The sequence below is a fragment of the Cuculus canorus genome, chromosome 6 (assembly GCF_017976375.1).
Source record: "Cuculus canorus isolate bCucCan1 chromosome 6, bCucCan1.pri, whole genome shotgun sequence".
Taxonomy (NCBI): domain Eukaryota; kingdom Metazoa; phylum Chordata; class Aves; order Cuculiformes; family Cuculidae; genus Cuculus; species Cuculus canorus.
The window spans coordinates 42,327,454-42,775,282 of record NC_071406.1 but is presented as its reverse complement, the minus strand read 5'-3'; the positions used below and the strand labels follow the sequence as shown (position 1 = coordinate 42,775,282).

At 47.2% G+C, this 447,829-nt stretch overlaps 1 protein-coding gene, 1 long non-coding RNA gene and 1 pseudogene across 14 annotated transcripts; all 3 read left to right on the top strand.

Annotated features, from left to right (window-relative positions):
* Window positions 1-22,546: 22,546 nt before the first annotated feature.
* LOC128852569 (uncharacterized) lies at window positions 22,547-76,703 on the top strand. Of its 4 annotated transcripts, XR_008450522.1 has the most exons (5): window positions 22,547-23,073; window positions 24,383-24,522; window positions 61,581-61,785; window positions 61,890-70,815; window positions 73,886-76,703. It is a non-coding gene; the product is annotated as an uncharacterized LOC128852569 (long non-coding RNA). The 4 variants fall into 4 exon arrangements; XR_008450520.1 differs by having other exon boundaries at window positions 61,581-70,815; XR_008450521.1 differs by lacking the exon at window positions 24,383-24,522 and having other exon boundaries at window positions 61,581-70,815.
* An 85,216-nt stretch (window positions 76,704-161,919) lies between these two features.
* HDAC4 (histone deacetylase 4) lies at window positions 161,920-419,271 on the top strand. Of its 10 annotated transcripts, none has more exons than XM_054069692.1 (27): window positions 161,920-162,065; window positions 191,076-191,325; window positions 261,608-261,679; window positions 297,601-297,845; window positions 315,479-315,629; window positions 320,231-320,351; window positions 326,572-326,693; window positions 340,189-340,329; window positions 343,854-343,966; window positions 349,712-349,828; window positions 350,279-350,477; window positions 353,811-354,040; window positions 363,498-363,755; window positions 365,583-365,769; window positions 372,118-372,251; window positions 379,627-379,747; window positions 384,532-384,578; window positions 393,358-393,465; window positions 394,014-394,069; window positions 395,521-395,608; window positions 396,859-396,978; window positions 399,401-399,498; window positions 407,947-408,065; window positions 409,738-409,871; window positions 416,017-416,101; window positions 417,918-418,059; window positions 418,509-419,269. In XM_054069692.1, the coding sequence occupies exons 2-27, from the start codon at window positions 191,304-191,306 to the stop codon at window positions 418,546-418,548; spliced, it is 3,270 nt and encodes a 1,089-aa protein (XP_053925667.1). In that variant the 5' UTR covers window positions 161,920-162,065; window positions 191,076-191,303; the 3' UTR covers window positions 418,549-419,269. The 10 variants fall into 10 exon arrangements, with proteins under 10 accessions (XP_053925667.1, XP_053925668.1, XP_053925659.1 ...); XM_054069693.1 differs by lacking the exon at window positions 161,920-162,065 and adding an exon at window positions 162,528-162,599; XM_054069684.1 differs by lacking the exons at window positions 161,920-162,065; window positions 191,076-191,325 and adding an exon at window positions 225,170-225,342 and having other exon boundaries at window positions 315,482-315,629; window positions 418,509-419,271.
* Window positions 419,272-422,198: 2,927 nt separating this feature from the next.
* Window positions 422,199-425,846, top strand: LOC104056944 (uncharacterized; annotated as a pseudogene).
* Window positions 425,847-447,829: the final 21,983 nt, after the last annotated feature.

The following is a 447,829-nucleotide window of genomic DNA, read 5'->3' as shown; positions in this document are numbered from 1 at the left end:
AAATTCCAGCTGGTTTTCAATGCTGTTTACAAAAGACTGGGCAGAATGAATCATTTGTGCAAAAGTTAATGGAAGCAGCTAGAGCAGAGGGGAGGTGAGATGGCACACCGTGACCTGGCACGCTGTTCCCAGAAACCAGAGTCATAGAATGGTTTGGGTTGAAAGGGACCTCAAAGATCATCCAGTTCCAACCCTCCTGTCCAAACCTTCCACTGGATCAGATTGCTCCAAGCTCCCTTCAGCCTGGCCTTGAACACCTCCAGGTATGGGGCAGACATGACTTCTGTGGGCAGCCTGTGCCAGTGCTTTACCACCCACACAGGAAAGAATTTCTTCCTAATGTCTAATCTAAACCTCCCCTCTTTAAACTTAAAACCATTCCTCTTCTTCCTATCTGCACTCCTTCATAAAGAGCCCCTCCCCAGCTTTCCTGTAGCCCCTTTCAGTACTGGAAGCTGCTCTAAGGTCTTCCCACAGCCTTCTCTTCTCCCGACTGAACAAGACCAACTCTCTGTCCTCATTTGGGAGGTGCTCCAGCCCTTGGATCATCTTTATGGCTTCTGGACTTGTTATAACAGATCCATGTGCTTTCTGTGCTGAGGACTCCAGAACTGAACACAGGACTCCAGGTTAGGTGTCATGAGAGCAAAGTGCAGGAGCAGAATCCCTTTCCTCATCCAGCTGGTCACGCTTCTCTTGATACAATCCAGGATCTGGTTGGCTCTCTGGGCTGCAAGCACACATTGCTGGCTCATGTTGAGCTTCTCACTCATGAGCCTGCTCAGGTTTAGTGTCAGCTTAAATTCTTTATGGAGAACCTCAAAAGCGATCTGCTTCAAGGAAATCTTGCAGGAAAGGGAAGCCCAAAGGTTGATGAAAGGGATTGACTCTTCCATGTGTCCCTGGCCTTTAGTTGACTTGCATGTGATCTTGGGCAAGTTTCTCAGAGGTGCTGGGAGCTTCCATCTGTGTTGGTCAGAACTGAGCCCATCTGACAGTGTTTCTTCCCATGACCCTGCTTAGTTCCTACGCAAAAAGAGTATTTAATAACATACCAGTTGAAAGATGGGGTAGGCATTCTAAAAAGTGTTCCCTGGTGCTTTCCTTGGCGCTGAAGGGAGGTGGGGTCTGAGTTTTCTTGCCAGAAAGGTGTAGCAGTGTGGTCTCAGGTTGTCTTTCTGCTACGCTGGTGAGAAGATGCCATGTCTCAGTCTTGCTTCGATGATGAGCAAAGCCTTGGCCACACAGGAAACTGCTTTGCTCCAATTTTTGTGTCATGGGTTGGAGGTATCTATCATGCTGGAGAAAGGAGCTTGTGCTAGAGAGCTTTCCTAAGAAAGGAGAACTGCTTCCCACCGTAGTCTCTCAGTGAGAAGCAATTAATTTGCTTTGACCCTCTTAACCCTGATAAGAGGGCAACATTCTTTACATAGCTGCTGCTCAGATAGCGTCATTGCATGCGCATCGCAGGCAGCAGGGTGGCATGAAACTTGCAGGTTCTGCTACAGCTCCGAGCTTTAAGTCTTTATTTGCCAAATACATGTTCACAGTGAGATCAAAACAAGTGCATTGTCTGATGGTGATGTGTAATTCCTCTACCGGTGCTGGAGCCCAGCCTAGCTGCTTCTACCTGATGGGACCACTCCTGGCTGTTTGATTCCTGCTGATGTTCTCCACCCTCCCGAAAAAAAACTCCAGGTACAAATGGTACCCAGACCTTGCCTGCCTGAGAAAACTTCATCTCAATTAGTTTAGTGGGTACAGAGCATCTTCAAAGATAGCCAGGCATTGAAATCCATGGCAGCCACTGCAGTTCCCTCCGGGAGAGGCAGACACCACACCTCATTCCTCCACCTGCTCATGGATCAGCAGTTCATGGAGCATGGCCTGGAGACACAATCCCAGACAGTGGTGCATGGAGGATAAAGACTCTCTGCCAGTTGGCTTGCAGGCTGCTACACCTCCAGGAGAACATTCCCAGGCCTCAGCTGTGTCTCCACACAGACGCAGAGAAACGTGAGTGTGGAAACATGAGTGTGCGGCCAGGGAAGGATCACTGAGGGATCTGTCTGGGAGTGGGGTCACAGGCATGCCAAGTGGGAGTGTCTTTCTCCCAGCTGTGCTCTAAGAGTCACATCAGAGCAAGGGTTTTGGTTTCTGTGGGTTCCTTATCTTGCTGCTTCAGGCATCCTCTTTTCAGCACTCGTGTGGCTCTGGCAGAGAGTGGGGAACCAGTTGACGGGGCACAGTTTGTGCTGCACTATGGTGCCAGAATAGTACAGCGAGGCCACTCTTTGTTTCCCTAAATGGAATGAAAGTATGATTAATTGAGCCACCAATGTACAGGTTTGCTCTTCTCTGGTTCCATTTCTTACTTACAAGAAGGCTGGTCCAAACAGATTTCTAGTTAGTGTGGAAGTTTATTTCCTTTTTGGGAATTACATTTTTACATAAAAAGTTCACAGTAGAGTTTCTGTTTTATAAAAGGTATTTGCAAAAAATTGATGTTAGCGGTGCCAAGATAAAGTAGGATGACCTGTCCAGCCCTGGCACGGCCGCTGTTGGCCCTCAAGCTGTACCATTTACTGGTGCCTGCCATCGTCTCTGGGTTTGTTGGAAGCCAAGGCTGATTTTCATCACCCCATAAGAGAAGGAGGTGTTCAGAAACTGGTGGGAGCCACCACAGAGGAGGGTGGTATTTGCATTGTGGCAGAGACTCCATTTGCTGCTTTTGGGTTCTGGTTTCTGCCTGGTTACAGGAGGGACCTGAGCCTCTGAGGGAGGAACTTGACAAAATCCTTTTCTTTGTCTTTGGATGTGGGTAGAACTCAGGCTCCTGTTGTCCTCAGGGGCCGAGACAGGAGTGTGGAGTCTGTCTGTCCTGACGCTGCCTCCTTAGAAGCCCTGGCTACTGCAGAAGCTGTTTCCTGCTCCCAGAATAAAGTCCTGATTGCAACACTTAAAGCCCTAGTTCTTCAACTGATCTGGTTATCTTTGAGGATTAACGTTGGTGCCCAGGCACGGTTTTGATCTTCTGTTCTGAAAGAGCTGCCCGCTGCTGGGGTCATTGCTGGGAGCTGGGGGAGAGGGAGGTCTCAACAAGTGGCGTCTTCAGGTTGAAGTGAGGTGTGGAGTTAGTTGAGTGTTAGCTGGGTTTTGAGCTTCTGGACCATGTTGTGTGTGGTAGGACCCATGGCCAAAACTGTGGCACAGCTTTAATCTTTGCTCCAACCCTGATTCACTCTGCCTGTTCCCTCCATTGTGCAGTGCGCTCTGGGCGGTGAGGTGGGTGAGCCAGGCTGCTTGTGCCAGCTCAGACGGTTCTGGAAGTCAGGCTGATGTGGGCAGCGACTGTACTCTTCAATGAGAATGGAACACCAAAGCCACCACAGACTCTGAGAGGTCTCACAAATCCTCACTGACTTCTCCGTAGGGTGCTTGCTCTGAGCACGAGTGAGAAAGAGAGATACTACAGCTTGAGAGAGGAGAGGGCAGCTGAGGGACCAAACTGGAAGGAAGCATCAAAGCTGATGCTCTGATTGCTGCTTCCTGACCACAGTATGGATGTGCTGGGTTGAGTTGGTGATACAGACCAACCACCAGTCCCCAGGCAGGAGTAGGGAGAGGAGCAGACCCTTCTGGTAGGCCATTCCGCTCAGGCATGGCTTTCAGGTGACTTTGTCCCTAACAGGATCCTTGCTGCTTGCAACAGTTCCCTGTAAAGGACCATGAAGACTCCTTGCAGCGTTGGGGCTGATGGGTGCCACGTTGCTTTCCAGCTAGAGGAGAGCAGTGAGGTAGAAGATGGGAGTTTGTCTTATAGGTACAGCTTCTTTACATGTGCTGGCATGCCTGACGCTCTCCACTGACTGCATCTCTGCCAAGAGCAGCTCCCAGATCCTGTAAGCAGCTTCAGACCCTGTTGCCAGTCCCGTGGGTAGCCCTGAGTTTTCCCCGTGCAAAGCAAGGCCAGATTGGTGAGTCCTGGGGCTGCTCCCATGTAGCTTTTGCGTTCTCTTAGGGCTGGAGAGAGCAGGTGAAGCATAGCTCTACTGTTTCCAGGGCAGGTCTCCAGCTGGAGGCCGAGTGGACAGGCAGGAATGGCAGGCTCTGCACCCCAGGCTCCCTCACCCGAGGTGTTTGTGCAGTAAGGCTCCTGCAGTTGGGTTGTGTGGTCTCTTCCCAGGAAATGTTTTGGCGACTCTTTGCTTTGAGATACGGGTGGCTTGCTGCGTCTCTCAGCAGGAGGGCTGCTTCCCACCCCCCTGCAGGACACTGGTTTTCTTGGGCATGAAGAGGCAGAGGTGGACAAAGTGCCTGGAGCCTCACAGCAAATCTGGGATTGCAGCAGACATAGAGCATCAGTATCTGCCCGTACTTTTGTGGCACAACTGCCTCTTCCTCTTTCCCTAGCCATGCTGATCGCCATCCTGTGGACTCAACATCCGTTGCTAGACTCCCTGCGGGTCTGGTTTTCCCCTTGCAGTCTGTCTGCATGCAGCATTTTGGCAAAGACACATTTAACTGGACAACGTATCTGCTCCCTCAAAGAGCTTAATATTAAACATGTTCTGCTGGCAGGAGCTTTTATGAGCTGTGGAGGCAGTGGAGGGAAAATGACTTTGATACCCAATAAACCTTTTCCCTGTGTGCTCAGATCTGCATTGCGATACCACTGGGTCACAAGTGGTTGCCTCACGCTGATGTTTCCTGGCACAGCTCTGAGTACACAAACCTACTCGCATCCTCTTTGATTTGTGCCCCCCTGCACTGTTTTATATTACACTGCCGGGGACGTCCCGATCAGATCTGTCGGTGCAGGGGACCTGGGTAAGCAACTGCACCTCTTGCAGAGCCTCTGGTATTCCAGTCTCGCTGGTCTCCAGTAGGATGCATGGGGATTTCCCAGCGCATCCCATTAGGTGGCAATGCAGCCTGTTCCTCTGTGCAACACTGGAGGATGATGGCAGTGAACAAGGGGCTTCAGCCTGCCTGGGAGGGGGCTGAGCTTCAGCTGTGGGCTGGAGACTGCTGTGGGGTGTGCTGGGCAGCCGGGGCTCTGAGCACGTAGGAAGGGCGCTTAGCTCTGCGCTTTTAACTCTGCTTTGGTTGCCAACACTAAGAACAACCCTGGGATTTCCCATCCTCCTGGCTTTGCGGTGCCCTGTATCGCGTGGTTGCTGTGGTGAGCCTTGTCCAGCCCTGTCACTCGCTTGGGGTTCTCTCTGCAATCGCTTTAGCCTCTGTGCCCACAAGCTTGGTGTTTGCTGTTGCCTTATTCCGTGTTATCTCCAAGGAGGTCAACAGGAGAAATTGCTCAAGTCGCGTGAGGGCGAGAGGGGCTCAGAGCATCTCTGGGCTGACCTGCGAGCAGGGCAACTCCTGTTTGTCCAGGTGCCCTGCAGACTCTGCCCCAGCTGGAGCTTCAGGCAGGACAAGGCTCCTGCTCGCTGTCCTTCTCAGCAGACTTTCCCAGGCCTGCAGAGGGTGGAGGGAGACACCTGCAATGGCCTTGGCCAGTGTGCTCAGTTTCTTGCTCAAAGAATGGGTGAGTAAAGAGCTCATCTGGCCAAGCTCTGACGGGAATGCCGGACTGTGGCCAGGGGACTTTCCAGGACAACTGCTTGGCCAGGCAGCTGCATTACTCATGGACCACGTGGAGCACCACCTGTGTAAGTGCCCTGTGCACTGGTGGCAGGGAGATGCCTGGGTTTGAAACAGGAGTTGAGATGAAAGCATGGGGCTGCATTGGTCCCTGTGAGGAAAGAATGAGGGACTGGAAGACTGGTCATGGGTTGGGGATGCAGTGAGTGCCCCAGCCACCATGCAGCTTGAAGGCTGTGCGCAGTGGGTGCCCCTACACAGCCACATGCTCTGTCACTCCCTCTCCTGGGCTCTGGTGGGTCCCACATCCCATTACCTGCCTCTCCCTTGTTTAACTAGGACATTATCTGGAGATCGGAAAGCACCTGGGTCCGGATCTCAAACAGAGCAGCATTTCAGGGCAGCCTGGCCAAGGGGAGTGAAGCAATATTAAAGTGTGATATTTCATTGCTGTGTAATTAACTTCAGCTGCTTTGGAGCTGAAACAAATTACCCTCAAAGACCGTTTTTGTACCCCGGAGAACTTTGAACTGCTGTACCAGCCCTTTTGTTGTCTGGGAGGGGAGGCTGCTCCTTCTGTCTGTGGCTGCAGCTCTGTGTGTGGTTTTAGATGTGATAGCGTGGCCCAAACCAGCCCCTTCCCACTGAAGCCAGTGGGTACCCAGCCTCCAGTGTAAACAAAGACTGAGGTTGTTAGCTGTGACTGTAATTAACCCCTAAAATGGAGAGCCTGAGGCATGGGAAACTACCCCAGCATCCCAGGAGAGCCTTTGGTTCCACCCTGTGTCCCTTTTCTGCTCAGATATCCCCTGATGCCCCTGAGATGTTGGGCTTGCTGGTGGGAAGGACTGCGGCAGCTGGAGGGGTGGACGCCCCATGCCACATGTCACCCCTGGGTCCCTGCAATTGGTTTGCAGCCTTCAAACGTGTGCTGCTGTGCCCAGGTCTTCCCAAGTTACTGTGTGCAAGGTAATCCAGGGCCATGAATCTTCGCCCGGCTTGTTGAGAGAGAGAGAATTCAGCTGAGCAGCCTTATCTTGCAGTCATATGCGATAGAAGGCAGCTGCCTGGTGTTGGGATTCAGCAAAGACCTGGTGATCTGAACGTGTGCAGGAGTCACTGGTGCCCTTTAGAGATCATAGAATCATAAAATGGTTTGGTTTGGAAGGGAACTTAGTGCTCATCCAGTTCCAACCCCCCTGACATGGGCAGGGACACCTCCTACTGGATCAGGTTGCTCCAAGCCCCATCCAACCTGGCCTTGAACACTTCCAGGGATGAGGCAGCCACGACTTCTCTGGACAACCTGTTCAAGTGCCTCACCACCCTCACCATGAAGAATTTCTTCCTAATGTCTTGTCTAAATCTTCCCCTTTCCAATTTAAAGCCATTAGATGGGGAAAGCGATGGCTCAAAACACAGCTCTGCATTTCCCAGCTGGGCCCCTCCTGCTGTAGCTCCCTGAGCACTGTGGAATACGTTTAGCATTTGTCTGCGTTTACTTTTCATTTGCATCTCGTATCTCTAACCAGTGGGGACTGTGGTGATGGCACAGCCTGGCGTCCTGTGCAGCCCAGGCCAGGGCACGTGGCACAGGCTCCTGCGACACAGCCGATGGCTCACAGCCCAGCCGCTGCCGGATTTACGGTCAGAGGGTCTGCCTGAGCCCATGGTGCCGAGCTGTGTGCAGGGGAGCCTTCCTAGTCCTGGAGAAGCTGCTCTGGAAGAGCAGGAGGACTCCAGCAGCACGTCTGAGATGCCTCAACCAGGGGCAGCTTAATTATCTTGGATAAATTCATGAGGTCATAAAAACAAATGAAGATGAGAAAAGCTCATGCTAAGCCCCTCCTTGCCAATGGGATGCAAGGCAGACGCAATTGGAGCTGCCCTGGGAGGATTAAGCTCAGCATCTAGAGGAACTGCAGAGACAGGGAGGGCCCCTGACTTGGCCAAAGCAAAAACGCAATCAAAAGATTTGGAGAGAAAGCTTCCCAGCTTCGCAGCGTTGTCTGGGAGTGCATTGTGTCCCCTCAAGCCCACCGAGGGATGGGAAGCTCTGGTGGGCATCCCATATCTTTACCACAAGGTTCTGGCGGTGGCCTCGTGGCTTGGTCCCCTTCCTGTCCCTTGGGAAGCTGAGTCAGTGTCGCCTCTGATCAGAGGTTTGCAGCATGCTCTGTGTCCTCCGGGGAAAGGCTGGCTGTCCTCTGGGGTATTCCTGTAAGAGGAGTAGGGAAGAGTTGTTGCTGATCTGGACCTCTCTGCCCACCTATATGCCCACCAAGGAGGTGGTCAGAGGAGTTTCAAGATTTGCTCTGTGACTTTAGATAAAGATTGTAGAATGGTTTGGGTGGGAAGGGGCCTTAAAGATCACCCAGTTCCAACCCACGTGGCATGGGCAGGGACCTGCTGGTCCAGGCTGCTCAAAGCCCCATCCAACCTGGCCTTGAACACCTCCAGGGAGGGGGCAGCCACAGCTTCCCTGGGCAAAGGTGGGGATATTAGTCCCTAATTTGGGTGAGAGGCAGACCTTCTGCCCTAATTCCCAGGCAGAGAGCTCAGATCCTGTTGTGGCACCCTGGTCTCGCCTCCTTTTTTTCAGACAGCAGCAAGTGCTCTCTGTGCTGAGGTTGCTGGGATGGGTTGGTCCCAGGATGAGTCCCCAGCAACCCTGTTCACACCTATCAGTACCAGCTGCAGTGGGGTTTCAGCGCCTGGATGCAGTGTAGGAGGGGTCGCAAAGAGCTGCATTCATAGGCAAGAGCAATCTGTTCAGCCTGACTTAAAACCAGGGGATGGCTTTCAGCTCTGGTTTCAGCGATGCTGTCAGAGGTGGGGGCTACAGAAGAGTGTGTGAAGCAGCGGCAAGTGGCTGGACTGCCAAGCGTCTGAGGACCACAGTTACAAACCATCCACCTGGGTGAAAGTGTGGGCTCCAGGTGAGGCCTCATGCGAGTGGAGTACAAAAATTGCCATTAAGCAGCAGACCAGCTTGCTGCGGGATGTCATGGGTGCCAAACAGCTACAGGGCTTCATCAGGTGAGGGCTCCAAGTGAGGTCTCATGAGAGTAGAGAGGCAGAATCCCTTCCCTTAAGGTGATTCCAGAAAGGCTGGGACATGGTATAGAGCTGCAAGTGCCTTTAGAGCCGAGCCCAGTGCCTGGGCTGAATGTGTCTGCAGCTCCTTGCAGGGCAGGTGCAGAGATGGAAAGCAAAGATCTTCCTGGGAATGCCATGGTGATTTAGGGAGTTGGGCTGGCTGTAAGAAAACCTTCCGCAAGTGGCTGGAAATAGCAAGTCCTGACAGCCATCCTTACGGTGGGAGTGCTGGTTGCCACTGTCACCAGCAAAGGATTTTTCCGACTCAGCCAGGGTGGTGTCAGCCAGTGCCAGAAACCTTAGGGAAAGCTGCAAGAAGTTCTGCAGCCTACATCCAGGCTGCACCTAGAACCTGTTCCCTGAAAAGATGATCTCTCCTTGGGAAGTCTTCTCCAGCATGGTTCTTCATGGGCAAAAGAGCCCCGGTGATTTCTGGTGCTTGCATGTGGTTCACTCTCAAGCTTTCCCTGTTTGCATGTGATTTATATTTTGGTGAGAATAACAGAAATACCCAGGGTCAGCCCATCAGTTGTTTGATCCCCCAAGTCTCTGCCCTTGGCCGCATCATATGACTCTGAGTTCTCCAAGGCGAATTGTGTGAAAAGATGCTTTTTTTCATCACTTCTGTATTTCCGGCCTCCTCCTTTCTGCTGAATGCCCTGTTGTTCTTAGCATGTGAATACAAGCTCTGTCCCTGGGACCACGGTGGCCCCAACTGCTGGGCACCAGAGGACCTCAAAGACGCATTTTCTTGAATGCACTGATTTTCAGAAGAACCCTCCAAGGCAGTGCAATTACTCTGGCTTTGTGCAAGAACCTTGATCCAGGAGATGGCCCAAGAGGAGGACCACTTGGAGGGGGGAGGGAAGCCAGCCCTATCAAGAAGAGCTCTGAACCTCTCTTTGTGTTGCTGGACTTGTGTAGCAGTGACCTCGTCCTTCCTCTGCCCTCCCATGAGTTCAAGTGCTGTGAAAGCGCCTGGGAAGCGGTGGCAGAGCAGGGGCTGGAGTTGACAAGGCTGGTATTAGACTCATTCCCTCCTCAAGCCTTTCTTTCTCTGCAGCCCAGGCTGCTCTGTCCCCTTTACTTTTCATTGTGCTGCATCTATTCTTCCAATTGGAAGACCAGACGCTCTCTGCTTATGCTCCTGAGGTCCAGCTGTGCTCCGTGGGCATATGGAGGCGCCGGTCCCTGGGCTCCCCAGCAGAGCCCTGTGGCGTGGATGCCTTCTGAGGCAAACAGCCTGCCCCACACCTCTCCTGGCCCCGTCTTTGATCAGTTTGTATTTTGGTGCATCCCTGGGGCCACAGCGTCCCTTCAGCTGCTCCCTGCTGTGGAGATGGCTGTCCTGGCTGCGGTGCTCCACCCTTCTCCAGTGCTGCTCTTGCCTGTGTTGGCTGGCTACAGCCGTGCCATGACCCCAACACCATCCCTGGGTGCTTAGCAAGGGCTTTCGCAATTGCCTGGGAGAAGCAGCATCCCTGGACGCTGCGTGCCCCTGTGCTCCTGTTTGGGGGTTGCCTGCACAGGTCGGGATGCGCTGGGGAGGCAACAGGATGGTCAGTTGAGGGTTTCCAGCATGAAGTTCCTTTCCGAGCCGTTGCTGACTCATGTGAGCAGAAAGGGAAGGCTGCCATCTGGTAAAACATGGGCAAAGAGCGATTAAGCCGAGCAACATATGCCTAATGAATTTTCCATCCCTTGGACTTTACAGGCACCATGGCATCAGGTGGAGAAATGCTCCAGCCCAGCTGTAAGGAACAAATTAGTGGCAGAGAGGGTAGGGGACAAGCCAGGCCACCGTGATGGGACCCGTTTCCCCATGCAGGGCCTGGCAGTGCCACCAAGAAGCAGCGATGCCCCACCAGCTCAGCTGAGATCTGCTCCACAAGGATAGCATCCTTCATGGTAGTCTGTGGCCACTTGTGTGTCACCCCCAGATGTGGTGACTGGGAAGGGTCTCCTGAGTGTCACTAGAGGTCAGTGCTGCACTGGCTGGACCCCGGGGCTTGCTTCTCCCCTGGAACCATGGCAAACTGAAGAGGAGCGAAGGAGAGAGCCTCTGGGAGCTTGGACCATGCTGCACATCCCTGCTGCAGCTGTTGCACGAGCAGGTGCTTTCAGGGAGATTTAGCTTGGGAGAAGATTCGTGCCTCTTCTCCCAGGTGACAGGGGACAGGACAAGGGGGAATGGCCTAAAGCTCCACCAGGGGAGGTTCAGGCTGGATATCAGAAAAAAATTCTTCATGGCAAGAGTCATCGGGCACTGGAACAGCTGCCCAGGGAGTCGCCTTCCCTGGAGGTGTTTAAGGAACGGGTTGATGAAGTGCTGAGGGACATGGTTTAAGGGAGTGTTAGGAATGGTTGAACTCGATGATCCAGTGGGTCCTTTCCAACCTGGTGATTCTATGATTCAATGGAGGTACCGAGCAGGGAGGTGATGTTACTGGACACCTTTGTTGCCTTTGGCCTGTGTTGCAGCCCTGCTCTCCTCTCCTTGGAGCTCCAAGACTTCTTGTTGGAGCTCCAAATCCATTGAAACTCACTGCTCTGAATGGAAAGAGCACAGAGTGCAGGGAGCAGGCAACATGTTGCACTCCTCTATCAGCATCGGAAGCAAATAACTTGGTGGCTATCACACAGCTGATCTCCCCTTCTTCTTGAAGGAGCCGGGGCAAAGAAATAGCTAAGTGTTCTCCTAAAAGTGAGGGCTGCGTAGGTAGAAGGTAGGCTGTAGTTCAACTTTCCGTGTAAACCCTGGCAAACAGTGCTGTGCTTCAGGTGCTGGGAGTCCACGTGTGCCTCAGTTTGCCGAGGAAGGTGGGTTTGTGTTGATGTGGTTATCTGCTTGTGAGGTTTGTTTTGGTTTTGTGGGTTTTTGTCCTTAGAAACATTTAGGTAAAACTATCCGGTACTTTTAATCTTTGGGGATTTGTTTTGTTTGCTTGATTTTTCTATTTTATTTTGTAGCTCCCTGACTCCTGTAATCACAGTACATCTTCTTTGTGTTGCCGCTGTAGAGGAAAGCTGAAAGCAACCTCTTCCTCTGTAGTTTATGCTGATGCCACAAGGATCCTGCCGAAATAAGTCTGATCAATAGACTTCAGACACCAGACCTGTGTTGCGGCTGACTTCAGCACCTCCACAGGCCCCCCCAAACCAGCCCCCTGTTTCCACGCTGGGGGAGAGCAGGCACCCACTCGGGAGTATCTTGGTGAGAACTGGTCAGCTCTAAACAAGAGATACTGCATTGTGGCATATGATCCGCCCAATGTGCCAAGAGGAGAGCGGATGGAGTGGTCACGCTTCCCTCCCTGTGTCCCATCCCCACACACTGCTTGCTGTGAGCAAGCCTTTGTAAAGGAACAGAAATTGCTGCCTGGCTTGGACGTGTTTCTCACCTCCATGAAAACAAACAAGTTGATTTGTTTCTTAATTGCTTGTCCGCAGGAGCTGTGAGGCTTCATCTGTGTGTGAAGGGAGCTGGGAGTTTTGCTCTGTTTGATCGCGTGCTCTGGTGCCCCAGCTTCAAAGATCTCTTTGGTTTTCCACTCCCTTTTATGTCCCATCTCTTGAAGTCGCACTCCCGCATGAAGGCACAGACTCTGGACAGCTGAGGGGTTCCAAATGCAATTGTTTTGCAGAGCATTTCAATAAATTAGCTCATCTCGTTGCCAGACAGCATTTACTTTTCAATTGGCCCCTGTCTGTGCAGCCTGCAGTGTGCGTTGGACCTTGTCTTCAGGATGTCAGCTTAAGAGGACAGAGCTGGGCATACTTAGCTCTGATTCAGACCTGGGTGTTACACTGTCCATTTTTTTTTGCCCAGTAAAACAATTATCTGCAATTTCATCTCAATTGGAGATTTCTGCAGTTTGGATTTCTCGATGTAAAGACAAGGAGTTCCTTCCAGCGAGTTGTCCCCGTAAAATAGGAATGCAAAGTACCAGCACCCGGAGCTGATGCTGAAGAAGAAAGATTGGCATAAGCATCTGCAGATACTTTTTTTAAATAGCCTTTTATTTATTAAGTTACTTTGGAGTCTGATTCACTTGCTTTGCTTGATATTTATTAGTACTTCACCTGCCTTGAACTGGTTGCTGCAAGGACTTTGATAAATGGATTGTCTTTCCTGGAACCCTGTCCCAACGTCAGCTAATCAGTATCCTCAGTGTGATTGCCAAAGTGCCACTCTTGTAAATCAAGGATGGCAAGGAGAAAAACCCCAAGGGCCAGCAGCACAGGGCTTGTTTGGAGGCAGGATGGCGACCCGAGCACTGATCTTCCCATCTCCGTGGGGTTCAGTGTTTGGATAAAGGATCGCTCCAATTGTCTGAGGTCTCCATGTAATTCAGGGCTGTCTCCAGTGTAATTACGCACAGTGCTGCTCTACCTGCTCTACTGTATTCATACCAAACAGTAGCATCACCTGTTGACCTGGGTTAGGGACCTGCTGGAGGAGTCAGGCTGCACTTTTTGCAACTGAATACCAGCACCTGACTGCAGCTGCCCATTACCTGCAAAAAAGGCGACTCCCCTGTCTTTGGTAACAGAACCATAGAATCATGGAACGATTTGGCTTGGAAAGGACCTTAGAGTTCATCCAGTTCCAACCCCCCCCTGCCATGGGCAGGGACACCTCCCACTGGATCAGAGTTCTCAAAGCCCCGTCCAACCTGGCCTGGAACACCTCCAGGGATGGGGCAGCCACCACCTCTCAGGACAAGCTGTTCCAGTGCCTCACCCCCCCCCCCCAGAGGAAAACATTTCTCCCTAATATCTCATCTAAATCTCCCCTCTTTCAGCTTAAAACTGTTCCTCCATGTCCTGTCCCTGCACCCCCTGATAAAGAGCCCCACCCCAGCTTTCCTGTAGCCCCTTTCAGTACTGGAAGCTACTCTAAGATATCCCTGGATCCTTCTCTTCTCCAGAAGAGAACAATCCCCACTCTCTCACCTTGTCCTGTATGGGAGGTGCTCCAGCCCTTGGATCATCTTTGTGGCTTCCTCTGGACTCACTCCAACAGATCCATGTCCTTCCCCTTCTGAGGACTCCAGGTGAGGTTTCATGAGAGCAGAGTAGAAAAAGTGCCATTAAGCAGCAGACCAGCTTGCTGCAGGATGTCGTGAATGCCAAACAGCTACAGGGCTTCAAAGAATGACTTGACAGATTTGTGGCAGGAAAATTGCACAAGGGCTGTAAGAAACCAGAGCATGGGTTTTGGTCTGGGCGTCCCTGGACTCCTGTTATCCCTCGTGCTTGGAGCACTGCTGGACTCAGCTGAAAACTGAGTGAGGAGTGCATCACCATATCAGAAGTTTTCAACCCATCCTGCCAGTGGGCATCGATGCCAGGTTTGGGCATTCTGGAATGGGGTTTGCCGCAGTTGAATCATCACCATGGCACCCAGATGCCCACTGAGCCTGTTTGTGTATGTGGTACCTTCAGTGTCCCCTTAGAGGACTCTGCCATCCAGCAGCCACTCCATCCTCACGCTTGCACACTCCGTGCAGTGAGGTCAACCATCCCCAGTACCCCTTCTATACCACTTCTGTCCACACTCACTGCAGAAAGGTCCCTCACCCCTGTCCCATCGTTCCCTAGGCTTAAAGGGCTGAGGTGCACATGGATTGGGGAGCAATGTCTTTGTAGGAAAGAGCCTGGAAACCCCAGCTAAAGGTGACCCTGCCACCATTGCACGGACAGCCTCTCCGGGCTGGGGTCAAGGAGACTTGGGATATTTCACCAGGTGCCTCGTGGGTGTGATCACAGCTTTTCCTGTAACATCTCACATGTGCCGGCAGTGTCTAATAACTATTCGCTCTTTTCTCAGCCAAGGAGTCAACCATGTCTCTCCTCTCACCCCTGCTGTCTGCTTTTCACAAACCTGTCAGGAATCAGGAGCGGTACCCGGCTGCTGAACTCGCTGGAGACGCGTCCCTGGGGACGGCACGGGGAGCCACAAAGCAGGTGAGCAGGGCATGGCTGCACATCCTGCTCTCTCAGAAACACCATCGCTGGAGCAGAAAACGTAAGCAAAGTGCTGCCCTGGCATTTTTTTGCCAGGACACAGTGAGGGCTGTGGTTCTGATCACCCAGAGCTGCAGCTTTCCTTTCACCCAGTGCCAACCTGTGCTCTGTTAGCATTCCGCCCAGCACTGTGGCTGCAACCGGCCTCTATGGCTCTTCATTTTCTGGCCTCCTATTTTCTCTGCTGCCTGGCAAGGAGAGATGGGTGCTGGGCTTTCCTTGGCCCTCACTGGCAGTCCCAGCTGTCCTTCTCTCCTTGCGAGTCATCTTTCCTCTTCCCTCCTCTCTAAGCAGTAACTGATTAACAGTCCCTGGGAAGGTGTTTGAGCAGCACTCTCCATGCGGATGCTTCCCATGGCCTGGGACTTGTTCAGGCTGCGGCAGCTGTTCCCATGCTCCTGCTGAGGAACCTCCGTATCCATCCTCTGAGGGCAGTGAGATGGGGACCACTGCCTGCCCGCACCCAGTGCCAGCTGCCCCAGCTCTGTTTCCCTCCCTGCGTGTCAGCCCTCTCTGGGAGTGGCATCACTGGCACTGCCAGGCTGTCCCAGGGACCAGACATCATCCCATGGATCTGAACTTTTCGGCAGGGCAAAAATAGTTTAAGCAGCTCATCAGCTAGCTAACAGCTTGGGATGTAGACGATGCAAGACCACTCCTAATTAGTTGCTTTCCTATCTTCTCCATTTGGAGATGGGTAAGGGGGAAATGTGATATTTCCTGAAAATGTCTGTCTGGAGTAGGGAGAGGTGGCATTTTTGAAAAGGCAGTTTGGGTATGAATCTATATTTAATGTCTAGATGTTGCTATGGAGAAGCTGGATGGAGGCCGTCAGGAGATAGCACCTGGGTGAAAAGGGGCAGTGGCCCCAAGGAGATGTTCCTGTGGGGCTTCCTGCTCAGCCGGGTGGTTTGTGCTGGCCACTGAGGTGGGCAGGGCTGCCCACACAGGTACGGCACGGTGGGTGTCATCTGACCTGTTGCCCCTCCGGAGAGGAGGGTTATGGATGGGGGGCTGAGCAGAGGGGATGGGTAGGCAGAGGCGCTGCACCCGTAGTGGGGCCAGCAATGACAAGGAGCTGCACCCACAGCTGTCCCTTCAGCGCCGTGAGCTTCTCTTTAAAAAAATATATAATCTCTGTCACTTAACAAAAATGTTTTAGGCGTTTTGGGTTTTTTCCCTGTGATTAAGTCTAATGAGAAGAGACAGTGGAGGATTTCTTAGTATCTGCTTGCTGATTTCAGCTTTACCTCTGTTGTGACAGGAGATATAATGCTGTTACTCCTGAGCAAGGACCTCATGCAATGTGACCACATCCCTGATGGCAGAGCAGCCTCGCGGCCAGGCATCCTAACCCTTTCCCAGCTGCCTCGCGGGGCAGGCTGAGCTGCCGTGGACAGCAGGGTACTGAGTGGGGGGAAAAATAAAGTGGCGGAAGAAATCAGGATGGAGGAAAATGTTATGTGAACCTTGACAGCATTGCCATGGTAACGGGGACCTGCCAGGCAGTGCTGCAGGCTGGCACTGCGGGCAGCGCGGCACTGCGGGCAGCACGGCACACTGTTATCTGGGCTACACAGAGCTGGTGGGACAGAAAGGCTGTGATTTCCCCTGGCGACGCCGGCAGCAGCCTTGGGAAGATGCTCCGGGAGGTGATGGCAGGGTATAGAGGCAGCTCTGGGAAGTTCTGGTCCCATGGGCAGTCTGGCCTCCCCTCCTGCCTTGCTTTGCATCGGAGCAGCCGCACTCACGAGGAGCCAAAGCCTCGGCCACAACCCCAGTGGCGCTGCCAGGGCAGCCTTGATGCGCAGCTGCCTTCACCCAGCTACCGCCTGACCGCAAAGGCCACAATTAGCGAGGTTAGTCATGCTGGTGGGAAGCAGTGATTCCTCCTTGTGAGAAAACACCAAGGCTTGGTCTATGTTTTAATTCCCCTCAGGAGTGAAACCCAGACCTTCGCACATTGCTCATCAAACCAAAAGAATCCACTGGGCAAGCGCCCGCAACTTTCACCCTGGGCGGAGTTGTTTGCATCCCTGGCCAAGGCAGCCCTGGATCATCCTGATCCCCTTCCCCAGCCTCCTGCCGCTCAGGTTTACTTGAAGTCAGAGGAGACTCTGTCCCAGAGGGGTGACACAGCACTGTGGTTCTTGCCCCGCTGGTGTCTGTGGCCAAACTTCAGCTCTGGATGCAGCTCTGAGGGGCTTCAGGTCGCTCCATCACCCCATCACGTTCCTGGGGCCAAACTGCCCTGTGGTGTAAGATAGCATGAATCGGGTCCCTTGAGACAGCGCTGTTGGGAAGGGAAGAGGTTTGGCTGGAGGTATCTCCAGGGATGGGGCTGATGCAGGCAGCGGAGCTGGCAAGGAACAACCTTGCTGCAGCCTGTGGGCTGTGGAGCAAGCCTGCATGCAGTAATTGCTTTAACGATGCTGCTCTGTAATTACTGGCAGCGCATTTGCCCCCAGCAACTGCTGTGCTGTAGAGGGAGAAAGCGCCCTTCCAGCCGCTGCCTTGCATGCCCGGGGGTGGGGGTTGTTCGCTTTACAGCCATGTGAGAGGCAGTGTAGGAAAGACTAAGTAAAAATAAACCAGAGTAAAAATAGACCCACGTGTACCTGCTTTCTATGGGAAATGCGGGGAATTTTGACATTAAGCAAAAAAAACGAGAGTGAAGTTGACCCTCCCAGCTTGCTCTCTGCAAACCAGGGCCCATCTGTGGTTGGGGGAGAAGTGCTTTGGTCCTGTGCAGCCCCTGAAGGCAAACAGAAGTGGGCATCATCAGCTGAAGTGAGCGACCCACTGTCATTGCACTCGGGGAGCTGTGCCAGCTCCGCCTGTGCACTCCGAACAGCACATCTGGGCTGATGTTGACGGCATAGGGCTGGGCTGCGCAGGCAGCTGTACTGCTGTGGAGAGCCTGTCTGCCTGCCCCAGCGCTGGGGTGGCTGCTCCTGGCTCTGCTGCACCACTGCTGCTGTTTAAGGGCCTGAGAAGCTGCACCTTGAATACTGTGTGCAGTTTTGGGCCCTTCACTACAAGAAGGGCGCTGAAGTGCTGGAGTGTGTCCAGAGAAGAGCAACTCAACTGGTTGAAGGGTCTGGAGCACAGGGATTATAGGAGCTGCTGAGGGAACTGGGGCTATTCAACCTGGAGAAGAGGAGGCTGAGGGGAGACCTCATCACACTCTACTATTACCTGAAGGAAGGTTGTAGTGAGGTGGGTGCTGGTCTCTTCTCCCAAGTAACAAGTGATAAGATGAGCGAAAATGGCCTTAAGTTGCATCAAGGGAGGTTTAGATTGGATATTAGGAAAAAAATCTTTACTGCAAGTGTGGTAAAGCACTGGCAGAGGCTGCCCAGGGATGTGGTGGAGTCACCATTGCTGGAGATGTACAAAAAATATGTAGAAGTGGCACGCTGGGACATGGTTTAGAAGGCACGGTGGTGTTGGGTTGACGGTTGGACTTGATTTAGAAATCTTTTCCAACCTTAATGAATGATTCTATGATACTGTAAGTTCCAGTGAGAGCTGTGTCAGGCACCCCCTGCAGCGCTCCTGGTCCCTGGTGCACCTGAGAGGGTGCCCACCACTGAGACCATGGTGCAAGGCAGCTCATGGGCCCAGCCTTGGGTGCAGTTTGCTCAAACCCTGCTGTAGCTCCAGACAACTGCAGGCTGAGCTTTGAAATCCAGCAAATGCTGCTTGTCCTGGATACAGATGGAGTTATTGCTCACTCAGAAAGTGCAAGGTGGAAAAAAGCTGCTATTAAGCTAAAAATCTGGGATGTTTTCTTGGGAGTTTCCCATAGGAAGATGCCCAGTCTGGACTAAAGTTGTCACAGGGCAGGGACTCCGTGTCAGCCTTTGCTAATTCACAAAGTATGTAAATGCACCTCTCCCCTCTGCGTTGCTCCTTAGCTGTTGCGAGCTTCCTCTCTGCCCAGCTAAGCTGTCTTGTGCTTGAGCAATGCCTCTGGGCTGACCTAACTTTTCTTGTACGCAAAAAGGAAATATAAAGATTCATCCTTAATTGCACCAAAGGGAAAAGAAAACGTTAATGGCATTATAATGGCAACAGAACCCCACCTAGATGTGTGCGTGGTCCCGGTGCATGGGGAGGTCCAGATGTCAGAGACTGGGCTGCGTGAGGCTATTGGAGCTGACAGCTGGGGCTGTGACCGCTGCGCAAGGCTCGTCTCTGTGTACCAACACCCGTAAAGCATTAAAAAATCCAGGCAGAGTTCCTGTCTGAGATCTGCACAGGTTATTTGTGCCAGGACTGCTGGTTTGCGTTTTGCTTTTCCGCATGTTGTTCCCTACGTATTTTTATGACATAGCAATCCTCGTAGGCTCAGCTGGGCTGGGCAGTGACTTGTGGGGGTACCCTGAGTGTCCTGAGTCACGGGCGTTCTTGATATGAGTTATGGAGGAACTCCTTTTGCTCTTGCTATGATGCAGATGCCTCCGACTTCTTCACAGGTACTTGGGGCCCATTGCAAGCCCGTTTGGTGGAAATCAGTCGGCTGTGTTGAAGTGGGGGGAGCAGCACTGGCCTCAACATACCATACAGTGTAAGGTAAAATACAGAAAGCAAAGGCTCGCTGGGGAGGCAGGGTTTCAGCCTGGGGAGTGGTACCTTAGGTGGCAAGGTACAGCCCCCAGGCATGGAAAAGGGGGTTTGCTGGGGGCAAGGGTAGATTTAGCTGATTAAACACAGTGAGAACATACCCAAATCCAGAAGTGCAGCAGCTGTGTCTTGTCCTGGCTCTCGTCTCAAGCAGTGTGTCCATGGAAGGAGCCTCGTGTATAGCATGGGCTTTGTCTGACTCCTGAGAAGGATTGTTCTCCTGTTTCCTCTCCGCAGTAGCTCTTGGGCAGACCTCTGTCAAGTGCCCAGAGTGGCAGCAGCTCCTTGGGGCCAGCAATGCCCAAAGCAAATGTGAACAGTGACTGAGATCTTGCAACAAGACAACCTCCTCAAGTGCCCAGAACCCCCTTCTTCTTCCTGCAAATCCCTGGAGTACGGAGCAAGACCAAGTGCTCCATTTAAGTGCTCAAGTTTAAGAGGACCTCCTTGAGCTGAGGTTTTTAAGACCCTTTTGATAGGCAATTTCCCACAGGAGCAGATGCCATCTGGCTTGCTTTAGGGCAGAATAACCTTTGGGCAACAGCATTTTGGTGTGCTGTTACATGGGCTCAGGAAATCAGTTCCAGCCAGCGTTGGAGACTCCCAAGCACCACCAAGCATCTCCCAGTGATGGAGACACCATCAAGCACGTGGTGAGAACTGTGAGGGCAAAAGTGTGTGTGGGCAAATGTGCGCAAGAGCAGCCGTCCTGGTAATCAGAGGTGGGAAGGAGGGGCAGACTGGCAGCAGGTGAGCGCAGAGGATGCTCCTGGCTTTGTGCGTGGGCAAAGCTGACTCCTGGGAAGGGCAGCAATCCCTTTTTGTTGTCTGGGTGTCAAATGAAATGGACTTTTCTCTGCTACCTTCTTGTTCAGGGTCGAGGTTTCTTGGCAGGGGTCGAGGTTTCAATTTGCACCTTTGCATCTCCCCTGGAAAATTCTCCAGAGTTTGTTGCACAAAACAAAGCTAAAAGATTGGCCAAGACTCCTCTATCCATCTGACTCTCACTCTTTCAAAGGCCTGACTTAATATCCGGTTGTGTTTGCACTTAACTTTGCCGTTTGGCAGGACAAGATCAGGCATAGCCCTGGCTGTAGATGGCATATTGGTCTTGGAACAGCAGGTTTTGTCTTGTTGCTGCAGTAACGCCTGTGTTGTGACAGGAGGAGGCTGAGGGCTGTGTCTCGGTGGCGTGGCTGGCCAGGTCAGGCTATATTGCATCAGTCAGATCAGGTGTAGTGGGAGGTGCTGGGTCTCTCAGCGTGCAGTTATCCACCACTGTACCATTCAAAAGTCTCCCCAGGCAAGCAGAAGGAACCTGCCTGGGGTTTGCCACAGGTGTTTGAGCTGATGAATGGCAGATACTGTGTGACCAAGCTGTTGAAGTTTCTCTGGCCCTGTTATTGCAGAACAGAGGCAGCAGTGGTACGACCGAGAGATGGGCTTATTTGCGAGAAGCCAATTTATTACATGCCTTATCTTATCCTCCCAGATCCTCTTCATTTCCTGTGTCCAGAGAGAAAAGGAAGCAAACCATGGAGAACACGTTAGCAGCGCACAACAGCAAATCAGCCCTTTCTGAGGGCTCCCATGGGCTCAGTCAGAGAAAACTACTTTTCTAATTATGGCCTCTGTCCGGATGGATCTCAGACAAGTTAGCAAGTGTGAAAGCCAAAAGAGACCATGATTATATCTGGTCCTTTTGAGTGCCACAGCCCGCAGTATTTCATCTTTTAGCAGGTCATCTTGAGCTGGCCTGTGCTGACACACTTGATAGAAGTGTTTGACGGCTGTGGGGACATTGTAATGGGACCAGAGATAGGCTGGGCATCCCTCCCTATTTCTTGCTTTTTCTTCCAGCTGGCCACTGGCATGGTCTGTAGAAAGCAGGGAAGAAACATTATTCAGTTACACTAGCCAGGCTTCCCATGCGTGGCACAGAGAAGCAAAGAGAGGCTGACGTCATGGTCACCGTTTATGCGGACCACCTGTCTGAGGTCTAATGGAAGTTTATTGAACCTTACTGGAGTCTGGATTCAAGTTTTTCTCTTCCAGTCTGTTCTTTATGGGCTTGGTTGCATTTTAGGAGCTCAATAAAAACAATCTTTTAAACTGAAACAGAAGAAAAATAGTCATTACAACACATTTCTTTCCAGGCTGGCACATGTTAGAAATGTTCTTAATTAATAGCATGATGGGAAGAAAGCGAAAGGGAAATGTTAAAACAAGATCGTGGACAGATGTAGAGAGGAGGAGCCCTGTAAAGGAAGATGTCCACACAGTCTTTCTACCACACAGCCTCCAAATTGTTCCCAGGAGAGGGCTGTGGAGCCAAGGCCTGGCTAGATCAGCCCCCCGCTGATCCAAGCTGTGGCAGGATGGGATACTTTGGTGGTGCCAACATGTGAATGTAGAATGAGGAAATGACAAGAGCAGACAGTCTTCAATTAAATAGAGAAGCTGTGCAGTCCTCCTGGTGGATCTGCCAGGCTTGCCTGCCTAATGAAATGCGTGCTTCAGTTTCTGACTAAAACTTCAGTTGTCTTTGGGTGAAATGGCATTTTGCAAAAGAAGGAAAGACAAATCACAGCATCTGAGAAGTCTTGGTGCCCACTTTAGCCAACACATGGCAAGACGTTGTGAGATCCTGAGGTTGTGCTTGCTAAAAGCGACTTTCTGGGTCACACTGGGTGGAGACAAGGTCTGTTGAAGTCCACATGAGTTCATCTAGAGCCATTTAATACAACAGCCCTCAATTCACTGACCTCCCTGTGCCTTTATACAAGACTTCAAGGTCTACCAGGACAACCTGTGATTTTAGGCTGGCAAGGTGTTCCCCATCTCTGCTTTATCTTACATGTGTAAAGGAAGGAGGAGAAACAGGGAAAAAGCCTTTTCAACACCTTCTCATTCCTGAACTCCTATTAGGACAAGCTTCCTTTTCAATGCAAAGCACAGGGTTTTTTGCATGTCTTTGTTTTGTTTGCTTGGAGAGCGAGCACTGGCACACACTCCGGGAAATCAGCTCTTAACTAAAAGCATTTATGTAATTGGTGGGAGGAGGGGAAGGTTTGTGTGCACTGACTTTGGGGAAGTTCATTCTACAAAAACAAACCTCGGTGACTACACTTGGTTCTGATTAAGGAAGATAAATCTGTCAGTGAGAGGCTAAACTTACCAAGAGTGTAACCTCCCGCCCCTCACCCCACCAGCAATGGTCAGGCTGCGTTTATTTCCATTGGGCAAGCTCCAGAAAGCACCAGGAGGTGAAAAACAATCCCCAGAAATGTGAAAAATGTGGAATGAAATGGGGGCGGCAGGAGGAAGAGTGTGGGGAGAGAAGATCGAGCAACCAATAGCAATGTGATGGGTACAATTTCAGCTCTTTTGCTGGTTTCAGGGCTGAGATAAGAAAGCAGGATGCGTGCTGAAGCCCAAGATGTGCTTGCTGAAAAGGCAGTGAAGGGAATCCCTGCTCCCAGCTCCTCTTGCTATAGGTGGGATCCTTGCACTTGCAAAGCTGGAACAGCCACGCTAAAGCTAAAATGCAAAGGGGCTCATGTCACCAAAGCCATCTTTGTACTGTTCTGTGCAGTCAGGGCGTAACGAGACCAAAGCTGGCCTTGGACACACAAGGCAGTGGCTGTCCTAGGCTGCTGGGAAGACGTGAGGAGAATCGGTAGGAGGCAGCAACAAATCTGAAGACACAAGGTGAGTCTTGCAGTTGGATGAGTAATTGTCTGAGTCCTTGGTTATGTTAAGGTGGGAAAGAGATGATTTTGCAGCGAGAGCTGTGGCAGCTGCTTGCAAAAGATTTCTTCAGTACTGCTTACCCTCATCAGTGTCACCTGCAGCGCCCTTTCTTACAGGGACACAAGAACTTTTGTCACATGCTGCTGGCCAGAGCAAAGTGCTTTTGTGTGTATTAGCCTGCCCGCTGCCACCATATGGTCCTAGCTGCATGTGGCTTGAGACGCAGCCAAGGATGCCCAATTGTACCGCTGACCTAGCCGTCCCATTTTGTTTTCTCGACCGTTTGCTCTCTTTAAAGCTTTATTTTGCAACCTGTGAGGAGCAGCTTTTGGTCACACTTGGTATCTCCTTTTGCAGTCAAAAGAGAGGGATGTTTTTGGCCCTGCCGGGGAAGAGGTTTGTGAGCAGAGATTCCTACCTGCAGTAGGAATGATGAACCACAACATGGCAATGGCACCATGCCCCCAAATTCATATACTCAATGATATCCCTAACTCACATGGAGGAAAGGCTCCTGTAGCCACTTTCCCATGGGCTCACGAAGGTGCCCATCTGTCTGTGCTACCATGACAGTTGTCCCTTTGGTTGGCTTGCCAGGAAATAAGCTGGTTACCTCCTCCATGAAAGTAACTAGGAGCCAAGCTTTCTAAGAGACCAGTGAGGATTGTGGTGGCATCCATAGCACGTGCTTACCGTCCATATGATGGCCACTACCATGACCTCTGCAGAAGGACAGACCTGCTGAGGATAATATCTCTAGGATGTCATCAGTGATGGTTCATGGACTCCAGTGTGGCACTGGAAAAGGACACCATAAATCCAAAGTAACATCTCTCTAGCATGTGAGATGTGTGTCTGTCTGAGATCTGGTTTGCTACTTGAATGTGTCATAGTTTGCTGATTAATCAATAAGTCAATGAAATCTACTATCCACGAACCGGAAGACAGGCCTATTTGGTCCAGGTTTTTAGACCTCTATAGCAACGTTTTTTGTGGAAGAATTGCTGGGAGAGGGGGGAAAACACTTGCTCACATGGTCATTGGTGAACAGAGACCTCTCACTTCCAAGCTTCCTCTTGGAATTCTTTGAACTGCCTGATCCCTTCTGAATCTTGGGGATATCAGAACTGAGAAAGCCACACCAACACCAAAAGGAAAGCTTTGCTCCTGGAGAGCCCATCACAACTTGCTGAAACACTAGGGAACACAGCCAGGTTTGATGATAGTCACATAGCTCTGCAGTATCTAAAAAGACACCATTTTGTAGATTAAGCGTGAGAAGCCCAGAGGAGATGTCAGAAAAACAAACAATGAACAGACCAAACAATCCATTTGGGCCAGATGCTCAGTTGGTGTGAAGTGGTGCAGTGCCATTGGATTTGCTACAGCCAGGTGGGCTCCTGCCAGGTAAGGATTCGGCTCTGCTGTCAGAGCATCCCTGTGCTGCCTTGTCCTAGTAGCTTTTGCTCTCTCCAGTGGTCTATGCAATCTATACAACAAAGACATGGTTTTTTAACACGTTTTGCAGCTGCCAAAATAAACCCTCTCTGAGATACAGACAAAAAAAGACATTAACAATATTGGCATGTGCTCTGACTGCTGCATTTCCTCTGACTATCCCTAGCTGGACCTTGATAAGCTTGATTTCTTTGTCACTTAACCTACTCCATAATGAGATTTCCACTGAAATGAGTCAGGCTGGATTCCCTTATGCGGGAGAGCAGGGCAGCTGCACCAATTGATGTTCTTTAAGAAATTAATCCAGGGAGAGCTGTTCCCATCCATGGTAGGTTCAGAAAAGGAAGCTGCAGGACCATAAGCAGTGCTGCATTGGTGCACACTCTGCCCGTCCCTTTGAGGCACTTCAAGTGCAAGGAAAAGGCAATGTTTATCCCCAGCAGCAAACCCAAGGGGTGAGGCTTGTGATGACCACACTACACAGCCCCACCAGCACCTGAGGACCAAAATCCCTGGGCTTGAGCCAGAGACAGGGATGGTTGGGGCATGTCCCAGTCACCCATGTCCCTTGCCTAGCCCAAATTAGAAGAGGAAGGATGGTGTGTTTCTGTCCCTGACGCTTATCATTTGTCAGTGCTCAGTGTGCAATAATACAGCTGTCAACAGTCTCTCTCTTAAATTTTCCTTTCTGCAATTTCATCTGTTTTCACATCCCCCGTCAAACTCTCAAACCATACAAGCTTTTGCTATCGGTCTTCAAGCAAGCTGGCTTGGGTTTCTTTTTATTTCTCACACCAAAAACCTCTGTTCAATTCCTCTGATTTTGCCACTGGAGTTTTTAAAATGGATTTAAGACAGATGAAGTGACACAGTCAGTTTTCTCTTTCCAGGTGAGGCATCAGTAACAGATAGGCCAGTGGAAACATTCATAGGCTCCATTCTAGAGGATTCTTGTGCTTGTTTTCTGTTTGGTGGGACAGCCTTTGCTGATGCACAAGAAACCTGGGCTGTACAGGAAGAGGAGCAGCGGGCTGTACATCTTTTCTGCACTTGTGTTTGCATGGCTCGGTAGAGGATGGACACAGCTCAGAGATGTTCCTCCCCTTGAGACATAGTCTCTGCAGTACAGTGGAGCTTGGAAGTGGTTTTGAAGTGGGTCACAGAGATTAGAATTAGAGTTTAGAGAAGGAGTTTGTCACAATTTGAGAGAGGAAAGCCTCATTCAAAATGTATCAAGGAGGATATTTTGTCTCAGCCATGGGGTATTTTTGCAGAGAGGATCTGATCTGGGGTTTAGGTCTTTCAGGTCAGACTGCCTGATACGCAGGGGTGAGCCTGTGCCCTTCTGCTTTGGTATGTTTTGGGGAGAGGGTTTTTCTTTATGTTAAAAAGGGGTGGCGTGTACTTCATCATTTCCTCAGCCTCCCTGGCAAAAACGGTTGCATTAACATGTGTGAAAATTATTTACAACTCAGTCATTACAGCTGTGTCTCTTCCAGGCAAGGCTGTCTTATGCCGAAGGCGTCCTGATTCATCACAAGGAATAAATGTGGAGAGTTTTTTAGGGACTATTTCACAAAGAGGCAGGAGGAAGGTGCTATGTGGGCTGATGCCATGGGCTTGGCATTTTGGCCTGTCCAAGCAGACAAGGGGCTGCGGTGGGGTTACCTCCATTACACATGGCCGTGTGAGGTACCTCAGCTCCACTGCCTCTCCCCAGGGAGCCCAGCCTGAAAACCATCACGGAAAGTTGGCAGAAGGGCTAGACCTCTGCCCTCTGCTCCCACAGGCTGAGGCTTACTCCCTTTGGGAAGGGAGAGGGAATATGGTGCATCCCTCAGTAAAAGGACATTGAGGCACTGGAGTGTGTCCAGAGGAGAGCAACAAAGCTGGTGTAGGGGCTGGAGAACAAGTGGAGGAATGGCTGAGGGAATTGGGTTTGATTTGGCTGGAGAAGAGGAGGCTGAGGGGAGACCTCTACAGTCCCCTGAAAGGAGGTTGTAGCAAGCTGGGTGTTGGTCTCTTCTCCCAAGTAACAAGTGATAGGATGAGAAGAAATGGCCTCAAGTTGCACCAAGGGAGGTTCAGAGTAGACAACAGGTGAAATTTCTTCACTGGAAGGATTCTCAGGCACTGGCAGAGGCTGCCCAAGATGGTGGTTGAGTTCCCATCTTGGAAAGATTTAAAAGATGGGTAGAGAAAGTGCTCAGGGATATGGTTTAGTACTGGATTCAGTGATCTCAAAGGTCTTTTCCAAACGAATGATTCTATGATATCACTCATGTGATCCTGATTCCACAGAAGTGGCTGGCTGGGTCCTCATGATCCCTGCCAAGGAGGGGTGCTGGGCCTGGTGACGGTGAACCATGGAGGGACGGTGGGTCAGGGCTGTGACTATAGGCACCTCAGGGCCAGCAGCCTTCCTGGCTCAAAATAGCCACCACCTCCAGCGGGGCAAAGGTGCTGTCACTGCTGCCACCCCTAGGGTGGCAAACAGCCCCAACCCCTCACAGTGGCTGCCACTGCTGTGATTAAAAAACATAATTGTGAGATTGTATAACAACCCAAACCTAAACAACCCCTGCATGCTCATTTATTGCAACTATCCAACAGGTTCGTCATTGATGAGAATAATATAAGGGCTTGGGAGGAACTGTAAGTTACCTTCAAGACTTCTGAATATATGCAAATGGGTTTTATTAGAACTAAAGGTTTTAAAATACAGTTACTGCTCTCTGCTCTAAGAGCTCTGCCTGTGGAGGGGCTTCCTGGAGCGGAGTGATGGTGGCACGGCCAAGACATGCTCTCGTGTCCATTCCCTTTGGCTTGCATGGGCCTGAATATTGGCTCTTCATCCTGACACTTTGGTCAAATCAAATCCTCGGGTTAGTTAGGTCAACCTCCCACTGAAATCATAGAATCACAGAATAATAGAATAGTTTCAGTTGGAAGGGACTTTAAAGACCATCCAATATTTTGGGTTTCCCTTCTTGGGATTGGTGAGACTGGGTGTGTGATAAAACAGGTTGTACTCTTTAATTAAAACGGTGCCTGGACTCTTGGTGGGGTGCAAGGGCTCCCTGGGGTCAGTCCATGGCATCCAAGCCTCATGGAGCAGCCCAGAGCTCCACACCTCTGAAGCCTGGACATGGTAATTTTGGTCCAAGCTGACTGAGGGAGTTTGACAGGGAACAGCATCTCTTCTGGGGCAGCCAATACCCTGAAATGCTTTCCCTGGACAGATGGCAGAGGGAGGCTCTACTCCCACCTGTTGTGCCAGGGTAGGAAAGAAGCAATGCTGCTCGACCTATCACCTTCTGTACTTTGTGGGGTGACTTTGTTTCCCTCTCACTGTGCTTGAGTTGGCACTGTTCTCCATCCAGGGAATCCCTTTTCTCTTTTCCAAGATGAAAACATCGACCTGAGTGAGAAATCTCTGGGCTTCTCTGGCTGGCATGCCCTGGGTTGTACCGGTCCCATCTAGCCTCGGTCCAGCCAAGCTGGTGTTGGGGTGCTGTGTGGTAAGTCCCGTCTGAGCAGAGGGCTGCTGGGAGCACAGCTGTGGTCCAGCTCTTCCACCACCTTGGTTTGCTGGTGCGTTTCCCTGATAAATGAACTGCTATGTTGGGGAGCAGAGTGGGGAAGAGAAACTATTGCCCAGACAGCACACAACAGCTGTGATCTTGATGTGAGCCCCCTCAAGGCTGAGTCACTCTCTCTTCGTGGGGTAGAAGGTCTCACTTGGTAGAGGATCTACAACCTCCTCCCCTAGACCTCAAGTCCCCCAGTGTGCTGGAAGAGAGGGTGCTCCCCTGCGGAGTCTGGCTCCATGGTCGGCTGCGGGTCTCTACCCTATGTTGGCTCTGAGACTTGGCCCTGGGCTGCTTTGGGTTTGCTGCCATATGAGGAGCTTTGCCACTGGCAAAAGGGTGCAAGGGACAGCTTGTGTTCCCAAAGCTAATTTATTGACCTAACTGGTGGCAGGCATCTGCTGGAAGTAATGAGCAGGTAATCTTTCACATCCATCTTGGACCGCATATGGATAAAATTAGGGAAAAGGGAAGACTAGAGAAGAAACAGACTGTTTCTGCAGGAACAAATGAGTGTATTGAAAGGGAAGGGGAGGGAGGAGAAGCTCAGCCCTTTTCCAGCTCCCTTGCAGATTGAATAAGATGTCCAGTGCCCCAAGTACCAAATGGTCTCAATTTGCTCCTGCGTCAAATAAAGCTGGTTCTCAGTTGGCTGGGGCCTTGGCAGGGCCATGAGGATGCGTTTCATAACAGCAGCTCTTGTTGAGAACAACAACAACAACAGCATCAAAAACCTGTTGAAACTGTGCTATGCTCAGAACAGAAAACACATGCAAAGAGGAAAAACTCCCTCCGTGAGAAAGCCCATGTAATTAGCCCTGACAAGATCTGCAAACCAGAGGCAGCCAAGTGGTGGAAGAGGAGGGGAGAAATAACCCAATATTGTTTTATAGGCAAATGTAAATGGGTCATTAGCTGTCTTCGAACAAAATGTTCCTTGGTGGGGAGAGCGAGGGGCCAGGCCCGGCTGTAGGATGTATTGCAGAAAGCCTGGCAGAGCTTGCTGCAAAGCAGGCTTTCTTGAGACGCTGGATGAAAAGATTGTTCTGCTTTCACCTATTGCAAGGAAAGCTCCCAGGATTTTTGCCTTCGAGCTGCGGTTAAAGTGGCAGGACGAGGCACTTGGAGCTCCTCCCTGGCTGCTTAGGGGGACGGCTCTTTGAGGTGCCTAAATCCAGCTCTGAGCCTCTGCACATCATCCTCTCCATCAGGATAAGTACCAATCTGCTCTAGTGTCTCCTGAATAGATACAGCTGCAAGCTGAAGGTTCTCCTGGACTTTGCTCTGATGGGTGCTACACAGTCATCAGGGAAGACGTACAGAAAGTCTTCTGATTTTAGAGCTCAGCTGGAGCAATGGAGTAGCGAGAGCAGCTGGTGTAACGCAAGAGCAGTGGTAACATGAGCATTGCATGCAACCCTAACACATGCTTGTCCAAACTCTGAATCTAAACCCACTCGAATCAATTGTACCTGGTCCCATCTTGCTGCCCTTGCCACCCACAGCACTTCCCGTTTCCAGTAGAGGCTGACAGGAGCGCTTTAGCATTCAGCTACCATTTCCACAATCTAGCTAAGATGAAGCTTTGAACATTTTAGCTGAGACTAAACCCAATCCCTGCACCTTATGGCCTTGACGCAGAGACTGGCATTACCTCTCCACAGCGTTAATGAAAGTACCCTAGGAAGACTGGCCCTGATGTGTTTTATCGCTTGCCTGGAGGCTGTCCCAGTCTCCCCTCGGTAATAAAGGGCATGTTCAGAAATGGTTTCAAAAGGGGGAGCAAACTGAGGAGGTGGGCTTGGTTGCTGCAGATAATCAGCCTGTTTGATACGTAACTATCCTTTGTGGCCACGTCAAGCCAGAATCCGAAGTCAGGAACAGAGACATACCTAAGACTGCTTCATCCCCGAGCTTCCAGCTTCCAGCATTAGGATTTTGGTGGATGTCCAGGCCTGGAAATTTCCGTCAGATCCCAGTGTTACATAGGCATTTCTAGATCTATTGTCTTCAAGTGGGTCTAATTCTCTTTGAGACCTTGTATATTCTGGATTCCCACAAAGTCCCGCGGCAGTGAATTCTGCTGTTTAATTGTGTGCTGAAAGAAAATCACGTTTCCTTTCGCAGCACTAAACTGTCGCCCGGTCCTGCTGCTGCAGGTCCCTTAAGCCTTGGACTGTATGGAATAATGATGGGCTTTGGCATCCCTTCATAACTGTTTTTTTGGTGTGACTGTCCTATACGTTTTCTCTCTTTGTCTCCTTTCAATTCTTATCTTCTCCAGACTTATTCCTCTGTGTGTAGCACACCGTACGAGTATCATTTTGTTGGTCAACATGGCAAAGACCACTCTTCACACTTTGTTTTCCACCGTCTTCTCTATTTTGTGAGGACCTTCACTGAGTTATTTTTAAAGCCTTTCAGGAAACTTGTCAAACTTTATTTTGAAAATACATTGCAATACATTGCACTTCTTGCGTCTTCCACTCTATTTTTCTCGCATTTCCTCCTGTCTTGCTTGGCATAAACTATATGTAGCTCCCAGGATTTCTCTTGAATCTCTCTTCAAATGTTATTTTTTCCACTTTGGATATTTTTGGATCTGATCTGAGCAGCGCTTCTGATTGTCGTGTTTGGAGTCTATCAGAGCTCTTAGGTCATTTACAGCCTGGTCCTGGCAGCTGATTTTTTTTATACCATACCTTGGCTTCAGGCAGTTCAGGTCTCTTGTGACCTCTTTACAATAAATACAGATTGCAATTAGCTTTTCTGGTCTTATTTCCTGGGTGTGATTAGCAATAAAGTGTATCATGTTCAAGTAGGAATGTGAGTGGGGTGTTAGAGCAGACCTAGTAAAAGAAGTGTATTCTTAAGCAGTGAATTCTCGGTTTTGTTTGGATTGTTTGTTTCTGTTCTCCCTAGGGAAGAGCTGAAAGTTTCAGTTTGGTTGTCCCCCAATAAGAGTGAAACAGCTGGATTCAGAAGATCGGTACCTCCTGCTCTCTCTCTCTTAATACTTTTTTAATTGACTCGTAATACCCTATATCTTACTCTGCAGCATTGTCAACAGCCTGCTTCCAAACAGCTGGCTGCATCTCTCTCTGAGAGAACCCACAAAGTGGGAGGAGGGGGGACCTCCCCTTTGTCATTGTGCAGGAATGCTGATGGATAGTTTTATTCTTACTATAAATTCAAAACATTTCCACTTGCCTATTACAAATAACAAATTAGTTGCAGATACCAAGCGTGCATTTCTCAGTTGGACAGTGAAGACTGTATCAGTACAACCACCCTACTGAGCCTTCACGGTACTGAACAAGTGAGTTTACAGCTTGTTGTGTACCTGCATTAGCATCACTATCACTGTGGTCAGCGATGCACCCGGATGCTTCCTTGCATCTGAAACTTTCTGAAGCAGACTGCCACACACAGACGTTCTACAAACCAGTCTGGTCTCAAGTCTCTGATGGAACTTTCCAGGAACACAACCTGGATGAACAAGTCTTGGCACTAGTTCACACCTGAGTGCAGTAGCCAGACAATGAAACCCTCTCGTCAAGGAGAAAAAAACCCCACCTCTGCTCTTTAGAGGAGTGAGAATTTCATTCCCATGTCTCTACATTTTTTAACAATGACACTGAGTAAACTCAAAAGCTGGCCCTGGGAGGTTCCAAGCTGACGCTATTGAGAGCAGTGGGAACTGAATGACACTGCTGACTCCACTGAGGTTGTCCGGGTCACAGGCAACCCGTGTCCCACCTTGGCTGACTGTTGAGGTTTAGCCCTTCAGAGGGCTGAGAACATCACGTTCCAGAACAGGTGACTCAGAGCAGTCATGCTTGAGTACTGCCTCTGGCATATGCATTCAGGGAAACCTTTGGGTGCAGATATTGCTGTGATGGAGATCCTGTTGCTGATATTGCTGTCATTAATACAAAATTGGGTGTGTGTGAAGGGTCTGTGGTAATCAGAGTCTCAGATCCAATGGCAATTGAGAGGTTAAGTTCTGCTAGGAATGCCAGTGAAACTTCTCCTTTATATGTCCTTAGCAGAAAGGAGACTAATATCAGCACAGAGGTGCAACATGCTGGGGGAGAAAGTGTGTCTCTAGCTACCTGTGGTCTTTGAAACCTTCCTTCACCTTCCTTTTCTGCCCAAGTCCGTGATGCTCAGAAATTTGATTTTAAAACGCAGTAGCTTAGTCCTATCTCAGATCTTTCTCCATTTCTGTTTTTTTCCCAGTGCAAGGTTCTGTTGGACAGTGGACTGGGCTGCTTGTTCTTCCCAGCTGTGTCTCTTGCTGAAGGTCTGATTTGAAGATAGTGCTTCATAAGCTTCTTTAGCTTTTAAACTTGGTTAGAGAAAATATCCACTGGCCAGCTCAGTGTTCAGGGGAACAGAAGAAACAGCTGTGCACTTGCCGTCATGGGTGTCAAGTGACTCTTTGTTTTCCAAAGCCAGCCCCTAGAAAAAGGGACCCTCGGAGCCATCCCCAGTGCAGGGCACACACTTTAATTCCTCTTCTCTCTTTCAGGAGGGACATAAGCTGGTGGCGAGCAGCTACACTCAGCTTCCTCTACTCAGTGTGCCACATCCAGGGACTGTGCTGCTATTTCAAGAGCACTGTGATGTGGTTTCTGCAGCATTTGTTCTCTGCTCCTGTTCCTCCTTGCCACCCCAGTTCCTCAGCCTTCTGTGTGGTTTGCTCCATAGCTTATCAACTGTTTTTCCTATCCCTATCCACTGACAGACAGCACATCCCAAGGAAAAAAAGAAAAAGAAAATGGAACATGACTGCTGCTGCAGCCAGGGCTCCTCTGCCAGGCAGAGAGTGTGTCAGGGCTCTGCACAGCCCAGCAGCATGACTACAAGCGCTTCTGTGTGTGATTCCCAGTTGTTCCAGAAATGCAACACTTTTGTCCGAGGCTGTTTATTAGCCACTCCATCTGGAACAGAAGCCATTTGCTTTGGAGAAAAAGCAGCAAGCTTCATGTTCACAGTGCACGAGGAACAGACACAGCCATCCATGTGCCTTCCCAGCGGTGCTTGGGGGCAGCAGTTTGGTGGCGCGGGTTTGCGCCCCTTCAAGCTAAACTTCTTAACTAATGAATAGTCATGACAGCCCTGGTTGAGATGATAGGTGGTTTGGGTTGTTGCAAACAAACTGCACAGATGTATTTACAGGGATGAGCTGCTGCTTTTAAGCAGGCTCTGTTTCTCTTAGATTTCCTTCTTAGTCTTCCATTTGTTCTTCCCTGGAGGTTTTAATGCCTACAAACAGGCCTCAGTCAGTTGTTTTCATGCTCTGTTTTGAACCACGGTGCAGTCACTGCTCTCTGTCTTTCCTACCACGCCGCATCTTCTTATAGCTCGCTGAGGGAGTCTGTTACTTTCTATGGTGCTGGTGAAACACCGAACCAGCTATCTCCTTCTGCATCTATCTGCAGAATAAACTGTCTTCCCTTTCTCTGAATGGAAGGCTCAGTGGAACAGCTTTGGATGGTATTTTCAGATGGTATGCATGCTGCTGTAGCAATGCAGAATGCCTTCGGGGAAGGGTGATTGAAATGTGCCAAAGAGGCCAATGGCCAGCTTGTCGATCCTTGCTTTTTGGACCCAACATTTTTTCTCATGGAATGGTTTGAGTTGGGAGGGGCCTTAAAGATCATCTAAATCCAACCCCTCTGCCATGGGCAGGGACACCTCCTACTGGACCAGGCTGCTCAAGGCCCCATCCAACCCGGCCTTGAACGCCTCCAGGGATGGGGCAGCCACGACTTCCCTGGGCAACCTGAGCCACTGCCTCACTACTCTCATTGTGAAGAATTTCTCCCTCATGTCTAGTCTAAATCTGCCCCTCACCAATTCAGAGCCATCATCGAGAGTTCAGGCCTTGGGTAGGGTTTGTGTAACCCATGTATGCTGGCAGCTTCCTATTGACTGCACCTCGTTCTGAAGACTACTGAGAAGAGTTCAATTTAAAACACAATAGTGACGTTTGGTTCCAAGTAAGAGCCTACCCATTCTGATGGAAGGATTAGTCTGTTGATATTTTCCTTGCTTTAGCAGGGGAGGTTTCCATAATGCTCTCCAGCTGAGCCTGCTCACACCGAGATATTGGCATGCTGCTCTTCAGGCTATGAACTTCCAGGAATTTGTAGGTGGAAATCTGACTTGCTTGCATTATCGGAGTCTGGTGATGGTGTTGGTGAATACAGAGTGTGCTGCTCAAGCTGTTCTCTGCTAGCACAGGAACCTCAAGTTTAATAACAGCTTCGGAGTCAACTGGAGAGCAGCTATTGTTCTTGGGGCTTATTCATGCATATATTACTTCAAGGTTTCCCCCTCCTTTCAGCTTAAGTACTTGAGGATAGAGGAACAAGGAAAGCAAGCTGCCAGTGCTTAGTGCATATTTCTTGGAGCAAATGTATTGGTTTATTTTGTTTAAAACAGCTTATTGCAAATGAGGAGCAGCTGCGGGTTTTGCGATGACTTTTTTTTTGGAAACATGGGGTCATCTTCCTATGATTTCATAGCATGATTGCTATAGAAAAAAATCTAATATTAAATCATTTAAAAATAGTTAGACTCAGCCATGTTTTTCACTTCCTGATCTATTAGAGCCTCTTCAGTAAGCAGCCTGATGAGAAGGAATCTGGGATTTCCTCAGGGCTCCCTCTTGCCCTTAGCTTCTGAGACTGGAATTAAGGCAGCCCACAGTTCCATACATGAGATGGGATTTAGGTATCCAAGTCCCAGCTCTAAATATAGTCTCCCAGGCTATCTCCAGAGACATTCAATTTTCCCAGAGTCTTGTGCAAGCTACAACAAGGTTCTTGGTTACTTTGAGGGTCCCAGGATGCCTGGTCTGGGCATCCTGTTGTATCTTCTTTGAGGAACCTGGCCAGACAGGAGTTTCGGGAGTTTTGTAGTAGTGCTGTGATTCAGGTTTATGCACACTTCGCCCTAGGAGAAGATGGCAAGGTTGTTCCTTTTCGGACCATAGCACCCTAAGTGAGTGTGTTGTACAGTTTTGATATGAGGTCAGGGAGAGAGCAGAATTCAAGGGATAATGAGAAATAGATAAGACTCCAGCTCTTTGGAGGGTGGCTGGCAGGGAGGATTTTTGCTTGGTTTTACTGGAGATATTCGTCAAGTAGAAGATATCATCGCTATTTGGGATAGATGGCAGTAAGTATCAATTTTATAGCACATAGTTTTTGAAGTGGTTTCTAGTGCCCTGTTAGGCAGAAGATGGCCTGGCGATTCATTTATGAGAGCTCTCTCAACTAGTCCTGCAAAAAAATGGAGTACTGCTTGCTTACTGATGCTGGGTCAATGCTGTGATGGCCTATGGTCCCTCCTGGGGGTGGGTGATGTGCTGACTGCCTAGTTGTATATTCTCAACTGCTGTCCCTTGCTGAGAGCTCAAACCCTTCGTCACGGCGCTTTATTGCTGGGGGAGTGGCACAGTTCCTCACGTCTGTGTGTGCCAGTCTCCTCAATTTTAGCTCTGTGGCATGGTGGATGCAGACACCCCAAAACAAAGGAACAGACCCTGAGTATTTTGAGGGAGGAACATAATAAGCCAATCTGGCACAGCGCTTTTGTAAGCCTGGCAAATCAACCCTGACAACGTAAACAGCTCTTCAGGGTGAAATGTTGCTTTTCAGCTTCAGAAATCTGCTGGCCAAGCTCTCTGCCAAAGCGTGGCATGAATGAAGTGCCCTATATTTTCTTGATCTCCTGTTCCACCCGTCTTCTGCAAAAGAGAGATAACTGTGAGGTCTGCAGGGCCAGCCCACGGTCTGCCGACTCGGGAGCCTCGGTGGTTGACGTGCTCTGCAGGCAGAGCTGCCCCGAGCACAGGAGACATGGCAGCCCTCCCTCGGCCACGTGGCGCTTCTCAAAGCTCTTTCAGTAAGCAGATTGAATGGAGTTGAAGCCATTGGGATATCTGATATCCGAATGGGAAATATCGGCAAAGCCTCGATGGAGCCCTAGACTCATCTCCAGATGCCTCCTGCAAGGAACCTCCATAGCCTTGTGCAAGATCTGATGGAGAGCTAGGGAAACGGGGCAATTTTCTTCCTGGGGTTAATATCAGCCTCCACGAATGCTCTGCCCCCACCAGCTCCACTGTGTGCACCCAGGCTCTCAGCTCTGAAGTTTGGGAATGCCGGCCTCTAACTTTTGACCTCCCACACTACTCTGATTCCAAGAAACAATGCCCTAAATCTGCTTGCAATGACAGCTTGCTGATTCCTACGGCATGGCTTGTTAAAAGATCTGAATCTACTAATAGGAACTGGCCTGATAAAAGTGACTTTTTTTACCTCCCCACTTAGCAGCTATATGCAGCCCGGGGAATCTAGAAATTAAATTGGCTTTTTTTCAAGCCTCTTCTATGCAACAGAAATGGGACCCCTGCAGTGCAGTGCAGTGTTTCCAATTATATTTTGGGGCATGTTGCTAATTTTTGGCAGACAGTGAGAAACAGGCCAGGCAAATAGCAGGTGGCAGGCTGTTTTCATATTTTACCAGGAGCATGGGGGAAGGGAGAGGGGAGAAGGAGCTGAGCTTTCTGCCAAGAAATGTGACCTCGCGCTAGTGTGAGCAGAACAGTTCTGGCACGTGCCTGAGGATGGGAGGCTGGGAGGGGATGGCTGGTCCTGTTTGCATCCCCTCCTGCTGGGAACGCGCATGCATGCAAGCAGGACTAAAATAAACACGCTCGGGCAAAGGCAGAGTCTCCAGGTCCGGAGTTTGGCACCTCTTGGTCATGCATTGCTCCTCCAAGAATAATCAGCATCACGGCGCTCACTTGGGCTGCCGATGTCACCTCCATCTCTCTGCTGTTATGTGTTGCTCTCCTCTGCCTTCCCCACAGAGTCAGAAAAAAAAAAATTGGCTTTTGTTCATTCATTTATTCATAACGCAGCTAATGGATTCAAGATGGCACCGTCTCCAGAGGGCCTGGATGGTTTTTCAAAGCTATTACACAATCTGCATCTCTCTGCATGCATATGTGGAGTGAGGGTATTAATAACCAGAAGCTGATACCCAGGACCTGTGTATACTCCAATGTGTGTTCTGCGCTCAGGACAGTGGCAAAGAGACATGAATTTTTAGGAGTCAGAAATGTTGTTGTGATGGAAAAGAGCGGTCAGAGCTGCTCTGTGTTCACATGGGCCAGGAGCAGAGCGCCCCAGCGATATGCCAGCCCAAGAGGAGCCTGGAGGAAAAGCGCTGAGGCTCAGCATGGGAGTTTCAGAATACTTTATTTAGAAAATAAATCCAAAAAACAACTTCTGAAAACCATGAATGAGCGTTCCGAGATATCTTTATTCCAGGTCAATTCGAAGCTTTTCTTGGGCTGGGTTTATATTGAAGCTTGCGGGTATGAATTTTGTTACTATGGCTGGATTTCATTGTACAGCAGTTAATTCACTGGAGAAAACCAGAAGTTTCTCCTTCTGAAAAGGCAGAAACAAGAGATTAGAGATGGGAAAAGATTTTCCTGTAGAGGGAAAACATTGGTGAAGTGGGTGTGATGTTGCCAAATATTTTGTTTTGGTGGAATTGCATCTTTTATGTGGGATTGCACATACTGGAAGTTTATTTGAAGCCATCTTTGCTGCTTTGTTCTTTTGTTGGAGGTCACTGATGGAGTGTCATGGTGACACTGAGTACGAGCTCTGTCCCTCCATAGAGTGGTATGGGGTAAATATGACTGGCCTTGTTTTCCTGTCTCGACAGGAAAACCAATCTGCAGCTCTTCTGTTGGACCTCCATGAACTCTTCTCTTAAAAAGCAGCGATTTCCCTAGGGTGCATTCACCTGTGCTCTGCATGGAGGCACATCCCCTCCCAGCTGGTGCTGCTTTACTCTTCCTGGCCATGGAGGTGCTTCGATAAGCAGGTTCTCAACAGCTCAGCTCCACCCATCGCTGTGCCTATTCAGACACTGACATTTTATTCTCAGCCTCCTTCTGCTGCTGCTGTTTTGCCGCAGGGACAAGCCCAGATATTTTTGGCACCAATGCTAATGTTCTTGAAATGTCTTTTAGCTGATAGTGAGCCAGCTAGTTAGGGACTTACAAGATCCTTGGTGACCTTATTTCAGAAGCAAATTGTCAGGGTTTCAACCTGTTAATTTGTTTTCTTGTAACCTGCCTCAAGGGCTTGGAAACAGGGGCCCTGGTCATCTTAAACCTTGGCAGCGTGCTTTCAGGAGGAGGGGCTGCCTGAGGATGGAGGGATATTAGTAATGGATTGTTCCACTGCTAATGGGAGTGTGGTTAATATATTGCAACCCTTATGTTAAACATTGTCTGATCACATGTCTGGAATTAGATGACAAGCAATTTGCCATTAGACCTTCTGTGCAGTGACGGGCTAAATTGAGCTCTTAGTTTCACTGGTGTAAGCTCAGAAATGCTCTATTGACTCCACCTGAGGCATGCTGGAGGAGAAGGTTTGTTCGATGTTTTTTTATCTGTCTCTTGTAATTCATTCACTGTCAGAGCTGAGAAGCGGTGTTAGGTTATGTATGTGGCCCATATAAAGGCCTGTGAAGGGAATTCAGTCTCTTTTCATGCTAGCTTCTACCTTTAAAGAGCTGAAAACCTCATGAAAATCCATAGCCTATCTGCTTTGGCTTTGGTCAGGCAGATCTGCCGTATTATATCCAGCCCAAACCGGGGCAAATCATGCCTGTGACAGTAGCAGATCTTGCTTTTCATGAGACTTCGCACTTGCAGTTGCAGCAGTAAATGAGAGGTGAATGTTCCGCACTCAACATCAGTGATGTATTGGCTGCCCTTGATGTCCTGGTCAGGTGTCCAGTCCCTCCTTTTGCCCCTGGGCAGGACCAAGTCTATGTAAGTAATTCCTGACAAGTCTTCGTGGAGACTCCATGCTCTTCCAAGGCATCGTCTCACAGTGCATCGTTGCCCTTCGCATTAAAGATTTTTTGATCATGTTTAGCCTGCTTTTTCATTGCTGTCATTGTGCAAAGACATAGAATACTTAATGATTATATCTGAATTAACCCTATAGTGATTATATCTGAATTCCCAGTACTTAAAGGGGGGGCTGCCCCTTAAGGGCGGCCTATAGGAAAGATGGGGACAGACCCTTTTGCAAGCCCTGTTGTGTCAGGACAAGGAGTAATGGTTTTAAACTAAGGGAGGGTATGTTTAGGCTGGATAGAAGGAAGAATTTTTTTACAGTGAGGGTGGTAAAACACTGTCAGAGGTTGCCCAGGGAGGCAGTGAAGTCCCCCTCCCTGGAAACATTCAAGGTCAGGTTGGATGGGGCTCTGAGCAACCTGGTCTGGTTAAAGGTGTCTCTGCTCCTGCAGGGGGGCTGAGTGATCTGTAAAGGTCCCTTCCAACCTAAAGCATTCTATGATTCCTTGATTCTATAATGGCTCTGTGAATTAGCCCCAAGACAAAGTGCCTTTTGCCTAGAAACAGCAGTGCATGACAGGAGGGGGAAAGTGCCAGTCTAGAAAAGATCTTCCAGCAAGATTTACTGCCACATGTCACTGAAGGCTTTTCCATAGGTCACTTATCTACCCCGCTGTTTTTGGGAGGGCAGTTCTACCCCAGCAAGGAGGCCTGCTGCACACCTGGACAGCATGGAGATTGCTGGGCAGGATAGGCCGTGGGTCTGTCCCATTTCCTGTCTCTGAGTAACACGGAATAGACTCTTTCAGACTGCCTAAATAGCAACATGCCGACCCCGGTGCCTCTGACATGACCTGAAACCTTGTGGCACAGTGGGTTACAGTTTCCTCAAGGAGCTACTTGTCATGTCCATATAATGTAAATCATAGAATCATAGGATGGTTTGGATTGGAAGGGACCAGAAAGACCATCCAGTTCTGATCCCACCGCCATGGGCAGGAACACCTCCCACCAGATCAGGTTGCTCAAAGCTCCATCCAACCTGGACTTGAACACCTCCAGGGATGGGGCTTCCACAATGTCTCCGGACAGCCTGTTCCTGTGCCTCACCACCCTCACAAGAAAACATTTCTTCTTGGTATCTCACCTAAATCTCATCTCTGTGATTCTGTGATTCTGTAAATCTCCCCTCTTTCAGCTTAAAACTGTTCCCCCTCACCCTGTCCCTGCGCTGCCTGATCAAGAGCTCCTCTCCTGCTTTCCCGTAGCCCCCCTTATGCATTGGAAGCTGCTCTAAGCTCTCCCCAGAGCCTTTTCTTCTCCACGCTGAACAATCCCAACTCTCTCAGTCTGTCCTCACATGGGAGATGCTCCAGATCTCAGTTCCTCTTCGTGGTCTCCTCTGGACTGGCTCCAACAGATCCATGTACTTCCTGTGCTGAGGACTCCAGAACTGGATGCCGGGCTCCAGCTGAGGTCTCATGAAAGCGGAGTAGAGGGGAAGAATCCCCTCCCTTGACCTGCTAGTTACACTTTTCCTAATGTAGCCCAGGATATGGGCTGCATAAATGTGAGGTGCTTTGAAAATATATTGGGAGAAGCAGTATATTCTCCCAATTCCTCTAATCCAATGAAGGTCTTCATAGGCTAGGATGTGAGGTATCTCTTCCTCTGTCCACATGACTTGCAAATCCTTACCAGTTTTGCAAAATAAAACGGAAAGTGGGTAACTCCGTAAGCACAGCCTTCTTTTTGTTTTGTTTTGGCTTTTTTTTTTCCCCTCAAACTGTGACTAAAGACACGAAAGCTTCAGCTCTGCTGTCTGTAAATTGTGTGCCTATGTTTATATTGGCATTTGAACTAGAAACAAGTTGTCTTCATTACGAACGAAAACGAGATCGGTGGGGGTGATGAGGGGAACATACCCCTGGAATGATAACAGCTAAGCACTTGCACACTAATAAATTTAGGTGTTAATGTCTTGTTTTTATGCTGTTTGGTTGCCATAGAGATGAGCGGCATGAACTAATGGGTTTGTTGTGAGAAGTTCAATACACATTTGCCAAATGCTCTATTTCTCTAGTTACCTCTCTGCTTTTTCCCATGCCATCGAGCAAAGGGGTTGGGAACCAAAGCCCTTTTGCTCTCCATGCACCGAGAGTGAGGGGTCTCTGGGAAAGAGGATCCCAGAAAATGGGTCTTGCTGCAGGTTCTGCAGAGCTGCTAAAATAGATGCAGGAAACATCAGGGAGCAGCACTGCTTACAGTGTATCTCTGCGAGGCTATTTTGGAAACTGGCATATGTATTTATAGCATAAATTCCACAAAAGGCTGTAAATCAATGTCAGTATGAAGAGGACAAGCAAGGGGAATTGCTTTCCTCGGGAAGGGGCACAGGTGGAGACTGAGATTTCTCCTTCCGCTCCAGAAGGACCTGCAGCACTGTGAAGAAGGCATGCCCCAGTTATCTGCCTGGCTTTCGGGATGAACTTGGTACACCTCTGATTTGGACTAGTTGCTTGTTCCTTCTGCCTGGGGCTCATCCAGAGCTAAAACCAGACCTTTGTGACTTGAGTCCTGCCCTGCTGGGGTGCTGGTGGTGAGCTGGTGCTTCTGAGTTGGATGTTTCCATGTGATGACATCCGAGGTTTAGCAGCAGGCCGTTTGGAGAGCTCTTCTTGATTCTGGGTGTGAATTTATCTAATACTCAGGACAGAACATAGCTTTTAGGATTTGCTTTTAAAGATCCAAAGAGATTGTTATCCTGTTCTATACACTGCAGGCCAAGGAATACCAGGAGGAATGACTCAAAAATGGGTGCAACGGGCATCTGTTTTCCCAGACTTCTACTGGGAGCATGTCCAGGGAAGAACAGTGAAGCTGGTGAAGGGGCTGGAGAACAAGTAAATCCTTATGAGGAGCGGCTGAGGGACCTGGGGTTGTTTAGCCTTGATAAGAGGAGGCTGAAGGGAGACCTCCTTTTCTCCTCAACTGCCTGAAAGGAGGTTGTGGAGAGGAGGGAGCTGGGCTCTTCTCCCGAGTGACAAGGGGACAGGACAAGGGGGAATGGCCTCGAGCTGCGCCGCGGGAGGTTCAGACTGGATATTAGGAAAAAATTTTCACAGAAAGGGTTGTGGGGCACTGTCAGAGGCTGCCCAGGAAGGGAGTTGAGTCCCCATCCCTGGAGGTATTTAGAAGATGGGTAGATGAGGTGCTCAGGAACATTGTTTAGTGGCAGATAGGAATGGTTGGATTCAGTGATCCAAGAGGTCTTTTCCAAATTGGTGATTCTATGATTCTATGATTCTGCTGGAGGAGACACATGCACCCATTTCATTTGTGCACAGTTTCCATTGCTCAGCTTAGATGATGTACAGAAAGTCTCATTAGGAAATCATGTTTGTTCACAGAACATTCACCACGAGCATTTTTCTTTTGATAGACTGAAAAATTAAGTAAATAGGTGATTATTGTTTGGAACAATGACTTCCCTGTTCCTGTTTCGTGGTAAATCTCATCTCAACTTTGTTTACAAAGTAGTATTTTTACTTTAAGGTTGGAATCTCTCTCTGTCAAATCATCCAGCTGCAAGCAGCCAAAAGAGGCCCTTGACTCATTCATCTCTGCTGCGAAGGCAACGGCGTTCCAGGGAGTTTAAGAGTGTTTCAGAAGAAGCGTGCACTGGGACAAGCACTGAGGCGTGGGGAAAGCAGTAGAAGAGGCGAAGGAAATGCTGCTGGGCAAGTGGCCTTGCAGGGAAAATGAAACCAGGGAGATGTTGCTCTTGTGGGTCTGCGACACCCATTTGAATGCCCTCTGATGGCAGCTGGGAGGTGTCTGTAAGAAAGAGGGGAACTAAGCCCATGCAGCTCTGTGTGATCCTTGTGGCAATTTTGACTTAGCCCCAGATTTATGTATCTTTTCACCTAGAAGTCACTGAAAATTCACTGGTGATGAAGTGGGACTTTTGTCAGACCCTTCTCACTCCCTGTGCCAATGTGCACTTTGTCTCATTAAAAAGGGGAAAAAAGCAAGATCCAAAACCCTGAACAAATTTTTATTTTCTGGAGCTAAATATTTGGTGGCTGCTAAGCACTAAGATCAAAGGTTTGTTGCCAAAAGATTCTTTTCCAAAACCTCCTTTTTAAAGTTGGTTCTTGGTTGATTTTTTTTTAAAAAAAGATGTTTTCCCCCCACCTCTTATTTTTATGGAGTTATTTGTCTGCGTAATTTATGCTAAGCTCATCACAGAATGTCTGGAAAGCTTTATCCAAAATGAACATGTGCTTTGTTTTAAAAGCCATTTCCTTCTATTCGAAAATGTTGATGAGTTTTGTCCATATTTGAGGTGTGTGCTTTGTTGTGGGGAAGTTTTTCCTTATCTCCTGGCAAAGGTCAGTGCACTTCGATAATACGGCAAGTGATTCACTAACTGATGGCAAGGTGATGGGATGGGGTTTTGTCTGATCCTGTCCTCTGGCTGTTTTTAGAGCATTTTGGTTTGTAATTCAGCCCTGTGGCTGCTTGGGAGCCCTGTCGGCAGTCTCACATCCCTGCATCCCTTGTAGGGATGTGTGATGCTGGCCTCAAAATTTCTCTGTGCCACACCATGCTGGAGCTGGGAGTCACCCACCTGAGCAGCCCCATCGAATAATCAGTTCAGCATTAACAATGAACAGTCAAGCAGGGAGCAGGCACAATATTTAAGGAACAAAGTGCGGGTGTAGGTATGGCTGACAGTAAAATGAGCTGTGGCTGATAGCTAAATAAACTGTGGGTTGTGTGAACTGCTGCCGGGTGATCTCAAGGGTGGTGCAGTTATTCTGGCTGTGTCTGTGAGTAAGGGTTTTGGGTAGCAGTGTGGATTCCAGTGATGGAGGGAGGGGGGGTGTCTTTTGAGACAGCTGAGGATGATGCTGGCATGCCCATAACCTGGAGGAGCGAGCGGACCCAAGACCAGCACAAGCAGGATTGCCCTCTCAATTTGTGCGGGTGCACATTCCTGATGCAGCTGGCAAGGCTAGCAAAGCAGAAGACTTGCAGAAGGACCTCGGGCTGAAAACCTTCTGGGGTCAAATGCTGTGCCAGTGCCTTGTGCCATGATGCTGCTGGGAATTGGAAGATGGGTTGTGCCGTGCTCAGTCTGCATTCCCTTGGTGCGCTGGGCTGCAGGGCTCACTCCTGTGGGAGTTTTGCTCAAGCAGTTTTAAAGTAAGACTTCTAGGATCAGCAGCTTTCCCAGGATAAAGGGCTAATTAACTTTTGTTGAAGGTGAGAATGCAGTGGACCATATAACAGGACAATTCTGGATGCCAAACAACAAAGTACTGATCTTTGAGGTACTTACACGTAGCTTACTTTCACTTTCCCAGCTCATCTTACAGAAATTAAAGAAGAGCAATGCTATTACCTGAGGATGGCACTTTTGTTTTTTTAATGAGACCTTTCAGAACACTCGTTAATATGTCAGTGGCTTGTGAGGGGTGGGCACGATCCACTTGTTCAAAGTGTTACATGAGAAACTTGTAGTGGCGGCACATTTCCTGGGACGCAGGGGAATTTATTTTGAAGGGAGAAAGGAGAGGAAATGGGGAAATAACTGACTTGTCAGGAAACTTGGCTTGAGTTATTCGAACAATTTTTTAGGCTGATTGGGAAACAACTGTCCGTGCACAGAGCAGAGGATTCACTCTGCACTGGTTGGGTGGCACTGAAGAAGAGTCCTTTCTATAATTTTTTTAAGAAGTAGAGGCATGACAAGACATGACTGTAGCCTACAAGGAGAGACCTGAGGTATCTGATGGGCCTGGACTCACGGGAGTGTCCTAAAACACAAGTTGGTTTCTTGAGGACTCTGTTACACCAAGAGTAACAGCAAACCAAGAAGTGCCACTCCTTGTAAGGCCAGCCCGAAGTGAAACTGTAGACTTGTAATGGCTCGAGGAAAGGTTATGATGAGTAGGTTGGGAGTGACCTACACTTTTAAAATACCTTTTATATAAATATATTATAAAATTATGTAAACCAGAACTGCCTGGTCACGCTAGACCCCAGCCAAAACTTTGACTTACTTTTGATGTCAGATGAACACCTAATAAACTTAATTAAAGTTTAATTAGTGTAAGTAGGCTAAATGCGGTAGGTCAGCAGGCACAGCACAAGCTGAAATACTGTTGGCAATAGTCAACCTGAAACAAAAAAAGGGAAAACCATGTTCTTAAAAATAAATGCCTTTAGGGGCCTGGTTTAGACTAGTTCTTTTGTTCTTCAGTGGTGGGGTTTTTTTCTTTTCTTTCCCCAGGCAACACTGACCAGTTAAGAGCAAAGCCTGTTTCCTCACATCAGTGAAAAAAAGTCAGGTTTTGTCCTTCACGTTCCTGCAGAACTGTGCTCTGGAATTTCCCCTGAAACAGTTTTCTTAAGTCTTGGCATATGACACAGAGAGGTATGTCTCACTGCTTTCTGCTAGTCTTTTCTTTCAATAAAGTGCTGGAGGGTGAGTGCTGTGGTCTGACATCCCTGATGAGTTTATTAAAGATCTGATAATCACTTGTTAAAGAGTGTAAGTGAAATTCAGGAGCACATCACCGGTCTTGCTGGCCGTCATTGTCCTTCACAGCTAAGGATGATGATTCCTTGACTTGAAATGAATTTTGGAATTAATTTGGTATTTCATCATGCAGATGACTGCAATGACCTATGTAATCTCCCCTTTTTTTTTTCCTAAAACTAATTGTGCTGCTGATTGGGTGTTGGTAGGCAAGCACAATTGAGCTGTCAAGGGCTGTTGATGCATCCTTGTCCTGTTTGACTGCTTCTATATCAAGGTGTGCTCTTGCTGTCCAAGAAAGCTTGTGGACAACAAGACACTGAAAGGAACTTGCCCATGTGAGACCTTGTTTTTTCAGTAGGTAGTGTTGTCCCTTGTGGTGGGAAAGAACTACATCAGAGAGCAATTATGGCTGAACCCAACGACACCAACCAAGAAAATGATCCCAGTTAAGTTGTGCTTTCCTTCAATTGTTTTTTTGGACTGGAATGGGGGGCTGCCTATTGTATCACACCAACTCAACCCTCTCTGTGTGGGCACACAAATCACTTGGCCAGTGTTCTTCAGTTCATCTGGTGTGCTGCGGGGCACCACTGCTTGTTGTTGCACCTCCCCTTGAGAGGCCACAGGCTGCCTCCACCTGGAACTTCTCTCACTCATAAGCAGGAGGTAGTTGATACCCAGGAAGCAAGATACCAGGGAGAGACTAATTTGGTAGGGTTGCCAGGTTCAAACCCCCACTTTGAATCAGGTCCGCCAATAATACATTTTCTTATTTCTTGGATCAGGAATTCCACTCTGACCATGAGACCAAGCACTGGTAAGTCACAGTATTTTGTAGTCAGCTCTAGCAAAGATTCAGCTTGTTTCTTATTTTATCTGTCTTGATTTGATCATCCCTAAAAATAATCTGCAATGCAAGATACTGCAGTGCTGAATTCCCCAGCTGAGCAAGTGGAACATGTTGAGAGGGTTTCATGGATAAAAGTCCTAGGAGAGGAGCCAAAAGCAAAAGTCAGGCTAAAGTTTAGGATCATCCTTAAGACAGAGAAAGTTAACCTCACACAAAAAGCCGCTGTTCTCATGGGACTTTATTAGGCACTAGAAGAGGCAATGCAAGTTTTGGACTCTACTGCAGTTAAACTAGAGGGAATGTGAAAGGCCCGCTGGGATCATATAAAGTCTGGGAAAATTGAGAGGAGTAGGAAATATTCAGGGCAATGGTCTCAGACACAACAAATGAAACCCTCTGCCCCCAAAAGCCATGTGTCAGACACAGGCTAAACATCCCAGTGACCAAAGTCTGCCCTTGTAATATGCTAAAGCTTTCTTGTTGAGTCATTATCACGAAGAATAAGCAACAACCAGGAGACCTGCAAAATACACGAGCGAGCTACAAAAGGGGAGAAATATATATTTTTTGTTTTATTAAGGATAATTGGAGAATTCACAAATGAAGGGAAATGTCAGTGTTCAGAAGATACAAGAAAATTGGTGGTGCTGTATGAGTTCTTTTAAAAGTGCTCTTAAACCAAACAACCTCCCCAAGTCAGCTGGTGCTACAGCCAGATATGTACAGTCATACATCTATTTCTTGTTAGTAGTGATGGACAGGTAATAGTGAGCAAGCAATGAGCTGATGCCTAGGGTACTGGAAGGGGCTGAAAGGAAAATACAGCAAAGGAGATGAGGGAGAGGCACTAACTTATCCAGAAAGCCTCCTCTAGCAAGTGAAAACATAAGCCGTAGTGGACATCAGGCTGTTCCAGATCAAGCAACATCTACTGAAGTCAAACCCTTGTCCTGTAGGGTACTGGGAGACTCTTTCTCTATTTTTATCTGCGTCTTGTTGAATCTGGCCATCAGGGCTCATTTAATTTTGCTTCTGCAAACATCAGTTGAAGAGAGCATTCATGCTTACATCTCAAAACTGTAGTTTTCGTTTCCAACCCACAAGTCTTTTTCCTCTCATTTTCCTTTCCCTTTTCCCTGGGGGTGAGGGGAAGGCAATTGAGACTCTAACTCCATGGTTTTAGCTGCCAAAATTAGCCAGCTCGGGGCATAACCATGACACCTGTACTTTGTGGGTAAGGCTGGACATACTAACAAGCTCGCTGTGGGTTAGGTGCCATTTGCTGTGAATCAAGCCTGTTGTGACAGTTTAGGTCTCCTAGGGAGTACTGCTTTATTCTAATTGCTTTTGCTGCTAAGTGTTAGGTCTCCAAGTGCCTGGTGGGAACCACAGCCCACCTGAGCACAGGCAATCACTTAATGGTGTAGGGAAACAGCAAGAGATGGAAAAAGACCTTGTCATATCTAGAAAGCTGCAAGGGCTCCCAGTGGTCCAGGCTGGGACACATGCCTCCATTTCCTACCCAGGCATCACATATTCATTAAATTTGACCAAGGGAATATTTATTTTTTTTTTGTGTGTCAAACAGAGCAACTTTGACAACAGAGATCTTGTGGTTTGAGCTAAATTAGTCAATTTTGTGATAGTTAATCACAAAGTTGCTGTAAGTAACTCCCTTCTCCCAAAACTAACTGCATGTTTTTGACAGTGTTCCTCAATAAAAGTGATAATACAGGGCATTCATGTGCAAAAAGGTCAATGCTTGTACTTAACCAAGGCCATACTTGAGCTGGTGGAAAAGGAGGGATAAACAGGGCAGGTGGGTCTCCTAAACTGACCAACAGAGTATTCCATCCCATATATATCATACTCTGTATAAGCTTCAAAGACCACGAAGGTCTCGCTCTCTTCTTTGATGGGCGATGTCCATTGAGGACCTCATCTGTCTGATTGTTCCTGACCCGAGATCCATGTGCTTCTGAATCCAGTTCCTGAGCCCAGCTCCCTCCTGGCCATGGACCCATTCCCTCGTGTCTGCCCTGCAGTATTTTTGGTGATGTACAGTGATTGAGGGGTGGAGTGGGGGCATGACCTCATGTATTTGTATATATTTTATTAATTTTCTGAATATTTTCATTATTATTATTATTATTATCATTTTATCAAAGCTGTAATTTTAGCTTCCAACCCGCAAGTTTTTTTTGCTCTCATTTCTCTCTTCTCTTTCCCTGTGGGGCGGTGATGGGGAAGGGATTCTGGAGGCTCAACTCCATGGTTTTAGCTGCCAAAATTTGTCTGCGCAGGGCTAAACCGTGACAAGGGACTAATGCATCCCTGTTGGCAGTGTGCCTGCAAGATGGCCAAGATGAGACATTTTCTGTGAACACAGCCTGATGTTCGTTTATCACTGCTTATTATTGTCACCTGCCTCAAACCCAGACATGTGAGTGCTTTAAGATGAGCTGTGCAGTCCTCTGATTTCTAAGTGGCTTCCATCAACCCTTCTGCTCATCATGAAATGTGGCTTCCTAATAGGGCTATCATCTGAAAATGGCCTCCACAGCAGGACACGAGGTCATTCGCTTCTTAATGATGTGCTCAAAGGATAAGGCAAACCCGGTGCCAGCCTTGCAAATCCATCCTGAGACTCGGGTTGCCTTTGAAACTGGTTGAAATTCCAAAGTCGGCAGCTGAACACAATGGTACAAAACCTGCTGGAAGAACAGGATAAAGTAACCAAAACATTTTTATCTAGAAAACATCATGATGTTCTGCCTCTTTTAATTTGCCCTAAATATTTTTCTTTCAATTGAAATCAAATTGATATATATCTGCAAAAAGGTTTGCTCCAGTCTTGTAAACAATGTTTGTGTTTCACGTCAATTTAATCCCTCCAAAAACATGTGGAAAAAGTAGCCTGCTCTCTTCTTGTCCTTTACCTTCTGCTGCTTATCGCTTTCTTTAATATCTTGATGAAAATCAAAAAGAAGTTTCTCCTTGGGAAGAAGTCCCTGGAGTTCAGAGGGATTGGGCTGAGGACAACCTAATTGAAGAAGGAAAAGAAAATTAACATTTTTTCTTTCTGTGAACCATAGAATCATAGAACGGCTTGTGTTGGAAGGGACCTTAAAGCTCATCCAGTTCCAACCTCCCACTGGATCAGGTTGCTCCAAGCCCCATCCAGCCTGTCCTTGAACCCCTCCAGTGATGGGACAGCCACCACTGCTCTGGGCAACCTGCGCCAGCGCCTCACCACCTCCGCAGGAAAATATTTCTTCTTGATATCTCACCTAAATCTCACCTCATTCAGCTTAAAACTGTTCCTCCTTGTCCTATCCCTGTGCTCCCTGATAAAGAGCCCCTCCTCAGCTTTCCTGCAGCCCCTTTCAGTACTGGAAGCTGCTCTAAAGTCTCCCTGGAGCCGTCTCTAGGTTGAACAACCCCGACCCTCTCAGGCTGTCCTCGTACGGGAGCTGCTCCAGCCCTCAGATCACCTTTGTGGCCCTCCATCAAGGACAAAGGCACAGTCAGTGCTGGTGATGGCAGCGTGAGGCCAGTGCTTTCTGAGACTTTTGGAACTATTAGAAAGGGAAAATCCTTTCACATGCCAATTGAAATTTCCACTGCCAGCCCTGAGGATCTTGCAGAGACATGTGAAATGATGCAGCCTATTTGTTCTTTTTGGTCAGGCTAAGCAGATATGAGGGAGGTTTCATAAGGTAAGCAGATACTCTAGTGGAAAGCATCTTTTTTGAGACACTTGGCTGGAATGGTATGTTTCTGTAAGAAGCCTGCAGGGGATGCACAACCTCCACTTGCTATGTGGTACCCAGGGGCCTTCTGAATGTCCCGCAAGCAGGTGAAGCAGGAGTGTAAGTTTAGCTTGCATTTGTGAATTCTGAACTGCTATAGGCTCCAGATCTCCTCTTTACGCCTTTAACTCAGCTGTTTCTGGCCATGGTGGCTGGGATGCCACGTGATGGAGCACTGTGCACCTCAGGAGTATAGCAACATGGCTCAGTCAGAGGAAGAAATAAATAGTTGGGTTGTCTTTTCCAGATGGCAGTGTGACATGTCTCTGTGTCTCCTTGTGTTTCTTGCTTTCTGATGATTTGATCCTGGCTTTCTGTAGTGTCAAAAGCAAAGACGTGTACACGGTACAGCGGAGTTATTCAGGTTTAGAGGGTAATTGTTGCCCTATGCAAAGTAGTGACTTTCCATATGTACCCCAGGACTATTTTTTACTGTATCAATTAAAGGTTAGTAGTAGCCTCCCACTCTTTTATGAGATCATAATCAAAACCCCAAGTGGATAAACCAGGAAAGCAAAAGAAAACACAGTGTGACTGGTATTGTTCTTAAATGAGGTTAAAGGCAACTGAAGGGTATTTGGTATGAAAGGGAGGGGTTGTTTCTACCCTGGAACTGGCAGATCTTTAAACTAAGAAGCCTGCTCTGTGGTAAAAAACAGCCACCTGGCTGAGCAAACACTGTGCTTTCTGAAATGGCTTAATTGTAAAGTGGGGCTTTTTTCCTGATAAACATTTTACAGCTGGAAAAAATGCAACTTCCAAGGGCAGCAGACTGTTATTTTGTTATACAGGTCACCCCAGAATGTGACATTTTGGGACATCTTGGACTTCTTCAGGGGTTGTTCTTCTTCAGCTCTTCTCGAATCTCTCTTCAAGCCAGAGGTTCAGTGGGATTTGTCTTAGAATCACTTTGCTGCTGCAGGGCTTTGATCCTCTTATTCACAGGCAACCAATGCCCCTGGCTTGTCAGGTCATCGTTTAAACTTCTTGATGTGGGAGAGCTGCTGAAGACCAAGTCAAGAGCTGGTTTCAGCCAACTACTAAATCCAATAGCAAGCCAGTTCCTTGGAGCACTGGGGCATGTGAAAACACCTTATGACCCAAATGGCACAGATGGGCCACATGGGCATGGCTAAAGCAGACAAGATCCTGTCACAAGTCCCTGGGCTGACACATGTAGGCTTTTCTCAGCCAGTGAGGGCTTTTGGAAGGGATGGGCTTTGCTCCAGTATCCTCAAGTGATGCCCCAAAGGGAGAATAGCGGTTGGGGTATGGATGTAGCAGCCTCCAGCCTGAGCTGTTGTTTTACCTGGGGAAAGCAGCCAAAGGCAGACCCTCCACCTTGCACTGTGGCATGATGGCCCTTCACCTCCCAGGTCTGGTCCACTTACTACACAAAGTGACAAAGATATGGCCTGGGCAATGTCCTACGGCTTTTGTTAGCTAGAATCACTGTGCCAACGTGTTTGTGATCTGCTTGCTTACACAGTTACTGAGGAAAAAAAAAAGAGAGAAATTACAGGAGGCTGTGAAAAAAAAAATCCAGAACTTAAACTATTGTTTTATTTTAAAATTGGCACATTTCCTTAAAGTTTCCAAGAAGCTAAAAGCAAAGCAAAAGATTTAATGTAAAATGAAACGTTTCAGATCAGAGGCTTTGCTTTTGAAATCTAGCTGAAAAATATGAACTTTACTTTTAGGATTAGCCTAAACCATTTTCTGGTAGTTTTTTTTCTTCCTGTTTATAGAAGTGAAGAGGAAAAGGTGCTCTTTTTAGTTTGACTCTGTAGGTGTGCCTGCCATGCTGAAGATTTCCAAGCTGCAGTTGAGCGCTGCTCTGAACTCTGCAGGTTTATCCTGGGGTGGAGGGGTGAAACCCTTGCAGATGTTTGAGACCACTCTGTTCCTGGGGCAGCGCAGCTCCTGCAGCCGTGTTCAACCTGGGCCATATGGGGGGTGTTGAGGGTCCACAATGTGGTGTAACCAAGAAAGACTCATGGTGAGAAAGGATGCTCTGGGTGCCTTTGCTGGTCTCATTGCAGGCTCCACCCCAGACGCAGTTTAGCATCCTTGTGTCCAGGCTTCACACTTGCATTTTATTAACTTGGTTTATTTATTATCCATTCATGACCCAAAAATGTTTTTCAGTCTATCTTTTCATGAAGGGGCGCTAAGCGTTGCAGTGGAAATGCCTTATAGCTCTGCTGACTCTGGATAGGCTCCCTGTGTCCCTCGGCTCCCTGGGGTTCACTCTTTTCTCCGTGACCCAGCAGCTGGGTGGTTTGCTCTGTGCCTACGCCCCAGGCAGAAGCGGTGCCACACATCCCCTGCCCTGCCATGCGTGTGCACAAGGGCCTTTGGTAACCATCCCATTTAGAAGCACTGTGTTTGATGATCAGCGAACTAAGCATTGTTCTTTCCCAGCTGCATTGTTTTTCCTACTGCCCTCTCCTTGGTTTGGCGTTTGCAAGCAAAGAAGGGGTTCTAATTTCAGTACACGGTTCTCCTGGGCTCTGTAAACCCTTGGCTTTCATGCACCTCATCCTTCTCTGAAACTCCTCGTTCCACCTTCCCTCTAGACAGAGTATTCTAGCTTTCTCCTCTGTGCATAGCCTCTGTTTCTTCCTCTCTGCTTGGCCCACCTTGAGTATTGGTTTCACTGGTTTCATGCCCTGGATGCCGTGTGTACGAGTGCCATCTGTCCTCACATCGCTTTCAGCTAACATGAGAGCGCTGCCTCTTGCTGGAACTGTACCCTGTTAAAATTCTCCCCTTCTCTATAGAGACACTAAACAGAGGTACGAGGCTCTGACACCTGTTCCCTGAATTACCAAGCACTTGCTGACTCGGGATCATCCCACTACTTCTTTAAAGACAGCCATTAAACTAAGTCTGTGTAGTTACGTGAGCTGCAGCATGTTCCTCGTCTGGAGACTTACAGACATGGGGTGGGATTTAGTTTGGGATTTTGAGGGTTTTTTTTTTGTTTTAAAAAAATCTCTCTTCTCACATGGAGGAAGGGTAAATCCACAGGAAGTCACAGCTGGAAGAAAAGATGAATCCACATGGATCCCTTTGGTAGTGAAAGAGGTGAGGGAAGGGTTAGCAGCCCCAGAAATGGCGGGAGAATGAGCTTGAGGCAAAATATGAAAGAGAATATTCAAGGAGGAGGGGAAAAAAAATCTCTTGGTTGTTGCTTGGGGAAGAGGAAGAACTCGTAGAGAATGTGTCATCTGATGTGTGCCACCATAGCTGCCTGGATGGGACCAGTGTTAGCTGTCAGCCATCCCATACCTGCTGCGGGCAGCTGCCCAGCCCAGGGACAGATGCAGCCATGGGGCTGGCGGCACCTTTTGCCCCCTGACCAGGACCTTGGCTCCCAATGTCTGCACTGGAGTGAGCCTGGCTTTCATTTTGGAGAACAAAGGAGCCCTGACTGAGGCATGATCAACACAGGGTAACAGTTCATAGAATCACCAGGTTGGAAAAGACCTCTTGGATCATCGAGTCCAACAATTCCTATCTGCCACTAAACCATGTCCCTGAGCACCTCATCCACCTGTCTTTTAAACACCTCCAGGGATGGTGAATCCCCCCCTCCCTGGGCAGCCTCTGCCAGTGCCCCATCACCCTTGCTGTGAATTTTTTTTTCCTGATATCCAGTCTGACCCTCCCCTGACGGAGCTTCAGGCCATTCCCTCTTGTCCTGTCCCCTGTCACTTGGGAGAAGAGCCCAGCTCCCTCCTTTCCACAATTTCCTTTCAGGCAGTTGTAGAGAGCAATAAGGTCTCCCCTCAGCCTCCTCTTCTCCAGGCTAAACAACCCCAGCTCTCTCAGCCGCTCCTCGTCAGACTTGTTCTCCAGCCCCCTCACCAGCTTCGTTGCTCTTCTCTGGACACACTCCAGAGCCTCAACATCCTTCCTATAGTGAAGAGCCTGAAGTTCTCCATGCCCACAAAGGAAAGTTACATCAGGGTGGGGTGCAGAGCTGTGGGCTGGGGTCTTCCTGGCCCCTTTGCCCCTTGTCTATCACAGGTGGATGCCAAGAGCTGCCAGCAGGCAGGAGGGATGGTGCGAGCAGATGGCACTCCAGAATGCACAGCGCTGGACCACTTCCACCTGTGGTCCAACATGATTGCGGGATGAGTTGAGTTGGGCAGCAGTTATCTTTCTTTTCAGAAAGAAAACATAGATGTTCCTGAGGGCTGGTGTAATCTGGAGTGAGCTGCGACCTACCAAGCCCCTCGGAAACTCACTTGGTTCCTGGGCAGAGCCAGAGGAGAGAGCAAGGCTTGGTGCTGTGGAAATCTCAGTGTTTCATTCCAGTTCAGAAATGATAGTTTTGAACAAACCAAAGCCAAACCAGGAGTAGTAATTCGTTAAAAGAAAATAGAAACACAAATAAAAAAATTAATCTGCTGTTTGAAGAAGTCAAAGCTGCTTTGAGTGCCCTGGTTTGAGGACAGCTTCCCCTCCTCCCCAAATGGAAACTCTAAAGTGTGCTTGCCATATTTCAGTTTTGCTCCATTTTTACCCTGAAAAAGTGTGCTGATAAGCATTTCTTTGCAGCTAGCAAGCGGGTTCCAGATGTGTTTATCCTGAATGTGCTTATCGGTTCCTGTGTGCCACTTAGTCATAATGAGCTCAAGAGGGAGCTTGCTATGCACCCAGCTCAGAGGATATTACTGTGGGAGCCACTGTGCTCAGACACTGCTCGCTGCTGGAGCATGGACTCCAAACAGCTTGGAGCAAAGTGCCTCACAAACATCCAGGAAATGTCCATTCCTGCCCTCACCCCTGAAAGCTGCACCCCGTAAATACAGCCAAATCAATCCGGGCACTTTATTTGTGCAGTACGGAAAGAGCTTTTGTGGGGACCTTGAGAGTTTGGATGTCTTTAGTGTTTTGCGTTTAAGTTCTCAGCATCAAAGTACATAAGTAGAGGGCTTTGCATTTAATAATTTATTATGCAGTCCAAGAAATACACTAATACCTTTATCAGAATTATGTATGTCGTTCAAAACACAAAAGCAGAAATCACTGAGGAACAGGCAGAGGGAGCAGCATTAACGGCGGCTGTTCTCCCTACCTCCTGAATGGCAGCCAATGATCAGCGAGAGGAGCGTGATTTTCTCCTAAACAAATGTTTTACTTTTGTGTGTGTGTGAACATATACAATTTCTCTATTTCTTTTTTTTTAGCAGTCCAAGTAAAGAAAGCAAAAGCTCACGTGTCTGAGGTGTGGTGAAGCATTTTGCTCCATCCCCTGACATTGCTAAGTGCCAGCTCTATTTTCCTCCTGATTCTTAGGAATGAGAGAATAAGAACAGGAAGTGTAAGGATTTTGAGTTGATAACCCTGATGTGGGAGAGAAATTTCATTTTAGCTGTTCCAGGTCACGAGACCTCTAGTTTTCATGGAGGTCTGGTGGCAATACAGCGAAATAAGGATGCTCAGTGAGATAAACCAACCTCAGCCCAAGAGATCACATTTGAATGTTCCTCTAGCATGTAAAGAGATGGTGGAGAAGCTTCTACTTGAGCAGCAGAGGATGGGTTTGTGTGCCATTTACAGAACTTCAACCTAAAGCCTGTCTCTGTAAAACATTTTGAGGAACTTCTCATGAATCTTGCACCAAAGCAGGTCCAACTAAACTTGAAAGAAGCCCGTCAAGACTTGACCCGCACTAGCCGTGAAGGACCCCACAAATGCAGTTATCTCATTGCTTCTGCACTGGAAAACTGCTGTCCATCTAAGAACTGCAGATAAGAGTAGCTTTAGATTTCACCTAAGATAATCATCCATAAATTTGTTATCGCTTCACTCCTCTTCATGAAGCTTGAGAATTGACAGTCTAAGGAGATAAATGGGAAAAATCCACAAAACATTCAAATTTATTTGATCAAGTTGTTCACAAAGGTTGGCAAACTCCTATGCTGGAGTCCACTGTGCCCGAGCTACACACTTTGATTAAAAAACCCCTTAATCTTAAAAGAGCGGGTACCAGGGCTAGGCACAGAGACCTGTGTGACGAGACCCTTGCTAACCAGAGCCCCAGGGTGCACCAGCGTGCTTTCCATGAGGAATCTGGCCAGCAACATTCATCCTACAGCACATGGAGCAGAGGCAGAAACAAAAAACACTCAGCAGTGCTCATGCATTTGTCAGCATTGCTGTAGCCAAAATGTATTCTGGAAATTATGATTTGTGCCTGTAATTCATTTAGCACAGCCTCAGGATAAGGAGAAAAATGGAACTGTGCTTCTGAAACTCTTGCAATGGACCTTCTTCTCCAGTCTCCTGTTGCTGATAAAGCCCAACTTTGTAAGCCACAGGGGAAATCATAAAACTGGTGTCATGATCCCAGTGCTTGAGCTAAAGGCAGTTGAAAACCAGCAGAGAGGCTCTCATTGACTCAAATGTGTGTGAAGTTGGAACTCCTGCCATTAAACCGCCACAAGGAAAGATGATGGGAGGGAAAATGGACTGCAAATCCTCACTAAAACTGTTCATTTATTTTTAACCCCCAGCATCCCTGGGCATGGTCCTTCCGGAGGTGTTGCGAGACCATTGAGTACCTCTGTCCTTGCATACCAGGCATTGTCTTCCTGGAGCAAAGTGGAGAACTTTGGTTTTATTCCAGTTTTTACGCATGTCAAATTGTATTTAATATCAGTTCTGCTGTGGGTTTTTTTTTGTTTTTGTTTTGTTTTAGTCCCACAAATACTTCTGGGGCAGGTCAATACATCTTCCAAGCTACCAGTCGGTTGTGTTTTCAGGAGCTTGCAAAACCCAAGGAGACGTTCATCATTCAGTCTGAACATCTCTTCCCAGTTGAGACTCACTGGCAGGAGCGTTAGAGAATATTATTGATAAACAATAGATGTCTGGTGGAGACACTGATTATTTTCCTGGTACAAAAGGCTGCTGCATCCTATGTGATAATTCCCCTTTCTTTTCCTCCTTGTTGGCTTTGTGTTTTTGTGATTTATTTGTGGGCTGGCAAGTGTCCACAGCCCTGCAGGAAATGGATGTCTGCTATTGTGTTTGGGGGGGCTATATAAACGTGTAATTTTCCCACTACATTAATTATAGACGTTTCTCCGTCACTGGAGCAGGTCCATGTTTTCTCTGCCCTGTCGGTTTGGAGACAGAGTGTTCTCCTCACACCCCAGCCCCAGCCATGGGTATTTATAGGGAACTCTGACATCCTCAGCTGAACCAGGGGAAAGTTAAAACGCAGGTCATTCGTGTTTGCCAGCTTGGCCTGGTCACGAACACTGCAGAGGGGAAGCTCACTGGCTTTTTCACCTGATGATAATAGCTCCAGAATAGCAGCATAGCCAGGTTTTCTCTGCCTTTTCCTCCCGCTGACACTTTCCTGAAGAATAAAAGTGGTTTGCCCTAAGAAAACAATAGTCTTGTTATGGAAAAGCAATTGTAGAGCGATTTACTTTGGAATAGCTATGCTACTTAATTCCTGACTCCTGGAGACAGACCCAGCCGAACCTGGAGCAAAGAAACGAAACCTGAGGCAAAATTCAGGGTGATTTTACCAGTTTTGTTCAAGAGAAGAGTTGGAGGGAGAGGTCACGCTGAGATACACCATTCCTGCTCTGTGTGTGTTTGGCTCCACTCTGTTGACCAGTTTCGAATGGACTGGGAAACTGTCCCTTTTCATTTCTCTCTTATGGAAATGTGGCTAAAATGAGGAAGCCCTCAGTGGAAAAATCCGCACACACAAATATGCCCTGCTCTGGAGAAGGCATTTTAAAAATGGATTTTGCCAAAATCTCTGGCTGAAGCACAGGTTTTTTCCCTCACAAGGCCACTGTGGTGCTTGGTTACCTTTGCAGCTTGTGCTTCCCATCCCACTGGACTCCTCTCTGGTTCCTTTGCAGAGTTCTCCTGCAATGCATCGGGCTTTGCTTTCGGGACAACAGCAGTGGAGCCGCACGGCAGGTGTGTCCATATGGGAAAGAGCCTGGCAAGAGAGCCCAGGAGCAGAGAGATATGGGTAAAACACGCTATGGCTTCACAGGTCCTGCCTTGCAGCCTGACAGACTCCAAATCCTGGATTTTAGGGCAGATGGGGTGGTTTTGTCCTTGGTGGCTGAACTAGCATGTGGTTGTTCATCTCCTGCATAACACACACCCTTTTTATAGGCTGAACTGTGTTCTGTGTTTGCCAGGTGCCCCGGTGAGGATTTGCTGTAGCTGGTCACTGTTTCAAGGGTTTATTGATCTGTAGCGCAGGAAATTCTCTCACTCTACTTACATGCTGGAGCCACGCACTGAGGTGCTTAGAAAGCCCCTGACAGAGAGTTTTGGCTCATGGCATCTCTTGATTGCTTCTGACCCAGGAAATGTTAATGTCTTCTGAAGAAAAAACACCTTAGAAATACAAATGCAGGTGATGCAGATTGGGAGAGGGAGAAGCAACCACCTGCTCTTAATTTGGAGGGCATGCCTGCCGGTGAGAAGGCTTGCTAATGAATCCTGTTCTTTCTTTCCTGAGCTGTAACTCCTGGAAAAAAGAACCCTGGCCAAATTTGTACCAAAAGGTGCTGCCTCTGTGAATGGACCCTCCTTTAAAAGGGCAGCTCTCCTGAGCATCCTGGGGATCTCTGCAGGTATGCCTGTCACTGAAGGGATCATTTGCATCAGGATGAATATACCAGAGTGTCCTTTGGTTTCTAAAGTGGGTTCCCTGTAGACTCCTAATGAAACACAAATTCTGCTGTGATTTTTCTCTTTTTTCACCTGCCAGAAGTGGGCAAGTTCATCACACAGGGTATGTTGGCAAGAACAGAGCGGGTCAGATTTATTACAAGCACACAGGCTGTGCTGCTTATGATCATCTTTGAGTTTTCTACAGAGGCTTTGCAGAGCTGTTTCTGCAAGCTGGAGACTGAGAGCCAAAAGGGAGAGAGTGGGGGAGGCCAAAGCAAGGAGAGATGGCTCTGATTTACCATTGATCTCCTCCTTTGATGCCCATGCTGCATGAATTCTCAGGAGAACAGTGAAAATTGTCTTCCTGCTCTTCTGCTGCTGCTGTGTGGAGATGCACTGGAGGGGATGCAATGAGGGGAGGGCAGGCAGAGTCCAGATGCTTTCCAGTAGTCAGCAGCAGGATGAGTGAGCTGCGGTTCCCTGGACAATGCCGTGCAGTCTGCTGGTGAGCCAGTGCTGGTGGGTAGCCATAACTCATTGCTCTGCAGGAAATCTTGAGCTGAGGCTGAGCCATTGTCTCAAGTCCCTTGCCATGGAACTGAGAAGGGAGAGGGCTGTGTGGGAGACAAATGCCATAAGATCAGGGAGGTCTGCAAGGACAGAGCACAAAGCTGAACCAGCTTAGTGACATGAGATCAGGAGGATCGTGAATGTTTGTGATGGGTGGACATACTGGGTTGTAGCTTTCTAGGGTGAACTATGTCAACCTCCTGTCTGGAGGCATTGCCTGAACGTGCTGGTGCCCTGGTCCTGCTGGGATGTGCCTCCTTGGTCTATTTGGTGGTGGAACTGTGCTGCCAACAAAGTTTCTTGCAGGGGTCCCAGCTAAGCGTGTGGGGTAAATCTGGCTAGATCCACATAAAAATTAAACATCTTATTGTGTTTATTCTGCCTCATCCCTGTAAATTTTGAGCACTTTTCATGATCTATCTTGCATTTGACTTTCAGACCACAACTGCCACAGTCCTCGTGTTGGCCAAATGCTTTATCAGTCTGTGTAGGTGAAGCCTCGTGGGCTTATGCAGGATTATTATTGCATACCTGTGGTTGATGTCAGCAGGTTGAGGCTGGGACTGCACTGTCAGAAGCTGTGTTTCCTTGAGAAAGTGCCCACCTGACAGTGAGCATTGCTTGGATAAGTCTGTACATGCCACGTCCAGAAGGTTGCCTTTATATATGCATGTGGTCTGGCCTCACTGAGCGATGGAAGTCTTCCTGGGGAGGGAAGGACGCTCTCGTGAAATCTTTTATTGTCTTCATTTCAAGTCTTTTGGAAAGACACCACGAGGAAAAAGTTGGAGAAGGGGATGCTGCGGTACCCAGCAGCACGGGAACCAGGGCTTTTCTCTTTAAAAGAAGTCAGCACAAAAATTTCCCTCTACTTCCAGCATAAGGGCATGGCTCATCTCTGCACTGGCCACTGATGAGGTGGGACACTGAAGGACCTTAAGTAGCTGGGGGTTGTCCATGATCTTTCTGCCACTGCTGCCCCATGGAGAGCCATGTGTCCCCAGTGCTGAGAGCTGGCTGTGACCGGTTGTTTGGGGGGGGCTGCTGGAGTGGGTCACTGGAATAGGGATGAAGAGTTGGAGGTCGAGCTGAAGTCCCTTTAGGGGCTCTCATTTCTACCCAGCAGGCCTCTCAGCCCCACCACTGGTTCTTCTTTCCCATAACACCAGTGAGATGTGGGTGAGGAGAGCAGGCTGGGCGGTTTGGGTGAGGAGAGCAGGCTGGGCGGTTGCCTGCTTGCACGACCTTCCTGAGATGCTGTACTTAGCCTTCCTTTTGTTTTGAGCAGCTGAAAGGCAGGATTGTGGGAGGCAAATTGCGGCTCTTGCAGCAAACACTTCATGACATGCCCTGCACATCCAAACACAATACAATTTTGCATCTGAGTACCAAAAGCTAAACAGCAGGTGAGACTGGGTTAACATCCTGGGCATGGCAGTTTCTAAAGCAACGCCTGGGGAGCTCTAAATACAAACACCATTAGCAATAACAGGATCTGTGCACTTAACTCCCTGCCCTGCTCTAAAAGCACCAGCCCCCAGCAGCAAGCATCCTCTGCTTTATCCGCTTGGTCCAGCTCAGTGCTTAGCAGCCATGCGCAGCCCCAGGAGCCGAACCGCCTGCTGTCACATGGACAGTTAGTTAAAATCTCACCCATACCCTTTTCCATTTTGCCAATTTTGGAGAATGTTTACCATAGAAGCCCTTCCTTTCACAAATGACAAATGTACGGATTTATTAATGCATTGTAAGTGCCATGGATTTACTGCCCTTGTCAGTGCTGCTGTGATGCTGATACAGCGTGTGATCTTCAGTGGCTGTCAGCTAAAGAAACACTGTCCATCTGAATACTGGGCACTGCAGGGGGGAAGGATGCAGGGCTGGGGTAAATGTGAGCCAGACCTGGAATAAAATAAAGGAGGGCGAACGTACTCTGTTTCCAGAGTCCCAAGGAGGCTGCAGAAAGATGCTGAGTAGAATTTGTGATGGGACAGCACAGGTGGTGAGACAGTCAAAGAAACATCTATTATTTATGTGCCCTCTGCAGTGATGTCACGGCAAGCCGGGATTGGCCAGGAACTGGGTCAGGATGAAGTGGGATGAAGCAAACAAAACTTGAAGTCTGTGAGTGAAGGTCCCCTCCTGGCCCATGGCGATGCTCTCACCTTCTCTCCTGCCACAGCGCCGTTCAACCAGGTTCTCAGCAGCCACAGCGCTGTGCCAGGGCTGGATATGCCTGCAACCCCAGCTTGGTGAGTACGTCTGGGAATAATGATATTTATTGCATAGTAACACACTCTGAGCACTTCTCAATCTAGTGACTCACAGGAACATTTTCATCTCGTCCACTTTCCAGTAACAGAATGAGTTGTTGCATTGATTGTGTATTTAGCAAGCTCGGAAACAGAGACACAGCTGATGGGGGCGTGAGGTGTTCCTTCACCGTGAGCCAAAAGGGGAGACAATGTTTATCTGTCCAGCATGGGTGGAAGATGCAATGAATCAAGAGAACCCCTGCGGCTCACTGGTTCTCACGCCCTCGGTCTCCCTGCATGTCCAGCAAGGAAGGTGGATTCACATTTGTCAGTGTCTGGTGCTTCAGCGTGCAGAGAGAAGGGGTTTCATCTCGCATGATGAATTGGTGTTTAAGCCCACAGAGAGAGACTGTGGGCTTGGCACGGCGCTGACAAGATGTCCAACAAGGCAAGTGGTGCTCCTGATGGGTGTGTAATCACAGTGCAGTTTCTCAAGGAAAGCAACAGTTTTCAACCATGAGGACTGGAGGGTATGCTCGGAAAGTCTGAGGTCCGTCAGGATTGTTCGACTAGGTCTTGGCAAGAGTTAGCTCTACTTCAGATTCAGCTTCAGGCTTTATCTGGACATGTGACATGGTTTGGTCACTTAAACCTTGGATGGCAGCAACACTTGCAGAAAAACAGCCACATCTGCACTTGTAAAAGTGTGAGATCGCTGGATGAATGCTTTCCAGGCTCTATGAGCTGCCCGGAGTGTCTGCAGCTAGCAGCTCCAGGTTTGAGCTGTGGAATAACCCAGGTTTTAAGCCAAGTGACAGCATCTTCAATGCTATTTCAACCTGCTGTTAAATCATTTAGTAGTTTCAGCGTGTATGAGTCCTCTGGGCCCTGGACAGCCATGGACATCACAAGGTACCCTTACCCACTTTTTCTGTACAGATGCCTACATTTTGCCATTTCAAAATCTTGCTTTGAAAGGTACTAGGAATGCTGCAAATATCACAATGGGAAGAACATATGAAACTCAAGAGTAGCAGAGAACCGAGGCAGAGGACACAGCATTGGGGAAGTGCTGGCAGTGCTGCAAACCACCGCAGGTAATCTCACAAATGCACACCGCAAGATTTCTCCGTTTCCTCTGAGGCTGCTTGTGTCAGCCATGAAATAGAGAAAATATCTCACTGGATTGACTTAAGTTCCCACTGGGTCTGGCAATCTGTTTTGGTTTTTTTTTTTTTCTCAAGGGAGGAAAAAAAAAGAACACTCAGACACACATACAACGTGAAGTATTTTCCTCTTCAAGAGCCCTTCCTCGCTATTCAACGCCTTCTTTAAAGAATGGTGCAGAAGTCAAGCAGAGCTGTGCATCATCCAGAAGGCATGCAGCACTCAGCCGTGACGCTCAAGGATTCCTAGAAGCCAGTGCTGCACAGGGAGAGCTAAAGCAGGGGACTCTGCAGCAAGCGTGCAGACAATCCTCCCATCCGGGGAAGCGGGGCTTGGAAACAACACTGGGGGTTTGCAATCTGGCCGTGCACGCCTTCCACTTGGAGCAAGCAGTGTCAAGGAGAATTAGTGAGATGACTGGAGACTTAGACTGGGAAGCAACTGCTGTTCGTAAGCCGGCTGTGACTACTCAGCCTTGCTAATCAGATTTGAGAAGATGCTCCACTGCCTCATGCTGAACAGTGCTTGTTGCGTGTTTTGCTAACAGTGCTGTGCTGGGGGGCTCTGTATTTCAGTGAGGAAGGAAAAGGTTCCCCTGGGGAGACTAATTTAATGTCCAGATAACTGATTTTGCCAGCAGAGTGGGGAAAAGGCCGTTTGGAAACCTGTACAGCTCGGGCATGGCTCTGATACGCACTCTGTAGATCATTTAAAGTAAGCAAGGCAGGACCAAATGCTCTTCAGAGCACCAGTTGTGAGCACTGAGGTTACCAAAATTCAGCCTAACCCGAACCGATTCACTGGCTGGAGATGACCTGACAACGTGCCCACCTTCCCAGGCAGCTGCAGCCTGCCCTGACACGGGATTCACAGAGGCTTGGTCACCCTGAGCCTCGGCGTGTCAGTGCCAAAAGGAAAAGCAACTGCATCCAGTCCCAGCGTGGCAGATTCATTGCTGCTCGGCCAATCCAGCTTGTTCAGCCCCTACACCGAAGCTTACTTTAGAGCTGTGGCGCTGGATATTGCGGAGCAATATTTGAGACAAGGGAAAGGGGATTCTTTTGCACAGGATTGAAATCTTACTTAGTAAAGGATTGTGTGGTTTTGCACAATTTGCTTGATACCAATTCCTGTGAAGAATAAAAGTTTACTTCCATTTCCCAGTGCTCTATTAAGGCAGCTTCCGTTCGCGCTGCCTGTGCTCTCGGCTGTGCTGTATATGGCATTTCTATTTTTAGAAACCAGGGTTGCCATGACAACTCAGTGTATTTTTTGTTAAATATAGCAGCTGTTGCAGGGAACTCTTGTCCTTCTAGATGTAAAGGCTGTGTTTTTGCCCTCTAACAGAGCTCAGGGTATTAAATGCAGATGAGAAAGGAAGATTAAATAAGTGTAAGCCCAGAAGAAACCATGGATCTGTAATTACACGAGGGGTTTTGAATGAAGCTCTGCGTGTCTGCTGCTTCAGAAGCAGCCCTTCTGCATTAGAAATGGTGTGGGGACAGGGATGTGGGGCTTTGAGGTGGGGGCTTTAGGCTCCACGAGACCATTCATCCCCTCTCTCTGCTTGCTGTCCGGTCTGCCTGCCTTGCTCCAGTTCTGGTCTCTGCCCCTTCCAGGAGACAGTCTGGTCCTGGCTGTGCTCTCCAGGACTTGTTCTGCCTGGGAAGAGATGTGAGGGGTGCCAAATAGGTCTTGCCATCAGATAATCCCTATCCTGTTTTTGGAAAAGCAAGTTTAACCTCCTACCCACGCCTAAGGAGCTTGAAGACAAGGGTTGTGCCACAGGGTTGGGGTCTGGAGCTGCCTCTCCTGTTTGGTGATGGAGACCTCACTGGAAGAGCTGCCAATGCACTGGTGGTCCTGTCTCTGGGGCTGGCCCAGGTTCACAGCGTGAAAGCTCTACAGAACCTTACTGCACCCCAGAGCTTCACTGTTTGATGGAAAATAAACTGGTTCTGTTTCTTTTCTTTGTTATTTGTTTATCTGTTAACTCCAGAGGGAAGCAGCAGTGAAGTATTTCACTCCTGTTTCAATTTGGCTTTATCAGTTCTTTACTGTATCCCTGTACGGTGCAAATACATCCCCTCAAAGGGCTGTTTTTCATCTCCTGAGAGGAGGGAGAAGAAGCGGGAGCTCTCCTTCTGCTGGGTTCATTTTGTGGTTGGCACTTTGCCTTCCCATTTCAGTGGGAGCTTCCAAATTCAGTGAGCTCTGAGGGGCATTTGCGAGTCTCTGTCAGCACAGCCTCTGCTTTGCATTTCCATTTCAGGTCTCGTTGCGCCCAGGCAGCTGCAGGAGCAGCTCTGTGCACAGAGCGGGGAGCACTATCGCTTGGGCCAAGGGCGATGTGTCAGCTGGGAGATGGAGATCTTGTTTTAATTAACTGGTCTTTGCCTCGTTAAATGAAAAAAGGGAACATGGTGAACAGTAGATACCCAGCAGGGCTTACGGTCTTTGAAAGTTTCTTTTAAAAGCGGATGCAACAACAAATAAATAAAAAAACAGAGTTAAACCAGCCTGATTTTAAAATATCCACGGAGGTCACTGTGACCAAGACTTTGAACAAGAATAACAAATCTCTGGGGTTCTTATCTGTTCCCTGAGCTATCGTGAGCAGCATCTATTGCTGGAGATGTTATTGCTTTTCTGAATTTAATAGCATAAACGTTGCTTATGCAAGCAGAATGCTGCAAGGGAAGGGATCTCCTCTTGCACACTGCAGAGCTGCCTCTGTGGACATCAGGGCTGGGACCCGCGCTGCTGCCTGCACCCTCCAGGTGCTTCACCCCACATCTGGCCTGGCTCTCCAGCTGGCTGCGCAAGGGGATTTTGAGGGTTAGGCGATTTTGAAGAATCGGGGATTTAGGAAGCAGCAGGATGGAGTCAGATGCACCGACTGCCTGCTGGACTCCGTCCTGGCCCCTCTGCAGGGCGGGAGCCTGTTCCCACGCACGTTAGAGCATCTTCCTCTGGCTGAGGGCATAAAAATGGGCATCATCCGTGAGGGAGCACTGCCTGCACTGAAGGAAGGAAAGGCTGCCACATCAAATTTGAAGACTTCCTTGCATCCTTCAGGGAATACGTTGTCAGAGAGTTCTGGCCCGGAAAATGTAGCTTGCGTCTGGGCAGGAGGTTTGGGGCAACCATTTTAGGTGCTGCTTTTGTTTTAATTCAGCATGAAGTGAAGGGAAAACTGTGGAATGGTCACCGCTACACGAAGAGGTGATTACACGTGCAATTGTGGAAGTGGAGCGTCTGTGTGTTCAGGCTCCTCTGGCTGCGATGCTCACCCTGCAGCCTCTCTTCCTTGGCTGCCATGGCTGGCAGGACCTGGCACGTTTGATGTCGCCTTCCTCCGCTCTGGCTCTGCTTAGTCGCATCCCTGAATGTAAGAGGTGGTATCAAGCCTCCTGTAACCCTGGGCAGATTTAGTAGTCCCTGGTCCCAAGCAATTTGAGCTAAAGGCACTTCAAGCAAAAATCGTGTCCCTGAGAGTGCCCTTTGGAGTGACTTTTCCGAACAGCCATGCCAAAGGCCACCCAAGGGCCGAGGACAAAGGTGCTTTGTGGCCATTGATCACGCTTTCCCCAAGGTCAGTGCCCCAGGATCTATCTTCCCATCGCACTTTTATGGGCTCTGTGCAGAGGGTGCCCTTGGCTTATCACGAGGTCTAGTGGGGATGGTGTCTCCCAGTCCTCAGGCAAAGCACTGGTGCCTCTGAGGCAGAAGAACTGCTGCCAGGGGGCAGGACAAGCCCAGGATTGTGGGAAAAGCAGGCGTGGTACAGAGGAGCAGTGATGCCAATGCCATACAACAGGGTCCCAGCAGTGTGAGGAGCCCAGGCAAGGCTGCCAGCAAGCGGTGCAGGATGTTTGGTCCCTGGAGTCACTTCCACATCATGGCACTTCCTGCAGGGTTAGAAACTGTGCTGCGTGCTGTACGCACTGTTAGGCAGAGTTGCAGGGTTAGGGCAATGGCTCATGGGCTCCATCCTTTCTCCTTGGTGGACACACATGCCCACACCTGGTCCTGCCCATGGGACACCACTCATGGAACTGGCTGTGCTCTGCAGATAAGCCTTCTGCTCGTGCCAGAGGCAGAGTTTTCCCCAGGAATGTGTATTTATTAAAACTTCTGCCTCTGCTTATATGTCCACTTCCCTGTGTATTCAGTGATCCTCTTGGTGTTTATGCTGCCCACTTTCTCCCTATTGATTTATGACCTTATTGTAATCTCCCCATTGTGTCTCTTCCCTCCTCCAGGCAGCACAGAGCAGGCAGCAGTCCTGGGCATTTTTCCTTTCACCCTGCGTGTGTGCTGGTCCACCCCTCAGCCGTTTGCAGCAATTTGAGAGAAGAAAGGCTGCTGCAGTGGCACACTTCAGCTGCAGACCATTGCCCATGGAATCAAATACTGATGAAGCTGTGGTTTTCCCAGTTAGGATGTTCTTGAAGGCAATGAAGGTTCCCCAGCAGTGATGGGGGCTTCTGTGAATGCCTATGAGATGGGCGTCTGTGCCTCTCAAACCTAAGCACATCTCTCCCTTCTTGGGTCTAGGGGCTTGTTTGTCGCTTTTTATCAAAGCCACTTGCAAGTCTTTCTATGTCTGGTTTTCCAACAGTCTTTAGAGACAGGCAGGAGCTGTTTATTGCATCTCTCCTTGGTTTCTCATCCTTGGATTGTGGGGGCTTGTGGCCTATGTAGACATGATGTCTAAAGCTCATGTCTGAAGTGAGAGAGCACGTCTGTGAGTCCCTGGGGAAGAAAGGTGGGTGTCTGGCTCAGCAGCAATGTGGAAACCCCTTCTCATGGGCTGTTTTTCTCTCCTGTCTTTTCTACAGCTTTGTGCAATGCTCCTCCTGCACCTTCCCTCTGTCTCCCAGTGGAGAAGCCTTTGCGTTCTGGTCCCACGGCAGCTGCAGCTCCATCTAGTCCTGGAGCACTGCACCACACCTAACACTGAAAGTTGCAGCCAACCATAAAGCTCATCCCTGCAGCTGAAAACGGGAGCTTTGAGCACCCCGTATACCAAAGTGATGCATGAGCATCTGCTCTGAGCTGGGGAAGAGTGAAGGAGTGCTGGGAGTTGCCTTTCCACAAGCACAGAGCTAAGGGGGCATGGTTATCTCAAAACCTCTAGAAACATGGCCCTAAGTCCCATGTCATCAGGCCAGTACCTTATTGGGAAGGACCTGTAGACCATGCAGGGAAGCTGATATTCCCATGTGGCATCGTGCTGGATTCTCAGACCCTGCTGGGCTGGATGGGCATCATGCACCATCTCCATAGGTGGTCTTGTCATGATCCCGCTGCCTGGAAATGTTCTCCTGGCGTGTACAAAATGAGAAGGGATTCCTGAGCAAGAGCCACTGTAAGGGCAGGGCTGTACTGTAAGTGTCGGTGTTGGGTGTTTTCCACATAATTTTTTTTCCTGGGGAACACATGAATGTCAGAGGAAATTTTGTTTGTTTGTTTTTCCCCTGGAAGCAGACAGTTCCGCCTTTCCTTTTCCAAGCACAGCGCTGTCAGTACTCAGTGTATCTGCCAGGCCAGCCTCAGCAGCCTCTCCAGCAGTAGCATATTTTTCTTCCATTTGGGGAAATTCTCTGAGAGCGGAGTCTCGATGGCAGTGTTGATTAAAGGGGAAAGTCCATATCTTCTGTGCGAGCGAGAGTTTCTGGGCACTGAGAAAACACTGAGTGAGTCTTCAGGATGAGGGCACAGGGAGGAGAAAATGGTTTAATCTCTTGTTCTGGTTCCTAAAACTATTCCCAGCCTCCTTGCCTCTCACAAACCTACCTGTACATGATTTCTTCCCTGGGCCTGCCCCGATCCGAATTTTCCCGTGGCTCTGTGTCTGCTGACATGTACGTATGGACTCAGAGTGAGGGTGGGAGGACCAGCTTGCCACCAGGTGCTTTGGATTTCTTCCACACCTGCTCCAGGCTGAACACTTGCAGTGGCTCACACTGCCGGGAGGGGTGACTGAGGACCAAAGGGACAATGACCTGGCTCCCGGGGACTTGTGGAAGCAGTGCAAAGTCTAAGGTGGCTGCTGTGTGCTGAGTTGTTTGGAAGTTCCAGGCACAGCAAATGCTAAGCCTGTTGCCAAAAATGTGGCCTCATTGGAAGATGCAAAGGAGAGCATCCTCTGCTGCAAGAGGATGGGCTCCACAAGACCCCTGCGGGCTACGTGCCAGGCTGCCTCCGGACTTACTGCCAGTGAGCAAGAGCATCTCCTTTCTGGCAGGGGCGAGTGTCTGTAGCCTACAGCAGCCTCAGATGAGCTCAGGTTAAACTCCTCACTCGAAACACAGGAGTTTCAGTTAATCCTTGGTAAAGGTAAGAAGCTTTTGAAGGAAAAGGTGCAGAGAAACGAGCCTTGCAGCCTGGGAGTGGGACCAGGAGTCTCCTGGATTCTTTAGGACCTCTGTTACTGGCTTCATTCCCTTTCTCAATTAATGAGAAAGCCCATGGAGAAGACCGCTCTGAAGAGCAGGATGAGGGATAAGTTATGATCAGATTTGCCCACAAACTATAAAGCTCGGCTGCTTCCACCCTTGCCACAGGAACGTGAGCTGTTTGAGTAGCACTTGTACCTGAACCAAAGCTGTGGCAGGAGGTGAGGAAGACTGAATTTGCTGTAGGCTTGTAACCCTGTTTGCTTTTAACTTAGCCTAAAACCCAAGCATGCATGAAGAAATCAGTTGTGCTGGTGCCTGAAGCATATTTAGATTTTTTAATTACTTATTTTTAGTTTTAACCTCCCCAAAGCCTCAGTTCAGTCACTTCTAGGAGGAAGTTTGGGAAAACTGTGTGTTGCCCTGTTGATGTGACCTGCCCGTGCCCTCACACAGGCTGGGCTGCACCTCTGGCACCTGCAGGTTCTTTGCACCTCTTGCAAGAAACAGGAGGCCAGAACAGAGGAGGTGAAGGTGAGGATCCGCTAGTAAGCCTGTGGTTGTACTCAGGGCTGTGTGTGAATTGCTGCTGGAGCTCCATTGTCTTTGATATCTTCTCGTATGTGCAGTGTGCAGATTTTTACCTTCTTTAATTTTGCCTTCAGCCTTGTGTTTGTCCATCCAGGGAAGCCTGTCCTGAAATCCAGACATGACCACACGTGGCAGCCAATGTTTGTCTTCTTCATGTTACAGGTCTCCTCAGGGAAACGACCCCATCACCTCAGAAAATGTGGGGAACACGAGGGAGACAGATGCCAAAACCTCTCCTTCTCCAATTCAGCGATTCTCAAAGGCAGCTGCATCTCTGGAGTAGAAAGAGGAACAGCTGGAGAAAAAGAAAGGCCAAATGAGATGATTCCATTAGTATTATTTCATCTCCCTGTTGAACAAGAGCCCAGAGCAGTCCCTTTGTCAGTGAAATCCTCCTGTGTGCGGCTGTTTCACCATCACAGGGCAGGGGCCACAAACATGTGCAAGTCCTGGAGAGTTTTGCACTCTGGGAAGGACAAGATGTCCCAGAAAAATTGCCACAGGGGATTTTTTGTCTCCTAAGCTATCTGTTATGGGGAACACTGAAGGAAACTGTGCTGAAATGGAAGATAAAACAAGGGTGCATTGGACCCCATACCTCCCCCCCCTTAGTGGTAAAGGGTGGATGGTACCTCAGGATAGCCTGTCAGGAAGGTAAGTTAAACAGTGTCTTAAACGAATAACAGCATCTTCCTTCCCTGCATAAAAAGCTTTCCAGGTCCAAATCAAACCCCATTGTTTTACTGTTTCTTTTTTGATTGTTTTTTCCCCAATGAATTCCATGCTGCCACTTCAAAGGTAGGGGGGCATGGATGGTATGACAGGGTGCTTCTCCCCCTTGACTGCCAAACAGCTGACCTCACAGGTACGTTGTATTTTTCATGTGGGCGGTCCCTGGTGTGTTCCATGTTCAAAGAACCACTTCAGAAAACAGAGTCAGCTCATAGAATCAAAGAATCACAGAATGGTTTGAATTGGAAGAGACCTTAAAGCCCACCCAGTTCCAGTCCTCCTGCCATGGGCAGGGACACTTCCCACTCAATCAGGTTGCTCCAAGCCCCATCCAGCCCGGGACTGAACACCTCCAGGGAAGGGGCATCCATGACCTCTCTGGGCAACCTGGGCCAGGGCCTCACCATTCTGACAGTAAAACATTTCTTCCTGATATCTCATCTAAATCTCCCCTCTTTCAGCTTTAAACCATTCCCCCTCGTCCTGTCCCTGCTCTCCCTGGTAAAGAGCCCCCCCTCAGCTTTCCTGTAGCTCCTTCAGTACTGGAAGCTGCTCGAAGGTCTCCCTGGAGCCTTCTCCAGGCTGAACAACCCCAACTCTCAGCCTGTCCTCATATGACAGGTGCTCCAGCGCTCAGATCATCTTTGTGGCTTCCTCTGGCCTCGAAGCCAGGGATGTTCCTCTGCTGCAGCCTTCCCACCTGTGCATGGGGATAACCGCTTAAAACCTCTCCCACCACTGTCCCTACGTGCCCGGTCCATCGGGGATGGGCAGTGCTCAACAAACATGTAACTTGCCAGCACGCAGCAAGCCCGGCACTCGGGCAGTCTGTGGCAGAAACCTCATCCTCATCCAGTGCAGGATCTAAACTAATACACAATCCATTTCATTTCTGGCAGCAGCGCAGAAAAAAGAAAGCCTACAGAATCTATAAATCATCTGTCTCTCAAATTGTGTGGGATTAAGGAAAAGGTACAGAATAGAAATCATTTCCATGGGGAAAAGCATATCATTTCGTTCGCCCAGGAAAATAATACACTGTCTTGATGTGTCTTCCAGAGACTTTGAAAAGAATTAAATGAGGGGTCAGAGGATGCAATTATGAGCGTGGTTTCTCTAGGGGCAAAGCAGGTCAAAGAAATTTCCCTCCTCCCCTGTGTCCCAGGGGTTTGTACTTGTCCTAATGCTGCAGATCACTGCCACTGTAGTCGTGTTGGTAAATCAGTGTCCCGCTCAGCTTTCCCCACCAAAATCAGGATGTGGAATGAAACACTAGGTTAGGCCAGATACCAAAATCTAGCAAGGAGCAGTTTATTATTGACTTTTAAAACCAAGCCCCACACAATATGGGATGCTATCCAGCAGGGACAATGTCTTAGTCCAGCTTTGCTACCAAATAATGCCCAAACTCGGTGTCAGCCGCAACTGGCAATCTTTGGCAGTGGGTGGACAGTGACAGCACTCGTGAGTGGCAGAAGCTGAACACAACATTCCCTGTACGAAGGGCCAGCTTTACCGTCAGTCACCCCTAGTGTTCTGGGCACCTCAGGGAGCCTGATACACGCTCGGCAGTCATGCTGTGCTCCAAATCCAGCCGGCTGGTAGGACCTCCACCCAGCATTGTCACTGGGACCTGTCTGCAGAGTGGTCAGTGTGACCTCCATCCAGTATGGTTGGTGGGATCTCCATGCACCGTGGGAGTTCAACCTCCATCCGGTATGGTTGGTGGGACTTCTGTGAAGAGTGGTTGTCATGCACAAAGCCCAGACCCACCTCCTCATATCCCCTGGCTGGAAAAAGAGAGATGGGGAAGGCAAGGTGAGGCAAGACTCCCAGAGCCTTTGGTGTGCTGTCGTTAGCCGGTGGCCCAGGCTGTGCAACACAGCTGTAGCAACTACAGCCTCTGATATCCCCCTTCTAATTTATGACAAAACCTGAAACTTTTTATTCTTCCCTTGCTGAAACATGAAGCAAAAATCCACAGTAGGTCTTCTCCTGTTAGCTGTGATCCCACCGAAATGCATGAGGCAGGGGAAATGGGTACACCAGCGGGGCTGGGTGGTAGAGGAGATGGATGGGTGTCACCTCACAGTCTTCGTGCACCAAGACAGCTAATAAAAGTGACAGACCTTGGCATTGCTGGTTGTATTTTAAAGAGACCATCTGCTCCCACCAGCCAGCGGCCCAACCACTCCAGCAGAGCATGGCCAGCCACAAAATGGGAGCTGGCAGGGACTGCCCCAACGGGGCCACATCTGCCAGGCAGATGTGATAACCACCACCTGATAAGAGGGCTGCCCTGAAGGTATCCTTTTTTTATCAATCAGAGCATCTTGATGTGAATTTTTGTGGTGCCTCCACTCAATTGTCACAAGAAAATCAGGTCTGTTAGGCAGCTTTGGGCTGCAGCCAGTGCACTATTCATTATGACAAATTTTCATCCAATTATTATTAATATTATTATACCTCCTGCTTCCTCTGTAAATAAGAACGGAGGCTTTTTCTGTGTCTCCTGTCGGAGCAGAGTGTCTGTGAATCGCAGCCCAGCATTGCACAGGTGAACTCGGCACCGCTGCGCTCCTCTTCTCCCTGGGACAGCACCACCCCAGGCTGCTGATGGGCACCTGCAGCTCCTCCCGGGCAGTGCCTGGGCCAGAAATCACTAAGCCAGGAGAGACGCTGCTTCTTGAGCCAGGAGTTTGCAAACCGATGATATAAAGCCGAGCCAGTTGGTGACGGGGGCTGGTTCATCCCAGAGGAGAGCTGAGCAGCAAAAGGTGTCTCGACCGTTCTCCTCACCAGCCTGCAGGCATAGATAAACATTCCTGGCACCCCTCCATGATGTTTCCCACCTCATTTTGCATTGAAATAGGGAAAGGATTGATCTGACTTTTTTTAAGAGTTGTCTCAAAACTTGATAGCAAATTTCTGTGAGCTCTGAAATGAGTAATAACAGCTGTCCTGCCTCTCCGGGGACCTTCAGTCTGCACTGCTCATGGGAGGAGGCTCTCACTGTGTTGATGCTAACTCAGACACCCCAAATCCCCCAAATCAAGCCCTGCTGCCTGGGAACTGCCGTGGACCATGCTGGAGGCACTCTACCTGCTCCAGGCCATCTGTAGTCAGCCAAGCCACTGCGTCTGCTTGCGGTTTTCTGCCTCCTATCTCCACTCACATCCCTTACTCATGTTTCCTTCCTGTAGGTGGTGTAGAAAGCAGCTCACCCTTCAAACAGCAGCAGCAAGGCACTGGCTCCACGTGGCAAGTTCAGTCTCAACTGCAAGGAGAGGCTGGCCCACACCAGACACCCTGGAGATCTTTGGCCAAACGTGCAAGACGCACATCTCCAGTGTGGGGCTCCTCGTGCCCTGGAAATGACACGCTACACGTGCCCTCCCTCACCCACTGGCAGCACGGAACACTTCCATCCCTCACTGCACACCTGGTCCAGCACTGCCAGACCCGATGATTTTTACTGCACGGAACAATCTCATTTGAAGAGCTGGGGTGGAAGGAGGGGAAGTCAAGCCTTCCAGTGGATGCTGCGAGGAAATAGTGCTAAATTGACTCTAATTGTTCATTTAAACTAATTAAATTGCTGAACCCAAGGAATTTTGAAAAGGTAGTTAGGACTCCTACCCTCCCTTCTCTCAAGAATGTGTGCAGAGGGGTAGGTAGCCCCACGAATTCCGGATACAGACTTTCCTGCAGCCCTCTCTGAAGCTGCTGATTGGTACCTGGCTTCAGGGGCAGGAGATGCGAGGCCAGTCTGATCTGCTCTGGCAATTCCCTCATCTCTAAGCATCATTTCCCCTCTTCTAGAAAACAAGCATGTTTAGCATTACACAGTTTCAGCATCTGAGTTGCCTGACGGCTTTAAAAGGGAGTAAGCATTCATCCTGCTGACATGGCAATAAAACCAGTGCATCTGGAAGAGAGGAGTCAGCAGCAGATGTGCCCCTGCAAACTGCTCACTGTGATGAATGCTCCTCCCAGATACTGCTAATTCCTTTTCTCTTGCTCCTAGGCCTCCTTAATTGTGCTCCCTGTGATTAAATAACTCTTTGAAGGCATCACTAGAAGTTATGTCTTCCATGAGGGAATGTCGCTTGCCAGGTCCATAGCCTTTGGTTCTGGGCATAGGGAGATCATTTTACAAGGCAGCTCGGGAGAGTGTCCAGGGTGCTCTGGTGACCCCAAAGTGCTCTGGGGAGAAGCTCCCACGGGACCAGGACCAGCCAGCTGCCTGGGCAGGACTTGGCAAGGATACACCCGATTGCCCCAGGTGAACCCAGGGATGACAGATTACCAGGAAGATGCTGCTTCCCTGATGTTGCTCCCTCTCCCAGCCACCCAGGAAGACCAAAGTGCATGGGTTTGGGGAGGACAGGGGTGCCATGGCTGGGGTGATGTGTTAAATCAGGCCATCCTTCTGTGGGAAGATGGAAGGTGGGTGCTGGTTTCCAGCCTTCACAGGCTTCCCTGCAAGCATGGTACCCAAAGACTGTTTTTTCAAAGAATCATAGAATCATAGATCCTCTTGGATCATCGAGTCCAACCATTTCTATCTGCCACTAAACCATGTCCTCGCCACCTCGTCTACCCATCTTTTAAACACCTCCAGGGATGGTGACTCCACCCCCGCCCTGGGCAGCCTCTGCCAGTGCCCCATGACCCCTTCTGTGAATAATTTTTTTCTGATGTCCAGCCTGAACCTGCCCTGGCGCAGCTTGAGGCCATTCCCCCTTGTCCTGTCCCCTGTCACCAGGGAGAAGAGCCCAGCTCCCTCCTCTCTACAACGTCCTTTCAGGCAGTTGTAGAGAGCAATAAGGTCTCCCCTCAGCCTCCTCTACTCCAGGCTAAACAACCACAGGTCCCTCAGCCGCTCCTCGTCAGACTTGTTCTCCAGCCCCTCACCAGCTTCATTGCTCTTCTCGGGACACGCTCCAAAGCCTCAACATCCTTCTTGTGGTGAGGGGCCCAGAACTGAACACAGTACTCAAGGTGCGGTCTCACCAGTGCCGAGTCCAGGGGCAGAATAACCTCCCTGGACGCGCTGGTCATGCTGTTTCTGATCCAAGCCAAGATGCCATTGGGCTTCTTGGCCACCTGGGCACACTGCTGGCTCACGATCAGCCGCTGTCTTTCCACACCCCCAGGTCCTTCTCTTCCGTGCACCTCTCCAGCCGCTCTTCCCCCAGTCTGTAGCGCTGCATAGGGTTGTTGTGCCCCAAGTGCAGGACCCGGCATTTGGCCTTGTTAAACCTCACGCCATCAGTCTCAGCCCAGCGGTCCAGCCTGTTCAGATCCCTTTGGAGCCTCCCTACCCTCCAGCAGACCAGCGTTTCCACCCAGCTTAGTGTTGTCTGCAAATTTACTTAGGGTGCATTCAATCCCCTCGTCCAGGTCATTGATAAAGACATTGAACAGGGCTGAACCCAGCACTGAGCCCTGGGGGACGCCTGGACCGGCCTCCAGCTGGAGTTAACTCCGTTGACCACCACTCTCTGGTGGAGAGTGAAGTTAATGGCAAAGTACCAGGTTCATACAAGTCATTGATAAAGATATTGAATAGATTGATAAAGATATGAAACAGGATCTGTGGGAGGGATGCAAAACCCCAACAGGGCTTCGAGAGTGTCCGAGAGGCTTTGCCAAAATGCAGATTAGAAGGGATCTTATTTTATGGGTCCCTACACCCAGGAAAAATACCAGACACAGGCATTTCCTGCGGGACAGGCGCTGAAGCAGCTGGGAGCCAGCAGTGTCAGCGCTCCATCTTCTGCACGCCACGCTGCTGCCACGCTCCCAAAGGCTCCCGGGGCTGGATCTCATCCCGCCCTGTCACTGCCCACCCTGGAGCTCCGGCTCAGTTTCCACGAGGCGGAGGAGTCAGGTCCCCGTATATAGATACGAGCGATTGCCTGAATATTCATGTATCGGCAGGCAAGCTACAGCAGGCCCTTGTTACAAACTGCTACCCAAACTGCTTACATCCATAAATGAGGGAAATAAATAAACAGATGCTTGTTAATTGACTTAATTACCCACCAGCAAACAGGAGACTGGGAGCACATCAATAAAAAATGTTTTAAAAAGCAACTCTCAGTAATTCTTTTCCATATGCAAACGACACCAGTCTCTTCTGTCTACAATAGACTCCTCAAAGACAAGAAATGGATTTTCATTACATGAGAAGGAGAGATCAAAGTCTGAAAATGAGGGTTGTGACCCAAAATAAGGCTCAAATTTATGTCCTTTTCCCCGAACTTGGGCTCTTTGAAACCCAAGCTGGGCCAGCGTTAGCATATAGTCATGCCAGGTGTTATTGCAAACAGCCCTCCCTGAGCAAGAGAAATCCAGCAGCTGAGGTAATCCTTCTTGTTTTCCAGCAAGGAGCAGGAATGGAGAAGGAGGCAGGGCTGCTGAGATCTTAAAGGGTTTTTTATTGATTTTTTTTTTTCTTCAGAAAACACTCAAGCAAAAAGGAAATGGAAAAATTGAAGACCTGTCACCCTCACTGCCACGCAGCTGCGTCCAACCTGAGAGCACAAGATACCTCTGATGTGCTCCTGATAGGCTGATGCTTAGTGTGGATACCCACAGCCAAGCACTGAGCTGGCAGTCCAGGATAGATAAATAAGAAATACTGCCCAAGCTGGAGGCTTGTGGCCAGACCACCAATCTTTCATCCCAGGGGGGCTGCAGAGGGTCCTGTGCAGCCACCTTATTGAGCCTGGGAGCAGGGATCTGCCCCACGGCTCTGGGCGGACAGCCCTGTCCCTACCCTCTGACTTTTTGCATGCTTATTCTGGCAGCCCATAACCTCTCACAGAGGATGTCTGTTGGTGTCCGTCCAAATGAAACCCAGCCCACGATGTGGTCTGTTGACCAGAGCGACCTCGCTTGAACATGACAACATCAAAAAACCCCAAACCTGCAAAAATGGCCGTGCCAAGTTCCAAAGTCTGCAACAACTTGAGTTTTACACTAAGTTTTTCACTTTCTAGAAGTAATTTCCTCCATAGGGCTGCTGCAAGCTCAGCAACGCACAAAGAAAAGACTGTCTTGTGCACACACACCGAACCCCACCAGCCAAGACGGGTACCTGCCCTTTCCAGCCTCCTTTCTCAGCGTGTTTGCTCTGTTCCTGGTCTTGCAGGGAGGCTGTGTGGAAAAACCAGTGTGGGTTCCCTCAGGACTGCTTGCAATCGGTCTCCAGTGCCGTTACCTGCGTATCACGCAGCCCCAAGGTTTAATGAGTGCCCCCAGGGCAGGAGGTTATGAAAGAAGCCCCATTAGCATGGCCCTCGCTGCCTCTCTGACGTCAATGTGACGCAGCGCAATCAGGGCATCACGCAGGGCAGGGTACAAAACGCTGGGGAGCGCAGGCTTTTGGGTGCAACTGGGAAAAGAAAGAATGAAGGGGTGGAGTGAGCGGCAATAAGAGATGAACAGAGATTGTCTTATCACCCAGAGCTGGCAGCTGGAGGGAGTTTCCCTTCCCAAGCGCAGACTCTGCAGGCGTGGGTGATGTTCTCCCATTGCTTGGGTCTTGCAGATCCAGTCCTCACCACAGGCACCAGGAGAGAGGTGCCGCACCACGTCTGGGGCTCATCTTGCTCAGATCTGATGGCGTGTGGGTTCTTTAAACCACGCAGGGGCGATGTTATGCCAGGATGCCCTGGCACTTTAGTTTTGTGCCTAGATTTCGACTGGTCTTTAACAATATTAGTTGGAGAAAAACTTCAGTAGAGAGCCAGAGCACATGCATCCGCTGGGAGCTGCTCATGTGTCTGCATCCGTCCTGTGCACTCAAGAAACTGGATCTACACAATCTCTCTGACAGCAACCGAGCAGCGTGCACACCGGCAGCCTGCACCACGCATGTTGTGCTGCGGAGGACTGCACATTCACCCCAAACTCAGCAACGTTTGCTAAGCCACATCCATCAGTTTTGTGGTTTTGTCTGAAAGAAAGGAGTGAGCAAGAGCAGTTCTGTTTCTTTGCTGGCAGGGCAGACCCTGCCGCTGGGACCCACACGTGCTGAAACAGCAGAAAGCTCTTTGAAAATACAGGTGAACCTAACCCTTACTTCTGAACCTTTTAGGTCTTACTTTTGTACTTTTTAACACAGCCTCCTGACATATCGTTGTTGTTTTTTACCTTGGATCTCGCAGCAGTTCCTGAACGCTGGGGCCCTGGGCTAGAAGCAATGCTTTCACTGTGCTGACCTGCCTGGCTTTGGTTGGGCACAGCCAGGGCTCAGCAGGTTGACTGTCGAGGTGTCCCTGGGGCCACAGGGAGGAGACGGAGGCTGTGGCCTAACAACCAGTGAGCACCAGGTGGTGGAAATGAAGAGAATGGGAGCCAGGATGGGGAGAGGGAGAGGCAGCCTCTCAGAGCGTGGTGGCAGTGTGAGGAGGCAGCTGGGATGCTCCTGTTGCTCCTGTTTGGGAATATGAGGCCCACCTATCTGGAACAAGTTGGACACAGTGATGGCATCTGGCACTTTTGCTCCATCTATTCTTCAGTTTCCCACTGAGCCTGGTGCAGTGGGACATGAGAAATGATCCTTTTAAAGCTGAGGGTATGTTGCAGCCCCAGTCCCCGCACTGCTTTGAGCATCAAGAGAAGGACGCAGTTTCAAACAGAGGAGCTGTGCGCCTTTGAGCCTTGAACCCAAGGAAGACAAACAGCAGCTCCGTAAGCTCTCCACACCCTGCCTGGTTCAAGGACACCCTGCCTTCCGGCATGGATCCTAGTCCAGTGCCTGGGAAACAGATAAGAGACTCCACTATGGGAGCAGGACCACTGCACATCCCTCCTTTGTGGAAGCACTGCAGAGACCCATCAAAGGATGTTGGGGTGAGGAGAGGAACATGACAAGGTGGTCATGGTGGGACCAGGCTCACAGTGCTTGGCAAGTCTGTCAGATCCTGTGAGAAGAGAACACATTTAAGGCTCTCCAAAGGAGTGGGGCAGCGGGTGGGCTCCCTGGCAGCCTTGCACGGCCAGTTTCCAAGCCCAGCGTGTCTTTCAGCAAGACATGCAGTTCCACCACCTGCTCACTCAGACCTCTGGCTGCAACGTTACCTATTTGTTGGCACGCTTGTTTGGCTTTCTGAAATGTGCCTGTCCAGCTCCTCTGGCATCCAACATGCTGCTGCCTGCCTCGCGTGCTCTCCAGAGTTGGGTTCCTCCTTGGAAAGCATCCACATTACCAGCTATTTTTGGAACAGAAACATCTATTGTTCTGTGCTGTTCTCCACTGGATTCAGCTCAGAGCTCCCCAGGGCCTTCTTTCCCCAACATCATCTCCCTTCCCATGGCATGACTTCTGTGTACCCTACAGCATCTCCAGTACACAGCTCTGCTAGAGCACAGCCCTTGCCATGATTTTGTGGATGGCCAGACCCCATGTCTGCCCTGTGAGTTGTCAAGGAGGTCCAGGAGCAGGGTGGAATGCGGTGTGTGAAGTCTCCACCTTCAGTGGTGGCCTCCTGCAGCCTGGTGTGATCCTGCCATGAGGTTCTGCCAAGGAGATAGCAAGCCAACCTGCAGCACGGCAAGTCTTGTGGAGGACCAGGTCTTCTGCCTTTCCAGAGTGAAGCCAAGGAAAGGACCTGAGTGGCAAAGGCTCCAAACAGGAGAGGTGCAAGCTGGATTTTGGCGTGAGCCTCTGAACTACGCATCACAGAGAGAGATTACTGGATATGCTGGATGGTCTTGACAGATTGCGTACTGGAAGTTATAGTCCTTAGGCTATCCTTCTTCCTGCCACAGCCTTTGGAGGTGGGCTGAGTTTTGTAGCGAAGGTGTCCACTGGACAAAAGCTGTGCTGCTGCTTCCCCAGCTCAGGACGTGTTTAACCAAAAGTTACACCTCTTTGATTTCCTTGGTGATGTTGGGTTCACTTTGCTACCAATTTATTTGTGCGTCTTCCAACAAATTTTCAACTGTGTTGGTTTGCCAAAGATAGAAGTGTGGGTTGAGAAGGGGAGATAGGACAGAGCTATTTTAGTCAAAGTCCATCTGCATTGATAATTCTCCACCATTACTGGAGCAGGATTTGCAGGTGGCCTCTCCTAGCAAATACCTGGCATATTTTGCCAACCCTTCAATCTCCGCATGCCCATGCGCCTCCTCTTGCAGCATGGTGGGCCAGCACGTGCTTCAGCAGAGCCACCAGCAGAGCTGCAAATGCCGACACCGCTCCACAGCGAGGGGAACAAACAGCCCCAGCAGCTCCTTCCCACCCCACGTTGCTCTCCATGCAGTCAGCTCCACATCTCAGGAACAGTGATTTTGGCACTGATGGCCCCTCAGCGTGTTAGAAAAGTTTCATGCAATCTGTTTACTTTTGGACATATGCTGTGTTTGTGCTGCCTGGAGTCTCTCTGCCTCTAATAACTTTGGGTGCAATTTTCTCCAGTTCGGTGCCTGGGGCACCGATCAACACCTGTGGCAACAGGCCTCTGGGTAGGGGGGCAAAACGCCTTTGTTCTTCTGCTGTAACTCCTTTACCGGTGCCATAAAAAAAGGCAGATGTTGCCCATGAGGCATGGATCCTCCGTGGGGAACCAGAGGAGGCAGATGGGAGGAGAGGCGCCCGTGCTGCACTTCACGTAAAGAAAACTGGGGGTACAAGAGAGATGGGGAGGGACTTTTTATAAAGGCATGTAGTGGTAAGACTAGGAGGAATGGCTTTAAATTGAGGAGGGGCGGATTTAAACCAGACATAAGGAGGAATTTCTTTGCAGTGAGGGTGGGGAGGCCCTGGCCCAGGCCGCCCAGGGAAGTTGCGGCTGCCCCATCCCTGGAGGTGTTCAGGGCCAGGTTGGATGGGGCTTGGAGCAGCCTGGTCTGGTGGAAGGTGTCCCTGCCCATGGCAGAGGGGTTGGAATTAGATGATCTTTAAGGTCCCTTCCAACTCAACTCATTGTATGATTCTATGATTCCCCACCTTAGGAAGCTTGAGGGAGCCTGAGTTATCTGTATCGGTGTGTACGTGCGTGCATGTCCGTGTGATCCGTAATGCTAGATACGTATGTCCCACAGAGAATGGACAGTGCTGCCAAGGATGAGATCTCAAACCTGAGTATCAGGGTTGCTGAGCTCTTGGTGACAGCAGCTTTGCTGCATCTAGAAGTCACCCGGGTGGACATGAGATGTGCAGTTAGTGCGTAGCAACTCTTCTTGCAGACAAAGAACGTTGCACCCTGCTTTGGTTATCTAATGCCCCTCATTTTCTGAGGGCTGTTCCAGAACAGTGCTCCGAGGGGAGCTCAGAGCTTTGTGCCACAGGGTCCTGCTGCACGTGCCCAGCTCAGCAGCTTTGCTGAAACATCATTTGCACCAAAAGAGACAATTTAAAATAATAATGATTAAAAAAGAGAAACATTTAGGGGCTAGGAAAATCAGCTTTATTTCCAGCGTGAGTGCTCTTCCAGCACCGTCTCTGATCTCACGCGAGGAGTTTGGGCTGTGATGTACTCTGTGAGCCTTCTGAGCAGGTAGAGCTGCCTTCTACAGAAGTGGCTTTTCAATGTACATATTAGAGTATATTTGCAATGTAAATTAATAAGTGCCATCTGCTTACCTCTGATGTTATGAGAATGTTGTCTTGTGAATGGCTACAAACAAGACAACATTGAAGAGGTAACACCTGCTGGTACACATTACTGCAATTTATTTTCAAACATTAGAAGATTATTTTGGATAGGAGAAATAGGTATAATCTCCTCTTGCTATGTATTAAGTGCTAATGAGAGGCACGTGCGTGGATTGCCAGACATCTTCAAGGAATACACAGTAAGGATGGAGAAAGCTGCATCCAAGGGCAGAGGAGCCTCGAGAAGGAGGCTGCGCCTTTGCAGCTTGTCCATGGCTCGGCCCCCAAGCAGTGAAGATTTAAGGGGTTGTTTGGCTGGTGACATGTTGCTGCTTGTCAAATGTAAATCTTTCTGCAGGAATATATTGATTTCAGGCAAAAGGGGCCTGGAGGTGAAAAAAAGAAAGGTCTGTCAAAGCATCCCACTTTAGCCTTTGGGGATGGGGCGGTCTGAATTTTCATTTCAAAATCCTACTTTTGAAATGGAAATTATTCTAATGCTGAGACAGAGATGAATCTTCCCATTTTAGCAAAATAAAATGTTTCATCTGACCCCAGATACACATTTTCCCAGACTGGGAATAAATTCTAAAGAAATGGATACTAGATAAAAAAACCAAAAACCTGGAATCCTCACACATCACCAGCTCTCATTTCTGCTTGGATGTTCCTGAGCTGAAATACAGCCTCCCGTCATACCTCTTTATTTTCTCATCCCCTCATTTTTCTGCAGATTGGCAGCACTGCAGGGCAGGGACTCACAGGGTTTAATATCTGACAGCAGAGGGGTTATGAATTCCAGTGTGGTTATACAGGTATTTATGTAGGTAATTGTTATGTTGGTGACTAGCTTTTATTTTATTCTGCCTCGAGCATCTCGAGGTGAATGGGCAGGAGCGTGGTGCCAGTGTGTCCGCTTCGGAAAAGCTGAGTTACGAAAGGTATGGCAGCTGAACTGCTCTTGCCAGGGAGTAGGTAATGCCAATTTTCCAAATTTTCTGCATCCTGCATGGGCCTGGGTGTGTATACAGAGATATCCTCCAGTGCAAAGCAAGGGTGTAGACCCCCTGACCAGACCTGCAGTGATGGAGGAGCTCCTTGTGACAGGGAAAAAGAGAAGCCAAGTGACATTTTACAGAGGGGAGAGCTTTGCTTATAGAGGGACAAAGTGAGAAAAGGAGAAACTGGCTGCAGAAGAGCAGGGGAGTCACTGCTGGGCAGGTCTCGGGCTGCCAGAGCAAACTGGGGATGGGGAAAAAAATGGAAAGATTCATCATGCTGGACAAAGAAGGAAAAGAATGAGTTTGTGGACACTCCACGGAGCTGGGCTGCGCGTTGGCTTGCGTAGAGAGATCACAGCCTTGTTCTCAATAGTAAGAGCTTTCAATATGACTCTGCAGAGGGGGATTTGGAGCCTGGAGCTGTCTCCAGGTGCATCCTTGGGGAGTATGGAGAAGCCTGAGCGATCTAGCCACAGGCAAGCTCAGAAACTCTTCCCCTGGAACATGTGTTGAGTAAATTTTCTAACAACAGTTATTTTTGAGAGGCTTGTTATCAACGTTACTAAGCAAGTCTGGCAGCTCCCCTTCTGCTGCTGCAGACCTACAGGGAGCAATTTTAACATGGTTCAGCCAGGGGTGCGATGCACGCAGGGCTTTTCTTACCCTGGATGCAGAGTGGAGCACAGCCGTCCTTGGCTCGGCAGCGGGACAGAAGCAGCTGACAGAGGTATTAGCAGTGCAGGTAAGCTGCGTGGAAGCATTTCCCTGCATTTCGTGTAAGTGAACTGCTGAAGTCCCAGCCATGCGGCAGTGGTGGCTCAGGAGCAATAAATGGAACAAACCTCTCATGGAAGATGATTGCACAAGTCGTTTGAACTGGAGGAGGAAGAAATGACCTTAAGAACAAGTATCACTGGTTCTCACAGCCTTTCCCTAAATGTACACCTCTGTGATAGCCCATAACTGGCAGAGATGCTGCTAGAGCTATTGCTGTTAGATGAGACCCTGAGCTAAGCCGATCCAAGTAAATAATTGCTTTATTCTTCATTTTTAAAATTACTTCTACTATGAAAAGACACTGATGGAAATTTTTCCCCCATCTGACTGACTTCTGTGCCATTTTAAGCACGAAGGCGATGGTGGGAAGGCACGGGGATACCTTTCATTATGGGTATGTACTGTTACTTCTACTAAGTTTTTGGGGCAGAGGGGAGAACGACAGGATAAGGAGCATCAGGAACAACACCAGGGTGCTGACACTTGCCATCTTGGCTGTATTTAAGCAGCATGTCTCTCCTGGACATCCCTCCCTGCTGCCCCATCTCACTCACAACCCTCGCCGGAGGAGATGGGGAGCCCTAATAGTCATTAGAGCTCTAATATTCATTAGCCCTAATATTTGTGCCTCTCCTGCTTGATGGGCCTCCACTGAGCTTCCTCCTCAGTTTAAGACTCCCAGTCCTTTAAATAATTTTGGTGACGTTCAGCTGCCTCTCTGCCCCTTGGCTGCTTTCCATCCCTCCCCAAAATCTGGGGTGATACAGTCAAGCTTTAATGAAACGTTGGCTGTTACGAGTGGCACGTGGCCCAGAGCAGGAACGCCATCGCAGGGGTTTGCAGTGGAGATGGGGAGGGAGAGGGGTGTTGGTGGCAGCCACAGGGCACAGCTGCCCCACCGCTGGCGCTGCCCCGCACCACGCGACGCTTCACAGCTGAAGCTGATGTGGGAGATGCTGGGGGGCAGGGAGGGGTACCCTCGGCTTGGCGCATGGTGGTTGGGGGGGAACAGCACATTATTGGTGCTCCTCATCCTCGAGGCTGGGCAGCTGTCAGAAAAGGGCTGACCACAGCTGGATTTCCCGGTAAAATCAACTCTGCAGCATAAAATTTCACAGAAGGAAAGGTAGAGAGCAGCCGGGGTCCAACTCCCTCTATCCGCCACATCAGCAAACATCTGCCCAGGTCTCCATGGGTCGGCAGAGGGATGTGGTGTTGACACTGGTAAAACCCAGGGGAAGATTTTTGGGGCTGGAAGGAAAATAAATACTGAGCAAAACAGAATCACAGAGGCCCTCTATACTCTTGCTCACTGATCACATGCATAAGAACAGCAACAATGGTGGAAGAGGAAAGAAAGAGTGGAGACCACTGAGCCTTTCCCAAGAGGAGTGGCAGAAGATAGCTTTGCCCCGGAGGGTGATGCTGTTTGACTTCATGGTATTTCTTTTGTCTCATCCCAGCCACCCAGCTGGATGGAGCCAGGCCTTATGCAGCTTTGCTTTGTTTTTCTGGGGCATGGTGGGACCTGCTTTGCCATCTCAGCTACTAACAGGGCTGGCTGCCAGAGCTCCCATACGCACAAGAATGACTACAGACCACAGGATGAGAAAGGAGGACCAGCACGTCCAGTTGCCATTTTCACCTTCCTACCAAGAGTTTTCTCTGCTCGGTGCTGGCTGTGCTTCTCTTCCCTGTGATCTACCCGTGTCTGCAGTCACCAGCTAGAGAATGCAGCCGGTGGGTTGCAGAGGATGCTCCTGACCATCATAGGGTGAGATTGTAATCATGCAGCCGCCTTGTCAAGCAGGACGATACCTTCTTAAGCAGGAAGATACTGTGCCCACCCTACTGAGAAGAGGGCACCTTAAGCAGACTGCCGTCACCAGCTCCTTCTCTACAGGATGTGGTGGCAATGCCATCTCCATTCAGTGTTTCCCAGGTCATGTCAGCAGTTGATTCCTTCACCCTGCCAAAACTTGCCTTTGCAGTGACGCTGGGGGAGAAGCCAGTACTTTTCCACTATCCCCAGCATCGGGAGGCACAGAGCAAGCACTGAAAACCTGGCGAGGCTCCATGGCAGGTTCACACCTATTGCTTTCGCAAGACGTGTGATGATAAAACCCCCGAAAGGCAAAGAAAGGCCATTGCTCCGATTCTGATTCACTTAGCATGCTGCAAGCTGTCTTGCTTTGTTCCCTCTCTTCTTTTTTTCTTCCCCTCTTTTCGGAGAGGAGAGGCGGGGTGTTTCATCTTCCCAGGCTATTTCAGGCAGATGCAGTGTTAGCGTTTCAGGTAGCCTGACCCTGACACCCCGCTCCCGTCCCAGCACTTGCAGAGCGCCCAGGATCTACATATTGGCTGTGACGCTTCCTAATTGCTCAAGATGGATCGGTTAAGAAAAAGCCTTCCATATGGTCCACAGGATTTAATTTTTTTATATTCCTCACCCCCCTTGCTTCTACAACTGTTACAGGAAAAGATATTTTTCCCCCTGTTTGACATATATGTAATCTTCTTCTGATACACAAATGCCAGATGGCACTGAAAAAAGATAATAAATGTGTCTGCAGCCTTCGACAGTTAAGTCTGGGAACCTTGAAAATGGCTGCAGAGGAGCTGGGAGCGGCTGGGCTCCGGGTTTTTGAGGGGGGTGTTGAAGATGGAGTGTTTCATCAAAGGCAGTTGGGAGAACCTGGAAACCCTCTGCCTCTGCCCCGTGCCCAAGCCCTGCCGGACATCCCGGTCTGAGATCAGCACCGTGCTGCTTTAGCGGTGAGCAAACCCAAGGAAACCCAAGTGGGAAGAGGCAATGAGCAAGAGGGAAGCAAACTCCAGAAACTCAATGACAGAAAGCTCTTTGAAGTCACTGGACAGCTTATAGCTGTGTTCGGAATTACTTTGGATCGGGTATTTCAATCCACTGGGAGCAGTGCTGTGAGGGCAGCCCTGCCTGCTGCAAGGCGGGGTGAGCCAGGCAGTCTTTCATTCGGTTGGAATGACATCCCTCAACCATATTACTTTATGTAAATGTTGCTTAACGTTAATCTGCTAACACTCCTAATTACAGGGATGAAAAATGACTGTCATCTTGCTTTGTGCTCTGGGATAACCTTGGAAATGCATTCTGTCACCGCAGCAAGGAATTTCCTCCCGCAACCTTTGTTTAATAAACAGATATGAGAGCAATCAGGTTGCAAAGCTCTTTCCTGGAAAAGGGTAGACTAATTTTGTCTCTGCTGAAGCTGCAGGGGGAGGGAGGGAGGCTATCTGTCTTCCTGTGTTAAACTCCCTTTCACACTTGGTGCCATGGCTCTCTCCTGACACCAAGGAGTAGATGTGCTTTCCTGCTGAGGCAGCTCACCCTCACCGAGGCCAACATCACTGGCTGGTTGATACTCTCACCAGGAGACACCTCTGGCTGCTTGGATTTCTCCCCGCTAGGCTTCACCTCTTCCCCACTGTCCACGGGACATGCAGGCAGCGATAAGGCAGGACCTTCCCTTGTGTGATCTGTTACTTTTTCCTCTGCTGAAGCATCTCATAATTTCTTTTAGAAAGCATCTTCCAGCGCTGCCTACCTCCATGAGCCCTCGTGTTGTAGCCGGTGGCCTTCACAAACCCATTTTTCATGAGAATGAAGGGTTTCCAGCCTCGTCTCAGGAGCAACAGCACACGTCACCTCTTGCCTGGTGGTCACCTTGGGAAGAGCGCACCTGCAGGAAGTGTGGCTCAGCATTACTCTCCCTACACTGGGCACAGCTCAGACCAGGGACAGCCAGAGGTTCTTCTCAGCTAAAATATTGCTGCTGGTGACAACACAAATCCATTGTGGAGAAGTGCTTGGGGCAGGCTGCGCGGCTGATGGACATCAGCAGTGGGAAAGGCTATCTGACTCTTCAGCCAGTTGACTTTGCTCCACACCCTCATCGGGGAATTTTCCGCAGCCTTTGTATGGACAGCCAGTCACGCCATCCCCAAAAGAGCTGATGGCCTGTGCATAAGGTTATGCAACTGTTTTTAAAAAGCTTTACCACAAAATGCAACCTATATGGGAGGCTGAAGGGCAGGGAAACCTGCGTATGCATGAGGAAATTTACCTGGCATTGTTTTTATTATGCCTAGTCCTGAATAACTGCCCATGAGGGCATGCTCCTTCTAGGGTAAGGGTTTAGCCTATTGCACCCGATACGATCTCTCTGATGGGGAGATGTCAAGCCCAGCGGGGTGGCATGTGCCTAACTCCAAGGCTATAGCCCTTCTCAGCTGGGACAAGGTCTCCCTGTGCGGCTGTATGTGTGAAGGAGGTGGTTTGCTCTTCTGTCTCTGCTATAGCCTAAGACCACTTTGCAAACCAAACAGCTTTCCAGCAGAATGGAGCAGGTTTGGACATAGCTGCAAATACTGGGTGCCCTTTGCTAGACATCTCCATCTGTTGGACCGTGTCTCCCCACCTTCCTACCAGCTGCTGTCATCAGTTCTGCTTTGAATCATGCATTTTTCTGCTGGGCTTTTTGATAGCTGCACCTCTCCTGGTGCTCCACCATAGAAGAAAGGGGTCCTCTGCCTCAGGGCCATTATACCCCAATGCTGCACATGAACTTTGAAGGCTCTCTAGACTACCAGGTGTGACGGGAAATGTAAAAAGGAGTGAAGTCCCAGAACTACGCTGCCTGCTTCCCTGTAAATACTTGGTGCCATCACTCTTCCTATCATCAGGAAGCGCTGAACTGCTTTCAAACTTTATTTTTAACAGAAAAAGTGGGAGATTGCCACAAATAGCATTCTTCCAGCCTATAGGCATATAAGCCAGGGAGGAAATATTTGCTGACTGACCTGCAGCCAGCAGTGCCTGGGCTTTTCCAGAGGCAGCTGACAAAGTTTGTCAAGGAGACCTTGGGCAGATGTGCTGCTGATTCAGGAAACATCCAGCCGTGGGTGTTGTATCGGTGCTTGCAGAGTGCTGCTGCAGAACCTGTGCTCTCACAGGGTTAACCGACAGCAGAAACACTGGGAAAATGTGTTGCTTCTGTCAGCTAAAGAGCTGTTGAGACAGCAAGGCAGTTATTAGATTTGTCCCTAACATTTATTAAGTTTGTGTGTGTGTCTCTGAGATGTCCATACTGCTCCTTCCGTGTATCTCTGGACACATCAGTTTTACCAAGGCATTTCCAATTATCCCATCACGTACCAAATAAAGTGGTCTCGAATAGGGGGAAAAAAACTTCAAATGAGAAAAGAAACAGCTCTGCGATCCTGTATTATAAACTGTCCTGGAATAGCAAATGCCAACTGTTTCATTTCAGGAAGCCAAAGGAGAGCAAATACACGTGCATGTGCATGTTCACAGACACGCGTGCGTGCCAGCACCACCCTGGGCAGGTAACCCATCACACCTTCCTGCCCAGTATTTGACATTTCCTCTTAGGCTTTGCATAGAGCTTTGCAGACAAAGAAGAAACAGGTAAATCTGGGACCCTTTCAGGGTTGAGGATTTTTATTTTCCTGCAGTGCTTCTGACAGTCTGGAGAAGTTCCCCTCATAATACCTGTGCAGTGGTGCAACAAGTGGGCAATGGCACTGACTCTTTGTCCAGGATTTCACTGGAATGTCTCCTATGTCTGCCCTCCCTGCTTCCCCAGGCTTGTAGGCTTTGCCACGTGCAGAAATGAGGGTGGGAAGGTGCACACAGTTCTGTTTTACTGACCTGTGTCTTGGGTGACCTGGAGTTTCCAGCCTGCTTCAAGAGGTCAGAAACGCCTGAGGCTCGATTTCAAAAGGCATTTTATTTCTAGCAGGCAGGTGAATTGGGCGCTTAACTTCCAGTGAGATCTCCCAGTTCACCTAGGCACCTATCTCTATCTCTAGGTAGAGCAACATGGGGGGAAATGTGGTTTTTAATAGCCTGTGAGTCACGGCGAGGCATGCCTGCACTGCAGCCAGGCAGCTGCAGCTGTTGCACAGCGAAGGCAGACCCAGGCAGCTCTTTAATGCTCCCACACTACCATCCGTTTCGCCAGGACCAGACTGGGCAAACCTGCCCTGCTCCCATGGCATTAGGGAGCAACGCACCGGAGCACCCCGCAATCCAAAGGCCAGCTGGCTTTAAAGCAGACCAGCCTCAGGCTACTAAAAATTATGACTGATTTGCCAGCTTTGCCTTTGTTTTCTCCTCCCAGTGAAGGTGCGTTCCCTAGGAAAGTCATGGGCTGAACTCGATGAAGTTGCAGTGCTGTGGGGGTGAGCGGAGCGTGGGGTTCACTCGGAGATGGTGGAATCAGTAGCAAAACTATACAGCTGACCAGCTACGACAAGAATGAGCAGGCTTAAATTACAGCAGGACGGATTTTGGTCAGACATCAGGAAACACTTTCAACTGGTAGAAAAAGTGAAGCACCAGCTACAGAAAATAGCTCTGAAAGGGAAATCGGGACGTGCCTGGTGCTGTGGTGAGGTTAGTCGTGGCGTGAGGAGATCGATGCGCAGCTGGGGCTGAGCTCAGCCCTGGAGATGGGCTCTGAAACACTTGTGTGAGTAGCTTAAAATCAGTGTTATTTGGCATACAGGGCTGGAAACAAAGAGCCTGGAGGTGATACTGTCAGAAAAGAAACAGGGAGTTCCCTGGATGGGGATGGCTGGGGCAGGGGCTCGGAGTATGGGGCACAAAAGCGTGACTATAAGGCCTGGGGGAACACAGCTCCATTCCCAGCTTTGCGGCACTTCCCACGTGGTCTGAGCGAACCCCTTAGCCTTGCTGCACATCCTTTGCCCATCTCTGCACTGATGTTATGAGCACTGTCCTCCGTTACAGTGCCGCTGTACATCAAATGAGCTGTTTAAAGCCTGTAGCAAACAAGCCTTACAGAGATATTTGCTATTATTCCTGATTGTATGGACTCTAGGGCAAACGATTATCATATTTCCCTGTGATCAAAACGTTAGCAGTTATAATAAAGGATGCTTTAGGGCTTAAGACAGTTACAGACTGTTTTAACAGCATTTCTGAAGAACCTTCATCTTTACTCTCTCTCATGAAGCCGGTTTTTGAGCCATGAGCTGGCTGCAATTACTTTGCCTCTGTAATTCCGTCTTCCTCGTGCTCTTCCTGGCTTCAGAGCCACTGGAGGATGGTCACCTGTGTGGAGCTGCGCGTGAAAATGGGATCCCAGCTGCAGGCAAGGCTAGGAGGAAGTGAACGTGGAATATTTCAATTTAAAGTGTGTTTATTGTGCATTCTGTCACTGATTTGATGTAAAAAAATTTGCATTCAAATGACAGCAGATTTGCATCTCTCCTTTCATTGACTGCAGATGTTGAAAAAAAATATATTTGAGGGTTGTTGGTTTTTTTTTTATTTAAGCTTTCAAAACATCTCAGAGGAGATTTTGGTGGCTGCCCTACTAACGCAGCGACGTAAATACGCTGACCTCTCCTGAAAACAGCAGGCAGACGCCAGAACATTTACACAGAGGTGTTCACCGCAGCATTCTGCGGTCATTCCCTTTCTAAGTTTTCCAGCATCGTTTTGGGAAGATGTGGTGCTGACACCCTTGAACCAAGAACTGTGATGGGACCTACATGAGCTGACACTGGCTTTGCAGGGCTCTCCTGCCCAGCCCATCCCTGAGCGGGGCTGTATCCGGAGACCAGTGACTGTGGTCCCTGGGTTTTATGCAGAACAGATACCGACACTATTTCTTCCTTTTCTGGGCAACCTGCCCCGCAGAAAACCTGGCCCTGCTTATCAGAGGACTGGTGCATATTTACATACGTGTTGTGTACACAAAATTATCTGGTGTGGAGCGCTCTGCATTGCCCATGCTGTAAGAGTGCTCCCAGAGCAAATTTGCAGCCCCAGCAGGACTGATAAACAGGGTGCAACGTGGGTCTTGGAAACCATCCAAGCAGTAGCTGGTTTCCTCTCTTAATCTCCTGAGCAATGAGTTGAAAATTTAGCCTCTCACTTGACTTGATTTATTCCAGTCACCTGTGCTTCTACCGCTGTGTGAGAATCAAGGACTTACTTTCTCCCTTGTCAAGGTATTTTTTGACCGGGGAAGCTAGAAAAATGACCAAAGGTAAAAAAACCCACAAACCAAAACAAGCAGCAAACATAAACAGGAACAAGGCAGCTCATGAACCAATCTTTGATGAGGTTGCTGTGACTCTACAAAAAATTGGCACAAAAGCGACCCTTCTGAAGCTGCCGGGTTTAAATAAGAGGCGATTGGTGTAGAGATCTTTTTTTTTTTAACATTAGCTCTGTCTTCAGCTAAGAGATATAAATAGATTTATACCTTTATCCCTACGTATATGATTTTATATATAGGTGCGAGTGCACATTAAGTGTATGCACATGTGTGTCTTCATAAAATATGCACACTAGCCGGCTAGAGCCATCCGTCTATCAAGTTATTGGCCCCTCTTGTGCTCACTCGAGAAAGGATTTAAAAGGAATTGCCTAAATACATAATACATGCTGATTTTTTTTCTTTTTAAGAGATGAGTCAAGTCAAATGCTATGATATAAATTTTTAATACCCCTATGACCTGATTTTTTTTTCCCTCTTGTGCAAGGAAGTTAACAATATGAAATGTCTTTCTGTTGTCTCTAATCATGGGCTGATTTGATAAGCTGTAATTATTATTCATGTTTGAGATCTGCAGCTAGGGAGATGCAGGAGGTGTGGGGACCATTGGGATATTTAGGTTTATTATTATTTATTACTTCTATGAATAAAAGAATAATGGTTTCAGAGATTCTGCCAAGTAGTTCAGGCTGAAGATTTAACCCATTTAAAACAGTTACAATCCATTGGCATTTGATGGATTTAATCTCTTTAATCATATTTTTTGATTCTTTACTCTGTTGGAGGGGTTAGGAAACTGGAAGAAATGGAAGGAATGATTTCCGTAGGCCCCATCAAAATGCTTCGTGCTTGTTGTTTGGCCTTGGACTCAGTGTCTCCTCAGGAGCACTGGAAGGAGACTGCACAAGGTGTCTGCACAGTCACAGCTGCTGTTGTTGTTATTATTACAATTCGTCATCTTATCAGATACGGGATTTAGAGGCATGTGTATGTGTCAGAGAATGAGTTGTGATCTCTGTTGTTATGGATATCCAGTGCTTTACAAGTGACTTGGCAAAAGTGAAGGGGTTTGTTAGATGGGAAACAGCAAATTGCATCTTCAACTAAAGAACAATATGTGCTTGTATTCATTTCAGCACTGGTCCTCATGTCCAAACCCATAAATCTTTGACCATCTGGGAATTGTCGGTGTCCTTGAAAGTGTCCCAGTGGCTGCACAGGGATAGAGTGAACATCCTGAAGGTTGTTTTTAAGCCTCTGATATATCTACACACAAAAAAAAGGATGCATGTAAGATGGATACTCAAGGGGTGGTGGAGAATGGGTCAGTTGGTTGTGATTTTGAGAAAGGAGAAAGTGGAGAAGGCGGAACGTGTCTCCCTGCAGGGGGGTGCTGGGGGAAGCTCAATAGGAGACAGCAATGTGTGCTTGCAGTGCAGAGAGCCAATCGTATCATTGGCTGCGTCAAAGGAAGTGTGACCAGCAGGGATTCTGCCCCTCTACTCTGCTCTCATGAGGACTCACCTATAGTCCTGTGTTCATTTCTGGAGTCCTCAGCACAGGAAGGTCATGGAGCTGTTAGAGTGAATCCAGAGGAGGCCACAGAGATGATCTGAGGGCTGGAGCACCTCCTGTATGAGGACAGTTGAGAGAGTTGGGGTTGTTCAGCCTGGAGAAGAGAAGGAGAGACCTTAGAGCAGCCTCCAGTACTGAAAGGGGCTACAGGAAAGCTGCGGAGGGGCTCTTGATCAATGAGTTCAGGGATAGGACAAGGGGGAATGGTTTTAAACTGAAAGAGAGGAGATTGAGACAAGATCTTAGAAAAAAATATTTTCCTGTGAGGGTGGGGAGGCCCTGGCCCAGGTTGCCCGAAGAGGTTGTGGCTGCCCCATCCCTGGAGGTGTTCAAGGCCAGATTGGACGGGGCTTTGAGCAGCCTGATCCGCTGTGTTTCTGCCATGGCAGAGGGGACGTTGGAACTGATTCTGATTGATGTTTGTTTGCTAGAGTTCCCAAGGCTTTTCATCCAGGGAGTGGTGGGTCAGGTGTGGTGTGCAAGACTGCATCCCCTTTTGTCCCTGAGATATCTTTCAGACTGGAACCAGCGTGGCACCATCGAAGGAGCAAAACAAATGTGTTCGCATGTTACTAATTCAGCTTTCAGGTGGTGAAAGTGCTTTGGGATGATCTGCTGTCTTTGACGCCTGTGAGTGTAATGGGTGCAAATACATTGCTTATTTGTTCCTTTTACCCTCCTGGAGTGAGAGCCAGAATTACCTTCAGTCATTACTCCCTCCCATCTCCATAAGTATAGACCGTCCTTGAAAAAGAAATGAATGCATCTAAGTAACATCCTTCCTGAAAAATATGGGTGTAGATTCCAGGAAAAGATGCTGTCATAAAACTCATAGTTGTAGGAGGCTTCACCATGCCGCGGCCGGAACCACCAGAAGGTCTGAAGCCAGAGGCTACGGCATGACAAATACACAATTATCAACAAGCCTGAAATGTCACTCTGTGTAAGGAAGAAAATCGATGTGATGCTCACAGGGAGGCAGCTGCTGCCCATGGCTTTCCCATGGTGAGCAGCTCCTGAGCAGGCACTGGTGTCTCTTGCAGAAACTCCAGTATCCAGTTTCTACCCACAGTTCAGGTGGCTGTTGGAAATTTAGAAGATAGGAGTAAGGGGCTGGAAGGGGAGGTGAGACTTTAGGGAGGGATTTTGCAGGAGGTTAAGAAAAAGTATGGAATTTTGATGTTGTTTTCCCTACGCTCAGTTTCCTGAAGTTTGATCTTCTCCGTAATGTACTTGGAGGCAAGGAATTCATCCCGGAACACAAAATACACAGATTTCTTGAAAACAACCACATTTTAAATGAAATTGGAGTCCCCTTATGCTGCAGATTTACATCTTTCTGTCTTCAAGTGTTTTGCACATTTAAAGGAGAAGATGGATTTAAGATTATCCACACTAATATGACCTCCAACAAATTACATGTCCTGGATACCTCTTCTTCAGTGAAGGCTGTGCCTGTTAACTCTAGTTCTTGCATGTTTTCCCATCCACCTTCTAATGCTGCAGTCTCATTATCTTTTCCTTCCTTTCTTTTATCAGGCAGAAGTTTGAAGACGTGAGCCACAACATATGCCATTGTCCCTTCCTAGAGAGGAACAGAGTATATTGATATGCTCCAAATGTGATAGTTTTTTTCCCCCGTTAAATGTTTTATAGCTGCATAGACCCACCATCTGTTTCTCTTTCTCTCTTCCATCATTCAATTCTTTGCACTTTATTCAAATTAATTATCAATTAAGAAACGGAAAGACTGGATAATCAAATTACAGGATGGTAAGATGGTCAAAGTAACACAGCACCTTATTAAAAGCCTCCAGATATTTAATAAGACAATAAATTCCTGGTCTTTTATTCTAAAGATGAACTTGCAGTCCAATAAGTGAAAACACAGTGACATGCATCTCTTCTTCTTGGTCATTTATTTATGAACATAGGAAATGACATTGACTAACCCCTGTTCCATTCCAGATTTCAGATTTCAATCTTCTCCTCTCGGATGTCAAACTAACCCAGATAATAAAACAGCTTGAGTCTCAAGACATTCCCCGGAGAGATAAGGAAGTTCTCTCTTATTTTTCTGTCCTAAAGTGAATCTGGTTTATAAGGCATGAAATTAGCTGTCCTTTAGCTCTGTGGTTATCCCAAAGAGAGGAGGGGTTCTGGTTTTGGGGTGAAGGCAGAGCAGCAGTGCTGGCAGCTGTGCCCTTGGGCAGCCGTAGAGGCGTGCAGTTGGATCGTCTTTCAAAACCCCTCTGTTGAGCAGTGCTCAGAGAGGGAAATTTATGAGGCTTGTCAGCAGGGTTGGCACACAGGGAGTGCGCAGGGAAGGTGAGGATGGAGGAGAGCTGATTGTGCCCTGTGTGATACCTGAGAGATTCTGGCTCTGACCATCTGTACAGTCTGATGTGCCTAACCCATTCCAGCAGCAATCCCTCCGGCTGCTTGGCCTCCTCCCGTAGATATAAATACATCACACGGTCACAAAGGTTGGGGCTCATCCTCAGCCATGAAAGCAGTGACTGCCCAAGATTTAGGGCTGGAGAGGGCCAGCAGAGATCACCTTGTCCACTTATGAGCCCCAGGGGATCACGTCCAGCTCCCTCGCTCCTGGTGACCAGGCTGCCATCTCTAATATTTTGGTAGCTTTCATTTTCATCTGCAATTTTACTGATGGGACTTGAGAGAAGCTTTGTAACCGTGCCAAGAGCGCAGATGCCCTGTAAGCCCCCTTTGCTCTGGGGAAGCAAGCTTAAAGGGATGCAGCTTCAGTTCCTTGGGACCCTTGGGTCTGCACCAGCCAAGGATAAAGTTGTGCAATAACACAAATGCTTGTCACCGTTCTGTGCGTTCCTGACAACAACTCTTTTTCTTCAGTATTATCCCCATCTTTTTTTTGCCTTCCTCCTCCAAAGCCTCTTCCACCACCTCTCCCACCCCCAAAACAAATTTGTCAGAGCTTTGTAGCCATCGCAGCCGGCAAAGCATCCTCTTCACATTCTCCTACTGCAATTGCACATAATTAAGCGGTACATTTACATGTCAGACTAAACCCACTGTCCAAGCTGCTCGTTCTGCTTTGTGCAGCGCAGTGCCAGGCGTCCTCCAGAAAGGATGCAAATCATGGCACGGAAAACATATTACGAGTGGCATGCAAGATCTGTGCCCACTTTGCCCATTGTGTCAAGAAAACAGAAATGCTTGTCAAAATACCAGCTCGAGTAGGAGCTCGCGGCTTCTGGAGGAATAAAAGAACCATGTTGGCAAGCACAGGACTAGACAGGCAGATGTCCTCTCCACCCACTAGAATTATATTGGCAATTGAGTTAACAACCTCTTTGCATATGAAAGTAACGGAGAGGCACTGCTGCGGCCTCGCTGGCAGGAGACTTGGCTGCAAAACCAGTGAGACATTTGACAAGGAAGCAATATGTTAGCAACATCCCTTCATCCGTGTTATCAGGGCCAAATTGCCATGGCACTTGCAGCCATGTGGAGGCATTAGATGCAAAGTGTTAGACGCCCTGCCATTCTTCCTCGTCATTTTCTCCTTTCTCTTATTCCTTTTTCAGAGCAGCCTGGTCCTGACACTTCTCTTCAAGTGGCTCTGGAGCCAATCCGGCCTTGTGCTGCTGTATATCCTTAGAAAATAGGCTGCCAGGTGCTGAACACCCACATTTTGAAACGATGGCTCATGGCAATAAACGGTTCTGAGGGTTTTTTTTGTTAGATTTTTGTTTGTGGGTTTTTTTTGTTGGTTTTTTTTTTCTCTTTTCTTTTTCTGTTGAAGCAATTTCATTTTCAAGTTTTCCTTTAAGAGGTCACGTTTCTGAGCTGATGAATGGGAGGAATACAGGCTGGCAAATCCTCTTTCTACTGAACTCTTAAAACAGAATTTGTAACCCGTAGTATTTGCCCTCATACTCTTTAGATCTACAGTCTCCCTGAGCATCTGCAGAGGGAAAGCTGACTTCCCTATAGCAGACTGACAACAGTCTTGCAGAGATGAGCTGTTTTGTGGGTCTCTGGAAAGGGTGGTGTATGCAAATGTACCAGCAGACCCCCGCTATAGACAAATCCAGAGTGGTCTGGATAGGTAGAGGAGAGTAATCAAGTCAGTGGTCTCTGGGTTGTTTTGGGGGATGCTGTGTAGCTGCAGTTCGCACCAGAAGCTCTGTCCTCACGTTTACCTGCGAGAGAGGGAAAGATGTGGAATACTGTAGGAAAACTGCCCACCTAACCATCAAACCCTCCCCCAAAATTCAGCCCAACAATGCAGTAAGGCTCATAATCATTTCCTCGCCAGTTTCTTCCCACTCTCTTTCAAGGCTCATTATGTTTAAAAAGTCATTACAAACTGCTGGGGTTACCTTCTGCTGTCTATACAGCTTGGAGGGGAACAACTCTCCCATTAAGCATCAAGCTTGTGCAGAGCTGAAGAATAAAATTGTGGTAGGCGAGCTGGAGGCACCTCACTACCTCTGTAAAGGTTCTCCTGAACATAGCAGATGGACAGCACAAACGATGCGTGGTCCTTCTGTGTCCAGGCAGGGAGGTGCCTCAAGTCACTGTATGGTGCAGCCCCTTGAGAAGATCTTGGCAATAAACTGGTTGCCTCATGCATAGCTCCTGCACTTGCTGCTGCTGCATGCAAAGAACTGGTTGGTCACCAAAAAAGGAACAAATTTCCCTGCTATAAAAACGGTGGAAGGGAATTGAGGCAGGTGACTGCCGGCTTGACTTAATGTAGTGAACAGCCTCCCATGAATGAAGCCTGACCCAATGCAAGAGAGGCCACTCACGTTCATCCCTGAGCTCTGGTTGTCCAGGTTTACCGTTTGCCCTTCTTCATTGTCCCAGTGACTAACCACATACTCAGATAGTTGGTACTCCTCCAGAACTCTGCATTGCACAGTGTCCACAGGGACACCTTGAGCTCTCTCTAGGCTGGCATCATATTTTGTTGTGTTTTCTTTTTACTACTCCCTCATGCCTTCTCCCCAAGCGTTGCTCTTCGAGCAGTATCATCAGTGCTGTTGTGGTTTCTCCTACACAGCACACAAGCAGACCCACTGCCCCTTCAGGCAAATGGTCAGAGCACAACATATCCCGGGCTGCAACACGTTAAAGCTCCCTGCCTCACTGTCTTCACTGTGGAGATGGCAAATAAGGCCACCCTGCTTTAATGGCTAGGGAAGGGTACAACTACACTGCATGCAATGTTTCTCACAACCCAGCTTGTCTTTCAGCTGTTACCATCTCAAGCTTGAGGTGTGACTCCACTAACCCTGTGTTTTAAAGCCGCCTCTTCCCTTAGGCTTAGCAGCACACTGGCACGCCACGGCAAGCTGAGATCTTTATGCGACTGCAGTGAGTGAGTTGAAGATGAACTCTGGGGTTCCTCCAGGTTGCTTTCCTCACAGGTTTTCCCAGCTTGCCTGCCATCCCCAAGTGGGACAGTATGTCTTCCCTGCCTGTCTCCTGCTCCCCAACCGCTCTCTGAGTCGTTGAATCATTGTTCCAGCCCTTAGAGATTTCAAAGCCACAACACTTACTTTGTAAGGATGAGAAAACAAGCTTTTTTCATTGCTACAGGTGCACCGCAGGAGTGAAAGCATCACCCTGGTGGTGACACTGAGAAGTTGGCTGGTGAAATGCAGTGTCCTCTCCCTGAAGTCCCATGGAATTAGTTGTACCATAATCACAAAGGTACTGAATCTAGAAATCCTGCCGAAAAATCCCACTTGATGATTTCTTCCTGCCTCTCCCCATTCCTCCAGACAATTGTCACAGACTTGTCTCTTTTCCAAGATCACTGCTCTAGTTCTGGGTCAGAAAGCCCTTGGTTTCTACTTGGTTGGGGGAAGAAGAACTAAAAGCCCTGCTGGGCTCCGAGTTCAGCAGGAAAACAGGCAGTGCCACAGCAGCTCATGGCTAGAACTGGAGTCTGGAGATCACTACACTGCAGAAGTCAATCCAGCGGCGTTCTAGCAAAGTTAATAGCACGTCCTACCTTTCTGTGGATGTCAGTGAATGACTTCTTGCTTGCTCCAGCTCCAATGGTGTCACAAGAGCTTCCACAAGTGTCTGGCCAGTGTTCCCATGCAAACCCCTCCTTGCTGTCCGCTTGGATGCTTTCTTCAGCATTAATTGGAGAATGTTCCTCACTTTCCATGCCGCACATTGCCCTGCATGGGAAAACACCTGCTGAATTTTATAACCAGAGATGTTGCCCCTTGAGCTCTTGATGAAGCTCTCCCAATGCATTGCATAGCTATGTACATCTACCACCGAGACACATATTCTGCCACGGTGAGAAGTGCTACCACGTTTTCTCTTCACATTTTGTTATTCTGTGCAGTACTCAACAGATTGAGTGCGTCTTTGCTGTTGTACTTCTCTCTCTGGATATTTCTAGTCTGGCATCCAGGACCAGACATGCACTGCACAATTCTCTCCTCCTTTTTCTGACGTATAAATTGCAGTCATGACTTGAAACACTCTGTCATCTCTCAGCAAAGGGACACCAAGTTGCCCACCTGTAGGTTACTCCACTCTCTAAACGAGGCTGGAAAGGGACTATCAGAGATGTTCCCACTACTCTGCATGTTAACACATTTCTGCCTCAGGCTGGAAAGGAAATAATCATTTACTTCAAATCTCCAGATGAATGTAGAGGACGGAGGCCAGATTTAGCTGCAGTAGCTGTGGCTTTCCCTGCTCTGTGGCAAATGCATAGCTGGCTCCTACAGCTGTGACCTGGCTTGGGGTGTGTTTAAGGAAAGCACCATGGGATGAGAGGGCACAGAATGGGTGAGGAGCAGTCTCATCTGAGACTACAGCAGCTACGTGGGGAGAATCTGTGTTGTAGCCTAATGATGAAGAACATTTGCTCCTCATGTATTTCCCTGCAGATGAGATCCTTAGAGAGCACTACATGATTTTCTGCTTTCTCTCAGTGGCTTTCCACCAGTGAAATATCTATTAGTGTCTGGAGACGCTTCCTCGTGTTGCAGGTCTATGAAGCATGTCAGCTGTTTCCCAAAACTTTTGGCTCCCGCTACATTTCTCTGAGTCCACAAGGCTGTGTGGGCAACCCTGAGCACATGAATCAACACTAACAGACACGCTTGTGGCTGCCTACATCTGCAAAGACATGAAACACTGGCACTGAGAGCTGTGAACTTCCCCTATGATGTGATGATGAAGTCCTTCTTTGCACAAGTCCACCTTCCCCATGTGGGATCTGCTGCAGGATCTGTGGGAGGACACATGGTTGAGCAAGGATGAAGCCTGGAGAAGAGAAGGCTCCGAGGAGATCTTATAGCAACTTTCCAGTACCTGAAACGGGCTACAAGAAAACTGGAGAGGGGCTGTTCATAAAGGCTTGTGGTGACAGGACGAGGGGGAACAAGTATATGTTGGAGAGGGGCAGATTTAGGCTTGATATTAGGAAGAATTTCTTCACCATGAGTGTTGAGACACTGGCATAGGTTGCCCAGTGAAACTGTGGATGCCCCATATCAGAAGGTGTTCAAGGCCAAGTTGGGTGGGGCCTTGGGCAGCTTGATCTAGTGAGATGTCCCTGCCCATGGCAAAGGGGTTGGAACTAGATGATCTTTATGGCCCCTTCCAACCCAAACTATTCTATGGTTCTATACCTCTTTTGTCTCACCCAGATATTCCTAATAGGGTCGGTAGGACTACAATGAGTCTCACCTCTGAAGGAACTGGCTCATACTGCTGTGTCAACTTGCTTAGAAGGCTTTCAGAAGCCAGACTTTGGCTCCCAAGTCACTTTGGTGGCTTTTAAAATGACATCTTCCCTCTATCCCAGTGTTTTGGAGAAGTTATTATCCCCATGGGGGATGCCGTCACTCCACCAAAGCGCTAAAAAAGAACAGCCAAAGTATGGTAACAGTGAAAGGCCAAGTTGCGCATGTCAGCTCTAGGATATGGAGCACCTGCCTCTGGTCTCTCCTGTATTATTTAGTCCTCTGCCACGTTGGTTTTCACAGTATAGACCACATCATGAACCACATGAAACACAAGAGTGTTTGGAAGTTTGCCATTCACTTTCCATGAAAAGTCAAACCCCAAAAACAGGAAGGGAACTTATTTTTCAGCTTCCCAACCTTCCATCACAAAGCTCGCACCTCCTAAAGGCCTGCATTCAACCAGAACCTCCCATCAGCTCCTGAAGGCAGGCAGCAGCTGTTAGAGCACTCAGTGTTGCTGTGTTCAATCATAACATCCAAATAAATGCATAAAACAATGAAAGCAAATTGCAAGGTCTTTGCCATTGTCTGAAAAAGAAAGACTGCCTTCGTGGAAAACCATGCTCTCCATGAGCATTTCTGCATTTGATTTTCTGCTTGACAATTTGTTTCAAGTATCAAAGGCTCAAGTCTCTCCTGGTAATTCCTTCTGGTCAGGGAATAAGCATCTGCTCTCTCTGATTGCGGTCGCTTCTCTCACGCAATGCTTGACTGAGACATACGTGTCAAGGTCAGAAATGAGGCTGAGCTTGTAGTGTAAAAGAAACCACCAGGCAGCAGAGAAGAAGATAACAACATGCCTTTAAAACGGACGTGGGTAATGTGCCTTTTGTTATGAGTAATTATAACATAACGAAGAATCAACTGTAGCATTCTAATGCATTCATTGCTCATTAGTTTTTAGGTTTATATATTTTTGCTGGAAACGGATGGAGATACATGGATAGAAAGCGGCCTGTTTGAAAGGGTGGGAAGAGTCAACATTTAGGAAGTGGAGAGTGAACACGACGCGATTGGAGCATAAAAATAGAGCATTCCAACCAAAATAAAGCACCCAATTATCAACAGCACCTAATCAGACTGTTGGTCAAGAATGGCTTTGCACAAACATCAGCTGCTTTCAGAACGCTTGGGGGTGACATGGCTGCGAAGTGTTTTGTCTTCTGGGGCTGTAAAATCCTGGGGTCTGCCAGCTTACTTCAGCTGCTGCTTGCAAGACTGTAAAAAGAAACTTGGAGAATCATCTCCTGCCTTGCAAATTATCCAGTTGTGATACGTTTGCTAGGAAGAGCCTTTTCTTTCCTGCTTTTGGGCTTTCCCCTCTGCAAGCTGATCAGCAGTCATTTCCAATGACAAGCGCCCCCCCTGGAAAAGCACACGCAAGGCTTTCCATGTCAAATCAGCGAGAAGGCTCTCAGAGAAACAATTTCCTCCGTGACATTTGTAAAGGGAAATTCTGCCCGGAAGGAAGCACTGGCAGGGAGAGTTCCTGCACAGCCCCAAATGCAATGAGCCGTTTAAATTGCTTGATGCAGTGGGCAGACCCATCACAACCATCCTAGAAGGGGGAGAAAAGGCATTTCTGTAATACTTATCTTTTCTTAAACACACTTTTCCTCTTTTTTCTCACACAAAACGATGTCTCTGATGGACTCCAAACACAGCGTGGGCTTTACTCTCTCTTCTTTCATCTGGATCCCAGCGGCATTCTCACCTCTGCTCCCTCCACCTCCACACCCGATGCCAAGTGCATTGGGAAGAAGCTCCAGTCTGGAGCACAACATCATAGGCCCTGAAGCGAACTAGATAGCTGTAGAGACTACTGATGAGCTGCCTAACTGCTTCACTTTCATTGCTGCCCAAGGCTCCATCTCCCTGTCCTAGACACACACAGATTCAAGAGGCAGAAGAGGACCTCATAGAATCATAGAATCACCAGGCTGGAAAAGACCTCTTGGACCACTAAGTCCAACCATTCCTATCTGCCACTAAACAATGGACCTGAGCACCTCGTCCACCCATCTTCTAAATACCTCCAGGGATGGTGACTCCACCCCTGCCTGGGCAGCCTCTGCCAGTGAACCACAACCCTTTCTGTGGAAAATTTTTTCTAATATCCACTCTGACCCTCCCCTGGCGCAGCTCGAGGCCATTCCCCCTTTTCCTGTCCCCTGTCACTTGGGAGAAGAGCCCAGCTCCCTCCTCTCTACAACCTCCTTTCAGGCAGCTGTAGAGAGCAATAAGGTCTCCCCTCAGCCTCCTCTTCTCCAGGCTAAACAACCCCAGGTCCCTCAGCCGCTCCTTGTAAGACTTGTTCTCCAGCCCCCTCACCTCCCCCAGTCTCTCCCATGCTGATGATCTCTGTGCATCCCCTGGATCACGAATGTCTGTGACAGCAGAGGGATCAAGCCACAGTCTGCGCAGCTGACTGAGCCCGCAGAAATAACGTGGCCTGGAGGAATAAGTTGCCTCACCCCAAGGGCTGACCACACGTGTTCTGGTGCTACCCCAACGCCTGGTGCAGCTGCAGGCTCAGGCTTGTGTTCATTAATACACCGCAGCAGGCTTCTCCGCCACCCACGAAGGCCCAGCGCTAGCAGATCGTGCTTTGTGATCAAGAGTATGAAACTAAGATGACGTTTTGCCTGTGCCATTCAGTTTACAACCTAATGGCGCAAGAGAGAAAGGACCTTGAAAGGAATTTAAAGCATATAAAGTCCTGAGGCTCCCCTGAGCCAAATCTATGTACCTCATCCCTGGAATTACTACAGAAGGCAACTCCTTGTGTTGAGCCATGAGATGTGCCTGCCTGCCAGGAATAATTCACTGGGCATCAGTAGAGCACAGAATTGCTCTTGCAAAGCCATTGATATTGTTCATGAGTACCGCGATGCTGCACGTTCTGGTCAAATCAAGCAACAGAAACAAGGGAAGGTAAAACGTACGTTCCTCCAAGAACTTTGTCTGTACTTTGCCAGCTAATCATCAAGCTTTGCTTTCTCTTAAATACTCAGTCCATTGATGCTTTTAGTCTCCAAACTGTCTTAAGTGCGGAGAAAACAGTGGCTTGTGAAAGCTGGTTTTCCATATGGAAAAGCAAGACCTATCCAGGAGGATGCTTGCTTGTCTTTCAGACACACTTCTCGCGTTAGCCACCACTGATTTCTGAGATGGGTGATGTGCTGGACGTGCACAGGCTGTGTATGCCGTGGGCACTGTCAGCCAACAGCGTGTCCTGGATGCTGCTGCTGGGATGCTGCAGAGGTGAAAAAGGAGAGCCCTCCTCCTCAGATTGTGTCACTACAGCTTTGGGGTAGTTGCCGGCTGGAGAGGTCGGATAGTAAATTTGTTCCAGTCAAACAGCCATTACAGCTAAAATATTAAATACACAGCTGGGGGAACCTCAGCCACAGCTGAAACCATGCATTTTTAGTCAAAGAAGCACGTGCTGCCATGCAGTGGGGTGGTGCGTGCTGTCGGGAAGGTGCTGCTCTGCATCCACAGCCCACTGCAGCCTTCGGGTTTGTCCAGGGAAACAAGGGGATCCTGGAACATTGCCAGGCTGCAGAGCTGCTGCCGCCTCTTGTCCCAAGGGTAGTATCCTCTGCCTCTTTGATCTCCCTCTGACCTTTGCTATTACAGCCGGGAAAGCTGATCCTATTGATTTTATGTGGATTATGATTTTCTGTAGATTGCCCTGAAACCTGCTAATTGTGCACATAGCTATTTATAGTGTCACAGAGTGGGAGTTTTGATGGTGTGAGAGGTTATCTGCACACACATCCACAGAGCTGACACTTCTGTGCTTTCTCTTAAGTGATGGTCAGAGACATTTCAAAGTAGACATTTTCTATCTGGTTTGAAAGGTCTCTGAAATTTCTTTCAAACGACAAGACCTCATTTTCTGCCTACCTTCTGAGAAGAATCTATGTGGTTTTCGGGGTGCACTGGGCAATAATTTGGGATCAGATCTGCTCCTAGCCAGGGTTCAAGACACCACGTGTTCCATCTCTCCCTTCGTCATGAGCAGCTAGAGAAAGGTGTCAATTCTGAAAGAGGTTTAGCAGTTGCTCTGTAATACAGCCCTGCATCCTGTGACTGCACTTCAGCCTCCCAAGTAGCCTCCTACTCTCCATGCTCCTGTGTCTCCACCCCAGCTTTGGGACATCCATGTCTGCAGCAGTTTTGGGAGTAAAGCAGTGGAGTTCAATGGGGAGAGCATCAAATAGAGCCAGGATGCTCACTGCAGTCTGGTTAATTTGGTTATTCAGTGGTGGTCACACCACCTCTGCTGGCTCCTAGCAGCTTGGTTGAAATGTAAGTACTAAACCAGCTAAAACCCCATCTTATGCCAAAAAATGCATTTGTGCCTCTACATTTGTTCCTTACAAATTTGTCCTGTGTGGGTTTTGTGTGTCTCCTTGCCTTCAGTAGGAGAGGAAGTCAAAATAAGTTTAGGTTCATTTAATTAATGACAGCTTGGAAAAATAAAAATTCTGGGTTTTACCAGAGCTAGTAAACATGATTATTAGGTAGCAGAAAAAATTATTTACCAGAAGAGTGGTCAAACATTGGCCTAGGCTCTCCGGGGAAGTGGTGGAGTCTCCTTCCCTAGAAGTATTCAAACATCATGTAGATGCGCACTCTAGGACATGGTTTAGTAGGCATGATGGTGTTGGGATGATGATTGGACTGGATGATCTTAGAGGTCTTTTCCAACCTCAATGATTCTCTGATTCTATTATGCTATGATTCTATTGCTACAGGACTCTGCTCCTTCCCACTCTGGCCCTGGATGCTTCTGAGCTACTTGTTCCTTTCCTTAAAAAGGAGCATCCTTTCCTTAAAAAGGAGTGTCACTTGAATGACTCAGTCTAGCCTTGAACTCTGCGGTGTCAGTAAATATTGTTCCAGAAGCATCAATCCATCCCACTGAGCCCACTCGATACCCAGCCCGAACGGCTGCTCCGACTGTAGTGCTTTGCAAGGTGAGATGCTGCCTCATCATGGATGCAGCCCACTGACTTCTTCAGTGAAAAGGGGGATATATTTTTTTCCATGCACTGTGTTAAGCGTTTGCTTGGAACAGCTTGGAGCAGTCATTCAGAATATTTTAAGAGTGTCTTTCATAATGTCTGAAATACCTGGCAGCTCACAAAGGCCGAAAGTGGGAGTAATTGACTGCAGGATTATTCTATACTGCCTGAAATAAAAGTAAAATGGCTGTGAATGTGACAGGGAGTCAGATCCACGCTGTAAGGTTCGTTGAGTCTTTTGGTGTAATTAGCTGCTGTTATCCAGGTGCCACAAGGCATTACTTCAACAAATCCCACGTTGACTTGGAAATCATGAAGACAATAATCAAAGTCTTGGAGACTGGGCGCTTTGGAGGTTTGTAGGAGCATGGTATTTGTCCTCAGGCAGCGACTCTTGGAGATGGATCTTGACGGGGAAAACCTCCTGCGAGAGTATCAGAGGAGTTCCCATGAACTTCAAAGGCTGGCAGTACAGGTCCTGCCTGTGCCACTCCAACGGCTGCAACAGCTGTAGGCTGCACACGTTTCATAACCTCAATCCTTTTGAATGCTATATAGTCATCTGGGATCTTCCTTATTCCTGGAAGATGGATCCCAGGGCCCCAGTGGTATGTCAGACCATGTCTGTATATTCAGCATATTCAAACCAGCTTTTGAAACACCTAGAAGCTGTTTTATGGGATGTTTTCTTCTCCCAGGCAGATGCTTGTCTTCATCCCTCAGTCATCTCTGAGACTTGTGTTAAATCAGCCAAGGCTCATAAAGGATTACAAAACCTTGTTGAAAGCCAGAGCTCCTTGTAAAATGGAGGTGTGTCAAAAGAAAATGGGTGGGTGTGGTGAGAAAATGAAGAGAGGAGTGGCTCGGCTGAGAGGAGAAAAACCAACACCTTCTCGTCTATAGAGGTGTATCCTTAACAAGGAAGAGGAGGCATCCCTCCATGCAGGTGGATAAAGGGAGAAGAAGAGACACAAGCAAATCACAAACCAATCAGCTAAATGCTTTTTCACCCAATATGCCTTTAGCTTGAGCAACCTACTGCCAAGCAGCGTCACCGAGGCTGAAGGCGATGCTGAAATCCAAAATGAGCTTTGGAGGTCTTTTGGCAACAGGGAGTCCCCACGTTTTGAAGAAAATATGTATTAAACTCACAAGTTTCTGAAAGGGATCTGGCTTCATATATAACCTTTGGGTCGGTGCAGGTTAGCTAGTAGTTGTCTTGGGCACAGCTTCCTTGGATACATCTCTGAACGAGTTGGTGCTGCTCAAAGTGACTTTGAGAGCAGATGCACTCACTCAGGTGGAGCACTGCACCAAATTAGTTTGGAAATGTCTTTGCTTCTCCTAGCGAGGCTGCAAATGGGTGGCCATGGATGCAAACAGACAAGGACACACTGCAGGATTGCCGGTTGTGTGTTGGCTCTTCATGTGCTGGCTTGCACGTGTGCTTTGGGTGCTTGGCTTCTAAGACCACACATTGCTAAGGACAGTCTTTCTACACAAAGGATGAGTCTTCGAAACACAAAGGGTCAGATCTTGAGCTGGTACAGATTAAATCAGCTCCCCAGAGCTCCATGAGCTCTGCCATTTCACAGCCACCTTGTTACAGTTTTTAGCTTCTGCTTCATTTGAACAGCACACTGTCAGGGCTGCAATTAGATGAGCATCTCATCCTCGGCCACTGTAAGAAGGACGCGCTTTCTGCCAGGAAGCAGGAGACAGGTGACAACTGGAGGTACGTTTGAAGTCTGTCTTTTCAACCACGCTGCTTCAAATTGCCTCACCAGAGCAGGGCTTTATGCTTGGAGATGGGAACCAGAGCTTCAAAGACAACCCATGCCCTTATAGGTCCTCAGACAATAAACATCACAAGACTGTCTGCTCACGACCACAGACACCTGGGCATGCCTGTCTCCTGCCTTCAGGAGGAGCAAGCAGTACCCAAGGAGCAGCCTGTCCTCTGGCTGGCAGGTGGGTGTGCAAGTGGTGCCACACCACGCAAACGCCCATGAGCAGAGGCCCCAGCAGAGCCTGAGGATGCTGTAGAGAGGCACCTACGAGAAGGGATGCCACTGAACGGGCCGGAGGGGATAGATGGCTGTAGGCAAAGGTAGGTTTGGCTCTGAGTGGCTGATGCCAGGCAGCCCTTGCCCTGGCTCTAAGATGCATGCCAAAATGTCTGGGATCATTGCCACCTCTTGATGAAGCCATCCCTGGCTGGTGCTGGCCACGTCATCCTGTCCCCCCCTTACCTCCGTGCCGCCCACCTGACCTGCGAGCTTAGTCTGCAAAGTCTCAGCAGATCCAAGGCCCCGTGGGAATAATATCGACCAACACTAATGCAATTAGGACAATTAAAGAATATAATGATGGTAATAATGATGGGCAATATGGAAGCAGGCATGCAAAGCATCTATGGAGATGTTTCCCTTGAAGGACAATTCATTGAGAACAATCTCTCTAGGAGGCACTCTGGTTTGCCAGGCTCTTAAAAGCTATTTGCCAGGTAGCATTCCTTTTATCTTAAGATCTTTCTCTTCTTTTCAGGATAATGCTTTTATTGTGTGACTTAAGGGGAGAAAAAAGAGTAAATAAGCCAGACATGACTTGTGAAGCTTGGCAGGAGTTATTACTTGACCCTGTAGCTTAATAAAAATGCTTTCACTGATTTTTATTTTTTATAAAGGTAGACACCGCTCAGTGCTGCTGATTGGAATGTATACAGCAGCTTTCAGTTCTCCTCTGAGCTTCAAGCTCTCCTGAAAGCAGGTCATGAATTATTAAGGCAGAGATTACCTTAACTGGAATGTATGCGGCTGTTTCATTAGTGAAGTTTGGGATCACTTTGAGGGGCAGAAGGGTTTTCCGTGGAGGGTTAGAAACCTGAAATGCTGAGGTTCTCCTTGCTTTCCTGGCCTGTTACGAGAAGTCTGCAGCAGCTTTCAGGAAGTTCTGCTCCAGATCACTCTGTCCTGCTCCAAAGTGAACACAAAATCTTCAGGTTGGATGTTTTCATTTTTGTGTTTTAAAAAATTCCTCCTGAGGAGTCTCCCTGGCACAGTATTTATTTATTTATTTATTTATCTATTTATTTATTTGCCCGGACACAGATTTATTTCATCTTTTTTTTTTTTTTATTTTATTTTATTAAGACATATTAGGGTCCAAGGTGCCTCTCTCTCCTCAGTGTGGATTCCTCCTGGCTGCAGCACTGGGGTGCTAGGGGAGGAGAGTCCCAACCATCGCTTTTCCTTGCACTTTTTGAGCAGCAAATTGCTTGTTAGAGCAAGAACTGATCCTTCCGTACTCCTCAATGAATGCCTTCACCAGGGGCCCTTGAAATGATGGGATTTGAAGGGAGCAGGGAGGATGTAACATTATCAATTACCCCAGGGCAGAGTCCAAAACCCATCTCAGCATATTCCTCTCCAGGCAGCAAACCTCTCTTTGGTGCGGGAGACACCTCTACAGCTATCTGTCCGTGTGTATTTGGAGAGGTGGGCTTCAGACCTTGCTGCCCACCTGCCCCTTCCCAAAACCTCTTGCTGGCCTGGGGTGGGATACCCTCACTGCCCCCCTCCCCCCGGGTCTGGACAGGATTTAGGTACTGCAGTGGATCCAAGACACCGAGAGCAAAGCTGGCAGCGCTGAGGCTCCTGTGTGCTCCTCTTTAAGCACTCATACGTCTCCACTTCAAACTCTACAGATCACCTTCTGAATTCATAACCGAGAGAAACATCCGACTCTGCATTAAGTCAAAGCTGTCCCTTGGGCCTCATAGGTGTGATAGGAACATCGCAGCTCCTGAGTTTATATTCTCATAAATCTTGAAGAAGGTGATTTTTCCTTTCTTCCCCCCCCTCCTCTCTCTCCCTGCTTTAATTACCAGCCACAGGCATCGCACTGATGAACAGCCCAGTGCTGGGTGTGCTTTCCTTGCCGTGGCCGGAGCGTGAGGCTTCGCTGACAGCAGAGCCCAAGCAAAGCCATGCTTACAGAATTGCTGAAATCCCAATCGCTTGAAAAGGTTTCCAAAGACTCTAGTTATAATTTGTAGGGATTGTGCTGCTCCCTTGGGAGAACCAAGCGGATGCAAAGCAAATCTGGGCAAAGATTTGGGCTGTGAATGCAGCCTTTTCTGCGTGGCTTTCAGGGCTGTTCTCTTCCTGGTGACGGTGCTTATTATATTTGCTAACAGAAAGAGAGGAGGATAGAGGTATAGAGGCTGTCCCCCCGACCTCCCTCCTCCGGCGTACGCCTGGGCTGGCTGCCAGCACCGCTGTAGCAACGTGGGAGCCAGCGAGGATGGCATTCCCTCAGGTCAAGGCAGGCTGTGGGCTCCATCCTGGTGTCTGTGAGGGGAGACGGGTACGATGTGCACCAGAGGGGTCCGGGATGACACTCTGTGCTGTGCGGTGAATTAAAGGAGAACGTGGGCCAACGTGCTAGGCTTTATAGGAATACCCTCTAACCGGCTCGGGGCATCAGTGAGGCAGGATTTGCTGGAGGTGAACAGTGCTTCCCACCATCTCCTTTCTGCTGCATCCCTTCACCCCATGTGATTTTTGTTTCTGTGTGCAAGTATCTCAGGCTGACAACGTTAGTGTCATCCTGTGCACAGTATCAGCCAAGCAGGGCTCCAGCCTGGACCTCAACAAACAGCACTGTACCTAGGGATGCAGGCTGGTCCCCAAACTCCAGTGAGGATTCGCTGTGGTTAAAGAGCAATGACATATTGAGAAGCTGATTTACTCTCCACCTCACATGGATCAATTTTGAGAGGGATATATTTGATTGCAAACCCAATTAGAGTTTGTTTTTATGATGTTACATCCTTCCTTTGTATTAAAGTGTCACAATGCTGCAGCCAACCTCTAAAACCTGAAGCCATCCATAAGAAAATATACATTAAATGAAACAAAGCAAGAAAAAAATAAACCCGTGACTCAGAGAAATTAAGTACTCCAGAGTGAGTGAATCACGCGATAAAACAATAGAAACTATTATAAATCACACCAAACCAACAGAATCAACATACCAATATCTGGTTCACCAGCACATACTTCTCAGATAAAAATAAACTGTTCTTGGGATGAACCGCTGCTTTGATTTATATCTCGCAGTCCAAGTACACACAAGGAGGATGTAAAATTTGCTAATATAAATACTACTGGCCTCAGGTTTTTATCAAATGCTTTCTACCAGGAAAAAAAAAGGCTCCTTTTTTTCTGCTCAGGTAATTATTGTGTTCCTCTGAGCCAAGCTCCCACGTTTCTTCCTTTTTCAAAGCCGTAATCCTGGGTGTGGGCTACACAAGATTACCCTAGTGCTCCTTGCCAGGGAACACCTCTGAGCCACGAGCCCAGCCAGGCTCAAGGAAATAATGATTGTTTTGTGGGCAAGCACGACAGTAACAAAAGGCACAAACCACCTGCAGGGACCAGGAGCCACAACGTGGGATCAGACCCCTCTGGCATGGACTGAGCCCCTTCAGGGTCATGCGGATAGGACTTTTTTAGGGAGAGGTTTGGGAAGCACTCACCGCTGGGCAAGAGATCTCAGCTCTTTCTTCAAAGCTGTGGTATCTCATCATCCCAGTTTTGAACTGGGGAGTAAGTCTGCAGGGTGGACAATGGGGACAACATCCCTGAGCTGCAGATACTGGTGCTTGCACCTCATCTTTTCATGGTACAGTGGAAACATTGTCGAGCTGCTGGCTTTTGCAATGCTCACTTCTTTCTCACTCGATACTGGGCAAACAATCTGTGATTAATAATTTATTCTGTGAATTTTGCCTCTGTGGCTGAAATCTAATTATCCAAGCTGTAGACCAGCCAGGCTTTGGAAATAGCACAGGAAATCAGAGGGTTTTTTTCCAGAGCTGCCTTTTACTCTTTTTCAGTTGCATGCTCCTTGGAGGCAGCTGGGATGATGGAGCTTTTACCTGCACTTAACAGAGCTGTACTCAAAACTTCAATCTTCTCACCATGGCCACAGTTCAAAACTATTTGTGGTGGCATCTCAGGGAATAATTTGTGTCTGTTGCTCTTGAGCGGCCAGTTCAGAGCAGAAACTCAGCATGCAGAAACTGGAAAGGGAGAAAGATGCTCACATGGGAGCGTGTCCTCTGCTGCTTGGTAGGAGCGGAATACAAATCTCAGCCCATTCTTTTCCAGACCTGGCAGGCTGGAGTCAGTGCTAATGTTTTTTACGCTGAGGGTGGTGAAACACTGGCACAGGTTGCCCAGAGAGGTGGTAAATCCAGGGTGGTCTCTGGCTCTGAGGGACGGACATAAGAGTTTCCCAGAGGATGCACAGACTAGCGATGCTCCTCATCCCAGTATTTTTGTCACTAGAACCCAGGAAGGAGGGCTTTCATGATTTAGTGCGGATGTATTCTGGAGCTGCCATTTGTCCTGCAACAGTGCAGCTCTGCTCCATAGACTGGAATGGGGACCCAAAACATCCTTTGCGCAGCCAGAGCATCTCCAGCGTGTTTGTGGGAGCTCTCATCTCCATTCCAAGCTAATTCCATGGGCCTGTATGGGAGCTCAGTGGTTAAAAAGGGCTCCAGTCTGATGTAGCACTGGATGCAAATAAGTGCCATTACACAGATACCTCCTGGGCTGGATAATTCAATCTGCTGAGCATTTTACAAAAGGCTACAATCAGCCTGCAATCGGGTATCTGGGAAATAATGCACAAGCAATGCTCCGGAGACCTTCCCAGTGAAGCTCCACAGCAGAGCGGAAATGTCTGCACTGACCACTTTGAAAAACACCACTTGTAGTTTATTTAAATAACAGAGGCATGTTGCATTGTTCAATAATGAAAAAATAATAAAAATTCTGGATGCCCAGGCTTGAAAACTACAGTTCAAATGTTGTGGGATCAGATAAAAAAACAGGACTTTGCCTTCCTCTGTTTGCTTTTCCCTTTGAAGGTTGCACTGCCAGGCCATTTGGCATTCCTGTATCCCCTTGCCCACATGAGCTTTCCTGATCCACTTAAAACATTTCTGGATGTGTAGCTTTCCTTGGAAAAATCTCAATTTTATTGTATTCCAATGAATATACTTAACATTCTTTATTTCGTTTTATAAAGGACATGGGCAACTTGGGGTACACAGATAGGATTGGTTTCTTTTTCGTTCCTGCTTGCCTTGCTTCCTTTGCTATTTTTCCCAGATAAGTCTTCCTTGGATTTCTGAACATGAACCATAGATTCATAGACCGGTTTGGGTTGGAAGGGACCTTAAAGTCCATTCAGTTCCAACCCCCCTGCCACGGGCAGGGACACCTCCCACTGGACCAGGTTGTTCCAAGCCCCATCCAACCTGGCCTTGAACACCTCCAGGGATGGCGCATCCATAGCTTCCCTGGGCAACCTGGGCCAGGGCCTGCCACTCACATTGTAAAGAATTTATTCCAAAGATCTCATCTAAATCTCCCCTCTTTCACCTTAAAACTGTTCCCACTCATCCTACCACTGCACTCCCTGATAAAGAGCCCCTCCGCAGCTTTCCCTTCTGGAAGCTGCTCTAAGGTCCCCCTGGAGCCTTCTCTTCTCCAGGCTGAACAACCCCAACCCTCTCAGCCTGTCCTCATAGGGGAGGTAAACCAGTTTTTACTTGGTGGAGAGGGGAAGTGCTACCTTAGCTCTGTGGCTCGGCATTTTCAGACTTTTAAGCACTGGTGCTGGAAATACAGTAATTTTCTATGGCCTCACGCTGTTTGGAGCGGCAAAGCATGATCGGTCGCATCCAGCCCCTCCAGAGGAGGCTGTTTTCTGGGTGCAGGGAGAGATGCCTTGTTTGGGTCAGGTTATCCTGACATTACCAGGGCAGAACCTGCATTCTGCAGCTTCTCTGATTTTCTGCCAGCTGGCACAGCCCAGCGATGCCCAGGCAACTGCTTTAACGCGCTGAGGATATGCAGATCTCCCTCTGTAAGGTTTTAAGCATTGGACAATGTGCCGGTGAGTGCGCCGCTTCTGGCAGGGGCTGTCACAGGGCGGCAGCTCCGCTACTTTTTTGGTGACTTCGCATGTTGGTGTTTATTTTGGAGGCTTGTGTCTTTCTGTTGAAAGCAGAAGCCTGAAGGAAACTTAAGCTGTATCCCGTGTGCCAGGGTTTGCCAGGATAGGGGGAAGAGACACACGGGAGTGTAAATTACAGCAGATTTGTGTCCAAAACAAAGAGATCAGTACTCACAAATCCTAGCCTGAACCCAAACTTCCTGCCACTGTAAAGCTATCAAGATCCCCTTGACTGTTTTGAATCCTGTCCTGATTAGTTATGATGTTTTTAATTGAAATTTCAAGGTTCATTACTGAATGCAGATTAATTAAATTGCGAGGAGAGATAATGAGAAATGTTCCCTTTGGACCCATAAAGGAACACGCATGCCCTAGCGGGACTCCTGCAGCCCGACCCTCTGCTGATCTCCCCAAAGAGCCTCTGCCAGTGTTCCTGCGGGGGCACGGGGGTGCATCCCCCCCGCTCTGACAGCAGCCCTGCTCAGCACCAGGCACAGGGCCCTTGCAGCATCAAGGCAGCCTCATCCGTAAGTCTGGCTTGTCAGGGTTTGCTCGGTCCCCGCTCAGGGAGAAGCCTGAAACCAGTGGGTTTCCCCGTGAGAAAGATTAATTGAAAACTGAGGCTGGGACCTTGAGGTTTCTTGAGCTTGGGAGATGCTAGTCTGGTGTCGGGGGACTCGCTGGACCGATGATGATGTCCCCAGGCTGCATTACCCCGTGTCAGTGTCACCCTGCGTACCTGCGGCAGGGCAGGAGAGCAGCGCTCAGCAGCAAGTGCCCCCTTGGCTCTGCTCCCACCCTCTCAAAGTCACCTCTGTAACCTCAGCAGGCTCCAGGCGAAAATTAAGGTGGGTTGAGATTATTTTGGGCTTTTTTAACACCACTTCTTGCCGTGCGCACTCAGAGGCAAAACCCTCCCTGGGTCCACATTCAGAAAACACCACTGGGAAGAAGCTGATCACAAACACCTCCCAAACATCTGTCTTCCAAGAGGCGCTCTGCCTGTTTGTCTCATCTGGAGATCTCAAATGTGGAGGGGTGGGAGGCATTTCGGCAAAATCCATGGGAAAATGGGGCTGCAGTTTTGTGGAGTCCTTGAGTCACCTGGGAGGTAGCTCTGCCCCCGCTTCTGTGGGTGGGGTTGCCTTTGGGGGTCCCTTCTGCCCCCTTGGTGAAAATATCCCCTATCATGCTGCACACTGAGTGGCCCTTGTGGGCTTTGGAGAGTTGGACGTCCCTAGTGCGTTTGCTTTCTTAGCCACAAATTCCATCCAAATCGGATCAATTCTACCATCTCTTTTTCTGCAAACCTGACCAGCAATGTCCATGGTCCCTCCCCAACAAACCACAAATGGCTAACAGATTTCTTGCAGAGGTACTGTTGTCTGATGGCCACCTCTGTGCTCCTGAGGATCACGTGGGACTCGGCACAAGTCTAACAATGTGGCATAATGGAGCACAGACAGACTCGTCACGGTCATGAGAGGAGGGCTACAGAAACCCTGAAGAGCAGCACAGTCTCCACGAGGTCTTCAGGACCTTCCTTTGTGACATATTTTCTTGAGAGGTCTGTAAAAACAAGCAAGCTTTATTTGGGCTCATATGGACCTTGGTAAAATCTTTTCAGCCTGTAGTACGATGAAGCAGATAAAACAGCACTGAGGATATTATTTCCTGGAAGCTTTTCTATTTCTGTCAGCTCTTGCTTGCTAGCTTTCCCCTCCCTGGAGGATGAGCTCTGTTTCATGCACTAGTGGGTTTTTATTTTGGCAAAAAAAGTGTGGGTTTTGGCAGAAAAAAGAGACAGTACATCAATGAAGAAGGGAAACCAATTTTTTTCCAAATGCTTCAAAGCTACCAGTTAAGGGTTTCCAAAAAGCTTTGGAGTAGAGACCAAGTGGATGCTAAAAGAGATGGGAATTGGCTCATATCCTGAATGACTTCCATTATTGCTTGAAAAAGCAACTCAGTTTTGTTGTTATATTTGTGTAGACCACTGTGCTGGAGACTCCCCACTGAGGGACAGGATTATTTTATCCAGATACTGCACATAATAACGAGAAACACTGACATGAATAAACCTCATTAGAGAGCAGGCACGCACTTTAAGCCTACAAATGCAGTGGAGATTGCCCAGAGCCTGCCCTACTTGAAAGGCTCTTTCACAGGACCCATGGCCCCGAAAGCACGAGCATAATTGCATATAGCTTCATTCATCCTGGATTCCTACTGTCCTCACAAGCCCCTCCAGGACAGATGTGAGGAAGCACAGAGCTGTGCTGTGGGACACCAAAGCACCCAGAACATCCCACCGGAGGAGCAAGTACAATCAGCTCCTGCTCCCACAGCCTTGGGCAGCCCCAGCTAAAGCTCAAGAGGGGATGGGTCTGGACTGCAGCAGCTCTTCAGGACTCCTCAGTTCCCCTGTGAACAGGTTTGCTGGTGGAATAGGCAGGACCTTGGGCATTTCTGGGCAGGTGAGAAGCAAGACCTGTGGGCGGTGGGGTGACCCCATTGGGCTCAAAGCAGGCTCTGTCGCAGAACGCTGTGGTCCCCTGCTCGTGAGGGACTGGCTCAGGAGCACCCCAGTGCCCGCAGGAGGAGGGGATGGGGTATGGCTGGCTCAGTCACTCTGCAGGCGTGGGGAGCCGGAATAGAGCCTCCTTCAGCACTCATACCCCACCGCACCCTCTCTGATGCCAGAGGAGGCACACCAGAGCCAGGTGCAGCCCACACCAGGATGGATGGAAAACCCACCGGTGCCATCTGGGCATGGGCTCAGGCTACCCGGCATTGTGGTGTTTGGGGGTTAAGAACAGCATATGCTGCTGAGACACAGGCTCTCTGGTGACCAGTGATGGGACCCAAGGGAATGGCAGAAGGATGCACCAGGGGAGGGTTAGGTTGGATATTAGGTAAAGGTTCTTCACCCAGAGGGTGGTGGAGCACTGGAACAGCTCCCCAGGGAAGCAGTCATGGCACTGAGCCTGACAATATTCCAGGAGCATTTGGCCAATGCCCTCAGACCCACAGTGCGAATGTTGGGGTTGTCCTGTGCAGGGACAGGAGTTGGGCTCTTCTTGGACAGTCTATTATTCTAGATGTTTTTGCTGCATGATGTCAGAAAAGCAGAATACCCCTCAGCACTGAGTCGCAGGAGCGCAGCCTGTGTGTGCAGTTTGCAAACAGTCGTTCTAGTCCAGTCCATGAGGCTTAAGTTGAATGGAAGGCTAAATAAAGAGTAAATGGAGACTGGTGTTCCTATTTGCATCAGGAGAGGTCTTGAATCTCTTTTAGCTGCCTTTTCCAGAACAGCCCCTGGGTTAAGCCACTGCCTTGCCAAACCCCATGCAGCGAGCATTTTTGTCCCCAAGTTTGCTTTGTTTCCAGGAGGCCTCTTAATTACAGCCAATTAAAAATTAAAAGAGAGGAGGGCAGTGAGCAGTGGGTAAGAGTTGTCAACAACGGGCCATTGGTGGGGGCTACGTGACTGTGTGCGTCGCTCCAGAGATGGGATTTACGCTGAAATAAAGATGGAGATAAACTCGTGAGAGGGCAAAAACCCAGCCAGCTCATTAGTGTATAATTAGCCCCATTTTTTTTCAGGAAAGCCACTTCCCCTTTAAAGATGCTCTTCAGCCAAAGCAGAGCCTTTCTGTGGGGAGGTATTAACAGGACAAAAATCCCATTTTGAGGAAACTGTTGGGAAACCGTGCCATTGCTAGCAGAGCAAAACACCGTGGTCTCTCCTTCCCAGGGAGCCTGGGTTTTGCTTCCTTTAGAAATCCCCACATAGATGGGAATTACAGAATTTTGACAACTAGCTGAACCAAACAGCATTTTGTAGACCATCTTTGAGATCTTTGATTTTTATCCTGAATGCAATGCAGACAAATGTGGAAATGCCAGGATCCTGAGCAAAACACAAACCCCGGTTTTGACTTCCCCTGTGCTGACATCTGGAATGAGATGTAAATTTATGCAAACAACCAATCTTCAAAAACCATAAGATCAAGCCAAACCCCTCTCAGATCAACCCAGAATTTATCCAGTCATGGAGAGGAGGGATTTGGGCTGCAGAGGAGACTCATCCAGTTGCTTTGTTCCCTATAGCGGGAGATTGCCAGGAGAAGCAAACTATGTTCCCCCTGGCCCAGGGACAATCCACCAGCTAAAGACCTCCAAACGAGCACAGGGAGATGCAGGGTGAATAAATGGAAATAGCAGAGTGACTGCCAATTAAATGCTCTTTAAAATTTAATCTGAACATTAAACCTAACAGGGATCTGCACTTATGGCATCTGCCTGCTGGGGCTGGCTCTAGTGTGTATTCCCTGAGCTCCGGTGGAGTCTGCCAGGGCTGGGTGCGCTCTCTTTCAGCAGTGCCTTTGGAGATGTCATTGGAGTCCTTAGGTGCAGCGACCACCATCTCCAAGCTGAAGTGCCTACTGGAGCCCATAGCTGGGAGCACCCCTGGCTGTCTTTCCTGCTTAGAAGCCCGTATTCCCTTCCCAGGGCATCTCCAGCAGCTGGTCATCCTTGCTCTTGTTTCACATGGGCGCTTTGGGACCTTACATCCCCCAGCTCTGTCTGGTGTCTCCACCGCCTTGCTGCCCTGCTCCTGGGCACTGAGGACCCAAGGGAAGGGCAGTCCTGTCCCTTGCTCGCAGGGACCATGACTGGCTGGGGAAAAGGGGTCTATGAACAACTGCAACGAGGGGAGTTGTGTACGGGTGGACTCTCAGGGCTGGTGACCAAACTGGTGCTACCAGAGACCATCATTGTCGCCCATGTCTCCTGAAGACAGACACTAGTGCACTGGGATTAGTAGCCCAGGTATCTCCCACCTCGCCCAGGAGGCAAGGTACTAACCACAGCCCCACGGCACTGCTGGGAAGATGCCATCCAGCTTCAGAGGCATCGCAGGCAAACTGCCAGGACCCCATCACTGCGCTATCCACTGAGCTTCCCGAGTGTTCAAAGGCCACGAGAAAAGCTATTCTCAATTAAAGTTGATTTGTAATAACCGAAATACACTGGGATGGCAGTTTGAAGTCTTGAGTTTTCAGGGAATAGCTGTGGATAGGAAAACAAAGGCAGATTAGGAGTAATGATGCTTTCTTTGAGTGAACATTTGGGGAAGTAAGGTCTCATCCTGCAAACATGCTGAAGACCTGTGAGCTGGAAGGGCATGGGCGAGGCCGCAGTGACAGTTCAGGCTGGGGATTTATGCTTTTCTCCAAAGTTTCTGCAGGTGCAGTAACACATTTTTGAAGTTGCACTCTTCGCAGTGTTGTTCTCCTGCCATTAGATGTCTCTGTGTGCTACATGGAGCTCAGACAGGAGGTCACTCCTGGTAGACAAAGGTCACCAACCTGGACCTGGAGCAACCCAGACGCCTGTTTTTTTTGGATCTTCGTAGCTTTCGTCTGCCTCCTTTAATAACTGCCTCTTCTGTAAGAGGGGCTGCAATTCCACAAAAATGAAGGTGGTGGGCTGAGGAGTGTGGGTGACCATTCTGCATCCATGTGGTTTTAGTGCTCGGCAATGTATCTCCGAGGCTGTCGGGTGGAGCAGCAGCGAAGGGATGGAGCCCATGGAGACACCTGGGTCAGAAACTGCAGAATGTGACTGTTCAGCAACAGACTGTCCAGGTCTGATGCATCACCCAACACATCTCATCGTTTCTTACCGACAGCCAGGAAGCAGAGAGATGCCAGAAAATATTATTTGTAAGCTATCTATACTTTTTTTTTAAGCGCACCATTTACAACATGGTTTGGTGAGCTGTTTTGGCAAAGTTCTGTTTGTGCTGGAAGGGGCTCACTGTGCTGTATTTGCAACACGTGTGGGGCCTCTGGGTGACAAAGGAAGCCCATACCTCTTAAACCTTTCTGCGGAGGCAAGCTGTGCTGCATCCATTGCAGACAGAGCCTCAGCCGAGGCAGCGAGTACGATGCATATTATGAGCTGCACGTACTGCCAACACTCAGAGAAAGGGCTGTGCTCTAACAGCTCTCCAGGGGACACTGGAAACAGCACACGCCTGTCTGTAGCTGTGCATGATTTTTTCCACATTTGTAATTGCAGCCTTTTTCCCCTTTTGGTGGTTATTAATGTTGTTCGCTTCCTCAAAAATTACATCTGTTTAGATGTTAATTGAGTTAATTGTTACCATTCAGCAGCTGGAGCAGCAATTTAGCACCTGCTAATAAAGATGTTCGGTTTGAAGTTGTGTGAAAATGACCATATTATAGGATTGCTGTGGTACGGTAGTGCCAAAAGTGAGACTGGCAAAGTTAGCATGCAGTAATGGATGGAGAGAAGGGCTGGAGGGTGGTTTCTTTGAGCACAGCGTCAACTTTCAGAGTCAGAGATCAGTAAACAAGCTCAGCAATCATGACACAGAGCCATTGAAGCCGGGGAAAAAAAACCAACCCAAAACAACAGAGAAAATACAGGTGGCAAATACAGAGTCAACAATAAACGCTATCTCTCTTCTAGAAGAAGTACAGCTTGTCTGTGACAGGCTAATTGGGTAGAATCAAAGGAGGAAAGAAATGTAAAAAATAAAAAGGACCGGTGGCACATTGAAGAGGCCTTTTACCAGTTTTTTTTCTTGCCCAAATCCATGAAGACCTTTCTGTAATGAAGATGCAGGAGGTTCACAGGGAATGAAAAGGACGGTGCTTCATTGCTTGAGCAGGGTAGCTCTGGGGCAAGGTTAATGACAGCCACGGGAAGCAGGGTGGCCGTTGCTCTTTGCATCTGCTATGCCAGGCTGCAGAGGGACACCTGCCCTTCAGGAAGGATGGAAGGAGCAGCCCTGTGAGGCCCCGGTGCTCAGAGACCATGCAGGCACCCCAGCACAGCCCACACGTGCAAACGGTGGCATGCAGTGGGAAAGGACAGGTGGCTCAGCACACCCCAGCGTGTATCAGAAATCACTGGTGAGGCTGCTGGGGCCTCCAAGCCTTCTGATCATCCCAGACAATGCACCATCCCATGCTGAGATGATGTCCCAGTTGGAAACTCAGCATGATGGAGATACTCCTCCACCCTCCAGTTACATGCTGGTCCCCTTTCCCATCCAAAGCATGGAGCTTATTTCCTATCATTTCAGAAATCTTAGCTTTGCTGTTGCTGTCTAGAATCATCCTAAGAATCAGGTACTTTATCACACTCACTGGGAGCCCCTGTGGAAGGCACATACTGGAGCCACTCCTGCCTACTCTGTGTCATAGAATCAGAGTCATAGAATCACAGAATGGTTTGGGTCAGAAGGGATCTTAAAGCCCATCCCGTTCCACCCCACTGCCATGGGCAGGGTCACTTCCCACTGATTAGGTCGGTCAAAGCCCCATCCAACTTGCCTTTGAACGCCTCCAGGGATGGGGCAGCCACCACTGCTCTGGGCAACCTGGATCAGGGCCTCCCCACCCTCACAGGAATTCTTTTCTTCTGAGGTTCTTATCTCAATCTCCCTGCTTTCAGCTTAGAAGTGTTTCCCTACAACTATAACTGGACCAGCTGCATTTGAGGGCACATGTGGTGTGACTGTATTGAGCCATGTGTGGCTGGGGTGAAGTCCTTGGCAAGGATATGACATCTTACATTTTCATCATGCCATGTTAACTTTTTAATTCTCTCGTTTCAGGGAGAGGGTTCCATTCACTGGGGGGTACAAGGAGAAGCAGAAATGCCCAGCGACACACCTAAGACCCATCTGTCTGCGTCACCATGACCAAGTCACTAAAGGCATTTGGAAAGGGGTGGCATTTTGGGGAGAAAACCCCAAACATTACAAGAGCACCCCGAGCTCAGCACCCCAGTAGCATGTTGGGTATCCGGATGCTCCTCTTTTCTTTTCATTATAAAATTGTGCCATATCATGAGTTGTGCGGGCTCTCCGCCAGCAAAACACTGCAGGTTTGGGGCCTGGGGGACCCCTTCAAGGTCCTGGTTAAAGCAAGGAGCAGAGGAAAAAGCCAATTCTTCTAGAGGAAAGGGTATTTTGGAGCAGTGAGTGAGTCAGAGCCAGCCTCCCTCCCACACAGATTCATTATTTTGGCTCCCAGGCATGCACACAGGTTCACGGGCTGCGCTGTCTCCCCTGCGCACAGAGACAGGGCACACAGGGGCACAGCGTGTTTGGGAACCCACACCCCCACACAGAGCACGCTTGTTCCATCACGCCTGGGAGCCCCCTAAAGCTACCAGACCACCGCTCCATCCTTCTGTGATGTGACTCCTGGTGTTGGCAAAGATGGATTTAAAAGAGGGCAGGGATTATCCGCTGACCAGAGCCAGAAGGGTGAACACATCTCACCCTCTTACTGTCTGGAAGGGGTTAATGAGGAGCCTCATTACCTACCCAGGCTGTAATCAAGTGCCCAATCAAAAACTGCTGAAGAACAAAAGGCTTAAAAGGGAAGGGTGGGGGCCCAGCGAGGGTCTGGAGGAGCAGAGGGCTGCAGACCCTGAAGTTTACAGAACTGTGGTGTCAGCAGAGGCTGTTCAAGTTCCCAGAGGCTCCTGGAGATAAATCAGCAAGGTTGGTGCGAGAAGCAGAGGGTCCTGTTGGGGTTTTGAGGCACATGGAAGGGGAAATAAGTTCCTGGGAAAGGTGCGGTGAGTTAGGAAAGAAGGTGAAGACAGGTTGATGTGTGGTCTTGCTGGAAAAGTGAGAGAGTCTGGAGGAGAAATGTTTTTGGGAAGCATTTGTTGCCCAAGGCTTTAGAGAGGGTCTGCTGGTACGTGGCTATTTGCACCAAGATTAAAAGTATAAGTAAATGCCCTCTGCCCTGCTGCCCTGCCTGCTGCGGTGCTCCGGGGGGTGTGTTGGCAGAGCGCTGCTGTAACCCCGCTCAGCGGATTCTCGCCCCCCCCTGTAGCGGTACCAATGGGCAGCAGACTGAAAAGGTAAGAGGAGTCCTTAGCGTCTGTGCAGAGAGGCTACAACAATGCTGTTGGGTGTTCACGCTCCTGCAGTGCTGCTGAACTGTCCCTGTGCCGTGTCCCACCCTCCCGGCGCAGGTGGCACTGGCTTGGTCAGCCAGGCCTGGGGAGCTCCTGTGGGCCAGGGGAGGCCTTGGGCTTCCTGGGGGTTGAGCATGTGCCTCTGGTGGCAGCATCTCTTCTACCTTCCTGCCTTTGCAGCAGATCATAGAGTGGTTTGGGTTGAAAGGGACCTGAAAGCCCATCCTGTTCCAACCCCGTGCCATGGGCAGGGACACCTCCCACTGGATCAGGTTACTCAAAGCCTCATCCATTCTGGCTTTGAAAATCTCCAGGGATGGGGCTTCTACAACTTCTCTGAGCAACTTGGGCCGGTGCCTCACCATCCTCATTGTGAAGAATCTTTTCCTAAGATCTCACCCAAATCTCCCCTCTTTCAGCTTAAAACCATTCTCCCTCGTCCTGTCCCTGCGCTCCCTGATCAAGAGCCCCTCCCCAGCTTTCCTGGAGCCCCTTTCAGTAGTGGAAGCTGCTCTAAGGTCTCCCCAGAGCCTTCTCTCTAGGTTAAACAAGTCAAATTAATTCTCTCCCCCTTTCCTTGTACGGAAGGGTCTGTGTGATTCCCTGCACGCTCCTCACAGAGCTACAGGGTCCCAGCATTGGTATTGATGGGCTGTTATACCTTGTAAAAACTGTGATATCCCGGCGTTCTTCCGTTTTTTTTTTTCCTTTTACATTTCCATTAGCTCATTTATCGGGCATCCAAGCTCCAGATCACTCTGCTGTTGCCTGCTGACAGAGGTGACTGAAACTTGGCTTCCTTGAGACTTCTAGGAAAAGGCTGCAGGCCAAGGAGAGGGAAAAATGCAAGCTCAGCCCTTGAACACCATGGTACAACCTCAGCAGCCAGAGTTGTTTCTGTGATGTTCAAGAGGTGACTCTGCGCTACAGTGCAGTGCAACCGGGGATGTGGCAGAAAGCATACCAGGATGAAAGAGAGCTGGAGCTGGTGGTTGGATGGTATCCTGGGATGGAGGGAGTGCAGAGCTGCACTGATAGGGAGGGTGGGAGAAGCCGTGCATGCAATCTTCCCACTTTGGCCAGGCCAGGCTGGCGTGAGCATGATATGGGATGAGGGGGAGGACAGAATAACGTGGGAGAAGCCCAGCCTGCTGCGGCTCCCATTTCATCATCTGCTGGTCTCTACTCCCAGGTAGCTCTTTGGCTGCCTTTAGTGGACACTGGTGGTTCAGGCACTGGAAGTACTGCGTTGCTTGCTTGGAATAAGGCAATTCTTGCCTTCCTCCAGAAACTGAATTCATAACATTAACCCTGAAGCTGCAAAAGGATCCTCCGTATTCTTCCCACCTTGCTTCCAGGAGGTGGGCAGCATTGGGTTGTGATGCCTGCGTTTTCCCACTTGGTGGAAGGTGTGGAGCTCTGTCTCCAGGCAGGAAGAGTGATAGCTCTTCCAGTGCTCGGCATTGCTGTGCTATTTCTGCGTGGCAGAGTGTTGGTACTTAGCATGCTAAAGATAAAACAGTGAAATTTAATACTCTTGAGTTGCTTGCATTCCAAAACCCAGTATGAAATCCCTGCTTATGTTTAAATAATCTGTGTGTTTGAGTAAAGGATTATGAGCCGGTGGAGGAGGCAGAGCTTTCTTCATTTTCTGCAGCACAGGGCAGAAGGGAGCCCTCAGGAAAGTCGGCTTGCTGAAAGCAGAAAGGGCAACTCGGAGATGATTCCAGCAAGCTCCAAAGACAAGTGAGAGCCAGGAGACAGCTGCTCACAGAGGCAGGGGAAGCAATAAATAAGGAGGAAAAACATTTAATTACTTCTCACTCCTACCAGTCTGGGAAAGATGATCTCTGATGCATGGTGGAAAGGGACCCATGTTCTGGTTGTGGCTGATTATTCATCAGAACCAGCCTGAGTAACAAGGATCAAAGCCTCCCTGTGGGTCTGCACTGCATCCTCCAGTAAAACCTTGGTGGGGTTGCTGACTAAGATATGGCAATTGGAAGATTGTGCCTGAGCTGAGCTGGCTGGCAGGGGTCTTGGGGCTGTGGAGTGGGTGACCATAAGAAAAGGGTCCCTTTTGCCTGGCGTGTGCAGGATCTGCTCTCTGGGTGACCATACCAGCAGGTGTGACCCTGTCTTGGTTAGGCACGAGTGCTGAATGGAGGGGAGGCTTATAAACTTCCCTTGCTTTTGATGGAAGTTCATAGATTCATAGAAGGTTGGAAGAGACCTTAAAGATCATCTAGTTCCAACCCCCCTGCCATGGGCAGGGACATCCCACTGGTTCAGGCTGCCCAAGGCCCCGTCCAACCTGGCCTTGAACACCTTCAGGGATGGGGCAGCCACAGCTTCCCTTGGCAACCTGTTCCATTGTCTCGTCACTCATGTTGAAGAAATTCTCCCTCATGTCTAGTCTAAATCTGCCCCTCTCCAGTTTATACCCGTTTCCCCTGGTCCTATCCCCATGAGCCTTTATGAATAGCTCCTCTCCAGCTTTCTTGTAGCCCCTTCAAGCTATAAGATCTCCTCGGAGCCTTCTCTTCTCTGGGCTGAACAAGCCCACCTCTCTCAGCCTGCCCTTGTATGGGAGGTGCCCCAGCCCTCTGATAGTCTTTGTAGCCCTCCTCTGGACTTTTTCCAACAGTTCCAAAGTTGAGTTGGTTGTTGCTGAGATGAAATGCCTTGTTGAGTCTCCCATTTGACACCTGGAAGCACATGCCAAATTCAGCAGGGCTTTTCTACGCACCACCAAGGCTCCATCTGTCAGCCTTCTCCTACCTTTCCTCTATAGCTGCAATGGGGAAAACCCAGTGATGGGTGTGTTCTGCAGGGTCATTCTAGTGGGATGTCCCTGCCCATGGCAGGAGGATTCGATCTGGAGGATCTTTAAGGTCCCTTCCAACCCAAACTATTCCATGATTCTATGATTGCTCTATAACTGGGCACCTTCCTGGTGCCACTGCTGCTTTCATTTGTTTCCCAAGTGGTAATTTGAGGCACACCAGATAAACATCCTGTAACGGCTTGATAATTATGGGCTGTAATAAATGACTGCAGTCACATGTGGTGGAGCCAGGAGGTGTTGCCACATGGCCTACATCACAGGTAGGAAGAGAGGAACATTCACTTTCAATGAAATTGTATTTACTGTGCAATTACCTTGGTGCTACATTGTAATTACTATGCAATTAAATGGTCAACGGGCACTGTCTAAACAAAGAGGACTTAAGTGACATCTCGTCCTGAGGCTTAAAGTATTATAGTGTGGTAAGGGGAGAACGGAATTTTTAAATTATTGATGGAAATGTGATGGATATAACACCTCCCTGACTTCTCTGAGTTGAAGCTGGAAAGGATTGAGAAGGAAGCATCCAACTTGTTGGTGCCACACTGGAGAATTAGGGATTGGTGTTTATTTATAAAATAGAGATTATAACTCGGTGGCAAAGACTGCACGGCAGATTGATGCCTTCCTTGCCTGTGCTCCCTTTTTTCCCTGCTTACAGATATGCACCACAGTGTGTGAACCTGGGGATGCCCTCTCTTGGCATCCAGCCCACGAGGGGAAGGGGTACACTGTGCTCAGACCCCCACGTACCAGCTCCTGTTCCTGCTGGCGGCATCTGCGCTGCCCATCCTGTTCCGTAGAGGCTGTGGACGAGCTGTTTCAAGAGCAGCAGCAGCTCCTCCTTCGTGCTGCTGTGTCGCTGCTGTCATGTTCCCTGCGCTATGACTTGTCCTCGCCTGACTCCCGTTACAACTAATTAGCACCTTGACATTTACACAGTGAGTGAGGCAGCCTTGATGTTTGCGAAAGAACAGAAGGCACATCTGTCTGCATGATCCATTTGAAGAGGAGGAACATGGCTCTGTGGTGTTTATAGCAGGCAGCTGGGGGAGGAATTAATTTACAAAATTTTTTTGAATGAAAACACTTCCAATAACTGAAGTGCCCTCTCCCTCCCACGTCAGTTGTTTACAAACTGTTGAGTTGAATCTGTCCCATATGTCCTTTGAACCTACCAGTAACAGAGGAAAAAAATTGAAATGCATCATGAAAAACTAATTTGGAAAAAAAAAAAAAATCCTGCCCACGGAGTTCAAACAATTTGTCTTGCTTCAGCTTATACCAATCCTCATGTACTTAGACAAATGTCACCAGAACCAAACTTAATTGACTCCGTTTTGCTCTTTACCCTCATTAAAGAGGAACGTAGTTATTTCTTGCTGTCTCTACGCCTGCCCTGTGAAGGTGCTTTGTGTAAGGTGGTGATGAACTTTATTTGCACGGCAGCAGACCCGTGAAGTTTGAAGGCGTACAATTGTGGTGGTGATGGGGCTGCGAGTCTTTTCTTCTTCCAAGCCCAGGCACAGCCTTGCCGTGCTTGCCTTGTCCTTTCTCCATAGGGAGGATATGCCTTGTGGTATTGACCATGGAGTTTCCTAAGGGTGTTAAAAGTTCTTACTCAGCTTTACCTGGGCTGTGGAGGGAGGAGGAAAGCCTGGCTGTATCATCATCCTAGCTTAGATCTGGCACCTACCGCTTGGGTGTTAGTGCCTCACAGATGGACCATTTATGGCTCTTGTGTGACTGTAGGGGTGGCCCCACCCAGGGAGGGGGGGCATAAATGCATTGAGGACCTCAGATGGGGTCGGGAGGTGACTGCTGTGTGGTGCCAGTAGTGCCACAGACAAGTCCTGCTTGCCCATAGCTGAAACTCACGCAGCTGTACAACAGCAGCTTCCTTGGGTTTGCCTTAAGTTCCTGAATACTTGTTCCTGCTTTTATATGGGGGGGAGCTAATTGAAAGGAAAGGGTTGCAATTAAAAATGTTGCTTGCCTTTTTTTTCTTAAGGAGCTCTCTGGCTCATTAGCATTCTGTCTCCTGTGCCATGTCCCTTGAACCTTTTGAGAATCAAAGCTAAACTCTGACCTTTGGTATTTAGTGATCTGCCATAGCCAAGCCAGATGGTGGAGTACTGGGGAGGGGTGGGGGGCGGAATATTGATTTTCCCACTCCTTTTTTGCAAGGAAGATGAAGGAAAGGCAAACCAATACCCCCAGCCAAAAATAAGCAGGGCAAAGTTGATAGTGTGCACTTTTTGTAGGGAGCTGATGGCTGTGGCTTGGGGTTCCCTGCTTGCAGGTGATAAGTACAACCCACTTGCTTACGGTGGGGTTATCTGGGATTAAAAAAAAAAAACAAAAAACGAATGTGTCCTTGGTTGGCCAAATTCAGGGCAAGAACCTATTGAATTTTGGATGCATGGTATCTGCAGATGCCTTTGGATGCCAGTGGGTGCAGGTGCTTCAAGCAATTTCTCAGCCAGAAGCTGCCTGTTTGAAGCAAAAAAAAATAAGTAAAATGGTTTGAGACATACCTTGCTCTGCTCTGGATCTATGCAACCCACAGGCCAAACAGAAAAGGCAAACAAATAAACCTAGGGTGCTGCCTTTGGATCCAGCTGCTTGCTCACTCGCAATAGGTATGAACCTGGTACTTTGTCATTAACTTCACTCTTCACCAATGAATGGTGTTAAATGGAGTTAACTCCAGCTGGAGGCCGTTCAGAAGTGGTGTCCCCTCGAATCCTGGGTTCAGTTCTGGGCCGCTTGCTGCAAGAAGGATGTTGAGGCTCTGGAGTGTGTCCAGAGAAGAGCAACGAAGCTGGTGAGGGGGCCGGAGAACAAGTCTTATGAGGAGCGGCTGAGAGAGCTGGGGGTGTTTAGTCTGGAGAAGAGGAGGCTGAGGGAGACCTTATTGCTCTCTACAACTACCTGAAAGGAGATTGTGGAGAGGAGGGAGCTGGGCTCTTCTCCTTGGTGACAGGGGACAGGACAAGAGGGAATGGCCCCAAGCTGCACCAGGGCAGGTTCAGGCTGGACATCAGGAAAACAACTTTCCCAGCAAGGGTGATGGGGCACTGTCAGAGGCTTCCCAGGGAGGGGGTGGAGTCGCCATCCCTGGAGGTATTTAAAAGACGGATGGATGAGAAGCTCAGGGACGTGGTTCGGTGGTTGATAGGAACGGTTGGATTCAATGATCTAAGAGGTCTTTTCCAACCTAGTGATTCCGTAATTCTGTATTGGGATGCAGTCCCAAGTCAGGAGAGTTAACACAACCTCTGAAGAGTCCTGCAGCATCTGAAAAAGGACCTTCTGCAAGACATGGATCTTCACAACAAATTAAGTCCTGGATTGGGTTGCTCTGTCTAATCCCTCAGGCTTTCTTGGGTTTAACGTTTGATATTGGCACAGCATGGTGACCTGCTTTATGGGTCCATGCTGTAAGTTTTGGAGCCATTTGGCATCCTTAACTCTCTAGTTTAGGTTGCAGTATAGCTTTGAAAAATCTTTGGAGATGCTTTTTTAACATTTGAGATGCAGCCTATGAAATTCTCGTGACCTTGATGTTTTCCTGTGGGGTGGGCTTGGACTCTGGTGGCAACCCTACCTTCTGAGATTTATGCTGGAGAAGCCTGCTTGGAGGTAGGAATGCCCTACTCTGCTGTCCTTCACGTGGATGAGACCTTGAGCTTCCTCTGAGGTGGAAAACAGCATGCTGCTCATGTTCCACCCCCCGCCCCCCTCTTATGTGGGCAGGATTACAAAAAATACTTCTGCATCAGTGAGACTGCAGTCCAGCACCGCCCCTTCACCTCCAGCCCTGCTCAGAGGCAGGTTCATTGCTGCAGAAACGTGGCAGGGCTGAAGCATCTCCTCCCGGACGTGATGAGGTGTGACCCCTGGTCCTGTGGTAAATCATAGACTCATAGAATGGTTTGGGTTGGAAATGACCTTTAAGACTATCCAGTTCCACCCCCTGCCATGGGCAGGGACACCTCCCACTGGATCAGGGGCTCCAAGCGCCATCCAACCTGGTCTTGAACACCTCCAGGGATGGGGCAGCCACCACTGCTCTGGGCAGCCTGGGCCAGGGCCTCTTCTTCATAAGATCTCATCTAAATCTCCGCTCTTTCAGCTTAAAACTGTTCCCCCTTGTCTTATCCCTGCACTCTCAGACAGCGATCTGCTCTCTAGCTTTCCTGTAGGCTCATTTAGATGCCGGAAGGCTGCTAGAAGGAATGGAAGGCTACTGTTTGTGGTTTTGTGGTGGTTTTGCTCCTACCAGGAGGAGGTATCAGCAGGGTAACACAGATTGACCTACTGTGTTGTGGAGGGAACACCTTGCAAGAGGCTTCTCCCTGCAGGGGTCTGCAGTGTGTCCCCTGCTCGCTCCATCCTGTGTCACAGGCAGGGATGCATGCAGAGGGCTGGGCTGGTGTGGGGTTCCTGGAGTCATGATTCATATTGAGCTGCTGTGCCCTCTCCCCCCACCGCTTGTTAAACATCTCTTTAAATACGTGAGTTAACACATCTCCTGACAGTGCTTTGATTAAGGGTAAAACTTTATTCAGTGGTGAAAGGTAACTTGAAATGCGCAAAAGGAGGGAAGATGAGGAGAGAAACATGTGCAGCATAATAAGAAGCTGATTTGGAAGGCTCCGGGACAGCTCCTCTCGATTTCCCGTCTTGTTGGCTGCTCCTAGGCAGCAGTGCCCATAGCAACACTGCCTGGTGCAAGGAAGGCTGCAGTGATCCCACAGGCATCCTTGCCATGAGAGGATCCTGAATTAAGATGCTCTTTGCCGTGGCCTTCCCCCCAAAACCTTGCTGAGCAGCGCTGATGCAGAGCATCCTCTCGGGAGGAGGTGAGGGATCTTTTCATCCATCAGGGATGCTGAATGAGAGCTACACCTCTTCTGGCTGTGAATGCAGCAGATCTACAAACCTTCCTCTTTTTTATTAGCAACTTTCCCCATGTAACCACTTTCCTGTGGGCTGGGGTTGAATGAAGAGAAGCTCCTGTTTCAATTTTTGCTGTCAGGAGTAACGAGTAAGTGTAGGAGGAGGAATATTAATCATACCCAGCAGGCATTCTTCAAACTTAGAAACAGCATAAGGAAGGAGCCCAAATGGTTTAAACATTGTGGGGACCATTTGTATAGAAGTCTCATGCTCAAAAACGTGCAGGATACTCTTATAAGTTTTGTTTTTTCTCACCCCGTTCTAGCTTAAAGGAGAAGTTGTTGCTCTCCCACTTTCTCTCTGCAGCAGAGACCAGGAGCTGCAGTACTGATGTGCCGTTCAGATCTGCATTCCCTGGAGAGACAGGGAAAAGGAGTACAGGGGACATTGTCCCTCCCGTTGAAAGCTCTGTCACATCAGCAGGCTGTTTCTTTTTCTAATTCCTTCTCTTTCTGGACACAAAAGAAAAGGAGAAGGAGCGTCGTGCTTTTGCTATTCCGGATTTTTGCACTGGTGTTGCAGCAGGCACAGCGCAGCCCCGGGGAAATTGAGGTTTTCACCTCTTCAGAGTCCTGTGAAGGACCATGGGAGATTCAGAAAGGATTTGACTCATGCAGTGGGCTTGTGGGTGCACTCTGTGTAAAGAGAGTGGCTATAATCCCTCTCTTGGGTGTTGAGAGGCTCCCAGACCTCATCCCTGTGCTGCACAGATGTTCTGGCATGCTCATGGCTCACCCGTGACTGAGGACATCAGTCCTCGCTGTGCATGGGTCAACTGCAGCACACTTATATCATTCCTTCCCTTTTTACTTTTCTCTGCCCCCTTTTTTGTACAAGACACCTCTAGGCGAGGGCACCTGGCAGGCTTTTACTTTCCTGGAGGCTTTCTGTGTTTTCTAACAGAGCTGGAAGCCTTTGCATCCTCAATCTGAAGGGCATGGGTGCCTGTGTTGACCTGAGGCTGGCAGCCACAAAGAAGAAAATACCCTTCTTGAGGGTACAGGGAATCTTATCCTGGAGCAGGGCAGGAGGCATTGGGCCCTTCTCCCACCTCCTCTGTTCTGTTTTGTTAATACATCACAGAAGCCTTTCTCAGATCAGCAGGAGGCTATGAGGAACATCACCGCACTGCTGTGCAAAATTACTGTTCTCTTGTGTCTCACCACTGCTGAAATTGGTTAAGAGCATCTGACTGGGAACCAAATTTCCTCTCCATCTCCTTAAGTGTACAGAAAAGACTGCTTGGCAGCTTTTACCATGCCTCAAACATGAGCAGGGGGGGAAAAAAAAAAGATAGGAGTTGTTCACAGAGCTAAATCCTGCAATGAATTTTCTCAAACAAAACACAGTGGTCCTGGTGCTGAGCCAGTTTGTCTCGCTGGGCTCTCCTGAAGGTCAGATCTCAGATAGGATGCTGGAGAGCTGGGCTTTCCCAGCAAGTGGCTTTCTGCTTTTTGTCAGGGGATCATCAAAACAGATGGGCAAGTGAAGCATTTTGGATTTTGAGATGAAACTTCGTTCTCCCAGCTTAATCGGCTTCCTTGCAAAATTCCCAGCACCTTCTGGTAAGGCATCCCAAACATGATGAATCATAAAATCACTTGGGTGGAAAAGATCTTTAAGGCAGAGTCCAGCTGTACCTGTCCACTACTAAACTGTATTTTTGAGCACCTTGTTTCCCCACGTCCCTGGGCAGCCTCTGCCAGTGCCTGATGACCCTTTCAGTGAAGAATTTTTTCCTAATATCCAATCTAAACCTGCCCTGGTATAACTCTATGCCATTTCCTCTCATCCTGTCACTTGAGAGAAGAGACGAGTACCCACCTCACTACAACCTCCTTTCAAGGGAGTTGTAGACAGTGATAAGGTCTCCCCTCAGCCTCCTCTCCTCCAGGCTGAACAACCCCAGGTCCCTCAGCTGCTCATCATAAGACTTGTTCTCCAGACCCTTCACCAGCCTCATTGCCCTTCTCCGGACACGCTCCAGGAGCTCAGTGTCTTTCTTGTGGCCCGAAACTGAACACAGGATTCAAAGTGTGGCCTCACCAGTGCCAAGTACAGGGGAAGGATGACTCCCTGGTCCCACTGGCTGCTTGTCTGGGAGATTGTGGCATCCTTCACTCACAAAAGCTCGAGGCCTGGTTCCACATGTGCAAAATGAGTTTATTCTTCAACATAGGGTTTGTTTGGGCAGAGGGAGCCTCCGCTTAGGATGTTGTAGTCAAACAGTAGAGGAAAGGGAAGAAAAAGCCCTTGTGAAACTGGTCAGGCATAGCCTTGCATCAACAGCCAAAAGAATGGTGGTATCTGGAGTCTGCAAAACTCTCCAAACCTGTTGTTTTGCTCCAAGTCTATCTTTAAGGAGCTGTAAATCCATCCTCTGCCCTGCGCCCCCCCCCCCGCCTGGCTCTGAGTTTCAGCCTCTCCAGCAGCAGCATTCAGCATAGCAGCGCAAAGAGCAGCAAGCTGTAATTTGCCAACAGGGCTGTGTCCCTCAATGAAAGCTTCCTCTGTGTCTATTGGAAGATTATCCTATCAAATCCCATGCTGCTCTGAAAGGTACGCATTTAAAATATGACTAACGCTGATAGATGCTATTATTCTATTTTATTCTCCAGCTTGTGAGTAATGTCTCATTATAAATGGGGATGCATTCAGAAAAGCATCATCTGCCTGCCGGAGCGTGGGCTCCTCAGCACGGGCAGCTCGTGGCAGAGGAACTGGTGTGTGGTAGCACGTGGCTGTGTGCGGGCTGGCAGCATCCCGTGAGTCCTGAGCTGGCCTCGAGCTCTGCTTGTCACCCAGGCCAGGCCGTAGCTCTGTTTTGGGTGGGTTTGTTGGCCCCCAGCACCTGAGGGGGAGCACACTGCAGAGGCGGTGGTCTGCATGCCCAGGCTGTGGAGCTGCTGCTAGAGGAAACCGAAGGGCTCTGGCAAAGTTTGTGTAGGTCATTGCTGGCAGAATTTTGCTATTTGATGCCCTTCACAAGTTAGGTGCAACCCTGTTGAATGCTGCATCTTCTCAAAGCGCTGGGATTTCCTATAGTTGAATATCACAAAACTCGGGGCTACGGGGATGTTCACTATAACAGGAGACAAAGAGGCTCCTGCCTGCTTTCCTGCTCCCCAGCTGGGGACACAGTCTCTCTAGGCTGTGCTGCTCCTCTGAACGCCACTCAGATGTAAAGCTTATTGGAGCCTTGAGCAGCCTGGTTGAGTGGGAGGTGTCCCTGCTTGCGGCAGGGGGTTGAGAACTAGATGATCTTTAAAGTCCCTTCCAACCCAAACCATTCTATGATTCTAAGTTCTCCACCTTCTTGTTTAGAAATGGTTCCCAATATAACTGCTATAAAGGGATCTTAGTATGTGTACGGAAGTTCCTTTTCCCTACTGGAGATGTCTGTTCGGTCTTCCTCCTCCTGTAGCACTTGCATTTTGGGGGTCTTCATCAAGAGATGAATGACTGATCGTTCTGTTATGGGTTTTTTGTGGGAAGGTCTTTGGTTTTGCAAACCTCTGATGTGGGCAGTGAGGCCTCCCTGGAAGCTACTACAGCCATCGTGTCTATGGACTGATGTGGATCTGCTGGGGCTGCTTTGAACCACTGAGCAAACAAAATGCCTCCTCTCTGATAAAAGCTTAGCTACCTGTCTGCCTGATCAGCGTGACTGGGCTCTTGTGTCAGCTCTCCAGGGGATAAAAATGTCAGAGAACAAGCACGCTGCAGGCATGTGGTGGGAAGTCTGCCTTTAGAGGTGCCTACAGGAGCCGGGGGCAGGACCTGCTGGTGGTGACCATTGGGACTATGGAGTTTGGTTTGCAGAGGCTGAGCCTGTGGGGGCTGCCAGGATTAAATTCCCTGGCTCCGCGTTCAGGCTCTCTGCAGGGGTCCACCTTGAACCTTCAAAGCCTTCTTTTAAAAAGGGCTTCTAAAATGCATAGGTGCTCATGGAAATGCTCAGTGCTGTCTCAGTGGTTACGTTTTTTAAGCATTATCTTGCCCAGCTTTCTGGGGTTTGGTGCCCGGTGCTCTCTGCGCGTAACCCTGGCCAGAGGGCAGTGGTACTGACCTTCCCTGGGGCTGGGACATCCCAGCTGCCTTCTCCTGCAATGCTGCTCAACATCCCTCGTCCACGGTCCTTGCTACCCGTTGCCCATCCTTGACATTGTCTTCTGCCTCATGAACACCTCTTTCCAGGTGCTGTTTTTTTCCTTCACCTCCTGCTGTGGAGGTTTTGGTTTGTTTTTTTTTTTTCCATTCTTTTTTGGTTTACGTTGTTGGAACACTTATTTCCTCTCCTGTTTTTATTTTGAAAAGGGGAAGAAAGCGCGCATCCCCCTGAGGTGTTATTAAGCTGAAAGGCTGGTGATTTGACTGTGAGGCATGCTTGCACCTCCCACACTCGTGCAGTTGGTGACGCAAACCGCAATCAATGGAGAGGGGATGAATAAACCCAGCGTTTGCTTCTCGCCTGCCATCCCCAAAAAGAAGGGGGTGGAGAAGAGAGGAAGGGAAAACTCTGCTCTGGGCGAGCAGTTTTAAGAACTGTTTTCTATATAGCCAAGGGACACTTGCCAAAACATCTCCATCACATGACAGGTCCTCTTTGTCTCATGGGGTTAGGGTTGCACTGTCATGAAGCTTATAGGACTGCTGCAAGCCGGGCTTTGGTGTCCATTGTCTCGTCAGGGTCTTTTTAAGGGAGTACATGGCACGTTGAATTGGTCCACATGATCTGTGGCTCTCCTTTGCCTTGTGCTTCAACTCTGGACTTGGAAATGATGGGAAAGGGATCTCCTTCTCTGCAAAGTACAGCTCCTGGCACACTGCTGTGTGGCTCCCAGTGCTGCAAGTTTAAAACATTGATTTCAATTCTCTGTCTTTTTGCTGTAATGGTCTGTATCATGGTTCTCCAACAGCACGGCCCAGACAAGGGGATTCCTCTTTTCCCTGATGGAGTGCCAGTTCCAGGGGCTTTTGAGGAATGGAAATATATGGTCCTGAATGTGAAATTGTGGCACGTCTCGGTTGGTGGGGGTGGAAGCGATGGTACATTGCCCTTGAGGACAGGAGGTGGCACAGGCTGAACTGCAGGATTTGTGCACCTCCCGCCTGTAGGAAAACAGTCCCCAAAACAAAACTGCAACTTGGTTGTCAGGCACGTGGGACCCACCATGCTGAATGGATGTCTTGAAATGGATGAGCTGGAATTGGGCGCTGGGCTCTGACGGCTTCCTCTAGTACAGAGGAGATCAGGCCCTCCTCTTCCTTGGCATATGTGCTCTAGCCCCAAAGATTCCTCTTTCCCCTGTGGGGAAATAAATGAAACTCTGAATAATTAAGCACTGGCCCTTGTTTTTTCTGCCACCCTCTTGCCTTCCTGTATGAGCAGTGTCTCCCTGCGTGACAGTGAGCTGTTTCCTGCGGTGCCGATGTGCTACAGAATTGAGGGCTTGCAGTGGGTTGAGAGGGCATGAGACCTTTTGCTTCTGGTTCAGACCATGCAATCCACACTTAGGTGGTACAGCACTTCCCTTTGAAAGACATCAATCCTTTTTCTCTTTTTTTTTTTTGCTGCCCATGTCAAGTGTTGCATCCTTAGTCCATCTTGAAAAGCTTTACCTGTAACAAGAATCCTGGCAGCTTGTCACTTCCAAAGAGCATCCCTCCAGTGCTGCCAGCCCTGTGCCTCAGCAGGGAAGGAAGCGGCACTGCAGAGGCTGCTGTCGCTTGGACAAGCAGTTGGTGCCAGCCTTCAGAGCTGTCACATTAAGGATGCAGCTTGGATGTAGCTGTATCATAGTTCTGTGCCCGTCACTCCTGGGCAAGTGTTTTTATGCCCCATATTTCATCCCTCAGACTATTTTTAATAATTGATATTAACACTTTGCAGCAGAGGAAATGGACAACAGGCTATAATTTATACATCATATCAATAATAAATGGAGCAATGGCGAAACACATCAATAACAAGCTTGTTTGTCCTCTTCTCGTGTTCACAGTAATCCAGTCCTAAGGAGGCAGAGCATGGGTATGTGATTTGGCTAAGGTACCAGCAGAGAGAGAGATCTGCTGAGGAAACAGGAGGAGGATAGTGTAGGACAATGTTGCCCTTCAAAAGGCTCAAAGCGGGAGAAAGCTCTGTGTGCTGTGCAGAAGCTACATGCGCTATTTCCCTCAAGAAGACCTTTTTTCTGCTTAATGCTGCATCCTCTGGAAACAGGAATCTCACTTGAACAAATGTTTTCTGACCCAAATACAGATCCACATTCCCCAGGCCCCCTTCTCTCCTCCTGAGGCTGGCACCATCCCAGCAATGAGCGCAGCAGATGATGAAACATCTGTGCGAACTGCATTGCTGTGTAGCGTGAGCATGGGGGCAGAGCTCACTTGGCACCTGCCTGCAGGAGACCACGTTAACTATGAGTGCATTTAAAGAAACATTTTCTTTCAGATCTGGCATGTAAGGCATGACCGCTCTTAATATCCAGATCACAGGATGAGACTAGACCTATCCAAAACTCTAAAACATATATGGCGTGGATGTAGAACAACTGCTTCGCTCTATAAGCCCACTGCTCTGGTACAGCACCACTGATCCGTGTAAATATAGATTGTATCTGCCTGAAATCTCTCTGGTCAGCTCCTCAGCAGAGGAGAAATGAGTAGCGCGGAGCATGAGAAATTATTATCTTAGTTCACATATCTGTTAGATCTTGTAGTTCCTCATTTCTTGCGGTCTTTGAACCGGTTTCCAACTTGTTTGTGTGTGGTTGCTGTAAGGGAAGTTTGTGGGTCCATGTGCAATGCTCTGTTGTTCTTTATTGCTCATGTAATTTATGTATTTTCTCTGTCCTGTGTCAAACCGCAAGTGTTTTCTGGTCTCCCCTGCTTCTAGCATTGGCCTCTTATCAAGCGTGCTGACAATGTACCTGGTGCAGGTTTTCTTCTGCAGTCCATGAACATCTTTGGATCTGCCTGAGATGCACTGGAGGCATGTTTTTCCGGAAGTCTTAGTATGGAAAATATGATGCTCACTCCAGTCAAGTTGTCTCTCTCCTTCCACATTGGTCACTCCATGCCTTGACCCGTCTGCATGAGTGGTTGCTCTTTAACTCATTCTCCAGTCCTGGCTATTTGGCATCTTTCCTCTGGAGTTAGAACTCTAGACATCCATGGCTTTCTCCATTTGCAGGAAAGCTACTCCAAGGCCAACATTTCCAAAGGAGCTGTTACAGACTCCAAATTAACTGCAGATGTTTCTGCTTTGTACCTTGTTAACCCTATTAAAGGTCATGCAAATGCCTTCTTGCTACCAGCTTTTCTTGCCCCAAAGTATGTAACCCACTCTTCCTAACACTGTGTTTTTCCAGGAGCTGGAACTGGCATGTGTTTGAAGAGAAGAGGACCCTGAAAATCAGTACGTGACTGGGCTACCTCCTGGCACCTGCTGAGACAACCTCTACTGTGTTACTTCACCCCTGAAACTCGTAGCAACCGTGAGAAACTCTCCAGGCAACTGGTAATTCTGATGGGGAGAAAAGAAACCCAACCTCTTGTGCTGATGTTGATTGAAATATTTCATGGGCACGGTTTGACTTCAAGGAAGCAGTAGGGGAACCTAAGCAGATTTACACTGGATGCCTACCTACTTTCTTCTGGCTCCTCTTCTTCTGGCTGCCTGCCGGGGAGAAGAGAGGACTGCCCCAGCATCTGTTTCCAAAACCCTCTCCTGCTGGGCAAGGCGCTTTTCCACCTCGAGCTGCCTGGCAGCGCAGTCCTGGTGCTTGGCTGCCTCCCCTTCCACAGAGAAGGTTAAAAAAAGAAAATCCAAACCTCAAACCAACCCAAACCCCCTTGAAACTAAACTCTGTTTCCGACTGCCCTTTGAAAAGGAAGTACTTTTCTTTCCATGTAGCTCTAACAATGTCTCTCTTTGCTGTCTGTAACGTTAAACCGCTCGCCTCTGATGTCTCGTTGAGTCCCTGAAGATTTTAAGTAGTTTGATGTATATTTTAAGGCACACTCTGCCATTCCCTTGCCAAGGATATTTTTAAATAACCATTATTTTGGTCAGACATACGAAAAGCCAAGTTCTTTTTATTGCTGGCTGTGCAAATCCTGTTCCTGAGTCTGTGCTGAAATGGCTGATGCCAGGATGCAGACAACGGTGTTTTTTGGCACTGCTGGGAGGTGAAATTGCTCTTGGCAGGAGTAGCCCAGCTGTTTGTTTCATCTCTGCTCGCGGCAAGGGGCTAGGTGGGGAAGGGAGGGATTACCATTTGCTGTGTGGGAGAGAACAAAAGGAGAAAAAGTAAGTTTGAGTATTTTGGAAGCACTATAAATAGCAGGGAAAAATACCTACTGATGTTACCTTTTCAACACATGGTTTAGCTTACACCTGCCTTGTCTTCCTATGGACTCGTGGCTTCTTATCCTGTAATCCATCACAAAACTGCTCGTTACCTGTAAGGTGGCTTTTTTCCTCACCGTGGAATAGTGGAATTATTTAAGGATGTCATTGGAACTGGGAAGGACTACCTAGCTGGTCAGATGAAGAGAATTAAATCAGGCTTATAGCAAACTGCACTCAGATATGACAATTTTACTGGTGATACTGCAAGAAAGTTATGATTACAGCTCATATAACAAGCTGAGAAGCAACAGTAAGGAACTGTGAGCACAAAAAACATCGTTACCTGTTGGACTTCACTCTGGCTACCAGTGATATGATTAACTGAGCTTGTTTTAAACCAGCATAGATGGTCTAACAAGGAATGGTGTCCTAGATTACATCCTGAAATGTCAGCATCATTAATTGCAGCTTCCATCTTCAGGATGTCTTCAAGGCAGCCTTCTGGATGTGTTATTTTTCCAAGTGACTTCAGATAATAACAGCGTATGAAGTGTTCCACTGTCAGTAAAATATCAACACGGGCAGCCTTCAGCAGGTAGCTGATAACAGAAGAATCAAATGCTACCAGTATTAAGAAACTGTGGATTCAGATATACCGCTGCTTTGGTGATCTAGGAAGAGCAAATATGAAAACTGCCTGTGCCTGAAATTTAAGGGTACAAAAGGGCCTCACGGGACTGAGCCATAGGTGTCTGTGTATGTGGTGGCATGTACAATTAGTAAAAAGCAAGGACCGTGTAAGAGTTAACTGGAATAGGCACTTATCTTTTAGATCACAAGTGTTTCTGGCCAGAGGCTGTGGAAAGAAATTGTAAGGGCTGGTGGCTACTGGCTGAACAGCTCAGCCAGCGGTGAGGACAAGGTTCCCATGTGCATCCCCTGATTTATCTCTTATTCTCATCAGCTTCCAAAGTGAGACTGGCTGTACAGGGGCCTGTGGCCAAGCTTCTTGTGTGGGTTGTCTGAGGAAGGAGTTAAGCAGGCAACAGCTTTCTCCTATAATTAACTTGCAAGGGAAAGGTTGTTTTTCAGTTGTGTGGGTTGGGACCAGCGAAGGAGATCCGTTTGCTACTGAAAGCACAGTACTGTCAAGGAAAAACTGATCACAAGAGAATACATCTTAAAAGAGCTAGAAATAAATTAATAGGAAGGGAAGTGAAGATGCTGCTCTGCACCTCTTCGCTTCTAAAGAGGTTTCTCTGCCTCATAGCTCGACCTGGCTCTTGTAATTGCTGCAGCTTGGGTGGACGGATGGATTATTTTCCAGCGACGGAATCAGAACGGGGGTCATCCAAGTGGGATCAGCACAGTCCCTGCTCGCTGCAGGACAAAGAGCTTGTGGTGGGACTGGGCTGCAGGCAGTGCCCCGGGCAGACCCCGCCAATCCCTGTCGGTATCAGCTGCAGCAGGTCTCTGCCCCAGGGTTGTGTTCAGGGGGTGGTGGCAGAACCAGCTTTCAGTCATTTGTCATTAAACTGTGCATTTCATCTAAGTCTTGCAGCTCCTTGAGTTTCTCTCATTCCCGTACAAGATGTTTCTCTGTCCCTAAATTCTCAAGCCCTTCTCCTCTCCAGCATAATTCTGTGAAAGCCACAAGCATACTGCAGCCACTATTTGAGGTAATTTTGATTTTAATTAAGTCATAGAATCACAGAACGCTTTGGGTTGGAAGGGACCTTTACGGATCATCCAGTCCAATCCCCTGCAGGGAGCAGGGACACCTTCAGCTAGACCAGATTGCTCAGAGCCCCATACTACCTGGCCTTGAATGTTTCTAGGGATGGGGGATCCACTGCCTCCCTGGGCAACCTGTGCCACTGTTTCACCTCTTTAGTAAAAAATTTCTTCCTTACATTCAATCTAAACCCACCCTCCCTTAGTTTAAAGCCATTACTCCTTGTCCTGTCACAACAGGCCTTGCTAAAAAGTCTGTCTCCAGCTTTCCTGGAGCCCCTTTCAGTGCTGGAAGCTGCTCTAAGGTTTCCCCAGAGCCGCCTTTTGTCCAGGCTGAAAACCCCAACTCCCTCAGCCTATCCTTGTATGGGAGTTGTTCCAGCCTTTGGATCATCTTCATGGCTCTAAATGTGATTTGTTATCTTGCTGAAGGTGGAAAGGGGCACTTCTCTAAAGGGTGGACAGGTGGATAGTCTTCTCTTTGTAATTTCCTGGATCCTGTGTTTTGTTTTGCATAGCAGTGCCTTGTGCTGTGGGCAGGGATGACGGGGTTCCCTGATAACAGCAATCAGTCCATCAGAGGAAAACACTGGGTGAGTTTTGGACGTAGTGTAAAGGTATCACCTTTTCATCACAAAGAAATATAGTCCCGAGATGCTTAACAAAGACTTCTTGTTAGCAATAACTCAGCTGAGTGTAAACAAACATACATAATGCTCCTAATAAAAGTCAGCTGTTTAAACACCGAACCGAAGGCACAGCAGTAGATCACCAAAATATATAGCAGATATTACCATAATATCATTGAACAGCTTCTCATAGAACTAAGATAATCTTTTGGGGCATTTGGCTATCTTCACTTCTTGAAGGAAATATTCCCCGAACTGATATAAATTCAGCTATCTGGTAACTACAGATGAATGAAGAAATTAGACTGCTCTGTAACACATGGAAAGAAAATAATACCGCTGCTCTGGGAACTTTATAATGTAAAGTACGTGAAAATCTAAGGGTAGAAAAGCTGATCTTGCTCCAGAAAGTAGGTGGTGATGTGTTGCTCAAAAAGGATGCAGGTTTTTAAGCCATAGGTCTCCCAGGGGTTCCCTTCAGACCGATCTTTTTGGTGAAATAGCTCTGTTGGACTCACAGACTTGTCTTGTGGTGGTTGGGGAGGAGTCTGCTGCACAGCAGGGTTGTTTCGATTACTCTTGCTATTAGTGCACGAATGTTCTCCTGCTGATCTGGAGGCTGAGTCCTACTGAGCTCAGCCAGTGGGTTCCTGAGCCTGTTTCTCCTCAGTTCAGGAGACCTCTTTTGCTAGAAATCTTTCTTCCTACTCTTCCAGTATAGGTTGTTGCGGACTGGTCAGACCATCTCTCAAGCTGAGGATAAGATGTGTTGATTCAGCCTTGGACTTCAGCACAGGTTTTGCAAGGTTCAGCTGAGATCTGTGCCTCTTCCCTGAATAGCTGCTTTCCAGATGTGTTTTCTGCACACTTCCAGCCATGGTCTTGCCAAAGTACTTTGCTGATTTTCTGCCATGTATGTATCTAAATGCTGAAATAAGCTCTCCCTCTCTTCCTGAAGGTTCCTGTGCACCTAGGTACTTGCCAGGGACTTCAGTTTCAGTCCCTGATGAATGCAGCCCCTTGTCCTCAAGATGCAATGTGTTCTTGTTCCTGCATGTAGCTACTTGCATTCAGTTGTCTTGGAAAATACGTGTTGTTCTGCAGAGCCCAGCTTCCCGTGCTTTCCAGATTGCTCTGCATCGTTTCTGTCTGTCAGGCTTCTTACATTGCACCCAATCAATGTGACATGTGAGCCTCACTTGCCGGGGAATGGAAATCATAGTAAATATTATGTAGTCTGTGCAAAATGAGTTGGCGGTCTCAATTCAGTCGCTTCTAGGCAGGTGTTTGCATATATTCCCTAAGACCACTCTTAGATTTGGCACCTGCTATTGTGTTTCCTGGTGGGCACTGTGTCAGGATTTGAGGTCAGATCTTCTACCTGCAACCCCCCCCCCCCCAGCAAGGTGATGATCATCTCTTGAAGAAACCTCTAACTTGATGGGTTCCATGTCTCTGAGGAGAGCAGCGGGAAGCACGATGCTGTGGCAGAATCAGGACACTTGGGAATGCAGCAGCCTGCACGCTGGCTGTGTTGGGTACTACACCGGGCACTTCAAGCAACTTGAACTACCCTTGTGGTTAACTTTGTGGTTGGATCTAAATGTCTTGTATGGATTCACTTGAGGGCTGTGCCAATATCTGTTGACATCAACAGGAATCTTCCTGTTGACCTCTGTGAGCACTGAATGTATTTCTGTAGTTGTATTTTATTTCAGGTTTGTTTTCACAAGGAGAAGAACAGTAGTGGAGTCAGGACTGGGTTCGTTGTAGGTAGACACAATTTTTCTGTAAATAAATGCAACATCGTCTTCCTTGCAAGAGCTTTGCAGGGATCGAGTTTGCGTTTCCAGGCAGCCCTGTACTCCAAGACATACTGCATTTTTTTTGTGTTGTACTCCCAGCAGCACCTCTAGCTTTTGAAACTTCAGGCAGGGTTTAGCACCCAGGTCCACCCAAACCAGCACCCCACATTCTCTAAGTGGAGCAGTTAGACCAGGCAGGTGCATCCATCAGCTTCAGCACTGCCTCTGGATCAGACGGGCTTGGTGGCAATATGAAATGCCTTTCAGCACGCATATGTGCCATTGGCTTGGAGACATTGATGCAGTCAGAAGTATTTCTCCATGAAACGGGCATTCTGGGAAATGTCTGGCAAATGAAAGGCTTTGAATAAAAAAGCGATGCTTATGAATTGTCAGCTTGGGAAATGAGCTAGAAAGTAGCCTCATCCGTGATACTGGCTATTCGGCAAAAAAACCCTATATGTGAACTTGTGACTGTGAACTTGGTTTCTATCCTGCTTCAAAATCACTTTTACTGTCTGAAGGTCTCTCTTATAAAACCTACTGACTGTGCAGTAAGATTGTTAAAAGAGGCTCATGGAGGCTGAGGGAACCTCTGCTGTGTGACGGAGCAGCCACTAAGGTATCGCAGGTAACCCCACATCAGACTGATAGAGAAAAAGCAAGTGAGCAAAGTGAGTGAAAGCGAAGACCTTATTCCTCGACAGGAAGAGGAGCCAGGGCTTCAGTGAAATCACCGGGAGGCTCCAGCGAGGCAGCGACAGTGCCGCCCTGCTCCTGCCAAAGCAGAAGTAAGCAGGTACCAAAACATCCAGGTTAACTCCGGATTGCCAACCATGGATAACATTAGCGTTGTACTTTCTGCTTTCCCGTTCTTCCTTGCTTTTTATTACTTCTGAACTATGTGAGGACCTTACCTCTTATCCCATTGCAACCCCAAATGCTCAGTGAAGGAGAATACTGGAAAAATCTTGGGGAAATCCAAGATCAGAGCAGCTGTCTGCCCTATCCATATGTCTGCTAACTCCTTCACAGGAGGTGAAGCAAACCCTCCCCCTATAGAAACTGTGCTGATTCTCCATGGCTATAGCTTTACTCATCCATATGTCCTTCCTTTTTAAATGCAAAATTCAACAACAGGTACTAAGGCAGTTTAGGATGGCTGGTTACAAGCTCAGCAGGTAGTTCAATTATTTCATCTTTAATTTCCTCTAAGAGGCATAAATGACTTTGCTAATGAGAAGTAATTGATTCTAGTGACTTGATTATTGTGCTTGTTTGGTTTCTCTGTCTAAGCCTTTTCTCCTGACACTTCGCACACAAGACCCTGTCTTTAACTGTCCCCCATGAAGAATGTGGTTGTGGGAGGAATTTCCCTTGCTCCAAATACTCCTTTCTCCTACCCCACTAGCATGCTTTAGAAGCTACATTCATGCCTAAATCCTATTGACTTCAGTGCTTTTTGGAAACTATATTTAGATGAACTGTTTCGAATGCGCTGGCTCCATTAGGAATGCATGCTAGACATTCTCTCCCAGACTTCTTTCAGTGTTTCCCTTCTTTACCAATTATGTCCGGATCCAAGGTTAATCTGGAAATGCAAGAGCAGCTGCAGGAAGGCAGCCAGCTTTGCACACTCCCTCTGACGCTGGCTGATAGCGGACACTTAATGGAAGGAGCATAAAAACAGGCATTGTGCTGGCTCCAGCAAACCCTCCCAGCAAGCTGCAATTTAACAGCTTATGAAGCAAGAGCTTTTTCTCTATTTTCATGTTTCCTAGACTTTTTCTCCACCTTACCTTCCATTACTTTGGCCCGCTGCCTTTGGGGCATGCTCACTTTTCTGGCTTCCACAATTGCCTGTGGTAGTGAAGTCCATGATTTGCATGAATCATAGAAACATAGAATCGTAGACGAGGTGCTCAGGGACATGGTTTAGTGGCAGATAGGAATGGTTGGACTCGATGATCCAAGAGGTCTTTTCCAACCAGGTGATTCTATAACTTAAGGAGAGGGATTTCTCAAGCCGTTTCCTGGAAATTCCTTAATTTGTTCATCCCTCTGCTCACTGTTTGCGAATCAACTGATGTTTTTGTGGATTTGTGTTCTCTTTCCTGAGCAGTAATAACTAATGGAGGGACTATGGTGAGGTCAGTTTGGATTTGTGCTGCTGCTAATTCATCAGCACCTGGTATTCTCTTTTCTTGCCGCATCCTGCAGCTCTCTGTCAGCAGCATTCATTTCTGCTACTTTAAGCATTTTTCTTTTTTTTATCCTTAGAAAATTGTTCCTGTGTCCCCTTTTCAGATCCTTTAGGCTCTGAGAACAACTGATGCCACAGCCCAAATTGCTATGGGATTCCACTGGGATTCCTTCTGCTGTGAAAAATAATCATTTATTCCTACCTGTCCATTCCTATTTTCTACTGGTTTGAATACACTTGAGAACCTCTCTTCTAATCCCAGGAGAGACTAATTTCCTAGGAGCCCCTGGTGAGGAAGCTTTTGCGAAATCAAAGTACAGGTAGAAACTAAATTGCCCCTACTTATATATGCATTGATGCCCACAAAAAATTCCCCAGGAGGCATGATTCCTGCTACCAAGGGCATGGTTTTTTTATCCTAGTTTTCTAATTATCTATAATGTTATTACATAGCCTCTACTGCTTTGCTCAGTGTTAAACTCAGTGATAAGTAGCTCAGTGATTTCCCTTTTGGATTCTTTTTTTTGTCAGTTTGTTTTTTTTTTTCCTTAATTTTTTTTTTTCAACCAGCCACTTCCCTTTCTCAGGCGCTGATGGGGCAGGAGTTGATGTCTTCTTATTCCTGGGCTACGCCTCTTCTCCACTGGTGATGAGAAAAGGCAAGACCTGGATGTGAACTATAATTTCTACAGTAGTGAGGGAGAATATTTGGTGTCTCACAAACACCTATGGTATCACCTGTGTTTCATGTGGACTAAGTGCTCAGGACACTTCATACTCTCTCTCTAATTTTGGAATGAGGTGCTGAGGATTAACACCAGGCCTATGAGTTGCTCAGTGTGTCTAATGCTGCCAGATCATTCTTGATTTCCAAGGCTACTGACTGGTTTGCTAGAAGAGGAAAAGATAGACTTACAGCACTAGTCATAGACTCATAGAATCATAGAATGTTTTGGGTTGGAAGGGACCTTAAAGATCATCCAGTTCCAACCCCTGCCATGGGCAGGGACACCTCCCACTGGATCAGGCTGCCCAAGGCCCCATCCAACCTGGCCTTGAACACCTCCAGGGATGGAGCATTCATAACTTCCCCGGGCAACCTGTGCCAGTGTCTCACCACTCTCCTGGTGAAGAAATTCTTCCTAATATCCAGTCTAAATCTGCCCCTCTCCAGTTTGTACCTGCTCCCCCTTGTCCTATCCAACAAGCCTTTATGAATAGTCCCTCTCCAGCTTTCCTGTAGTCCTTCGCTCCAGAAATAAAATAAAGCTTGCTCCAGAATAACCAAACCTGTGATCATACATGGAGGCGGCTTCAGGAGCTCAGGTGCTGCAGAAAGTTGTCTCGGGATCCTTCTGGGTCCTGTAACCCAAATGCCTGTTCCTTTCATATTGGTGATGGATTTACATGAACGTACACTGTGGCCTGGCTTTGCGAAGAAAAAACTAATGGCTCTGCTTAAAAGGTGAATTTTCTTCCCAGTGGAGTGTAGGAACACTGTTAAGACTGACAAGCTCACTCAGTTTCAGCAGAGCTGAGTTCTCCTTCAGTTTGCAAAGGGCAGGCTGGCAGACATTCGTCTTATAAATATTTTCAGCACGTCTTTGAAGCCACGTGCTTTTGGTGTTTTCCACCCCCTCCTTATCCCCATTGTCTTTTTTTTTTCTTTCCCATGGAGGACGTCTTATGGGTTTCAGGGAGATACCACCAAGTGCTAGCCCAGTGTGGAATTTCTGCAATCCTGAACCGCTCCATTAGTCTTCCCAGGGCTGGATTCAATTGACAAGCGGCTCCGCAGCCAACCCCCTTGGACTGCACATGTGTTTATTTAAATGTCAGTGGCCCACACAAGCTGAATACCTATTAGCTAGGGCATGCATAAAATTCAAAGCACAGCTACAGTTCATATTTATTGTTCGAAGCACAGATCCCTTTATTGTTGTCATTTCAGTACCCTTGTATTTATGGTATTATTCAGTCAGCTCTGAGAAGTTAACTAGCACTTTGTAGTGTTTCTTTACTGTGAGGGTATAATATCTGTCTATAATAAATATATAGGTAAGGGATTTAAGAAACAAAACAAACCAGCAACAACATATTGCATGTGAAAACTTTACTAAGCAAATAAAACATTCCCCGCCAGAGCTGTGGAAAAAAACCCCAGCAAGCTGGTATCATCTGAAGTCAGTTAATGAGCAGTAGATGTGTGCTTCCACACTCTATTTTTTAACTCTGCCTTTTGCCATTCTCCAGCATTTCTGTACCCTGCTCTCTTTAAAGGGCACAGTTTCCCACGCAGGCTGGAAATAAACTGGTAAGGGCTGCTGGGAGCCAAGGACCTCAAGGCATCTGGCTGGGTGTAAGGGCTGTTCTTCTGGTGTTTGGTCTTTCTGTGCAAGAATGATACCTGAAACACCACTAACTGCAGACCTGCACTAGCAAACCTGCTCTGCAGTGACAAGACAGAACTGGTGTTGCCAGCAAAGCTTGCAGCAGTCCAGAGAATGAAGTGAGCAGTTGTGGCAAAACCATTCAGGTTGGATGGGCCTCGGGCAGCCTGATCCGGTGGGATGGTTGGAACTGGATGATCTTTAAGGTCCCTTCCAACCCTAAATATTCTATGATTCTACCCCCCAAAAAATGTGAAACCAAGCATTGAGCAAAGAGGATGCTGTCTCTCTTCTGAAGGCAGGAGGAACACGGAGAGAAAATGTGTTTTGTACTTGATAGTCTAGAAGCCTGCCCCATTTCAGTTCTAATAGTTGGCTTGGTGAGGAAGCATCCAGCTAAGCAAGGTATTCCCTGCTAAAAGTAAAGCTATTTCAGCCTAATTTTAAATTTCACTGGCAGCATTCACCCGTGATCTTTCTTAGTTTGGAATGATGTGAATGTTTGCATTTGATTTGAGAGAATAACAGTTTAATTAAAGAGGGAAAAAGACTTTAAATTTGGCTGATGGTGTTCTGCTGATATAAATGCGAGTTACTTCAAGTGGGACTTTGGGCTCAAGGCCAGAAAAGCAAAAAAGCTTCTTGAAAACTAACTGTAAGGCTGCTATTCTGTAACAGGGGGCTGTCCTGCTTTCTCATTAAAGCATACAGAAGATGGGATGTATCAGGAGTTGGGATCATTTTTGCTTGAGGTTGCTGGTTTGAATCCTGTCCAGGCTGGTGGCCACAGAAAGCTGCAAACTTTCAGTGGTTATTCAGTAACAGAGGTGAAATATGTTGGTGGTCTTGTTCCAGTTCCCGTCAGTCAGGTGCGTGCATCACAGAAACCACCACTTCACTTGGCATCCTCTCTGAAAGCCGGAGCAGACAGACCAGCGATTGAATCGACAGAGAAGGGTACTGAGCAGCCCTACAATTTTAGGATTAAGTCTTGAAGGCTGCTGCTGAGAAGGGCTGGCAAGATAGTCGGAGGGAGCCTGCTTTACCCGGTAAGGGGGTGCTGCTCGCACAAAAGGAAGTCCAATACCAAAGCCTGTCAGCTTTGCATCTTACATGAGTGCTGCATTCACTACTTGAAAACTAGTTTTGATGGGTAAGTTACCCTGCAAAAAGACGTATGGCAGAAGAGCTGCAATATTCTGCAAAAAGTGTGCAGCTGTACTTCGCGCACTTATAGCTGTGTGATAACGGCTAAGCATGCCCATGCTCTTGAAGCAGTTTCCAGGTCTGACTGTATGATTTCTGTATGAGGAGAAACCTCAGGCTAGACTTCTGGGTTATGAATTCAGAGATGGTTTTGCAGAAAGGCTCTTACTGAACAGAGCTGCAAGTAACTGAGACACTCAAAACTGATGGCTGCTCCTGGGAATTATTCAGCTTTGAAAACCAGGAGATCTTCAGAGACCTCCTTTCGCGATGGCACAGGAGTTCACCTTCCAAAATCCTTAGTCTTGTGGCAAGATCCATATGTCCAGGTATGGGAGGAATGGGTCTGCAGTGACACGGTCATCTCCAAAGTACATTCATATAGCTGTGTAGGACACAGTCCCTTCCTCTGATAATAGTGATTCTTTTACTTTTGCAACCCTGAAAATTATTCTGTTCCTTCTGTCATGTTAAGGATATTCATTTCACTTTTGGCTGACTGTAGAGCGCCAGCAGCTGGGCCAAAACTCAATGGTAAATCTGTAACAGTCTTTATCAGGAAAAAGAGGATAATGATCATACCCAAGAGTTCTACCAGACACAGCTGTTAAAGTCTTTGCTGGAGAAACTGCTCTTTGAAATATATGACCAAAATAAACAGCCTAGCATCTGTAGCATTGTGGATCATTTAACAAGTAATCTTCCTTAAAACAGTTGTCTGGATTTACCAAAATCAAGGTGATAAGCAGGATTCTTGTGCTTTGGCACTGGAGCTAAGTGGTTACAGCTTGCAGGGTTTAGAATAGATTATGAAAGTAAGCAACATGCCTTTCCCTTTCTTCAGCCAGTCCTCCACTCTAGTAACTTTTCCATGCCTACTTGCCTTATCCAAAAAATGAGTCAGTTCACAAGTGTTGGGTTTGCAGTCAGGCAAATGACTGCTTCATCTTTGTTCACTTGGCCAGATGACCAGGAACAAAAAAAAAACAAAACACAAAACAAAGCAATCAACTTTAATGCTCCCTCTCTTCTTCTTTACATAGAAGCACAGTCCAGTTTTGATCCACTATGCTCCCTACCATATGATCACGGCATCTTGCCTTTTAGCCCTCTCTATGAGCCAGAACACGTTCTACCCCTCATTCCTATCCAAGGAAAATGCATTTATTTATTTCTCAAGCTCACACTTCCCTGCCAGTTCAGTAGCTTTCTTAGAGGTTACCTGGTGATGTGTGATGTTTGACAGGTTCTGATCAGTGCTCATCACTGAGTCTTTAATAAGCAACAGGCCACTTATTAACCTGACATGAAGCTCCTGATACGGATGAATCAAGACCTGTGTGTCTCGTCTCTTTGGATGCCAGTTATGCCAGGGTGAACAACCTAAACCAATTCTCCTGGAACAATAGAGACACGCCACTTGGCAACACCATTGGTAGAGCTACCTATTGCAAACTCCTTTCCAAAAAGGAAAATACATGGTACTTATTATGCAGGGTAGGTATTATTGATCTGTATCTCAATTTCTTACATTCCATTTCTGGGTTGGTCTCTGTTGCCCTGCAGCTTTTTGAAACAACCCTTCAGTTTTAGATTCTGCTTTACTCTATTGAGCCCTTTCCTTGAATCCCACCCGTGGCACCATGGGGTTTCTGCTATCTGCTCTTCAGAATGTGAAGTCTGCCTTTTTTCTTCCTTTTTTTTTTTATTTTTTTTTTTTTTTGGTGGAAGAAAGTGAGAGGGACCTCCTGTTCTTTTACAGGCTTGATCTCACCTCGTGATCCTGGAAGAGAGAAGTAACTCTTCTTTCTGCCCATGTTTCATAGACACATACAGAGACATTTCTAGGGCTGCAGACTTTTCAACTCTTCTGACCTCTTGTAATGATACATTCTACATTTTATTTTTAACGTTAATGGCTGAATATTCACGTCTTAGCTTTTTGTTAAAATACCTCCAAATGAGAGTGCTAGAATCAAAAGTACCCCCTGATTAGTTACTAGTGTCAAACGGGGTCTGCGTGTCACTTTTCAGACTTTGCAGACATCCCTTTCATCATTTTGATACCATTTTCCAGAAGCCTCTTTTGCTGTTGCTGTTTGGGACACCTGTACTTTTGTTGGCACATCCGGATCTGCTGGGATGCTTTTTAAGACGTCAGAGAAAGTGCTCAGAACTAACACAAGTTTTGTAGATGCAATGGGTAAGGAACAAGGGTTAGGAAAAAAAAGGAAAAACGAGGAGAGATAAGGATCTAAGCATTTGTTCTCCTTAGATGCCTCTGTGTTACTGCATAAAGAGCTGAACCAGTGCTACAGGAATGATCTGTAGAGGAGATATTTCAGCACAAGACCTACAGAACCGCAGACAGCCTCCTGGTCTGAGCTCTGGACTCTAACTTCCAGGAATTTTCTGGATTATTTATATCAACGCATTCAGGTATATTCAGCAAGAATGGATGTTGCTCCTTGCTGTGTTTGATTTTAATGCTCTACTCTGCTTTCTGAGTGCAGCCAGTTGACTCTTCTGTTTGTGTCTTCCTCCTTTTTGTGCCCGTCTTTTTGCCCCTTCTTTATTGGATGTGCATCAGGAAGGTTTGGTCTGAAAAGCTGATACACCACCATGATTGGTCCCCTATAAGAAGATACAAAATTTGAGGTCTTTTAGTACTTTCTAGAGGGTTCAAATCCAAAACTAGCTGTGGTATTGGTTTTGTCATAGGAAAGGGAAAACAAGAGAACTGAGGTTTTGCCAAGTGCAAAACAAAGCTGCCCAAGCCTTTTAATAGATCTATAAGTTCAGGAAATGCATGGATTCTAAATAAGAAAGCTGTGACCCACGGGAAAACAAAGGAAACCTAGAAAAATGAAACAGAGAAGGGAGACATCTATCAGTACCCCTTTGAGTCTCGACTGCTCAAAACTGAAATAATCTTCTGTTCTGGACCTTGGTCAAAGAACACCATGTCTATCAATACAGGATTTATTCCCAATGAACACTGAGCTCCTGCCCCTGGATACTGTTGATGTCCTTTGTATACGGATTGTTCTTTGCTTCCATGTGCATAAAAAACCCTCCCTCCCTAGCAGGGCTCTGACTGAAGTGTGTTATTCAGCGTTGATGTCAAGCAGCCACCTCCAACCAGTGGAGAGAACTGAGCAGTGATAGTGTCAGCAGCGAGTGGTACGGAAGACAACAGAGAGTCTGTGTTTGCTAATCTTGTGTGGCTGTCACAGGTATGTGAGTTGCCTTTTTCTGTTAATTGAATGGAGATACAATGGGCAGAACTCGTCAGCAACTTTATTAGTTTGTCACAGCCTTAAGTTTTCCTCCTTCCACTCAATCATAAAAATGCCTGGTGGTGGTTTGGGGCTTTTTTACTGCCTCATTTGTATCTGCAGGTCTCCCGCTAATGGGTAAGAAATCCCGGGACACTTATCTTCATCTTGTTCTTATGAAGGGAGACAATAATATTCCTATTTTACAGATGTAAGACCAAAGCACTTAAAAAACCAAGGCAAAATGCAGTAATATAGTTAGCTTTCATTTAGTCACCTAAGTTCAAAGATGCTCTTCCCCAGGCTACAGTAGGCCTCTGCCTGGCGTGGTTTGATTTAAAGCAGGATCAGTTTTCTGACTCTAACTCAGTCTCATCTAAGTAAGTTCATTTTCTGAAAGCTAACTGCATGTTTTTCTGACAGCTTCTCTCTAGAAGTGATAACACAGAGCGTTGGCATGCAGAAAGGCCAATGCTTATGCCTATTCCTATAGAAACCAATCGTCGAGTTGGCAAAAAAATACTGCACCTGCAGAGAGGAGTGGACAGGACAGGTGACCCTAAACTGACCGACGGAGCATTCTATCCCATATATGTCGTACTCTGTATAAAATTGAGAGATTATAAGGGTCTCTGACCCTCTTCTGCAATGGACAACGGCCAGTGAGGACCTTGTCTGTTTGCTCCTGATCCCGGATCTGTGCATTCCTGAATCCAGTTCCTGAGCCCAGCTCCCTTTTAGCCATGTGCCTGCTCTACAGTATTTGTGGTGATGTATAGTCATCGAGGAGTTGGGGGTGCAATCTCAGATATTTGAATATATTTCATTATTTTCCAATTATTTTATTATAATTATCATTTCATTAAAACAGTAGTTTTAGTTTCTAGCCCACAAGTCTTTTTCCTCTCATTTTCCTTTCCCTCTTCCCTTGGGGTGGGGAGAATGGAATTGGGATTCCAATGGTTTTAGCTACTGAAATAAGCTGGGTCGGGGCTAAACTGTGACACTGCTTTAGTATGAAAGCAGCTATCAAGTGATCTCCAGAGCTTAGTTTCTGGAGTGCAAAGCCCCAAAACATCTTGGTCCTGTCAACACCAGAGATGTTCCAGAACCAAAGGTTTCTCATCTCTCCTCTACAGCCCAGTGGCTTACAAACTTCAGTCTGCCTGCTCCTTCATCTGGTGCATCCTGCATATCCTTCTTCTCAGTGGCCGGCCTTCACAGCAGAAGGGATGCTATCCTACGCCATCATGGCCATAGTTCTTCAGAGAGGCGGAAGCTGCCAGGCAGAAGTGGATGTGAACTTGGATCTTCCATTTCATAGGCTCAGGCTCTGAACACTTAAAAATGCTCCAAGATCCAGGCATATCTTAAAAAAAAAAAAAAAGTGCCTCTAATTCAGTTTTTGAATGAGAGCTGTGGGTCCCCAGTGAATGGCAGAGCCTCCCTGCAGGCCTCAGTGACAAGATGTATTTAAGACTTTCTCCTGTGCTCTGCATTCCCTGTGGACCAGCTACAGGCAGCTGCATCAAGAACATGCTGAATTCAGGCCACTCGCCACGCTGCCCATGACGGATACCGTTCTGCCACACGCTTTGCGCGTGAATCTATCCACACACTCTCCCATAGAGTCCTGGGTTTAAGAGCCCTGGGTTCCCTTTCTGGGGCTGTAATTGTTGGCTTGGCTTCTTATTAGAGCTTTGTCCCAAAGTAGACTGGATCTGTGAAAGGAAAGGCTCCAAGCACAAGCTCTGCCAGCTGCTACTTGTCTGTAACATCTCAAAGTTGCTTTTCCTTGAAGGCAGTTGCTGCTCCTGAAGCCGGGCATTCTTAGTTGCATAAGAAAGCTGCAATTGACTGTAAGATGGACTGTATTCTTATTTTAAAGGGAAAGGATAAAAATAAGTTTAATTGTGTTCTTGCTCTGCTTCAATTTAGTGGCTGGCCGTTCTCTTTTGTACTCCCCACGTTTTTGGAGAGCTGGTTGACACTTATTTAGGTTGGCAGAAATTAAATATAACCAAATGTGTGTGAAAGAGCATGCGCTGGGTCACAGCTTTAGGAGCAGCAGAAAGAAGTGCTCTGCCTTTCACTGGGGAGTAAGGGAGCTACAGGCCAAATACCGCTATTCTGAGGCAGCTCAGCAAACCCCACTCCACCTGAGCAACAAGTCAGTATTCCATTCAACTTGTGAATGCTTGTGAAATGTATTTTTTTGCCAGCTTTTACAGTCCACAGGCTTCTCATTCAATCTTGAATAATAGCTTTGAACTGAGCTGTAAAAGCTTCCGAAGTTTGAAGTCTTTTGACAAGTTAATTTAGCTGTATGGTAAAAAGTTTTTCCCCCAGATAGAATAAAGCCATCATATCATGAATATAGTAGTCATCGAAGGGAAAGAAAACACCATTAGGATTAGAAATGATGGGCGTTATGGAGATAGTTTGTGGTTTAGTGTAATCTACTATCAATATTTCAGTAGAAAAATATTCTACTCGTCATTCAGCTGGAAGTCAATATCTTCACTTAAAACCCATCTCACCCAGGGGCCAGGCTGTTTATATTTTGTATTGAAAATGTAACTTGTTGCTTTTTCTTTTCTTACATTTATTTAGATTCTAATTGTTTTTCACCCTGTATCATGCAGGATTCTTCTTTTTTTTTTTCCTGTTTGAAAGAGACAGACTAGAAAAATTAGTCAGTATTTCCTCTAAGGTTCCCACTGTGAGGTTCTCCCAGCAGCTGCTGTGTGTGAAAACCAGTGTTTTCCTTTTTTTTTTTTTTTGGTATCAAGAATCAGAAAACAATCACTGGCAAACTAAATGTATCCAACGGGTATTACAGCCTCAGCTTCGCAAAGATTCCACGTTAATTTTAGGCTTATTTCTCATTTAAGTTAAATGCAAGCCTTAGCGTGCCACTAAAATTGACTGAACTGAAAAGACAGTTGAGAGGGAAAAAGAGATTTCTTTCGTACTCTTAACTCTCCAGTTTAATCAAGAGGGATGATGATGGTCTAGGAACTTTGGGACAGTAGTTTGTAATGGCTGCAGAACATTTCTTCTCTATATAATACAGCTGTTATTGCTAAATTAATACAGAGTTTATAAAACCCAGCAAAAATTGTTCAAAACAAGTTTTAGTAAGGAAACTTATTTAAGCGGTTTATTGTACCCAGGATAAAATGACTGTTATCGCAATCCAATGTGTCTTTGCCGGCAGTCTTCACATGCAAGCTTTTTTAGTGAGTTTTCTACTCACGTGGACTTTTCAAAGAGCAGCGACATGAATCTCCTTCCTGCAGCTCAAAGAAGAAAGTAGTTGCGTCTGTTACCCAGGCTGCTTTTTTTTTTTTTTCCAGTGGGGGACAGGGCCTTGAGTGTGTCCAAGACAACAGCAAGAACTTGTTTCTTAGAGACTGGCTCTTAATGCTTCAGAATTTAAGCTTTTCAATCCTTGAGTGATCAAGACTTGATGAAGTGTTTGGTCTGCAGACAAGCTGGGAAAATAGCTTCTGCAGCCAAGTACAAGCTTCTTCAGCCTCAACAGGCACTCCTGTAAGTGGAGGAGAACCACCTTGTTCGCCTTTACAGCTCACACTAAGCCAGACAGGTCTGCTCTGCACAGAAGACAGATTTTGCAGCATGGAAAAATAGAGAAGTCTCTCCCAGCAAGAGTACAAAGATAGAAGAAGGAGTCCCAGCCAAAGCAAAATTCACAAGGAAGAACCTTAAAAGCTATATCAGAGGAAAATGCAGGAGTGGGGCGATGTAAATACAACATTCTCTGTTCCATTACAGCTGTACTTTAAGTCTGGTTGGTTTGTTCGGGGATTTTGATGGCACAAAAGAGTAAATAAGTAAGATGTAGGAAGGATGCAGAACAGATGGGAGTGGGAGATGAAGCAAAGAAGGGTGGCTGGCAGGAGAGAACTATCAAAGATAGCAACGATGGCAACTAACTGATCAGGAGGAAGAACAGAAAGCAATCACCAGGTAGGAAGCTGTGTCCAGGGTTGAGCTTCTCTGAGGAAGCAAATGCCACTGGCACTTGGAGCAGGTCTTCAGTGGCTGGGCTCCAGAGGAAGTTCCTGCTGGGTTTCTTCCTAACTTGATAGTGTCTTTTTTTGGTCAAAGAGGTGGTGGGAGAGGCAGGATTAGAGTGGAAAGCTGAAGCACCCTATTTTACTTTCAACAGCTCCATGTGACTAGAGAGGGAAATTAGCTGGAGTGTTGTGATCGCTGTTTCCTGCTTAAGAACATAGAAAATGGAACCATTTCTGACAAACGAAGTCGAGTTCAGCTAAAGATGAGGTGGAGGTAGGCGGGAAGCTCTGTAATTGCATTTTATTTAAGTCTTTATGAATTAGCTCTGCCAACTTTTTTTTTTTTTAGTTTTTATTTTTTACTTGAAATGGCTTTTGAGTAAACTTTTTAGCTGCAATTACAGTAAAAACAGATTATATACAGTTGAATTTAACATACAGGAAGAATATTAGAGCTCATCTCTGAGCTCTAATTTCCATGAACAATGACAAGGTTTAATTTTCCGTTGTTATGCACAGGTTAGCCTAGACTGGATATTAATAGATACACATATTCACACCCACAGCCGCTAGCACTGCATCAATCAAATTCTGAAGATCAAACTTACACTCCATGGCAACTTTTAAGGCACAACCTTCTTCTCTTGTTTCCTCTTTTTAAACTACTTCAGCAATGCAAAAACCATCGGAGGTGACTGATGCGGCCAGGCAGTAGCCTGGGCAGTTTGCAGCCAAGAGTTTGCAGCCAAGAGGATTATTATTATTAAATAATAATAAACAATGCAGTAGCATGTCCAGCCCTCAGAGTCAAGGGGACGGGCAGAGGGGATGAATGTGGGGACACAGGTCAGGGATTTCTGGGCTTCGTTATGCTTAGGAGCTGTAATGACCATGTAGGGAATATGTTGTTTGTAACCCACATTGGTGACCAAACCGCTTCCCAGCTGCACCAGAAATGGGGTGCAGAGACAGGAGGTTCTGTGCTGGCCACCCATTGCTAGATCCCCTGAGGGACTCACAGCCTTTGCAGTCATTGACTGGTCGGCTACACAGTCAGCATGAGTAAACTTCTAGTCCTAAAGCACTTACACCCATATGCCTCTTGACACTTCAAATAATTTAGAAGCTTGTTTACATACACATATATGGATAGATGTAAGCACAAATTGGCCCCAAATAATGACAGCAGAACAACCATACATGGAAACCTACAACCTCACTGACCAAAGAACAAACAAACAAACAAGCCCACAAGCCAATATAAGCTAAAAATGAAACAAAGAGGGCTTCAGCTTTACGAAGAAGTGGTGCTCCTCAGGCCAGTGGTGTTCTTAGGTGCATATTACAGGGAGAGTATTCCAAAAGTTCAGGCCTTCTCCAAGGAAGGGCATGCAGCCGGTACGCTCAAGCAAGGAAGAATGGAAATGTAATGTTTGTTGTAAGTTACAGTAATAAATTAAGCTCCTAATAATGAAGAACAGAAAGCTTAAGTTAATGGGATGCAATTGCTGATGGACCTGTCACAGTAATTCTGACCTCTGTCAAGACCTGAGCATGTTGTTCACAGTGTGGGGAAAAAAACAGCCATAGGGGTCAGATCAATATGGCAAGGATTTTTAGATGGGTGGCCCTTTCAAGTGGAAACGCAGCTGCTAAACATCTCAAAAAATAATAATAAAAAACCAAACAAACCCATGGTGTTTACATACTACCATATATATGTAAATTTTGAGGGAGGGACAAAGTTGTTAGCAATTCAATTCCTGTCAGGTCCCAGAATTTATGTAAATCCAGATGGCTGAACTACAGGAGTTCATTTTTCTTTAAGGAAAATCTGGAAGTTTAAAAACAATTTAGCAACAGCCAGTTAATCAAAACCACCAGAACTGTGCTGGGATGGCTGCCTATGAATAGGACTGTTGTGTTTCATATTGTCTTAGTCAAGGATGTGAGGAAACTCCTTGAAAGCCGAGCGGGAATTCCCCATGTGTTGAATTGCCTATGAGTAGGGCAGTGACTGCACTCAAAGCCTCTGACTGCTACAAGCAGTGTGCAAGCAGGCTACTCTGCCCAGGCTGGTTCCATCAACTCTTTCCACTCTGCACAAGCCAAGAGCTTCACCTCTGTGAAACCCTCTTCAAGCTCTGCTTGAACAGCAGAGGGAAGGTTTGAACACTATGCAGACGGCCTTCACCTCAGATGTCATGAAACGGAACACCAGGGCTGCTTACCTTCAAAAAAATAGGCTAAAAGCCATCACGAAAAAGGGAGCAATAGGATTTGATGTCATGGCACTCGAGGGTCCTTTCAGCAAAGCCTGAGCTGCTTACCCAATGCCTCTTTGGCAGGATGTTCCCATCAGAGCACACCTTGAGGGTATTCCCAGGCTGAACTTTCAGCTCAGGCAGCTTGTACAGATGCTGAAATCATAGAATGATTTGGGTCAGAAGGGACCTTAAAGACCATTCAATTCCAACTACCCTGACATGGGCAGGGACACCTTCCACTGGGTCAGGTTGCTCAAAGCTTCGTCCAACCTGGCCTTGAACACCTCCAGGGATGGGGCATCCATGACTTCTCTGGAATAGAAATGTTTCGCTTCCTGTGATACACAATGTTTGCAGCACACTTTCTTTGTTTTGGGCATTGTGTGAGTCAAAGGTACTCCAATGAAATGCAAGTGAAGGGAGTCCTGTGCCAGCCATGGGCTCGGCCGATCAAGAAAGCTCAGCTAGAGGAGGCTTGACAGTTCAATAGAGTAATTCTTTAGAAAATAGAAAAATCAATTAAATGTTGAATGGTTGCTAGGAAAACATGGGTAGAGGTAAGCGTGCTGAACAATTCCTTCTTACTTTTTTTTTGTTACTCTTAGTAACTCAGGCAAAGACTTGCAAAGATTCTGAGCTGTGCTCTCCACTTTTTATGTCTTCATTCAGTTGTTTGCTATGAAAAGCCACGTCCTCAGCAACCATTTTTTATAGAATCATAGAAGGGTTTTTGTTGGAAGGGATCCTAAAGCTCATCCAGTTCCACTCTCCCCGCCATGGGCAACGAGACCTCCCACTGGATCAGGCCCCATCCAACCTGGCCTTGAACACCTCCAGGGATGGGGCAGCTTGTGCCACTGCCTCACCACCCTCACAGGAAAACATTTCTTCCTAAGATCTAATATAAATCTCCCCTCTTTCAGCTTAAAACCATTCCCCCTCATCCTGTCCCTGCCCTCCCTGACGAAGTGTCCGTTCCCAGCCTTCCTGTAGGTGCCCTTTCAGTACTGGAAGGCTGCTATAAGGTCTCCCTGGGGCCTTCTCTAGGCTGAACAACCCCAACAATACTTGATGGATAAACAAAAACCGTACTTCAGGAGCAGGATCTTGGATGCAGAAACCCGACCCCCCCCAAAAGTTTCATATTCTAGTAAAAATGTGAATCTACTATGGCTCACACTGTCTGTGGTATTTCCAGTCCGTTTTCCTGAGAATCAAAAAATCTATAGTTTGAGATATGACTAACTAGCTAAGGAAAGAACACACATTTTTGTTAGAAGTGAAGCAATTAACTTCAAATAAATGCATCACCACCACAGTTGTTTCTCTTCAACTTCATAAAATCATAGAGTGGTTTGCGTTGGAAGGGATCATGAAGGTCATCCAGTCCAACCCCCCCTGCCATGGGCAGGGACATCTTCCACTGGATCAGGTTGCTCAAAGCCCCATCCCACCTGGCCTTGAACACTTCCAGGGATGGGGCTTCCACTGCCTCTCTAGGAAGCCTGTGCCAGTGCCTCACCGTCCTCAGCGTGGGGACCTAGCTGGGAATCGAGGGACTCAAGACTGGAGAGAGAGGTGCCCAAGGCGAGGGGATCAAGGCTGGAATGAACCAAGGCACTCACGGCTGTAGAGGTGCCCAAGTCTGGAAGCAACAGAGGGGCTCAAGACTGAGGGGCCTGAGCTGGAATCTCAGGGGCTCAAGGCTGGAAACTGAGAGGCCCTGGCTTGGAACTGAGGCGCCCAATGCTGGAAACAACTGTTGGGCTCAGGACTGGAAACAGAGGTGCCCAAGACTGCAAACAAGTGAGCTGCTCAAGCCTGGAAACAGAGGTGCTCAAGGCTGGAAAGCGAAAGCACCACAGCTGGAATCTGAGAGGCTCAAGGCTAGAAACTGAAGGGTTTAAGGCTGGAAACTGAGGGGACTGGCTGGGAACTGAGGCACCCAATGCTGGAAAGAACGGAGGGGCTCAGGACTGGAAACAGAGGCAAGCAAGGAAGAAAACTGAGGTGCTTGAGGCTGGAAAGCAGGAGGGCCTGGCTGGGAACTGAGGCACCCACGGCAGGAATCAACTGAGGGGCTCAGGAAACTGAGGGGAACTGCCTGGGAACTGAGGCGCCCAATGCTGAAAACAACTGAGGTGCTCAGGGCTGGGAAGAGGCAACCAAGGCAGGACACTGAGGCGCTCGAGGCTGGAAAGCGAGAGAACCTGGCCGGGAACTGAGGTGCTTAACGCTGGAAACAACCGCGGGGCTCAGGACTGGAAACAAGTGAGGTGCTCGAGTGCAAACTGAGGTGGCCAAGACTGGAAAGCGAGAGGACTAGGAATTGGAAACTGAAGTGCCCGAGCTGGAAACGGAGGCGCTCAGGGCTGGAATCAACCGAGCGGATTGAAGGGCGCGAACGAGCCCGGGGGTCCCCCCGCCGCCATGTCCGAGCGCACGGTCCCCCTCGCGATGGGGGCGCGCCGGGGGCGTGGCCTCAGGGCGGGCCCGCGCACTGATTGGCTGCGCGCCGCCCCCCTCCGGGATGGGGGGGGCGGGGAGGAGGGAGGTGGGGGGTGGAAAAAAGAGGGAGCCGCGGCTATAAATAAACCGCGCTTCCTGATTGGCCGCGGGGAAAAATGGTTGCACCACGTGACTCTCCATCTAAAAATTCCAAGATGGCGGATGCCGTCACGGGCTGAGCCCGCTGCGCTCGGCTGGCGCGCGCCCGCCGCGGTCTCCGCGCCCCGGGGACCATCGCCGCACGGGCTCCCCCCGCCCCGCAGCCAGGTCAGTGCGCCCCGCCCCGCTCCCCCCGTTCCTCCACGACGCCCGCGTTTTGTGCCCGACGGGTTTTTCCGGGCGGCGGGGCTTCTCTCTCGGCCGCGGGGCTCCCGCGGGGGTCGGCCGCGCGCGCGGCCATCGCGGAGAGCCGGGAGGTGGCGGGGGGGGTGTGTGTGCGGGGGGGGGTGGGGGGCGGGTGAGTGACAGCGCCCGCGTCCAATCGCGTTGGCGCCGCGCCGCGGGATGGGGCAGAGTCGAGAGCTCGGGTTGGTCGGCGCACGCGGGGGCGGGGCTTAGCCTGGGCCGGGGGCGTGGCCGGCAGCGCCTGCCCCGCCCACTCAGCGCGCGCGGCGCCTGGGCGCTTTTTTTGTGAATGGGGCGCGCGCGGCCGCAAGCCACGCCCCCCGTGCGTGACCACGCCCCTCCGGGTCCGCCGAGGCTCCGCCCCCTTCTCTCCCCCCCTTCGCCCCCCCCGCCCCGCGGCAGCAGCGCCGCCGCCTCGGAGCCGCGCGGGGTCGGCGGGGAGCGATGCGGGCGGCGGTGAGTGCGGAGCCCGGGCGGGGCCCTGCGGCACCGGGCGGGCCTTTCTTCCCTTCCCCCCCTTCCTTCCCTCTTCTGCCCCCCGGGAATAACGCGGGACTTGAGCAAAGTTTGCACCGGGACCGGTCCCGCCGGAACGCGCCGCACGCCAGGCGCCCCCGAAAATAACCGGGAAGGGCGTTTTATGGTGCTGGGAGGGGAAAATGGGGCGGCGGCGTGGCGGGGAGGTAACAGCTCCGAGCCCGCGGCTGCGCCCCCCGGGATGGAGCGGGATGGATGGGGATGGAGCGGGGGATGAACGGGGATGGGGGGGGTGGACCAGGATGGGAATCCGGGGAAAACGGCTGAGCAGCCGGGATGGGTCGGGATGTCTCAGAGCGAGGCACGTAGGATGGCTCGGGATGGGAATGCGGAGGGAACAGTTGAGCAGCCAGGATGGATCAGGGTGGGAGCCCAGGGAGAAGGACTGGGCAGGCAGGATGCATTGGGATGGGAATCGGGGGGGCAGCAGCTCAGCGGCCGGGAGGGGAGTCTGGGGAGGAGGGAGGTCTGGGCAGCCCACATGGATCAGGATGGGAGTCTGGGGAGGAGGTCTGGGAGCCCCAAATGGATCGGGATGGGAGTCCGGGGAGAAGGACTGGGCAGACGGGATGCTTTGGGATGGGAATCTGGGGGCAGCAGCTCAGTAGCTGTGATGGATTGGGATGGGAGTATGGGGAGAAGGTCTGGGCAGCTCAAGTGGTTCAGAATGAGGTTCTGGGGAAAAGCCCAAATCATCGGGATGCGAGCCTGGAGGAAGCTGCCCTAAGCTGCTCTGTATGTGGATTTGTCAGGGAATGCTGTGCATTCCCTCAGCTCCATGGATGCTGCTCATGGGGTGGGAGTGGTGGGACATCTGCAGCAGGGGAATTTGTTTCCTTGGCAAGCGTTGGAGGCGGTAGCTGGGTGCCGTGACCGCTGGAAGGGTGACCAACCTGCCCGTCCTCCAAGACACTTGTGAAATTATTTTGTGCCTGCATTTCAGGACAGTGCGAGGGGTTTTGAGGTTGTTGCTTGCTTCTCCGTCACCTGCTTGGGAAGATTTGCATAAATCGGACTTGTTACTGCAGCCACCCGTTTCTGGCCATAACAGTGGATTTCGTGTTACAGGCTTGCCTGATATTCCAGGCTGGATTACAAGTCTAAAAATGTTGCTAAGAAGTGGGATTTGTGTTGGAAAGGTGTGGGTGGATTCGGGATGTGAAAATCACTTGTAAATCTGGGATGGGGTTTGCAGCTTGGGGGGTGGAGCGGGGTGTAGGTCCTCTCGGGTCTTCTCTGTTTCTTCTCCACAGGGATATCCAGGCAGCTTTATTTCGTGCTTGCTTCCAGCTTCTGTATTCTGTTGTCTTCGTAATGCTAATTTGAGACCGAAGAGATGGAGCAAGTATTATTTTGGCCCTCCATGCTACAGTGAATTTCACCGTGGAGTGAATAATCTCCCTGCCAATGCAGTTTGATTTACTGGTGTTATGTACTGTCAGTAAATGGGACTTGTGCTGTATTCGCTGCTGTCAAAGTGCTTTCAGTTGTTGCCAAAAGCTACCTGGAGTTAATTATCTGAATTGGACTTTTTTTAACGTCAACATTTTTAAAAGCTAAGGAGCTCTGAAGTTTATATAATAATCTGGTTCTTGGCAAGGACCAGATTCTTTATTTTTTTATTTTTTTTTTTCCCCTCCTGTAATGCAGTCTGTCGCGGTGCTGAGTTTTAATCGTTTCTGATGTTTCCACCACCGCTGTGTGGAGTTTTCAGCCCAAAAGCTGCCGTTGTCGCTCTGCAGCCTCTCTGAAAGAGTTAAGAGGGCATTGAATTAAGGAAGCTCAGCTGCTTGTATACAAATATACAGCAATTACAAGGCATCAAAGTTATTGCAGAATCCTACCGTAACCATGGCAACATGTTCCCTCAATTACATTTGGAAATGTAAAATGCCACCCAGTTAGAGTAAGTTTTAGCGGCTGCAGATTTTCTGTATCAAGCGCAATATGTAAGGCACGGCTTTCTAGGATTATAGACTTTTCTCTGTGTCTGAATGGCGTGTTCTAGCGTGCGCACCTGACAGATTGCCGGGGCTGATACCGAGCTGTGCCCTTGGGTGTCTGAACTTGGGGGGGAAAAGATCCAAAAAAATCGTTAAATCTTTACAATTTAACATTGCCATCCTCTGATTTCTTTGGTTTTGCTTCAGGACTTGGCTTTAGGAAGTGGACGGATTAGAAAGTGCATAAAATGCATTTTGAAAATTACCTCAGGATACTAGAGGAATTTGTCATCGACTTAATGGGATGGAGGTATGAAAGAAAGGCGTGTGTGTGCTGTGGAAGCTTTTATTCCTTTCAGAGGGAATGTTTGCTGGGCAGCCTGTGTTGTGTAGTGCCATCTCCAACAGACTGTCCTAAAGGAAGGAACACTGGCAGGTGTGGAGCTTCTAAACATGTAGTCAGCATCAAGGGAAAGCAGGGGAGAAGTTCTTGAGAAGCTCCAGGAGCGTCTGTTGCACCCAGGTTAGGAGACAGCAGGGTTAGAGCACCGAGGCCCTGATATGCGATGCACAGGAACTCCCCGGTGGAACTTCGTTTGCCTTTTGGTGGTGACTCACTAGCAAAGAGAATAAAATGGAAAAAGGAATTTCTTGCATATGTTGGTCTTTGTGCTGGTTAGGATGCCACTTTCTCCTTCACAGGCAGCATCGTATTAGTGCAGAAGAGCGGAAAACAGCGGCCTGCTTGAAATGAGTTTTGTTATTTTCTTAATTAGGAACGGTGTGTTTACAGACGCTTGAAGAGTGGTGAACTTCAGAAGAAGTTACCTGGTAACAGGAGCTCAGAAGAGAGATTTAGGTGGATGCAGGTGGCAGTAGGTTGTCTCAAAGAAATGAATTTTGCCTAGGTCTTCAAGGGCTTGAACCCCAGGCTCCCTCCCAGACCTTTGGAGTGTCTGGATTGGGAAAGGTTTGCAGATATTAGGACTACGTTAGGTGGCGGATGGTTTCGGAAGGAGGCTCTGTCTAACCTGTCAGGTCTTTCTACTTTCACCATGGGGATATAGCTTGCCTGCCGTGAGGCTTGCACATCCCTCAAAGCAGCAGCTTGAGCAAGCGAGACTTTCAAGCAGAAAGTGGTGAGCGCTGCTGTTTCCCTTCACCTTCTGCCATGGGCAGAGGTGGAGGAGGCACAGGAGCCGGCTGTTCACAGACTGCTGAAAAGGTGGAGTTGGTCTCTGTCTTCAGCCCTAAATCATGTGAGAAACTGCAAGGGCGAGGAGTGGAACTTGTTAAAAATAAAGGTTAAAACTGAGCAAGAGTCTGTGGTTTCAGATGAGATTGCCTTCTTAATCCCTCTTTGAAATGGCTTTGTGCTTTCTGGGGAGCAGAGTTTTTAAAGCCATGTCAGGGTGTATCTGTGATTCAGAAACCTGGTGCAATGCCTGAGACTTGCCCTCTAGGATCATTTGTAGGTTTCAGATCCGAGGAACCAACAGACTTTCTGTACCTGGATGTGCCCAAACACATTTAAAACAAAGCGTTGAGACGAAAACTTGCCACCAAATACGTAGTATGTGATAGGATCAAGTATTCTAGGCCAGGTTTCTTTCATCTTCCAGAGCTGAGGATAGGCAAGAGCTTTTAAAATGGATTGCTCATAAATGTTCTTATCAAATAACTCGTGCTGAAAGGAGCTGGTATGTTGAGTGTCTCTTAAAACTTGCTGCACCGCCTTTCCTTAAGGAGGGCAAGCTGACAGTTTAATGTTTGTGGGGCGTTCATGTTCTTGATCGGTTAAATACTGGGCATGCTGCACTGTAAGACTGCTGTCTTCATTGTTGGCAATTCTGATTGCTGGAAGCGTTCCTCTGATGCTTGTATGCTGTGCCGTGCCTTTGGAAGGTGGCAGTAACTCCTTGTACCTCTATTTTCTCAGGGGTGGCTTGCGGTCAGGGTGGAGTGGCCTAAATGTATGCTAACGTGGTGTTCTCCACGGAGTTTGAAAGCCTGAATGCTCACTGCCCAGCTGTGCCAGCTTAATCTTGGGGTTAAAACATGTCTTTGGAGTCGTCTTCCAGCTACAGAAGTGATTGTGTTACACTCCTTGGCATTGGGTGTATTTGTATTTACTGGAAATAAATACTCCCTGGCACTCTGTGTGTGCGCGTGTGTGTATATGTATAGTACAAACCCCAAACCCTTGGGACCATCGTTCTACTTGTCCTGCATCCATGGTTCAGTACGCATGGTAATATTACCAGAATAGTTTATTTGCTTAACAGTATCTGTTGCTGGCCTGTTCCAAACGACAAAGCTTGTCACAACCGCAAGGAAATATTAATGGAACATGTTATTTGGGCATTGGTATCGACATTCATTAAATATTTGCCAAGTATTCTTAACTCTTCTTGCTGGCATCTTTGGTGTCATCTACTTCATTGTTCTTCCAGTTTACCTCTGGCTTGTTTCTGGTTATCCCATTGCTCTTCTGTAATCTTTGCCATCCTACTACCTGGTCTACAAGGCCAGTCGCTGGGTTTAAGTTCTAACTCCCGCTGGAATCCTTTGAGTTTGTGCTTTTGTAACGATGTGTTACTGGACGGGGGGAGCTGATGGATGCATCTTGCCACTGAATTCGAAACTGCTTTGCAGTTTTCCGCCTGCTTTCCTAATAGATAGCTTCTGTTTTCCGCGTACCTTTGCTTCCAGGTTCCCCAGGTCCAAGTACAGCAGTGCTCCAGAACAATGAAAGGAATTTGGTTCTACTCGGCTTGCTTGCAGATCTCTCAGGTCTGGGTATGGGGGAAACACCCATGAAAATGTGTGATTTTTCCTCAAATGGTTTAAGCTGAGAAGCAGCAGAAACACTAAAGCCATCTGCTTTCATAATTAGAGATGTGGCAATACTGTTAGCTAGTAAGTCGGGTAAATAGTCTAAAAAATCGACGTAAAAGCTTTGTGTGGTGGGGAAGGAAATGCGTCTCAGCATTTTGATATGATTTAGATCGTCTCTTACCTGTGTTGTCTGTATATTCGAGTCCTTGGATGAGGGAGCTCCTCTGACCGCTCCAGTAACGAATGCCACTCGCATTGCGATTGTGTTATGCAGAAAACCGAGTGGGCCGGGTTTACTCCTGCAGTGGACCGTGTTGATAAGGCAGTGTGTAACAGATGATTCATGAAGTGATGCTTGTCATTGCCAGGACTGCTTGAACAGCAAGTGGGTTTTGGGCAGTGCTTCTTCCCCTGAAAGACTTGGGCAGCTTAAGCTGAGAAGAGGAGAAGCGATAAACATGCGCTGTGTCTCTGGCTCTCCCGAAGGAGCTGCTTTGCAAGATTTAGTAGAAGTTGTTGGGGAAGGGGAGAGAATGGGTAAAATAAGGGGGTAGAGAAGCACGAAAGCATGCAGAGGTTGCATAATGATGTTGAAAAAGGGAAGATTGGTAAAAGACTGTAAAATCTCTTGGAAGGCTTCTGTGGTTTTTCCTTTTCAAGGAATTAGAGCTTGGCCTTCATCTATGAAAACATCAGGCTTTTTTTTTCCATGGCATTCATTATTAGACACATCTTGATCGACTTCATTTTTTTTTTTATGTTTTCCTATTGGATATTCCCTCAGAAAAGTTTGATTAAATTCCACTTCAGCTGCCATCTGCTCATGCGAAGGAGCGTGTGTTGGCTCTGGTCATGGGCACTCTTCCCCGGCTGCCCTCATCGAATGATTGAACCTTCATCCCACTTAGAAGAGTATTTAAAACCCAAAAAGCTGCAATTTCAAAATTGGATCTTAGGCTAATAAGAAACCTCTTTCTAGCATGGTCATGATTAGGTTTTGTTAATTTATATTTCTTTTTTTAGCCTCTGAGACAGCTGTTTAGTTTGGTTGAGGACCAGAAAGGAGCCGGAATCCATAGGGTGTGACAAAGTGGTGTTGTGGCATCACGTTGCCCATGAGGTGATGGTATCAAGGAAAGCATTTCGCAAGTGTTCCAGCTGCCCGTGTTGCAGATGTGACGTGCCAAAATGGCAACTGGAGAACCTGCCATGGTGTAAAGATGACTTTTATACTTGTATTTGCAAGGTTGAGTGCACCTGAGTTCTGCGGCAATGTTTAAATCATGGGGTAGAGTGTAAAGACCCATTTCTTTACTTGTATTTGTTGTGTCTCAAACATTGTCTGAGTGCAGGGCAGCGTGTGAGGGGCTTTTCTGCGGCTCCTTGTTAACAATGAGAGGGGGAGGTGTAGAAACAGGCACCACTCTCCCCCTGACCCCCCACCTGCTAATAGGGGTGGACTTGCCCTGTAAGTAGTGCCTGCCAAGAAGGCGTGGTGCACAGCCACTACTCCATGGAACCAGCCTGAAGAAGTGCTGCTGCTCAACTGGCCTGAAGAACAACTACTGCACCACGTGTTCGTGAAGGATTGCTGTTGGAAGAGTTGGTGCTGGATGGACCACGTTTTCCCTAGGAACCGCTACATTCTTTTTCCCCTGCTACATCTTTCTCTCTCCTTGTCTGACTTATCGTGCTGTGCCTTCTTTTCTCTTGGCACTGTGGTGTATGGATCAAATCTGAGTTGTGTTGTAGTTTGTTTAGCTACCTTGGCTGAGTTCAAGCTGTCACATTGTGATCTGAACAGATTGGGGTATGTTTTTGTAACTGTGAGAAGTTGTGACTCGGAGTGCACCTGAGTATCTGTTTTGTGATTTTTGGCTGTTACCAAAGTAAATAGTGCATTTGAATTTACCCTGAGAGATTTGTTGATCCTCGATTTGCTGCAGAGATATCGAAAAAACCCTTTTTATCTTCCCTCTTTGACCGAGCAGGTTGAGGTGGGGCCCTGACGCCGCTGGTGTCAGGAGTGGGTCGTAACATAGGGGTATGATCACATCATACCCGTGTGGTATGGACACATCACAGTTGTGTTCACTTCCCGGTTTTCCTTCACATTTGATCTCCCGTAGACCTTTCCTGGGTATTTGTGTCTGCATTTTATAACAAGCCAGTAAGCTGTTGGATGAAGACTTATCTTGTAAGGGTTTTGTTTTTCACAATTGTAGGATAAAACGATGAACACCTCGGACTGGGCATCCAATAGGTTGTTTTAAAGTATCTTTTTAAGTGTACCACTCTCATTCTGGTGAACGCTGACATCCAAATGAGATTAACTCCATTTATCTTTTATGAGTAGTGAAGGATTTTGATATTTCACACATAGGAAATAATTCACTTTATTAATTTTTCTGAAGAACTGGTGCTCTAATGAGGTGCCTGTCACTAAGGCTTAATTACTGTTAAATTCTGTGAACATCAGTGTACTGTGACTCGTTTGATGTAAAATCAGATTTCATTTGTCAAATGCATATGATAGTGTCAGTGTGGTGATACAATTCGCGCTAACTGACGTTTGAGAGGTAGTTGTTATCTGTAACAGGCCTGTCACAGGTCCTGGTGGGAAGGTGCAGCATTGCAGCTGTGTTTGCAACAATGTCTCTGAGCATTTCATGTTGAATTAGCAGTTATTCAAGTTTGCTCTTCAAGATTCAAAGTAGGTGAGCACATCAGTCTTTTTCGCTTTCCCATTTTTTAATCCAGTTGTCTTCCCATTTCAGTTTTCCTTTTACTTCAATAAAACCCTGTAGCTTTCACAATGTTATCTCTAGCCAGTTAATGAACTTTTACTGTGTTGCATTTTCCTAATAGGCTAAAATAGCCCCCATTGCATTTACTTGGTAGAAAGATGTTCAGGTTTTGGTGTTGTGTTGACAAAACTTTCCATCCTGTGTACATCGCTCCAAGGAAAGCTTCAAAGTGTAGACCTGAAACAATGAACTGATTCTGTTCTGTACTGTTCCCTTTGAGTATTCAGAAAGGGAGCATTGCTCAGAGTGTTAGGGAAGTTACATTTTTACCCATGGAAACTGCAGTTGTCCACTTTTTGTTAGTGTTTGTTCTGGATTCTGTTAAAATCTAAGTCCAGGTAGTTCTTGTAGTAAACAAAACACTGTCCTCCCTTATTGCTGCAGGCTCTGGTGATGTGTGGAGCCCTAAGATCGTCTCTTCTGCTCAAATAATGTGAACGGAAGTGCAGTGTTAAATGAGATGAAGGAAAGTTGTATAATTAACCCTTTTAAAATGCTAACGTTTCTGTAAAATGGGATAATTTTAACCCTGGGAGCTTGCTGGCTCAGGGAAGGGTGCAGGTGTGGTGGCGAGAAGGGAAAGGCTGTGTCCTAGAGATGCAGTGCCAGTTGGAGAGCTGTTTAGGAATCTTGGTTAGTTTGGAGGAGGTGGGATGAGATAGGAGATGGGCCTTGACTTTGACTGCACGTGCTCAAAGTGCAACCTAGTACAGATGGAAAGGTTATCTAATTCCCAAAGACCAGCAGAAAGGGGAGACCTGTGGTACAGACAGCCAGGCAAGAGGGGTCTTAAAAGGACAATTTGTAGGTAAAACTGAGCTTTCCTGCAGGCTGGGTTGTATTTGAGAGTATTGCATAGATCATGGAATCATAGAATTTTTAAGGTCGGAAAAAACCCCTTAAGATCATCCAGCCCGAGCGCCAGCCCAACATCACCGTGCCTACTGAACCACGTCCCGAAGTGGCACATCTACACAATTTTTGAACACCTCCAGGGTGTTCACTCCACCACTTCCTTGGTCAGCTCCTTCTCCAGACCCTTCACTAGCTTCGTTGCCTTGGAACTTGTTTTTTTTTCAAACAAAACAAGAGCTGCTTTTTCAGCCAGCACAGACTTCTTAAAACATAAAAACCATTGCCGTACCTGGTGTTGTCAGTGAGTCTGGAAGAGACTCCTCAGAGCCTCAGTGGAAACAAGGAAGCAGGGCTCTGAAACAGTGCCGGACTCCTGCTTCGCAGCAGGGTGTGCTCCCTGTTGGGAAGCCTGGCTTGTTACTTTAGAGTGCTTGAGGAAGAAGGGAGCAAGGGAACTTTGTGGCATATCTCAGAAGAGGTCCCGTTTCTTGGTCCTCTGGAGGTCTTGTTGGAGAGGATGAATGATGGCACCTTTTATAAAAGCCGAGAAGGCAAGAAAGCCGTAAGGTGTAGTTTCCTGCTGCCTTGTGCCACCTTTCCAAGGAGATGGTGTAGTCGCTGGGAGTGCGGTTTGCGCCCCTGCAGTGTCTCGAGGAGCAATGAACTTGATGGCTCCGTACAATGCTCACCGCATCTTCCTTAGCTTGGAGATAAGCATGGCCCTCCCTTGCTCCATTGCAAAGCAGAAAGTCTGGCCCGTGGTTGCTGTTTTCTGCTATTGGCCAAGAAACCAACCCCTGGGTTTCTGTAAACCTCGCCTCTGCTGTGGGTGGGGATGAGCATCGCGCAGTCACTGAAATGTTCTAGGTTCAGCTCAGTTGCTGCTGCTCTTGCTCTGCAGCAGTGTAATGAAACAAGACCCAGATGTGCTTGGTAGTGAGTACGCTAAGAAATGTGTGTGTTGTCTTTGCTCTGTGATGAAGAGGAAGGGAGGGCAGGATGAAGAAGACACACACAATCAAGTATGTTTAAATCTAGTGTTAGATATCCTGCTGAGTAACCCATCCTTCCCATGGACTGGAACAGAAAGTGGCTACCATGATCTGCATTTGCGTTTCACGTTTTCCTTGCTCATGTGATGTAAATGAGCTTCCTAAAATAAATTGTTTTCCATATGGATTCTGTTTTGTGCTCCTACTCAAGACTGATTTTCTGTTTGAATCTAATGGCAGTGCTTTGCTTGGGAGAACATTTTATTTAATTCCTCTGACTTTTACCTGCTGTCAGAGCTTGGTAGAGGCTGAAGAATGCATTTGAGTGGAGACTGCCTCACGCGGGATTTTTAGCCTGGAAGCACAATCGAAGGAGGGGGAATAGGAGTAGGAGTGAACAGCAGGGTGTTTATTCTGATGGCACGTGGTAGGTACCGAACCCTTTGTTGGGGGCTGTACTCAACTATCTTTCCTCCGGGCTTTTCTTCATCTCTGTACAGCAGAGCTGCCTCCTCTGCTTCTCGTGCTTTGAATGGAGCATTCGATGTTGGGATTCATCATAATTGTGAACGAAGTCTTAGCATTCGGGAAAAACTTCCCGCTTGAAGCGTCACAAAAGCTGTGAAGCAGTGCAAGGGACCTTGCAGTCTGAGTTTTTCTGTTACCTGTTATCAAACCTTGCGTGCAGAAGAGCTAGTTAGACTTCTGGATCAGTAGACGTAAAGGCTTATGTTGATGTAGCTGCTGATGTGATTTCAGGGCAGAGTGTGTCTCTGTTACTGGCTATGGTTCACCGTGAAGATGATGGCCTGATAAGCACAGCACGTACTGTCAGTCGTTGGAAATAGAAAAGGCTCTTACTGTGAATTTTATGAGCGCTCCGTGTGGGGTTTGGGTGGGTTTACACAGTCTAGATGGTCTCGTTCACCTCCGCGGCTGTATATGGGTCTGGCTGGCTGGTGTTTCTGTGCTAGATTATGCTTTGCAAACAGAAAGAGGAGGTGGTGTCTGGCAAATCTCTTGTGTCTGCTCCGTGGCACTGCAAGTGTCAGGATAGCTGGTATTCCGGCTGGGGGGTGGTCAAATCCTTCTCCTTGTGGAGAGCTTGCACACGCATGAAAAACCAAAGCACAGTCCATTCTTTTGACAGAGAGGTGAGTCCCTTTTGGGCAGTATGGACTGGTCATTATGGGCCGGCTGTGACCTGGGGCTGCTGGTCTGGGGAGCTGGAAGAGCTACAGTGCACACAGTGCTGGAAGCAGCAGTCCTGGGTGGCAGACGCGTAGCCGGTACCCATTTTATATGGCTTAACATCAGTTCTTGACAGCATTGGAAATCTCATCTGAATTCAGTTTGGCAGTGAAAGTGTGCTGCTTCTGGTCTTTGCTATAAAAATGCTGGTCTAAAAATAAACTGATGGACAGGGATGCTGAAGGCTAGGGAGCAAACGAAGAACTTGTATAGAGAACATAAGGCAGAATGCCTGACTGGGTGTGGAGATGGTATCACTGGGTAGTGCTGGCCATGGTGTGAGAGAGATCTAGGCAGGGAAAGGTAGTAATTCCATCGTAAAAGGAGAAGGAAGTAAGAAAACCGAGACTCTTGAGATAGACATCGACCTTTTCCATGAGCCTGCTGGCGGCTGGGCTGCTGCATTTCAAAGGGTATGTGCCATAAAAGCCCAAATAGCAGTTGGGTGAGGAGTATTGCACTCCAGATATTAGATCCTGAGCTAAACTAGGCTGGCTTTGTGAAGGTCCTGATAGAAATTGGAGTTAGAACTGCTTAGACTGTATATTAAGAAAAAAAAAGTTTTCATGTTTAGTTGGTTTTTTACCTCATTTAAAATGGCAGAAAACCCAAGCAACTGGAGATGGGGCCATCCAGTGCTGGAAGCGAGAGCATCATCTTTGCATGGGGCTTATCTCCCCTCCTCGTTAGAAGGATATCCAGTTATTGTATACTTTCCATTCCTAGATCTTCCCAAGTGCTGTACTGAATGACATTCCCCACATTCTTTCCTTTGCTGGAAGGAGCTGATCAAGCTGGGAGGTTGGGAGGCACACTGGAAGCTGAGAGATAGCCTAACGAGCTAAAGCCTGAGTTTTCTCTTCCCTCTTCCGAGGGTACAGCTGATGTGGTACCCCACAGTCCTAGGCATTTTGACATCTGGTCCTCCTTGCTGCCTTTTTATCCCAGTAAGAAAAACCTTGCTGACTATATTCACTAGAAAACTTTAAAGAGAAGTGAGTTAGGCTATATTTAAATAAAATAAAAAAAAAAAAAAGCAGCATATTCTTGGCAATAATTTAGACTTTTGCTGTAAACTGTCTGCATTCCCTGGGGGATGAGGTCTCCTTTTGTGAAAATCTGTTCCAGATTCAGTATGTTTGACGATTTCTCTGTGTGACTACCTTGAGTTTGTCGTTTCGGTGGTGTAAACGAGCAGACTCGTGTGTGTTTCTAAGTACTCAGATTGGTTTTTATAAAAACAATCAAAATAACCTCTTAAGTATGCTGGGGACTGATGCGGCTGCATTCCTCCTACTGCAACACAAGGTGTTCTCTGTTCTAGACTGTAAATATTTATCTCTTGTCAAAGCAGTGCAGTTACTATTGGGAACTGATCTGGCATGTGAAAGGTTTTCCTTAAGGAATTTGTTTCCTTTTATTTACAGTGTTATCGTATATTTAAATTCCAGGGCCTCAGTGTATAGCTCTGAGGCTCGTTCTTAACACTGGCAACAAAAATCTAAATTATCACAGCCTCTGAATACAGAGAAGTGAATTCTGAGCATATGCTGTAGCCAACCAACAAGCGTGGGTGTGAAATTCAAGCAGACGTAGGAAAAAGTGCTGGTGTTTTCCTGCAGCTGCAGGAGGACTACGGAATGAGAGGCTGCAGGCTGCCTCACTGGCTGCTCTCTGGGCAGCAGGAGACTGGCTCCCAGCGTAGGGCTGAGCACAGGCGTTTCGTGGTGGGGCGTTCCACCGTCACTTGTCTCTTCCCCTCCTCTCTGTGTGGCTTTTCTCTCCTAGAGCAGCCCTCGGGAACTCTTTCCGTGTCTCCCACTTAGCCTCCCTGCCAGCAAACATGCTTTGTCATAGCCTTTCCTTGGGACCTTCAGTGCTGCGAGTTTTGCTGAGGGATCTCTGCTGGGGTGTCATTGTGTTCAGTCGCTCTCTGTTATGTTTACTTTGGCTATGGAGAGATCAGAGATGGTTTTCTGCAAGAGGTGACACCCGGATCCTCACTGCTGGCTGCAGGTCCTGCGTCTGGGCAGTTGTACGATGCTTTAATCTCCCTGCAGTGGCTTACATTTCTGGGTAAATTGTTTCTGTTGTCTTGTGCTGTATGAGGGAGGCTTATTCAGCCAGGAAAGGTCTGTTCTTTTTTTTTCTTTTTCTTTACATCTTCCTAGCTCCTGTACATACTTATTTTTTGACACTGGCAGTTGCTGGAGTTCTCCGTGCTTGTTAGGTAGCTGACTTGTCTATCTTCTGCCTCTTAGAAGAGAAGCCAAGGGCTGTCAAGCAGGCATCCTAGTTGGAGTACATTTTTTTCCTCTTTTAGGAAACAGCCTTGTTGAATGAAATGAGTTACTGAAGCTGAGTTTAGCTCCTGCCGTGGTAGGGAAGAGCTGCATTCGCCGTTGCTTATCAGTGTGAAAAAGGCATAGAATTGTAGAAGCATTAAAGTTGGAAAAGACCTCTAAGATCATGCAGTCCAGCTGTCAGCCCAACACAACCTTGGCTACAAAACCATGTACCGAAATGCCCCATCTAATGACTTTTGAACACCTCCAGGGATGGAGACTGCACCGCTTTCCTGGGCAGCCTATTCCAATGCTTCACCACTCTTTTGGTAAAGAAATTTTTCCTGATATCCAACCTAAACCTCCTCTGGCACAACTTGAAGCCATTTCCTCTCATCACTTGTTACTTGGGAGAAAAGACCATCACCCACATCACTACAACTCCTTTCAGTGGTTGTAGAGAGCGATGAGGTTTCCCTTCAGCCTTCTCTCCTCCAGGCTAAACAACCCCAGTTCTCTCAGCCACTCCTCATGTCTCGGACCGTATTCAAAACCAGCCTGTGAGTCTGTCTGTGATTCAGAGATGGCAGGCAGATAAAATGAAGTGAAAATAAAAAGAGATGCTTTCTTTGGCTTTGTTGTTTTCATATGCGTGTATTTCTTTCACATATATGTATTTAATATATATAAAAAGAAATCATTTAAGTATTTCATATTTCACGTAACTGTTTCTGCTTGGTGTGCCTCTCGAAGCTTTCAAGACAACAGATGGATGTGCGAGTATTGCCTTTTTGAAACGGCTCTCCTGAGTTTATCATTTGCTATCAAGTCACGTAAACTTTAGTTCTTACTCTATAATATCTGTCTTCAGGGATGCATGGTCAACATAGCCTTTATTTTCTCCTCTCTCTGAAATCCTGTGTGCAATTTGCTGTTTGTGGCTTCAGGGCAACAAGCTCTTCCCTGGTTTATAGGCGGGTTTGTAAACTGGTAGTTTGTGTGGCTTTGTCGGGGTGGTTGCATCTCTGTGCAGAGCCCTTTTATAGTAGGATGCTGGAAGGTAAACGTCCAAAGCGATGCATAATACTGCAATATTCAAAGTGGAGACGTTTTCTGAATAGAAACCTCTGTTCAGTATTTCGTTGAGTGAGAAGTAAAGCCATGTTGGTCAGAGGGAACTGTTCTGTGTATTCTGTGCTGGACTTGTCTCTCTTGCTTTAATGCAAAACATTTTAGCAGAACTGAAGTTGGTTTTGCACGTTACTGGCTTCTTGCACTCTTGGTAGATGTGGCTGCCTGTTTGTATATTTACTGGCTTCTGAGCGTCTGGATTTGTCAGCAGCTCTTTTCACTTGCTCTGACCTCCCAATTCCATTTCAGGAAAAGCATCTTCCCACCCCCTTCCCTTACCCCAGCCTTGGCGCGTGCTTTACATGCGCAATGTGTTCAGGTGACAGGGAGTCACGGTGGCTTTGCTGTTGCTAGAATTTAAAACTGGTGCGGAACGGTGACTGTTCAGAGACGCCTGCAGTCTGAAGGAGTTGTTTTTCTTTGGTGGCACTCTGTAGCTGGCTCTGCGTCTCCAGTGACTTCCCGCAGAAGGGGACCTGCAGCATTCATGAGTGGTCATTGAGAGTGGTGGCTGTCAGGCTGTCCTCTGGCATAATGTAATCATTATGGTTGTGGTAACACAATGTTCATCCAGATTAACATCTAAAAACAGCAAAACCAAAGATTTCTGAAGTATCTTGCATTCCTTCGTTTTCATTTGTTTTGGAGTATTGGAGATAGCAGGTGATAACACAGAAGGAGGCTGCGCAGCAGAGCTTTGGTGGCTACTGGCAGCTCCTAAGCCAAGCGGTTCCTCCTGGTGTGTGACCTAACAGCGCTAGCGTGGACCCTTGAGGAGCATATTTAGGAGCGTGCAAAGGTACCCCAAGCCCCAGAAGTCAGAATAAAAGACCCTGAAGTTTGGGCAGTAGCATTTTAATCATTAAGAGAAAACTGAAGGGGGAAAAAAACAGGTTTAAATTACTTCTGAAAGAGGAGTATCTTACAGGGAAGAGCATTGCGTACATCCTGTTTGGTATGTAAAGCCATAAACAGCTGTATGAGTCTTAATCATAGATCATAGAAACTTAACAAAATGTCAGTGCCTGCATCCTGAAGCACGGGCTCTGAGGCATCCTTGAGGATGCTGAGTCGAAGTCTGTCAGTTCAGCTGCCAACTGTCAGTGTTCTCAAATCTACCTAAAACTCCCACGGCAGATACTGTATCAATCCTTGAAATATGTCCCTTTTTTTATGGCTCTGCTATCCAGTTTTTGTATTTTGACAAACAATTCCAGTGTGTCTTGCTGTGTTCATGTTGTGCAAACAGACGAAATGGGCTGTGTAAAATGTGGTCTAAATCATAAAGTAAATGGAGCTCTTCCTTCATCCTGGGTGAGACGACAGCCCTGGTGTGGGAGGTGATGCTTGGGAAGGGAGCTCTCAAGGGTTTGGTGGCCTCTGCCCCTCGGAAGGGAGACTGCAAGTGCTGCTGTCAAGGGTTTTGTCCCTTTTTTTGGCATGATGATGTTGTAAAAAATAAATAAAGTAATAAATAAAACCCAAACCCTCACCCTGAAGTCTGAGTAATGTCAGTTCCTTCTTTGCTTTTCTCGCTTGTCAGCTGCAAGCTTGAAGTATTTGACCGAGGATTCTAGTTTTTGTTAAAGATTGATGTTGGTCATTAAAAATTGCAGTGTTTCAACAGCAGCATCCACATTTTTCTTGTGATTGAGTTAATTTTCTGTTCTGGCTTGGGAATTTGGCTTGTAATTTAAAAAATGGAGCAAGTGGAAATCCTGGAACCCCTGTGAATGTGAAGACATAAGTTTGCTTCAGCTTCCGTTGGGGATTGCTGCCTGTTTGGTTACCAGCAGACTCATATTGGATGTCCCAGCAACTTTGGCAGACGGTGCCCAGGATGCCCTGTCCCGTTCCGAGGGGTGATCCTGTGTCACCAGGAGCAGTGGAGGACCCAACGGAGCTGGCTGCACTGCCCGCTGTGCGCTCCTTGCCCCATACGCGTTGGCCTAAAAGCAGTGGGTTTTAGCAAGGGCATTCCGAAAGGGAAAAATGACCCTGCCTGCTAACCTGTTATACGGCATTTAAACTGTAGCTACAGTTTTTGCTTTTAAAGTTCTTTGCGTGGCAGAACTAACTGTTACCTTAGCATTTAGTACTCCATCAGTTACCTGAATTGTAGTGTTTGACTGCTCTCTGTTGCGCTTTTGCGCATCAGAATCACTTTTCATGCACCAATGGAGAAAGGAGAAAAGGTTTTCTCGACAAATAAATAAATAACAATTAAAGGCAAAGTTTTTTTTTTTTTTTCTTCGCACAATGCCGATATGTAACATTTGGGTTTAGGTAACGCCCTGGTTAATAGCCTTCACGTAGTGAGATACGCAGGTGTGTAACGCACTGTGCTGTAAGGCAGTTTTATTGGCTGTAGGGTCATGGAGGCGCGTTGAGAGCAGGGGTGGAATAGTCACACCACAAGGGCTGTGAAGCGCTGTGTTGCTGTGAGAAGTGCAGTGTTTTGGTCACAGCGTTAGCGTTCGGTGCAAGGCAGAAGTAATAAAACATGGGAAAGTGTCAGATCTGCATCCCTGTGCAGCAGGCTCGCGGGAGATGGGGCTGAGGAGCGAAGGAGGGTGCGTGTGTGTGTGAACGGGGGTGGCTCACCTTTGGTTCCCACCAGTGGCCTAACGAGGGTGCATTAGGAGGTGGATTGTTTCAGGGAGTGTGTGTCATCTGTGTTGGGAAAATGGGCTTGGTGCTGTCCTCAGACAAAACTGCTTTCTGATAATGGATGTTTAAGCCTGTGACACATGAAAAAATGTCATAAAGAACCGAGCTAAGTGGCTCTTCACAGGGAGCGTGTCTGGAGGAGGCTTGGTGAGCAAGCAGGGTCCCTTGGCCTGAGAGGGAGGTGCGCGTGTGTGCTGGATGCAGGGAGACGGAGGTGGTGGGGCGGGAGTGAGACATTCAGGGGTGCGCCTGTCCAGCCTCTGGAGCAGCCCCTCCAGGTGGGAGTTTGCATCGTGCTGTAGGAATCTCAGTTGGCTTTAGTCTGTGCAGTTAGCATGACAACACTCGTGGTGGGTTTTTTGTTGTGTTTTACTTCTTTTTTTGCCCTGTGCCAAAAACCTTTGGGCATCTGTGTCACAGATAAAAGCGCACAGGTCTTTGTGATCGCTCTCTTTCTGTGTCACTGTTTTGCAGCGAACAGCAGAAGGCTGAATGTCCACTTGAAAATGATGCAACTTGTTTGTGGAGACCTTGAGGCATGTTTCTTTCCAAGAGCATGGCAAAGGTCGGAGCTTGGAAAGCACGGTGATAGCAGGTGGGAATGGCAGGGCAGTTAACATTGTGCAGTGAGCACGGAGTGTGTGAGAACACACATAATTAAGGTTCTGGTTAAACTTAATGCTGGTTAAAACTAGCATTGCAATGTAGTCAGGTCCAAAGGAAACTTGGGGAAATGTTTTACTAGACAAAAGAATTGCACGAGTTACGTGACAGGATTGCTTTGGTGTTCAAACTGAATTATTTATTTAGCGTTCAATTGAGGGAAAAAAAAAAAGAACTAGAGTAACCTTAAACAATGTTTGTTCTTTGAAAAACAGTCAATATTCTTTTTCCAAGTTAATGAAGTAATTAACAGTGATTGATGACACATGTACTCAGCTATTTTGTGCTGGCGGACCAGATGGGTTAGGCACAGCCAGTGACCAGCAATTGTGATTCTTTGTCAGAAGGAACACGAAGTTCAGATGTACCAGCTGAAGCGCTTGAATAGCAAAGGTAAATGTTCTTCTCTCTGCCTTTCCCTACCCCTACATGAGGGTTTGAAAAACAACCCCAGGTAATGAACTGTGGATTGTTCTTTTTTAGCAGTTGAGAAAGCTAAGGTAGAGTGAAAGTGTGGTTGGCCAGCCAAAGGTTTTCAGTTGTTTCCCAAAACTAATTACATAGAGGTGTCAGTATCCTGGGAAAGGAAAGTTGTGTGTGTGTGCACAAGCAGGTGAAGAAAATAAGACTGTTTGGAAGCTGTGTTATTGAGCAAGTCTGCAGAACAATGGTGGCTGGATCAGTGAACTCTATCATGATCCGATTTTTTTCCCCTCGATGTCTGCTATGCCAGCAGCATGGAGGGAGAGGATTTGGCGAGTTTCTTGCAGCCCACTGGAGATGGGCTTCAGCAAAGTAGAGAGATCTCAGCGCCGCTGAAATGCTTTAGCGGGACTCCCGTACAGCTGTAATGGGATGGTGAGTTTTAAAAGGTGAGGATGCATTACAAGTTGCTGAAACTGACTTGCATGGAGTGGGTTCTTAATCTGTTGAACTGTTGTGTTTGTCATGGGCATCCACAGGAACCTTCAGCTGCTCTTAAGTTTGCAAGGGGATGTATAACTCGTTCAGAAGAGCTCGCGATCTGCTGGTCGCGTGGATGCTTCCTGGCGCTGAAAATGTCATTAGGAGGGTTTTTAATAAAAAAGCCATACCATTTTTCATCACTTCTCAGTCAAATATTTAGAAGGAGTTTTGATATTTGTGCTTCAGAATTATTGTAGCTAGGAAGATCTACAAGGAAGGAATGGAGAAATGAGATGGATCTTGTCTGTAAACTCACAGCACTCATTTGCCCTCTGTCAAGCACTGCTCTCGGCTTTGATTTGAACTCTTTCAAATGCAGAAATAGTAGGATGGAGGGAAAACATGGGGTGAGGAAAGAAGAAGGCAGCTTCATAAAAAGCTAGGTTTTTATAGGTAACTGCCCAATATGTACCAGCTCCTCTGAGGCTTCAGTAGCAGCTGGAACAGGCTCCCGAGGCAGACTTTTATCCTTTCTCCCTCCCACGCGGATCCATCTGTGAGACTGCTTGTTCTTGCTGCTCTTGCTGAGAAACTGGATCGGACTCAGAAGCATCCTGCTCTTTCAGACCCTCTGCCAGAGTCTTGCTAGTCAAGGAGGGCTCTGTAATCCTGCAAAATCTACAGATCCCCAGGCTTTACATAGTCAGTTCCATTTCTAAATCTGCAGCTCTTCTATGAGCTGTGTTCTTGCTTGACTCTAAAAAAAAATTATTTCCAAGCTGTTGACCATTTTAAATTGGAGCTCCCACAGAGTGTACATGAGGTGGTATTTCCAGATTTGCTCGGGTTCCTAAAGGTGATCTTTTGTTCAGAGTCTTGGATTACACATCGGAGGGTTTAGGTCCACTTGTCATCTGCTTGATTGTTCCCAAAGCCTTGGTTTTTGCTTCTATGTGTATTTGAGAAGCCTTCAATGCTGCTTTGCCAGCAGTACTTGTCAAGGTCTACAAATAGAGGAGGTATCAGCAGATTCCCTCTTCAGATATCCAGGAGTATTAATATTGGTACAAAACCTTTGGAAGCAGAAATAACGTTAATGCTCCTGTGTGCTCCTAGCATTGGAGGAGAAGAGCCACAAAAACTTCAGGGGTTTTGTGGTGTCCACCACGTCCTCTCCACGTGGGACGTGGAGGCACCTTCAGCTTTCAAAGCAGCTGTTGGTCCATGTGGTGATTTGCAAAAGTGTCTGCAGATGGAACCATGAGGGGGTTTGGGCAGAATATGCGAAAAGCATCTTCCTCCAAGTAGCCCTTGGTTAAAGCTTAGTGAGGAAAACTTAACAGATTTCTGTCTGTTGGGGCCAAGCTCGAATCGTGGCAGGTATGTGTTAATTTAACGTTGAAATGGCTCAAGAAGTATTCACTTCTACCGAAATATCAGTGTCTCCTGTGTTTTCAGCCTGGGCCAGTGCCTCAGCATTTGAATTTGCACAACTGAAGTGCGAGGTCTGAGATCAGCTTGAGCAGCTGATTTTACTTGGAAACACAACTGAGAAGAGCCTGGGAAAGGCAGCCTGACTTCAGGAATCGGCGCTACAGACAGTAGTAGTGGAGTGTTTCTTGGTTATAAGAAGCAGAGGGGTATGGAACTGTAGAAAGGAATTTTTCTTGATTATTTTTCTTGAGAATTTCTGTTAAGCATAATTAGATTAATTATTTCTGTATAGGTTTGCTACCCTTGAATAGCTATGGATTAGTTCTGTGTTAATAGAGTAGCTCACAATTAGTTAATAGTGTCTTGCTGTTTGTGGCTGTTGTTCATTTTGTTTTCTTTTAATGTCTCATGGTGACTTCAGTGCATGTGTAGCACAGCTTATGTTGCAAAGGCTCGCTTAACAAGCCACTGCCTGGAATAATAGCAGGATCACTCCAAAAGCAGCGACCAGGGACTGTCTAGCAACGTATTATAGCCTTCCTTGAAGGAACTACGTAAATACAGAACAGGGATTGGTTATGCTTGAAGTCTTAATGTACATATACTGTAATTTAACACTTACGACAAACGTGGTTAGAGATTGAATCTCTTTCTGAACATTACCAGACAAAACCTGCCACAAAGTTAAAATGTTTAGTGTGAACATATAAGCAATAAATCTTCACAGCACGTATTCAAACATGGAAGTTTAAGGGAAAGACAGAAACACGGTATTTGGTCTCCTCTAGGCTGTCAGGTGACAGTAGCACTTGTAGTGGCTGGAATTGAAATGTCAGCATCTGCTGAACAAACGCGCTGTGTTTTAATTCCTTGAAGTATAGATAATGCTTCTGTATTTCTTAGATGGTTGTTACATTTGAAACATTGTGTTGAGTTTTTGATCTCGAGGGTGGGTACCTCTGGTTTTGTGAGTGTGAGATAAGAATATGGGAACACCAGGTTTAGAGAAGATGTGATGCCCTGGTCACAAGGGCTGGACTGGTCAGTCCGGATCTGTGCTGACTGAGATATGTGCATTCGTCGTCTACTGTTGGTGAGAAACTAGTTGTAATAGCTGTACTAGGATGGATTTGTGGTGTAATTATTAGTTATACAGTTTTAACTGTGCCAAAGGTTTCAAGTGCTCAAACTGATTTTGCACTCCGTTCTTCAGTAGCTGATCGCAAGGTAGGTACTTCCACCTGCCAGGTCCCTTGAGTATATTCTTTAACTTAATGAATGCAGGGGTACTCGCCACTTTTGTGGAAACTAATTAAGAGGTTGGTATGCAATTTCAGGGCGATACAGAAAGACACAAAGAGTAGACTTTGTATTTTGCAAGTTGGGGCTGTCATGTCAACGTAGGACAAAGCAGAGTTGAGTTGGTTTGGTGGCTGTGTAGGTTGACGTGTAAGTGGACTTCTGTCTTTGCAGGTCTTTGATTGCCATGTTCTCCAGCAGTGTCTTAAAAGGTGAACCTAGGGAGGCCTTTCACAACAGGACATGCATGTCATGATGCTTCTCCGAAATACTCTTGTGAGCCAGTGGCTTATCTCATGGGTTTCGTGGCCTTGTGCAGGAGCACTTAATGTTTGTCCTCTTTTCTAAGAAGCTTTTTCATTTGCTTTTGGAATTCAGGGAAACTTTTGCTTTCTTCAGCACCCAGAGTGAGAGTCTCAGTGCAGCTAAGGAGCAGCATTTAATGTGCTTTGCTTCTGCCTGCCACCCAAAGTGTGTTTTCTGAAGCTTTCCCTCCCTCCTGTATCTACCCAACTTTGCTCTCAGAAAAAGAAGGGGAAGAATTTCCTGCTGTGATAGAAATAGATGGAATAAAGAGATTGGTGACTTCTGTATTAATCATGATTGTGCATCACTGTAATATCCTTACCTCTATTCTGTGCTAGAAGACTTACCGTCTCCTTCACCTTTATGAGGAATTTGTGCCACACCTCTGAGCGTTTTTGTCCTTCTTTTCAAACTCATTTGTGCACTTGGAAACGGAGGAGAAGCATCCAGATTTGCAGAAAATATTCATGATTTTGGAGGAACTGGACCAATACAGCAGCATGTTGGGTGTTCTAGTTTTGTTTTCTATTACTGTCACGGTATTGTAGTTGCTCTTCTGTCCCCAGGTGAGCATTAAGCTGGTTGTGTATTTTACAGTGCAGCCCGATAGTATGTTTTTAAAGACAGATACGCTGTCTTCAGAGAGTTAAAACTCTTCAAGAAGGTATTTGATGATGTTTGCGGTTTCAAATATGGTTTTTGGGAGAGCTCCGTTTTGCGTATCGTTGAAACTGTAGGAAACCCAGAGCTTCTGGTAGTGGTCAGTGCCTGTGAAACTCGGTCCCTTGGGACAGACTCAGTAAAGCTATGTTCTGCTTGAGAAGCGGGAGTTGAAGTGATGCTGCCAAAGGGTTGTGTGGGTCCTTGGGACTGCCAGCACTGCTTTTGTCATTTTGGGAAGTGCTGGCTCTGGAGGCATGGTCCCTAGAGATAATAATCAGCCCGGGAGAGTGCTTCACACTGCCTCTGCTCTAAATAAATAATTTTGTGGTCACAGTGAATGATTATTGTTTTCAAACAGCTATATGGCTCTTCCTTGTCTCCCTCCTCCTTTAATATATAGATCCTGTATTGGCGATATTTTATAAAGAACCGTGAAATGCAAAGGTAGCTGCTTCTTTCCCTCTGGGTAAAGCTGGGGGTCTGCCAGAGGAGAGAGACAATCCATAAGCTCCAGCGGAGACATTGCCTCTCGTTTGGTCTGTGGATTTGTGCAGAGCACTTGCGCGCTGCAGAGTCTGCCTGTTCCCAGGCTGCGTGTTACGAGAAGGAACTCGAGCAAGAATCAAGATGATGGTATCATCATCTTACATGGAGCATGTGGGATTCAAATTAGTACTGTTTGCCTGCTAATGCAGCGAGGAATCTAACACCTTGGTAGATCGTGGGAAAAAGGAAAAGCCTCGTTATGGTATTTGATCTGCAGTATCAGGCAGAAGGGTGCTAATGCTTTTTGGAAGATGGGCGTTTCCATGGCGTTTGGAGACCAAACCCTGTGGTGGCGGAGCGCTGCTAAGGAAGTGCCAGGATGCAGAAGGCGTTCTCCTAGCATCCCTTCTGCTGTTGTCTTCAGAGCTGGCTTCCTTGTCCAGCTGAAAAGCAGTGCCTTCTGCAAAGCTTTGCACAGTCCAGGGTCTGAAAGGGAGAGCGGATTTCTCTGGACTTAGGAATAAACATTAAAGCACAGTGATCTGGACAGTACACGTATGACTCCCGGCATGTTTTGATGTGTTGAGTCAGCAGACAGATGGGTTTGTGGAACTGAGGTTTTGGAGGGATCATGTCAGCTGTCTGTACCGTTGCCATCTGTGGATGTTGAAGGTGGGTGCCTGGAAGGGCCTGCGAGGACGTCAGGTCATCCATAGCTGGGTGTCCTGAAGCAACCAGACTCGCTTGGCTTAGAACCATCTTGAAACTTCACCTGTAGGCCAAGATTTTATCTTGGCTGAATTATCGTAGCAGTTTAGGCTCTGAAAAATAAAGCTTTGTCAATACAGCTCTATCATAACTGTAATTACTGGTTACTGCACATCTGTACTTGTGACACAACTGGAACGAGCTGAGAAGAGGAAGGTGAACGTTCATACTGTCAAAACATTTGTATGGCAGAACTGTAAGATCCCTTTTGCTTACTATTTGAAAAAAAACAAACCCGACCAAATAGCTTTTGGTAGCCACAAAATATATGGAAACAGACTCGGAAAACTGTTGATTACTGGAATTTCCTCGTTCACTGGCAATTCTCTCTCTCAATGGTTGGCCAGATGCACAGCGGGGAAGATGTAGTCCTGGAAAGTGTGGGAAAGGAGCAGTGTAGGAGAGGGTTGTGGAGCTGAGTGGTGTGTGTTGTTCTGGGGAGAAACCCTGGTTGTGCAGTTGGAGAGGAAGAAGGTGAGGGACCACCGCTCAGTAGGAAACACGGTTTGTGTCAGAGAGCTGTTAAGCAGCTGTGTGTGCAGAGCCCTATGCTTTCCTCCTATGGACGATATCCCTGTGTATCGGTGATGTGTTGGCAACGTGTAGTGACCCAGCTTTTTAATGAATTTGCTGCTGTTTCCTTTGCAGCAGTTGAAGCCTCGTGGAAGTATTTTAAGCAGACTCATCCCCTTCGGGACACGAATGACAAAAGGTCTGCCTGCCTTGGTGTTGAGGACCAAGCGTGTTGTGTGAGGTACTTGCTGGTAGGAGATGAATAAAAGAAGAGCTAAAATGACCAATAGTGGCTTTGATTGAGGCAAGGTACAGAATGGTGTCTTGTCAAGACACCAAACCATCTGAGAAACAAGGGGCTTTTGCTGAGGCTGCAGCCCCTTGGTCTGTCCCTTACTGCGTGGTGATTTCAGATGTGAAGGCTCCTTATCAGCTGGTGACAAGGAGGTGATGACACTCTTGGGCTGTGGCCCAAGGACGTGAGGAGGATACAGCTGGTGAGGCACCAGCCTGCATGGTTTCAGGGAGTGTGGGCTCTCGGGCGTACCCTGATAGAAGCAAGCTGACATAAATTGGCATTAATGTGCTCGTTGTGTTCCTGTTCCAGAGCTTTTTAGAAATCCAGCAGGGACCAGACTTGGGACAGTTCTCCTGTGAGACAGAAAGCCTTGTCACACTGGTCCTGTTTGCTACACCTGATTTAGTAAGAGTGTGTTTTACACACCTGCTTGTTTTAGCCTACAACTCTGCTTGGTCTTCCTGCCCCGTGGCCTGAAATGTGCAGTGCCATCCGCAGTCTTGCACACGGATGTTCTTCGTCTGCCCTTTGCTCTGTGCTAGGGAAGGACTCCATGGGATGTGCCAAAGCTGGCACGGTCAGTATGCCACTGCTTGGTGTCTGCCAAGAAAATTCACCTGGGCAGCAGGCGATCCCAGGGCTCGCTCCCGTGGCAGCAGTCGTCCATCTGTCTGCACGCTGGAGTCCAGCGCGTCTGCCCTGAGCTCGCGTGCGGCCAAGCCTGCAGTGCCCGTGATCCCACTCCTCCTGAAAAAGGAAGGTGAGCGACCTGTCTGGCCAAAATAGTTGGTTATGAAGATATCAGTGAGAGGCTCTTGCTGCTATAAACAAATGCACACTCATCCTCATCCTGTTTGGCATGTCCCTGGGTTAGGTGTGGGCAGGCTGCCCGAGCAGCTCGTCCTGGCCATGACCCAGTCTTTGCCTGCGCCTAAACAGCTCGTGAGGACTGTGCCTCTGGATGCGGAGTGGCAGTGGCTCAGTGTTCCTATGGCCGAGATTTGGTGGCCAGAGGTGGTCACCCGTGTCGTGGAAGGTGGTGGAGTAGGGGTAAAAAAGTCTCTGATTTTTTTTAACTGAGAGTCTCAGCTTGGCGAAGGCTGTAGGGCCCCAGGTGTCCTGGGCATAGGGGCAGGCAGCATTTTGCTTCTCCCAATTTGATAAATATTTTGTGAGATAATGGCAAACCAACAAATTCACGTAAAAATCATTGCAAATAGGGGTCTGAAAAACAGATCTTGGCTACTTTGGAAATGTCTCATTGGACTGCACTGAGATCCATGCAAGTGGCAACTGAAAATAAGATTTCGGTGGTGGGATGAGTTGGGAAACGATTGCTTCTGTGTCCTCGGGAGGTCTGTTTCGCTTGTGCTGTACTGGGTCTTCTAAAAGAAACGTGTTAAAAAAAGAAAGATGAACTGAATCTGTAGCTTGTGCAATCTGAGCATGGTTATTTTGTCTCTCCCCTTCCCAGGCACTGGTATTACTAAAATACACAAAAACTTAGTATTTTGAGAGTGTTGTGCCTGGCTGAGTTTAGATAGACCTTTGGGGAAGAAGTGGGAATAGGTAAACTGGTGGTACTGTTTAACGCGCTTGCTGCGAGTGTTTCAGTCCAATTTCTTTGTGAAATGCATGGACACCCTCTTGCTGCTCATGCTCTGTGCTTCATTCTTCCATTGTGGAAATGAGTAGGCAGGAATCTCTTAACTCCATTCCAAATCCTTCTTGTCTGCAGCTGAGATTGCTTATGCTGTAACATTACCTTCTGTTTTTATTGGAAATAAACAGTGTTAAAGTTTTGCTAATGCCTGGTCTAAGCTGACCCCGCTCTCTTCAGCAGGATGTGAAAATTAATGGAACTGGAAGATCCTGAGCGTTTGGGATGGCAGAGACCTGCAGGGATTGGAAATGACACTTAAGTAATTTTCTCTTGAATTTGACACATACCGTGGAAGTGTGTTCCAGGTCTCTAGAAATGCAAGATGGGCAGAGGAACGTGGAGAGTAGTAATGCTGAGACACTTGGGGTAGAGAGAAACAGCCAGTTAAAGAGGTGTTTTAATGAAATACAGCCTCGGAGGCCTCTTTGTTCAACCGTGTCTGCTTGAGCGTTATTCTGCAAGCCAGGGAAGCACCATTATAAAGCAGGGCCCGTCAGAAGCGACAGTGGTGGTATTTAAGTCTTAGACCTGGCTTTGCTGCCTTACTGGAGAGGGGCGTGAATATCTGAGTGTGGTAAGATCTCCTCCAAGAATAGATGGGTCTACTTGAAATCATAGAATCATAGACTGGTTTGAGTCGGAAGGGACCTTAAAGATCACCTGGTTCCAACCCCTCTGCCATGAGCAGGGACACCTCCCACTGGATCAGGCTGCTCAAAGCCCCATCCAACCTGGCCTGGAACCCCTCCAGGGATGGGGCAGCCGTGACTTCTCTGGGCAACCTGGGCCAGGGCCTTGCCACCCTCACAGGAAAAATATTGTTCCTAGTATCTTGTCTAAATCTCCCCTCTTTCAGCTTAAAAATGTTTTCTCCCTCGTCCTGTCCTTGCATTCCCTAATCAAGAGCCCTTCCACTGCTTTCCTGTAGCCCCCTTTCAGTACTGGAAGGCCGCTATAAGGTCTCCTCGGAGCCTTCTCTTCTCCAGGCTGAACAACCACAGCTCTCTCCGCCTGTTCGCATAGCAGAGTTTCTGTAGCTCTCTGATCACCTTTGTGGCCTCCTCTGGACTCGCTCTAACAGATCCACGTCCTTTTTGTGCTGTAATGTAGTGGCACAGATCAATGTGGACAGGTGCTCATTGTGCAAGGGCAGTAGTAGTTGCTGTCGCAGTCGTCCTCCGCCCAAGGAATATTGCTGTCTCTTTGCTGGAGGTCACCACACCCTCCAATCTGCTGGTGGAGCAGTTTGGGGTGAGTGCTCCCTGCTTTGCTTTGAGCCAAGTCAGCTGGATTAGTTGAGATGGGTTAACTAGTTGGCTTCTGCCGGCAGGCTGACTTCATCTCTGAGATGGGTTAGGGCGTGCTGCGGATAAACTGTTGGTGTCAGCCACGCCGCGAGGGCAGAGCTGCCTTGGCAGGGAGTTGAGGAGCAATCTGGGTGCCACGTCTGTCAGTGCGTCCCCCGTGGGGTCCAGCAGACCTTATCTGTTGGGGGCCTGGGCACCGGGGGCTTCTTCGGTGCAAAGAAGGGAAATAACCTGTGGATGTGAAATGCTTCGCATGGAGGATGCCATGCGAAGTATTGGTTTAATGTCGCTGTAGCTGGTCGCGTGGATCAGTGGCACGTCTTTCTATGTGTTAAATCGGAGCGGTCTCCAGTAGGTGACTGTAAAACATGGCTGTTTAAAAAAACGTGTGAACGTGGCACTTGGGGACATGGTTTAGTGGTGGACTTGGCAGTGTTATGTTTATGGTTGAACTCGATGATCTTAAAGATTTTTTCCAACCTAAACAATTCTATGATTCTATTTAGAATTATTGGATGCCACTTGGTATGGTGCCAGAAAGCCTCTGACCCCCAAACTCGAGCTTTTCAGAGCATCTTGCAGCAGACTCTTTTGGTGTAAGCATTGCTGGTCACATCGGAGGCACCATCTATGGGGTCTCTATAAGCGAGGGCATCTGCTGCTTGGGTATCTTTATTTTGGGGTGTTAGGGTGTGCTCGGTTACTATCTCAGCGTGTTGTTTTTGGTTTTTTTTTTTTTTTTTAATCCCTCCCTCTAATATACAGCTTAAAATAATTGACAACAGTGGATTTTTTGCCCCTAGGGCTGTATGAAGCTGCTGCTTAATGATCTGCTGGAGGCTCGTGTAGACTGGGAGTGGAATTGATTGTGTGGGGTTTTTTTCCTTCCTGCTCCAAGACCACTTCTTGGAACCGAGGAATTTTTCTTTAGACTTCTTTGGGGAACAGATGCATTCAGTTACCACTCATACATATGGCTTTTAAAATATGGAAGCTGTTGGACTGAAGTGGCTTCATATGGTGCTGTTGGAGGATCAGAATTAATATGCAAGTTTGGGGTTTTAAGACTTGAATGTGTAGTTGAAAAGTTGTTTTTTTTAATTATGTTTTTATGATGTTAAATATTAGTCTACATTTTTATGGTTATTAATTCAAATTACATCTATAACTCTGAAACTTACTCTCTCTGCAACCCTGATGCCTAAAATAGTATCCTAGTTTAATCTTTCCTTCTGGGGATAAATATGCTATAATGTGTAATTTAAGTGGTTGTAAAACTTACTTTTCTAATGCAGACCTCTTTTTCTTTAATTGCAGGTTTCCATTCTGAAAGCCATTGGAAGATATTCTGCCACCCTGTTGGATTACTTCCTATACAACTCAGCATGTCACTGTGCCCTGGATTTTATAAGGTGGCCATGATATAATCCCCACTGCCAATTTCTATGTATTGGTGAAACATTGGAGCTCTTTAGAGCTGCTGGTACTTGCGTGGAAACTGATCCGTCTCGAATCCCTTCTCCAAAGGACTCGACGTTACTAGCAATGAGCTCCCAAAGCCATCCAGGTAAGGACAAAACCACTTAAATCCTGGTAACGACAGTAAAACACCACCTGTTTGTTGCATGAAGAGACTTTTGATTGTGTTGAAGTGACAATCCAGTCCTTCTCCCAGTACTGCTGCTTTGTTTAAAACCGAGGCTTTGTGTGAAGATGGAAGATTGTGCTGCTGATAGAATCATGAGGAAATCTCTCCAGCTGAGCTTTCTGATCTTTGCGTTACATATCACTGAAGGCTGTAGGTGTGTTCTGAGTTGTTAACCAGATGTTTAATTTGTTAAATCTATGCTGATCAGTCTGAGCAGTGTATAGCGTACCTCTCAGGGACACTCATGATGCGTCTTTATTGATATTTAAGAACACTCCTTGACTTTTAATGTGCTTTTTAGAAGGAAAGAACAGTTTTGCTGGAACAAGAGTCAATTGATCCATCTCAGTGTTGTCTAGGGGATTATCCCTAATGTCTCTGTGATTTAAGACCTATGATTCATCGCTGCAAAATTGCCCGTTGCTGCCTGTCAAGAGGATCTGTAGATACTCAGTTACCTTTTTATTTACTGTATACGTTTGTATTTAATGAGTTTCCAGTAACTAAGTTAGGCAGAGCTTTGAGAGCTTGTGCTATGGAAGAGGAGTTTTTGTTGCACTCTGTACCTGCTTTGACCATTTCAGTTCATGGTAGAGAAAATAGCTACTGGGAAGCAAGTGATCCAACAACAAGGCAGGTGCAAGTATTTTGTTGACTGCCTTTGAGAGGTTTCTTTTGTGATTTAATCAGTTTAATCAGTTTTGGGTTAATAGCCAAGTAAGACTGAAGTGTTAAAAGCCAACCAACAGCTCTTAAGATTTAAGGAACTGTATACTGGGGTGCGAAGGACTTTATATTTGCTTCAGAATTACTTTTAGCAGCCGTTTTGTGCTTCCGAGGCTGGGAGTGAGAAGCGCTGCAGTAAATAGGGATGCTGGAGTTTACAAGCAGCAGCGCTGAAAATCCGACCCTTGCGCGGGAACTGAGATGATTTTATAAGTCTCCTAGAATTATCAGTATTATCTAAAAGGAAAAGTCTGTCTTTACTTCCATAGCGTAGCGGTCTCTTAGATTTTGAGACTTGCTTCAGGTACTGTTGGGAGCTGGGAAACTGGGTCTATTAGTACATGTAGAGAGCATATTGGTATTCGTCTAGGATACATTTCTTGCAGTCTGATGTTTTTCAAGAGATCTGTTCATCAAATAAGTAGATTGTTATTATTTGAGACAAGAGAGTATTCAAATATGGGTGAGGCTGAGGAGCTAAGGGTCGGCTGCTTTACTCTCTTGTGGTGAAATAGGTTAAATACGTACCTGTACTCAAAAACCAACACACAAACCTAAATTGATATTGCATTACTACTTAAGGAACAGCTCTCCAGATACTTAGGAAAGGGGGATGCCCTCTTTACTTGGGCTGTGCTGTTGATGATGGAGTATTGGACCCTCCTGCTGATTTGTCTCATTTTATTTTAATTCATCAGCTAACCCTAATTTTTTCTGTTGTTCTTGTTGTCTTGCCTCTTTTTAATGATTCTGCTCAGTTTCTGTGCTGATGGGGTAGCAGGGAGACACGTAAGAAGGGCTAATGAAAGAAAACAAGCAGCCTCAGGTGTAAGCAGTTGTGCCTACTGTATGAGTGTTTAATAGAAAATAAGACTACTAATGGGGGAAAATTGTCTGCTCTGGTGTGCAGCCCTTTCAAACCTAAATCTAGAAATACAATTTAAACTTCCTGTTGACAGTAACCCTTGACATGAAGGACATGTGATAGAAACTCAGAGCTTGTTCACTGGAGATTGTTCAAAGGGTAAAAATACTTCCATGAAAGTGGAAAAGAGGAAGGATGTTCTGCAGGTAAGCTTTGTACGGAAGTGTTTTCAAGCAGTATCAGCTTCCACAAAGTCTTAGGTCTCATCAGGTACTGCTGCGAAGTTCTCCCTGTGCCCTTCCTAGGTGCTAGGTTCTGGTTTGGGGTGTGTTTCCAAGCCTTGGGTTGAAATTCTACAGTGTCTCCTGGTACCTTTTCACCCCTGGTTTGCACTGTGCTGTTCTTATCGCTGGGTTTCTCTTGTAAAGTCAGTTCTTTAATAATTGGTAGAAATGTTTTCCTAAACTTTCCAGGTTGACATCTGGACTTCTTATGTCAGTTATGAGAGCTGTTTTGATTATACGGCTACAGGTAATTGTTACTAATGATGTGCATTGTTTAAGGGAAGGCTCTGGCTTAACTCGAGAGCCCATTAAACCTTGCTTCAGTGGGTACAAGCTTTCTTCTCTGATCTTCTCCAAACCTATCACTAATGGGATGTTTTAGGATTGCTGCCATAAAACTGTTGCAGAATAGATGAATGAAAGTGGGTTTTTTGTTTTTCTTTTTTTTTTTCATTCCGCTTTGCAAAGCTCGCATGTGAGAAGTGTTGGGTACTGAAGGTTTCTCATTGCCCGGGATTAAAAAATATGGGGAAGATTAAGCTGTCTAAGAAGGAATGACTTTTCCCCTGCCCCCCACCGTTCTTCGCCCGTCACACCACTTCTTAAGTCGTATTTTGGAATAAGCTTTCTCAGAGAATAAGAAATAACTTTTGGAGAAATAAGAATGCCCAGGTGGGAGAAGTTAATCCTCAAGGGATGGAACAGTGGGGCAGGATGAAGGAGAGGGGAAAAAGGGACTGAAATTGGAGGGTGGGATGGCGAGAGGACAGGCATTTCCTGTGGTGATGGGAGGAGGTGGCTGCACAGACCTAGCCAAGACGGAGCTCGGAGCCATCGCGTGCCCTTTGGCTTCTGGCAGAGGAGTCGCCGCTATTTCCAGCACTGGAACAAAGCTGGAAAAAAATGCTGAAATTGCGCTATAAAAGATCAGGTTGCTGCAAAGCATAATTAAGAAAATTAGGCTCATTAAGATAACATTTAGGATTATGACAAAGCTTGGGGGGTGGGGCAGGGGAAAGTGTTTGGTTTTACTCCTTAACCTTTACGTTGCCCACACTTTAAACTTACCTGACATAACCTGTGTGTGGTGCGTTCGCCTTTCCCAGGCTGGTGGGGTTGGGAGGGTGTGGGGGTTGGTGTTTGCTCCCTCCCCCCACTGTATTGACCTTACGTGATTTTTTCCGATCACCTTCTACCTCCTCCCTTAATTGTCAGTGGGTTGAGTTTCACTATCATTTGGTTCTTTAATCAGTAAAGATTGTTCTGCTGATACTCGTTATACATAAAGATTAGTTTAAAATACCAAAACACTTAAAGTTAATCACTCAACTGATTTGTATTTGTTTAAAGTTCACTTTCCTTTGTAAAAACTGAAAATCTCCATGTTCAATGAAGCATTTTGTTTATGAAATGTTATCTTACAGGAATTAGCCAGTCTGAATGCAAATGTTATATTCTTTCTTCAGAGCTACTCTTGCGGAGATGCAAATTTTATTTACATTTTGAAATGCTGAATGGTTTGATAATTAGGAATATTGAAGTTTAAGAATAAGCTGCCTATCTGATATGGAAAAATCTGCAGCAGGATCATTAAGACTGAGAGGAGATACCAGAGAAAGCAGAAAGCTTCGTGATCACACAAATGAGTTAGGAAGTCACGTGCCGTGATTTGCTGGATTGATAAGTACTTTTGTGCAGCGTTTTATCTGCCGAGTGCGAGCAGCCACTCTGCTTTCATACTCCGTGGCTCAATGAGGCATGGAAAGCCATTTCATGCAGCACACATAAGAGCTTTCCGTGTTAGTCTCTCAAACATTTTGCACCATCCAATAAATATTTTATGCGTTCTCTTTTTAAAGATTAAGAAGTTTCTGTGGAGATGCATTTCAAACTGGCTTTAAATGACATGCCCTACTTTCTGGCAGTAATGAGTCTGTTTCTGTAAGTTATCTTGGGGGCAAAAGCGTTCTTTCAATAAACAGAAGAACTAGAGGAGTAAATTCCAGTCCTCCTTTAGCAAAGCTGGAGCACAAATGATGCTTAGTGGCTGTCGCCTGGAAGAACATCTGGATGTGGCATATCCCTGCTTCTCCCTACCTGTCTGGTGCTCCGCTTCACTAGAGGTGTATTATGTGAAACTGGGCATTCGCAATCATAGAGTCGTTTGGTTGGAAAAGACCTTTGAGATCATCAAGCTCAGCCGTACCTGTCCACTACTAAACCATATCCCTAAGCACTTCATCTACCTGTCTTTTAAACACCTTCAGGGATGGTAAGTCAACCTCCTTCCTGCGCAGCCTCTGGCAGTGCCTGAGAACCCTTTCGGTGAAGAAATTTTTCCTAACATCCAATCCGAACCTTCCCTAGTGCAACTTGAAGCCATTCCCTCTTGTCCTATCACCTATCACTTGTGGGAAGAGACCAACACCCTGTGTACAAGTAAAACACTGTTAGCAGTGAGCATAGGTAGAACCTCATTATCTCCGATGCTGTCTTGTCTCTACGTGGAAATAAAGATTTCTCCAAACCTCTTCCCTTCCCATACTGCCATGGGTGTTTATGGGAACCTCATATTTTGGGGAAAAGCCCCACTGTTGGGCAGGCCCAGCAGAGGTGAGAGGAATCCTTTGAAAGGATGCTGCCACCTGTCCTTCCCAGCAGCCAGGCGGGCACTGAGGGTGTGGAGTGGGAACTCAGTAGTCAGAGCAACCGCCGTGCCTGGAAGCTGTTGCCCTGAGCAGTCTGGTCTCTCAGGTTTGGGGGGACTTTGAGGTTGGTTGAGAGGTAAGCTCGGCAACAAGATCCGGCAGGAAGAAGCTTGGTCAGAAGAGCTGAAAATCCTTGTGGATGAGGACTGGACATGTCTCTGTTTACGTCCCTTTGTTCATCCTGAGACAGAACACCTCCTCTGCACCTGCGTTCTGGTTCTTGTAGATGTGCAGCTGAGCCTGTCCTCCATTTCCTATCAGAACAATATCATTTTGAGGACCTTGGAAGTTTTAAGGCTGCTGCCATGAAACCTGTGAAGTTTTCAAATTCTGGAGCATCAAATAGTCGAGACTTTCTATACAAGGTTTTTATTGTACCCTCAAAAGAGAAGAATTGTTTTGTGCTTCCACTTTGGGGTTCAAGTTGAAGTTCCTTCTAGGTCAGTGTCCCTGCTAAGTACGTTCCTCTCATTTCTACTTTTCCTTTAAATGCAGTTCTTGCACTTTGGAATTCTTAAAAAGCCTGTTTCTAAAGTAAGATTTTTAGCCTGTGATGTATCCTGCAGCGTAAAGATGAGAAGCAGGTACTTGTGATGAGAGGCAGAGAACTCTGAATTATTTTGTATGAGGTACAGTGTAGGAAAAGGTTATAAAAAAAGGTTGTGCTTTTGGAGTTGGATGGTGATGTTGGAGATAGTCCTTGGGACCGCGCAGCTCAGCTGGAAAGGCGATAAACCTTTTTCTAGGTGGTTTTGTTATTCACTTCTGGTCAACCTCAGTTTGACCTGTATCTTATCTCATGTATATTTCCCTAAATTAATTTGTTACTGGACTGCAGGAAGGAGTATTTTCTCAGCTTTTATTTTAAATTATTCAGTTTGTTGTCTCTGCGCCAGGCACTCACACTGATGAGCCTTGTTTGTGTGCCTTTGATGTGGTCAGATCCATTAGGGCAGAGCTGATGTTGATGGCACGTTTCAGTCATCCCACTGATTCTGAAAGCAATTCAAGAGCGGGGACAGAAAATCCACTTATTTTCAACTGGATGTCAACCATACATGGCATTTTTTCATCCTTTAAGTCGAGGAATTTGGCTGTCTGGCTGCCTGTGCTTTGACAGGTACTGCTTACCCTCGCTGCAAAAGAAAAAACGTTGCTTTATTTTCAGGAGCTCCTGGTCAAAAGCTTTTGGAGGCTTTTTATTTAAGAAGTTTTCATGTTGTTGGGTAGAAGAGTGGAGAAACAATTGCAATGACATTTCTTCTTTTACTGTAGTTCTTAGTATATCTTTTTCATCCATTCAAATCTGTAGAAACTGACTTGACAGTTGCAAAATAGCCAGAAGTGACTGAACATGGAGTACAAATACCTGACTGGAGAAGGAAAAAATGTGGATTTGTGAATTCTGCCATCCTTCAGGAAAGGCTTGACAAGTCCCTTTCCCCCCATAGGCTGCGATGCACCATGAGTTTCCTCACACCCATTGTTCTTGTGTACTTAGGCTATTAGGGAAGAAAGGCTATGAGGTCTGAGGTACCGAGTGGAGTGGTCAAAAGTCTGGGCCAAGTGTGGAGTAACTCCCTTGGCCAAACTAAGATTGTAGAAATATGTTATTTGATCAAAGGAGAATGGTCTTGTTCGTGGGTAACACCTGTGAAATACAGCGGTGCACGGATTTTTGGGCTAGATTTATATGGCTGTGCTCTAGTTTTCATGGATTTGCACTTAGGAACTTGAGAGATGCTCAGTGGAGTTAGATCTTAAATAATTAATCTGACTAATTAACTGTTATTGTTGCACAGTTACTGAGGTAGGATGGGCAAAGTTTAGCCCTCTTGCAGCCATGCTTCGGAGGATGACTGCCGCATCCCCTCTGCGTTTCAGTCCTTTTGATGGTCTGCCTGAAAGGGCGCTCTCTGTTCCTCTGTGTGTGTCATCTTTTCTATTCCTATCCCTTCTTCCTCCTTCTTTTTTTGACCAAGTAGTTGAGTTGTGGTGTTGGAGAGCTGAAGGCTGGCTCCAGCCACTTCCTTTCAAGAAAAGAGACAAGTGAACCTCCGTCAGCCTCTCTGTGCTAACTAATGGGAAACGGGGAATACCGTTCATTCTTCCTTGACAAAAACTAAAATTAGCATCTCAGCAGATCTCAGAAACGTTTTGTTTCTGTAACCAAAATCAAAATATTGTTGTTTCATCAGTTACAGGGAAAATCAGTTGCTTTACCTACGGTGCCCTTTTTTGCTTTGAAATACCGAACAGCTCTGGGTGTTCCCCTCAGGAACTACTGTCACGGTTTGGCTGGGTGATGCTTGACAGACTGATATGCACAAATGTTGAAGCAGATTTTTAGCTTTTCAAAAGGATGATGTTAATACTAAACTTTGCACCTATTGAAAGCTGAATTACATACAGAAAAATAATCATGTGGGCTTTTTTGAGATCCTCCTGCCCTCCTGTGATCCCTGTAAAACTGAACTAGATGAAGAGTAGTTAATATCTTCTTTCAAACAAAAAAATATGTGCTGACTCTTAACAATTTAGGGATTCGTCTTGAATTTCAAGTGTGATTCAAGCTTAATTTTTTTTAATGCTTAAAACCCAGATAAGTAGTGTGTAAAAGCCCTTCAGGATGAGTCCTGATCCAGCAACAGCCTGGAAAGCTGCTGTGGCAGCTTAGGAGCCTTCTAGCACAGCCACGCTCTGCCGTCGCCTGCCTCCGTGGGTACTGGCTCACTGACTTCTCGCCCATGCCGCTGGCAGCCCCGAGGAAGAGCCCATATATCAAGACCGTAATTGGGAATATTTGGTAGTTAATACACTGGAATTCACAGGTTCTGCAGGTAAGGCTGTTTACAAAGTGCTGCAGAGCTGCTTCTCTTTGGTTGCCATTTAATGTCCTGCAATGCATCCTTCTGGCTTGAGGACCTTTCTCTGGCAACCCGTCAGCCAGCATCTCTGGAGAAACTGGGCCTGGTGGTGGCCTGGACCAGTGGCACGAATTCTTCTGAGCGGTACTAGAAGCCTGTGCATGGGTGTGGGTTTGTTGTTAGTCCTTCTTTGCACCCAGCAGCACAGGCTTTGCCAGGGAATCCACAGACTAGACTTAATCTTCCCAGTGTTTGTTTCTGGTCTGCTCAACTTTGATGTAGCAACATCGGATTTATTTTGAAGGCAAAAGGCTGGAGCACCATTCTGCAAGGGTGGCTGTGCAAGGTCAGCCCTGGGAGACCAGATCCCGGAGCCTGACCTCATCTAGTATCGTAGAATCACAGAATGTTCTAAGTTGGAAGGGACCTGTCCCTGCACAGGACAACCCCAACGTTCGCACCGTGTGTTTGAAGGCACTGGCTTCTTGAAATTGTCAGGCTTGGTGCCGTCACTGCCTCCCTGGGAAGCCGTTCCGGTGCTTCACCACCATCTGGGTGAAGAAACCTTTTCCTAATATCCAACCTAACACTCTCCTTGCACATCTTCCTGCCATTCCTTCGGGTCCTGTCACTGGTCACCAGAGAGAAGATATCAATGCCTGCTCCTCCTCCCCGGCTTGTGAGGAAGCAGTAAACTGCGATGAGGTTTCCCATCAGTGTCATCTCCGGGATCTGGCTGTGGATGCCTGGGAAACACAGTGAGAACAAGTGAGATTGTGGCAAGTCCTTAATATACCTACTCAACTTCTAGTCACGTTGGACTTGGACTATGTGGGACTTGGATTTTGGGGGTATGGGTGTGGTAATCTCTGCTTTGTCGATCCTCCTTCTGGTTTTGCCGTCTGCTTAGCTGCTTTTGGAAACTGCTTTTGCTGCAGAGTGCAGTGGTGGCACTGGAGCCAGGTGCTGGGATGCTTATGGGGAGAAGTTGTACGAAACTGATGTTTTGGTTCTGTCTTGCACAGTGTTGGTTGTATTAAGGGCTGAATAATCCCAGCACTTTGTTTTGATACTTACCATGGACTTGAACACGAGCAAGCAGGATTTTGCCAGTACAACCTTCTCCTCTAGTAGAAGCTACTAAGGATGGGTGAGGGAGAGTTGCTTGCAGTTGAGAGGACTGCTGGAAACTCTGTGTTACAGCTGTGCTCTGTGGTAGGGCTGGGATCAGGACGTTGGAGAAATGACAGATGAATTCAAAGAAATCACTTTCAAAAAAAAATCAATCCTGACCCTTTCACTATTCAAGAATCTATGTACTCATTTTGTTTGAGGCTGCTGTGTTGCCAAGCCACATAAATAGCTGCGCAGGGAAAATTGTAATAGGAGTGAGGTCTAGTTTGTGAGCTTTGAACTGCCAGCCTTGGCTTCAGGTCACCATTCTGTCTTGAAAGGCGGCTCCTGTAGTCCTGTGACGCCAGCAGGCTTCACGTGACAGCGAGGAGCCGTGGAGTAAGGGGTGTGGGGTTCGCTGCCTCTCCTCGCAGCGTACTCAGTGTGTGGTGTATTTTGACTTTTTTTAATAGATGTTGCTGTCCGTGAACTACTGTGTAATGACTCTTTGCTGTCAGGTTTCACCCTCTGATCAATAGACCAAGATCAATGCAGTTGTTTGTACGTGCGGTCACTTTAGACATCCAGCTGGTCAAGCCGGGGGCAGCTGGGAGATAGGTACTGCTCCCTCCGTTGGGGAGAGATCGGAGGGCAGGCATTTTTACTGCTTCTGTAAAGCCGGTTTCAGTATTTTTGATCAATTGATGATTCTTCAGCCAGGAAACCCTTAAAGCCTAGTGATTGCAAGATAATCCATTGAGAAGGACCTTTTCTATTCTGTTTCAGCCTCCAAAACGTGCACTTGCCGTTTAAACATCTTTCTCCTCCTCCTTTTATTGTAAGCTTTGTTTTGTTCTGGCTGTTTTAAACTCTTAGTTTAAAGCTTTTTTCCACACTAGTGTGGAAAAAACACACTCCTGTTCTATAAAATGCTTGAGCTCCTCTTGGGAAGACATAAAAGCCTGAACTAGTCCCAGCTCATACCCCTTCTCTTCTCTGGTCAGAAAATAGCTCAGAACAATGAAAAAGGCCAGAGCCTATAGACTAAACTCTGGTAGTCCATCTGAGCATGGACTCTTCCACTTCTGTGACTTCAGGAAAAATCGTAGAATGGTTTGGGTTAGAAGGGACCTCGAAGAGTCCAACCTGCAAAAAAAATTTCCAATTCCCCTGCTGTGGGCAGAGACACCTCCCACTGGATCAGGGGCTCAAAGCCCCGTCCAACCTGGCCTTGAATGCCTCCAGGGATGGGGCATCCTCAACTCTTCTGGGCAACCTGTGCCAGTGCCTCATCACCCTCACAGTAAAACATTTCATCCTAACATCTCATCTAAATATCCCTTCTTTCAGCTTGAAACGTTTCTCCCCCGTCCTATCCCTGCACTCCCTGATCAAGAGCCCCTCCCCAACCTTCTTGTAGCCCCTTTCAGTAGTGGAAGGCTGCTGTGAGACATCCCTGGAACCCTCTCTTCTCTGGAACTTCCAAGTACTTGCTTTATTCTAAAAGAGGTACCACTACTCTCGTACAACCTTTGCCAAGAGAAAGCATCCAATCCTCACAGCTTAACAAACCGAGAAAAAGAGCTTTGGCATCTGTTCCATGCCAGCAGCAAGTGTCTGATTGGCATTAGGGTTTTTTCCTTTCTTTTTCCCTTTCCAGCAGGTGGAAGGCCTGTTCTGCAGGCTCGTAACTCTTGACAGGTTTATCGTGATGGCTTCTTGGCAGGTAGGGGGGATGCTGTTTGTTCAGTCTGCCTGAACGGTTCCTGGGGATTTTCCCTTACAGCCTGGCTTTGTGCAGTAGCTGTTTCAAACAGGTCGTGGTTTCCTCCTTAGTATCCAGAACTGCAGCAGGTCGAGCCTGCAGGGTCGGTATTCCTTCATCACCACCTCCGCCTCCCCCAGATGTGTTTCAGACAGGGTGAGCTGAACAAAGGTATCACCCGTTTATATTGACAAAGGTTTGGGAACGCTCTGAATTCATCTTCTCGTATGTTTTCTTTTCCATGAGGAGAGGTAGGCGTTCCAGGTCTGTTCAGGCTCTGGCTGCCTGTGATTCCTGAGCCCTTTCTGAAGGAGCTGCTGGGTAAGAGCTGCCCTTTCATTTTTTTTTATTTCTTTTTTTCCTTGATCACGTTTGTCAAGCAAGACCAACTTGTTGTTTTTAGCAGCTCAGCAAAGCACTCTCTAACCGGGTGCTTAAAGAGAATTCCTCCTCCTCCACTGATTAATTTCTGGCATGGAGCACAAAATAGCTCTTGCGTCAATAAATCGTCACAACCTTTGCTTGTCTCTGTCAGCGTAAATACGGTTGGACTCTAACATGCCCGAAAGTAGGCCAGAGGTTGCTGATTATGCAGCTGCAGAGTGGTCGAGTCCAAGAGTGCCGTGTGTGCTTGGTGGGATGTCACAGCTGTTGCGTTTCACGTTGTGTGGTGGGTTCCTCGCCCCTCATTAACTTTTCAGGTTCTGGAATTGTATTTTTATATAACGTGTTATTGTTTTACAACAATAGCCTGCAGGATAGCTGGGGAGGGCTCTTTATCAGGGAGAGCGGGGACAGGGTGAGGGGGAACGGTCTTAAGCTGTGAGAGGGGCGATATAGATGAGGTATTAGGAAGAAATGTTTTCCTGTGAGGGTGGGGAGGCCCTGGTACAGGTTGACTTACAGGGAAGTCGTGGCTGCCCCCTCCCTGGAGGTGTTCAAGGCCAGGTTGGATGGGGCTTGGAGCAACCTGATCCAGTGGGAGGTGTCCCTGCTCATGGCAGGGGGGGTTGGAACTGGATGGGCTTTGAGGTCCCTTCCAACCCAACTCATGCTATGTTTCTATAATGATTTTTCTTAGGTGTGTTTGTGTTATTTACTGGAACAAATGCATGTGTTTTTATAGCTAGATGCAAGCCAGATGCCATTCTCCGCGCACCTCCCTTGCTTGGCCCCGTGATTGTGCTGGTTATGAAAGGGAGATGGCAGCTGGTGGGACCCTGGCATACGGGAACTCCTCACACTTGTGTACCTCTTGCTGTTCTGTTGTCCATTGAGTGTTTCACAGCTCAACTACTACAACCCTCTCTGCTCCAGAGCTGCCTGGGATTGTGGATTTGGAGATGCAGCGAGCTCAGAAGACTGTCTGCGCTGGTTTGTGGCTCGGCCCACTTTGTGCTCCCCATCTTCAGGGGAGTCAGCCCAAGACCTCGTTTTGCTCCTTTACCTTCAGTCACGTGGGAAAGCTCACTTTGGAGCTGGCTGCTCGGGCCGCCCTTTCCTTCTGGTAATTCAGCAGAGCAGAACTGCTGTTTGCTTTTGTCAGGCAGAATATGGATGGCGTTGCACAAAAGAACGAGATGTTTTGGGGGTAGTTGCCCAAAGTAATTGGGCAACAGTTGCTTGATCTTTACATGTTCTAGCAATCCGGTGAAAGAAACTTTCTGCGGAGTTGTCTGCTTGAACAACTCTCCTTGTGCCAACCGGGTGCTGAAAGCTTCAAGAAAGGGCAGGTGAGAAACCTGGGAAATGACCAGGGAGATTTTAAAGATAAGGTAGAGCTTAATTTTTGGGAAATGTAGTGCCTGTATTTATTAGCTAGGAGAAGGAAGACTGGGATTTAATTGCCAGGATGACAGCACATGTCAGCTGCACCCGTTACTGCTCTCTGTATGCCTGTATCAGTTAGAAGAGATCCAGTTTGCACCTGGTCTCACTTAAGAACAAAGTACAAGTGAATAGTAAAGCAAGTACTTGTTTTTCAGCTTACTTCTCTATTGGAAAAAGCAGTGCAAGGTGGTTGGTGTTTTTTTTTTTTCCCCTTCTGAGAGTGAAGCGAAATCCTTCGCTGCAACAGTCCTGTCACTGCTGGCAACCAGGGCATCCTGGCGGTAACGCAGGCGCTGCTGTGCACCGTGCGGAGCTGTGGCAGTGGCAGCGATGCCGGCTGCTCTGCTGGGCGTGCAGGGGCTGTGGGTGCCACGGCTGCCTCTGCGCTGGAGCAGCTCGCTTTGCCACTGCAAAAATGTCAGGAGTTGACTGACAGTGCCGCTCCCAGCCCTCTCTGCAGCAGGAAAAGAGCAGAACGAAAACATGAGAGGTTTAAAACAGCTGTGAACTGTTGTCCTGCTGATTAAGGCCTGCTAAAGAAGCGTGTGTAACTGATGCATTTGGATATAAAGGCTGTTTTTTTTCCCCCCATCACAGAGTAGCTGCAGCCTGACACTTCAAGACACAGGCTGCTTTCTGCTATTTGCATGTCGCAGAGAAGCTTGAGGGAGCTGCTAGAGAGACTGAAATGATACGCGTGCAGCTGCTTGTCAGTGTGAATCGGAGGTTAGGATGAAACCTGCAGGCTCCCTCAGACTCCGGCCATTTCTCTTTGGAGAATGCTCTGATGAAGCAGCCTGTTTGGTCTTTCTGGAAGCATCTTCCTCCTCCCACTTGCTTTGCGGTCCCAGTGCCCCTGCAGCTCCCCTGCCTGCAGACTGTGTAGTTGAGCAGACTGGATGGAGCAAATGGCAGAGAAATGTAGGAATGTTTCTAAAGTTTGGATGTATTTTCTTTTTTTCAGTGTCTTAATCTGTATCTAAATACAAACAAAAACTGCTGGTGGAGGGGTGGGGGAAGATTCCTTAGGCATCCCACTCCTGGATGAAAGCCTTTGAAGTTATTTTTGCCGATTTTGAGAAACAAGCTGTAGCTGCTATCAAACAAACCGTTTGTTTCATAATAAACTTCTGCAAATACTCTTTCTGTCCTTCGGAAAACAAACAATCTGTTGATGCTAATGCCCTTGTCGGCCTGCTGCAGGCAGGAGGAAGCTGAAAGGGGCAGGCCCTCGTGTGATTTGTGCCTTTAAATACTCTGAGATCCATATTTGATGAGAAACCTGTCCACTTGAAGTTGACTTTGGTGGCCAGAAAGGAGAGCATGTCTTGCTCTCAGCCCGAAGCAGGGATTCGACAAGGTCTGTGTTTTCTAGTACCGGCACATCTTGCACCAAGTGTGGGAGCTACAGCATTGATGGCTCCCTTTTCCCTTCCTCTTCCTCTCTGTAAAGTAATATTCAGAGATATTCATATTTTGGTGAGGCTTAATGCATAATATTTGTACAGAATATTCCCTCCCTTCCCCACCCCCTTTTCCCATTAGTGCTTGAGGCTTGAAAATGAAAATATTTCTTTAAAACTGTTTCACTGTGTGGTTTGTTTATTCATACAACTGGGATGCACCTGGTGGTGCCAGAGAAGCCGCAAGATGTTGCTGGCTGCAGGAAAAGGCAGTGGTGGTTGTGTCACGGTGGCTTTTTGGCAGCTGCTTGCCCGTACCTGTGTTGTGAGTAGACTGCGTGCGCTTTTCTTTCTCCTAGTTGCGAAGTCAGATGGCAGTGTTGATGCTTTTGTGCCGTGTCTGTAAGTGAGAGTCTGTGCCTGGCCCGACTCGGAGGGTCTTGGCAGAAGTTGGCTGCTCAGGAGTACGTGATGCTGTCAGACAAACAGCCTTGGTGCAGGAGTTGAGTGAAGGGTGTGGGGTTCTGTGTAATCCCGTGTGCATATGTATATGTGTGTGTCTGTCTATCGTAACTCTGCCATGGTTGATAAAGCCTGAGCTTGTCAAGGCTTTTTTGGGTCGTCTGTTGGTTCCGATGCCAGCTCTGCTGTGGACAGGTCAGCGCCCGTTAGCGTGCGCCGTGCTGCTGCCTTGTGCCCTTGTCTGTCTGTCCAGCGCTTTCTCCCATTTGAACTGTGAAGGGTTTATCGCTTAGGGCTTTGTTTTCTGCAGCTGGACGCTGGGTTGGGGTGTTGCAGCCTGCTCTTCACATGGATGTTCATTGTCCCTCTTTGGGGTGGACTTTCCTAATTGCTCAGTGAAGCTGTGTGTTAAATGAAGGTGGGCTTTGCTTTTCCTTTTCCTTGGGAACTGGTTGCTGAAGAGCTGGAGGCTAAATACCCGTGTTAATCAGACTGGGACGTGGCATGGTTGTTTCTCTCTCTAGAGGTGAGGGTTGGCTTTGGGAGCTTTTTATGCTCTATTTGAGCAAGGCTGGAAGGTGCCCAGTGCTGTCCCTTTGACCTCCTTTGTCCGTCAAGTCGACGGGGTGACCTTTGAGAAGCTGCTGCTGCAGCATCAGCTTCCCCAGCGCTCATTCGTGGGGCATCCGGCGTTCCGGTCGCGCCCACCACAGTGTGCAGAGGGCAGCAGGTTACGTCTGGCAACACTCCTGTAAGTTTTCGTGTTTGGCCAGCGAGAGAGTCGCCAGCCCTGGTAAGGCTTGGGCTGGATAAACAAGTTAAACCCAGAAAGCCACAGTGCAGCCTATGCCTGGCTGGCGAGTTGGTGATGTTCTGGGTGGGCTGGTCTCAAAGTCAGGATAGGCGATGCTGATGCTGGTAGGTGCATCCATTCACTGCCAGACCTTCTTTGCCATGCTGTTGTCCTGTTAGAGCTACAGGGCCTGTCAGACCTTCACTTTGGAGCTGTGAGGAGGGCAGGACACAGCAGTCCACTTATTGGTTGGGACCTCTAGCAGGAGCAAGAGGCTCGTGCAGCCTAAAACAATATCAGTTTCCTTCTCTCTGAAAGGAATTTTAAAATAGCTTCATATGGGCTCTAAAATTCCTTCTTTCCGGCTTATTTTGGTTTGTATTTTACCGTCGAAGCTGTTTTCATCACGAGAGGCTGGCTGGAGAACAGTCGTTCAGGAGCTGCCAGCTGGGAGAGTTGGATTGCTGTAGCTGTGGGAGCCCAACTCTGCCAGCCCGTGGCATGAGCCCTCCCTCCTGGGGAAGGGGAGCTGAGAGCAGGGCTGGCATAAGGGAGGGTGGTTGTGGTTTTTCATCTTGCTTTTCAAGCTCCTGAATCCTACAGAGGTCTGCAGAGTAGCTTGATATTGTCTTGAAATGATAATGCTTACAGTTGGTGTAGGCGCATGACGTGTTTGTGCCTTTAGCAAGCACAAATATGAGACACAGTCATGTCGAAAGATGACTTTTGTTGGGCTAGAAACTCCTTTTTTTCCATTGAAAGAAACAAATGTGAGACGATTTCTTTTGAACTGTAGTGGCTTCCCCCCCCCCCAATATCTGAAGGTGGAATTGTTTTGCACTAAAAAGTAGTGGTGTTTAGAAACTGTTGTCAGCGAGGCTGTAACCGGCTCTTATTATGAAAGAGGCAGATCACTCACTATTCACTCTCTTAGTATGATTTTTTTTTACTGTTTTCCTGCAAGACTGCATTTTCATCGTGTCTGCGAGCTCAATTGTTTTTGTCACATTTGCAAGTTGTAAATAATATCCTAGTTTGTTAATATATTCTTTGTATTGGCAAATTTTGAGTGATCTAATGGCTTAGATCCCCTTTATTTACCGCCCTGCCACTTCCCAGTCAGTAATTGTGCCGACGAAGCACAGTCGGCAGAGGGAAGTGCAGAGGGAAGACTCAGGGAGGAAAACTCAAACCAGAGTGTTTCTCTTCCCAAGCTGATACCAGGGTGCTTTCACAGATCGCCTGCCAATTCCTTTAGTGAGAAAAATTTCTTACTCTGAGCTTCCACGTAGCTGGATTCGAGTGTTGGATGCAATCAGAGGTGTCTCTGCTGTGCTTTAACACGGTGACAGCGGGCAGACCTGCCTTTGCCAGCCAGTGCCGGCACTGCCGCTGGACTCCACTTACCCGTTTCAGCTCGAGTCCTTTTTAAGGTGCCAAAAGAATGAATTCCACTGTGCAGGTTTTTTTTTTTTTAGTTCCCGGTCTCGGACTCGTGAAATGCCGCTGTGGACCTCTTTCCAGGATAACAAACACTGAAACATCTAATTATGGATCAGTTTCTCATTCCAAGCACCACATGCTTGTAGGGCTTTCTGATACATTGCGCAGATTCTTCAAACCACTGACCTTTGCAGAGTGCCCTTGGCTGTGCCAGCAGAGAAGCGCGCTGGCAGCTTAAAGATGTTTTGTCTGGCATTTGAGCAGAAGTGAAAACTTATTGCTGGTGGAAACAGATGAGAGGGCAGAAAATACAGCGTGCGCTGAGGTTTGGGATGCCTGGCATTGTCTGATGGTGAGCGGCTGTGGCAGTTTGTTCTTTGGGGTCGAAAGGTGCCGTTGATGCTGAAAGCTTGGGGGTTTCCACACAGATTGGGTGGTCATTGCGACAGTGGTGTTGTCAGCCGTGGCTTATGGGCCACTGGAGCCCTGTATTAATTGGATTGTCCGATAAATAAAGCTGTTGGACACAGCCTTAGACACGCAACTGCGCTGTAGCAGAGCAGCCAGATGTTACAGCTCGCTCCCGAGTGTGCTCGGCAGGTAAAGCTACACGAGGAAAACACCTACAGCTCCGGGAGACAAAATAGCTGCCTGGGGGAGGCTGGGGGTGATGCATGTGAAGGATATGCGGTTGGTGATACTGGAGGCTTAAAGGCAAAAATAACATCATTTGTAATAGTAAAAGTGAAGGCTCCTGCACTACGCCTTTGCATTCTGCCAGTCTGCACTGAATGGAGGAGTAGCTTGCTTACAGATGACAAGCAGGGATGAATAAGCACTTAAAATTTTGATGCTGAAGATGCCTTTTCATCTTGGCCTCTGAGAAAGTCAGAGCTGTGTAGCCCCTTTTCTCACGCTGTTGCATGCTGCTCTAAATAAAATCGTGGAGAAGCATAAGGTTAAGACTGTCTCTGCATCCTTTGTCGCCTCTGTGGAGCTGAGGGTTCTGCGCTTGGCGTGTTCCAGGACTTGTTATGACTAGGGCTGTGTGCTGGTGTTTTGGAGAAACCCTCCCATCAGCAGGAGGAGGTATTCAGAGAAAATCCACTGCTTTCAACTTCTCTGCCAACTATAAACATCTCGTCATGGGCTGGGAGGTGGGATAGGCACTGTCTCTCCCTGGGAGCGAGTTACGGCAGAGCGAGCTGGAGGATAACTGATGTCAAACCAGGGGTGAGCCTGCCCACACTGAGACGTGCGCCTCTTTCTCCTTTTGCCTAGCCGGCCATTGCCCTCTCGCTGATGCGACAGCTTCCTCCGGGAGTGCATTGTGTGTTTGTCTTTATTTGGAATGTTTCGCAGAAAGGAAGACCGGACCGGACCCACTGTGGCGTTTGCTGTCTAAATTGCGGCTGATGTAAATGCAGCTTTCCTTGCTGACACAGGGTGATGGGAACTGGTTGTTAACTTTTTCCGAGTGCAATTGCAGATTTTTACTCCGATTACAAATTTTGCCTTGCCGAACTACGTAAAAAGCAGGCTGCCTTGGAGCGGTGCACCCGCGCGGTAGGGATTCTGAGCCTTGGAAGAGAGCTCTTGCATTTGGTAGTTCTAGGCAGGTGACCGACCCTGATGTGTGTTAGTAAATGGACACCTAAAGACATGTTGAAGGTGAAATGGAAGAATAAGCACGTTAATTTTGACGTTTGAAGAACCGCAGCAACGTCGGGGTCTGTGTAAGCTCTGTGCTGAAGGAAGGAGGTGCCATCCGTCCATCACGTTCTCGTCTGTGCAGCGTTGGGGCTGTTGACTGGAGCAGCTCTGCCTCTGCTCCTTGCTGCTATCCTCAGGGCTGAAGCATCTTGTGCTCTGTTTTCATGGAACTTCCTTAGGAGACCTTAAATACCTTTAGCATTTAGTGTTTTGTAATGGGAGGTGGTGCCACTTTCTAGTTTTTTCCTTTCTTTTTTTTTTCTTTTTCTTTTTCCCTTTCCGTTCTCTCCTCCCTTGAGCTGCTGCTGCTTTGAGTCGTTCTTCCTGGGCTTCGTCCAGTGGGGAAACGTTCAGAGGAAAAAGCACCTCATGGTAAGAAAGTGAATACGCTTAGTACTGTCTTTTTGTTCTGAGATTAATACTGTTAATTGCTTGCTTGGTGCTTAATGCTAAACTTGTTAAGGCATGGCCAGAAGTGATTCTCTCTCACCAACAAAATATCCCGTTTGCAGTCATGTTTGCCAGAGCTGGCAGCAGATACTTGTGGTACCTGAGGGATAGGCTTCTTGAAAACCAAACTCTTTGGGAGTATTTTTCCACTTGTCTGCCCATGACAAATGCCTTCTACATTTCTGGTGTCACCTACGCACCACATAATGCAAATGTGAGCAGGTTTATGTAAGAGTAAGGGAGGGAGAAAAGCCAATAACTGGCCTTGGGAAATCAGAAAGCATTAAGGTGATCGCCGTCAGTACTTTTATTATTTTCACATTTGGCTCCAACTTAAATGTCACTAACCTCCTACTCGGAGAGGTCCCATCCGCAGGGAATCTTGGCAGGCACTTCCCAAACAAAGCACAGGCATCATGTACTGGTTTGGTTCCGATGCCTGGGCTGCCTCTCGGCTCGTAGGGCCTTTGGATACTGCAAGCTATTCTGGTAGGGATGAAGTACAGAAAATCTGTTTAGAAAGTTTTTGTCAGTTCCAAGCATTAAAAATGAGATTTTTTTCCACTTCTGCTGAAAGCAGTGTTGGATGCCTGCGTGCCAGGAGCGTGGAGAAGCTTGTGAAAGAATCAGTTGCTGCATTGACTTGAACCCCTTTTAGTAGGGAGTGTGAAGGAAGAGCTGCTTCCAGCTTTATTCACCGAAATCTTTAGGTGTCAAAGGGATACACATCCTGCAAAATTCCTGTGGGTGGGCTTGTGCAGAGAAAAATGGTAATTAGTTCTTGTAAGCGGTTGTGCAGGATGCGCAGTCGAAGGCTGTGTGATAGGAGTATGTGTCTGCACTTACGCAACCTGTGCTGCGCCTTAAGCCTCCTTGTCTCCGTGTGAGACCTGTTGGTCTTCTTACAGGGCAGAATTTACACCCTCAGATTGTAGTGGTTGTTATTCTACCTCTGCTATTCTTCCCATGCAGGGTGGATCCCATGTTTGCTTCTTTTAAAAATAGCTTGCAGGCTGCTGTGGGCCAAAATGAGAAAGTCCCTGGTGGAATTGGTCTTTACTGAGGCTATAATCAAATTATAGAGAGTGCTATACTTGAGCAGGCTGAAGGCAGACCTAGTCCAGCATCCTGCCTGATAGCGAGCAGCAGGGCGTGTGCAGGACTGCCAAGGAACAACGCAGAGAACCTGAGCATAGAGTAATATAGCTGATCAGATAAGTAAGTAATTCTTGCTGATGTGATGGATAGGTGCTTTTGTTGGCCCAGATGCTGCTCCTGTAATTTGCAGGACACAAACATGTGCAGAAGGTGCAGAGAAAAGACCGGGCTTACACATCCAAGTGCAGTGGGAAGCCTGGGGGTAACCTGCGGTCTGCGCTCACCTGCTGCAAGTTCAGACTGTGGGAACAGCTTCGAGGGATGCGATTTTCTGAGAATATGGGATTTGTAGATGATTCAGAGGCATTCCAGATAAAAGTCGAGCATGCTGCAGAGAGAAGCAGAGGGCCGTCAGGAGCTGTGTGGTTTGGCAGATCTTGGGGCGTTCGTTCCTGTGTTGTATTTTGGGGATGGGAGGATCCATTCAAACTGCTAACTGTGGACAGAGGGTAAAATTGCGTGTTTGAGTGCATGGTTCAGAAGCTTTAGGGGTTGCACTGTATATTGCTGTAACTCTCCAACTACGTTACCGTCTCCTGTTTAGGCAGTATGGGATACTCGGGTGCAGCCATCCCGCTGCATCTTGCAGCACAGAGGGAAAAAGCGCTTGCAGGCCCACTCTGGGGAGCAACCTTTGAGCGATCCTGGTACCGCACGTGTGGGTTCTGTGCGGCAAAGACAAGGCTGCAGCCTCCCGGCACGCAGAGATCACCTGTGTTCAGCTGAGTCAGCCGCGAGGCAGTGGCGTGACGGCCGGGATTGCTGCGGGGACGGACGCGCTGTTGACTCAGAAGAAGGTTTATAGCGTGTGTCTAGGGAGCAGGTCAGCAGAGTAGCTGTCTGATTTGGGAAGTGACACGTTTGCCATATGTTCTTCACACTGTGAATCACCACAACAGCAGAAGTGACTTAAAAGTACTGTTGTCTGAAGCAAAGAAATCGTGCACGCCCACATGAGAAGGTGGAGGGGGACAGGAGCAACGTGGAGCTGTGTTCTAATAGATGACACGTCCTGTGACAGGGCAGAGTGGTATTTGTGTTTGTGTCTTTAAATTTGGCACTTGCTCACCTGACTTGTTTCACCTGGGTGTAAATTCGTGTGTCCCGGTGGCTTGTTCATATAAATGCTGCCTGCACAGCTGCAGGTGCAGTTTCTTAACTGGACTGTGAAATGGAATATTTTCTATATGGATTTAAACACGCACACACACACAGATCAGTCACCCTTTTTCCTTTGGAAACAACTCATTTGCCTTTGATGCCTTTGTCTGCTTCACACACGCCCATTTGGGACACAGCTTAAATTGTGATGCACAAGAATGTAAACACCAGATCTGCACAGGACTTGCAGAAGAACTTTGTAACTTTCCTGCATCATCTGTTTGTTATGGAATCTGATATGATGGGAGCGAAATAGAAACCAGATGTCAAGGCAAAGCAATTACAATTTTTCATCTGCCTGTATTACAGTAAATGTCCTTCGTGTTCCTTTCTCCGCCCTGAATATGGAGTTTTATTTCTTGGGGGGTTGGGCAATGCTGCAGGGGACTTCAGCACTCGCAGCGTGGTTCTCGCTTAAAGACTTTGTAATTCCGTACTTGTGTTCTGTCATGTAACTGAGGTCTGGATCTGTGAGCGAGTGTATTTCCAATTTAAAATGAGTCAGAGAAAACTGCTTGGTCCCCAAGGACCACCTCTGTATGCCCGGCTCTATAGGTTATACAGTCAAGCTGCAGACTTGCACTAAATTTAGCATTCAACGTGAAGCTGCTTTACTTATCATGCTTGATTAAGTTTTGTTAGAAAATCCTATCAAAACAGGCTTGGTGCAGGCTCTGCTGTGGATTCTTGAGCTGAAGGAGCGTCTGGGAGGAGAGCAGATGGGAGCTGAGGTTGGCTTGTTTTCTCAAATTCACTGTGTGACTGGGAGGATAAAAGGGAAAATGGATAATCATTGATTCTTTCTCTTGGGGAAATGGATTCTTCCACTGCTAGTTTATCCAAGAGGTTTATTTCTGCTCTCTTCCATTAAATAAGGCAGCCTTTTGGTTGAGAGAGAAATCGATAAACATCTATCTTCATCTTCATATGCATCTTCACAAGTCGAGGCATATATATGATCTCACCGAGTGGGAGCTGATTTTAGTTTTTCACTTTCCTTCTCTCTCATTTTTCAGCCTCCTGTTTTTTGGAGGGAGGGGTGTTCTTGCTGAACGTTTATTTTCTTCCCTTCTGTGTCGCTGTCTGGTGAGGCTCTGGAGCCAGAAGTACCTTCCTGGTGGCATCTGTGTGTGGAGGAGCCCATTGGAGCTGGAGATTCAATTTTTTCGTGGGAGAAGGGGGGTACTGGGAACCACGTTGGGCATTCCAGCTGCATCCTGTGGGCCAGGTTTGGCACCTGTGCTCTACGGCTGCCCTCAGCCTTCTGTTTCACTGGGTGCTGTGGGTACGTTATGGATGAAGCTTCCATGTGCCACTGAGTAAAATCATTCCGTTCTGCACAGGCAGCTTTCTTCTGGGTGGCTGCTGTATAGTGTACGTTAGGTGCAGAACAGGGCTTTGCTTTCTGTGTCTCTGAGGGATAAGTCAGAAATCTTTCATGAAGCTGGTGTCTTCATTTATCTGTAAGGACAGACATCTTCGAGAAACCCTGACATCAGCGCTTCCAGCTGAAGGAACTGCTGTCAATGGATTGCTCCTTTTACACAGCGTGCTTCTTCTTTTAAAACCCTGCAAAGAATGAGGATAAGAGATCGGTGTGAACGCTTGCTGCCAGCTGTTACAAACGGCGTCCAGTCTGTTGCACTCTCCTTCCAAGGACAACCTGGGAAGAGGACTCGTGTGTTCACTGTATGTGGTTACTGCTCAGTTCTATTAACACCACATAACGACTTTATCAAGTTCCAGCGATGAGGGATGTGAGCTCACATGCAAAGTTAATATTTGTGAACAAACTGTACTTAGAAACAAAATAGTGGATTCTCCCATTCCTGTAAAACACAGTGGCAAGATAGGCTTTGTCTCAGGGCCCGAGGCTTTTGCAGTTGGCATTCTGTGTGTTGCTGGAGGGTTGGTGTTCAACCTTTAGGAAACGAGACTGCTGCCATGAAGCGGTGATGAGCCCTGATAAGAAGTGCTGTACCAGGATCGCTAGAGAGAAGGACAGAGGGAACTTCAGGGCTTGATGTGTTTTCATGTCGGTTCCAATCGCCCTGCAGAAAGACATGCTCGAGCTTTATCCCCCGAGTCTGTTCCGAGCATAGCCTGTACGGAGGGGGGCAAACATTGCAGAAGGGAGGCTGGATGGGATGCACATGTGAAAAATGGTCTGTGTTCCTTCTGCGCTCTTCAAAAGAACAAACACAAAATCCTCTGAAAAGGTGCTGTTCGGAACAGGGACTTGGCTGTTAAAATGCATTGGTTGTTTCCTCCTGTGACTTGAATCTGATCTGAATATTTAGATCCAGCTTTGAAGTACTGACGTGTGGATTGTTTCGTGGCTTTGTGTGGCCTCCTTTTCTCTACTGTTCTCTGCCCAGTTGTCTCCTGCTGTTGTCTCCAGTAAGGAAGAAGCTTCACGATAGAGTCCATTCCCCTAAACTGAAGATTTAACTCTTGAAGACACTTCCCCCCCATGCAAAGCGTTGTTGGAAACCTCAGGGAAGCAGCAAGGCCTCTTGCACCTATGAAGTCCTTGAGATGGCAGCTAAGCCAGAGCTGATGCAGCAGCCGCCGTTCCTGGTTGGAATCGCTTCCTTTCTAAACAGAGATGGTGGAGCCTAGCATGAGTCTCCAGGGTCACGGTGGAGAACATCCCCCCAGTTATTGTGTGCATTCGTCTGTCTCGCTTACAGAGGCACTTTTCTGAACGTAACAATGCTCTTCTCTCTACGTGGGGGCTCTGCAAGGCCTGAAGAGTGGGCAGCTCTGCGGCTTGGTCTGTGTCAATGCTTCTCACGCTGTGCTGACTCTCACGTTATTGAACCCGGACCCTGCAGTATTGGGGCTTAAAGCCATGGAAATGCATAACGGGAATGTTGGCTGGTAGGCAGAAATGGCTTTTTCAGTGTAAGTCAGTGGAGGGTTAGTTTTGAGAAGGAAAACGAGTCAATCAGGTATGTGTTGGGATGGCACAACTCTGTTGTGGCAGTGTCATATTGTTGTGAGCAGCCTCCGTGACCTTAATTCTCAGCCACAGGAGCCTGACGGCGCAGCGTGTTTTCTGGGGGCAAAAATACAAGCAGTAGCGAGTCACACGCCGCCAGGAGCTCGTACTACGAAAACAGCAGCTCTGCTGACAGCGACCTTCAGCGTGGCTGTGAAGGTTCCCAGTGTTATTTTTAACCTGTCTGGGTAAATTTCCAATACAAAGGATGGTGCCAATCTGGTGTGTGTGCTTTTCCAAATCCTTATCTTTTGCTTTCTAGTGCAGTGACACATCAGATGGAACAGTGAGTTTTGAGGTTGGATATAACTTTACTTTTGTGTCTCTAGTACCAGAGAGAAATAAAGACCGCAGCTCTCTTACTGCTATCGAGAATTCCTTAAGGAGACTTTCAAAAAAGATAAGTTTTAATGATATCTTTTTTTTTCCTGTTTTTTTTTTTTTTAGAGGAAAATACTTCAACGAAAGTTTAAAAATAGACAAAGGCTGTACTTTGATTAGGTTGCTCTAGCACTGACGTCAGCCTGTGACATTTATCTATGTACGGATTTGTCGCCCTGTTGACTAAGGCTTTATTTACACAAATGGGTATATTTCTGTCCACCATGAGGGAAACCAGGAACATCTCTGCTCAAGTCATGTCCTTGTTTTCTGGAAGTCTGGATTTCTCTCCTACGGCTCAATTTTTATATTGAGAAAGTTGCAGGGATTTTCTGTGTGTTGGAGGACAAAATTTTAGGTGTTTCTGTGCCGAGAAGGTCTGTGCAGTAAGGTGCTGGCTTGGTGAAGAAGTGTGCTGGTAGAGCTGTGCCAAACTTGACTTGGAGAGCTGTAGCCTAAGATATGAGCCTGTATGGGTCCTCTCTGGATGGCTTCATCAGTAGACAAAGGATGGGTGTTCTACAAATGGGAATTACTGAAAATATATCCTGCAAGTGGGAAATACAAATGAGAAGCAGTGAGAAGTCTCAGATCAGCACAGATTTGAGCGTAGCACCTGTATTTCTCTGCCATTTATCATTTCACGTTTTTATTTGGAGTAGTTGCTGTAATTCACGCTGATTCTTATTTGCGTATTTGTTTATTTTTAGCTTCAATTATTGCAAAGTTAAAAGTCTCTTTTTATAGGGAGGCTGAACATAAAGCTCTTGCCTGTTGGAGGAGAGAAGGCTCCAGGGAGACCTTATAGCAGCCTCCCACTACTTAAAGCGGGCTACGGGAAGGGTAGAGAAGGACTCTCCTGTTAAGGAGTACAGTGGTAGAACCGGGGCAACGGTTTTAAGCTGAAAGAGGGGAGGTTAGATGCAAGGAAGAAATTCTTCACCTTGGAGGTCTTGAGGCACTGGAACAGGCTGTTCAGAGAAGTTGTGGCTGCCCCATCCCTGGAGATGTTCAAGGCCAGGCTGGATGGGGCTTTGAGCAGCCTGATGCAGTGGGAGGTGTCCCTGCAGGGCACCTGGCAGAGGGGGTGGGATTCGATGATTTTAGGGTCCTTTCTAACCCAAACCGGTCTGTGATTCTATGAAATAGCAAAATAGCACTTGGACGTTCAGCTGCTGTGGACCTTCTCTGAGCCTCTCACCCCTCTCCGCAAAGCAGCACTTGGGGTTTCCCTGGCCCCCATTCCTGCTGTTTGGAACAATAGCAGAAATCACTAAATAGTTTTCTATAAGCACTGCTATCTAAAATCTGGTTCCTAGCACTTGGGTTTTCCTAAAAGTGACTTTTAGGGGACATACATGCAGTGGAAACGGAAGGGTGTAGAGCAGTGCTCTCCTTCGCTGTTGCTCGTGGCTGTTGGTGTGTGTTGCCAGCGTAGCTGTTGTTTGTCTGCATGGAACACAGCTCTTGCTTTCTTGTGCCGGTGCATGAGGGAGCGGTGGGGAGCGGGAAGGTGTTTCCTGGCCATGCGTGTTGGCAGCAGCTCTGCTTCATGAGGGGAGGCTGCTGCAGGCGAGAGGAGACCATTAGTGTTCCTGCACGCGCCATCCCCAGGAGCAGTCCTCAGGGATCCGGCGCTGCTGCAGCTCAGCCTCACCTTCCACTGCGAGTTAAAATCACTGCTGGTTTAGGTTTTTCAGGCTTTGGCCTGTGAACTGCTGTGGTGTGGGGAAGTGTTTTGCAGGGAGAAGATCCCTCTGTGGAACCGGGGGCTGTGGTTGGTGGGGGATGATACGATTTTGGATGTCTCTGCGCCTGACTCAAAGCCCCAGTGCATTTTCTTGTGCTGTCAGAATCATCTGGAAAGCGAAGTGCTGCTGCGCTAGGTTGGTGCTCTTCGTATGCAGCTGTTCAGATCGAGCAAGTGATGGATCCCAGAATAGTGCTGCAGCCGACTGGGTCACACCGAGGACTTAGACAGGCAATGCCGCCTTAATGCATCCATTGTTTATATATCCATTTTCTGTTTCTTTTTCTTTGATTTGAAACGCAGCTTGTTCATACTGCAATTTCCTCTGAAACAGACGAGCAGACTCTCGAGCATGGGAACAGAGGGAGGTACGTTGGACATTTGGGTGTTTAAAATCTGATTTTTTTTTAAAAAAAATGTTTTAAATCTAGAAGTTGTCAAGTCCGAAACCTTCTAGCATAGTTGTCTTTCCTTCTGGGTAGCCTATAAGAACCTTGCTGAGGGCTCACTACACAGGGCTTTTAGTAGAGTGGGTTCTTGGTTTTCTTTAGGGTTTTTGCTTTGCTGTGCTTTTCTAAGAAAAGCTGACTATCCTCCCCCACCCGCTCTCCTGAAGTACTTGATCGGCTTTGAAATCTAAAACCTTTTAAAGGATTTAACCTTTTCTGTGGGAATTCTGATTTTACTGTTTGTTTGAAACCTGAGGAATGTAGCTCTGGTCTTGGTTTCCTTTTCACTTACTGGTCTTGCATGTGTTTGAGTGCAAGCAGGAGCAGTGGGTAGAGAATAATTGTTGAGGCTGTGAAGGTAGTGCTTCTTATTAATCAAATTGACTGGACCTAAAGCCTCTGAATGCGTTACCTGATCAACAGAACACTGAAGCTGCACCTCCTCATACTAAATTTCTTAAATATGGCCTGAAGGGTACTTAAAATCTTATGGCTATAAGAAAGAACCTTTCTGAAAGTGATTTCCATTGAACAAGTTGAAGGAAGTCCACCTTGGTGTTTGTTTGTCATTGAACCTCATACCACTTTTATGGAAATAATACCATTGACTTTTATGGAAAATTTTAAGCTAAAGCTGGAGATGCTAACCTTCGGTTATTTGGCTAGACAAACAAGCTAATGCCAAAGAATTGAGTTGTCTGTATTAAAAAACACGTTGTGCTCTCATGCTCAGAGCAGCCCATTGCCTCACACCTAGAACACTTACCTGGAAGACTATCAGATGTCCAGCTGTGGCTTTATGCTTTACAGAACTGCTGCTTCGTGGCTGTGAGAGCTTCGTAATGCAGGGCTAGGTCAGCACTCCAAAAGATCCTGAGTTGGTGCAGTGGCACCAGCTGAGGGGCGAGCAGCTGGCAGGCATGGCCGGGGGGCTGTGCTGGGGTCCTCATACCCCACGCTGTGTCTCTGTGCTTGGTCTCTGCCTGGGTGGAGAGAGCTCATGGCTGGCACTCCTCCTTCTCTGTAAGCTCTGGAACATCCTTAAAGTCACAAGTGCCGGGTGAGAGCATGGGTGCATGTATGACTGCTGTGGTTACTGCAGGAATGCCGTATCCTTCGGCAGGTGGAGGAAAAAGCCATCCCAGTTCCAGCAGACAATCTTCCTGGAAGGACAGTGCAAGAAGTTTACCTGTGCAGTTCTTGACCTTAGTGTCATAGCTTGTGTTCCTGCCCTGGCAAATCTGTAGGCAAGAGCTGTTGCAAACTGAATGCAATATCGGACCCTACAGGGCTGTCTTCTTGCTGAAATGAGTGTAGTAAATAGAGAGGAAACATCAATACTTTCCTTGTTTCCTGTCCACGAGAAATGCTGAAGGCACAAAGTGCTGTGTGGGGAAACTCAAGATGAGGTGGTTACTTGAAACTTGAAAGAAATGGATCTTGTTCTCCAGGATTTTGGTACTGTAACTGTATTAGGCAGCAGCTCACAGGCTGGGCTCTCCTGTAAGTGCACCCTGAGAAATACAAGGCTTGTGGTTTAGGCTCCAGAAAGTTCATCACCAATTCCTATCTTCTGGTGTAAGGATGTTACATGAAGGGCTTGAGTTTTGATCTTACGGCTGGGTAGGATGAAGACACAACTTGGAAGAATTTCCCACATTCCTGGAGGCCACGTGCATTTTGTCTCAACTGCACGTGCTGTCGTGAGCTGTATGCAGCTTCTCCCTGTGCTTCAGGCTTTACAGCCGAAAGCTGTCTTCTTCCATTCACCCCACCCCAGCCCATAACCATGCAGTTCCAGTGACCTCCAGGTCTGTATCTGCCTTTCCTCTCCAACAGACTCGGTGGCTGGCTGGTGTAATCCCTAAAGAAGGAAGCCTGGAAGAGTCCGTTCCTCCCCATCTGGAACAGAGTCCCAGCACCACCTGGTGTTGCAGAGCTTCTCAGGGTTTGGAGTTATCCAGCCGTAGCAGGGGAGCAAGGGTGCTGGGAAAAGCAGAGGAAAAACCCCCTCTGTCTTATCACAGCTTCCCCAAACCTCACTCTTCCTCACTGGAAGTGTTGATTTGACTGTGCTGGGTTTTTTTTTTTGACATCTCTTTTCTGTAGGGTGATGCCCTGCAGAGCTGTAGGGCGAGGGACTCAGCTCCTCTCCCACCATTAGTCCATGCAGGGTGAGCTGTCAAAGTAGTGCTGTTGTCCAGAGTGAGTTTTCCCCTCCGGGATCAGCCATACGATGTGTTTTGCTCACAGGAACATGTGACCTCCAGGGAAAACAGGCAAGGAAGTGCAGTTTGAGGGGATGGATGCATTTGATCCAATATAGCCAGTAGGTTTTCCATCCTTTTAGTTTTCCTATCACAATATCTGTTCTTACCGTTACTTTTGCGAAGTAAAAGGAGGCTTAAACTTATAGTAAAGAGTTATAAAGCATTTGTTAAAAATTCAAGGAAGTGCATAGAATTTTACTTCAAAGCAGAGTTGAATCAGCTCCTATCATGATGAGGGTGTGTGTTCGTTATCTGCTTTTGTAAGCCTTGGCCTCCAAGGGAAAATTGTAGCTGGATAAGGAAAATACTCTGTGGGGGATGGCATTGCAGATTGCTCTTGGAGGCAGCTGTTAACTCCCGTGCCAAGAGAGGGAATTTTTTAAACTTAGTGTCTCTGGTGAGTTGTCCTTACAGACTGTCAGGTTCTGCCTACTCAGACTTTAAGGAGAGCGTTAATTTCTGCGGCAGCTGGTCTCCAGGTCCAGCGGCCAGTCTCTTGCCCTGGACAGCCTCAGGAGAAAGCCTGCAGCACCTCGGGGGTCCCATGGACAGGAGAAGCTTTCCTCTACACGTAACTGAAAGGTGGTGACATTGTTTGGACTTGTGTGTCCCCCCGTTGCTTATGTGTGGATGAGCTGTGCTATGGAAAGACCAAGATCCCGGCAGTGGAGAGTCTCAAAGACGCTCGCTGTGATGGGGGTGTACTTGGACCTTTGTAATTTTTAAATCACCCTTGACATAGAGACGATAATAAAGGAAACCCACTAGAAACTGTGTTGATTAAAGGCTGGTACAAATTAACTTGCAGATTGTCTATTTATCATACTCTCACAGTGCTGTGACAGTCTGTTTTCAAATGAAATGCGAGTTTAAATCCATAAGGCTTTCCAGCCCTGCAGGGGAGGGGACAGCTGATGCCCGCCGGCTTCGGGAAATCAGGAGATCTGTTGCTGCCTTCTGAAGCTGTGAAATGAACTGTTTCACTCCGACGTGGTGGGCGCTGGATCGTAGATTTAGCAGATTATTCGTACTGACTTTTGTATAGCTTTTTCCTGGCCCTTATCCTTCGGCCGGAGGGAGAGGAGTGCTGATGTCCTCAGACAAAGCCTGTGGGGAGAGGAGTATATTTTGGTGTGGATAATGTACTTTCCTCCAAATTTAATAGTGGATGGAGTCTGCTGAGTAAAATGCCATTATCTCCGCCGCTAACGCTTATATGTTTGGGATGTTTTTCCAAACAGCAGTTCTTTAACCTGTGCTCACCTGCAGGCTTGCTGCCACCGCTGAAAATGATGTTTTCTCTGTCAGCCCAAGTGTGGCGCAGTCACGCCGGTCATTGCACATCTCTGCCTGAGGCAGCTGCTGGCTTCTAAAGCTTTCTGACCTTCCCCTTAAAAAAGGCAAGGGAGCTCTGGAACTGCAGTCCTGTGGCATCCATGCTAGGGAGGACTTTGCTTTCATCTCTCTACCACCTCCCCCTCAAAATCCAGCTTTTCCAGTGTCTTGACTGGTAAGTGTCTGGACAAAGGTTGTAACATCAGTGCATGTACATTATTTGGGGGGCGTTAGGCAGATCAGTGTAGTGGGAAGTTTTTTATCTTGCTGAAGAAGGGATTGGGGCCATGTATTCCAGGTAGCTGTTAAGGATAGAAGGCTTCTCATGCTGCATATCTTTCACTTGAGGATCTTTGGTGCCCTGTGGTTAGTTGCTCAGCACAGCGTGGGATGGGCTTGCACAAGGTGGGGCTGTAGGCTGTGCTTTGGATACTCTTGGCACACCTGGAATACGATGGTTTTTGGACTGTGATGTGTGTCGGAGAGGGTCTGTTGGAGAGATGTTATAAGGGTGGAGGTAGCTAGGGGTATTCTCCGGTGAAGTTTAGAAGGTGAGGTACGATCTTGGACCAGTGCTGGCTTAGGCTTTTGTGCCATGTGTTTTTTTGCTTGAAGACATAATGTATTGCCAGTGTGCACAGCCCTCACATTTATAGATGTCTTACTCTGAGCATTCATGGAGTGCAGATGTTCATAAAACAGACATTCATGTCTTGAAAACTCCACTCGCCTGTGGTGAATGGGAAGCTTTCCCAGGTAGGCTGGAGAACCACTGTAGTTGGTCCTGAATAAATGAGCCTTTCATCATGTACGGGAGGAGGGAGGGAATCACCACCTTGCTGTGATGGATGTTAAGAGCGCTTCCAAAGGCAAACACGGCACAGGCGACTGCAGTGCTGTCCTCTGCTGCTGAGCCCAGGGGCTGGAGCAGTTGGGAGCTCCCTGCAGCAGCTCCTCGGGGAAGGGACCAGGAGAAGGGTGTGGAATATAACCATGTGTGCAAGCTGCTTGGCTGACAGTTGGACTGATCTTAGAGGTCTTTTGCGACTTTAATGATTCTGTGATTCTATGAAACGAATGGCTAATGGGGTTTTCATGATAAATGAGAATTACTCCTGCTGCGTAAATACCCTTATCTATACGAAATCCATACTGAACGTGCATATGCACGGGTACACACATGCATACAGGCATCTGCTGTGCAGAAACAAGCATCTTGTCTCCATACCCTGTTTGCCCAGGGGCTGACAGCAGCCAGCAGTGATGTGTGCGGGGACAACACTGGTTAAATAGAAGAGCTGCTTTCCACAGGGATATTTTGCATACACTCAGCCTGGGCTTGCTTGGAGCTTGCTCCTTTTAAACATAAAGGGGGAAAAAAAAAAGCCTCCCGGGCACTTGCTCTTCGCGTATGGGCTGTGAAGAGGTGAGTGGCTTCTCACCTGCTGAGGCTACAGCAAAACTTCTGTGGAGTCTGCGTTGGAGGTGGAACGGTTTGTGTCTTTCGGAAGGCGTCTTGGGCTCAGAGGGTGCAATAGTGGATATTGAGGTATTTCTGTTCAAGGAGCACACTGTTTCAGTGCTGCCCGGTCAGGTGAGATCTTCTAGAGCTCAAAGCAAACACTTAGGTGAGAACCCTGTGGATCCCAAAAGGCATCATCAGGGGAGTGAGCGTGTGTTCTTGCCTAATGCAATGCCTGTAGTTTTGTTACTGTGTTTAACACTGATGAAATACAGCCTCCAGCTTTTATGAAGGATGTATGTATACTTAGGATCATACGGTCCCTGGAAAGCAGACTCTTCGCTTGTCTGTTCAGAGGCGCTGTGGTCCGAGTTTACCAAGGGTAGGTTTGGGCATTAGACCTCTGACCTGTCCTGTTCTCCACGGAGCACAGTCTTGAAGTTCAGCTGTGTGTTCCACATCACATCTGGGAATCAGCTCGTGTTGGAAGGTGTTTACACCCAGTGTTAAGCTTTGCATTTGGTTATTTGCTACTATGTTTGCAGGAATCCCTTAAAATCTCTCTGCAATAAATGTCTCAGTCAGCAGTGCAGTTGCAGGATAGAGCCAGGACCTGATTTAACTCTGTTGGATGGATTTCTGGTCTCAAGACAGCAAAGAACCATAGAATGGTTTGGGTTGGAAGGGACCTTAAAGATCATCGAGTTCCAACCCTCCTGCCAGACAGGGACACTTCCCACTGGATCAGGATGCTCAAAGCCACGTTCAACCTGGCCTTGAATGCCTCCAGGGAGGGGGCATCCGTGACTTCTCCGGGCAACCTGTGCCAGTGCCTTACCACCCTAATGTCTAATCTAATTCTTCTGTTCTTGAGGCTGAAGAACCCCAACTCTCTCAGTCTCTCCTCATAGCAGAGGTGCTCCGGCCCTTGAATCATCTTTGTGGCCTCCTCTGGACCCATTCCAACAGGTCCATGTCCTCCTTATGTTGGGGATTCCGGTTGAGCTGTGACTCTCTGCAAGGTCATTCCTGAGCAGTGATGTCCATGGGCTTCCTTCCTCTTTCCTCGGAGGAGCTCTGCGAAGGCCCTGTGGGCTGGGTGCCAGGGACGAGCACAATGCCTCGTACTTATTGTGAAACGAACACTTGCGGTTAAGGACCGCAAGCTGGTCCATAAAGGAGAGAGATGAGCTGCTAAAAGCAGAGTGGGATGCTGATATCCAGCGGTTGGTGTTGATTATAGCTGGCTCTGCTATAGGTGTGTTCTGCACTTCCCTTCTGTAGTCTTGAAAAGCCGAAGCTGAACCGGAGGGGGCTTGAGAGGAGATGGGGTATTCCCGAGTGTGTCGGCCCACACTCGCAGCTGTGGTTGCAACAGTAAGAGACCGTATTGCTCAACAGGCAGGCAGCTCTTTAGCTAAGCATTGATTTTGCAATGCACAGCTAGCAAAATTAAACTGGGTAAATCACTGATGGGAAAACAAAGGTTTGATGGTGGTTTTTTTCCCCTTTTTTTCCAGTGGTTTCTACCTGTGGATGAAAGAGAGTTGCAGGGCCCCGAGCTCTCTGAATGTCTGCTAACAAGGTTTAGTCTTGGTTCTCTTCTCCAAGTTGTAATTAAATTTTGAAATGGAAAAGTGATAAGGAATCTTAGTGCAGGGGCGCTCCTCATGCTGTAGAGTTAACCTGCAGCTTTTGGGTCCTGCTCCAGTAGAGCTGTGAAAATCTGATTAACCCAAAAGAGATGAGGTGTGCCCTGAGTGACGCCGGATAAAACAAAGCATTTGCACGTGTAGGGAACAGCTTGATTGCTGTGAACAGGTAGAGAAGAAACAGCCTCCCAGCGTTTCTTTGCTCCGGTATCATCGCTGTAGGGTATCGGCAGGAAAGGCAAACGCTCTGCTGGGCTGTCCTTGCAGGAGAGATGAGCCTCCAGCCCTGTGTCCTGCTGCTGAGCATGGCAGTGGTGGGAAAGGCAGCTGCCTGCTCCATGGTGTGTTAAAGAGGTGCAAGAAGGTATTTTTTGTTTCTCCTGGAGGGGCTGCGTCGAGGCGGGGTGGTGGAGGGGAAAGGACAGTTGCCTGCATTCACTTTGTTTGATCGCTGGTGTTAATAGCAAAGGCAGATTTGGCTCTGGTGTGTGCAGGTGCATTTCGGCACTAAACGTGAGCTGTTGTTGTGGCACGTTGTGCTTATCGCATACCTTTGACCACCTCACCCAGCGATCCCTGCCCGGTCAGCAGCTTTTCCTGGTGCTCCCAGCCTGAGCCACAGCGGTCCAAGAAGCAGTCTGCCTTGCACACGGCGGTTTGTCTTCTTACAGCTGGCTTGGATTTTCTGCAGTCTTAAGCAGTGAAACACTTCTCTGGCCGCTGGAAGGTTGGTCCTGCCCAGGGCTGGTTTGGGCAGGCTGGCTGGCAGCTCCGCAGAGCAATATGTTACAGTCCTGCAGCACTGAGAAGAGAGAGGTGGGCAGCTTCAGGCGTGCGGTGTTTGCTTCCAGGGCACGATATCGGTGTGTCTTCTTTGCAGAGAAGCAGAAAGGTAAGGATAAATTTACATAAAATGATAACCTATTGAAGGAGAAGTAATAGCTTTGAAAGAAATTGGAGTGCCTTTTCTGAAAACAGAACCTGGGTACCAAGTTCAGCATCAAAATCTTTAAAGAGGCTAATGCAGAAATGCTTAAACAAGGATTTACAGGGAGAGAAACTGAGAAAATTGGCTTTATGGTGTTTTAAACTGCAGAAGAATAGGGCGGAAAGAGATTACCACTCTCTTCTGTGCCTGCGTACAGCTGCACGCGAAGGCTTCACAGCTGTATTTTCTGAGCATCTTTACAAAACTCACCTAGAGTTCCCTATTGGAGACCTCGCAGCTGCTGGCAGCTCTGCCGTGGAGAGCAGCTGCTCTTTCGACAAGTGCATTTTTATCATGGGAGATGCCGGTGGAGTGGAAATGAGCAAGAAACAACTGTTTATGTAATCTGTGCCCTATAGATCCGTTCCCGTGCAGACAAGCCCTTTGCTTGTCGCAGCAGTGTGCACCTTGAACTGTGTTGCTATAAATAGCTGCCGTGCCGAGCAGCAGCACCTTCTGAGAAGCTCCAGTGCCTCTGGGTGCAGGCAGGGCTGGGAGGAGCTCCCACCTTTGGGAAAGCAGTGTCGTGAGAGTCCTGCTACTCCTCTTGGTCTGTTGGGATTTTGGAAAGGGCCCTTCCACACCTGGGGTTCGTCTGTACAGAGTTTCATGCATACGATAACACTTCTTTCTCATTTCTCACCCTAATTGCCAAATTGATGTTCAGGCAATATAAATCATTTATCAGCTGAAGCTCTTCTGGGGCTCCTGTAGCAACTCCTGATCCTAATACCTCTAGAAAATTCTTTCCGGTTTTACATTAAATACTCAGAGTTGGTGATTCTCTAAGTCTTGATTAAACCTGTGCATGTCAGGAATGTGCCCGGGGTCAGCTCTGGAGCGACGTTTCAGCAGGGCAGTCAAAATACTTGCTTTAGTTAAGTGATTGAAGTTTTTAATCAGAATAGTTTTCAAGCATGCAAAAAATAAACCAGTACTAAGAGTTTCAACTCCGCAAAGTACAGCAGAGTAAAAGTATTGCAACCTTACGCCATGGCATTTATGGTGATCCCTGATTTTTTAATGGCTTCATCCTATTTCCCCCTTGTAGTCTGGTAACTCATTATAGATACTGTAAAGCTTCTTGTTCCCGGATCGTGCCGTATGCCATACATCCACGGTAAGCTTTGTGGAGCCAGGTGCAGGCACTGATGACCATGTCAAGGACTCTGCCTTTGTTGACTTCCCGTAAATTTGGATGTTTTTCTTTACTGCAGTGGGGGTTTGGGAAGTTCTTACGTGAGCATTCCCATTGAAGCTGGGTTACAAAGTCCTGGGAGGGTTTTGCTGTGCTACAGGGATCTCTTGTTTGGATCCAACAGAATCCAGTCCCAACAGGACTCCGGTGATTTAACAAAAACAAGCTTCCTTTCCATAATCATAATTTCTTACTCCTTTCTCTGTTCTTCCTCCTTTCTGCCTCTAAAGCAGAGGCTCTTTAATGTCAGGGAGAAGGGCTCGAGAAAAATCTGTTACAAGTTTTGCATTTTTTTCCTCAAATCTCTGAAGGTTTTCAAACATTGCCCCTGCTTTACATTTCTAAAACAAAACAAAAACCCAACTCATACTTCTGCTTTAGATTTATTAATTTGAAATGACCCATGTGCAGCTCTTCCAGAGGTGTGAGTGCAGTTTCTTGTGCCGGTGTCTCTCTCCTCTTATCTTCAGAGATATCGAAGATGCCAATAAATCACCAAGTGCTGCCCTTGCTGCTCAGTGTGCTTCCGCCAGCTCTTAACACTCATTGAGGTGGTGGTGGGGAATGCCTTAAAAAACATCTACGCTCTGAATATGCTTCTTATATTTATGTAGCATGCATGTTTTATTGACTTCAGTTTTTAAAAGTGTCTGTTATTCACAAGTGGTAAAGCTGTGAGAGCAGCCCTGAGCTTTTTTACCAATCCCCGGTGACGTTTCTTGGTGGATACCGTCATGTCCTGGCTTATTTTAAACATTCAAGTCCATTGGAAAAAAGACGAGTACTTGGGAGAGAGGAAGGGGGTGGCTACTGCACAGGATTTAAAAAGAAGAAAGCGGCTGCTAGAGGTGAGACCCTTTCTCAATAAACAAAACTGCTTTGGTGACACATGTGGAGCACAAGCCTTATGAGGAGCGACTGAGGCAACTGGGGTTGTTTGAACTGGAGAAGAGGAGGCTGAGGGGTGACCTTGTTGCTCGCTACAGCTCCCTGAAAGGAGGTCGTAGCGAGGCAGGCGCTGGTCTCTTCTGCCGAGTAACAAGTGATGGGACAAGAAGAAAATGGCTTCAAGTTGTGCCAGGGGAGGTTTAGGCTGGATATTAGGAAAAAATTCTTTACTAAAGAGCGGTGAAGCATTGGCAGCAGCTGCCCAGTACAGTGCTGGAGTCTCCCTGGAGGTGTTCAAAAAGTGGATACACGTGGCACTTCAGGACATGGCTTTGTAGGTACAGTGGTGTTGGCCTCATGGTTGGGCTGGATGAGCTTAGAGGGCTTTTCCAACCTTAACAATTGTATGATTCTTTTTTCCCCAGTTGTAACCTGGTCTTGTTGCCATAACTGAGTTACAGGTACTGCACTGGCTTTGGTTGTGGGTGGTGTTCTAGAGCCTTTTGTTAGTGTGCAAGGAAGCTCTCCCAGGGAGAGTACCACGATGCTGATTTTGTCTGGAAGACTGTTGAGGGAGCTGGGAAGCACGGCCCAGATAGGATTTTCTCAGGACAACAGTCTTTAAGTTATATTCTTCAATAGTGTTAAACTCTTAAAATGGAAGCCTTCAAAAAATCAGATGTGGGAGAAATCGGCTCAGTTTGAACTTTGTCTTTCATCAGTTTAATAGTAGCTATTAAAAACTAAAAGGGTTTTAAAAAATGAAATGTTTTTAGGCCATCCTGTGCTAGTTTGTTATTTAATTCTACTTCCACAATTTTTAAGGGGATCAGCTGCCCATAGCAAAGATTTTAGCCTGTCAGGCGGCCCTTAAACTTGTTTTGTTTTGTTTTCTTTTTACAGTCTCTCTGCAAACAGCATTCCTTGCACTGTTTCTTGTGCCCCACTGGGGTAGTGAAAAATCAGTGGGGCAGGAGACGTTGGGCGAGTCTGTTCCGTGGGATCCCAGTGTTCCGGAGGCACCGAGCACTGTGTGTGGTTCGGATGAGTCCTACAGCAAGTTCTTGAGTGCTTCTCAGTGCTGGGGATCCCACAATACCTCTGACTTCTCGGCAGGAGCTGAGGTAGCTCAAACTAACACCAAAACCCCTGAAAAGCCAATGAAATGAGGTGTTTGATGTAAGAGCGAACAAACACTGCAGTAGTCATCTTGACTGGGTGGGAGAGGAAAAGTCATTGGGGTGACACTGCTCAGACCCCTGTTTCAGACCAGGGGAAGTGGCAGGACTTTAAATTCTTCAAACTTAAGTTATGGTAGTGATGGTGTCTGGAGCTTCCCCGCTCTCCCCTGCGTAAGCATACTTTGTGTGGTGTTTAGATGGCAAACGCGGGAAAAAGCCATTTGAGTCCAAATTCCTTCCCAAAATTCTGCTGCTTCTGATGCTGGTGGTTGGATTGAGCGAGCACAGCTGAGCACAGTCACAGTCTGAGCTGCCTGTTGGTATTCCCTTTGAGCCTGTTCTTGCTGGTTTCCCGAGTTAGAAATCATAATTCAATTTCTGCTGTAACAATAGATACTGCCCTTTACAACAGTCGTTTTTCACAGCGGTTAATCCTGATGATGAAAAATCTGTGGTCATGGGTGTGCAAAGTACAAAACGCCTGATGTAAAGCACGACGAAAAGCTGAAATACAAAAAAAAGTGATGGAATTGCTTTGAAGTAATTTTTTTGTCTCTCTTTTCATGAGGTGTCAATGAATGCTTAAGCATTCTTTGCAGCTGGGAAAAATGTTTTGTTTTTAATTTTAGCCCTGCTAATAAAGTCTTGTCATGTATGTCAATGAAGCAGAAAGAAAATTACTACAGAGCTAACTGCAGGTTGTCATTAAAGCTGATTTCCTGCATTAAGCCAAAAACAATGCAGGATTTCATTTCTGGACTTCCTAAATACGTTAGTCGTGCTGATGGCTTCCTAAAGCCCAAACCCAAAGAGCTATAGAAATTTACTTTGTTTGAACAAAGTCATTATTTGCTCCTGTCCGTCACCTTGTCCTGATCTTCATATGCTGATGTGCTGCTGCCCTCTCTTCTTTTTAAGAGAAAGTGCTTTGGCTTCCAGCTGTTGACACTTGCAGGCAGCTGCTTGTAGGGTCCTGCCTGAAGAACCCCTTCCTCCCTTCGTTTGGCTGAGGAAATAAGAGACGATCTGTTGTTGGAGAGCACAGCTGAAGTTGCATCCTGCCAGATTCTTAGGCAGCAATGTAACGAGGGAAAAGATCCTGCCTGAGCACTTAGGACTTTGCTCATAGCAACTGAGAACTCAGCACTGCTTAAAAGAAATCTTCCAACCAGATAATTGAGTGTAAACAGAAGAAAGGGGAGTTTTCTGGGAGCGAGCTATAAAAAATAGCTGTTCTTAGATTTTTTGAAGCTCAGATTAAATAATTTGTTCTAGCGTGTCACTTTGATAGCTCCTCATTGTCTGCAGTCTTACTTGCATTTTTACCTCCTCTCAAGCGTGAGCTGCTGGAAGGTTTTGGGGCATCAGTTATTTTAGTGGCTTGTAATAGCCAGAGCTCTAGGGTACGTTCGGCTCTCCTGGCTTCTGTGCTTGACGTAGAGCTTAAAAACAACATGGGGCTGAATGTGTTTATACTGAAAAATATCGAGTCAAATTAGCTTTTAAATTTCCTTCTCAGCAACTGCAGTGCTTCATCAACAAACCTCATCAGGGAGTTGTGCTTTGAGTTGTGTTTTCTTAATGATGACTAAACCAGAAACCAAAGAGGGTGACAACTGCAGTGCTGTGGGATTAAACTTGCGAACCGTGTCCAATTCTGGGCTCCCCAGCTCAGGAGGATGGGGTCAGACTGTTCAGTGGTGCTCAGCAACAGGATAAGGGGCAATGGCACAAACTGGAGCATGGGAAGCTCCACCTGAACATGAGGAAGAATTTCTTTCCTGTGAGGGTGATGGAGCGCTGGGACAGGCTGCCCAGGGTGGTAGTAGAATCTCCTTCTCTGGAGAGGTTCAAACCGACACGGATGTGGTCCTGTGCAGCCTGGTCTGGGTGACCTTGCTTTAGCAGAGGGATTGGACTGGATGAGCTCTAGAGGTCCCTTCCAACCCCCACCATTCTGTGCATCTGTGTGGTAATTCACTCTCTTATGATAATGAGTTTCTGAGAAATCATCTTGCCTTGTTTTCTGCCCTCCTCTCTCTAATTTGCCTCATCCTGGCAAGTTAGATCTGATAGTCTTGTGTTGGTGGAATGACTTCTCCTTACACTGGTTCCAACCACAGTAATGCAGAGAGGTCGAACTTGAGTGCCTCCAACTTTTTGGCCTTGCTAACTTTTGAGCCAGTAGGAAGGGGCCTGTTAATATTTACTGAAAGCTCTTTTCCCTTCAGTTAAAATATCTTCTCTGTAGTGGTGCAGCAGTGTTTAAATGTGGTGATGAGCAGAATGAGAGGCAGGACGGGGTCCAGGCCGTGGAGGGGCTCTGAGTGGGCGGTGTGATGCAGGGGCAGACCTGGGTACACGGGCTGTGTCCGTACTGGGAAGGAACTGGAGCTGAAGGGTGTGCATGTGTCTCACAGGGGCTCGGTCCGACCAACTCTAGTCTGGTTGGGTGGACTGAATATCCCCGAGTGGAGGAATTCTGTTAGGTGGGCTCTTGACGTACCTCTCCTGGGTTAATTTTTCAGCGAAGAAGTCTGGTTTGTGTGCAGAGATGTCTCTGAGAGACCATCCAGAACAGAGTTTGAATGGTGTGTCTCAGAAGATGCCCTTCAGAAGTGTGCTGTTCTCGGTGGTCTGGGAACTGGAGTATCATCGAGGTGCATCCTGGATTGAAGTCACGCTTGTTTGAATCTGTTTACCCACAGTCATGTTTGTCTTGAAATGGTTTAAGAAAAGATTAGTATGAAACAATATCTTCATTTTACTTTGTGCTGTTGGCAGAGTCTCTGTATGTTCCCTTTTGTTTCCTAATTGTTCGCAGGAACATAATGGTGTCATTTTCATGAATTAATTGTGGTAGAAGTTTGTTTGCTCTCTTTGTGTGTGGCGGAGAGAGCTGCAGCAGCATGACACCAGCCTGCTGCTGGTGGCAAGGACCCTCCTTCAGCATAGTGTTTCATTCCCCCAGTTCCCACCCGCTTCCAGCTAGGAGGAGAGCTGAGCTTTTTGTGATTGATGCTGCTGCTCCCAAATTTGCAAATCCAGAGTCTGGTCAGAAGGTCTGACTTGGTTCAGTGCTTTTGCAAACCCCCGGGTGCTGTGGCAGGACACTCGTTGCTACGTCTGGGGCAGATGGGACCTTGCTAAAGTAGGAAGTCTGCTTCTGACTCACCCATGTTCCTGTGGAAGCGTGTCAGCTCCTCCAAGAGAAGCCCACGGCTACCTTGTGGCATGACTCTAGTCTGCAGGCTTTCCAGCTGTGCTGCTCTGAGGATGAAACCATGGAGTCAGGTCATGTTGGCTTTTCATGTCTCTTCTAGGTAGATCGGACTGCGATGCATGGAGAGTATAGGAAGATCCCAGCATTGTCTGCATCTGTGAACACCCTATGCAGAGCCCACATGAGGTGCGAGGAAAGTAGGACCAGATTCGGGTCAGCAAGAGGGAGACCCATAGCTTGGGGTTGGGTAAAATGCTGCTTTTGGCTCTTTCCTGAAGGCACCCTTATGGAATGGGGCAAAACAATTCTGTCCTCAGCCACAAACTTGTCTGTTCCTGCTCTTCATGCTGCTGTGAAGCTCAAGGAAAGTAAAAGAGAAGGGAGAAATGTCTTTACCGTGGAGGAAGAGGTTGAGAATAGAAAGGTCAAAATACACGCTTCAGGAACTGCAGGAAACCGGTGGGGTCTGGTTATGGGTTGTCCCTTGCCTCCACTGGCATCATAAAGTACCTTTCTGACACACTGCTCTTTCCTGCCAAGCTGTAGGGAAGCACAGCAAAATGCTAGTTGCAGATTTGTGCCTGAAGATGTAGAGTAGGACTGTGTTAGCTAGGAGAACCCCAAATGTCTGCTGGGAGGATGAGGGAGCCTTATCGCTAGGGGTCTGTGTTGGACTCTAATGTCTTTCATGATGGTGCTGAGAGTTTGAGTGCATCAGGAAGTTTGTCCACATGCTGTTTTTATGCAAGTGTTACGGTCTGACAACTATGAATCACCCGCTCAGTTCTTGATTTGCGTCAATCAAACCACATTTAAGAGAGGCTTTGTTTGCAGCTTGGAACACAAGACCGAGGCAAGTGTGTGAGTGACTGCTTCAAGCAGCTACTCTTGAAACTGGGCTCCATGGTCTGGGCATAGACTCTGGGGAGAGAGCTTGTGGTTCAAGTGGGAGATGTTCTTTTCCTTCCGGTCCCCCAGACCATTCCGGCTGGGATGCTGAGTTGTCGCTGAACCGTTGGAATGCACAGGTTTGGGCTTGTGATTGAGAGACTGCTGCGATGAGTGTTTTTGTAGAAAAGGATATAGGTTTGTCTTTATATTTAACTATTTGTTTGGGTTTCTTTTAATACGAAGAACTTCAATCAAATGAAACTCTTAACAGAATGATCTTTCCGTTTCTCCAGGCGTGGGAGTCCTTTCTTGCAGAATTGTGTATACTTTTAGCAGCGAGTCTGTACTCTCTCACCTAGAAACTGTGCCTGTAGCAGGATTGCCAGCCAGGCCATGTCAGTGCCAAAACGGAGCTCCCACCTTGAAGCAGGCTGCACGCCCTCAGATAATTCCCTTTGGCAAACTCGGCCTCGGTGTGGGCATGGCTTCAGGCTGCTGAGACAGTCTTTTGGAGAGGCACTACCAGAGGAGCAACAACCCCAAACCCCACAACTGCATTGCTGCTCTTCCCTTGCGATCGCTGGTACCCAGCTAGAGATCTTTTAAACAGTTACAGAGCTGTTCCTGGAAATGCGCTGAGGTTTTACTCGTTCCGTTCTGAAGCCCCTGTGGTGAAGGGCTGCTCAGCAGTTAGGCAGGCTGCAAGGTGCATGCCATCTTGCTGTGTACAAGGCCCATCGTTAAGTCCTTTCCCTTTTTTCCTTTCACTTGTGGGTGAGAGAGACCATTTTTCCTCCTTCCACCTCTCCTCCCAGCTTTCAGGACCCATATCTGAGGTCCTCGCTAGCTCTGCTTTCCCTTGTCCTAAACCCACCCTTGACCTAGTTCGTTCTCAAACCACTTCCCTGCCTCTTCCTCTCTCCATGCTTTCAGCTCATTGAAGTCTCTTCTCCTCCTTCCCATCCGCCCCTGGCACCGGTCCTTGTGCTCATCAAAACATTGATCTCATGGGCTGTAGGCTTGCCAGCATAATAAGGCCACTGCTCTTCCAAACACTCTTTTTCCCCCCTCTTACAAACACAGAAGCATTTTTTTCCTTCATTAGACTCTCACTATTTCTCAGGCTGAAATTAGAGGTTTAATTCTTCCTTTCCTGCTGACAGCCATGGAAATGAGCTAATTTCCAAGTGTCAGGATGCTGATCCTTATCTCATTGAGTTCCCAAAGAAGGTAATAAAATAACGGTAAGAATAAATTGTTGTAGCAGATGCAGCACATAGGCATATGGCAGTATATTCATTTCTCACGCTCTACCCAACTTTTAAAATAAATCAGTAAATGTTGATAAAACGCAACAGAGCATGCAAAGGATTTTTTTTTTTCCCCTCTTCCCATATTTTCCTCCTCTGGACTTCCTGATCGTAAATTTTGGCCTGTTTTAACTGTCTGGTTTTTGGACACCCTTCGTCTTTCCCTGTGGAAATGAACAGGAACATGCCTGCTGGCCTCTTTCTGCAGACTTGAGGATGTTGTTGCTTGCTGATTTTAAGCCTCAGAGGCTGACTAGCAGCGAGGTAGCTGTTTCATCCATTCATGACATCTTAGAGAATCGTAGAATGGTTTGGGATGGAAAGAACCTTAAATCCCATCCAGTTCCAGCTTCCCTGGACCTCCCACTGGACCACGTTGCTCAAAGCCTCGTCCAGCCTGTATATTTGCAGCATGGTAGTCCATAGCATCTGTGAAATTACTTGGAGATTGAGACCAAACAGTCTTCTTGAACATTGCAGAGAACCCTCATGTGCCCAACCGCTATCGCTTTTCCTTACATAAATCTCTTTTTGAGTTGTTACAGTGTGCTGTTCCTTATCCTTATACTGGATAAGTCAGTGTGATGGACTGTTCTTGCCCACATTGCAGGTGACAGCAGAGGAGTGTTCGATGCGCTTACTGGTGCTTATGGATTATAACTGCTGTTCTTCATGTACTATCTATCAATCAACCAAGCTACCCCTGGTCTTGCCACTGGTCTGGCGATGGCAGAGCTGTGACGTGGACAGTGTTCGTGCTCTCTATGGCTCCTGTCCAGAGACTTGTTTACTTTGCAGCGGTTCTGCTCCTCGAACTCCATTATTGCACGTAGGAAAATGAATGTAAAACACATAAAAATAGTAATAAAGTAAAATTTCTCTTGAAAGTGGGAGAAATAGGTCCTTTTTGTATTTGAAATCTTGTGTTGATCCCTTCCTTCCTGTTGACTAAAGGAGTGTTGGAGGAGGTGTTCGAGATGTGTGTGTGGGAACTATATCTTTCCTTTCTCAAGGCGTTTAAGCGACAGTGTCCTGGTTTCGTATGCTTAATGAGGATGGCTGTGAGAATGGACCTGTTCTACCATGGTGTTTTATCACAGCAACTATATAGAATCAGAGAATCGTTTAGGTTGGGAAAGACCTTTAAGATCATCGAGTCTTAACCGTTTACCCAGCACTGTGAATACCACTGCTAAACCATGTCCCTAAGGACCATGTCTCCAAGTCTTTTAAATCCTTCCAAGGATGGTGACTCCACTTCCCTGGGCAGTCTTTTCCCATTATTGACAACTCTTTCAATGAAGAATTTTTTTTTCTTAGTCTCCAATCTAAACCTCTCCTGTTACAATTGGAGGCCATTTCCTCTCATCCTATCACTTCTTACTTGGAAAAGAGACCAGCACCCACCTCACTACAATCTCCTTTCAGGGAGCTGTAGAGAGCAATAAAGTCTCCCCTCAGCCTCCTCCAGGCTGAACAGCCCCAGGTCCCTCAGCCACTCCCATACCCCTGTGCTCCAGACCCTTTGACAAACAGGCGTAGCTTTTATATGGAGAAAAAGAGTGTCTTTGCAGGGCGCAGTGTTGGTTCCACGCTGGTGTTCAGGAGGACTTCAGGGAGGTGCCCTCAGGCAACGTGGCTGCCCTTGTAGGTGTGTGTGGTGGGACACATGACTGGAGAAGTCAGCTGGAGTCAGAGGATTCCCTAGAGCAGAAATTCTCCTCTGTTTTTTTTTGAGATGTTTGACAAATCCCACCAGTTTAGTGAAGTAGATGGGGATTCCTGGCACCTTCTCACTCTCCTTAGCTTGCAGTCCTTCGCAGGCTGAGCACTCACTGGCTGGCAAGTGGCTGCTGAGTCTCTGGTCCTTCCAGGGGCGCTTGGCCACCAAATTCCGCTTGTGCAGCCTGGGAAAACCCCACAGCACTAGCCTAGCCCAAAGGGGAGGTGGTGGTGTGCCTGGAGTGATGCTGCTATTGGAAGAGTGTTTCCCTGCTAAGAAGTTACAGAAGTTGTAAAGACCAACTGTCACCAGCTGCAGTGAATAAATTGTTTGAACTTTGATTTATGGACAACTGCATTTTGAAATTAGGAGATGGCTACACTTAACGCGAAAGAATGAGTAAAAGAGCTGTGTGATACAAAGGGCTTTGAAGAAAACAAGATCGTTCTTGGGCTTAGAAACGGGACGATGCACACAACCAGTGCTGTACTGGGCTGGATTGTTTTAAGCCTGCATGTGACTGGTTCAGTGGTTTATGTCTTTTATCCGCACGAGCTCTAGAATGTTTCAGAACACAGATCTTAACCCAGCAGCTGCTTTATGATGAAATGTTTCTGGTCTGGCAGACGGTAGGTGCTGTTGCACAGCATTGACCCTCTCTGGAGCCTGTTTAGGTGTCTCCTCTGCATCCCTAAGTCAGTGTTAGAGGAGGGAATGCGTGGCAGGCGGTTCCTGCTGGGCTGCGGGCGCGCGGGGCCTTGGCGACACATGTGGGACTGCATCCAACGAGGTCAAGTGCAAGGTCCTGCACCTGGGTCGGGGCAGTTCCAAGCACAAATGCAGGCGGGCTGGAGGATGGATTGAGAGCAGCCCTGGACGTGGCGTGTTGGTGGATGAGAAGCTCAATGTGAGCTGGCGATGTGCACAGGTTAGAAAGACGCCCGTATCCTGGGCTGCATCCAAAGCGGTGTGGCCAGCAGGGTGAGGAAGGGGATTCCGCCCCTCTGCTCGTGTGAGACCCCACCTGGAGTCCTGCGTTCAGATCTGGAGTCCTCAGCACAGGAAGGATGTGGATCTGTTAGAGCAACTCCGGAGGAGGCCATGAAGATGATCTGAGGGCTGAAGTACTTCCTCTGCGAGGAAGGGCTGAGAGAGTTGGGGTTGTACATTCTGGAGAAGAGAAGGCCACGGGGAGACCTTATAACAGCTTCCAGTACTGAAAAGGGGCTCCAGGAAAGCTCTTGATCAGGGAGTGCAGGGATGGGATGATGTGCAATGGGTTTCAGCTGAAAGAGGGGAGATTGAGATGAGATCTTAGGAAGAAATGTTTGGCTGTGAGGGTGGGGAGGCTCTGGCCCCAGTTTCCCAGGGAAATGGCGGCTGCCCCATCCCTGGAGGGGTTCAGGGCCAGGTTGGATGAGGATTTGAGCAACTTGATCCAGTGGGAGGTGTCCCTGCCCATGGCAGGGGCATCGGAACTGAATGATCTTTAAGGTCCCTTCCAACCCAGACTGTTCTGTGATTCCATGCTATGATTCATTATGCCAGGCTTTGATTCTGCTCTGCTGCCCCCACAGCGGCTCAGAGAAGGCTGCCAGAGCAGGATCGAACAGTCTGGTGAGAGCAGAGACCTTTCTGGAGGAGAGCTGCTCGGCACACGTGTTTAGGGCAGGGGAAGAGAGGAAGTATTGCGTCTGTTTGTCCAGAACACGACGTGTTTCAGGGTTACCTGCTTTAGTGACAGCTCGTGGGGTGGTAGAAAGCTGTGGGAGGAAGAAATCAGGTGTCCTGAGAAGGCCCAAATAGGAGGGGAAAGCTGTGATCAGTCAAACCGTGCTTAATTCTGGCACCTTCTTTGTGCTTCATCTCCTTTCCTAACAGTATCCTGAGCAAGCTGAAAAAGCAAGACGGGAAATGCTTTTTCCAGCCTAAGCTAGAGGAAAGCTTTTGGTAGTAATTCAGTGGAAATTAAAGTTAAATATTTCTATTAGCTTGACTCTAAGTGGAAATTGTTAAATGCTCCAGGATGCTGTCATTCTGTAACCTAAGAAGGCTTTCAAGATGTTTTTGCTCCTCTTTACCGGCTTTCCAAGTCCTCAATTTGATCGTCAACTTTTTGAAGCTCTTCACAATATGAAAAATCTCTATTGTGTTTTAACTCTTTATAAGTAATACTTCTGTCCCTATAATGTTAACACAACACCCGCAGGCCAGGGCCCCCTGTTTGGTGTTGATTTGGTGAAGTTTGGTTTTGTCAGGTACCTGCCTGTGTTCCAAACCCCTTTTTAATCTCCAGCAGCGTAGCAGCTCAGGTGCTTTCAGAGTGCAGTCTCGGGCCTGGCTCTTTGATATCCCCGGGAATCGTGCAGGCGGAAATGGGGGGAAATTGTATGTACGTGTATGATGTGAACTTCTAGCTGGGATTCTGACTTTCAGGGGAATATTTTATTTTTGTATATAGCCTGTAGAAGGTTAGTCCTTTGGAAATGTAAACTTACCCTCGATTGAGTTATCGGTTTGTTGTACCTCAAAATATGGGTCTTATTTCAAATTAGTGTGGGTTTTGTTTATTTCATCCACTGGCTACTCTGGCTCACTGTATGTCTATAGCAGCAGTTCACAGAATCATAGAATCACAGAATCACAAGCTTGGAAAGGACCCATTGGATCATCGAGTCCAACCACTCCTAACACTCCCTAAACCATGTCCCTAAGCACTTCATCCACCCGTTCCTTAAACACCTCCAGGGAAGGCGACTCGACCCCCTCCCTGGGCAGCTGTTCCAGTGCCCCATGACTCTTACTGTGAAGAATTTTTTTCTGATATCCAACCTGAACCTCCCCTGGCAGAGCTTCAGGCCATTCCCCCTTGTCCTGTCCTCTGTCACTTGGGGGGAGAGCCCAGCTCCCTCCTCTCCACAACCTCCTTTCAGGTAGTTGTAGAGAGTAATAAGGTCTCCCCTCAGCCTTTGGTAGTTGCCCCCTCAACTTTGGTAGTTGCTACGCTTCTACCAAAGAGCTGGTACAGAAACAGAAATGAGATGCAGGAGCAAGATGGGGGAGGGAGTGGGACCTGCCAAAGTGAGTCCTTTTGCAGAGCAGATACTGGTTGTAAAGCCTTTTGGGCCTCCTGTGAGCTTTCTGCTCTGGAGCCCTGAGCTCTACGCACGCCTTAGGCATTGGTGTGTAGTGCCCTTAACCAGAGGTAGCTGTTGGGTGGGGGAGAGGAGGTTATAGCCTCTGTAGTAGTACACGGGGTTTGCAGTGGGGCCCTTCTCACTCTGCCTTGAAAGAATCGTCATAGAATTATAGAATGTCCTGAGTTGGAAGGGACCCTTGAGGATCATCAAGCCCAACTCTTGTCCCTGCCCAGGACAACCCCAACATTCACACCGTGTGTCTGAGGGCATTGGCCAAATGCTTCTGGAATATTGTAAGCCTTGGTGCCGTGACTGCTTCCCTGGGGAGCAGTTCCGGTGCTCCACCACCCTCTGGGGGAAGAACCTGTTTCCTCCTCGGAAGATTCCTAAACAACGGGTAAACAAGAGCCTCCTTGATCTTTGTGTTTCTTAACTGCCCATTCAAAGTCTTCGTTGATTACTTTTATATATTACCTGCTTTCAAGGACAGACAATAATCTTACATTCATAATAAAACCTACTGTATTGCAAAGGATGACTTGCATTTCGAATGGAGTACACAGGAGTGAAAATAGCTTTTCCTTACATGGTTTTATTGGTCATTTGATGTGTGTTTAGGGAATCTGGCATGATGCGCTGCCAGCGTGGCAGGAACAGATTGACTGTCCTTCACCGAGTGAGGGCTGACCGGGCTCCCCACCTCTGAGAGCCATCAAAGCTATGCCTGAAGAACTCTCTCTTCCTGTATCTTCCCCAGCAGGCTGAAACTCAAACACAGTTGCAATATTTACCCTATCTGCTGTGTGCTCGTGCATTGATGCGCCCTGTAGAGGAAGCAAGTCTGGATGGAGTAGGGTGCGAGGCTTTTGGAGGAGCCTTGTTCTGCAGACCCCTGCTCATGTGCCCTCCTGCTGATGTTTCCTTGCTTTGTCCATCCCCACTCAGCTCCAGCAAAGTGCAGGGCTGCTGGCTTCTGGTGCTCTTGGGTGTGGAGATGCCCGTGTGGGCACAGCTGCCATCAATGTGTTCTTTCCAGAAGAGGAAACCACAAGTTTTTTCTGTCTTTCCTTGATCCTGAGTTGCTACTAAAAGATTTCAGTTGCAGCATTTCAGCTCTCCCCACCTTGCTAAAGCTGCCCACGGCTCCAGGTTTCAGGTGGTCTCCCCTGGCTCCATGGTGCAGCTGCAGACACGGAATTTACAGCACTGAGGTAAGACAGCCCTGTGAAGCAGCTCCTACCCATGAACGGTTGTGATCTGTTTCAGTGAAAATGAAGTGAACCAAGGAGAGATCAGGCTGGTGGGTGCTTTTTGAGGACAGCAAGCACCTGGAGAAGCCACCATGTCATCTGCTAGTGATACTTGCTCATGGTCTGCACTACATTTTATAGACTGCTCTTTTAGGTTTGCTTCTGCCTGTAGCTGGAATGCAGAAGCTATTCCTTCACAATTCTCTGGCAACTGGAAATGTGTTCTGATGCACACGTCTCCATGTGCAGGTCCTGACCTGGTGTCTGACAGCATGTGTGTCTCAGGGCTTGTTACGGGCTTCAAGTCGAAGTGTTTGTGTTGTCATTTACTCTTTTGGGTGAAATCCGAGTTGATGCGATTTAGACATTTTCTGGTCTGCAGCTCCTTGTGTTTCTAACAGGCAGCACTTAAAACTAAACTGAAAATCCCACCCCAAACCCCCTCAGAGGTTGCTCAAAGCCTCATCCAACCTTACCTTGAACACCTCCAGGGAGAGGGCAGCCACAACTTCTGTGGGCAACCTGTGCCTCACCACCCTCGCAGGAAAACATTTCTTCCTAAGATCTCAACTCAGTTTCCCCTCTTTCGGTTTGAGACTGTTGTCCCTCGTCCTGTCCCTGCACTCCCTGATCGAGAGCCCCTCCCCAGCCTTCCTCTAGGCCCTCTTTCGGTAATGGAAGGTCACTATAAGTTCTCCCGGGAACCTTCTCTTCTCCAGGCTGAACAACCCCAAGTCTTTCAGCCCGTCCTCGTACAGGAGGTGCTCCAGCCCTTGGATCATCTTTGTGGGCTCCTCTGGACTCGCTCTAAGAGATCAATTCTAAAAGTGAGTTGGCTTTTCGCCCTCAGCAGGACTGTCAAGGTCGTGGTTTGTTTTATTTTGTGGGTTTTTTTTTCCTGTGTCCTTTTTTCCTGTTTCTTTGCACCTTTTCTAGAGTCCTGTGCTGCCCATTCTCCCTTCTCCTGGTAGTTCCCCCTCTCCTCTGATCTGTCTCCTTTGCAGTCAGGTGTCAATTCTTATCACTCACTTTACCTTCTGCTTGGAATTTTGTGGCTGACCCTGATCAATAGGTTTTACTGATAGCGAAGAAGATGGATAAACTGTGCATGGTGGTAACAGTTTAGGAAAAAAATGCTATAAATAGAGGCAAATGCTTCTTGTTTGTAACAGTGTTGTAGGTGCATGTTTGTGTCTTTCCTGTTTGTGCACTGTACAGTGCTGGAAATACAAACAGGTAATGAAATATAAACTATGTTATGGGAGAAAGCATGTATAGGTTTGAGCTCGATGAGAGGAGACTGTGCCCCTGAGTCAGCACAAGCATAAAGGATTCCATTGTCATGCGTGTGCCATCGCAGGCGGCCGATGCCCTGATATGCCCATGATATCAGTAGCAAACGCAGAGCAAGCGGCCGTTGTTCTGATGTTTGCTAGTTAGCTTAAAAGACCTTGGAATCACTAACAGTGCTTGTGGGAATGTAGGAGCTTCTAGCAAAGAGAAATAAGAAGATAAGGGGTACATCTCCAGCACAGTCATTGCTCTTTATCCCTGCAGTCATGGAAACTTCAGTAGTGGAATTTCATTGGGGTAGATGTTAATGGGGCAGACAAGGGTATATAAGCTGTACTTTCTCTCAATAAACTTGATTTCACAACTGAAGTCTGTGCCCTCACTGCCACACTATTAAATCTCGCTGATTCATTATACACTGCAAATGAATTTCTTTTGGGGGAGAATTGTTTAGAGACTGAAATTTCTTTACCGGAAGAGCGGTGAAGCACTGGAACAGGCTGACCAGGGAAGTGATGGAGTCACCGTCCCCAGAGGTGTTCAAAAGGCGTGTAGGTGTGGCACTTGGGGACATGGTTTAGTAGGTGTTAGACTGATGGTTGGACTGGGTGATCTTGGAGGTCTTTCCCAACTTTAATGATTCTGTGATTTTCTGGGATGCTGATGACTTGCAGGGTGACAAACTACAAAGTGGGGTGGCAGGTCTGGAGTAGGGAATTGGTGGAGAAGATCCTTGGGGGGTGCTGCAGTTCCTTGAACTTAGCCCACCTCTTTCTTTTCAGGCTCTTTATTTTCAGTGATTAACCTGTTCAAAACTGAAATGCTTAAAAAGGGTTAACTTGCAATTAGTAAGATGACTGTCCAAGAGGGTTCCCCCCAAAAAACTTGCTGTAACTTAACGTTAGTTCTGGAGGTGTCTTCTGCTTTGTGTTCTTGGCCCCTTGGGACGTGGGCACTTCATAGCACAGAGGAGCATTTAGGAATGAGGAGGCCTGATTTTGGTGATGCTTTGAATAGCCCAGTCCAAAGATATTGTCCATCAGAGAAGGATCGGGATCATCGTTATCCAGGAGCTGATCATCTTTATCCAAAAGCCTGCCTGATTCTGCGCCCCTGTGCAGATATGGGCATAGAGCGTGGGAACGCTGGTAAATTGAGTTTGTAGAGGTCCGAGTGTGTGTTACAAGCGGTTGGCACTTTAGGGAAGCGTGAATGCCTCCCCTTTGGGGCTGCTGCGAGGAGAAAGGTCTGCTCTGGGCTGGGGTGGGCAGGAGGGAATGCCCCGTGACTGCGGGGTGGGAGGGAGCTGTGTGAGTCAGGTGTCCCAGGAAAAGAAATACAGCATCTGCAAAGGAAAGGGAAAGGAAGAGGAGGAAGGTAGAAAAAGGAGGAAGGGAGGGAGGAAGGAAAAAGGAGGAAGGAAGAAGAAGGAGGAAGGGAGAGAGGGAGGGTGGAAGGCAGGGAGGAAAAGGGGGAAAGGAGGAAAAGGAGGGAGGGAGGAAGGCAGGAGGGATGAAGGAAGGAAGGAAGGAGGGAGAGGAGAAGGAGGAAAAGGAGAAATGTCCTGGAAGTAAGTGCCTGGTTTGTATTTACTGAGAAGTACAACTGCTGGTCTGTATTTTTCTTTCGTTTGGAGCATTGTTTGTGCCACCCTGAGCATTCACTGTGAACATTAACTGCCCGAGCCCTTTGCTTTGTGTGGTCAGCAGTGGAAGTCTGTTTTCAGTCTTTTTGAAGATTCCAGCTAGTTAAGTTGCTTTTGTCATTCAATTTTCTCTTGTTTACCAGGGTATTAAGAAGCTGGAATACCAGCAGTGTGTGTTTTGCCCTAGGAAACATCAGCAGTCCAGTCACCATTCCAGAAATTCCTCTCGGTTCATTTTTCTCTGCAACGGAGCTCTCAAAGATTCTGAATGCTGTAAATGTAAAACTGAAAAGGTCAAACCTCGTGTATGCCAGAGACAGGAGTACAGGATGACAATGATGCAGGGACACAGATGAATTCTAAACTGTGGATTGAGAACAATATGTTCATAGAGAACTGTCAAAGGACATGTCGTGAGTATTGAGGAATTAGAGGTAAAGCAGCCAGGATTTCTCTTGCATTACACAATGACTTCTTAACATATAGCAGAGAGGGATCAAACCATGAGATTTATGGCTACAAAAGGGTAGGAGTTGCATCCATTGGGGCTGTGCTTTGCCTCTGCCTGCTTTGCAGGTTCCTGGTGGCAGAGGAGTGCCTGGGGAAGCAGCAAATCAAGGGGTTTTCCTGTTGGCCAAAATTACATTGGATGCACCGAGTATGGTTGATGGAGAGCTCACAGATGAGGCACGTTTCTGTTCTGCAGGTTCATTCCCGTGTGAGCTTGCTGGATTTGTGCACAAAGCCTGTCCAAAGGCTTCAGTATGGGGAAAGTCCTTGTAGAGCATTTCAGTAGTGGTTGGTCTGGCTTTGCCCTGAAGCATTTCCAATTCAAGAAGTGAAAACTGCTTACAGCACAGGGATTCTCATCTCTGGTAACAGAACGGACAAATGTCCACTGCTCTCAGCTGTTCCTTGCACGTGGGGTGCAAGGGACGAGCAGTCTCTGTGAGCTGGGGGTTGGTGCATTGAAATGTGGGCCAGAATTGATCTTTCGGTGAGGCCATGGATGAGCGCTGCCAGTTTGATGCGTCTGTTGCTGCTGCGCTGCCTCTGAATGAGGCTGTGCCAGCGAAAGGCAGCACGACAGTGTATGAGATAAACAGGGCTGGTTTCTCTGTCACTGGCTGGAGGAAGGGAAAGCAAAAATAGCCGTCAGTGTAAAACACTGAGAGGTGCAGCCAAAGTGGATGGAGGCATTTGTCATTTAGCAGAGTGTGGAATTATACTTGTTTAATTTTAAATAGCATACAGGTAGGCTAATGTGTTCAGGATAATAATGTGTACTAATTGTAGGAAATGAGAAACTAAGAATATTGTTATTTTAACGTTTTGTTAGTGGTGAGTGCCTTGGAGTGTGGGAAACACCAGCAGACTCCTCTTCCCCTGCCGACACCGGCACTGCTTCCTCACTGCCAGGTTCAGCACCCTGACATCCCACCTTGCTGTTCATGACTTGAAGTCTCTCAGCACACAGAGGAAATCTCATCCTTAATGTATTTAAATCATTCCAGGGAATGGCCTATGCTAGAACCGAAGGGTGCAGAGTGCGGGGGACTGCTGTGCACTGCTCCGTGCCCTGGCTGCCGGGAGCCGGCTGGTGCCTCTCGAGGCTGCGGACCACGGCGTGGGCTGTGTGGGAGCCCCGAAGCCAGACAGAGGGATGGCTGCGCTCCCTGCCTGTGATGGGAGAGCACTCTCCTGTCCTCCTCTTCCTCTACCACAGCTTCACTTCGTACGTGGACTGCTTTATTGCTGCATGTCAGTGTGTGGTGCTCACCTTGGGCTGCGCTGCTGCAGGCTGTGTTGGGCGCAAAGCAGATGTCACAGTCGTGGTGTGGGGAGAGAAGCCTGTGGGACAGCAGGGTCGGTTCTGCCATGGGGAATCAGGAACCTGGTGTCCGAGGACACTGCCAACTCCCAGTCACTTTCCCACCACAAAAGAGGGGAGGATGAAGCTTACAGACTGGTATTTCCAGCTGAAACATCTCTACATAAATTCAGGTCCTCTTTATGCCATTTTTAGTTCTTCTCACCATTTTTTTGGTGTGCTTCTGAATGTACTGTTAGTGGCTGTTAAGCCCGGGAGGTGTTCAGGGCCAGGCTGGATGAGGCTTTGAGCAACCTGATCAGTGGGAAGTGTCCCTGCCCACGGCAAGGGGATTGGAACTGGGTAGGCTTTGAGGTGCCTTCCAACCCAAACCATTCTATGATTCTATGAATAATTGTATATATACATGCATATAATTGATATACATTGTTTTATGTAAATATGTTAGTTAATGTGATAACATTGTCTGCTGTAAAATAAGCCTTCTATTTTATGACCTTCAACATATATAACATGGATTTAGAAAGGGGTTATGAAGGCATTTCTTTTAAATTTATTTAGAGAGAGTTCAAGGCCTGTTATGCATTCAGCAGAAATACTCTTTCAAGATGTTCGCTCGCACCTCCAGGCAGCAGACATCGCCTCTCCAGGGAGTTCTGCTTGCTACAGCAGTGTTGCTCATGAGCCAGAGGATCGCTGACTTGAAAAAGCCAGGGTTATTTTGTCCGATCTGCCCTAGTTCAGAGCCTTTTCATCTTTGTGGCTGTTGAGCAGAGCCAGAAGCAGAACCCAGAGACTCCTCTGTGGGCTGTTTTTGCTGGGAAAATAAACCTCACCAGTAGCACAAGAGAGATGGGAGCGCTGGGATATGGTGTGGGTAGCGCTGCTGGCACCAGCCTGGGCTTTCCGAGCACTTTTTGTAGCAGCTCTCACTTGCTAACTTGCTGATTTCAAGTTGCCGTCTTTGTAATTGCTCCCCTCCTGCCTTGAGAAGGTTGGAATCTGCTTTGTGACTTTCCTAAATCTGTGCATAAAATCGCTCCCTGGCCATGCCCACGTGTGTAGGGCTGTGGTCAGCTCCAAGCAGCTTGGAAAAGTGGGATGGCCCCATCCATGAGTTCGACAGCAGTGGCCTTGGACTCCTGCACTGTTAGGAATGGGGTAGTGCATAGCTACATCCACCTCGCTCTTCCAAGCTTTGTTTCAGGGCATTACACGATGGTGATTTTGATTTGCCCACTTCCCCATTTGCTGATAATCTTTATCAGTGTTTTTCCCCTTCCATGGGAAGAAGGGACCCCTTGACTGGAAGCTCTGATGGAGCTTGATGGCTCTCTGGGAGGTGCCACCTGGCAGACAGTTGGGAACATGGAAAGCTGCAGGAGACACCATGGCTTTAAGATGAGAAATGGGAGATAACTTCAGATTAAAAAAAACAAACCCGACAACAAAACAAAACCTGAAATCCTTCTTTTCTGATTACTTCTGAGTAAATGATGCCTTAAGGACTTTATTAAGCAGCAAAACCAAGCAGCTTAATTTACGCTTTTCTGCTTGCAGTCATCAAACAAAAACCAATATAACAAACCAGAAATGACTTTAAAAAACAAGCCTTGCTTTTTCATTCTTTTCAGATAGTTTTTGATTACTGAGAATGATGACACTTCTTGGCATTGCTGTTTTTACAAGTTGGCTTTATTGCATCGCTTGCAACTCTCAGTCTTAGGTTTATTTAGCTGTGGTTTTTAATTTCCTGCTTGTGGCGGGGACCGTGTTTGTCAGACACTCGTAGCCGAGATCGCGTGGCTTGCCTTCCTGCTCCTGATTCCTGGGTGACGGCGGCATTTGCTTCCCAGACGGTTCGGCGTGCAAGTTGACAGCTCGTGGCTGTGTTCAGCATAACCTGCGGCACCTCCTGTCAGCTCCTGTGCGACCTAAAGCGTGATGTTTTCCACGGTCCTAAATCGTGTTTAGTTGTGCTTGAACTTGGGACTGAGCTCCTAAAAGAAAGCTGTGTTCTCAGAATCATAGAATCTTTTGGTTGGAAAAGACCTTTGAAATCATCAAGTCCAACCGTACCTGTCCACTGCTACACCGTATCCCTGAGCACCGTCTGCTCATCCTTTAAACGCCTCCAGGGATGGTGACTCCACCCCTCCCTGGGCGCCTGAGAGCCCTTTCAGTCGAGAAATTTTTCCTGATTTCTAATCTAATCCTGCCCTGACACAACTTGAGGCCATTCGCTCTCATTTTATCACTTGTTACTTGGGAGAAGAGACCAACACTCGCCTTGCTACAACCTCCTTTCAGGGACCTGTAGGCAGTGATAAGGTCTCCCCTTCGCCTCCTCTTCTCTAGGCTGAACAACTCCAGTTCCCTCAGCTGCTGCTCACCAGACTTGTTCTCCAGCCCCTTTCCCAGCTCCGTTGCCCTTCTCTGGACACACTCCATAATGCCTTATCCTCGTTGGGTTAATTCAGTGTTGAAACTAATGTATTTATTTCATTTTTGGAATGGATTTTTTTTTTTTAATTGGAGGTTTGGAGAAAAGGGTTGAGAAGACCCTTAGGGCAACTTCCGAAGTCTCCTGATGGTAGCTGGGCTGTTGGACTGCTGCAGCTGGTGTCTCACACTGTCTGGAGCTGGCTGTGGGGACTTCAATGTTGGTCCAACACGTTTCTGTTCCATGGTGTTTAGGTGGTTCACAGAATTCACCGATATAGTTTCCCTTGCCTTGGAGCAAGCTGAGCAGAGCCTTTGGGAGAGGGATTGGACATTGAAGCGCTCAGCAAACCTTCTACCCCTGTAGGATTTGGTGGCCTCTGCAGAATAATTTTTAGAGCTTATTTTCTTTTGTAATACACGAAAAATATTTCATCATGCAGTCATCTGATTCTGTGTTCGGAGAAATCCGCATAGGTTACAGACCTCCCCTAGGTGTTAAAACTCCCGAGAGTCTGATTGTGCGTTACGGCTGTCTGCGGACAAACCTCGTGCTCTGCGCACAGCCGGCTGCCGCAGCACTTGCACACGTGCAGTCCATGGGGTGGTTTGGTGCTTTTCCGTCCCCGCGAGTTGGAACTGGATGGATGATCTTTAAGGTCCTTTCCAGACCAAGCCCTTCTGTGATTCCATAACAAGAAATAACTCTCCAAAGTTTATCCACCAATTTCTTAAATTTTTTTGTGCCCCTGCTTGAAAGATGAGGAAGGCAAGGAAACAAAACGTGTCTTTTCCCTTTTTGAGCGAGAAGATGCCATTTTAAACACGTGACTGCTGTCTCCCATGGGCTATGGGGGAATGGCAGTTTGAGCTGCTAATAAGCATGGTCTGCTTGTTTCTGATCCTTAAAATCTTCGACCAAAAGGGTTTTTCACTGATGAGCAGCAGATCTTATGCTGTTACAATAGCAGGCTTTGGTGGGGAGGAGATGCCACGTGCGAGGATGAGTTTCTTGGGAAGGCAGAGGCTGGGGCGGTACCCAAGGAAGATGCGTGTGGTGGGTGAGTCGGCAGAGCAGCCAGCCCTCCGCCCAGCTGCTGGCTCTTTCCTCAGTGCATCAGTACGAGCTGAAATGAGTCCCTGCCTGCTGTGCTTCAGATTTGTATTTAAATAGAAGTTCTTAGAATCATAGAATAGTTTGGGTTGGAAGAGACCTTGAAGATCATCCAGTTCCAACCCCCTTGCGATGGGCAGGGACATCCCACTGGATCAGGCTGCCAAAGCTCCCTCCAACCTGGCCTTGAAGTATTCGACTTAGGATGAAGTATTCGACCTAATGGGCGAAATGGGTGAGTGGTAGAAGGAAGCGAGGCTTTCAGACCCAGTTGAGCTCACCCTGGCGCCGAGTAGGTGGGGAGGAGGCTGATCAGACTCAGGATGGGTTACTTACAAACGCTGCCGCTCCGATGCAGGTGTGTGAAAATGCAGGGAGCTGGGTTTAAACAAATAACTCTGCCCTGTGTAATTCAAGCCCCGGGGGAGAGGAGAGCTGTCCTTACTGTGCTGTGTGGGGGATAAAGAAGGGAGGCACCAGCACCCACAGAGCTGTTGTTTCTGAGTGTTGTGGAGATCCACATTGCACACGGTTGGTGTGACAGCAGGGAGGTGAAGAGAGCCCTCTCCGGGTCTCACTGAAGCTTGAAGGTCTCCGACAAACTGTGTGTAAAGCAGACGTGTCCAGTCCAGCTATTTATTTTTTGCCTTTGATTGGAAGCTGTCTCAGATCTCTGCATTTTCACTTGTGTGTGGGTTTTCCTTGGAACTTCAGCTCTTCTTTTGTAGAAGGAAGGCTTGACGGAGCACTCTGAAGGGTTGTAACCTTGAAGCCTTGGACTCTTGACAGACACTCGGGACCCAGCAGCTCCATCAAACCCAAGTCCTGCTCTGTTTGCTGATGGTCCTGTTTCCGTGTCTCTGTATTTATTTTCCTTAGCAAAAAAATTTTCCCTCGTTGGCTCTGTTCTTCCCAGTTCTGCCATGCCCTCAGGAAGCTGCAGCTTGTAAGGCGACAAGGCATCTCGTGAGGAGTGAAATTGCAGATGGTTCCCATTGCCAGCAGTGTCCAGAGAGGGGACTGAGTATCAGTTTCCTTTGCTTCTTTTCTCCCTGCCTTTTGCTTCATCCAGGAACTTTCCCTGGGTCAGCTTGCTCTCTGAAAGCATTAGTGTAATGGGTTTTCAGTAATTGCTATCATTTCCCTTTTCTGCTGTGGAAAGCCTTTGGACACAGCCTGCCTTGGAAATAGTTTTGCAGAGTCCCGTGTGAGTTTGTGCGCGAGCAGAATGCAGGGCTGGAGTAAGGAAGGGAACCAGTTCGTGTAACACGCGGTTCGTTCCCTCTGTAACGAAGCAAACCTTTTTCCTGCTCGGTACCTCATCAGCTTGAACATAGCGTCTGCGAGCCTGTGGGCAGGAGCTGGGATCTCGATTGAAGCCGCAGAAGAGCCAGGCTATCTTTCAGCTGCATTTCTTCCTGCCGGTTTATTCAACTGGAGAGAAGGGGAAATTAAGCAGGTTATTCAACCTTCTCTCCTGCCTTTAAAATGCGCTGTGTGGGTTTCCTTCTGCTGACAATTGTGGATAATTTCAAGGTTTTTCTCTTTCCTCGCTTTGGTTTTCTATCTCCAATCAGTTTTTAAAACCTGCTGAAATATTAGTTTTGATTAAAGTGGCGTTATATCTGAGCATTCGTAGCTATCAAACGGGAATTCATGTGTTGTGAATAGTCGGTGATTGTGGAATGGCCGGGTGCCAGCAGCACCTCTCCTCCTGAATGCCGAGGGAGTCCTGGGGAGTTGGCTTTATTCGATGTGCTGGAGTTCGGGGGATCTGTCTCGGCACATTAAGCACCTTGCATTGATACCACTGATCTCCCCTGGAAATATTTATCTGTGGCTGTGGAATGCTGGCTCTGCCCCATTCACGTACCTTGAGGGATGGAAAGGTTTATTCACTGTTGATAAAAGGCTGCATTAAAACTTGAAAAAAACCCAGCCTGCAGCTAGCAAGGAACAGAAACATTTTTCGGAATGGCTCTTGGAAGAGTCTGTTGGTTGAACGTGATATTCCAGAGTTAAGTTTACTGCCTGGACTATTCTAATTTCTTGAGGACAGTCACCTTTTCAGATGGATGGCACCCTGCAGATGGTGGCAGATTGTACCCTCCTCCACTCCTTCCAGGAGCCTGAGCGCATTGACAAAATAAAAACAGTGAGGATGAAACTATCCGTAAGAGTTGATCAGTCTCTTGCCTTTAAAATTGAAGTGCTTTGTACCAGGGAAAACATCTATGAATATATTTATAGTAATAAACAGCGTAGTCTCAGCTTCTTCATTGCAAGTGGAGACATTGCTGTTCCACCAAGTCAATGAAAGCAGAATCTACTTTTAGATGCTTTGAAATGGGAGTTTTTTGGTTTTTTTGTTCTGTGGGATTTAAAAATATCTGAAGTCCAAATTTGAGAAATCTGTCCATTAATTGACATGAAGATGCATATCTAAACTATGTAAAGCTGGTGGGTAATGGCTGGTGTATTCAGGAGCAGGTAGACTGGGACAATATTCCTGCTGGATGACGTTGATATTCATTGACTTCATATCGGGTGGGGTTGGGATAATGGGGAGTTGTGATGATGATATTCATTGACTTTATATCAGATAGAGTTGGGATTGCAGGGAAGTGCTGTGAAGGGTGCCAGGTTGGTTCTGCCTGCAGCATCTCACCTGAGATGGATTTAACATTGGGACGTAGCAGGATCCTGCAGACCCCACCTTGTGCCTCCCTGCACTCTGGGGGCCAGGGACGCAATAACCCTCAAGCTGTCCTGCTGGGACTGGAAGCAGCGCTAGGTGGGAGGTGTTGGGTGCCCAGCACCAAGTGCCTTCTGATGTTGGCTGCAGGAGGTGGTTGGGTAAGCTGAGCCTGAAATAGAGCCGGGTCTCTGACGGCACTGTCCCAGTACGGCAGGCTTCCCGGTGGCTGTGGGTATGGAATGAGATAGCAGCCTTTCCTGCCTGTAACTGGAGAATTAAGGCCATCAGGCATTCTGATAGACCGGTGGCTGCGTGCAGGAGGAGATGGTGCATGGGAAGTGTTGAAGCTCTTGGCTGGAGGCTGAGCTGGCTCCCGCTGGAGGAGTCGGAGCACGTTCAGAACGCTGGTGTTCAAAACCCCTTTGTGGCAGATTACACGGTGTTTGGCATGGAATGAGAGCCAGTGTGTTTCTTGGTTTTCCATCTGGCCCGAGTGGGACTGAGCAGTGTCTCAGACTACCGAGGTGCGACAAGTGATCAGGACATAGGATACTTGCTTTCCCCCTGCCCGAGCGCATGCTCGAGCTTGTCTGCAATTGGACTTTGAGATTGTTTTCTGTGTACCAAATGAGCTGATTTTGAAACTTGTTACAGGAGAATGGAATGAAAAACAACATTAAATATGGATATTTTTGGCTTAAAAGGAAAAATACACATCAAAAGTGCACTATGCACGCTGTTTCTTTAATGTGGTAATTCTTTCCTTTGTATTTTGTTTTTAATTCACTGAACGCTGCATCTGCCTGGGGGCCGGTGGGAAGGCGGGCTGGGCTGCAGGGCTTGTGGCTTTCCTTGCCCACAGGGTAGAGAGCCTCCTGGGATGGCTGGCTGCTCCTTTTTGCTGCAGTTATGTCCGGCCTTTGCAGGGAGCTCTGTCTCTGATCTACTGGACAGGTACCACAGACTTGCAGTTACGCGTAAAGGTTATTTGATTACAGTGGGTTTCCGAAATGACCTACCTTTCAAATGCCGTGCAGATGAAGTCATCCGAGTACGCTGAAGAGACTGAAGGTTGTCATGGTTAGCGGGAGTTGCGTTATCCTCCCACTGCAAAGAATTAAGGAAAACAATGGCGTAGGAAGTAGAACACAAGGCTTTTACAGCTTGGCGTTTGAAAGTAGTGCATTGTCATTAGGATATTAATCTGTAAACTCTGCGAGGACCGCAGCGCTTCCTGTTTTAGCACATCGGAGGTATTTGGCTTCAAGAATAACTTCCTACTATAATAATATATCAAAGGTTGCTTTTTTATTGACTGTTGCCGGGTGTTTATTTTACCTTGATGTTAATGGCCTTGGAATCAGCTGGATTTATCTCTACTAGGTTCTGGGTAGGAAAGCCATACGAAGCACTTGTCGACATTACGCCTGAGTATCTTCTGACTCTTGTGAAATATTCATGTGGATTGTAATGCAAAAGAAAACTTAAACCCCATCGTAGTTCTTGCTTGAGAGATGCTGAGTGCTGTGGTCTGCTACTGGCTGCAGTGGGGTGTGGGGTGGTCACCCCTCGGTGGGGTAATTGCCATTGTCACGGGCAGGAAGGGTTCTCTGTATGGGATGGACATCAACCTGACCTGCTCTTTCTGTAAAGAATTTTTCCCTAGTATCCAATCTAAACCTCCCCTGGTGCAACTTGAAGCCATTCCCCCTTGTCCTGTCCCTTGTTACTTGAGAGCAGAGACCAACACCCACCTTGCTACAACCTCCTTTCAGGCAGTTGTAGAGAGCAATAAGGTCTTCTCTCAGCCTCCTCTGCTCCAAGCTAAACCATTCCCATTCCTTCAGCTGCTCCTCATAGGGCTTGTTCTCCAGACCATAAATATATGTTTTCCAGACCCTACTAAATATATACAAGGCTGTGCTGAAGATGTTTACGTGTTATGTCAGTCACTGGCAGTGGGGGTGGTTAACTTCAGTACCAGAGGTGGTAGTAGTAGTAGTGATAATAATAATCCAACCCCAAATAAATAGGATTGGATCAGCTTTCATCTGCATGGATAGTTTCTTTATTATACTTGCAGGCCAAACACTAGCATGTTCAGAGCCCTGCTCTAATATATATATATAAATATAAAAATATATATTTATATTGTCTCCTCTACTTCAGTCTCCCATTCTGCCTCTATATATATTTATATATTGTCTCCTCTACTTCAGTCTCCCATTCGGCCTCTGGATATCTGCAGCATTTTATTTTTACCATCCACCTTTAAAGTATGAGTAAACAGTGCTTAAATACTACATTTGTTGTTGCGTTCCATGAGCTTTTGCGATGCACTAGGTTTTTATAGCAGTCGCAGTTGATTCCAATTGAAACCATAATTGGTATTTCGGCTTGATAGATGCTGTAAATCTCGGAGAAGGGAAGAGAAGGATGCTCTCATTTTGTTAGGCTGCTTCTCTTTTGGATGCACAGTGCATCTTCCAGCTCTCTGGGCTAATTAAAATGCCATTATAGTACATGTGGTGCTACAATACAGTCTAGGGAGACTTCCAAAAATAGATCCTTGAGTGCAGACAAATTAGAGAGGAAATATGCACTGAGCATTTTCTCATAGGTTTAAAGAGAAATAATCCATTTGCTGCCTTAATTGCTTTCTTGTAAATGTTGAAGACTTTTTTTTTCTCTGTAAATTTCGAATAAGTAGACAAATAAATAATACGACCATGATAATTACTGTTCTCGTTACTAATATTTTAACTTGTTGTTACACGCCATAGCCGTTAATATGCAAGTCAGGATGTTTTTGTGGGCCAGGGATGGAGGCTTTTATTCCTCAGCTCTCCTTTTTGAGCCCCACGGCATCCCAAGGCTACAGGGTAGTGCATGCTCTGCTTTTAGAAGTCCAGCAGTAGAATTGGCCGCAGCAGCCTCTCGCCCACCCCAAGTCCCACGGCCACGTAGCGCAGGTAAACGGCATTTGCACATTGTTTGGCAAAACAACCTCTGGCTGGTGTAAAAAATGCCAAACGCTTTTTGTGATGGGGTTGCAGTACGTGTGTAGCGGGAAAGCACCTGATGTTCTTGGGCCGGGAAGTGGTCTCTGAAGCTACCGTGGGCTTACGTGTGTAACGGAGACAGCGCATAACTCCAAGGGCAGTGCCCGTAAGAGCGAGGAGCTCTCACGTTTCACAGTGTGTACCCCGCGAGCTGCTGGCAGAAGCTGGATTACAGGGGGTGAGGCTCGTGCGGGCTCGTCGGCTGCCAGGCAGCCTCATCAGCGAGCAGGACCTGTGGGAAGGGACGAAGGAGAACAGCTCGTGGCTGTGAGAGCAAGCACCACGCAGAGGATCGGCTCTGCGCAGCGTGGCAGGTGATGCTGGCGAGGTACGTGGCTACGTGTGGTTCTTTGGAGGCTCTGTTAGGGCTGAGTGTAGTTTTGTCCCCCAGGCGTGAGTCCCTGTTAGTGGCTGGAGCCTGTTTGGCAAACTGTAGGGGCTGAGATTGAGGTGTACCCCCATCCACTCTGTGCACTGAGACTGCTTCATGATGCATCCAAAAATGTGGAAAAATACGGGAAGTGGGGCAGCCAGAGGCTTCCTCCAAAAGCCTGCTCCCGATGCAGAGCAGGGGCTGATCCTGACAGCACTCCTCCGCATACAGGCTTCGAACGTAACGCCGGTCAGGCATGCACTAGCTCATGTCTGGAGTGAAGATGACTGTGAGACGGATCCCGCCTTTGCGCTTTTTGGAGAAGCGGAATGTTGTTGTGTTTAAGGGTCTTTCAGCTGTACCTTGGAGCACACCGGGAGGGTGGTGTGGTTGGAGAGAAGAGGAATAGATCTCTTCTTTGTGAGACAAGTTCAGAATTGTTTTGCTGGAAAGCAGTGAGGAGAACAAGGTAATTGGTTGCTTGATGACAACTATAAATTCAGGAGTCATTGATCCAGAAACATCCCCTTTCCCTGTAGTATCCATAGTGAAAGCTTAATTTCAAATATGGATGCACACCCCTGAAAGGACGCGGTTGGGGTAGTCTCTCAGATGCCAACTGATGGCTATTTATCCTGGGTTTACTGTCAGCTGCCTTGTTTTGCCTGAGGCTTTTTATCGATCGGGCACTGAGAAATTAAAGGTTCTTTCTCTTTTGGATTGGAAGGCGCGGAGGCAAGCTCCTGAGCTCTGTCTTCCTGGGGAAGAGTAGCCAAAATCAGCTGGTAGCTGCCTTGCAAGCAGTCTGCAAAGAAACAGTAGTTAAATTCATTGCCAGTCGCCTGGACTGTTGCAGATGTCTTGGGTTGTCTTATTGCTCAACAGTTTTCCTCTGCGCTCCTTTTTCCTATCTAGGAATGGGAAATATGTAAACAAGTCCCTACTGAGAATGGTACAGTCCATCAGAGGGTTTGCAGTTGGTGTGCCCAGCACACCTTGGAAGCAGCTTGGAAAGGAACCTGGAGCTGGGAGCGGCGAGTGGCAGGGGCTGCTGGCTGCGGCCGCTCAGCGGCAAGGTCTCAGGTTTCTGGACTCGTTGCTTACAGGAGGCGCAATTCCCTGCCTCCTTGGAAGCAGCCGGTTACTGCTGTGTGGTGGAGGCTTGGCACAGGAGAAGGGGTAGGAGTGAAGACAAACCAGAAAGGTGTTCGGTCTAGAGGGCTCCAGCTCCTTGTGTTAACGGGTAACTGCTCATCCTGAAAGAGTCTTGGGACCACTGTATCATCTTCACTCAGCTGAGAACAGGCCAGTCTTGGGAAAACTACTGAATTCTGCAGACCATCCATCTCATTTTTAAGACTCTTTTCTCAGAGGTTTCTCCTTGATTGCCTGCAATTCATCTTCTGCTGTTGAATCGAAAACCGAGGGCAGCGCGTTGGCCATGGAGGCTGTCGGCTCCCTGAGTAATGATCTCCCCTGTCTTGCATATGAACTGCTAATGCCTCCTGGGATGAACTTGTGTCTTCTGCACCATTGCCAAACGGTGGATGCTCAGTTTTCTGAAGTGCTTTGGCCTTTTTTTGGGTTCTATCCTTGCTTTGCCAGGTATTTCTCATCTTGTAATTGTATATTTGACCATTATTGTTATCATCATCATCATCATCATTAAGGTGGTAGGACTTTACTCATTTGTCATTGGACATTGCATCTGTTTGTCAGCTTGTTGTTGAATTCTGCCTCTTGTGCCCCATAGTGGGGGGATCTCTATGAGGGCACTCCTTAGTTCTGGGTGGATCTTCACTGCTCTGACCTGTGCATGGGAACCGCCGCAGTACGCTGGCTGTGGCAGATCCAGCAGCAGATGGTGACCGAGTGGGCATTTTCAGCCAGGTGTGTCCTTGGTTTAGGGTGATTCGCACAGACTGAGTTTCACTGATGTGTCCCAGGCAGCCTCACAATATTTTTTATAAAACTGGTGTAAACCCAAAGCTCCCTTCCCACCTCTCCCACGGTTTTCCAGCCAGATACCCTGACAGAGAAATAAATCGGTTACCTGCCTTCTAACTTCACCTTGACCTGTCTGTCTTGCTTTCTTTTTACCCAATTTTTGTTCTGCCTTTCAAAATTGGCCTTTCTGGCAGGAAATCAAATCTCAGTGAAAAATGCTGGTTTTCTGTACCTCTTCCTCCTGCCTTTCTCTCCTTCCTATCTTAAACTTTCACTTCATCTCTGTAGGACTTTTCCTCTGCTCTGGCTGTCCTTTAAAGATAATTGTCGGTTGTTCATCAAGGAGTTCAAGTAGGCCATGGTGATTTGCATCAGGTCAAAAGACCTGAATACATGTAAAACTATTTAAATAACCTCTTGTTCCCAGTTCTGCCCTGCATTTTTTAACTCATCAGAGTTAATTACAGTAAAGGCTGCTTACATTTTTATGTAAGAGCTCACTGAACGCTTCAACCTTCTGGGTTTTTTTGTTCATCATTTGTGTTTTTTAAGTACTAAACCTGTACTTCCCTGTCTCCTGCCTTGGATTATGGTGTTGTTCATTTTGCTGCTTCATCTTTTCCGAGGGCTTTTATCCCTGCACGTTTCTGTCTGATTCTGGAGTCCACCGTAGCCATCTTGTCTCTGCTTTGCTATTTTCAACGTGTATAAATCCTGCAAACACAGCCACTGCCAAACCTGTCCTGGCTGTATTTTTAAAGTAACTTAAACAGCTCTTCAGACTAAGATAAAAATAAAGTGTTTAAGTTCCCATCAGTGAATAATGGCTTCATCTTGTTAAACAGTAGAAATTAAACTGTATTAAATGCTCTTTAAGTTGAGCAGTGGATCCGACAGGCTGACGTCTGCCTCCTTCCAGGCTGGCCGGGCAGCTGCTGTGGTTTAACCCTGGCCCGCAGCAGAGCACCACACAGCGGCTCGCTTTGCCCTGTGGGACTGGGGAGAGGATTGGGAGGGTAAAAGTGACAAAACTCATGGGTTGAGATAATGACAGTTGAACAGGGAAGGCAGAAGCTGTGTGGAAGTAAAGCAAAACAAGGAATTCCTTCACTTCTTCCCATCATCAGGCAGATGTTCAGCCATCCCCAGGAGAGCAGGGCTCCGTCATGCACAACGGTGACTTGGGAAGACAAATGCCAGCGCTCCAAAAGCCCTCCCTTCCTTCCTGGTGGAGGGTCATGGAGTGCGTTCAGAGAAGAGCAAGGAAGCTGGTGAAGGAGCTGGAGAGCAAGTCTTATGAGGAGCGGCTGAGGGACCTGGGGTTGTTTAGCATTGAGGAGAGAAGGCTGAGGGGAGACCTTATCTCTGTCTACAGCTCCCTGAAAGGAGGTTGTAGTGAGGTGGGTGTTGGGTGTTAGTTTCTTCTCCCAAGTGGTGGGTGATAGGATGAAAGGAGATGGCCTCAAGTTGTGCCAGGGGAGGTTCATATCGGGCATTAGGAAAAAATTCTTCACTGCTTTTGTGGGAAACAGTATCCTGGGATACTGTGTTTGTGTATTTTAGTACTCATGTGATGCAGCACAGTTAGGACTGTAAAAGCCTTCTTTTCACTGCTGGTTTAAAGGTTTTTGGTCAGTTTGGGGTTGTTTTTGTCAGTATTGTGTTGGCAATAGGTAAAATAGTTCATTAAATCATAGAATGGTTTGGGTGGGAAGGGACCCTAAAGCCTGTCCAATTCCCACCCCCCTGCCACATGGGCAGGGACATCGATTGATCGGGTTGTTCAAAGCCCAATCCAACTTGGCCTTGAACACCTCCAGTGATGGGGCATCCAAGACTTCTCTGGGCAACCTGGACCAGTGCAGTGGAATTTTAACTCCTACCACACTGATCATCACCTAGTCTCTTGAAATTAAAGTATTTCTTTGCTTCTTGTAGCATCTGTAGCTTGTGTAGGAAGCCAAGGAGGCAGCAGGAATGTTTAACGGTTTCAAGAGGTGATGTATTATGTTCTGGGTTTTTGCTTTGTTTTAGGGCTGAAGGGCCAAGCTAAACCTGCACAGACAGTTTTGAGTCCAAGATGCTCGTTTTTCGGTCGTGTGAAGCTCATGGCTGGTATGATTTATTGCAGCTTTGAGTAGATGTGGCCACTGCGATCCAGAGCAGAAGTAGTATAGCTGATCTGAGGTGGGAGTGTGGTGATTTGGAGGAATCTCCTGCAATATTCTGATAACAAGTGGTGTCTGAAACCAGGTAGACTCTGGCCACCTCCATAACTGCAGGCAGAGTGGGAGCTTTTGGCTTTGACGTGTGGCTGCTGGGAAAGGACAAAACTTGAGTTCCAGGTTGGAAAGCCTGGTTACAGAGCATAGGCTTCTCTGAAATATGTACCGTATCTGCGGTGAGGTGGAGTAGCAGTATGAAACGAGCTTGAAATACCTCCAAGGTCCTGGCTTTGTCACCACTTCTCACGTTCTGTAGTAACAGAGAAGCTGTGTGGGGAGCAATGGAGCAGAACGTCTGGCAGTTTGCAACTGCCTTGATTAAAACCAAACCATCCGATCATCTCTGCGTGCTAGAAAGTGAATACAGGGAAGTGTCTTCAACAGCACTTGGCTTCTCAACAGTTCATTAACTGTGGCGATGCCGGGGATGCTTGTTCCCACTGCGGAGGCTCCTGTCCCGCACCCAGAGGTGATGAACCTTGTGGTACCCGCCCACTTGCACGAGGAGGATCCAGGGGGCTGGGGAGGCGGTGGTAGGGTTCCCAGGAGCAAATAGGGTGAAATGATTATGGTCTGGACACAAGGTGTTAAGATCCATGCTAATCAGCTCGTGCAGACAGCGTGTTTGCAGAGCGCTGATTGTTGGGTGCCTGTGTTCTGCGTGCGTGGGCTGCGAGATCGCTCGCTCCTCACGAGGAGGCAAGCGAGGTGCCACCTTGCCTGTTTAGAGTTTTCTTTAACCTTTTTTTATCCATAGTAGTAGCTGTGGAGAAGAGGTACCTTATAAAAAATATCTCTTGATAAACTACCTCCTTTTTTCATACGAGTAGAGATTTGTTTTCAATCACTCAATACAGCAAATACAGAACCTCATTCTCACAGAGTTTGGTTTCACTTCCAGCTTAAAAAGATGTTCTTAAATGCTCTTTGGCGATTCGATTATTACTCATTTTGAAACGAAGACTGAAGAGTGTTGGTTTGTGGTTTTTGGTTTGGGTTTTTTTTTTTTGAATTAGTTGGAAAATGTAGGCACTTTATTTCTTAGAATTACCCAGCACATTTGTTGGGCATCGCTGATGCGCTGCTGGGACAGAAAATGCACGGACAACAAAATAAAAATAAAACCAGTGATAGAATCGTAGAATGACTAGGTTGGAAGGGACCCACTGGGTCATTGAGTCCAACCATAATGTGATGTTTGCCTCTCCGCCTTCTGCTCAGTTTCCTCCTCACTTATTGCTGCTCCTGCAGGTGAAGCTCCACTGGCTGAGTGTCGTCCCACCAACGCGCCATGTTGGCCGCTCTGGTATGGCAAGCCCAGCCACTCTCTGCACTCTAGAAGTGACAGACCAAAAGCCATAAAAATTATTATGTGAATAATCAGTATTACTTGTTTGAGGAGGAGAACTCGGCGTGGTTACAGTTTAATTTATTCACCTGTTGCCTGAGGCTGCACGGACCCCTGGATGCGGTCCTTGGAGAGGCAAACCTCTGCGAGCAATGGAGAAGACCCAGCAATGCTTTCTATCCATAAACCTGGCATGGAGAAGACAGGGAGAAGAAAGCAAAGTGTCATTTTCTTTTCTTAATATTTTATTTATTTTTTCTTCTTTGTTTTTTAATGTTCCACTGACATTTTGCCCAGGGAGCTGTGCATATCCCATCCCTGGAGGTGTTCAAAGTCAGGTTGGACGGGGCTTTGAGCAACCTGGTCCAGTGCGGGGGTTGGAACTGGATGGTCTTTGAATTTCCTTCTAACCCAAACCGTCCTATGGTTCTAGGATCTTAACATTTTGATAGTGCTGTCCTTTATTTTGGCTGGTAGGGATGAGGTGGCTTCTCTGGTGCCTCCAGGCAGGGTTTGGCTGGCTCGTATCGATGCTGGGCATGGGGTGCAGGAGGGTGTTGGGGAAGAACAAGACGGGCAGGCCTGGCAAGGGTAGGGATACAGTGGAACAAGTGGGTTTGACATGAGTTTTCTGTACTCAGGTACTCATAATCTGAGTATTGAAAACATAATTTAGCAGTTTTTACTTCAACTTTAATTGGGGGGACAGGGGAATGGGTGACCAGAAAATCTGGTCTGGCAGTCTGCAGCAGCAGGTATGGTGCTCTCCTGTTTTGACTCTACCTGAATACAAGATACGATCTTTGAAACATTTTAAATAGAGAACTGCTTCAGCAAGATGGATTTCTGCATATCATTTACAAAGTATGTTTTTAATGCCTTTCTGAAATCCAAACCTATGCAAAATGGAGCCAGTTATGCATGTCTGTGCATTTTAATCTCCTGCAGTGATTTGTCAGTTTTCCTTACCGTCTCCCTGGCATATTACAGCCATTCTCCGACTTTGCTTCACAGGGCTGCGCTTCTGCCTTCACTCTCTCCGTTCTCTGAGCAAGGAATGAATTGCACTTTAGTTATTGCATGGTAAGGTTTGTAAGCTGAGGTGCCTGTTTCCTCGGATTGGCAACAGCACCGGTTGTGGATTTAAAGACCAGGAGAACCTGAGCACAATTCAGGCTACCATATCTGTTAGTTGACACATTAGTGTAAGCAGTTGTTCTGCAAGAGCCCTGTTAAGTGTTCTTATTTCTATTGATTTGTTCTACTTGTATTTCTGTTTTACATTGATAAATGGCCAGTGATTTTTCTTTTTCTGCTTGGAATGTCTAAAATTAACTCAGCTAACCGATAAGTTGATGTGATCATGTTTTTGTTTTCTGATTTCCAGATGGGCTTTCTGGCAGAGACCAGCCAGTAGAGCTGCTGAATCCACCTAGAGTGAACCACATGCCTAGCTCTGGTAAGAAGAAACTTTTAGTAAATGTTGTTCTTATTCTGGGAATGCAGCAAAATATTCCGCAGCTCTGTCTTGCAAGTGGGAGAGCAGAATGCAAATGCAAAATGCTGGAACAAAGGGTGTTAGAACTTGCACACAGCTACTTTCCCAGGCTGGTTGAGTGGGATTTGGGAGTGGAGGAAAGATGGAGCACAGCAGCCTTGGGAGTTATAAATGTCTCAGCCACAGTCTTGGCAGAGGGCTGAGGAGCTGCTTGTTTGTCCTTAGACAGGAGAGGACAGCAGAATGATAAGGAGTTTTTTCACAGCCCAGAAGGAGCACTGTGAGGCAAAGTAGGTTTTTGAGTTGAATCTCCTAAGGAGAGATCTCCCTGGGCTGGGCTGAGGAGCCAAGCACAGGCTGCTCAAAGTGTGTCACACCAGGCTCTGGGCTATTTGCTTTTCTTCCCTCTCCTCATGATCCTGCTGCTGTGTGGTTTGGGTCTTGTCCTTCTCGTATGAAGCAGGGACAGCATCCAGTGTTCATCCTGGAGACTGCTCCTTGTGGAGCTGAGACCGAGCGTACTGCTCACAACTGCAGCACTAAAGGTGATGGAAACCCCAGCTTTGGTCATAACGCGCGAAATGCTACGGAAAGCATTCTGCTGCAGTCCCTGTGTTTCCTCCTTCTCTCTTCCAAAAGTGTTTTGTTTCCCAATGTGAACAGATAGAGATATTTATACCAGGGGTGATAGGATATACGAAGCATTATCTACTTTCCAGGTTGGAGCTCGAGTTTTCCAAAAAGCCCACTTTGCCTTTTCAACTGCCTTCCAAAATGCCTTTAGGTCCTTATATATTAAGGAAGAGATCTCGCAGAAGATCTAAGCGCTTCTAGTAGTGCAAGTTGGAAAAATGTAAACGAAGGTTATTCAAAACAACTTCAGTAGATGAGGGGGGAAACAAACAGGCTGTGACCTAACCTACATTTTTGTGGACTTAAATGCATATCTGGGGAAGGAAAGGTTTAAGGAGGCAGAGCTATTGTGTTGGAGAAAAAGGAGGAGATCCTCGTTTACCAGGTGTGGGTGTTTGGCCTCAGATTCTGAGAGATCACTCTTCCCTCCTTGCACTCCAGAACTTGTCCATCAGGTAAGGGAGGATGTTTTTTTCTAAGCCTGAGAGAGATTCTCGTTTCGAGGGGACTATGGTAACACAGGTCAACTTAAAGGTTTTACTCCCCTTTCTGTATCCACGTGCTAGGTTGAATGTTGTGATTCTGCTCCTTTCTCTCCTTAGAGCGATGGCCAGTGTTGTGAATGTGACGGGTTTTAGTCTTTTACTCTTTTGGTTTTTGGTTGTTTTTTTTTTAATTGATTTTGTGGTTGCTCGTTGCATTTAATGTTTCCTTTTGAGATCTTTCAGGGCAAAGGCTGACGCTGGTTAACAGCTTGGGTAACCTGATGGTAGAGTTTGGTGTACTCTGGCTGTTTTTACCCAGATGAAAAGAGGCTTTTTTAAGGTGTTATGCTCTCAGACAGGATTTATGGGATTCTTACTGTTTAGACTCCATTTTGCGTATTTTTAATAGCTCACCTGGATGCCTACTGGAAAAATAAACAGCTTCCCCGGGGAGCTGTGCTCGCACCGAGTGCGTGAAATGTGGGGCAGGCAACGCCGTCTCCATGTCGAATGACTTCTGCCAGCATTTGAGACCCGGGAATTCCTGTGTTGTGCTGGAACGCTCAGGCTGATTGTGTGTGTAATGGGTGAAGGGTAGGACTGACTGGGAATGAAAGCATGACCTTGCGCCAGAAGCAGCGCTGGCTCTGGACAGTGGTCACCCGGCTGCTGTTCTTATGCTGCTTTGGTTTCTGCTAAGACTTGGAGAAAGCTTTTCAGCTCTGCGGTGCGTACACGGGCTGGAAATGTCTGTCTTGTATTTTGATTTGCAGAACGGTAATTAAAACCTGGAAGCACAGCATTTGGCAAACAGCAGAAAGGTGTTTTGGCATGTTTGTGAATGCAGGGATATGCTGTGGGGCTTGTAAGTGGCTTCTCAGCTGGCTTCCAGGTGTGGTGCTGCCTATGGCCATGTGTCCTGGTGGGCTTGTAAAATTCCTCTTAAGAGTTGCTGACAGGTTGAGGGACTTTCCCATATGGGAAAAGCTTTGTTCTGCTGGTTTTTATCATCCTTCCCTTTAGGAGTTTACTGCAGATCCTTCTGAGAGAAGAAAGGAGAAGCGATACCAAGTATTGCTCTGGAAAAACAAGTTACTTGTGGGTTTGTGGGGTGGTGTTCTCAGGCATGGCTGAATTAATGGTGTTGGAAAACAGCTTGAGGGAAAAAAAAATTGCTTATTTGTGTCCTGGGGTATTCCATTTAAAATCTTATCCCGTCCTGCTCATGGCAAAGTGACTGGTTTGTAAGCTTCATGATGAATAAACTTGGGCGGACGATGCGCCTCTGTCCCCAGAACTGTGTTTCTATTTAAGATAAAATCATTGTGGTGTGCTCGTAGGAAACCAAAATGTTTTCCCTTCTCCTTCACCTGTTTCATGGTAAAGTTTGATCCTTGTGAGCTGTTGTCCTCTGATGTAAAAAGATGAGAAAGGGATGTTCAGTACACACGTCCTGAACGTGCCCTGTCCTGTGGAAGCGTCTCAAGTCCGGAATAGAAATGTTTAGAGCGTTTTTATGAAACCGTTTTAGGAGTGGATTGGGTTGAGTAGAATGGAGTTCAGGCATCGTCAAGGTGTGTTTTTAGCAAAATGATTTCTCTGTTTTAGTTTTGCATAAATTAAGGAGTAATTTGAGGAAGGGAAACAACTTTTCAAAAAATGTATCAGCTGTATTTGATGGTTCTGAATTTTGTATTTGCTTGAAAAAGTAAAGCAAGACAAACCCCCCAAAACCCACATCTCACACAGGAATATAATCACCTGTTTGATAATGCTGCTTTCTTGCTTTCTGCTCTAGAATACTGCTACATCTTCGACCTGGAGGAGGAGAAGGAACAAATGGTTGAGGTTATTGTGCATAAATTCTGAGATACGTTGTAGGTGATCCTCTTAAAAGCATCACTTGTGTACTGTTGATAACGTCCTTGAGATTTATCAGCTGGAACTTCATTAAGCACACTTTGTAGAATGAGCTTTCTTTCTTTCTAACACTGTGTTTACAGTGTTTTGATAACCACCTCCCGTAAGCCTTCTCAGTTTTCTTGTTGGTATAGGCTTTATTGTTGGTCACTTTGTTACAATACAATCTTAAACAATTTCTTTAGTATCAGAAACGTGAAAGCGGCTTCGTGTTCGTGATAGATAAGTAAGGTGCTAGAATTAAATAAGATGGAAACTAGTCCTTTCTAAACCTAACAACTTCACTTTAGGTAACAAAACTGCAAAGCAGGATGAACAATCCTGGCCAACCAGCCGTGTTTCCCCAGGATGGTGGTCATAACCTGATGTGATGTTCTGTGTACAGTACTGTTGCTGAATTAGGAAAGAAATTCCCCTTCCTGCAGTGTTTCCATTGGCTTTTCAGCAATTCATTCCCGAGTTGTGATAAAAATAATAGTGAAATCATATAAGTGGTTGCTGTGGTTGAGTGCAGCTGACAAATTGTTTGTGTTGGGACATATCCACTGCAGAATGTATGGAGAGGATGAGGAACAGATGATGGGCTTCTTGGCCCTAAGATGAAGACCTCTCTCTGGCTGCTGTTGCGGATCAGACAGAAAGGTGCTGCATACCTTCTTGAGGTTGTCCTCCATGTGTCATCTGCAAAACACTGGTGGTCTGCGAGTCTGTTGTGCCTGTTGGAGGAGTGAGCAGTGGTGGCTTTCTGGTGAGGGTTTGAGGGTGAATAGTAGTCTCCTGTGAAATGTTATAAAGTTAGCGGGTTAAACAAAGTACGGAGGCTTTGAGCAACCTGAAGATGTGAAGATGTCCCTGCCCTTGGCAGGGGGATTGGAACTCTATGATCTTCAAGATTCCTTCCAACCCGTATCGTTCTATGATTCTACAGAATGTGGTTGCTGCTGGGCAGTTTTAATGAAGAGCGACACGGGCCTCGCTGGGATGTCCTAATGGTGGTGATGAGCAGACTGCATCTGCTACATGAGGCTGCTCAACGTGGCTCTTCCACACGTGACTGTGCCCTTTCTCTGCATCCCAGCCTTGCTGCTGGCCACGCTGACCTCCTGCCACAGCCTTCGCGATTACTGCTCGGCCCTTGGAATGGTGCTTCCAGCACGGTGCTGGGGCTTGTCTGCCTTTGAGGCTGGCAGGAGCAAGGGCAGCGTGGCGGGGGCAGCCAGAGGGTTATGCATGAGATTTCAGCTCCCTGCTTTTTTTTTCTTCCTGGATCTAATTATCCAGTCTCACTTCCACATCCATTTGGAAAAAAAAAAAAAAAAGTTGATGTATGTATGAATTAATGGTTTGCAAGAGCTTCTGGACTAATATTATTACATGATTTTACACACTTTTGAAACCAGAGGTGAATCCCGGTGTCTGGGAGGAAGGAGCAGCAATCCAGTTGGTCTCTCAAAGCCGAACGCTCCTCCTTTGTTCAGTTATCCCTTCAAAGGAAAGGGATGCTCCCTCCCCACACCGTGTTTTCAGATACTCGCCTGCCTTCCATAGTGCGCTGCTTCAAAAGCCCCTTCAGGAAAGCACAGTATCTCTGTGGCACAGGGTGGGCTCCGAAGCCCGGCAGCTGGGGTTTGGAGCTCCCGACAGGCGCGCACCCCGCAGGCGGGAACCCCTTCATCCTCGGTCACACTGGGATGTGTTGTTACTGAAACGGTGTATGCCTTTACTATGCCCCACAAGTGTAGCTCACACATGGAAAGGCTGTCCTTTAACATTAAAAATATCCTCATCTGCCCCCTGTGCAGTCTGGAGGGGGAGATACTCACCCCAAACCCCCAAGATATCATTGAAAGCGAGCTCTTAAAATAATCATTTTAGTGTCACAACCATAGGCTGAGCAGATTAAACCGTTGTTTGCTTCTTGTCCTGTTTTTAGCGTATTTAAAAGCTGCAGCTATTTTTGTCAGGCTTAGTGTATTAATTTTGCCACCGTTTAGATGCTCTGGCGTAAGACAGCAGAGAAACCCGCAGGTCGGCGAGCTTAGAACCATGATAGTTAAAATCAAGTTAACCTTTTATTTACTGCAGTGGACTTTCTTTCCAGCCTTAAGCCAGACGTGCAACACGCAGCCCCTGCAGTGGCAGTGAAAGAAGTGTTTCACCAGCTGGAGCTGCTCCTGCAGCTTCGTAACTTGTTGCTCGTCGAGGAAAGCCTCGCCTAACGCTTCAGCCGACTCCCACAGTTGCGCAGACGATTTGCATTATTTGGTGTGCTTTTATAAAAAGCCCTCTGCAGCACGCCCGGAATGTGGTCAGCAAATCTGTGGTTATTTAAGGAGGACGAGGGAAGATTTAGATTAGATATTAGGAGGAGGTTCTTCACAGCGAGGCCCTGGCCCAGGCTGCCCAGGGAAGCTGTGGATGCCCCATCCCTGGAGGTGTTCAAGGCCAGGTTGGATGGCGCTTGGAGCTGCCTGGTCCAGTGGGAGGTGTCACAGCCCATGGCAGGGGGGATGGAACTGGGTGATCTTTAAGGTTCCTTCCAACCCAAACCATTCTATGATTCTGTGATAGGGAAGGGAAATGTCACATCTGGAGATTCAGGAGAGCTCCTGGCAGAGCAGCAGGGAAGTTCCAGCTTCAAGAGCTCTTTGCTGGATTAATATTGCGCGCAAACTCGTGTTTGTAGTCATAGGATAATTTAATAACTCCCTAACTCTTCATCAGTTCATGCCTGTTGTGGGGCTGCGTGCCTGTTTAGGGATGTATGGATGTTCCTGGGGATGTATGCCAGAGGGGACAGTTTTTTGGCCAGCCTGGTGAGGCCCATCTCTCGCCTGAACTTCAGCATCCGCTTGCCACGAGGAATTAAACCACTTGTCATGCTGAGTTGGGTTTGCTGAAGTACTTTTACATCTGCCCATGGTCCGTGGATATCGTGATCCTGTGGAGTGGAAAGAGCAGGAACCTGCAGCTCCTCAACTTTGTTGTATTTTGTTCCAGAAAATATATTCAATATCACCTCCACTCTTACCCACAAGGAAGCAGCTATTAAACGGAGGAGGTGGGATAAATTATTAGTGACTTGTTCTTCTTTTAAAAACTGAAAGTAGGACTTGAGTTCTTAAGCATTTGAATACAGCCGTGTTTTCTTGGATGGAAGGTAACTGGAAGGACAGTTTGCTTGCTACAAGACCCAATTTGCTGTTACTTTATTCTCCCCTCAGCTTGTTTGGTTTTTTAATTCATACTGATCAGCTGTAGATTTCAGTGGATTTACTCAGTCCTGACTGTTTGCAAAGTGTTGTTTTCAAAATAATTCTCCCTGATTCCCTACCAAAGGAGAAGTGAGTTTTGTGCTTTTGCTTTTATCTCGAAGCAGGTGACGGAGGGAAGAGCCTTTGAATGCACGATGGTGTTTATATTAAACTTTCTGCCTTCCTAGGGAGGGAGGAGACGGCATGATACGAGCAGACGTTTAAAGGCTGCCTTGAATTGTTAATCAGTAATGTGTTCCTGTTGCCTCTGGCTCTTCTAAAAATAACAGTACCGTGCAGTGAATGGAAAGCGATAAATATTTCATGGAAATTTGATCACGGATTGAGGTGTTTCTCGGTCAGAAAATGCTGCACGTCTCAGATGCGATCATAGAATGATTAAGGTTGGAAAGATCATCCAGTCCAACCCTCAGCCCAACACCACTGTGTCTACTAAACCATGTCCCAAAGTGCCATGTCTATGCATTTTTTGAACATCTCCAGAGATGGGGACTCCGACACTGCCCTGGACAGCCTGTTCCAATGCTTCACCGCTCTTTCGGTAAAGACGTTTTTCCTAATATCCAATCTAAAACTCCTCCGGCGCAACTTGAGGCCATTTCCTCTCATCCCTCTCATCACCAATCTTTTGGTGATGGTGCTCTGTCCTCTTCGCAAGGTGTGTTTCCACTCTTGGTGTTTTGCCTGGATCTGCAACCCTAAAGAGGCAATGGAGATGAAGTCTTTGTTGTGTTTATTTTATTTGATTTTTAATTCCCTCACTTTTTCAAGATAGTGCCTGTCCTGTGGTTGGAGTGGTCTAACGCTGCTCTTTTCCATCAGCTTCCCCTAACGCCTGCTAGATGGCTGTGAGTGTTTGCTGGAGGATGTGAGTAGAGTAGTTGATGCAAACTGTTATCTGTGTTCCCTTTTATCGGTGTGCTCTGTGCTGCAGAGCTCCCCAGGGTGCTCTGTGCCAAAATTGACTTTATCGCTAAAGGGGAAATAGATGCCAAAGGTCTGAGCTCAGCAGCCACCTGCATTCCCAGGATTTTAGGAATTCCTCTTCTGACACGAGATGCATTTATCAAGATCCTAGAGGCTCTTCCCCAGTGTATATTGATTTTCAGAGCTATATTTGGCTCTGCTTTGTCTTTGGGCCGAGCAGGGAATATCAGGTGAATGGCTTGTGCAATGATGGGTAAGATCTTGTAGCAGTCTCCAGATGCTGACCTGCAGAATTGCTGCTGGCTGGTTAAATCGACCTTTCCTCTCCCTTTTGTCGCTCCCCCCCCGCCCCCCAAAACCCTGCTCCAAACCCAAAAATTATTTAAGCTGAGACATAATTCACCAAGTATAGAAATAAAAATTTTAACTAAGCTGCTTCAAGCTGAGAAGCCCCAGTGATGCTGATGTGCTGAGTTAACGTGAGGGCTGCCAACACATAATGGCTTAACTTTGTTTTGACTTCCTAAGCGTGTAGGCCTTGAAAGATGGGACGCTGCCTTCAACAAATAAGGTCTTTAGAGAGCTGGTTTGCAACGTGAGTTCTTCAGCCTTACTAACATGGTTCCCTTCTGCGTGCCCGTGCTTTCCTAAATCACAGACTCTCCAGACTTCTCAAAGAGGACTGCAGGGATGTCCTCCTCCATCATAGCCCAGATCCCCTCGCCACCAAGCAAACGTGAAATCTGCATTTCCTTTACCTCGGATGCAGTAATAAGTTCATTTGCGCTAAAGCATCTCGTTTGCAGCCATGGTTGGTGCTGGCTTGGCAATTGCCCCTTGAATGGCTTGATTTGAGGTCTACCTTAAGCCTTTAAATTGAAACAAATGCTTACGATTAAATATCTGCTCCTTTGGCTTAACTAGTATCTTGTGATTTAAACCACTCAATCGTTACTACTTTTCCATCTGTTTTTCATTCAAGAAATTGTGTCATATCAGATGATTCATTCATATTTGATTAGAAATTTCATTATAAGCTGGTCTTAAGTTTTTATGATCTAATAAAAGGCTTTGGAATCAATGACTTGAAACTGTAATTGTAGCATACAGAATAAATGTACTGCACATTTTAATGACACTTTGCAAAGTGTTTTTTAAGCTTTTACAGTTCTTGCTGGTGAGTTGTGAAAAGGTGAATTTGTTTAAAAGTTGCTAACAAAATCCAGCATCTGACCTTTCTATTGGAGAGAGGAACTCTTCATGAGCTATTATAGCAGTTCTCGAGGTTGCACTGAAGACCAAATGCTGGGTGAAATTTAGATCAACAGTTGCCTTCCTTAACCCTTGTAGTCCTGCAACACTGCAATGATGTTAATGAAGGTCCTGAAGATCCTGATTTTCAGGGTATTGTGCACTGGTTAAGTATGGAAGGCTTTTATTTTCACCAAGGGGAGTCATCTGCCCACTGTATGCATTTGTTTCTTAGATGAAATAAATGAATACAGTTTTTTTCCACTGATTTTCGGATCATGGAGTCATTAAGGTTGGAAAAGACCTCCAAGATCATCCAGTCCAACCATCAGCCCGGGCTTGCTTGGTCGCATGTGAGCATTGCCTTTTGGGAAGGAGGATCTAGGAGGTGTGCTGGCTAACACTGAAGGGACCTGGATGCTCCAGGTGAAAGAACATCTGGATCGTATGGGTCCTGAGGGGTGCATGTGGAGCACTGCACAGCAACGCTTGACTAGAGGAGACTGCTGGCTGAGCAGCTGGGGTCGGTCTAGGTCAGGGTATGTCAGCCTGTCCTGCACCGCTGAGCAGGCTTCTCCTGGCCGCTGCTGAGGGCTCAGCCCAGTTCGAGAGGCGGCTTCATGGCAAAGGACCCCAGACCATGACTGGGTGCACAGAAGCCCCACCGGGAGCTGCTCATGCTCCGTCTGCCCTGTTGCACCCTGTGCTGGTTCCCCACCTTGCAGGTCCGCAGCCCTGATGTTCTCCTGCTGCCAGCGCGGATGTGTGTGTTCGTGGTGGTCTCTGAGGCCCACGGCAGCGACACTTGGTCACGTCCTCTTGTGCAGGCAACGTCTGTTTGGTCGCCAGGGGTTTGTCTTGAGCATCAGAGATTAGAGGAGCGAGCATCCTTCCTGCGTGCTGCTCCTCAGAGCAGTTCTGGCATTTCAAGGAAACACATGAAAGCCAAGTACCACAAGTCCTATCTGCTTGATCATCCTTTGCTCTCTGTATTGATGATAAATATTTATAATACAGAGCTGCTTGTTTTTATTTTTGGTGTGCACTTGCAAAGAAAACATTCCTTAAGTCTTACAGTCATGAATGATGGTCCTTTTGACCTTGCTGAGCCACGACATGTGAAAATGAAGGCGCTGGCTTTTATTCTACTTTTTTTTTGTGCTATTATTCTAATTCTTGAACCTCGTGATTTTTAACTGGATGCTTTTCTCTCATTCTGTAGGAATACAGAGCATAATGACAGAGTTGTAATAGGAACCCTCAGAAATTTAGATGTGAAATCATTAGCACAGGTATCACTGTGAGCTCATTTATAGTTTGCAAGATGTCTTTTACTGGCAGGAAGGAGTTTGACCCCTTCAAATGTGCTGATAATGTAGGGCTTGCAGGGCGGGGGGCTTGGAAGCGGGGTGCAGCTTTAGCCTTGTTCTGAGACATCTCCTTATAGGAGGAGACAGTATGTTGTCATCACATAACACAACTTCTCTGGACAGATCTGGTATCACCGCAAACAAATTATTGCTCCTGCTGAGCCCGAAGTGGCTGAGAGAGTTGGGGGCATTTGCCTGGAGAGTGCTGGGGCTCCAGTGCCCCGGATACAGATCCGGCCACCAACAGGTTGGCGTTTGTTCTTCCGTTTCTGAAATGTTTCTCGAATGAGCAGCATTTCTTTCCGTTTGTTTTCTGTTAGCGAAAGGCAGGGATTTGAGGTCTTGGGATCAGTAATAGGTTTGTGAAGGTGTTTGTGACGCACTGAGAGGGAAAAGCGAGATAAAACTAATTCTTGCTCTTCCGACAGTAAGCCAGGGATCTGGCGTGCTTTTTATTTAAATTGGAAGATTCTTAAGATGGTATTAGACCTGCTCCATCTGTCTCAGCCCAGGGTAGATGACAGGGGATTTTGCTTAACCGAGAAGTAAAGTTCTGCCGATAAAACCCGGCTCAGAGAGTGGCAGTAATTCCCTTCCCATAATGTGCTGTAGCACTCAGCTGTGTTACACTCGCTCGCCCCGTGCCTTGGTCCAGGGGTCCCAGAACATTTTGATTTGATACCTCCCACCTATCCTTGAAAGAGCATGATTAAACAAGTGGCAGCTCTCTGAAAGCATCAGTGGAGCTCCCGTTCTCAGTGGGAGAGTGCGTGCTTGGGTCCCTGCACTGAAATGCAGCCCGAGCTGGAAGCACCAGCCTGCCTCGAAATACACAGGAATACAGAAGAATAAAAAAGGTACTTTGGGAAACGTATTCCTGCTTATATGAACTTGCTTAAAATATGTATTTGAGCAGACTTTATTACTGTATTTTTGTATATACCCAGCTCTGTCCCCAAAACTCAAGTGGGTTGAGGTGTTCAGGTCTTCACTCCACTGGAAGTATATGAGGGCAGTGAACCTCCCAACTCATGTCTTGGGTTTTAAAGCCAGTACCCTTCCAGTACTAAAGAGGGGCTACAGGAAAGCTGGGGAGGGGCTCTATCAGTGACTGCAGGGATAGGAAGAGGGGAAACAGTTTTAGGCTGAAAGAGGGGAGATTTATGTTACATACTAGGTAGAAAATTTTGCTCCGTAACAGGAAATTAGGGGAACTGCCACAAAAACTGCCAGTTTATCTGGACTTGGGAATCCATGGATTAATCAACTTGGTTTTTAACTGTTTGCTCCTGAAGCTGGGCAGCGGGAACTCACCACTCAGTACAAAAAAAGAAAATGAGGTGTTATTTACTATCAGCATAGGAGCGATACACACAAATACTAAAATGAAGAACCTCCCATCTGAGGACAGACTGAGAGAGTTGGGGTTGTTCATCCTGGAGAGGAGAAGGCTCCGGGGAGAACTTAGAGCAGCCTCTAGTACTGAAAGGGGCTCCAGGAAAGCTGAGGAGAGGGTCCTGATCAGGGAGTGCAGGGATAGGATGAGGGAGAACAGTTTTAAGCTGAAAGAGAGGAGACTTAAATGTGGTACTAGGAAGAAATATTTTCCTGTGAGGGTGGTGAGGCCCTGGCCCAGGTTGCCCAGGGAAGTTGTGGCTGTCCCATCCCATCCCTGTAGGTGTTCCAGGCCAGGTTGGATGGAGCTTTGAGCACCCCGATCAGTGGGAGCTGTGGCTGCCCATGGCAGGGGCTGGAACTGGATGGGCTTTAAGGTCCCTTCCATCCCAAACCGTTCTGTGAGTCAATGATTGCATTCCAGAGAGAATGGCTCCCCTTCTCCCTTTCCCACCTTTAATAGGCTATAGGGTCTAAAAAGCTGCTGGTTTTCCCTGGTGGCAAACACATTATCGTGGCAAACACATTGCACTGGCAAACGACAAGTGGAGCATTAGCAAAAACCGCCTCCCAAACCCTGTCTTGGTATGTTAGGAAAAACAATATTTTTACAGGTTTTGTGTAAATCCCTGTAACAGGAACTGCCATAGCATGGAGCAGTGGTAATGGAATATAGACAACGTCCTCCATCCTCTCCTCTCCCTGTCAGGTCAGGAGATAAAAGCCTCTGGAAACTGGGTTGGGAGGGTTATGAGATAACGCTGTGAAGAAACCAGAAGGAAATGCTTGCGTGGAAGAGGACTGAGTTAGGGCTGGGTCGAACGTATCTCAGTCCAAACACTGACAAAGAGAGTCATCTGCCTGGTGTGAAGTGGACAATACAGATTAAAGGTTGTATTGCACTTTAGACTGACAAGTAGGGGGGAAAAAGCCCTTGGACTTGGAGCTGCTCTGTGGGGACAGGGTGATGAAGGGGAGCAGTTCCCACCTGCGCCTGATCCAGAGAGTGGGTCCTAAGGATGGGAGCTAGAATGCTTTGTTTCTCTTTAGGCACTTAAATATGATTATGTTTACAATAAGAACTACTTGTGCTCTCACCAGGAATGTATTCTCTCCCAGAGAATGCTGTGGAAAGCACGGAGTGTTTCCACCATGGCTTCTGTGCCCTAAAGCCTGGTAAACATATAGTCACTGTGTCTGGCTGGGATGTCTGGTGAGGAGCTTCTCTTTTTTGGTGTTCCTGTTTTGCCTTGGAAATTTTTAATTAAGGAGATGCTTATTATGGACTCAATAATGGTAATGACGTACATAGGTTGAATGCATAGTTTTCGCTTTCACTGCTTGAACTCGTTTTTGGTGTCGCGTAAAGGGTGGACTGTGGCTGCCAGCAGCGTTCTTAATGGTGCTTTGATTGGGGCAAGGAGTTTGCTGCAAAAAGGATTTGGTTCCCATATTGTTTCTTCCTTGTATTTCTTTTAAGGTGTTGTCTGTGTTCCAGAGCACTCTTGAAGGAAGGTCAGGTCTTTGCACCCAAAGGCCATCCCCACATCATGGTGGGAGTCTGTAGGCCATATTCGGGGAGCATCCTCTTAAACAACCAATCAGCAATGCTAGTATGCAGTGTGTTGTAACAGATGAGGGGTTTGGTGGCAATCGGCCTTCTCCCGGTTCCGAGCTGTTTGACAGAGAACTCATTTACTTAAAAAAACAAAGGTAAATTTGCAGAAGGTCAATAGCGCCTTAACTGATACTGAAGCGAGAATCCTTCCCCATGAACAGAACGCAGGTCTGCTGGTACGGCAGCGCAGATTTCTTCCTGAGGCACACGGGAGATGCCTGGGGCTGCGTGTGTGTGTCAGACCTATAACCGATGCACCCTCGCTTGCGTTGTGCTGGTGGTACAAGTAGTAAAAACTCACGTGTCGTTAGTGCACTATAAATCATGTCATACACAGAGAAGGGTGTCTTCAGCATTTGTGGAAAAACCTAAGAGGGGCTTTGATTCCTGAGGAGAGCGTGGTTTGTGGCTGCCCTGATCCCCTGTCGCGTGCTCCTCATAAGCTGTTTCAGATGGGCAGAGTTCCAGGCGTTCATGGGTCTTCAGCAACCATGTCACTGACCCTCAGAGATGGTTCCTCCAAATTTTCTTGGGCTGGGTGAGCATTTGGAGCAACTAAGCTTTACTTCGCTCCTTGTCGAGCACCTGATGGTTCTAAAAATACATAATAAATAATCTCTCTGGGGACTTTGGGGACGGTGGTGACTGACAGCAGCCAGCGAGGCATCATCATGGCCTGGTCCAGGCTCAGCACAAGGGCGTTGGTGCGTGCTGCGGGTGGGTGAAGGCAATGTTTTCCTTAGCTGGGGACAGAGATCTCTTGGTTATCTTTTATCTCAACAGTACTATGGAAATAGAGTTAGAAACTATAAATGGAAGATGATGGTGATCGGGGTGGTTGGAGCATTGGAGTTCTTGGGGAGCCGTGCGATGGCTCTGTGTAGACATCTATTGAGCTGTTCTGTGTTATTACAGATGTCACAAGTCAGGCAATGTGATTGGAGTGAATGAGGAGGGGAAAGCCTCACCTGATATAGCTCCTGTTCCTCTGTTGTGCTTGAATGACTCGCCTGATGCTTTCTCTCTTGAGGTGTTCCTCATCCAGGCAGTTTCATGCTGGAGAATGAGGAAGGACAGCACTGTGGGGTGTGCTCTGAGCAGGAGTGCGTTCCCTGCAGCACAGGCAGGACATTGCCTGTTGGGATTTGGGGCAGAAGGGGTGGCTGGGGGCCCGGTCTCCAGCACCTTCCCATGCAGACGCTGGTCTGCCTTTCTCCTGTGTTCCATGTGAACTTGGTCATGGCTTGCAGTGCTGCTGGGTGGACATTTCCATTTGACACAGGAAACAGCTATAAGAGACTTGTGGTTGCACTGTGCAAGAAGCATAAAGAGTTATCAGTTTTGAGCATTTTCTTTCCAATTATATGTTTTGTTTTGTTTTTTTAAGGGAGAGGAGAGTGTAGTTAAAATGAAAAATTAGCAGTGAAAAAGAAATTATCCTTAAAATTGCAGAGAATGATTTTTTTCTTTTTTCTTTTCTTCTTTTTTTTTTTTTTTTTTTAGAATTTCCTTTCTAGAATGAGACCATAGGAAAAGATTTAAAGCCTGTTTAGACTATTGCTTTACATTAGTCTTGGTACATGATATGACTGTGTCCAGACACTGATAAGAGATGGAAATAAAATAGCAGGAAAGACATTGGCTGTGTTGCCACAAATATCAAGTATCCTGAGTAAGCAGCCAAGAAACTTAATCTGGTTTCATGTGAAGCCAAATATGTTCGGTATCTGTAATTGGCTTTCCCTCCTTCTGCGACAGAGTGAGAGCCACGGGGTCATTGCACCTCGTTGACTGTAACAGGGAATTAGGGGAACTGCCACAAAAATTGCCGGTTTATCTGGACTTGGGAACCCATGGATTAATCGACTTGGCTTTTAACTGTTTGCTCCTGAAGCTGGGCAGCGGGACCTGCCATTCAGAACAGAAAGGAAAATAAGGTGGCATTTACTATCAGCATAAGAATGATACAGAATACTAAAATGAAGCAGTTCCCATCTGAGGACAGACCGAGAGAGTTGGAGTTGTTGATCCTGTAGAGGAGAAGGCTCTGGGGAGACCTTAGAGCAGCTTCCAGTCCTGAAAGGGGCTCCAGGAAAGCTGGGAAGGGGCTCTTGATCAGGGATTGCAGGGACAGGATGAGGGATAATACTTCTAAGCTGCACGAGGGGAGATTTGATCTCAGGAAGAAGTGTTTTCCTGTGAGGGTTGCCCAGGGAAGTGTACCTCAAGGTATTCAAGGCCAGGTTGGATGGGGCTTTGAACAATCTGGTCCAGTGGGAGGTGTCCCTGCCCATGGCAGGGGGGTGGAGCTGGGTGGGCCTTAAGGTCCCTTCAAACCCAGCCCATTCTGTGATTCTGTGATTGCATTCAAAGTGTTAATGGAAGCCTTTAAACTCCCATGTGCCAAGAGTCATCTTGGAGGGTTGTTCCCACCTGGCTTTTACCAAGTGCTCATCTCGGGGAGGGTTTCACTTGGCCTCTGCAGTTGTGGCTGCTTTATATGTCTGTGCTTAACTGAAGCAGGACATGTGCTAGGTTCTGCAAGAGCATCCTGGGGTTCAGTTCACCTCCCTGAAGAGGTATCTTCTTTTCAAAATGTTGTCTGTAAGACAGCCCTCTGTGCTGAAGCGCTGCAAGTTCTTTGCAGCCGTCTCGGTACCGAATATCTGCCGTGCAAGTGTTGTGGTGCCTCTCTTTGTCGTACTTGATTTTGTTCTCCTTCAGCGCCTTTGGGTTGCTGACAAGAGCCTTGAAAAGCTATTCCAGGTAGACACAGGCAGACAGAGCTGTCCTCTACCCTGATCCAAAGGAGGGATTTTGTGGGAACTTTGTTAAAGATCCCATTTCCCCTTCTTCCCCAAGCGTTCACTTACAGGTTGCAGTTGGACATTTTCAGAGTCAAAACCATGGTTGACTCATATACAAGGAAAAAAACATTCGTTGGATAAACTCTCATTTTGTCTTTGCAAGAACGCAATGTCACCACAAATTGTGTTCTTTTGCACAGAGCGGGGAACTTTGAAGTTCTGGTGCTGTTTGTGGGTTGGAGAAGGCCGGCTGCGGTGCCGTGCCAAGAGAGGAGCGGAAAATGCAGTTACTTGGCAACTTGTCACTATACATCATTGAACCCCACCAAATTCCTGAAGCTTGTAAATACTCCTCCACTGCTGCCAAGCAAGAGCTCTGTTTCCCCTGGGCTTATCAATGTATGCTTCTCTTTCCTTTTGTTTTGTTTTCTCCATTTTTTTTTAATTTTTTTTTTTTTAAACGAATTTGGGCTTCGGTTTAGAGACGTGGCTACGTGTAAGCGTGCTCACAAATCCCTGGTGCTGGTCAGGCCAAGGTGCAGAAGATGCGTCCTGTAATTGTGTGGCACAAGAGAAAAATCACTTCGGAGTGAGGTGCATGAGGTGACAGTCGAATGAGAGCTACGTGTTATGCAAAAATCCCCATAATATTAAGAAAAATTCTAGTCCTTTTCAGGCAGCTTTAATCGGGTTTTTCAGACAGTGCTGGAGCATTAAGTTGGTGTGAAGTTTTAAATGCGCTTTGTTCTTTATCCCAGAAAATAGGTTCTTGCATATGATGGAAATTCCAGCTTCTAAGTATTACACGTGTTATTATTTTACACCTTTGGTTTATAATATTAACCGCTATTTTATGTCTACTTTACATCCGAAGACTAAGCTGTGCGTCTCTTGGTGACTATGAACATAGCTGTCTGTGTGTGTCGAGGGCATTTCTGGCTGCGACGTAGATGATGATGGAGGTCGGACTCTTCTTAAAAGTGTCACCTGGTGAATGGGTTCATCACCATCTATGATGCAGTGACAGTTGTGGGGTGCCGCCTCGTTCCCTGCCGCGATTGGTCCTGCTGAGCGAGGGAGAACTGCGACATCGCGGCTGTCTGCTTTGCCTGCCTTCCACAGGTAAGGAGCCTCTGGAAGAGTGGTGGTCAGGAAGCTGTTTGCCTCCCACAAACGAGAGAAATGGGGTTCTGGTTATCACCGCATTGAGGCAGTGCCCAAGTGCGGCACTCCTGGTTTTCAGTGCCTTCCCTTTTTCCTTTAGCTATAAACAGATGTAGACTTCCTTGGTAAAGCAGTTGAAAGGAGCTTAAATTAAATGGGACTTCTTTGTGCTGTAAGATATTGCAAACCAGATCTTAACGCGTATGCTAATTTTAAGACGTTCATTTTCAGAAACAGCAGACATTTAGTCTTACATGCACCAGATGGGCTTGCTGCTGGCATCGCTTGAGATTATGGTCAAAACAAGGACAAATCAGCTATAAAATTCCAAGACCTCGCTGAATAATGTTATATTTTCCTTCCCAAGGACCAGCTAGTTGTTGTATTGCCTTATTTATGTCACAGTCGGTGTGGCTGGAAGGCATCTTCAAGTGTCTGAGATGGGCTCGCTATGAGGGGAAAAATCACGTAGGGAAGGATCTTTCCCACCGCAGTTCCATGTTGTGCAGTGGTACGTGGCTGCGCAGGCATTCTGCTCCGAGAGGTGTGTCCTGATTAAAAACTGACTTAAGTCGGTAAATGTGCGGCTGTCTGTAGAAGAGTCACTTGTGCTGTTGTAAAGGTGCCTTCAGTCTTAGAGATTTGAGGGAATCTGACTAATACACCTGGAGGCAAATATGGGGAATCGATGGGCATGGTGGGAATCTTTAAAAAAAAAATATTTTCTTAAAAAATAAGCTTTATATATATTTTTTTTTTCTAAATTCATTGTTGAGCATTGCCAAATTATTACACAGGCTTTGTCCAAACCAATCTCTGTGCCCTCTTTGGAAACACGTCACTGTTCTTCAGCATTGCTGCCTACGTCAATATGTAGATGCGTTGAGATTAGGCTGAGCAGCGTTGGCATCTGTTTTTATTGATAGCCCAGAGCTAATATTTTCTGCGCACCACTATGTTAAGCTTTGAAAAGCTGCCTTTATTGAAGCTTTGGGCACCGTTAATGAAAAAAATGACGCAGGATGTTTCCTGTGAAAGGTTGAAGGTGTGCCAACCTTGGAAGTACTTTCTGGGAGAAAACCCTGAATTTGTGATTTTATTTAATCCAGTGACAATCTGCCGGTGTCCCCAGTTGGGGGGCTCTCCAGAGATGAGTGCGCAGCACTCCATGAAGGTCATTACCTTCAGCAGGAGATGATGGTGGAGGGTAGGCATCTCTCTGGGGTACTCCCCGTTGAGCGACAACCATCCCCGGTGCTGGTCTCACAGCCTTTCCAGGAGAACTGGGAATTGTAGACTGAGCCAGTGGGGGTCTGAGAGGAAGGAAGGACAGACACCACTACCTGGTTTTGTACAGCTCTTGTGCAATCTTTTGATGGAACCTTTTTCCATTAATCATGAGTATTTTCATTGGGATGATCCAAAATCAGACAGCTGCTGGTTATGACATCTTCACAATTGGGTATGACACGAGGGATTTCAGAAACAACACTTTCCTTAAGCATAAATCGAGGCAGATGGTAAAACCAAGTGACCTACAAAATATAACAAGTTTGCTCACCAGAAATGTACAGTACAAACAAATGTACTGTCACCTAAAAATACCGGGATGGCATTTCTGACAAAGTGATGATTTTACAAGGGAGTCAAAGTTTGAGTAAGGACAAGAATGAATTTTGCATCCTCTTAAGTACGCACTGGTGATCAAAATGAGTGTAAAGTATTTCAACCTAACACTTTTTCCTCCCTGTAATTTTATTTCATTGGGCTTATCTCATTCTGTTTTATCTGTAGATGAAGTTATTACAGCAGCTTGCCTAAAAGCACCTCTGTTGGTCTCAGGGTCTTGCCGAAAGCAGCTCTGGATGGTACTGTTGGTGTTCTTTTTCTCTGAAAGTAGAAGCCAACAACTTGCTTTCTAAATAACGTGCTACTTTTGTGATCTGCAAATAGTGAACTGCTTTAATAGTCCTTTCATGTCGGCATCCTTATGTTGTGGGATGTACGTTGGTCTTGCAGAACCACATCCATTGCTCCAGTCATTCCAATAACCGAGCTCCTCAGTGCTGAGAGGGAGAGACTGTGTTTAACCCCAGTCATTTTGGCACCCTACTCAAAACCCATGCCAGATATCCCAGCACCAAGAGGGCACACGTGCCAGGAGCTCCACAACCCACCCAGCTATTGAAGACAAGGGAACAACAGCTCCTGCAGCTTCATCCCTGCCTCATTTTCAGGCTTTGCTTCTGGACCCCCAGGCACCGCGTGCGCAAGTGGTGAAGTCTTTAATCTCGCAGGCTCTTTGCAGGGCTGGGGATCAGCAGAGAGGAGCTGGTGCTGTCTCACGGTAACTCACCAAAGCAAGGCTCTGCCGTTAAAGCCCACTACCTTGAGCAAAGCAAACTTGAGGCAAATTGGCTGTGAAGTGGAAAGATGCAAATTAAAGCGGGCTAAATCATGGGAGGATTAGGCTGTAGTGATTTAAGACAGCTTTATTTCAGTATGGAAACATTGACGCAGGATTTAACATACTTTAAGTTCTGCTCATTGTCTTCGTAGTTAAGATGGGTGGTCTGACACACGGGCATGGACAGAGATCGGGCTCATTCTAGACCTTGCGGTATACAAAAAAGTTGTCATTTTGGAAGTGCTGAGTGCTGTTCTTTGGATTGGCTTCTTCAGTTGATCAGCTGGGAGAGGAGCGGTGCCTTCATAGGCTTTGTTCCTGTCCTGTGGGACACGGAAGCTTTGTCTAGCCTCCAGGCACGTTCTTCTGGCATATCAGGAGATTTGCAGTCCGGGATACGTCTGGCAACTGCAAATATACGTTAGTGTTCTCTTGCAGAATGCCGTTACATCACCTTGCGTGGCTTTCATAGAATCATAGAGTGGATTGGTTGGAAGGGACCTTAGAGATCATCCAGTTCCAACTCCCCTGCCACGGGCAGGGACACCTCCCACTGGATCAGGTTGCTCAAAGACCCATCCAAAGTGGCCTTGAACACCTCCAGGGATGGGGCAGCCATGACTTCTCTGGGCATTTTCCACTATGTTTTAAGTTCAATGCCACGCTGAAACATTTAGGTCAGTACCTTGTGTGTTGCCAAAAGTTGTCATCTGGCAAGACAGAGTTGTGAACTGAGAAGGGGAAGATCCACCACTTATCTTGGTAGTTATTGTGGCCCTTAATCTTCCTGGCAATTAGCTTGGTGTCAGTTAAACTTGCTTCTCGCAGCAGAAAGACAGGCCTTTTACTGCAGCCTTGGAGCCCAGGAGTGCCCAATATTCCCTTTTGGCTGGTGTGTGCGTGTTGTAAGGCAGTGGCTCTGCAGTTTGGCTGGACTCATCCGTCTGACATCCCTCACAGTGATGTATTCCCTGCTGTCTTCCAGCTACTGTGGCCTTTCCTCTGCGGTTGTTCCAGTTCTTCAACACACACCTTAGAAAACAGTTGCTGGAACTGTTAAGTTTTTATCAGTGCTACTGAGAAGTAAAATTCCCTTTATGCCCTCTCTCTTTTTTGAGGATCTGTGAGCAAGAATTGCTTTTTCAGAGGATGGTGCTCTACAGACAGCTAAGCTGTTTTCTCACAAGCTGTTGTGTTTTATGACTATTTCAAAGGGTCTGGCTTTCCCTGCAAGGATGACTTGGTTCTGTAATCTTTCAAGTATATGTTTTATTGGATAAATTCTGTGCTCTGTAAGAAGGGAAAAAAACCCACCTTAAGTACAGAATTTCTTTAAATGACTTAGCACGTTAAGGCAACGACACGTTAAGGAGAAGTAATTTCATCAAATATTTACTCTAACTGAGAGAAGTGGTTCCTGACTTAATGTTTCCCATAACGTGATGTGTTTTAGAAACAAAAGCGATGCTGTTTGCAGCTTTAAAACAGAATGGCACTACAAAGGCAATAGGTAAAATGACCTGTGGTATGCAAATGGATTTATGACGGTACTTGAAAAACATCGGTTAAGAACGGGTTTCAGGCACTTGAGGGATGAAGTTTTCTGTTAAAGTGACCTAAAAATAAAATACTGTTCGTGTAAAATATGATTTGCTTGATGGAGAATGGGTAATTGTGCATTGCTGTCAAGCAAGAGTTCTGTCAAGGAGGGGCTTGGGTTTGCTAGCTCTTATCTCTTGAGCTTTGGATACCTTCTATGGACCAGTTTTTTGTATATTTTTGAATGGGAATGTTTGAATGGGACTGACTGTCCCATTTTTGGCATGTTTCAGTTATTGTAGTGCTGTGAAGAGAGCTGCAGGGTCTGAAGAGAGACCTCAGGGAGCCCCAGCATCCCAATGGTCCTTAGTGCGTTCCCTGATCTGAAGAGAGATGGCTTTCTGTTGATTTTCCAGGTGTGTTGCTGTTCAGAATCTTCACGATAAAGATGCTGAGGCTGGGAACACACACAGAAGGCTGCTGCCTTCTCAGTTTCTTAAATCCAAAGGTGGGGATTTGGGTGCTGTCGTGCCGACGCTGCACTCTGGCAAAGCACCGCTCTAACCACCGGTGAGTTCGTCTAAAAGTAGTGGGGGAAGGCGTCCAGAGAACATCTGGCAGCTGGTGTGGTATCTGCATTTCTGGCATTGATGGCAGTTCTGCTTTGTGCTGGTCACATCGTGCATTGAAATTACTGGGAAAGACGTGCAGTGTCCACAAAGTCACTGTGTCACGCCTTTCTCTCCCAGTCTTGCCTGTGTGTTCTTTAACTCCTGCTTCAGACTGGTACCTTCTGTGTTCATACCCAGCCTTTGCTCTTCTGCCATCCTGGTTTTTCTTTTTTAAACGGTGGCAAATCCTCTCCAAACCTTTACAGGAAAAGAAGAGGTGAAGGGAGACATCAGTGCAGGTTCCGCCTCATGGTTAGCCTCTGTCCTCCTCCCTTAAAGCCTTTTGTTGTCAGCTGGGAAGTGCTTCTGGGCTGTTGCTGGCTCCAGCCCTGCATTTCGGTGTCTAGCACAAATGTGGGAGCCCAGTATGGGGCTTATGGAAGCGACTGTGATGCCAAAATGAGTGTCCCACTGACAGGCGTTTGTAGCCTCATTCCTTGGTAATAACAAAGGTGCGTACTGTTTCAGGGAAGCAACAGGCAAATAATTTCCATCTCTGCTTGTCTCTAGTTATAAATATATTAGCTTTAACCTTCTTAAACTTGCTTCTAAAAGCCTATTCTTCATCTCGCCTCCTGTAGTTGTTTCTCAGTTGCTTTCCTGGATGTCCTTTTCATCTTTTTCTTCCACTTTTCTGATTGCCTTTTGTCCGTATTTCCCCTTCATAACCACGTGTCGCGCTAAGGCTCAGTCAGCTGAATCACTGAACTGTCTTTAGCTTCTTTCCGAAGCTTTCCTTCACCTTTTTCAAGTACTCTGAGAAGTCAGTCTTTGTTATTTTTTATTTTAGGTGAGGATACATATAGGATCTCTATCCTTCTATATATTTTAAGCCTCACTTTTGGGCTTTTCAGAGCATCCTGTTTCTTTTTGTGGAAGAATCAGGCTACAGCCAACCCCTACGTAGAGAAGTTTTTTGCCTGGACATAACTAGGGCAGAGTTGTAGGCTACCATGTAAGTAGGTAGGCATCGTTTAATTTGTCTGGAAACTCTGCGCTTGGTCCAGGATTTGCAGTCGGAGGTAGCTGCCTGACAGAAACAAATCAGCTGATTGCTGATCTTCTGATGCAGAGCGGATCTGTGAATACAGCACAGAGCAGTGCTTCCACACAAAGGAAGGCCTGATGCGACAGGCTGTGCTCTGCACGCTCTTGTCAAGATCAGATTTGGGCTCCCAAAGTCATAGAATCATACAGTAGTTCGGGTTGGAAGGGACCTTAAAGATCATCCAGTTCCAGCCTCCCTTGTGATGTGCAGGGACACGTCCCACTGGATGAGGCTGCCCAAGACCCATCCAGCCTGGCCTTGAACACCTCCAGGGGTGTCACTGACGTCTGCCCTGTGGTTTGGTCACCCTGACTTACATTAGATACCACTCTTAAAATTGCACAGAGTATTTAATTCCCTGTGACTCTGCCACTCTTTATTACTGGTTTTACCAATTCTGAAGTTCTTTGTCGGGACGCTGTGACGTAGGGTTTACATTATGCACTCCCCGTGGCCTGGCAGTCAGGCTGGATGTTCGCACCAAGATCCGGATCTCTGAGGAGCAGAGCATTCTATTCCCCAAATAGCAACAGGCAGTAAAGGAGACGCTTTAATACTAAAAGTTTGTTGTACGGAAACAGCTTACCTAGATGAACCTGGTGAGCAAAGCTCCCGACTTCTCTTGCGTTCCACGGAAGAAAAACAACTCTTTATTGAAGTGCTTTGACAGACTCCAAGTTTAGCTGTGATGACGTTTGTAGTTAATTATATCAAAACAATGTTTCTTTTAATAAAACCACCTTTTTTTCATTAGCTGCAATTAAATGGAGTTTGCCGCTGAAGGACTGACTCGCGTTTTTGAGCCGCATATACCAGAATTGCCTTATTAATGGGAACAGCGGTGGAAGACATGCTCACTTCTTGCTTGAGGTGTAGGAGATGTAGTGTAGATGTAACATAAGCCATTTTTTTTTACAGCTGTGAGTGGTTTGTTTTCAGCTTGGATGCTGCGCAGTTAGGTAGTTTCTAGTAGCAGGGTCAAAATCAAAGTGAGTCCTTAACCTATGTACCCAAGTGGTGCCAGTCCTTCTAGTTTTTCGTGCGCGCAACCAAAGCTTTTGAGAGCGATGGGTGCCACGGAGAAGGTGATGAAAGTACGATGGAGGAAATACGGGAACTAGTGTGGGTGTTGATCCTTGTTCATCCACTCTTATTTGCAAAAGGGTGCGCTGTACCTCTGGCAGTACAAATCAGAGCAAGGGAGTGCTGGCTGTCCTTCTCTTCCATCTCCTTTGCAGTGCCGTGGAAGGCCAGACGAGTGCCATGGTCATTGCTTTTCAGCTGGAGTGGGTCATTCAATGTAATAAAGATGCAGGGAGCGGACAAAGTGTTATTTCTTTAAGCAAAATATTCTTGTAACCCTTAGAAAGCGTACACTTAATTTTTGCCTTGTTTTTATGTCCCTTGTCTGGTGGCAGAACTGAATTGATGAGCCTGTTGTTAACAATGACTTATTCATTTGCTGTATAAAATCACCAGAATGTGTCTCTTTAGTCAAATTATAGCATGTACTGTGGGACAGGCAGTTCTTCAGAGTTTTGTTTCACCTTCACTTTTGATCTTAGTGAGTTAACAAACCATGGCTTAATCTCTCAATAAATGAGTACGTTAGATCTTGATCTGTTTGTTAAAGCTCCTATTCTCATGGAATCACCAGCTGCTGATCCCAGAGCCTGCTGCGTTGCTGCTGCTCTGCCGTGTGCCCTTCTCCTCGATGGTGCCCACACCTGCCTTCGGCAATGTTTCTGCTGCTGCTGCTTCTCCTTTTAATGATAACAATTCCCTTCCCTCTCCATGCAAGCTGTAGGACGCAGCAGGCGCAGGAGAGCAGGGGCTGACTGAGGGTTCTCCATGGGGTTTGGCAGAGGACCAGCCTTCCTCCTCAGCAGCAGACAGGTAACTTTGATCTCTGAGCTTCTCTCGATGTCGGTAGGAAGCTGACAGCATTTCCTCGTCGTCATAACCGCTTTTATCACACGACTTCTTTTGGAGTGCCCTGGCTGTTTACCAGCTGGCACCATCTGTCCTTGCAAGCGAACCTGCACTTCAGTTCCCATCACATCATCTTGCCCACTCTGCCCCGGGATCCCCTCCGTCTACGTGAGTGGCAGCACTGTGCTTTGACAGGATTTGTGATGGGAAAACAGTTCTTCCTTGATGCATCACAGCGAGGAGGAGATGTGATGTCTGCTGTGCTCCGGGAAGTTCAGTTTAACTCTCAGCACTCCTGCTTTGTCTGCTGGCTTTTATTCTGCCGATGTAGAGGTCAGGCTCGAGAGCAAACCCCATAAGAAGGTCCAGGCATTTTTGTAACCCCATCTTTGCTGTGTATCCCTCCGACTCACTGATGCAGATCTACATGGGTAGATATTTTTTTCTCAATGGGCAATTTTTAATGTGTAATCTCAGGATTACATTAATGTTGGATCATCCAGCCCAAACGTCAGCCCAACACTACTGTGCCTCTAAACAATGCCCTGAAGTGCCACATCTACACATTTTTTTTAACACCTCCAGGGATGGTGATTCCACCACTTCCCTGGGCAGCCTGTTCAGTGCTTCACCACTCTTTTGGTTAAGAACTTTTTCCTGATCTCCAATCTGAAGCTCCCGTGACACAACTTGAGGCCATTTAATTTCATCCTATCACTCATCACTTGGGAGAAGAGACCAGGACCCACCTCGCTACAACCTCCTTTGAGGGAGCTGTAGAGCGTGATGTAGAGCTGTCTCTCCTCAGCCTCCTCTTCTCCATACTAAACAGCCGCAGCTCCCTCAGCTGCTCCTTATAACCCCTGTGCTCCACACCCTTCCTGAGCTTTATTGCCCTTCTCTGGATGTGCTCCAGCAACTTGATGTCCTTCTTGTAGTGAGGGGCCCAAAACTGAATTCAGACGAGATTGGAGGTGTGGCCTCACCAGTGCCAGCTCCTGCTCTATCTCCCCTTTGTTTAATTCTCTTTTCTAAAGCATCACTTTACCTTGAAAGAGCTCCATGGTGAGATTAGAGGGAAGCGGGTGGGACATCCTTGTGGGTTTGTTTCTTCAGAAGATGAGATCTTCCTTCAACCTGCCTTTGTGTCTTATAAGGTGAAGAGTTGGTTGTACCAACAGTGAGGCAGGTGGATCAAAGAGGCTCCATTTACTGGATAATGCTTGGAACAAGGAGGCAGGTGAAATTATATTCCCGGGAATGCATTTTAAGAAGGGATAGATGTATATATATTATTTTTTTTCTCATGTTTATTATTATTTGGATGCTTTTTCCTGTGGAAGCTCAGGTGAATTTTGGTTGTCAACCCTTAAGTCTGCAAAGAACTGTGCAAGGGAAGGCTTGGCATTCCTGCTGTGGTAGGACACGATGCTGAAGGTGCCCAGGAGATCGGGGTGGTGCTGGAGGGTCTTGCCGTGTGCTTTGTACAGGACCATCAGAAATGCAGATGGAGGGTAAGATCCAGGTATTTAGCCAGGAAAGTTTGTATTTTTCCAAACTCTGGTGTACTTCTCTGAGGTTACAAGCAGGAAAATATCATAAAAATGTTATTTTCTGTCTATTCTTGATGGAATTGGGTGGATTTTTCTTTTTCTTCAAGCAGAGGTATTTTTTAATGTTTTAAATCTGAGATAGAGAAAGTAGGGCAAGTGGGCTGCTCTTCAAGTTTTGGTTTTCTTATCTCTATGAATAAAATTTGTATGCAGATCTCTCAGAGGTTTCTAATAAATGCTAATGAGATCTTTTCAGGGAAGGTATTAGGATCAAAAAAGCTGGTTATAGAAATCCAGAATCACTGTGCCCTTATTATGTCTTCAGGTCTCAATAGTAATCAGCGAAAAGTTTCTTTGCCATGAATGAGTGAGTGACATTTAAAGCTCCATCTGTTGCCTACGGAGCGGTGCCTCACGATGTGTCTCAATGGGTGAGGGGATGATTAATTTTGGTTCCCATTCATGCCGCGTGAAATATTCTCATAGCGGGGAATGACTCCAGCCCTTGCTGAACTGCAGCATGTGTGGTGCTTGTAGGAAAACTCAGCTGCTGTGTTTACTCGTAGTTTGTGCGCCGAGAAAGGATCCAGGCTGCGTTTGCATTCGCCTACGCAGCTTCATAGCAGGCTGTGCAAAAATACCGGTGGCTGCGGTGTCCTGACCTGCCTGCTTTTGAGGGATGGCTCCGTCGCCTGGGCTGCTGCAGCTCGCTTTTCCTTTGCAGACCTGGTGTGAGCAGAGGACCGGCCTGTCCCTGGGGTGAGGACCACCTTTGGATCTCAGGGTGAAGCAGTGACCTGGCTTCTCCCTCCGGCTGTCCTGCAGACTTACGGCACTGTGGCGCTGAAGCTTGTTGTGTAATTCTAGCCCAAAATACCCACCTTGAGATCCTCGCCTTTGCCTTTTGAGGAGCAGAGGTAAAGGTTAAGTACAGTTGAGGTAATGCAGTGCTTCTCCTGCTGCCCTGCTGCACACCACCTTCCCAGTGCCGTACATAGTCCTGCAGTTTGTCCTGGCTGGTAAACGTCATGGAGGAGTATGACATGTGCCTTCATCCCGGCCCCGTGCAACGCTCATGCTGTGCTGCAGAGGATGTTGGTGTCCTGGATGCTGCCACTCCAAGATCTCCCGCTCCCACCACCCGTGCAGGGTCCTGGGCAAGTTTTGGGGCCCCTCCTGATGCAACCTGCTGAGCTCTTTTCTAGAGAATGAGTTGGATATACACAGAAATGTGGGGTTTTCCCTCCCCTCGCCTATTAATTTCTGCTTATATTTGGGGCATCTAGCATGCTGTAGATGAAATCCAACTAAATCTCAGGTATTCCAAAGGTGCTGTGCCGTGTCTTCATCCGCTTCATTCAGCTTCACACACAAAATATGCTGCTTTTATCTTGGCACTGCAGTCGGGTACTGCAGTAGCTTGATTTATTAATAGCTCTGATCTCACCATCTCTTCGTGTTACTGTGAGTTTTGACATTTTGGGAAGTGGAAACCCTGCTGGAAAAGCGTGCCTCGGCCGCTCGGCCGCTGCGCCAGCCCCTGGAGGGGACAGCAGCGCTGCGTGGGGAGAGCGGGCGCTTCCCGGCGCGGGGACTCCGTGCGCGGCAATCCGGTGACACTCGGATAACACAAGCCTTCCTTCCAGAATAAGCCACCGCGGGCGCTCCCTCGGCTGTGCCGGAGGCGAGCAGCCGCTCCTTGCCTGCTCCTTGCCTGCTTTCCAGGCTGGCTGCAAGCAGAAGGAAGGCGGTGGGAAGGCAGTGGGTACTTGGCGGCTGTGAAACCTGCCTGTGCTCTGCTCCCCATGCACCAAACCCCTTTCTGCCGGCAGCAACCTGGGGTTTGAAGGCTTTGCAAAATGTAAGGAATTCTTTAAAACTTAAAAGCTGTTGCCAGACTGCTTTTGGGTTTTTAAAGCTTTTGCCAGACTGACAGATGTTCAGTTTTGGGCCCTTCGTTACAAGAAAGACACTGAGGTCCTGGAGCGTGTCCAGAGAAGAGCAACAAAGCTGGTGAAGGGGCTGGAGAACAAGTGTTATGAGGTGTGGCTGAGGGAACTTGGGGCTGGAGAAAAGGAGGCTGAGGGGAGACCTTCACACTGTCTACAACTGCCTGGAAGGACCTTGTTGTGAGGTGGGTGTTGGTCTTTTATCCCAAGTGATAGGTGGTAGGATGAGAGGGAGTGGCCTCAAGTTGTGCCAGGGGAGGTTCAGATTGGGCATTAGGAAAATTTCTTCACCAAAAGGGTTCCCAGGCCCTGGCAGAGACCGCCCAGGGAGGTGGTGGAGTCCCCATCCCTGGAGGTGTTTAGGTGATGGGTAGATTAAATGCTTAGGGGTCTGATTTGATAGTGGAAAGGTATGGTTGGGCGTGATGATCTCAAAGTTCTTTTCCAACCTAGTGATTCTATGATCCTGCAGATTGTGCTGTGCCGGATGATGTGGGTTCAGCGGGGTGGGGGTGTCTCTGATGGCGGCAGTTGGGGGTGCTGAGCACGGGCTCTTGGGTTTGTATCATTGTTTTGGTGTACTGAAAGGCTGACGTGCCTCTATTGGCAGAACTTATCTGGAGGGCAGCGCTTGCACGCCGGTAATTAGAAAGCGAACTCATTAGTTTGAAATAAAGACCACATCCAGAGAGGATGGGAGATGAGGACAGAGGGAAGAGGCTGAGTCAATGGTTTCTGGAAAGCCCTGGCTGGGGAGGTGCAGCCGCAGCCATCCGGAGGAGCGTCCCTCCCTGGTGTGCAGCGACTGGGAAAGGCACGGGGGGCTGTGCAGTTCCCGCAGGAGCTGGAGTGCGCTTTTATCGGGGTCCTGTGCGCTCTGTCTCCTGAGCTCGCTCTGCCGCAGGCACGTGGGGGTACGTCCGCACTCTATATTCTGTTGGGGTTGTTTGGGGGGGGCTGCTGGTCTTCCTTCAGCCTCGGTCGGACCCTCGTCCCCAGCGCTCTGAGCCGATTTGGGGAGGTTGGTGCGATTTCTCCCTGCGAGCTGAAGGGAGTTGATGAGTAAGGAGGAGTGAATCCAGTGGGACTCGCTCCGTGCCAAAGGGAGAGAGGTCTCGAGGAAAACATTTCATGCACTTTTTCATGGAGAGGTGATGTTGTCTGTAAAATGTGGGAGAGGCGGCTTCCATGCTGCTGAAATGAAAAAAAAGAGCCTTTCTGGCAACAGCTTTAGATTTTTAGAAAAAATATAGTTTGAGAAATGTTTTTAAAGTTCAGTGTCAGTAAAAGTGATGCTGAAACAAGATTCGAATTTAAATCTTTGTTTCGGATATCCCGTGTCTGTCTTGTACTGAAATTTTGTGTTAACATACATTTTCTGTGCGCTTTCGGGACCAAATCCCTCTATACAGTTGTCCTTTAGAGGCTTGCGTGGAAACGCTGTGTCAGAGAAGGGGAAGAAAACGCAGTTGTTACTGCTTTATTTATATGTGTTCGCTCACATTTAAGTAGCGTCACCTTCCCCTAATCCCACTCGGAGTGCTCAGTAGTGTAGAGACGCTGTTTCCCGTTTGGGAGCATGGAAGAAACTCGGCATCTGATGGATCTGGTGATGTGTTTGTCTGCAGCCTGCCTGTCAGGTTGGAGATGATCCGTTTATTTACAGCCCTTGTGTTGAACAGCTGAAATAAGTGACTTCCACTCCGCAGTGTTACGGGCGAGCTGCGAGATGTCAGATTCACAATCCCGCTTCGAGGCCACTCTGTGCCGGCAATCGATGGGGACTCGAATGCTTTAGGTCTTAATTAACGTACAACACGCAGGCAGTCTATGATGCATAGCCATGTTTTATTTATTTTGGAAGGGAAAAACCAGCAGAGTGTTTTTAACACGGTATAAAAATAATGGTAACTTGACCATGAAAAAAAAAAAAATCCATGCATGCCTCGGTTAAATAAATAAATAAATAAATAAAATTCCTCCTGTTTTCTCCTTCTGTTCCTACAGGGAAGGAAAAGGCAGGCAGAACATGAGATAGTTCATTATTCATAATCGCAATCTTGTCTTCTAATTCATGGGTTTGGCATTTCTCATTAAGACTCTGAATATAGTCTTTGTGCTTTTGCTAACGTCACAAATCAGATTGTATTAATATGTTCTCAAGACAGAACCTATAAAAGCAATTTTCTGGTCTACCATAAAATATTCATAAGAATATAGGCTTTTCTGTTTTGATGATGTGTTCATTGAGCAGAGAAGGTTTTATTGTTTTCAGAGGGCTCTGTAGGTCAGGAGCTCTCGCGCTTCTGTGGGGAACTCGTGGCATTTCAAAGAGGGGCTGTTTGAGACCAAAATAGTGAGAGTCGGCAATGACGCAGCCTCTGCCGAGGCTCTGAATGGGAATTGCGGTCACGATCTCTGCAGCTGCCGTGCCCTGCCCGCGTGTCGGGCGTTTCGGGGGATGAGCCCCTTTGAGGGGGAAGTGGGATGTTCCTCAAGATTTCTTGGGTGTGTTATCCAGTATGGTGTGAGTTAGGGCTCTTATTAGCAGGAGTCATTAATCACAAACTGTAGTGGTCGCAAGTTAGGAGTGTATTCGTTCTGGCCGAAACTGGATTCATTTTGACATGTTGAAAGCGTTTATTTTCTGCTTTTAGGAAGCACAGAGTTTGGATCATAAATATGCATTTAGGAAAACACACGCAGATTTCAAGGAAAATTGTATTTAGCCTTAATAGTGTTGACAAATTCAGTGAGCTGGACTGAGGGTGAAACAGATTTACGCAGGGATCGGGTGTGCAGGAGCGAGTGACTGCTACCTCTGTATTAGTAACGCTGACCTTTAATCCACGTGTATAAAAGATGGGAGATGTTATTGCCAGGTGCTCAGAAATCTTCAGCTGGACGTAAAAATAGGCGATGCATTTAAAAGGCTTGTGATTCACAGAGCCCGCTGCGCTGTTTGGTTTACTGACTCATCGGGTTTGGTCTTGGAGGATTAACTGTTTTGAGCTCTCCTGGAGCCTTGAGGGCTGTAACGTTGCACTAAATCGGAGTTGAGATTATCTCTGAGGAGTTTTGCAGCTCTGGGATATTTGTGTATAAATTTGGAAAGGGAGGAGTAATAGGAGGGCTCCAGCATCTCTGTACGTGTGTCTGTATGGAACACTTCCCTGGACCTCATTTTCACATGGATCCCATGCATTGCTGACAGACAGGTGTGTCTGTGTCCTTATTTTGAAGTGACCGCCAAAGGATTGATTCAGTGGGATCAGATGGAGCCGAGTTCTACAGTTCTGGTTCGACTTCTTCTAAAGGTGGACCCAATTTGTGCTGGAAAGCCGACGCCTCTGGGGAAATAGTGCCGCAGCCCAGAGAGATCCCCTGGATTTGCTGTCAGATAAAATTGCTGCTATTCCAGGAATAATCACTGTATGTCTTTCGTAATGTTACAGTAAATATATTAGTAAAGCTCAGGATTGATTATCCGTATGCAGGTCGTTGCGTTTGATTTTTGATAGCCGCGGTGCATTGTATTCTGGAAGGTGGGTGGCTTTTTGGGGCTTCTCTTTGGTTTTGACCAAATAGTTGCAAATCCCTGTTCGCATTGGGACTCTCTTGCTTTTATTCTCTCTTTCCTCAGTTTGTCTAAAGATCCAACATAGCAATGGGATTTTTACTGGCATGGAGACTTTACTCTTGTATCTTCGTAGAATCATGGAATGATTTGGATTGGAAGGAACCTTAAAGCCCGTCCAGTTCCAACCCCCTTGCCATGGGCAGGGACACCTCCCACTGGATCAGGTTGCTCCAAGCCCCATCCAACCTGGCCTTGAACACCTCCAGGAATGAGACATCCACAGCTTCTCTGGGCAGCCTGTGCCACTGCCTCACCACCTGCACAGGAAAACGTTTCTTCCTAATATCTCAATCTCCCCTCTTTCAGCTTAAAATCATTCCCCCACATCCTATCCCCGCACTCCCTATAAAGAGCCCCTTCCCAGCTTTCCTGGAGCCCCTTTCAGTACTGGAAGCTGCTCTAGTGTCGCTCCAAAGCCTCCTCTTCTCCAGGCTGAACAACCCCAGCTCTCTCAGCCTGTTCTCATATGGGGAGTGCTCCAACCCTCACAGCATCATTGTGGCCCCCTCCGGACTCGCTCTAACAGATCCATGTCTTTCCTGTGCTTTCCCAGGACACATCCTGTTTTCTGCAGTCCTTGGGACACAGGATAGTTTTGGAATGCACCTCTTGTCCCGTCACCGCACTGCAGGGCCGGTACCAAACGGATACAGGACCAGTCTGGGATTGCCTCGGCTTGAGCAGCGCTGGAGGAACCCAAAGCCGCCTTCTGTCACTCTGAAATACCGAAATCCTGGCAAACCTGGATCTAATTTAAACATTGCATCTAAGATAAGAAGTTTCTGAAGCAATAGTCCGTGAAACGAGATAGCCTCCGCAGGGCTGCATTTGAGCTGTCAGCTCCCACTCGCGTGCGGGGAAAAGGGACGCAGGGTCTGTGTGAGGGGCTGCAGCAGTTGCTATAGGGATGCTTCGTGGGCACAAACGCAAAGGGGTTGACCACGGTACGAACCACAGTCCCTTCGGATCCCGAGGAAGGCTTAGGAACATGTTCTATAGGGGGAACGTGTTGTTTAGGGGGCTGCCGGTGGTGATTGATGGGTGAGAGTGGGTCCTTCTCTCTGAAATCCTTGACTGTGGCTCGGTGACCCGCGGCACCGAGTCCCGGCTCTGGTCCTGCGTGGGAGAGGGGGGAGCGAGGAGAAGGCCACAGGAAGGAAAACAATAGGGAAGCGGAGGGAAAGCTTGTGGGTTGAAAAATAGCAACACTTCCAGTAATGTGACCTTTTGCAGAAAATGTTTCCATCCTAAAAAAAAAAAGAAAGCCTCCTCCGCGCTGGCAGAAGGGGGGCGTGGGGGGCGGGAGGAGGGTGCCCTCGTGACGGCGTTGGATGTGGGGAGCGGGAGCAGGAGCCAGCCCTGCGCGTGGGCCGCGGGGACGGCACGGCCAGCCGGCCCTGGGGCTGCGAGGGCAGCGTTCTTCCCCAGCCCCGGAGGGTGCCCGGGCTCTGCGGAGGAACGGCGGCTGTGGGACGCACAAAACCACTGCCCCGCTTCTCCAGACACACCAAGAAACTCGACTCAGATAGTCCGGTCTCTGGAACACCCTCCCTCTCCCTTTCGTGTCTTTATTTTCACTCAAAAGCAATGGTGCTGTTTTTCCCATGGTTTCTGTTGCCTCCACATCTCTGCATTTGGCGAGGTGATGCAGTTCTCCCTCAAATGGGTTCAGTATAGACCTAGATTTATCTCTTAGTTCATCATTATTCCTTCTTTTCCAGCTCTGGAAACATTGACCTGGGTGTGCTTTTTAGAACCTCACTGTTTTGCTCAGCGCTCCCCTTTCCAAGGAGCTGCCGGCTGGGGCGGAGGAGCCTTTCCCAAGCTCCTTCTGCCTGTGTTCTGGCCTTGCCCTTGGCATCAGGGCAGTGCAGTTTGGTTTGCGTGGGGCCACCTTACGAGACACCTCAGCTTTTTCTAAACTACTCCACTATTTTAGTTTCAGTTTTTATTTTTGAATATTTATTTTTAATTATTTTTTTTGTTTTGACTGCTACACCTCTACATTTCATTTCGCTTCAGTTTTTTTCAGCTTCTTACACATTTCTCAGTTACTGACAAATACAACTGGACGGCACTTGGGGAGAACCCTACCATGGCTCCTTCTCTGGGATCGATGGTGGTAACGTCCTGATAGAGTTTGCGGAGTTACGCGTGGGCATTTGCTGAGCGTCGCTGTGGTTCTCTCCAGGGGATGGCACAGAAGGGGCTGTGTGACCAGAAGTGGCTGTGTGACCAGAGGTGGCTGTGTGACCAGGGTTGCATGTGCGTTCAGTGCAGAGTCCTCCTTTGTTTCTAGCAGTTTGCAGATGATTTCAGGTGATGGCAGAGGCCACACTGCTTGGAAGGACGGGGTCAGCTTGTTCTGCGCTTCTGTCTCCTGTCCTTGAGAAGGTGGCTGAGATCAGGCCTAAGGTTTAATGGTCAGAGTTGAGGTAAATTACAAGTTAAATTTTGTATAAAATGGAAGTTCTGCTTCATGTACTCGTTCCACGGGCAACATGCACCCGTTTTAGTAAAACTTTTCCCTAACCTTTTGCAGTTCCTAAAGGTTTTCCATGCGTTTTCGTTTTAAATTGTTTCCTCCACCACCAAGGCCGTTTGCGGACAGGGAGAATCCAGCTTTTGCGTGATAAAACTGCCTTTACTTTTGCTTTGGAAGGATGTTGGTCCTGCTGGGGCTGGCTTCGTGGTGGCTGGTGTAGTAGGTTGTGTAGTAGGTTGGTATCCGTGGCCCCGTGAGCTCTCATAGCCTTCCTGAGGCGCACAGGAGCCTCCGGGCTCCCCACATGCCCCTTTCCCGTGGGGCAGGTGTCTTAACAGATCTGAGCCAGCTTCAGCGATGATGCTGGTCATAGAATCATTAAGGTTGGAAAGGACCTCTGAGGTCGTTCAGTCCAACCATCTGCCCAATACCACCGTGCCTACTAAACCATGTCCCAAAGTGCCACAGCAACACGTTTTTTGAAGCCCTCCAGGGATGGTGACTCCACCACTACCCTGGGCAGCCTGGGCTGATGCTTCACCACTCTTTCAGTACAGAAATTTTTCCTTATCTCCAATGTAAACCTCCCCTGGTGCAACTTGAGGCCATTTCCTCTCATCCTATTGCTAGTCCTGATGCTCCTTCCCAGCCTTTCACAAACAGATCTTAAAGAAAAAAACACTAGATAAAATAAAGCTTCCAACCGACCAAAGGAAAAAACCCAAACATTTTGTTTCTAGTTTTACTAAAGCTCAGTGTTTTTGAAGGGCTGGCGTCTTCTTTTCTGCAGATGATGTTCATTCCAAGGTGTCAGAAGAGTTACGGAGTCGTTGTCCTGTAGATCGAGGCATTAGGCATGGCGAATGTACGGAGCACATGTGAAATGCAGAACTGTTGTTCGGGTGGAATTCAGGCGTTCTCAGTCATTCATGGGATGGTGCTAATTTTCTTCTAGCAGAAAGAGGCCGAGTTCAGTTATCGCAAAGGTGCTTTTTGTAGTTGTCTGTTGCTGCCCTTTTTTACAACAAGCCCTTTGCCGTCAGGGAGCTGCTCTTTGTGGAAGCAAAACCTGATCTCTGCTGCACGGTTAATCAAGGTGATGGTTTTCCCTTTTTTCTTCTCTTAGCATAGGTCTCTTAGGCTGAAGCTGAGTTACAGGTCCTCTCAGTGCACGTTACTGTCCTCTGCCTTTGGCTTGTTGTGCGTTAGGTTTGTCCGACTTGGAGTTTGAAGGACAGAGGCAAGTCTTTGCACTGTCACCGACCTGGCACTGGCTCCTTGTCACTGTGTTCACCGCCTGCGGGATGTGTTTGCCCCTCTCTGGTGGCTGCAGCAAGTATGCAGGGTCTGTCCTCCAAGCATGTAACAGTTTTTCTTGGATACTTCACTATCCTACATTTTTAAAGTGGGACCTTCGTGTCCTGACCACAAGAATCCCTCTGTCGCTCCATTGTAAGTAAAGATTGATCCTTGCTATGAAGTCTTTATCCTTCTCAAGCAATGCTAGAAGAGTGGAATGGAGACCTGTGTTTGAATACCCAGATGTGGAATGGAAATCAAGAAGGGTCAAGATGTGTTGGAATCTTTGCTTTTAGAAAGTGCACGTTTATAGGAGGTGATAGTTGGAGGAAAACTGCTTTAACTCTGAAGTCCTGTAGTGCTCTTTTACCGTATAATAAATAATGTGGGTTTAATACTGCTATTCTTGATTCAATCCACTGATCCTCAAAGTCTTTGCTGGACACTATAGAAACTAGATTCCTGTGTGAACAAGGAATCCATTAATCCCTCTTGTTATGTGTTTATGTCGTAGTTGATGTGACCACAGCACTGCCCTTGCAAGTTGCACCAACTTCAGTCCCAATGGATCTGCGCTTGGACCACCAGTTTTCCATGCCCGTGACGGAGCCGACGCTGCGGGAACAGCAGCTGCAGCAGGAGCTCCTGGCGCTGAAGCAGAAGCAGCAGATCCAGAGACAGATCCTCATCGCCGAGTTCCAGCGGCAGCATGAGCAGCTCTCCCGGCAGCACGAGGCCCAGCTGCACGAGCACATCAAAGTAAGAAATCGGTGGCACGCAAAAGCATCCCCTCACCAGGAGATGCACCAGCTGGTTTATTCTAGGGGTGGAGGTGCTGTCATGGCCTTGGTAACCCCTGTTTAGAGAACAATCTTATCTTGAGGGGTGCGACACCAAGATTTTAAAAGGGGATAATGTGGAGGGGAAGAAGGGCAATAATCTGGTGAGATGTTAAACATGATCCGGTCATCTTCAGAAGTTCTGAGCCCTGCTGCCAAAACTGGCTGTCTCGCTCTGGCTCTGGGCAATTCCAGTAGAATTTCACCTAACAGGAGGGCTGTTACGTTACCTGTTACTAACGTCACGTATTTGGGAGTAGAAAGGCGTATAAACTGCTTGCTGGACACATGCTGTCAGTGCAAGGTGCAGAGCAAATGTTTGGACCTTGGTGTCTCTGCAGGAGTGGGAAGCGCTGATGCAGCCGGGACAGGTAGGTCTGCACGCCCTGAGGGTTTTCGGGCTTGCACGGTGCAGGTTGGGCACCGGGACGGCGCTTTGCGCTGCTCTGTCACACAGAGCTGAAGAGGAAACACACCGCACGGGCTAAGTGGGAAGTGCAGTTTAGAAGATGGTTGTTGCATAGTGAAAACGTTAGACATTATATAAATATTTCACAGTGATAGACTATTGCTATGGTAACGTCAGCTTTCAGAATTGCTAAGATGCTCTCTTTTCAAAGGGGGATTAGTGCCACACATGGTAAATAGCGTTAATGTAATATTAAAAAGCAACCCCAATTCAACCTTATATAACTTTCATTTTAATACGAAATACGTGTCAGAGTGGGGAAGATAAGATTAAAAGTTAATGGTGTATTATTTACAGACTTTTCAAACGCAGATACGAGCCTGGGTTTGTAAGAACAGTTGCAGTTTGAAGACCGATTAATAGCAAATGCCTGTGTCCTTAGTGGGTCCTCTGACGGGCTTTCTGCAGGACAAAGGTGTCGGGAGGTGCATCCGTGCAAATACAAATATTATGAGTGTATATATAATGTATAAATGCTTGTGCATGTGTGTAGTTGCATGTGTGTGCGTGTCTGTGTATGCCCACATGTGCAAATAGCACAGGAACAGTTACAGCAGCTGCGGTTCATTCACATTGTACGTTCAAGAGGAACGGATGGCAAATTTCTGTGACAAATATTTCCATTATTTCTTTGTAATTACATGTGCCTTTAGATATTTGCTTATTAAAAACAAGAAAGGGTCGTTCAGATGTAATGGACCAGCTCAGAGCCCTGATGATAAGAGTGCATTTGCTCTCGTTCATGACTGATTCTGGTAAAAGTCTGCATTAGAAGGAAGGTGAGATCTAATTTTGAGAAGCCAGTTAGCGCAGTATATCTAGACCGTTAGGTAATGAAGTTCTTCCTTTAATGTATAAGCTTGGCTAGAAGAAAAACTTAAAATAGGGATGATATAATCCTGTGTGAAAAAAGGATGACCCGCAGGGGGATCTGCCGTAGTAGTAAGTGTGTCATTGTGCTCAGAATCGCTTTAAAAATAAACCACATGCCATTGACATAAACCCCATGGTATGTCACAAACAAAATAAACCCCAAACCGAACACCAGCGTCTCATTATGAGGGGCTTTTTTGGGAAAATGTACGTCTTACGTATGTGTCCAGAAGTCATCTCGTGTTTAGATGCCTCTTAGAATACACCAACTTTCAGGAATTGGCAGCCGTGTTCGGTGCAGTGGCTGTAGGTGCAGGGAAGCTGTTATTCTGTCCAGAGAACTAAAACTTAGGACCTCGTGTTTGGACTTTGAACTTCAAACTGTTCAACTCCTTTATGGCTCATGAAAAAAATAGAGGGGATATTAAAGCAAATAAAAAACTTTTACCATGAGTAACTGAAGCACTAGGCTTTGAACTGTGAAATTTGGTACAGAAATAGTCTGAAAAGAAGATGCAGAGCTCTTTTGGGAAGAACAGAGGCACAGGGTTGTAGTACACATCCCACGTGCAGGCGTGCACACTGCGCTGCTCCAAGCGTGTAGGGGAGGACTTGCTCTAACGTTGGGCCAAGGAAATCCCTCCTGCTGCTTCTCTCGCCATCCTGTAACGCGTGGGCAGGGAGCACACAGCACGCAAAATTGCCTGCTTTGTGAAAGGTCTTAAGCAGAGGTGCAACTGCTGCCTCTGGCGTGGGGAGGAGCAGGAGCGGGGATGCGCACCATCTTCTCTGTCTACTCCAACAGTGAATCCTTAGACTAAATACATGAAGGAAACAGCCGATTCTTGACATCTGCTTTGGGAGCTGAGAATAAGTGTGTCATTTGATGAGTGGCTTATGGTATTACTGACGAGATTAAGAATTTCATTAGGCTCCGGTCTCCAAAGCACACCATTCAGTATGCAGAAATAGTTTAGACAGAGCAATGCAGTTGTGAGATTCTTGAGCTGTAAGTGATTTGCAGCCTGACTTCATGGTATTGTAATGAAAGTGTCATGTATTCATCACTTTTACAAACATAAGTTTCCCAGGTGTCTTCTTCAGGTGGAGATGAAATCCCACGTTGGATATGAAAAGGCTTGGGGAACCTAAACCTGCCCGGATTTCTGTAGATTAAGATTGTGCATAATGACGGATGGTTTGAGTTAGCTCGCCGTGTGCTTAACTGCTGCACCATTTGATTCAGAAAGCAAAGTTTCTGCAGCTATCGCAACACGATAGTGCATTCTGCAATCTTTCTTCCTTTGCAGAAATTTGGAGCTCTTGCAGTTTCGCTAGAATTTTCAGGATCAGTGCAATCACAAAACGTCCCGTTAACATCTACCCCAATAAAATTCCACTACTGAAGTTTCCATGACTACAGAGATAAAGAGCAATGACTGTGCTGGAGATGTACCCCTTATCTTCTTATTTCTCTTTGCTAGAAGCTCCTACATTCCCACAAGCACTGTTAGTGATTCCAAGGTCTTTTAAGCTAACTAGCAAACATCAGAACAACGGCCGCTTGCTCTGCGTTTGCTACTGATATCATGGGCATATCAGGGCATCGGCCGCCTGCGATGGCACACGCATGACAATGGAATCCTTTATGCCCGTGCTGATTCAGGAGCACAGTCTCCCCTCATCAGGCTCAAACCTATACATGCTTTTTCCTGTATCTATTTCCACTTTTCTGTTTACAATCGGCACAGCCTTCAAAGAACTATCGGTTGCTCTTTGTACAATTGGCAGGAAGCAAAGCAAACATGTGACTATGCATAGAAATATACCAATACAGAATAAAGCTATTTTGACTAAAGATTTTAGCCATCCCATTAATCTCCATCTATTTAGTACATTTTTTAACCCAAAGAAACCATTTTCCAGTTTTATTTTTTTTATTCCGTCCATGAGTGTTGATATAACATTATGAATTGACCGAGAACGATCACTCGAATTCATACAATACATTTCCTCAAAGTCCTCACATCCATGTCCGTGCGCTAGCAACAGAAAGTTGATTGCCGGACGATTTTGTAACGTGGTGTGTCTTGCAGAATCAACATCATTTGCCAGTTGTGTCAAAGTCTCTGATGTCATGTTTGTCTGTTTGGCCAACCAACATGCATTCTCTTCAGCTGGGTCAGTGCCTTCGCTGCTGCCGCGTGTGGGAGACTCGCTCCAAATATCTCTCCGCGATTCCACGGCTGTATGTTGTCGTTGCAGTCACTGGTGAAAGCATGTAAAGATCGCCTTTCTCTCTGGTGGCTCAAAACAGAATGATTAAATATCATTGCTGTATTAGGCGTAGGCACGGCTAATCGCGCTAGAGCACACGGGCCTCGCGTAGGGCTTGGTGGGAAACCTGCCCAAGCTCGATCACCACGTACAGAAGATGATGGGAGTTGTCTAGGCTTTATGTCTCCAGGGAATGTTCTTAAGGTCTTTTTACACCATACGCTTGCGTTTCTATAAGCATCATTCTCTGCACTAACATCATGAAATTACTGACTTCTGCAAATTGTTTAAAATTTTAATTGCTGTTTGCAATTTGACTTGCTGAGGTTCAGTTGTGGCATTCAAATTTTCCACTCAAGATATTTCCGTGGTGGACAGGTTTGAATTTTTTCAGGTGCGAATTTTTTCAGGTGCCACTTGGAGGGCAATTTTCTCTAATACCATCTTCGAAATGGTATTAATTGAGCAATACAACTGCTTTGGGTGATATACACAGGTGGGGAAGGAATATAAACCATAGCTTGTATTTGTCCAGTAAAATCAGAATTATTAACACCAGGTTACACAAAAAGACTTTGCAAAGTAACACTCGAACGACCCACTAACCAAGCGCTTAAACCATTACCAATAGGACCAAACATTTGGAGCGATACCTTGTGGACGCATTAATCCCTTATCGTGATTGATGAAGCTGTGGAGAAGATCCGAGCGGGAGCATTTACTGTTGTCACGCGTCTCCACCGCGCACTGGGTTGCTGGTTTCCTTGGTTCTTTGATGTTAATGGTTTACCCCCAATATCGTATTTGGAACAGCGCTGATTTGTAAAGTGACAACCTTTTCGACGTTTGTGGTAGCGGTCCAGGTGTTGCTGAATTCCTGACCCCTTTTGTCTGTTTTTACCTGTAGGGGAATTTTCAAGGCTGCAAATGCATTAACTTTTCTATTCCTTTGCACTTTTTTAATCTCGAAGGGTACTCCTTTTGGACTCTTAAATTATACTTTCATTAGTGTCTGGCTAAAATTTACGGTTGTCTGCACTAGGACCCAGCAGTTGCTGATCTGATAAGGGACACTGGAATGCAGAGTGTTCTTCACAAATTGTTAATCCTGGAGAGAGAGATAACTGCGACCAAGCTGAAAGGAAAAAATAAAACACAAACCTTCACATTGAAAAAAAAAATGAGAAGGGGGTGGGCGGAGAAGGGGGAGGGAACTCACACAGCCACAGGGCTGGATTTTTTCCATTTTTTTTCCTGTTTTCTTTCTGTATTTTCTATTTTCTTTCTTTTTTTCTGATTTTTTTTTTTCTGTTTTGCTACGTATTTTAAAATTTTGGCCTCTGCAGCCTTTCACTCCAAAGGTCCCGGGTAAATCTACCCGTTTGCTGCTTCAGGGACCGTTGCACCCTTCCACTTGCAGATGTTGAATAGTTTTGGCGACAGGGATTCAGTGCCTGGGAATCTGCTGCTAAAAGTGAAAAACGGTTTGGATGTGTTTTGGAGCAGCTCTTCTGTGTTTTGGACAGACGTAGGTACAGCCAGCGTTGCTGAGTTACAGCAAGCAGCACTATGAAGATTTTAAGAGCTTACTCATTTTAAATGTTAAACCCTTAGCTACAACGACAGGAATCACCTGCTGTAGTGGGATGTCCCTGCCCGTGGCAGGGGGCTGGAACTAGATGATCTCTAAGGTACCTTTCAACCTGAACTATTCTATGATTCTTTTGTGCTTTTTTTTTGTTTCTTTTATGACTTTGGTGTCGTTGTGAGGATGGGAACCGTTCTGACTCAATGTGGATTGAGAGGGGCAATACCTTTCCCTCCCACCCCCAAAGCAAACCACTACTATAAGAAGGATCTTAAGGTCTTCTTAAGTAAATTAAATTTGGCTTGAAACATACTGGCATCTCTTTCTTGTTTTTCTGTTCACACAGAAACCATTTTTGTATTGGAATCTGAAGTTTTGGTATTTTCCAAAGCTTAGTTTTATCCCAGCAGCCCAGTATTAACTCTCCAATCTAGTCCAAGGGGAGAAAGTGAGATGGTTGCAATCTATCTGTGATCCCTTCCCTTGTCCCCTCAGAGTAGCCCTTGCTTTTATAGGCATTTTATTTTGGAAGAAATGGCATGAAGATGGCAAATCCCAGAAGATCATGCAACTTGAAAAGCCAAGCTGTGAGAGAAATAATATTTGTGGAAGGGAAGCATCGTGGACACAGCCAGAGCTCAGCGCATGGGGAGCGGGATCGTTGCACGTGGGGAGTAGCAAGAAAACCCTGACATGTTTAGGGAAAATAAGCAGAGCCTTATGAAGACTTCACACCATATGGAAATAGAGAAAACTGTCTTTCACAACTACAGCACAGCTCTGCAGATTGTTGAGGCTTTGACATCCGAAAGCAGCGCGGGAAAGGAAGACAGAGCCAGTGAGCACCGGGGGCTGCTGCGGGCTGGCAGAGGCGATGGCTTCTCTCTCCTGCGGCTGCTTACCTTCAGCGAGATGGATTTTCTGCTCAGATTTCCTTCGCCAGATGTGCAACAGTATTTATAACCTTCAAATCTGCCTTCCTAAACAAAACGAAGGATGGAATAAGGAGCCTGGTGCCCAGGGTGAGATGGTGGAAAGCCTTTCCACAGGTCCCAGTGTGAGCTGTGCTTGACCTTTGATTGCGAAGGAATCGGCAGTGAATTTTTTCCTTTGTGAGTCACTCGTTCCCAGCCAAGATCAGCTGGAAGTTACCAAAAGCTTTTCCATTTGCCTTCTGGTCAAGGGCCGAAGTGAGATGATGGAAGAGGGGCAGGATTTGCGCTTTGGCAGGGTGAGAGGCACCTTGGGTGGTGTGAGGTCATCAGAGAAGTGAGGGACGTGGTGGGTAATGCAGTTAATCTCTTCCGTCCCTGTGCTGCCCACACTGGGAGAGCAGGGCTCTTCCCAACTCTGGCTGGTTTCTAGTAAGAGCCGGAAACTTGTTCAGGATGCTGACGCGTGTCAGCGTTAGCACATGACAGCAGAAGGGTTCTGATGGCAGTAGGATAGCAGCACAGGGCAGCAGCTGAGCTGCACGGCTGCTCCTGGACCTGAAATCCTCACCTGGAGGCATGTGGAGGTGTTCATTCTGTCAGGCAGTGCTGTTCCTTGTTTTCCCATCGTCACTAGCAGAGGGAGTGCCAGGCTGTCCGCGCACTGTGTTCAGGACAGTCGGAGCGGCCGTGGGTTTGCACAGCAGCTGCAGCAGTGAAAGCAGCTTTGTAACGATGTTCACTGAGGAGTGGTTCCGAAATTGATTTCTTTTTATTAACACAGCAATTTCCTATGATTAACAGAATGCTGTGCTGCTTCGTGGCTTTATGCCAGTAAATAAAAATATGTGGAGTGTTTTCAGCCATCGGTTTTATGTATATAGCGGCATTCTGATACAGCCTGGGGAGATGGTTCTGTCGGTTTTTGCTGGTATCAAATGACATTTTTTTCCATCACCGCAGCTTTCAAACCCCGATTGAGAGCAGATAACACATCCATGGAGTTAGCCCTCTGTCTGGAGACACAAGGTGAAACTCTCTGTCTGTTCCCTATTTTTGTTTTGGAGAGCAGAAGCCTTTCAGGGAATCTTCTGGACAGATTTGGCAACGCTGTCAAGAAAATGTCATTTATTTTTCCAAAGGTATCTACGTTTAATACGTGTCATATTGATGCTGTAGTGGGAAACTGTTCTTTGCTTTCATTTGGAGCCACCTGCCCTTGGAATGGCAGTTTTGCATGCAGGATAGCTCATTGAGCACAAACCACATCGTCTTTAAGCATAGCCTTGACAGTGCCTCTATTTGCTGTCGATCCCTACATAACAGGAAAAAATATGCTTGTTTCAAATCTCCCGATGGGATTGGTATCATCATCTTTTCTCCTTGGTGCTCCCAGGCTGAGAACGCTGAGGATGGCACCCGGGTTCCTGGAAAGCATCCCCCTTCTCCCTGTCTCATGCACCTGGCGCTGGACTCTGGAAGGGCAAACTTCCATCGCACCCGCCCTGTGCCCCAACATCCACTGCTGAGCTCCGTCTGCTGCTCCATCCTTCCCTCCCTCTGCGCAGCTTTGTGCCTTTCTTCTGCAGAGCGCCCGCTCCTCACAGCCTGCATCGCTTTCAAGAGAAACTTAAAAAGCTTGGAGAAACCAGGTGTCTGCCGCTGTCTGTCTTCCAACACGGCAGGATTATTCATCTTAGAAAGCTGCAGCTGGGTACAGTCGGCAGTAAAAAACAGACTGAACATTTTGTGCCTTGTTAGTACTTGAATGCATTGTACTCTGCTCTCTTGCTATTTCTAGACAGCTCCCTCTTCTTCTGCGGTGACCTTGCCTCCTTTTTCTGGTACACAGAGCTGGCTTCCGAGACTTAGAGCTGGATCCTGCAGACCTTAACTTTAGATGGAAGTAACCCTAGGGAATGCTTTTGCAAGATCATAGAATCATAGGATGTCCCAAGTTGGAAGGGACACACAAGGATCATTGAGTCCAACCCCAACATTCAGACCATGGGTCTGTGGGCATTCTGGAATATTGTCAGGCCCGGTGCTGTGACTGCTTCCCTGAGGAGCTGTTTCAGTGCTCCACCACCCTCTGGGTGAAGAACCTTTCCCAAATGTCTGACCTAAACCTCCTGTGGCACATCTTCCTGCCATTCCGTCGCTGATCACCAGAGAGAAGAGATCAGCGCCTGCTCCTCCTTCTCCCCTTGTGAAGAAGATGAGAACATTTGCTCTCTTTGAAGGGTGGGCCTGGCTTTCCCTCAAAGTCAAGATCTTTTCCAAGAATGATGAGGACAAATCTGCACACAGAAGGGTGGGAGCATCGACAAATTCACGTTGCAGCTTGGACACCTGTAAGCCCCATCTCTTGTTTGAAGAAGTCATCATGCAGCAGGCTGCGTTAATTTGGGCATCTTCCTACTTAGCGCTGTTGTTTTCTAGACCGAAGCTGCATTGCTTAGCCAGGAACGTTGTTGTCACTGGTCCTTACAGACCTGTGTTAAACGGGTGAAAGGGGTTCGTTTCGGCTTTGGAGATGGGCACGGTTTGCTGGATGGGAAGGAGCAGAATGTGAACTCCAGATTTTTCCAGGTCTGAAAGGCAAAAACATCAGTTGGAAGTCACAAATCTCACTGCAGTCAGGGGAAGTGGTGGCCTTCATCCTGCAAAACCCTGTAGCTGTTTCTTTGGAGTCCACTGGTACAGCTGGCCTTGTCCTCCTTGTACCATTCCTGAGTCTCTGGGTGTTGGGGTTCACAGCTTTCCAGCAGGATATGGAGATGTTCTGACCCATCAATGGTGGGAGACAGAATGCCTGTTGCCCCCTGAGCTCGACCACTCTATGTTCCTTTGGTGAAGCCAATTGAGAGACTTTCATCCAGTGCATTTTCTTGTTACTTAACCTCCTGAACTTGGACTTAAATGGGCTGACTTTTGGGTATTCTGAATGTCTGACGTAAATGGCAGAAAGGGCAGAGTTCACTGGCTGACAAGCAGATACAGGATCTTTTTTTTGTGGTAGCACATGCTCACTTTTTCTGTGGAGCCAAACAGTGGTTAAATTTGTGTTCTTTCATCCTTTACAGCATTTTAGAGTTGTACAGCATTTACTTGTCTCGCGGTGAAATGTGTGTGGGGCACAGGGATTTATTTTTTCTGAAAGCCTTATGGTCTCTTTTCAATTTGGAATTTCAGAGTAAACAGCAAAAGAAGGAATATTTTGCAGTTCACACCTCTGGCTTTTAGGCTTAAACTTTATGTTATCTTTGATATAGATAACATAGTTTGGAAGTAGTCAAAGAAAACATGTAGAGCATCAGGATAGGAGTAAAGAAATACGCACGTGAATCCTGCTGCTGTGCTAGGAATATCGACATATTTTAATGTACACAATCACTCATAAATTAACATTCATAAGCTTATAATTCCTCTTGCTGTCTGTGGTCTCTTAACAAAATTCAGCTAGCGTATGGGAGAGTGAAGTTGCATTTAAAACATAAATCAGTTTGTGAATAACCTCCGTCCTCTATACACAGTATCAATGTTTTTTTCCTGTTTAAGTGGTGGCGTGTATAAAAATGATCAATATATGTTATTTACGTTGCTGGGGTGTTACCTTTAAATGTGATGCTTCTGCTGTGCTCACAAGAGCATCAGGTGATGTTGAAGATTCCTTGTCAGCACTCAGCCTTCCTGCGGGCACCGCGGGGGCTGGAGCTGTCCCCACCTCATCTCCCACGTCGAGCAGCACTTTGGAGCCGCTTCACTGCCGTGGCCACGTTCCTATTGACGCAGCCCAGGATGCAGTTGGCCTTCTGGGCTGTGAGCGCACGTTGCCGGCTCGTGTCGAGCTTCTCATCGACCGGCACTCTCAAGTCCTTCTCCTCAGGGCTGCTCTCAATCACATCACCTCTCATCGTGTACTGAAAACAGGGATTGCTCCGACCCAGGTGCAGGACCTTCCACTTGGCCTCGTTGAACCTCACAGGGTTCTCAGAGGCCCACTTCTCCAGCCTGTCCAGGTCTCTCTGGACATTGCACAGGAATAACTGCTGGTGCCGGGTCAGCCGTGCTGCTGGGGGTGCTGTGGGTGTGAGTACTCTGACCTTGCTGCTTTTTCCCATTCCTTGCTTTTCCTTGGTTGTTTGAGAAACTGGCAGGGACGCCTTGGTGAGGTCTCCCATACCTGCCAGCTCACTGGTTCAGTGATTCTTCCTTCATGCAGGTGACAGGGAGTGGTGGATCAGTGGACACAGCCATACTCCTCCTTTTCTTTATCCGTATTTCCCTCTTTGAAATGACTAAAGCCCAGCAGCAGTGCCTCTGGCTGTTCCCATCACAGGATCTCTTTATACTACATCTCTGCACCGGATACTGCTTTTAGCATAATATTCCCATTCCAGCTCCTCTGCTCTTTGCACCCCAAAACAGTTCACAGAGGACGTAGCTGCTTCTCCAGGGACTGAGATCTGGTCACTTATGACGTGATAAAATCTCATTCAGCATCAAACATCCAGAGCTCCTTCCTTTATAGGACAGTTTCACGTGGTTCTTTGGTTTACAGAGATTCCTTATCACCATCTGTGGGTGGATGTTCGTTCCCTGCTCCTGGTGCAGTGTGCGGATTTGACCTCCCCATCAGTAATAAGGCACAGCAGAGGTGAGTGCAAAGGAGTTATCTTCACCTTTGGAGTGGGAAATGGAAGAAGGAAGGGAATGTTCTGGATACTACAGATGGAGCTCACGGCTTTCTGGAACGGCTCTTGGATACGCTGCTTTTGGAGAAAAGGTGGAAATCGGCCTGCAGTGGCAGTTGGGGAGCAAAAGACGCATGTGAATGCATTCCCAGCACTACACCTTTGCACATATTCAAGGCTTAGAGGGAAGAAGCTGCTGTACAAGCTTTCAGCCTTTGAGAAGAGGTGAGCGGTAAGGGGATGGAAAGGAAACTGGGATACAAAACTATATATACTTATATAAGCTGCCAAGTTAATAACGTGGGATCTTTTCACCCGGAGCTGGCAACCAGGGAACGTAACCATCATTCCCTTTCCTGGAGACATTTGAGCCTCATAAACTGGAACACCAGACGTTCTCAGTAGGATATGTCTAAGCTAGATCAGTCTCTTGCCCAGGAAGCTGTCAGCTGGGAAGGATGATTTCCCTGCGCAGCAAAGAGGCGCTGGCTGCAGGAGCTTCTGGCACGGGACTGCCTGCTGTCAGCCTGCTTGATAACTGGAAGTGGGCACCCGGAATGTACCTTCAGCTGCTGCTGTGTCCAAGAAAAGAGATGATAGACGCTTGTTCTTCTGAGCTGTGCTTTCAGATTTTTGTGTCTTGGCTTCTGCTGAAAACCACAACTTTTGTTTTTCCCCTCATCTCCCAGTACAACTGATTAATTCTGACTGGCCTCCGGTGTTCCAGGAGATATCTGAAACACGCCGTGGTGGAGCCAAGAGAGTGAATCCTGAAACTAGAGCCACAGCCTGAGACTTCAGTAAACAGGATGGAGGGAACATGAAGCAGAGAGTCTGGCCAGGAGAATGGCCAGTGTTGAGAATGCTCTAAAATAACCCAGTACAGTTCTCACAGAAATATATCAGCATCCGTGCTTTGTTTCCACCCTTAGGTAGTGAATTCTGGGGAGGTGATTTGATGTGTACATGTTTTGGAGAGTTCTTTCTTGATCATCACCTATGATTTTCCTTTATTTTCACGCAATCTGAGCTCCAGATCGCTGTAAATACCTGATTGAGCCCACCACAACTATAGAATTATTTCAAAGAGGATGGCAGGTGATTTGCCTCAAAACCACTCTTTGTGTCAGCCTCCCCAGCCTTGCTGCCTGCTAGATCAGAGGACAATTGCATGAAGCTTCCAAAAGCATTTACTCATACCTTAACTTGGCCTTTACGTGTACAAGTTTGGGGGGTGCTTGATCAGGAAGATCTGCTTCAGGGTTTTTTTGGTCTGGGCTGGTATTACGTTGTCAATTTTGAAGTTGGTGTTGAACTTGTATACCCTTGCAACTTCTTTGAAGCTATCACCTCCAGCCGAAGGCCGACCTCTGGTGCAGGGGTGGCCGCTGAAGTAGTTGTATAAGGTCTCAGACCTTGCCTGGAACAAGCCCTCAAACTACAGACAGGCTGACCCATGCCAGCGTGACCTCGGTGTCACACATGGACACCATGTGTGCGTGCCCAGAGGAATGCTGACCTGTGGGTGGAGGATCAGGCGACCTTTTCATCTCTTTCTTCTCAGCCTGGGTGTCTTGCACTGGGAGGAAGTAGGAGTCGTCTGCAAATGCAAAGAACAGCGGAAGCGCTGATGTCCTACCATGCTGGAGCACCTTCAGTAGATGATCTTGGACACAGAGCGAGATGCGGGTTAGGAGTTAGACACAACGCTAAGCTGCTTTGGATCAGAGGAAACATTTGTCGGCAGCGAGTGTGCCAGCTCCCGTTCAGCCAGGCTTGCGTGTGTGATTATCTGCATGAGTAAGGGTGAGCTGTCTGGGTACCGGTGGTTTTACGCTCCCTTCCACTAATTGCGGTAAGCTCTTCAAAATATATTTATATTATAAAAACCTAGGAGCCATAGTCTAAGCTTCAAAACCTCTCCTGCTTTGCAGATTTTGATCAGTTTTACAGCGGCATGTGAAGTAAATGACAGGAGCGCCTTTAACATGATGGTTGTATGGCAAGGGAGAAGCCATACAGAAGAGTGTGGGCAGAGAATAGTGCCAGGCTTCTAGGGGAAAAATAAGGTAGGATCTGCAAGATACTGGGGTGCAGGAAGGACCCACATCCTTGCTACTCACCCAGCAAATCAAGGAGTAGCGATGCAAGTCTTAATGCAACATATCGACATGAAATACATCCTCGTTCTCTCTGGTAATCGATATCTTTGCTGTCAGTACCATGTGCTTCCCAGGAAGACACTGGTTCTGAGCGAAGGCTGCTGAGGAATGTTGGAGTGCTTCTGTTACAACAACTAAAGGAAAACGTTTTGGCTCCGCTTTGCTTAAAAAGAGGTTTCTTTGTGCAGTGGAAGGTGACAGTGTACTTACTGATAAGGTGTCAGTGTCCATTCTACATCGACATACTCAAGGACTGAAGTCAGTTGAGGGATGTGATGGCAAAATCCACAGCACCGCAGAGTCCTCCTGGCTAGCTGACGCTTGATAAATACCTAGAAATGCTTAATATTCTCCTTATTACATTTATTAATATTAATATATGCTAAAGGAGCAGCAGCAGCACTCACTACAGGTACAGTTGAACGTTTGTGCAGTTTTCATCAATAGTGGAAGCAGTGACATTAAACATATGCAGGAATCCCCATAGTTACAAATATTTACAAATATTTATTTTGGCTCGAGCACCTGATTCAGATGTTCCTGGCTGCACTCCCTAATGCAGCGTGCACGTCTGTCACCCAGCATCCACCTCAAATCGGTAGGTGAGTTAGTCAGAATGCGAGGGATTTCCCTTTGCGTATCACTTTGATTTCTCAAATATTTAAATTTGATTACAGTTGGGGGGAAAAAACCCACTGCTCCAGCTACGCACAATTAATACACAGGCGTTGCAGAGTCGGCATTGATTCCTTTGCCAGCAAGACAGCTCTGATCTGTTATGTGGTATGTGAACATGATCTCGCTCAATAATTAATAATCCTTATTAGAGCCACCTAAGCATTTTGTGTTATGCCAGGAACTGCAGTTCAAGAGTTGCTTGTGAATGCTGAACTCCGGCACTTTCCAAAAGACCGGAATGTGGGAGGTTGCATCCCACTCCAATACGGCTCCGAACATTTTGCCTTTAGATATATGTAGGCTTGGGATTTTTCCCACTGAGACAATCAAAGGAGGGTTAAATGCCAGATCAAGCCTCCAACTGGTGGGCATTGCCCTGGCAGAAGTTGTTTAGTGTGTGACCGAGAGGGGTCAGACCATGCTGCTGTTGAATCATAGAATCGTTAGTGTTGGAAAGGGCCTCTAAGATCATCAAGTCCAACCATCTGCCCAACACTACCATGTGGCCCAAAGTGCCACATCTACACACTTTTTGAATGCTTCTGAGGATGGAGACTCCACCACTGCTCTGGGCAGCCTGTTCCAATGCTTCACCGCTCTTCCGATAAAGAAATTTTTCCTCATCTCCAGTCTAAACCTCCCTTGGCACAACTTGAGGCCATTCCCTTTCATCCTATCACTTGTTACTTGGGAGAAGAAGAATGGGCCCCAGACGTGGGTCTGAATGCTTATGCTTGCTACCAGTTAAAATTTGCTTTGGTTGCTTTAACTGAAGCAGAAGCTCATATTTCTCTCAAGTTTGTTATTTTGTGCACGGCACAGCTCCTTGTATATTTCCAGCTTTCCTGTTAGCAGTAGGTCTTTGCTGCTTGTGGATCTTCTTTCACAGAATCATGGAATCACTAGATTGGAAAAGACCTTTAAGATCATCAAGCCCAACCATACCTGTCCACTACAACCACAGCTTCACAAAGCAGCAGCAGAAAAACTGGTTTTTTTTAATAAGAAAATTAAATTGTAAGTCCCCCAAAATATAAAGTTAGGGTGCAGTCTAGCATCAGGCGAGTTTTGAAGCTGAAAGGAGGTTGTAGAGAGGAGGGAGCTGGGCTCTTCTCCCTGGTGACGGGACAGGACAAGGGGGAATGGCCTCGAGCTGTGCCAGGGGAGGGTCAGACTGGATATCGGGAAGAAATTTTTCCCAGCAAGAGTCATGGGGCACTGGCAGAGGCTGCCCAGGGAGGCGGGGAGTCACCATCCTTGGAGGGGTTTATAATACGGGTAGATGAGATGACGAGGACATGGTTTAGTGGCAGATAGGAATGGTTGGACTCGATGATCCAAGAGGTCTTTTCCAACCTGGTGAGTCTGTGATTCTAGAGCTGAGACAGGTCTGTTTGCACAGCCCCCTGTGATTTAATGCAGTAGCGCTATTCCCTCTGGTTCTAATGTGGCAGGATGGGTGACAGTGGCAGCAAGGATCAGCAGCGCAAGTCTCCCCTTGTGTCAGCATCCCAAATCCTGATCCGAGGTCCTTGGAGTGGTTGTGAAATGGAGATGCAGGCTGTGCAGTGGGATCGCCCGCGCCCTGCGTTTGCTGCGCCTGCGCCCTGTATTCCCTGTCAAATCCCGTCTGGTTTGCTTCCAGCCCTGAGCGTGGAGAAACTTTCACATCGGGAGAAGGCGTCACCATTCAGACAGAGCACTCCAGTGAGTTTTCTTTAGTTGTTTTATGAGGCTGCAGCAGACATCAACAAAGCGATTTCTTTTCACTTTTCATGGATGCGAGTGGAGAGGTTGCTTCATTATTTTTTTTCTTTCGTTTTTATTTTTTCAACTTTGAAAAGATCTGAAAACTATATTAAGAATAGGCTTTGTGGGAACCGGGGTCCAAATCAGCGGAAACAATACATCCCTAATGAAACCTCTATATGCCATCCAGATACAAATTGGTCTTTTCATTTACATTTCACTACAGATGTCAATGAAAGCGCAGTTCCTTCTAAAGCCTCCTAATGTATGTAAACCATTGCGGGAAGCATAGCGTGCACAGCCTAGGAGACTGCAGATGGAGAGAAAAGGCTCCTGATTTCATAAAAATAACAAAACCTGTTTTAACATATTGTGCATTAAATATTGTTCATTTGCATACTTTCTATGGCTAGGTTATAAAAGCCCACCATGTGGTGGACTTGTTGGAAGTCTGAAAAGATACTCTTTCTCCAAATGGAGATGTGTTAGTGGGAGCTGCTGCTGCTTAATTATAAACCAAAAATAACTGGTTCTCTTTAGGGTTTTTTGTTTTTTACTTTTGTAGGATTTTAGAGTCTGGGTTTTTAGTTGTTTACATAAAATTCAATAGAATTAGGAAGGGAAACATAGGTGCAGTCGCGGCAAATCCTGCTCACGGGGCTTCGGTGTTTTACAACAGTCTGCCTGCTTGGAATCGGCAGCAGCAGGGACTTCTCCGTCGAGAGTTTCCAGCAGATAGCCAGGCAGATTGTAAAGCACCTCGTACGTTATTTTTTTGCATCTTTATATAGAATGGTATAATTTTATGCGTATCGTCTATGGTGCATCCGTGGCTGAAACACTGGATAGTACGGATGTACAGTACCACAAATTAAAATGAGATTGCTGTCAAAAGTGTAAATAGAAAAATGGGCAAAAGGAGAAGGAAAAATTGGCATAAGTGAGGTAAGAGTCCTGTGCACACACGTGCTGTCAGGTTTCGGGGAAGGATGGAGCAGGAGATGCTCTCTAAAGGAGCAAGTTCCCGTGTTTTGCCCTGATCCCTTTCCCTTTAGAGGAGTTTGTGAGCCCAGAGCGGTGGGTGGTATCTGAGCACAGGCGCCCATTAAGTCCAGCCTAGGAGAAGCCTCGTCTGTCATCAGAGCTGTCTGGGGTTTGATGGTTAAGGTTGCCAGCTTCAAATCAATCTGCTAGTTTATAAGCTGCCAATGTAAAGAGTGCAGAGCGGGCGTAAGACGCGGGGTGGTGTGGAGCTCCTGCGTGCTGGGGGGTTTGCAATGGTGATCGGAACAGCCTATGGAGTTGGCTTTAGCAGGTATCTCGCTGGAGAGGACGCAAGTGAAATAGGGAGGTGGTGAATCTGGGCCTGAGCTTCTTTTTAAGAAAAAGCGATTTTCAGCAGAACTCAACAAGAAGTTCTGCACCAGGGAAAGCACCCATGGAGATCCTTTCACACCCAGCCGAGGTGCAAGCTGCTGAGACTTGGAATTTGTCATCTGCTTTTCCACAGCCCAGCTTGCTCCTGGGTAGTTCTCAGGGTGCTGGGTGTTCTCTGAGAGTGGATGGGGCCCAATCTATCGAACCCTCCTCCAATCCCTGGGGCAATTCCTCCAGGCCACAAAAGAATGCTCTGGGCTGGGGACAACCACCCTAAATCTTCCAGGAGGTCGATGCATCCACACACATCTTCCAGACTCGAGGAGACTTTGCACTGAGTGAAGCGGCTGAGCTGAGCCTTGTCTCACTGTGACTGGTCAGAACATGTTCTATAACCACATCTTTGTCTCTCCCCTCCCACTCTTGGTTCCTGAACTATAGGTTAATCTTGGGGGGTTTTTGTGTTGGACCTCATAATTACAGGTTTATTCGAAAAAGCACACATGCGAGGGAACTGAGCTGCTCTCGCAAAGCCTGCCCTGATGATGGGGCATTTTGCTCACTTGGTGAGCTCCGCGATATTACTTTCATGCAGGATTTGTACGTGGTGAACATGTGAGTATGCATAATTAAGGTGTCCAAATGGAGTTTTACTTATAACAGATGATGGAGAGAAAATGAAGGTGCAGCTGGAATGGTGGTTTGCATTCGCGCAGGGTCCGGGTATCACACTCTCATCCTTTCTCCGCAGCAGCAGCAGGAGATGCTGGCAATGAAGCATCAGCAGGAGCTGTTGGAGCACCAGAGGAAGTTGGAGCAGCACCGACAGGAGCAGGAGCTGGAGAAGCAGCACCGAGAGCAGAAACTTCAGCAGCTAAAAAACAAAGAGAAAGGAAAAGAGAGTAAGTAGGAAAAGCTCACTTGTTTCAGTGACAGCAGAACAGGGACAGCAGAGGAGTGGCAGTCGTGGAGCAGCTTTATAAAGCTGGAGGAACCCTCTTGATAGCCGTTCCACAAGAGCTCGGCTGTGCAGGGAGCTTATGTAAACTGTTAGGAGGTATTGAGGGTGAGAGAAAAAAAAGCGTTTCTATGCTTTATCTTCATTTTTGTCTTACTAAATGCCATTTTAGCATTTTTCAAAAGGAAGCGTATCATCTCTTTACTTGATTTAACATTTTTTGAAGTATTTTTGGCAGCATTCCTAATGGAGGCAGAATATTAAGCCCATAAAATACACCAGATGCACGCTGCATTTCTTTTTCTTTTACTTTTCTTAATTTCACTCTTTTAAGATGTAGCCGAGTTTTCAGTTCTTGTCTTTGAAGTGTTTTCATTCAGAAAGTACTTCTTTCATGAGGTTACAGACTGTGGTTGGCTTTCCCACATGTCATTATGCACTTCATGAGATTCAGTATGACGATTATGGCCTCGCAATTTCCCTTATCAAAGACACTTTGGTTGCTTGTTCAGTTCTCTTTTAGATGTGAATGGGAAGAAAAATACCTCGCCAAGTCGTACTGTCAACTCATTAGGTCTTCATTTCAGATGAAATAAAGCATCCTGTGATAGTGGAAGTGGAGCAGGGCTGAAGGATGCCAGGAGATAGGATGCTGTCTGGCGATCGGGAACAAGATAAAGCTCCAAGGAGACTTTTTCTAGTAGGAAAGGACTGAGGTCTTGGAGACTAAAAATATTATCTCAGCGTTGAATTCCTCACTCCCTGCATGTGCGTCCTGCAATGACAGGGTTTAAACTGCAGCCAAAAGGAGAGGATGTACACACCTACCCCAACATGTCCACCTGGGTTTGTTCTTTTTAGATACCAGAAAAAACAAAGGATCAGAATCTACTTAAAAGAGGCAGTTTAACATTCAGGATTGCGGAAAGGTGATGATGAAGCAGGGTTGCCCCTAGGGTGCCCAGCTGGCTGCCACGTGTGCGCTGCTTTCTGTTGTCCTCTGGCTGCTTTGTTTTTATTTTCCAAAGTAAAGGTGGTTGGTTCGAGCTGAATGAAAGCTCTGAGCATTTCCACTTCACCCTGCTGTTCTCATCAACTGTTGATAGCGTATCAATGTTTTGCTGGGCCTCTCTGCAAAATTGAGATCTGGCTGTTCTCATTAAAATAATTTGCAAATAAAAAAAAAGCCTGTGTCTCTATAAAATGGCAAAAGCACCTTTTGGATGAAACACATAGGTGTGGAGGAAAAAACTGAATTTGGGGGTGTTAAGTTGAAGAACCTGTTCCCATGGCTACAGTCTTATTTTTAAATTACTTTTTATTTAAGAAGTGCCATGGTGTATAATCATTATAGCACCTCAGCTCTTAAGAATACTTCAGTTATTTTTCTCACGTCAGAAAATTTTGCTAAGCGCAACACAGCTAAAATTGTCCTGATCTGGAATAGGGAGAGTGTGCAGCAGATGTGTAGTTTGTTCTCCCTCCTTCCTCCATCGCTGTAAGCCAGAAGATGTTGGTTTGTACCATTTAGAATGCAAATCACAAATTGCTTTAAATTAACATAGGATCAGCTCCTTGTGTTCTTATCTCAGGAGCCTTAGCTGTCCTTCATGAACTGATAGCTGCTCTCATAAAGCTTTTGTTCAAAAGCATGGCTTCCATTAAAGGAAGGAAACTCTATATGAAAGTAATGGGTTAAGCAGCAGTAATTGGTCATCCTGTCTTTCCGCTGTAGGGAATGAACCTGTGCATTGGTGTTTCCAGACACTTCCAGGCATGGACCATTCAATCACAGTATCACAGAGTGGTTTGGGTTGGAAGGGACCTTAAAGCCCATCCAGTCCCACCCCCTGCCATGGGCAGGGACACCTCCCACTGGATCATGTTACTCCAAGTCCCATCCAACCTGGCCTGGAACCCCTCCAGGGATGGGGCAGCCACCACTGCTCTGGGCAACCTGGGCCAGGGCCTCACCACCCTCACAGGAAAACATTTCTTCCTAATATCTCATCTAATTCTCCCCTCTTTCAGCATAAAACCATTTCCTCTCATCCTATCAGGAGCGGCTCCCCAGCTTTCCTGGAGCCTCTTTAAGCACCAGAAGGCTGCTCTAAGGTCACCCTGAAGCCTTCTCTTCTCCAGGCTGAACAAGCCCAACTCTCTCAGCCTGTCTTCACAGGAGAGGTGTTCCAGCCCTCAGATCATCCCTTGCTGCTCCGACTCCCTTGGACCGTGGCTCATCTTGGACTTCCTTCTCCAGGCTGGCCTGCTGTGATCAGCCCACGCTATCATTCAGGGCTTTCTCCTGTTAATTTCCATTTGTTCTGCTCCTTTGCTCTTGCATTGTGCAACACCCTCTTTCCCGCACGAGCCTGGTCCTGCTTCTGCACTGCCTTATCGTCTCCCCACTGCCCCTCCTTTGTCCTGTATTCATTGGATCCTGGGACAACACGGACCTTGGTTTTGCCTTTGTGGCAGTAACCCGGCTCAGCCCTCGGGCTCTGTAGAGCCGTTCCGTGTGCGGTACGGTGCGTGTTGTGGCTCGCTCCTGTTTGCAGCCTTCATGGGTTGCTCTGCTCTTTGCTCCCTGCTCCTCTCAGACCCTCGAGCCCTCTGAGGTGAATGGCCTGGCTTCACAGCAGAGCTTTCCCCACCCTGCCCAGCTGCCCCCCAGCCGGAGCTGCTGTGTGGGCTCCTGCTCTCGTGTTCTTTCTCTCTCATTCTCCTTTTACTCTGCTTTTCCTTCCATTGGTGCCTTTTCTTTCCATTGGTGTTGTCTTGCTTCCTGCCTCTGGACTTATTCCCTACGCATGGACTTGTGATGTCTGACTTCTGCTCTCGTCCTCTTTGCTTATAACCCTGCCTGAAGCAACCTGTTGCCTGTGTGACAGGTTGTCCCTTTCTGCCTCTGGTGTCCTCTTCGGTGCCTGTACTGGAATTTGCACAGCGCCTCTCCCTGGGTCCCGAATAACCCAGTGCAGTAGATTAAACGGGAGTGAGATTGTTTTTCACTTTGGATCTTCCAGCTCAGGGGTCAAGAGCTGAGGGATGGTCAGAAGGTCTTGCATGACAGCTTTGTCCGTGGCTCTGGCATTGCCCAAGGAAGGGGAAGCCTACACATTTTTAACTTCTTAGCATATATGGGGCCTTTCATCTTCTAATGAAAGAGGAAGATATGCCGGGGGATCATTTGTAAACCCCAGGATCCAAAACTGCTTAGCTTTAAGTCTTCGAAGTTAAGAGTTATGCAGAACTGGCAACATACAGTCATGTTTGATTATTTTAAAGATGTTAATAGATTAAATATGACACTTTTTGGAGAGAGAAGGCCTTTAAGCATGACTTTATCACCTCTTCTTGTTTAACCGTGTGGCTTGCTGCACTCCTAGCAATTGATCTCCAACTCCTCAGCTGAACCTCCCGCTGGGGTCGATGCCAAACCTGTGTTTTGTAGAACTAGGGAAACACGCAGGGCTCAAAAAAAGTGGATTTTCAAGCTTTTCAACAGGGCTTCAGTGGTTGAACAATATTATATCTTCAGGCAGTGCTTTATAGAAATATTGCAGTTTTCTTTTCTTGAGGAGATACAAAAAACTCATTTCCCTGGTCTGTCAGGTGTCATTGTTGAGTAGGATCCAGGAGACAAGAGATCACTCGCTCGTGTTTTATGTTTTTATTCCCAATAGAGCAGACAGTTTTCCTGGCCTTTTCATTTTCTTGTAGGACGGATATTTTCCTTTGGAATTCCTTGCTGTACGCTGTGGTATAGATGAGCCATCATTTTCCACATGTTCTGCTTGCCAAACTTTCTATGCATTACTCCGTCAGGAACTCTGCCTGTGAATCTGTTCTGTCAACTGAATGATAATTTTAATCCATCATCGCAGTAAAACACACTGTCTCTATTGTGGAGGAAATAATGATTAGAAATTACATAGTTGACATTTTAACTCTACTCTACAAAATTACTGACTTTTCTCTTTAAATGTTAGATTTTCTATTTGAAGACATAGATTGCACCCTTGTAAATGAATTGGAATATTATGTAGGTCTTATTGTACACAGATACTTTTGAACAAAGAGGTCCCTATTTACAAGAGTTTTCAAGACAAAATCTACATATGAGACATTCGTTTCATTCCCCTTCTACTTGCAGATGTGACATTTAAAAACTTGAGTGTACACAAGACCCTTTTTCTTAAATACCTTTGATTAAAAGTTGGAATACCTAGTACAAGTGCTTAATTCTACATGCACTTTTATGTAAGTGTAAAAATCCTCCTCAGAAATCTTTTGTATTGAAATTCTAAATGTCTGATTAAAATCTGTTTTCAAACAGAAGTTGTGATTATATGCAAAACTAAAGACAAAAAAAAAAAACAAAGGAGTGCTCCTTACTGGAGGCACTTTGTTCTTTTCTCTTTGAAGGAAAATTCCTTCTTTTGGTCTGGAAATCAAAGATTTTATTCTGAATCGTTTTAGAAATTTAAATTCTTTAAAGTGTGTGCATTCATTAAGTAACCTTTTTTATTTTTAACATTCCAGGTGCAGTGGCAAGCACGGAAGTAAAGATGAAATTACAAGAATTTGTCTTAAATAAGAAGAAGGCATTGGCACACCGGAATCTCAACCACTGTATATCCAGTGACCCGCGCTTCTGGTACGGGTAAGTGGTACTGGGCTCATCTCTGAGATTCAGCCAGTGCCACCTTTTTTCACAATTGCTGGAGATATGGGGAATAGACCTGGTGTGGTTGGTGGAGGAACCAGAGCAGCGATAGATCCAGGGTTTGACTTTGCTGTTAATTACCAAAATGCACTTTGCAGAGGGTTTTTATGTGAATAATTTTCATACCTTCTGTGATGGTCACAGTACGTTTCTGTGTAGAGGCCTTTGCCGTCATCTTTAATCCACAGTTATTCAGACTTGTAAGTTCTACCATCAAGATTAACTTTTGTAACTTCTCTCTAGCTTTTCGCCCAGGATTTCATTCCAGCGGGTGTTATAAGGTGTGATCTTTAACACAACGAGGAAATATTTTTTACATTTGGAGAATTGAAACTCAGGATAGTTGAACTGGTATTACATTTTTGAAGCCTTGAGCGCTTACTTCTCATCTTAATCTCTCAAAATCGGAGGTTGTATTTACTTGTCTCTCTCTGTGAACTGATGGCAACATGAAGTGTCTCTTGCGCGTCTGATCACCGTTGGTCCAACAACTATGTTTTCAGCTGAAAATTTTCAGCTGTTGTTCTCCTAGAGCACCCAATGTCACAGGGAGGGAGGAGGTAACAGCTGATGTTCTAAAGATGTGGGAACAAAGACCGACTTCGTTCATTAGTTCTGATGTACCAAATAGCAAATAGAAGTAATGGCTTTATAAACTAGGTACTAGTTTCAACTCCAGAAATTCACTGCGTTGTGTAAAAGAAAATCAGAAAATTTGAGATGATTTGAAAGCTTCCACTGCTATAGCATTGTGGTATCTATTTCTTTATAAAATGTTTATATTTATATTTTAATGTTTATATTTATACTTTCAGATTATATGCATATTTTTTTAAGAGTGGCTTGGGTGTTGTCTTTAGAGACCATAAAATTCATGAAATTCTAAATGATAAAAGTCAAGGAAATTTTGATGTGAGATCTGTGTTCAAATCGAGTATCTGACAGTATTTTAGAGCTTAAAAAATAAACATTTATACAGGGATGATGAGATCATAGCTAGAAGATGTTTCCAAATTCAAGAAACTAAGCTGAAATTCAATATGAATGATAACCCCACTATGAGCCAGTACAGAAATGTTGAAGTGTAGTTGGCAGCCAAATTCAAATATTATTCCACTGGGGTGAGATTGAGTGGTTTTAATATATGTCTGAAAATCCAATCTGAGACTTGAAAACTATATCGGTGTGGCACTCGTTAAAGAAGTGAAATGTTGTTCATTTAGACAAAGAAAATCTATAATCCCCGCTACGCTGGTGTCAAGGATAGCAGAAGAAATAGGAGAAACTGAATTTCAGTTAAGACAACATAAATATCCTTTTTAGATACCTGATTTTCCACTGTTCTTAACTGAGACTCACCAAGAAATTTGAGGATTTTATTAAAGGCAGTTGAAGATTCTCTGAGCCGCTGTGTTCTCCATTTTATTCCAGTTGGTTAAAATGCATGTTAGTGCAAAGTGGTATAAAGTCAGCTAGAACAAGGGATAGTAAGTAAGAGCTTTCTTACAAACCCTTTGATCCCTTCACCCTGGAGAAACCTGGCATAGAATTGCCAGCACAGGTGAATTTAGAAAGATGAAAAATAAGTTGGGCGGTGATCTGAATTCCTTTTGGTTTATACCGTTTGTTCTTAGCTGCTTTTTCACCAAGAATCCAGCGTTTGTGGATGAATCAAGGAGCAGCGGTCTGCAGTACCTGTATATGTTCTGGGACCAGAGGGGATGCAGGAGTTTGAGGTGTCAGTATGGTTCCTGCTTTGGTTTAAGTTAATGCCGAGAACGTTCTGAGCACCAGTATATTTTTCAGGTTTATGGTGGCATAGGTTGATCAAAACATCCCGTTCCTGTGATGCTCCAGGGATGCCAACAGATACAGAGAGCACGCAGACTGTTGCACAAGGGACTGTCCTTTCCCTTATGGATTTAACAGGCTTCCCATCCCCCCGGCTTCCCTCCATCTGCTCCGTGGGAGAGGGTTAGTATTTTGGTTTCCAGCAAGTGAAGAAGGAAGAGCGAGTGTCAGAGGCTTCACGGATCTTCCTGAAGGTCCATCTTGGTGCTCAGCTGCAGGCAGGAGCTCGCCCTGCTCAGCCTTGAGGAGGGCGGATGGCAGCAGGGCTGCGGGAATGCAGCTTCTTGTCTTGCAGTGGAGGATTTGCACCCTTCACCTTGCAAGGCAGAAGCTGAAGATTTTTCACTTCCATTCTATTTAAAACACAGCTTTTTTTAAAGGAGAGAAAACCTTTGGGTTAATTACATATTAGTATTTATTTATATGGCATCTCATAGGTTACCAATTCGGTTATAGAGATATTTATGTACACACATACTTCTGCTGTGATTCAATTGGGTGGTGTTTGGCTTTGACACACGCCGAGGAAGCTCGCAGAGGATGGACTTGGTGCTCCTGCTGTGAGCAGGCAAGCCAATTAAGTGGTAACAGATGCTGAAATAGTCTTTTAAATTACATGCCTGCTTTTAAGCACTTCCTTTGGTCTTATTAAGGTCTATGAATTCTTTTTTATTTCAAAAAAAATTGAAAGCATTACTTGGAAGAAAACAGATCTCCTAAGGGTATTGAACACTGCAATGGTTCTACGTCAGTGGCTGCGACATGGAATATGTTCCACTGACATGTGAAATAGCTGCCATTCCCTGTCCCCTTTGGGCCAGGCTTTGATTGTCTGCTGAGATGTCCAGATGCTTTTTTCCTGCTGTACCTTGTATCAGTTTGAACTTCGTTCAGCCCTGGAGCAGCGTTGAGTGTTTATTGTCAGGACCGTTTTCTAATTAATCACTGTTAAGGGGCATTGTCGCATGTGCAGATCAACCTTGGGATGAAGAGGGATGGGTTTCAGAGGTATTGTAGAATTTAGTCATAGTCCAAAGGCTCTACTAAGAGACAGAGAAGAACTTGGTACTGCTTAGTAATGTTTCTTGGGGGCTTTCACAGAGGTCTCAGAATAGAATCATAGAATGTGTGGATTGGAAGGGATCTTAAAGATCATCCAGTTCCACCCCCCCTGCCATGGACAGGGACACCTCCCATTAGACCAGGCTGCTCGAGGCCCATCCAACCTGGCCTTGAACACTTCCAGGGATGGGGCAACCACAACTTCCCTGGGCAACCTGGGCCAGGGCCTCACCACCCTCATTTCTTCCTAATGTCTAGTCTAAATCTTCCCCTTTACAATTTAAAGCCATTCCCCCTCGTCCTATCACTCCATGCCCCTGTAAAAAGTCCCTCCGCAGCTTTCCTGGAGCCCCTTCAGCACTGGAAGCTGCTCTAAGGTCTCCCTGGAGCCTTCTCTTCTCCAGGCTGAACAACCCCAACTCTCTCAGCCTGTCCTCATAGCAGAGGTGCTTCAGCCCTCGGATCGTCTTTGTGGCCTCCTCTGGACCCATTCCAACAGTTCCATATTCTTCTTATGTTGAGGATTCCAGAACTGGATGCAGGACTCCAGGTGGGGTCTCACAAGAGTGGAGTAGAGGGTGAGAACCACCTCCCTCGCCCTGGTGGCCACGCTTCTTGTGGTGCAGCCCAGGACGTGGTTGGCAGCCTCCGGCTCTGTGCTGTGCACGTTGCTTTGCAAGTTTGATATATACAGCTCCAGCCCTATATGCAATTGTTTAAAACAGGACTATAATTTGTGGACTGTAATTTTCAGATTACATTGATGATAGGCAATGACAAAAGGGTTTCCTTTGGATTTCATTGTCAGACTGTCCCTCCCCTGGATTCTGAACCCGCTGGACAGCCCTGCTCACAGGAAGTTTTGCTCTTGAAGATACTTAACACAAGTAAGAGTGGCTAAGCAGGAACACAGACAGAGCACCTTGGGCTTAGCAAACAGGGCTATTATTTCCCCGGGAAGCTGTCAGAAATGCTGTTGGGAAATAGCCACTCAACGCAGCCGCAATCATGAAAGGGAGTTTCACAGAGTATTTGCATGGTAAGGAGGTAGAGAGATATAATTACACATTAGCTTATTCCCGCGTATATAGGTGTCTGCAGTCTCTGTACACAAAATATTCCAGCAGGGATACAAATGTTTGAATATATATTCATTTTAAGTTGCGTGAATACGTTTGAAGTGTCCTGCGTGCCTTGCTGTGCACATAGGTTTTTGAAGGACCTCCAGACTCAAAGAACAGGGGATGTGTTATGTGAAGGTATGTGCTGTCAGGAATTCCTGCAAGCTCGATTCATTATACAATTCCATCTCTTTCAATACCTCCGAAATCCTTGAACATGCAGAGCAGTGCCTTTTGCTCGAAGCAGCGTAGGGTGTTGGGTGCTGGTCCTCGAGCCGTATAATGCATCCCTGTTTGCAGAGTTAAATATCTGTCGTTCAGCAACCCCGGAGCACATCTAAACAGGCCTTTTGAGCTCCTGCGCATTCCCTGACAAAGCGATGAAAGTAACGTCAATGTACGTGATGCTGCAGCTTAAGTCAGGATGAAAAAAAAAGAGAATTTGAGTCTCTTGCTTATATCGGCACGAGCCAGAAATGCCGTTGTGCGGGATGGTGGGTCTGAGAGCTCTGGGGTTGCTGCGTCCCGGCTTCCTGTTGGTGAAGCATCTCTCTGTGCTGCCTTCCCAAGGTGGGAGCGGATCCCAGCAGAGAAAGTGACTTCTGTTTTCGGGAGGGATTCAAATATTTTTCAGTTTGGTTCTGTTTTGATTTCAGGTGATGATTAAACTGTGCATGCATGTGGGCATTTCTTGGTGCGAATATAACAGAGTACACAATGTGCGCGAGCAGTAGTGAAAAATACAACTATGAGAGCCTGAGAAATTATTCTGCCTGCATGTACAGAGCCGTTTGGAATATAAAGGGGGAAGGATTAGGAAACGGCAGTGAATCATGCTGCTTGGTAGGGACTGTGGGTATAGAACAATTTGATGTCAGTTCAAATAAACTCTTCAGAGGTTTTTTGTAACAAAATCATGTAGAAAATTTGACTCATTCTCCTGATGCTTCATTACCCCCTTATTTTTGAAGGGTATAACTTGTAGTAGAGTTGATACTATGCATCTCACCAAACAGCCTACTTCAGATTTGAGCTTTCAAAATGTGCTGCTCAAGGAATTGCATGAATTGGTGTAATTTTCTAACTGGGAATGGCTCATTTTGGTTCCTTAAAGAATCTTTTGTAGGAGAATATTGACGAGGGTCTCAAAAAACGCCCGTCTATTAGGCGATGCCAGATTTCAAATCTTCACTTCTTTTGATGAAATGCTCACTTTCTGTTGTCCCATATATTTTATTATTTTGAAGTAATACAGGGTTTAAATTCTGTTTATTTAAACTTACAATGTGAGATGGTTTGATAGGCACATGGCTCTCACCTGTATTGCAAAATCAGTCATTCTGTTGATGTAGCTGCTCTGCTAACATGCGCAGTCCAGAGACTTCCCGAAGTCTCCAAAGTGAGGCTGGTACAGCTCTGGATAAATGGCAAAGCTGGGCACACATCATTAAGTAGGAAAGATGCAGCCAACAAACTGGTAGGAGGCTTAGAAAACTCATTCATTATTTAATATCCTCAGCAAACAGACTGTAATTTGCTTCCAGCAGCCTGCTCAAACAAAGCTATAAATTATCAGCTTCGAGAAGTTTATCTGGAAAGGTGTTGAGTGCTTTGGCCCTGTCTCTGCTCGGTGCTTGGGTCAGGAGGCAGCGAAGGGAAGGCCAGCAGACCACCTATGCAACCACTTCGAACGCGTGGCACCTACTCTGCTCATCCTGCAGCTTTGCCTTGTCCTTAGACTTTGTCTGCTATGCTGGGTTTTATTCCAGGAAGGGAAATTGGGGTTTTTTGTGCTATGGTTGAGGGGAGCAGCGGCACCCCGTGCTATAAGGATATGACTTGTCAAAACCAAGCCCAAGTACGTGCTTAACATGATACTCGTGGTTAAATACCTTCATGAACTGACCTGTACTCAACAGGGTAATTCTTGTACTGGAAGTTGAGCATAAGTTCAGTTGCCTCCTTGCGTATTGGATTTCGGTTTCCTTTTTGCATGGGGACCTAGAAGGAGAAAGCTGGTACCAAGATCTTTTCCTTTGTGTGGTTCCCCACTAACAAAGGCAACAATTCCCTTTGTGTGTCACTGGTGTAAAGCTTTTCTCTTTCTCTCTCCTTCTGTGCAGGAAGACACAGCACAGCTCTCTGGACCAGAGCTCCCCACCCCAAAGTGGCGTATCCGGCACCTACAATCACCCTGTACTGGGGATGTATGATTCCAAAGATGACTTCCCACTCAGAAAAACAGGTAGCGCTCACACTGATTTTCTGTGTCGCCCACTGTCTTTGCTGTGACAATCGATGCTCTTGGTTTTATTTGGGTTTGGGTTTTTTTTTTAAAAAAAAAGTATATTACTGAAAAGCTGTGTTTCATGGGGCGATTTATTGAACAAACACCCACTCCATCCTGCTCCCCCTCCCTCTGCCGCTGTGTGCTTGGCGTTACAGGGAAGCTGGGGTTGCTTTGGGTGTGCAGACATGCAAAGCTGCAGGCAGGAGACAGCAGAGTTGTGTGTTGATGTTTGTGAGATGTTTTCACAGAGTCGAAGCTCATACAGAGATCTGGGTGTCTGAAGTCAAAGTATGTTTTTCCTGAGTGAGAAAAGTACCAAGAGAAGTTCATTTCTTCTGGGATTTGCATTTTATATACAAGTTTATACTTAAAATAAATAAAAACGCTTCTGCCAGTCAAAGCGTTGGGACTTCCTGCAAGGGTTCTGGTTCACACCTAGACAGTTATTTCTCAGTTAGATTTCTCCCTGCACGGTGGCTAAGCAGGTCGGTTATTTCTCAACGATATATTATGTAAACCAGGTTGTTTTGGTTGGCTGTGGCCCTCAGCTCCATATCGCATGCCTAAGCGAACACAACCTCGGCTTCTAACCCAGCCAGCTCGTGATCCTCGCCTGCTTCCTTCGGGGAATAGCCGAGCCTCAGTGAGCTCCGTCCAGTTGAAGGAGCAGTGTGGCTTGCGCAGGTGGTGAGGACAGTGCTGTGTGTTGGAAATGGCTTCAGAATAGGAAAAAACCTTTTCTGGAAAGATGGAATAGAGGTGAGAATAAAGCAGAGGTGTGGTTGAACTTCCAACCTTCTGCAGATGCTGTCCAGCTGTTTATCAGGGATGCTTTGTGGAACTTCCCATGTGGAGGGGTGAGCACGGAGACTCAAAATGTGTGATGTCCTTGTGATAAGGAATGGTGATGATGTGTTAACCAAATCTTCCTGCGGGTTGGCTAATGTCTTTGCTTATATTTCGCCCTGAGTCAGTTCCCAGGAGCTCACAACCCCCTCCATTTTCTTCTGGGAGGGACATAGGTGTTCTTAAGGCACTTCTAATAGTTGGAAGCGGAGCAGGTCTTAGGTGCGCACAGTTTTAACACAGTTCTCCTTAACTCTGTAAACTTGGAGTGGTTTTTCTTTTTTCATCATCTGATGAGGAAAACCAGACCTCCGCACACACACGCCTTGTGCCTCCTGCCTCCTAGTCCTGTTCATTAAAAGACCTGCTTGGGAGCTTCTCTTTCTGGACCGTAGCACCTACCTTGCGGGATGGATCTGTGGATGGATTCCCATCTGCCCTCTCAACAGGCACATGGGCTGGGTGGCAAGTGCCAAACACTTCAACTGCACAAGAAGTCAATCAAAATATGTCAAGCCCGTGCCTGGATATGTTTTTTTTTTTTTCCTGAGTGCAACCTATACCTTTAGTGGTGATGGTTTTAATTGCGTGCTTTCTGGAGGACTCCAAAAGCAGAGCTTGGAGAACGGGATTTGCGGAAGGGTAGGGTATCCTCTAATCTTCTGCTTGTGGATAACAAAACCAAACATCCCATTAAGTGCAGTAGGTGCTGCTGCGTCGTCAGTGCCCGGAACAGCCGAAGCGGCGCTGTCTGGGTTTTGGGACTTTGCCTTTTGTAGGGAAGGTGAGTGCTGGTGGTCTGTCCTTCAAGGAGACTTGTTCCAGCTCTAAAGCTGGCGAATTCAAAGATGTGCTTGGTGTACACATCTGCCTGGGTGGAGAAACACAGGCTCGGGCTGCTAGAAGCTGTTGCTGCTGTTCGCTTCTCCTCTGCTGAAGGTTTTCAAGCTCCCCCAGGAGAGCACAGCGTTTCCACGCACTGAAGCATACCTTAGCACCATAGCCATCACTTAGGGCCTGTGGACAGCATGATTCCAAGAGATTTTTAGCTCTTCTCTATAACTTGTCGGACTAGGTGCTCTGTTTCTGGTGTGCTGGCATTCCCACAGCGTAAACGGGCTTTGACATGCTCCAAAACCTCCCTTGCTCATTGCTTCAGGGGACCGTACTTGTCAGATGGGGTTTGAGGGTTGGTCTCCCTTCTTGCCTCAAGTGTTATGGATGGAGATTTCCGCAGGAGAAGGAAAGCATCTGCACATCTCAGCCCTTTGCTGCTTCTTCCTAAACTGAGTTCTCGGTAAGACTCTGGCTGAATAAAAGCCCTGTCAGACAGGGTGAATTAAGGATGATAAATGTATCTAATCACATTATTAAAAATGGAAGCGGCCAAAATCATTGTTGTTTTAAAACAGGAAGATGTTGAGCTGATTTTGTTTTTGCAGAGCGCTGATGCTTGTTCTTTGTGGGCACCGGCATTAATCTTTTGGAGACTGGTCTGTGATACAAATGAGTTCGCTTGCAAGGTTCAGGGGGGAAATCTTTTTGTTGTTTTCTTTTATTTTCCTTTCAGTGCAACAGCACTTCAGTCTCTGGCACAGCGCTATCCTGCAGAAATCCCATTGCCAAGAATGTTAAGTTGCTTGGAGAAGAAAAGCTCCTGAACAGTCTGGTGTAAACAAAAGGCAGGGAAGGCTGGAGCCCATCCTAAATAAAGTTCTTTATTATGGGTGAGCTTTTCAGATTTTTGGCACTGGGCGAAACTCTGGCTTAGTGTTTGTAATTTAAAACTGCCGTATTGTGCAGTCCAATTTTATTAAATTTTATTAAATATTTGTAGTTCAAATAACAGAGTCCATCACAATACAGTTCTGATTACCAGGGCTGGAATCCAACCAACGTCATTGTTAGGGGCAAGGTGACTTCAGGGGCTGCAGGGAGGCAGTTTGAACTGTTGTTTCTTTGAGGGTGCAATTTCAGAGCCAGCGGCACGTCGTGCACGTTGGGGAGCTGTTGGGGAAGAATAAATACATCATTGCACTGGGTTTCAAAAATACTGCCTTACTTTGCTCTTATTGAAAGCATCCTGATGTGGTCATAGGTTATCCCTCTGTGCACGCTGGGAGATAACTTGCCGGCCTAAAACCCGAGTGTGAGTTGTGGGCGAGACCTGGGGAAGTGGCCACACTTGCTTTGGAGGAAGGAGCTGTGTGCGTGCGTGGTGTCAAAAGAGGTCTTGAGAACGTTCAGCATGGGAAACAGTCAGTGTTTGCAGAGTGGTCCTGATGCATCCTGTCCCCTGAAATCCTACCCTGTCTGATTTGTTTTACTGGATTACGTTCCAGTTTCTTGGCCGTTTGGTTTCTGCATGCAATTGTTTTCCTGTCAGGCTGCTGTCTGCTCCGGGTCCTAATTGCTTGCGTCCTGCTCTTAGCCTGGCTGGGGGCTGTGTGTCCCTCACTTCCCTGGATCTAAACACTTTGGGGCTCCTCACTTCTTTAACTGAACTAAGACCAGTTCAGTTGGTGCCGCACATGCTTTTCCTGATAAATAACTGGATTAACACAAGAATTCTTATTTCCCCCTTTGTGTAGCTTCCTTTATTATATATCCATGTTGCCTTTAGTGTGCGCATTTTGTCGACAGCTGTTGAGAGAGGACGATATAAGTGACTTTTTCTGCCTCCAAATCAAAGTCGATTAGTGTCTTCCAAATCTAGTGAAGCGTCTTTATGTGCTGGTCTAACACCCTCTAAGAAAAATCTCTGGAGAATCATTTCAGGGTAATTTTAGAGTCTGGGTTGGGACAGTCTTTTGTAGCTCGTTTTGATAACCCCAAGAGTTGTTTGTCGTCGGCCTTCTTGGAGCTTCTGAAGTTATTTTTAACGTAGCAGTTCAGTTCTGCATTTCTAAGAAATATGATGTCCTCGTTTTCTCCCCAGGAGCAAGATTGTTCGTGGCATTCCATGCTTTTTGGAGTTTGAGCAGTGGACATGTTAAAACATGCACTTCATTAGAAAGCTGAGATTCTTAAAACACTCAAGAGAATTATTTAACTTGTTAGTATGCTTTTCCTCTTGCTTACGTAGGTTTTTTTTTTTTGTTTGGTTTTGGTTTTTTACATCCAGAGCAAGGCTGGACCAGCTTCTGCACTTGGTCCTGCGTGGAGGCAGGGTGAGGATTCCTCTCTTCCACTGGGACTTGGTAGCTAATTGGGATTTCTGATGAAAGCCATGGCATTTCAATTAGTGGTCATTAGGAGAAGTTTTGCCAAACTCGGCACCTGCGAGACTCACCTGGCCAACAAGCATTTAGTTCACTGGGGTGCAGGAAATTGGAAACATTTCCCCGTATGTGTTTAAATCTGACCCAAAGTGAGAAAAATGGTACTTTTTTCTGAAGTACTCGTAAGAGGTGTTCTCCAAAGCCAGAAGTGTAAATATGGCTGCCTCTGTAGGACCTGTGCGAGTTGTGAAACAGATCTCCTTGGGGTGTTTCTCCCGCTGTTGGATAAAGCAGACCTTTCCTGAAACAGCTGCTGTCCTTCGACCCTCCTTGTGCCTGTGTGGGAGGGATCTGTGCCTTTGCTCCTGCTCAGCTCGCCCGCCTTGGGGCGGTTGCTGGTCCCTAAACCTTTCTCCTGACAGATCTGTTCGCAGAGGTGGTGTTTTTGACAAAGCTAATGTTGTTCAAAATGCTCTATTGTTTCATTTTGTCCTTTTTTATTTGTGCTTCTCAACCTTCCGGTGTTTGCTGGAATGCTCTGGTTCGTTAGGCACAAGAAGACCTCCTGCATCACTTGAAAGCAACGTGTGTTCTCATAGAATCATCGAGTGGTTTGGGTCAGAAGGACCTTAGAGATGGGAAGAGACACCTTCCGCTGGGTCAGGTTGCTCATAGCCTCATCCAACCTGGTCTTGAACACCTCTAGGGATGAAGTGTCCAGAACTTCCCTGGGCACTCCTTTTCATGTCTTTGGCTTGGTTCCCGAGGCTGCTTGGCCCATGGCTGTGGCAGCCACAGTCACTGTTCTGTGAGGCATCGCTGAGGCTCTGGGTCCTGCTTTTCCTTTGCCTCCAGTATCGCAGCTGGATGCGGTGGGGAGGTGAAGATATTGATGGGCATGAAGATTTTAATGAGGCAAAGGATTCCTGTGGTCCCAAATATGTTTTCACTGCAGAGCAGTGGGATAGCATCTCGGGGTGTGAGTTTCCACTATTTCCAAAGCGAGACTGAATCGAATGCCAGACTGTGAGCTTACAGAGGCATCTTTGGCAGATATTAGTGTCTGAATTTCCTGCCTAGATAGTTAATGAGCCTGTGCGTGCATGTGGTATGTACTTGGGGAGAAATGATGAATAGAAAGTGTCACAGACCCCTCTTTCATCTCCTTTCCTTGAGGGACAAGGGAAGAACAAGTATCTTGCCTGAAAACCTCCCGTCCCAGCAATGTCTCTTGCCTTCTGCACAAGTCATGGCAGAAGAAGGAGAATTGGTTATAGGTCAGATATTGTGTCTTAGGGCTCGTGATAAAGGAAGAGAGCTGTCCTCAGCCTCCACAGCCCACACAGTTAAGAACTGGCAGGAAAGGTTCAAGGAGAATTTTTTAGCTCAGCATTACTAGACCATAGCTCGTGCGCCCCTTTGCTGCGGTGACTTCCCTCAAGGAGTAAAGGAATGCAACAAAAAGGAGATGTCTCCCTGTGCTTACCTGTATGTCAAGGGCAGAGTCTGGCCCATCTGCCACATGGAGGGCTGCCCTGGCCAGTGATTTTCCTGAATTTCACCACCATTTAGGATCTATGGCAGAAGGAATCTGACAAATATGTTGCCTGTGCTGATGATCCCAGCACCCACTTCAGCTTCTAGCCCACGGGCCTCTTAAAAGGAAATAGAAAAGGTCGTTGTTGTTCTTCTGGCTGAACCAAACATGAGACGATTAGGAATTATGACTTCTTCTAAGCCCCAGCCTGCACTTAGATGGGTAATGGTGAGGTGTACCTCGGCTGCAGGGTCCTGATTGCTTGCTGCCCGTACAGAGATAGCCACAAAACAGGCAGCATGGTCCATCCCTGCCGACATGTCCCTGCCAGGCACCACACAGCAGAGTTTGCGCACGGTGTGCACTCGCTGGTTCATGATGGAGAGCCCACGGGCTCGCAGTAGCCATCTCCTGTTTGATAATATTCTTCTTTTTCCATGCAAAATAGAGGAACTCGAGGGAGGAAAGCATCCAGCATCCCGTGATGTTGTTGGTTTTCTCTCAGTATTGCAGAAACACAGAGTTGTTTGAGTATTATTTGCAGCTAAGTAGGTGAAATTGTTTTGAATTTCTTGCATTTAAAAGAAAGAAAAGGGAAAATGAAAGGGTTTGTCAATAATTAAAAAGCTACATTTGTCAAGAAAGGCATAATACCCCTCTGAGTTGGTTCTGATTATTGGAATGTTTTAAGTGGTTTGTTTTATGACAAAGATTGTTTAGAGGAATACAGAGTAGGCTGAAATCCCGGTGTAGTGTGGGAGTGTAATTTAAAGAAAATCTTTAAGCTTTGTATGGCGTGGAGTGTCACTCAAGTTCGAGAGCATCTATGCCTTCGCACCCATGTTGCCCTTCCAGCTGACACGGTCGAGGTCTGGGCAGCTCGCTGTGTCCCGGGGACCCACGCGCTGCCTCGGGGTGTGCTCTGCTGAGAGCAGGCGCTGACCTGCATGAGAAATACCTGTTGTTATAAATACCCTTCCCTGCTCCAAGTGGAGGACGTCAGTCTCTCTAATCCAAAAATAACTTAAAGAGAAGAATTACTTTATTAGTGTGATGCTACAGAACAGCCCCATGGCATTTCAGAGAGAACAAACCAAAGTGCAGTTGGAGGACCAGTAAATTTCTTCTGACAATCACATCTAAATGCACAGTGAGGAATTCTTTGTTCCCATATTTTCCTTTGGCACCAGTGGCTGTGAGCCGTGTTCCGTAGGTGCTCGCCTCTGGTGCTGAGGCTCGCCTAGAGGCGAAAGGAGGGAGCACCCCCTTTCCTTGTGCAGGGCTCTGATAATGCTCTTCTGACAGGAGAACTGCTTCCCATCAAAGCACTTCTTGAGTACTGTCAACAATGCATTAAAGGAGAAACCTCTGCCAATGGGAGACCAAAGAAAGTCTCCTGGTTTAGTGTCACCTTCGGGGAGCAGAGGTTCCGGGAGTCTCAGAACCTAGTCCTTAGTCGTTCAGTGAACCCATCCTTATTCTGGGTCCCCTCTGCTCTGTCTGTACCTTGCCGGGACTACCAGGAGCGTGCACAGTTTCACCTCTGTGCGTTTGTCTATTTATGCCCAAGTTTGTTCTGGCCAGAGCTGAGGCTGTTGGCCTTTGGACCTCAACATCCAGAAAGGAGAATCAAGTCTGAGCTGGGAGGGTGTAGTGGGTGTGTGCCTGTCCTCTGTGGGACAGCTTTGACCACGAGCACCACGTGAACAGCGTCCAGAGTAGTAACTTGGAGTGATTTCTCCAAACTGTGTTGCAGCAGCTGAGCTCTAAGGTGACCGTGCATCACTTGAGCCATGTCCTGCAGGCTTCCCAATGCACTGTTTCCCTGCTCCCAGCCCTCAGCAGTTTGCAGCCATGTGTGACAAGATGAGATTGATTTTTTGGGGGTTTATGTTGCTATGTTACAGTTCTGTGGAAGAGCGTTCAGGGCAGGAAGAGGCTGGAGGTAGGACCGGTCACTCCTTGCTACAGGTGCAGCCCAGCATCAAGGGGAGGGGAGATGCTCGTGGGACGGGGCAGGGAGTGGGGGGAAAAGGCAAACTGCACCGAGCTGGCAGCGCAGAGCGTGGAATTGGGCTTCACCGCCGTGGCAGGAAGGTTTCTAGACAGGACAGGTTGTATCTCATAAACACATTGGCCCATGAGACTGACGAAGAGTGGAGGGGACACCACCATGCATATTTTGACCCGTCTTGGACTTCTACGTATTAACAAGTTATATTTCAGTAAAATTCAATGCAGTTCTTGAGTTTAAAATGCCTGTAGTTTTTTTTGGGAGAAGCTCATTTTGGTGTAAGGAGATTGCCCCTGAAATTTGTGTCCACTGTGGGTCCCTCGTTGGGGTCTCCCTGATGTTATAGCTGCTCTGTGCCTTTGCATTCACGCAGCTGGTCGCTCCCTCTGCTACAGCCACTGCAGATTTTTGGTTGCTGTACAGACATTGCCTGGGAACCGCAGTGCATCCCACTGGTACCGGTTTGATGCCAATGCTGGCACTGGGTGCCCAGAGACTAGAGAAGGAACACAGATCAGCAGAGGAGCACCTGAAGCGAAACATAAAAGATCTCCAGCCAGAAGACAGCTTCATCAGGGGCCCAACTTAAGTGTCTCCGTGTAGCACGGGGAATAAACAAGAGGAATTAGAGTCCTGTGCGTGCCTGCAGGGTTATGATCTCATTGGCATCATGGAGACATGGTGGGATGGATCCTATGATTGGACTGTTTGGATGGCGGGATACAGGCTTTTTAGGAAGGACGTGCAAGGGTGATGCGGAGGGGGTATTGCCCTCTACATCAGTGACCAGGTGGAGCGCATGAAGCTCCACCTGGGGATGGATGAGGAGCTGACCCAGAGCCTGTGGGTCAGGATTAAAGGGAAAGCAGGGATAGGTGAAGTTTTTCTCTTGCCTTCTGCGGAGCTCGGTGCTGCATTAAACACTACTGAAAAAACTTGCATGGAGGACCTCATTCTCTCCATTCTATTCTTTATCCCACTCTTGTCTTTTATCTTTCCTCTCAGATAATACTTCTTACTGTGCAAAGCTACTGTCTTTATTAGACTTTGGAAAGGGAAAGACAGAGATGAGATGTGGTGTTTCCACGTGTTTGTTTTTCTAATCCAGTTTTGGGCTGTTCACAGCAGAAGCCTTCATGGTGCTCCGTTATGCTGTGATTTTGGATGGTTTTGTAGTCAGGCAAGCAAATTACAGTGAAGCTGTAAGAAGAGTCAACATTGTGTGCTCAGTTTAATGGGTGTTAAAACCCTCTTTCTACTGTGGAGATGCTGTGGCTGTTGAATGTCAGCATGAAAAGTGCCAAATGTTGACCTTTAATAAGTTTTGATGTTAAGGACACAGTCTCCCATAAATAGCTCTTCTGCAGAGCTCTTACACAGTGCTCGTCCAACACAGAGTTAGGAGAAAAATAATAAAACCCTGCAAATATCTTTCTCTGTCCATTTCTAATGACGTACCAGTGTTCCTATATGTTATTAATTCAGGTGATGAAATCCAGCATGGTACCAAGATGATAAAAAAATAGTTTGTTCCTACAGAAGAGCAGGCTGTCTCTTTTTTGTTCTTGTTTTGCTTTGTAGTTTGGGAATTTCCCACTACAACTTCTGCCCTGTGGGGCCTGTCTCCACTAAGTACGTTTGTGAGGGACCATCTTACTCTTGTCCCCTATCTGCTGATGCCTACCAGTATCAAGAAGATCAGCTCACTTGGCCTTCAGAGGGATAACAGTGAAAGGATTTTCAATCTTTTTGTTTGACCATACGTGAGCATGGCCGTGTCCAGCTTTACCAGGTCCTTCTGATGAGATAGGTCACGATCCGCATGTTTCTGGAGAGGGGAGACTGCATCCTGCACATGGGGGAGCAGTAGAGAAAGTCTGGGACAGAGCCAGGCAGAGGGCAAAGAAGCCACGGGGCGGGGAGTGAACGCTCAGTTGCAGAATCATTGAATCATCAAGGTTGGAAAAGACCTCTAGGATCATCCAGTCCAACTGTGAGCCCAACACCACCGTGCCTACTAAACCATATCCCAAAGTGCCATGTCTACACATATTTTTGAGCATCTCCAGGGAAGGACATCCACCGCTTCCCTGTGGTCTCTCCCACTTAAGCAAAAGATCAATTATCTTTATTAAAATTTGGGGTTGTGCAAAAGGTGAGTTCCAGGCAGCTGTGCCGCTCCCACTCCTGTGTTTACCCATGGGGCAACCTGACGTTAGAAGAGAGACAAGGTCATTGTCTTGGCCTCTGCCTGTGTGGTGAGGCTTTGTGTGAGGCTAAAAAATAATAACACAAGAAGAACAGCCCTTCTCAGCCGCTGGAATTAAGATGTGCAAGGACTGGAATCAGGGGTTTCATGGTGCATTGTTTGCTTTTTTTCATAGATGTGGATGAGTAGTGGGAACAGGACAAACTCTGCCCAGGACTTTGTGTTTTTTGACTTACATAGTCTTAATGTCAGATTAGTTCAGCAGCTTAAGGGATGCAATTCTAGGAAGAAAACAATGAGAATGACATAAATGTTGAAGAATTGGATTATACGGGTCCTGCTGCAATAAATGACGTGTAAGTGGGGTAACTTGGGTTTGAGCCTGTGAAAGCTAGGGAAGCTTTTGGCTTATGTTCTAGTTATTAATTTACTTGGAGGAAAACAAAATATTCTTTGTATAAATCCTTATTATAGGCCAAATGAAGTATGTCACTGCTTAAGAAATCCCGCTGGCTTTGTGGAAGCTGACTCAGGCTTGGGCATGGGCTTTGTTTGTTCAGTAAACAGGAATCAAACTGATTTTTTGGTAACTTCATGGCATTTGGTTGAAAGACTTCACCTTAAGAAGCAGAAGACCAGGAAGTTTTGTAATTCGGTCTCCAGTTCTCTTACGTTTGCAGTAGTTAGCGGTGCTGGGGTGCAAGGCTTTGTCTGGGCATGTTGTCTGACAGGGGAATATTGGGAGGTTTTCGGTGGAATTGGTGTTCCCAAGAGAACATTGAACCTGAGTTGGCTGGTCTTGATAGGTATGTGTGCCTGCATTTGTAATTCATGCTTTGGAAGGATCACTCTCTTCAGTTTAGATATATATATTTTTTTTTTGTTATATTGTAGTTTTAAACCATCTGAATAAGCTTAAATTATTATTTTGAGTTTTGGAAATGCCTCTGTTGATGGCTACATCTTTTATTATAAAATATGGAAATTTTTTGCATTTAAGATGGCTCTGCCTGTGCTGCATTTTAATTCACCTACTTTGGTCTGTGTGGCACCCAGTTAAATGCTTGTCAGGATTGGAGGTCTTGAAGACTTGGTAGATTTGGGATTATATCTGGGGGGTAAATAAGAGAAAATCAGAGTGAATGAAATAAAAGCAGTTCTTTAAATAGATGTCTTGGTGTTTCAAACCTTGATCCTCCAGCTGAGGAAGTGAAGGAGAAACACAGCATAGTTTTGTCTGGCAAATTGCAATACGCTGCCTTTGCCCTAACTTATTCTTGAGGTGTTTTCTCTTTCAAGGCTGTAATTTTCGATGTTCTTTCCCTTCCTGTTACATGGGAGGATGTTTTTATTGTGGCTTTATGTGTGGGACGTATCTGGCGGTGTCGGGTAATCTGTGACCCCGGAGCTTTTGTTCCCCTGCCCGTTTTTAAGGTGTTTCTAACCAATTCATTCTCTGTATTTGAAAGCCACACAATTACTTCTCTGTTCCCAACAGAAAACACCCTTCGGCTCAACACCACGCAGGGTATAAATTGCATATGAATAAAATCTGCACTGAAGTACAGTTTTTATTGTCATGTTTTTCTTTGTCAGAAGACAGATCCTTTCAGCAGCTGTGGCACAGGCTTAGGTTTCATTTGCTGGCTGGCGGTGCAGATGTATCTGAAACGGATGTTTTGGCATCTAGCTGTGACATGTTCCCATTTATTCTTTGAAGTCTTGACCAGAGCATCTAGGCAGTTACTAATACTCAATATTTGGAACAAATTAAAGCTGTGATTTAAGGGATGTGGGAAGAGGAACCGAATGTTCACATACCAAAGACTACTTTTAAAACAGTAAAGTAACTTCTGTTTTGAAGAGAACTTAATGAAGTAGCTAGTTAGAGTGAACACTTGGATTTTAAGTAGCCCGCTCTCTTAATATTGCCCTCCAAGCAAATCATAGAATCGTTAAAATGCTTTGGTTTGGAAGGGACCTTTACAGGGCATCCAGTCCAACCCCCTGCAGAAGCAGGGACATCTCTAACTCCATCGGGTTGCTCAAGGCCTTGTCCAACCTGACCTTGAATGTTTCCAGCGATGGGAACTCCACTGCTTTCTTGAGCAACCTGTGCCAGTGCTTCACCACCCTCATCATAAAAAATTTCTTCCTTCTATCCAGTCTAAATCTCCCCTCCCTTAGTTTTAAAAGTAAGGATTTGCATTCCGTCCCCTGCCATTTATATGCAAATGCCCTATGAGATGATTCTCCCTTCCTAATGCATTTTGTACTGCATTTTAAGCATTGTCTTCAGCAGTCTGACACTTTTTTTTGTTCTCCCTTTATCTCTTGCTGGCATTTTTCTGTCCAAAACAGTAATGAAAAGCTCTTTTTATTTTTTCTTTCCTCCCAAAAGTTTCATCAAAGAACTGTTTTGATGGCTTAACTTCAAGCATTTGATCTTGAATTCATCAGCCTTCTGATTTTTGAGCCCTGCAATTAACATTGTCGGGCTTGATCTTTTATGTGACCCAGTGGTCAAAGGCAGCTGTAGGGAAATGTGTCTGTAGCCAGACTTAGTTAATTCAAATCAGTTTGTAAACCCTATTTTAATTCTTCTAAAGCAGTGTAGATTATTGGCCCTGGAGTGTCGGGAGCCGGGTGTATCGGTAGTTAATGGTGAGAGCGCAGGATTTGCCAGTTCAAAGGGATTAAGCCGCAGAGATGTGAAGAAGGGAGAAAATTGGGCCAGTTCACAAATCTCATAACTGTCAGGAGCCCTCAAGCACCAAAGCAGATATTTCACATATACTGGGGAGATCAGAAAGTGTACAGAGAAAATCATCTTGCAGGAGGAATCTTGACTTATGGCTTCATTACCTTGATAAAAACTTGATAAGCTGTGCTGTGCAAACGTGTTCGGCGTTGCCAGCTGGCATTAACCCAGAGGCATCGGAGGGTCCCACAAGTTCTACTTTGAGTTTTGGAGAATTTAAATCTCAGGATGTGGGTACAGCAGAAGTCCCCCAATGATATACACAAAGCAAGTCAGACTGCAGTTTTGGGAAATACATGTGCGCCTACCCTTGGGAGCCCTGAATTTTCAAAGGATTTGATGTGTATGTATAGTTTAACTTTGTGGGTGTGATGATGTAACCAAGTTGCTCCCCAAACAAACAAACCTCCTCCTCCCTGGCGCTGTCTTGGGCCTTGGACACACTCTCATGCTCTTTTTCTTGAGTGGATGCTGACTCCAGTTGACACAGGCTCATCTGGCTCCAGGGTGAGTTGCAGAGGTAGGAAACAAGGGGATATGAACAGTGCTCTCTGCCCTAATCCAAATGGGTTCACAGTAGGTTGTAAGTCTGTAACTTCACTTGAGACAGGAGATTGCAGCATGGTTATTATTTTTTTAATTAAAATGCTATTGACTTTAATTGCCAGTGAATTCAGATATAACATAGGCTGGGACCTGTTCGTTATATTAAGAAATATTTGTTCCAAATATATGCTATCAAATGACTAATTTTGTTTAGGCTTCTGCAAATGCTGAGCTGCAACCCAGCCTTTCCATTGAGTAAAAACCTGCTGAAATAATATTAACCAAAACACTGTTTGCTTTTCCTTTTTCTGCTCAGCATCTGAACCCAATCTGAAGTTACGATCCAGACTAAAGCAAAAAGTTGCTGAAAGGCGGAGCAGCCCCCTCTTGCGCAGAAAAGATGGTCCGGTTGTTACTGCTCTCAAGAAGCGCCCGCTGGACGTCACAGGTACGTCGGGTAAGCAACAAATCTGCGCCAGCAGCCCCATACTCAGTGGGGTGTCCCTTTCCCAAATTAATTCCTGCATCCAGTTAATTGTGCAGCCTGGCTCTCGGGTGCCTTTCAGCGTTGGTGAAACCTGGATGAGGTTGGCAGAGTTCAGCAGCGGCTGATGCAAGTGTGTGTCAGCAGCATTGGTCCATTGGGTATCCGTCTGTTGAGACCGCGGTACCAACTCAATGAGCTTTTTTGTACTTTAAGACATGCTTTAGGCAGATGTAGATATGCCACCAGAGTGCTGGTTTTTTTCCCAAGCATTTCTATGAGAGTTGGGTTTGTTCAGCCTGAAGAAGAGAAGGCTCTGGGGAGACCTTAATGCAGGTTCCAGTACTGAAAGGGGCTCCAGGAAAGCTGGGGAGGGGCTCTTTATCAGGACGTGCAGGGATAGGATGAGGGGGAATAGTTTCAAGATGAAAGAGGAGGGGATTGAGATGAGATCTTAGGAAGAAATGTTTCCCTGTGAGGGTGGTGAGGCCCTGGCCCAGGTTGCCCAGAGAAGTCATGGCTGCTCCATCCCTGGAGGTGTTCCAGGCCAGGTTGGATGAGGCTTTGATCACCCTGATCCAGTGGAAGGTGTCCCTGCCCTGGCAGGGGGTTTGGAACTGGATGATCTTTAAAGGTGCCTTCCAACCTAAATCATTCTATGATTCTATGATCTTCAACAGGAGGCTGGAGAAACGGTATTTCTCAAAGGCAATTTTATTAATATCCATGGGGAGGCCGTAATTCACGGCTGTCGTCCTCCAGCAGTAGATGGTCGTCAGCCCCTGTTTGGTTTAGGGTTTGGGCAGACTGCCACAGTTTCTTGTCGAGTAATTATGCCCAAGTTTTAATACATGTAAGGCATATTTTCGTATATATACAGCTGATATTTCTGACTACTTATTTGACAGTTTCTTGTTGAAAAACAGTATTCTTCTGGGACTGAAGTTTGTAAGGAGGGATCCGAGTAAAGTAGATCCTATAGATTACCATAAAGTTAATTCTTAGCACCATCTAGGGATGCCTCTGTGTAAATACCAGTATGTGAGAGAGATTCCAGACTTTAGTCTCACTTCAAGGCACACTATCACCATTCAAACAAACTCAAAGTGAGCTCTTTAGGGAGCCAGTGGTTTGGGGAAACCTGGGGGAAGCTGTGCACCATTCTGTCAGAGCCACGCTGCTTGCAGAGGGTACGGATGGTTTCAACAGCTCAGCGTAATTTGTGTCAGATCTGAAAATGGAATTTACCTCACTCCTCATATATTGCTCTTTGTGACATGGCTTTTAAGATTAAGGTGGATGTTGAGAGGCACTGGCCCAGGTTGCCCTGAGAAGTCACAGATGCCCCATCCCTGGAGGTGTTCAAGGCCAGGCTGGATGGGGCTTGGATCAACTGATCCAGTGGGAGGTGTCCCTGCCCATGGCAGGGGGATTGGAACTGGGTGGGCTTTAAGGTCCCTTCCAACCCAAACCATTCTATTCTATGATTCTGTTCTTTAAATCAAGCCCTAAATGCTGATCATTTGGTCCCAGTAATGTCTTCAGAAAAGCCAGTGGAAGCTCCAGCTTCTTACTGAGCATGGACCTGCTTGAAGATACCGGTCTGGAGCCTGGCTAGAAAAATAATCTCAGTTGTTACAGTAAGAGAGGACTTCTGAATGGAAAATAACTTTTTAAAGGCAGTCTCACTACAGGGAATAGAAGTTATGTTTAATCCTTGCAGAATACATCCTCATAGAGTCACAGTTTGAATGGGCCAGGAACCTTTTATAGGTAGTATACACAAAACATAATATGTTGTAGTTAATGACATGGTCCCAGAAAAAAACATATGGTTTCCCTGTAGTCAGAATTTTTTTTCCAAACACCTAGACACTCTGAAGTTGCTTTCCATGGAGAAGTTGAATTTTAGTTGCTCAGATGGGCGTTAGTGCTCAGGTTTCTGCATAGCAAGATGCTTCCCCAGGTGTGCAGCCAACACAAAGCAACAAGGCTTCTTTTTTAAAAAGAAAATCTCTTTGTTACTTTGCTGGACATACTTGCAAGGATCAAAATAGCAAAACAGTACGTACAGAACAACACCAGAGAAAAAAATCATTGTTAAAAATCTCCCAAGTTGTAACAATTGGATTTTGTTTCTACTGGGGCGTCCTAGAGCAATTCTGAGGCTGCTGCAGCCTGAACCATTGCAACCACTGGGAGGTTCCTCTGGTGTTGGGCAAATCCTGTGCTTGGGAAGGAGGAGAGTTAGGGAAAAAAGTTTAAATGATATTTATCTTCCAAAACAAAAGCAGAAAGACTGGAGGCTGTGGCATCCACCAGGCGAGGTGCTTTGTGAGGGCAGCTCTCTGGCTGTTGCAATGCCGTGCGCTGTTTCTGTTTGTTATTGTTCCCGTATCATTAGTGGTGAGGCTTTGATTTCAGGACGGTCTTCTCTGTGGTTCTGGTTAGTGAGTTCACAGGGACTGTTGATAAAATACACAACGCTAAGAGCATTCTGAGCATTTAGGCGGTAACAGAATTATTTGGGGGGATTAACTCTGCCTTGAGTCTTTCCAGCAAGAAAGTGTTTTGCTTCCTGAGTGTAGAACACCTACAGAAAAAAAAAAGAAGGGCAGTGATTTGAAACAGATTCACTGCTTTGGACCCTGCTGAGTTTTGCCTGATTTTTGGAAGACGTGCTCAGCCGTGACCATGGCCAGTTGTCCATCCAGTTCCATATCATCTCACAGCTTTTAAATCTCTCAGAACGATTTAAATCAAAATATCATCCTTATGAGTCAGTCCCCAGGCTGTTTTGGGGAGATCGGTGCCAGAGGAGGAGTTGTGCTGTGTGAAGAGCATCCCGAGGCAGGTCGTATTTCTCCGAGGACTCAGCGTGGTGTGGGCACTTCGTGGGGCACAGGGACACCACACGTGCCCTCCCGCCTGTGCCCGAGAGTCTCAGTGCTTCTTTATAAAAGCAGAGATCAGCTCTTGTACACGGTCAGTGTGAGGGTTTGGTGCTGGCAGCGCTTCCAGTAAATCCAGATGCACCAGGAGCCTGCATGGGAAAAGGTCAACGCTGAGATGGTTCCCTGGTTGTTCCAGCATGAAGTCTGATGAAATACGTGGCAAGAGGGTGTCGTTAGGGTCATAGGCTAATGAGGGTGAGAGGAGCACTTCTAGAAAAATGAAGCAGGACAATCTAATATTTTCCAGTTTGGCCTCTTCAAGGCTCCCATGCCTTTTATTATCTTCCAATTGTATTTAAAGTTATTAATACACTCTAAGAGAAATCCCCATGAGGAGAAGACATAAATATGGTAAGTAGGTACTTGGACAGACTGTTTGAAAGTGTTTGTCAGTATTTTAAGAGCCCTGGGAAGATTTAAAGGGAAGATGGGGAGGAGGAGGGTTGCTTTCCTCCAAAACAAAACTTGAGGGTTGTTATCTGTCTAAATACCATCGCGGAGATTGTTTGTAACGCTAATAGTTGGTTTTGGATGTGTTTTTAGACTCTGCATGCAACAGTGCTCCTGGATCTGGTCCCAGCTCTCCAAACAACAGCTCCAATAACATAAGCGCCGAGAACGGAATTGCAGGATCAGTCACGAGTATCCAAGCGGAGGTACAGAGCCCTTCCTCGCTCGGGTTGTTAACGCTTGGGTTTCTCATCAGTTTTTGCAGAGTTCTAGGAATTTGGGCGTACAGAGCGGTGCGCACCACACTAAAAAAACCCAACAGATCGTGACTTGGAGCAGACTTTGGGAATTACCTCTCAGTCCGGGCTGACAGGATGCATTATCTGTTTATTAAATCTAGTTTGAGCCAGCTCACAAGCTGCTTGTGGTAACTTGTTGTGGTTCTGTTGTGAGGAGAAAGTAAAAATAAAGGGATTTAGCAAAGTAAAGCATGAAGAGCGTTTCCTGGTCAAATGCAAGAATCTGAACGTTTAGGGAATCTGTTCTTGCAAGTTTCAGAGCGTGAGTTCATTGTGTGCAGTAGGATTGTCTAAATATGATCAGACCAGAACTGGATTAAAGGGAATGGATTTAACCTTTTCCTCCCCACTTAGGGATTTGAAAGCTTGGTGCCTGATGCCATGTGCTAGTTGGTAATCCCATAAGCTTTTGCCATCACTCGAGGCATGTGCTGTGCAGGGCAGGGTGTTGGGCTGGGCGAGCTGCGCCCGCCTTCAAGGTTACTGCGGCCCCTCTGAGCAGGGGCAGACGTTGTGGGGTGGGCTGTGGGAACTGGCTCCCAGCGGAAACCTTGTGTGTAGAAAACCAGTGTGGCTCTTTAATTTCTGCTGCATTTCTTTTTATCCAGCTTACCAATAGCTGTCCTCCCCATGAATATAGTGTCTGTCTTAACATCAGGACTGTAAGAACAGGCTTGGGCTTGTTCTCCTCAAATTGTCGTTTAGAATTGGAAAGGGCTTCTTATGGTCTAAATGTAAACCCTTATTGCTTTTTAGTTTTTTTACAGATTTTCACTTTATTTTTACTTCTAATGTCGTGTAATAGTATTTAATATGGGTAATATGCCTTCTGCTCCACCTTCTCACCTGCCAACTTATCCAACACACGTCTACATCCACTCTAGCGTACTGTGGACCTTACAAGATTTAGACAATTATTGTAAAGAGTAAGAGGATGTAAGGTGGAGTCTCCGCTTGACCCTGGCCGCTGAAGCTGCTCTGCAGAGACGTGGCTTTGGAGACGCATGCTGACCATGCAGCAGTTTGGAGCAGACCTGGGAAAAGGTATCTTAAATACAGGAGTATTTATCAGGTTTGCTGAACCACAGACCGGCTGAAGGCTCTCCTGTTAGGTGTGTTTGTGTGAGCCCCAGCAAGCCTAGTGCTTAGCTTCTGGGTTTGCTGATCCAGGAGCTGTCAGTCTTGTCTATTTTTAGCAAACTGCAAATCCCCAGTTACTTCTGATGGAAAAACTAGCGGATTTGATGATTTTGTATGATATAAACAGAGAAGACAGCTTCCCACAAGTCACCGTTAGCTCATGCAGGTGAACGTGAGCCTGTAGTATTCTCCTTAACTGTTTTATTTTTCAATTAAATAATTCGAGCTCATCATCTCTGGCTCTTTATCAGGGAGTGCAGGGACAGGATGAGGGAAACAATTTTAAGGTCAAAGATGGGAGATTCAGCTGAGACGTTAGGAAGAAATGGTTTCCTATGAGGGCGGGGAGGCCCTGGCCCAGGTTGCCCAGAGCAGTGGTGGCTGCCCCATCCCTGGAGGTGTTCAAGGCCAGGTTGGATGGGGCTTGGAGCCCCTGATCCAGTGGGAGGTGTCCCTGCCCATGGCAGGGGGTTGGAACTGAGTGATCTTTAAGGTCCCTTCCAACCCAAACCATTCTTTGATTCTGTGATCTGTGAACAGACCACCAATATCTAATAAAATGGATGCAGACTATCAGAGAAACTCTTTTCATCAGCTGCTTGTAATGCAGAAATTCTGTAGCTTAGGCTGAGGCATAAGCGGCACAGACGACTTGGCAAACATCCCTGTACTGCCAAAGCCTTTCCCTGGGAGTCATCTTTGCCACTTTTGCAACTGTACCACAGTGGGTAATTCACAGCGATGCTGCTGCGTGCAAGGAAAGAAGCCTGTTCATCTGGAATTTGAACAAGAGCAGCGTTTGATGCATCATCTCAAACCAATATGTATAAAGGAGGAAGAAAATCTAGTTTTCATTTCCCTGAAAAGAATGCCTAGTGGTTTTTTTCACCTTGTCATAATTTTTGTAAAATAGGAAAAATATAACAAATGATTGTGCAGTTCTAATCTAAAACCGCCCAGGACTATGTTAAGTATGTTGGATCATTGCCATTGCAGAACAGAATGAAACATAAATCACTGTGTGATGGCAAACAGAACATTGATAACTTGTTGCACAAACTGTTCTCCCAGCATTTCATGGGTGTTTGAATGGCTTAGCTAAGTGTCCTGGTCCTTTGCCTTTGTTTCTGCGGAAAAATGATTGCACTTTGTTCTCACGTTGGGTGAGAACAGCTGATCCGTTTGCCTGGATAGGTTTGTTTCGGAAAAAATAAGTGGGCAGCGTAGGGGTTGGTTTCTTCAGGGCAATGAGGCTGCTGAAGGGTCTGGAGAACAAGTCTTATGAGGAGCAGCTGAGGGAACTGGGGTTGTCTAGCTTGGAGAAGAGGAGGCTGAGGGGAGACCTCATTGCTCCCTACAGTTCTCTGAGAGGACATTGTAGTGAGGCGGGTGCGGGTCTCTTCTCCCAAGTAACAAGTGATGGGATGAGAGGAAATGGCCTCAAGTTGTGCCAGGGGAGATGTAGATTGGAGATTCTGAAAAATTTCTTTGCAGTGGTGAAGCACTGGCAGCAGCTGCCCAGGGCAGTGGGGGAGTCTCCTTCCCTGGAGGTGTTCAAAAAACATGTAGATGTGGCGTTTTTTGACATGATTTGGTAGGCACGGTGGTGTGGGGCCGAGGGTTGGACTGGATGATCTTCGAGGTCCTTTCCAACCTTAATGATTCTATGGTTCTATTAGTCTGTAAAATCTCCTTCAGTAGAAGCAGTATTACCTGGTAGACTGTGTTGGAGATTTCTCTAATACCAATTGGCCAAGCTTTCTCATATTTCCACTTTCAAATGTTTAGAAATATTTAAATGTTTCTGGAGAGATCATGTTGCCAAATTAAGTGTTTCATCTTTACCTTCATCTTTTCTTTTAAAGGAGAGGTATGTCTCTCTGCCTCTTAGGTTGCTGGGTCATCTCCTGAACTGTTTCAGTTGTGTTGGTACTTGAGTTCGTGAAGTTTCAGTGTTTACCTTCAGTATGGAAAGCCTGCAGCTCTCTGCTTCCCTCTAAAATCGACAATATCTGGTTTTAAATCAAAAGGCTTTTCCATCTCCGATAGATGTATGATACTCCTCGTTATTGCAGTTGATACGAGACTATAAAAAGCACTTGACTGCAGGTGAAAATTGTACATGTTGGAATTGTTCTTTTCTGTGTGATTCAAAAGCTGTTTGTGTACAACCTGTAGATGGGATCTGTGTATTTAAAGTGATGATAATGTGCTAAATACCATATGCTGATAGCATCAAGCTGCTGCGTTTTTCTCTTTGCTGTTTTTAAAACAAATCCCCAGGAGACAGTTTGAGGCACAACTCCAGAGTATTGATGGTTCTGGGAAAAAAATGGATGTCATTTTGTGGCATTTATGACATCAGTAAAATATTTCATTACTCTGCTGACTATAACTATCTTCTTCTGGATGTGGCGTGCTAACATTATGTAATTGAAATTAAAGCAAAATTGCCAGTAGTGCTCAAAATTACTCTGCAGAAGTAGTGTGTGGGTGTGCACGATCACATCTCCTTACCCAGGGACCCCTCGACAGCATGGTGCTCCCGGCAGATTTACCCCTTTGGGGCAGCAAATTTTCACCTGAGATCTTAAAACCAGAATTACTCTCTTTACAGGAGGACTGGTCTGTAATATATTTTCAATAGGCTTGAATGGCATTAATGGAAGCACAAGATGGCAAAAGGAAGCAAGACAAAAAAATCACTTTGCAGAGGGAATTTTGCACAAGGTCAATATGAAAACAAAGTGGCTTTGCTAAATTTCTGGAATTTAGGCAAATTTGGGGTTATTAAGGAGGCAGGATTGCATTTGAAGATTGTTTTATGGGCAATGTTTGGTTTTCAGCATTAGTTTTTATGTACTTTTTTCCCCCCTCAAAAAAAGGTTGCTATAAATGTTATGGGTTTGGTTTTTAACTCTCACCTTTTTTCTTACGCAGAGCTCCCCCAGCCCTGCAAGCAAGGAAATAACCTGCAAAGTCTGGTTACCTTACAGGACTATGAATTTAAGTCTGAAATGCATTAAACCATTCTTCAGATCTCTGATACAGATTGTTCCATATTATGATATTAAGTAATTATGATATTAAGTTATCCATTTTTCCACAATAGCGCCTGAGTTAAACAATAGACATTCTATAGAAATGCTTTTTGAAATTGAAGCTCAGTTTTATTTAAGTTGGAAAAACCACCTGCAGGGAAATCAGGGTGATCATAACACTTGTTTCCTTACAGGAAAATCGGGCAGTTAAGTGTAATTTTTTATAATGGGTTTTCTAGCACGTATTTCAAATCAATCTGTTTTGAAATCAATGGTATTTTTACTTAAGTGTTCCTGCTTTAAATGGCCATAAGATAATTCAGTAAATCTTGCATTTCACCCTGAAAATCAGGAAATAGCGACCTAAATGCAACCTTAAGGCTTTTTGATGAAATTTTGAGGTCTGATTTGAGCTAAAGCAGAGTAGTAAATACCATAAATTGTCTGTGATTTGCTAAAGAGAACAACAGCCATTGTAATGCCATTTTTTAAGGTAATCTGTTTTAGCTTTGAAAGGGCAGGTACGTGAGAAAGGCAAGTGGGCTGTTAGATCTTTGCAGAAGCTTTTTGCGGTGGCACTGCTTGAAGAGGGAGCAGAAGCAAAGTGCCAGTGAGGATCCAGGGGTGATCTTCAGTCTCCAAGAAAGATAAATAAACTTGGAAGGAATCTCTTTGTGTGGCAGTGACGTTGGTGGCAGTTGCAGAGTGAGATCACCTCTGCGTTGGTTCTTCTGGTCTCGCTGCCCCGGGGTGGCCTCAGCAGTGGCGTTTGGGACATGAAGTCGTCCATACCTACGTAGGCTGGAAGCTCAGCTTCCCCGTTCAATATTTCTGATGTCAGCAGTGAAATGACACACTCTCTGAGTATCTAATGCGTTCTCACAGCAAGTGTTCTGTGTCCTCGGTCTGATCTGTGGATACTTGAGTACTGGATGTAGTTTGGGGCTCCGCAGTATAGAAAGGATATAAAGCTACTGGAGAGTGTCCAGAGGAGGGCATAAAGTTGATGAAAGGCTTAGAAGCTACGTGAGAAGTGGCTGAAGTCACTTGGTCTGTTCAGCCTGGAGAAAAGGAGACTAAGGGGAGACCTCATCACAGTTTAGTGCTTCCTCACAAGGGAAGGAAGATGAGCAGGCACTGATATCGTCTCTCTGGTGACCAATGGTAGGACCCAAGGGAACGGTGGGAAGATGTGCCAGGGGAGGGTTAGGTTGGGTATTGGGAAAAGGTTCTTCATCCAGAGGGTGATGGAGCACTGGAACGGCTCCCCAGGGAAGAAGCGATGGTGCCAACCCTGACAATATTCAAGAAGCATTTGGCCAACGCTCTCAGACACATTATGTGAATATTGGGGTTGTCCTTTGCAGGGACTGGAGTTGGACTCAATGCTCCTCGAGGGTCCCTTCCAACCTAGGACGTGCTATGATTCTATGCTGTCTCACCAGGACGATGTTCTTGATTTTGTTTGCAGACCAGCCTGGCTCACAGACTGGTGAATCGTGAAGGCTCGGTTACACAGCTGCCACTCTACACATCTCCTTCTTTGCCCAACATCACGCTAGGACTGCCTGCAACTGGCCCTTCCAGCGTAAGTAGAGGGGATCAGACTTTGAAATGAAGGGGATGCATGCGCTGATTTATCCCTTAACCTGCCGTGCCGTCAATTGTGTGGCTCTCAGGAGATCTTATAGCGACCTTCCAGTACCTGAAAGGGGCCTACAAGAAAGCTGGAGACGGACTATTCGTAAAGACTCATGGTGATAGGACAAGGGGGAATGGGTATAAACTGGAGAGGGGGAGAGTTAGGCTTGATATAAGGAAGAATTTCTTCACCCTGAGAGTGGTGAGACACTGTCCCAGGTTGCCCAGGGGAGTTGTGGCTGCCCCATCCCTAAGGGTGTTCAAGGCCAGGTTGGATGGGGCCTCGGGCAGCCTGATCCGGTGGGATGTCCCTGCCCATGGCAGAGGGGATGGAACTAGATGATCTTCAAGGTCCCTTCCAACCCAAACTATTCTATGATTCTATGTGTGTTTGCAGGGAGGATCAGCACAGCAGGATGCAGAGAGGCTTACTATCCCAGCCTTACAGCAGCGGATCTCTTTATTTCCTGGCACTCACCTCACTCCCTACTTGAGCACTACAACGTTGGAAAGAGATGGAGGAACTGCACATAACCCTCTTCTGCAACACATGGTCTTACTGGAACAGCCAACTGCACCAACTCCCTTAGTCACAGGTGAGCGCTTCATAGATAATGTGCAAAATTTGGCCCTAGCTGGGGAAAAGAAGCAAGTAACATCTGTTGGGTTTATTGTAAAGTCTGTCTCCTCTACAGAAGAGATACTGCATCGTATATGCATTCTGTAGGCATAACATATAACCTTTAGGATGTGTTCATTAATACATTGGATAGAGACGATGTCTGCAAATCATCAGAGGTTGCCCGTCTCATCCAGAGCGAGAGGGAAGCTGCTTTATCATTTTGGTGAAATGAAAATCGATAGTATCTGCTTCCATAGGGAAAGCATAATTTTTTTCGTAAGAATTTAAAACTATTTGGTTAGTTCTAACCACTTTAGATTAAAGTGACGATGAAAACATTCTTATAATCTTAGGATTATCCTTCCTGTTTATCCCTGATGGTTTCTATTCCACAGCTGAAAAGCATGCATATACAAAGTCACAGATTAAAATACTTGCTTTTCATCATTATTTTAAATGGCAAAAACATGGCAAAATCAACTGCATTGAAACAGATTGTATTTGTTTGTCTGTGTTACATTTTCAGTATTCTAATTGCTTTGAATCACTCCCTGTGTCATATTTTCAGAATTAAGTACCTGTGGGAAGGCGTGTTTCTATAAATAGGCTTGATTCAAAGCCGTAATTCCCAGTAGGATGCATTTCTGTTTTACAGTATGCAGTGTTGGAACAAAGGATGTTCTGCATACGTTACAGACGTATTGATTCTTATTTCTTCCATTTCTAATGGGAACTCTTGAGAGATGTCGATCACTGAAGTGTCACGGCACTGCTTACTGCTTTGGCTCGTGCCTGGTTTTCCATTCACAACCCAGGAATATAGGTGGGGTTGTGATAATCTCGTAAGCACATACACATGGGGAAGCTGAAGCGCAGAAGTGTGGGTTTTAGCTGGCAGTCTGATGGAGTGTGCACATTCCTTGAACCTTTACGTCATTTTCCATTGCCACCTCCTGCCGCGGTTGCTGTGGCCTGGCGAGGTTACCCAGAGTCACGGCGTGGCTTTTCACCAGTTGCCCTTTGCCCAAGATCTGTTGATGAAGAGCCATTGGAGAAGACTTCCTGTCTTATCCTATCACCAAAACTTTCTTCCCTGTTTGTGATGGACTTTGCTTTAAAGCACATGGAGAAAGAAATGCTGTTCTGTTTCCAGTTCGACCTCTCTCAAAGCTTCCCTCTGTTTACAGTGCACTGTGTTTGCTTCCAAATCTATTCTTTCTTGTCCACCTGCTACGTGCGATGTTTCCAGAGTGAGTACAATGTGTTATAAACCAACACTTAGGAGAAATATTCACAACACAACAGAGCAACAAGGAGAAACACGCGTTCCAGATGCAGCAGCTGAAAGACAGCAAGCTAACATGTGGTCTCCAAAGCCCTAGGTGGACTGGCTGCCAAGTTTTGAACTTCCTTGGAAGCAGAGTGGAATTCGTTAGTATTCTGCTGGTAGCCTTCAGCTCTGGAGATAGTTGCCTGACAGCTGCAGAACGATTGGCATGCTGGCATGCTCTTTTTGTGCAGGAAGGTAGACACTGGGGGGTGGAGAAACTAGAGCAGGATTCCTTAAGTCTGCTGTTCCTCTGGTGGCAGGTCACTCTGATAGCATCCCTCAAGTTGACAAAAATTATCTGAGTAGGAATAAGATGTCTCCTTGGAAAGTCTTCACAGGGGGCACCTTGGTCATTCACTTGGAGGACGGGAGTCTTCCAAGATGTGCTGTGCAAACTGTGTAGGATCCCTTGCTCTGCTTTCTAAGTTGAACTTTTGAGATGAAGTACTGTGCTATAATGGACCACATCTTTCGGAGTGATTCATATCTCCATGCATGCGCAGACATATGCGTGTGTATATATATACACACACACATATAATTGTATAATAAGGTATCCTTTTACATGATTCTTTTAAGAAAAGCAAAGGGTAGGAGAAACTCAGAAAACCCTTCCCCAGAAGAGAGGCTCTTAAATGAGTCAGATTCTTCCATGTAAGGCGATTCTGGGAATCAGTGGGAAAAACAGATAATGTCCTGGGACAGAAGTGTCAAGATGTTTCTAAACCGCTGTATTCAGCGGGGTGCAAACTTCTGGGTGGCTCCTCTCTCTTCTCAACCAGTGACTGAAGATACAACTTCTCACCCTTGAACTGGACAGTATTTCTGAATGTCAGTGACCACTGGCTCAGTCTTTTTTGCCAGCAGCGAGTGCAGCCTTAACTACATTAAGGCGAGACCAGTAATGCCTTTGGACCCAAAGGTGTGATGAGCAAAGTAAAGGCTTATCCGCAGCTCCTCCATGCTTGGGTTTGACTTTGTGTTGGGCACGGCTTCATGTCCCAGCTTTCGAAGGAGTATGTGAATGTATGTTTTCAGAAAGCAGAGCCAGCTTACACCAGGAACAGCTGAAAAGACAAGACTCTTCCTAAAGGCATGTTCTTACTGGAGCTTAGATAGGTATTTCCCATGGTAGTCATTAGAGACACCAGAATTGCCAAGGGCATGTGAGGAACACAAGTTATCCCGAAATAACCATATGTTTTCATTAAGTTACTGGTGTGTATATATACACAGGACAGTGATGGAAATGATTATTGCTGTTTGTCATGTTGGCATCTAACTTAACTTCTTTCTACAGAAATAATGAAGCCTGATGGTTCCCATATTCCTGAAATGCTTTGAGGGAGTGCCTTTTTGCAACACAGACCTGGTTAGCGGATTATCATGTGGAAGTTTTTATCTCTGGTCATTTCTGTGGGGCAGGATATAGCACAGCCAAGGGCAGATGTGTTTCCCTACGTGATCTAGAGTGGGGAAGCGGCTTCGTCAGCATCTGTCATCCTTCAGTATATCCAGTGAGCCTCTCGTAAGGTCTGATTGCTGGGTGCTACCTGTGGTGGCAGCTTGGGTTGGTACCCTCTTAGAAATGAACCCAGGATTACTCTCTATACCAAGGCAAGCTGTAAGACTTTTAACTTCTCTGAACTACTGCTGTGATCTTAACTCATGTCATCCACCAAGCGATGGAAGGGTCCATAAGGTACCGCTGACTTTAAGAAGTAAAACTTTTCCCTAGGGTGTCTGAGTAAACAAGCAAACAATGAATTTAAAAGAAAGCAAAGTATTGCTCCATCCAGTGGTGATTAATTGCTATCTGTTCTCTTTTAAGGATGCTTCAGCTGTAAATGGTGAGGTGGCTGGTTTTAACGTTATATATCATTGTCACCATCAGCGTTACTGAACAGCCGTTTTCTCCCTTCCTTTCTTCTTTCTTTTTTTTCTTCTCTGCTGTTTTTTCCTCCATATTATCTTCAGACTGGTATCTTTCAGGACTGCCCCTCCATGCACAGTCTCTGGTTGGTGGAGAACGGGTCTCCCCTTCAATACACAAACTCCGGCAGCATCGCCCGCTGGGGCGCACGCAGTCTGCTCCCCTTCCCCAGAACGCCCAGGCCCTCCAGCAGTTAGTGATCCAGCAGCAGCACCAGCAGTTCTTGGAGAAACACAAACAGCAATTCCAGCAACAGCAACTGCACATCAACAAGGTAAGCATGACGCTTTTAAGGTCTTTCCTCTTCATAGAACGCCAGCTTCGGGCGATGCGAGTTCAGAGTTTCTTGTGCGGTGATGTATGTGGTCTCTACCTCCATAACCAGCTGGCCTTCATCCTTCAACCTCTTTTTCATGGTTTTGAGAAATACATTAACAAGGATGTGGACATCTATCAGCAAGGTGAGGATCAATACCTCTGTTGCAGACAGTGGAAGGGCGCTGTGGTTCACACTTCTGGTTTTCTAGTAATGCTTTTTGAGGTTGTCATTGGTGCCGTTCATCCACATCAGGACCTTTTGTCAGTTTTGTAGCAGAAAACATAAAATGCTGTCAAGGGATATGGGAAAAATACCTACTGTGTACTTACTCAGTTTGAAAGGGAGAAGGGGCAGTAATATGGATTCGAGAAAAAAATAAAAAGCAAAGGATTTCAGATGTGACAGCACCAGAAAATAATTGAAAGTGAAAATATGCAGGTTTACTGAAGCATTTTTCACTAGAATTACCTTTGGAAAGGGAGAAGCGTTTGCCTTCTCCGGTCCAGATTCTCTTAACTGCAGCCCTGTGTAAATCATTGCAGTGTCCTGTCTATTTCTTCTCCTGAAAATGAGGACAGTATTGCTGTGCATCCTGCAGAGGTTGTTTTGAAGATTAATTAGATGTGATTCAAGAATTGCTTTGAAGAAAGCAAGCACTGTGTTTATTATCTCGCTCTCTGTAAATCACTTGGACTTGGAGAACATCGGGTGAACGTTGCGGAGCACCATTCATCAGTGCACAGGTTTTGCGATTGCTGTGTAGCCAAAATTATCTGTCTGGACATCCCAGCATTACGGTGAGGCTGAAACAAAGCTCCTGTGAGATGACAAAATCTATCCTGGTCGTTTAACCCACGGGAGGGCAAAGCTCACCTTTCCAGCACAAGGGATTTGATCACAAGTGGTGTGGATGGAGCTGTGACGTTTCACCCCATCTGGGGTTTTCTCCACGGGTTTCAGAAGGCACAGTCTGTTTCTGGACTTGCAATATAAAAAGGCCACTGGGGAAGGGGAAAATCGATCATCATCAGTGGGATATTTTCCTGACTCTAATTTGTACTGGTTTGAGGCTTTCTGAAGACTTTCCTCAAGGAGTTCCAGTTAGGAAACAAGCGAATCCATTAGTAGCTTTCAGGCTCGGCAGAACAAGTGAAATGGCAAGCGGACCTTTCAGATTGCTGCCGTGTAATTTATGGTGGAGTTTTCTCCAAATATTTTCACTGTTCCAGTTCTATGAGAAAATACAACTCCCGAGAGCTGGATTAAAAGAAAAAAAACCCACCACACAACCCCCCAAAACTTTGTTTATAGACTCGGGCTCAGGCAGGATGATTACACAAGTTACTGACGTCAATCATGTACTTCTGGAGAGCTGCCACCACGCACCGCGTGTGCCAGCCCTGGACCTCGTTCAGCCCCGCACACCGGGGTGGTGGGGAGCTGCTGCTGCCATAGAAATTTCCCTCACCCCTCTCCAAACACTCCAACACGGGACTGTCAGAAACAGGGTGCTAGGTAGGGTTTCTTTGTTCAGAAATAAATGTCAGCTCGACGGTTTGTTTGTTTGAGGTTTCGAAGGCTTTTCCGTGCCAACGCTTGTAAGCGTCCAGAGACTTTGCCGTGACGTACCCACTGAACTCATTCAGACTTTCACTTGGACCTCCCAGGAGCTGGAGAGCGCGTACGACCTGAGCGGAGCGAGTCCTCCTGCAGCACTGTGAATTTCAGCTTTGTTAGAGCTGTGATCGATCGCATCCGTGGCAGAGGCGGGCGGGAGGTGGGAGTAGGGGGGAACTGTAATTAAACTGAGTGTACAGGAGCGATTTCCCTGTGTTTGACTTATATAAGTAATGAGTTAAAATGGTTTTGGTACTAGCGCTGTGTGCGTGTGGCAAATGTATCCCGTGGGATAGCATCCAAGTGCTGACATGGAAAAAGACTTTTCCCAGATGTGCAGATATTTTAAGACCCTCGTGTGTAGGAGAGTGAGGGCACAACTAAAAATAATGTAATAGGTTGCTGCCTTTTAATTATTAGCAGAACTGACACCACTGTCTGTTAAGTTTCTGTTGGATTTCCTGCAGATAATACAAAGCTGTTTTCAGTTGCTTCTGATTTTTCCAAAACTTTCATATTTTTGCCTTATACTTCCCCTGTTACGTGTCTGCATCAGATGAAATTTTTTAGAAGATTTCAGCCAAAACAAGTCTTGCTGTTTTCCAAGAAGGTGACTAAAGAAAAAATATGTTGTTTTGCTCGTGATTAAAAATAATAAGGGTAATCATCTGCGGGATTCAGCTGTGAAGCTTGGGTACTGGAGGCTTTGGAGCAGTAACGTGGGACAGGGCAAAGAAGAGACCTCATAGCAGCCTTCCAATACTTAGAGAGCCTACGGGAAAGCTGGGGAGGGGCTCTTTATCGCAGAGTGTAGGGATAGGACAAGGGGGAGTGGTTTTAAGCTGAAAGAGGGGAGATTTAGATGAGACGTTAGGAAGAAATGTTTTCCTGTGAGGGAGGTGGCCCAGATTGCCCAAAGAAGCTGTGACTGCCCCATCCCTGGAGGTGTTCAAGGCCAGGTTGGATGGGGCTTTGATCACCCTGACCCAGTGGGAGGTGTCCCTGCCCATGGCAGGAGGGCTGGAGCTGGATGGGCTTTAACGCTCCTTCCAACCCGGACCATTCCATGATTCTATAAGGAGGACGGGGTAGGTGGCAGTGTAGAGGAGGGCGCAGAGGCATGGGTTGGATGGGACGGGTGCTCCTTGGGGTGACAGCAGGGGTGTGCAATCCCTTTCAGTGTGTGCTCTCAAGTCGGAAGCAAATGGGGATCACTTGAGTGTAGCGAAGCACGAGATACATCCCCTCTGGGAGCCGGCTGGCTGAGAGTGACTGACCCGGCTCAGTGTGAGGCTCTGTATGGACACTGAGGATCCTAAACCTGCTTGTCTAGTGTTCGTGTTGTCACCTGTGGTGCCACTTGCATTTGCTTTAACGAGGGGAAAAACCCATGCACAGAAAAACCACATAATACCCCACAAAACTGGGGACAAGAGAGACGTGTATGAATGAAAAGAGCAATATTGACGTTGCCAAGCTGAGCACTCAAGCTGGGACAAGGGAGGAGTTAAGTTTCCCATGCAAGTCTCTTTTTGGTTTTTTGCATCTTTTTGGTCCAGTTTTTGATGATCAAGTGGTGCCACTTTCGCAAGACTCTGAACTGAGTAGACAAGGATAAGAGCTAAGCTGCTCTCCGGTGGCACACTGCCTCGTGTGTTGCAGAAACCGGAGGACACATGGAGTGGAAGAGGGAAAGAAGGGACTTTGGAGCTAAGGCAGCTTGATGCTGTCGCAGGGAATCAGCGTTCTCCGGCTGTGCGCTGCTGAGCGGATGCAGCGAGTGGGCAGCTTGCAGTGGCACACTTGTCATCTCCGTGCCCTTTGTAGGACAGGGAAATGGGGCTGTAGCTGCAAAGGTGCATTTCCACATCTAAAGCAGAATCACAGAGTGGTTTGTGTTGGAAGGGACTGTAAAGATCATCCAGTTCCAATCCCTTTGCCATGGGCAGGGACACTTCCCACTGGATCAGGTTGCTCAAAGCCTCATCCAGCCCGGGACTGAACACCTCCAGGGATGGGGTAGCCACAGCTTCCCTGGGCACCTTGTGCCAGTGCCTCCCCACCCTCACAGGAAAACATTTCTTCCTAAGATCTCATCTAAGTCTCCCCTTTTTCAGCTTAAAATCATTCCCCCTCATCCCATCCCTTCATTCCCTTACATAGAGCCTCTTCCCAGCTTTCCTGTAGGCCCCTTGAAGTACTGGAAGGCTGCGATGAGGTCTCGTGGAGCCTTCTCTTCTCTTAGCTGTGTCATCAGAACCCCATCCAGTTCATAGTTTGACCATAATCAGTGCCCGGGCTGTGCCTTCGGTGTGACGGAGCGTCTCTGCTCCCTGCCTGCTGCCAAGTCACCGTCAACACCGACGAGCAGATATTTGCAGAGCAGTTGTGCGCTGTGGTGATCGCACTGCAAAGCCACATAGAGAGAGCAACAACTTTTTCTTCACAACCAGCGTTTGAGACATTTAACAAGATTCCTGATGAGATACTGAGTCACTTCTTGTTAATTCTTCTGTGCAACCTTTGATCGGGATGAGGCCTGTGCCCTGGAAGAGTACATATGGAACAACAGTCCTGAAAACAAAAGCTGTGCATTAATGTAGGTGCGTGGGAACACTGATCTGAAATTGCATAAGCAACGTGCAGCCCTGTTTCCCACCTTTTTGTGCATTTAACCTCCAGCCTCGGAAGTGTCTTTTCCCCATGGTCAGAGAAGCTTTGCGGGGCGAAGGCGATTGTTTTGCCGTACGGTGAATATGCGCAGCGATCTCGGCATCCTTTCATCTGCAGCAATTACAATTTCTCTGCAGACTTCAGTCTCTTTTAAGATGCAAATCTTCGTCTTTTCTGTATGAGGGAGAGAAGCCGTGATGTGCTCGTGGTTCTCTGTGGCACTTGGAGGTTGGCATCGAGGGGGGTATTTTTGTCGTGACAGCAAACCGGGTGGAGTGGGATGCTCTTCTCTGAGTAGACCCCAGCTATTTTCAGTTAAAAGTGTTCACTTTTCGGCACAATAGGTCTTGAAGCAGCAGTTGCCTTTCTAAAGAGAAATAAGCAAGTGAGATTTCTGTAAATCCTGTGGCAGAAAACTCAACTTTTTATCTTGCTGTGGTAAAGATGAGTGTTTTGGCTTTAGTCCCCTGGATTTATAATTCACGATACCTCGCTCGAACAGGTAATCTCCCTCTTAGCCCTGAATTGTACTGTTAAGCAGTTTAAGACTGAGCTTCTGTGATCAAATTATGGTTCTTCTGAGTAAACCCCATTTTTAGCACTCTGGAAAGCGAGGTGTTTCTCCTGCTGTGGCATATATACAGCAACAGATCTAGGACAGACTACAGTGCCCCGACTTGTCTGGTGCAGCAGTCTTGGGTGGATGCATTTTTATTAACACCTAGAATTGAACCGTGCTATTTCCTGATTTTTTTCTTCTTTTTGGAACACTTTAACTGTTTAGCTTCCAGTGACTCCTGGAGTAGCTTTTAATATGTAACGTTTCATTTGTAATACCAGCAAAATACAGTGTGTTAGGTTGCATTGAACAACATTCAGGTAAGACTATTACCCTTTGAACGGTTTAAGGGAAGCCTGTTTTTGAAGCATAACTTTGGATAGAATGAATATTGAAAAGATCTCTGGAAAATGTCCTTCAGCATTCCTGCTGAGTGTCTCAGTCGGTTGACTATGAGAAGCAGTTCTGCCGGATGCGAGATGCTGAACATTCATGCGCTTATGTGTCGTCACACCTATTACTGCTTAAATGCTGCGAAGTGGTTCTGGGGGTGTCTGTTGCCGTGGATCTGGCGGTATGTAGATGTGTACTTGATACAATCAAGCCCATAACTCCAAGTATTTGTGGGGAGGTGGAGAAAACAGCTTCTGCTGGTGCCAAGGTGTTTTCTCCTCGCTCCCTCTCCTCTTCCCCTCCGGGCGGTCCCAGTTCTTTGTTTCATTGCAGTTGGGTCTTTGCCTCTCCCCTGGCACCGGCGCTGGCAGTCTCCTGGTCCTTCCCACAGGTAGGCTGCCTCAGACAGTTACCTTTTTTCCCTGCTCTCTCACCACTTCAGCAGAGAAAAAGACCCAGAAGATGTTTCTTTGCTGCAGAAGGCTCTGCCAGCTCCCTGCACGGGCTGTGCTCCACTGGGCCTCTCCCCAGCAGCCTTTATCGTCTCTTTGGTCTATAAAAGTTAAAAATCAGGTTCTTCTTGTTCTGAAAGTTAACATGGGAAGAGTTGTGTCGATAGCCAGAAGAGCAGGGCTTATGTTATCGTTTCCGAGTGATTAATTCAAGCTCTCAGCAACATGTTTTCTTCTCCAAGTGCTTGTCCACGTGCCCGCTCCCCTGCAGGTGCAGTTTTGCCTTATGCTTCTCCGCTGGTGCTCTCCTTTCTCTTGAGCATCCCAGCCGGCGTACCTACTCCACACCACCTGCCTCCGGACTTTCAGTTCCGAGCCACATCCTCCACTTGAGACCAACAGGTTTTGGCTCTCTGTCTCAGAAATCTGGGCAACTGTATTGAGTCTTTTAAATAAAATGATTGTGACTGTGCAGTTTCTTCCATTCCGAAGTCGCTGGCTGTCCGAGGCCAGAGCCTTCAGCAGTGTTTTATGGTGGCACTGTGTGATATCCAGAGGTGACTGTGTTTGAAAATAGAGGAGTAACCTCATTGCAAAGGAGGCAAAGGAAGCTAGAGAGCTAATTAAGGGAAAGAAAAGTTATTTCTTTTGCATTGTGTCAGAGTTTACTGTTTCAGATGCATTTGTAAGCGTTTTCAATGCTGTCTTAACATTATATTCATTCCTTTGCACTTCTGTTACCTTAGATTTTCTTAAATTGCGTGAACATGTGTTCATAAAATTGCAAAAAGGGAAGATTTTTAGGGCGTTTTAATGGGCCTGGGGTGCACATACTCATCTATTATATGGAATATGTTCATAACAAAGCGCTTTCTTTGCAGAACTGTCCTTTAAGAAGAATAGGGTTGCAGCAGCTGGAACAAATGGCACACCAAGAAATTCACTTTGTATTAGGAGAGTAAACTGAATGTTTGAAATGTCCTTGTCATTGACCACTTGATCTTTCAACCTTCATTGTGTTTTTCATTTAATTCTTACATTTTTACAGAATTGGAATAATTTAGAACTTCTAGGGAATTACACTGCTTCCCACTTCCATTAGATTTGACAATGACATTGTAAGTTATTTTCCCAGTAATTACCATGCATAGTTCATAAGTTCAAAAGGTATTAAGTTCAAAGCTTGAGACCTTCGATCCAAGCAGGAAAAAAAAGTAGCAGAGGGTGATTTATGATGATTTAATTATCTTTTAAACAGATTATAGTCATGAAGCCTAGGGGAGCTTAAAGAAAATTGATGGAAGAACTACCGTTAGCTTAATGTGGTGTAGTTATCTGATGTGCATTACAAGTAATGAAACTGGGGAGGTGGGGGGCAGGGTGGGAAGTACCTCACAAAAATCCTTGGATCACTGAATCTTTTAGGTTGGCAGGAACCTCATAAGATCATTATGTCCAACGGCCCCGCTCGAGCAGGATCAGCGAGGGCATGTCACCTGACTCCATATGCAGTTGGGTTTTGAACGTCTCCCAGGATGGAGAGTCCACAACCTCTGTGAGCAATGAAAGTGAGGCTTCTTCTGGATGTTTGAAGAAGGCCTCAGCTACTTCTGCCTGGTCAGGAGGTCTACAGCAGTCTACCCATTACAGGAGCGCTCATCTTGTCTTGATATTTAAGTTGTTCGCTGAGTCCAGATCCATACCAAGGCACAGAGCTCCGTGCATACCTTCTTCTCCCTTACATAAAAGGCAGCTTTCCCTCCTCACCTTCCCAGACTATCCTTCCTGAGAAACGTGTATCCCTCCATCGCAGTACTTCAATCATGTGAGTTACCCCACCCCATCTCCATGATCCGAGGGAGGTCGTAGCTCTGTAACTGCATACAGACTTCTAATCCTCCTGTTCGGTCCCTGTGCTGCCTGGGGTAGTGTTTTGAGAGGCACCCGCCCCACCATGCCGCTTGAAACCTTCTCCATCCGGCTGATCTCCAGGCTCGCACTCAGAAGGATGTCAATGCCACGTCCTTTCTGCTCGCACCGCCCCAGGCCCTGGGCCTGCCTACCCTGTCCTGAGCTTTCTTAGGAGCTTGTTGAGGAACCACTCCTCCCTTGCTGTTTCTAGTTTAAAGCTCTGACTCCCACCTTGGCCAGCCAGTTGGCAAAGGTACTTTATCCCTGTTTAGTCAGGACAATTGCATCTTCCAAGAAACTGTTGACTCTCAAAGACACCCATGGTTGTAGGAACTGCAGCTCTCTTGCCAGCAGCAGCTGATTGTTGATCAGTACGAAAACATCGTTTGTTGTCACTAAGAGAGATGGGCTACACTCTTCCTCTGTACTGGGGGCCCAAAGGGTCTTACCTTAAAGCACCTAGGCAAGATAGCGCCCTTCTCCGTGTCCTGCTTCTCTCCAGAGTCAAGACATCGAAATGCAGTAATCCCCAAAGTGCTGGAAGGCCCTGCATCCTGGTCCTTGCAATGCTCTGGTTTTAAAAGCTTTGAGCCCCAGCTATTTGAGGTCCTCTGCTGTAGCTAGGAGCAACCTCTGGCTGTCCTTGATGTGGTACTTGAACACAGTTTATCCTTTACATTGCCTTTTGTCTGCCTCGATCTGCTTTGTATAAGTTTGCTTAAGTTATATGGCAGAGCCTGTCCTCCTACGGTTGGGGAAAAGAGACGTAGTTTCAGAATTAAGTCAGTGTTCTTCAAACAGCAAGTTACTTGCAAGTAGTCACTCCTCCTGCATGTGTTCCTGCATGTGTAACTGTGTTTTGATTTAGTTTATTAGATTTAAAATCAATATCGCTTTTCCTACCAGTGACCTAATACTTATTAAAGCTCTGCTCTTGCAACTTCCAGAGTTCAGCAGTTTCTTTATAACCCTATGAAACAGTACAGCCCGAGCTCTTTTAGAGAAAGGAAATCAATTTATTTACCTGTGCTGGATCTAAAAACAGATCTCTTTTTTTATTTATTTTTTTGTTCCAAATAAAAATCATAACCAGTCTGAGACGGGAGAGCTGTGAATTTTATCTCGCTGAGGCACTTTCAAACAATCTGAGCCTGTGTGAATTATAGTGACTATTATATTGTTCCCTTTGTTTTAGTAGCTGCTTCCAGAGAAGCTCACTACCTCTTGCTTAGAAAGATCTGGTTAAAATGGTGCTACTCTTGCAGTTTCTGCCTGAAGAGATGCTGTAAGCTGAGTGTCTTCAGTTTCCTCCTGACTGCACCAGACTGTGAGCTTCAGAGGGCTCAGTTTCTAAGGCAGCCTCTCAGATAAAATTCAGGAGGTGATTCAAGCAAAAGCTGAGAGAACGAGGTCGCAGAAACACTCTCTAGAGGGTTTGTGTCTCTTGTCCTCTTTTTTCCAGAATTTAATATCCTAGTGTATTGCTGGTTGTTGTGTTCTCTTGTGTGGGCTGGTGAATGGAGTACATTCCATAGGTGTGTAGGCTCAAGAGGCTCTTGCTTCTTCTGAGGGAAAATCAACTGGAAAATGAAGGGGCCGTCATTACTCGGGACACAGCATTCGTAGCGCTTAATGCCAAGGTTGACCTGACTTTTCTCTTGAGTGGTTGCTTTGGACCTGGTTTATAAGATAAGAGCTATAATTCACGGTTGCTCTTCTCATGAGGCTGGTTCTTTGAGGATAACAGTGACTTTTACCTGCGATGAGTTATATTTTACTTATCGGTTAAACTCTGGCGTGTTTTCAGATTATATCAAAACCCAACGAACCAGCCCGCCAGCATGAAAGCCACCCCGAGGAGACAGAAGAGGAGTTACGAGAACACCAAGCCCTTTTGGAGGAGCCATACAGTGACAGAGTCGGAAGCCAAAAGGAGGCCCCAGGGCTGGCCAACATGGTGCAAGTGAAGCAAGAACCCATCGAGAGCGACGAGGAGGAAGCAGAGCCACAGCAGGAGCTGGAGTCTGGGCAGAGGCAGGCTGAGCAGGAGCTGCTCTTCCGTCAGGTGAGCTCGCAAAATGGCAAGTTTGGGTCTTGGTTCTTTGTAGAAGATTGTTTGGTTCTTGGTATCCACCTTATAGTGTTCTAAGGAGGAGAAGCTCGGGGGAAGCAGGTTTTGAGGGTTTGCTATGTAGAGAAACCTGCAGGTAAAAGCAGTGCCATCCTCCGCTGGTGTCAGCATGTTGACACAGAAGTCCTGGGTAGGAGAATCTGGATCACCTGCACAAAGTACAGTCAATGTGTTGGCAGCCCCTGAACCGCATCCCGTTCGTTTCTTCGGGAGGACAAAGCCTGTTTTAATGTTTTTCAGCGCTAAATATTAACAGAGCATTTAGTTCAGTAGAATTTAGTATTTTAGAATATTTAGCATAGTAGATTTTATTTTGGTTTTATGTTTTTTTGCCAAGAAAGATTGGACCGGATGTTCCTTGAGGTCCCTTCCAACCTGATATTCTATACTTATATGATTTGTAAAACAAACTGAATGTTCCAGAGAAGGCTGGATAAGGGAATAGGGGACAAGGCTTGTTGGAAGGGGGTTCTTTCTTCAGGACCGTACAACCCAGAGATCGCAGCTGTGTTGATTCTTTATGGTAAACACCAAGGCTTGTGGATTGCAAGCGATAAATCCAATAACAACGTAGCATAGTGTAATTTTCCCAATTACACGGCAGTCTCCCAAAAGCTTCCTGTTGTGGCAGCAGTAATGAAGATGAGAAGGTTGCTATTCTCTTAAGGCATCAGCGCTCTGCTCATCTTTGCACCCCTTAGCACTCAGGATCGGACGGTACTTACAGCCCTGCGTAACCCCTGCGAGGGATCTGCAGCCAGGAGCAGATTGCTGTAGCCGTTCCAGGGTGTAGCGCTCTGAGCAAATCCACAGCCCTTGGCTAGGGAAAGCGAACCTGTGCCAGGTTTGCAGTTGCCGATGTCTGTGAATCAGGTGCAAATGGATGTGTAGTCATTTACATCTCCCTGTTCGCTGCTGTCTTCCTAGCACTGCGGAGCTGACTCGCCTGTCCCATTCGAATGTCTCTGGCTGTTGCTCAGAGACCACATTTTCAGTTCCTTACTGAGCAGCGTTATCTTTGTAACTGTGCCACCTTGAAAGGTCAATGCCGTTGCCAGCCACACTCGTGCAAAGTCTTATTTGATTTTTACAGTCCCACCTGAGCCTCATTGCCTTAGTAAATAAATAAATAATCTGAATGTATCGTGCTGCTAGTGATGGACCATGGCAGTCCCGTTCCTCTGCGAGCACAGCACCCCTGCCCTAGGCCTGCATGCGTGGTCACACCTCGAGAGTCTTAAAAATATTATATCCTCTGCACTCGCTTTGCCTTAAAGAGGAGAGGGAATAAATAGAGGAAAGGGGAAAGTTGTTAGGCTGTGGTTGCAGCATGGCAAGCTGGAGCGGCCATCCCTTCTGACCAAGAGCCTGCCCAGCTGGTGGTGTGGCTGCGCAGAGAGCACCTCTGCTGAAAGCTCCTGCCTGTGGTCCCGTTGAGCTGTGCTCATTGCCTGCTCTGATGCCTCACGGTGTTGAATACACCACTGCAGTGGTGGAGAGGCAAGGGGAGAAGGAAGACGTAGCCAGACCCAAGGGGAAGATGGGGCTGCTTCTGTAGATGACCTAGACAGCTTCAAGGCTAGGGTTGAGCACCTTGCGTTTGCACTCTAGAAATGTTCACACCTTCATTTGCTGCATGCACGTGCATGCGCTCATTGATCAGGGAAGGGAGTCCGAGCCTGCAAACTTTGAAAACATAAAAACCCTTTTATGAAGGCACCACACAGGCTTTCAGCAGCTGCCTGCTTCTTCTCCCTGCAGCAAGCCCTTCTGCTGGAGCAGCAACGTATCCATCAGCTGAGAAACTACCAGGCGTCACTGGAGGCAGCTGGAATGCCCGTCTCGTTTGGAGGGCATCGGCCTCTGTCCCGTGCACAGTCCTCGCCCGCTTCGGCCACCTTCCCGATGTCCGTACAGGAGCCACCCACTAAGCCAAGGTTCACAACAGGTAATGTTTTGGGGCACCGGAGGCTGAAGCGGTGGGGATGTGGTTACCGTTTTGCTCTGCGTTGTGCTTTTCTTCCCTGTCCCTGCAAAGCCATTGGTTTGGGGGCTACGTCTCAGCTGTGTTTGGGGACGCTGTAACGTCCTGCCTTCATCAAGGACAAGATGCACTCGTCTTACGTCTTGTTGTCCTGCTTGTGCGTTCCCCAGAGAGACGGGCACCCTACAGTCCAGACAGAAAATAAAGTCCACAGAAACAGAGCACAGTCCTTTAATTATGTATTTCAACCCCCCCTCCAACGATTCATATTCTGTGACAAGGCTGATTTAGATGCAAGGCGGAGAGAGGCAATGTTATTGAAAAAGGACAGCATGCCAAATGCAGTGTCTGTTGGCTGTATTTTCTGTACCTTCTCCCTTCCCTGCCCAATCTCATGCCATAAGTTATCCATTCCGGGCTCTGTGCCAGCCTACCCCTCCTGCTGAAACACAATCTCTGCCCAGGAGTCTTGCCCGTAGTTTAGGTGTAAAGGGAGACGAGTTGATTATTTCAGGTTGTCAGAGTGCAGAAATAAGCTGAGGGGTGTTTTCTTACCTCTTGGGCAGTCTTCTCGAAGGACAATGATGAGTGCAGTTCTGCATTTGTGTAGTGAAAATGAGAAGTGTAAAAAAGGCTTAAATTCCCTCACAAAGGTTAAGAGTGAAAAATAATTGTTCTTCCTGAATCCTGACAACCAGCTTTTTTCCACCAAAATCCTTTCTGCCAATTCAGTAGCCTTAGTAACAGATAAAGTTAATTTATGTGCAATTTCTCAAGTCCTGTGCTGGGTGATGAGGTGGATTTATTTTGAAGTCCGCCTTCTTCCCCAAATGTCAGGCTCTATTTTGTGAATGAACAGTTTGCAATGTGATGCGTGCCCCGAAGAGAGGAAGGAAAAAAAAAACCCCAAGAATGCCCAAATAAGATCAACTCATGATTTTGTGTCTCTTTCACTTATCCATTTATTCTTATTTAGCCCACACTTCCTGCATCATTAAAATCAGCACTGTGAATCGGGTTTATTTTCAGACACTGCTATAGTATAGTAATAGTGATGTGTTAAACATGACTGTTCCTCAGCTGCGAGCTGCAGGGTGGGACGCGTGTGCAGTCAGCTCTGTGGAAGCCCAGGCAGTACCTCGGTTTTGCAGATCGGCCCCTGAAGTCTTTTGTGGTGAAGTCTTTTTTTTATTGAAACCTTGCAGCTCAGGAAAGCGGCATTTCTAATGCAGCCCGTTATAGCAAGATTGTTCTAGATCTTGGCTTTCACCAGGGATGCAAAGGAGGGCAGTCCCCTGGCTCGTGGTCAAACCAGATGAAATGTGAGCATTTAATACACTCAGCCCCCAAACCTTGGTGTTTTAGAAACAAGGAAGCCTGGCCCTACTTTAAGGGATTATTCATTCCTTCTCTTTCCTCCCTTCTCCTCCTCCGGTATTTAAGTTGCCTTGTCAATCATACACAAGACTTTGAACTTACGATAACATTTCCTACCAGAGGATATGAGTTTGACTCAGACGTGTGCCTCTAAATTTAATTTAACTTTACAGAAAATGGTAAAAATGCAGATTTTGAGAAGGGTGCTCCTTTGAAAGGACGTTGCTTTTATAGAGCACCACGCAATCCAGTGCGATGGTATGAGAATACTTAGCATGTTTGGCCTTTTAAATATCCTCTTCATGGCATTTATCCATGTTAAGACTCCAAGGGCTTTTTTCTTCCATGGCCACCTATCTCGGGCAGTTTTCTGCCAGGTGAGTGGCAGAGGCAAAAATGCAATAAAATGTTGTCAGGGGAGGAAGTGTTGGGAATCCACTGGCACTGGTGAAGATGCAAAGGGTGGAAGGTGAGTTCTCACCTTTGTACTGGTTTAGTTAACCAGCACTATCTGCCTAACAGTGGCGGGGAAAGAAGAGCCTGCTCCTCTGTGGGCGTGCAGGTGCAGGGAGGAAAGGCGGGTGTCTCAGCTGTCGCGCACGTGTGTGCGAGTTGGATTGCTGATGTTTTCTTGAAGTCGTCCACGGTGTGTTGGAGATTGTGCTTTTGGAGGTGGATACTGAAGCTTAATCACTAGGATTGAACTCTTCTTTGAAAGGCAGGAAATTAAAGTCTTGAGTATTTTTCAAAGCAAGCTGTGCCAAAGTGCATGAGGCTACTTTTTCACTCGGAAAATCCATCTGTTTGATAAGTGACTGCTTTGGAGACCGATTCTAACGCAATCATGTGTTTTGGATTTCAGACAAATTAAGATTTGAATTTTTGTGATCATTTTGTGATCGGGCTGCAAAAAACAAACTTCATTGAGTGGCCCAAATGAAGCCAAGCACGATCACTCTAAACACAAATGTGGCTCTGAAGAGATCATTTATTGTCCAACAGACAAAAGAATTGTTCATCACTTTCACGTTTGGGATATTAAATAGAAAAGGCTAATGCTTTCTCTGGACAGAGTTAGGATGAGACAGCTGGAAATTCTGGGGTTTATGTATAATTTATTTTCCCGTCTCTCTCGGTGACCAGTACCTGAGACTTCAAAGGTACAAGCAAAGAACAATATAATACACCTCTCAAACATGATGTGCATTTCTCCACATGAAAGTGAAAACAGTGCCCTTCCTGACTTCTTTAAGCAATCAGTTTTATGTCCCGAGGCATGATGTTTAATTTGCCTTCCAACCAGCATATAAAAAGAAAGTTAGTCCTTGAACTTGCCCTCACTAGCACAAGTAGCCCCCTCGACTTTAATGAATACTTCTGCATGCAGTGTTCTACACACTTGAATGAGACTTCTCAGGTTAGGCCATTAATTTGCATAGCTCCAATTATCCACTCTCTGATCTTCTGTAAAAATGGTTCCACAAATTATTCTGATGTTCTGCATTAAAGTATTTTTCATTTCTGATGAAGGCATTTATCCTCTCCTGTGCAGAGCAATATAATTATCTGAACCTCAAATCATATGTTTGTTCTGCCAAGAAAAGCGAGTTGGTTATGCTTTAGTGCTGACCTTTAAAAATGATTGTTCTCATGTCTTAAAGAGCATTGCTTCCAGCACCACTTAATTTAACTTGTAATAGCCAACGTAGTTTCATATTTGAAGTTTAAATTGCCAGGCTTTCCTTTGTGTGTGTGCGTGTGTGTGTGTGTGTCTTTATCTGAGTGTCCCCAGCCAGAGGAAGGAACTTGGAATGGTTCCCTTCTTCCCAGTGGTTTGGTTTTATAGAGTCATGTTGAGTGACGTGTGAGTATAGTACAGAAGCACTTCATTGTGACGCTGCTGCTACCATTGAATGATTGGGAAAGAACTTTATAGATCAACCAGGTACTACAAACCCTGCTGTGGTCCCTGTTGACAAGTAGGCGTGAGTAGGCATCTACCACCACCTCTTCTGCAAACCTTTCTGTAACCCCTTCACCTGCCTACAGGAAGTAGGCTCACCTGCCAAAACCCGCTGTAGATGTTCCCATGGATTTTAAAGGCAGTGTGGCTCTCCAGCGCTGGTGAATGCAGATAAGGAGGTGCTGGTTTGTGTTGCTGGGGATCTTGCCCACAGCTGCCTACGTTTGCTCTCACCAGTGCAGCTCTCTAAGCTGGTAAATACCACTGCCGCCTTTGACACCAAACTTCCTCCAAAAGACCTGGGAGATACCTGGCAGATCTGCCGCACTGTAGGAAGACAAGGGAGGAATGGAAGAACATGAGGTCAGTGGTTTCGTCTCTGTTGGCTTCTGCCCTACCAGGCTCTAGGGTTACCCAGGGATAAAACAGAGAACAAAACAGAGACATTTAATCTGGCTAGGCATTGCTTTACCTAGAGCTGCATCGTGATGGTTTCTTGGGAACTGCTATTTAGAACCTCAAGACGTGGGAAAAACACCCTTAGAAAAGAACCTTGCAACACAGATTCACATATTGACTGTTTAAACAGGCTTAGACCCCTTCAAGCTTTGCGGTGCAACAGTATAAATCACTGCCAGGTTGTGCCCAGCTCCCAAGCAGTGAAAAGATTTGTTGGAACAAGTACATTAAGCATCTTTTAGGGATCCAGGAGGTGAGAAAGAAAAGGTTGCTTAAAATACACTGCTTTAAAATGCTTGACTTCTTTCCCACAGGCTCATGAATGAGCCTTGGATTTATCTCCAATTTGGAGTATCTTTTACAAATGAGGTGCAGCTGCTTCTTCTTAGCTTTCGTATTTTACTTTTCCCATTTCCATGAGTGAATTCTCTGATGCACTCTCTTGCAGAGCGCCTGTGGACTGAAGGGAGGCAGCATTGCACCTCGACAAGTCCGCAGCTCTCTGGTGAATGTCTTGCTGCTTGTCCCTCTTTCTGTTTAAGTTCTGGGCTCGTTGTTGACTGTGTTCATATGTGTTGAATCAACACGTGTGCACCTTTTGGCTTTAAGTCTATAAAGCCTATTTGTAGGCTCTGTAGCTACATCTGGAAGTTGGAAAAGACAAAACCACTTTCCTTTGTGTAATATCAAGACTCTCACCAAACCTAGTGCAGTCACATATGGTCTAAGAGCATGACTACTTGGGGGTCTTCGGGGTAAGAAGGTCTTTGTCAAAATGCACAACATCTCCTGAAGATGAGTCTCCTTCAAAAAAAAAGTTGACCTCAGAGGCAAGGTTAATCTGCAGTAGTTTAAATGAACTCAGGCTGGGAAGTTCTCATGGATGGCCAGCCCTACCACTGGGTTTCTTCCTAGGTGGCGTTTACAGTACTTGGCTCTGCCTGGTAGCTCCTAACGAAGTTAGATGCTGTGAATCAAACGTGAGAGACCTCCACAGTGCTCTGGACAATCTCATTTAACTGAACTTTGGCTAACCCAAAGGCTGTCAGTTAACCAGTGCTCTATTCTGTTCCTAGAACTGAATGAGGTTTGGGTTTTGTTGGGTTTTTTTTTCAGTGTACTCACCTACGGCGAAGTGAGGACCTGCCAGATACCTTCCCTGAGGCTGAATACCTGGAAGTGTCCGTGCCAGGGTTTGCCTCAGAGGGAAAAGCTAAATTTTTCAGTGGCAGAACATGCCTACACTCAGTCAAAAGCTATGATAGCAGCTCGAGCCAACCTGGAGTACATGCAGCAGCATGGTGCTCAGCTCCAGGCTACACGTCCACGTGTGTTCTCAGAGTCTGGTTTCTTACAAGTCCCTTTGAACTCCACGCGGTTGCAAATTGTACTGTTTATCCATCCTTGAACTGGCTACATGAAACCCCGCTCTGCGAGCTGCGTATGTGCTGCCCAACACAGCATAGATGTGCTCGGCTGGGATTTCGGAGGAGTGATACCGCTTGGAGTGCAGACCCTTTAACAGCAGCATCTGGGAATAGGTCCTGGTTTCGTTGCTAATTCAAAAGCTTTGGATTCTCATCAAGACTTTTGATTTGCAACTTTATACTGTGCTTTCAGACAGATATTTCTTGCAAGAAACCCTACTCCTTGGGAAAAAATAAAACAACCCCTTTTGTGCTGTTTTCTGGAGCTTTTGGCTTAAGGGAAGGTAAATTTAGACATTTAAGTCTGTATCTCTTGCTTAAAGTGAAAAACAGTTCTTTTGTCCCCAGGACTGCATAGCTGAGGAGGACCTGCTGTTTTCCTCCAGTAGAACATTGGCTATGAAATCGTAACTCTCCTTCCAGAAACATACCCAGGCAACTCTGCAGCATGAATCAAAGTCTCCTACGCTGTTGTCATGCCATAAATACTTGGTAATACGAGGGGATTTAGCTGCCCGACTCCTGCTCAAAGGAAACAACACTGCTAAATACCTGCATATCGTGCTGAATAATTAGGCCCAAGTGTGTGCTAATAGCCTTAATTAGCATGTTGTCAAATAATGTTGATGCAAAGACTTCAGCACAATCTATTTTATGAAACAGTGCCTGCTAACGATTTATTCCTTCTGGTTCTTGATCCCAAAGCCTAGAATCATTTCAGCAGCCGGGATGTTGCCAGTCGGTCCCTGGACCACATTCCTACATTGACACCTCAGTACTCATGCTGATGCTTTCAGTTGTCACCTCCTTCTCTTACTCTCACGACTTCAGATGTTAATGACTAATCTCTTTTGGGATCTGTTGGGGATTTCCAGAGGAAGAGATCGTTTCCTCCAAGGAGCATCTTGGATTTTCCTTTCTTAGAGCTCTGTGGTTCCTGGTAAAGCACAGAGTCTGTCTAGAAGCGTTGCAGTTGAATATAAAGTACTGTAGTAAAAAAAACCCCTAATGTTTCTTTCCATATATCTGGCAAATCTTTCTTTTATATTTTTTTAACTGAGAGCAATTTTGTGACCTCTGCTGCAGGCCTTGTGTATGACACCTTGATGCTGAAACACCAGTGTACCTGTGGAAACACAAACAGCCACCCCGAGCACGCGGGGAGGATCCAGAGCATCTGGTCCCGGCTCCAGGAGACGGGTCTTCGTGGCAAGTGCGAGGTAACAAAAATACTGGCAAAGTGGGGGATGAGGCAGTGGATCTGGCAGAAAGGGAGAAGTTGTATTTGTCTACCTGATATGACTGCTGGATTAGGAGCATTTTGGGGGGGCCGATTCCTTGCCTGGATGATAGCGTATTTTCCAAACCTGCAGCTGGGGCTGCTAATCGCTACCTGGATGTGCAAACTTTATACTGCATTCTGGCTTCAGGTTTTTATAGCTCCAGCTGCTGGCAGTCTTTTGCCATATGTGGCCTAAATTTAATCCATTCCTCGATGACTGCTTACGCTTGTGCTCTGTCAGGAGTACTGTTCTGGTGATCCGATTTCATCGCATTGCGATGGCTGTTAGAAATCTCATGAAACGCTTGAAAATGCTTTTGCCAGAGGTTGGGTTGCAGTGAAGCTGCTTCTGCAGTTTTAGGTCCTTTTCCCTGTAATTTGGAAGTGCCTACCAAGCGTTGGAATTTGAAGCAGCCAAAGATAAGAGCAAGACCTGAAGTAACCATGTTATCACTGCAATCATTAAGCATCGTAAGACCAACAGGTGGAGGGCGGTGATTCAGCCCCTCTGCTCGGCTGTCATAAGACTTTTTCCAACCCAAACCTTCTATGATTCTGTAACAACAAAAGCTGTGGTACAACAAGTTTGTATTTCTGGGGTTTAATAACTTTTAAAATACTCTTTGATAAGTAATGGTCGACGTACTGTGAAGATACTGTTAAAAGAACAGAGTGCTGTTCTATCACAAGAGGTTAAATTAACTTCCTGGGACACACGTGTTTTAGGGGCACAGCAAGCTAAGAGAAAAGCTTAGATACTACAATAAAAGATTAAAGATTAAGAATAATGATTAATAGTAATTATTATTCGCAGCTAATAATGCAGTGATGATAAATGGTGGTGTGTGTTCATTGGTTCTTTGAGCATCTGAAGGGACTGAATCACACTGTATGTTTGAGTGCTGTCAGCATCTGGCTGGAGATATTTTCTGAGCAATCAGAAAAGACATCCACGTGGTGGCAGCATTGCCATTGGCTGCAGTTCCCTGTCTTACCCTCATTCATCCCGAAAGAGTGGCAGTAAGAACTTCAAGCCTGTTTCTGTCTAGGGAGACCCATTTCAGTCAATTTGGGGATTATTATTTGGGACCAAAAAAAAGTACCGCACTGCTGTCTAGTGCCCATTTAGAAGCAGAGTTAAATCATGCAGTGCAGCTTGTCTTGTCACACAGATGGATATTCTTTAAGCTGTGAAGTTCTTCGTTGTATGATCCTAGGTTGTTTTCCTTCTTTTGGTATTTTCGGTTGCTCCTACAGCTGGATTTTCACCTACTTTCCACCTGTGTTTCCCTTCTGACCACTGATGACATTCAGCCTCATCTTTGACTCTTCCTTTCTCAGAAATCTATAAATATGTGTTAGCTTTCTGCCTTAGTTCTGGTGTTTTCTTCTCTGTTGGCTTTCTTTAAGGTCTGACCTACCATTTCAGGATAACCAGCTGTTCTAATTGCACTTGCTTCTCTCTCTACTTAGTTTTCCTTTAACTCCATTGTCTCCTACTCCTGCTCAGACCTGCTTTAAAGTCTCCATCTTTAACTTAACTTGGACTTGATGGGCGCAACCTTCCACTGTTTCTCCATCTCCTTCCTACCTCCACACTTCACTCTTCTGTTCTTGATAGGATTTTTTATGGGGACACTCACTTTCTGTTGTCCTTGACTGATGTAATTCTTTTCCACATCGCGAAGGTGTTTGGTCACTTCCCTGCCTTTCAGAGTTTTTCTGAAGATCCTCAGTTAGAAGGTATCTATTAGTGACCAGATCTAGAGTGAGGGCCCAGAGAGGGTTTTCCTTCAGTGAAGATTACCTCCACATCAGATGCACTTACATGGCAAGGAGGCAACTTTTTAGACACGAGAGATCCGTGCTGCTAGGTTGGAGCGCGGTGGTGAGCTGTTAGCATTGCCTGAGATGATGGACTTGTCTGTGTAACACAAGGCTGGGAATGCTGGAGGCAAAAAAAAAAGCTTCATTCTGTGGGACATATTTCAGTATATGATCGATTGAAAAGGAATTTTGAAGTCTGGCCTAATAATTTATGATTACTTTTAATAAAGGTATTAGTTTTTCAGCTCCATACAGGACAGCAAGAACTGTGCCCTCTATCCCCACCCACAGCAGCGAGCATGTGATGTGCAAACTTTAGCAGAACATGAGGATGGTGACACTCTCTACCAATGCAGCCTGTGGTGTAGCTGCAATGTTTTATGGATTATAACAGTTCCATCTGCAGAGCAGCCCTTCAGGCACTCAGAAAGAGGGGAATACTTTCGGAACTGTTAGTAGGTCTACACTGAGTGGGCAACACCACCTGGATTAGAGCACACAGAAATTTGCCGGGCTGTGCACTTTTTTTTTTCCTGAGCTCTTGTTTTATTCTGTATTATTTTTTTCAGCCGATCTTGTTGGCTGACACGTCTGTGCCTGCTCGTTTTTATCTTCGCTGTTGCAGGTCTGTTGTCCTGTGCCTCAGATGTTCTGAGCCGGTTAAGTAAGCCCAAGGGCCTGATGTGAGAATTGTTTGTGATTATGTTGTTTAATCCAGTTCTTACAACTCATATTTGTAAAAGGACGGCTTGAACTTTGACATTTCCTTATCCTCATGTTTCCCCTTCCGTCCTTAACAGCCCTTTGCTGTGGTCCGGGTGTGGGTATATTTTGATCCTGTTGGTTGCGAGTAGTTGCTCGATACAGATTAAAACCAGAGCACTCTGCGTAGCGCATAATCCCATACACACTGTGTGGGATCAGACCAGACTCTGCTGGATCCCTGTCCTCTTCCAGAAGGAGTTTAACAGCTCTCGTTTACCCCCATGAGTGAACACTGAAAATAAATCCCAGCTCTGCTTTCTCGTGCAAGCTCAAACACTTCTTGATATCTTTCTCCTGAAAATGTTCTTTTGCCGTTTCTGTTGCACACGTGCCCCAAGCCAGAAAAGGGCTCGCAGCAAAATGGTTTTATCGTGCATGCAAACAAATGCTTGCTTTGAAATTTCAGAAGCCGACTAAGTGAAAACCTGTTTTCATGAGGCAGCCGAAGGGCTTCTAGACGACCTGCCGAGTGCTGAGTTCCTACCGTTTCTCTTGGAGGCAATAGAAGTGATCCAGGAGACACATGGACATTTTTAGAACAGAAAAAAGCACATTGCTTTCCCCTCCTCCACCTCTCATTTTTCAGCAGTGAAACAGATATGTGTGTGCGAGAGTTGTCCAAAATCCATTTTACATCCGGCTGAGGGGAAAATGTGTGCCAGATTTGCAGTTTGATAGGTAAGAGTCTGGCAGAGGCGCACACGTTTAAAGATGACCCTTTGGAGTGAGAGCGATGATTCAAGCTTAACGACAGCTGCGTTTTAGAGTATTGCTTCTTTAATTAAGTTACCTTTATAAAATACGGCAATTACTCTGGTGTACGTTCAGAATTCGAAAGCAACAATTACACTAATTGAGGCAATCTCAGTAAAATACTCTGCCCCCCAAATGAAACCCCGCAATCACGGTATAGAGTAATCCTCCCAGGCTTCATCAAGCGTCCGAGGAAATCCATCGGTCGTGCTGTGTGTTTTAGAGGTAATCAAGTCCCCGCACTGCTCAACGAGGATGGGTTGATTTTCTCAACCAGGGTCCATCTCCACCCACATCTTGGCAGCGCTCCTGCGTTGTTTAGAGCATGAGGACTGCTAGCTGAAGGTTAATTGCAGCTGAGGAGGACTAGCATGAAAAGCCAGACCCTGTCAGAGCAGAGTCGTGTCCGCAGCATTCCTGGCACAGCGTCAGTTGGGTGTCTGGCTGGGGGCAAGATGGGCCGGGGCAGCGAAGCCTCCAGAGCTGCTCCACGCCCAGGGTTTCCCATCACAAAGCACAGGACGTGGTGGTGGTGGTACCTAGGAAGTCAGTCTCTGGAGAAGCTTGATAGCAGTTTTCTTGGCTTTTTGTGGCTTTTTTGGAGCTGCAGTTGGAACAAGATCTGGCTCATGGTCTCTCAAGTTTCATAGCCTCTCCTGGTGAAACATAGAGTGAAAGGGCGGATCAAATGAAAGCTAAGGGACTGGCATGGGTCTGGGGTTTTGTTGGGTTTTGGGGTTTGTTTTTTTAAAATACAAAGGAAAAGCTGGCTTCAAGGACATGGATGAAGAATGCAGAAGGATGTGTATAAAGCAGTGGGAGAGGAGAAATGTTCTGGTATTCTGGAGGTCAGGTTTTGTGTAGAAAAACGCACAAAGGAAACAGGGTTAAGAGCCAACTAGTTTAAAAAAAGGAGCTGGGTTAAAAAGCCAGCTCCTCAGCGGAAAAGCTGGGTTTAGCAGCCAGGAGGGAGATTAGACAAGTGATGGGGTTAATGTAAAGTGAGCGAGCTCAGTAGGCAATGCAAAGCCCCGAAGATAAGAATATCAGGATTTAAGACTTTTAGAAAGTGAAGAACTGCCCGAATTAGGAGCATGGACAGCAGGCGGAGCCGTGGGTTGAGGCGCAGATCATGATGGGTCTGGAAGCTGGACCAAGGGATCTGTTTCGTTCTCCAATTTTATTTCAGGCGGATTGAATTAATTCTCTTTGTGTCTTTGTGTTAGAGCCAAGGTCAAAGCTTGTGGCATATGAGCTAGGAAATGAAAAGGTGCAAAAACATCTCAAGCATAATACTTTCTAACCAGACAGCGCTTGCTGTGATGTTTCTGATCTCTATCTGTTGCAGTAAGTAGTGGCTTTTTCCTTGACTGTGTTTTACTTGCGACACAGAAGGAAGTTCTCTGTCTGCTTGTAGTTTCCATTCAGTTACGGGTGTCACGCGGAGGGGAGGATGGTGTTGATACCCTCCTAAAGAGCACAAAGCTTGGGCATCTTTGTAGGACAGTCCTTCCCCGTGCCGGGGAGCTGAAGCTGTTCCCTTCCAAGCAGGAGCTGGCAGTTACTGCGATGGGCTGCCGTTCTCCTGGTCTCTTCACGTAACGCCAAGAAACACAACACGCTATTTCTGTGCGTCCCCTAGATGTAGCAGCTGAAAATGGGTCAGTACGTCTTGTTCAAAGGAAAAGACTTGGCATATGGGTTTGAGGGAAGCTGTAAAAGCCTGTAAGGGGGGACTGAGGCAAGCTTGCCGTGAGCTGGAATGGAAGACAGGATGAAAGTTCAAGGGGGATTTGCCAGATATTTCCATCCCTTCTGGGTCTAGCATTTTTGTGATTATTGCCTCTTTAATGGGATGCTGTATTTATGCCTCGTCATTAACCTCAGGAAATGCTAGGTGGTGGAGAAGAGCGCGGAGAGAATGAAAGAGGAACTGGAGAGCAGAAATGCCAAAATGAGGGGAGGCAGAATGCTGCGGTGCTCCTGCCGTGCTTTGATTTTGGCTGCCTTTTGCCTCCAACAGTTTTACAAAGTGATTTCCTGTGCACTTTGCAACACGTGATGGAGGCTTATGCCGAAGGTTTAAGACAAAAACATCCCTCGACTTTGTTCTGCAGACTGTGCTTCAGAGGTGGAGGCACCGGAGTCCCCGGGATGCTCAGGCTGGGCCAGGCTCCAGCCCGAGAGGGCGGCGCGGGGAGAAAGCAGACACTGCTTGGCTGGAAGTGCTGATGCCTTTGAAGCACCCTGTCTCTTGCACTCTCCTGCAAAGTGAGCGGCACACGGCAGAGCTTTCTGAGTGCAGCAGCTCTTAGGAGCAAGAGGCATAGTTTGACATTCGCTTCAGAACAAGTTTTCCATTTGAAAGTCTGTTCTTTTCAGGAGTGTGATTTCTTTTTTCCTCCTTTTTTTCCTTCAAGCTATCCATATTTTTTTTTTTTTGTTCTCATTACAAATTCTGCTTCTCCAGGAACGTGGAAGTCTAAAAAAAGCACCTGGCTTCCACGAAGGCAGAGTGAAGGCTGTTCGGGAGCTGCATGCACTCCTGGATGGGCTGCGCAGCGGGATGCTCATTGCCGAGGCTCACATTTTGGGTGACCTTGGGACCTCTGCAAGAGACTTTCAGAGCCTTCCAACATTTTGCTGTTAGCTATTTCTATTTTAGCGTTACTATGGCAGAGAGGAATAATCCTATCATTCCTTCTGTAGGAAACAACCTCCTGATGTGACAACTCCTTTTAAAATGTTTTAGTCCAAATCACGACCGAGCCATATAAAATACATAAAAATATGACGTTTTTATATGACCATGTTCTAAGCCATAGAAAATACATTTTCTTTTCTTTTTTTTTTGCACGCTTTGTGAAGCAAAGCAACCCATATTTCTAGATAACTGTTTCCCTTCTCTCAACCTCTTGGCTCACCCCAGCCTCAGAGCTTTCTCAACTCTCTGCCTATTTTCCCTGCCAGCCTTTTGGAGATAGTTGCAATCTTCTAGTTAAAAAGACAAGGAGTTTTTTCCACTGCTGGGAATCGGATGCCTTCTCTGGTGTACTTCATATCCTACCGGGAAGCACTCACTCCTGTGCAAGAGGCCACGGCGTGGTCCTTGCATGCCCAAGATGTAACATCTCCAAGTAGCACTTTGCTCTTACAAACATATTTTCCATCATAAATGGGTAATGGCAGCGAAAGATAAGCCCCAAAGTTATAGAATCATTTGGTTGGAAAAGACTTTTGAGATCGTCGAGTCCAACCATGCTGCACCCTTGGACAAAAATCGAAGAAGATCCCCAGCTTGTAAAATGTGAAGTGAAATTGGGTCCTGCTGACATCAGTAAAAGCTTTGCCACGATCCTCGGTGCACCCAGGGCTGGGCTTTGCTGCGCACCTGCCCTTCTGGGATTCAGCTGGCAGCAAAAGCAGGGATGAGATATTTGCTGCAGTACTCACTGCTCAACCTGCATCATTGTACAAGAAAACAATGTTCAACAAATTTAATCTTGTTGGAGTTCCAAGATGGGTTTTAGAGCAGCAGAAAGTTTGTAACTGAACCTTAATTGCTGGAAGGTTCAGGTTGGAAAGCAGCGTGTTTGGGAGGAATTTTTAGATCAGCTTGATATCGTGGTGGGGATGCCAGAGGGTGCTTTGGAGGGATGCATCTTTTCCAGAAAATCACTTTTTAATGGCTTATAACTGAATTCCTGAATATTCAGTAGTCGAGCAGTACCTTACTCTGCTGTGTTTTTAAGACAAGCATAGTAAAGATGACTTCATATGTCAAGCTAGTATTTCGAATAAGAGATTAAACCAAAATCTGTCGTACAATGAATTTTTCTGTTTAGGAACCTATCTAGGTGTTTTGCTCACTGTCTTTATGATTTGCCATGGGGAAAGAAAATTTCTTTCATAATGAGAGTTAAGCAGGTAATTGGTGGTTTCATCACCCCTTTTGTTTTCTCTTTCAGTGCATTCGTGGAAGGAAAGCAACTCTAGAAGAGCTGCAGACAGTTCACTCAGAAGCCCATACGCTGCTGTACGGCACAAACCCTCTGAACAGACAGAAACTGGACAGCAAGAAACTCCTAGGTATCGTTCCCTGGGGGAGGGTTTCCCCCTTCCTGACCTCCAGCTCTCCTGCTACTGCTCTCAACCCTGTCACTTCGCGGTAGCAGTGTGGACATGGGGCTCCCTCCATCCTCAGCTCTGGGTGGTTCCCAAGAGGATTCTTCCCACCTTCATAGCTAAAACTTCCTTCCTTTGATGTCTTCAAAACTTAAAAGGAGGTTTCCTTGAGGAGGAAAGGTAATTCAGACGTGTTATTTTATCATTGGACTCTCTGCTCTGCGTGTTAGAAAGTTATCCATTGCTAGGTAGGAACTGGAACACCCTCCTAAGGGCCTGGATCTGCAGCACCAGCCGGCTGTACAGATATCAACAAATAGCTGTCAGTTTTGTATGAATAATCCTCAAGAAAGATATGAGGGCCTCTTTGCTAGTCTTAGATTTGTTTAATTTGGAGTAAGATTCTTTATCCCTTTCACTGGACACTGGATCGTCCTGAAACAGCGCCTTAAAATGTAGATATTTCCCCTGCAAAACATCTTAGGGATGGGTGTTTAGGTAACCAACGCCACCCCCCAGCAACCAAACCACATTGTTTTGAGCACTTTACCTCTGTGGAGACATCGTCATCTCCCTGTACATTGTGCCTTTTTGCTGCAGGAGGTAATGGGCTGGAGAGGCAGTTTGGGAAGTTCTCACGTGGGGATCAGCAAAAAGACAGTTCTGGAACTTAAAAGTTGAGAAAGTTTATTTTGGGATTAACTTGACTTTGGGTGATATAAAAGGGGGATTAACTTGATGGCCTGCATGATGTAGTAGTCCCAGCAAAGGAGCTGGAAAGATTTTGCAACATATTCAGTATGTACATTAGATCCCAGAGCGGAAAGCTATTAGCCACTTGTTTAAACATGCAATTAGCACTGTATTTATAGCTAACTTCCCACCTCTTTAAAACCCAGAGAAACAGAAAGTAGGCACTTCTGGCTGAATGATAGCGCAATTAGCATGTAAAGCTTAAAGAATTTATGATGTGATATACTTGGTAGCGTGAAACTCTCGCCTTGCGTAAGGTGTATCCACCAGTCCAAAGAAATGGCATGGAAATCTTCCCCAGTAGATGTGAGAAGGCTCCTTGTTTGCAGTTGCACCATCTGATTTCTCCGTGAATTCTTGCACCGTAGCACTGAAGCACTGTGTAAGAATGTATGACCTGAGCATCTTCTGCAGTGGGATCCAGGCAGTCCTCCAGCATCTGACCCATTGGCCCTCTGGAGACACTTTTCTGTTCCTTCTTGGCACAATCAGTATCCATAGTATCACAGATACATTTGGAGATAGAGTTTGTTTGGTTACCATTGGATTTGAGCATACCCAGGTCTTGCTGAAACATTCCTGATGGTTTATTTAGAGAATCTAAGGGAGGAAAAACTTTTCTGTAGAAAAACATCCCCCAACACACTGCCAACCAACGTTGGTTTTAAATTTCTGAGGCTACAGACGTAGACAGGAGGTCAAGTCCCTCGTCAAGTCCAGTGGGAAGGGCTTTCCATTAGCTGAGCTGAGCTTAGACTTTGTTGCCTAAACCCATTGGCACTTTTTTAGTCTTGAGCTATCAGCAGTGGAACTCTGCGGGCTCGCGTCTCCGTCTTCACCGGGACAGCAGTGATCTGCCTCTTCCCCCCGCCCTGCTGTCGCACGTGGAGCTGCCTCGGCGGGTACTGACACTCCCGCCAATCGCCAAGCTTGGAGAAGAGCTTCACCATTCAGTGTGGCTCCAGTTATCCCACCAGGCAGGAGAAAATAATGCAATGGTTTGACAGCTGGGGTCTGGAGGAGCAGCGTGGCGAGCCAGACTGACAGGAGGAGTGAGCTGTGCTGGGATTCCTGCATAGCATCCAAGGAGAAGTTCTCCTTTGGAAGTAGAGCAGGAAGGGTGATGCTGGCCCTAAAATCAGTTTCTTAACTTGATGGCTTCCTGGATCTGAGTGCGGATAACAGCCACTGGTGTGTTGGGAAAACCTCCCTGAAAAACCTCAGAGTGTGCGTTTGTGTATAGAGGCGAAAAAGCCCGTAAGCAGCCCCATTCGCTCCTGTTCAGAGTTTAGAAGGCTTTTAAATTTACAAAACATCTTTGTGGGGTTCTTCTAAGTATGTTAGAGGGTAAACGTATGGCAGATTTGAAGTCTGAGACCAAAGCTTTGTGTGAGGCTCACATATGCAAATGTAAGTTTGTTAGACTCAGTGTCTTGACATGTGTACGACTCCGGTGGCTGACTCCCTGTAAGCTCTTTGCCTTTGATATGTCTATGAGGAAGAAAAAATATGAGAAACCTCAGCCTAAAAGGAAGAGCTTGTAAAGCTGGGGGATGAAAACAGGGGATGTTTCTTTTAAGCTTCTGCAAATGATGAGAGGGATGTCCCTTCATCTGGCAGCTCTTTAGGAGAAAGCGGGAGGGGGGTAAATAGGTCAGGTTTTTCAGCATTGTAGTTGTGTTGTGGCTCTCCTGACAGCCTGAGCAGAGAATGGATTGAGAGCAGCCCTGAAGACAAGGACTTGGGGTGCTGGTAGGTGAGAAGCTCAATGTGAACCAGCAAAGTGCACTTGCAGCCCAGAAAGCCAACCATAACCTGGTTATGGCTGCATCCAAAGAAGTGGGACCAGCAGCATGAGGGAGGGGATTCTGCCCCTCTGATATGCTCTGGTGAGACCCCACCTGGAGCCCTGTGTTCACCTCTGGAGCCCTCAGGAAGGACATGGATCTGTTAGTCCAGAAGAGGCCACAAAGATGATCCAAGGGCTGGAGCACCTCCCGTATGAGGACAGGCTGAGAGAGTTGGACTTCTTCAGCCTGGAGAGGAGGAGGCTGCAGGGAGACCTTAGAGCAGCTTCCAGTGTTGAAAGGGGCTACAGGAAAGCTGGGAGGGGATTTTTGTAGGGAGTGCAGGGGTGGGCTGAGAGGTAATGATTTTAAGCTGAAAGAGGGGAGATTTAGATGAGATCTTAGGAAGAAATGTTCTCCTGTGAGGGCGGGGAGGCCCTGGCACAAGGTGCCCAGGGAAGCGGTGGCTGCCCCATCCCTGGAGGCATTCAAGGCCACATTGGATGGTGCTTTGAGCAACCTGATCCAGTGGGAGGTGCCCCTGCCCATGGTAAGGGGGGGGGATGGGAAATGGATGGTCTTTCTGGTCCCTTCCATCCCAAACTGTTCTCTGATCCTATGATTCCTCTTACTTCTGCAGTTGTCTGGTAGCTCATTACTTCTGAGTCTTACTCCTTTCTTCATTACACGTGTAGGAGTGACTCGCGGTGGGAGCCCATTCCAGTTACATTCCCTTGAAGGACCTGAGCATCCCAAAGTGGTGCTTTGCTGTGCTTTTTATCATGCGGGTCTGAAGGTGGTAGCCTTCAAGGCAGGTTGCAGGACTCTGCGCTCAGAAGCATTGCTAAAGCCATTGAAAGTCTGAAGATGAAAATCATGGCTCTGTCTCTCGTTTGACAGTGTTAAACTTCAGAACCCGTTAGCAAATTTCAGCTTAGGCAAATAAGGCTGCTTTTAATTTGTAGAGAGCAATCATAAATTGTTGTCAAAAAGATAAATATTGAAATAATGAGTGGATTAGCAGTGAAAGATGTGACAGAAGGTCCGAAGCATGATGAGCTAAGAACTTTCATGTGGATCTCATCAAGGCATGAACCTCACTGTGCACTCAGATTAATGATACAGATGCATTAACTCCGCTTCCAGTCACAAGGGTAACCTATGTGCCTGCGATGCGTTTGACACCAGCGTGGTCCTCAGTAACGTCTGCCTGCCATCCTGGCTAATTCAGGCTCTACAAAGCCGGCAGTTAGCATTTGAGGGAATTCATTCTTTCAATATAAACATGACCAGAACAGGAACCTGTTTTGATGAAGGGGAAAGAAAACCCCCTCAGCACAGTTGATTTCACTATTAGTTTTTGTTACATTTGAATAGGACTCAGGCAAATCGATCTCGGACAATGTAGTCCGGATCCTTTACCGTGTCTGCACGCACATATTTCCTTCTCCCTGTTTGCCCGTAATGCACAGACACGCGTAAAAGTCATGTGTGTAGGCTGGTGATGGATAGAAAACAGCGTGTTTTTCTTTCAGAATAGGGTTTATCGACCTGCAGAACTTTGAATGGAGGATAATTTGCTGATGTGCAATCCCACAAAGTGATGTTACAATTCTTACAGATGCAAAATCAGCCCTACAGATGGGTTTCTCCATTTTTCTCTAATCCTTAATGCTGGCGTTGCTCTTTCAGTCATAACACGTTCTGTTTGCTTACCACCAGTTTATTTTTGTCTTCCTCTTTTATGGCACTCATGCTCTCCGAAGTCTTCTAGTCGTCTTCTGTCAGTCTGCAGATGACTGTTAACTAGTTTTTTGGGTTTTTTTATGATTTCCTACCCTCCTTCAGTTGAAAGGAATTAAAATGTTCGTCTGAGAAGACATGCTGAGCAGTTGTTGGTAGCGTCTCAGTCATTTATAGTCAGCGTGACTGCTTGAAATGCAGGACAGCACACAAAACTTACAAAACAATAAGTGATTTATAGAAGGTTTTTATATTGGAAAGACTTTTGAACACCCCAACCGTGTGCATTATCTGTGCATGGATTGTAATGTAACAAGGTGGACTCTGCGCTTTCTGAAAACTGGAAGAAAAACCTCAGTCTGTTACTGTGTTTGGGAAGATTACGGCATGGCCATAAAATTGGACCAAAATCTGGTGAACTTTGACTTTTTGACTTACAGAGTTTATTTCTTTTTTTTCCTACAGGTTCCCTAACGTCGATGTTTGTCAGGCTTCCTTGCGGTGGTGTTGGGGTGAGTGCTCTCTTTAATGTGTAAATAATGTCTTGTTTGTTCTCCTGGTCCCATTGGTAACAAAAATTGTTGCTTTGCATTCCATCAAGTGGGTAATTGCAGCCAGATGTTACCCATAAACAGGGTCTGCCTGGGGTGCGGGGCTGCAGCGACAGCCTCACGTGCCTTTCTTCAAAAGCAGCGTGAAGATTTTTAAGCTATTTTGGAGAGCTGAAGTGTGTGTGACATTCATAGGCATGTTTCGTCTCTGGCTTTTAGGAGGAGAAACCTCATTTCCCAGGCAGTGATGTTTAATGGTTTAGAGGTTACTGCATTTAAAAGCAACCCTTGAATCCAAAAAAGCTTTCTACATAGAAAGCAAAATGTGCTTTTCATGCTGCTCGTGCTGCGTAGGTGTTTCATCTTCAGTGTTTGTACTTCTGAGCTGCCTGCCCCCTCCTGCAGGTGGAAAACGTGATAATAAAATAGCGAGATCGAAGGGCAATATTTGGGAAGTTCCTGGAGACAGCGAGTTGCTGTGGTTGTGTCTCGGCTACATTACTGTCCTCAGATGGAATGTCCCGCAGGTTACACAGCACAAGGGAATTGCAGTCTCCAGTGTTTGGCATCTTTCATTTCTCGAGCTCCAGGACAACCGTGCCTGAATTCTGAAGGAGGTGACTAAAATACCCCTCCATCTGTCTCAGCAAAGCTGAGCAGCGGTTTTCATCTGTCAAGATTCTGTATAATAAAAAGACTTCATTGTTGTTGTTGTTGGTTCCCATAAGGCTGGAAAAACCCCGAATACCTTTCAAATACCTCGTGTTGAAGGTTTGCCTCGTTGTTTTGCTTTGGAGTCTTGAAAACTTGAAAGTTTTTCTTTCAAGTCAGACTTTCTGCCTTAAAGTTTCTGTGGAGGGTGACAGTTCAGAAAATCTCGGAGAACAGGAAGGGAAAAGAATGAGAAGAGACAATAAAAGGCATTGTGTTTGAAAATTCACAGTGGTAGTTCTTATGCATAATTGTAACTCGTGAGGTTGAATTTGGAGGTCTGGATTCTGTTATGGAAATGAAACAAAATTGTTTTCTTCCTGAGTCTTTGCAAAATCGCCGCTTTGAAAATTATCCCATCAAAAAAAAAAAAAGAAAGAATAATCGGCGTTTATTCATACCGCCACCGCTGCGCACTCGTACAGATATTTTATTTTGTATTGTAAATATGCTGCAGTCTCCTAATTCATGGCAAATTTTTGGCTAGAGTTTAAAAGGTTTGGATTTACTCTGCCCTGCAGTCAGGCATGCCATTCAAAGCAAGAATTATCATTCGCAAATGAAGACTGAATGGTAACAAGTAGAGACAGTGCCTGAGCCCAGTGCGGTCCCAGAAGTCTTGCATTAAATCCGAAATCAAGGCAGGAAACGCCACAGCACTGGTATTACCGATATGCTGGGAACAGAGATAGCATTTGCAGTTAACTTGCTGGTGGGTTGTCTCCACAGACCCTTAAATATGAAATAAAACATTTGTTGACTTTTGCACAGCGTTTTAGCAGTCTTGACAGATAATTTTCATGTTTTCTAGGAAAACCTTTTTAAAACAAATAATTTACCAGTAATCAGCTATGTGATAGATTTTTCCTAAAAATAGATTTCTGTTGTTTTCCTTGGTTTTCCTTCCCCACTTACCTCAGGATACAGTGCTGACCGTTTTCCCAAGTAACAAGTGATAGGATGACGGGGAGTGCCTTCAAGTTGCGCCAGAAGGAGTTTGGATTGGATATTAGCAAAAATTTCTTCGCCGAAAGGGTCCTCAGGCGCTGGCAGAGGCTTCCCAGGGAAGTCACCATCCCTGGAGGTGTTTAAAAGACAGGTAGATGAGGTGCTCAGAGATATATTTGGTAGTGGACAGGTATGGTTGTGCTTGATGATCTCAAAGGTCTTTTCCAACCAAAGGATTCTATGGTTCTATTTGTTTTGCTGCTTTCATGGCTGGTGCAGAAAAACAAGGTCTTCCTTGGTTTTGAGGATGCATTCCTAATTAGTATACGCACCCCAGCCGTGTATTTGTAGGGAAAATGAGGCCACAGTACGGGGTGATTTGCTGTAGCAAATTTGCACTTGCGCGTGCTCTGAATGGAAGTGTGGACCATCTCCTTTGGAGTAGGAGAGACGGAAGGTGATCTCACAGGGTTCTTCCAACCTCATTTTCTTCTGTCTTTCGAAGTGTGAGATTTGTCAAGAAATCTGGCTTAACAGCGTGATATGTTTATTGAAGAAATAGAGGGAAAACGGCAGTCTTTGTTAGCGTGCCAGCTCTGGGAGACAAGCCGCTCTCGATTTGATTTGCTATGGGAAGCTGTTGGAAGAAGCCTTATAGTAGGATCTTAGCTGGAGCTGAAGAGCAGAAGAAAAGCAGATTATTTTCTGCATGAAAGAGGATGACAAGATATTTTTGAGATACATTTAATATATTGTTTTCAAGGAAATCAGGAAAAAAAAATAACAGAGCCTGGGGTAAAACATCAGGTACAAAGAATTTTAGTATGAGAGGCATTATAATGTAAATCTGAAAAGTTCTGGTGTGTCAAGACTGCCAGGAGATTGAGTTCTTGTTATGGTGGAATGAAATTATTTCAAATTGCTCTAGCCAGAGGGCTTAAGGGGTGTTTTTCTGCTGCTGTTTGGCAGATGTGGCTGCAAGGTGGCCATACAGCTTTTCTGAGGGACGGAGTTTTATTTAGACTCTCCCTTGCCTGAGACTGCCAGGTCGGAAGAACACAACTCGTTGCTGAGCTGCGTTCGGTCTATGTTTTATCTTTCTCTTACAGTTTGAGAAGGTTGTGGAGAGGCAGCCCTGGTGCTGTGAGAGGTTTGTATGAGCTCTAGTTGCTTCAGAATGGTGAATCTTTTCCCGATGACGCAGGAACATCAGGTGCCTGTGATGATCAGAGCACCTGTAGGACATCATCTTGACTACCAATGGTTTGTAGACGGCGTTTGAAGGACAAGGGATTAATTTAGCCAGGGGTTTTTGTTCTCTCTGACTTTGTCACTTAATGATAAGAGTGGTGTAGGAGATGCTTCATGGGCCTTTGCGTTCAGCTCACCAGGACGCTGCACAGCTTTACAGTTGGCTGACTGCTTTGTAAGGCGAATTGCCTCTGGAGAGCTTGATACTGGTTTTCCAAATACTTTGCAGAGGGCAGACATGATGCCATAAAGAAATGAGGAGAAAAAAAAGAAGTGTTCAAAAATTAGTAGAATAAGGTGGGACTTTCCTTCTTTTGGATTTATTACTGGTTAGAAGATACGAAATAGCAGTCAGAATTACAGTCCCCAAGAAATCTGTGTATTCGCTGAAATGTTGCAGTGCAGGGGATGGGTCATAAGCCGGTGTCCTTTGCTGATGGTATTAAACTTATTGGGGGTCATCAAAGCAAAAACTGTCTGCAAAGGAATACAGTCTCATGAGAACAAGAAACTTAATAGTAACGTAATACTAATGTAGCACATTAAATTCAGTGTTGGATGCGAAATAATGCCTGTGGGCAGGACGCGGACTGGCCTGGGGCAGGTGAAAGCTGGGTGGTTGCTGTTTCTTCTAATTCGTGAGCTGAGGGTGTCGGATAAAATTATGGCCGGAAAGCCTGAAACCAAGTCCTTTTTCTGCAAACAATTAAACAAGGCAGTTCTCTTCCATAGGGGATGTTATGTTGATTAAAAGAATAGCTGGATCTGAAAAGCGATGCAGAGCAATTTATGAGGGAGAAGCCCATGAAGAGCTGCTAAGTGCCAAAAAGGAGGATGAAGTCTAGAGCATGGGCTACTGGAAGTTCTTACTGGCAAGCGAGACAAGGTTAAAGAGCGAAGGAGCAGGAAAAAGTTGAGAGCAGGTTGCTTCATCATATAACACCTTTCAACTTCTCTCTTTAAAAACTAAGTCACGGTGTCTCAAATTCGGTGAGGAAAAGTGGAATTTTGTTTCCCTGGTGCTTGGAAACTCTTGGTTTTCTTTTTTTCCCCCCTCATCGGTTTGCTTTATATGAAGAAGCCTTCCCATCGCCATGGTGGACACTCACAAACCTCCCATCTGCAGGCGTTGATCGTAGCCGGAAAGGAAGAAAACACAGAAGTACTTCTGTCAACAGATGTGAGCTCCAATTTAAACAACAGTAATTTATTCCTGCTGATCTTTAGCAGCATCAGCAAGGGCAGTATGTGGTATTTCTGCTTTAAGGTGTTAGTTACCTTTACTTCTCCGCAGCACACACTCATTTCTTAATGCATGACTTAGATGCACCAGCACGGTACATAATCCAGGATAATTAGAAGAAGATTTTGGAGAAAAGAGTTCAAGCTTTGTAAATTACTTCTGGTGTACTTGAATCTGAATTCTTCCAGACACTCAAAGCCATGGTCTTCTGATAGCTAATAACTTTATTTTCTTGCGTCTGGAGTATTTTTTTTTTTTCCTCTCGGTGTTCTAAAGATATATAAAGATCTCAGGCTTTAAAAAAATGCTCATAGCATTTTTGATCTCTTCCTGAATATGTTATTCTGTTGTAAAGTCTTGATTAGAACGTATAAAACTCTTTACCTCTGCAAGAAAAGGACATTATTGCAGAGCAGAGACCACAAAGAGGACTTCCGTGGAACATAAATGAGAAGAGAATAATTAACAAGTCTTAGCAGAACAAAATGTGAGCGTGGTTATTAAATCAGTGCTTTAGAGCAGTAGGAGACACCGCTGGGTACAGACAGCTCAGTGGCAGCGCAGACGGTGCGTGCTGCTGTCGCCTGAGTGTGATGATGAGCAGTGATGAGGGAAGAGCAGAACTCCATTGCTCCCCTCTGCTTTGCAGAGCCTTGAGCTGCTGTGCAACTTGTCTCTACCTGTCCCTATGCTTAATTTCTTATCTGCATAGCTCTTCAGCTAAAGAAAAGGTTAGAATAATGAAACCTTTTCTAAGGCTCTTGTTTCGTTTTGAAATGGTAGAGCACACAACGTGAGCAGGAGCCTCATCTTCTGTGTTAATAAAGACTTCAGGTTTATAAGGGAGGAAGAATTCTTTCAGGTTTCACCCTGAAATATCTTAGACATTCGTTGTAGAAGAGGGCCTGCGTCAAACCGTTTACCCTTGACTTCTGCACTCCCTCATCGTATTCTAATAACAGTTCACGCTGTAAAGGTTAAGAGCCTGCAGCAGGTCCCTGGGGCTGAATTCCCTCTCCCCATCTCTGATGGAGTGCTCTCCTACAGGCTCACCTATCAGAAACAGCAGCTTTGTGATTGGAATGATCAAGGCATTAATATTATTCTCAAGAAGACAAGTGTGCTGATCACGACGACTGCACCTCATCCAGCAGCGGCAGATGTGGAAAACTCAGTATCTCTGACACGGTTGTATCCTCCAGCTTGGGAGAAAAAAGAGAAATATACACTGTTGGATCAACAAAAGGCAAGAAATATGCTTCCTCTCTGCGTAAAGTCCTTCCAGATGGTAAGGCTTGATATGCTGTCCCAGCAGCAACTCCTGTGATGGCAGCTACATCAAAGAGCTCATAGGCAGGGAAAGCCAAATAGCGTCTCCCCTGTAATGAACTTCAGAGTTCAGGAATGATGGAGAGGTCAACAGCAGCCTGTGCACCGAACAGCAGCAGCTTCAGCGCCGGAGAGCAGTCCGGCTCAGGACCACATTAATAACATTTTCCACCATGGCAGAGCCTACACCCCGCTGCTGCAGAGCACTGATGGCTGCAGAGGGACTGCTCAAACACTTACAGCCACACGGATGATGAAGTGCTGCCTTGGAGTAGGGCCCAGTGGTCTCCAGACATCCGTTCCAGGGAAGATGACTGAGTGTTAAATCCTTATCTTGGAGATGTTTGCACGCGGGATGGGGCAGTGGAGAGCTCGCGGGTGGCAGTGGGCATGGCTGGATCTAGTCCTCCTCCTGATGGGTAGGTGAGTGTGAGGGCGTGGAAAAGTTACTGAAATCACAGGTGGAATGCTTTTTTTCTAAGTACTTAATTTCTTTCTGCAGAAATAATAACTCTTTAAAACCACGCTGTCTTGCCCTCCTCGTTCTTATTGAAATGTTGCCAAGACAAGCCCCGTTTCTGCAGGCATCAAAGGGGCTGAACGTGGTGGTATTTGGCTCAGGCACTGGTGACTTCTGCGTGCTTTATGGGGAAGGCTAGCACTAACAGATGTCTGGGGAGACCTGAGGGTCTGCCGGTCCCATAGGTAAAGCTGGGATTAAGACATGAATTTGGGTTTTTTTCCACTGCTTTGGTGACTCACAGTGAATAAAGATGGTCCTCTGCAGTTCTTCATCCGTGGAAGGCACCTGGTGCTCGCTGTGGCAGGGTGGAGAGGGAAGCTCTTAGCTACTGGTGTCCTGCAGCATTTTCTTTAAAGACCAAGAAAGACAGATTAGATGTGTTCAAAGATGGGTAAGATATGCTCAGTGCAGCTGTATTGCAGCTGAGCAAAGTGAGGCCAAGGGAACTGTGGCAGTCATCTCTTAGCAAAAGGCAAGTCGATGTTCTCTGTTGTTTAAACCATGAGTGTCCCCCACTCACGGATGCTGCGGGAAGATGATCTGAGGATGAAGGCTGATGGATCATAGAATCATAGAATGGTTTGGGTTGGAAAGGACCTTAAAGATCATCCAGTTCCAACCCTCTGCCATGGGCAGGGACACCTCCCACTGCACCAGGTTGCTCAAAGCCCCATCGAACCTCGCCCTGCAAACCTCCAGGGATGGGGCAGCCACAACTTCTCTGGGCAACCTGGGCCAGGGCCTCATCACCCTCACAACAAAACATTCCTTCCTAATATCTAATCTGAATCTCCCCTCTTTCAGCTTAGAACCATTGCCCCTCATCCTATTACTTTTCTCTGCGATCAGGAGCCCCTCCCGAGCTTTCCTGTAGGTCCCCTATAAGTACTGGATCCCCCAAAGGAATGTCATGGTGTCATCCTGATTGCAAAGCAGCTTGACCAGCCCATAACATTTTTACAGGTCTGCTGGTGAGGAGCCCAAAGACAGACCCTGCCAGAGCACTAATGCACTGGTCAGCAGGGAGGAGAAGAACCTTGGTCTTCTTCCCACCTTGCTAAGGGCTTTTTGGAGGGATGCGATCACAGCAGTCCCATCTCCCACGTGTGTGCAGTACTGATCCAGGACTCCTGGCGGTGTCATGCCTAACTCTGACTCCATCGTACTTCTGTTCCCGTGGTACTGCACAAGTTTATGGGGTCCAGGGGAGCCTTTGTACCACAAACAGTCACTGTAGGGCTTTTACGACAACGCAGTGGCTTCCCCCGAATGGGAGGCAGTGCACGTATTGGCAGCTTTACCACACAGAGGTGGCTTTTTGATATTCTCCAACTGCTTTCGTGGTTTACTGTGACTTCAAAAGCATCTTCAGCACAGATGCTGTCAGAAGCTGTCCGCGATAGCAGGCCTGGGACCATTCCCACTGGCTTTAGCAGATCGATGGATCGATATCACGTGGAGTGACTTGGCATTTCCCTGCAGCTCAGTGAGCAGCCTGGATGCCAGACAAAACAAGTAATCTCTTTCTTTCCTTCTCCTTTGCCGTTGTTTCCATAAATAAGCTCCACATAGAGTAACGTGTGAAAAATAGCTGGTGATCCTTTGCCTTGAGAACTATTACATTTATCCCGTGATGTTCCTGGGCAGCCGAGCTGGCCTGACGTGGGACAGCCCTGGCAGTCTGGCTTTTGCAGAGACTGTGACTGGCAAGAAGCAAACAAGGTTTGCTTTTGTCACGACGTGCAAGATGAGCTGAGGGTGCAGCGGAGGAGATCCAGAGCTTCAGCCTGGAAACAGCCCCCCGGGAGCCGTCCTTCCTGCTCTGCTCTTCCCAGAGTTGCCGGCTGAACGGCAGTGAAAGCATCAACAGGCATTTGGTCTCATGTCTGCAAGCTGATCTTGTCTTCGTGTGGTTGTTGGGGTGAATGTGGTAAAAGCCAATGCTTCTCGCGTTTTGTTTCAAATTAGGATGTGATCCCGTACAGTACTGACACAGGGCTGTTTGCAGAATGCCTCGCTCTGCTCTTGGGCTGTCTGCGTGTTTTCAAGGGGAAAATACGCGAGGACAGTGGTCCTGTCAAATGTTGGCATTGGAGTAAGTGTCTGGCCAGCAGCTAGATGTTGAAGGTCTGATGTTAGCTCTGATGAGACAGGGTTGATCTTATGTTTCCTCGGGAAAGCTGCTGTCAGCATAACCTTACCCTGGCAGTCCAGGGCAGGCGTCTTTTAATCATCCATTACTAAGTGTCCTTCTTTAGTGTGAGTTTTTTGTTTTATAGACTTATTGAATGATTTTGTACAGCTTTTTATTTTGTCTGAGATCAGTTTCCTCCAGCAGTTAAAGAGAAAAACTGATATTTTGGTGTTGGTAGGATTATTGGTAGGTGTCACCTGGAAATTTGCAGTGCTGGGGATGCTGAATTTGCTCCTCTGGTACAGCACTGGCACTTCAGCATTGCAGAGCTCTTGCGAGCGGTCACCTCTTGAGTGTTGTTTGGTTGGAGGGACACAGGGTAGCAATGATGGGTGGTCATTGTTGGGGTCCCAATGGTCTCAGCTCTAATGCTGCAAAGATCAATTCTGCAATTTAATTCATTTAAAATTAACACATTTAAATTAAATACATAGATGTTTTTATGTATGTAATACACATCAGTAACTTCTTTATAAAGTGTGGCTCTGTTTCCTGCCTGTCCTCATTGCTTCTAAACACGGTCCCTGTGTGTCTCCACTAGGTTGACAGTGACACGATTTGGAATGAGGTTCACTCGTCTGGTGCTGCTCGCCTGGCCGTGGGCTGTGTCATTGAGCTTGTTTTCAAAGTAGCCACAGGAGAACTGAAGGTTGGTATGAAAATAACTCTTGACTTTGATATAGCCTCTGTACGGGACTCACCTCAGGGCTGTGTTGTGCAGGAGGTCCAGTTTGCTTCATTTTAATACACCATCTGGCTTTAGTCATAAAAATCTTCGGGAATATCAGCACGTGAACGCCAGACTCCTGGTGAATGTTCTTATGCACTGATAAAAAGGAAGAAAGAAACCAGAGCAGCAAGTGGAATCGCTGTTCCAGCGCTATCTGAGGGCCTTGCCGCTGCCTTCAGCTGGGCCAGCCTGGCGGCTGTTTCAGTGACCTCATGCAGAATACTTCTTTCCCCTGCGTGGAAGGAAATGCTGTACCAACCAGTAAAATCCCTGTGGACTTTTTTCCCCTCCTCCAAAACAAGGGAGAGCATCATCCACTGCTCTGGTCTTGTGAGGAAACTATGGAGAACAACTCCCTAGTTCCAAAGCAGAATTAACGCTTCTGGCTGCAAGCCCTGCATCCATCTTTGTGCGATAAACACACCTTTCTGTCTCTTTCCTTAATTTTCTTATTTTTTTGTGTGTAGAATGGATTTGCTGTTGTTCGGCCTCCAGGTCACCATGCAGAAGAGAGCACACCCATGTAAGTACACGTCTCTGCTTTGTCACCTTGCTTCAGTCTGTTGTGCGATCTGCAGCTGGAAATTGGAAAGGCAGTTTGTTACGTTATTGTTGCAAATTTTTTCCTTATCAATACGCAAGACACGGATTATAGCTCCCAATAGTTCTCTGGAACAGGGAAGATCCTGTTTAGTGGGTTTGAGTTGGGTATATCTGAGGAAGAATCAGCACTAAGTTGTGCTTTGAAAAAGCAGTGATGCTTTTATTTGCTTTACTCTGTGAATTGTTTTAAATTCAATGTTGATGGTTTGTCCAATGTGTGGAAATCAAGTACATGCAACTGACAGCAGTAACAACAGACATAACTGTGTGCCGGGGTCACAACACTGAATTAGGAGGGTGTCAGAGTGGGAAGGCTTTGCAAAGCAAAAGCTGAAGTTGGGTGTCTTCCACGTGTCCAATATAGCAGGGTTTGACATCAGACTGTTTTAAAATCAGGGTCCTGTGCATAAATTGTGTTGACTTTATGTATCTGTATGCGTTATGTTGGCTTCACATGTGCTGAAGTTTTGTATCTTGGGTGCTTTAGCCCCCTTTGAGAGATGAAGAGTCCAGAGGAGGCCACGAAGATGATCCAAGGGCTGGAGCACCTCCCATATGGGAACAGTCTATGAGAGTTTGGGTTGTTCAGCCTGGAGAAGAGAAGGCTCCGGGGAGAACTTAGAGCAGCCTTCCAGTACTGAAAGGGGCTCCAGGAAAGCTGCGGAGGGGCTCTTGATCAGGGAGTGCAGGGATAGGATGAAAGAGCAATTTTGTGCTGAAAGAGGGGAGATTTATATTAGATTATAGGAAGAAACGTTTTCCTGTGAGGATGGTGAGGCCCTGGCCCAGGTTACCCAGAGAAGCTGTGGCTGCCCCATCCCTGGAGGGGTTCCAGGCCAGGTTGGATGGAGCTTTGAGCAGCCTGATCCAGTGGGGGGTGTCCCTGCCCATGGCAGGGGGATTGGAACTGAATGAGGTTTAAGGTCCCTTCCAACCCAAACCACTGTATGGGTGCTTGCTCTCGAGTTCCCCTTAACTTGTTTTGCAGCCTGCTCTGAGCATGTCTGCTCCCTCCAAGCCTATACACTGCAGTGCTCCAGCCCTGGGTTCTTTCCCTGCCCTTTTCCACCTCCCCATGTCCTCACCCATCAGCTGCTGTCCCATTTGCCCACTCGCGATGCTGGAGAGCAGCATCCATTGCAGCAGGTTTGGGCAAGTGTGAAACGTTCCCTGTTTCCAGGGAGATGGCAGGACACCTGCTGCTGCGTTTGGGTTCCTGATTGAACACGTATGCATCTTCCAGGGAGGAAAGAAAAGTGAAAGTAGAACAATTTCTTCGTTGTATCAGGATGATGGATGCACTGGGACCAAGAAAATCTATAATTAACACTTCTCTTTTTCCTCTTTTCTCCCCCCTCACATCACCTCCAGGGGCTTCTGCTATTTTAACTCTGTGGCAATCGCAGCCAAACTGCTCCAGCAAAGACTGAACGTTAGCAAAATCCTTATAGTGGACTGGGTGAGTAAGTGCTGGTTCTTACCCTTCAGGACAGCATTTGGAAATTTTTCTGGGCTTTTTTTCTTGAGAGGGCAACTCTGGCTTTGTAAGTCAGTGAAAAAAAAAAGTCTCTTGTGGTCTGCATGCCAAAAAATGTTTTTCAAACTTGGGGTTTTTTTGTTAAAATGCTTTAAATAAAATAAGTATTTCTTAAAGGGTCCATAGCTTTCATAATAAAATTAAGAAGTAGTTGCTTGCTAAGCATAATCTCATGGATGGGTAACAGCGAACCATGCTGAAATTTGGTTATTTTTTTTCTGAAGGGTTTTGACCTTAAGTGTTAGGATCCACCCCAGCTTTCTTTTCCAGATGTGAGGGCCAGGTACTGAGAGGGATGGGCTGTCTGGCACAGCTTGGCCGTTGGTCTGGAGGGTCTCAGTGTCCATGTCCCGTGTGAGCGGGCAGGCAGTCAGAAGCGATCTCTACATTGGAACAAAACAGTGGAATACTCTGCAGGCAGCGTAGTCCATTTGAGAAGGAGCCTGTTCAGGATTTTGCTATGGCAATGTATAGATTTAAAAATGTGCCTGATTGATTTTAGAGATTTAAAAATGTATTTATGTGGCTGTGAAAGCATTTGAGTTGCTGGGTGTTGGCCAAGAGATTTGATTAGATTGCCACAGATCTCCCGTGGGCTGGACCTACGGATTGAAATGGATGGATTTGTCTTTTTGGCCTACTTTTTCTCACTTCCCACCAGCTGTTCATGTCAGAAAAGGGCCTTTTGAATACCCGTCCTGCGTTTCTGCACCAAGTAGTAGCAAGGCAGCAGGGAGTCCGGGTAATGGGTTTGTGTCATTTAACCTTCTTGGGTCCAGCAGAACTTTGCTGGGCACTTGTATCAGAGATCACCTCACAGACCAATTAAAAATGCAGAGTTGGCATAACTACTGTGGTCTCTCCATCCCCTAAGACTAGGTATGAATCCGTTTGTCTCCAGGGAAAGTGATCCTGGCCTCAGTTTTGGTTTAAGCTTGAGACTGCATTTACCCCCATTCATCCCATGTATTAAACAAGGAATGTAACCTGAAGCCAGCTGTGCGGAGTGAGTTACTCTCATTTGGGATAAACTGCTTCAGCTAGATCAGAGGAGCACAGAAAACAAAGCAAACAGCAAAGAAAACCCTTCCAAATCCCAAGTTGATGGCTTTAATCTGCGTTTTTGCTAAGACACTAACCTCGCTCATATAATGCAATCTCTGTCCCTGAAGGATGTTCACCACGGGAACGGTACTCAGCAAGCTTTCTACAATGATCCTAATGTTCTTTATATTTCACTACATCGCTATGATGATGGGAACTTCTTTCCAGGCAGTGGTGCTCCGGACGAGGTAAGAGCGTGGATCAGCATAGCATCCCCCACTGTCTGATAGAACCTACCTGGGGCTGTGATTCAGTGCCCCCAAGATCTCAGGGAGCCTCTGCCAGGCGAGGCTTGGAGAGAAGCTCGTGCCACCACTCCCACACTCGTGCCTGTTAGTGCCCCATCGAGAATGTATCATCTGGGTTTTTGCCTTGGCACCTTCTCATCCAAGTCCTAACAGCCATGGGCATTGTGTCCTGCCCTGCAAGCTGGGAGGAAGGCGCAGGCCTTGGCTGACGAGGAGAAAATGAGATAATACAATTAGGGGCTCCAGCCCTTGTGGGAGAGCCTGTTCGAGAGGAGCCCTTTGCCAGCTGTCCCAGCACTCCTTGTACTTGTCAAGATCTCCCCCTCGTAGGCATCATTTGTTTCTTAGAGGCAGGAGGAACAGGTTTTCTGTGGCTGTAGCACCGGTGCTTGGATTTCCTGGCACAGCCTTGGAGCCATCCATCTCCCCTTCTCCTGGCCCTGCTGAGGCTTCCCGTCACACTGCCCCAGCGGTGGGATTTCACACCGGCCGCACTGGACTAAATCCACCGGGTCCTGGTGGTCTCCTCAGGGCCTGCAGCAGAAGGGCCGGGCCAACGGAGGTGGGAGCCCTTCCTCCCTGAATCCTGGGTGGATGCTCCTACATCTGTAGCGTCCTCCCTCGTACTCTAGGCTGGCCGGGAATGCTGTCCTTCCAGAGTTAAAGCCGTCTTTGGATGGTTGACCAATGCGGTGCTGTTCACTGAGCAGCTGCTCGACTGACTGAGGGCATCAGGACCTTCCCTCCTCCTCCGTGGGTATGCGGATGAGCTCTGCCTGGCTAGTGAGCTGGGAAATTAAAATGCAGGAGAGAACAATCACTACTTGTGTTATCCAATCAATTAAACCTTCACTGGCCTGTAAGACCCATTTAATCTGTAGCTTTGACTTAAATTTGAATTTAAGATGCGTTGTGCCTAAGGAATATTCACTTATTCTCATTCATAGGTGATTGTCAAAGGGAAATTATGTGAAATGCTTAGTTTTGTGTACTCTGAGGCACTGCAGGTGATATCTGAAAACTCCTGGAGTTCTTACCCTGCCAGTTTTATATTTTCTCTTTCGTCAGATATCGATGTTGCTATTTTGATTTCTAAGGAAACTTAAACTTGGTGTGATACTGCTCCATTGCGCTGTTTGCACTGCTGCTGTGAATGAAGAGCAGCCCTGTGCATCAGCCGTAGTTTCTGCTTCAGGGTACACAAAGGTCTCAGAGGCAGTGTTTTTCTGGCCTTTTAATAATCTGGTTACCTGTCTAACAAAATATCTAATGCTGTAAGGAAGCACTGGACTATACCACCCACTCCATATCTACCATTCGTAGTGATTTTTAGATGTGTCATTCCAGAACAAATAAAACAAAGAGTAAAAAATAAATTTTAAAGCCGCAGATGGATAAATAACCCACTGTGGGTGGGTGAATCCCTTGTTTTTCTGCCAGTGGCATTCGCACCAATACAAGGAAAAATGTGAAAGAACAGCTCTGTGGCTTTATCTAGTCTGAGTGATCCGGCTGTGTATTGTACAACACATTAGTTTTAAGTTTATTTTTCATATGCAGAGACCTAAAATAATCCCAAAGCCCAGGCTGGGTGTGTAGGAGTGCCGAACCCCGCACGGAGCTGCTGGCTCCGTAGCAGCAGGTACTGCCCAGCTCCCTTCTACCCGCAGGGACCCTCACGTGCTCGGGCGGCTGCGAGGTTCCCCGCTTGATAAAGGGACTGAACGCAGGCTTTTGGGTTCCCCTGTGGATGGGGAAGGCATGGCTTGCTTCTTGGCAAGCAAATTACTGGAAAAGGCTGGCTTATTTTTCATTTTTCCCTTTTATCAGATATTAGCAGTCAGTGCAGATGGGGACGTTTTCAAAGGTGGGAATGTACTTATATTTACCACCAATATGTCCCTTAAGCAGCAAAAGTCTCCTCTCTGTGAATCATATTTTTCCCCAGCAGAGGGGGAGCTCGCTCCAATTAAAACTGTGGGCTTTTTCCCCCCCAGCTGGAACTGTAGTGAAATATAAAATATGCTTCTTGAATAAAGCTAAAAATGAATTAAAACAAGATAGTGTATCTCATGCACTCTCCTGCAAAAGAGGAAGAGGATCCGCTCGATGAGGTGTTTTGTAAGTGGGCAGCAAACGCCGCTGGTCCACAGCTCCCACAGAGATCAGAGCGTGGAGGGGTTTTATTTTCACTCCTGTTCTGGGGACCAGATCACTCCAGAGGGAAGAATTAAGCTCACTATCACCAAGCTATTGAATCAAAATCCATATTCAACTGAAAGAATATTAAGACAGCAGAGATGTGTTGTCAGAGTTTGCTGTTTCTGGATGTGTAATTAACAGTACCGTGTCCCTTTTTCAGGTTGGCACAGGAGCAGGAGTTGGGTTCAATGTTAACATGGCCTTCACTGGTGGCCTTGATCCACCCATGGGAGACACAGAATACTTAACTGCTTTCAGGTAATATTGAAGTTTTCATCTTATAAACGTGTTTTTCACCTGAACTGAGATTTATTTTTTTTTTCCCTTGTACGGTCCTCCTTAATCTTGAGTTTCTCTTTTGCTGAGTTTAGAAATACAAGGTTTACGTCTAACTGCAGTTACTTTTTGAGTGCCATGTGGAATAATGCTGAATTAAGTCAGAGGATATTAATGGCCATAAGAATTGTGCCCGTAAGGGACTGATGTACTCAGTGCTCAGCACTGATTGACGGATGAATGTAAAATGCCTACTGATGTTAATAAGCTCTTTTATTTATATTTTTTTTTCTGGCTAAAAATTTCTGTGGATAAAGCTACCTGAAAGGGGCAGGGAACCCAGAAGACTTTTTTGACAAGTCATCATGAGTTGAAACTTGGGAGTGAGCTGCCCCAAGGCTTGAGACATCCTCACTGTGCTGCAGACAGTGGCTTCTGGGCAAGTTTTCCCTCCCCTGCAAGAGCTCTGCTCACGGCTCACAGCGCAGCTCGCTCCCAGGTGTACTTAGCAAAGGAACACGGGCTTGTTTCGATAAGCTTTAGATTTTAGTGTTATTCACCCAAGGTATTGAATGCGCTTGTTCCAACCAACTGGGAATTGAGGTGACTGAACTGTTGGGTTTGTGCTTTTCTTGCTGGATTCTGGCTTCTGCCCAGCATCAGCATCTTGGGTGTTATAAGTGAAAATATAACCATCTCTTAAATGTTACTCATCACTCACTGTCAGTGTGAATGAAGGTAAGCGAAACTGTGGAGCTGAATTAATGTGTTGCTGTGTTCCTTGAGTAGCAGCGATAGTAATGCCAGATACAAACCACTGTGCTGGGCTGTACAGGCACGTTCAAATGTGCTCAAAAAAAAATGGTGCCATTTGAGTCTCCAAAGGGAGCAGGGGATGAAGCCGCTTGTTGACTCACTTCACCATGTCCTGCTGGTCTTACTGTTCTGCTCAAGGAAGCATATGATACCTGGAGGTCACAGGAATGTACCTGCAGGGGATCATGTGATCTGATCCTTACTTTCCTCCTCGTACCGGCATCATCGGAAGAGGTGTGTGAAGCCAAACGCGTGTTAGCTGATCTACGGTCGTGCACATCCAGATTGTGGTGTCTCTGAGCAGTGTCCCTGAGGGAGCACTGCAAGGTACAGGTTGAACATCCGAGCAGCTGATGGGCAAAATACCCCAAGAGGGCAACTGTACGTCACTGTCATTCTGGGGACCTGCTGCAAGCCTGGAGTGATGCAGTTGCCTCCCAGACCTGCAGGGAATGGAAATGGAAGGTGTTAAAATTAACTGTGGAAGCAGCAGAAGGGTAAGATGAAACGAAGGCAGATCTCTGGGTAGAGGAGAACCTGTGGTGAATAGAGGCCATTGTGAGACCCTACTTTTCCTTTTGGATACTCTTTGCCCAATGAGTATCATTCTCTGACCTGCAGGATACACCGGCTTCTTAGAGCCTGTTCGGTTCCACCTCCCGCCTCCCCTGTGCTGTGGGTCCATCCTCCCCAACTGGCATCTTTTTTAACAGTTGAAGTGGTTTTCTGTCCTCAAACCAGATTTAATGCACTTCTGGCAACCACCCCTTAAAAATTCAGGGAGACACACACTTGCCAAAACATGGGACGCGGATTTCTGGTGACAGACAGATGGAATATCACCTTTATGGAATAGCATTAAAACCGGGAGCATTATTTTCTGTTCTTCCCTGTATGCGTATTTATATTTCGTTTTACTGAGTAAAAAGAGCTTTTACTCTTCAGGCTGCCATTAAAAAGCCTTCACAGAGTGTATACAATTTAAAATAACATCTAGTCAAATAACTGTCATTTGTCTCGATGTTTTATTCCTGTTACAGGAAAGCAGCACTTTCCTCCAAAGTGGAAGTCTGTTTATCCCAGCAGTCAACAAGACTGATGTCTTCATTATAAAGAGAGAACCCGTAGCTCGTGGTGGAGTGACGTACTTGCTATTAAATATTAATTGAGTTTCAAGGCTCCTGGAAAATGGCTCAGTCTGCACAGTAAGACCTTTGCCAGCCGTTCCTTAAGAGGCACTGGTGTCTTTTTGCCCGGAGACTGCAGCTATTTGGGGAAGATATTTTGGAGCTAGTCACAGCCCTGATTTTGCTGGGCTTTTGGGATGCTGTGGCTCGTCTTCCTCGGTAACACCTCCCGTAGTCTGCCCCGTGTGCACATCTTCAGTCAATAAGTTAAATTGGAAGCTTCTTTTTAATCTTATGCCAAGTTGGTCGTGATAATACATTATCAAGTGACCTTTTTAAATCTTAAACAGCTTCTTTGAGAAACACTCCCCCCCCTCCCCCCCCGAATCTTCCTATTGATTTTAATGTAAAATAATGCTTTGAAGTTTGCAATTTATAGTCCCCTGAGAGTTAGAAAGTGAAGGGAATGGGTCATATATCCTTCCCCCCCCCCTTTCTTTTCTTGTGTTAGTCTCTTGAGACAATGCATGCCTTCAAGGCAGCACCTTGTTATTCCACCCCGTTGAATGCCACGTTGCATTTGCCGGGGATCAAACCTAAGATGAAGAAAAGATAAGAAAATTGGCCATAATGAACTCCAGAAGCAGCAGGCATTTTCACCATGAACTTGGAAACTCACAGTGGAGAACTGAGCTTTAATTCAAACCAGTCCAAATGCCAAACTGTGAGGCTTTGAAGTCTGTAGAGGAATCAGTGGAAATCCTTTGAGCCAGGCAAAGATACTGATATACTTTTTCTACTTTTTTTTTTTTCAAGCCTTAACTCTTCACATCCTTGTCTGCTTTTAGGGAAGAAAGCGCTCTTTTTACGTAAAACAAGCAGGATAAAAATAAGCAATGTGCTTTTCATTTTTTGTTGTTCTATTTCAGGATGAGTTGGTGTATGGATTTGATAAAAGCCTGTGCTCTAATGAAATAATAACTGAGATAATTATCCTCATAAATTAGTCTTCTGATGAGTGAGTGAATAAATCCCAATGAAACTTATCAGCCCCGCACTGAAAACCTATTTCAGTGTCGTTTTACTCTTCCCAAAGAAAGGATGGTAACTTGCATCAGTGGTTTTTCTACTGAGGATTTCTTCTATGAATATTGGCTTCCCCGTATTTGCAGTGCAGCGCTGGGCTGGGCAGGTTAGCCTCACCTCTTCACGTTTATTAATTCCACCGAGCCATTTCAAATGTGAGAACAAGAGTTAAAAATGCGAAGCGGAGAGCAGCCTCACCTCGCGCTTTGTCGCTTATTGTCTTCATAACCAAGGGCTGAAATCACCGGCCGCCCCGTCTCGAGGTCGGGGTAATATCACGATTGCTGTAATTTTTGGGGGGGAGCAGGGTGGAGTCCCCCCTGTCACTAATAAGATGTGCAGAAGGGATTTGGGGAGTTCGCTGCGAGCTTGGCGCTGCTCCACCCCATCGTAGCGGCGGCTCTGCCTGCCCGAGACAGCGTGACATTATGATTTAGCTGACCGTCCGCTGGGCGAAGGGCCCGCGCTGAACTCACCGCCCGAGTATGTGGGCAACACAGATTGCACAGATTAGGCAGAAATGTAGTAAACTCTAATGCGAAAAACGCAGGGCATATAATTTGAAAAGTCCTTAACTCATCAAAATGTTACTGTCTTCCTCGCTGTTGTTCCGTAGTTATAGAAACAAACAGTTGTAAAATTCGGGGCTTTTGTTTTGGTTTTTTTTACTGGAGTCTGTTGTGCCCCAGCTTGTTATACAAGCAGAAATCATGTTTGCTTCTATAAATTCTCAAAACCAGGGTGTGCAGACGCAGCTAAGAGACCCGCGGGAAACAAGCGAAGGCTGCGACTTGTTGGTTATTACAGGAGAACAGAGAGCCCTTGGTGAGACTGGAGTACGTTATCCAGAGTTTTCCTCTGAATTTACTATAAGATATTTCCCTGATGGTTCTAGCAGTCGTGTTGTCTCGTACAATATTCTTTTTCCTTCTCCTTAGGTCTTCTCCACAATTCTAATTCCACGTACAGCTTGATTCCCCGTGAGTTTTATTTTTATTTAAAACACCTCAAGCAGAAGCAACAGCCGGGATGGTACTGGGAAGGTCCCTCCTCCTGCCCTTCTCAGAAAGCGTTAAACGAGCTCAGGAGCCAGTTTGGGGGGGGATTTCATTTTTCCCTTCGATCCATAAACCATTTCAGGAGTGAGTAAGAGGGAGGGAGGGCAGTTGATGATGTTTTGCCTGGAACGGTTGTTGCTGTATTTTAGATTTCACGCTCTCCTGATGCTGATTTTGTCCCAAAACTACTAATCCCTTTTGACATAGTAAATGACCGTGGAGATGGCTGCTTGGAGAAACAAAGAGTGGAGTTCTCAGGAAGCTGAATAGCCTCAGGAGCAGTGAATAAAGTTTGAACATTATATATATATATGCCTGTATATATATTTGCATATATATATATATATTTTCCACAGTGGGAAAAAGCCTGTGAACGCAGTGCTCGGCTCTTCTGTGTTTCACCGACTGGCTTGCTGCGATTAAGCGTTTTAAAAAAATCCTCTGTAGGATTGTTTAATCCACCTGCCGTTTATTAGGTGTTTAATTAATGAATTGAAAAGCAACAGATTCAAAATCATTTGGTCTTCTGGAAAGAAGATTTGAAATCGTGTTTTTTCTTTCTCTTCCCTCAGTGATGGCAGAATGCGATCAGTAGTTTTTACTCCTGCAGCGTCAGCATTGACTGTAGCATAGGTGTTCAGCTTAGCCATGCTTGGAGTCAAGTGAAAGAATTTTTTTTTATTTCAAGCACACAAAACAACCCACTAAAATTTAGGAAATTTAAATTTAAATCATATTTTATTAAATTCTGCAGGGCTTAAATGAATATTCTTTATTACGAACCCTTTCGTTTTTCAGTAAATAACTTTGCCGCCACCTTAGCCATTACGTAAAAGAACCATCTCCAGACAAAACTGCTCACTTTCCTGATAATAATTTCGATTTTGGGCTTTTTTTTTTTTTTTCTGTAGCATAATCACTAGGGCAAAGCCATACGATTGCTTGCAATTTAGTTGTTTTCTCTCAGGGACAGCTTTACTGTGGTGGATCTGAGCGAAGGGGCTGTTTCCATCCGTGCACAAGAAAGATTCAAACCCAAGTTAGATGTGCCTGAAATGCTGCCCACAGATGGAATCTCAGAAATACATAATTTCAGAGTGGTTTATTTGCCTGAGTCTTAGATTTTGACGTGCGAGTCTTTTCTTTTTTACAATTAAAAGGATGAAATGAGGAGGGAGTGCTGAGAGGCAGGAGGGCTTTGGGCCTCCTGGGTCAATTTTTGTGGTCAAAGATACAGTTGTGATGGGCATCAAATGGAACTGGGACTGTGGCTTTGGAATACTGGTGCAATAATGGGATTGGGAGAAAGCCTGAAGCCAGAGAAGCCCTTGAAAGTTTGGGTGGGAGTTACAGGATGAAGGAAGGCGTTCGTGTCTGGATTTGAGAGTGCTCTTGTGTTTGGATGGGTTTGTGATGGTTGAGGTCCTGAAAAGCATCCTTAGCTCATTTATTCTGACCCCCTATCATCTGCACTTCTTCTCTGGCTGCCCCTGAAAGCTCACAGCTCCCGGACTGTCTTTGTCCGTCTGTCCTGGTACGGGGGAGCCAGGGAACCTTCCCCATGTTTCTTAAGACTTTGGGGGACTTGGTAGAAGTTTGCTGTGCATACACAGCACCACTAAGGATTGCTCAGAAATGAAGATGCTTGCAGGGATAACTGCTTACGGCCATGTGGTTGCCTCATCCTGCACTGGAGAAGACTCTGGACATTCTCAAAGCGGCTTCTTCTGACTATTGTCAAATACCGATTGATTTACTTTTAACCAGCAACCGCTGCTTTTTCTCTCCTAAAATTTACACAGACAGGGTTCATGGTTAACTCTCGGTGCTGCCTGTGTGCTGGCTGTTGTTCTAGAGGGATCCTTTGAACCGCTGTCACCACATGGGGTCCTTCGGCCAAGCATCACCAGCACCATCACACTGCTTGCCAGCTGTCCCTGTTCTTTGGGTGCATGCGTGCTTGAGCATCAACCGGATGAGCTGTTCCGCGGCCAACAAAACGTTCCCAATGGGTTGCTCGGTGCGGACAGACCGTGCACACAGCTCGGGGTGCAGGTTTGGGCTTGCTCTGTGACCAGCGTAGGGTGGCCCCGCACGTCAGTTGGCAGCTCCCATGGTATCATGGGCGGCAGGAAAAAAATAATCTGATGATGTTAGCAGATTTCCTTTGGTTAGAAATTAAAAAGCTCAGCAGTACTTCAAAGCTTGGGGAGGAAACAAAGCGCTCTGCCACGTGCACTTGCTTCAAAACTGCTGCTTTAGTTCGTCTTTTGTGAAGGAGGTGGTTTCTACTTAAAAATGTCTGTGGGTTTCACTGAACAGATTTTGTTGACTGTAAAGTCATCAGCAGAAACTGGGCTATTTTGTCTTCCTTATGTAATCATCTCCCTGAGGACAAAATGGTTACGGCAATCATGTCGCTTGAGGAAGAAATTAAAATTCCTTTTTTTTTTGGATTTTGTAAGAATTCAGAGAAAATGAGATCCTTTTTGCATAGGTCCCTGTGTCTGTGAGCACTGAGACTGGCAGGCAGGAGGATTGCAGGAGGCTGTTGGGTTACTGTGGCAATTAGTTGGCAAAAATTGAAGCTACAAGACTTTTTTTTTTTTTCTTTTGGACTGCATAATGTCTGAGTGCCTTGACCAGAGCTGCAGTGTGCCTGGCGTCCCTGTCTGCGCGGATCCTTCACAGGGTGGCACGTTCCTCAGCGCTGGTAATGAAAACTGCTCAATGGGTTTGACCAACACAGGATGGATCTCATTGTGTGGTAGATGTTAATACTCCAATAAAAATAATCTCTGCAGAGGGCAAAATGGCATGAACTCACACTGGTGTTGGGGCTAATACGAGTTGCTGACACCAGCAGATGTTTTGTGGCTGTTCAACATCGTTCTAGCCAAACATGTGAACTTTTATGGGTGACTTGATAGCACTTGAGCAATCTCGGCACTGAACAGACCTTTCTGCGCTCTTTCTGGTTTTTGGAGCGTCATGTAACTGCTGTGCTCAATAAAAGTGAAGTTGTTGTGTGTGTGAAGGGATTTACAGGCTCATAGTTTGGTATACGAGTAACTTCAGTTCATGTTTTAGAAAGATCACCCTACCAGTATCTGTTCCTGGGATGGGGAAACGGGCAATACTGTCATCTGTCAGTACCAGCAAGAGATGGCATTGGTCAGGTTGCCCTAAGGAAACATCCAAGATCGAAAAAAGAACATAATTTAGGAAATACAGCTCTCTATAAAGGGCCCTGGGATGGAGATTTCCAACCCTCTCTGCACCTCCTGGCTTTTCCACCTTTTCCTGCAGTTACCAGTGCCCATCCACGTGGCTGCCCCAGCGTGAGCTGGAGGCACAAGAGGGTGTTCGTCCACAAGGTCTTGTGACGGGCGTTCTTATTCAGAAAAGGTTGGGGGTGTCTGCATCGCATTTATTGAGAAGCTCCATTGCTTTGACTTTTTTCCTTGCTGTAATCTCAGTTCTGCTGTGTTTGCGCTACCAGACGAAGAAGCGACTCCTCGCTCTCTGCTCGACTTTCCATCACCTTGATGTGGGCAATGGGGTGTTTGCAACCTCCTGTGGGTGGTGAATAGAAAGTTAGTAGATTGAAGAGAGAAAACAGAAGGAAAAGGCCTTTTGCTGAGAAACCACAGGGATAGACCTCTTCTTTCGTTTAAATACTGGCTGTAACAGACAGCCGTTTGTGGATGCCAAGCAATCCATTCCGGTATTTGTAGTGAACAAACTGTCAGAGGATGGGGAACCAGAGTGTGGAGAGGCGTATTTGGGAGGGATATTTGTATACTCGAGCGTTTTGCCCTATGTGATGTCCCCAGCCTTTTATTGTGGGAAATGAGAAGTGCAGCAAGGAAAAAATAAACAGCTTTGCAGGTTCTGCTGAGGCTAAAGGAGAGATTTAGAAGGTGAACATGGAGACAAGTGCCAGAAACAGAGGCTGCCGTTGGACAAGTTTTCCAGGCAGATTTTCAGCCTTTGCCAGGTGCCGTGTTACTTTCTCCTTATCTCCTCTGTGCCCTGTGTGAAAAGCGAGATGCGATCACAAATGGGAAACAACGCACGGCAGCTGATTTCCTTGATCAAGGCTTGAGGCTGTTGATGAAGGGATTAGCAGACCTCCCTGAAAAAAGCCAGCGTGAGATTGACTTTCAAACTGTGGCGATGCAAGGTGTTCTGCCAGCCAGGAGCTCACCTTGTAAGGAAACGGGAGGTGGGCTTCGCGGGTACAAGGTTTTACAATGGTTTTATTCAAGGTGGTTGAAGTGTTGCTGCGTTTGTCCGAGAGCCGAAGTAACGTGCCTGCCATTGTTAACTTCTTGTTGCAGAACGGTAGTAATGCCCATTGCCAATGAATTTGCCCCAGATGTTGTGCTGGTGTCCTCTGGTTTCGATGCGGTGGAAGGCCATCCCACACCTCTCGGAGGATATAATCTATCAGCAAAATGTAAGTGTTGGATTTACAAAAGCGAAGATTAGAAGCCAGTGTAAATTGCTGCTGTTCTAGGAACTAAAGTAGGGGCTTTACTTTACCTTTTGGGGTGTATCTTCAAATCTTTCATTTCAATGGCAAAATTTTCAGCGTTTTTCATGGTGTTTTCATGTGTTTTGTCACTGCACCGTATGTGTTTGAATCTGGCCAAAGCCATCATTGTCTTGAAGCATTGCAGATTTCATTTTCAAGTAGAAATAATTTATGTAAGAAATAACCAAGTCATTTGTAGTCTCATCTCTGCAGAAGACAGCTGCGGAATTAGAGAGTTATGCTTTTTTCATGCAAAGTTGCAAGGAGGCAATGCCAGCTGCAAGCAGCGTACCTTGCTCTGAATGCTCTTAGAAGTCCATTTCTTTATCCAGGATACATTATTAAAAATTTGAGCTGAATATTCTTGTTCTCCGCCTTTGAAGCAATTATACGGGCCCACAAGAACCTCCTTTTTGCTTTGGATCAGTGATGTTTTGCATTGCACAGGAGATACACTGAAGCTTTTTCACCCGGCTTCGTTATGCTGTTTCGTTCAAGCCAATCGAGAAGACAGTTTTTTCTTGCAAAAGGATATTTTGATTATTTTTTAAGAGTTTGCTTCAGCCAGGAAACTTACTCTCTACTGTGAACTTCAGAACCTCATAAGGTAGCGGAACCTATAAACTTTATATAAGAATAAAATGAAATCGATTTACAAGAGAGAAGTTATTTAAGATATCCAGAAACACTTTGTAATGAGAAGCTCTTGTTTACCTGCTTGTTGAATTTCCCATGCTGTGCTACTCTCGCAAAACAGTTACGGGCTCAGCCATGAATCTTTTTATCTGGCTGTTAATTTGCCAGTTTGCGAAGGTGCTGGCAGGGGTCACTGCGAAACAAAAAGCAGGGAGCGTGGATGGAGGCTGAGATGCACCGGGTTTTCTTTTGTTTGGAGTTTTATTTTTTTTTCAGCGGGGGGAGGTTGCTTTGAGGACACGTTTTTTCAATCCTCGCAGCTTGGTTCTGTTTTGTTTAAAGGGTAGAAATGTATTGTGTGTCATATGATCAAAGTCCCGGGTGCCCCAGGAATTTTTATAGCGTATTATATATGGGAAGAAACGTCTGTTAAGAACTAGATGTCAAATATCTCTGGGGCACTGCAATGCTGCTATCGCAACTGAAAGCACCGGCAGCAATTTTACTGATTTCCCCTTGCCCTCCTCCCTCCCCCGTGACTGCTCCAACGTTGCATCTCACAAAGCAGGGCAAAAAGCCGCCTCCTTCCACCCTTTTCACTTCCTTCCAAAGGAGATACTCGCTGCTATGTTTAATTTGGGGTGCTGAGGGGTGGCAGGAAGGATGGTGGTGCCTCTCACCAGGGATAAACTCCAGCGAAGCGCTGGTAGGGGAAATCCGAATCCGTCCTGCAGCGTACACGGCTGAGCCGGTCCAGCGGGGAACCATGGCTGGAACTCTGCAGCAAGCGTATTAAAATCCAACCTGGCTTATATTATGCGTTGAGTCCTTTCAGATCCCTTGTGGTTTTTTAATATGATGTAATTCCTTTCTATAATTCTTTGATCCTTCGCCAGGAGCCCGATTCCAGCCGCAACCTTTGCCCTTCTTCTGCATTTCCTCTTTTCCCTCGTTACAGGCTTCGGGTACCTGACAAAGCAGCTGATGGGCCTGGCCGGGGGTCGCGTCGTCCTGGCCCTCGAAGGCGGCCACGACCTGACTGCCATTTGTGATGCCTCGGAAGCGTGTGTTTCTGCTTTGCTGGGAAATGAGGTACAGAGACAGGCAAAACCTGGGACTGCAACCTCAAACTCCCCTGAATCGGGACATCTCACCCTCCGAAACAGTCAATCTGCCAATGTTTTAACATTGAATTGAGTCCTTTTGACACTTGTAGATTTAAAGTGTGCTTGCTTCATTTGTGTGAAAACTACCTGTGTTTGGCAATCAGTATCGTAAGGGTTGAGATAGCTAAGAATATAATTTGGGTTTATTCTTTATCCAAATAGTTTGGGTTTGTGCTTTTTGGAAAATAACTAATTCACTGAGTTTCTTTCTGAAATCATTGTCCAAGCCTTCCTTCCTGTTTTCAGACCCCCTCTTTAGTACCGCAGCCTGTACCTGCGGCGTTGGGCAACTTCCTTGGCATTGTTTTCAATTGTATTTTTTCCTTGGTGTTATATTTTCTATCTTCTGCACATTGCTGTGTTGGAACATCTCAGCTGTGTCACAGAAGTTGGCTGGAGAGCCCAGGATGTGTGATAGCAAGATAAGAGCAAAACAGAGAAATACACCAAAGAAATCTAGGTTTTATGTTCTGAGGAGGTCAGGGTGTTTTCCTACAGAGGAAACTTTAGACACTGCAGCTTTTCTGCCTTCCTCTTTGCCCTGTTCTAATGTCAGCGGGATTGAGGAAGGGGATTCAGACTCCCCATACGTGTCCTCCTTGAAGCAGCTTGGCTCTTAGCATCCTATGTAGCTGGCGCTGAATTAGCAGCTCACCTACATTCCTTCCTGTGTGGTTGGCAATTAAAAAGTTCAGTGGTGGCATTTGACATGTCTTTGGGCTCTGGGAGTTTGGGGGCACGTACTGCAGATATATAGCAGTATGGAAATACAGAGATTTTCAGCTGTGAAATCCCAGACTGAGGCTCCCGTTCACCTGCCACGTCTCTACCTTTGCATACACTTCTGCTCAAGAGGCGTAGTTCTTTATAAATTCATGGGCTTTTGAGTATGAGCGACCGGTTTGTTTGTGTCAAGCCTCTCTTCTTTTGGTTCATTCCTCTTTTTCGGGCACCTGTTCTCCCCATGGAGGTTGACCACTGTCCAAACGATTGAGTCTTGAATGGACGCAGTAGAGCGCAAAAGTGCCTTACATTAATTTTCCTCCTCAGTCGGAGAAGCAGGTACTTGCTCAGCCCGTTCCCCTGGCCGTGGTTCCCACTCAGTAAGTGCTGGGGGGGTCCTGGTAGAGCAGGAGCTCTGGAGATGTTCAAAACAATCACTGTGGGTTGATAGCATGAACTGAAAAAGCAGTATGGTGTCATTCCTTAGGCTACTTAGAGCTTAAAATGTCAGCCTCGGGGGAAAGCAACCACACCAGTTTGAAACTGGGGGTGGCTGTGAAACCTCAGGCAGAATTAATGGCTTGGCTGCCTCTTTAATTAAGAGAATATCCTCAGTACCTTGTGGAAACAAGCAAATCTCAAAAAGCCACAGTAAGAGCAACAGGACACAAGAGGGCTGCTTAGGTGACCTCTGAAGCAGTGGTCTTTTCCACAAGACGTCAACCTGCCTGTCAGGTGGTGAAAGATAGAGGTTCCTCCTAAAGCTTTCACGTGCCTTGGAGAGCACAGACAGAGTCTTTGCTGAAGAACCCCTTGGGGCAGGAGCTGAGGGAGGACATGTGCTCAACACCTGAAGGTGCAGCACCACAGAGAGGAGAAGTCCATCAAGATTTCAGCTCTGGGTCTGCCTCCGGTGGGAGCTGTGACTGATGGGGAGGGCGGTGAGCCCCCATGAGCAGACTTGCTCTGACTCGCAGTTGCAGTCAGTGACCATCAGCCGTTCTCAGGTCTGAGAGGTTGGAGCAAGGGTCTGTGTGGAGATGCAAATCATCTACGTTTAACTGCCTGCCTTTTGTGGAAGTGCTCTATCTTGTAGTATCCACACTCCACATGAAAGATGACAGTACCCGGGGAAACCTCACTAACCGAGAGATAAAGCAGCTGGGATTCATCAAAAGCATCTGCTTCGATCATCCAGCGTCCCATCTGCAAGCACCCAGAGAGCATCCGCTCCTTGTGCTTGGCCAGGCAGTTCTGATAAGGCTCTCGGCATGGGTAACTGATCCAACTTGCCAGCCTGTTGGATCAGTTACAGCTCCTACATCAGCATGGAAGCCACAGAGTTGTCTTTAAGCTGATGTCTGGTGGCACCGTTGTCACCACAGACCATTCCTCTGGCTCCATCCACCTCTGGGTGCAGGTGGCTCTGGTGGCAGGATGCACTTTGAAGTGGAGACAGAGGAAATTACATATCAAGGATTTCATTCCTCTTGCTTAACGTGCTCCTACGATACAGGCAGGCGACTGCAATGTGGTGTGAGGATCTGTGTATAATAAATAAGCACTTGATCCGAGCCATGAATGTGTTTGGAAGTGTGAGCCTTTGGGGAGATCTCAGCACTCACAATAGTTTGGGTGTTGTCAACTACCTGAGTGGTTTCATTTAGCAGAGTAAATACTGATCCTTAAAGGTAAAATAACCCCCCCCTTTTTTTTTCTTTAAAAATCGCTGAACTGGGACTGTTAGACAGCATTTTAAAATGCTTAAAGATGGACCTGTTCTCACTTCTCCTAGGTGGGCTGTAAGACTGCGCAGATACCATGATAATGTTCTCCGACTCGCACATCAAAAAGCAGGAAACCCGAGTTTTATCAAGGTCTTTTATAAAATCTTTTTAATGCAAGGAAGTTGGAAGGGACGGCTGTTGCTTTGTGCCGCGGCCCTTTGATGAGGGTTGATATACAGCGTGTTAGGCGAGTCTGCGTGCGTGCGCACGGGCCGCCAGCTGCGGCTGGCGATGGGCTGCGGGGAGCTTTGCTGGCGAAGAGCGGTGCCGGAGCTACACAGGGAAATGGTAGGAAATGAGGGGAACGGGGCCAGTCCCCAAAGCGCCTGCGTTCACTGGCGGAGATCAAAACTCCTGCTTCGGAAAAAAGCGTTATGCAAAGGCAAGAGCTGTCTTGTTCCCAACTGTCCAGGAAATTAAAACAGAGCTTTAGCTTTGCAGCAGAATATTTTAAAGTGAAATGAGTTAGCGCTGGGTGAGGCTGCTTGAAAATGTATGTACGTTGCTTTAGTTACAAATTCAGTTGTGCAGAACTAACACGACTGCAGATGGAAAACCGAAGGCAGGCGTGATGCAGGGAAGATCTGATGGCGATACTTCAGAGCAGTTAGCCACCATTCCTTCCCTGTTATTTAAAGCAGTCCCTGACAGCACTGGCGGGCAGGGGAGGTATCAGCTGTGCAGAGCTGCTCACGCCATCGCGGGCATCACCAGCCCTTCAGACCAACTTCTGCCCCGTGGCAAATGCTGGTGGCAAACTGACCATTCCCGAGGAGTGATGCTGCTGTTTAAGAGCTTCAGTGGCATTCGCTGCCCCAGGCGAGGACCTGTGCCTCCAGCGGGGTGTGCCGAGAGGTGCTGAGGTGCGTGGTTCTGGAGCTCAGCAGCGCTCGCAGTGCAGTCTGTCGCTGCTACAAATGCTTTGTCATTTTTCATGCAGGAGTAGCAGAGGTGTGTCCAGTGTCAGGCTCTGGACATCCAAAATAAACACGAAGGTGATAATAAGCAGTTGCTTTAAAACCTTTGCCTGATGCCCAGAGGTATTTCCTTCCTTTTCCAGGAGAGAGGTGGGCCAGGCGGTTTTCTGTGAGGGTTATTTCAGGAGGAGGAGTGTGCAATGGAAATGATTCATCTGCAAAATAGCACACGTGGGGCCAGGCTGCCTGCTTGTGTGTGCTTTATATCAGCATCAACCGAGAGGCGTTAGAAAGCTCATACTTACAGATTTGTCCAAGAATTGCTTTTGCCTTTGCTTAATGTCATACAGAAGCCACTTCGGGCCAGAATTATTTTGTGAGTGGAGGGTTTATAAAAAGTGCAATCCGTGATTATTAATTCTGGAACAGAGCAATTCCTCGTCCTCGTGAAGTATCTATCAAATGGCTGCCATGTGGCTGCAAGAGCAGATCTCTTGGCTGGGGCTTTTCTTGGTTTCAAACAGAAGTTGCAGTTATACTTTGCCATAGATTTTAATTTATTTTCCTAAACTATTAAACCGTGGCTGCTTCTTTGCTGGGGGGGTGTCCCTGGATGAGACTTGACCAGGAAAACAGTTAACAGCAGTGGACATCTCTTGTTTTGGACCTCGGAGGTCTATGATGAGTTCCCTTTCTTTATGGAGCACCTCGGGGCAGAAGGGGCATGGTGTCAGGCGAGAGGAAAATACCCTCTAGAAAACAGAAGGAAAAGCTATCAAGCAAGAGGGCATTTCTGTAAGTGTCCTTGTTCTCTCGTTCTCACACGCCTGCCCCACTGCTGGAGCGCTCACGTACCTCTACAATGAAATGGGGAAGGCGATGCCCTTCGTTGCCGAAGGGAGATGCGGAGTTCTGTCCATGCCAACATCCGCGTCACCGTTCAAAGGTGAACTGGATGCCCTGGTAGTTTTTTTGTCTGCAAGCGAAAGGGGAGCTCTGTCCTGGGTGGTAGAAGAGCTTACAGCTGAAAACAGGTGATGTGCCCATAGCTTGGACGTTGCTTTTCTGTGTAGCAAGTCGAGGTCTGCAGAAGCTTTTTGCTCTTGAGAGCTGAGGAACGATTTTATTTCTGTATTTAAAACAGCTGTGCTGATCAAAGCATGGTTGCAGTGGTCTGTTACCGCTCGCAGCCCCACTGCTCGGTCACCAGAGGCTTCTGCTCCCTGACTGACGAGCTGGGATCTCTGCGGTCGAACAGATGTAGCTCCAGTGGCAAAACCACCTCCTTGCCAGGACAGCTTATTTCACACCCACAGGCTGGCAGAGGCTGTCCTGGAGGCAGCGTGGGTTTGCTGGTAGGGACTGCATCCTCTTGGCCACTTCAGTCCCACAAGGCAATTCCATCAGCTTCATATGGGTTTCATATACAGGCTTTGAGAGGCAGATCTGCAGCGCAGGGCTTTGCTCGGGTGTAACTGGAGATGAACCTGGAGGGAGAACTGGAGAATGACTTGGAGAATCTTCTGTAGAGTGGCATCTCCCAAATCATCTCTCTCGAGCAAAACGAAGATAATCTTATTGCATAAATTGTTGCATTGTCCCTCGTTGCATAAATTATAAGTGCTTTGATTTATTTCTTTTTAACAGCTGGTAACAGAGGCAGCCCTGCTTCTTGGAGAGTGGGATGTCTGTTAGAGCAAACCAGAGATTGTCTACGTGCTGTTTGCATTGACAGCACAAAAGCAGCCAAGCCCAGGAAGACACCTCCTTGTTACATGCGTTCACACTGAGCATTTTTGGGGAGGCTTTCTGTGTCACCTTTCAGCTTCAAATCTCAATACCAGCAGTGTGTTCTTATTGCCACCTTTTTGTAGAAAGAGCGAAGGAAAGAAGCCAGCAGCGAAAAGCATAAGCTTTAGTACCCAATTATGAGCTTTGCCAGTAACTTGAAGGTGATGTTTTTAAAGACGAACACGCAGATTTAATGCTCTCTGCCCTGGCACGCCTTGCCTGGCAGCTGCTAAGAGGCAGTGATGGTGGCTGAAGTTATAGTCGTGCCGAGTGTGACTTTAAAGCAGTGTTTTGCATTTTCTCTGTACCAAAATTAGGCCATTTCCTCTTAGGGTACAGACTTTTTTCAGTGAAGAGTTAATAAATGCACTGGCTTAGGTGTTTAGAAGAATTAAAACCCCAGCCTTTTTATTTCTTTAGAGGAAAACCAGAAGCATGGCTGGTTAATGTCTTTATTATTTGTACATTTTTCTGTTTTAATAGTGAAAACTTTGCAAAAAGTTACATCCAAGAAACATTTTGTAGTGATCCATTGTAAAAGCAGCCTTGTTTTTCTGGTTCCTGCAATAGTGCCTCCATAGAGTCCACAGCAGCGGCTGCAGCAGGTTCTTCAGGAACAGCCCCGATGGACCTGCAGCCTTTTGTGTGTGGAAGGTGGTCGGGGTGGAGGCGCCTGTGCTGAGCAGCACGAGAGCACTTAGAAAGTCTGTGTATTTTGGATATTTAACTAAAGGCAGATAATGGGAACCAGGGGAGTGGAGGCTTGATACGGCAGAGCCATTTGCTAAGTCTCGCTTAATGCCTGTTCTCTAACTTGAGATAACGTTTCTTTGGTGTTCCCCTCTCGTTCCAGCTTGACCCTCTTCCAGAAAAGGTTTTCCAACAAAGAGCAAATGCTAATGCAGTGCATTCAATGGAGAAAGTAATCGAGATACACAGTGAGTATAGCCCCATTCGGTCTGCTGGTTCCCTTTGGGTTGCCCTGTGGGACACCCATTTGACTCCTCCATCATCCTGGCAACTCCATGTTCCTTCCCTTGTCCTAGTTTACGGGTGGCTACCACACGGTGAATTCGATTTGTGCAGCCACGCAAGTGCTGCTTGTACTGCATGTGTGGTGGTGGATCGGATGACGCATGGGGAGCACTTGATGCACGGAGAGGCTTTATCACTTGAGGAGGAATTACTATCAAAACCAAAAAAGTCTCCTTAAAGAACCATCTGTCCTGCACTCTTACCTCTTCAAAAGCAGTTCACGTATCTCTGACTGACATAAAAGTCTCCTTTGGTGGTGGTGCCGCCCATTGATTAAGAATGGATAGGCATGAAAGTAAAATGAGTATTGCATAAAGTCGCTCATGTTTTAGGTTTGTTTAGCTGAGGGGGTTCAAGTCAGTGTAGGTGACGCTCTCCAGGGAACATTCTTGAGGGAGGGAGTGAAAGAGCCCGAGTTACATGGGAATCTCACCGCTGCGCCTTGACATCTTCCCACTTCACACATTTGTGGTCTAAAACTGGAGGGGGCCAGTTTCCCTTACAAAAGGTGAAAATGGAGCTTGAAAGACCCCAAACATTTTTCTTTCTTTTTTTTTTTTCCCCCTGAACAAAGCCTAGTGGCTTTAGAAATTTGAATTCCATTTCCACAAGCTGCTCTGCAGAGTGAGTGCTCAGCACCCGTCAGACACCTTGAGCCAGCCAATGATTTTAATTGGTTTGTTCCTTAAAATGAGTGGAGCAAATGAAAAGGGACTCTGAGTAAGGCCCTCAGACCTGCTGCCCAGCTCAGGAGAAGCAAAGATGTTTGGAAACAAGTCCCTCCTCCCCATCTTCTGGCCTCACTATGCAGATTCTTGCTTTCAGGCTTTGCTGTGGCTTCTTGGCTACCAGAAAATTTGACGTGTCCTGCCTGGGGGCTAAGAGACCATCTTTATTCTCTCCTTCTTACACTTTCTCTGTGCTCTTTCCATTGAAAAACAGTGGCAAACTGCTGACATGAAAAAATACAACTTAGAATTATTTAGTCTTAGGTGCTTTGCCTACAGAAAGAACGTGACAGTTGGCAACTGAGTGCAGATGTCCAGTCCAAATTTGGACTGCGTCTCTCATTCTTGCCTATTTTTCCTTAGGTCTAAAAGTTTCTGAGAGTTTTGAAGTGAAGAAGGAAATGTTGATATTTTTTCAGTGCCTGTGTGCCTCCTTTCGCCAAGGCAGAGGTGTGCTGCACACCTCTGTGGAGCCTGGATCCTCACTTCTTGTGCATTTGTCCTTTTACAAGTCTAGTTGCCACCTTCCACCTTTCTTCTCTGCCAAGGGAGAAGAGCGTCTTTCGTTGCCACATGGCGATTCAGCCCCGGTTGGATGCTCTTGGTGTCCTTAAGGGATGTGCAGGTGCATCCTTATCAATGTTCTCAATACCTTGTGGATTTAAAACCCAGCTTTTCCAGACACAGCAGCATTGCAGCGCCATCTGTTAGTAACGTTACGTGGCATATAGCTCGCAGGGGTCTCTCTGGCCTCACCTCGCAAGCTGGAGCTCCCTTGGCACACATTCCTCGGAACCCTTGTGCACCTGCAGCTTCCTCCTCGGGATAGTCCCTCTGCCAAGGGAGGGAGAACAGATCAAGGTTGTGTGTTGTATAGGTGTGATGAGTCTTCCTCAGGCAGGTCTCAGCCTCCTGTTGGGCCTGGGAAAGCGGGAGGGCGGTGCTGGACCCACCAGGGTGTCGGTGCCCTAACCGCCTCTTCTCTCCCCAGGCAAATATTGGCATTCACTCCAGCGTTACGCCTCCACGGTGGGGTACTCCCTGGTTGAGGCACAGAAGTGCGAGAACGAGGAGGCGGAGACAGTAACAGCCATGGCATCTCTGTCAGTGGGCGTGAAGCCAGCTGAGAAGAGGTGAGCTGCTTTCCTTCCTCTTTGTCATCACATCTCAGAGTGTGCATAGGCAGGAGGGGAGCCATAGTGGGCGCCCCTCTCAGTTAATCCTTTCCTTTTAACCGCTGCACGTGCATTCTCTGCATCTCCTGCCCTCTGTGGGTTCTCTGATGACCTTCTGAGATGCAGATGCCACGAACCCTGTGTGTGACCTTAGCATGGTGCACACACCTCTGCTCCAACCAGAGCTGAACCTCATTTTGGACCATGAGTTGCACAATGAGAGAAGGTTTTCTAAAATCCCTTCTTGGTGGCAAGTTTCAATTCCAGATGAGGCAGCTGAGTACAACTGCCGGGGCAGGAAGGTGGTGAGAATGTAAGGCACGAGACTTAGCACCACAGATTGTCCGACTCTGTCATGCTCAACCTTCTTTTCTCTCCCTCTCCCTCCCTCCTATGAAATCGCCCAGACCCGATGATGAACCCATGGAAGAAGAACCTCCCCTGTAGCATTCGCCTTTGAGCTGGAGTTCTCCTGTTTGTTCGTCTTCGTCTTGAAGCTCTGCCAAGAAGCTTTCTCTTGTTACTCCTGCGTCCTGTCGGTGATTTTTTCCAGAATATGGAAGGACAACCAGGTGTAAAACAAAGCAACCGAAAAAATCTCTCCGTATCTATACGCGTCTACAGTATGTATTTGCCGAAACAGAAAAATGCCGGTGAAGAGCAGCAAAGGACTGACACGCTGGGCGCTCTTCCCCTGGTCCTCACTGGGAGCAGAAAGGGGAATGAAGCCTGTCAAGTCTTTGGCAGAGTTGCCAAAAAAAAAAATCAAATATTCAACGACACATACAGAAATAAACCTTAACGTAAAACTGGTGCTTACAATTTGATTACCCACAATTCAGCAATCTCCGCTTGAACCACTCGACCCATCTTGTAGTTTCATTTCTTGGATTTTTTAAATGACTCTTGCCTGCCTGTGAGTCAACGGCATTCGTGTCGGAACCAGAACAATGGGAGATGGTGTATTTTTAACGGGGAGGGACAGGGAATGAGGGACTCGTCTTAGATCTAAAGGAAAGGGAAAGAGAAGAGGGGAAACGGTAGCCCAGATGGAGTCGGCTTTATTGTCTCCAAAGCCATCTGAAGATGAGTTTGTGCCTTTTTTTTTAATTGATGGATTTGGTGCAGCTGGATTTTCTGAAGTTTGAGGAACAATGCCTTAAGTAAAAAAAAAAAAAAAAAACAAAAAAAAAAAACACAAAAAAAAAACACACACACAAAAAAAAAAACAAAAAACCCACAAAGAACAGAGCAGTTCGTGAATATTTTTCCTCTGGTTGGGAAAGCCAAAAACTGCCGTCAGGAAGGAAGACTTTTTGGCTTGTGCTGGCATGATGGTGGGAAGCAGGCATCAGCTGAACAGAGCGTCTCCAAAAACTGTCGACAAGTTTGGATTTGTTTTGTTTTCTTTCATTGCTGTTTCAAAAAAAAAAAAAGAAAAAAAAAGGAGAAAAAAAAAAAATTAAGGTAGTTGCCAAGACAGTGGCAAATACTGTTGGGTCTTTGAAATTCAACCATTTTTAAAAACAAATTTTCAAATGTTTTCTCTCTCTTCTACATTATCTAGTAATTGAGCTTATCAATTTGGTTGTTGAAGCATGTATTAGACACAAACGCAGGTTTAAGACTGGAATGCTTTTTATTAAAAGCAACTAGCATGAGATATTGCTTAAATTGTTAGGTATAAATATATATATGTGTATAATGTATATTCCAAATGTATTCCAAGCTTAGAAACCGGATTCCTATGAATTATTGATAAAAATATTTATGATGCATTTATAGAAAAATATATGTAATAAATGCATACTCTAACAGTAGCCATTGGGAGCTCCCTAGGGACAGATTTGTGAATTGGAACAGACGAGGTGCTTTTGGAAAAGGATCCAGGTTGAAACTCGAGGACTTTCAGATGACAGGTTGGAAAGCTTTTCAGAAAGCCAACACATTAGCCACTAGGCAACTACCCTAAACATTTGTATTTTAATTTAAGGTTTTTAGTTGTGATCCTTTTCTAACAAAGAGAAATGAGTTTTTTATAGCAAAGACTATGAATTTGCTGTTAATTTTTATATCGATATTTCACAAAACCCTAAAGAAGCCTTGTTTGTGTGACTCTGACATTTATTTTCTATTTGGCAGGTTTCGTTTCCAAACGGCAATAGCGTCTAAACCTTTCTTCCTCCCACTTCTCTGGCTTGTACATTATTTTCCTTTAATTTTCACTTTATTTTGTCCTTTTTTTTTTTTTTAAGTCTTTCTGTACAGTGAGCAGCTTTCTGCAGGTGTAAGGAACTGTGGCAGACTGTCAGAGTTTATTTTTCCGAACGGGTGTGTTTTATCAAGGAGGTAGGGAACGCGATGGGCTCTTTTGTATAATGATACCACCGACTGTATATTTCCTCGGTTCTGTTATAGTAGCTATGTAAAGAAAATAAGGAGTTTTCTTACCTTTGACATAGTAGTATTCCAGTGGGCGATGTCTTTGTCCTCCGTGCGGATCGGAGCGAGGAGCGCAGGCGGCGGCAGGAGCTGCCCGCGTTGGGAAGGCTTTGTCGGACACTCATGGAACGGCTGGCATTTTTCTCTCTGCCGGACAGACAGACACGCACGCACGCCTTCTCACCTCTTCTTGCTCTCGCTCTTTCTCTCCTCTTTTTCTTCCCGTCGCTGGTAGGGTCAGAGGACTTTTCCCGAAGGAATTTTTTTCCCCCTCAAGGAGGCCGCTTGCCCGGCGCCAGCCGGACCTTCAGCTCGGGCGGCGGTGGGAGAAACACCAAACCTTCTGCCAAGGGTTTGAGCAGCTTGGAGGAGGATGGATTGACCCGCGTGCCTTCTCACAGCAGTGTAGGAGAGCACACGCCCCTCGTCCGAACCACCAAGGGTAGCTGTTTTATTTTTAATTATTATTTTTTCGGTTACGATGATGAGCAACAGGGCCACTTCCAGTAACTTATTGTTTTCCAGTTCTCGAAGCGGCCGTTTTCATTCCATTCAGGACTCACTCACAGGAGGGATTTGAAGCATACTCATACGTGTGAGCAAACACAAGAGGCTTTTGTTTTGTTCTTCAGTTTGTAACGCAATTCAAAACCCAGACACTACTGTATTTGAGTTTTGCAAACCCGAGTGCGTGTTAAAATTACGAATAGCTTTGGTCGCACAGGACCGTCCTCAGCATATTCTAAAAATACTCTTCCTGTGTGAAAACACAGCGTACCTGGAGGCGTTGTGGTTTGGTTTGGGTTTTTACACTGACCACTTTGCTGCTGTGATCTAAAATGAACCTGGCTGCCCAATCTGCTGAATGACTTTAACTTTTCCTTTCGCCGTGCGCGCGCTGTGGGCAGTAACCGCCTTCACGCGACCGTTTCTGTTCTCAGCTCCTCCCTGGCGGGTTCTCCTCTTTCTCCTCTCGGTTATGGCAAAGCTTCCTATTCCATTTTTGTCCTCCTGGGAGCCGCCGGCTGGCCACGCTGAGCCGAAGGACCTTCTCAGGTTGCTGCCTCCATTTCACATCGCTTTGCTCACCTTTTTTGCCAGGGACGGAAGGATTTTTCCCGAGCCATGGGAGCTCATCTCCCCGAACTCCCAACGATGTGGATTCCTTTCACAGCAGTGCCCACTGCCCAGGCGGGGTCGGGATGCTCTCCGGGGCCCGTGCGGGCACGGAGACGGGGGAAGGAGCCCTCGTTTTGAGGCTCCCTGGAGGTTTTTTTTCACCTTTTGAGCCGTTAGCTTCTTCATTTCAGATGACTTTGCCGTAGGGCGGGAGGCCGGGATGCTCCTGCATCCCAGCGCAGTGCTGCCCAGGGCATCCTTCGGACCTGCTTGGAAAGAAAGGAGCATCTTTAAATCCTCTTTGCAGAGAAGCGAGGCCCGGTTTGCAGTGCACAAGTAGCCATTGGGGTTTTTTTTGTTGGTGTTTTTTTTAGTTTCCTTTCGATACAAAACATTCCTTTTTTTATTAGTCACAGTCGTGTATTCATTCCATTCTTCCTTTTGTAAACTTTTTTGGGCCCACGTCTTTTATGGGCATTGATATATATAAATATATATATAAATATATATGAATATATTTTTTTAAGTTTCCTACACCTTGAGGTTGCATGGTCTGTAAGGTTGGCATGTCTTTATATTGTATACAGATTTTGCACGCCAAACTTGGCAGCTTTGAAAATGAAAAAAAAAGAAAAAAAACAAAAAACAGTTGTGGTTTTGGTTTTTTGGGGGTTGGTTTTGTTTTTGGTTTTTTCTTCTCGTGGCATTTGCGGAGATTAAAGGTTGGGACGTTGTTGTCACACACACACACGCGCGCGTGCGCACGCGCGCACCCACACAGCTACACACAAAGGAAGGAGAGTGGGAACATTTTTCTTTGCGTCTTACTGAACTTAGTAAGAAATTGTGCTTTTTATTGTTAAAAAGAAAGAGTAAATAAAAAGGACTACTTTAACATTGCTCATTTTAAGAAAAAGAAGAAAAAAATAGACGTTTATCTAGCACTTGTGACTTACCAATAATAGAGTTTATTGTATTTATGTGGAAACAGTGTTTTTAGGGAAACTACGCAGAACACACAAAGTAAACTGCCTGTGTCAATATTTTTTTTCCTTTTAATTTGGTTGGTATTTTATTTTGGTTTCTCGACTGGGTGGGGAGGTTGGATGCGACCCTTTGTCACCACACGTAGTCATTAATTCTAAGGAGGTGAATGGCGAGGACTTTAAAGAGTTAACTCTTCAGCACAGCTGCGTTAACTGTTTTTAAAATTACTTTTACATGATGTATTATTGCTAGGTTTCACTTTAAACAGTCGTGTACTGTGCAGCACTGTGGTTTAAAACGAGACTTTACATCGAAAGGAAAACATGTTTCTTCATTGTCACGAAGTTGAGCTCGTTCTCAGCTCATCTTCACTTTTGTCTTTGATATTGATGAAAAAGTATCCTATTGAAAGAAAATAAATTAACACTTTTCTGTGCTCCATAGTGGAGGCGCTATTTTCCAATTTATGAGGATGACAAACTTATATATATAATATATATATAAAAGTGGGGGGGAAGGGGTTGAGACATTATTCACCCAAGAGCTTATTACAGATATGTAGTATCAAAAAGTTGTAACTATATTATATTCTACTTTATACCTATACATGCTCAGTATGACGTCACCATTGGTAGCAGCTACCGGTTTACGCTGTAATTTAGACACAATTTCACTCTTACTGTATGGACCCTACTTTAAGTGATGGTAGCATTCTTTGTGCTAAGTTTTCTGATGGTCCTTTCTTTCACTTGGTGGAGTTGGAATATTTTTCTCATTCTTGTTTTTGTTTGGGGTTTTTGTTTGGTTTTTTTTCCTCTTTTCTTTTCTCTCTCTCTCTCTTTTTTTTTTTACTGGCCAATGGTGTCTTTCTCTGACAGTACCAACTTCGATTTCAACTTTATTAGGAGTCCAGTATTTTGTACCACATTATGACAACTTGTTATTCTTGTGGTGTAAATAAAAAGAAAAAGTTAATTATAGTACCACCTTGGTTTCTGTTGCTGACCTTCTTTTCATCTGGTGCCTTCGATGTGATGTCACAGAATCATAGAATAGTAGAATGGTTTGGGCTGGAAAGGACCTCAAAGCCCATCCAGCTCCACCCCCTGCCCTGGCAGGGACACCTCCCACTGGATCAGGGGCTCCAAGCCCCATCCAACCTGGCCTGGAACCCCTCCAGGGATGGAGCAGCCCCCACTGCTCTGGGCAACCTGGGCCAGGGCCTCCCCACCTTTGAGATGGAGAATTCTCTCCCAGTATCTCATCTCAATCTCCCCTCTTTCAGCTTAAAACCATTCCCTCGTCCTGTCCCTGCCCTCCCTGATGAAAAGCTCCTTCACAGCCTTCCTGTAGCTCCTTTAGCACTGGAAGCTGCTCTTAAGGTCTCCCTGGAGCCTTCTCCAGGCTGAACAACCCCAACTCTCAGCCTGTCCTCGTACGGGAGGTGCTCCGGACCTTGGATTATCTTTGTGGCCCTAATTCATCATGTTTTTCATCACATTTCATCTGCTTTAAGCAAAACGTTTTCTTGATGTCATGGAAGGGGCTTACGGTGCCAAAGCAGCTTTTTGGTCAGAAGGTGCCCTTGCGTATGTCTGGGTGTCCGTGGTAGGAAAACTGTTGATCTGCATACCTTCCCTGCCGCTCCCCAACGTGTGTTTGACAAGTGTTTGCCTGCAGAACAGAAAAAGATCAGCTCCCGGTCTCCCACTGAAATTGGATTTCCAGCAGGAAGTCCGTGAGAGCAGCTGAATTCCCCCCAAAATCTGGCACCACGGGAAAACCAGGAATATGAATGGGAAGGCCTGATTTAGTGTCGGGGTCTGTTCTGCCTCAGGCAGTTCTCGGTGCTTTACTCTGCTGCAGCCTCAGCCCTCGGAAGAGTCCAGGTGGGTCCGGACCTGCCCGCTCTCCGTCTGGTTCCGTAGGGATCCGGGTGCGAGAGCCCCAGAGTCCTCGTTGCCGTTCCACGTGGTGCCGGTATCGGCAGGGCTGTGGCATGTCCCCCCTCCAGCAGACGTCCTGCACCGCCACAGTAAGTCCCGTTTCCATTCCTGATTGTCCGGCTCTGCTCTGCCCTCTTTGCAGGCTGGGGGGGAAGCTCAAACCCACAGATCGTATCTATGCCCCATTGCAGCAGATCCTCCACACCTGCCCGCATCGTCCATGGCTCAGGACAGGTTCTCAGTGTTGCCCTCAAGTTCATGTGGGTTAAGCAGCTTTTTCTCATCCAGATACGGTTTCCCTCTGTTCAGCTTCCGTATCATCCCTGGATGCCACTGAACCATCTACAATCAAGCTTTTCTATTTTTGTCACAGAATCATAGAGTGGTTTGGGTTGGAAGAGACCTTAAAGCCCATCCAGTTCCAACCCTCCCCCCCAGGGACACCTCCCACTGGATCAGGTTGCTCCAAGCCCCATCCAACCTGGCCTGGAACTACTCTACAAAGGGGGTATCCACAACTTCTCTGGGCAACCCGTGCAAGCGTCTCACCACCCTGATTGTGAAAAAATCCTTCCTAATGTCTGATCTAAATATCCCCCCTTCCAATTTAAAGCCATGTCAACTGGAAGTGTTCTCTGGTCTCTTATCACGAGGCGACCAGCGGCTACACTGCAGTTCAGATCTCCTGCCTGGATGCAGAGGGCAAGTCCTTCAAGCACCCATTTAAGCCAAGGGTTGTGTACCTCTGCAGAGTGGATTTGCCCATTGTATGGGATCTGCTGCAGAGCAACTCTGGCGTGAAAGGGAACAATCCCGGTGCTCAGTATCCCAGCCTGTGATTAGTTCAGGAAGCAGATAAGAGGAGTCACAGATAGTTTAGAGACCTGACCTGATCATGGCTTTTATGCTATTGGCAAACCGAAGCAATTAGCCAAGGAGAAAATCACCTTTCCTTCTACGGGTCTGGATGCTCTGTCCTTGCTCCTTGCTCCAGAAGAGCCTTCCATGCTCAGGGATCTTCTTCATGGACATCATGTCAGCCCATCTGCTTGGCAGGGTGGTGCAAGGAGCTAGAGAGTCTGCTGGGCTCTACGGACTGAAGGTGGGAATAGCAGGTTGGTGTTTATTGTCTCTGCAGGGCACCTGATGGAAGGTGTACGGGAGAGCACCCAGGAGAAACTGGTGATGGTGGGACCGCACGTGCTGGCTGCCATCCTTTGTGTCACCCACCAAGGGGCTCCGAGAGGCTGAGACCCCCGGGCAGGGTGGTTAGGATGAAGATGCAAACCTGCAATGGGTCTGTGGTGCACACGGGCAAAGCTGTCGGGATGCACGCGCCTCGCTGGGAAAGAGGCAAAGTTGCTCATGGCCAAAGCCCACCTCAGCCATTGCACTCAAAGATGGTAAGAAGACCAGGACAGTGACCCCCTGCGATGTCCTGCTCCCAGGCGAGGGCAGTGCGTGAGCCCTGGTGCCTGCCCATGGCGGCAGTAGTGGCACAACCCTGCGGGACAGCGAGCGTGGCCTGTTGCTCCAGCTGTCCTCTGAGAAGATCTGAGCAGGCAAAGCCTGCATTTAGAGGCAGGGTGGTGGCCCTGGGACAGGGGGGACGAAGGGGTGATCGCTGCCTGTAACATGTGCCAGCACAGTCGGGAGGGTGGGTGCACCTCCTTCAGGAAGAGGTGTGAGGGCTCCTCTGGTCAGAAGGTCGGGACTGGTCTTCCAGGAGCTGGAGGAGTTCCTCCCCTGTTATGAAATCCCGCTGTCAGTTATCCAGCCCAGCCCTCACGAGAGGGCTCGTTCTGGGGGAAGTGGAGGTGCTTCAAATGCGATTCCAGTTTCCGTGCAGTGCGTTTGTCAGAGGCTGCTAATCCTTCATGCAGCCCCGGGTCTCGTTCTGCGAAGCCAAATGTGCGCTTTGGGCTCTGATAAATATTCGTTGCCGAGTGGTGGTTTTGAGACCCTCCCTACAGACTGGGATGATGGAGGGAGGCTGTTTAGAAGTGCTGGGCCGGGTGTTTTGGAGGGCAGCCTGTGGCAGGGCTGCCTTCGGTGTCTCCAGGAGCCACGGTATCCCATTATCCACATCTGCAACAATACTTTTCCCTCCTCCAAACGCACCGGTTCAAAGCTGCTGGTCCAGCCCCAGGCATGCCGCTTGCTGGGAGCGGGTCCTGCTCCGGAGGTGTTGACGTGTCGGACCTCCAAACGCATCTGCGATCCAGAGCCGCTTTAATCTCACCTGCAATGCTCCGGGCTTGCTGCTCGCCGCAAACACGTGGCTGCAAACCTGGGGCAGCGCCAGGGGGAGGGTTAAACTCAGCGGTGTGACGCCCGGGCTGGGGTCTCGGCATGAAAAATAGATTTTAATGACTGCTGCTTTAGCCATGGGAGTTTTTATAGCCAGCACTCTTAATCCTAAAGAAAGTAAGGATGTGCAGCAGTGAACACGCCCCGACCCCTTTGAGATTGTTCCCTCTTCCAATGGGTGCCCGTGGCCGGGCGTGAGGGAAGGTGCCCAGCCGGGCACGGGCGGTGGGTGCTGTTCCACACCATCCCAAGGTTAGATGGGGGTTTTCATTCATTTTCTTTCATTTTTTTTAAAGGAGAAAGAGGTTGTTTCTCATTCTGGGCAACAAGTCAAGTCTTTGTGCTTTAAGCGAATGTGTCTGTAGCAATGAGAGCGCTGCAGGGGAACGCGCAGGGTCCAGTGCTCAGCGTACGGTCCGAGCACGCAAGGGGCAGGAGTTCAGCCCGCGCCAAACGGCCTTCTTTTATGATGGGGTTTGGATCTGCGCTGGGTGGAAACTTCCTGCTAAGGCTGGTGTGTGGCTGATCGCTTGTGGGCTGCCCCGAAGATCACTGAGGGAACTCATTTATTGTCCCTGCTTGTAACTTGCAGGCAAGAGAGTCAGCGTAATCCACAAAGCCACGGTGGAGAGTGGTCTGCTTCTCTCCAGGGGGGGCAGGAGGGCGGGTGGCTGTAAGCGCCGGGCTGCCCCTGCCCCTCTCGGGGCTCCCCAGCTCTGGGTTGGGGTCCCGGTCAGGGGCTGCAGGGCTGAGTGATGAAATTGGCTCCAAAAGCTGTTTTCTCCCTCATGGTCCTCTTCCAAGAATCCTGGCCGCTCCTCTGCAGGTAGAGTTCAGCTTAGGGCTTTCCACTGCAAACTCAACTGTTGCTGAGCAGGGAAGAGTTATGAGCGAAACTAAGAGGGAATTGAAATGCACTTGGCATTCAGTAGCAATGACTTTAGGGAAACCATAGATTTGGCGATACTACTACTGGAAAAAAAAAAAAGCATGTGCTAAAATCCCTGTGTTCAGGGATGGTGGTGCCCTCTCAGCAAGGACTCCAGGATGCAAGGGCCCAGTGCTCCAGGACGTTGCAAGAGCGCTGGGAGCTGAGCTCAAGTTCCCGGTGGGGAGAGCCTGGGAGGTGTTTCACATCATTTCCCCTGGAGGAAAAAGGTTGTGAATACCTGATGAAAAGGTGCAATAGCACAATTCTGTCTGGGAACTCAAGAGCTTTCTGCCTGAGTGTTGGGTGGAGAGGACAAAGCGTGGCTAAGGTGGCAGAAATCTTCTCCTGTGACCCGATTTCCTCAACGTAAGGAAAAGCAAAGATCTCACATCCTACATCGGTATAAATACAGCAGCGTGTAAGGGTAGGGCATGAATTGCCATTTTCAAGAATCTTGTCTCCAGATAGGTGGTATTTTAGCAAGAGGATGCTCCTCAGGCTTCTCAGGTGAGAGGAAAACCGCAACACATTTACACAGACCCGCGCAGGACCAGAGCATCACTTAAAGCTGATGCTCTTTTGCCGTGCCTGCAGACAGCAGTGACCCGTGTGAGACCTGCCAACAGCAAACCCAACTCCAAGGAAACATCACGTATGAAAGGGACTTAAAACAAGAAAATAATTGAGATATTGATTGATATCAGTCTGCTCTAAAATTAGTGGGTTTACCTGAGATCCTAAAAGCTGAATCAAAGGCCTGTAGATAGACTGTAGGAACACAAGAGTTGAAGGAGAATACCCTGTAGTGACTCTACCAAGACACGGAGACTTTTAGATGGCTGTAAGTGTTTGCCCCCAGGTGGAGCAAATGCAGGTGGTGCAGAAAGTCACTTCAGAGCCTCTGGGAAGCCTGGTGCTGGCCAGATGAGTACATGGTGTGGGTACGGAGCAATGGGACGGAGCCTTCTCGTGTATGAATGAAGCAGTAGTTGCCCTAAAAGTCTGCCATGGGGTTTGGCTGTAAAAACAAATGTGTTTGAATTCAGATGCCTGAAGGTAGAGGAGCAGAAATAGATTCAAATTGAAAAGAAATGCCTTGCAGACCATGCCCACAGTCTCAGCTGACAGCAGTGCCTCAGAGCTGCTCTTCTGGCTAAGGCGCTGCCTGAGCTTTGCATCTTCCAGCCTGGGGACAAGTCTCCATGGAAGAAATACTCCTGCTCTTCAGGCCCGGGGTGACTGCAGCGGTGGGCCAGGTGTCTCCTGGATGTCCACAAGGTAAAAGTGAACCTCCCGCCCCTTCCTGCATTTCAAGCGTCTTAAGTGCTTCAGTAGCAACAGCAAGATGTAAGAGGCCAGGTCCTGAGAAAAGGTGGTGGCCCACACTTGTCCCCTGATGCAGAACCTCTCAACCCGGCCAAGCTGCTGCTTCTCTGAAAGGAGTGTATGGGGGTTGAGACAAAAACACCAAAAAAGTTCAGTCTTGCTCTGCAGGCACAGCAGCAATGGGGAAAACACTTCTTCCCACGCAGGTCTGATGGCACAGAGCATCAGTGTGCACCAGCAGCAGACCCGTGCCCTTCATCTGCTTCATTATGCACCTTTGGAGTTGGTTTCATCTACTTTTTTCATTCATCCATTCTCCCACCCCAAGGGGGTAAAGGTTTGGAATCTGGAATTTCAATGCATTTTTTATTTTTAAAGAAAGATGTTTGTGCTGTATTTTGGATGGTGTGTGTACACAGAGCATTTGTGTTTGTGGTCTGTTAAGGCACACTAACAACCGGTCAGCAGTTCCAGAGGGTCTGCAGGAATGAGAGACCTGTTTCCCATTAAAACAAGAAGGGAATGGGGATCAATGCTGGGATTTTAAAGGTGATTAAATAACCAGAGTCCTTGAGAAAGCTTTCAGAATTTCACTCTTCAATTACGTGTTTTATTTTGAAGGAGAAAAAGAAAGAAAAACACACGTTCCTTCACCACTGCAAAGAGCAATTGCTGAAATCCTCCCCAATCCCCGCGAATAGTACAGCCAGCGCAAGCTTAGCAACAGCCTTTTAGCCGGCTGGGTTCATTCGGTGGTGAGCGACAGGAATTTCTGGAGCCTATTTATCCAGGAGGTGGGTCTCGGCACTGATGAGGGTCCCCGCCTGGTCCCTGGGCCAAGCCCAGCCTTGGTAGGGCTGAGTTGGAGCTGGTCTCAAATTGTTTTCTGCTGCGCTCTGGGAGAAGGAAGATTGTGACCAAACGGGATAAAATATGTCTTTGGAAAAACGTGGAGGGAACTTTTTCTCTGAAAGGGAGGAAAGTTGAAGCATAGACAGTGGAAAAGCTCCACTGGGAACTTCAGGCGTGTCCCAAGCCCATCAATAACCCCGCCAAGTCTGAGCAGTGCCGGGCGAGTGATGGTGCAGCGGAGAGGAGAGGAGAGGAGAGGAGAGGAGAGGAGAGGAGAGGAGAGGAGAGGAGAGGAGAGGAGAGGAGAGGAGAGGAGAGGAGAGGAGAGGAGAGGAGAGAGGGTCTGTAAGCCTCACCCCCTGCAGCTCTGTGAGCCCTGGGTGCCGTGGGGATGTCCGCAGGCTGGGGTAGCCAGGCCCCAAACCCATCTCCAAGGGATGCAGCTTGGGAAGAAGAGGAGGAGGAGGAGGTGCACGTGAGGCTGCCGAATATCCGCAAACACAAACCACAGAGTGGCTTCCCATAGCTCAGGCTGGAACCCGATCAGGGCTGCTTGGTTTCCTCTGGGCTGATTGATGATGGCTTCTAATACGTTGATATACTTTTCCCATTCTAGGGGATGGTTGATGCTTAGCATGTGGTTGGTGAAATGGCTCTGTGTTCGGCGGTATAACAAATTGTCTTGGCCAGGTTTATCTGTTGGACTTCATTAGGGACCTCTGTTGTGCCAGATTCTGGGGGTGCTGAAAATGAGACTTGACTTGAGTTATTCCTTGCGGGTTGCAGGCTAATTCTTCTTTCATCTAAAACCTTTTCATATTTGACCTCTCTCCCCCTTATCTGCGATGGGTAATTTGATTTGCACTGTTATTTCAAAACAATTCCTTTTGGTCCCCTTTGTGAGTCGAGAAAGGCAGGACTTAAGGACTTAAGTATCACAGGCTGCTTCCAAGCTCTGTTTTGAAGAGGCTTAGGGAGGGGTGTGGGGAAGGAAGAGCTCTCCAACCAGAGCAGTAGAGTGTCTGCAGATTTCATTAGGGCTCCTCTGAATCGCATCTCAGATTTGCTCTCAGAGAGCTGGCGCAGAGGCACGATGGATCACGCCACAGGCTGTCAGAGCCCGTGTTCCTAAGGATCCCGGCTCAACGTGATGGTGCTGCTGGTCTGTTTAGCAATTTATTCCTGGTGCAGTGCCATACGGCTCCTCTAGTTAAACTATGCTGGCTTTAGTTTCTGGAGGGAGGAAAATAACACGCAAATATGCAACGCTGTGGCTCCCAACCTCCCCTTAGCTGAAAAACACGGCACCTTGATTTTTGTCTTGGGGGAACGGCACAGCTTGTTTCCCGAGTTCACTGGCAGGGCAGCCAGCAGGTAGCTTAGTCAGCCCATGCGCAGGAACAGGGATCAGGTTCTCAAACCCTCATCCCACTTGCCCTTAAACACCTCCAGGGATGGGGCATCCATGACTTCTCCGGGCAACATGGGCCAGTGCTTCACCACCCTCGCAGGAAAAACTGTTTTCCTAGTGTCTAATCTAAATATCCCCTCTTCCAGCTTAAAAGAAGATCAGTCTTATTCCTCCAGCGGTGAACCTCATGCTCCAGAGCAGGACAAACTGGATGGGCAACCTGCAGAAACCTCTCTGGGGAGAGGGCTGGTGTTGAAGGCAGTAGGACATGTCTGGAGATGTCAGGTGAGAGAGATTTTGCTCTTCCACGTTCTCCTTTGTCCCACTAAAGGACAGGGTTGTGTTGGTTTTTTTTTTTCCCCTTGCCTTGTCTGAAAGAGGTTTTGCCTGTCTCATCCTCAGCTTTGAGACCTTGGAGAATTGGAGTTTCACAGCAGAGCAGCTCAAACAAATGCCGGAGGAAATTAAAAATCACTGAAAAAATGCTGTGAAAAATGCATTGGCTGACTGTGCTCAAGAGCAGCTCTCAAAGCAAGCAAACCTCCCTTCAGAAACTTAAAAATCATCTTCTAGTTTTGATAGGCATTTTTTTCTCTTGGGCAAAATTAAAGATGTCAGCCCAGATGAAGAGTTCCTCCGTTGACTGGTTGCTGGAAACGTCAAGTGGAACGGGAAAAGGCACATTGACTGCCACCAAACCATCTGTTGGCTCGAGCAGCCTCGCGCTTGCCCTGCCGGGAGGTTGGTGAGAGCCAGCACACGTTTCACGTGCTTTTTGGATTTTTAGTTGAATTTTCTTCTTTTCCAGACAACTTGGATTTCACTTGGAACCTGTCTGGCAGGATTTGGCTTCCAGCCCGCTTGGAGTTGGGGCCCACAGAGATTAATGACATGGAAAATGAGGAACGCTGACTGTAAAACTCTGAAATTGTGGGAAAAAGGCAGCTTAGAGACAGCCTCTGGTGGGGAGGCGTGCAACTTGTTTGGGGATGGTGTTCGAAGAGGCAAAGGGTCTGGCAGCCCTTTCAGGGCAACAGCCTTGTGTTTAACAAGAGTGTCTTTAAAAGAAGTCTGACAGCTCCTCTCACGAAGAAGCTGGAGTGCCTCGAGTACAGCAAGTCCTTTCCTTCCCCTCCTGAAGAGTGTGATCCAGGTTTCCGTGGTTGAGAATGTGTTCATGAAAATACAGGACAGCATGGGCTACGGCAGGGGATCAGCCAGAAATGCAGGTCTCTGATTGCCTCCCACGCCACCAAGCGGGTGTGTCCGTGTCCCGTCTTTCAGCTCTCCCCCCTTTCCCCCACGGTGTGAGAGCTGTGACAAGCATTCTGTGTCACCTCCTGAGGGTTTTCCTGTGGTGCTACAGCCCAGAACTGGGAACAAGGTGCTTCTCCTTGTGATGCTGAAAGCTGTAGAATCATTAAGATCGGAAAAGACCTCTAAGATCAAGTCCAACCCCACCGTGCCTACTAAACCATGTCCCAAAGCGCCACGTCTACATGTTTTTTGAACATCTCCAGGGGTGGTGACTCCACTGCTGCCCTGGGCAGCCTCTGCCAATGCGTCATCACTCTTTTAGTAAAGAAAATTTTCCTAATATCCAATCTAAACCTTCCCTGGTGCAACTTGAGGCCATTTCCTCTCATCCTGTCACTTGGGACAAGAGACCAACACCCACCTCACCACAACCTCCTTTCAGGCAGTTGCAGAGAGCGATATAGTCTCTCCATGCCATGCCTGCCTCTGTGCTCAGGGGCTTCACCTTCCTCCAGAATTTGTCTGCCTTCCTTGCAGAACAGCAATTCTTGGTTATAAAATACAGTGGCCTACAGAAAGGACGCAGGAAACCCTTCATCAGCGGGAATGGCATGTTCCTCCACAGGCTGTGTCCAGAATTAGCATCCCAAAGCCTTTCACAGCAGGAGCAGTGCCTGCACCAGCGGGCAGACCCCTTAGTTAACAGAGCCCTGCAGAAGGGACAGGGCTAGCAGCCTTTATCCATTACAAGGTTCACCTTGAAACTCATTTTAGGGTTTCTTGTCCCAAAAGAAGGGGCTCGGTCAACCTCACCGCAGCAGGACAGCTTGACCGTGGCCACACATTTTGCAGGAGGGATGTGAAGAGCGAAGCTGTGACCATCCCTGGACGCCTGCTGCGGGGCTCAGCAGCCTGGTGGCATCCAGAGAAAACAGCTCCACTGTCCGCGTGAATTTTAGTCTGTGGGATGGGGTTGTTTTCTGCCTGGCCTGGACAGTTCGTTCTTCAAAAATAATTTCAGCTTCAAGGGAATGCGTTTGCAAAGAACGGAGGATTGGGGTGGGTGCAGCAAAGCCGGTGGGAGGTGCACAGTGAGGATATGGGCTGAAGGGAAAAGGCGATTTTTACCTGTTAAAGTTTCTCATTTCTGCTCTTCTCTTGCCAGACGGGTGGAACGGGGCTACAAAGTCACTCTCTGAAGCGGAGGTGAAGGGGCAGCAGTGCCACAGCTCAGGTCGTGCACTACACGTCTGCTCAAAGGCCTCTCGTGGCTTTGTGCCGGGGGGTTTAGCGGTTGGTGCCTGCCGAGGGCAGCTGTGTCCTCTGGGACCTCCCTCTCTTCGTGTTCCTGTGCCATCATCCCAGTGGGGAGACAAAAAACTCATTTCTCTTCCTGAAAGCGCGCACAGCTCTGAGCGTGGGTGGTGATGGTAGTGAGCAAATGTTGAACTGATGCAGAGCGAATGGCTCTTTGTTTTTCTGCTGCAGTTTAATTTGTCAAAGGTCTCTGTCAGTGCTGGCTCAGGCACGGAGTCTGTTGGCTGTCCCTTCTCTGTCACTAACCCTAATCCGTCCCTGGAAGGAGAGACAGGGATGTGATGATGGGTACCCTCCAAACGTCCCCCCTGTGTTTCTCAGCATCCTGCCTCGAGCTGAGAGGATGGATACAGGCACAGCAGAAGCTCGGACACCAGTGATTTAAGAGGCGGGTGCGTGTCCCTCTCCGATGGTGACGCTGTGAAGGCTCACCCTGCCTCTGGTGGGGGAGGAGAGACAGAACCATTGGAAGTCCAAACCACCCACTTCTCCTTTTCATCCCTGTTATTCAGGGCTCAGCCTGATTGAATTAGTGTTCCCCATCTGGAAGTGGGGTGAAAAAACTGTTGAGTAGGGAAGATGAGGATGAATGAGTCTTTAGATGGGGAAAGGTGAAAATCACCTGGAAGACAAAAAAATATATGTATGTGTATTACACATAAATATATAGAAAAATCTGACCTAGCCCTGAACTTTTCTGGCAGGGAAGTGAAATTCATGAGGAAATATAGCACAGCCTGCAATTCCTCATTATATCAGTGGGAGCGACGTTACCGGGGCCAGTAAATCTGCCAGATGGCAACCGGGGGATTAGGCGGGGAGGTGGGACCCTCAGGAGGGTGCTGTGCGTCCCCTCCCCCAGCTCCTGCTCTACTCTTACCTTCTTTGTTAAGGAATGTTAATCATCCCAGTTCCCAAAGTGGTCTCAGGGGGTTGTTTATTTTGAAATCTTTATTGTGCTTAGAGGTTTGGGTTTTTTCCTTTCCCTCTCTCCCTTGCAAGGTGGCTGTTTGCAGGGCTTGGGAGAGATGGTGGGTGAGATGCAGCTGTCCCGTAGGCACCTCTAGGGTCTCTCCAGCTTCAGGAGCCTCGAGGCGAGGACTGTCCCAGCAGTGCTACGGGGTCCTGGTTTGATCATATGGACCAAAATGTGCACTGACACCTGTTCATTAATACAAATGCACGGAGGGACATCACGTGGCATTGGCACGGTTGGAATGAAAGGAGCGTGAGCTACCTCCCTCCGAGTCACCTTGTGCATCCTTCAGCCTCTCGATGGGTTCCACTTGGCTCATTGGGGGGCTTTTCCCGCGCTGGGGTACGCTGGGCTGGGCTGGGCTGCAGCCAGCGCCCCTCCGCCCACCCGAAGGCTGCCCATTCATCACCGCCAGAAATTTAATCTTTCTGCAATCACTGCCTTCATTTAGATTAGTCTGCAAACACGGAATGGGCTCGGGAGTTATCTGGAGGGCAGGGGAAAGGAAACAACCAGAGATTCATGCCTCGTAATCCCTAAAGCCTCGTTTGCTTAAGGAAGGAGAGCAGGGCTGGCAGGTTAGGGTCGGTCCCAGCTGGGTGTTGGCTGCCCTGTGCTTCACAATCCTTCTGACACATCAAGGAAAAGCCTTTTCAACAAACGCATCAACAAACAGCGCACCATAAAAGATTAAAAAAAAAAAAAACCAAGTGGCTGGCAGGGACCCCAGCTGGCTCCCGCATCCCTGCGTTTGTTTATTTTCCGTAGTTATCGAGGTCGGCCTCACCGCTCCATCATTCCAGGAAAAACCGCGGTGCAGTCCTCCATCCCCTACCTTCCTCCTGCTTTCCCTCCAGCCTCCGCTTCCTCCTTCCCCTCCCTGGCATCCCGTGTGAGCCATGAAGGATGGGCTGTTTCTCTGGAGGGGAGGAGGAAAAAAGTTCTTCCCCCAGGACCCGCTGCGATTTCTTGCCAGTGTTTACAGGATTCATCCTGGCAAAAAGCAAACAGACGGCGGCCGTGCCAAGGGATGATATCACGGGACTGACGGACTCCAGAGCTGCTTGAACAGATCCAGGAGAGATAAAAAGGGGAAACTGTCTGATTAGACCAGAGCTCTGGCTGATCACCTTAAGAAGATATATGGAGTAATTTTTCTGGGAGGGGGATAAGGATTGCAGCAGTCCAGAAAGGCAGCGCTGTGAGCTACCATAAACAAGCTGGACCTCTTCGGAGCCCGCTGAACTGCACCACAGCGCGTGTGAGTTTCCGTGACCCAAGGAGGGATGCCTTTAGCATACGAGCTAAATACTGATCTGTTTGCTAGTGATGAACCAAGAAACCTGCTGCTCAGCTGCAAAGCTCCCCGCTTCCTGACAGGGCTGTTGATAAAAGCTTTCCTTCACGGGGGACCTGTCAAGCAGGGGAGCACCGTAGGGCTTGTGTGCAACAGCCAAGAATGAAATCCTGTTTTCCACACAGCTTGGTTTCCCGGGAAGCTGCCAGTGGTTCCTCAAAGCCTGTGTTAGCAAAGAGAGTGTACTGGGAGACAGAAGCAGGGACAGGGGTGTACAAGCACAGAGCTTTCTGGAAAGTGGCATCCCAGTACAAAAGATCTTTGTTTTTGCAAAAACATCCTGAAAAGAATCATGGAATGGTTTGGATTGGAAGGGACCTTAAAGACCATCCAGTACAATCCCCTCCCGGCCATGGGCACCTCCCACTGGATGATGGTACTCAAAGCCCCATCCAACCTGGCCTTGGACACCGCCAGGGATGGGGCAGCCACGACCTCTCTGGGCAGCCTGGGCCAGGGCCTCACCGGGAGAGTCTCATTGCATTGCCCCATCCTTCACCCAGCGTGTCTTTGCTTCTAAGCCGCTGATGCGAGAGGCTGCTCCCAGGAGAGTGCCCTCACGTTTCCCTGCACCACAGTGATACCATTTATTTTAGACAGCTCTCCCTGCCTACCCCATCCCTGCAGCTCAGCGATTACATTTGGTCTGTATCCTGATATCAGAATGCTTCCTTGGGAGTTGGGGACTCAAGTCAGTAAAACATAAAATTTAGTTTCCCAATAAGAGAAACAGAAATTTTCTTCGTGTCACAGAGCTGGCACCAAACTGCCTGTATATAACATACACCGCCACTGTTCCCTGTGTTTCCCAATGACTTGTGATTTGTGCTCCAAAAGGAATGCTTGGTCTGGCTCGGACACACTGAGACACGCATTAAATTATTTACAGGGGGAAAAAAAATTCCACTTCCAATTTTTTATATTTTTTTTTCCATATGGAAATTTGCTTTAGACAGTACAGACTTGTTATTTGGGGTATATATTCTAAATCATTTATTTATTTATTTATTTATTTGTTTATTTGTTTATTTATTTATTTATTTATTGTGGCACCAACAGGAAAAGGAGAAGCCCTGGTGCCGAAGCTCTGCCTAGGTGAATACACGGGGCAAAGACCTTGCTTGCCGAGTCCTGCAGTGAAGAGGAGTGCTTGGATGACTTTGTGGCTTTATGTCAACTCTGATGAGGGACTGCAGAGACTGCAGTCCACCCACCGATAATATATTTACAGCACTGATTTTCAGAGCCCACCATTACCAAACAAGATGAGTGCAGTTTGGTTTTCTTTGTCCAGTTTGGGTTTCCATCCTCCCCAAAAGGCCCTCCCAAGGGTGCCTACGAGATGCAAGACTCTCTTAATCAGTGGACTTTTGGGTTGGGTTTGGGCTCAAGTTGCACCAGGGGAGGTTCAGATTGGGCATTAGGAAAAATCACTTCACTGAAAAGGTCCTCATGTATGGTCAGAAGCTGCCGAGGGAAGCGGTTGAGTCCCCATACCTGGAGGTGTTTAAAAGATGAAGTGCTTAGGGATATGATACAGTAGTGGATAGGTATGGTTGGGCTTGATGATCTCCAAGGTCTTTTCCAACCTAGTGATTCTATGATTCTATGAATTTATTTGCTGCCACTGCAGATTTATCACAGCTAAGGGTCCCAGAAAGGTGGAGATGTCCAGCTGTAACTGCTGACTAACCCTTCCCTTGCTATGGCTATTAAGAAATCTCAATTGGACCTTTGTAGGCTTTATGATTTGTTTTAGAGCATCCTGAAGGGTTGTCCAGGTGGTTTGGTCACAGGGAAAGACCCATCCCCCCAGCCACACACCCCATCTACAGATGGTTTTATGGTAGTTTGCAAGAGATCCTGCTTTCAGTTTATTTACATTAACGAGCTTCAGAGACATACGGGTTATGGAGATCAAGCCGTGGTGATGAGTTCCCGGACAGCCCGGGGCTAAGACTGCCGGCTTCTTGATGCCCTGGAGGAGGAGAGACACTGTTGGGGACCCGGTGGCTTGCCAAGGGCAGGAAGTGCAGCCTCATGGCATGAAGTAGAAAGTAAGGAAGATGTGGGAACCGAGAATCACAACTCCCATGACATTTCCCAGTGGAATGTTCTGCCAAAGGAATGTTACCAAGCCCTTGTTTTGGTAAAACTCCATTTTTCAAACAGAAAAATGGTTTATTTAATGCTTAGAAGATCTCGCAGGGCACCAGGAAAAATTGTCTGTATATTCTTCGCTTAAGAGGAGGGTGGGTGGAGGGAACTCAGGGCAGACCTAAGGCTTCATCCTCCTGGGGCTGCGGTGGGTTCTTCTTGCCCAAAACGGCATTTCCTCCATCCAGAGGTTGCTCCGCCTCTGCGACCTCCCAGAAAACAAGACTCTTGCAGAGCAGCTTGATTCTTATCTCCACAAGATGCTTGGCCCGGGCTTGCAATGCAGGATCGCCTGCTTGCAGGGTGTTGTAACCTCTCTGGAAGGGGGCCGAGGCATGGGCGATCACATACATTTTGAATTAGGACACCTTTAACTCCTTCTCGTGCTGTCTGTGCTGTCCTCCCTTTGCCTTTCATAGCTGCTTCTCCAGCTGTCCAGACTGTGGGTTGTTTAACTTTCCCTCTCCAAAGGGAGAATCCCAAAGGACTTCATTCCCCAACTGGCATCACAACATGTCTTTCTGGAGAACAAGTTTGACATCCCACACTGTTCTTCCACCTCAAACGTAGCTTCACCGGCATGTTAGTGCTGTAGATGATGGGGAAAACATCCTCAGGTGGATGCTGTGAACTCAGAGCACGGTGGATGCCCGTACTCTGCCCAGAACTGCAGAGCTCCCCAACCAACTGATCTCCACCTTTCCCAGGAGGAAAGTTAGGAGGAAATAATCTTCTCAACTAGTTACCTTCCATCCCCCTCTAGTGGTTATGGAGTCATTTGGGTGTGTGGTGCAGCCGGGGCGGCGGAGAGGAGCACAGCGTTGCAGGGTGATGGTTTGTTAAACATAGAATCATAGAGTTACTGGGCTGGAAAAGACCTTTGAGAGCGATGCCTCGTTTCATCATTAATGCTGTCTGAAGGCCACCAGATGGGTGGCTGCTCAGGTCTACAGAGACACGCACCCATGTGAGACACCCCTGGCTGCACCCAAGCTGCAGTCTGAGCTGCGAGCTGAGGCGGTGGAGCTGGGGGGGGGTCACACCTTGCAGATTCATTTCTTGCTTTCTTTAAAAAAAAATAATAAAAAAAATAAAAATCTTTGCTGTCTGTATAAAAACACTAAAAAACTGCAACTGCAGTTGGCTACAAGGCATTAAATCTGTGATCCCTGTCCTGCTTGGTCCATCAGCTCCCCACCTCTGTCTCATGCCTGTGAGATTATGGGGTTTCGGTTTTATTCATGAGCTAAATCGATTCAAACATGTGGCTGAAAGCCTGCAGAAGAAAGATGTTGTTAATCTGATGCTCTGGCTTTGGTTTCTGGTGCTGTCAGCTTCTCTGAGAGTTAAAAATGAGTAGATGAGAACGGAGTTGGGATGGGATAATAAATATCAGGCAAGGACCCCCCTTAGTTTCTCCCTGTCGCCCTGAGAGATGCTTCAGAGCTGGCAGTAATCATTGCTGAGCAAACATCTGTGTGCGAATGTGTTTGTGTGCATCTCCTTCTCGCTAACTATTGCACAGACGGAGGGAAGGGAGCTCGTCCCCATGCAGGAGCCGAGTGGGATGCCTGAGGCTTAGCATGGGGTCTGTGACTTTGTTTTTCCCTCTGTGACCCATCAGACCTGGACTTCATGCAACCCAGAGCTGGTGGGCTTCATCTGCGTCTCTCCAAGACCACGGCTCCAGCACTTCAGCTGGGGTTGGCTTCGAAAGCCGAGCAGTACGTGGGCTTGGTGACAGGGTGGTGGTAGAGGCAGGGCTAGATGCAGGGGCGTGTAGCAGCCCCCCAGCTCCTGCCCTCTTGCATTTCACCACCTGGCAGAAGGGTTTTGGAGTATCAGGGAGGAGAAATGTCCTTCCCAGGGCCTGGGCAGACCTTAGTGATGTCTTCCCGAGGGCATCTCTGCACGGATGGCAGCATCCCTGCCTCCAAGGGAAGGGCTTAGCACTGAGGGAAACAGCTGAGGGAGATGCTGGGGCAAACTCAGCCCCAAGAGCACACCCAGAGCTGGGTACCCCCACTTCTCCCCATATCCCGCATCCTCCCAGGGGGTTCTTCCCTTGTAGCCCTTCTTGGGAACAGCCGAGCCAGCACTCCTTCCCCGCAACCATGCCTGCCCCGACCTTTCTCCCAGTGCGAGCCTGGGGACCATCGTGGTTGCCTGAGCACTGAGATTCCTCTTTTTTTTTTCTTTTTCTTTCTTTCTTTCTTTCTTTCTTTTTTTCTGTCTTCTTTTTTCCGCTTTGGAAGTTGGGCAGTTTCCAACATGAGTCACTGTCCGCCTCTTCTCCGTAATTAGCGCACTGGGAGTTGCAAGTATGACTTTGGTGTAGTCTACTAGAATTAATTAAAGTACACATTTAAATTACACATCTAAACGCAGTAAAACCATCATCCGGCCAAATCCCTCCTGACTGGCACAGCCCTAGCCCCAGTCCTCTCTCCCTCCGCTCTTTCCTCTTTTTTTGTGCTTCTCTTTTATCCTTCCCTTTTAGCACTGTTTCCCACAAATGCTCATAACCTCTTTTACCCCTTAACTTTGGCAGAGCCCTTCTCTGGGAGGTTTATTTTTTTGTGCAAGCTTTCCAGCCTGTTTCCTTGCGTCCATGAATGTCTCACTGTGGTCGGGTGTTGGGAAGTTGGCGCTTTGGGCTTTGTTTGTTTGCTTCACAGGCTTTTGACATCTTAAACAAGAGAACAATTTTACCATTTGACAATAGGAATAAAAATAAGTGATCCGCCCTACTGCCTCTTTCAACTCCCTGTTAAAGTCTCTTCATTTTTAATTGATTTCAGAAGTGACCCAACTTCTTAAGGATCAAAAAATGGGATTTGGGCATTTCCCCCCTCTCTGTCGGTCATCTTGTTGTATAACAGCCATATGGGTGGAAGAGCTCTGGTTGCTTTGGTGATGTAGGGTCTTTGCATGGTGAAGACCATCTCTGGAGCATTGCCCGGGGGAGCGCGTTGGTGAGGAAGCCCCCTCTCCAGACCGGGCTCAGCGGTGGGATGCTCAATGGTCACGGTGCTGATGTCTTTTAGAGCAGTCTTGAAGCTCTGTGCTCAGACTGATATCAGGAGAGGGGAACCAGAGCTGACCATGGGGCTCACGAAATTAATTTGCCTGACCCCTGTCTTACTGAACTTTAATTCACACCAAGACCAGCATCGTCTTTACTTTAAGAGCTGCATTTGAGGGCAATGCTTGTCTGGGGAGACGGAGGCAGAACTGCAGAGTGGTTCTTCTGCCATCACCAATCTCCTGTGTCAACAAAGACCAGAGGGCTGATTTGGCAAACTGAGGGGGCTCTGCAAGGGGAATCTTGGCTGAGTGGGGTGGGTTAGAAGATAAAAACAAGCCCAGAACTCAGGAGTCTGGCACTGAGGAGGGGCAGGAAGTGAAGGGTACCAGCAGAGGAAAGTGGTGTGCGCTCGCTTCCACGGGCGCGTGCTCCCCACTCCGCACGGGCTGGTTAACCTGTGCAGGAGAGCAGCCACCGCAGGCAGCTTCTCCTCAGCTGCCACCACTGCTCTGCTCGGGCCGTGCACTGCACCGTGTTCCTGCAGCAGGGATTGCCATCTGCTTGGAACCACATCACGGTGGTCCTGCATCATGGTAGCTTTTCCCAAGGTCCCATGGTGAAGCAAGCTGCGCGTGGTCATTAACTAAACACACCTCTCTGCAAAGCCTCGCTGCGCTTGTCTGACGTCTTGGACTGGAGAGCCTGCCTTAAAAAGGCCACGGCTGCTTACAAGGAGGAAGCTCCCCAACTCGGACATCTGCTCCCCATCTCGGGCATCTTCCGTGAGAACCGCACTCTGTGGGTTAACGGTGCAGCTATGTCAGAAATGTGTTGAAACAGAGCACAGGTTTTCTTTCGTGCAGAGAGTCGCGCTGCTGAGATAAAAGGCTGCAGAGGAGGCTCGATGTGGGGATTTAGCGGTGCAGGTAGGAATGCTGAAAGCTCAGGGGAAGCGGGCTGGTCCCCATCCCATATTTTTCCTTGCAACCATGCAATGTTTCTTTCCTGGAAGCAGAGTACAGATTCCCTTGTCTTTTGATACCCACGGTATCCATCATAGCTTGAATTCCTCCTGGATGACTGACAAACTCTTAAAGACAAACTTTAGAGTCGCGGACTTTTGCATTCCCTCTTCATTTACCCGTCTCTGTTTTCAACTCTCACAATATCTACAGATATACGAGCATGGACTTTTCTATTAGAGACATGTCAAAAGTTGAAATACAGATTTGGGATGAACTAAAAATGAAATTTTAGACATTTCTGGTAAACCAAAATAATAACAATAACAATAATCACCCCCCCATATACTCTTTGTCGAGTGAGATCTTTCAGTCAGCCTGAAATGAAATATTTTACTTGGACACTGACTATTTTATACCATAATTTATTTTTTTTTAAAGAAAGAGACTTTTCAAACCGAAGTACTTTCAGAGTTTTAATTTAGAAACTCCTGAAATACGCCATCCTGATTTTTTTTTGCCAGATTTCGTTGTTGTTGAAACCAACCACTCCATAAAATTTCTGCAAATTGTTGGATTTTTAAAAACAGTCATTAAAAAAAAAATATTACCCACCTCTAGTTATTCTGGATTTTTATAGCTTCCCAAACCCCAAGCCAGTAATGCCCAAAAAATTAGCTGCTCTCTGCAATGCAGGAGCTGCACATCTGCAAGCCAAATTTCACCTGTAGGTGATTGTCAATAAAGCCAAGGACAGAATCTGAGAATTTGGGAGTTAAGGAAGAGGACGATGGGTTTTGGCACCAGTTTGGGAAAGCATCTCAGTCCAGCACAGGCCTGCAGCATGTGCTTAGATGCAAGTGTGTGCGTAAGTCCTATTTGGCACTCGTTTGAAGCACTTTCCTGAGTTTGGCAAACCATGAAATGTGCTTAAAGACGAAAAATGAAAACACGTCGTAGTTGGCAATAACCTTTCAGTTTTGAGAGATGTTCATTTTATAGGTCAAAGACATATGGGAAAAATTCATACATTTCCCAAATAACAATGTATAGCATTGGGAACCATTTAATTTGAAACAGCAATACGGGGTTGGGTCATTAACAAATCTTGGATGCAGTCATCTACATGCTGCAAAGCCCGGCTGGAGCAGGGTGCCAGACAGATAAGAATGGATGTGCCCTGATGGGTTGCCGAACGAGATTCCACCTGCATCTACAGGTTGGTGGTCCAGCCCTCAGCAACCAGTACAGTGTGAGCGTGGGTTGTCCAGGCACTCAGGGTTGAGTGCCAGCCACTTGTGTGTCCCTTGCACTTCATCCAAGGAGGTCCCGAAGGGCCAGCTCTTCCACAGCCAAAATCAGAGCTCCTCCAGAGCCATCCTGGCAGACACAGTGCGCCTGTGAGTGAGAATTCACTCTGCTCCAATGCTATGAGCACTCTGCAATGTCCTTGGCAGTGTGAACTTGGGGGGAGCCAAAAACATGACAAGGGTGGACAGGCATAGCATGTGTGGGGGAGGTGCAGAGGTCGGTATGGAGACACAACTGCCTCCTCCGAAGAGAGGGAGGCTGAGCAGAGCCTGGACAGGGTCTTCAAAGGCTTCCTCCCCTTCTTGTGGGAACCAAGCTTGTCTCCCCTCCTTGCCCCAGGAGGAGTGAAGAGTTGAGTCGGTGCAGGTTGCTCTCCATCACAGCGGATGGGATTTTGGAAGGAACCCACTGGAGTTCAGCACTCTATTCTGCAAGATAATGGGAACATCCTAGCCAGCAGGACTTGGCTTGGGATTCTGACTGTATAAAGGAAACCCCAGCTTCGTGATACGCTATCCCCCCTGCTCGTCATCTGGCTCCGTTTCAGATTCAGCCTGTAAAAGGCGGTAGAAAGATTACGTGAAGGAACTCGATTGCACGTCCACTGCATCAGTTGACCCCAGAGCGACAGGGCCCCATGGACGCTTTATTTTTATCCCGGGCTGGGATTGCTTTTCAGTTTTGCAAGAAAGTTGGAGGTTTGGGACTGTGTGACTTCCAGGACAGGATGCAAGCCCAGAGCAAAGAACCCACCCTCTGCCATTAGCCAAAACCCACAGTCTAATTTTCCTTCAGGTTGGAAGTATGTTTGTATTGGTAGACCAGGCGGTCCTGGAGATGCTGGATGCTGGAGTGTGTTCCAGCCCCATTTCCAAACGTGAAAATCTGAATAAGGCAGGTACAGCTTGCAGCTCCGTTTCAGCTTCTGAGCCTTTCGAACACAGCAGAGCTCTTTCTTAATCTCAGATGCTGCTGCTTTCATTAGAGCATCATCAGGGGAAGCTCCCTCTGAAGATCTGCTGTCGGCACCAGGAAATGCCATAGGGCAGATACAGTGCAGGTGGTACGTGCTTCTGTTGTTATTGCATTTATTCAACCTGCTGGTCTCGCTTAAGCCCACAGGTGTCACAAGGGGGGAGCGAGGCTTAGACCCTTACTTGAACAGTGCCAGATTTGCCCTTTTCCGAGTGTTCTTCCTCCCACCCCTCCTCCTCCTCTTCATTGCAGCTGTATCCACACGATGGCACCACCCCACAGGCACCATCCTTCGCACTGAGGCAGACTGGGGACTATGGCCTGGGCAGGGGCAACTTTCCTTAACAGCCCTGGATGATTGGTAAGGAAAAGCGGATCTGGCTGAGCTTGGTATGAAACCCACCACTCACACCAGGCGGGGGTTGCACAAATTTACTCCTGGTTGGAGAGGGGATTATACGTAATGTTAGCAAGTTCATCATTGATTGTGATCGGCCATTGTTCACGTTGATCGTGTCTCGCTAGAGCTTAAATAAAAACGTTGAGCTACACAGTGACTGCAGTAGCTGCTCGGAGTCCTCCAGAAAACTCTGGTCCATGGCCAAGTTGACACAGGAAGGTGTGCACCCCCAGCCTGAAGCTGTTGGGAGACTTCAGAGGTTTCATGGCTCAGAAATCACTCCCTGGTTTTGAGCTGTCCTGTTCCAGTGTGGGTGATGGCAGTTGAGATTCAGCTGAAACGATCAGGAATGTTTTTAACGGTCACCCTCAAGGGACGTGAAGCTACAGCTCCAGGGCAGAAGGCATATTCAGCTCCAGGAAGGGTCAGGTTGTCCCTATGGGCATTTCACTAGCAACTTTGATTTGAGCACCCAAATCCCTTTTGGGGCTGGCTGTCTAAATTGCCTCCTCCTTGTAGGACAGCAGCCAATTCATTTTCCCTCATCCGCTGAGCTCTGAAACTCCCCTCGAAGCAGGACGGTGCTGCTAGGTGAGCCAGCACAGAGAACCGTCACTGAAAAGGTGCAATAAAAGAGCGCAGTATTTGTAAAGCTTCAGAAAGTCTGAACCTCTGAGAGACTCAGAGCTGTCCACAGCAGCAGAGCAGAGAGGGACTTTGCAGCAAGCAAAGCACCGTTTCTCTGGGATATGCGGTTTCCCAAGGAGAAACACAGATGCTCTGCGCTTTGGCTCGTGCGGTTTGGTTTGCTCTTTGACACTGAGCTTTAGACTCCAGGATATGAATGAGTGCAAGCAACAAACCTGAAAGCCAGCTGTATTTTCTACTTTTTCTTTGTTTTCTCTTCAAAGAGAATCAAGCACGTGCATTTCTGATGGTGGGGTTTGGTTCTGCCCTTCCCATCCCCGAACGTGTCAAATGGGGCACCGATACTGTGGGAACACGGGTGGCAGAGCAATTAAAGCCCGGCAGTGCGAGTGCCGATCTGTCGAGAGACAGCCGGGAGCTTTCACATCTCCGCTACCTTTATTTTTCCAGCAATCCTGACTGGCACTTTGTAAATCGAAGCACAGGGCAGGATACTGGCAAAGCTTTCCAAATAGCTTGGGGCTCGGGGTAATAAGGAACTGCCCTCTGCTTTGGGGGAATGAAATGTCCCTCTTGTTAAAGAAAATGTGGGGAGAGAAAAAAAAAAGTCAGCTTGGTGGTACTAAATGAAAATTTATGAGCCAAGCTCTTTGAGGAGGAAGGTAGAGGGAGGCGATGGCTTTGTTTAGAAGTGAAATCATCGGCTTCGAGCTTGACCTTTGGCTTCTCCTGACCCCGATACTAATGAAGGGGAAAGGGTCTGGTCGTATAAACATGTCACAGCATGAGGTTCATTGGGGTAAGATCTGATTACAGCCCCTCAGAGTTGTACCAGAGGTGGCTGTTCCGAGTCCACTCTGTGCTGTCACGCTGCGGCAGTACTCCCCCCATCCCGCCTTGAGCTGCTGCCCCTAACAGGGCTGAGCACGTGTGTGCTGCAGCCTCCGTTCAAAGAGCTTTTGCTTTTACGTGTTCTGCTCTTTCTTGCTTAATATCCCTTCATCTGTGGTGGGGAAGAAGGAAGCGTACCCCCCATGCACCATGTGGCACAGGAGGGGAGAATGGGAGAATAGGGCAGGGACACATCCACCCAGGGGTTTGGTCCAGGTGGTTGTGGAGGTGTGCAGAGAAAGAGCTCAGCAGGTATGATGAACATTTGAAGGAACTTCTTGCAGATGACTGGCAAGAAAAGGCAGATTTTCATAGCATAAACATCGTCTCGCTCATACAGCAGGAACACAGTGTTTCTGCAGTGTCTGTAACAAAACTGTTGGTACCGTTGATGTCATTCTATTTTAATGCAGCACTAACAAGTATGGGCTTTACAAAGACAACGCTGAAGTTCCAGTGCAGAGAAGCAGAGTTTAACATGAATGAAACTATAGCCTGAGAACAACACTTCACATATGGAAAATGGGTCTTAGGCAAAGCCTGAATGAGCCATCCACCTCCACGCTGAGGTACGGACATGTGGCCTGTCCAAGCATGCAGGTCTTCGCTTACCTTCCTCTCCGCATGCTAATTCTCCTCTTCCTCAGCATCTGTCCCTTCAAGCTCCCGGTTCCTTCTTGTGGCTATGGAAGGTAGTGCTCAGTGTTGTCTCTCCAGAAGGGACAAATCTCACTCCAACTCACTGCCATACTGTGTGAACTCTGGGACTCAAAATTTGATGCACATTTATTTCTGCATTGGTTTTCAGGTTATGCAAACCACCTCAGTCGCTCAGCTCATCCTTGCAGCACCCTGAGGATGCTCTGTGGCAGCAACCGGTGACTGAAGCACAAGCCTGAACTCCGGCTTGAGTGGGCCATTGGAACCAGATGTCCCCATCGGTGGCAACGTGCCCAGAGATGCGTGGTGGTGGCACAGGGTGCGATGCCTGGCTGCAGCTGATGCTGACACCACGGTCCATTGCTGCTGAGCGAGCTGCCCGCAGGGAGAACGAGCTAGGTAATAACTCATGCTAACATCTCTCCAGCCAACTCCTCTGACTTCATATATCCCCGGGGAAAATAA

Coding starts and splice junctions, on each gene's coding strand:
- HDAC4 (XM_054069683.1), top strand. CDS start 225,234: ATGTTACAGTCCTGCAGCACTGAGAAGAGAGAGGTGGGCAGCTTCAGG. Junction 261,680..297,600: donor GAACCACATGCCTAGCTCTG/GTAAGAAGAAAC, acceptor TTTATGTCGTAG/TTGATGTGACCACAGCACTG. Junction 416,102..417,917: donor GAAAGTAATCGAGATACACA/GTGAGTATAGCC, acceptor TTCTCTCCCCAG/GCAAATATTGGCATTCACTC.